This window comes from Zootoca vivipara, chromosome 3 (assembly GCF_963506605.1).
Source record: "Zootoca vivipara chromosome 3, rZooViv1.1, whole genome shotgun sequence".
Lineage (NCBI taxonomy): Eukaryota > Metazoa > Chordata > Lepidosauria > Squamata > Lacertidae > Zootoca > Zootoca vivipara.
The window spans coordinates 65,342,010-65,918,725 of NC_083278.1; the positions used below are offsets into that span (position 1 = coordinate 65,342,010).

The window sequence follows — 576,716 nt, forward strand, 5'->3', positions numbered from 1 at the left end:
GACTCCTTGGAAAAGACCCTGATGTTGGGAAAGATGGAGAGCACAAGGAGAAGGGGACAACAGAGGACGAGATGGTTGGACAGTGTTTTTGAAGCTACGAACATGAGTTTGACCAAACTGCGGGAGGCAGTGCAAGACAAGAGTGCCTGGCGTGCTCTGGTCCATGGGGTCACAAAGAGTCAGACACGACTAAACAACTAAACAACAACAACATCTGGTGCAGGCCGGTATTCAGTTCCCAACATTCCTTCACACTCTGGTATATTATTGAAACTAAACCCGGGGAGAGATGCTGTGCAAACTGGAAGAAGCATTGTCTTTAATGCTGGAGTCAGTGCCAGGGACAAAATTCATTCTTTAGCAATACTGTACAGTGAATATGGGTAGTAAGCAACAACATGCATTTGTAGGGTAAGTCAGCCAGATGCATTCTGCTGCAAATTAACAAAAAAAATATACATTTTCATATTGTGAAAGTATACATTTTCATATTGAGTAGAAGAGTTCAAGGGCGTACCCACCACGGGGCAAGTTAGGGCAGCTGCCCTACTCTAGAAGCAGGGCTGGTGGGCAGAGGCGGAGCACAGCCCGGCGGAGCGCGAGTTCGCCATTCCCGCCGCGCCGCACCCTCCCTCCAGCTCCCCGGCGCACCCTCAGGCAAGGCCAAGCACGGCGGGGAACCAGGGAACGCGGCGCGGTGGGCGGGAACGCCGAACTCGCGCTCCGCTGGGCTGGGCTCCGCCTCCGCCCACCAGCCCTGCTTCTAGGGAGGGGCACAGCCCGGCGGAGCGCGAGTTCGCCGGTCCTGCCCACTTTGTGGCCCCTCCCCTTCCGTGCCTTGGCCCCTCCCCTTGCCCCCTCCTAGTTTTGATCCTGGGTACGCCCATGGAAGAGTTTTCTTTCCCTTTTTCTTTTGTAATAATCTTTAGCTCTCTGCTCCATAAAACAGAAAAAAGAAGCCCCAGAAACTTAACAGAGTTTGCACAACGCTGCAGAATTTATTTTGGCACGAAAAACAATTTGAATGCAACTTTCCCCATATGTAAGGAAACAGCTTTTTTTATGGCCATTCATAAATACGGTGATGCTATGATTGCAGAAGATATTCACTCAACAGGTGACAAGGCTTTTTAACAGAAGACAGGCACCACCCTGCCATCAGCAAAGGTTACAATCTTAATGGAAGTTTAGACGAGCTACAACAAATGGGTGGTTTGTTTGTTTTATTTTTGAACCCTGGCAGCATTTCTACAACTTTTTTTTTTACTTCTCTTAACAAACTTTAAAATAACCACAAACTTCTTATTTACAATATGTACATACTCTTTAAAATCCTTAATGTCCAGATGGTGTGCTTGCGAAAACATTTATATTATGAAGGTCAGCCATTTTTAAAAAATGGAATTCCAACTCCCGTCCACCAGATAATTGCTCTCCTCAGAAGTTCACAAAGACTAGAATCATTGTGATGAATCCACTTGGGTAGTGGCATTCTATCTTGAAGAAAGGTAAGGTAGATCACTCACTTAAAGGAAGATAGAATGGTGAAGAGCCAGGGCTCAAGGTAGAGCATCTGTTTCGCATGCAGGAGGTCTGAGGTTCAATCCCAGGCATGCCCTGGAAGGGTTGGGGGAAATCCCTTCCTGCTGGCCAGTGTAGACCACACTGAGCTAGACGGACTGCCTTGGCTTAAGGCAGCTTCCTATGTTCCTAATACTGAGATAAGAAATAATGCTCTGGCTAACGGGTTGAGTTCTCCACTAGAAAAACAAAACCGGAAACTGTAGCAGCTTAGACTATTTGTAAATGAGGACAAACAGTGTGGGGAAAGTACCACACAGTCCACTTCTCTCAGATAGTGCTTTCGATGAAAGATGGTTGCAGCACCATCTCTGCTTCTGTGCTATTTTCTTCAGGCGTATTCAGAACATCCTGCTGCTGATAGATATCTTGAACCAACATGGTGTTTGAATCCTTCCAATCCCTGTACTTCCTTGCTGTTAGCTCAGGATCCTCCAACAACTGGTTAATTGTGGCCAAGTCATGTTCCTTGCACTGAAAGAAAGAAAGAAAGAAAGAAAGAAAGAAAGAAAGAAAGAAAGAGAAGTTCGTGAAACTGGACATGTGAGTCTCTCATATCTGTATTGTTGTCCAGTCCTAATGTTCTCCTCTCCAAGCTATTGACTCTGGAGACCAAAGAAGATATCATTTTCCTTCATTTATTTATTATTTAAAAAATACCCACATTGTAAACACAATCATGATTTCAGGGATTTTCTGAGGCTGCTAAAAAATTACACACAGTGAGTTAAATGCCTCAACAGCAGCTGAAGCACAACAACTCCATAAACACTTACCTTTAATGTACTATTCAGTGCTCGGATTTTGTGGAGTTTCTCATTAACAGCTGGGTTTTTGCACCTCTTGATGAAGGATTTTCTCAGCTCCTTCTTCGTAGAAGGTCGCCTGTCCCCAATGGGAGACAAACTCGCTTGCTCTAAGGACTTGTAAAGTTTCTCCATTTCATCTACGGAACATTTTGCATCTGTAGGGAAGACAGAAGTCAGGCTGTGTCTAGCAACAAGTCCTAGGGCTACTGAGTTGTACTAAGTGTGCTCCTTATTTGTCTACTAGCTCTCAAGTGACCATACAAAGGATATATATATATATATATATATATATATATATATATATATGCTTTGTTTTAATCTCTTCCAAGTTTTCCTAAAGTTTTTCCCCCACATTTAAAACAGCAAAGATTTAGCTCTCTGCAAATATTTGTATTTGAATACTTCCTAACGTGTGCGTTTAGTCATTTCGCAACGCTGCACAAAGATAAACACCGTGTCAATTGTACTCGGACAAAAGCTAAATATAGACAATACTGAAGAAAAGATCTGGTTGTGTCGCAAGACCGTGACAGGAAAGAGCAATACTGGAGTCAATTTGCTGCAGCAGCATTTCCTGTGCATATCACTGCCTCATTAAACATGTCTTAATTATGGCAACAACATTCGTTGTAAAAAGCAGTTGCATATAATTAACAGAAAGTCTCATCAGAATTTACAAATGTACACCTGCATAAAGTGTTTCTGTGACAGCTTTATGAAAACTCACATACAGTGACCAGAGAGCAAGAATTAGCTGTGAATGTGTGTGTTTCATTTAGTCTATACTCAGTAAAAAAGAAAAAAGCATTGATGGATGATATTGTTGTTGTTATATTTATTTATATTTATTTATGCCCCACCTTTTTCTCTGACAGGGACTCAAGATGACTTACAGATAAAATAAGAATAGCTAAAAACATAGAAAAACTAGCTTTAAATAATTAACCATTAACCGTGTGTGAGAGAGAGAGTATAACATACAGACAATCTCAACAAAATCTATAGATCCCTACTCCTAACAACTCTGATGATGTCAAACTAGGGTGTCCATTGTGGTGCTGGATATCAGAACAAAACCTACAGTACGTTCGTCAGGCGCTTGAGCCTTTATCGCCGTTGAGCATTTGCTTGAGAACATCAGTTAAAGTTTAGAGGAAGGAAGTGGTCACCCCTGGAACCAGCACAATGCCACTTAGCAGTTACCAAAGTGCACCAAAGATCTTGCTCTCTTGTGTAACCAGCCACCCTGCCCCCCCCTCAAGGCAAGGAACTCTGCCCCCCCCCAAGAATGAAGCAACAAGCTCTGTCTCATAGGATAGAAACATTTATAGGTCCTCATAGACCAGAGTTCTCAAGAAGATTTCCTTCTACTTCAGGCCCTCCCCCCAGTGCATCCCTTCCCCAAATTTATGGAAGTTGTAGGGGCATTCAAGGAGAGCTTGCAGGAAACACAGGGTTGTTGTGGCAAATGGGAGTTGTAGGCTGTACAGTGATACCTCGGTTTAAGAACAGTCTGGTTTAAGAACGATTTGGTTTACAAACTTCGCAAAACCGGAAATAGTGTCTTGGTTTCAGAACTTTACCTCGGTCTAAGAACGGAATCCGAACAGCTGAAGGGCACCGGCGGCAGGAGCCCTCATTAGGGAAAGCGTGCCTCGGTTTAAGAACGGTTTAGGTTTAAGAATGGACTTCCAGAATGGATTAAGTTCATAAACCGAGATACCACTGTATATGCATCAGACGTTTAAAGCTCATTCCCCACTCAACAAATTCTAGGAATTATGGTTACTCCTCCAAGAGCTTGAGCTTCCAAGACTCAAACTACAGTTACTAGGATTCCTTGTAGAAGGGAGTGCTGTAAAAGTATGGCTTTTGCATAGACTACGTCTAAACCATCAGGAGAGCACCAGTTGGAGGGGCTATTATACTATTATAAATAATGCCTCATTATGTTGCAGCAATGTTTCATTTTCTAAAACGTCCCCCTTTTTTGTTCCCTATTATAACCAGTCTTGCTGCATCAACAACTGCCAAAGGGAATAAAAATGGCCATGGTTGGACACTGCTCCCCCCCCTCCCCAAAAGGCTTGTAAATTGGAAGAGAAGCCTATGGACAGAGGGGCACGTACTCACAATGCTTGTTTATAGCCTCAGAGCCTCACACACAAACAAGAAGCCACAGAGATTTCTGTTTATTTTTCCTCCTCTGATTTAAAAAAAAAATTAAAGCCAGGAAGTAGTCTTGGCAGGCTGCAAGTCAGGATGAACAGAAACATAATGTTTGACCATTTCTTTTTTTGTTTGTGGGGCAGGGTGGGGGGCGGGATCAGTTTCCCTGTGCTGCTGCTTCCATAGAGGAAAAGATAATGGGATCCCACAATTTTCACACACATACCTCCTTGTGTAAAAGAAGGAGATTGTGAAGTGAGATTTAAGTTGAACAATGGTCGTTCAATTTGATCTATTTATACAGGTAAAAAATTCATTCATTTCAAGCCCGCCACTGGTTTCAACAAATCATGCTGCTTCCTTCTCCCATACTATCACTAAATGAAAGAAGAGGAGGCAGGTCCAACTGTTGGATCAATCACTGCAACTTAAGAGTAGATATGGCACCAAATGCTGGTGACTGAACCTGGGGCTGAATGCAGGTAAGGCAAACAGGCTACAAGTGAGCTCTGCCTCTTTATGGGTCAGGCAGGAAGAGCAATATTGTAGGGCCAACAGATCATCATCTGCTTGACTCACCTTTAGGCAGAGTTTTCGATGCTGCTATTCTAGGCACAGGTAGGCTAGCCTTAGCACTGCATAATGTAGATGTAGCCTCATTCAAAGAGACCCGAAAGCTGCAGTCGGGTTTGACAGTCCCGCTTTCCAGTGTTTTGTTACAGCCTGTTACCAAGTGATCAGTATCCTGAGAGTCACCAGAGGCAGCTGCAGATTGATTGTCCATTTCTTCCCCAGTGGAAGAGTTGTTCACAATGTCGAGCCATGACTGTCTCTCTGGATACAATACTTTGGACAATGAGGAAGACGAGGAGGATTCTTCAGACTTTATTGTGCTTTCCGGCGAGGACAAAGAACATGATACTTCACTTGATGCATGTGATGTTAAGGGAGGCTCTTCCTGGTCCTGTTTCTGAGAATAAATAAGAAGGTGGCAGTGGAATAAAGTCAAGTCAAAAGCTGGTCCTGACCTGGGTGGCAATATAAGGGGACAAGGATCAGTGGATTTGAAATCATACTGTTCACCTGGGACACTGCCTGTGAACTTGGGGCTGCCATATAGTATACGAGTGAGTGGTATGGCTCCTTGGCATAATTTTGTCTCAGTTTCACTCAGCCAAAGATTGTTTCCTCCAAACAGTGCTAGTTTTAAACAGAAGGCATCAGGTAGACATAGAGATAACCTCATAAATGTGTGAAGGAATGTCTCTTTCCCTACAGACTTTCTCAGGGGTTTAGATCAGCAGAGGGGACCTTGTTGGTAGTTCTACTGCTCTCAGAAGGTCAGGAGTAGTGGCCTGAGAGAGGGCAGTCTTATGGCAGCTCCTAAGCCACAGGATCCCCTCCCCACAGAGCTGCAACAAGCACCTTCGTTCTATAGTTTTTTGCCACTGTATGCTAAAAACTCACCCCTTTATCCTGGCTTTTGACTCCTGAGATACAATATTTGCCCAGTCCTTCTCCTTTACCTCAGAGAACAATCAAGGAAGATCAAGCAGGAAATGCCACCTGAATAATCCCTGTCACCATAGGGGCATTTCCTTGATATTACTTTCATTGTGAGAATTTTCTGTGAACTGCTTTGAGAAACACTTGGACTTATAAAGCAGGATATAACCAACACACACACACACACACACACACACACTATTATTTTGATCCTCCTATAGCTAATTAAACAATTTACAGCCTTTTAACCTGGGGGGGGGTGTTGTTGTTGCCTGTTACAATGTTACATGGTATTGTAAACCACCTTGTGATCCTTGGATGAAGGGTGATTTAGGAATTAACTAACTAACTAACTAACTAACTAAATGTTTTAACTGATTTTAATATTGTATTTTTATGTTGTTTTAGGCCAGGCATCCCCAAACTTCGGCCCTCCAGATGTTTTGGACTACATTTCCCATCTTCCCCAACCACTGGTCCTGTTAGCTAGGGATCATGGAGTTGTAGGCCAAAACATCTGGAGGGCCGCAGTTTGGGGATGCCTGTTTTAGGCCACACCTGGGACCATATAGTGAAGGTTGAGTAAGAAATCAAATGAGTAGACCTCATATAAATTCTGCCAGAAAGAAAGAAAGAAGTTGGGATGAGCTTGAGGCAATGATAAATGCCTCCGCTGCTGCCAAGTTAATACCGTAAATATTATCCAGACAGATTCCTGGAACTACCTCCCCATGACAGCTACAGTTGAAGTCTCCCTGCTCTGGCTTCGCCATATTGGCCCAGCAGTCTGCTTTCCTGGCCTGAATATTCCGGACTTTATAAATCTTTAGAACAATTAAGATGGTCCAGCGTTTTGATACAAGTAGGACGAAGGAGGAGGAGGAGGAGGAGAGTTTGGATTTGATATCCCACTTTATCACTACCCCAAGGAGTCTCAAAGCGGCTAACATTCTCCTTTCCCTTCCTCTCCCACAACAAACACTCTGTGAGGTGAGTGAGGCTGAGAGACTTCAGAGAAGTGTGACTAGCCGACAGTCACCCAGCAGCTGCATGTGGAGGAGCAGGGAATCAAACCCAGTTCACCAAATTAAGACCCAACTGCTCTTCATTACACCACACTGGTAAATGTGCCTCACTACGAGGAGAGTTCATTTATTCCAGGCTGAATACAAAGCAGTAGGATGCATGAAACACACCAAGGAGAGACTTGCTCATTCCTAGGCAATGCTATTAATACCTGGGATGCTTAAGAATGTATATCTATGGTTTTAACTTGGGGGGGGGGGAATGCCACGTGAAATGTTGCTGTGACGAAGTGGAACAGATCTTGACACACTATAAGCCAATAAGAGAAACTTATTGGTTTGACTCAGAAGAGTCAGCAATGAAATGTTGATCATCTACTTTGGCCATAAATCTCCCTCCTATTTCTATAGGTAGAAATAAAGTATTTTGTTGAAGCAGATCACAAAATGGAATGCAAGGCAGGAGGAGTCTGCAACCAAGCATAGCAACTCAATTTTTAAGAGCATTAGATACCATTGGATGTTAATACTCTCATGGAGCTTCAGATAACTGTTGAAGATGGTGCATGTTACTTGTGTAGCTGCAAGAATAAACCACCTTTTCCCCATTCATAAGCATTTCTTTTTTAAACCCTCTGAACTTTTGACTGAGCAATTTTCTATATCACAAACTGATTTTATTCAACAGTAAAATAAAAAGTGGAAATTATTTTCCCCTTGATTTTCTTACTTAAAATGATCTACACTTAACTTTTCAACTGCTTCATGACTCCCATCTACCAATAAACACCCAAGAAAAAATATTATAAAATACAGGTGTTAGTGTTAGTAAATGGAAAAAGGATTCATCAGAAGATTAATGAGCCCTGAGGGGTCTATTTCAGACTAAAGAGCTATGTTGCACCTTGACAGCCCACCTGGAAATCTTTGTAGTCTGTTGTCTCGAAATGACTGTTCCATTCATGTAGATATGGGGGAGTTTGCAAATAAACATTTTCTTGCCTGTTTAAGGAAACTTGTAAAAACCCCACCCCCACCTCAAAATACTAATTTGCATTTGTTTCCATCTGGTTGCTGGCTAAACAGAGAGAAGCACATCTACTCTTGGAATTAATTACCCAGTACGGTAAATGATCACATAATCATTGAGTAATACAGACTATCCCTGCTTTAGATACTTACATTCTCCCTGTACAGGGATTCCCACATTTGAAAAGCACACATGGTGAAAGCAAAATGCAAAATTATAAATCTGGATGATGTGTTCTAAAAATGGAGGCAACAGCAAAGTTTGGGTCCTACTCATTCCAGGGCCGGCACAAGACATCTTGGCACCTGAAGCGAACCACAAAATGGTGCGCCCTGCAAGGACTGTGATGCCTTGATTACTGGGAAGTTATGAGTTGGGTTTTATTGTTTTGTTTTCAATTGTGTGAACCGCTTTGGTGTTTTCTCTGTAGAGGAAAAGTGATATAGAAACATTTTAAATAAATAAATGTTGTGAGGACAATGTACTCCCTCCAGGAACAGAAGCAAACTGCCATTGGATACCAGTTGCCGGGAATCACAAGAAGGAACGGTGCTGTTATTCTCATGTCCTACTTGTTGATTTCCCGTAGACACCTGGAAGTCCACTGCGAAAACAGGATGGTTTGATCCAGAGGGCTCATCTTATGTTCTTATGATTAGCGACTAGAGGCCTCAGGCCCAAACTGCCCCCCCCCCAGGTGTATCAACTGAGCTGTAGCCCAGGGTACCAACACAGAGAAAGAATGATGACGGCATCAAGGGAACTTGCTACCCTCTGGCCTACAACTCACTACCTCTTTCTTTCAGTTGCTTTCTCAAAAAGGAGAATGATTAAAAGTCTCAATGATATTTATGCGGGGGGGGGCAATCAAAAAGGAGCAAAAAGCTAGTCAGGTCTTTCATCCTAGTCCTTCCTACAAGTTCTCTCTCATATGATTGGGGGGGGGGATCTGACGGGAAGAAATGATCTCGCAGACATGTTGGAAGCAAGCTGACTGAATGCTGTTAGTGGCCTTGAAGTCAGAATGAAATTAACAAGCACTTCACTTTGTCAAAAGATGTGGAAGAGATTAATGCCTGTTACATAGCACTGCAGGAGAGGGAAAGCCACTTCCGCATCTCACGGAGGTGGGGTTGTGGGCGTGGCCTGAGCGAACGCTCGCGATGGGGGCTGAGCGCTCAGCCCCCTTGCAAGACGGCAGTTCCCGCTTCCGTAAGAGGGGGGGGCAGATCACGTCATCGTCTGCCCAGAATTTGGAGATTTAATCCCGTTAAAGGGGTTCCGGGGGCAGTAGCTTTGTCCTGAGCCTGCGGAGGTCAGGGCCTTATAGCACCCCCCAACGGTGGCCACAGGAGGTGTCTCAGTAGATATACATCATTGGGCTCCTTTCTGGTGGTTAATTTCTCCCAGACTGTAACACATGGGTTACAGTCGGATATAGCCTGTTAGGTTCCAATGCCTAAGCCAATACCGCTCATCATCCGAAACCAATAAAGTTGTGGCCTTTTCGCCCACTTAAAATTCATTTCACTGTGTCTTGTGTCTTATTTTCTTGCATAGCTGCCAAGTTTTCCCTTTTCTCGCGAGGAAGCCTATTCAGCATAAGGGAAAATCCCTTAAAAAAAGGGATAACTTGGCAGCTATGTTTTCTTGGGGAGCAAGGGACATCACCACACAAATAATTTCTGTCTTGGAATGGGACAGTGGTTGAGGTTCAATAATATGAGGCTACTTTATTCACTGCTGTTATGCAAAAAAAAAAACCGTTAAGTTTTAATATTACATTTTAATATGGCTTTATATTGCTGTTTATAAACCACACTGTAAAGCCATATGAAACTGAGAACAAACAGCAGCCTGTTTTGGCTTATACTGGCATACCTGAGTTGCAAGCAACTCACTAGATTATGGAGTCACCTCTGTGAACAGGAGATTTTCTCTATGTAGAAAGGTAACTCTGGATACAACCCTGTACTGTATCTTTAATTTGATATTACTGTTAAATTATCCACTGCCAGCTTATTCTTGAATTTAATGAGGATGGAGGCGCCAGTGATTTCCTTATCTTCCTTAAACACAAGGGGGTTGAACTAGGAGAGGATGTTGGCAGCAGAATGACCCAATATCCAAACACTATAAAACCAGATTTAGCACCAGCAAAGTCTGGCATAACCGACAATTGCACAAGCCAAGCATCTGCCTTCCCGAGCTCTACCTGGACGTTATTTAAGGACAGAAATCCATGATTTAGAAGAAACTGCTATCAACTGGGCTCAGTGATTTTTTTTGGGGGGGGGGATAGGTTACAGAAGAAGATTGGTTCAAAATTGTTGCAGTATTGTGAGAATAAATAATGTGCTAGTGTTGAAAGCGCTAGGGCCATCCCAGGATGCATTTGATTCAACAAAAGCAAAGTGGGTTTTTGTACACCTGCCTCAAATTTATTTATTTTTAAAAACAAACTTCTGGCAGAATTGCAGCAATCCTAAGCCATGTGTTAGATGCTGTGAGAGGCTTGTTCCTTTCTCTAAACCAAAAGGAAATAAGGCTGCCTGGGAAGGCTTTAGTACAGTAACTATTTGGCTGTGACAACTGTTATTTGCTGTCAGCATATAACAGTGTATTTAGCCAAGAGACGTCCGCACTGTGGCGTGATGGTGAGAATGTCAGACTAAAACTCGTCCACACTTCCACTTGCCCCCTGCCTTGAAAGAATGGGTCTGAGGAGTTTTCTGCCTTTATTGTGCTTTCTATAGACCGTTTGCCCCACTGCTTTCCCCGGGAAAACCCACTCTTTAGCCTCCCTGCAGGGAAGAAGGGGTGAGTAAAGCTCTACATCAGGAGGGAAGAAAGACTGACATTGGGATCCGCAGCCCCTGCGGATCTTTCCGCCTGAGGTGGTCACCTCACCTTGCCTCCTGGGTGGGCCGGCCCTGCAAGAGAACCACATGTAGGATACTAGTGGGTGACAGTCAGTGGAATTCTCCAAAACAGGGCATTCTGAGAGCAGGGAGGGGCTGAGCTGGGTCTGGATTCGTTGGCTCCCAAGCTGACCCCAATGCCATCAGGTGACAGCATCAGGCCCAGTGTGGGCCTGACTTCCATTATGGCCACCATGCACAGTGGATGCAGTAGTAGTGACCCTTCTAGTGGCCAGGGTTAGAATGGAAGTCTAAGCTCCCTGTGTGACCCTCAGTTATTTTACAGGGCTGTTGTGAGGGGGGAATGGGGGTGGGGGCAGAACCCGTATAGCACCTTGAGCTCTTTGGAGGAAACATGGGACGGCAATTTAATTAATAAATGGCAAAGGAATGTTTTGCATTTATTGTCTCATATGACGGATCTCATAACAGGCTCCCTGCAAGAATACTGAGTAGAGAAGAAATGTACGGCACTTTACTGCAGATTACTTATCAGAGTGGCATCTTGCAAACTGGATAGGGTGACACTTGTACAACAAGCCATTTAGCAAACAGAAGCTAGCTAATGACTATAATACATACCAAATGAGGCAGCGGCAGCTGATCGGAATACGGAGGGGGTGGCGTCTCCACGTTTATTTCTAGATCTTCATGCTCGCTCTCGCTATAGCACTCTGAAGCAAGAACACAACAGTTGAAGTGCATTAGACATGCCAATTATAGCACTGGAAACAAAAGCAAACTTCTTTCAGGTAACCTGAACTGAAAGCAAAACATACCGGCTCTGACTCAGTCAGGGTCATCTGTATGCAAAACAATGGGTATTTTCTGACATTTCTAATTAGTGGGATCTCTCTTTCTCTTTTCATCTTTCCATAGTGTTGCATGAAAAGAAGAAAGAGGAGGAGAAAGACAAAGGCTTTTAAAAAAGCTCCAGGTTTACAAAGTTTCTCACAGTCAGAGATAAGGGACAAGCAGAGGGTAAGCTACTCTTTATAAAGGCAGTAAAAAGCTGCAGTACCCCCCCAAAAATCTTCTAACCACTGATGAAACAGGCCCCTTTCATAATTCTATGAAAAATGAATTGATGCTCACACATTCTGAATGGACAGTCATGGCAAAAAGTGATATCATAGTGCTTTAAGATATAAGATAAGATATAAGATATCTTTATCGTCATTGTCCCCTTGCGGGAACAACGAAATTACTCGGTTGCTACATCCACTCAGATAAAGCGTTCCGCATAATCCAAAATTACAAAACCTAATTAAAAACAGTAAATGTAATACAAAATAACAAGTAAAATAAGATGACTTCAAAGTCCAGACTTTCCATTTAAGGCCAAAATCGCTCTAGAGAAGAAACTGTTCCTCAGACGGCTCGTTCTTGCCTGCATTGTTCTATATCTCCGTCCCGATGGCAGGAGCTCAAAGAAATGGTGACCAGGGTGCGTTGGATTTAAATGTATGGTAGGAATGTCGCTATATATAAATACAGAAACTTCTGCTTCAGATCAGACTTAAGAGGGAAGTGAAACTCTTAGTTGCTACTGAAGCAAGGTTGGGACATTCCTTGTCTTGTTTCATGTACTGAAATAGGATGTCAGGCCCTTCTAGGGAGACCCAGCTTCGGTGCCATGGAACTCTAGGAAATTTTGCCTCTGCCAGGGAGAGCTGGGAGTATTCCATCTGAAAACCTGGAGAGCCTCTGTCAGTCACTGTAGACAATACTAAGCTTAATCACCCAATGGCATGACTCAGGATAAGGCCTCTGTTCCTAAGATGTTCCCCTCTCTTTTCTGCATCTATGTGCCTAGACAGAATAAGGGATTTAGACTAGAACATCCTTGGCCTATTGTCCTCCTTCCCAGTACAAAATGCATCTTTTGAATATCGTTGCAAAGCTCATAACTGCTAATCTAATCAAATCATTTATTTATGGTTTTTAAAAAGTTGGCATCTTGCTCTAGTTGAACATTCATATCTGAGTATTTTGAATATATTGAATGCTATATGTGTTATCCCTGGAAAACCCCTCAGGTAGAAAGGTGTAGAAGAATCCCATTCAAAATGTTCCATTTGAGCATACCTTCTTCACTCTTTTTATTGGCTTGTTTGTCAAGGACAGCTGTACCTAATTTCTTCAGCCATCTGAAAAAAATAAAAGCAAGCACAGGCATTTGTATGGAATAGAAATAGCCAAGCTGAGAGAAAACAGGTTTGGTAGTTACCAAGTCACTTCTCATCTTAAACTGAGGGTGAAATCCAGTGTGTGCCTTTGCAATCATGAAAGGGTTCTGGGAGACGAGAGGAAGCAATTTTTGCCCACTCCTCCTTCCCCCAAAGTCCCTGAAAATTGGCTCCGGAGAACTGGGTAGCTTTCCAGAACAGGGAAGGAGGCAATGATTGCCTTGCTTCCTCTTCCATTAGCAGCTCAAAAACTCTTCAGCCAGTATAACGGACACCAACTAGATTCCACCCTGAGGATTTTGATAACAGTACAATAAACCATGGGTGGCTAACCTGTAGTTCTCCAAATGATGTTGGACTACAACTGTCATCACCCCTGGCCACTGGCCATGCTGTCTTGGGCTGATGTGAATTAAGAGTTCAATAACATCTGGAAGGCACTACACTGGCTACCTCTGCAATAAACTAAACCAAAGCAAACCCATGAATCAAGTACAGCACCTATTACAATTCTTGAGTGAGAATGATTGAAGGTATCTCCTCCTGTTACCTGCTGAGTTCCACAACACAAGCCATCAAGCACCAGCAATTATGGCACATCACATTCAGCCTGCTCTCTGTCTTTCATGGGCATGCTGCATGCTGGCCCACCTTGCTGAAAGCTTATGTTCACTGTAAGGTGAACAGTCACAGAAATCCTTCCATCAGCTGTATACTTTATGGTTGGGCAATCTGCTATGAACACTCAAGAGACAGAGGCTACCATCTCCAGTAACAACCAAGGAAACAACAAAGAGATGGTTCTTTTTTGTCATAAGAAAAAAGGAAGCAAGACTTTTGATTTTACTTACATGTTCATTTCCTCCGCATTTTCTGCTGCAAAATAAAATGTCTTGATCTGTGGATGGATGATCTTCATAGCGCTTCCAAAACAAAAACAAAAACATATATTCATATATATGGGAAACATTAGATTTAAAATGTGAGTACATGGGTCAGTTTACCAAATACTTTATGATCCCAAAATATTTTAGCCTGAAATCCTAACTCCACATACCTAGGAGTAGGTCTCACTGAGCAGGCATAACGTACTTAGAACTGTGCAGAATCTCAAACTACAGAGCGAGTTTTCAAATAGAAACAATTGAATGGATACATTCATCTCTCTTTGACAGCCCTCACAAGATGAATGCTTATATATTTACCACAGAAACACATGTTCTTTCTCAAGTGCAGGCACCCCCAAACTGCGGCCCTACAGATGTTTTGGCCTACAACTCCCATGATCCCTAGCTAACAGGACCAGTGGTCGGGGAAGATGGGAATTGTAGTCCAACACATCTGGAGGGCTGAAGTTTGGGGATGCCTGCTCAAGTGCTTTAAAAAGGATTGTGTCATGGGGGGGGGGTGGAACTTAGCAGTATTGTTTCTTTTTCAAACAAGACAGGGCATAATTAAAAGAGCATGAGCCGTGATTAGATTTATTGATTGGATTTCTTATCCACCCTTCACCGTAAGGTTCCAGGATGGAGTACAACAATAGAATACATAGTTGTTATTTTATTTTTAAAAAGGTAAAATAGGTAAAATTATAAAAACAAGTGAAACCATTCAGATGATAACAGACCAATACAGATTCATATATACTTTAGTGGCCAAAGGCCAGGGTAAAAAGGTGCATCTTCAGCATATGACAAAAGCTTTACAATGAAGATGCTAGACAAGGCTCTGTGAGGAGGGAGTTCCACACTTTAGGGGTTGCCATGGAGAAAGCCTTGTCCTGAGCCAGCACTCGCTGCACTTTTGAGGATGATGCAACTACGTACTGAGACAGTCATCTCTGCTGAGCTTAATGCATTATTAGGTCGGTGGGGATGGAGACAATCTTTCAGATATGTAGAATGAATGGCCTTGGCTCTGCAGTAGAGGATGCAATAAGCCTTAAAGTACGAGAGTATCTACATTTCTACATTAAAACAATGAGTTTATATTTAACTAAGGAAAGTCGGCTGCCCTTCATGTAAGATTTCAGACCAATGAGATAGTAGGGAAGTCGTTTTTAAGAGCCTAGGGCTTGCCGATCAGAAGGTCGGCGGTTCGAATCCTCGCCACGGGGTGAGCTTGCTCAGTCCCTGCTCCTGCCAACCTAGCAGTTCAAAAGCACATCAAAGTGCAAGTAGATAAATAGGTACCGCTGCAGCGGGAAGGTAAATGGCATTTCCGTGTGCTGCTCTGGTTCGCCAGAAGCGGCTTTGTCATGCTGGCCACATGACCTGGAAGCTGTACGCCGGCTCCCTCGGCCAATAGAGAGAGATGAGCGCCGCAACCCCAGAGTCGGTCACGACTGGACCTAATGGTCAGGGGTCCCTTTACCTTTATCTCAGTACTAAGTACTACCCTCCCTTGGAAGGAAAATCAAGCAAGATCATAATTACATTTTCATAGGCAAATTTAACCTAATCAGCGGAAACTCTTGCTCAACAGGTATTTCCTCCTCCCTCCCTCCCATGTGCCTCCTAAAACTGTTTTCGGGGGATCAGGAGACAACCCCCCCCCGAACAATGCACAGGGGGGGGGGAGAAGGGACTGTTCCATCTAGCAAGTGGCAATGCTTCCACGGATGGAACAACTAGAAGAAGGTGACGTTGAATTCCACCCCAAGGATTTCCAGCAACATATTAAGCTCCCATAAATTCCACCTGCATTCATCTCAATGGAGTCTATCAGTTTGAAATATTGGCAATGCTGTAAGGACAACAATGATTGGAGGCCTGTTGAGTTTATGTCCTGATGGACAGTTCCATTTACATAAATATCCATGAGAAGCAGAACTAGCTGAGCCCTGGGTATGATCCAGCGGGGATCTTATTGTATTCACATTTCGGCTTGTAATATTTCACTTTATCAAGGCTCCAAGTAGAATGAAAGACTTACTACTTTTTCTTGCATTCCGTCGCTTGATTCACTGTGAATTCTGGAAGGCTGAGGAACCCTTCAGCTTTCTCTGCCTGTGACAAAACAAGCCCGCAATATTAAAGTATGCTATATAATTTATTGAAATCAGACATTGGAAATTAAGGGGATTTCAGAAAGCTTTTCAGATTACAGAAATAATTTCTAATAACTTGAGATCTAAATTGTAAAGCACAGCAGATAAGAAGAGCAATTTCTACCTTTCTTGGGCATATATGTGGAGAAGCAGGTAGGCATGGTGGAACAAAAATTCAGGGCTTTTGCTGCACTCCCATGCTCAGATGTTTACCAACCGAGTCATCCATTTGCATTGGACTACAGTAAATTTTATCTCATTACCAACCACACTCTGGATTCTGAACAGCTGCAAAAAACCCAATGTACTCATCTCGTGTAGGGTGGTTTCTTCACACTCTCTCCTCCATCCAAACAAGCAAGAGGCATTATGAGATTTCAAGAGAACCTTCCAGCCAGGCATGCTCAGAAATATAAATTTCAAAATGGGAAACTTCATTTAATTAGGTCTCTCCAGGCTGCATCCAATGTGATATTGCCTTAGTGGAAAGGGCTTTTGATCATGCAACTCCAGGCATCCAACATTTCACTGATTTCCCCCCCTTTCCCATGAAAAGATGCTCCTGAGGTCTGGTGGGACTTCCAGAACATGATGGGATGTGGCATGGAGGACGGCGGTAGGTGGGAAAATGTGGTGCTCTGAGTTGTGCTGGAAGAAGCACCTCCTACCGAGGCAAATCGGTTGTTTCAGGAGTGGGGAACCTTTTACAGCCTAATGGGGACATTTCATCATGTGCATCTTTCAGGGGCAGGAACTAGCTGAAAGCAAAGGGGAAGGTGGGGCAACAGGTTAGTGGTTTTAGGCAAACAAACCAGGTAAGCAAGAAGTAGGATCTCAGTTCAAGGACACATTCCAGTCAGGCAAAGGCACTGTGCACAGACAAGGGCAGTGAGGCTTCTGAAGGGCCATATTCTGAAGAGAGTCCCAAAAGCCAAGGAGACAACTCTGTGGTGCTGCATCTGGCCCCCAGGTCTGTAGTTAGCACCCCTCCTTCATGTTTTATTTCATAATTTAAACAGATTTGGGATAAAATAAATAAATAAACCCGTCCTCCCTGGTTTTCCCCCTGCCTGTCCCACACCCATTGTTTTTGATCAACATGCCTATGGAGAAGTAGCCCCCATGTGTTTGGGTGATTGTTTGAGGGATCCAGATATAGGCAGAATTCATTTCAAACGCTAACATCCTTATATTCTCTCAAAGCTCACTGATGGACCACGAGGCACACTGCACCAGCCTGTTGTTGCTATGTTACAGTTCCTTGCATCAGGGCCGCTCAAGGTTTTTTTTGCTGAAACAGAATTCGCACTTCATAAATATATAACCCATCGCAAAGAAGTACGAGTATTCCAGGCAAGCAAGATGAACACCGTTTATTTGAGCAGAGTTTCTGCCCACACACAGATGCGTGAATGCCTTGCCTCTGAAAACAAAAATGTCTGCTTAGAATCTGAGCTGCGCCATCTGTAGGTGAAGGGGAAAGGGATTTTCCCCAGGACCCTCACAAAACGGTAACCTCCACTTCCCTAAAAACACAGAAAACAGCAGATGTTGAGTGACGCTAAGGAACCTCTGTCTGCAGAGGAAACTTTTGAACTTTTAAACCAAGGATGAAAACAGTCGTTTCGAGAGGGCTGAAGGCAAGTGGCCTGATGGAGTGAGAGTTTATTGAAAAGCAAAGCTCAAAAAGTGATAACCTTCCACTGCCCACCCCAGCTTCTGATACTTGGCTATACACCATAACTCAGCAGTGTGGAACCAGGTGCCTTCCAGATGTTGTTAGACTCTGTTATTTATTGAAGTTCTCTCCCTGGCCACCAGGGGTATTGTGTATATAGTTTTCACTCAGGTCCATGTCAGTTAATTTAGGCAGGAAACCCTGGGCTGCTGTTGTTACAATGTTGACAGCCAGCTGCCTATATAAAGCAGGCCAGCTGAGCTGTTCAGTTCAGTTCCAGCTCACTTATAAAGGACTACTTGGTGACATAGCTGTGGCGTCTGATATGTCCACCCACTACTTTATAGACTCCAGTTCCATCAGTCCCAGCCAGCATGGCCAATAGTCAGGGATGATGGGAGCTGCAGTTAAAAAAAAAATCTGTAAAGCCACATGTTCTGTATCCATGCTATTTATGAACACCGAGGTCATTACATTTGGCTAATATGAAAGGACTATCAATGTCCATGTTATACCCTTTCATTTCCTTAGTCCACTAGTGAAAGAGGTTTTGGAGATTTGCCAGCCATTAACTGCTCTGTAAAACTTGTTTGATCAGAAAGTGATGGTGGCTCACTTTCTGCACACCCACCATGCACAACAATGGCTCCCATCCCCTTTCAGCTCTCTGCAGGACCAAACTCTCTTGTACACAAGGGATATTAATGGGCTCAAAATGTTGTTTACATTCCAAGTCTTTGCTTTGTACTAGCTTTAGAGGGCTTGAGGTCAGCCAGCTGATGGAAGAAATTCACTCTTTTCCACAGTGTAATTATAAGGTGGGAGACAAGGGGATTCTCTGTGCGTGGCTTATTCCTTAAGTGTCACATGTCTCGGTTTACAGGGTTTTCTTTTTCTCAGATACACACTTTTTTACTTGTCATTTTATAAGCAGCATATCTTGTGGACAGGTGATATGTGGGGAGGTGTTCGTTCCTTGTTGTTAATGCAGCAGCAGGCCCTCGGTAATGGTACCCACTCATTGGAAAGCCTTCCCTTGGGAAATCCAGGAGGCAGAGACAGTAACCTCTAAAAACTTATATGCTTTCCTGGACAAAACAGAGATCGAAAAATAACAGTCAATTCTGTATTTTGTACACTGCACAGTTTTGTTCTGTTTTTAGCCTTTTTAAAGGAAATGCTATTGTTTGTATGGCTTTTACGTAAATCACTTATAGATTTTTATTATGTTAAACTTATTTCATTTTTTATATTATACATTTTTATAAATAAGTAAATAGCATGTCTCCATTTGCTGACCTGAGGAAATCTGGAGCCCACAGATGTGGCTGCCAGGATCCTCTTCACTGGAAAACCTAAGCATCTCACTTGGAAGAAAGTTCCACTGTGTACAAAGGGACTTACTCCTAGATAGGTCTGTGTGGGATTGAAGCCTTAGACCCCAACCTACTTCTTGCTGAACCTCTGTGGGAGGTCAAGGGCAATCTGCTCTCCAGTTCCAAACATTTGAAGATGGGAGAGGAGACTGGAGCTTTGGGAGTGCACATCTGAGGCATTCATTGTGCCTTGCACTGCAATCTATTGTCAATACAGTAAGTCCTAACCTTTTCCTCCAGAAGGGGAGGGAACGACAGGCTCGTTTGGAGGGTGGGCTGCCATTGTATGAGTATCTCAGCTGCCCACTGCCAAAAACTCTTTTGCAAACAGGTCACAATGGTTGTGACCTGGTGGTCCGTCCTGCTGATCTAGGGCCCTTTGGGTTGCAATACTACACCCATGAAGCTAGAAGTAAACTCAGTAGGACTTAGTGAGTAAGCATGCACAGGATGGTACCACATGCCAGTCAGTAGTGTTCTGCCAGATGGTACAGCACAGATGCAATAGGAACAGAGCAGCAAGGCTGAAATTGTAACCATGTCCACTCCAAAGCAAATCCACAAGAAATCAACAGGGCTTACTCACAGGTAAGTGGAGTTTATCCACTCTGCCAATCAATAGGTGGAACCTTGTTGTTCATTTGAAGTCATTCTGCATTGCCCTTGTGTGCTCCAACTGGGTTGCCCTTGTTGCTTTGTCACCCACAACTCTCTCTTCCACTCCCCACACTGCACCCCCAGAACACCAGAGAGAAGCTTGGACTCTAACCTTTGACAGAGACCATTTTGGCACAATCTTGACAACTGCCTAAATTCTCCACCTGTTCCAGAAGTCCAGAATAGCTAGCAACATTAGCTAGAAATTGCAAGGGCAGTTACACAATGGCTCCTACAAACCTGCACTAGAGTCCTTCTTGCTCAAACATTCCACCTGTTGAATCAGAAACATCGAGAAAGCTTGGCCTATGGGGGAATTAACTGGCATCTAGGTAAAAAGCAAAGTGCCCTCTTATCTTCCTATGGGCTGCAAACTTCTCTCAAGCAACCTGTTTATCCACAAACACTCTGTCCAGCTAACATGCTTCAAAACAGGAGGGCTTTGTTCCAAACAATGAAGTGAAAATTAAAATAACTCATTCCCTTCCTGTGATTGTCTAAACACACTAAACTGATATATTCTTGAATTGCACATGATAAAATGGCTTAGGAACACTGAATCTTCCCTTAATTTACCTGGAGAAACTAAGAGGTTAGCATGCTTACCACTTGATTGCTGTACCAGTATAATGACGAACACTTCAGGACACACCAGAACTTTTTCCATTTGTTGCCAATAAAGCCCCCTTTCTCTTTTTTCTTGTATAGCCATCCCTGGCAATCAGCTAGCCCCAAGTCCTTGCATGATATCCTTCGACGGCTCATTGTACAAATTCCTGTGCGAAAAAACAAAGTGCCACCTTTAAATAGGCATGCAGGGGATGCCAGCATTTTCTTTTGAAATACAATCCAGAATTCTTTCTGTATGGACAGTTAGCAAAGACAAATTAGTCAAAATGAAGCTTTAGGAATCCATAATGACAGAGAACATGGTGCCAGTGAAACACAATGTACATTTAAATCCATTACTGGCTGTTTTCCATGTGTGTGTGTGTGTGATCATAAATATATACAACTGTTAAAATATCCTTCCAAACTGATACGTTAGAAAATTATATTTTCATGACAGTCAGTACAGGCTAGCAATGAATTAAGCAGAACAGTTTCTCTCTCACACACACACACACCCAGAGCTTTGACATACCAAAACAGCTTAGTCCAAATGAAGAGTGTGTCATTATCCTCCCCTCTGAATCAATGTAAAAACTAAGCAGAATAACAGCGTGCTCAACACCAAACAAACAATACAACAACAAAAACCGTCCTTCTCGCGTGAGCAAAATTTTAACACTAAACAAAAGCAGGAACAAAAGGAAGACCTCATTACCTTGATTTTTCTTCCTTGTCTTCTGACGCAAAGGAACCTGCAAGAAATGCAGGAAGGAAAGAAAAGAGGAAATTTCAGATGGTGTTGCAACATTTGTCAAAAAGGGAGGGGGACTCTGAAGGAGGAGGAGGAAGAAGAAGAGGAGGAGGAGGAGGTGGTGGTAGCAGACAGTCCCAGCACAGAATGGAATCTTTCAAACAAACACACAGAGAGAGAGCTAATGGGGAAGCAAGTAGCTGAAGCATAAAATACTGTAATTACAATTGATTAATTGCGAAGCTCCATGAGAGCAAGTACAGCACTTTTGTGCCTCTGCAACTAAAGCTTCCTGTTTCACACCCGCAGACAGCTATGCTGTGTAGGGGTAGCTCAAACCAGAAACAAAAACCTTCAGCTGAAGCTTCAGTGCCCTGTATCAGCTGCTAGACAAGCTCTCCAGCACTCAAAGGGAGAAGGAACACTGAACATCAGTACAACAATCACTATCCTCACGCCACACACTGCGGTCACCACAATAGAACAAGTTTTCAAAGAGCCAGAGGATCAAAGGAGGGTACGCTAGTTCAGTTCACAACTTAGGCAATTTAATCCTGCTAAATTCAAGGAGATTTAAGGCTCGAGTCACATATACACACACATACCAGCCAGTGACTTAGTGCCTGATGACTCACAGCTGAACGTTAAGAATTGTCTCTCATGGAAACAGCGGCTGTGAAAGGAGAACTTGACCAGCGATGGCTGTTTCACACAGGAAACCTGGCATCTGATGTGTGACACATGTTCACCTGTATTCCTGCCTTCATATTTCAGAAGGCCATGTCTGCAAAGCTTTGGGTCCCCTATATGGCTCTCGTGAAAAGAAGGGGCAAAATAAAAACATCCAAGGCAAAAATGAGGAAGGTATTGGTCAGGCAAAACAGGGGCTGAAGCCTGTTAATTTCTCCTGCCCCTCAGAACCAATAGCTCTCTGCTGCTCTGCAGGTTCCACTGAAGTGATGCCTCACATCACAGTAAACATGTTCACCCTAATGTCCAGTTCACACAAGCAACTTTGGCACGTGTTGTCTTGTGACTAGCTCAGCACCTATCCAAGCTGCACCCAGCCACATCCTGAGGATTGTTCAGGGGTAGGATACAGAGGTTCCAGTAAGGTCTGGCCTAGCTACTTATTTTAAAAGGTCGGACCAGCCGACCTGGTTATTATCATCTCAGGGTCTTGGTACTCAACCTCTTACTTACGTTAGGTTAACAGAAAATAATAGAAATGGGACCTTCTGCATGTAAAGCAGTTGCCCTGTCACTGAACTACTGTCCTTCCCAAGTGAATCAACCAATGAACTGACAACCAAGTTTAAAATCCAACAACAGGAAACACAACCAAAAACAAGAAAATTTAGACCCATAGAAGAGCCCTATAAGTTATCTGAACTTGTACCAAACACCCAACACCAAACAGCCAGAATGAAAGGGATTGAATAAACTTTCCCAGAAGGGAATTCAAGAATGTTGGTGCCACTATGGAAAAGGCCCTGCCCAAAGCAGACCCCTCCTCACAAACCTGTATTTCAGATATTGATAGGAGCAGAATCAAGATGGAAAAATATGGGTAGTTAGAACTAGCTCTATAATCAACTTAAATCTGAATAATCCTTCAGGCTTGACCGAGTCATGGACCTAGCCATACAATCTTATTCATCACTATTGAGTTCAATGAATAAGTGAGTTTAGGATTGCAGGTTTGTGTGACAGAGGGAAATGTGATGTCACAAAATCTATGCTGAAATGGCAATGCTACATCATTATCATGCTGGTAGTGAGTAAACATCCTACAGTTTCGTCATAGGTTTAACTCATCCACAGGGCTTAATTTTGCAACATCATGGCAGGAAATGATTTTTTTTTCCAATTTCAAAACAAACTAGTGGTCGCCCTGTACAAATGCACTAGTGGCTAGCACTGGGATAAGATAGCATAGCACTTTTTTTTCTATTTCCAATGTTCTGGCTGTGCATGCAGTCCAAATAACTTCAACCATGCACAAGGCTTGGAAGGAATCCCAGGGTTTGCAGAAGTATCAAAAAAAACCTTAGAAAAATACTCAGGGTTAAAACCTCCCACAAACAGCTTAGTGAAGACTGAGCACACTCAGTGGTAAAGGAATGATTAGTGCTTGTTGTGTGATGAAAAGGAAAACAGGCAGGAATCCTGAATAGTGTAACTCCACATTGCAACATTGTGCTGCATGTTCCATTCGTTTCATTAAATAAGCTTTGGGAAAAGAGGGGAGACACACACACATTCAATTCCATAATAGAATTGAGAAAGTACAAACCAGGAATTAAACTCCAAACATGGATTGTCCCTACTGGAACATTTGATTTAAACATTTTTTAAGTTACAGCATGACATTTGTTCATACATAATGGAACAAATATCCAATCCCCTTAAAAGTATGACCAAAATTGTGTTGTGCCTGTAAATTTCAGATTTCCAATCCTTACCTATGTGAAGAAGTCTCAATAAATTCTTCACCAACAAAATTAGACCCAAGAAAATGTTGCGGAGAAATCAGCAAGCTACTTCTTGTTAGAAGATTACAAATAAAGAACTGGTCTATACATAGTAGATAGAAGTGATATATCACATGTTTTGATTTTTACACAGGTTCCTTGTACACAGAAAAGTAGCATCTTGGGGAGAAAGGTTCCAGCCCAGGATTCTTCCTGAGATGCTGGATTTCTGAGATGCAGGCAGGGCTTTTACAAGAGGAAATACGAGGCATCACATATGAAACATTCCTTCTTCTGGATATATGTTGTGTATACCTGACACAACATCTTGTTGTGGTGGCAGATTTCATATTGTTAGGATGTTCATGTGCCTTACTTTACCGAGGACAGTCTTCTATTTGAAGAATCCTTGGAGAATCCTCTGTTTGAATGTCCAAGTAGAGTTTGAGATAGAGAACCGTACAAAGGGAGAGCAAAACCTTAAAGTTGCCCGTTAATAGCGGGCTGCTCATGAGAACAAGTCATTTGGTCAGTCTTACACATGATGATGAGATGCATTCTATTTCTAGTCCAATTACTTATAAATCTGCACCTATACATAAAACTTTGGGTGTGCAGCTTTTATGCAAATCTGTGTTGCCCTTTCCCCTCTTTCTGATGAGGCATATATTTTTTGACCGTGTTCCAGTTGAATCAATGGGCCATAAGGCCTTATACCCCTTGACGTATTCTGCAAGTAATTGTTTCCCCAAAATGGATAATATCACTTGTTTTCCACTAACAGTGACAATGTATACTTACAGGAGCTTTTGCATCAGCGGCCATACACAAAACCGAAATTGATGGGGAAGCTGGAAAAGAAAATGAGACATAATAATTACATTTTAAATAACATTAACTGTAGAAAAAAAAATATTTCTCACCAAACAATCCTACAACACTGACTATGTAATAGGGATAAATCACTACTACATCAGTACCACTCAGCTCAGGAGAGGAGGGGGAAACACACAGCACAATAAATTGCATGCAAATGGCAGACATGTCTTCAGCACACTGGGAAGCACCGCCAAGGCCCCACATTGGTGGACTGTGTTGGCAATGATGCCAACAGGCTGCCCCCAAGCAGAGGGAGCTAATGAACTCGCAACAATGAAGATACACATCAGTATACATCCCTGCATCACAACACCCTTACAACAGTGTCCGCAGTCCGGCGGCCCAGTGACACAGCCAGCAATGACCCCACTACTATAGGTATCTCTGTAGCCAGGGGTTTGAAGTCCCCTAAACTCCTCAAAACCACTATTTTGGTGATGAGAATGGAGAGGCCATTTGGGGGTGAGGTTTTCTGAAATCAAGCTAATCTGCACTGGTTTTTTCTAATTCCTGTCTCATTCGTTAGGCTCAGTGAGAAGCGAGATCCCTGTGCACTTCTGCTAAAAATACAAAGAATTCTCACATATTACATGCATCGTTGTAGACATTAAATCACACTATTATTATACAGATAGTATTACCGTATATATCTATTCTGTGCATAAACAAGTTTCCTAAAGTAACCAGCATATAAACAGAGCCATACAAGAATACATATAACTCTATATAAATATGGAGGCAAGTAGACAGCTCGGAACAGTAATTTAAAGAGAAAACCAAGAAGCTAAAAACTGGGAGTGGCAGGTGAGAACACAACAACCGCCGTTTCACTCCAGGGTTCTTTCACCCGTTCATGCCATTAAAAAACGCTCTCCTTAGCTTCACAGCTTTAAAATGCTCACAAACTGTTCTGAGTTGACACACAGTTAGACAGCTTACGTCCAAAAATGTTCAGAAGCGGGGGATTAAAATTAAGCTCTCCAATCCATATTTAGGTAATTATAGAAACGATTTGATTTTTTTTCTGAATTTCTGATCCTCCACTATATTCTCTGAACATATCTTGGGTGGGAACTCTGAAAATAAATTCTTCCTTTAAGATGATTTGGGAAAAACTCCTGGCACACTTTATGGTAGTGACTAATCAGGCAAAAGTCTTGAGAAACATGCATGAGACATAAAATGTAGCAATTTTCTAGAGCAGCTATCTATCTTGCCTACGTGTGTGTGTGTGTGTGTGTTATAGCTGATCAGCATTGAAGTTCCAATTAATGGATTCGCTTGTCTGAAATTATGAAAAATCCTTTTCTTCCTATGGGGTGTCCTGCTGATAGCTTTATATAGCATACTAGTGAAAGCTGCAATCCTAGATCACTTCATCAGAAGCAAACAGCACTATTCAATTTGTTGGGCCTGTCTTTTAAATAAATGTAAATAGCGTCAGGCCAAAAGGATGTGAGCTGTCAAGTCAGGAAATCCACAACTGAAATCTCACCTTAGCCATGAATTCACTATGCAGTTTTAGGAAAGACACATACCCTCAGCCTCAGCCCCTTATGTGCGAAATACCGTACTTTTTCCGTGTAAGACTAGGGTGTTGTTGTTTTTTACTAAAAATAATTTTTAAAAGGGGGTAGTCCTATACATGGGGGCAATCTCCCCCATTTTCTTAATTTTGAGTCCCCCCAAATATTTGGGGGCATGTTATACATGGAAAAATATGGTAATCTTTCTTTCAGTTATGTATTTTTTTCTTTTCCTCCAAGGAACTCAAGACAGTGAACATTATTCGTTCCCTTTTAAAAATCCAAGCAACTAACCTGTGCAGTAAGTTAGGCTATGTGTGAGAGAGTAACTAGGCCAGGGTCACTTCATGGCTGAGTGGGGATTTGAAACCAGGTCTCATATGCTAACATTCTTATCCACCTTACAGAATTCTTGAAAGGAATACTAAAAAAATGAATGCCAAACAGTTTGAACTCCCTAAGGCAAGTAAAGGGCAGAACATAGATAGAATTTACACATTAAAATAGAAATTCCATTTGTTGCACCGTAATGAGCTCTATGCAGGGCTGTCTTTAAAGATGGTATGGAAATTGCAACTAGTGTAAAATCCTGCAGCAAGAATGCTGCCAGGGGCAGAAGACCACTAGCATTTCATCCCTATTTTTAAACAGCTGCACTGATTGTCAACTGTTCTCTGGGCCCAGTTCAAGGGACTTGTTTTCATGTTTAAAGCCCTAAACTGCTTGGGACCCAGTACCTGTGAGAACACCTTCTTATATATACCTGACTTTGTTCTAAGATCAGCAGGTGAGGCCTTCTGGTGGTCCCTCCTTTCTATGAAGAATGTGGGAATGCAGGGAAGAGCCTTTTCAGTGGTGGCACTTCATATGTGAAGCTCCCTCCCTACTGAGGTGTGTTGGGCCCTCTCTCTTTACAGTCTTAGGTAGCTAATTGAGATGTATTTTCCAGCAGGGATTTGAAGTAGGGGAGATCTGATCACTACTACTGTAGTGTGGGTGGGTGGGGGGGAGAGAGAGTAAATATCATCCATTGATGCACTATAGTTTTGGGTTGATCCTATTATTCATAAAACATTTGTTTTTGTTCTTATTTGTCATTGGAATTTGTGTTCTGACATGGAGGCTGCTCCTCTAAGTTTCCTTTTTTCCTTAAAGGTGAAAAGATCTCACAAAGACACAGTGATATCCAACTATGCCATACCCAGAGCAGACCCATTTAATCTATTGACTGAAGTTAGGGAAGTTTGTTGCTTTCAATGGGTGGACTGTTGAATATCACCCAGCATGTTTAGCATTGATCTCCTGCTGATCTTTAATAAATGATGTGAGGACTTAAGAACAGCCTTGTTTCAATATTTAAATCTCCCAGTAGGGAGATCAATTGGGTATTCAATTAACTTTTTATTATGGGTCAGGTCCCCCTACAACTCTGAAAAAGTGGCCTGTTTTGCCTTTAGAGCAGCAATTTTAAGGACAATAAAGTGTGGGGATGATAAGTTACATTCTTCAAGGGAGCAAACTCTTATCTGACAGTATGACTGGTTTTAATAATTACTTTAACTGTGTAATATATTTTGTTTTGTGTAGTTTATATTTTGTAATGGCTTTGGGAAGGAGGAGGAGGAGGAGGCTTTAATTTTTTTAAGAAACTGTTGTAATAATTGAATTTATCCCTTCCATTGACCTGTTAAAGCTTGCCACCTCCCAGGATAGTGTTGTCTCTCTTAAGAAAGTGGCCCTTCTAGCTATAACTAAAGCATTCTCCACCATCAATATGGCTATATTAGCATAGAACTTATTTCTGGCCAGTTTGAACACTTTGAGCAAGGCTGGATTTCAGAAGCTCGAAGTTAACATATAGGGAATGATAAATGAGTTAGAGGCAGACTTAGTCATGATTACAGGAGACCAGGATTACAGGAAACCCTCTGGGACTTCAAGTTAGCCGTGAATAAGAAGTTCTATTGGCTTCAATGGGTCTTCTCTGTGACTTAAGACTGGCTCCAACCCATGTACTTTGGATACATCCATCACCTTTTCATGCATGCCAACTAGAAGTCTGGAAATACTTGCATTGAAGGGTGGAATTAAAATACCAGTATGTTGAGTACATTTTTAAAATAATTTGTTCTTGAGGGGTTTCTTTCTATACACAAACACCTCAACAACATAAAAGGACTGTGGCACACCAGACAGATGTCCCTATAACTCTGTTAGAATTTGTGAACTGAGATGTGCTATTCTTAATATGCATTTTGCTTTTAATAAGCTAAAGAACAACAAACACCCTAAAACAATAGACCAAAATGCTCACATTGTTGCCTTCAGCTATTGGAAACTAAAAATAAGGCAGATGTTTCTAAAAGTAGCTGCAAGGGAGGAAATGAAAACGAGGAGGGATCCTATAAAAGAAAGAAAAAACCAATGCTGTTCAGAAATTATATTCCAAACGTAAACAAGCAGATAGGAAACACCTTTTTTCATCATGCAAATTATAAAGGAACATCAAACATTTAGCAGAAAACAATGAAACAGTATAACAAAAATAATAATAGCATAACTAAATGGGCTACAACATATGAAGAAAAAAATGAGAGTCTGGGGAACTGTGGTGAACAACAACAACAAAAACCCTTACTATTGGTGAAATAGTTGGTTATCAAATTTTAAAGAATGCCGCTGGATATACCGGTAGGTTCTTGAGAAGGGTAAGTCAATGCTATGCTAAGAAAACTGTGTTTAAATATAGCCACGCACATTATGTAAAGGGTGTATGGGGTGTTGGGGGGCAGAACCTCATGTTTGTAGAGGACAAATTGTGTTCTTTCTGGAGTGGTTTATCCACCTTTGGTCCCCACCCTGCACTTGGCTCTCACCTGTTGTTCCTAGAAGCTGTCAGCATGTGAGAGCGGCCATACCCCAGGAAATGACTTTGACTGGCAGGCTAAACCAGGTGAGGATAGCCAATGGGGCTCAAACCCTTCATCAGTTAGCGGCTTCCCCTGCATGCAATGACAGGCTCCGGCAGATTAAGCGGACGAGACCAAGAATGGGTCCAATGGTCAATAAGACAGTTTCTGTAAGTGCTGTAGAGGGAAGTGAGGGGCAGATGGGGTACGTCAACCTGGCAAAGTAGCTAATCTAGGAGAAGGAAAACACAGGTCTTAAACCTCCACTGCCTTGCAGGATATCTTCAGGAGAAGAAAAGACTAGGGAGTAAACCCTTCAAAAATCCAGCGTGGTGTCCTTAAGACGGTTGGATGGCTCCTTGTATGACTCATTTCGGCAACTCCTGCTGGTGCCAAATGCTCTGCTTTCCTTTGAACCACTTCAGCGAGGCTGAGAGGGAGGTCTTGTCATCTGTGCAACTCAGTGTCAGTTTGTGTTTCTTACGGTAGTACAGAAAGTATTGATCTGATGTGTAGTAGAGATCTTTCCTATTCTAATTAATTCAAGAAGGTCCTGGAAGCTTCTCTGTGTGAAAGAAAGCTGAGTACAGCTGGTTTGAACTGGTTCTGTTATCTCTTTCTGTCAGTCATGCTGACTATAATAGCAGGGCCAGAAGGACCCTGGGTTTCACACATTCTCTCTCTATCTCTTTTCCCTCTGGTGTGGTGTTCTGTACATAGATCGTGTTAAGGTTTAGACTTATTATAAGCTATTGTAAGTTTAAGTTAAGTTTGCTGCAACTGAATTTCTTGTGGACCGTGCCAATCCTGAATGTATTGGATTTGTGGGCATTATGCTCATTTGCCTTCAGTAGCAGTAAAGCTCTGCTTGATGAAATACAATTGCCTCTGGTCTATTTTGGGAGGATCCTGCAATGTGTTTTAAGTTTTTGCTCTGCTAACTATGCATTGGAATCTACTCTGGATCATTTTGAGTAGAATTTCAATGACACCCAGGACCTCTATACACACTGCCCAGCCTTGAGCTCCAGGGAGGTCACGTCAGTGCTACTAAAGCACTCCATTCTCTTTTGAGTCGGATGTCAACAAGAAGAAGATTGTATAAATTGTTTATGTAACTGCTAATTTTTCCTAACTTTACAGCTGTTATTGATGGGGCAGTGATATGAGTTGCCTCTCTACACAGATTTAATGTAAGTCACACCAACATCCAAATATCTGACACCGGAAATGCTCCTCACTTTCTCTCACCCCCTACCACTTGCTCCCATGGAAAATTGACAAGCTACTGGCAAACTTTCAGCTCTACAGGGTTTTTCAGATAACATTTGGATGAAGAATTAATGTGCAGCACGGGGGTGGGGGGTGGGGGTGGGATCATGGTAAGAGGGGTAAGCAGGTTTTCCAATCAAGCAAAGAGAATCTGGCATTCACAGATTCTCTGACCCTCCAAATGAATGTGTGCATGTCAGTGCAGGAAGAACCTGGAAATATACAGCTTGAAATAAATAAATGACAGTATGAATTGCAATTAAATTGTCACATCCTTATCTGAATTGCATGGACAGCTGCAGAGACCCTTATGGTGGGAATGACTTGTCAGCAAGGTTTGAACATTAATGAATGGTGTGTGTGTGTGTGTGTGTGTGTGTGTGTGTGTGTGTGTGTGCATAGTCAAAAAAAGCAGCTCTCCCACCCACAAATACATATATTTAGGATTTAATTGAAAATGCCAGGCTGCGAAATCCAAGTGCAACCTTTAAACATACATGCAGAAGGAGAGAGAGAGAGACTTTCCTAGAGACCCTGAAAAACCTAAGTATGCCTAGTCTTTGCCTGTAAATTATTTTCAACATGTGTCCTGATCCTACAATTCACCCACATCAAGTAATTTTTTATCTACATTTCTTTGTTTCCTTGCAGTCCTGTGTGCTCTATTTCTGTAATTATCAATATTTCACACACCGAGAGGCGCATTTATCAAGATACAATTCTCACGTTGCTTTCTACCGTGTTTCTCATATTATAAGACACGTCTTATATATATTTTTTCCTCAAAAAAACCCACTATGGCTCATTTTCAAGGGATGTCTTATTTTTTTCCTCCTCCTCCTGCCGCGGCCGGCATTGCTGCTGCGCCTATCACTATGTCTTATTTTCGGGGTATGGCTTATATTCCTTGAATGCTTAAAAATCCTGCTATGGCTTATTTTATGGGTATGTCTTAAAATATGAGAAACAGGGTAATATGGCAAAAATCACTGAGAAATTAGTTTGGTGCATGTTGTGGTGGATGTTTCAGTTGAGCACGCCCTCATGTGGCAAGAGCCAGCATTTTCCCACTTCAGAATGAACTACTGCTGTCAGAGGGGTGAGAGAGCCCTGGGGCATGTCAGAAAAAGATTCTCTCATTGATTGCAGTACACTACATTACACAATGCAGTAAATACACGAAACAGTATGCTATGGCACAAACCATCCCAGCTCCCACCATACGAGGGAACATCAAGTTGGAATAAATCTCTTTGTGGGACAAGAAGCTCCAGTTAGAACTGGATATGGAGTAACTGATTGGTTCAAAATTGGGAAAGGAGTACGACAAGGCTGTATATTATCTCCCTGCTTATTTAACTTATATGCAGAATCATCATGCGAAAGGCTGGACTGGATGAATCCCAAACCGGAATTAAAATTGCAGGAAGAAATATCAACAACCTCAGATATGCAGATGACACAACCTTCTGGGCAGAAAGTGAGGAGGAATGAGCTCAACATAAAAAAAAAAAACTAAGATCATGGCCACTGGTCCCATCACCTCCTGGCAAATAGAAGGGGAAGAAATGGAGGCAGTGAGAATTTTTTCTTTCTTGGGTTCCATGATAGCAGTCACGAAATTAAAAGACGCCTGCTTCTTGGGAGAAAAGCAATGACAAACCTAGACAGCATCTTAAAAAGCAGAGACATCACTTTGCCTACAAAGGTCCGTATAGTTAAAGCTATGGTTTTCCCACTAGTGATGTATGGAAGTGAGAGCTGGGCCATAAAGAAGGCTGACGGCCGAAGAATTGATGCTTTTGAATTATGGTGCTGGTGCTCTTGAGAGTCCCATGGACTGTGAAAAGATCAAACCTATCCATTCTTAAGGAAATCAGCCCTGAGTGCTGACTGGAAGGACAGATCCTGAAGCTGAGGCTCCAATACTTAGGCCACCTCATGAGAAGAGAAGACTCCCTGGAAAAGACCCTGATGTTGGGAAAGATGGAGGGCACAAGGAGAAGGGGACGACAGAGGATGAGATGGTTGGACAGTGTTTTTGAAGCTACGAACATGAGTTTGACCAAACTGCGGGAGGCAGTGGAAGACAGGAGTGCCTGGCGTGCTCTGGTCCATGGGGTCATGAAGAGTCGGACACCACTAAACGACTAAACAACAACAACAACAACTAAACGACTAAACAACATTTTGGTATAATATTGTCTTGTGTATTGTTAAAAAAAATGAATAGGAAGTCATTAATAAATTCTTCAACTACATAACAGAATTTGCTATTGGGAGTGAAACTGACAAAGGGATTCATCAAATTTAGCCTGGAGACCAGTTGGCCCTGTGTATTTCCTAATATTTGCACACACCAAAACACTAGTGTTATGGTGGCAACAGGACATTAGCATGCAAGAGGGGACAAATGTAATTTAACATTGACATCCCAGGTACTATCCAATTGGTTCTAGAAATCTTTTGCATCCACATTCTAGATGGCACTTCAAAACACAAGGTAAGCTTGGGTGAAAATGGCATGCTGTGATCTGAGTGTTAGGGAAATACAGTGTTCTTGGGACAGAAAGGCCTCCTTGAATAGATGGCTCTCACGAACAAAATTAGACGTTCTAGTTGCACCACAAAGTGATTATCTGGCAAGATCCCCCTGGAATAAGAAGAGAGAGAGCTATGCACAGGAACTACTTCCAAGTCACCAAGGAACAAAACAGAAGTGATAACATTGTGCAGGAAGTAGCCAAAGAAATCTTACTACTTTAAGAAACGTCCACAAGAAGCTTCCTGTTCATTGCTCAAGCTCAGTATCACAATGAAAGGCCGTTACATGCCGCCCTGGCATTTGCTTAAACCATCACAAGTGAATCCATTTCACCACCCCACATGACCATCTATTGCAAGCAGACAAATACTTAGCCTACATTATTCACTCACGGCAAACGTCTGCTCTGAAAATCATCCTGGAATTTGTTTAGCATGCACCAGCCATCAGAGGCAGCATTTAACTGGAGCCATGGGGGCCCAGGCACCCACAAATTTTTAATATTCAATGTGGCAGTGCATGTATGCCGCAAGGTGTGCTTGTGCGAGGCATCTGCACAACACATAGCACAGGCATGCCACTGTGATGTTGCGCAGTCCCGGGCCCCCTCTGACAGCGTGCCTGGCAGCCTGGGGATATCTCACTACTTTGAAGCAGTTGCTTCCAGGGGAGGGGATGAAAGGGCACAAAAGTGTTATAGAACAGAGATCAAACTTAACATGACGATTGTCCTGTGTTGGTGATCCTGGTCTGCAGTTTTGTGCTCCCTTTTTCTCCAGACTCCTCTTTGCCTTATAGCCAGTAGAAAATATTAGCAGCATACAGCTGACTTACTGAATGAGGAGCCTTCTGTGCACTAACGCCCATTTACTCTGGGGTGATTGGTCTATGCACAGTGCCAGTGCCCAGTTTATGAATGCCCTTTCTAAAACCTCTGTAGAGGTGACAAGTAGGTGTTCCTCCTGCTGCTGCTGAATTGTTCTTTTTATCCGGCCGATTACTGATTAATAGTTCAAGATGGTTAGCTAATGTTTCCTCAGTGGGAGTTAATGGTTGGGATTTGGTCACCTGGACTCTCCTAAGCATTTGGAATGAGTCAATATAAGTGCCCCGGAGGCAGGAGAAAGTGACAGGTCTCCAGATAATGATAGAATGGCATCAGAAAAAGCGGTATGCACCTCTTTTTTTGTTTTGTTTTGTTTAAGTAAGAGACTACAGAATTGAACGTTTCACTCAGAGTTAGATGGAAGGAACTGATGATGCAGCCTGGTGTTTTCCGAAGATCTGCTATAAGAAGACTTGTTTGCTTTTTAGGTAGTCTCTAAAACACTAAACCATGTTTTGCTTTGGCAAAGCTTAGTTTGTCAGAATGTCAGAAGCCGGACCAGCAGACTAACTATGGGGGGTTTTTTTCTGGCAAAAAACACGAAGTGAAACCATGATCTGTTGTTGGCTTATGAACTGTGGCTTCCTTTAACTATGGTTTGGCATTACGTCTAAGCTCATTAGCCTTGCTTAACTATGGTTTGTTTGGAGACCTTGCCCCATATACCTGCCAAGGCACAAGGAAAGAGGAGATAAAAACCAAAACAAGTTTTGGTGGGGGTTGTTTGTTTGTCTGTAAGTCAAGCCATGGCTTGTTGAATCAATTGTGGTTAAATAAACCATGGCTTAGTGTTATGGGCAAACACAGCCCTTGTCTGTATATTTGCAAATAAAACAAATATTACAAAAGTACTGTAGATTCCCTGTCTTTCATCCAAAGAAAATAAAAGTCAGTGCCCCTGGGATTTCTCATTCCTCAACTGCAACAGTGGCAAAGTTAAGTGGTCAGCCATTTGGAAACATAATAAACGCACTTCTGCAAACATAGGATCTAGTTATCATTCAGCACCACTTTTAAAAGGAGACACTCAGATACACTTGGGCATTGAATGAACACACACACAAAGTTTTGTAACATGTGTTAACTTGTTCACCAATGCTAGGGTTCCTGTTTTATCAACACAGCTGGGTTTTATCCCACAAACAGTCATTGTTATATGCGTAATTATCATAATCTGTTCTTTTCTGCATTTTCTTTCCTTCTAACTGCGTTGTTCACAATCCCCTGCCCCAAACCATGTATAAATGAGCCTGCAAGTCAGGATAAAACTGGATGAATCTGATGAAGTGGACTGCAGCCTACAAAAGCTTGTGCCAAATTTGCTACCCTTTAAGGTGTCATAAGGCCTTTAATTGCTTTTATTTTATTTTATTGCTGCAAGAAGCTAACACAGCTATTTCTCTGGTGGGAAAATGGATTAAGCTCTTCAAGGAGAGGCTGTGTACACACTGACAACTTAAAACACAGCTGGGTCATTCTTTTTCTCAAAAGCTAACTTGGGGAGAAATGCAGTATCAAAATGCAGCATTTGCTAAGAAGTGACCTATTAGATATCAGGAATTAGGGACCCAGGTGGCGCTGTGGTTAAACCACTGAGCCTAGGGCTTGCTGATCAGAAGGTCGGCGGTTCAAATCCCTGTGACGGGGTGAGCTCCCGTTGCTTGGTCCCAGCTCCTGCCAACCTAGCAGTTCGAAAGCACATCAAAATGCAAGTAGATAAATAGGAACCGCTACAGCGGGAAGGTAAACGGCATTTCCATGTGCTGCTCTGGTTTGCCAGAAGCGGCTTTGTCATGCTGGCCACATGACCTGGAAGCTGTACGCTGGCTCCCTCCGCCAATAATGCGAGATGAGCGCGCAACCCCGGAGTCGGTCACGACTGGACCTAATGGTAAGGGGTCCCTTTACCTTTATATCAGGATTATGCCTAACATGTGTACACTGTTTCCCGGTTTATAGAAAACTGAACACAACAGGAACAATTTAACCAAACACCAGCACTTTCTACCTTGATTTCAATAAATGTGCTGTGATCCAGAGTTATTCTTATTAGTTATTATATTTATATCCCACCTTTCCTCCTAGGAGCTCAAGGTCGGGCACATAGTTCTCCCCGCCCCCATTTCATCTTCACAACATTCCTGTGAGGAAGGTTAGGCGGAGAGTGAGTGACTGGCCCAAGGTCACCCAGTGAGCTTCACGGCTAAGCGCGGATTTGAACCCTGCTGTCCGAGATCCTAGTCAAACATTCTAACCACTCCACACTTGCCTAGGAACAAGTCCCACTGAAAATAATGGGACTTAACTCTGAGCATATATGATTGTACTGTAAATCTCACCTCTTTTATTGTAAATAAGAGATTTAAACTGCTTAATTTTGTCTGGGCTTTGCAATCCTACAATCAGTCGCATGCATTGTCTAACCAAAGGAAAAGAGGAAGTAGTACCGATCTTTGAAAAACAAAAGCAACATTATTGTGAATGCATCGCAACTCCCAGCCTACTATATCACACACGAGGTAAATACCAGAATAGCATTTCATGGAAAGTTTAGAGGAGCAAGTTGCACATACCCAGGAGCCAGGAATTCAAGAGACCCCCTCCAACGCTGCCACTTTCTCTACCTTCTCAGAGGAGACAGGAAGCTCTTCTTACTCAAATTGGTTGCAATGGAAGATTACCCAAGAGGAAACTGGTGGAAAAGTCATGAGCAGGCAAACCAAAGAGAACAAGCTGGCTGGCATAACAATTTCCAGTTGAGACCAAACTGGAAGAGAGGGAGGCATAATAATTTTGCTCAGTCGAGATTAAGCAGAAGCAGACAGGTTCCCTAATTCTTAACCTACATAGCCAAGAAACATATTGAGCGTATGAATTGTGTTGTCATGTTCACTGTACAGGCTAACATAACTGTGGACACACAGGAAATGCATTTAATGATGCAACCCAGAGCTATCTCTTTTAACTCCTCCTTTATCCCCTATGTCAGTGTACTTCAACCTGACCATTGGCAGAACTGACTGGGGGTGATGGGAGTTGTAGTCCAGCAACATCTGGGGGCTCAAGGTTGAAGAACGCTGCTAGTCTGCACCACTAAAATCAGTTGGCAAGAACTTCTCTCTGTGGACATTTTAAGCTAAAACAAGTCTTGTCCAACATCTTACATTGTATCTCTTGCACTCTTCTCCTTCTCCACACTGTCCAGCTATTGCATGTACTTACAAGCTTCCTGTCACCTGTCAATATCATCCACACAGGACACCCAACTATCAGGATAGGTGTCGCAACCGGAAAGCAAACTAAGCTGGTGTGTGGTTCGCACGGCACTTTGCAGGGCACCCTGCCACCCTGTAAGCAAACTCTTAAAAAAAAAATTAAAGAAGCAGGAAATTGAGGGAATGGCACAAAACGCAGAGCCCCTAAGCCACACTCCTGATTTAAACAGAGCCAGCCTCTCACACACAAGTCAGTGGAGAGCTGACTGGTTGCTTTTCTTAAGTCACTGACTCCTCTGCAAAACATTTAGAACAGAAACCACTAAAACAGCCAAGGTCAGCCTCCTCGATTTCCCACTGCTTTTCCATAGAGACAAGTTTTATGTTTCTTTTTTTTAAAAAAACAAAACACCAGCAACACTTAACTCCTCTGCTTTATTCTACTCTTTCGGCACCCGCTAAAAACATTCTTGTTCAGACAAGCCTGCCCAGGTGCTTTGAAAGTTGAGGTAATTTTAATCTGTTTTAGTATTTTGAGTTCTGTATGTTTGTGATTACCCCCCTTGGTTTTCTTGTTTTTGTAATGTTATCTTTTTGTAAGTCAGTGGGGGGTTTTATACGATCCCAGACGGTGTATAAATTTTACGAAAATAAATAAATAAAAGTGTTTGAGTGCAGCAATCTAAGTGGTTACCATGAGGAAAAGTCGCATCATTTGATACTTTTTGATTTATATATAAAAGGGGGGGTAAGAGGCGACATGATAGAAGTTCATAAAATTATGCATGAAGTGGAGAGAGAGACGTTTTTGTCCCTCTCTCATAACACTGGTGCCAAAATGCCCCAGAGGGCAGCACACATAGGTAGCCCTCAGTCAGTCAGGTCTGTGAGCCCAATTATCCTGAAAGTGCAATAAGAAAAGGACGTTGATGTTGAGATTTCATTCCTCCATTGCTGGATGTGTGATTGTTTTCATCACATGTCTGTGTTGACATTCCATACTATTGGAGTCATGAGAACAAAAGATCAATTACACTGTTCCATTATGCTGTACTATTCCTTTTAGTCTGTTCTCTCTCGGAGAAGAAGAAAGAGAGAGGAGCCATGTTTCCTTTGTTCTGTAACACTTGTATATAATAAAGTAGCTTAGATTCCACACCTCCAATGCCTAGCTTCTGCTTGGACTCTGCTACAGTATTGTGTGCATATATCTTCGGATATGTTTCACAGAAGCACATGGGGGGAAAAGAGTGATGAATCGTCCCAAGGGTCGCTTGTGGGGGAGAACGCAGCTGCCTGGCGTTCTCTAGTTGGTGCAAGAAGCCCAGCGCGGTTTAAAGTACCAAGAGTTGGGAGGGGGCACCAGAGTACAAGCAGGGTATTTGTTCAGCTGTTTCCTAAGGTCAAATGGCACAACTCTATCTTATCCATGAGAAGGGAGAAAGAGCTTCACTTCTATGCACCAATGCTTCATCACTGGAAATTGCTTACAGCCCTAAGCAAGTCTACCCAATTCAACTCTAGTGTGATACCCACGCAAAGTGAACTTGGCAGATGACTCACCAAGGCCCATCGCTCTCAGTAGATCCTCTGTGTGTAATGATTCAGACAGAGCTAGCAGCTCACCCACTTCCCCTGGCCTGGGTCCCCTGTCAAACCCCTCAACACCAGTCACCCCCACCTACAGCTGTGCTGCAAATAGAAGCCATCCACCCACCAGCCTAAAAAGTTGTTTCCTCTATGCAAGGCAGGATTATCACTCCTCCTCAACCCTCAGGCAGTTTATCTTCAGATTCATTTTTCCCCCAGCATGAGATAAAGTCTAAAACAGATGTGACATGGGCTCCTGAATTTTTTTTTTTACTTAATTTAAAGCATCCACAGATATGGGAGGGTTTTGTTCTAAATTCATTGGAGGAAGAGCACTGGTGTGTTGTTTAACCCAACCTCCTGTGCCATTTTCTTGATCTAAATTACATCCCAAGCTACTATTAGCCCTTATGGGGGGGCAGGAGTACCTACATCATAGAGGCAGGCAGCCATCAAGGTTATGGGAAATGAGCTAGTGAGTTTGGCAAGAACACAGGTGGCACTGTGGTCTAAACCACTGAGCCTCTTGGGCTTGCCAATCAGAAGGTTGGCGGTTCGAATACCCACAACGGGGTGAGCTCCTGTTGCTCTGTCCCAGCTCCTGCCAACCTAGCAGCTTGAAAGCACGCCAGTGCAAGTAGATAAATAGGTACCACTGTGGCAGGAAGGTTAATTGTGTTTCCGTGAGCTCTGGTTTCCATCACAGTGTTCCATTGCACCAGAAGCGGTTGAGTCATGCTGGCCACATGACCCGGAAAGCTGTCTGTGGACAAACACAGGCTCCCTCGGCCTGAAAGCAAGATGAGCGTCACAAACCCATTTGACACATTTGACTGGATGTAACCATCCAGGGGTCCTTTTGTACCTTACTAGAACCACTGAAGGGATGCGGGTGGCGCTGTGGTCTAAACCACTGAGCGTCTTGGGCTTGCTGATTAGAAGGTCAGCGGTTTGAATCCCCACGACGGGTGAGCTCCCATTGCTCGGTCCTGGCTCCTGCCAACCTAGCAGTTTGAAAGCACACCAAAAAGTGCAAGGAGATAAATAGGTACCACTCCAGTGGGAAGGTAAACAGCGTTTCTGTGCGCTTCTCTGGTTTTGGTGTTCTGTTGCGCCAGAAGTGGCTTAGTCATGCTGGCCACATGACCTGGAAAAACTGTCTGCGGACGAAAGCCAGCTCCCTCGGCCTATAAAGCAAGATGAGCACCGGAACCCCAGAGTCGTCTGTGACTGGACTTAACTGTCAGACTGAGGTCCTTTACCTTTACCTTTAGAACCACCAAACAAGGTCAAGTGAAAAAAATGTTAAGACAGACATTTAGAATTAAGGGCCAGAGATCCTATCAACCCATTAATTTGTTTTCAGTATAAGTAAAGAGTTTACCGCCATATCAAAAAAAGTTTCCTACTTTTCTCCCAAGACACCTCTTTAAGAGTAGCCAATTTAAAAAGAACTTACAGATCAACCCAATAGATTTTTATCTACCTTTATCTACCTCCCACCCGCCACTGTATAATGCAGGCATAAACTTTTTCTCCACAGCTATTTTATTGTGAGTTTTTCTTATCCAATTAATTCTAACTGTATACACGTGATGTGTTCGTTTTCCAAAAAACTTTGCCAGCAAGCAACATGCTTCAAAGAATCTTCTTGATAATTCTTAACCACACCTTAATCAGTGTTTGCACACCTTCTCTGAAATTCTTTGAGCACTCTAAAGCAATAGGTCCCAAACTCCCCCCACCCCTTGAAAATTGCTGAGGCTCTTGGCAGACCACTTAAATTATTTTTCTACCTGTTGAAACAATTGTTCTAGGCTGTGCTAGGGGTTATATGATTTTTAATCATATTTTTACAGACACACCACACACCACCTAAATTAAGCGCATGGACCACAATTTGGGAACCCATGCTCAAAAGCAAAGAATGCAAGTTTTGCCTAATTAGAAGTATTCATTCCAATTCAAGGACTTGCAATATTGCAGCTATCTCTGTAGCTATATATAAAATTATGTAAGTCAGAAATAAAAAAACAACAACTCTGTCCTTTATTTTGTAATTTTTAGTCTGGAAGATCTTGCAAAACTCATTGGATGATTAAGCAAGCAATTTTTTTAAGTCATTAATTAGATTTTATCATAGACAGATAGGCGGATTAGTTTTCAGTAACTGCCCTGGTGCATCTGTTTAGGAGCTACTCTTAGTGCTATTTTCTCTTGCTAGTTTCCACATGGTGGCAGTATCTATTTCTTTACTTTTGCTATTACATTAGATTTCATGGTTGGTTAGGATAATTAACAATAGATGTACCACTGGAGTTGAAATGGAACATACCAAAAAGCAGCCACATACCTGCAGTGTAATGCCAAACATTTGAACCACTCGTTTCCTGAAATGTTTGTTTAACATCATAGCATTAGTATATGTAGTTGAAATTTTTTTACACAGAGAAAACAGTGAACACAGTCCTACCGATTTGAAGGGGAAATATTTAGACCTCAATTTAGACCGGCCAATATTTACGACTAAAAAGAAACTCGTCATTACACCAAGACTTTGACTTCTCTGCTAGGAAGATGACTGCTTCCCTTGTCCAACGTGGATACTCACAGAAAAGACTGAGTGAAGCGTTAAGAAGAACGAAAAAGATAAACAGGCAAGATTTATTCAAATCACGTCCAGACAAGATGAATAATAGTCGCATCACTTCCACTTTACAGTACACATCCCGCACACCGGAGATTAAAGCCATCATCTACAAACACTGGCATTTACTGTCCAACATTCCTGGATGTCAAAAACCACCTCTTTTTGGACTTAAAAAAACACAATCGTTTAAAGATCTTTTGGTGAAATCAGATATACTCCCAAAAACTACAACGAGAGAAGATTTTCCCCTAGGTCACTTCAAATGTGGTAGATGCAATGTATGCAAATATTCCTTACAGGTAAAGGAGTTCTTTGACCAACACTCCAAGTTTAAGTTCACCATCAAACATTTTAGCAACTGTAACACAAAAAACTGCATATATGCATGGATCTGCCCTTGCCAAAAAATGTACATTGGAAAATGCTCTAGACCCATCAAACTTAGAATAAGTGAACACCGCTCCAGAATCCGTAATCACATTTTGGAGGCGCCACTAGTTGAACACTATACTCAACACAAACATACAGAAGATGACTTCTCATTTTTTGTAATCTGGACATTGCCGCAAACCCGCTTTCAACGTATGAACATTGACAGACTCCTTCTCCAACAGGAGTCCAAATTTATTCATCTTTTCAACACTTTACATCCAGGGGGCTTGAACAATAGTCTAGACTTCACATCATTCCTATAATCGAATTTGTACTTTGAAACAACATTGAACCTAGTTATGTCCATATGCCTTTAAATTATCTCAACACTTTTAGTACGCCTAAATGCAATACTGTCTCTTTAATTTTCCTGCAACCTCGTTTCCTCTATCATTTAAGTGCTGCAAACAATTTGAGTTAGCAAAGCAAACATACTTGGTACACTTAGACCTGAGAAACCTTGTCCTGATGTTGATGCTCACTGGAAGTTATCCTGAATAAAACTTTGTGAAGAATTTTTGAAATTATCCTTTCTGGCCCGAGTTCTTGTAATTTTTTGTTTACTTCTGAACTTACCAAGTTTCCACATGGTGGCAGTATCTATTTCTTTACTTTTGCTATTACATTAGATTTCATGGTTGGTTAGGATAATTAACAATAGATGTACCACTGGAGTTGAAACGGAACATACCAAAAAGCAGCCACATACCTGCAGTGTAATGCCAAACATTTGAACCACTCGTTTCCTGAAATGTTTGTTTAACATCATAGCATTAGTAGATGTAGTTGAAATTTTTTTACACAGAGAAAACAGTGAACACAGTCCTACCGATTTGAAGGGGAAATATTTAGACCTCAATTTAGACAATTGAGCACAATGGGGCTTACTGCTGAGTAAGTCTATCTGCTCAGAATTAAACCTCATTAGGTTCAATGGAACTTATTCCCAGGCAAGGGTGTAAAGTATTGCAATTTACGGCATTTGTGTTTCTACCCCTATATCTCAAGGGAAGGGTTTGCAGGAGTCCTACAATTTTGTTGTCAAAGACTTCTCTATGATAGTGTTTTATAGTTATTATTAATGGTTTGAAGGAAAATGTAGGTGGTTTATAGACCTTAAAAGCCCCTTCCCTTCCCCCCCCCAAGCAAGCCACAAATTCTTCATTCCTTTTGACTGAATGTGGAGGTGGACTTAAATGAAAGTATTTTCCATTTTCATAAAGAAATACAAGTCATAGTACTTGTATTATAAAGACCCAACATCAAAGCTCCGATTACACACAATACATGTATGCTATAGTACAAACTTTATTTATTTTTAATCCATGAGGTGTTTAACCATTAAATGCCATCTAGGCTGCAAAGTCCTTAACCACAAATGCGCATGTCTTTTTTTATATATACTGTATACCTAATAACATTATGGCTGGAGGAGAGTATGGTTTGCAATTAGGGTGTGGTTTGTTTTTGTTTTTAATTATATGGGAGCCCCAGGATCCGTTCACCTGTGCCCACAAAGAGTGAGGTTGTGAGAGCCTGTTATTCTCAGGCAAAGCTAAAGGCATGAAGTTTTTCTTTTTCTTTTAAGCCTTATCACACCACCGCCACCAGTAACACACCACCTTCCCCTCTTTGCTGTGCTCCTTGCTTTGGGGCAGCAGCCTGATACACAGAAAGCAAGCAAGTAAAGTCATATATTCAGAGTAACTCCTGCTCTGTAATCCCAGGTGTATGCATATCCCTGCAAGTGTCCTGGAAAAACTGGGGCATCCCATTTTTTATCATGAGAGAACGGTGACCATTATGGCTGCTGTGATCTCGTGCAATTTCATGGCACGATTCCCCCCAAAAAAGTGTTTTTGGGGGCTCGTGATCTCATGTCGTGCCTCAAAACTCTCATTTTGGGATGCCATCCCCTCAAAAAGCGCTTGGGGGGGGGTTGAGGTGCAAAAATGCATGAGATCACAGCAACCATTCTCTTGCAATAATAAAAAAGATTGAATCCTGAATTCTGGCTTTAAAGTGGAGGGTACATGTATGGAGATACATACATATGGCAATACATGTGTGAAGGAAATGTGTTTTGAAGGTGCTCAAAGAATCTCTGAAGGCTCTTGTCCTTACTTTATTCCTGGGAAGCTGCTTCTGACCCGTAATAGCTCAGTTGGTAGAGCATGAGACGCTTAATCTCAGGGTCATGAGTTCAAGCCCTAGCTGGGACATATAAATTCCTGCATTGCAGGAGCTTAATAATAATAATAATAATAATTTATTTATACCGCACCCATCTGGCTGGGTTTCCCCAGCCACTCTGGGCGGCTTCCAACAGAAAAATGAAATAAAAAAATCTATTAAACATTAAAAGCCTCCCTAAACAGGGCTGTCTTCAGATGTCTTCTAAAAGTCAGATAGTTGTTTATTTCCTTGACATCTGATGGGAGGGCGTTCCACAGGGCGGGTGCCACCACTGAGAAGGCCCTCTGCCTGGTTCCCTGTAACTTCGCTTCTCGCAGATACTAGGTTGGACTAGATGATTCTCATGCTCCCTTCCAACTTTGCAGTTCTATGATTCTGTGATTCTAGGGGTGACTTGGCAAGCCCAGTGTCAAAACAATTTCCTGCTTAGACCAAGGTAACTGCTATCTACATCAGGTACGGGGAACATTTGACCCTCCAGATCACTTAACTACAGCTCCCATCATCCCTGCCCATTGGCCGTTTCTGCTAGGGCTGGTAGAAATTGTAGTTTAGCAACATCTGAAGGGCCAGTGGTTCCCACTCCCAAACAACAAGAATAAACTCAGTGTTGTTTTGCTTTACAGTGAGTCTACTTAGCTGAGGTAATCATGTTATCAGTGTAATGTCCATGAGGCAAACATCAAAGTACTACAAGATTTTTCAAGATCCCACTAGTTTTAACTGGCTCTTAAATGCTACACAGTTTAATGTAGGTTTTTACATATAATAGCCCTGCCCTACAAATTGCTAAGAAAATAGGTTACTAAATCTCTGGAGAATAATCGCACATATACTGCTAATAACACTTAGCAAGTTACATGTTAATAGTAAAACATATGCTGTGTCTAAAAATAATTTTAAAAATCAGCATCTGTACCAGGAACATGTCATTCCCAAAGGACTGCGGAAGGAATTATTCCATAAGAATGTTAGGGGTTGCTAACATAAAACCAGAAGTTAGAACCTTTTTTAGCCATGAGGGCATAACAGCTAACAGATATGGCACAATTCTAAGCACATTTAATCAGAAGTCAGTGCCACTCTGTTCAATGGGATTTACTCTCAGATAAGTGTACATAGGATTTCAGCCTAAGAGCATTTATTCCTTAAAATCATCATAGTTCCACACAGGTAACTATTTCAATGCCAAGTTCATTATTGCCAACTCTGATGACAGATCAATAAAGTTATTTTTATGAAACAAAATAAAAAAAATTCCTTCCAGTGGCACCTTAGAGACCAACTTAGTTTGTCATTGGTATGAGCTCTCGTGTACATGCACATTTCTTTAGATACTTTTTATCTGAAGATATTTTTTCAGTTATTTTTATGCTTATTTACAGAGCCAGCAAGGAAAACATACCACTGATTCTGTTTCTTTGGCCCTAGTGGCAGGGGCGTCGCAATGGGGGGGGGGCGATGGGGGTGGTCTGCCCCGGGTTCTACTCGGTGCGCTGAGTGGACTTTTTACCAGTAGGCTGGAGGTTCGGCTTGGGAGTCATGGGGTGGGGGCGCCAAGTGGCACCCCCCTGTGCCGCCGCGGCAAGCGGGCTTTAGGAGTTTGGAGTTGGAGGAGTGCAGCTTTTGAGTTGCTGGGGGCAGCGATACCCCAGCATGATGGGGTATCGCCCCCCCCCCCCGCGATTCCAAAGCTGCAACTCCAAACTATTACGATTTTAAGGAATTAATGCTCTTAGGCTGAAATCCTATGTACAGTGGTACCTCGGTTTATGAACACAATTGGTTCCGGAAGTCTGTTCATAAACTGAAGCGTTCATAAACTGAAGCAAACTTTCCCATTCAAAGTAATGGAAAGTGGATTAATCTGTTCCAGGCAGTCCGCGGAGTACTTAAACTGAAGCGTTCATAAACTGAAGCGAACTTTCCCATTGAAAGTAATGGAAAGTGGATTAATCCGTTCCAGACGGGTCCGCGAAGTACTCAACCTGAAGCGTACTTAACCCGAAGCATGGGTGTAATTGGTTCCGGAAGTCTGTTCATAAACTGAAACGTTCATAAACTGAAGCGAACTTTCCCATTGAAAGTAATGGAAAGTGAATTAATCCGTTCCAGATGGGTCCGCGGTGTCCATAAACCGAAAATTCGTAAACCGAGGTGTTCATAAACCGAGGTTCCACTGTACACTTATTTGAGAGTACAGTGGTGCCTCGCTTAACGAATGCCTTGCTTAACGAAATCTCCGCTTAACGAAAGGTTTTTTCTAGCGGAGGTTGCCTCGCTAGACGAATGCGTTTTACAAAAAAAAAGTCTAGTGAATCGCGGTTTCCCATAGGAATGCATTGAAATTCAATTAATGCGTTCCTATGGGCAAAAAAAATTCAAAAAAATTCAATGCATTTCTATGGGATTCGCTAGACGAATTTTTCGCTATAAGAAAAGACCCGTGGAACGAATTAATTTCGTCTAGCAAGGCACCACTGTACATCCCATTGAACAGAGTGGCACTGACTTCTGATTAAACTCCAAGTAAAAAGCCTGCTTGGTGTGGTGGGCGCGCTGCACTGAGCAGGCTTTCTACCTGCTTGGCGCTGGAGGTGCGTGGCTTTGGAGGCGCAGGGGCGGCGATACCCCGCCACGTAGCGATGCCGCCCCCGCCCCCGGTGCATGGCAATTTGCCGCCCCGGGTGTCGTGGCACCTCGCTATGCTGCTGCTTAGTGGCATTTGTTTGCCACTCAGTTCTCTGCAACATGCATGCAGATGACACTCAGTTTTAAGTGTTGTTTAAGTCACAGGCTGTTGAAGTTCTGGGTCAATGTTTGGAGGTGGTAATGGATAAGATGTGAGCTGAATTTGCTGATCCAGCAATACAGTTCAACTTGGATGTTGGATGGGGTAGCACCTCCCTTTAAAATTCAGGTTTTTAGTCCTGGGGTGCTTCTAGACCCAATAATACCCAGGTGATAGCCAAAGACAGATCTGCCTTTGCCCATCTTTGCCTTACTTACAAATATACATGCAGAGAGTGGCTGGGGAAACCCAGCCAGATGGGTGTGGTTATAAATAATAAATAATAAAATTATTATTATTATTCTATTGGCAGGCAGAGGTTCCATACAGAGCAAGTTGGGCAGTCTGTCAAAAGCTGCCCTCCAACCCAAGTTTCCATTTAACTCCAACTAGAAGCTCTCCGCTTTCTCTCCTCTTGGTCTGCAAGGCATTCAACCACCAAAAGCTGCCTCCTTGCAAAAATGAGTTGCAAAACTTATCAAATGCCAAAAAACCAACACGTTGAATCTGAGGCTTCCTTTGAGATGGAGGCTCCAGGCCAAATGGCCCTCCTGATAGGCCCTGGTCATTAAGGAACATTGGCATGCTTTTCTCAAAATACCAGACTCCCAATCACAATCCTTTTCGTTAAAGCCATAGAGACTGGCTCATTTGCTGTGAGCCAGAAAGGGCAAGCTCATAACAAATACCTTCAATTTTACCTAAAGCAAAGATTTAGAACTGGAAAAACAACCAACAATTTCCTGATGTCTGGTCTATACACACTGGGCTTTTCCACTTCTAGATGTTTGTAGGGAATGCTATTTTTAGATGCTCCACCACACAAAAAGACACCCAACAAGTGAAAATAGCCTAGCACATAAGAGAGGAAGTTTTAAACTCAAATAGCTCCCTGCTGGTTTCAATGTGAGACAGTTTTCTTATGAAAAGAAGCCATTACAAATATGACACACACACATCCAACCTGCAATGAAAAGTAGCATAGCACATTTTGTTATCTACTGCATGTCCATCTAATTGTTGCATAACTCGGTGCTAAAAACCAAATGGCATTAATCACCATAGTAAAGATGAATGCTTTGATTCACACCAGGCGATAAGCCACAAGTCCCTTCCAACTCTAAAATTATTTGATTCTATGAATTATTGAGTCAAAATAAGCATGGAGATTATTGCTGCTGCAGACATCCATATTAAGACAATAAAGAGATTGTGTTTGTCCATATTCTCAAGGATAGCTAGGACTGCTCACATGGAAAATGAGTATTTTTTTTGCGAACTAGTCCTAAGCTTATACAGAATTTAGACTAAAGCTGGGAAGATTGTTTATTCCCAGGCTGTTCTTCCATGTTTTAATAAGCTTAAATCCTCTGATCTGAGCCAAGGAAATTGTTTTTACATCATTTTTCTCTCTGATCTGCCCTCCCCACTTGTGTTCTTTTTCTTTCAGACTTTCCAGTTGGTTTTATTTATGTAGAAATACAAGCATGGTAAATTTCAGAGCTGTAATTTGTGGCTTCCTGTCTCCAGGATCATTCTGAAGCAGTTCTCATGCGGCCAGTTCTTCCAGCTAAATATTTACACATACATACACTGCACATAACTTTTACTTATGGGCAAGCTCTCGACATAGTTTCACATAATTTTTCAGGCTCTACATGTGGTTCTTATCATGACAACATATTGAAAATATGTGCCTACAAAACACATTTTAAATATATTTAAACAAGCCATTATGTGCTTATCTTTAAGGCATTTACTATATATAGAAAAAAGGGAAGATTGGATTTCCTGTTCTCATTGCCTGCCCTTATATATATTAATCACATCCAGGCCCTTGTTTTGGCGTCAAGGCTAATCCCTGCTATGCTTGAAATCCCTAGCCCAATATTGCAATAGGAGCATATGGTGCAAGGCTGGACCTATGCAATATAACACAATGAGGCCCCAAACAGTCCTTCATATACATTAGAACTACCACAGGACATATTTTCCTCTTAGGGTGTTATCTACATTTTGAAAAAAATCAATGCAGTAATCAATGTAAGATGTTTCTCCCAAGCAGCTGTGTCTTTAACATCAGCAGAGCAAATGACAAAACCATTTCTACATTCTTTGTTGGATTTACATCACCCTTGTGACATCAAAAAATGGCAGGTCTGGACTGAAGCTACATTCTCTTGAATAATCTTTCTGAAGCAACTGAAACTATATTCAAGAGGCTCTTCTCTAGGTTCACTCTGCTGGAGTGTTGATGCTGTGACCCTTCTATCTTATGCTCAGCATGTATACGGTGGCATAGTGTGGGTTGCCAGAGCCCGGGGCCACACGGAGGGAGGGATGGGAGGGAAAAGGACAGAACATGTATGCACATTCAACTGCTTAACAGCATCAGAGTCACCCAGGAGATTGTAGCTGCAGAGATAAGAAAAGAAGAGTCACTCTGTTGTCTGGAGAGCTCACTTCCTGGTTCGCATGGAGAAGCCGTTTTCAATGGAGCCCAGCAATGGAAGTGTGCAGCTATATTGAGGCAGCATAAGGTTTTGAAAGGGACGTGGGTGGCGCTGTGGGTTAAACCACAGAGCCTAGGGCTTGCCGATCAGAAGGTCAGTGGTTCAAATCCCCGCGACGGGGTGAGCTCCCATTGCTCGGTCCCAGCTCCTGCCAACCTAGCAGTTTGAAAGCATGTCAAAGTGCAAGTAGATAAATACCGGTAGGTACCACTACAGTGGGAAGGTAAACAGCGTTTCCGTGTGCTGCTCTAGTTCGCCAGAAGCGGCTTTGTCATGCTGGCCACATGACCTGGAAGCTGTGCGCCGGCTCCCTCAGATAATAACACGAGATGAGTGCCACAACCCCAGAGTCGGTCACGACTGGACCTAATGGTCAGGGGTGCCTTTACCTTTAAGGTTTTGAAAGTTGCACCCCTAAGAACTTTTGGCCAGGGGGAACTTCCCCTGTGCCCCCCCCACTATGCCACTGCATGTATATACAGTGGTACCTCGGGTTACAAACACCTCGCATTACAAACACTTCAGGTTACAGACTCTGCTAACCCGGAAGTAGTACCTCGGGTTAAGAACTTTGCTTCAGGATGAGAACAGAAATTGTGTGCAAACAGTGCAGCAGCAGTGGGAGGCCCCATTAGCTAAAGTGGTACATCAGGTTAAGAACAGTTTCAGGTTAAGAACGGACCTCCGGAACGAATTAAGTTCATAACCAGAGATACCACTGTATAGGTAAATAAAATATTATAATCACAGAAATGCCATCAGTTCCTATTGATATTAATTCCAAGATAACCCAACCCAACCAGCCTCTCATCACCTCTCTGTTGGAGTAATAGAGGGGGAAGCGTTCTTCAGGGCATAAAGAATGATGTTGCATTGGGGAATTGGCTGACCTCCCTTGTTCTGGCAAGTGAATGAGGAGATAATGAAACATTTCAAGTCTGTTTGTGACAGATTAGCATAGAGGAAATCAGAGAATGTGGAGAGTAATCAAACAGAGGCTCATTATGGCTTTGATTTTCTCTTATTTGGTTCCTGCTTCATGCTAATAGATGAAATGTTAACACATTTGTAATTAAAAGAAAGTGAGTTCATTTCAGTTGGCTGAAAATCGTTTGTTCAAGTGCAGAGTTATGCTGTCTAAAGTAAGCACTGCTGAGTTCAGTGGAGCTTAGTCCCAGGAAACTGCATAGAATTGCAGTTTTTCTTATCCTAATAACCTGTGTGCATGAATGTGTGTGAATATCTATAAATATATTGTTCATAGCTGCCAAGTTATCCCCTTTTTTAAGGGATTTTCCATTATGCTGAATAGGCTTCCTCACGAGAAAAGGGAAGACTTGGCAGCTATGATATTGTTATACACACCCAAAAAAGACCCACAGGATCAAAGGGAAGTTGCTTCTAAGTAGGTGTGCAAAGGGATACAGCTGTGGAGAGCAATCCAGTGCACATTTACTCAGAAGTAAATTACACAGAAGTTCAATTGGATTTACTCCCATGTAAATAGGTGTAGGAACTTGCAGATTTTCTCACACAGTCCTTTGAATTACATCTTTAGTTTGCATTCTGAAACTCTCTTTTAAGCCTTCTCTTCTGGATGAAGGGGAGAAAACCTAACGCTAAAAGCCATGTGTTGGAAAACAAATAACCCAGAAAATAAGTCCTATTTTATTCAAGCTACTTGTTTTAAGCGTTTCCCCCTGCATGAACTTTACCAAAACACACAGACAAATACTGCTTTGTGCTTCCCTGAATGCAGTCTACAGTGACTAGCCCAAATAAATATCAACACTATGTCTATTTGAGAAACAGAGAAAGAGCCTGTTGAATATACAGACAGTAGCTGATTCTGGTCATAGTAGAGATCTGCAGTCCTCATTGCGCCAAAGGCCTATTAATCTCGCTCCACTATCTTATCAAGGCAGGCCAGATCTCTGGTTACTGGTCTGCTCCATAACTGTGCACAGACTGCAATTTTGCATACACGGAAGTCAATGGACTTTTAAGAGACCTAACATTAGGCAAGATTGCACCCTTTATTTTCAAGCATGAAAATGTTACATTTGTCCAAGGTTCATTAATTTTGCAGCTAGGTAACACTGTAACTGAATAGTTTACGCAGGGGAAAGTACCATTTCTTCAACCACAACAAAGCCCAGGTCTTACCTGCACTTTGTGCGCCTTTCTCTGTGGCTGACTTTTTAAGCTTCAGAAAATTATCGAGGCAAAATGTTCGCTTCTCTTTAAGGTGCAGTCCTGAGACATCTTGACATTTTTCGGTAGCTGGGGAAATCTCTATAATCCCACAGCACTTAGAAAAATTCTTTTACACACTCTTCAAATTTGGGAAAGTTCCTCTCTTGCTTCTCTAATTTCCAGTTTTGTTATTGTTGTAAAGCCTCCATTGTTACGCACATGTGCTATGTATATGCTAGGAACTACCTGGAAGGAAGTGGTTCCAACATTTAGAGAGTTTGCACTCTCACATTGGCCAGTTTGTAGAGGATATTCTAGGACCCTAAATGAGTCTAGGGCAGTGATGGCGAACCTATGGCACGTGTGTCAGACGTGACACTCAGAGCCCTCACTGCTGGCACACACCCCATCGGCCCATTCGCGCTGTTGTTGTTGTCTCCCCCCCATTTGTTCTCCCGCTCCTCCTCACACTACAGCTTGCCTCCACTGTTAAAACCCGGATCCTTTTTTGTTGTTGTTGTTGCTGGTAGCCAGAGATTGTTTTTTTAACCCGTTCTGTGCTGGTATTTTTGGCGTTTTGGCAGACTATGTCGGTGCTGCGTGTTAATTCCAGCGAAGGTATTATTCATCATTTATTTCTGTTCTCTCCCCCCCCCCAAAAAAGCGCAGCAGCTTTGGGGCATTCCCCCCAAAAAACAAAGCAACTTTTGCACCACCCCCAAAAAACCTCCAAAACTTTGGTCAGCAGCTCCCCCCAAATAGCTCAACAACTCTGGGCACTTTGTGATAAATAAGGGTTTTTTGGTTTGGTTAAATAATTAGTTTTTGGTTTATTAAATACAGTTATATATTACAATTATACATTTTTGTTATTTAAACTATAAATATCGTGAAATTATGGTTTTTTCCTCGAAGTGACACACCACCCGAGTTATGCTCAGTTTTTTGGCGAATTTTGACACACCAAGTTCAAAAGGTTGCCCATCACTGGCCTAGGGTATAGGACCCTAGACAACATACAGCAGCAATATAATAATAATATAATAGTAATTTATTATTTATACCCCGCCCATCTGGCTGGGTTTCCCCAGCCACTCTGGCCAACTTCCAACAGAATATTAAAATGCAATAGTCTATTAAATATTAAAAGCTTCCCTACATCTGGTAGGAGGGCGTTCGCTTGGACTACTGCAATGCGCTCTACGTGGGGCTACCTTTGAAGGTGACTCGGAAACTACAACTAATCCAGAATGTGGCGGCTAGACTGGTGACTGGGAGCGGCCGCCGAGACCACATAACACCGGTCTTGAAAGATCTACATTGGCTCCCAGTACGTTTCCGAGCACAGTTCAAAGTGTTGGTGCTGACCTTTAAACCCTAAATGGCCTCGGTCCAGTATACCTGAAGGAGCGTCTCCACCTCCATCTGTCGCAGTCACCTTGACCTGTGCAGCACCCCCGGACGTCTTACGGTCTATTGATGCCTGCACAAATGACCTTTGGTACACCACTGCCACCAACCAGTATGCTCACTGGTACCTAGTTACTATTATAGACAAGGATATTATTTTAAATAAATAAGTTGCTTTATTAAAGATACATATGCGTGTGGTTACAGAAATAACGTTGTCAATATTCTTATAACAGATGTTCCTATACCGGCCTATTTCGCCTAAATAAATTACCGGCCTATTACCCCTAAAGTCACCTAAATAATTCTCCCAAACCTCTATCCTGTCTAATCATAAACTACCAATTCCCAAACCAGCTCTAACTCCCAACTCTCAACTGTCAACTCCCAACAACAACTGTCTCTCCCCCTTACTGCCCCCAGGGGTGGGTTTATATACTCACTCTAAGCCCACGCCCTCGGGTTCTAACTGCCATACATTGTTAACCCTTTCTAACTCAGGCTTGACTCTATGATGATCGTTACACCATCGTTCTGCCCGGACACTGAGGTCCAGCACCGAGGGCCTTCTGGCGGTTCCCTCATTGTGAGAAGCCAAGTTGCAGGGAACTAGGCAGAGGGCCTTCTCGGTAGTGGCGCCTGCCCTGTGGAACGCCCTCCCATCTGATGTCAAAGAGATAAACAACTACCAGACTTTTAGAAGACATCTGAAGGCAGCCCTGTTTAGGGAGGCTTTTAATGTTTAATAGATTACTGTATTTTATTTTTCTGTTGGAAGCCGCCTGGAGTGGCTGGGGAAACCCAGCCAGATGGGCGGGGTATAAATAATATATTATTGTTGTTGTTGTTGTTGTTGTTGTTGTTGTTGTTGTTGTTGTTGTTATTTTCCACAGGGCAGGTGCCACTACTGAGAAGGTCCTCTGCCTGGTTCCCTGTAACTTGGCTTCTCATAGTGAGGGAACCGCCAGAAGGTCCTCAGCACTGGACCTCAGTGTCCAGGCAGAACGATGGGAGTGGATGCTACCTTTATTATAAATGTAAAAAGAGCAGCAGTTCTTCCTAAAACTATTTAATTATTATTATTTGTAAAATTTATTTATAAAATTTATATACTTATACCCACAGGTCTCAGGGTGGTGCACAGGATAAAATCACAACATAAAAACCCGGAATATGCAATCAAAACAAAAACAACCCAATAACCTCCCCCCCCTTGCTAGGGAAAACCAAGGGCAGAAAAACCTAGACTGATGTGGGGAGGGGGAGAGAAGTGCAGTTTAACAGAGAGTTGTCTGTGGTTATCAGTCCACCTAGAAAAAAACACAGCAAAACATGGAAGGATTCAAGAATAGTGTGCACAAAAGAGAAATATATTTCACAGATGCCAGAAAAAGGACGGGTTCTTTATTTCTGCAATATGTCCAATTCATTTCGGTCACAAATGCCTTTGTCAAGGGCTTATCTAAAAAGATAATAATGTGATATTTATTATACAGTTATCAACCCACACATAAACATTATTTAAAAACTTGGGATATATTAACATCCTAAGTGTAATAAAATTACTGTACAAATAAGTATTGAATGGAAAACCTGGAAACAGCCGTAACACATTAAAACATATGACCGTACTTGTTTCTTAATAAACCAGTCTCAAAGCTTGCTGTTGTCAAAAACATTTAGGGCAAAATCTCATGGAAGGGCACCACCAGTGCACATTTAAACACTTCCTGTAGGAAAGGGAGAAGGCATCCCAACTAGCTATTACCTTCAGCAAATCTATCTGAACAAATATATTTCTATATACTGTAGTAGACTTTGATGCTGTATGATGTAATTGATCTTTCACCCTTTCGTATATCATTTAGAGCAGTGGTTCAGATGGTACTGCCCCCTACGTGGAATTACCTTGGGGTGTTGCTAAGAGGAAGGGGGGGTGGGAGCACTAAGATGCAAGGGAGGTGCCAGAGGTGGATTTATGGGAGCTTGACTGGTTTGGTCATACTGGACATGGAGCCATTCTACAACTATGCTGTAGAATGGAAGGTGAGAGGTGGAGGGGCACCAAATTTTGGCGTCGCAAAGAGCACCACAGAAATTTGAGACCCCAAGGTCCTCCACTGGGGATTCTGGAGGTGGGCTCCTCTGAGCGTGTTGCTCACTTATTAATCAATGAAATAAATTTGCAGTTACAAGGAAATGAGGTCAATATTATTAAGGCCGAAACTGTCTCTCCTATATTTATTTCAAAGTTAACTCTATTCAAGCCTAATATCAGCAGCAGATATACCAATTTCTGAGCCTGTCTGAGCTAGAAAAGAAAGGCGGGATACAAGACAGTGTTCTGCAAGCCTTTTTTGTGACCATTTGGATAAGCTGCAGAAAAATACGTCCGCTCTATTTGAGGACCTTCTTTTGATGGAAATTCCATATTGGGTAATAAATCCATTTTCAGTGGAGGAAGAACTAATCAAGCTACAAAATGAAATTGAGCTGAAGTCAAAGAGTTTAAGAAACTTGGTTACATCATCTTAGAGTACAACTAAGTTTGTCATTGGTATGAGTTTTCGTGTGCACGCACACTTCTTCAGATATGACCGTATCTGAAGAAGTGTGCATGCACACGAAAGCTCATACCAATGACAAACTTAGTTGGTCTCTAAGGTGCTACTGAAAGGAATTTTTTAATTTTTTGTTTCGACTACGTCAGACCAATACGGCTATCTACCTGTAATTGGTTACAACATTTCTGCTGGCTGTCCTTGTTGCATTTCCAACATCCTATTTGGTGGTTTTAGTGTGGTCAGCCAACTTCTTTCCAAACAAAGAAATTGACTTCAGATTACTAAACGTGGTGATTTGACTCCTGGTACGTGACTTTAAACCAGATACTAGGAAACTGGTATCACTTCATCAAGTCTCTCCATTGCATTAAGAATTAACAGTGAAGTAGCTACTAAATGTGGTATCTTAGACTCTTGCTAAATGACTCTTCTTATTTGGTGATCACTCATAGCCAAGTAAGATTGTCTTCCATGAACACGGTCTTAACAGTGAGGCCGTAAGTGACTGTGGAGGCCAATTCTGGATCTTCTGCTCCGCAGATCCTCCTGCCTGAGGCAGCCATCTCACCTTGCCTCATGGGTGGGCTAGCCTTGAATAGTATGTTCAGGCATGGTATTGCAGAACACATGGCCTGGAACTGCTTTGTTAATAATAGTGACTGAATTGTTTTGCAACCCTACTCCTTCTATATCTGTATGCATAATTAGCATATGCTCCAGCTGTCCCTTTTCTCTCTCCAACCCCAAATATTTTCTGGTCTTTCTCTTTGGTAAATAAAATTGTTCATATTATCCCTTTTGGGAAGGAAGGAGGGCTGCCTTTTAATACTGCTGTTCATAATATTCTTATTCCCCATAGTATATACAAGTTAAGACTGTGCACCTGATCACACTAGTAGAAAATAGGCACTATATCATTGTAATCCCTTCCCAGTTTGTTTTTCAAAGGTTTATCCCTAGAGAAACTTTGTAGGGAGGAGGAAATCATAGGCAACTAAAGGGGAATAAAGAAGAAGGTTGTTTTTTAGAAACATGATTAAATTATTGGGTGGTGATGGTTGTGATCTTAACGCTTGTGAATATTTGACCCCAGCTTCCCCCCACTCCACAATAATCATACAGATAGCAAATGTTTCTGGATATGTTTGAGTTGCAGTTGTTCTGCAATGATACAATCAGTTACATACAATATGCACAGCAGTGGCAGATTGTTAGTAGCAACAGGCTGCAGACCAGCTTGTTGCTTCATACACTGGTGGATCAGTAGAATAAAAAAAAAAAACAGCCCCTTCGTGTATAGGTGACTGTGCCCACCCTTTGATTGAGATTCTATTGGTTTTTAGGTTGAAAACCTCTCAGGGAAGATTTACAATAGGATGATAGACTATGAACTTGAATAGGATGATAGACATCTATTCAAGGCAGCCCTGTTTAGGGAGGCTTTTAATGTTTAATAGATTGTTTTATTTCATTTTTCTGTTGGAAGCCGCCAGAGTGGGTGGGGAAACCCAGTCAGATGAGCGGGGTATAAATAATAAATTATTATTATTATTATTATTATTATTATTATGAACTTAGCAGTCAACCATTTGCAAAAGACAGGGAAACCTGTGACTTTCTTTTTACATCTATTTATATCATAGGTTAGAATTCACTGTGATGGCTTTAACTGAGCTATTGGTTTTGATCAGAGCTGCCTCCAGGTGTGAGAGGGCCCAAGCCTAAATGGGGGAACCCACCAAGTGGGCCCTGCCCCTGTTGGGATTACTAAGCATGGCAGCAGTACAGATAGGGGAACTGCTAGAAGCCCTTGGTGAACACAGTAACAGTGAGGTGCCATTTTAATCCCTTCCCTCAATGTCCCACCACAGCATTGCCCTGGAGCAACTCTCTACTTGGGGAAAATGGAGGACGACTAAAATGATTGCTCACTGCACGTGGCTGGTCCAGTAGGCATTTGACTATGGATGTTGATGCCAACCCAGATTGTAATCTTGTTCAAATCTGAGGGGAAATGTTGCCTTAAAATGAAAGGAGTCAGCCTTCCTGAGAAGGTTATCGGGCACTGCAGTTTCTCCTCTCCTCTTTCTTTGCTTCCTCTGCCAAATTTCTACGGCTCATGTGCAGAGACTGCACTGCAGATGGTAGGGCTGCCAGCTTTTTCGGAACAACAAGTCCAACTCATTGACGCATGGCCTATTTGAAAATTATGCCAAACACCTGTGGTTTTGAAATCATGGAGTATCAGAATCCATGCTACCTCATAAGATTCAAATCTTCATGCCTTCATGGTTTGTTGCTACATATCCTCTTTTAAGGAAGGTCTCGTGGTTGGTTTTCCAGCACTAAGGTGTTCCTGGCTGCTTCTGTGCATTTTTAGTGGGATTGTTGTAAGCCAGAGGTTTTCAACCTTTTTGAGTCCACGGCTCCCCTTGACCAACTACATTCTTTCTGCGGCAAACCTGTGGAGCCCAGGAGCCTAGTTATGTCACCCCTTGGCTGCAGAGATGGCAGCCTCTCACCCTTTTCCAACCCAATCCCTTGTGGATTGATCCCTCAGCCTCATCTCCTCTTCCCTCTCCTTGGGAGTCCTCTGGGCAGCCGCTGCTGCCACCCCTGATCTCTGAGTTGCCCCCCTGCCCCAAAGAGAGGTGCCTCCTCACACTGCCCCACAGGGGCCTGGGAATAGTCTGTCCATTCCCAACAGCAATGGCTGGTGGACTGGCTGGCTGGGTTCCCTCCTGCTTGCTTGCTTGCTTGCTTGCTCCGAGGCTGCCTCATCTCCTGGCAACCAGCACCCCCAGAGGCACCATTCATCTGCAGAGCTTACAGCCAGGGCTGCTGCAACAAACAGCCACACAAGCTTTTGGGAATCAGAGACGTGAAAGGGCATCAGAGAAGGGAGGGAAGAGGGACAGAGGCTAGTCTTGTCTGCAGTATCCCTGACCATCATTCAAGACACACTGCTTGAAAAACCCCATATTCAGCTATGGGGAATTATCCACACATTTAAAAGTGGAAGTTACATGAAAGCCAGAAGGCCTTACAGAAGTGTGTGTGTGTATTATGGGATACACTGTTGGAATTCTCGGGCTCCCAACCTTTAATCTACTTTCCTGCAAGTGGCTTAACATGTCCAGCCAAAAACGTTTTCTTATCAGTCCCCCAAACTCCAGCAGTTCAGCACAGTGCTGATGAGCAGAGGAATAGCCTTTGCTAACTCATTATAATCTCTTGCCAAGTTAAACAAATACCGGCATGTGTAACACAGAGGGCAACCTTGACGGGACCTCTCACGTGGATGACCCATGGACTTGTTGCTCATTTCTAGGCGGCGTTGGGAAGCATCAGCACATCTCCAGCACAGACTGTAATAATCACATTGTGCGCATTTCCCATGAACGTGGCTTCTCCCCAAAATATTCTTCTAACCGCTTTAGAAAATTTGTTATTTTCATAGGACTGAATGTATAAGGGCATTTTACAACGCAGCTGTTGTTGGAATACTTTCCTTTGGGAAATTAGTGGCTTTCATTTTTTGTTGCTGATAATAACCGTGGGTAACCATACAAAGCTGTAAATACGTACTTAACTCTGATTTCTGTCATACTATACAGAAAACACAAAACCTGTGGAAACAGAGATGTCAAATGTCTAGTTCTACCACTATAATATGTGAGCCACGTATATGAAACAAGCCCTGCTCTGTGTTTGCCTCATGCCATTACTATTTTCCTTAATTGTGTATTATTATTTCGTTTCTGCTCTGTCCTTCCTCCCATGAGAGCCCAGGATCATGAACAGCAAAACAATACAGGGTTGTAGCCAGTGCTTTTTTCCAGGGGGTACTCAAGGGTACGCAGTACTGACACCTCATTTTTGTTGTTAAAAAGCGTGGCACTTACTGTAACAACTTCACAGTGAGTCCTGGCACCTATTTTTCTAGAAAAAAAGCACTTGTTGAGGCTGAAAAGCAGTGCAATCCTTACCATGTCTACTCAGGTAAGCCCTACTGATTTTTGTGGGGAATGACTCCTAGGCAAACAAGAGTGCAGCAAAAGTCATAAACACAGAAGAGCCACTGAAATCTGAAGAGCCATTGAAATCAATAAACTAAAGTTAGATCCAATAAAAGCATCTAAGAAACACATTTCTAAAATGTGAAATGCAAAATAATACCAGCTGCTGAATTTTAATCCAAAGACCAAGCTGAATAGATATGTCTTCAATTGGTGTCCAAGCATGTGCATGTAGCTGCTGGCTATGCAGAAAGGAAACAATCGCTATGACTTTCATTTCCCCAGCTGTTCCAGGAGTGTGTAATAGTTACAGAGGACTAGTTTCCCATGCAGCTAGGGTTGCTAGGAGCACATTTTCAAGCAAGCAACGTGCTTCAAATACTGAGTTGAGTCCACCCTAGAAAAGGAGTGGCTGGGACTGGGACAAAGGAAGAGAGCAGAAATTGGGAAAGTCAGGTGTGATGATCCTTTCCCCCTCCAGATATTGCTGAACTACAAGTCCCATCAACCCCAACAAGCATGGTCAATGGCTAGGGATGACAGTCGTAGTTCAGCAACAACTGGAGCGCCAAACGTCCCCCCCCCCCCGAGTTAAGCAAATCATGAGAAATCTATTCAAGAGACTCATATAGGCATAGCAAAGATACCTTTTATCTGGAGTAGGAAGATGTCTAGGGGGCCCTTTTCTGCTTTAAGAACCTAGTGGGATCAAGATAATGTCTCCAAAATAGGTTCAGTGGACAGGTGTTAGAAGTAGATGGGGGGGGGGGGTAAATGGATATCTGTGAAAATCATCCATGCCCCAGGGTAAGCCATTAATTGAGACTGGCAAACTACTTCCAAGGCTTTTGTGCTGGCAAACCAATATTCAGCGTTGTGCAAATTAAGTTTTCCATCCATTTTTCTTCTTGTTATGAAACTTAGCTTTAAAATTAGATGTGCATGAATATGATTGCATTATGTAAGTGAAGTTATGCCTCTGTCCCAAAAGTAAAGATTGCAACTTGTGAAGCCCTAACCACAGAGGAAATTGTTAAAAACTGCTCAGAGTGATAGAAATATTACTGCGCAAAAATATTGCCATTTCTGTTTGATGCCCCTGTTACTGATGAGGCTGTTTCACTGAAGAAGCAACCAGAAGAGGCTGAGTCATTGCAAAAAGGCAAGTCTCTCCACTAAATTCACTGAAGTGACATTGTACGAATGCAGCTCCCATCTCCTTCTATGTGGGCACCCTGTCAGAGCTGACTAACGTTTCTTTTTCCTCCAACTCTCCAACCTCAAGACAAAGTCAAGTGCTGAATTCTCCCTGCAGTCGGCAGCTTTCTATTTTTAAAACCGATGTCGCAGCAACGTAGGTGGTTGTAGAGTTGCATTCGATTAAATATTGAGACGCGGCTTCAGCTGCCTGTGTCACAGCCATCACGCCACTGAAATAAAAAACTAGCTGGTAGAGGCAAACAGGATGGGTATCTCTAGAGAACTGGCTGGTGATTTCTACAGAAGTCTTCACCAGTCACTGCTCTTAAGATGAATCATGAAGCCAAACACCCTAGCACTGAGCTGCAAGGGGATGGCTACAATGGCAAAGGAGAAAATATGCACATTACGCTTGACCACATGGATCTTCTGCCATTGGTGCTCATCTGACCAAGTTTGTTGTTATGTTTTGCCTGTGCTGCTTGCTAATTTGCCATCAGAAAGTGCATAACATGGAGAGACTTGGCACTAATGTAAGTCTGGATGCTATGGAAATGCAATGCCAGTCGTAATCTGACAGAAGACTGACCTGTGGCACCTCTTACTGGTCTGTAGTCCTTCTAGTGTGAAACACTTACAGGATTTCTGCTCAAGAGGCTTCCTTTCCTGTAACTACAGTGGATGCTGTAGAGATCAAGAGACAGAACAAAAGGTAACCCCAAGGTCATAATTTTATCTCACATGGCAGCGGCTTCTAAATGATATACCCTAAGTGGACCTTTTTCATATCATATTTGTCTTTTGAGGAACCCATAACCCAGTTGAGATAACACCCCTAAGGATTCTGGAGTGTGCTCTGGGATGCCATACCATGCTTCGCCACCATCCCACATGAACTGATATTGCACACTGGAATCCTCCAGAGCTTGTGATCCACAGGGCAAGATTTGTGGGCAAACTGTTTTCCAGGGAAACTTGCTCAACATTAGCTGTTCTCAGTAAGCTTCAAAAGAATCCCATGGTTTCCTGGAACCCACTTTGAAATCCACCGTTTCCCAGTCATGTTTAAACTTATCTCTGTATATCAACAGCTCATGCATCAGATATCACATCCAGAAACCTCTGAACTGCGGTTAATGGAAAAGTACGGTTCTTCAGGGAAAGCCTGAAGATGGCCTCTGGCAGGACAGTAAGAGCCAAGCCACCGTTCTTAGAAGCCTGACTATTCTCTGGACTTAAGTCATTGCTCCCTCTCCCAGGTATTTTATACCCTTCAAGTTTCTCCACCCTTCTGGCTGCAGGTCTGCGGCTGTGCTCCTTCTCTCCCTACAGGTAGATGAAATAGAGGGCCCTGCCCTGCTCCTTCTAGCATAGGTGGAGCCTCCAGGAAGTGTCCAGGTACGGTCTTCTCAGGAGCCACTGCCTGGTTGGTGCTCGGTAGTGAGAACTGGGACCTATTTAAAGCACAAAGACCACTACTGCTGTTTTTTCAGGGAGGTTTTGTCTCATTTAAACACCTTCATTTCACAAGTTGGCTTTCAGGGAAGGAAAAACACACACGTATTGGAAGAAAGTATTTGGTTTCCCTCTCGTCGACTAAAGCTTTCCATTTCTGCCATCTGTTTCCTGACTTGGAAGAACTTTGGCTTCTTTTTTCCTACCTGAACCTGAACAGAATGCTGCTTTTAAATCATGGTTATGAAAGAGGAAACAGAATACTAATTCGTTTCCTAGATTCTGAAGAATACACTTGCATAAATTGTTGTTGGTGGCTAGGGTTAACACGAAAACTCATCCTTGCAAAACAAACTTCTTTTCTAGATCCATTAACATTTCATGCATCTTTTACTTTACAAGGTGCAAGGATTAACATAAAGTTCCTGGTTCCTTTTAGGCGAGAGAGAGCCCACTAATCAGAACAGCCTTATCTATAAGGCACATTCTGCAACATGAAGTCTGCAGTTATATGCACACTTAAATAAGAATCTCAGAGAACTCAATGAAATATACTTTCAATGTACAGTATATATATAATTGAGCTGAGCCCAACATAATATCAAATACATCTTCTTGCCAGGTTAGCTTTACGCCTTTGAGCAGAATGGACTCAGTGAAAGCAGGCTAGAGAAAAATGCTCTTTTACTTATTCCTTTTCAGATGATTCTTGATCCACAAGAGACATCCAGCAAAATATGCAGTACTACATGTGATATGCCAGAAAGAAGAGGTTTTTTAAAGGGTGGTGAAAGAACTTTCTCTCTTTAAGCAGAGGGGAAATGGAGCCCAAGGCACTCATTTGAGATCATTTACTCCTCAAAAGGTTTGGCATAAAAACAAACCTCCCTAGGAGCATAAATTGTGCAATGAAGCTAATTATCTCTTAATATCTTTATTTTGGAAAGAGCCTTTCCACTAGAACTAGCTCACCCAGTTTCCAATTTAAGCTTTGGGGGGTTTGTGGGGGGAGGGGGATATTTTGCTTTGGGAACTGTAAGAGTTGCTGGCAATTTGAGCTTTGTGGGGCATTTCAGTGCAAGTTTCCAGATTCAGTTTCTGTTAAACCAAATCCTCTTTTCTGTAGCTTTTCACGTGGTGCATCGAATGCCAAGTTTCCTTGTATTTATGTGTTAACCACTGTGGATGTACGACTGTGTTACAAATGTTCTACTATAACCAGGCTATGTGCATTCCGTCCTAAGAGCCAAAGAATTTAAAAACTTGTATAAATTATTTGTGGTTTTTTAACAGTAAAGGGTAACCAATGTTTGGGGACAAATTTTTAATTTTGAGTGTCATACGCACGATGTTGCTTCTTTCCAGGTCCTCAGGATCACACTTCCCACCACATCCCCAACAGACAAAGAGAAAATGGGCCAAAAGTGGGCCAGGGGCACAGAGGCATTGGGCAGGACCCTGGGAATTCCATAGTTATTTGTATTCTTTAATCAAACCAATGGAATGGGCAATAACACTGAAACTGCCCCTCCGGCCACTGGAAATGGAATTGAAAAGCAGGACTTATTCTGGTTTCTGAGATTTCAGCAGCCATGAACAACACTAGTCCAACCCCCTGCAATGCAGAAATCTTCTGCCCAACGTGGAGCTCGAACCCACGAGCCCAAAATTAAGAGTAGTAAAGCTGTGTGCTCCCTTCCGTGCAGTGCAAGAGCCGCTTCTAATGTAGTTGGTGGATATGTGCAAATTAAAGCCATCATGTGTACAGTGTTTATCTGTCAATGACTGGATCCCTACCAGCCACTCAACATCCCACTGGGAAAACAGTGCTGGTCAGATGAGAAATTATTATTTTATCATTGTTTTTCACACGAACAGTGTCCCAAAGCAACTTAAAGATTGATAAAATGGAAACAAACCTGAAAGGCAAAAAAAAAAAACCTCACAAAAATACATTCATCCATATGATTAGTTCCCAATCATTAATGTGGTTGCTGTATTCATGCACAGTCCCATAGAGAGCTGACATCCTGCAGAAACAGTTCCCACAAGATGTGGGAGATAGTGAACAACACACACACACACACACACACACACACACACACACACACACACACATGCACACACATCTACAGGGCCATAGGGCCATGATTAAGGCTAGCATATATGTGTGTGTGCGCACACACACACACACACAGGCAAGACTAAGCTGTGCTAGAACATACACCCAATTTGTAAACATGAGAAAATGCACTACAGTTTAGTGCTGTAATAAACTTCTTTATCTGGTCACTTTTCAGGTACCGGTAGATACATTCCCTCAAATGTTAACTTGGTACCATACAACGTCTGCCCTTTGCTGGTTAGGATAAATTATTCGACTGTGGAATTGAGGCAATTTTTCCTCTTATTCTGTGTTTTCCTAAGTAGAGGAAGCAACAGTGAAATTTGTCAGAGGAGATAAGGTGTATTCATTCCAATTACAGATGTCAAAGCATCCTGCGTTGTTTTTTGCCAGGGCTATGCTTGGGGGGGGGGGGATTATCTTCATGCCTCCTGCCTTCCTTAGCTGTTTTTCAAGGTCTCCTTAAAGGCCCTTGGAAACAGATCACAGAGAAGCAAAAGCACACCAGAAATCTAAATAAACCAATTAGAAGTTTGGCTCATCAATGACCCCAAAGGTGTGGCTTCTGTTTTGAGCATGTACTTTCTCTATTGCCCTGTCAAGGGAAAGAAGTTGTCAAGGGCAGTGTCAAGGAGTCCTGCCCAATGCTTTTGAGAGCTCTTCTTCTAAAAACATTGCAAAGCCTGTCATGGTACTTTAGATGGATTGCATATTAGGAGTGGCAAATACTACACATATCTGCAGTGAAAATATATCATGTATTATTCTAACCTTGCAATCTAAGGGAGACTGAGCCTGAAAAATACGAGTTTACCTAATGTAAATCAGTGTATTGCTGGTAAGATTTGAACCTGGGACTTCTTGGTTCACAACTCAGTGCCATAGTCACCTTCTCTCATGTGAAACAGTTTCAAACAATTCATGTAGTGTTTCCATCTTGGCTAACAAAAGAATTAAAGACAGACATGAACATATTCATTCTTTCCTGAGAACAGAGGTTACTTCCTGAACTGGACGAGAAATTTCAGGCTCAATTAACTAGGTGCTTCAAAAGCAAGTTTGTTAAGAGAGAGAGAGAGACCATTTTCTTAGTTACATCTTCCTTTATCATTATCTGAGAGAGAGATTTAGCTTATATTTGAACTTCATACAATGCACCTCACTTTCTACATCATACTTGCCTGGATCTTCAAAGAAAAGGTGAACTGCAATTTCAAGTACATTTGGATTTGTTTGTGTGTTTTACTCCCTCTTTTTAATTGGAACCACAAAGTTTTGAATACTATGAGAAAACATCATCAAGATGCAGAATGGCTGCACTAGCTTAGGTGAAGTTTGCTAGGCTGCTACCAATAGCCAGTTCTGCTTGAAAGGTAATTCAAGTTATATCATTGTTTTAGCTTGTTTGTGAAAAACAGGATCGAATTTAGTTATAACCATACACATTCTTTTAATAGTAAAAATTTGTGCAAATCCATTCAACCTAGTATAGTTGTGACAGTTTCCTAGACAGTTAATTTAACATCTGTCTCCCCATGCTTATTATAAACTGCTCAAGAAAGCTTGCCGAGATCACATTTATCATGTTAGACAGCAGTGTAAAATGTGATGAATTCCTTTCATCAGTGTAGATGGTGCTGTTTACAGACCATTCAAATAACTAATTTAATGGGGAAAGAAACTTTTTTTGCCTTGGCTAATTAGTACCCAGTGATGTCAGAGAGAAATGTAAAAGTTGCATAAAAGGTTAAGGTGTTGTTTTTTTAAGAAAAAGAAAAGAAAGCATAATTTAAATATTTAAATTATTTTCAACAAGATGTTCTTTGTGGATCTCTAACAAAAAAACCCTCTTTCCTACATTTGCTTTGAAAACAACAAATTATTTGCATCCAAACACTTCTTGCAAGTTCTCCCTTCCACAAACCACCCCAACTCTCACCCAATGCTACTGCTGTAATTTAATGATGGCAAACAGCTTCTTCCCCAATACTTTGAAAGAGCAAACTGCCTTACAAAAATGTAACTCATCACAGGTCAGCCTTTAAAGCCCAAATAATATGTAAAAACCAGTTCAACCTTGAACCACAGTTGATGCTCCGTAAGCTTGCAGGGATTGCTTTCAGAAGAATACTTTGGTTAACAGCTATTCAGTCTTAATCATAAAAAAGCAATAAGATATATTCATCTTTGCCATTGTCACTTGAGATGCATTTCCTTGGCATGTTGTAGCAATCCATGTCCTAATTGGATGAGTATTGCAGCAATTCAGGGAAGAATAGTTTAACTGTACTAAGATTTTAATAACTGGAGGATCAACCAAAACAGCCTCACGTTTGTAACTAATCAGAACAAAGGAAGAAACTGCATTTTATTCCTGACAACAGTTGAGTCGTCTCCAGTCACTTGCACTGCCACCACGTTGCTTAAAACAGATGGGGGGGGGGAACCTCCCCTTTTCTTCCTTCTTGGTCAGTATTGCAGCGCAGGAATCCATTTTTTGCTGAGTGCTACATAGTCTGCAGATCCAGTAGGTTGCACAGCATCAGAGTCTCGTAGCAAATGAAGTGCCACCAGGCCTCATTACAATGCAGAGATTGCGTCTGCGTGGGTCATGCGGATTTCAGGTCAGCAGTGACCTCTGAATCACTCGAGCCTGATCGGTTTTTCTCCAGAGGACTGAATTCCCCTCCACCCTTGGACAGGTGGAAAAATGCTACATCTTGCGATCTCTCTCCTCCTGCTCCCCCTTAAACAGACCCCCTCCTCTCTCCAACTCCAGTGACTCTCGTGACAGAAACATTGGGGAAAGGGCAAGCTTATCCAGGGGGGAGAAAATAAAATAAAATGCAAAAACTCTGTGGGTACTGCAAAACCATTTGAAGGTGGAGGGGAAGAAAAGGCACTTAATATCAAATACCCTAGAAAGTCATAACACAGCCAGTTAACTCAGTGAGTCAATAACTTGAGTCTCGTAATCCAGCTGACCAGCAGGGAGCGCTCTGTGGAGGAGGATTTCGTGGAGGTCACCGGGGGCTTCTTGGCTCCATCCTCCTGGAACGGGATCGTCGCACTGTTGTGAAGATCCACATTAACAAAACACCTGCTCCCCCTGATGTAGTCTGCACCCCTCACTAGCTGCCTTTCCGCCACAGGCCTGGAAAACGGATGCTGAAGTGGGGAACTTTCTTCAATGATGGGCGGGATTCTCTCATTGCTGAAGTACCGGCAGAGGGCATTTTCACCTGCAACGAACAAAGAAAACACACACTTATCAAACCTTGCAGAGCCAGCATAAGGAGATGCAGAAGAGGGAGTTTCAACACCTCCAGCCAGCCTGAAGTTTGGGTGAACTGCCCCACACAGATCCCCCCCCCCATCACCATTACTAAAACTTGTGTTCTGCTCTTCACCTCTATTTTACTTACTGCTGTACAAGTTGAGGATTTGCGTTTTGCTTTAGGGCTAAATTGTAAAGGTACGTGCAAGTACTTGCATTAAAAATCCTGACGGAAATAAGAGCTTTGGGAAGGGGAAATTTGGAGCAGAGAAGTGGGCAGAGTTGGGTGTTTAATCCTTCACCCATGACTTCTCCCCTGGAACTCCCCCAGCAGCTGTTTAGGCAAGAATTGTAGGGAGAAAAGTTACACTCTTTTAGCCTTTTTAGAGAAACGGTAAGAGGGAATGTGATGGAGGTGTAGAAAATTGTACATGGCGTGGAGAAGGTGAATAGAGAGCAGTCCCGTCCTGTCCCCCCCCCCCCTCTCATATGACTAGAACTCAGGGACGTCACATGAATCTGAATGTTGGAAGATTCAGAACAGACGAAAGAAAGTGCTCCTTCACACAGCAAGTAGTATCAAAGGCTAACTCAGATGGCTTTCAAAGAAGATTAGAGAAATTCAGGGAGGGTAAGGCTATCAATGGTTCCTAGCCATAATAGCTATGTTCCGCCTTTAAATATCAGTTGCTGGGGATCACAAGCGGAGAGTGTGTAGCTGCACTTGGGTCCTGCTTGCTGACTTCCCACAAGCATCTGTTTGGCTACTGTGAGATGCTGGACTAGACGGGCCCTTGGCTCAATACAGTATAGCTCATAGGTAGGTGGGTGTTTCCTCATACAACTTTCCAAAGTCCCGTTCTCCTCACTTCTTCACTCAAAATCACCACTATCCCTAAAATTTGGAGCCATTTTGCTTTCCGTACACCATATTGTATGTAACATGGATTGTCTCTCACCTGCTTCAAAGCCCTAGAACACTGCTAAAATTATTTTTTGGTGTAAACTGACTTTAGTGCTAGTCCTTTAGGGTACAGCGTTAGCATGAGGAATAACTCAATCTATTCATCTTTCTCCTTCTATGAAATAAATCCCTGCATGTTGTCCTCCTCAACAATGTAGTGGTTTTCTCCCTACGCTAGTATAACTTACCTTATGGTGACTGGCACTTACAGAAAGGGAAGCAGATTTGGCTCTCAGTATAAAGTAAATGAGGAAGGACCTTTGTGCAGTAGAGAACAGAAACACGGTTTCACACTGGCTATAACACTTACCTTTGTCTCAGATGTTGCAATACAACGGAAACAAAAGCAGTAATGACTTTTGAAAGTCCCTCACCTGTCTGTGAAGGTGTGCCTTGAGCAACATATATGAGTGGCTAATCACTACATCCATGATTTGTAGCGATCCGGAAGTCGTTCAGAGGCTCTGTGTGTCACCCATTCTTACAATGTGTGTGTGCATTTTTGTCAAGTCAGATATTAGCTCATGTCTTTTAAGGACAGATAAGGAGGATTGTGGCGCAGAAGCATCTAGGCTGAATTGCACTGCAAGGCAAGCTTATGCGGAAGGCAATCATCTCTTTCTGTTCATTCCATGGGCAAACCAGGTCTCAGCTCGCATTTTCTTAGAGAGAGATCACCTGGCCAATTTTACAATGTGGAGGAATGGAGCAGAAGAAAACAGGAGAGAGAAAACTCTGCTGCTGTGCTTTAACGTCAGATAATGGATCCTTGGCCCAGGAATATTTGACAGTGCCAGCCTAAGGTTTAGAGGAGTTTTCCATAATATACTTAAGGAGCAACCAACCTACTTCAGAGCCTAACAAAGAGGTGTCACCCTACTGTCAAGGGATACAGTGGCATTAAAAGCCTCTGAAGACTTATACTAGACCATCCTAATATAAAATTGACCCAACTGAGATTTGTTAAAAACAACAACATCTAACCTGTGGACTCAGGTGGGCCACCTCTTTACAGGAATAAAAAGGACCAAAGTTTTGCATTTCAACAGCTAGAATCCCCACTTCCGATTTTACTCATGGCAAACGCACAAGAGGATGTTCAGAATTTAGTGAGGTTTAACGGCACAGTTGACCCTTCACTACAGGCCAGGGTATCGAATGTATGGACAAGTGCATTTAAGAAAGCAGCTGTCCTAGAGCACAATTTCCTTACCTTTTCTCCCCATTGCTCGGGGCCTAGAGAAAGGTTCTACACCTCCCAGCCAGTTTCCATCTGCAGGCATAGACAATGGACGAGGCTTTCCTAAAGGCAACACATAAGGGGTTTAAAGAAAACAGTGCTGAGTTAACTTCATATTAGCTGATCTGAATGACAAACACAGTGTGAAGAGTTTACACAATCTATTCAAAATAGGAAGAAGCTAACTGAGATGCAATACTAGCAAGCAACAGGGTGTCTAATAAGCTCGGACTTGTAGCAGCTGCTCTGCCCTGTAGGGATGTGGGACCAGTTAAGATGGCCTGCCTCCCAAAACTAATGGAAGGTTCCTGAATGCTCTGGGGGAGTTTCCAACAGACAGAACCAGCAATTCTGCTAGGGCTCTCAGCTCTATGTGGAATAGTGATATGAGAAGGGCCATCAACACAATTGCTTCTGGGGTTCCTCTTTGGAATGCAACTTGGTTTACTAAGGAACTGCAGGTGATGAAACAAACCCAGAGATGGCTAAAGCGCAAGTGGTGTAAAATTTGTTCTGAAGCTGACTTGTGACACTTGCTAGGGCACATAAACACACCTATCGAGTAGGAATGGAGGCAGCTAAGAAGCTTTTTCCATGTGGTCCAGAGACTTGTCAACCCAAACATGGGGGTTGGATCTCTGGAGCCAACTATGAATGATTTGCCCAACACTTTGAGGATGAAGTCACTCAACTCCATGGCAATTTGGATGCCACAGCTGAGGTAGGGATCCTTTTTCAATTGATGTGGCCTGGTGATGGGACAGGAAACGTGTGGCTGTCTTGATCTCTGCCCATCCTGGCTGGTGCCTGTCATCCTAAAAGAAGTGGCAGTGCATCCACTCCTTAACAAGCAGGGATACAGGTGATGGTCTTTCCTTGCTCTCTGCTCCCAGTGGCAGATTTGGGGAACTAATTTTCAAGCCTTTGTTTTACATTGTAAGCTTTGTCACATATTACACTCCAACACCCTATACCAGGCATAAGCAAACTCGGCCCTCCAGATGTTTTGGGACGGCAACTCCCATCTTCCCTAGCTAACAGGACCTGTGGTCAGGGATGATGGGAGTTGCAGTCCCAAAACATCTGGAGGGCCGGGTTTACCTTTGCCTGCCGTATACACTCTTGATGCACACAGCTTTTCTCCTCAGCTGAACCATGTAACAATTTACTCACCATAGGATTGTGTTTTTTCCCTCATCTTTGCAGGAAAAATATTTGCTTCCATGGAATAGCCAGGCAATGGGTCGGAATCGGTAAGTGTAAACCTTCGCCTCCTGCATTCCTGATCCAGGAAGGAATTGGGAGATTCTGCACCTTTGGAACCAGGTAGGGGTTGTTTAGGTTTGCTGCCTCCTGCATATACAAAACTTCCCTTCTCATCCCTGCAAAGATATAGGAACTTGATTAGCAATGAAAATATAAGGCATTGTGATTCTGCACTTGTGGACGGTCCTTACTACTGTTTGGAAGTAGTGGGACTTTATAGCTGTTCAAGATTTGGCCAAAAAAACGCAGAAAAAGTAAAAGGAGTGAAGACATAATCAAGGGTGCATGAGTTGGGTCCTACAATTTTGCACAAGCGCAGAAAAAGCATAAATGGTGTAAGCCAATGATTCCGCTAAGAATGTTGGTTCTTCCCTGAGAGCAAACTCCTAGACAGGATGCTTGAAGGTACGTTGGCAATGCATGGTGCCATCATAGATGCCAGAGAGGTGGTTGAACAAGGTTTTTATGATCTGGAGTGAGTCCTAAGCACTCTGCAATTCATATTGCTCCTTCCACAGGATTAACAGCACCTGAATACATCATGCAAAATAGAATTTCCAGATAATGGATTACTCCCACTCTGTGTGGGGCTGACCTTAAGGCTGGTCCAGAAGCTGCAGCTGGTGAAGAATGCTGTAGCTAGCATGCAGTGAGGAGCGACCTGCTGGTAGTGTGCAATGCTCCTGTTATGCGATCTATACTGACAGTCAGCCCTGGTGCATAAAGGCCTAAGCAACCTAGAACCTGTTTGCCTGACAGACTGCCTTCTGCCATCCTGCTTGAATCCTTATGTCATCCAGTGTGGCCCTAAGACACCCTAGAAATTTCATGTGTACCCGGGGTAGTTTTTAGGGCGACAGCATTCACGCTTCAACATACACTCCCCACAGTAGTTAGGTTGGCACAAACCATTTGTTCTTTCAGGTCCTTTTCTTAAGACTTTTTATTCAATTAGGCATTTTCATAGTAGCATTGCTGAATATTCTTGTTCATTTTACATATGGATTGAATGTCTTTTTATGGGTGCAAATTTTGCATTTTGTTTCTCTCTCTCTCTCTCTCTCTCTCTCTCTCCTTTTTCTTATAACCCGCCATTATATTTTAGAATGGTGAGCATTTTAGTGGAACCTCGGGTTGTGGACGTAACCCGTGACGGAGGCACGTCCGCAACCCACAGCATTCGTATCCCACAGCACTGCATCTGCGCGTGATGCAATTTGACGCTTCTGCACATGCACAAGTGACGAAACCAGGAAGTACTTCCCACGGTACGCAACCTGAAAATGCGTAACCCAAAGTGTCTGTAACCCGAGGTACCACTGTGTAAATATTCTACAACAATAAATCTAAAATAAAGGCACTGTGAGGTTAAGCATTAGGTAGGTATTGGCATACCGAGGGGCATATGGAATAGATGGTGGTGGAGGTATGTAAAGGTCCAGAATGGCTGGTTTCTCTTTCTTCAGGGAAGCATCCATGGTGCTTTCAGGTGACTGGGTAGTAGTTGCAGGTGGGCTGGTCTGTAGTGAGAAAAACAACAGGTAGTTGCTTAAGTAAATTAGACATACACTGTGCAACTGGCCCGTTCCATCTACAATGTGACAAAATTCCTCATTTCATCTCTCACCTGAGCCACTGGAAACAGACACATTGCTTCTTGTTTTATGTTTACCGGTTGTGCTTCATTTTCCTTAGCTGCCTAGAGTTGTTGCAAATAAGGCTACATGTAACAATTTACGGTAAGCGTAATTTGTTTTACGTAAATTTACGGTATACGGCTGTGTAACTCCAGGCACCCTTGGAAGAAACCAATAACCTATGTCCAAATGAAAAATCTGCAGTTTGTTGTTTTATTTATTGCATTTCCAAATTAATAATAGTGATCTGCTATACCCTGGAACCATAGAAATGACTTGCTGAAGAAAATGAGCCCCTTGAGGCTTTTGTGAGATATTAAATATATGTTAATAACTTCTCTTAATTTTCCTTCCACGTTTTCTTAATAACCTTCCACATACTTTCCAAGGCAATGCACAAAATCTAATAAAACAGTTACAGAACAGCACAAAACACAACAGGATATGAGTTGAAAAACAATGCAAAGTGGACACCTATGGCAGAGACCTGTTCATCAGCTCGGAAAGCTAAGAAACAGCTACACAAGCACCTGTTTAGCACGTTCTTGCAGAGCAACAGCTTAAATAGTACACAGACAGAAGTGGTGGAAACTGTACCTGCACCTAATAAGCAATTCATTTATTAGCTTCCTGAAAGTGTCAAACTACTCCCTTAACATTACTTGCTCAGCCTCAAAATCATCATCTTCTTAAAGCTATTAATCCTCATTTCTTTTCCACGCCCTTTCTCTCTCACACACAGATGCCACAATATCCCAATTCTGCTGATGTTGGCAACTGGCAAATGCAAACACCACCATGAAAACAAAAGGGGGGAAATCACACAACTCAGCTAGGCTACAAAAGAACACTGGATAAAAAACTGCTCTTTTGGAAAACATAATCCCCCATCATTAGTTTTCCAGCCCATCGAGAATTTACTGTTTACTTCTAGAATTCATCAGTCCAAAAGATTATAAGCAACTCAGCCCCAAATGGCCTCACTATAAGTTATCTGTCCTGATAAACAGGATCCTTCAGGGATTAAAGAAAAACCATCATTCTCCCCCTCTCTTCAAACCCCGGCTGCCTTGTTCTTTTGGTATATTAGAAAGCTAAGGTAATTTAATGGGAAATGAGATTTCACAGATCCTGGCTGCAAAACTAGTTAAATTAGTCAATGCAAAATTATGAAAATACATTACCATTGAAATTTGAGCTTCAGTGCTTTCACAAGGGCATTACAACAGAACTCTAATGCAAGAATTGGCTTACTATCATTTTCCAAGCTCAAATAGATACATGGTATGACCTAATAAAGGCCAAAGTTGGTTGGGGCCAAGAGACTACAGTGGCAACTCTAGTTAAGAACTTAATTCGTTCCGGAGGTTCGTTCTTAACCTGAAGCACCACTTTAGCTAATGGGCCCTCCTGCTGCTGCTGTGCCGCTAGAGCATGATTTCTATTCTCATCCTGAAGCAAAGTTCTTAACCCGAGGTACTATTTCTGGGTTAGCGGAGTCTGTAACCTGAAGCATTTGTAACCTGAGGTACCACTTCATACCGATTTCACATCCCACTAAAATCTCTAAGATCTGAACATTCTAAAGCCTGAGCATCTTCGAGAATTAGCACAAAAATTGATTTAAATCATGCAGAAAATGCATGGCACAATACAGTCCTTCTTGTAGAAAACCACTTCAGACTGAAAGGGGAGGGAAGAAATCACTGGGAAGCATGTCAGAGGCAAGGCAAGACTAAAACCTTGTTTCCCAACACGCTTATTTACCCTCTTTTAAAAAGAAGATAATTAAAATATGTAGCCCCATATTTGCAGTCTGAACAGAAGGACTGTTTTTCACGTTCAATCAATTCAGACGTTTGGGGTGCCTTTGTTATGGCTAGGAACAGGGCAATACCAGTTCCTAAGTTTTAAGTGACTAAAAAAATGATTTTTTTTTTAACATTCTGCTCCCCACCCTGAGTCTTCAAGATAGGAAAGAATATTCATCCAATAAATGAGCAAACAAAATAGGATTAGTGTAAAGGAGCGGGGGGGGGGGGAGATCTCTGTATAACTGTATGTTACCTGAACAAGTGGAGGTTTCCACCTTAGGTTTTTGAGTGGCGCAGGAGTAAAATTAAAAGATCCTGTATGGCGTTTCTTCACTAATAGAGTAACGCCAGAAGGATTCTCACGAAGCTTCCTGACAAGGTTCTTCAGCTGCCATCCCACCTTCAAAACAAATCAGACAAACAAACACTTAAAGAGTGTTTACTGCCCTACATCAGAGGCATATAGATCAAATTATCTTCTATAATACTGGTGTGGAATTCACATTTCACTGCAGAATTATGAGCTCTAGGTTTGGCCACCATCCAGAAGCTTTTAAAGACTTCTCTGTTAATGTAGGCTTCTGGAGGCTGGGGTAAAGGTGCTATAAAAATGCAGAGTTTCAGTGAACGCTGTCTTCCAGCCTGTAGGCTTTGAGATGAGAGAGCTACGTATAAATACGTAGGGTGTTTTTTGTTCTTTTGCCTATTGGGTATAAAAATGGGGTGGGGTTTGGCTAGGCACTAACACCATCGGCCCTGGAGCAACATTAGATATTGTTAACTGACCTATTGGTAAGCGTTTTTGCTCACTTATAGCTCTTCACATATTACAAATTAATCAATTGTTCACCGTTAGTGACGTGACACTATGGTGGATTTTTAAAAATAAATTATTACAATTTAAACAGTTTATTTACTGTGAGCTGTTTTGAGCATAAATGCATCTATGGAATATGAGGCACATATAAACAAGCTGCCAATAACTATGATAGTGAGTTGGCTCATTTAAGCAGGGAAGAGTTCTTCCGGCCCCCAAATCAAAGCCCTAGCACTTAATTTTGGGATGGGGAGGGTAGACAGCTCATGGTCCCCAAATCAGTAGCAATGACTGCTGAGCAGTGGAAACCTTCAACTGGCAGCAAAGGCGCAGTCTGCCATCTTCCCTACCTTGCCCATCCTAGCCCCCCTCAAAGGCACAACTTTGTGCATGTGCCTAGAAAGGGTACTCACATGAAATGACTGTCATCAGCTCACCCAACCCAGGATGCCCCTGACTAAACTAAGAAACAGTTCTAGATGCTGGTATTGCTTGAGTGCTCAATCCAGAATTTCCCAGAAGAGTCGGAATAGCAGACTCTTCTGACTCTACCTGCCTCCATGAAGGACATTGCAAGCTTTGTGTGGTATACAACAAGAAGGACGGAGGAGTCTTCCTTACTACTGTTTCTTGACCTGACTTCCACCCACTATAAGGGGTTCAGGCCCACATTTAGTAAACTTTTCATTTGGGACGCGGGTGGCGCTGTGGGTTAAACCACAGAGCCTAGGGCTTGCTGATCAGAAGGTCGGCGGTTCGAATCCCCGCAATGGAGTGAGCTCCCGTTGCTTGGTCCCAGCTCCTGCCAACCTAGCAGTTCCAAAGCATGTCAAAGTGCAAGTAGATAAATAGGCAGGAAGGTAAACGGCGTTTCCATGTGCTGCTCTAGTTCATCAGAAGCGGCTTAGTCATGCTGGCCACATGACGTGGAAGCTGTACGCCAGCTCCCTCGGCCAATAATGCGAGATGAGCACCGTAACCCCAGAGTCGGTCATGACTGGACCTAATGGTCAGGGGTCCCTTTACCTTTACCTATAAAACATCTAATCATTCTTAAATAGCCTCAGTACTTGATGTTTTCAAACTGAATTGCATTTCTCAGGAATGAGTTGTTGTTATTGTTGTTGTTTAAAAAAAACAAGTTTAAGGGAATAAACTGATGGGAAGCTCATTCTTTCCTTAATCAAAATGTTTTATGACAAACCTTTTATAAAAAGTTCGAGCTGAATTTATAGCATGAACTTGCTATTATAGCGATAACTGCCTTAATGGGAAAAGCACCATTCCAGCATTAAAAAAAAACCCTGAAGAATTTAATTGAAAAGGTCAGTCACTGGTAAATGAAGATAAAATCTGTATTGTGGGCTTGCTCGCAGTCTGAAAATTGCTTGGCTAAAAATAAAGGGAAACAAGAAATGCCCTTTACTCACCACAGTCTGGCGATTCACCTGGATCACTTCATCGCCTGCATGAATTTTCTGAGACCTATCAGCCGGTGACTGCAGAGGACAAAAAGAGGAGCACTGAAATTTTCATTGCTTTGCCACTTAAAAACTACTAAACTGTTGCTTAGTTGAGTTTTTTTTTATTATTATTAAAAACCACAGTATGACCTTAACAGAAAAGCCAAGCAGATAGACATGCCTGTGAGATTTTTATGCAAGTTACAGCTGCCATCTCCATCACTAGCCATCACAACTATTAATTAAATAACTAGCAAAAGGCTGGTCAATATGGCAGGTGAAGTGTGAGAGCAGGAAGGGCTTGTCGGAGAACATGGAAACCAGGTGGTGGCAGGTTCACACGACTAAGTGTGTGGCACTGAGGACCGGATCACTCAGCATTTTCAGATGGAGGGCAGGTTTTGCTATCAGCTCAACAATGCGTCATAATGGCGCTCTTTGCCATTCGCTCCTATAGGGACAACTAACCATTTCCTTATATTGAAGATCATCACTGGGAGCAGCCAGTGGTGACCACGCCACTAACTGAAAATAGCGCCTCCTTCTATCTACATAGCCTCATCTTTATATTTGCATAGCCACGCCTTAGGTTCTATTTCAAGGGCTCCTCTATATACAGTCATACCTCAGGATACGTCTGCTGCAGGTTGCATCTTTTCAGGTTACAGACACACCGAACCTGGAAGTCCTAGAATGGGTTTGGCACGTCTGTGACCTGCACGCATGTGCAGAAGCACTAAATCGTACTTTGTGCATGTGCAGAAGCGCCGCATTGCATCACGCGCGTATGCAGATGTGGTGCTTCATGTTGTGGCCTTTTCATGTTGCGAATGGGCCGCCGGAACGGATCCCGTTCGCAACATGAGGTACCACTGTAGTGCAAGTGAATGTTTGGGACTGGCATATATCCTTTCTATACGAAACAAAAGCAGCAGGAAGTTCCCCAAACTGTTGAAAACTACCCCGTGATCTTAATCAATAAACCCTTAATCAGATTTTAGATGTTGAGCAAACAAAACAAAAGTTTGCCTAAGGTCTCACAAGGGATCACAAGGCCTCAAACTCTGCTGTGATTTTCTGCTGCCAAAAGCAAAAGCTCCTTTTGGCTAACCTGGCTTGTCCTGACGTGAGAGGTCAAGCAGAGATTCAGCAGGAACAGTTTTTGTACCATCAAAAGGATGAGCAATGCAAAGCTTAATCCTTGTCAAACAGGTGTTAAAGGCACAGGAGTCGTGGGAAAGAAACTTCTTCAGTTATACTATCTGTGACTGTTTGTACAACTAGGCCTGCACTGTCCATTCCAGTGGTGACTAGGGACCATTGGGACTGGCAGGGCAGAGTTCTATAAGCCTGCTGAGTTCTATAAGCAGGAAGCAGCAACACTGAGACCAAAGAGGAGGAAGCTTGCAGGCAGTGCCGCCCCACAGAGTAGTTGTAAGTAAGAAGGCAGGCAGACTGGGGTTGGTGAAGCAGCATCTCATTCACCATAACAGACCAGCCTCCATTGGTCCACTCTTAGTGGCAGGAGCTGTACAGGATTGCAAGTAAGGTCTTCCCCATCCTTTTAACTAGCGATATCAGGGACTGGATAGGGATGCGGGTGGCGCTGTGGGTTAAACCACAGAGCCTAGGGCTTGCCGATCAGAAGGTCGGCAGTTCAAATCCCCACGACGGGGTGAGCTCCTGTTGCTCGGTCCCAGCTCCTGCCAACCTAGCAGTTTGAAAGCACGTCAAAGTTCAAGTAGATAAATAGGTACCACTACAGCGGGAAAGTAAACGGCGTTTCCGTGTGCTGCTCTGGTTCGCCAGAAGCGGCTTTGTCATGCTGGCCACATGACCTGGAAGCTGTACGCCGGCTCCCTCGGCCAATAACACGAGATGAGCGCCGCAACCCCAGAGTCGGTCACGACTGGACCTAATGGTCAGGGGTACCTTTACCAGGGATTGGGCCTGGGACTGTCTGTGTTTCCACTGAACAACAGCCCCTCCATGAAGTCTCTTTGCATCAGGAACTGGGAAATCTACACTGACTGCCAGAAAGGGGTGGTGGTGGTGGTGGAGATAAAGACAAAACCAAAAAAACACACCCAAACATGGAATAAACCTCTAGGATTGCTACAAGCTTCCAACCCACCAAGCAAGACATAGAACACTTAGTAGAAAGCCTTTTCCTTCACACAAACACACAGAAAGCCAGCTTCAGACAGTCTGAGATCTGTAATTTCTATGTACTGCTTAAGAACTTCCATCATTAAGCAGAATGTTTAATAAAATAAAATATCCTGTTTTGGGTTGTTGTTGTTTTTAAAGGAGTTACTGGCTGATGCAATCACATCACTTGTGTGTCTAAGGAAAATTCTAAGGAATATGAGTCACATGTTCACAGTCAGCAGTTGATGGTGCTACAATCAAGTGACAACTTGCATGGATTTTACCAGGGTCAGAGAACCTCAGGCCTCCCAGATGTTGCTGGACTCCTAATCCCATCAAACCACACCCAAAGGTCAGGGATGATGGGAAGGTGTAGTCCAGCAATCACAAATTCCCCATCCCTGGATTAAATTGTTTTCACAGATTCAACAGAGTCTTGGTATTACCGTACATCACTTCCTCTAATTGCAGACTCGGGGGGGGGGGGGGCAAGTGCCAAAAGCTATTTGGTCAAAATGGGGCTACTGTGAAGCAAGGAAGAGATATAAGCATGTTCAGGAGAACCCTGAGGTTTGCAAGGGACAGAGGAGTAGCCCAAGGGTGACCGAGCAGCCATGGAATACTGAGCTTTACTTGGAAAAGAAAATGGACTATCCTCAAGGGAGGCATGGCTGGCTGGCTCCCTAAGCAGAAGCATTCCCAATTGCAACATGTCGTTGTGGGTCCCATTTGTCATCTCAGATTTTAAGGGAGGCAGCTTACATATTTCTGTTGTGAGTCTTTGGATCATAAATTCAAGCAATGGAAATGAGCCCCGGTCTGGGTTGCAAAAGAGTCACAAACCGAAATTATTTTGACAGAATGAGAGAGAGAAGAACTGTTGCAAAAAAGGGGTGTTTTCATTACTTGTTGAGGCACAGCTAGGTAGCTACATGACACAGTCATGCTGAAAACCTATAAATCGGAGGAAGAGATTTAAGGCACAGCATGGACCAGGTAGGGACAGGGAGATGATCGCTTCTCCTACGTGAGCTTTCCCACCTGAAACTGCTTAATCCTAGCACTTTTCTCCCAGCGGGGGTCAGCTCCAAAACACAGGGCCACCCCAGGGGGAGGGGAGACAGAGAACAGTGGATGAGGTCATTTCAGAATGGGAAGTATGGAGGAAGGGAACAGCTTCCATATCACACTTTAGAGCTACGTTCACACACAACTTTCTATATAACAGTAACCCAGTTATATCACATGGTCTACCACTGCTGTATACTTAGGCCCTGACAAAGCGAAAATGAGCGAGCCCTTCCCAACCTCACTCTCTCCAGTTGTTTGCTGGACTCCAACTCCCATCAGCCCCCATCACCATCACCTATGGTTGGGAATGATGGGAGCTGCAGTCCAACATCTGGAGAGAACAAGGTTGGGGAAGGCTGAACTAAACCAACTGGAAGTTATAGCAGAACCCCCCACCCCGAAACTTTAAAAACCATTAACAACAATGGATTCTAAGACACACAGTTTTAGTTATTTATGCTGCTATACCACTGAACACCATGTTTCTTTTGCTTTAAAACCTGTCTCGAGCACACATGAAGCATTTTAGTTTGCATGTTCTTTATTGCTTACTCATCTGATAAAAAGCTTGCAAATTTAACTAGATTTTTCTTTATCGTAGGGAACATGCTGCAGGGTCAATTATGTGTACTGAAACATAGAGGTGTTAAAAAAAACTTATCACAAATATCCTAACTAAGCCTGTTGTCTGCCTTGTTAACTATCAGCAAGCAGCAGTTTGGCACCTAAATATTTACTCTGTTCTGTCCAGGACACAGCATTCTCCTGCAGCTGTTGCTTTAAATGTCTCCAATGCCATTATGACCACTTCACATCCAGTGATACTCCTGACATCCCACTCATAGAGAAAGGAAAAGGTACTAAGCTGATGTGTGACTCATACAACTGAAACAAATGTCTCATTTCCTCTGTTCCCTTATCAAGGGAAATGGAGGACAGGACAATCCCCTTGGGCTACCTGAGATGAGAACTGAAAGCCTCATTAGGAAAGACTCCCTCACCTTTCACCATCTAATCTGACGCATTCCGGAGGCAAAAACTATAGCAGCAGCACCTTCATAAAAGAAAGCTATTGGGAAAGTGAGGCAAGATGCCTGGGAAGACGGGGAACCTCCAGTGGGCAACTCCCTTTTTCCTTGGAACGGAAACACCTATTTGGCAAAGAATCCAACAGACGATCTTTCTGAGTACGCAATCATAGACGTCCAAAAATGTGCACTGCACATACCAAGGAATATCTGTCAGGATTACGAAAAGCTGTTTGCAAAAGCTCTCAAAGAAACAAACAATACAGCCCTCTAGGCTTGCATCATGAGTGTTTGCAAGATGACTGGAAAGCTCTGTTTGGGTCAGATCATTCCCACCAAAAGCAGGAAATCACAAACCATTAAAAACAACTGGGAAATCCTGTCACCTGACTGGAATCGGACACGTCTCGCTCCTCTTGAACAACTCAAGAGCTTTAATATCTACCATCTCATGCTCTCCTTTATCTACACTATTGGATGGACAGTGAATGAGAAGCAGCAGCAACTGCAATGTCTAGTCTCCATGTCTGAAAGGAATCATTCTACTAATTGTAAATCACTTACTCCTCTATGGAGATATGCAGTCCCCAAAGAAAAGAAGCTAGGATTTTTCAAGTATGCTCTCTAAGAGACATAAAGGAGACCCAAAGGTTTATGACTGCTAACCTGCTGTGTTTCCTTTAGGGAAGGAGGGAATCAGTAACAGTTTGCATGCTTATAAAATCCTGAGATATATGTGCCAAGCAATCCAGGAACTTTTATTCAAACTGTAACTCGAAGTCATCAGATATTCTGACAGATTTAAACACTTGCATGTGTAGAAGTTTTTTAAGCTTTACAATCAGCATCAAAATCTGTATTTTCATTCTGAACTCTGCCAAGCACTGTCTTTCAGTTCAGCAGAAATATGATCCTCATTGTGGCTGCAATTATTTTCCACACCCCAACCAACACATTCAACCAGTCTTTCCCTTTTGACCCTTCATAGGCTTTGCAATTAAAAAGATCTGTTTCTGTTATCTTGAAAAATGTGTTTGTCCCAGGAAGCAAATGGAATCTTACATTCTATTACTAATCTAAACATCCTGCTGCTGCTTTTATAAAGGACAGAGCACATTATGGAAAAACATATTTGCTCAGCCAGCATTTACTAGACCAAACACTATAAGCGCTTTACTCAACAATAGTTCTGGTAATTCCAGTTATTTCAAACCCCAGCGGCATTTTGAAACACTCTTCTCTATTTGCATACTGCAAACTGAGCTAAGGGGTTGATATTAGACAGGCAGACACCATCAGACAAGCACACACTTAATTACCACAGTCAATGATAAGTTAATGTTAATGTTACAAAACCCAAATAAATAAATAAAAATATGGCTTCAGAATCTGCTTTTAATCAAGTTGGCATCTTGGATCTCATCTTCATCTAAGATAGCTTTAATTAATTCTGTTTGGAGGAAAACATTAAAAAATACTCACGTTTTCTGTTGTTCCAGTAACAACATGCAATCCATCGTAAGTAGATTTTATATACATTCCCTAAAATGGATAGTTAAAAAGATAAATTTAGCGCAACAGTAATTGTAGCGCATCCACAATTATATTGAGGCTCAACAGAGACAACTATTTATGAAGTGCAACTTTTCCCATAATCCCACTCTGGCACCAGTCCCAATGAAACACTCTTTAACTGTGTGAACCCAGTCACTAACCTTTTTGGACTCACGGAAACATTGAAGAAATTGTCAGTTGCACCCAATACATTCCGCAACCAAGCGGACACCACAAACTATTTTACTGATATCAGCAGAATGCTGCTTTCAGGTCTAATTTCAGCAGGGGGGACAGGCCGGGAGGGGGGTGCTGTGGACACCAAAAAATCCTCTGGGGGCACCATACCGGCAACCCCTGATATAAAAGGAGTGAGAGAGTGTCTCACTGCAGAGAAGGGAAATGTTCATCAATTTATATCCTCTTTTCTAATGGGAACTGCTTATTTTGAGTCTCATACAACTCAACATAATAGCAAAATTGACAAGCAGGATCTGATCTAGACAATTTTACTCCTAGGATGACCTGGATAAATAAAAAGTCTTGGATTGCAAGGCTGAGCCAAGGATTCCTTTTGGATTTCCCCTTCAGTCCTTTAAAATAATTGCATGTGAAGGTATAGAATCATAGAATTCTGGAGTTGGCAAGGACCATGATGACTGATAAGAATGCATCCTTTTGTGTACTGTAGTTAAAATAAAACATTTCCCCACCATCATGCACACACACAGAGCTCCAAGTCATTGGGGAGGTGTACTATCCAATAGGTGTCGATGAGAGCAAAACCAAAATATACACATTTGTTGCCGGGAGCTATTTGCAGCTTTCCCCCATAAGCTACACAAAGTGCTACAAAAATTGGCAAAAACAGTTTGGCTGAGGGACAAACTGATGGACAAAATGAAAACACAATACAGTATGGTAATTTCCCAAGGTATACAGCAATGTCTCCTGAAAACCTGTTGTCTGCATACAATGTAAGCAACCCTTCTTGATAAACACACAATACATGCAAAATCCAGCTCTTTTTTGGTGCAAAACATTTTCTGAGGAGGGTTTACACCACTCGAACAGCTCTGCATATCTTGAACTTATTGCCACTGAAAGGGGAAGGTCTTTATTGTCTAATTTTTACATTATTAAACTAAATAACTTGTTCCTTCTGTCAACATCTTGACATTTGCATTCTTAGTCATGTTACAGCTCAACAGCAACAGTAATGGCTTCCGTACAAAGGTATCAATGCTAGTATGGAGCTCTCTGTTGTAAGATCTTCTCCACCCCTCTAGGTACATAGGGATACTGAACAGTAGAAAAGATTGTAGAAAATATTGGAAGTTCCTGTGCACGTGGAACTCTGGATTGTGTACTTTAAACTCACACCAGTTTCATCACATTAGCCTTCAAGGATTAAGCCACTATAAATGCACTTGAAAAAATGATAGCGGGAAGCAATTCAGGATTTGAGGAAGGAAAATATTCTTACCAGGCCTTCCCCAGGTTTGATGTTAGTTAAATGAACCTCCTCGAGACACGCACCCTGGCTCATCAACGGATCAGTTGTAGATCGGATTGTCTTATCGCAAATTCCATTTAGAACCTTGGACTAAAACAAAGGAAGCGCCACAGGATTACTTTTGCAATTGTTTTTGTATTACAACAAACACAGCTCCTCCGTCCTCCCCACAAGTAAAGGGGTCACTGCATCCAGATTTATAGGCTGCAGCAGCTGCCAGCACTACCTTTCATCAACTCCATCTGGTAAGAAAGCTGCTGGTCCTTTGTGACATATTCAAATCCTGCAGCCATAATTCAGGCCTTTGTAACTTGAAGCAAGGCCACTAATGAGCTCCACAAAGGGCTGCTCTTGTTTACAGTGGGGAAGCTTTGGATACTGAAGAGCACAATGGCCTGCTCCCTAAAGGAAGAGGCTCAGAGCATCATATGTACAGACGCCTTGTTCCGAGTCCAATTGTATATGACCCTTAAAGCCCTAAATAGCTCAGATTCTTGGAGACTCCCTCCTCTCTTGAATCCTAAGACTTTCATCATCACTGATCAAGAACATCGTTTCAGTTTTATCACTTATGCACCAAATCAGAAAAAGGGGATGCAAATGTGTGTTTTCTTTGTGGTTCCCCTCAACAATAACATCCTTTTCCCCTGGAATCTCACAAAAATCCAAATTAATTAAGAACCCACCCACCCACCCAAAAAAATAAGCATTTAAAGACTTTTCTATTTGGGTACAGTTAATTAGATCCATTCAGGCGGAATATTAATATTTTATTTTTAAATAATTTTTTTTTATTTTTTCACTGTTAGGTAAGCTGCCTTTAATTCAAAAGAATGATGTATGTTTTGGGTTTTTTGTGGGGCGGGGAAAATTAAAATTTATTGTAAAACAGCAATAAAAATTTAAGGATACACCAAACAGCTAATACATACAGAATCGTGCCTTCACATTCTGAGGACAATGTAGGCCAGGGGTGTCAAACTCAAATTCATCGGGGGCCGCATCAGCAGTTTGGTCACCCTCAAAGGGCCAGTTGCGTCTGTAGGACTATGTGTCCACTCTTTATTATCATAAATTATTGTCACTGCATTCAATTATTACTGTTTTTTGTAATAATGTAAGCTCATTCCCGCCCCCACGCGGATCACATTCCTGCGTCGTGGCGCGTGTGTGGGAGGGGATGTAAACGAGGGAAATTTGAACAAAAGGTGGGGATCGACGGCTTCCGGGGGGGGGGCGCAACTAAACCTTCGGCAGGAAGGAGAAAGCCACTGCTGGGATTAAAAACCTGCAGATGGAAAGAGGGCTTCCCTCTCCCGCCCTGCGCACACCCAAACCCCGCTAGGCTGGATGCCACACGCTGCAACCCACCCCATGCTTTGGAGAGGGGCAGGAACATGCGGTGCAACGCCAACTCCCTGCTTTGCTTTTGCATCCTCCTTCCTCAGCGCCAGAGTCCCTTCCGCTCGCGCTGAGGGAGGGCAGCGGATTTCCCGAGGAGGAAGGCGGCGGCAGCCCCAGCAGACGTGCATCTTCGCCTCAGAGCTGCTCTTCCGCCCACCCGCGCTGTTGTCGTCTTCGCCGCCGCCTCTCCCTACAGGGACTGCAGGCAGAGGAGGCTTGAAACCCCCCCCCCAAAAATCCCCCTCCCACCTACTCAAACCTCGAGGCGACTCCATCTGGAGCCCTACATCACGAGGGGCTGAGAGGAGGAGGCGGCAGAGCGGGAAGAGCAGGAACCCGTGCCGTCGTCGTCGCCTCCCTCCCGGCCGCCCCCCGGGGAGCAGCTCCGCCGGAACTGAGAAGCCAAAGGGCGGCTCGGGGGTGGGGGGCAGAGCAAAAGCCAGGCACCCTCCCGAGTGTCTATGAGGAGAAACGGGGGAAGAGGGAAGGGAAACCCGGCTCCATCAAGAGAGCGGCTGTTGCGCTTCGCCTACTTCCCCCTCAGGCTCACTCCGCGTCCCTTTCGCCCGCTCGCTCGCCCACCTCCCGGATGCAGCCGAGGAGAGGAAGGGAAGCGGCGGGCGGCGGCTCCCCATTGCCGCCTCACTCGCTCTCAGAGACAACAGCAAAGCCCGCCAAAAAAAAAATCCAGCACTGCTCTGTCCCGGCACCAACTTTGCCGGTGGCACCTGTAGGGCTTTCCTACCTCCTCGGCGGGCTTCCTCCTCCTCCTCCTGCATCTCACTTCCCCGTCTGGCCGCTGTTCCACCGCCTCCCTCAGCCTCATTCAAAATTGAAATTCCCTGGCCAAGGCCGTCAGCGCGGCTCCAGCGCCCCGGCCTCCGCCTGCAGCCCCACCCCCGGTTTTGACCCTCGGCCAATCGCAGGCTCCAGAACTACTGTCAGCGGCTATTGTCGTTGTCGGCTACGCGGGCCACATGACGAGGTCTGGCGGGCCGGATTAGGCCCCCGGGCCTTGTGTTTGACACCCGTGATGTAGGCAAAGTGAGAAGCAGCTGTTGTAAAGTTTAGCAGTGCAGCAAACACTTTGCATACACAAGACCCCTAAGCAAGAGCTAGGGCATTTCATTTTTAATTGGACGGCAGCCAACAAGGTTGTGAAAAAGAGAGCCCCAAGACCTTAGAAAAGGCATTGACAGACAAAAATAATAATGGGTTAGCAATCTGACTCAGTATACATAATATTTAACAAAATGACTAACACACATGCCATTTTGAGAGTTAAATAAATAAATGCCTCAATACTGCAGCAAAAAAGTGTAGTAACCACTGCAATGCATACATGGAAGGGAATATGGAAAATTGGGGACGGTGGACGGTAAAAAACTCTTTACTTGTTCTATGTTCGATTGAATTGTGTGTGTGTTTATTTTTAGCTATTGTGAATTCCTAAGCATCTATCAGCAGGCGGAAGGCCTTATCAAAGAACACAGCCCGATTCATGCCAAAAGCAGGAAGAGATGATTAACCATTGCAAAAATATAACGGGCATGTCAAAGCATCCCTCTTCCAGTTACAAGACTGCTGCAAAAATATTTGGGAAAACTCCCTTTCAGACCAAGTGCAATTAGAAACCATAAGCAGTGCAGGTCTTCTGTAAGAACAAGGTATATTTGCTACCACACTGACAGCTTTACTGCTCCTGGGCTTTTGATTGTTTTGGGTGTCGTGACGTTTTCATGTGTCAGAATGCTAACGTATGCCTAAGCAATAATGTTTGAAGAATTAGCCGGCAACTCCTTAGGGCAAGCAAAACAAAATAAGCCCACGGTTTGTTGCTTTAGTAATTCAGCAGTAAATTATAAAAAAAGTGGTGTGTTTCATTTATATACCTAGAAGCGTAGCAGCAGCAATTGGCTTCATTCCACTTGCTCCATGTGTCCACATTGCAAGTGACTTCAGATCTCTTGCACTGCCTGATTCCCACTCTTCTCTATCATCCAATAAGGAACTTTTGCTTCTTCCCACGAGACACGGGGCAGAAGTTCCATCTCGGATGAGAGAGAAGAACGCAATGCAAGCAGCACAAGGTATGTGAGCTCCATTAATACACAAAGCTTCTTTTCAAATCAGTATTGTCTCTAAGAGCAGTTTTGAACAGGAAGGCATTCAAAGAAAGAGTTTAAACAGAAACTTTTGCACTTACTACACTGAGAACTTTATCTTCCATTTCAGACACAGGACAGTCCTTTTTTAAAAAAAAGAGAGAAAGCAAATATTCTATTAGTGGAAGACCCTTATGCAGCAGTAAACCAACACTTTTGACACTGCTGACTTGTACAGTAAGTAAAAGATGTGTGAAATACAGGTGACATTTAGATGCCTTTGGCAACGGTCCAGAAAGGCTTGCTCTCCATGCAAAACCACAGTTACTCACATGCAGCAACTATTCCCTTCATGCAAGCAGATTCTGCATGCACCTTCTACAAGAAAAACCCAGTGGAAACCAAGGACTCCATTTTACATTCACAAGAAAATTCACATGTGATTTTGGCAATATATCTGCACCTTCCACGATCTGATTCCGCTAACAAGAAATATAAGTAATATCACATCTAGCACACATGGTCCTTTCTATCTCAACCTTTACTCACAAGAGGTAAAATGATTTGTTAAAGAAACAGAGGGTCAAACAGCGGTCATTTAGCTCAATATTGTCAACACTGGCTGGCAGCAGCTCTTCACAGTTTCAGAGAGGTGGTAGATGTTTTGCCCGGCCCTACCTGGAGACAGCAGGGATTGAACCTGGGACCTCTGGCATACAAAGTGTGCTCTGCCACTGAGCTACAAGCCTTCCCTTTCAACATGCACTTTACAACATGCATTGTGCCTTTCATGAGCAGAAGGCATTTCTGCTCACACAAGGGGGGCAGGGAGCTCTGATTTATGCCAGCTCCCCCCCCCCAAAAAAAGCAGACTCCGATGTCAGATCCCACTCTGCTCTGAAAGGTCTTCAAGTTTCGGGGGGGGGGGGGCAATGTTTGGAAGCTGTGGCCAGGAAAGCTCTGTGGCACCAGTGAAACTCCATTTTCACTTCTTGATTCAGAATGTGTGCACACATTTAAAGCCTTTGGTCGTGTGTGTGCTTTTAACACAAAAATAAAAGAACCCTCTCCAAATATGCCACTGAAAGAATTCAAGTCAAAGTATTATTTACTCAGCAAAAACTACAAGGAGACTTTGAACTAAAAGAAGCTCGTTTAGAAGATTATAGTGTTTTCTCTACTTTTGAAAAAGTGCATGAGCAGAAATTTCAAGATGGAGAGCCCAGCTTAAATCTAGGGGAGACTTTAAATATTTAGCATTCAATCCAGGATGGGAAAGGGCATGGCCATGTTGCTAAATTCTGGGCAGCAATACTACCTTTCAGGGAAGACTGCCTCTCAAAGCGGTTTACAATCAAAGAAATATATAACACTAAAATATTTAAAACTTAACATTATCTAATTGTATTTTAAAATTATAAAACCGAAGGAAGACAAAATAGGCCATTTAAAATGCATCTCAACATCTGCCATGTCCTAAATCAACCCCCACAGTAAAGAAACGAGCATTTAAAGTATATTTAAAATAGAACCAGAGATGTGCCTCATCCACTATAGTTTTATAACTGAAGGGGCTACTGCAGAAAACACACATAGCTATGCATAATGAGAACTGGTTTATCACAAGACAGCCTTTATACCACATTGGTCGAAAAAAAAGGAAATTCAAATAAAGAAAGCATTACAAATTATCTAGGGAAGATTAATGCTTATACATGGCCCAGATTTTCATAAAATGTGACCCACATACTCATGCAATAAAATGCTGCCGAGTAACTGGGTGACTTATAGGTGTGGAGTTTTACAACAAGCTAAATTAATAGCCTTACCAAGTAAATAATTCCTAAAAACAACACTGGGGGGGTTTTTGGCTCCCCCCCCCAGTGTCGACTGTGGGAGGCCAGAGCAACAAAACTTGGCAACGGTCTCCATACACCTGCTTCCTCCAATGATTTCTAAAAATCCCCAGGACTCCAAATTTGTTTCTGTTACCAAGCTACGTGTAAAATTGTATTGCGGTTACTTCCACACACCCAAAGTTTTGCCCTCCTTTTTGTAAAATGTGGATGGAACAAGGTCAGATGCAGAATGGTTGGTGGGTTATATACACATTGTATCAACTGACCTTCTGAACAGTGGTGGTAAGATCCAAGCAGAGCTGAATGATTTTGTTCTTTGTGACAGAAAAGTCAGCTATCCCTGTAAACGGCGTCCTGTGGTAAGAAAAGAATGGACCTTTAAGAAAAAAGAGAGGCCACACAACAGTAGTCATTACCACAAGGTTAGCATATTTAATAACAGGTCTGCTATAAACTCCTGTGCTTGTTGTTTTAAAAGAAAACCCTATTAGTTAGGTCTGCTTACAATGACCACACTTATACCCTAATCCAGATATTGAAAACTCTGCTTGCAACGAGTTCTCATCTCACCCGGTTCCTCTGATCATGGGAAAGTCAAGGCTTGTCCCACTTTTATGTTGTGCTTTGCCAAAGGTGGCGGCATATGGACAGAAAGGGGAAAGCAAACCAGGATAGGCCACAACATATATTAGCCCTGAAAATAAGTAACTGGTCCACAGTATTCAAAAGAAAGATTTGTGATGAAGTTATTACATATTTATAAACTACATATGTCTCTAAGCAGTTCACCAAACAACAAATACAATATGCACATATTATAAACAATGAAACGGGGGGGTTGGGGTGGGGGGGATGGGACGCTACAATATAAAGTGGATGAAGAAAGAATGCAGCGAGCTTCCAGTCAACAGCTCCAAGCCCTGGTAAAAAACAAAATCCATTCCAGCTTCTCAACAAGATCCTGTCATTTCCACAATCTCTCTCATGATGTCTCTTCCTGTCACACTATCAGAGTTCTTTGGAGGGCTGGCAGGATGTGAGAGACTTTTGTGTTTATCTCAGGCCTCAAACTGTGGAAATATCCGCAACTGTAGCCATAGATCAGCCTTCACCAACCTGCTGCACTCCAGCTGTTTTTGGACTACAACTCGTATCAGCCCCAAGCAGTACAGTTGTGCTCGATGAGGCTGATGGGAATTGCAGTCCAAAACAGACTGCAGGCACAAACTTGATGACAGCTACCTTAACTTTTCAACAGTATTATCCAGAAGATGAAAGGCACGCTTTCTGCCTCCCAGCCCTTCACTTCTCTGGGGCTACTCCAAATTCCCTTTTATCGCATAGTGGAGAAACAGAAAATTCAGGCTGCAATCCTAAACCACTTACCTGCGAGGAAACCCCACTTAATTCAATGTGATTCTTTTCTGAACAACTATGTATAGGATTTCACTGTAAGTTATAGACTGATTATATTTCATTGTTGTTTTAAGGAACTTGGGTCAAGAATGGCCTAATGCAAAGTGGCAAACTTCCATGTAATCTTTCCTTGCAGTAGCATAAGGGAAGACCACTTTAAGGCACAATATTATTTACTGTACTTTTTAAAAAAAATAATTTAGCAGGATTTATATACCATTTAGATGTCGAAAACTCTACACAGTTTATATGAAGATACATTAAAATTGCTAATAAAACCAGGTGTTAAAAACAAGTTAGCCTAAAAATAAAATAAAAACCAGCAGTTTCTAAAATATGCATTATAAAATAAAATTAGATATTAAAATAAGTGTTGTATTTACATATCTGGATAGACTTGCTGAAACAAAGCATTTTTTAACAGGCACCAAAAATAGTACAGCGAAGGCACATGCCTAATATCAATAGACAGGGAGTTCCAAAGTGGAGGTGCTGTTATGCTGAAGTACACTTGGGAAAGTGCTACCTCCACACTTAAGATACTGCAAGATAAAGGTTATTTGTAAACAAAGAATCCCAAGAAGGCAAGCAAGGAGAAATGTCTGTCCCAGCTTCCCTTTAAAGTCTGAGGGGGGGGTGCTTTTGGGGGGGCTTGGAGGACGGAATGTTGTTGTTGTTGTTTAGTCGTTTAGTCGTGTCCGACTCTTCGTGACCCCATGGACCATAGCACGCCAGGCACTCCTGTCTTGCACTGCCTCCCGCAGTTTGGTCAAACTCATGTTCGTAGCTTCGAGAACACTGTCCAACCATCTTGTCCTCTGTCGTCCCCTTCTCCTAGTGCCCTCCATCTTTCCCAACATCAGGGTCTTTTCCAAGGATTCTTCTCTTCTCATGAGGTGGCCAAAGTATTGGAGCCTCAGCTTCACGATCTGTCCTTCCAGGGAGCACTCAGGGCTGATTTCCTTAAGAATGGATAGGTTTGATCTTCTTGCAGTCCATGGGACTCTCAAGAGTCTCCTCCAGCACCATAATTCAAAAGCATCAATTCTTCGGCATCAGGACGGAATACAGATTCTTAAAAGATATGGATTACCTTCTTAATGTTTGTGTTTAAAAGCATACAAGATATCCTACCTGTCCAGCCATGTCAGCAAAGCCTTAGCAGCACCAATAAGCTCCACCACTGAAGTAAGGAATTCATTAGGAGGCTTGCGTGAGGTATTTCCATCATAATTTGAACTTCTCCTCCGGCTGCCAATGTAGTTTTGCAGATTGTTGGAAGAAGCTCGTAGCTTAAGAAGCAAGTTCTTCATGTTGTCCGTTTCAAGACCATAATTCTGTGGAAGAGATTTTGATTTAATTTATTCATTATTTATTATTTAAGTGGCCATCATGTCTTTTCAAAGTATTTTTGAAAGCATGAAGAAAGCTGCCCTGCAAAGGATGCCAGGTGTCAGGTGTACTCGTCCAGTATCCATCTCTCGGGCACATATGTATATATTCTTCAAAACATTAATAAACAAACAAACAGCAACCTTAAACACAGTTTGCCAAATTTGGTCCTAGTTTGCATTCCTGAATTTGCAAACCCTAGTTACTCGAGTTCAGATGAAATTGTAAAGTATGGTTTGCTGAGACTAAGTGGTAAATTAACAAAAGTGTAGGGGGCAAAGGGAGGAAGCAGCATACAAGCTAGGGGCTTCTGTATGTAAGGACACTACGCCACCCCCACACCCCATTTCAAAAAACTGCTTTAACCATAATTTGAGGCTGGTTTCGGTTTTCCTATGATGCAGTTCAAGAGCTATGAAAACTTCAAAGCTGGATGCAGCCAAGACCACAGGCAGACATGTACACAGGCAAATGATAAACTTACAATTCTAAAATTCATCTGTACACAGCCAGCAATTGAGGATAAGTTTTTTCTACATAAGGCAGCTCTCAGGCACTAAGAGATTTAATAAATAAAGCAAGCATTTAAACACAGCAGTAATGTAAACCAACTACCTTTCAAAATTACTTATAAACAAGTATGACAAGTTGTTCCAATGTGAGTCCTCCATCAGTTTTTTTTCCATTCCCTTTTATAGGACACCAAGAGATTTGTTTTTGTTATTATGCTGCTTTACCTCCCACACGCTTTAAATCCGGTTACTGGCCAAGTTCTTCCAGCTATATATACAAGCCAACACAGGCACTTTTTTCTATTAACCCTCAAATGCTACTAATGGGCAAGGAATCCCCTCTAAACATCATCCCCTCTAGGAAAGGGTAAAAGCGCTCAGCAGTGAGCCACTGTTTGGGTCAAGCAAGTTGCAACAATCATATGGCACAAAACAAAGAGTTTTCTGAGCTGCTGAATTCTCAGGGTCTATATTTCAAATAATTAGGCGTCATTATAAAATGAGGGTGTAACTGCATGATTAACTCCTGAAAGCAATTATGCAATGAGGAACAACCCATTATTCCAATTTATGTCTGCATTTGATCGTCATGCTAAACTGTAGCCCAGCATGATGTGACTGGGCCACAGCAAGCCTTGGGCATTTGTTTTTACCCTTCTCCACATGTGACTGGGAGGAGGAATTTCTGTTTCCGCTTACCGTACTTAACCACAGCTTGCCATCCAAACATGGAACTGTGGTTATGCTTAACTATGGTTAGTTTAAGCAAGCTCACTTTGAAGTTGGCATGAAGATTACATGTTTTAAACCTGGGTATCAGGCAGGGTATGGGACCCAGGTGGCACTGTGGTTAAACCACTGGGCCTAGGGCTTGCTGATCAGAAGGTTGGCGGTTCGAATCCCTGTGACGGGGTGAGCTCCCGTTGCTTGGTCCCAGCTCCTGCCAACCTAGCAGTTCGAAAGCACGTCAAAATGCAAGTAGATAAATAGGAACCGCTACAGCGGGAAGGTAAACGGCGTTTCTGTGTGCTGCTCTGGTTTGCCAGAAGCAGCTTTGTCATGCTGGCCACATGACCTGGAAGCTATACGCCGGCTCCCTCGGCCAATAATGCGAGATGAGCGCGCAACCCCAGAGTCGGTCACGACTGGACCTAATGGTCAGGGGTCCCTTTACCTTTATCAGGCAGGGTAGATAAAAATCAATTATTATTTAAAAAAATATTTAAAAATCAGATTTTTAAAAATTTAAATTGGATTTTTTAAAATTTAAAACAGATTTTTAAAATACTGTACAATGCTTTTGGAGGAAAAATGTTTCTAAAGATAGTTTTCTATTTAAGTTACTGGTACTTTATAGTCCAAAGGCTATTCATCAGGAAATAATAATAATAATGATGATAATATATTATTTGTACCCCACCCATCTGGCTGGGTTTCCACCGCCACTCTGGGCAGCTTCCAATAAAGATTAAAAATACATTAAAATGTCACACATTAAAAACTTCCCTGAACAGGGCTGCCTTCAGATGTCTTCTAAATGTCAGGTATATTTATCTCTTTGACATCTGATGGGAGGGCGTTCCACTACCGAGAAGGCCCTCTGCCTGGTTCCCTCACTTCTCGCCATGAGGGAACCACCAGAAGGCCCTCGGTACTGGACCTCAGTGTCTGGGCAGAATGGTGGGGGTGGAGACACTCCTTCAGGTATACAGTACCGAGGCCGTTTAGGGCTTTAAAGGTCAACACCAACCCTTTGAACTGTGCTCGGAAACTTACTGGGAGCCAATATCGGTCTTTCAAGACCGGTGTTATGTGGTCTCGGTGGCTGCTCCCAGTCACCAGTCTAGCTGCTGCATTCTGGATTAGTTGTAGTTTCCAGGTCACCTTCAAAGGTAGCCCCACATACAGCGCATTGCAGTAATCCAAACGGGAGATAAATAAGGATTTGTTTTAAGTTTTTCATGTGTGCTAAAACTCAGTCTAAGTTGTTGTTTTTAAAAATCGTTTAACCACATGGATACATATGCTATAATGTTATTGTTTTGTTAAATAAATTGTTTACATTGTTATTAAGGGAATGATTTTTTCTCCTTCCAATGAAGTCCAGCAGAAAAGTTGTCCAAATATAAACAATAATTTTATAATTACCTGTCTTTGTATTTCTAACAGTATAACCAAATCAGTCATTCTTGATATAACTGTAAAAACTACTGCATATTCCTGCGTATAAGACTACTTTTTAACCCAGGAAAATCTTCTCAAAAGTCGGGGGTTGTCTTATACACCGGGTCGTATTTCTTATACGGCGAGTATATCCCAAACTGGAAAAGTTGGGGGTTGTCTTATATGCCCAGTCGCCTTATACGCCGGAATATGGTACACTGAAAATTTATTATTTCAAAAACCTTCATCTGGTTGTAAATATTAAGATTATACCAGCAAGAATGAGTCTTCCTGTAAAAAATGATTTAAATCAAGTCTTAATGACTAGTGATTTAAATCAAATCCACCCTGGTAGCAGGCCGGGGGCAGGACTGGAGCTGGTCAGCAGCATAGATTTTTATCTCCCGCAACCTCAACATGCCATTTTTGGCAAGCGGGAAGAGCCACTCTCCTGTCAATTACCTGATGTTACAATCAAACCATGTGACAATCAGCTGACTGTTGGGTCTTGCGGAGTGCTCTGCAAAGGGCTTTGCAGGCAACTGGAAAACTGCTTTCACTTTAACCTTCTTTGCCTGCCCCACATGTGTATGGCAGGTGGGTGTGGCTTGACCAAAATGTCCTCACAAGCAAAACATGAAGGCCCACACCTGTTTTAAGCTATAGTTAGCATTAATGACAATTTATTAGAACCTGATGATCCAACAAAATTTTTAAAAAATGAGGCAAAAGATTCTAAACACCTACTCTCTGCCACACTAGAGGAGTGGAAGCCAGAAGCCTATGAAAGCCAGAAGTCATATGAAAATATGTTCCAAGAAGGTGGTGGGGAGATCATGATAGACATCAGAGCAGGCCAATGAAAGCTGCCCACAAGTGGCTTCTACCGAAACTCAGGGGCGGGGGGAACAGGTTTGCCCTGAGCTCAGTTATGAGAAGCAGATGGCACACGTGTCTAAAAATAAATGAGAGATCTTATGTAGCATGTTCCCTGCTGAAAATGGGTGGAATCCAATGTGTGTTTCTGAGCTGATGGAAGGTATCCATCAGTGGAACAGTGAGTGAGGCAGTATTCAGTCTCCCTACGGCCCCCATCTCAACATGTGCTCCAGAGGCTTAGAAAAAAAAAACCCTTAACAGATTTTGCAGGGCATGAGGGGCTGCCTTCAGGGGAATTTAGTATAACTTACTAAATTTGTTAGTCGCTTTTTCTTGCCAGTGCAACTCCAAACAACTTATAAAACAAAGCAAAACCACCAAACAAACAACAAAACCAAGGGGGGAGGTTTCTCGGTAGTGGAACACCCTCCCTTCAGATGTCAAGGAGATAAAGAGCTATATAAGTTTTAGAAGACATCCAAAGGCAGCCCTCTCCTGGGAAGTTTTTAATGTTTGATAGTTTACTATGTTTTATATATGTTGTAAGCTGCCCAGAGTGGCTGGGGAAACCCAGCCAGATGGGTGGGGGATAAATAAAATGTTGTTGTTGTTGTTGTTGAACTTCCCACCCACTCAAAAAGGCCACCAATACATACTTAAAGGGGAAGAGAAGGAATTGTCAAAAATGGTCCCTTTCACCATTCAGCTGACAGATGCCTTCCATCAGCAGAGCAACACTCATGCATTCTATCCAGTATGTAGTGTGTGAGGGAGGAGCTGTGCATGTCCCAGCAGATAGAATAAGATGGAAGTTGTCATGAGCATGACCGCTCAAGAATTGTGCATCTAAAATGTTTGCTGAATTTCAGTTCAGTTGTGAGCGATGGTGACCATAGAGCACACATGCAAGCTACTGTATTTGGCCACTTCCTTACTAAAAGTTAAAGAAATCCAAGTAACTCAGATGGAACAAGCTAGACAGAAATGCTTGTAACACCACCCCAGTCAGGGAGTTATTCCCTTTCATGCAACAGTTTAGAGAGTGGCACTCAATCTTAGAAAACTATTTCTATAAATAGGCTATAATAATTTATTTTCACAGCTCTCCCTAGCAGAGAACAGTGTCCTCAGTTCACAAATAAGGAAACCTGAGATGGTGCAAAATGGAAAGTTAAATGGGAAGTGAGTCGTGGATAAACCACCCATGTGGGTTAAGGATAGAATACCAGGCACTTTCTCCACTTTCTCCACCTACTCTATACAAGTTTAGCAGTCGAATTTCCAAGGAACTATGGCAAATAAGGTTAAAAACAAATGTTTTTAAAGTATTTTTTATGCGAAATGTGTGGCCCGTATTACTTTCTTTAGTAAAATATTTACATAGGCAATTATACAAAACATATCAGAAGCCCCCTTTCAGCTCAACACACCCTTTCATCGTACACAGAGAAACAGCACACATCCCTGGGAACACACTAAGGTCAAACATTCCTGCCTTGTTAATCATTAATCTGAGTAGTTGCGGATCAAGTTGCCTTTGACAAGGTTTCCTAAAGGCTTATTATAGTTTACACAGACAGAATGCCTAGCACAGTAACCCATGCATCCCACAACACCAGTCAAAACAAGAGTCAGAAAAGCTAATATTGCCCCCCTATATTTCAGGCGTGGCACTGGAATGGTAAATTTAAAATAAAATAAAAACTACTTCACACAATCCAATTATTTACTATCTGCACAGCAGTGTAGAACAGAAGCCGCGCCTAGGCATTTTTATTGCATTCATCTTTACAGAGGTTTGTTGCTCACTAATATACCGCATTACTATTAGTCCCTGGAACTATAGAGTGAAACTGATTTGGCCTAGGGCTACCCAGCAAGTTCATGGGTAAATAGGGATTAACCAAGTTCAACTCTAATCCTCCTCTTCTCCTTGCCAACAGCAATTAAATTTCCTGGAATGACACTTTAAAATTGGATTGGGGTGGAGGGCCAACCCTGACATCCAGCTCCCCCCTCACACACACACAAAGTGGCCTTCCTGCCAATCCTGACGCTACTCATCCTTGGGCAATGGGCAAATCTGTCAACTTCAGTTCTCTACGTGTTTCACTTTTCCAATCTTAAATTCACTTCACCACATTTCTGCAGCAATTTGCTATTCTTCTTAACCCTCAAGAAAGCTTTTCAGCCCTTTTTGTACGACTTTCTTCTGATAAACGCATTTCTGTATGCAGTTTTGACTAATAAACACATTTTTGCAAGCACGTTCCAATATAATGATTTCTTACATGTTGCTTTTTCTAATATATGCACTGTTGTTATGCACATTTCCTCTTAAAATAAGGTTAGTGAAAACAAGCCAACTTCACACCATAGCTTGCGGGTCACAGCTTGTCAAGTACAATGGTTGGAAGACAATGCCGTACCACTTTCTAGCAATTCCAAAAATACAACATATTCTCCCCTTCACCCTGCTTCCAACATAGGGCGGGATGTCATTTTCGCTGAGCCACAAGAACTTTCTTAAGCAAGGTCAAAACTTGCATTTATGAAGGAAATTAGGAGGAAATTGAAGAAGATAGAATACAGCTTTGAGTTTTGGCAGACATCCAGCTCTGTTCGTTTTATCCCCTTTTAAAAAAAAAAAGTAGAATGGTAGAATGCCCTCAGGTGGCTGCCTTATCCATTATTCCAAGCAAGAGGTTGTCCAGTGATCTCACAATTTTACCAGATGATACAGTCGCCTAATTAAAATACAGTGGTATCTCAGGTTACAAACACCTTGGGTTACAGACTCCGATAACCTGGAAGTAGTACCTCGAGTTAAGAACTTTACCTCAGGATGAGAACAGAAATTGTGCGGCAGTGGCGCGGCGGCAGCGGGAGGCCCCATTAGCTAAAGTGGTACCTCAGGTTAAGAACTGTTTCAGGTTAAGAACGGACCTCCAGAACGAATTAAGTTCGTAACCAGAGGAACCACTGTATCCTTTCTTAGCACCCTCTTTAAAAGCTTATGATACTTGTAACTGTATAATTAAAGAGGCGGGTGGGGTATTTAGGTCAGTTGCTTCAAACATAACACAGCTGATTTGTTACAAGTCACCTAATCTCTCCCTCCCTCCCCCCCCCAGTTTACCAAGCACAAATTATTTCTGTTTTGTGCCCTTCCCACCTCCCTTTCTGAAACATGAGCTCATTTTATACAAGGAGGCAAAAAGCTCTGCCCATTTTAAGAAATAAATGCACTCAAATACAAGAAGTGTTACATAATGAACGGAATGTAGCCGAGTAAGGGCAAAAAGAGTGACAGAGAATTCTTTCCCACCATTCTTACGGATGAAACTCTATATACTTCTGGCACCAGTTCACAGCATTTGAACAAACACATAGCCCCAGTGTATCCCTGTCATAAACTGTATCCAACACAATATCGCTAATGCAAGAGAAATTAAAGAGGTGGGGGGAGGGCAGAGAAGGCTAACTAGAGAGCCATGTACTAAAGAGCTATAGTACAGTGGTACCTCTGGTTAAGAACTTAATTCATTCCGGAGGTCCGTTCTTAACCTGAAATTGTTCTTAACCTGAAGAACCACTTTAGCTAATGGGCCCTCCTGCTGCTGCGCCGCCGTTGCCGCACGATTTCTGTTCTCATCCTGAAGCAAAGTTCTTAAGCTGAGGTACTATTTCTGGGTTAGCGGAGTTTGTAACCTGAAGCGTTTGTAACCCGAAGTACCACTGTATACCGTATGTACTGTACCTATGGTCTCCAAAGGCAGGGAGCAGCCATAGGCCTAACTGCATCCTGATCAAGCCCATGGGAACCCTCTATATCTCTATATCTATGCCATTGTTGCCATTGTCAGACAGTGTCTGGCCACCCACAGCCTAAGTCATCTTAAAACAGAGAGTTGAACATTGCCATATTGGCCCCATCACTTTTCTGCTGAGCATCAGCAATCACAGCCATTGCTCTACAGTCGTACCTTGGTTCTCCAACAGAATGCATTCCAGGAGTCTGTTTGATTCCCAAGCCGTTCAAAAACCAAGGCGCGGCTTCCGATTGGTTGCAGGAGCATCCTGCAGCCAATCGGAAGCCGCACCAGACATTCAGCTTCTGAAAATCGTTTGAAAACCGGGACACACACTTCCGGTTTTCAATCATTCAGGAGCTGAAACGTACGAGTTCCAAGGCATTCGGCAACCAAGGTATGACTGTACTTGCATTTTTTTATTTTTAAAAAAAGAAATACAGCAGATACATCATGACTATAATGATGGGTTTATAAGTGTAAGGCAAGCTTGGAGTGCAGAGATGGGGCTAAAAGGACGCAGGAGATACCCCTACAAGCCCTGCATTGTCCCTTGTTATTTCTTGTAGCCAACAGAAACAGAATGAAATGAGACCAACAACCTTTTTGTCATTCATCCAGGTCAAAGAATGACTTTTTCTTAGCCCACTTTTTCTTAGCCCAGATATTGGATTTCTGTTCTGATTTTTATTTTTTTTTGAAGGGAGGACGAATGGATACACCCCATCTGCTAAGGAACTGCTACAGAACTATGGACTACAGATTTGACCATTTCCATCCAGTCAGTATATGAACCATTGATAACCAATATTTCTGGTAGGTCTCATTTGCTTTTGTTTATTAAAATATTTCTGAAAAGCATTCTGTGCCAATAACCGCTTACGTGGATGAGCTAAGGACAGGGGCTGTGAGCATAGGTGGGCAGCGTATGTGAGTGAGAATATGGAGTGGCCGCACTTAGCCCTGGCATGCAGCTCTTGAAGGTTGGGCCAAGGGTGCTTGTGGTTCTCACCATGAAAGGTAAGTCATCCCTGCTTTAAGGCCCTAGAAAGTTTAGGGCTATAAACAAGTAGTCATCGCCAGCAATTTCCTTGAGTGTAGAAGCATATAGGGAAGCAGCACAGGTGATCTTAAACTGGGATTACATGCTCTCTGCAATTCATCACTACCCCACCTATATAAGGATGAGTGACAGCATTCTGCACGAGCTGCAGCTTCCAACAGTATTCATAGGCTCCTCCTCATAAAGTCCACATAAAAAGCTCAGCTGTAGACAAAAACAGAAGGCTGCCTAAGCATGGGCACCAGTGCTAAATACTGTCTGAGAAACTACGCTACAGCAGCTCACCAGCCTAAGGACCAGCAGCCCCAGCCATTGGAGAATCGGGCAGGAACACAGGATCCAGGAGCACCTCTGAGATGCCAAACCTTGTCCATAGAGAAGGGTGTGGCTGACTTCATTTAAGACAGGCAAACCTGTTTGGCTCATTTTCTCCACTTCTTGGTCTTGGCTCAATTTTCATCACTTTTTGGTTCAGCCTCAATTAATCAACATGTTAACCTTCATCCAGTCTCAATTCAGGCATTCATTCCAGGAACCCACTGCAAAGGCTCCCCTAGTCTGAAATATTCACATCAACGGTGCCAGTTCAGGCTGGTGTCACCACTTAAACAGCTGCCCCATGCATAACTGCAAACTGTATTTTTTTGTATCAGCTTCACTTGACTTCTTTTAAAAGAGACGTGAGGCCTGGATATTGGTCTGCCTTTTTACTCAACTTCACCTGGTTCACTCTTGATACAATCTGCTGTAGAGCTCAGGAGCTGCAGTTATCTCCCTTTTGACAAATAATTCCATTAGCCAGGGTGAGAAAAACGCAAGAGGATTTCAACACCGTATGTTTACTGACCAGTGCACAGAGGAGATCCACGGCCTCTAAAACGAGCTCCTGGTGTCCAATCCGGGTGATACCCAACTCTTCAAGATCCTGGTGAGAAATCTGTAGTAGCTGAGCACCGTTTATCTTCTCACGTTCAATTTTTTGGACATACTGCTGCAAGCAATCATCCAACCCTAAATAAGAAAGAGAGGTGTTGTAATTATATTGATTTTATTTATTTTTATTTTTAAAAACCCACCAAATATCCAACGTGTCTATTCTCTAGCCTAGTTATGGTAATTGAAATGCTGAGAAAAAATACACTCCCAGATCGCATGCCCTCTTTATCCATCATGATAAATGCTCTTTTGCCCTGGCCACAAGCCCAGTAGGGCTTAGGAAATAGCATTTCCTCTATTCCCCAACCCCAACAGCACTGCTCTGACTAGGAGCAATCCCTTGCACATTTACATGAGAGTAATCACATTCGATGTAATAGGATTTGCTTCTGAGTAAATCTGCAAAGGGTAGCGCTGTAGGTGCAATCCAGTGCATCGCATTGCGCCAGAAGGTAAAAAAAAGTGGTTTAGTCATGCATTACGCCTAACTCTAACCCCTAGCCTCCACCTATAATCCTGCAATCCTCTCTTCATCTTCCAACTTAATCACTCTTGCAATCTACCTCCAACCTCTCAGCTCCCTTCTCAGTAGGCCATTCTCCAGCATCACAACAGGACTTTGCAGACAAAAGGTACTGTGACCCTCCTGCTTGTCCTGTGCTGCAGTGCTATGATGCCATGGAGAATCTGCATAACCAAATGCTGAATCTGCATGGAGAATCTGCATAACCAAATGCTGAAGGAGACTGCAAAAAAATGAACACCTGATTTTACAAAGCTCACAAGCAATACATGTTAACCACTTCACCACTGCCAGAACAGTGTACGCTTTCAAAATGCTACCTTGTTAGTGCCAATATGTAGATCAGCAGATATCATCTACTTTTTTAAAAAGAAAGCCTATGTTGTTGTATACTCCCTACTGCAGATTTCTGAACGGATAAACTTTGTAGAGACTTGCACCCCTTCCATTTCCTCAATATCTCCAAGCAGGGTTGGGAAAGGCCAGTATCTGAAACTCTGGAAAGCTGCAGCCAGTATATACTATATAGTGCCCTGGATGAACCAGCAATCTGATCTGGCACTTCTTCTGGGCAAGTACCTTTTTTTGGCAATGAATCTCCTATCTAAAACAATCCTTCACTAGTTTACTACTTAATCCTGGCAATAGGCATCAGATCATAATAACATAGGAAGAAGCCTTATACTACCGTGTTTCTCCTAAAATAAGACGGTCCTCAAAAATAAGCCATGCCAGGCTTTTAATTAGTAGAATAAATATAAGACATCCCCCGAAAATAAGCCGGGGGTGGGAGCCGCTTCGGGGAGCGCAGCGCAGCGCGAAGAGCCTGGTGAGAGGCAGCTGCGGCTGCAGGTGAAGCCCGGGATCTGCGTGGGCGACTGGGGGCGAACGCACTGAGCTGAGAAGCAGGCTGATCGGGCGCCTCTTCGCCACCGCCGCAGCGCTCAGTGCGTTCGCCCCCAGTCGCCCACGCAGATCCCGGGCTTCACCTGCAGCCGCAGCTGCCTCTCACCGGGCTCTTCGTGCTGCCGCTTCGGGGAGCACAGTGCAGCGCGAAGAGCACTCTTCTGGTGCTCTTGTGCGTGCGTGGGAGAAGTCCCCTTTTCCTTACCCAGGTGCAGCAGCAGGAGGTTACCCCCGCGAGGTGGGCAGTCTGTGCTCTGCACACACACACACACCGTTTCGCCTCGCTCCGTCTCTCCCCCCTCCGCAAAGACACCAAAAAAAAAAGACATCCCCTGAAAATAAGCCGTGGTGTGTTTTTTGGGAGGAAAAATAAATATAAGACGTGTCTTATTTTAGGAGAAACACGGTAGCAATGTCCAACCGGTCGACCGCGATCAACAGGTATTGTTGGTTGTATTCCCTGAGTTGGGGACAGAGTGGGGGAAGGATGGAGGGTTGCTGAGTATTGGGTGAGCGAACTCTTCCTAAAAAAAGCTTACCAACTCTGGTCTGTCCCCCTGGGAGTAGATCACAGTCTCTAGAGCAGGCATCCCCAAACTTCGGCCCTCCAGATGTTTTGGACTACAATTCCCATCTTCCCCGACCACTGGTCCTGTTAGCTAGGGATCATGGGAGTTGTAGGCCAAAACATCTGGAGGGCCGCAGTTTGGGGGTGCCTGCTCTAGAGAGTTGGACGTGCCTGCCTTATTACCCCAGCTTTGATTAGTCTGTCTGAGATCCTGAGAGCAGAAGTCAGTCAGATGGTTTTAGCAACCGCTGCTACCTGATCATTTTGGACCTTTGGAATGTAAAGCATGTGCTCTACTACTGAGCTGCATTTGCCCACCCACCCCATTCATGCCAATTTCCAGTCTCCGACATGAATGAGGCGATTCTGAACAACAAATTCAGAGCCCTATTTAGAAGAAATCACAAACTTGGATCCAAGCCGCAGCTATTGGCTCCAAGTAGAACTTAAGTATCTACTCATACAGTTGTAAGAGATATCACTGTATCAGGAACACACCGAAATGCTAAGGGAAACAACGCAAAGCGTTATTAATCCGCTAGTCGAATGTGAAAAAGCTTCTTTGTTTGGGTAAATTCCTCTGCAGGACAGCAATAAGATAATCAGAACTGGGGCACCTAACAAAGAAACTCACATCAGATCAGTTTTGCAGAAACAAATTCTTAGGCAAGTTGTGCAATATCCTGAAGGCATTACTGCCAAGCAGATGGCAGACTTTCAGTACTAGGGGGTATCTCTTCCTTTACAACTTCACCAAGCAGATGCTTTACACTGAGGGTGGGGGTGGAAAAATGGGTGGGAGTGTGGAGACGTCATATCTCATGCCAAGTTTCATCCACTTGCAACCCCAATTCAAACACTACATGTTGTAAAAAGTCACTTGCGGCTCCCCCGTTTCTGTCAAAGACACCACAGAATGCTAACGTTCCTGATGAACAAGTAACATAACCATTTCTTGGCAGTGTTAGGGAAAATTACAAGCCTCCATCCAAAAAAGCCGACTTTCCTAGCCACCCACAAGATTACATCCTTGCGCTGTAGATTAATTAAACTCCGAATACTACTGCTTCCAGGCTTATACTTAAGTCACTAAACTGGATTAGAACCATCACTGTTCATATAAAAGCTACATCAAAAGAGTGGGGAGAGAAAAATGTCAGTTTTAAACCATTCATAATTACTGCTTTACATACACAGTCAAATTAAGTTAGGGGAACTCAATTATTCCCCAATCCAGTTATGCGCTCTGAGGCACATTCCCTCCGGTTAAATGAATTGGGGCCAATGGGCAAGAAATCGACCTGCGCACCTGAAAATGCATCAAGTGATCTTGGCTTCCAAGGCTTTGGTTTAGCTACTCCTGCTTGCAGTTTTCCCCCTCACTTCCACCGTATTGTGCGAACTCTAACATATCTCCAAACTGCTGAAAGGCATCCTGGTGCAACATACACATCCATCTCTGATATCCAACTTGGACTGCCATGATGAGGCAATCTGGTTTGAAATGAGCACAAGAAACTTTGAAGGTTTGTGTCCCATTCTCGGATGAGGCATGACTATATGTGAACAGTCTTCTCCAATCTAGTACCCTCCAGATGTTTTTGACTGCAACTCCCTTCAACCCCCAGCCAGCATGGGCACCAGGTTGGGGAAGACTCCATGAGAAGAACAAAGCAGGAAGAAAATGAGATAATGATATCACTTTAGACTAGGGTTTCCGTGTGTTATCTTCGGTTGGAGCCGCTGCATTGCTTCCATTCTTCTGGACAAAGCATGTCTTGTAAATTCTGACCCTTAAGTTATACTTTTAAAATGTATGAGTACATGTAAATAAAATCTGGAAAGAACAATGGAAAGCTGCATTGCCTCGGTCCGGTATACCTGAAGGAGCGTCTCCACCCCCATCGTTCTGCCCGGACACTGAGGTCCAGCTCCGAGGGCCTTCTGGCGGTTCCCTCACTACGAGAAGCCAAGTTACAGGGAACCAGGCAGAGGGCCTTCTCGGTAGTGGCACCCACCCTGTGGAATGCCCTCCCACTAGAGGTCAAAGAGAACAACAATTACCAGACCTTTAGAAGGCATCTCAAGGCAGCCCTGTTTAGGGAAGCTTTTAATGTTTGATGGATTTCTGTATTTTAATGTTTGATGGATCTCTGTATTTTAGAATTTCTGTTTTGTTGGAGGCCGCCCAGGGTGGCTGGGGGAACCCGGCCAGATGGGCGGGGTATAAATAATAAATTATTATTATTATTATTATTACAGATTTGAACAGCAAGGGCTACAATGCAAAGGCCTGCCAAAGGGTTTGCCTGTCACAACAGAACCTTCACAGAAAAGGAGCTTTCCAGATAGTATAACAAATTGGCTTGGAAACACCCCTGAGTTGTGAGCTGCTTAAATGCTGGTTTTGGGTGGTGGTGGTGCAGGAACAACCCACAGTTGCACTACTGTGTGCATTGTGGCTGTCCACCAGAAGTTATCCAAGGCAATTATGTCAATTGAGAGCCAGTCATGAAATTTTTCGTCTTGTGAAAAGGCTGAGCACTAGCAATAAAATTACACTATCCTGAATACAGTCCTGATAAGTCTGCAATGCTGCTTGACAAATTTCCGAAGCAAAATTGCTTATGCAAGATTCAGGCTAATCCATACTGAGCTATCCTAAGGTTATTTACAATGATATGGATCCCAAAATAATACTTCTTTCCTGTTCTCTTTTTTTGCAGAAATCGTTAAACCATTGTTACCAGCTGTCTTTCCTAATGTTTTTACACAAGTGGAAGATGGGTTGTAGCACAGTGCGGGAGAAAAGCGAAACAGATTGTAAGCAAAGTTTTATTGTTTGTTTTAAAAATAAAAATGAAAGCTAACACAAAATGTTAAAACAATAAAGCGCAGCTACACAATTAGAAACCGATGGAACAAAAAAAAAACCAAATTAAAAACGGAAAATGATACCAACAGAAACAGTTTTGCAATAAATTCACAAAAACCTAGTAAATCAAAAGCTGATTTCTCAAAAAGTTTAATCTTGGCATCTGAAGCAGTCCGTGTTCAAGTTTGTGGGGTTTCACTGGGGTGAACATTCCAGAAAGATCTCACCACCACTGAGGAGGCCCTTCTCCTTGATGGATGAAGCAGTACCTCAGCTATTTAACAAGTAGGCCTCACAAGAGCAGGCAGGAGAAAGTCCTACGTGCTACATCTTTCTTCCTTAGTATCACAGAACTCATTTCAGCTCCACTTTGTCATCAGTTCAGTGATAACGTTATGAAGAAGAGCAGCAGAAAGAAAAATACAACTGTAAAATGCCACGAAATGGAGCTGAAGAATGTTGAACTGTGTCATCAACTGCACCCAAATACAACAATTTAAAGTACAGTATATGTCCACTGGAAGGACAGATCCTGAAGCTGAGGCTCCAATACTTTGGCCACCTCATGAGAAGAGAAGACTCCCTGGAAAAGACCCTGATGTTGGGAAAGATGGAGGGCACTAGGAGAAGGGGACGTCAGAGGACAAGATGGTTGGACAGTGTTCTCGAAGCTACGAACATGAGTTTGACCAAACTGCGGGAGGTAGTGCAAGACAGGAGTGCCTGGCGTGCTCTGGTCCATGGGGTCACGAAGAGTCAGACACGACTAAACGACTAAACAACAACAATATGCCCACCAGGATTGCCTACCAAGTTCAGCTACATTCTATTGGTACAGATGTGGTAGATCCAATTTTCAACGTACAGTCAACCACAGCAAAGAGAGTTCCTACTTATAATCAGCTGGATAGCTCAGCTGGTTAGAGTGTGGTGCTGAAGGTGCCATGGTTGCAAGTTTGATCCCCATATGGGGCAGCTGCCTATTCCTGCACTGCAGGCAGTTGCACCTGATGATCCCCAGGGTCCCTTCCAACTCTACAATGCTATGATTCTACGCGCAGGATCTGTGAAAGTACAGTGGCGGCAGCTGCTTCTTTTCCCTATAGGACGTGGCAGCGATAAATACTGTAGCCAGCATGGTCCCTGCAAGGCTAGTGGATCTGAAGCACATATCCCTGTGTGCTTTGCCCTCCCAGAAAGGACTGTGCCCATCCAACCACTCTTGTTGCAGAAGAGCTAATAGAGAAATTACTGTGTTGCTGGTCCCATTTCAAGCTTAATACCAGCCCAGCAACCATCGGAGTGGGACCAAGAATTAGTTGGGGAGGAGCGTCCAGGCACCAGGAACAGGCTCCCGACATGCTAACTATAAACACCTCCAAGCTTCAGTTCATATGATGAGCTTTCAGGAGTTCAAAATCAGCAGCATGTGTTTCAGGCCCATTTCGCCAGCCCACCGCATTTGTCTGAAATGTAATCTTTCCACACATTAGCCAGCGCTATTAACCAGACTTGAACAAACAAACTGGAAACAAAAGTGTGTTCACGGATTTGCTCCAGACACCTGGCATTTCAAGTTTCAACAAAAACCAGATACAAAGGCTGGCTTCGTTCAGCAATTGGACGCGGCATCAAATGGAACTAAAGAAACACCTGCCCTATGGAGGCAAGTCTAGGCAGACCTCATGCCACCACAAAACCACCTTGGTGGGTTTTGTTGAGGGGTAATCTCTATTTAAGGCTGATGTGCAGCCTTGATCCGCCCCTGCAGCTGATGGCTGCAATTGTTAGAACCCAAACTGGAAGCCTGCATTTTTCACACTTCCTTTAAATCTGAAGATGCTATATACATGATGGGGGAAATGCCTGAAAGCCCATAATGTATAAACCAGCATATGCAACATCCTCTTCTGTTGGAACCCAGGTATAGTGAAGTAGACTCTAGTCCATGAAAGCTTATGCCATAAGCTAGTCTTTTAAGGTACCCCTTATATAATACTCTTTATTGTTTGGTATTTGTTGCTACCGTAAATAATGTCTATCTAGTCAAACCTTCCTGGGAGGTTGTTAAGCAGAAGTTGGATGGCCATCTGCAATGTATGATCTAGTTGAGATTCCTGCATTGCAAGGGGTTGGACTAGATGGCGCTCAGGATCCCTCCCGACTCTACAGTTCTATGATTCTATGTAAGCTCTATTGAGTTCCATGAGATTTACTCCCACAGGTAAGCATGCATTGAGAGTGCAGCCCAACATGGCTGCAAGCAATGGAAATAATATGATACTTTGCAAATTCCTTCAGAATCTGCTGTAGAATACTACATTTGGGGGGGGGGGGGTTCAAGCAGTTCAAAATACACAAGCAGTTACAAAGCACGTTTTAGAACACAGTTGTGACAACAGATCAAACTAAAAAATGTACATGTAAAAACCAAAAAGATGCCATCATCGCTTTTTTAAAACACAGGATTTATTTCTTGGCAGCCTACTAATAATTTAACTTTCACTCCTACCACCCAAGAAAACCATGTTAACACATTTCCAGGAAGAGTTCTATTTATACACTTGAGCAAGTGCAAATACTTGTTTTCTGTGGTCAACAAATGCCCTAAGTTTAAAGTTGGTCAAGCCCAAGTTTATTTTACATTTTTAGAAGCAACACTGTTTATATTTCTCATGCATGAGGGCCTGTGCACCAGGAAAACTTGCCTGTTTCACATTGCACAGACACACCCCAAATTCTGAGACCTTAATGTGCAGCCTGCAACTAATACCCTTTGTTCCTCTGATGTTTATGGATTTGTGTAGTTATGGGACTTGTTTGTGAGTCACAAGGGCTCCTTGGGTTGAACTCTCTAATAATTAAGACTTTTGAGGTTTATTCCCACAGTGAAAACAGGAAGCCATGTTGCAATGGTGGCTTTTGGAAAATATGAGGCAACACCAAGGATGGGCAGGAATACCTCCTACTGCCATGTGGCATTGTTTGGAGGATTGCAACAAGGAGCATTGCTCACATCAGCATCATTTTGTCCTTCCCTATTTATATGCGCTCCCAGATTAGAAATGCACACATATGCATAGCCCCATGGTGACTCCTAAACCACCCATAAGCATGTCAGAGCACAGTGTGTAGCAAGAGCACATTTGCATGCTGCCGACAAGCTTTAAGATAGCCAGCAACAGTCATGAAAGAGGCGCAACCTGGCATGCAATCGAGCTGCCATCAACTAGCCTGCGAACATCCTGCCTGGGAAAAAAGATATTATCACGTGCAATTACACAGAACAGCTTAGCTTTTTGGTGAGAAAATTACAACTAAACAAAGCCAACTTAAACCCTAATTAGGGATGCATCCCAAGACAAAACCCACAATACACTGGTGAGGAAAGGCTACTTTTCTGCCACCCGCTGCATCCTCAAGTAGCCATTCTGGGGAGCTTTTCCAGATAGTGAATGGTTCGGTATGATCATCCAACAAGGGAGGGAGTCTTGAGTCCTTGGAAGCCTGCTGTGACAAACTTGCAAGGCACTTGGAGGGCAACCAGGACTCTGCTACTGATGCTGGGCAGATGGCGATAACTTAGGCACTTTCATATCTGGCTATTTGGGATCAGTTGTCAGATGATGTGGACAAAATGCTTGCAAGGGTCCAGCCTTCTGCCTACAACCTGAGCCCCTGCCCATACTGGTTTGTAAAAGCTAACCAGAGGAGACGGACAGGGTGAGTCCAGGGAGAAGTGAATGCATCGTCGAGAGAGGGGATAGCACTGCCCAAGCTACACCCCCTCCTTAGGGCACAGTTCCAAGGTGTGCTTGGACGAAAGGTCTGCCCTGGCTACCTGTTCACTGCCAAGCCCAATGCTGTCCAGAAAGCCTAGTGCTCTGTAAGCAATTAACCTCATTAGCAGGGTTATCTGAAGATTTGTAAGACGAAATTGCTACCTATCCAGGTTGAGTAATACAATGTTTTAGGTAATGATATAACAAGGATAGGAAGCGAAGCAAGATGCAAAGTTTAATTTTGTAAACCATAAGACAGGAGGGAGGGAAGCCCTTAGGGCTCAGTTGAGCCAAAAGAGATAAAATAAGAGAATAGTATGTTACGTAATGTAATTATATGTAAAACCAATAAAAATTATTTTAAAAAACAAAAACAGAAAGCCTAGTGCTGTGCTCTCCTGCATTCCACAACCACCCTTCCCAATCACTTTCCATCAATTAGCTCAGAAAAGTAGTGAACGGGAGAAAAAAACAGGATAAATTCTAGTGTGGGGTGGGGGGGGTGCAGGGTTTTTGTTGCACTTGCAAAGGGTTCCCTTCTTCTATTTTACAAACCATCTTTCCAGCGGGTTGCCTTCCCTGCAATTCTGAAATATCTTTGATGTCCTTAGCTAGCCTTTCCAGTAAGGACAGGAAGGTGGAGAGGCTGCTTACTGCACTATGGGTAACTGTTTGCTAATGTTGTTTCAAAAGTGTTGTCTTTTTACTTTTAAGGAAACCATGGTCGGAAGATTCTTTCAAAGTTTTTTTTTAAAAAAAGGGTTAAAGGAAGGAGCTCCGCAGCTTCCTGTGTTTAAATTAAAAGCTCAGGGGCAGACATGACATTATCTTGGGGGGGGGGGGCATTGCTCAGTCGCAGAGCATCTGCCTCGCAAGCAAAATATCCAAAGTTCAATCCCTGGCATCTCCAGGTAGAGCTGAGAGAGACCATCACCTAAAACACTGGAGTGTCGCTGCCAGTCAGTGTAGACAATATAGAGCTAGATGGAGTAATTTTCTGACTTGGTAGTAAGCAACTTCCTGTGCTTGTTCCTACGTTCTCCCATGGGGAATTTTCAAAGCAGGAAACATAGGAAGCAGGGAAGGCTGCGGAGTGCTGGATAAGTTTAGAGAAACATATACACACCACAATGATCAGGGAAGTGCAAGCCCACAACCTAACGCCTAAGGACATTCTCAAGCACCCCAAGAACGAGACAGAAAAATGGAAGCTCCTTTCGCAGGTGAATAAAAGTTCTGAGAAACTGGAAGGTAGGTTTCAGCACAGCACGAATAAAGCCCTAAATGGCTTGGGCTGAAGGTACATCTCTCCCTGAGCTGTCCTGATGGCTGGAAGTGCCTTTCTGGCCCATCTCCTTACCTAGATGACGGAAACTTGGAAAATGAATTCCTTAGTGGTGGCACCCCCAACTGTGGGAAACTCTGCCCTAGGGGTTATGATGATAATAGAATCATAGAGTTGGAAGAGACCCCAACGGTCATCAAGTCCAACCCCCTGCAGTGCAGGAACCTCAGCTAAAGCATTTGACATCTCACCTGCCCTGAACCACAAGGTGCCAAGGTGGGTCACAACAATGTAAAAATACAAAATAAATAGTTTTAAACTCATTTCAATAATCGGAGGAATAGGGTGGGTCCTAAAGCCATCTCAGATGTCTGCTGCCAGCACCATCGAGCTTTCAGCACCAGGCATTCTGAAGTTCAGTTACTTTCAAGATGAGTTGTTGCCGCAGCTGGAGGAATATGTAGACTGATTTTTAATTCAATTCTGATGGTGACCTGGATGAGTTGGATTGATTTTTTTTTTTTGTAATCTGTTGTCTGTGACCTGCCTTTCTAGCTGTTTTACAGTAAAGAATGAGAGATGAATCCCTCCAAAGAGTGAACACTGCACTGGTACAGAAGTTCAAAAATGGTAGAAGACAAAAGACTCCACCCACCAAAAGCATAACCACGACCAAACACCCTAAACTCAGGCCTATTTCATGGCTGGGGGGACGTTTCTTCCTTTTCCACACATCATTTCTTGCCTAGAAGAGAGGGTTTGGATCTAGGTCAGGCTTCACTGAGACACACGGAAGATCCCAACAGTCCAGACCAACATCCCCCAACCTGGTGCCTGATGGATGTTTAGAGTACAACTCTCATCAGCCCTGACCATTAGCCATGCTGAGGGGGCTTGATGGATGTGCTGAAGGACACCAGGCTGGGGGAGACTGATCCAGACCAGGGGTTTTCAAACTTTCTTAGGCCACTGTCTCCTTGGTTCCATAAATTCATCCCCAGTGCAATAATAATAATAATAATAATAATAATTTATTATTTATACCCCGCCCATCTGGCCGGGTTCCCCCAGCCACTCTGGGCGGCTTCCAAAAAAAACAGAAATTCTAAAATACAGAAATCCATCAAACATTAAAAGCTTCCCTAAACAGGGCTGCCTTGAGATGCCTTCTAAAGGTCTGGTAATTGTTCTCTTTGACCTCTAGTGGGAGGGCATTCCACAGGGTGGGTGCCACTACCGAGAAGGCCCTCTGCCTGGTTCCCTGTAACTTGGCTTCTCGTAATGAGGGAACCGCCAGAAGGCCCTCGGAGCTGGACCTCAGTGTCCGGGCAGAACGATGGGGGTGGAGACGCTCCTTCAGGTATACCGGACCGAGGCCGTTTAGGGCTTTAAAGGTCAACACCAACACTTTGAATTGTGCTCGGAAACGTACTGGGAGCCAATGTAGGTCTTTTAGGACCGGTGTTATGTGATCTCGGCGGCCGCTCCCAGTCACCAGTCTAGCTGCCGCATTCTGGATTAGTTGTAGTTTCCGGGTCACCTTCAAAGGTAGCCCCACGTAGAGCGCATTGCAGTAGTCCAAGCGAGAGATAACTAGAGCATGCACCACTCTGGAGAGACAGTCAGTGGGCAGGTAGGGACTCAGCCTGCGTACCAGATGGAGCTGATAAACAGCTGCCCTGGACACGGAGTTGACCTGTGCCTCCATGGACAGCTGTGAGTCTAAAATGACTCCCAGGCTGCGCACCTGGTCTTTCAGGGGCACAGTTACCCCATTCAGGACCAGGGAGTCCTCCACACCCGCCCGCCTCCTGTCCCCCACAAACAGTACTTCTGTCTTGTCAGGATTCAATCTCAATCTGTTAGCCGCCATCCATCCTCCAACCGCCTCCAAGCACTCACACAGGACCTTCACCGCCTTCACTGGTTCTGATTTAAAAGAGAGGTAGAGCTGGGTATCATCAGCATACTGATGGACACCCAGCCCAAACCCCCTGATGATCTCTCCCAGCGGCTGCATATAGATGTTAAAAAGCATGGGGGAGAGGACAGAACCCTGAGGCACCCCACAAGTGAGCGCCCAGGGGTCTGAACACTCATCCCCCACCACCACTTTCTGAACACGGCCCAGGAGGAAGGAGCGGAACCACTGCATGACAGTGCCCCCAGCTCCCAAGCCCTCTAGACGGTCCAGAAGGATGTTATGGTCGATGGTGTCAAAAGCCGCTGAGAGATCCAGCAGAACAAGGAAACAGCTCTTACCTTTGTCCCTAGCCCGCCGGAGATCATCGACCAGTGCGACCAAGGCAGTTTCAGTCCCATGATGAGGCCTGAATCCTGACTGGAAGGGATCCAAATGGTCCGCTTCTTCCAGGCGTGCCTGGAGTTGTTCCGCAACCACTCGCTCAATCACCTTGCCCAAGAATGGAAGATTTGAGACTGGGCGATAGTTGGCCATATTGGCCGGATCTAAAGATGGTTTTTTAAGAAGCGGTTTAATAACCGCCTCTTTCAGCGGGTCTGGGAAGGCTCCCTCATGGAGAGAAGCATTTACCAACCCGCGAAGCCCATCGCCCAGCCCTTCCTGGCTAGCTTTTATAAGCCAGGATGGGCAAGGATCAAGGAGACAGGTGGTTGGTTTCATTCGTCTAAGCAGCCTGTCCACATCCTCGGAGGTAACAGATTGAAATTGATCCCACAAAACTTGACTAGACAGGACTCTAGCACTCCCCCGCCCCGGCCCTGCTCCCACGGTGGAGTCTACCTCTTCCCGAATCTGAGCGACTTTATCTGCAAAAAACTTTGCAAAATCATTGCAGGAGATCATGTGGCCCGTACTGGGCCCGGATGGAGCAGGTGGTTCCGCTAAATTGCGAACCACCTGGAAGAGTCTCCTGCTGCTGTTTTCTGCAGATGCGATGGAGACGGTGAAGAAGGTCCTCTTCGCCGTCGCCATTGCCACTTGGTAGGCTCGAAGTTGAGCTCTAGCCCGTGTCCGGTCTGATTCAAAATGAGTTTTCCGCCACCGGCGCTCTAGCCGTCTCAACGACTGTTTCATTGCCCTCAGCGCCGGGGAAAACCACGGGGCTGTCCGGGCTCCATGCAATCTGAGAGGGCGCTTCGGAGCCAGACAGTCAATAGCGCTGGTTAACTCCGCATTCCAGCGGGCCACCAGGGAATCAGCTGAAAGGCCATCGACATGGGATAAAACATCCCCTACCACTCTTTGGAAGCCAATTGGATCCATTAAGTAGCGGGGGCGGACCATCCGAATCGGTCCCACCTCCCTGCAGAGGGAAAGGGTTGCGGAGAAGTCCAGTTGCACCAGAAAGTGATCTGACCATGGCACTTCTTTTGTTTCGCTTTTACTTAATGTCAGATCACCAACATCCATAGAGGTAAACACCAAGTCCAAGGCATGTCCGCGGCTATGAGTTGGGCCAGACTTATTCAGGGACAGCCCCATGGTGGCCATGCTTTCCACGAAGTCCCGAGCGGCTCCTTGTAAGGTCGTGTCGGCATGGATGTTAAAATCCCCTAAGACAACCAAGCTAGGTGTCTCCAGGAGCACATCCGACACGACCTGAAGCAGCTCGGGCAGGGAATCCTTGGTGCAGCGGGGAGGTCGGTACACCAAAAGGAATCCTGTACTGCCTCTATTGCCCAACTTCCAGAACATGCACTCAGAGAACTGGGTCTTCCCAATAGGACGCCTGGTGCAAACTAATGACTTCCTAAAAATCACTGCAACCCCCCCTCCCCGCCCAGATGGCCTGGGTTGCTGTGCATAAGAGAAACCTGGTGGGCAAGCAGCGCCAAGAACGGGCCCATCGGCTTCCTCCAACCAGGTCTCTGTCACACATGCCAGGTCAAATCCTCCATCCACAATCAGGTCGTGAATGGCGGTGGTCTTATTCATCATCGACCTGGCATTGCACAGCAGCACCTTCAGGTCATGTGGGTATCCCTTGCTGATTCCAATATCCGTCCGGTCAGGACCAGACCTGGAGGCAGGGATAGTCCTCAGACAACGACTAAGTCTGCCTCCTCGGTAATGACATGGTCTGGTCTTAGCGTAACTCCTCCTCCTACCCGTGACCACTGAGATCGGTTGTTCCAGTGCACACCCCCCTGTGGAATCTGCCCCAGCCATTTTGCTTGCTGGGACCCCCTCCCGGGCAGCCCTGACCCCTCCCCTTAAAAACAAAATAAAACCTCTAAAAAACAGCAAAGAACTCAACAAAAGAAGAACACAAAAAAGACAATAAAACAATAAAACCAAAAACAATAAAAATTACAAATACACTAAAATTTAACAGATTCCCACCCCCAACTAAAAATCCCTCCCACCTACCACCCCAAACACAATAAAACAATAAAACCAAAAACAATAAAAATTACAAATACCCTAAAATTTAACAGATTCCCACACCCAACTAAAAATCCCTCCCACCTACCACCCCAAAGAAGATAAAAACATTAATTTATTGGAAACATTTATTGAAAATCCAATGGAAACTATTTCATTTAATTAACTCAACAAAATTGATGAACTAGATTCAGTGACACCAGCATTTTGAAGCCTGAGTCACTGACACCCTCAGCGCTCCTGTGCTGCTCGCTTACCTCTTACACCCCTGCAGGTAATCCTACTGCCCCCCCCCGGGGGGCAATACCACCCACTTTGGGAACCACTGTTCTAGACATTACTTAAACAGACAGCTGACTTTTAAAAAAGGAGCCAAAACACCATCTAATCTGCCCAACCTACCATAAATATGTAGCACTGCTTAAACTGCACTTTCATTCATTACAACCAGCCAGCCTGCCGGTTTGCTCTTGCATTTGAGAATATGCCCTCTTAGTTTCTCACTGTAGCTTTACTGCAGCGGCACAAGCTCAATTATCGCATGTATAAATCATGAGGTTCTCAGGAAAGTTCAGGACCTGGGAAGTGAATACTTCTGTGAATGAGCGCTGGATAAAAGGCCCTGGCATGTTAGGCATGTGACTTGTCTACGGGGAGTTAAAATTCTTCTCCAATTATACTGAGGATTTGTGCAAATACAATTCCTAACTGGCTAAAACCTTTGGAGAAATAAAGCCAGCCCACTACAATGCTCCCACTGTGGCTGCTTAGATGCCAAGTTGATAAGCAGCTTACCGTGTTTCCCCTTTTTTAAGCCGTAGTCATAAAGTAAGCCATGGCAGGATTTTTAAGATTTTTAAAATATAAGACATACCCCGAAAATAAGACATAGGTCTACCTGCAGGGTCGGCGCCCAGCAGCGAAGGTGGGAACGGGGCCGAGGACGCCTCTGGCCAAAAGTTTAGGGGGTTGTCGAGAAGTTCCATTTGGCGGGGGGGGGGGGAGTTGGAGGGAGGGAGGCACTGCTGACTGGGCTTGTTGCTTCTGTTTTCTTTTCACGTTGTTTGTTCCTGTAAAATGGCAACCCCTGGGCGAAAGCAATTGATCCTCGCCTATGTTGCTTTCCGGGGTGGTGGGAGGGGGGAAAGAAAGAGGGAAAAGATGTCGGCGGGGAGAGAAAACGCGTGAGTCCTCTCCCTTTCTTTCCTGCTTAGCCAGCTTGTGGGCAGGCCGAAGCAATCGAGCCAACGTCTCTAATAACAGAAGCTGTTCTGTCATTAGAGACGTCGGCTCGATTGCTTCGGCCTGCCCACAAGCTGGCTAAGCAGGAAAGAAAGGGAGAGGACTCACGCGTTTTCTCTCCCCGCCGACATCTTTTCCCTCTTTCTTTCCCACCACCCTGGGAAGCTTCCAGGCTGCTTACTTGATCCGGTGGCCTGCCGGGTCAGCACTGATCAGCGCTGCACGGAGCACCGGATCGAGGATCCGGTCTGCAGAGTCAGCGCTCAGCAGCGCCGTGCTGGATTGAGGAGGCGATGCTCCGTGCGGCGTTGCTGGGCGCTAACTCTGCAGACCGGGTCCTCGATCCGGTGCTCGGCGCAGCAACAGCCAAGCGCAGCGCGCCGAGCCGGCCAGCACCCTCACCCTCGCCACTGCTGCGGGCACAGGCACGGGCATGTCCCCCACCGGCGCCAGCCTCAGCAGCAACGCCAGCAGCAATGCCTGCATGGTGCAGCTCAGCCCCACGGCAGCCCCAGCGCTCCCGCTCCAGCCACCTGCATGAGCCATGCTCTACGGCCTCGGCCCCCCGCTCAGCACCGCCAGCAGGTCCACCGCAGCGTCGGGGGAGGAGGGACTTTTCTGCCTATGCCATCCGTTCTCGGCTTGGTTTGCTTAGCGTCGCCTTTGTCATATGCCACCATTGTCGATTATGTCCTCCGGTTTCACAGAATTGTGGAATTGGAAGGGACCACGAAGGCCCTGCAATGGAGGACTATTGTGCCTCCAACTCCCCCCTGCCAAATGGAACATTCCCGACACGCCCCCCTTAAACTTTTGGTCAGAGGCGTCCTCCTTGCTGTGCGCCCTGAGCTAGCGGGACCCAGCAGCAGCAATGCTGGCCGCGGTAAGGAGGGGTACTTACAGTAATAATATTTTTTTAAAAAAGACACCCCCCGAAAATAAGCCATAGGCGTATTTTCTTGAGTAAAATTAATATAAGACGGTGTCTTAAAATGTGGGAAACACGGTAGCAATACAAGATTTGCATCACTTTGGAAACAACTGATTTAAAAAAGAAAAAAGGGGGGGAAAGAGAGGCAAAAGAGCACTACTGCATAAGGATCTTCTGCAAACTTGGGAGGGGGAAGAGAGACAAGATGCTATACCCATCATGCATTTCAGCTTTACATAGCAAGAGGTGGGGAGGAACTGGGCTGTCATGTTGCAGCCTTTGCACTTATCCTGCCACAGGTACAGCTGGCAGATTAATTTTAAAGGTAAATTTACAAAGCAAACAGTCAGAAAGTAAAAGCAATATAGCATGCTGAAGAATTGAAGCAGGGCTGACTTCCCACCACATTTCTGTGTGATACATCATCCTTGAATACTTCCAGCTGCTGTTTCTCCAACCCCCAACCCAACACTTATCACTCCAGCTGCACAAGGGCAATCCGTTTTTATTTAAGTCGTTAGCTGTGCTGAGGTTAAGGGAGCATCTTTTTCTACTCTGATTTTATTATTTAAAACATAGGCTGCTGATCTCAAAAGGGTCAAGGTGGTTAACCTGCTTGCTCTCCTTCGCAAAGGATTATGCTGAGCCTGTCTTCCAGGGAAGTCAATCATTCTTCGACTTCCCCTACAAAGCTTTTTATTTTATTTTAAGATGCTTCAAAGTTTGTCAAGTGTTCCTTAAGGCCTATTACACAGCTCTTTCCATTCAGAGATCTGAATTCAGTTTCCAAACAGCTAAGCCTGAGTATCTAGAGATCGCCAGCTTCTCTAGAAAAAGAAGCCGAATTTGCCAAGATGGTGCATCTGGCAACCTCTGCGAGAGTGACTGGCATATATAAAATGGGATGGACTACGGTAAATGAATTTGTGCTAGCAGGAGTCCCCAACCCATCCTCCCACCTTTTTTGCTGGTTTTGATTAAGCCCAAAGAAATACAGCACCTCCCCACTGGGGATAGAGCATCTGTCTTATTATCCTAAGCCTGCCCCCCTCCAGCTACTCCTTCGTTCTGTATGGTATAGCAGAAATCCATGTACTGCAGGGCCTGGAGAAGTTATATGGCTCTGTAATCTGCAGTTAATTCAAAAGGTATTCACAGGGGTGGAGGATATATGAAAAGACCTTTATTTGTCAACATGCTCCCTCAGTCACTCCAATCCTACATTTGCAGTGATGCCTTTGATGAACAGCCCCAGCCCTGCCCTCCCTGGCTTCTACTAAGATCCAACTCTCCCCAAGTCAACTCTCTGGCTGATCTAAGGGAGGCTGTTAGTCCACAAGGAAAGATTTGCATCATTGCTGTGTTCTGCATGGAACCTAGCACACTGCTGGCACCCAGGTCATCCAACACCATATGCTTAAATCATTATCATACCATTTTAACCATCATAGATAATCCTGGGAGCTGTGAAGGGTGTTTGTATGGAGAATTTTCACGCTGTGAGGTCGGCAGCCTTAGCAAGCCACAGTTCCCAGGAATCTGTGGGGCAGGGAGCCATGCCTTTTAAAGTGGAACACAGGTGCTTTCATCATACAGCATTGATGTGACCTCATGCTCAGTAACAACAGCATGTAAGTGTGCTAAACAGCATGTCTTCAGATGTACACCTGTCAAGTTTCACACTACATAGCATTTCAACTTCCTTTTACTGTTCAAAAAGCTACTACCATTCGTTGTTGTGATGGGGTCCTTGAGCGTGTCAGCAAAAAGAGTTGATGGCTCCAGATGGGATGTAAAAATACAAAATGTAATTTCTCACAAGGATTACACAGTGATCAACAGGCTGTTACTGACAGCTTTCCTAACATTCTAATGTTTTTCTTCCTTGTGGAGTAGAGGAAAAGTGAACTTTAGGTTTATGAGCTAATGCAGGTCACATGTTATGGAGCAGGCTTAGAATGTCTAGCCGTGTGATTTGAAGGGAGCATTTCACACATTTCGTTTTAAATATCTCTGATAAGGATAACCTAATATCAAAAATTGGGCTTTTCCCTAAGACATTGCTGGCTCTTGCCAGTTGACTGCCACTGTGTGACAAACGTTTTGATTCCATTCCACATTCCTCAGGCATGTCTCAACTAGTTCCTCTGAACTCTCCTTTTCTGGCAAAGACCTTAACACAGGATTTCAATGGCTTTCCATTTGCAGATAAAATACACACAAATACATGGCAGCTGACTTTAAACAAGGGCATTGTGCTGAAATACCAATGGATTCCATGCCCTTTCAATATTCACAGCCAACTGATGTAAAGATCTATTAAACTGTTAGTGTTACTGAGTCTGGTGGAGGTAGCCAATAGTTTGATTTATACTAGAATTACGGCATCGGAGAACACCTACTTGTTTTACACAGAGTACATAAAGTTTCAAGGCTGGTTTCAGTGGCTTAAAACAAATCTGTTTTTCCCATGATCAATGCACTTGTAGCCAGGGTCGACGGTTTCCATAGTTAATCAGAAGTTCCCCTTGGGCAGTGGGAGTGTGGAGAGGGGAGATTCCAATTAAGCACAAAACCCATCTAGCCATCGCTAGCAACAGGACAATATTTGGCAGATTGCCTCTGACGCAGATCATTGAATCATAGAATCATTGAATCATAGAGTTGGAAGAGACCACAAGGGCCATCCAGTCCAACCCCCTGCCAAGCAGGAAACACCATCAAAGCATTCTTGACATATGCCTGTCAAGCCTCTGCTTAAAGACCTCCAAAGAAGGAGACTCCACCACACTCCTTGGTAGCAAATTCCACTGCCGAACAGCTCTTACTGTCAGGAAGTTCTTCCTAATGTTTAGGTGGAATCTTCTTTCTTGAAGTTTGAATCCATTGCTCCGTGTCCGCTTCTCTGGAGCAGCAGAAAACAACCTTTCTCCCTCCTCTATATGACATCCTTTTATATATTTGAACATGGCTATCATATCATCCCTTAGCCTTCTCTTCTCCAGGCTAAACATACCCAGCTCCCTAAGTCGTTCCTTATAAGGCATCGTTTCCAGGCCTTTGACCATTTTGGTTGCCCTCTTCTGGACACGTTCCAGCTTGTCAGTATCCTTCTTGAACTGTGGTGCCCAGAACTGGACACAGTACTCCAGGTGAGGTCTGACCACAGCAGAATGCAGTGGTACTATTACTTCCCTAGATCTAGATGCTATACTCCTATTGATGCAGCCCAGAATTGCATTGGCTTTTTTAGCTGCTGCATCACACTGCTGACTCATGTCAAGTTTGTGGTCTACCAAGACTCCTAGATCCTTTTCACCCTTAGAAGTGTACCTACGCCAATGGGATTCAGTTGTCCGTATCTGTCCCACTGTGCTGCCACTAGGATCAGATGCTTGCAAACTTCACAGGAACAACCCTACTCAGGAAAGAAGCACAGTGCAACCACAGTCACCTTCCATCTATTTCCAGTCTATGCTGATGGCTACAAAGGATCCCCATTTGTGCATCTTGCTTAGTAGCAATTTATTTTTATTTTTATTATTACTTTGAATATGTATCAATAGAAATCCAGCGCAAACACAGATAAAGGCTTTGTCAGAACACAACCACAAGAAGAGCCTGTTGAATCAGGCCAATGGGCTGTTCTCACAGTGGCCAACCAGATGCTTGTGGGAAATACACAAGCAGGAGCCAAGAACAAGAGCACTCTCCCCTTCTGTGGTTTCTAGCAGCAGGCATTTCAGAAGCGTTACTGCCTCTGACCATGGAGGCAGAGCATAGCCACTGATAGCCTTGTCCTCCATGAATTTGTCTAATCCTCTTCCGAAGCCATCCAAGTTGGTGATCATCACCGCATTTTGAAGGAGCGAGTTCCATAGCTTAACCATGCACTGCATGAAGAACTGCTTCCTTTTATCTGTCCTTAATCTTCCAGCACCACAGCTTCAAAACACACCATATTAACAGTGGGCACTTTGATCCTATGGATACAAGACACAGGAAAGTGGTGCATGCTAGCACAAGGACAAAGACCAAGCCACAGAGTGGTGAATGCTGCCACTGCTTAGCATTCTCTCTCAGCCATGTAAGGAGTGGTTCTCCTGTAGCTAAGAAGCATTTAGGATGGCCACCCCCAGCTTCCCCTGCAGCATGCTCAAATTGCTCTGCGCAAGACCACATCTGTGAAAAGGTGGCTGTTCTCCACGACAGATAGTTGATCCACACTGCAGTACCTGCACAACAGGCTGGCCACACACCAGCACCCAACCTACATCAACTTCTGATCATACACTACAGTTAAAAAGACTTTTGCCTGAAAGAAAAATTACCTGCCTACACAGCAGTGCACAAAGTTATGACATAAAAGTTACAGTCTATAATTACTTAACCACGCCATAGGTTACTCAACTGAAGTACCCTATGAGAGGATAAAGGGGGTAGAAACTGAGTACCATAGTGGGTGGCCAATATGGACCTATGGATACTGGTGGTCCACAATTCCCATAAGCCCCAGCCAGCATGGCCAAAGGCCAGGGGTGATGGGAGCTATAGTCCAGCAACATGTGCAATCTAGGATAGCCACTTCAGGAGTATATTATGTGTAAGGAATACAGTGGTACCTCTGTTTACGAACTTAATTCATTCCGGAGGTCCATTCTTAAACTGAAAACGTTCTTAACCTGAGGTACCACTTTAGCTAATGGGGCCTCCCGCTGCCGCGCAATTTCTGTTCTCATCCTGAGGTAAAGTTCTTAACCCGAGGTTCTACTTCTGAGTTAGCGGAGTGTTTGTAACCCAAGCTGTTTGTAACAGAATAGGTTTCAAGAGAAAACCTTGGTCCTTTGCACAGCTGACCCAATGCTTATGAATCTATAAAATGCCCTTCTGCTTTTGAGGATCAAGTGAGTTTATTCTGGAATAAACTGTTTTGTGGACTGCAGCCAGCAAGTATTGCTTAACTTCAGCAGTTGAAAGAGAAAGGTTGACAGTTCAATAGTTCAAAGGCAGGAACACCAGTAGAAAACAAAAGCAGTCGGCAGCAAATCAAGCAACAGAAAAAGAGCCCAGAAGAACTGGGAAGAGAATAACTACTCCCAACTATAGCAAGGCTCTGACACAGTGACATTTATTTGGCGGCAGCTGTAAAAGCAGTAATTACATATGGAGCTGAACTGTCTGCACATTACATACATAGTCCTTTTACATGTAAGTGATCTATCCTGTCTCAACAGCATTAGTACCTAAAGCCAATCCACTAGCTTCCTAGAAGTTGATTTTTTAAAAAAAGTTGACTGAATGGCTATGGCCTTCTCTCTCACGTCTCCAACTATCCTGTGGAAACTGGGGCTTGCAGATCAAACCCACAGCAAGATCCATGAGCTCCAGAAGTCATCAGAAGGTTCCAGTGCTCAGATGGAAGAGATAGAGTGAAGAGAACGATCTGAAGTCTACTGGTGCAGCTATACAGGGCTGGCCCAAGCTAACTGGATTGGATTCACCCATGAGCCATATGTACACCAGTTTGAGCTGCTTGGAGGAAGAATGGGGTACGTGGATTTAATTCGGTGCCTGCCTGATCCAGTGCACTGAAGCAGCCCAATGCAACCCAGGAAAATTGGGGGTCAACTTGACCCAGATCCAAAGCCTGATCCAAATCCAGGGCCGTGCAATCTTTAATAAGGGCTAAACGTGTACTTGGGGGAGGAGGAGGGCAGGAATTTCCTCTTTGTCCTGCAACTGCATGTTTAATCAGGGTTTTAAACTGTAATTAAATGTGTGGTTGAGTGGCAAGGGGGAGAAGGAGACAGTGAAGCTCTTGAAACTTTGGCAGCTCTGCCCTGCTGACCCTTCACCTCACAGATAGCAGAGCAAGGCCACCACATCACCTCCCAGAGGTCTGCAAAAACAGGCAATCCTCACTAAACCCCAGGCTGAGTACCTGTCTTTTCTGCTGGCCCACCAAGAAGCAGGTGGGGGTAGAGCCCACTATGGAAAGAAGCTTCTTACTACAGCTTTTTGATATTGTGGATGAGCTTTGGTTTGTGCAGGTTCAAGGAAGCAAAAAGTGGTCGCTACCCAGATATATGTGTGAGAGAGAGACACACAAAGTCTTTCCTACGACTCCCTCACCAGCCTTCTTCAGGAATCCATTTCCTACTCTGCCCCCCACTCTTCCTCACAAAACACAGGGACACTGGTTTTCCTTCTGTGGCTCAGAAACCATTTTAAACCACCCCTCTCTCCACCCTCCCACCCCTTTGCTTTTTACTCTCCTTGCCATCTGGCTGCTCAACTCCCCTTCAGAGCCCTAGACTGCTCCAGGCTGACCAGAGGCCATTTGGGGCTGCCTCAACCCACTCTGGCCAAATCCCAGGCCAACCTGAATTAGCCCAATTTGGTTTGGGATTCTGAGGGCACATGTTGCAGTGATCAGGGCCATTCTCTCTCACACAGGCTGGGGGGAGGACAACAGTGGTGGGAAAGATGGCACTGCATTCAGATGTGGCCTTAATTACTTCCGTTTTCCTGGTTATAATGCCAGCGTTTCTATCCCAATTTCTAAATTCCTCTAACACTGTTGTACCTTGTGGTGCAGTGGAACTGGGGCACTTTTTTATCAATATACCACCAGGTCATGCTAAATTCTGAATGTTGGGAAAGATCTGTATGCCAGGATAACCCATCAAATTTTGTCAATGCAAACCTTGCAATTTTCAGAGTTAATCCCTCAGTCTCTCTTGGGTATTTCATTGAACCATTATTAAGCTAGAAGCAAACTGGGGAACCCCTATGAGGTGACTATCCAGCTTGTTCTGTTTATTTCAAGGGGGGGGTCTTTGCTCTCAAATTCTAAAATATTCACAGTTTCACATGGGTGTATCCTCTCTCAGAACAGACCATTCTAGGGGATCATTCGAAAACCACTCTGCTTATTTCCGTTCATTTGTATTATTGAACCATTTTGCTCCTGCCTTAACCTCTCTTGCTCATGCAATTCAGCTCATTTGGATTGAAATATAACTCAGGGTGAAAAAAGAACCACCACAGAGCAGAACAGGCTATGTACACTTTCACATTGGAATGTTATGGGGATTAAATAAGAATGCTTCTGCATCTCAGAATAGCGATGTGAAAAGCAAAACCCAAACTAACACTAAAATACCAACAGTTCTACCTCTTCTACAACTGAAAAGAATTCATCTCCTTCATCCTAATAGTGGGGAAGCATCTATATAAAACGAAGCTAAGAAAAACTGGGAGGTGCGACTTCAGCTCAATACTGTTCCATTTCAATTATTTAAAAATATTAAATCTGACAACATGGGTGGTTGCCTCTATTTGGAACTGCGAAGGATAGCTTGAAAGAGAGTCCCTCCAAAAGCATTTCCTGGCCTATTATGCAAAAGCCCTTTCAATATATTTTTAACCTCCACAAAACAAAGGAAATTCTTCTGCAGCAGAATTAAACAGGCCTCACTTTCAGTATTAAAACAAAGCACTGGGGAAGTAGGAATGTAAAGGCACCCACGCAATTGGACTTGCATTGTTTAGCACCTAGCAACACTACTTACCGTAAGTAGGCTTAAAGTAAGCATTAAGAAGAGCAGAAGCTACAACAACAACAACAACAACCAAGTCTAGTGCCTCATGTGGCATTTAATTCTCTTTCTGTGACCCATATATGTTTTGCAGTTTGACAAAGCAAACAGCCACAGCGCAATTATTGGAAGGGAGGGAATTGATACCAATTAGCCATATGCACCACATGAGAGGCTTTTCACAGTTAAGAAAACATTAACCGTATTTTTTTTTAAAAGCAGCATATTTTTTTAAGGAAACAAGGTTTTGTTTTGTTTTTTTAAAGTAAATTTTTAACAGTAAACTTCTGTCTAAGTAGAATGGTTTGCATTATCAATAACAAAACACTACTGAACAGAAATCCAGCGCTGCTCCCTCTAGGTAATTCAAAGCATCCCTCCAAAATGACATTTGGGAATCAGGTGGCTGAACCTCGCCTGCTCACCCATTTATGTGCGGAAAAGAGGAAGGACCGGGTCTCTAAAAATTAATCTTCTTTCCCTTGGACCCCTCACCCTCTGAACCAGACAGAGCCACCTGCCAAATCCGCGTTAACCAGCCTTCCAGAGTGCACAGCCTTCTGGCAATTTCCCATGTTGTGCCACCTCCAAATGTGCAGCTGCCAACAAGTGCAGAACTAGCTCTCCTTAATCCAGCCATCCAGGGCCCTTTACAGAGCCAGCAGGCTGCTGTGGTTTAAGCATCAGACAAGAACTGGGCAGACTCCAGCTTTAAATCCCCCACTCAACCCTGAGATGCACTGGGTCACTTTAAACCAAGGGTTGGCAAGCTTACCGGTCAATGGGCCAGTACACGCTCCGTCCGTCGGAGGATGGGCTGGAGCGTATGTGCACACATGCTCTTCCAGGTCGGAGGAGCGCCCATGCGCGTGCACCCACGCTATTTCCGGCGCTCCTCCGACCCGGATGTGCACCAGAAATAGTGTGTGCACACGCGCACAAGCGCTTCTCCGTCCCACACGCATGTGCACATGCTATTTCCGGCGCACATCCACACTGCACCGTGCTAGAAATAGTGGGTGGCGGGGGTCGCCATGGGCTGGTTAGACGAGCCTCACAGGCTACTATTGGCCCATGGGCCTTAGGTTGCTGACCCCTGCTTTAGACCAGTCATTTCTTCTTCTAAGCTACTTCTAAGCGTTTCCGTGCGCTGCTCTGGTTCGCCAGAAGCGGCTTTGTCATGCTGGCCACATGACCTGGAAGCTGTACGCCGGCTCCCTCGGCAAATAACACGAGATGAGCACCACAACCGCAGAGTCGGTCACGACTGGACCTAATGGTCAGGGGTCCCTTTACCTTTACCTGTAAGCTACTTCACAGGGTTGCTGTGAGGAGAAAAAGAACCAGGGGCGGAGTGCAGAGAAGGTCCAGATATACCGTCCAGAGCAAAAGAGGACCGTTCATGAAATAAAGGAACAGAACAGAGAAGAAAGATGATGACAGATTACCCTGCATCCAAAACAGGTCTTAAGTTACCTCCCTGAGAAGTTCAAAATGCATTGCAAGGTAAACCTCACTGAAATTGTAGCTAGTGCTATTCTCACATCACACACATTGCGTGGGGGTGGGGGACTGGACAACCCCCATGGTCCTTTCCAACTCTACAATTCTATGATAAAAGGCCTTCTCGTGATAAAAAGTCAGGAAACAAAACAGAGATCCACCTTACGTGCACTGACAGATGACAAAGCTCAACTAAAAACACTAGACTTAGAATAACAGAATTATGGAACTGCAGAATTGGAGGGGATTCTGGCCGAGGGTCATCTAGTCCAACCCCCTGCAATGCAGGAATCGCCTTCAAAGCTTCATACCTTGAGAAGTGTGCACTTCAAAAGCCCCCTATTGATAGCATGGGGTAGAAGGATGTACTCTGGCACCTCCCCATGCTGTGCAGAGAACATCGGAAGCCCCAGGTCACACTGGAGAGGAGACCCATTCTATGTCCCAATGCCAGAATTGCATATCTTAGGAACTTAGGACAAGATCGCAGCTCAGCATCAGTAGGTACTGCATGGGGCCCACACCAGAGCACTGCTGACCCCCAGAATCCCCTGGCTCTACTTATTCTATTCTTGCTTCCAGTTGCTGCCTGCTCACCTGTCCTCTTAAGCAAGCCAGAAACAACAAGTGGAGGGAGCAGGATTATGGGAACATCAGGATGAGGAAGAGCTATAACAGGTGAATCTACCTGTTTTCCAGCCTTCTCTTTGTGTGCTGATCATGGAAATCATAGCCCAGCAACATCTGGAAAGTTGTTGGGCGCTCCCCTGGTACAGGAGCTCTAAAGCCAATAAAAATTGTATAGCCAAGATAGGACTTGTATTGTATAGCTGGACCTCATGGATGCTTGAAGACGACACTGAGAAAAGCCATGCACCCATATCAGTCCCTAACCCCTTATTCCAACCTCTCTTCAGAAAAGAATGAGTTCAAGACCAAAGGAAGCCCCTTTCTTTCTTTCTGCTCCTACAGGGGCCCATTTCAGTCTGGATGGGCATATCATACAGAGCAAGAAGACAATAATGACCATTTCAGCAATCATTTAGCACAGATAAGACATAATATTTTAAAATGCTTCAACTATGCAAGCAGTGGATTCAGCTAAAGGATTTTAAAGAACATGCACACATCTTTTTAATGAACATTTGGGGACAGAGGAGGTTTATGGTACAGTAGATAAGGCCATATAATTGCACCAAAGTTTTTTCAAGCGGTTGTCAGTCTTAAGTGTGCATTTAGTTCAGGCACAAAATTTCCTTCAGTCAGCAAAACGGTCTCCTTAATTTCCATGGTCATAAGATGACTGCCAGCTAATTGTGCCTTGCTTTTTAAATGTGAAAAAAGCACACAGATTAACATCTTCACCCAGAAATACATATGGTCCATATTACAGAGTAATTATATTACAGAGTGCTCATTATCAGCATGTACCTTGACAGTAGATACTGAACATGCAAAAATGCAACTTACACAGTAAGACTTAACTTTAGTATTACCCATAGGTATTTTTCTGGAGCAGACCCTCAGTAAAACAAGCCAATATAAACTAATGCAAAAAAAATTTCCAAGAGGAGGTATGCTTGTTTGGAAAGTAAACAGTGTCTTTTTCATGTTCATGATTCAACTAGAGGCTATGTTTGTTGGAATACTTTTTAAAAGAACATGTTTCAAAGGGTAGCATATTTTGGCACATCTTGAGGGAAAGGGGGGGGGAAGCAGATGAACTTTGGCAAGATATGTCATTTAGTTTTTCCACAAAACAGTAAGATAGATATAGTCACTCCCTACCATCTCCCCTATTTCAACATTCTTAAAACATTTTGATTGTCATACAGTTTTAATTAAACATGTGCATACCACTGCATACCTAGAAACGCCCCCGCAAATGTTTTTTAAAATAATAATAATAATCCTCAAAAGTGTGAAATGAGCCTGAGAACATTCAGAAAATGCCTCCGTGTCATGCTCTCACTCCTATCAGATTGTGCACAAATGCACAAGTGGCTTAATGGGGGGAATATGCCAATTTATCCCACCCTCCTCTGCCTTAGTGCAATACTAGTAGCACAATATGTGGGTCCTCCTTAACTTATTAAATAGGGCCTGCATTGTCTTTTGGAATCATTGATCACAGACATTTAGGATTCCTGGGTACAGCTGTGGGCTTTTGCTTTCATTCATCAGGACCTGGAATGAGACCAAACGGAACAGGCTGCCTTAGAAGGTGGTGGATGTCAAAGGCTTTTTAAGCAGAGGCTAGTTGGCTATTTATCAAGGATGCTGCAGTAGTAGTGCATCTCCTACATTGGCAACAGACTGGACTAGATGGTCTTTGAGGTTGCTTTCAACTCTATGTTTCAATGAAATGCCACCCTCTGATGTCTGACTTGGGTTACAGTACTACAAATAAGTTTGATAACTACCAGCTCCGATTTTAGTTTCATTGCAGGAATTTCTACCTTCTTCAGAAGAGCATACCATTAAAAGAATAGCATACCACAACGATCAATAGAAGTTACAGTATATCATCCCATCCCCCCACAAGCCAAAGTAGGGACTTTTCAGCTCTCAAATAATATTTCAAGTTATTGTTTGACTACGAGCAATAATGCCTAGAATGATAGATTTTGTCAAGCTCTTTTAAAAAATACATATTCTTCCTCCTTGCCCTCCCTCTCCAGAGGAGCAGAAATAACATGATTAAAATGTAGAAATTTGGTTGGAAATAACAGCCTAGTAGAGCACTGCCAAAAAAGGCAATTTTTCTTGGCTATGGATTAAAAATGAAACTTAACACCAAAGTGATTATTGAGCTACTTACAAGCTTTTAAATGACATCTGTGCTGTCCAAAAGCAATGAAACAGATTAGCACGTGGCCATGAAGAGTTTCCTTCTTTACAGCCCACTGCCTTATTACAAACTCATCAGGCAGGAGGTAGCATTAGGGAACCTTCTGATGTTCAGCTGAGAGGTCAAATTTCACACTGAGAGCACAGGAAAAAAATGAATTCTCTAGGAAACAAATCCCTCCTGCTCAAAGCACCACACATCCAACAGAAAGTTAAAACCACTAACTGTGGCAAGGCCAGGCCTTGATTAATTAGGCGAAGCTCAGCTAAAATAAACAGTGAAGCACTAAATCTAAAAGAACAGGCTCGTACATTTGTGAGATTTGAACTGGGAACTGCCATGGTTCCATTTTCAGGCACTACACAACACAGTAGCTCTCAAAGACAGTATTCCATGGGTCCTTTCTACTAATGAACTCTCCAGGACGGCATCTCTCTTAACTAGTTTGGGCTGCCCTTCTTAAATAAATCACCACTTCAATCAGGACCAAACGCAGCTGCTCTTGTATAATAGCTCACACAATCTTAATGGATCAGTAACATTTGCATAATACATGCCTACAGTTAACTTGCATATTCAGCCTTCTGAGTTGCAAAACAATGGCTTCTGACTTTGCAAAAATTTAGAAAGCATGTACAACTATGCTTCAGTTTTCACAGCAACAGTACTCTCTAAGACAGAGGTGGCCAACACAGTGTCCTCCAGATGTGGCTGGACCACAACTCCCATCAACCCTGACCACTTGTCATGCTATCTTGGGCTGGTGTTAATTGTAGTCCATAACATCTGGAGGGCAACACATTGGTTACCCCTTCCCCATGAGTTGCATGGATGATTTCCAACCTGGACACCATTTTCATTGGGTCCATGAAATTACAGTAACCTGAATGCTGCCACTTTGAAATGTCAAGCTGGATTCAATCCAATCAGTATCAGGATACTGAACATGCAAAGGTAGCTGCTTCCCTGAATAAAGCATTATCTCAGAAAGGAGAAAATACCAATCTAAATGTGAGACTGTAGTAATCAGATCTTCATTGACTGCCATACTTATAGAGCATATTTCTAAGATATGCTAAGAGATCTTTTTAAAAGAAGTTTTCAGCAGCAAATTAGCCATTCACAGAGGAAGAACCAAACCAAATCAATCTGTTATTCATAGCTTGAAAGTCAATGTAAATTGAAATAGATTATTTAGGAGCTCCCACTCATCCTTCTTTACTAGATGATGCATAAGCAGGAAACATGTATAACTAGCAAAAAAAGACAAAACGAAGGGATAAAGTTCAGTTTCACACACAAGGTAAAAAGGTCTCTGGATCAAAAACATCTTTCTGTGAATGAGGCTTTAGCTGTACTGATATCCAGGCACTTGAGTCAAGACAGGAAAATAAAACCATGAGAAACTAGTGGAAAGAATAACAGAGAATGGCCCCTTCTCACTAAGAGATCTCTAAACAGATTAACACACACACACACATCCCTACATTTCTCTTATACAAGTTTTCATATTCTAACAACTCTTCTTCAAATTAAGGGTAGTGTGATAATAATCATATCATTTGGCTAGTGAAATAAACTTATTGATCAAATAATACCCTGCACACCCTTCTAGACCAGATTAGCCAGCGATGATTCTGGGAACCCATAACTGCAGTCTCCTATTACATATAAATATATATATTGGGCAGGGGGGTGGGGGTCAGGGGGAAATCCACCATTTAAAACTGCCAAAATGGGAAATCCAGTGAGTTGGGATGGGAGAACCTAATTTGCTCCCGAGTATATTTAAGAGCAGGTATAAACGGGAAGGTGAAACCACTTTGAATGACCAGTGCCATAGCATCACACCAAGTAATTTATAGGAAGTAACTGAGCACTCTGAAACAAAACACCAGAAGCCAAGTTGGCAGAGAAAAACTTTTGCTGTGTGCACATTTGTTGTACATCCAGGGTACTCCCACCATTAGTTTGGGAAGCAATGTGCACATAGTAGTCACAAACCTAATCTATCCTGTATCAATCTTGTTCTTTCTTATCTAACACTGCATTTTGACGAGTTTTTCCTCAAGCCAGCTTGGATCCAAATTGAGAAAAAGAATGACCTAGTTGCATTTTAAGCTGGTAACGTGAGCAGCCTATCATGAAAGCAGGAGAGACCTTTAAAAAGCCACCCTGCCAACTTGTAGCACCCTATAACCTAAGCAGACAGTCTCAGACTTCACATTACTGAAAAGGTTTCGTCTGCTAGGAATGTTTGGGCATTCAGAGGGTGCCAACTACCGTATATAATGGACTCTTAGGCTGCACTCCTAGTCCCTCGTGAGAAAATAAGTGGAGCTAGATTGCTCTAGCACAGCCCTATCCGTGTTTGTTCACCGGTACATCCAAGGAAGTGTGTGTGCAGCGAGTCTTGCTATATTCAGCGATAGCAATCCATTATACTGCCTTGTATAAAGTCAGCCACTAACGAGCCCATCTGTTCAGAAGGTAACCAGTGGAGTGCCGGGCTTTTGGAGGCTTCATTTATTTACACCAATTATTTTGCGTAGAAGACCTTAGCGTCTTTAACTCGGCTTCTGTTCAAGCAGAGATTCACACGACATCCACAAATCGGTCACAAGGGCGTCTTCCTCTTTAAAGACCAGAAATTATCACTGTTCCTCTTTCCTGAGGTAACCTGGCTCTTCAAGCAACCTCGCCGGGAATACTTAAAGAAGCTTGCTCTTTCTTTGTGTGAACGCAACACACCCCGTGTAAGTCCGGCAGGAGGGGGGGAAGCGCCGAATGCGAAGACCTCTCAGCCCAGGCTGCAAAAACATGCCCAGGGCCGCGGCAGAGGCTTGTTTGTTGACACGCGAGTGGCTGCGTTGGGCTCCTGAAATGCGTGCGTGCGTGTGTGTGTGTTTGTGTTGCTAACAGCCGGGGAACTACAGCCCGCCAAGCACTTTTCGGATTAAGTGCGGCAGCTAATTGCAGGTATGATCCCTCCTGAGGCAGCTTGAAATAAAGGGGGCAGGAGAGTAGTTTGAAGGCGGGAGAACGAGGTGAAGGGGGGCAGGGATTGAGGACCCCCCAAGTTAAGAGGGAAAGTTTGAGAGGAGGAGGAAGAGAAGCGAAGAAGAGCAAACACTGCGCAGGGGGGTGAAAGAGAGCAGCGTGCCTCTCCCGCAGATCCAGGCTGGAGGAGCAGCCGAAGCCCTGTTCCTTACCCTTCGTCCACTCCACTACTTGCTTAGGGCTCCACTTGGTCACAGGCTCCATCCTCCTCCTCGATCCAGCGCTCTGAACCCCCCTTGGCGAGGAGAATCCTGGCTTCCCTCTCTCTCCGCCCCCTCCCCCCCCTGCCCAGCCGGAGATCCCCAAATCCAGCAAGGCAAAGCAAGCGCCGCTCCCGCCTGCTCCGCTCTCGCTGCTGCCCCTGAGCGCGCGGGCTTCCCCCTTTCCAGGCTCCCATCGGGAGCAGGCAGCCCCAGCTCCGCCCCCTTTGGCCTGGGCCAGCCTCTCGCGCGCGCGCCGCCGGCTCCACCTCCACGTGCTCGGAGCAGCGCCCAAATGGAGAAGCTGCCCGGACGGCGCTCGGCTGGCGCGCTGGTTGCAAGGCGCTTCTGGGCCGCCGTCGCTGCTGTGCCCCCTGCAGGAGACGGAGAAGCGCGCTGCAAACTCCGCTTGGGTTATCCAAGTGCTGCTGGTGTCCTTTCTTTCTCCTCCCCCGTTTCTTCGCCCTCCCCTCCGCCGCCCTCTTTTCAGTCCTGAACGCAGTGTGGGAGCTGGAGCGAAACTCCAGAAAGAAGCAGCCCAACCCAGACCGGCCCGTCTCCCTCGCCCACGCAGGCTTAATGCTGCTCTCAGGCGGGGCTGTTTTCCGATAGAGCTGGAAGAAGTAGCCAAGTGCGCACATCACAGCTGCCGACTTCAAAAGGAAGATTTGGGGGGGGGGGGGCTGGGTGTTGCTGAACTGCAACTCCCAGCATCTCTGACCTCTGGTCATGCTGGCTGGGGCTGATGGTAGTTGGAGTCTGATATCAATGTAGATGGCCGCAAGTCCTTCCCACCCCCCAGGAGGAGAAGCTCCCTCTACTTTTCCCATTCATAATAAAGGTGTTTTTCCACACAGAGGGTTGGCATAGATGCCCGATAAATTAAAAAAAAGAAGGTATGTCGATAGTGTCAAACAGGCATTCTCCCACTCAGTCACACACACACACACACACACACACACACATATTTAACAGTGCCAGATTTATGTAAAAGCTAAACAAGCTAAACACTCTCTTGGGGGTCCCCAAAATTTTAAGGGAAAAAAATCCTGGATGTACATTTCCAAAATATAAGAAAAAAACAAAATAAAACCTACATACAGCAATAGTGTTTTGTGTTGTGTATGGACCTATTAGGTCCATAAATTACCATACAGTATAGCACATTCAACACAAAAAACAGAGACAGTTTGTTGTTGACAAAGGACAGCTGGACATATAAAAGACCCCATTACCTTCAGTAGCTTAGGGCCTCATTAAACCTAAACCCGGCCCTGTGCACACACTATTATGATCGGACCACAATTAAAATGGGCTGTCACTGGAGAAAAGATTAGTGTATTAGTCTCTTGCTTGACAGTGTTGGAGGGGAGAGGCATGGGAACCTGCAAAGCAGAAACTTGTTTTGCAGACCTTGCTTTTAGGGGTCAGCAAACACAGCTTAGGACTTTAAAATATTAGGGCCTAGTTCTCGCCGAAGGAGAGAAGGTGGGCTGTACCACGTCAAACTATAGGCGGAACTGGCCTGATCAGGAGTGCCCCCACGCCTACCTATAAAAGAGTGACATGATATGAAGAACGCTATGCTAGAACCTGCCTCAGGCCCATATAGTTTTCTATGCAGGAAATGGAGAACCATGCAGTCGGGCAAAACTCCCTGTGGTATGAAGTCCTGCAGCCCAGGCACAAATGTACTGCCTCTGTGATAACTTTTTGTTTTATTTTTAAATTATATATTGCTTTTATATGTTAGATACAAATTTAAGGCAATTAAATATCTGATGCCAAGACAAAAATTAAACTGAGAAAAGCAGCAAAGCCACAAGATAACATAGCTGCAGAAGGAAAATAAAGTTTCCAAAAGCAGCAATCAGTAGCAAAGTTGCTTGATTTCAAGCATTTTTAGCTGGTTTTGTTTAAGTCCTATAATTAGTCAAGGAGCACAGGGTACAATTCCAGCAGTTTGATTTTTTAAAAAAACACCCAGATATTAAACGCTGTTAATAAGGTCTATCAGCAAGTTTAAGATATTTTTTTAAAAAAAACTAGGGATGACAATTTTGCATATCCAAAGAGCATTTTCACAGCATCATACAATACAGGAGACATGTTTTCTTCTCATAAAATTTCTCATTTTTTACTAATCCTTGCTTCTGTGCTTTAAGTTTGATTCATACTTTTGTTTAGGCCTAACTAACAGTAGCTAAGTATTTACTGTACAGTAGTTGATCAATATATTGTATAATATATATACAGTGTAATGTATCTCCTGCTGACCTCTTTTGTTTTGTTTTCTCATTCCAGTGAAAAAAAAGCAATACTCTGAACATAATCAGTTATCCTCAAGCTATCCCCTCTGATGCAGGGAGGAATCCAATTGGTTCTGCTAGTAGGAAGAGAGGCATTTGCTGATTCCACCTTTCAGCAGCAGCACACATCAGTTTTGGGGGGTGTTGGGAGCTGGAGAAAGTGGGAATTGGTTTTTTTTTATAAAAAAAAAACACCTTCCACCGTAAGTGGATGCCTCTTGAAGCCCTTGTGCTAGAGCACCAATTGAATAAAACTGGTATTTTTCCTTTCAGTTCATTGGCTAATAGCTTGCGTTTAAGAGAGCTACGTTGTATATTTTATTGACTTCTCTGGGGAATTTCCCTTGTTCTCTTAAGGGCAGCAAATTCCAATGAGATAACGCACGTCACCCACTGTCTTCATGTTCTGGTAATTTCTTTTTGTTCATAACATCCACTGAGATATGATGTAATCAAGAGACCAGGTAACATGCTTCATTGTATTAAATTTCTTTGTTCAGGCAGGTGCTACTTTGTTTGCCTGGGTCCCTGTGTCGTTCCCCACACACACACACACACACCTTCCTGGTTTGTGTATGGCATTATCATCTATTTATAAGCTGTGACATCTGTTTTATTTGATCTGTTTGCTAGTTTGAAATGTTAATTTTGATAAAACTGCCGGCAACACCCATTTGCACTCAGGAGGCTTATTTCAGTATAGACCCACGCATGCTGCATCTATCCACCCGCTTCCCATAAATTACCTTTGCTAACAAGGGATAATTCTCAGGTCATCCTGTGTCTGTTGCTACAAGCATGGTGGGCTCTTTTTTTGGAAGGGGGCAATCATTGAACAACAACGAATTATTATTATTTTTATTAAATTTATATACCACCCTTAATCTGAAGATTTCAAAGCAGTGCACAAGATAAAAGCACAAAAGTTTAAAGGTCAAGTGTTTTGTCCCAGAAACAATACGATATTATTCAAATCAATGAAATTCGCTTTTGCTAATTTGGGAAGATCACTTTAAAACTTCATAGGAAATCAGTCAGTGTGAAGTACCCTTCACACAGAGTACTGAAGCATTAATAAATGCATCGTAATGCGAGTAGCTTGCAAGATCATTGCTTTCCATAAGGTTAAAAGAACATAATTCTAGAGTGGAAGTTGCAGTGATACTGCCTTGAAGAAAATGTGGAAGCTGGCGCTACAGAGAATTCAGTGGCCCATCTCTTGGCAGGACTAGTAGGTTACAACAGACATACAAGCCCTTTATTGAAGCACCTGTACTGTGTTCATGTCATTGTTGTTGTTTAATCGTTTAGTTGTGTCCGACTCTTCGTGACCCCATGGACCATAGCATGCCAGGCACTCCTGTCTTCCACTGCCTCCCACAGTTTGGTCAGACTCATGTTGGTGGCTTTGAGAACACTGTCCAACCATCTCATCCTCTGTCGTCCCCTTCTCCTTGTGCCCTCCATCTTTCTCAGCATCAGGGTCTTTTCCAGGGAGTCTTCTCTTCTCATGAGGTGGCCAAAGTATTGGAGCCTCAGCTTCAGCATCTGTCCTTCCAGTGAGCACTCAGGGCTGATTTCATTCAGAATGGATAGGTTTGATCTTCTTGCAGTCCATAGGACTCTCAAGAGTCTCCTCCAGCATCATAATTCAAAAGCATCAATTCTTCGGCGATCAGCATTCTTTATGGTCCAGCTCTCATGTCATTATCTAATGTTAAAGCTCTAAATAACCTAGGACCTATAGAAGAACATAAAGAGAGCCTGCTGAATCAGGGCAATGGCCCATCTAGTCCAGCATCTTGTTCTCACAGAGGCCAACCAGATGCCCATGGAAAGCCCACAACATTCATCCCAACTGCGATTCCCAGCAACTGGTATTCAAAGCCAGGTTTAAACCTTTAAAGCCTTATACAGCCTAAGAGCCTCGTAGCTACGGGACCGCCTCTCCTGGTATGCCCAACGGAGGACCTTACGGTCTACAAATAACAACACCCTGAAGATCCTGGGGCCCAGGAAGATTAGACTGGCCTCGACCAGAGCCAGGGCCTTTTCAGCCCTGGCCCCCGTCTGGTGGAATGCTCTCTCACAAGGGACCAGGACCCTGCAAGATTTGACATCCTTCCGCAGGGCCTGCAGCCTTTGGTCAGGGTTCAGTCTGACTCATTTTCTCTTTTTATAAGAACAAGCATGAAGGAGGTTTCCCAGTCCGCTCACAGATCCTTATAATATCAGTGGAAACAGTTGCTCCTGGCGAGTATTAACCGCTTTCCATTTTAACCTGAGGACTGTCATTTGTTCAGTTTTAATTTTAATTTATTTGAATTAATTTTGGGGTGCTTTTTAATTGATTGATTGTTTTTATGCATATTGTATTATTTATATGATGTTAGCAGCTCTGAGCCCGGCTCTGGCAGGGGAGGGCGGGGTACAAATAAAAAAAAATATTTTTTATTTATTCTGCCTCCAATATATAATCTTAGGGAGTACTTTATACAGAGGAATTTTGTCTCATCTCTACCTGTTTCTGGGGCATTGAGTAGCATTTTAAATTTTGAGAAGCTCCTGGTGTTTCACTATTTCAGTCTCTTTTCTGAAAGTAAATGTACAGTGCAACCCTAGGCATATTTACTCAGAAACAAGTACCACTTTGGTCAAAGGGATTTATTCCCGTGCAATAGGACTTTAGCCTCAGAGACTGTTAAAGGCCCCTGCCCCAATTTGGATTATATCAACACACATTTGTTAGACACATTTCTCTTAAAAGTACTTACCAGCAAAAGTAGGTAAGATATATGAGTGAAAAATTCTCTGTGTCCTGCTTTATTCAACAAAATTGTATCTATCAATTGCTTACTCTAGTTTTAAAACAAAAAACCTGGCACAAGTTTCAAATACCTCAGGGCTCTCTTCTTGTTGACATATTTTACTGCCTACATGTAAACTCACATGACCAGGCCGTTGGCAAACATGACAGAACATTTCCCAGCTCCAGCTTGGGTCTACAATATTCTGGGATTTGTTTCTTAAGGTCTTCCTTTCCTCATTCACAAAACACTTCTGAAAAAGGAAGTGCATGTACTTCAGGGCTGTATTTTGCAAACTGGGCTTTAAGTTAGCTACAGGTGAAAAAAGTCTTCAAATCATAGGGGCAGTTGAATGATACTTGTGGGTGTGCATTAGGTGACTCCCTTAGTTTTCATCCAGTTTGAAATGCTTGAATTATTTGTTTTTTAAAAAAAGGATGCTAGTAATTTCAAAGCAAATGGTTACATTAATAAACTTAGAGGCTGCTTTTGAAAATTCACAATCAATCAGTTTGGGTTTCCAGATTAAAACCTCGGTCCTGAGCATGGGACCAAGGTTTATTTATTTGCTGTTACGTTTATTTCCTGCCTTTCCTTCGAGGAGCTCAAGATACCAAACCATAGCAAAGCCAGCCAATTGTGCTTTATTCTGTAAAGGAAGCACAGTTGGAAAGTGAATAAAATAATGTAGACATGAGAGAAGTATTTAAACAAACATACCCCAGTACCGTCCTCCATCCAGCTTCTATTGCTTTTTCTGCTGTTCTGCCCCCCCCCTCCTGAGTCCTAGCTGGGGGTGTCAATATTTCATCCTCTGATCGTTCAGCAACAGTGATTAAATATCCTTAGCAATCATGCTGCCTGCTGAAGGCCAAAGCTGCCTTTGCATTTTCTACTCTAACGTAAGTCAACCGTGTGATGCAGCAGCAAAAAAAGCTAATGCTATTCTAGGCTGCATCAACAGAAGTATATACTGTACTGTAGTGTCCAATAGTAACAGCAGCACTCTATTCTGCCTTGGTCAGGCTACAACTGGAATACTGTGTCCAGTTCTGGATGCCACAATTTAAGAAGGACATTGACAAGCTGGAACGTGTGCAGAGGAGGGCAACCAAGATAATCACAGGTCTGGAAACCAAGCCTTGTGAGGAAACGTTGAGGGAATTTGGTATGTTTAGCCTGGTAAAGAGCTAAACATCCTGAGATGAAATATGACAGCAATCTTCAAATATCTTAAGGGCTGTCACATGGAGGATGGAGCAAGTTTGTTTTCTTCTGCTCTGGAGGGTAGTACCCGAACCAATGGATTCAAGTTACAAGAAAGGAGATTCTGACTAAACACTAGGAAGAACTTTTTGATGGTAAGAAGAGCTGTTAGATAGTGCAACAGACTTCCTAGGGACTCTCCTTCCTTGGAAGTTTTTAAGCAGAGGTTGGAAGGCCACCTGTCACGAATGCTTTAGTGGAGATTCCTGCACTGCAGGAGGCTGGATTAGACGACCCTGAGGTCCCTTCCAACTTTACAATTCTATGATTCTCTGTGTAATTGGTTCATTCAATAACTCCTGTTGCAGAGTCATCTGTTCTCAGAGATTCTTTTCTGTCTGGCTGTGTCATTGCTTTGAGTTTGACCCCTTCCATTTGGAAAGCATGTCCAGTACAGCAGTGACTCATGCGAAGACAGGCTTTTTTTTTCTTCTGAGGGTGAGTAATTCTTAGTCTTTTACACTTTGACAAAAAAAAGTAGAAGGGAACACAGGTAGATGCTTTATCCTGAACCACACCATTAGTCCATTGAACTGCATTATCTACATCACAGGCAGGGAACCTCAGGCCCAGGAAATGAAAGCAGTCCTCCAAGTACCTCCATTTCTCACTTGGGACTCTTCCCAGCCACACAACTCACTGGGCCTGCCCCACACACTCCTCCAGGGTTCTTGCCTGGTGGGAATATGTCCTTGAGCTGCAACCAGAGTTCCTGTTTGCTTGGATCGTGTGTGTGTGTGTGTGTGTGTGTGTGTGTGTGTAAACCTCCAATTTTTGCAGAGCTGAAATATGGCCTACTCTACAAAAGCTGAAATCACACCTGTTGCTCCACCAACTTTTTGCCTCTGGCCCTGACCACCCCTAGCATGCAACTCCCAGAAAGTTGTGTGTGTGTCCCTCAGACTGAGAAAGGTTCCCCACCGTGGTCTCCATGGATGGGCAGCAGCTCCCCATGGTTTCATGCAGCGCTTTTTCACAATCCTACCTAGAGATACCAGGAATTTAACCTGGGATATTTTCCATGCAAATCGTGAGCTCTACTGCTGAGCTATTGCCCTTCCCCACAAAGGGTGGTATACTCCAGCTTTAAAAGCTTAGGAAACACCATGCTGCATGATTATACAACTACTATAATATCACTGCAAATCTCAACTCAGGCTAGTTGAGTTCTTTTTCCTTATTCTTCCAGCGATGTTTAATTTTAGGCCTATGTTATGCCATTGCATTCTTCTCTTGTGTCTGTTCTCTCACCAGGTATATTTCAGGCAAATACCACTATTTAACTCTCTCTCTCTCCCTTTTTGTATGTTCTAATAGCTTACAATTACAAGGTTAACATAGCATTTAGCTTACAATTACAAGGTTAACATGGCATTTAGATGAAGCCACACATGCTGGCAGATTTGCATAAAATAATTCTTATATAAGTAATAATCCTTTGCAAAAAATAAGCAACACCTCTATTACACATTTTCTGTTTTTAATATTGTGATTTTATGCTGTGACCCTCCCTGAGATCTACAGGTATAGCATGGTATAAAATTGTAAAATAATAATAATTATTATTAATAATAATAATAGATATGACGCGGCGTGTTTTTGTGTGATTCGCAAGCTTTTTGGAGGACCTTGGCAATTCTTTAGAAAATTCCCTCCCTGCCAGCCACACCAAAAGCCTCTAAGTAGTAAGTAGACAGACCACATTTGCAAAAGAGAAACTTTGTGTTCCTGCTAGAATTGTGCAGGCCTCGTGCAGCCAGGTTCTACCAGATAAACTCAATTAGCTATTCAATTAGCTTAGAAGGACATTCGACACAAATAGAATTTAACCCTCATTAGATCATGTTCTGCACTAATAATTATTGTGTGTTACTGTAATTTGGTGGCAAACTGATTTGCGAGACATTTTCTGCCTGATAAATTAAATAATTAAATAAATGTGTGATTAAATAAATCACAACCACTTGTAATAACTAGGTCACAGGTTTAGGACCACTGTGTGCTATAGTTCCAATAGTAGCAGAAGCCACTGGATAGCAGATAGTTGTCTATCTGGCCTGGTACAAATGCACACAGAGTAGAAATAGTATCAGTAGCTAAAGGAACAACAGTGATGTCTGTCATCTCTAAGCTATCCTGTTTTTGTTATGTGCATGATTGGCAAATGTCTTTGCAGTCAGCCTAGTCTCAAATTGAAGTTAAAGATCCTTAAGGTAAAGGTAAAGGGACCCCTGACCATTAGGTCCAGTCGTGTCTGACTCTGGGGTTGCGGCGCTCATCTCGCGTTATTGGCCAAGGGAGCCGGCGTACAGCTTCCAGGTCATGTGGCCAGCATGACAAAGCCGCTTCTGGCGAACCAGAGCAGCGCACGGAAATGCCACTTACCTTCCCGCTGTAGTGGTACCTATTTATCTACTTGCACTTTGACGTGCTTTCGAACTGCTAGGTTGGCAGGAGCTGGGACCGAGCAACGGGAGCTCACCCTGTCGCAGGAATTCAAACCGCCGACCTTCTGATCAGCAAGCCCTCTGTGGTTTAACCCACAGCGCCACCTATGAACCTTATAAACCTTCAAAACAATTATTTGTAGACGCCAAAGGACATTACTGCAAGTAACTGTATATTCCATAAATTTACAAGGGGAAACATTCATACTGCCGACTAATGTGTCTTAAGGACTGGCACCACATTAGCTGCAAAATTTGATCATGTTTGGGAATGGTCAAATATTTTATATTCATACTTCACTTTTTGCCTTTCATAACTTCACAAATTCCAGAGTGTAATATGTACATGATCCATTATTTTTAAGCTAGTCAATCGCAAACACATTTGACTACTAATAGATGGTACTGGAAGCTTAGAATTCACGCCAACCCCTACTGAAACAATTAACAATGGATTTACAAACTGTAAGCTGCAGACTGAGTTCAAATAAAGAATTATTTCACAAATTGGGACTGCAAAAGCTGCAGTCACAATGAACAGTCATTGTTCATTATAGTCAGTCTAATCAATTTGGCCACTGACCAGCCTTTCATTGTCAGCAAATATCTCCAGGCACTTCTGGATGAGATGGATTGGCTTGATTCATTTCATTCAGGCTTCAGGACTGAAACTGCTTTGGTCAACCTACACTGGAAGGGGCAAGGATGGGGGGGAGGGAACATAACCCTGTCGATTTTCCTGGCTCTTTCAGGGGCCTTCAGCACCATCAACTAGGATACCTTTCTAGAATGAAAGTATGATAATATTTCTAGGTGGGGTTGGGGGCATCACATATTTACTCCTATAAAATGTGATGATGACCACCAACTCACACAAGGCTTTAAAAGAGGATTAGACAAACCCATGAAGGATACAAGCCATGATGGTTATATGTTCAACCTCCACCATCTTTTGTACTGCTGTACTCAGGTCCTGTTTGCAGGCTTCCCATAGGCATCTGGTTGGCCACTGTGAGGAGAAGATGCTGCAATGGATGGACCTTTGCTCTGATACAGCGTGGCTCTTCTGATGTTCCGTGCCAGGGTGGTTTCCGCAGATGTTTTCCCCTGGAAGAAGACTGCTGCAGCCTGAACACAAACTTTGATCTCTTGCCCTCCTGTTGTCACTGCATTTCTAACCCCAAGGGACACAATCCTTGAAAGGAAATACTAAATATTAAAACAACTGGGCCTGTCAATGGTCTGGAAGAGAGAATAAAAGTGTATTGTCTGGTCTGCAGTATCATAATACATGCTAGTGGCGGATTACATCGCAAAAAGCCAAAGACTTCAAACGGTATTGTCTCCTTATGGCCTCCAGCATAAACAAAACACAGTTGATGTTGTTGCTCTAATTCCTGCTATTGGCTCCCCCCATTATGAAGCCATATTTGTGTTTCTAGCACAGTGGAGTCTGTTAACTGAAGGGGAGGTCAGCAAAGCAGTTTCTGCATGAGCAAATTGCACAGCTCGTGGCACGCACTTGGTTCTTGCAGAAGTTTCCGATTTTTGCCAAGACTGGTGAACTCCTTTACATTGCTCAAGCTTTCAAATTAAACTATCAAATATGAAACAGTTGTTCAGAATTGGAAAGGAAATATAATCATCCTCTATTGGAGGCATTGGGGAAGGCAAGTTTACATGTATATAGTTTCTGGTTTTAAGAGGAGAAAGTTGCCAGACTTCTGCTAAGAAAATTATTTGTCCTACAGGGAATCGCTACATCTATTTTGTGAAGATCAGGCAGATTTTTGAAAAGGATTACATCAGATAATTGCTTTACCCTTTTAATATGTTTTACCAGTTCTCATTAAAAAATGTCCTTTTTGTGGCTTTAGTTAACCTGAAGACATTAGTTGACAACCGATGTCCTTCACAAAAATCCAGACAGCCGTGTAAAGGTGCCAGTTCATGCAACTGACGGAAATGGTCATTCAATCCTGCTGTGTATTCCCCCATCCAGATTTACCATACTGAGTGTCTGGTTTGCCAAGAGTAAAATGAAATAAAATAAATTCTTATTCAAAAGATCAAGAAAGGCAGAAGAGTTGTGCGCCTGATAGATAATGAACATTATTTTCATTTACAATAAACATCACACCAGCAGCAATTCATAAGTACAAGAATATGACAGTAGAGTACAACAATTAATTATTAGAGGAGTCTATTATCAAACCTCACGTTGATACTTTGCGCTCCTGCCTTTTTCAAAATAGTGGGATGTTTCAGCCACAACCTCAAGTTTCTTTGTGAGCAAACAATAGTTCTGTGGGGACCCATTGCAGCCTCTCTCCCCATTCCTCAATCAGAACAAGGGTCTAGGCTTTCGACCAAGAAATTACAGTCAGAGTATTTGCTGCTCTACTAGAAGGATGTTACCCCTTTAATAGTGAACCCAAGGATAGGATGTGAAATGAGTGAACCACAGGAGGATCACAAATTCATATTCTTCAGCTGGCTTCCATCATGGTATGTTTCCACTTGCACAATGACATTTCTTAGTCAAGAGTTACATAGGCTTTGTCAGACAGTTGCTTAGTCATAGCTGATTTACGTTTCACTCTACACAGCCTACACATACCCAGGAGAGCCAGTCTGCTTTGGTAGTAAAAAAACCCCAGTTTTTAAAAAAGGTTTCCAAAAATGTGAATGGAGAGGAAATGTGCTCATCAATGTGGAGTCTATTGATGGAAATGACAGCTGTTCCATTTCTGGAGATTGACTAGTGAAACGTTCTGTGCAAGTCAGTCTTTAATTGATCCTTTAAGGAACAGCTATATAGCATAGCATATGTGCAAGTGGCTTGTGACCAACAGAACATCTCCTACCCTTCATGGAATAGCATATAGCATTGTGTGTGTGTAAACCATATATACACACACTGACTAGGGTTTGTCTCCAACATTAGTTAAAGCAGATCTACTTAAATTAATGAGCAGGTCTGACTTAGGCCCATTAATTTCAACGAGTCTACTCTGAGAAAAACTTAGTTGGCTACTATCCTATATAGATTTACTGACATGTCGCAACCAGCTAAGACACGTGGAACACTTTTAGAGCTTGAAAGTGCTGTAAAAATGTTGCCTTATTAGTGTTGACTGTAGTTAGATTCAGCCTTTGCTCTGGCTAATTCTTTTCCTGGCCACAATGTTGGTATCCTTTGTACTTAAAGAGAAATGCCTTGTGAATGGAAATAATGATCATATCCTTCATGACTGCTATATCTCTAAATGTTGTTATCCTCTTAAAAGTAGAGGAAGCTCAAGGACCTATTGTGAATGCTGTTTGATTTCTAAAGAAGAGAAAACCCCAAAGGAGGAAAATATATACACAACTGCCTCTTTCTTTCAAGGCCAGTGGACTGGAAAATCCTTTTATAAAATCTTTTCAGGAAATTCTAAATTTCTTGTGCTCAGTGTGTGTTTTGTGTTCATTTGTTTTACCTTCATAGTATGTGCTTGGTGAAGAACGCTATATATCTTGAGGGCAGCATTATTTGTTTGTTGCAGAGGGAGATTAAAGATGGATTACAACCCTGTTGAGGCATAAGATGGTCTGACATGTCATCATCAAATATTTCCATTTCTGTAACAATCATTGCTTGCTAAGAATGATCAGATCACTGAATGATGCTTTGCTTTGGAATTGCCATCGGGCTTGCCTCTTAAATACAACCTTGGCTGTGTACACACAAAACATTTAAAGCACACACTCACAGTCCCCCAAGAGAATGCAGGTAACTATAGTTTAAGGGTGCTGGGAATTGTATCTCTATGAAGGGTAAACTACAGTTCCCAGGATCCAAAGGTGAGCGAGTGCTTTAACTGTATAGTGTGCACCAAGCCTTGGTTTAAAAACAACAACATTTTTTCACTAACTTTCCTAGGAGGATCAAGTCAAGTCACATCTTTGACGCTTGGGTCACCCAATATTCAGTTTTTGTCACTCCTGTAGTCGTAGTGTTAAATGTGTGAATACATTTAGCAGGTTACACTAAATACATTTAGCACCACAGGGAGATCAGGACCATGTGGTGGGGGTGAGGGTGAGCTAATTATGCTTTCCATTTCACAAAATTGCTATGGGCTTTCACAATGAAAGGATTAGCCAATCCTAATCACATCTCCATGCCCATCTGCCCCCATGGCTGTTATTTAAATGACAAAAAACAAAAACAAAGCCTAGACAAACACAGTGGTACCTCAGGTTACAGACGCTTCAGGTTACAGATTCCGCTAACCAGGAAGTGGTTGCTCCAGGTTAAGAACTTTGCCCCAGGATAAGAATAGAAATCGTGCGCCTGAGGCACAGCGGCAGGAGGCCCCATTAGCAAAAGCACACCTCAGGTTAAGAACCATTTCAGGTTAAGAACGTACCTCTGGAACGAATTAAGTTCTTAACCCGAGGTACCACTGTACAACCCTACACAGTACTTACTTACCTGGGAGCGAGCCCCATTGAACTTAGTGGGACTTACTCTTAAGTGGCCAGGCCCTGTTAATATCAAATATAGTTTGGACATTAATACCAATGTAATTCAAAGTGCTGTATGACAAGGGTTAGCTCAACTGATCAAAAAGTATGTGGCCTGTGGCATTAAACCAAAGTAAGGTGGTTAGCCAGGAGCTCCAAATATACAACCGCTTACATGTGTGTTTCTTGCCAGCTGGGTGTCAGTGGGTGTGATGCTCTGCTTAAGCATTAAACAAATAAGAGCTTCACCAGCAGTTTAGCTGAAGGCAGTTTTACCAGATGGTGTTTAATTATGCTGTTTTCAGTTGCAGACTCCTCCCGCATTTGTCTGCTGCATTAATGGGAACCAGGGCAAATTATTTAACCGTTGAGTAAAAGGGAATGTCTGCTTTAAAGAGTTACTATTTTATGTCTTTAAAACCAATAAAGGTAAAGGTAAAGGACCCCTGACCATTAGGTCCAGTCGTGGACGACTCTGCGGTTGCGGTGCTCATCTCACTTTACTGGCCAAGGGAGCCGGTGTATAGCTTCCAGGTCATGTGGCCAGCATGACTAAGCCGCTTCTGGCGAACCAGAGCAGCGCACAGAAATGCCATTTACCTTCCCGCCGGAGCGGTACCTATTTATCTACTTGCATTTTGAAGTGCTTTCAAACTGCTAGGTTGGCAAGAGCTGGGACCAAACAACGGGAGCTCACCCTGTTGCGGGGATTCGAACCGCCAACCTTCTGATTAGCAAGCCCTAGGCGCTGTGGTTTAGACCACAGCGCCACCTGCGTCCCATTTTTTTAAAAAACAATACAACTTCTTAATTTAAAAACTTTAAAAGTGCAAAAAGGGAAGAAGCATTTTAATATACGTATCAGATATACACTGCTAAATTGTAAATAAGTGCTGCAATTCTATATCAAGGGAACTGGGGTGCCTGTTAGGGATCAGGGTGAAGCACTCTTATCTAGGAGCTGTCTATTCAGTTTGTCTACCAGTCATGAATGCAATTAACTTCATGGCTTCAAGCCACAAACACTTGCCATATAGCAAGAGTGGGCAGAATGCAGAACTGGATCTATGGCTAAATCTCATGGGTGATTTGAAGCACATCAATAAGCATTTCTGTCTTGCAGTTATTTAACAATAGCAGCAACAAAAAAAAGGTTGCTGCTGCCTTCTTATTCACCCACCACTCTAAATTGTACTGTTGAAATAAATACCGTGTTTCTCCTAAAATAAGACACGTCTTATATTTATTTTTCTGCCCAAAAAACACAACATGGCTTATTTTCAGGGGATGTCTTTTTTTTTAAAGCTACTACCCTGGGAGGCTCGGCTCGCCGCTGCCGCAGCCGACGTCCTCCCAGGCGGAACGCTCCGCAGCGCTTTGCCCCACAGCGAGCCCTTCAAGGCGCCGCCACCGCCACCACCGCCGTTGGCCACCAGGTGCTGCTGCGGATGCGACGTCGGCTCCTCCTTCCGCTGGCCGCCGCTCATTGTCCTTTTCGGCCGCGGCCGCCTCCCTCCCTCCCCGCCGGGCCGCTGCTGGGTCGGGGCTCGAGCGGGAGCCGGCAAAGACAGCAGCGCGCGCCTGTCTTTGCCGGCTCCCACTCGAGCCCCGACCCAGCAGCGGCCCGGCGGGGAGGGAGGGAGGCGGCGGCGGTGCGCCTGTCATTGCCGGCTCCCGCTCGAGCCCCGACCCAGCAGCGGCCCGGCGGGGAGGGAGGGAGGCGGCCGCGGCCGATAAGGACAATGAGCGGCGGCCAGCGGAAGGAGGAGCCGACGTCGCATCCGCAGCAGCACCTGGTGGCCAGCAGCGGCGCCTTGAAGGGCTCGCTGTGGGGCAAAGCGCTGCGGAGCGACTCAGCGAGACCCAGCGGGACCCAGGAGAGACAATACCCCAACACGTCTTATTTTGGGGGGGGGTGTCTTTTTTTTTCTTTCTTTCAAAAATCGTGCCATGGCTTATTTTAGAGGCACGTCTTATTTTAGGAGAAACACGGTAATGTTTGAGGTGATGATGAGTGGATTGTTGTGTGGAAAGACTGTTCCTGGGTTGAGAATTATTCACTTTTAAGTCTCTGGCACCATACTCCAATAGGTGGATACAGTGGTGCCTCGCAAGACAAATTTAATTCATTCCGCAAGTCAATTCGTTTTGCAAAAAATTCATCTTGCGAATCGCGGTTTCCCATAGGAATGCATTGAAATTTCTTTTTTTGCCCATAGGAACGCATTAATTAAATTTCAATGCATTCCTATGGGAAACCGCGATTCGCAAGATGAATTTTTCACAAAACGAATTCGTCTTGCGAGTCACCATCAGATCGCAAGATGGATTTGTCTTGTGAAAAATTCATCTTGCAGGGCATTCGTCTTGCGAGGTACCACTGTATCAGAATTCTACCAAAAAAGAGGAAGATCCTACAAACCTAATATCTACCCAGACTTGCCTTATAGCATAGCTTCCGAGATCTGGCGTTATTGGTTTTTTAACATTGACAACCAAGTGTGTTGCTGACCTTGTGTGCTCAAGGCTAGGCTCACTGTGCTACAAGGGGGTAAATCTGTGCTATACTTGACCTAGACCTTTACAGTCCCCCCAGTGCCTTAGGTTTTCTTGCCAGAAACATATGCACATCAGGTTTGAATATTCATAGGCCAGGATCATGAATGTAGCAACACTCTCCTCACATGTGGTTCTCAGCAACTCATATTTAGGGGCATCCTGACTTCCGTACTGCCCAGTTATTACTGCCCACTTTTGTGTGTGGGCGGCGGCGGGGGTGGTGGTGGTGGTCTATTTCCCTTCAGTAAAGTGTCACACACACACACACAACTGGAGGAAGTTCTACTTCAGTGAGAGCAGATTTTGCAAACCCAAGTGCTTCTAGAAAACCCAAGGAACTGTGAGTAAACATCCTAACAATTTCAAGTTTATCTGAACTAATCCAAACATATGCACTATATGGGGGACACCCACCAGTGGTTGTCATCAGCTGCCCATGGTGTGCCTTCTTTTGTTACTCAACCAGCTCTAACCTCTTTGTAGCAGGGGCATCCCGAGGAAGGGGCGGGGGTCCGCCCTGGGTGCCATTCCAAAGGGAGGGGGTGACAAAATGCTGGCCACATGACCCAGAAAGCTGTCGACAAACGCTGGCTCCCTTGGCCTGAAAGCAGAGATGAGTGCTGCAACCCCAGAGTCACCTTTGACTGGACTTAAACCGCCCAGAGGTCCTTTACCTTTTTACCTTCTATTAGAATCCGGGCTACTGCTGGTATGGTATAAAGAGATGTAGAGGCAACTGAAAGCACCGGGAGGCAGGAGGCGAGGGCTGAACTCTTTCAACCTCTGCTTTCCTTCTGAAACTGCTTCCTCTCTCCTTCCCCCAGTTGGCCTCAAAGACCAAAACTAATCCCTGACATTAGAAAAACAGCTGGTAAGAGGGAGACAGTTTTCAAGGCAAAGCACAGGCATGGGACTGTTCAGTATCTCCTCCCAGCTGCTGCTTCTGCCTTTTCAATAACCGAAGTTCTATTTTATATGAGTTTCAGCACAACCTTGAAGCAGATGCCTTGCGAGTGCTCAGGAATTCAATGCAACCTGATTTCTAAGGCATGGGGTGTTGCCACCATCACTCTGAATGCCTTAAAACTTGACTGTTCGGGGAGGTGGGGATGGAAAACTGGCTGGGAGGGTGCACTCCACACTACTGTATTTGCAGGCACACTTACAGGAGAATTCTGTCCTATCATCATGGTTCTCCTTGCAAGACTTGAGCCTACTGTCCTGATATGAGGGCCTCTAACTGTGCAGGTGTTTTGGGTCTATGTAGTTCCCCACCACCACCTGCCCAATTTCTTTTCTGCTGTATAAAACTTGTGCTTGGTGTTTAATTATATTCTACCACGTCCCTGGATGCAAGCAGAATAAATCTGAATGCTATTCGGTGTTCTATGTCAATTAACATTGATCATGGCATGTAATTGATTCAGATGCCTTCCTCATCTATTTAAATAGTTAAGTATAATGGATCAAAGGGACACGTGTGGCGCTGTGGGTTAAACCACAGAGCCTAGGGCTAGCCGATGGGAAGGTCGGCGGTTCAAATTCCCGCGACAGGGTGAGCTCCTGTTGCTCAGTCCCTGCTCCTGCCAACCTAGCAGTTCGAAAGCACGTCAAATAAATAGATAAGTAGATAAATAGGTACCGCTCCAGCAGGAAGGTAAATGGCATTTCCGTGTGCTGCTCTGCTTTTCCAGAAGCAGCTTAGTCATGCTGGCCACATGACCTGGAAGTTGTACGCCAGCTCCCTCAGCCAGTAAAGCGAGATGAGTGCCACAACCCCAGAGTCGTCTGCAACTGGACCCAACGGTCAGGGGTCCCTTTACCTTTACCTATAATGGATCAAACAGGGACTAAACAATGCTTCTGAAAACCTCTGGCAATTTTTCAGAATACAGTAATAGAATCAGGCAAACAATTGTCTGTTAATGGAGAACATCAGAGAGATAGGAACTGCCATGAAGTTAGTTTCATTTGAAGCTGCTAAGTGAGGGTTTTTAAGAACATTGCCAAAAATGCAAGCTTTTTAACATGAGTTTGATACAGCTTTGCTACAGTTCTGATGTAAGGATCAGGCTGCATCCACTACATACACTCAAATCACTGGAGACTGAGTACTTGTTTTTTCTATGTAATCCACACACATTCAAGATCTGAATTTTTTTTTAAAAGCCCTTGAAAAACACTGAGAAACTAGTTTCATTCTGAAAAGAAAAGCTAATTGCAGGTCGATTCTACACTACCATGCGACGTGTCCATTTGAAAACAGATGTACAGTAGATGGCCCTGGTGGTGGTGTCCTAGCCACGCCTGCTCTAAGACCTTGTAGGTGAGCATTTACCAAGATTGCGACCAACACTTCCTTCCTCATTTTCCTGGGTTATGTGTCCCAAGGAAAAGTCTTGGCTAACCTAACCAAGGGTAGCATTTTCAAATGCCTAAAAAGTAGAGGAATCTGAAAGGAACAGGCAGGCGGGATCCAGAATCAATTCTAATTGGGGGAAAAGCATGTTGAAGACACTTGCATGATTCCCGAATGAGAAAAAAAACTACTTTTCGTGCTAAAAAGCAGAGGCGGAGCAACCTGCTCCGGTACCCAGAGTGATGCTCGCCCGAGGGGGCGTGGCATGCATCCAATTTTGTTTAAAAATTGTTAGAAATATGTGCTGTTTAATCTAATATACATGTTTGTATGCAATTTTGACAAACGTACACATTTTTTGCACACTTTCCCCTTTATGCAGATCAGTTTAGAGAACTGCAACCCAAAATTCAGAAAAGTGTGAATTTTGAAGGCTAGCTGCATTCAGAAAGAGCAAATTCCTTTCCTAGCCCTCCTTACACAGCTGTTCTCAGCAATGAATAGCGGACTGCTTGGCATCCTGATACAAATCCCCATTATTTTCTAAATGTATTTGCAGCTCTGCTATTGTAAGAGGTTGCCCTTTCCTATAATAATTTTTCAGATAATATGGTGTTCATTCCATACCTTCAAATTTTATAATCTGTTTTTATTTTTAAATAAAGAATGCTGATGTATCAGAATTACAGGTGACCTCAAGGGGTTAAAACATTTGCTCATTTTTTTCCTAAATAACAGGGTTAGTAAGCCAACTCAATGATGGAAGCTTATTTTTCATTAATCCCAATACCCACTTAGGAACACCATCAATTTCTATATCCTCTGGTGTTGACCCTTGGGTTCTCTTATGTTCATCTCTGGGTAACAGCAATTCCAACACATGGCTAAGTTGGCTTGCTTCATAATAGCTACTTACATTTAGAATGCCCCAACTGCCAAATGATGGGTGGAGATATAATAAAGATTTTTTTAATACATTGGTCCAATTGAATTATAAGCCTAAATTTTTCTGCTCTTTGTTCAGATGAGCTATTGGTGTCCAAACGGCAACATCTGGAACAAAAAGTAATCAAGGTACAACCGTCATTTTAGATGCAGCCAGCCTGTCCATAATAGAGAATGGGTTTACCATGAGCAGGCTAGAACTGGATGCAACCCAATATATAAAAACAATATATAAAAAATAAAAAAATGCTTTGATGGTGTTTCCTGCTTGGCAGGGGGTTGGACTGGATGACCCTTGTGGTCTCTTCCAACTCTATGATTCTATGATTCTAGGTCAGTTAAAAATAATTCATTTGAATGGTTAAGTTTCTTGTTTGACACATGATATGATGTTACCTAAAAGTATTAGTGCAGTATTCATTCATTAAGTACATCACATGCAGCTCCAACATAATTTCACTCAATCATGCGACATACATAAGCACAAACACATCAAAGAGAGGGAGGCTTGAGAGGAGGTTAAAATCTATTGGGTTGTCACATGAAATTAGGTGGGGGAACAGCTCTGTGCATAGCAGTTTTTTGGGGGAAAAGATACTAAGCTGACATGGTGATTTAGTGGATTAAAGCATTAGACCATTCCACCACAGTGCCATAGGTCAGGTCAGTCCCATTTTTACTGTCAAGTTAAATCATATCGATGAGAGTTTTGTTTTTGGGGTAGGAGAAAAACACTCTCTGCAAAAAAGAAAAGAAAAGAAAAGAAATTCCCCACAAAAATCAATGACTGACTTCCTGATCAGGTTTGGAACCAGGAATGCTAGGCTATAGGGTGAGACTGAATGTATTACATAAAATCTTACAGGGTTCATTTTTCACAGGTTTAATATGATATAAAAATTCAGAAGCATTGCTGGCTAGGGTAATAACACAGTCATTTATCCAATGTTTATCAGAATACCATGGTCTGGGTTTTAAAAGCAGCTGGAAATAATATAAGCATGGATTTGCAACATTAGGTGTGTGTGCCTACTTCATCAAAGGATACAGAGGGCAGCTTATATTTCAGAACTTCATTTATCCTGGCACACCAGTATCTCAGATGAAACGAGAGAATTCCCAATGGAAACTGTTGGTGCGGTGTGGGAACCAGTAAAGATCAATGAGGGGTTCTGATGACACTTTTAATCTACCCAGCTGCTAACTAGAATAGTCCTTTTGGGGATCATACGCCTTATAGATAATTACAATAATACTAGTTACAGGTAGGTAGCCGTGTTGGTCTGAGTCGAAGCAAAATAAAAAAATTATTCAGTAGCACCTTAAAGACCAACTAAGTTTATATTTTGGTATGAGCTTTTGTGTGCATGCACACTTCTCATCTGAAGAAGTGTGCATGCACACGAAAGCTCATACCAAAATATAAACTTAGTTGGTCTTTAAGGTGCTACTGAAGGAATTTTTTTATTTTACAATAATACTGTGCCTCAAAATCCATGTACTATAGATATGTGTCCATAAGAGAAAATGAACCCTCCTAGGTAATTTAATATTTACCCTTAGAGAAATGTCACTGTTCTATTTAAATGGATTCAGACTGGGAGTATAGAACATATTCCATTAATACAGGAATCTGATTTATACCAGGTTAGTCTGTTGGCTCTTCTAGCACAGTATGATCTGGTCTGATTAGCAGTTGTTCACCAGAGAGTTAAGAATGTTTTCTGCATCATCTGCTAACTCATCCTTTCATCTGGAGACAGAGTCTCTCAGAGGTCTAGAGAGGTCCAAGCCACTTCCAGCTTTTAAGGCACCTACCCGCAATAAAAAAATAAAACAGTGGGTCAACATAAAAAAATAAAATGAAGCATAAAATTCAACAACCAAAAGCTGCTTCTTTGCTTGATTTATACTCAATGCAAGAAATAAAAATGATCTGTCTGAGAGCACTGTCTGAGAACAAACGTACTTAAGAATAGCCTGCTGGATCAGGCCAATGGCCCAGCTAGTCCAGCATCCTGTTCTCACAGTGGCCAATCAGATGCATGTGGGAAACTCACAAGCAGGATTTGAGCCCAAGAGCCCTCTCCCTTCCTGTGGTTTCCAGCAACTGGCATTCAGAAGCATTGCTGCCTCCAGCTGCGATGGCAGAGCCTCACCCTCCTCCATGTGTCTAATCCAGAGCTTTCCAAACTTTCCATGTTGGCAACACACTTTTTAGACATGCAGTATTTTGCGACACAGTAATTCAGTTTTAGTAGCAAACTTGAGGTTATACTAACCCCTTTGCAGCCCCAGGAGGAGCGTTCGTGTGGCACACCTACACACTGCAGCTGACACATTGACGCATGTGTCCGCAAACTAAGGCCTGGGGGCCAGATCCGGCCCAATAGCCTTCTAAATCCGGCCCTTAAACGGTCCAGGAATTGGCATGGATCTGATTGTTCGGGCTGTGCCAGCCCGCGTTCTTTCCCTCTCCCTCACACATCAGCGGCAGCAGCGCCTCCTCCCTCCCTCCCTCCCTCCCTCCCTCCCTCCCTCCCCATGGCTTCTCCCCGCCCTGTGGAGGAAGGGGGCTGGGCTTTGATTGGTGCCAGCAAATACAATATGTGCTGTGTGCATAGGGATTTGTTCTTTTTCTTCTTCAAAATATAGTCCGCCCCCCCCCAAGGTCTGAGGGACAGTGGACCGGCCCCCTGCTGAAAAAGTTTGAGGACCCCTGCACTAACGTGTCACAACACACACTTTGGAAGGCTCTGGTCTAATCCTTTTTGCAGCACCTTAGAGACCAAGTTTTTCATTGGTATGAGCTTTCATGTAGTGTGCATGCACACGAAAGCTCATACCAATGACAAACTTAGTTGGTCTCTAAGGTGCTGCTGGAAGGAATTTTTTTATTTTGTTTCATTTAAAAGATCACTGTAAAAATTTAAAGACACTGGCAGGAATGTGAAATTCTACTATATTCTACTTATGATTTGTAAAATGTAAAAGATGCAGTTGATTATGGGATAAAGAAAGAAACCATGGAGGGGTGGAGGGAAGTTCAAAGGTTCAAAAGAACCTAATAAGTAGAGATAAAAAATGAATACTGTGAAGATGTTAAAAATGTGGAAAAATCAATAAAAAAACTATTATTATTTTTTAAAAAACCAGGCCTAATGTTCTGTAACACAGTCTTCTGGTTGCTCCATCTAGCTCAGCACTGTCTACAATGACAGACAATAGGCATTCCCAGCCCCACCTGGCTGTTGAACCCAGGAGCTTCTACATGCAAACCAGATGCTCTGCAGTTCAGAGATCCAGTGCTGCTCCACTAGTGACATTTCATATGTTGCTGCTTGCTTGAATGGGCCAGGGCTGTCATAGTCAAGACAACATGAACATGTGATAGTATGGATAGGTGGCAGGTGTGGCAGCAGGAGGGATTAACATTTTTTGTATGCTGGGGGCTTTGTATTTATGTGGGACCACCCCCCAGAAATCCTTTGCATTCCTTGCAACAGCTGGATTTCTCAACAGTGACTCAACAGAGTTGTACTATTGTACTGGGAAGAAAGAATTTCTTTTCAGGACCCTCTGGTGTGGATGCATCCCTAATGAGGATTTTTGCTGGGGTTTGCTGGACAGCTGTTGCAGCGATAATGAATAGTCTCCTCTTCTTTGTGGGAAAGGATGCAATGACGTCTCCGTGGTCTGAGCTGGCATTGGGGTGGAAGGAAGAAGCTGGCAAAAGTCCACCCACCACAAGTGGATCAAAATAGGTCCATTGATGTACAAATGGATCAAAGAAGTTAACAAATAGATCAAAGAAGTTAAAGAAAACATGACATGATTTATAAATGGCAATAATATACAAAACAGGGCTGGGGCGGGGCTGGGGAGGAGAACAAGCAAACAAATCACTACCTGCCTGAATTTGAGAGAGAAAGAAATTAGGCAAAATGATGCACGTTACCTGGCCTCTTGATGTTATGAACAGAAAGTAATTATCAGGGAGTGATTAGGTTGGAAAGGAATGAACCATCTGTAGTCTTCCTGGCGTTACAGTAGGCAACTGGAAATGCCACTGAAATAGGAGGAAACAGAAGACCATAAGATCTATGGAAAGAATATTCAATGTCTGTTCATTATATTGTTGTTTAAAATAAAATAAATAAATACAATTTCTTCCTCGCTCTTCACCATAAGGTCCCAGGGCAGGTTCAACAACGTTAAAGGTAAAGGTATACCCTTGACTGTTAGGTCCAGTCGTGGACGACTCTGGGGTTGCACACTCATCTCGCTCTATAGGCCGAGGGAGCAGGCATTTGTCCTCAGACAGCTTCCGGGTCATGTGGCCAGCATGACTAAGCCGCTTCTGGCAAACCAGAGCAGTGCACAGAAACGCCGTTTACCTTCCTGCCAGAGCGGTACCTATTTATCTACTTGCACTTGATGTGCTTTCAAAATTAAGATAGTTTCACACAGGTGTCTTTCCCAGCCCTACCTGAAGCCACTGGAGATTGAAGATGCTTTAGCACTGAGTTATGGCCTCCCACAAGGATAACACAAAGATGGAGAAGGAACCATACAAATAACGTAAAGAGATCACCAAACCCAATGATATCATCACAGAACATTCTGGACAATGGGGGCGTTGTCAATTTGCATCTTATTATAAAATTAGATAATTGTTTAATTAATAGCACATGCCAGTTGATGACATAAAGAGATCCAAGAGCATTAGCATATCGTTGTCTCTGTTACCAAAGCAAGTCTTTAAACACTCAGGTTCACATGAGAACATTTGTGTTAATGGAAACTGGATGCATCCAAAGGACAAACGCTGTGCAAAATCATGCTCCATGTGCAAGGTTTGTAAGCAGTGTTTTAGAAAGGTCTTCACCCAGTAATTCAAAATAAAGGAGATAATGTGTGCCAGATGCCTTCAACGGAAACCTAATTCTGTGGAGAGGTAAAAATTTGCGGCACCGATACTCAATATTTTAAACAAATGCATGCTATGCCGATTAAGGTTGAGCTGTATATGTTTGTGCACTGCGCTAGAATAAAGTAAAACAAGCCAAGGCTGTCACTAACCACTGGAAACTGACCAATTCAATCCCACATCTGTCAGCCTAAGCCCCACATTCACACAAGTTCTCTTCCTGTAGGCTACCCGCCAAAATTCCAATTAATACCTTCTTTTTAACTTGGGTTGAATATATGTATGGTTTGGGATTGGCTGGATGTTAGGAAAATATAATTAGATGACCTAGGCTCCCCACTGAGAATCTTGAAAACTAGTAATACAACCATCTTAGGACTCCAGTATCACAACCTGGGCAAGGCCCTTTGGAATTTAAAGTTTAGGTCTCCCACTCAGGCATGAGACAGGTTCCACCCATTCCTTTCATAGTCCTGTCAGCAGCTAACTGATCAACAGATCTCCAGGCTAACACATCAGGTAAAGGAGGAGAGCAAATGACAGGCCCATGGAGGAAGGAGAATAGAATTGTATTATTCTTTATTAAATTTGTATACCACCCTTCATCTGTAGATCTCAGGGTGGTTCACATTGTAGAGTTGGGAAAGTGTTAGTAGCCAAAGCTATCTGTGACTCCCAACACTACAATGTGAACCATCCTGAGATCTACAGATGAAGGGCAGTATACCAATCTCACTTGCTTTAGAATATCCATTTGATGTCACTCAGTACTATCATTTTTAGGGGTGATATTACTGGTTAATGTTTTAGTGGCACTTATTACTACTGGGCCAAGGAAGAGCTGGACCTCAGTGGTAGAGTAGTTGAGTTGCATACAAAAGGTCCTAGGATTCCCTTGGTTGCAAAGGTTGCTGGGATAGGGAACCTATGGCCCTCCAAGTGTTACTTAACTACAACTGCCATCATCCCTGGCCATTGCCCATGTTGGCTGAGGCTGATGAGAGGCTGTAGACCAGGCATCCCCAAACTGCGGCCCTCCAGATGTTTTGGCCTACAACTCCCATGATCCCTAGCTAACAGGACCAGTGGTCAGGGACGATGGGAATTGTAGTCCAAAACATCTGGAGAGCCGAAGTTTGGGGGTGCCTGCTGTAGACAATACAAAGCAAACAGATGGATCCATGACCTGACTTAATATGAAATTAAGCACAAGCACACTTGTAGTGCCATATTTAGAGATCAGGCTACTCAGTCCTCATTCAAGTCACAGGCATTATAAATTAATTTTGTTGTCAAAAAATTTTTTGTTGTACCTGGCAGGGAAAAGGAGATTACAAGATCACGGAATTCCACAAAACATCAACAACAATGTGGCTCACATCATTGCTAGTTATTGCATTACTCATGCCCTATTTCATGTGATTCTGGGTGTGTAAGGAGAACATACCTGGGCAGCATTCCACGTGTCCAACATTTCATTTAAACTGTGTAGGTGGCCACATCTACATGTGGAAGCAGACCAGGAAGGTTATTTATTTAGATATTTAAAAGATTGGTGCCTCACCTTTTCATTTACCAGGATCCACAGGGCAGCTAAGCAATGAAACAAGACATGCCAATAAAGCATTAGCATAAAGATGTTGGAAGAAGCAAGAGGGGATATACATTGTCTTTTTTTTTTTGCATTTTGTATTTTTGTATCTCTTTTTTAATTTTTTCTTTGTCTTTTCTTTTTCTTTTTTTCCTCTATGTAAAATTCAATAAAAATTATTTTTAAAAAATAAAAATAAAGCATTAGCATAAATAATAACCCTCACAGCAGAATTGGCAAAAAAATAACAGGATTAAATGGGGGAACTTAATGATCTGTTATCCCCAAGTCCTCTCAAATGACAATCTTAATTTTCTACCTTTAAACCACACAGTGAAAGATGCAGGTAAACCTCTTTCTGGATTAGAAGTAAATAAGATCTCTTTGGACTAACACAGAAATTACCCAAGTTCTTCTGATGGCTTCTTCACGAGGTTAAAAAAGCACAGCTGGACAGCTATGGTGCTGTTCCTACCACCACCACCACCAAGTGCCCTGAACCTCAGTGTGCCTGGCAGCAAGCCCCACTGGAGTACACGATTCCACAGCAGATGGTAGCATACAATCTGGCAAGCGAACAGGTCCAAAGTTCCAGTCAGGCCAGGTTCCAGCTTCTGCAGCCAATCCAAGGATCAGGTCACCTGGAGGTCAGCCCCACACCAGCAGTCCTGAAGAGCGTGCTGGAACATCCAAGCCACAGTGCAACCAACTTGGAAGCTGAGCAGACACAGCAACTCACCTCTGCTTCCCTTTTATACTTTGCATGCTGACTGCAGCATCTGGGCTTGATGAGGCATGAGACCCTCACCTGTTCCAAGCCTACTTCAGCTGAGGAATCACACACCTCCTCCCAGAGCTAACAAGCAAGCTAATGAGCTGGACTGGGGGCCCTTGAGTGCCTCGGTCTCCTAGAGCGTCCCTTCCACTTCTCCCTCCGCCTCAGAGCCTGCTGTGTTCATGGGTACAGGGGCAACTCTAGTTCTGGTGATGGGTCCTGTTGCTCTGACCTCCATCCCCTTGCCATCCTCTGTCACCCTGTGACTACATCCTACACCAAGCTCTCCTTCCCTATCCCCAGTTTGCCTCGATGTGTCCCAGACCCTGCTACATCCCTCGCCAGGTTCCTCTTCCTTCTCCCCGTCATCCTGCCAGTTCATGACGCCTCCCAATTCATGGCAATGATACTGATTTGAATGATGCATTTATCCAGATGTCTCTCCAAGCCTGATCATCTATTTACAACCAAGTACTCAGTGGCTTACAACAACCTTACAGCTAGCCCAGTATCAACTACACCAGGCAGCTTTCATCAACTTGCTTCTCTCTGGATGTTACTGGACTCCCGTCATCCCTGACCCTTGGCCATATTGGTTGAGGTTGACGGGAGACCAAACATGTGGAAGGCACCAGATTAAGGAAGGCTTGTCTCTATTGATTGGTAGCAATTCTCCAGAATATCAAGAGGGTATTTAAGTGGGGAAGGGAGAAATGAATCTATGATTTTCTGAACATATTCTACCACTGACCCATGGGCCTTCCCCTGATTGAGCAATAATTCCCTAGTGGCCCTATCAGGGGAAGAACTCTAGACAGCTACCATTCTATTTTTATTTTGTAGCCACTGTTGTAACACACCAGTTTGACCTGAAGCTGTATTTGGTGCAGTTAATGAAAAACAAATCCTTATCCACCAACCAAACTCTAAATTCAGTCAAGTAGGTTTTCGGTTGATGTTTTTAATTGTTACAAGGAATGTATGTCAAAGGGGAATCATTCCAAAAAAGAAGAAAAAGAAGAAGGAATTAAAAAAGCATTGGATGCAAGAATAAATTAATAAATAAAAGTCAAGTTTGAAATAGTTCCTGTTATAACTAAATACAGATGTTTAGTAATCTTGAGGCCTTGGCGGCAATAAGAGGAGATACATTTGAACTCCTTAAAAAAAAATGTGGATGATAGTCAGCTAGGTTTTACTCAGAGTAGCCCATCAGAATTAATGTACCCAGGTTAGTCCATTGATTACAATGGTTCTACTCTGAGTAAAACTTAATTGAATACTACCCTGTGCATATGAGATGAAATTTTGATATAGCACAAGCCAGGACGTATTAATTTGATTCTCTTATTATTATTATGAATATGCCTTTGTGCCAGTTTTCTTTTATTCAACTAGATTTGACAATAACAAAATGAAGAGATTGCAGAAACCTTGGCTGCTATCCAGTGCACACTTACCTGGCTTCCTTTGTACTTAGAATGTGTATATATTACCTAGGCATGTGTGCTCACATGTTAATTCATTTGTAGAAATAATACCTTTAGCCTCCCTGGCAAGGTGAAAAGTTTTCATGCAAGTTGAACATGTATTCTTTTAGCCTTTTCCAAGCAGTGCCACGAGAGGCCATTTTGCATGCTTTTCTAAGCACTTAATAGTCCTAGTATGAACATTTCCACCTCTTACCATTCCCCAAAGGCGAAATTAATAGGAAGAAGTGGAATGCTGACAGCATAATTCTATGCAGTGGGTAAGTGTTGTTTTTCTTGCAGGTAAAGGAAAAGTCGGGTTGAAGGCATTGCAATAATAAGGATAAGGATAAGAATATTAATCTGATTTCAGATTTGCCAACCGAATGAACAACCAGTAAAACAACCAGTACACCCCAGCAAAGAAAGGTGTTGATACCACACACCTGCAGCCACCACCACACACCCCTGCCACCAATTGTGTGTATTGTCTTGGGTAAGACACCTCTAGCATCTGAAAATAGCAAGAATAGTGGCCTACCAGACTCCAGTCCTTGCGCTGAGGACCAAAACAGTAATGGCACCATTGCTTGCTTTTATTCCCTTCTAAGCGTTTTTAGGATCGGGCTGTAAGGGTTGTGTCAATGGGTCTCTCTACAGAGAGCCCCCACCGATCCTCCTCACCCAGGGTCACCACAAGCAGCGAGTCAGGAGAAAGGAATGAGGAAGTTAGCGGAGTGGAGAGAGTGCTATCTCATGTACCAGAGCACAGAGGGCTTTCGGACACAGGAGCCCTTCCCTCCGATGCCCGAATTGAGGCGCGCGCCCACCCGTAGGGCCAGGGGATGCCGCTTTGGGGTGCCCAGGCTTTTATGCTGGGTGAAAACCCGCAAGAAGCCATTGCAGGGTTCTGACACGGACTGAGCAGTCATATTTGCTGATGTTCTTGCACTGTAAATAGTATGCACAATAAAACTCTGAAAGACAAGATGCAGTAGAGCGTCTTTACTCATGAGTAGCTGCAACCATCTCTGACAGGTTATAACAAACCACTTTACACATTGAAAGTCATATTGAAATGGAATCAACTAGCAGACACTGAATGCAAGTTGTAATTGCTCATAGTCTGTGCAAATGAAGTTCAGCCTAACAGGGGGAAATAAAGTTTCCTTTCTGTCTGAGTCCGGTGCCTCAAGACAACTGTCATCCTCGTGATCAGCAATATCAGAGCAATGAGGATGCAATTATTTAAAAATATTCACTGAGTCCCTATGCTTATTCAGGATCTTTTCCAAGTTTTTTTTGTTTTTTGTTTTATTTGTAATGTTTGGGTGGTCTCTTAAAAAAAAAATCTTATTGTGGATGTGTGGAAGACCCTTAAGCAATGGGAACATTTGCTCCAACAGCTGTCGCACCCACCCTCAGCCAGAAAACTGTTTGCTTTTGATGACTAGGGCACTCGCTACCATCCACAAAATGCACAGCCATTGTTTTCAAAAGGCCTCTATTTACCTTGTTCGCATGGACTTGGCAAGGGAGTGTGTTGTACATTAGAAAACATCTGCCTTCTGTTTTACTGCCAAAAGCTCTTTACTATGAGGCATAATGATTCTGGGAGGAGATAGCTTGCTTCAAAGCAATTTTCCATGGGAGGGGGCCAGCTGTGGTTGGTTGGTTGGTTAGAATAAAAGAGCGTAGAGTAGGCACAAGAATTAGGAGCACTGTAAAACGTATACCCTGAGAGACCAGGAAATAAGAACTTAAATTACAGTATCCACTTCCCCAGTTATAGCCCATTGACACATTGCTTAACAGCTGAGAGGTGTCAGCTCCTGTTCTAAAGAGGATCCCCTTTAACATCTACTGTACACACTAAATATTAACCATAGAATCATAAAATTGTACAGTTGGAAAGGGCTCTGTGGGTCATCGAGTCTAGGAATCACAGCTAAATCATCCATGACAGATATCCATCAAAGCTCTGCTTATAAGCCTCCAAGGAAGGAAAGTTCCCCGTCCCCCCAGGGAGACTGTTCCATAGCTCTTAACATCAGAAAGTTCTTTCTGATGTTTAGTTGGAACCTCTTTTCTTGTAACTGCAATCCTTTGGTTTGGGTCCCCTAGCCTCTGGAGCAGGAGAAAACAAGTCCTTTAGATATTTTAAGATAGCTATCATATCTCCTCTGTCTCCACTTTAGCAGGCGAAACATACCAAACTCCCTCAACTGTTCCTCATAAGGCTTGGTTTCCAGACCCTTGATCATCTTGGTTGCCCTCCTCTGCACATGTTCCAGTGGGACTATTACTTCCCTTGATCTATACTTCTGTTGATGCAGCCTAGAATAGCATTAGCTTTCTTTGCTGCTGCATCACACTGTTGATTCAAGTTAAGCTTGTGGTCTACCAGTACCCCTAGATATACTATTTGCAAGCCAGGTGCCCCCCCCCCACACCCATCTTATATTTGTGCAGCTGGTTCTTCCTGGCTAAGTGTAAAACCTTGCATTAGTCCCTATTTGTCCCTATTGACATTCATTTTGTTAGTTTTGGCCCGTTTCTCCAATTTGTTAAGGTCACCTGGAATGCCAAGTCTGCCTCTTGATCCTCGCCATCTCTCCAACCCACCCTCTGCAAAGCAGGACTCACATTTCCTGTGGAAGTGATTGCACACTGTGCTTTGTATACTGTCGGTCCAGCTACCGGGGTGTATGAAAAAAACACGATGCTTGACATACAGCAGTGTGCCCAGCACAGTAGCATCATGCTTTGCTGTGAGCTAGTATATGTATGGGGAAGACCTTGTACGTGGATCCCCCACTTGTTCACACATATGACTCTGCATGTGCAAGAATGTTATGTTTTGCAAATTGAAATACAGTGTTTGTTGCTCTGGAAGTATGCTGGGAGACAGAAACTAAAGGGAAGAATGTGTGTGTGTGTGTGTGTGTGTGTGTGTGTGTGTGTGTGTACACATTTTAAAGCCCACCGCTTGCTTCTATAGAGAGCCTGAACTCTCTTTCATATGTTTAATAGCCATAGGGTATATAAATTTAAACAACAACTGTTGTACAGAAGGAAAAGGAAGAAAGAGAATAGATATATCCAGTAAGATGGGTTTCTCGGTGATATAATTGCATCAGGATGTGGATTAATATCAGTTTTGCCGAGACAGCAGAGGAAATTTCATTACTGTAAGAATAGCCTAATAAGATGTACCATGACTAAATAGTCCAGAACTAAATACACAATAGTAAACTGTCTTGCCAAGAAGTGAGAGTAATGTTTTCCACCCACTTTTATTTCTTTTTATGCATTACTTAAGCAAAAACCTTTGACAAAATGATTAATTTAAACTTTCTAATTAGTCCACCTTTATTCATGATTTCCTGCCCTGGCTCAGGGGTGCACATATGTACCTAACATAAAAATAATTTCATCTAACCATGGCTAGATTCGCCCCACCCCCACCCCCACCCCAACCTCCGGTATCACATCCACAATGAATACGAAGTGTCTCTGCTAATAGGCTGCCACTGTAATGCAGGCCAAAAGCAAATTGCTTCATGATTATTGTTCAACATCTAGTGATTCATTAAAAGCCCTCATCAAAGCCATTTAAAATTTCCCATTCAGTTTGAGGGGCCTGTGCAGGAGCTTGCATGAGTGTCATCACTCATGGAGGGCAAACTATGGTGTAGCTCGCTAGTCTTCAACTGGTGAATTGGGACCCACTAGTACAGTGCTTCTCAAATTTGGGTTCATGGCTGTTGTTGGACTACGACTCCCATCATCCCTAGCTAACAGGACCAGTGGTCAAGGATGATAGGAGTTGTAGTCCAACAGCAGCAGGGGACCCAAGTTTGAGAAACATCACACTAGTGGGTTGTGGCATGATCCAAGGTGGTTTGCAACAGGAGCACTACTACCATGCAAACATATGGCAAAAGATTAAGAAATGGGTCCCCAAATGCATGTTTGGGTTAAAAGTGGGTCTGGGTCTAAAAAGGTTGAAAATATGTGGTGTATTTTCAGTAGTGTATTTGACCTCAAGGCCAAAGTCCAGAGCCTCATAACTAGAGTTGCCAGACCTGAAGCCTCCAGATTTGCCTGCCACCTGCCAGGTGGTAGGGGAAGAGCTTGAGTCTCCAGGTAGGAGAGACCACCTACCTGACCCAGGTATCCTGAGAAGATGAAAAGGAATTACCCCTCACTTCAGCTGGACCTGGGAACACCCCCTTTTAGCTAAGGATTCTGTCTTAATTTCCAACCACTGGCATATTTGCTTGTTTCCTAAACTTTGTGTTTCTTATTTGAATGACATGCTCTGAGCGGCTGTGGTCAATGCTTAATGCGTCATGTTTAATGACATCAGTGGGGCCCATCCTCTGTGACATTGCTAGGTCCCACACCCATGGCATCTCCCATGGTTTGAGCCCTGAAATATCAGGGTCCAGGATGCTCCTGACCAATCTAATAACAGCTTCAATCTCCACCAATCTAATAACAACTTGATTCAGGAAATGAATCAAGCTGGCGATCAACAAGCACTACTTTAATTTCAGATATACGGGGCATTAATTGTATCTGCTGTTAATTGACCTGTACAGTACAACATCTGTGTAGGTGGAAGAAATGGCAAAATTAGAGCAAACATTTGCCTCAGTCCTGCTGCTTCCTCTTCTACTCCCACTTAGTAATATCAACCAATGAACTTCTCCCATCACACAGGAATAACTGGGTTAGCAGGGCCTGGGCAGCAAGCAGAAGTAGTAATTTAAAATTATCACCTTCTTCTTCTTTTTTCTTCTACAGATAGTTTCAGTTAAACGGATTGCCAAGCTGTTTTCTTCTATTTATTTCAAGGCCAAACATTTTGCATTTAACATTGTTGGAATCTGATTTTAAAAATGTTGCAAAATCCTATCTCCCATGCATCCTTTCTTCTGGTGGAGGATGAGGAAGCTCAGTGAAAAATGGGGTAACCAGTCCTGTGCAACAAACCAGAGCAGCCTATGAATCTACTCCCAGCATCTTAAATAAGCACCCTCACATCATCTCAGAGCATTACTGGAATGGAGGTGATATGCTTACAGCAGAGGCTTGAACTACTGATTATATTGATTAATTAATTTAGAAGCACTTCTAAGTTGCTTACTATTTAAAAATCCATAAGCAGCATGCAAAATTCTACCTGGGATCTATACCCTCCTTGAGCCTGGCTGGAAGTGTCCCTGAACTTTGATAATAATGCTTCTTGCTAGTCTGGATAGGGGACAGGTATGTAGAAAACTTCTGCTCCAACCACTTTGCCTCTAGCCTTGCCTACCACTGGCATGTGGCCCCCAGAATATTCCCATGAGCCAATGTGGCCCTCTGGCTGAAAAAGGTTCCCTGTCCCTGATCTGACGAATGGCAAAGTCTACCTTTCCACTGTGTCTTTTAACCTGCTGTGGATTCTTTCTAATACTAATTTCGCCGATTGTTTCTTTGACCACGTGTTTGGCCCAATTTGGCCAGATGCCACTATGCTAATAGCCCTATCACAAAGTCAACCCTCCCTTGCCACATTAGTGAAGCAAATGAAAATCTTGCACACTCTCAGAATGTTGCAGGAACATCATCCAGGCGCACTATTGTACATATTCAAAAATGAAATAGTTCCAGTAGCTGAGATAAGATCAGATTCATTGCATGAATCAGTAGTTTAGCTGTGGGAATTTAGATCAGATGGGGAATGGGATTTGGAAAGAGAGAGGATGAAGAAAGAAAGAAACAGTCTGGACAATGCATTATGACACCAATTTACTGTGACACAAACTTCCCACAGATTGGAACTGAGCTTGTCAGACATTGTATTGCCAAATGCAGCAAAGAAAATCCAGATGATATTTATGTCAGCAGAAGAAAGGCTGTAGCTCAGTGCTGGAGCATCTGCCTTGCGTGAAAAAGGTCTCGTGTTCAATCCCTGGAATCTCCAAGGTCTTGCTTGGAGAGACACTGGCTGCAATCCTGGGAAGCTGGCACCAGTACGGTGGTCCCTCAACTTACGAATTACTCGACATCCGATGTTTTCGACTTATGAACGGGACAAATGGCCACATGCTTATGAATTTTTCTACATCCGAACGGAAACCGTTGGTGGTTTTAAATGCGGTTTCCTTGACTTACGAATTTTTCTGAATATTTTTTTCCTATGGGAAACTGCTTTTCGACCTACGAACTTTTCGACCTATGAATGTGCATTCGGAACGGATTAAGTTTGTAAGTCGAGGGACCACTGCAATTGCAGACACTGAGCTAGTTAGGGATGGCCAAACTCGGCCCTCCAGATGTTTTGGGACTACAATTCCCATCATCCCTGACCACTGGTCCTGTTAGCTAGGGATGATGGGAGTTGTAGGCCAACAACATCTGGAGGGCCAAGTTTGGCCATGCCTGAAGATGAACCAATGGCAGCTTACATTTTTCTATGAAAAAGAGAGCCAACATGGTGTCTTCTAGATGTTGTTGGACTACAACTCCCCAGCCAGCATGGCCCAATGGTCAAGGATTATGGGAGTTGTACCACAACAGTATTTTAATACTTCAATTAGTACCAACCTAAATGTCACAAAGCTGTGGGCAAATGTTCGTGTTTTTTCAGAACTCGTTATCAGGCCGGATATTCAGCAAAAAATAGATGCAGGCAGGTGAGAATAGCGTGTGATTCAGTTCCCCCCAAATCTGCAGTTTGCAATAGTGTTAAAACGGAATCCAAGAGAAGTTACGCAGATATTTTTGTATTAGTCTCCCTGGATGCAGGGCAGGTTGCATATTGTGTGTGTGTGTGTGTGTGTGCGCGCGCGCACGCACATGCACATTTACAGATCCTATCTTTCTCCTGCTTGTGAAAAAATAAAATCTAATTTTTACTCATTTTCTGGTTGTAAGCAGGAAATACATCTTATCTTTTCAAAATATAATCTTTCATTTAACTGGGGCATGTGCATTACATAATATACTTAAGCAGGTTATAAATGGGACATCTTTGGTATCTTCTATTAGTGTTCTTCTAATTCCTCTTTTCTATTATATTCTAATAGGATTAAGACATGTGGCCTTCAGGGACAGAAACCCATCCCTTTCATCCACCCTTGCACATGAAAGGTATAAATCAGAATAAATATGTTTGGTTTTATATAAAAGAGAAATCCCGTTCTATTATTACATTATCCATGCCCTCTCACTGGAACCAAAAAAAGGGCGCGCACACGAGCTTCTTCTCAACTTGTTGAAATGATAAAACTTTATTGACATTCAGTTCCCACTGCCTACATGGTACATGGCAGATGCTGCCTGATTTGGAAGACGGGCTCAACTCAGTGGTAGAGCACATGGTATGCCTCCAAGACATCCCAAGCTCAGTCCTTGGCATCTCCAGGTACAGCTGTCAAACCCTCAATGGGAAAGGAGGGGAAGGGGAGTGGACTAGGAGAATGTTTGGCGGAGGACTTAAGCCAAGACTGGGGTGACCCCACTTCAAATATTTGCTCAGCCATTCAGTTAACTGGGAACAAACCAACCATCTTTAGTCAGCCTAGCTTACCGCACACAATTGTGATGAGGGTAAAAGGGGTTCACATGTCGAGAAAAGGCAGAGTATGATTGTTTATTACCTTCCAGTTGTGTTTATAGCTTTATGCTGCAGTTCTTTGAGAATAAGCCCTGCTCCCACATAATCCAGAAGGAATTCCTTCTGCGTAACCATACATAGGACTGGAATTCTTAACTAAACATCTTACTTATCTGAATTCCCAAAGCATCCCCATGATCTGCGAACATAATTCTTTTTAGCACGACAGCTTTAATTCAGGCTTGTAATCACCCAGCTGTTTGGGATGCACCTTTTTCTTTTTTCCTGATCATTCCATAAAAGAAGTAGGGTTGCATTTGGGAAAAAATTAATCCAAAGTAATTGCCTTTCTCCATTACTGTACAGTGTGTGTTGAATTGTGAGAAGCAACTGTAACATGCTGTATTTCCCCACCCCCACCCCAAATCTTTGCCCACATAGTGAAGTTTAAAAGAACAACCTTCAAAGGAAAGTGATATGAGATATATAATCGACAGTTCCCCTTCCCATTTTATATTTTATCAGTGTGTGGACACATTCTTTCAGGACTGGCCCAAGACATTTTGCCACCTGAGGCAAACCACCAAATGGTGTCCCCTACGGCTAGGGAAGAAGTGGTGAAAGAAGATCTACATTAGGAGCAAGAGAGGAATAAAGATTTACATTGGGATCCGCTGCCCCATGGATCCTGTGGTCGGCTCACCCGGCCTCATGGGTGGGCCAGCCCTGCATTTGTTTTTGGTAGTATAAAAATCCAGGTTCACAGATATATTGGCTAATTACCTGTGGCAATTTTTTCAGAAGAGATTCCGACATCTGTGAGTAACTGACCACACCTGATGCTCCACCCCTCATGCTCTTTCTTCTCACAAGGGCTGCCCAGTACCCACCTACTTACCACAGGGCTCTGCCCAATTAGTCAAGTGCTTCATAGCATTTTGGAAATACTTGAATGGGGAAGCTCCTCCCTTAATTTATTCAGCCCCAGTTCAATTTACATACCTGCCACTTTGGGAATGTTTCCATTCATCACTCTTACTATTCATGTACATGTCGCCACATTAGATCAAATACATTTTCCTTGCCCATCCCAGCACTTTCCATTATGCATGAATCTGAAGTCAGCATATCTCATCACAAGATCATTGAAAGGCTTGGGGACATCCTGGGTACTTCATCTGCCCAGCCTACTTCCGAAATGCTTCCTGATACCATCTTAGCTGTAGCAATCAATGCACAGATTTGCTAGATAAGGCTTGTAGTGACACATCCAATTCTGCTCTATAGCTTGCTGTGCCCTTGCCAGTTATGTCCTTACTTCACATACAGATGAAAACTTGTGGGAACTGAAAGCTGAAGCTGAGTGTGGGATTCCAAACCTGGTCAGGGCCAAATTACATGGGGTTTGATGAATCAGGGGAGGAGGGGTTAGCCTATGTTCCCTTTTGGGGTCCCAATCTGGATAAAGGGCATCCTGCACCTACTCTTTGCTTGGGCAAAAGCTCCCATTAGAGCAGAGATCCATATTCACCTAAGAATGCAACCCAGTCATCTGTGGAATATATATTTTTATTTCTGATTAAACTGTTGTGTTTTTAAAAATTATATGGTTGGTTTTATTTTTTAGAACATATGTTTGTGTGTTTTATTCTGCTTTTTTATTGTGCACACCACTTCAGTGGCTTCATGTTGTGAAGCGGTCTATAAAATTATCATCATCATCGTCATCATCATCATCATCATTATATTGTCCTTACTGACATAACAACACAACATATTGCAACTCCTTTTAACCTCTGTTTGGTACATTCTTATTGTTCAATGGTATGTGTTTTTCTTTCATTTTCACTTATCGGAAGAGCCTTGTCTAGCAGTGGGATGAAATTTTTATTAATAAATAAAAATGCTCCCATAATTGAACTGGTAAAAAGCAGGTAGGTATATGAGTGAGCCGCATTGGACAAGTTCCAAAATAATATCAGTAAGTTCTTCTTTTTAAAAAATACATCCAGAAATGTATTTATCATAAATCTTTCCAGCTTTCCCAGTGACTATCTTCAAAGAATTTCATAAAACAGTGGCTCGATTTTATAACTGTAATTTTTAAAAAAACCAAATCAGAAATGTTTTTTTAAAACATTTTTTTAAAAGTTAAATTCTGACCAGCACATTTTTAAACGTAGCACTTCAGATTCTGATGGTGAGAACTGAGCATAAATTTTGACAATTGCATTTCAAAATCAAACTTTAACATCAGTATGACTAATCTAATATTTTTTCATTAGTTCAAAGGGACATTCCCTGATTCAAGGAACGGTGAGAAGCTAACACAGCACTTATGAAGTACTGTTGCAACTCAGTTGTCAGAATCTATTAAATATTTCAGATATTATCATATATTATAAAGATTATCAAAAAGAAAAAAGAACAAATGAAATGAAATGAAATGGAAGCAGGACTCGTCTGCTTGGTCACTGGTGATGTCATAGACAAGAAGAAAAAGGTCTTCATTAGATTCATGCAATCCAAGCTCTAATATAACCTATGCTCACAAAGGAAGTGCTAAAATAGGTATGTATTTGCATTTTACCAGGAACAAAATATGACAGTTCCCTGATTTAGCAACTGTGCTCCCCTTCACAAAGGATTACTGGGCCTCACCCTTCTGAGTTAACAGCTGCACAGTGTTTACATTAAAACACGATTGCTTGAAAAGGCCCCCATTCTTCATCCAGGAGGGGAAAGTATTTAAAGCCTTCAAAGCATCCTGGAAAATAGACAGATTTCCTCCAAATAAATGAGATTTTCACATCTTGTTTGCTCTATGTCAGAGCAGATCGGAGATACAAATGTGTCTGTTGCTGAGATCATTGGTCATACTTTATGAGAAGAGTAAGCAGAGGTATTTCCTGTCTGAGAGAAGAAATGAGACTTATAAAATACAGTTATTGCCTGTTGTGTAAATAATAATTGAGAGATTATGACATGAAGATATAAAATACTTCAGCCCTTTTCCCATGGAGCATCAGGAACTGGCACAATTAAGGCAGATGTTCCGAGTTTGAATGATCATCATATTTGGAGCCAAGAGGTACCGAGTATGTACAGACATAGCCTCTGAATAACCAATGGGGCATTTGCTAACAATATTTCTTGGTGTTCATTATTACAAAGTATTTGGCTACTTGTTTCTTTGGGGGCAGAATGAACACCACCCGTAACAAATGCTGTCCACTGAATCTTCATAATGAAGATTTTATTTATGTTATTAATTTATCTAACAAAATTTATATATTGCTTGATAGCAATAAGACCTCCGAATGGTTTACAAAAAGAAATCAATGAAAGAAATTTAAAAGCAGGTATTTTAAAACTATCAACAACTAATTAAAATCAGCAATACAGTGGATTAAAGCACATGTAAATTCTGCATACCTGGATAGGCTTGCTGAAACAAAAATGTTTTAAGGACGTACCGGAAAGACTATAAGTGTAGGTGATGCCACACTAAGAGATTAGTGTGAATTCTCTGAAATGCTCCAGAAAAGAGCCATGCAAAATTCACACAACTGGTCACAATAGGCAAAGCTCCTCTCATTTCTCATCTTCAAAACATAACTTTCCCCATCACATAATGGAGGTTAAGTCATTTACTTATTCTAGTACTTTTTAGCACCTCTATGCATGAGCTCCAGGGCCCTCCGACAGAAAACTTACTGGATCCAGAAGGCAACTGTTCTTATCCCAAACTGTCAACATAGGCCACTATTGGTTGAAATAATAGTGATAATAGTAACACCACACATATTACCTTACTAGGGCTGTTGTGGTGATCACTGAAGTAATATTTGTGAAGAAGCTGTTGTCCTTAAGCCCATTTTCAAGGAAATAATTATCTGCATGGCAACCTTACATCAAAAGTTGGAGAAGGCTCTCCATAATTCTTCATTCAATGTGATGCCCTTAGATCTTTGTTGGACTACAATTCCCATCAGCCCCAGCCAGCATGTCCAATGGTCGGGAAGATGGAAGATGTAGACCAACATCACCTGGAGGGTACCATATTGGCTACCCAGTCCTGTTTCCAGTTTTGTAGAATAGTTCAGAGAAGACCAGATTATGCTGGGAAAATAGACGCCTACAAGAAGATGCTGAAGTGTTCAATTATTGCTATCACAAGGATTGTGGTACTGTGGATCAGGGAGGCAGTGAGTTAACTATTTCTTGTTTCTCCTTGTCTTTGAGCAGTGACTTAGATAGTATTTTAGAATATCACTGGCTATTAGGCAGTGCAGTTTCTGAAATCAAGATCTGAGTCACCCTGTTTTAGCCATTAGCCATTTAGTCGCTAGTTCTGCCACTCAGCCTGCTGTGTCATCAAGACAAGGACTGGTGGGATGCTCTATACTAAAGGATCAGGCATTTCCTCTTCCGCATGTCCTCTACTTTTACAGGTTTGGAGGTTTCAAAAAACTGACCTCTCCTTTCTTCAGAGTGAATGTTTACTTTGAATCACAAACTTTGACCCGCCGAACCCCTTACTGTGTAGCTCAGAGCTTTCCAAACTTTTCATGTTGGTGACACACTTTTTAGACACGCGTCATTTTGCGACACAGTGATTCAGTTTTACTAGGAAACCAGAGGTTAAATTAACCCCTTTCCAGCCCCGGGAGAAGAGCGAGGAGTATTCACATGACACACGTACACACCGCAGCCGATACACTAACGTGTCACGACACATAGTTTGGAAAGCCCTTGTGTAGCTTTTGGATGTATTCAGAGCAGGGATTAGTAGTACGTTTGTCAGCTTTCGGACTTCATTTCTTCATGTGGAGGAGAAAACCATGCAGGCTATGGAATGTTTTCTTTGAACGATTGCAATGCTATGTACTGTAATTAATTTTCTTTCAATTATCTTTATAGAAAGCACTGCATTTTTACATGCTTATCTATGCTTGTTTAAAATGTTGTACTGATTTTATCTATGTGTTACTGATAATTATCTTACGTATTCCAGTTGGGGTTTTTTTAAACAGTTTGCTGTGTTAACAATACTTTTATTTAGGGAGTCTTGTGATTGAGTGGTTGACAAATATTTCTAAATAAAATAATAAATGCTTCTTTCTACTTCGTGTATATTCTATGGGCCCAGACCAAATCCTTTGGAATCTGAGGGCTTTTAAGTTTTGGCCCATTTTTTATTTTACCATCTTTTTGAAGGTGCTCTGCATCCGAAAGGTATGGTTCTCTTACAGCCCCTTACAATGAGGTAGCAAGGTACAGCATCCACCTGTTGCTCATAGGTTGGATGTGCTTGTGAAGTGAACTCTGCTCCTGCCATTCAGAGACAGAAAGAACCGCATGTTGTGTGTGTTGGCCACAGAGCCCTATTTGCTCAAAAGGACTGCATGTGTGGGGCCAAAGTGGGCTCTGGAGTCTTTAGTCCATATGCACAGCGTTTCCACAGCTTTGCCTCAGGAGACTTGCTTTTGCCAAGGACAATTCCTGCTTGGATGGCCAACCTGCCCTTGGTAGTGATGCACTCAGACCAGGAGTTCAGGGCGCCATTTAGCAGCATAAGCAGGAGGAAACTACCTCCCCACCACCACCAAATACAGGAAAGTTGCCTTACCACTGAAATAAGTGAATCAATATATATTACCATCTACGGAGGCAGCCCCATATGTCCATTAAGTCCAGGGAGGGCATAAAACCATTAAATCCAATGGCTAAAATTACCTAATGGACCCTGGTAAGGAAAAATTCTGTAGTGGTTTAGAGGATTGAGCTCACTTTAGCTTTGACATCATGGAATTGCCCCTATCCCTCTCAGCCTCATTGGCCACCAACCCACCCCAAGCAAGGGTGAAATGCTTGCCCGAGGCTCATATATCCAAAGAACATTTCCAACACCAACCACTTCCTTCAGCACAGCCACATTATTTGTTTGGGCAGATTAGAACTTCGCCCTCCAGATTCTGTAAACAGACAATAGTCAAGTTTCAAACAAATCAGCTCATTAAAGGAAGGTTGCAAATGAGGCAGACATTGCCTGCAAACATATGTAACCTGGGCACAAACAGACAAAATGAAAAGCTAACAAGACTACAATTAGTTGCTAGGTGTAGGCAAGCATATGTGAAGTGGATGCATGTAAGACACGGATAGGTCACAGACCCCACAGCAGAGAAATAAGGTCTGCGGTTGTTTATAACTTGGGTGATGCCAAATGGCTCTTATTTTTTGCAACAGGGTTGAAGGTGGAAATGTTAAATTACGTGTCTTTTAATAAAAAATATGCAAGCATATGATTAACATCGGCTCCCTTATCAGAGGACTGCAAACCAGTGAATCCAATTTTTAACAAGGAGGACAGCTGGGAAATTACAGAGCCTAACTTCTGTCCAAGGAAATTTAGTAGAAGCATGATTAAAGCTAGAATTGTCAAACATTTAGAAGAACAAGGCTTGCTGAGGATGAATTGGAATGGCTTCAGCCAAGAGAGGGGTTGCTAAACTTTTATGATATTTGGGAGCCTCAAGACCCACAGAAATGGGTGCACTGCAGCTTTAAAAAAATTGTTGACAAAAGTCCTATTTGAGCATTCCTCCTGTGAGGATAAACAATTAAACATGCATGGAAGATGTGCTGGCAGGACCACCCACTCTGATGTGTCACCTTCCCCATTTTTACAGCCGTTCATAAGTTGAACAGCAGACTTCTGAAATGGGGAGCCTCCTGCACTTGTGGTGGCAACGCCTGGGGGAAGGGGGCATTGCCTCTAATAAGCTTTTGCATGTCTGGGGGAGGGATACCAGCCATGTCAAAGGCCAAAGAGAGCAAGCTCTGGGACTCAAACCCAACATGTTAATAGAACAGAGCATTCAAGCACTTAGCTTTCAGAATGACTTGAAATATTTGGCCTTGATTCAGGTATGTTGGAACTCCAAGGTTTTGTTATCCAAAACTTTGAATCACTTTCATATTTATCTGATTCTTAGTCTTGGCTGGCCATCAGTCAGGTTCCCCACATGTGATTTAAGACCCTGAGTATGCAGGATTTAGCACTTTGAATGGGGGAAAGCTATAAAGACAGGGAAGGTGACATGTCAGAGGGTGCCTGGTTTGCCAGTGCTTCCCTGCTCTTCTTTACATGATTGTCATACTTACAGTCCATCATCAAAGCATTCTGAATAAACTTAATGGCTCTGTGAAAAGAGGACAGATCCTGCTTTGGATTCATGACTGTTTAAAGGGCAGAAAGCAAGCAGTGGAAATGAACCGCACACCCAAGTATCTGTATTGGGATTTGGGACCAATATCCTTTAACATTCATGAATGAACTAGTGTAAGACTGAGCAAGTAAGGGAGCTAAGTTTACAGATGCCAGTTAATTGTTCTAGATGCAGAAAACTCAGGTTTCTGAAAACTCCTTGTTTAACAAACAACTCCAAAAGCCTCTCTCCAAATTGGGTGAATGGGGCAACAAACTGTCAAATGAGATTTGGTGAGTGTGCAAAGGGATGCATGTATTTGGGGCAAAAGAATCCCAGCTTCATATATGCACTGATGGGGGATGAATTGGTGGTGGCTACCTACCTACCTCTATAGCTCCATTAAACTCGGTGGGTCTCATTTTTGAGTACACATAGATAGGGTTGTGCTGTAAGAGTTTTCTGGTCAAAGCAACAATACAACCTCTGCTCTTCCTAAAGTTCACCTTGCATTTTCTAAGCCTCTGTGATCCACCTCTTGCATTCTTTTCACTGGCCAAAATTTTTCTTCCCTGACTGATGGGCAGCCAAGACTAATCAGATAAATATGAAAGTGATTCAAATATGATTAAAGTATGAATGTGATTCAATGCTTTGGATAATCAAACCTTGGCATTCCTACATACCTGAACCTAGGTCAAATAATTCAAGTCATGATGAAAACTCTGTGGCCTTTGTAGTGTGGATCTGAGCCTTTGGAGGTCTTTTGCCCCTGACATGACTGGTTCTACCTCCTGCCTTGAGATATGCAAAAGATTATTGGAGGAATTCCCCTACTTTTCTGCTAGTGGGCTTAAACTCCTGATTCCAAACCCAGGGAGCCTCTGGAGGCCATTGCTGCCAGTGGTCTGGCTTGCACATTACTTAAATGAAAGTTTAAAGCATGGGCATACCCAGCGCGGGGCGGGGGGGCAGCTGCCCCCCTAGAAGCAGGGCCGGCGCAGCTGTGGGCAAGAGTGGCGCTGCCGGCGGGGCTGGTGGGCAGAGGCGGAGGCAGAGCACAATCCGGCGGAGCGCGAGTTCAGCGTTCCCGCCCACCGTGCCGCATCCTCCCTCCAGCTCCCCGTCATGCCCTCCAGCAAGGCCAAGTGCGGCGGGGAACCAGAGAGCGCGGCGGGAAGCTGGAGGGCGCGGCGGGCAGGAACGCCGAACTCGCGCTCCGCTGGGCTGTGCTCCTCTGCCTCTACCCACCAGCAGCGCCACTCTCGCCCACGGCTGCGCGCTCCGCCGGGGTCCTGGCGTTGCCCTGCACGGGTAATAGATTTGCCGGGTACCATCTGTTTAACCAAAAATTGCAACAAATTGTTCAGAAGACTGCCAGCTATCTTGTTTCTCTAAGACTGTAAATATGTTGCTGCTCCCCCCCCCCCCCGTCTGTAAAATACTGATATACTTCAGAGAAATAGAGAGAAAAGGTCTTGACTAGGTATTTGAAATATGGCTAGCTGGAAATTAATAGAACCCCTCTCCCCTTCCCCCTACTGGATGTGTAAATATTTATATCCTTATAATCATGGGCGTACCCTCCCGTGCCTTGGCCCCGCCCCTTGCCCCCCTAGTTTTGATCCTGGGTACGCCCCTGGTTTAAAGTAAACTATGGTTTAAAGTAAATGACCGATATGCTGCTGCAAGCGGCTCAAAGGCCACCACAGTACTACTCCCAGCTTCCTTTATTCAATACACCAGGAAGGAAGCATACCAAAGGCTGACTTTTCATTTGTTCCTTCTTCATATTCCTCTGGTGGGGGAGAAGCAAAGCAAGGTTTTTGAAGCAGTATGGTCTAGCACCCTGCTGCTTCACATTACCGTAGTTTAATTTAAAACTATGGTTTAATGGGATGCACGCAGCACTGTGTGTATGGGTACGTGGCCGCTGTTGCTGTGTGTCCTAGTCCCTTCATTTGGCTGATTATCTTTCCTTCAGACAGAGTTGTGTGAACTGTGTGCCCAGGACGCTATGTGGTTGCTGTGTTGATCTGCTTCCTTTCCTCGCCTTTGTGTGCTGCGCTCATAAAACAGTGGTTGTGAGAAGCATATGGGGATTTCATCCCCAACTACAGAAATACCCGGGGAGTAGTGGTACTGGGGTCACTGATGGCTGTGCCACTAGAGCTGGCAGATGAGAGCCATTGTGTCTATGAATGTATCATGCTTGCAATGACATTGGAATTACTTCTGTTTAGAACAAAACGGTTTGGAAGCTGCAGCTGGTGCAGAATGCAGCAGCCAGATTGCTGAGGGGGGTACCTGGCCAACAATGTGTGACATCTGCACTGGCAGCCCATCTACTACTAAGCCAAGTTCAAGTTCAAGGTCCTTCTGCTACAAAATCCTGAACAACTTAGGCCCAGGGTACGTCAGGGGTGGCCTGGCCCCTTATCCCAGTGCAACTACAGAGATCATCTGCAGGAGCATCGCTGGTCATTCCTTGAACTGGTGAGGCTCATCTGACAACAAGAAATGGATCCTTTAGTGTCATCGGCCCAGTATTGTGGAATACTCTGCCAACAGCAATTCCGCAGGCGCTTTCTGAAAACTTTTCTATTCTGTCAGGCCTATGCCAGCAATTAAGAATTAGTCTACATTCTTTAAAAGGTCAACCCTGATAGTTACGGTAAAGCCATGTTGGGAAGCAAGAGTGTTAAACATGTGTTTCCAATGTGTTTGTATCAGGAGAGGTTAAAAGAAAAAAGGTTTAAAAGCCTAAGGCATTCCCCACCCCACCCCACCCCACCCCAAAAGTGTTTCTAGCATACAGTCTGTCACAAACTATACCAAGCCCCTTTGTGGGAGAGGGAGAGAGATTATGAAAGGTGGTTAGCAGAACAAGAAAGCACGTAGATTCAAGGTAATTAACCCTTACTGTTGGTGTGTCAGTGTTGCCAGCAGAACAGAAAAATGTTTAAAGAAGCAATATAGATTGACACGAGAGAACTTTCATTGCTTTTAGCCAAAGGCTATAGCAACAGAAACATGCAACAAAACAGATGGGAGTAGCAACCGAAGATAAAAACATTTGACACCAGCAATTCCACATTTGACGCCTCATTTTAAAAGCTGCTATGGCATGTAATTTTCATATTCTTAAATCTTCTGTTCCTACTCAATGATTAAAACAAAGTGATGAATCAGTATGGGGAAATACCAATCCCTCTGACCATCACCCGACCTTTTGGGATCATCTTAGCTCCCACAAAGGCACACCACCAACTGGCTATTATGGGCTACCAATGCTCTTTCATCAAGGCTGAACTGCTGGCCAGAGCACCCACAATGAAAGCCCTACTTGCAGGAATCTGATTTGGAACCCATAAGAAAAGGAAGCAATGGAGGCTGGGCCATTAGGGTGAATGGGGCACTGCCCTACTAAGCTCATCCTGTCCTCGGCCAGACCCCACCTGCTTGACTTCTTACTTGCATCCAGTACAGGGGGAGCACTGCCTATTGGTTTCTTCTTTCTTAGCCTCAGTGTTGCTCTTGTGGAAGGAGGATGCGGGCAAAACCAGAGCGGCTCTGCCTGTCATTGCCTCTACTGTTGGTCTTCCTGGTTTCCATTCTACCAGTCCCAAGGGGCAGTGGAAATAGAGAAAAGGTATGACAAGAATGAGATACCAACTGGTATAGGTGTGTGGCATTATTTATTTATTGACAACGATTGTCATTCTGGATGGCGCCCCTTGGTGCAATGAGTCCTCAGCATGGGAATCGTCAGTGACCTCCGAGCTTGCAATCATCCACCTGAGTGAGCCAGTTGCTTTAGGTCAGGCATCCCCAAACTTGGCTCTCCAGATGTTTTGGGACTACAATTCTCATCATCCCTAACCACTGGTCCTGTTAGCTGGGGATGATGGGAGTTGTAGTCCCACAACATCTGGAGGGCCAAGTTTGGGGGTGCCTGCTTTAGGTGGGCAGCTGGAGGGGCAGCAGATCCGGACCACAGAGGAGCATGCTGCTTGCCACTTCCTGTGACTTCCACTTCCTTGGAGAGTTTCAAGGTGTTGTAGGATTGCAAGCAGGCAACTTGATTTGTTATGAATACTGTGCCTCTATATGCATCCCTCTGTGAGATAACTGGGACTTGTAAGTACAGTGAGGATTTGTGTCCTATTAGAGCAATAAGAAAGCGGTTAAGGCTGCAATCCTCGGCACACTTACTTAAGCATCACTGTAGACAGCGTACATGCAGAGAGCAGCCATTGTGCTACATGTGCTTTGCAAGCTGGCCTCAATTTTGTTAACTATCTATTTCTTCTGCTTAGTGTTCCGTGAGAACTGATGGGGAAATGTGTCCCAATGTGCAGAAGATCTGGGAAGAGGTTAAATCAATTTGCTGCTTTCCTTTGAACTGATTAAACCTTAAAAAAATATTCTTTGATATTTAATAAAGCAGCTTGAACTGAGATAGAGAGGAAGCTGAGATCCCACAGAAGATCTTTGGGGAAAGGACAGTTGGATGCTTTTCATCTCTCAAATAGCTTTATTGATCCCTAGCCAGGAAATCGTTCATCTTCTTTTCCCTTTTCAATGAATTTTAACTGTATCACTGAAAAATATGCATGTTACAGCTTTGTAAGATTTCTCATTATAAAACTTGGTGAGCCTTCATCATCGTCACTGAAAACATTCATGACACCCTTTTAAACAAGAAAAAAAATGCAGACAATGCATAAGGAATTAAGCCATGGCCCCGGCCATCACCCAGTTAAATTCAGTCTGTATTAGGATCTAGATCAGCGGTAGTTAACTTGTAAACCCCCCGCCCGGATGTTTCTGGACTCCAACTCCCATCAGCCCCTGCCAGCATGGCCAATCATTAGGGATGGTAGTTTTAGCAACATCCAGAGAGCCATGGGTGCCCTCACTTCAGATCAAGAAGTTAGCTGAAATAGGAGTCAGAGGGAGCACCAGAGCTGCCCATGGCCCATGGATCCAGGCCAGCAAACCAGGTAAGTCTAAGGTAACTCATCAAAGGGCACCAAATAATAAGACAGAGCCTGTAGCCATAGAGTTAATGTGGAGACAGGCAGAGGCAGGCAAAATGAAGTCAAGATCAGACATCTGGTCTGAGCCAGATGAAAGAGCACAGCAGAAGATAAGGTATCCATGCTTCTTCCTGTCCATTCTTCTCAGGACCATTTGTCCACTCAACCTCTCCTTCCTGGCAAGTAGTATGACAAACACTCGCCACTTCAGGTGGATAAAAGCACAAACTGTGGTCCAGCCCAAATTATTTTGCTGTGTGAGACAAAAGATGAGGTGGCACCTCACCCCATTCCATGTACAAAAGCCACCCATACTGGCATTTCAACAAAAACAATAGGATAACATTTCCCACTGAACCTGAGAGCAACTCCCTGAACCTTAGAGAGTTCAATGCAAGTTGCACAGCACACACAGATTGGTCTGGTCTCCACCCCTCAGCACCTGCTGCCTGAGGCAGCCACCTCACTCTGCCTAATGGTAGGGCTGGCTTTGGCACCAAGAGCAGGATGAAATCTCAGCTGCTTTGTCTCCCATTTGATCAGTGTGTTTATCGGCCGATTCTGAAATCAGTGGGCTATGGCATGCTTAATTCAGTGAAAGGGCAAACACTGTGCTCTGGAGACCCATATGCCTTCCTGCAAAATTGGTAGTATTGGGTGGAATTAAACATTGCTCTCCTTCCACCACGGACTGTTCTGAGCTCCTTTGGGAGGAAGGGCAGGATATAAATTTAATTAATTAATAATCCCTGACTTTTGCAAGGCTGGAATGTTACATAATGTTCAAAAGTAAGAATCTGGCCCTGCACACCGCTGGTAAACAGCCTCCAGAAGTTGCCAACAAATTGAATGCGGCCGTCAGACTCCAAAAGGTCATCTGCTCCTGCTATAGTGCATAGGGCAGGACATTGGCAAAGAGAGCAATGGAAGAGATGGGCAAAAGAAACTGCAGGTCCAACATGTCTTCTGGTTTTGTGGCTTTTAACGAGAAAAGCATCACTAGGGGACCGCACAGAGGAAGGGTTGGGTGCTGTAAAATGCATTAGAAAGGGTGATGTACTTCAAAAATATGACTCCAATTGCATGCATGCAAATTGGGATTTGACAAGCATAGGTTAACAAGTTGGGAAAGTTTTTAAAAATGCAATGGCCTTACTTTCCTCCTTAAATATCATTGTTTACTGAAACTAAATAAGGAAAGGAGACAGAGACTTGGGGATGTTTCCCTTTCTTTGCAAGGATGCCTTTGCTCCTATGTGCATGCGTACATGTTGTACTTGGGCTCTCTCACGTACAGGGGAGAATGTTTCTGGGACCCTTTCATAAAAAATTGGCAGCCGAACAGCACTGATACAACCATGGCTTCCTGAATCCACTGCCAGCTTCCCTGTGCAGTGAATCATCCTTTGAGGGAGGTGGGAAAGGACATGGGATTCCCTCTGCTAGCATTCTAAGAACAGTTTGAATGCTTTTGTAGACTAGATTATAACCCAAATGTGATTTTATCTTTTTAATTGACCAGCCTTAAAATGAGCGCTCACTTCCCAGGAAAGTGAAAAGAAAAGAATCAATCTGTCCATAGCCTGATTTTCTATTGTAGCATAACAAAGCAATGCTTGAAAAACTGCTTTCAAAGCTAAGTCGACTGCCACTCAGCACATTCTTTTCAGGTGTTCTTGCAGGGGATTACGCCTATATGTGCACACAGTCTTTTGCTGTTGCAACTGGGGCTGCTGTAAGGTTATGTAGAAACAGCAGTCTCGCCCTTGGAAGGGGTGTGAGTTGCCTGTAGATTTTTGGACTCCCTATATCAAGCTGCAATGTGGGCAAAGAAGGCATAACATTAGGGTTTTTCCCCAATGCAAATTGTAGCTGTGGGGTGGGGAGCAGCAGCAAGGGTACTATATGGGGACAGAGAATGAGAGTTTCATCCCCATTCCACAGTGGTACTGATGAGAAGTCCTCACCACACCCAAAGCTATTTGCATCTGAAGGTAAGCCTTCATGGGCACTAAGGGGATGCTTTGCTCCAGGGGCAAATAGCTGCTTAAGGGAGGTGAGTCTCATTGGGATCATGGTGGGTGGGAAAGGGTTAAACTTTTCCTCCTGACGCCCACCACTCCCCCGCTGTTGCTGCACATGCTGTTTGCACTTAAAGCAGCAACAATTACTTTTACCTATGCAATTAACATCATGTCTAGTTTGGTCCTTAGGGACACTAAGATCTGCAGATGTGCTCCACCATACAATGGATTCTTCCTTTTGTACAGTACAGTGCAGTATACAGTATACTTTTCTTTTCCTTTCCCCATACAAATCATTGGAGTTGTATTTACTACACTGACATGACCAGAGAAAGAGGAAGGGTCTGCAGTCTTGGAAAACAATTACATGACAGTTGCCCTATTGTTGCCTTAAATCCCACCAGCCAGAGTCAACTGGGGCACCATCTAATCCGCCTGCTTTTGGAACAAAACAAAATCCTCTAGTTCTAATCCATCACCCCATCAGCTGACATCCTGCATCTTTTTCCAACTGTTTGCAACTGCACTCCCAGAAGCCCTGTTCTCAGAATCCATTTAATTAAGGCTGGAGATTTCTGCAGGTAGATAGTATTTCAGCTCAAGCCCTGGAAAGGTCTGCAGAGGCCCAGACTACAGTCTCCATATTGGAAATTCTATCTAATTCTGTGCATTCTGTGGCAATTTCAGACTGTTCAATTTAAACAGAACTAGGTTCACTTTGAGAAGAAGTGTATATTGAGCAATTCCCCTGATTTGTTCATACAAAATTTGCACAGAGGTTATACAATGTTGACACCAAGTGGTTGTTACTCTGCAAGCTCCACTCCATCACTTTTCTTACTGTACGAATTTTTAAAGGCATTTTTTTAAAAAGCAGATTTCTTGCACAAAAGTACTAGTTAACCACTGCTGTTTATTGCAATGTGCCCACTTGTTTGCAGGCTTATGAAGATGCACCCTTTTTGCACTAAGCACATCTACCCAAATGTGTGAAAGATCTGTGCACAGACTGGAAACACCCATAGATATCCTAAGAGGACAAGTGTGTGTCGGAAAAACACTCTGCATGCCTTTAGCAGAAGTGCCTGTTGTGTCCTGTGATCAGTCCTGTTGACAGCAGTTGATGGACCACTGTGGATCACTCTGCGTTTTAGCACATATGGAATGCATCTGCTTCACAGCCTCTAAATGGCTGGTGTTGAGGTATCGTAGATTCTGTCAACATCCACAGGAGTTTCTCCTGAAGGTGGACTTAATCTGAATCAACAGATTTGAACGGTTTGTAAGCCTGCTGACCCAGCTGGAAATCAATCAGACTGAAGAAGACCCTAGCAACCGCTTCTTGGAAATGCACTTGGCAAGAATGACATGAAGGCTATTGGCCTGCAGACGGCATTAGATCTTCTAGCCAAAAAGAAGAAAGACTCCATCACAGGCTTCAAGACCAGAACCCAGCTGGGGTGCCTAGATTGGAACGAGATTTCAGAGACTAGCAAAAGAAAATAAAGGGAAGATCCATGTCTTCTTCTGTGGCTCTTCAGCTCTTGCCAAAGTCATCAAAGCTCGTTGTGAGAAGTTCAACGTCCAGTTCTTCAAGGAGCACTCGTAAGTAACATCCCCAGGCCATCTTGGACTGGGAGGTAAAGCTGCAAGTTATGTATGAGCTATGTATGCATTTTGATTTGTGGAACAAAACACGTGTTGAATACTTCATCAAGACCCCCCCAGCAATTTTCAAGTGGTCCTTAGAAATGTTTTTCATAACTGCTATTCTAGCGATACTTTGTGAATCAACCCTTTCTCTGTGTTTGTATGGGCCACATTATGCAATCCTACCCACAGCCTTCCCTGGGTGGGCTCAAACCAACAACCTTCTGGTTAACAGCCAGATCCACTGACTCTTTGCACCACTGCATTTTTATGTGCTTTCCTCCAAACCAGCTTTGATGCACTTTCATTAAAAAAAAGAGAGTGTGTGTCATAGCTGCTTTTAAAGCCACTCAATAGAAAGTGCATGCTGAGTCCACACCTTGTGGGTTATTCTGCAGGAACTGGGTTGCCCTCAGCTAAAATCATTTTCTCTGGTTCCTGCCTCCTTTTAGGTTAATTGAGAAGATGTCACTCTCTGCACTTTATCCCTTTATGTGCCTCTCGCACGTGCTCTCTCCATTCTCCTTTTTGTGTTGATCCTTGTGGAGGAAATTGGCTGGATTTTGAAAGTCTGTCAGCTTACTCAAACAAGCGCCAGTTTTCTACAGTCACAAAGCCTTCTCCCTTTCCCAGTCTCACAACAGTTTCTTTGATTGTCTTATTTATTTTCCTATGAAAAGATTCCCACATCTGATCTCACGTAGGTGTCAAATGTAGATTGCACGTCATATAACCAGATGAAGTCGCCGCCTCGAGCTTTTGTACACTGTGCAAGATTCGGAAAACTCCTTTGCATTCTTTGCCACGATGAATGAAGTGTAATCTTCTCCTGCATTCAGTCCTTGTATTGGCTTTAAACACACACACATGACAATGTTCTGCAGGCCAGTGGTTGGAGGTGTTTTCAATATTCAAATAAAGGAGAAATATTCAAATAAAGGAGGTGATTCTTTCATCTATGGAACATAGGAAACTGCCTTATTCCCAGTCTGGCCAATAGTTCATATAGCTCAGTATTGTCCACAATAAGTGGCCGGAGACTCTTCAGGGTTTCTGGTAGGGGACATTCCCAGTCCCACCTGAAGATGCCAGTGATTGAAACTGGGACCTTCTGCATGCAAAGCAGATGTTCTACCACTGAGTTACAGCCCTTCCAGATGGCGTAGCAAGATCAAATTGCTGTTTTGTCCAAGAAGCCATGTGGATGAAAATGACTTGCAAACAAAGCACTTATCTCTTGAAACAGAGCAGTTTTGGGACTCTCCTGACCAGGCAACTTAGAAAGCTTGTATGCTTGATGCCTTTTGTATTTATTTTTTTAGATTCCCATCCATTTTACCTTTTAAATGCCACATAAATTCTGATTTGCATTTTTATTACAGTCCTAGTCTTGGATCGTTCACTGCCCACGCACGATTGCCCCAGCTCTGTGCTACTAGAATTGCTCCCCAGGCAATTGATGCATATTTATTTTATCAGTTTTTATCCTTCCTTTGTACTTTTTTAAAAGCATGCAAGGGAGCTATCAATCCAGATCAAGTAAACAATTAAAAACAATGAAAACCACATTTTTTAAATTAAAAAAGTTAAAGAGAATTAAACACAGACGGGTAGCAGATCAGGAACTAAAACAAGCTTTAAGCAGACAAGTTCTTGCTGAAATAAAAATGTCTTAAGGAGGTGATAGATGGACATTGAGAAGGGAGGAGGGAGGAGGGAGGAGGGAGCTCAGCAACCTGGCATAGCCATGGAGAAGGACATCTTACCAGTCCCCATCTTGGACACAGGCAGGGTGCACAAATGAGCTGATCTGACTGATCTGAGAGCATGGACAGGAACAATATTAGGGTGGCTTCGCTATTTTTATAAGAAGATTATAATCTGGCGTGGAGGGTCACAGCATAAGGTCCCAGGCCCATTTCCTGTTGTACAATTGGGAGAGACAGCTGTCTGAAAGCCCGGAGAGCTGCTACCAGACAGTGTACACAACAGTAAGATAGAGGGACGAAAGGTCTTGGGGTTTATCCACAATTGCCGGTACCTTTTGCCCCACTCTCTCCAGGCACAGGTTCGTACCTAAAAGCTCTGTGGTTGTTTTGTTTTTGTTTTTTTGCTCCAGAAAACACTCTTTAGCCCTCAAGCGGAGCAAATGTCAATTTGGTTTTTCCACAGATTGAAGTTTGCTCTGATTGAGCTGTAAAGAACAGGTTGTCGCCCAAAAGAGCAGAGGAAAAGTGTGCATAAATTTTATTCAATATAAAGCAGCTTCCTATGTTCTTAAGAATTCAGATAGACTGAATGATGCTATACTGAGATTTTTTTTAAAATTAAAAAAATGAGTTTTAGGCTCCGTGGAAGCCCAGAAAGGAACTAGGTACTAGACCAGAAAGTTAAGGAGCAATACAGTTGCCACCCTATTCTCCACAGTTCTAATGCAGATTTCCAAATCCATGAAGTTCTTATATTAGATTTACTGGCAGCAGTGGCTGGCGTGGGGAAGTGGAATGGACAGAAACAAGTTCCATATTTGCGTGTTCCACCATTCTCTCAGGGTAAACCATACCTGTACACCTGGGGCAAACTGTTTCACATGATTGAATTGCCTGTTACTGCCACCCACAGGACAGCAAAGAGCCTGGGTGCTTATGATTAGAACCAGGGCTTAAGAGAACATTTTGGATACGTAAAAATAGAAAAAACAACTTATTTAAGTTTAAATGAAGTAGCTGGCACACTTAGGACCTTGATTTTCTCTGAAGAAGAGTGTAAACACCATTAAGAATATATGTTCTTATTGGCTACTGGACATGATGGCTATGTTCTGTCTCCACTGCTGGAGGCAATATGCCTCTGAATACCAGTTGCTGGGAATGACAAGTGAGTAGAGGACCACTGAGCTCATGTCATGCTTGCAGGATTCCCAGAGACCATCTGGATGGCCATTGTGAGAACAGGATGCTGGACTAGATGGGCCACTGGTCTGATCCAAGAGAGCTTTTCTTATGTTTATGCTATTTTGCTCTTCAGCACAGTTTCTATCAGTAGGAAACACTTTGTATGTAAGCTGTACCTTTTGATCATTGAGCATGACTTAAGTGCAATACATATTGACTAAAAAGTAAGTGTGTATAGGATTGGGGCCTAAAGTTAATTATTCTTCCGTGCAGGCAGATCTTTGCATCAAGCTCCCCTGCAGTCCTACTTAAGAAGCACAACGATAGTGACAAGGAGGCCATATTGATCATGGTCTGGAGAGAAGAAACTGTTGACATCTTTGTAAGAAACAGCTCCAGCAATTCATTTGTAAAAGACTGAACTGCACAATTTTGAAAACCCTGTAATGGAACACTCGGTTCTAAACACATCTTATTCTCTTCCAGTTACTTAAAACAAGAAAACCTAACATGTATTTATTTCTTGAGGCAAAAATACCTTCACCATAGATGAAGCAGGAATTGAAACCTCCCCCCCCCCACACACATGCCATGTTCCCAATCCAACTCAGGCCTTCTACACCAGATTTAAAAATAAAATTAAAAAACCCAGACACCTATGTTATGATTCCAATCCCTTCCTGACTCCCAAATTGGTTTTTGGGAACACAGGATGGGAGAAAAATGTTAACCCACCCACCCACCCACTTTGTCAATGTGCCATGGCCCAGCTCATCATCCCTCTCTTTATGACTGCTACTTAAATTTTAAAAGACTAAGCATGTTAATTTCATTCATCCAATGAATATCATGCATAATCTGGTCCCAGGAGAAGCAGGTATGGAAAGGAACTTGCAAGTGTTCACCAGTGGTTTCTTTCAACCAGATAAGCATCGTCCTTAGATTCAAAACCTACTTTTGTAATTTGCAGCCCCAACAAAGTAAGGAGCAATAGAAAGCAAAACCTCTAATTTTGAAATGTTCTTTCTCCTCCACCTCCTTTGGATGATCAAACATTTGGATTTTTCTTATTGTCCTAACTAACAGTTGCATGCATGTGTTGGGTAATTTGTCATCTGTAGAGGTTGAAATGCAGGAGCTAATGTAACCACTGTGCATTCTTGACCTTTGATGGGCTGAGAAAAAAAATCCCCAAAGCAATTGTTCGGAAGACATACACAGCTCTTTATGCTTCTATTTTGAAAAGAGAAATTGGCAGATAACAGTGATTGCTTTGCTATGGTTCTAAAACTGCACCCATGGTGGAGTGACGGCATCATATGACATTGCATAAAGGCATACTGGGATTTTATAAACAAGAGCAAACAAGACAAAGCATATAATAGTAGATGGTGCTGAAGCATCCTTTGATGTGTGTCTTTTTAATGTGCATCTTTCAATCTGAATCAAAAGTTGGCAGCAATACCTTAGCATCTTGACATAGCCAAAGATATTCCCTTAGCCCCATGAATGGGTCACTGAAAACTAAGATTGCCAGGTTACAATCTAGTGCCTCTCTTACTCAAATGGCTCTCTTTGCAGTCACAGAAATAGGATCTGCACATGCCCAGGCCAATTCACTGAAGCTTCTAGAGGGGAGAAGCGACGGATAGAGAGGAGGCACCTTAGGGCCCCAAGGCTACTCTGCTGGAGGCGGTCGTGAAAACAGCCACTTCCGGATTCTGACTCGGACTGAGAAGTCATGGTTACTTTTGCTCTGACGTGTACATAGTTGTAAAATAAAGCCTTGTAGATATTACTCAAGGTGATCCGGTGTCGTTACTCATGGGAAGCATCCTCAGCACCTTTATAGCTATACATAGACCATCCAATCTCATTCAGATAAACTGCCTTGAGCGCTTCTTGTTGAAAAAACATGAGAATGTCTTTTGGCCCCTAAAGGCTAACAGATCTGATTACTGTATGGCATAAACAGTCATAGATTAGAGTCTACTTCATCAGATACATGAAGAGTGTGTGTGTGCGGGCAGGTGTGGAGGACTCCCTAGGCCTAAACGGGGTAACTGTGCCCCTGAAGGACCAGGTGCGCAGCCTGGGAGTCATTTTGGACTCACAGCTGTCCATGGAGGCGCAGGTCAATTCTGTGTCCAGGGCAGCTGTCTATCAGCTCCATCTGGTATGCAGGCTGAGACCCTACCTGCCTACGGACTGCCTCGCCAGAGTGGTGCGTGCTCTGGTTATCTCCCGCTTGGATTACTGCAATGCGCTCTACGTGGGGCTACCTTTGAAGGTGACCCGGAAACTACTACTAATCCAGAATGCGGCAGCTAGACTGGTGACTGGGAGCGGCCACCGAGACCACATAACACTGGTCTTGAAAGACCTACATTGGCTCCCAGTACGTTTCCAAGCACAATTCAAAGTGTTGGTGCTGACCTTTAAAGCCCTAAACGGCCTCGGTCCAGTATACCTGAAGGAGCGTCTCCACCCCCATCGTTCTGCCCGGACACTGAGGTCCAGCGACGAGGGTACTTTTGTCCGTTTACTGTATTTATTTTCCTGCATTTGAACTATAAAATGATGATTTTCTTGAGTCAAATTGAGAGTACCCCTAAACATTTTTTTAAAGAAAAAAAGGCACTGGGTTTATGAATACTGTCATTTCTGCTGTCAGATTTCTGTCCATTGATATTTTTTGCATAGGCACTGACCAGTTTGCCCTACATAGAATGCAGAAGAGCACTGCTGGCAGAGAAGCAAGTGAACAATCCTCTGATGTCTTGGCTGGCATCATTAGGCCCTATAGTGGTTCTGCTTAGGTAGATATGAAGGTAAAGCTGGTATCTGGCTGAAAGATCTTGTTCCTATGTTTTCATCCCTATGATATGGCCTATGGTTGGGGAAATGACTGCATAGTGTCATAGTTAATAATACACCTTATTTCAAAAGTGGGTGGAAGCTGTACACAGTTTAAAGCTAAAGGGACCGCTGACCATTAAGTCCAGTCGTGACTGACTCTGGGGTTGCGGCACTCATCTTGCTTTATTGGCCGAGGGAGCCGGTGTACAGCTTCCGGGTCATGTGGCCAGCATGACAATGCCACTTCTGGCGAACCAGAGCAGCACACAAAAACGCTATTTACCTTCCCGTCGTAGCGGTACCTATTTATCTACTTGCACTTTGAGGTGCTTCCAAACTGCTAGGTTAGCACCGCTGACCTTCTGATCGGTAAGCCCTAGGCTCTGTGATTTACCCCAGAGCGCCACTCGTGTCCCGACCAGTTTAGCAGGAGCAAAAGGTGCTATCAGGAGTACTCTATTTTTCAACAGTTGCTTCCAAAGGACATCTTGGGCAAATTAAGCAGCGTTATAATCACACCACCATGTTGAAATCACTGTTGTCACTGATTTAAAACTGAGTATCCCAAATAACATCAGAAAGTAAATAATCTTAACACTGGTATTCAATTAAGCCATTAAATATTTTCTCCTTTACTATAGCAGGTAATTTAGGACTGCTTGATTGATTTTTTCCCCAGTACTAGTGCTGCCACCTAGTGCATGAAAGTAGTGTATGAAATCAGTTGAAGGAACTAGGTACAGTATACAATACTTAAGCTTGGAGAAGAGAAGACTGAAGCAGGGGACAAGATAGCACTCTTCAAATAAGTAAAGGGATTGTCACACAGAAGAGGGCAAAGTCTTGTTCTCTGCAGGTCTAGACCTAATGTGCTTAGTTTATATGAGTGTTGAGCAGCAGAAGAAATTTACTGATGATATATAGAGCAGTTTGACAATGGGACCTATTACTGGCATATAGAGGGGTTGTGGGTATCTCATCGCTGAAGGTCTTTAAGCAGGGACTGGGGAACCATTTGCCATGGAAGCTCCAGCTCTGGATTTCCAGAATTCACCATGGGGTTGGATACAGAGCCAGATTCAGGGGTGGCTCCAGGTTTTTGTGGGCCCTTGGGTTGCCAAGTATCAATGGGCTTTGGCCATTTGTGCCTGTCATGAGCACTGCCCAACCTGGCTGCGCACTCCCACCAGGCCTAGACTAGATGATGTACAAGGCAACTTTCAACTTTCTATGTCGTACGGGGTGGAGCAGATTCCAAACCATATGCTTTGCTTCCTTGACTTAAGATTTCCCTCAGCGACCTGACACACCATCAATATAAAGCTTCTCCTGTTCTTATTACCGTGTTTCTCATATTATAAGACACGTCTTATATTTATTTTTTCCTCAAAAAAAAAACACTATGGCTTATTTTCAAGGGATGTCTTATTTTTTTCCTCCTCCTCCTCCTGCCGCGGCTGGCATTGCTGCTGTGCCTATCACTATGTCTTATTTTCGGGGTATGGCTTATATTCCTTGAATGCTTAAAAATCCTGCTATGGCTTATTTTATGGGTATGTCTTAAAATATGAGAAACAGGGTAGACCCCAAATATCCTTTTTATAACCCCTCCTTTTATGAGCTCTTTTTCTGTGCTCTGTCTTGCACATATGTCCCCCCCCCCCAAAAAAATTCTAATTTCTTGCTCCTTCATAACGCCAGCAGCCCCTATCCCTTAGCTTCCTTACCTCCCGGAATCAATTTCCCATCAGCTTTTAAGTAATAAACCTCTCTACAAGCTGCCTCACCCATTCCTGGGGCTGTGTGAGATTTCCCCCCCCCCAAAAAAAACTGCCCAGAACTTGCTTCCCTCACAGAAGTTATAATATTTGCAAACATTTTATTATTGAAAGCTTCCTTTCCTCATCATTCCATAACATCCCAGCACAAAAAAGTAACAACAAATTAAAAAGAACCATTTTTTAAAAAACAAACAAACCAACAATGAATACAATATTTTTTACCACCTAATGCTACACACTGCTTGTTTACCTCTCTAAGTGGAAAGAGTTGTCAATCTTGCAGGGCAGCCTCCAAATAATGTTCCTGTCACAATTTTCTGTGCAAAGCAGTTCTGTGCAGTATGTACCAACTGTGAACAGCAAGAATCTATAACAATAAAGTGCTGTAGTGCTATATAACAGCTGGGGGGCCGCAGCGTTGAAATTCCCTTTCCTAGGCAACTATAGACGGCAGTTTTACAGAAAAAGTTAAAGCTTCTCTCTCCTCAGTCCTCACTACTTGCCCTGACTCCAGGCTACCACCAACAGAAAGGCCGGTTGCTAATACATTCCCTATGAGGAGCTGGCTTTTAACATTACGGCACTCTTTTAAAGCTGCAAAGGAATGTAAAATATAGCAGTCATTCTCTTGGCCTTGTGTTTAAAGATAGGCACTTGCTGATCTTTCCCCACACCCTTAAATACTGACTGTATGGAATCACTGACATTAAAAGAAATGTCAACAAACCTTTGCCAGACTCTCCCATAAATGTGAAGGCAGGTCAAGCTGTCTGGTAATGGAAGGAGCAGCGGAGAGGAAATAAAAGGAGGCCTTCCTGTGCCTGCCAAACCATTCATTCCTGAGTTATCTTAACAGTGTTTCCTGCCAACAAGGCAAGGGCACATTCAGGGAGGGTTAAAAGGCCAGATTCTGTTCAATAGGGACTGAGCTGATTAGAGCTATGATGTCAGAAGCCCTTTTCAGATCACCGATAGAGCACAGTGAGACTGTGCAAGACTTATTGTCCATTTGGGATACATCAGCAGTTTAAAGCAGGGGTGGAGAACCTTCCTCAGTCCAAGAGCTACGTTTCTTTCTGGGCAGCTTCCAAGGGCCACACGCCAGTGGGGTGTCAGGCCAGATACAAAAGTGGTTAGAGCAAGGAATGTGAATATGTGACCCTGCCTGCCCGTAGACTGTTTCGCCAGGGTGGTGCATGCTCTGGTTATCTCCCGCCTGGACTATTGCAATGCACTCTATGTGGAGCTACCTTTGAAGGTGACCTGGAAACTACAACTAACCCAGAATGGCCGCCAAGACCATATAACACTGGTCCAAGGCATTGGCTCCTGGTACGTTTCTGAGCACAATTCAAAGTGTTGGTGTGCTTCAGTGTTTTACCCTGCTTTAAATCTGTTCAGGAAATTACAGAATAAACGCAACTGCTTACCAGATCAGCTACGTATTCCAGTGGCAGAGAGCCGCAACTACAGCCAGATTGTACTTGTCAGAAATAATTTCAGAAAATTCCCAGACCTTATAGCTCCCTGGCTATCTGCAGTTTTTCGCCTGGAACGAAAGCGTCTGTTTCATGTAAAAAGATTTGCTTGAAAAGATGGAACCTTGGTTGTACAACACATAGAGCTCCTAGCAGACCAGGGGTACAGTTTCAAGTTCCCTTATTTGGGAGTAAGTCCCACTGAACTCATTTGGTCTTACATCTGAGTGAACAATGTACGCACCATTTACTTTCAACATAACTGTGGGTATCACTTTTTGTATGTGTGTGAACATCCTATGTTCTTCCCACACTAGAAGGCATAGCTGCACAGATCCAGGAGATACAATTCACTTCAGTAAAGGTAAAGGGACCCCTGACCGTTAGGTCCAGTCGCTGACGACTCTCGGGTTGCGGCGCTCATCTCGCTTTACTGGCCGAGGGAGCCAGCGTTTCTCTGCAGTTTTTATGGGTCATGTGGCCAGCATGACTAAGCTGCTTCTGGCTTCAGTACCGACTTTCAAAATGTTTTTCCCCCCATCCAGTTGTTGTTTCTGTTGCTGTAGTTTTAAAATTAGCCTTCTGCTTCCACTGTCTCCAGACCACTTTGCACTCCATAAAGCCTGTTAGCCCAGCCTGAGCCTGCATTGCCTGGCTGGTCACAGGGCTACTGCTGTTGTTGCCAGTTCCTTCCTTTCCCTACTCTTTGTTGAAAAGCAGCAATGAAAGGAGCAGGGGCAGCACAAATGCAAGCAGAGTTTCATGAGGCCAGCTGCTATTCTCCCCCACACCCATTGCTCAAAATACAAAAACTAGGGTGGAGGCTTTCTCTTTCTTAGGCAGCCTGATCTTATTGCCTGTTTCCTGGCCTCACCTCGAGCTGGGAAAACAAAAGGCATAACAACTAAGATGTATGTATCTGCTGCCCAGCCAACCACCAGCCACCCAGCTATGTCCCAAGAGGCATCCCCCACAGGATCACAACACAAGTAGCAATTTTTCTCCACATAAGGGACAGGCAGAGCATAAACACTGTGTGAAACTGATTTGGCACACCAGCACTGACTGGAACATTCATGCCAGGTTCATTCTGGAGCCTCCCCTCCACCCACAAATTGTTCTTGAGTGATTGGTGCTGACCTTTGAAGCCCTAAACGGCCTCAGCCCAGTATACCTGAAGGAGCGTCTCCACCCCCATCGTTCAGCCTGGACACTGAGGTCCAACTCCAAGGGCCTTCTGGCGGTTCCCTCACTGCGAGAAGCAAAGCTACAGGGAACCAGGCAAAGATCCTTCTCGGTGGTGGCGCCCGCTCTGTGGAACACCCTCCCATCAGATGTCAAGGAAATAAACAACTATCTTACTTTTAGAAGACATCTGAAGGCAGCCCTGTTTAGGGAAGTTTTTTATGTTTGATGTTTTGCCGTGTTTTTATTTTTATTTTTTTAAATAAAGTATTGATTAAAATGATTAAAATGAAGATTTACAAAAAAGCAAAAAAGCAATCAAGGAAAAACGGAAAAGATAAGAAAAGAGTAAAGTAAACATGCATACACAGATACAATCACAAAACATACAGATTCAAACACCCATATTAATACAAACACATTTCTCTTTCTACTATTTACATTATTTCTACTTTCCTTTGACCTCCAATTATACTTGCCGCATTATATATTAACTGGGTACTTCCGCACAGTTATTTATCTTAGTTACCTTTTTCCTTATTTTATTCATAGTCTCTATCATCTTTGTCATTTCATATAATAATTAGTCAGGCTCAGTCTAGATTTGCCAATGGAGTTCTTATTACATTATTATTTTTTAAATATTCTTCAAATACTTCCCATTCCCTACAGACATTTTGTTTCATCAGCCCTCTCATTTTGCCTGTCATTTTTGCTAGCTGCATATATTCTACCATTAGCATTCTCCAATCCGCTATTGTGGGTACATTTTTGTTTTTCCAGTTCCTTGCAATTATAATTCTTCCCGCCACCGTTCCATACATAAGCAGTGTTCTTTTATCTTTCTCTATTTCCACTCTGCGTTGCGTTTTGCCGTGTTTTTAATATTCTGTTGGGAGCCGCCCAGAGTGGCTGGGAAAACCCAGCCGGATAGGCAGGGTATAAATAATACTAATAATACATTGTTGTTGTTGTTGTTGTTGTTGTTGTTAGGCCAGTCAGTTGTGCACAAAATTTTTCATCCGTTTTATGAATATAAAACCTTTCCAGCAACATAACATCACACAAATCCCACAAATAAGTGCAGAAGATGAGAATAAAACTCAGAAGTGGTGTGGCATGGGACTGGGTGCGGGAGGGACCATCAACAAGGCTGAGGCCACACAGTTACTATTCCATAAGATGACCCAAGTCAGATTTCAAGGAAAGCTACATGCTTGTATTATTTCACTTGGTAATTGATTCCATAAGCCTGCAGCTGCAATGCTACAAACTGTTTCTAATACATTCTAAGCATACCTTGGGGCATTCCATACCCTTAACAGTGTCCCCATCTGAGGAGAGCAGTTTCTGGGCAGAGATATATGGGGTGAGATTGTCCTTTAGGTAACACAGTCCCAAGTTATTTAGGACTTTAAAATGCCAAAACCAGAACTTTGAACACCATGATGCTGATAAATACAGTGGTACCTCTGGTTACAAACCTAATTTGTTCTGGAGGTCCATTCTTAAGCTGAAACCGTTCTTATCCCGAGGTGCGCTTTCGCTAATGGGGCCTCACGCTGCACGCGCGCCTCCGACACGCGATTTCCATTCACATCCTGGGGCAAAGTTCGCAACCAGGAGCAGCTACTTCCGGGTTAGCGGAGCTCGTAACCTGAAGCGTTCGTAACCAGAGGTACCACTGTAGAGCAAAAGTACCAGAGCCACTGGTGGCAGATGTGGTCTTCTCTCAAAAGGAACAGGAGAACATTTCCATCTTAAAAAGCTGACATTGATGGTTATCTATTGCAGAGATGGGGAAGGGGCGGTTCCCCAGAAGCTGCTGCCTCCCATCATTTCTGACCAGTAGTTATGCAGGATGGCCAGCTGATGGAATTTGACAGTTCAGCAGCATCTGAATGGGGACGGGTTCCCTATTCCGCAAACCTGTCTCTTATATGATTGTTTTTACATATGCTCCACACCCCGTATTCTTTTAAGGCTGATCTTTTTGCTGACATGGGGTCCTTTGGGAAGAAAGGCAGGTGAGAAATGTAATAAACAAATGTATAAAAGTTAGGCTCTGAATTTGGTTGTTAGTGAGTGCCACTCATTCCTTTAGACGCAGCCCTTCCGTTAACCTTGAGAAGGATTTAAATAAATATGAGTTAAAAACAGGTACAGGTTTTCTTCGTTACCCACAGGATTGCCCACTAGATGGTGCTGTTGTCCTCACAGTGAACCATTTAGGACTGTTTTCTGCATTGTCTTCATCACCACCTCTTACAGCGGTGTCTGGCAAGGATTCTAAAATTAACCACTTCATATTCCTGTATTGCTGCAAGCACCTTCAAAGTGTTTTGCATATCTTGTCAGTAACCCTTTCAGCAACCCAGTCAAGGCTTCTTCTCCTAACACCCATGGAGAAAGAGCTGCAAGCAGCTTGCCTGCTGCATCTACAATGGAATCCTATTTGTGCTTAAAGGTAAAGGGACCCCCTGACCGTCCAGTCACAGACAACTCTGGGGTTGCGGCACTCATCTTGCTCTATAGGCCGAGGGAGCCGGCGTTTGTCCGCAGACAGCTTCCAGGTCATGTGGCCAGCATGACTAAGCCGCTTCTGGCAAAAGCAGAGTAGCACACGGAAATGCCATTTACCTTCCCACCAGAGTGGTACCTATTTATCTACTTGCACTTTGATGTGCTTTCGAACTGCTAGGTGGGCAGAAGCAGGGACCGTGCAAAGGGAGCTCACTCCGTCACAGGGATTCGAACCGCCGACCTTCTGATCGGCAAGTAAATTCCACTGTGTCCAATAGGGATTTCTCCCTAGTATGCTAAAAATTGCAGCTTTAGTGAGCTCTTTGCTGAGCTCAGTAATCAAACTTGAAAGCCCCCGTACCACTGATACCACAACAGCTCTAAAACCACTTATTAAATGGGCAACACAATGGAAACATTCTGATTAGTTGGAATCACTCTCAGTTCTGGGCCACAATTATTGGAGCAAGCAAAACCCTACGAATTATTTTTAGCTACTAAAAGAAACATATTGCAATACAAGCACCATATACTTGCCTTATTCCACTACCCTTTTCCTATTAAAAGGCAGCAGTACAAGCTGTGCTACTGTGCTATGTATGGGGAAAGACCCAATGATGCAATTGTGGTGGCAGCTGGTGGACCAGGACACGAGTGGTGATTTTATGCCAGTCTTGAGCTGGCAGTAATATAAACTCCTTCCTTATGGAAAACCGTACACATCTGATCCTATGTGCTGTGGAGCTGAGGAAGCAGCTCATCAGGGCAACACCATCATTTGTGCTGTTTTGCATCTGGTAGCTTACCCACAACTCACCTGGCCAGTTAAAAGTCATAGTAGTTAGTAGTCTAAAAGCATGTACACAGTTGAAAGAACAGCTGAGAATTCTAATGCTCTTATCACACGGGCACTATTTTCTCACTTGCAGCTCACAGAGCCAGGAGGAAGCCTCTACACCAGTTGTTTCAATACTACAGAGTGAGCCCTATGATTCTGTGATACTTCCTAACACTCTGCAGCGAACATCCATGTTTGCTTAGATCCCAGGTCCTTGCTAATTTGAGACACACTGTAAATGTGTAGCAGACTGACATCATCTTTACAGTCAACCTTCATAGAAACAGAATTTGTAAATAAGAAAATGTTTGCCAGCTTCAAAAAATGTATCCGAATGAAGTTTCTATATAACTAGACCACTAAAGCTGGCAGTGAAAGCTCTTTGCTCTTCACCTCCCAAATTTCAAAACAATGCACTCTTTCCTGTCCCACATGTGGTACAATGTCATTCTTCCCTTTGAACTCAGAGCTCTGGAAACATTTCTGTCAATCTCCTGCTCTGGCCAATCAACATTCTGCAGCACTCAGTCACTCCTAAGCCAATAGTATCGCTATGGTAAAAAGCCCCCTCCCAAGTGCTTCTGGGGTACAAAACCATGTGAATTTTGGATATTAGGAATACTGCTACGGTATCAATTCAGCCTTACCAAGTCAAAATGTTACCAGCCACCACTGAAAACTGACACAAACTGTTCTGCTCCCATTTCTCTTTGTTCTTTTAAAAATAATTACCAGTGTACAATGAATACAAATGTACAGATTCAAAATACAGAATAAATATGTACACAAATGATAGTCATATCAAACATAGACTCTGTTGATATTTAAACTCTATCCAATCTACAGTATATGTAACCATGCATTCAATACAACCCAAATGTTTTAAAGTTGTTTGCCATTTACCACTTCTTAGATGGCAAACAGCACACGTTTCAGTTATTTTCCACATCTTTGCTTGCTATTCTTTTAATGTTGATTCACATCATTTCTTTGTACTCAAAATGCCCAGGCAGTATCAGTTCCAAAAGATTAGAGGTTGTATCCAACTAAGTTCAACTCAGAACAGACCCATTGAAATTAATGGACCTACATTAGTCATGTCTGTTGGTTTCAGTGGGCCTATTCTGAGTATGAATTGTAAATGGAACTATATAAAAAGCATCTTTCACCAGAATGCTTTAATTACAATTCCACCAAATGTGCCAAAAATCATGTAAACATTTCAGTTTGTGTTATTTAGCTGTGTTGGCCATTACAAAACTCAAAGAAAAATAATTACAGTCCAGAAATCCAAAATCAGTTAATAAAGGACTAAACAAAAAACAAAAAACTTCAACTTATGTAATGCTATTACATTTTATTCATGACTAATAGCTAAGCTATTAAAAATGTCATAGCTTTGTTATTCTGAGGTCATTATTAAAAGCATTAATCAATAAGGTATTAAGTACCAGGGGTACTGTATCTTCTGTTGTTGTTTAGTCATGTCTGACTCTTGATTGCTCATTAATATTAGAAATTGGATATCCAGCATATTTTCCCAGCTGCACTTGAAAGTTGCTATCCTCTTTATCATTTAATCTGCACACACATTAGCACAAACAGAGTTGCATAAAATTGTGCCTGGTGTGGAGAATGTGGATTGGGAAAGTTGGGGGTAGTTGCCCACATTGTCCCTTTCTCATAATACTAAAACTCATGGACATCCAAGGAAGCTGAATGTTGGAAGAGATTCAGGACAAACAAAAAGGAAACTATTCCTTCACAAAGCACACAGCTGAGCTATGAATTTCACTCTGACAAGAAGCAGTGATAGCTACGTACCAACTTGGGTAGCTTTTAAAAAGGGCTTAGACAAATTCATGAACGATAAGGCTATCAGTGGCTACAAGCCATGATGGGTTTGGGCTGTACCCTCCACTGTCAGAGGCAGTAAGCCTCTGAATGCCAGTGGCTGGGAATTATATGTGGGGAGACCATTGTGGCACTCAGGTTGTGCTTGTGGGTTTCCCATGTTAGCCACTAGTGCTGGCCATTGGTCTGAGCTAACAGTGTTGTTCTTATGCTCACAGCAGGTTGAAGCATAGCTGCCAAGTTATCCCTTATTTTAAGGGATTTTCCCTTATGCTGAATAGGCTTCCTCGCGAGAAAAGGGAAAACTTGGCAGCTATGGGTTGAAGGCAAGCAGCATACACACCCTTGACAAACCCAACATCAGGCACCTGGTACTTGGTGCCCTTAGGAGTCCAGCAGCAGTTCAGTTCTGTCCAACTCTGTCTCCCCAGATGCTGCTCCTTTGAACACATGTAGCTTGGGAGGAGGGAGGTGGTCGCCCTCCCAGCTCTGGTGGCTTTTTCCATTCAAAGCACCCAAGGAAGACCTCCAGCTATAACACAATCGCCGACTCTTTCAGAGAAAACATCAACCAATCATTTGTCAAATGAGCTTGACAAAAAGGATGGCTGCCTTTTGGTTGTTTTAAAAAATGCATTTTTGTTGCTTCCTGTGTTTTTGTTCTTACTGAATACTCTGTGTAGAAGAGTGTCTACAGTTTTCTGTTGTAACTATTCAAGATTGTATAATTCAGACAAACCTACAATTTAACTATGGCTGCAAATCCAATTTACGGTGCCAGTTACCCAGGAGTAAGTCTTGTTAAACGCAGGACTTAATTCTTGAGAATACATGTACCTGCACTGCAAAAATGGTCAGTTTCATAAACATTGTTAAGAGCAGGTTTAGAACAGCTACATTGTAACGGCATATCCGGTAAGGATATTGCTGAAAGAGCAATCCTATGTGTGCTTATGCAGAAGTGAATACCATTGCCTCCAGTGACCCTTACTCCCGAGTAAGCGCATTCAGGATTGCAGCCTCAGTCTGCAACGCTCTCCTCCCCCCCCCCCTTGGGTGCGGAATCCATCTTGAATTCAGCTCGATGGGACTTCTGAGAGGAGGGTGGGAAAGAGAGCAAAACGGCGCATGATCCAGTAACGCGGCTGGCGGTGGCAGCTCTCTTGTCCCCTCGCATCTCTTGCTACCAAAACAGGGATATTCTGCGCGCGCCTCTGCACCCAGAGCTGCGTTCTTTCTGCCGCCGCCGCCCACCAAGCTGCACTACCTCCTACTTCCCTGCGAGGGGAGCTCGTCCTTAACCCTAGCTGTCTGTAGTCCGCCAAGGGGGGGGAGGTGGCGGAACTCGGGACGCCGCTCTACGTCTCTCGCTTTCTCTGGTGTCCCGCCGTTCCTCTCGGCTGTCTGCCCGGCGTTTCGGTCGCCCGCTAGGGGCCGCTCTGGCCGGCATCTCGGCTGCTCTCGGAGAGAGAACTGCGCTGCTGCTGCTGCTGCTGCAAGCGAGCGAAGAGCCCTCCCGGCCGCCATATTGGTGCCCGCGCCGCAGCTATTGCGTGTTTGTCCCTGCAGCGCCAGCGGAGCCTGCCCTGGGGCGGCCCAGCGGAGCAAGGGAGGAGCCCCTTTCCCTTACCCGACTGCCCGCCCGCCACCCCTCCGCCGCCGCCATGGCGACAAGGCCTGAAGGCCTCTGAAGGAAACCGGCCGCCGCCGCCACAGCAGGGAGCAGAGCCGTCCCCCCTCCCGCTCAGCTCGTCGCCAGCCTCTTCCCTCCGCCACAACATGGAGGCCGTGAAAGCCTTCAACAGCGAGGTCTGTGCCCAGGGGCGGGCGGAGGGCGGCGGCAGGGGCCCCGCTTCTGGTCGGCGGGGGCAGGCCCAGGGGCGGGCGGGGAGTCGCCGTGTGGCCTCTCCCCTCCCGAGAGAGACGAGGAAAGGAGAGGCCTTCGGTGCGATGGAGGGAGGAGGAAGAAGAGGGAGAGGGCGGGGGGCGCTCTCTTCCTTAGTCTGGAGGTGGGGTGGTTCCTATAAACGATGAAATACAGGCGAGGGGAGGGAGGGAATTAGAGGTGAAAATAAGAAACCGGCTGCTTTCCCTTTCTGGTCCGTGTTCTCCTGCCCTCCCTGCTCCCTTTCACCTTCTCTCTCTCTGCCCCGTTGAAATGCTGCCTGCCCGTCCTTGTTTAAATACTGCCCGAGCACCTTCCGTGTGTCGCCGCCCCCTCCATCGTGACTGCCTATATTATGGCGGGGAGGGGGGAAGGTTAATAAGCCGCCGCCGCCGCCCTCCCCCTTCCCTCCATGATGCTCGTCTAGCTCTGCTGCAGTCAGAACTAAAACCCGCTGTACCAGCCTTTGCTTTTGTAGGTTATGTTTTGGGATATCGAGACAGCAACACTGCAGATGGTGGAAGAGGCCTGATAAAAGTCTGCATCTCCGTTAGCCTGTTAAAGCAACAAGCATCACATGCACAACATCCCCCCTCTGCTCAGGAGGGTACCGAATGGGTTTGACACGCCGTGTGCAGTATATTATTATGCCAAATAGAAGGGGCAGGTGGTCAGATGGTTACAGTAGAAGTCATTAGCCTGTAAAAAAAAAGCCACCTTGCTAATGAAACTGAAGGTCTTTTTTGTATGCACGTTGGTGTTTTATGTCGCTTAATTTTAAAAAATATTTGGTCTGGAAAGAAAGGAAACACTGGTTGCTGAGAACCTGCACAGTCACGTGTCCTTGAATAAAATCAGTTTTTCACAATAAAGCTGTATTATCTTAAAACTCCAGTTGTACAAATAGCATGCAGCTTTATTTAGAAAAGTGATGTACTACTGTTAAAAAGTACATGCTTTTCAAGGGAAATAAGTAGAAAGAAGAAACCAAACACATTGTTGCTTACCAACCAGGGGCTAAAGTTCAGAACTGCTATACCAGCATAAGAAGAGCTGCTGGATCAGGCCAATGGCCCATCTAGTCCAACATCTTGTTCTCACCGTGGCCAACCAAATGCCTGTGGGAAGCACACAAGCAGGACCTGAGTGCAAGAGCACTCTGACCCACTGGTATTCAGAGGCATACTGCCTCCAGCAGTGAAGGTGGAACACGGCCATTGTGGCTAGTAGCTGTCGGTAGTCCTATTTTATGAATTTGTCTAATCCTCTCTTAAAGCCATCCCAAGTTGGTAGCCATCACTGTCTCCTGTGGGAGTGAATTCTGTAGTTTTAACTATGCACAGTGTGAGGATGTACTTTATTCAATAGAGTACAGCTTTTAAAACCAGCACAGTATGTGTACAGTATTCCATTTCCAAAACAAACCTACATCTATGAATATGACAGTACTGCATGATACTGCAAGGTGTACTTTTCCCAACAAAACCCCAGCTTTTAAAACCAGTATGTATATTTAGTTTTCAAAACAAACCTACATCTATGAATATGATAGTATTGCATGATAGAATATATTGAAAGAGTGCATTCATGGTACCTTGTATGGCAAGGCTGCAATCCTGTGACGATAATTTGGGAGTAAACCCTATGGAACCCAGTGGAATTTACATCTGAGTCAACAAGCATAGGAATGGGCTAAAAAGCTGCAGTTGCAGTATAGATTTTGCAACGAAAACAGTGGGACTTACAGAAAAGTATGATTTGAATTAGACTACCATAAATAAAAATTTACATAGGACAGAAATTAAATACCATAGAAATATATTCTTTGAAGACATCGGTGTAAAATGTTTTATATGTTCTGGTGCTTATAATGTTAATAATAGTTGAAATAATTTAAAATAATAGTTAAAATGATTTCAAGTGTTCATATTTCTTCACATGTAGTATCAATGCAATCCTGTATATATCATCTCAGAAGCAAGCACCAATGAGTTCAATGAGATTTACTCCCAAGTAACTATGTATAGGATTGCAGTCACTTTTCCTTGGAACTATTGCATTTAGTGGACTTCTGAGCAGGCATGCATGTAGTTTTAGCTCAGGAGTCCTCAAATATGATTGCCAGAAATGATATTTCAGTGACCAGCAGGGAAAGCATAGAGCGTACCTTTTGCTACAGTAGTGGTCTTTTTAAGAGCATTCATAAATTCAGGAAGGCAGTGTGAGGGGTTTTTTTGTTTTTTGTTTTTTTTGCATACTGCTCACAATCTGGAAGTGACACTGGCATCAGGAAGTGAGGAGTCAGTCTGGAAACCTGTGCAGAGGCCTCTGAGGTGACTCTCATTTTAAAGGCACCTGACAGACAAATTACTTCAGTTGTTTTTGGATCCTCTGGAATTCCAGTTCTTGGAATTATTGTTAAAACAACACAAAATACCTTCCACCTTTCAAAAAGACAGAAAAGAAAAATGGAGAATGAAAGACTGGAGCAACCACCCTCAGTTTGATATTGCATTCTTTTTTATTTTGTGGATAAATTGTTACCTACTCTGTGTTTCTGATATCCCAGGTTCTTTTAGTGTGCTGTCAATAGTTACTGTTAGAGTAGTCTGTTAATTACATAATACAGGAAAAGAATATTTGAGATACGGTAGGTCTTAAGAGTTCAGCAATTTCACAGTGATTTGGAAACAACATTATTTGGAAGCAAATACTATAAACATCATTTTAAATTGTACATTTTTAGAAGCTGGAAAACCTTTTTCTTCATTGATGTATTCTCCAGCATTTTATCTGATATTATAATCTGATATTAATTTCTTATTGAACTTTAGCAGAGGAACAGTACCTTTAAGCATTCTAGGAAACTGTCTGGACATCAATGACCTGCCATTTGTGGATTTATATAAACTGCTGGATTTTTAGTCCATTATCACAACAGCTTGAGGGCATTTATTCATTTCAATTTGTATGTAGCATGTTGCTTGTGTAACTTTATGCTACATATATAGTATGTAACTTCAAATGGTCGATGAAGTCCAGTGGAAAACTTCATGTTTCACATTGTGAAACTGTCACATACAAACAACATCATTTAAGAAATGTATGTGTGGCACATGTGTATAAGTTTGACATCTGTCAACAAATACATGCAAGTGGCAGACTTACAAGATTTGTAAGGAGATTTGGGGACACTTTTTCTATCACTCTCATTGCATGACTCTTAGTCAGTTCACATGTACCCTACATTCTTTTCTGTTCACTTAATTTCAATGCCATCTGGAGCAGCATTGCAGGTTTACTATTTGTGGACTCTGCTTTGTCTCTCTGCATAATTTGAACAGTGAATTGGAAAAAGCAAGGCAGAACTCAGTTGGATATATGCACATCTGAGAAAGCACTATCATACTTAAGAGATTGGAGATGAGGTTGTGACCTTCAGGGGAACGGGAGCAGCAATAAACAGTTATGCTGCTTAGCCTTCCAGTAAGCATGCCTTTTCACAACTTGTTTCCTCAGTATTCAATTGTTAATATTTAACAGTGTGATCCAATACGTACCTATCCATAAGTCATACTGAATTCATTGAATTCTACTGAAGCCTAGGATTCTGCATATTCTGACCATTGGCAATGGTGCTCCCACCTTTCGGCAGTCCGGACACTTTTGAGCCATTAATGGACAATAAAACAGAGATGTAAGATAAGTGACCTTCTTTTTTGGTCAGTTGACCCAGGTGGTGCTGTGGGTTAAACCACAGAGTCTAGGGCTTGCTGATCAGAAGGTTGGCGGTTCGAATCCCTGCAACGGGGTGAGCTCCCGTTGCTCCGTCCCAGCTCCTGCCCACCTAGCACATCAAAGTGCAAGTAGATAAATAGGGACCGCTCCGGCGGGAAGGTAAACGGTGTTTCCCTGCGCTGCTCTGGTTCACCAGAAGCAGCTTTGTCATGCTGGCCACATGACCCGGAAGCTGTCTGCAGCCTATACAGCGAGATGAGCGCCGCAACCCCAGAGTCGGACACGACTGTACCTAATGGTCAGGGGCCCCTTTACCCTTTACTTTAAGGAAACAACAATAACTATAACTCCTTTTTAGCAACTGGTTATTCATTCTTTGCTATTTCTTGTGTGGAATTTTGTTATTAGGTCTGAGACATTTGTGGCAGAATTAGGTGGGAATGAGCTTTTTATTATAAGACCTGTCTAATTATGCCAAGTATGAGTTGGTCAAGTATGATTAGATTTTTGACTGTTACACAGGTCTTTATGCAGAATGGAATAATTAAAAGGCAGTAGTGGGCTAACTTACAGATGCTTGGCCCAACTGAGGCTGATCTACAACAGTTATGTACCAAATCAGAATGTTAACAAGTTGAAGTTAAACTATCACACAGTCATAGTAGTCTCAGAATATTTTGCTCCTTTTTGTTCTTCAGGACAGACACACACAAACACACAAAACTACAGTTTGATTGATTGCTGGCTTGGAGCTTTCTCCCATTCTGTGTGATACCACAGTAATTCGTTCAGTACTGAAAGTTAGCAGAACAGTGCATAGTTAATGTCACCTTCTGCCAGTGAGCCCTATTCATGCTGAATGAGAGTTGGAAGTCAGTAGGGATGTAGTTACCTTGGAAGCTGTTGTCTGCAAGTGATAATTGATTTTTTTAAAAAGAAATCATGACTTGGACAGGCATAGTCTCTGTTGTCTTTTTTTGGTTCCTACTGATGACCTTCCTCTTTCAACCGGCCTTTTATGTTGCAAGCTTTTCGCAGCCTGCATCTTTATTGGAATTGTTTTTAAGAAGAAGATAACAACAACAACAACAACAACAACAACAACAACAACAACAACAACATTTATACCCTGCCCATCTGGCTGGTTTACCACCCTGGGTTCCTTTGGGAGGAAGGATGGGATATAAATTTAATAAATCAATAAGATGAATTACTCTCTAGATAATTATAAGTTTGGGATGCTTCAAGGTGTAAACAAATAAGTTTGTTGCAATTGCTGCTTCTGTTCCAGGAGGTAAAAAATATATCCCCACTAACCACTATTGGTACATCTGCACATTCCTTTCTCCTATAACACTATTGTAGCTGCTGTCCCATGTGGAAAAAAGGCAAATTTACAAATGATTTGTCAATGTTGCTTCATTTTTTGTTTTTGCCTTTCCTCTTGAAATCTTAGACAGATTAGGTGCAGAATTTAAGTGAGGAAATCCTTCTCATTTTTCCTCTTTTCTCAGAAGGTCATAATACTACATATGATGAGACATGTCACAAAGCACAATCCTAAACTATGTGTTTAGAAATGCTGTGAAAAGAGTGTTCTACAATTGTTACAAGTTGTGATTTGAATTAGGACAAGAGCTCCAAAAAATTCTTATAGCACTTTCAAAACTTAGTGTGACACCTGGTAATAAATGCAGTAATGCAGTAGTTTGAGAGAATAACTGCAGGGGAATGCAGTAGTCTGTGTTATCAGGAATAAATGAGTGAGTGGGTCATGTCAATATCAGATAAAAAGTTTAGTACAAAAGTACCTATAGACATAGATTTTCCAAAAGTTACAGTTATAGGCTTCTAGGATATTCAAGGATCTGGAATGTTTTTTTTCCTCAGGCATTCCACTCATCCAGTTCTATATCAATTATCCTGCTATATTTTAGCTACACAGTTGATAGTATTTGGCCCCTTTTGGCACAGAAAACTGTGTATTTGTCAGTGCTCACATGGGACTTGGATGCACACAAATGGGGAGTTGCCTGTAGTGGAGTTTTAAAATTAAAGGTATCACACACAATAGCTACCTGGAACTCTAGTTGTGAAGAACAATCTGAGTAGCATGATAATTGATCTATGGATAGATGGGAGAACAACATTTTTTTTCATAACAAACAACTAACTACTACTACTGTCTCTACTACTAATAAAAGTGTTTCCAGATGCATGTTTGGTGGGGCTGTGAGAAAGTTTAAAAATACTGGGGATGTATCCATGAGGAATTAAAAAAGATGCTTAAAATTTCTATAGTTAAAAAGCCAGAGGCATACCTATTAGGTCTAATTGGAAGGGACATCCCACAAGATAAGAAAAGAATATTTTTTATATGCAGCAGCAGCAGCCAGGTGCTTACTTGTAAAGAATTGAAAAGGAAATTCTATTCCCACAAAGGAATACTGGATTTTCAAACTATCTGAATTTATAGAAATGGTGAAATTAACAGCAGCCATAAGATATCAGACAAACTAGAAACTAAGGCTAGAATGGCAATGTTTTGAAGAGTATATGAGTAAACACTGTTCTAAGGAAAACATGTTGGTATGTTTAAACTAAAGTTTGTAAAGTAGACATAGGAAAAACTAATATATTCAGAACATTAAAGATGAGATGTATAAGATGCAATGTAAATAAGAATTTAATGTTTAAGGGATGATGAGTATTGGAGGAGGGAACTCACATGAGGTATTAATATTATTATTCTTTCTTTTCTCTTTTTTTAATTTCGGGGATATTACATGTATTTTCATTGGTGGGAACAATTACTGTTTGTGTATGAAACAAACACACAAACAAATAAAGTGTTTCCAGATTTCTCACAAATCTGTTCTTTTTTTAATAATTTTATTAGTTTTCAATTACAATAATCCAATAATAGCCTCATTATATCAATGCCAAATTACAATGCAATTCCCAGTATCAATCATTCAAATACCAAATTGCATAATTTAGGTGGCTCCCTGCATTCTAGAATTGATGGGTTGATGATTTACTTTATTTCTGCATTCCAAAATCTTATTGCTTTCAATTATGTTCCAGTCATAATAGTAATCCCTTATACAACAGTTGCAATATTTATAACTTCTACTCATATTGACACATTTAATGATTTATAAGTCTACAAGTGAAGATCTCCTACTGTATCCTTGTTTTTCGTGTGTATACCATTTGTTCTGCCCATGTTGTTTCTTCCTGTCCTTGTAAAATATTATGTCTATCTTTACTGGTTGTTGCTGCTATCTGTCATGCCTTGTGCGGAGCTGATGTCCCGATGTTATTCCGAAAGTTTCTCCCTCACTCAGTCCCGTGCTTTTTTTGTTTTTACAACTTTTAACAATAGTTGCAAAAGTCTCCTGGCCCAAGAAAATCTGTTCTACCTGGGAATCTTAGTGCTTCCATGAGATTTAGGAATATTGCATCCAAAGGTGCCTGCAGAATGTGCTTCCACTTGGGCAATGGGACTCCCCTTTCCACTCCACCCTGTGGCCCCCAAATCTGCAGATGATTGGGGGACCCTCCAGAGCACATCCAGAGGGGTGCAGGGGGCTGCAGGTGGAAGTCTTAGTGTGTGAGTGGATGTCTGGTCATCAACGTTTAATGTAATGTGTTATTGTCCATTTTGCTTTTTTCAACACCTCAAATCGGTCATTGGATCAGCAAAAGTTATGAAATAATGTATTCTATTGTTGTGATCCACACTGAAATCATTTGCATACCTGCCAAGTCTCCCGCTGAAAAATGCGGGGTCAGCAGCAATGTGGCACTGGAAGTTGCTTCTATGCAACTTCCGGACATGCATAGAAGCGACTTCCAGTGCCACTCCACCCATGCCTGGGCACCGAAAATCGGGCAGAGCGGCACCGGAAGTTGCTTCTACGCATGTCCAGAAGTTGTGTAGAAGCAACTTCTGGTGCCGCTCTACCCAGTTTTCGGTGCCCAGGCATGGGTGGAGCGGCACCGGAAGTCGCTTCTACGCATTTCCGGACATGCGTAGAAGCAACTTCCGGTGCCGCGCTACCCATGTCTGGGCACCGGAAATCGGGCGGTGCCAGCACCCAAAATGGAGCCTCCCTGGCAGGTAGGAAATCTGGGGGATTTCCGGGATTTTTTTCAATAAGGCAGACCAGCGGGAAACGGATTAAAATCCGGGGGTTTCCCGTGAAAAACGGGAGACTTGGCAGCTATGATCATTTGTTGATGAAGGATGGGATATAAATTTTATCAATATAATTAATTGGAACAGCTTTTTGCATATTGTCTGTATATATTAAATATATATGATATTAAAAGTTAATTCAGGGTTTCTCCATAATGTAGAAAGAGATATTTATTTATCTAAGGGCATTCTTAGTTGTCAGTGGCTCCCATAAAATTCATTGGGACAATTAAATGGACTGCAGTCTCAGACACATAGAGGTGGGCAATTTGTGGAATTCTCAGTTATGCCTGCTTAATGTTCTTCTACAAAAGTGATAAGCTCCAGTGATTTATGAAAGAAAGGAAACAGGCTACACTTGGCAGCATTGATTGGTGTGGGCTGGGATCTGTACCTTCTGCAGACACCAGGGTCATTGGAGGAGGAGACAGGTTTAGTTTCTCTAATGCTTTTTCTGACCCTGCCTTTTTATTTGCTCCAATACTCCAATCTATTCACCCTTATGGCAAAAGTAGAACTCTCAGTAAGCTTCATAACTTTGCAGGGTGTTGAACCTAAGTTTCCCATGTCCAAAGCCAATACTTGTCTACTTTCCTACGCTGAGTTTCTCCTTAGGTTAGCTTCCTTTCCCAGGTTCCTTTGGAGAACCATCTGTCGGTATTGTGCTGTTAACATGGAAATTGTTTGCAGGCACTATTTACAGCAATCTTTTTTCTTTCTTTCAGCTCTACTCGCTGAATGACTACAAACCTCCTATTTCAAAGGCTAAAATGACACAGATTACTAAGGCAGCAATCAAGGCTATAAAGGTAGGAAACTGGTTTTACTCCTTACATATGTCTCTTAACTGGTAGTGGTCTTTGTTAGTGCACTGTAGTGTTTATAATTTCCTGATCTTTTTATGATTACTTGAGCTGTAAAAGTTCTGGGGCTTTTAAAGCCATGGGAGAAAATAGGGGTATTTGGAGGCAGGGACAGAATTTTTTGGAAAAATAGTGGTGGGGTGCAATACTTATTTCTTTATGTACTCTTTACATATCAAAAATCACTTTCCTACCTTAGGAACATAAAATACATTATGTACATTTATGGGTCAAAACCAGTCCAGGGCAGAAACTCAGTCTTATCAACACTTGCCCATCAAGAAGTCAGTGCAGAAATGATAAACAGCAGAAGTATTGCAGCCTTACTAACAACCAGCAATCAATTTACTCGGGGTAGCTTAAAGTGTTGAGCAAAAGGTATTGGCAGGTATCCTTTATTTATGGGGAAAACAAGTAGATACTTGGTGTTCAACCCAGATGAGTACAAGTGCAAAATCAGCAGGTAGAGAAGTCCACAGACCTCCTTAGAGCCATGATTTTCATCCTCCTCTCGTTCTCCACCTTAACCCCCCATTAGTATGTGGATGTGCATTAAAGTAGTCTTAGGGGACAATGCAAAGAATAGGATCACAAGTAAATTGCATATTGCACATAGAAAGGTCTGAATGGAGGATTAGAAACATTCCCACATTCCCTGCAGTGCCCACCTTGAGCTGCTTGCATGTTCTCAATGGGGAAAGGATTGGGTTGTATTCAACATGTGGTCATTGTTTGTGTGCTTGATTAGACTGAACCCAGAAAATGTATAAGGAAATCACTAAGCAAGAAGCGTAGTGATATATATATATATATATATATATGTTTAAACCAATGAAAAAAAATCTTTTCTTTTAGTTCTACAAGCATGTTGTACAAAGTGTTGAAAAATTCATACAAAAGGTAAGTTGCCAAACAAAATCATAATATTAGTAATATTTTAGTATCTTGATCAAATCAATTCATAGATTGTTAAAGACAAATAAAAATACATACTGGTACAGTGGTGCCTCGCTAGACGAATGCCCTGTAAGACGAATTTTTCGCTTAACGAAGAGATTTTTCGAGCGGAGGTTGCCTCGCTAGACTAATTCGTTTTGTGAAAAATTCGTCTAGCGAATCGCGGTTTCCTATAGGACTGCATTGAAATTCAATTAATGCGTTCCTAAGGGGAAAAAAATTCAATGCATTCCTATGGGATTCGCTAGACGAATTTTTCGTTATAAGAATTGACCCATGGAACGAATTAAATTCATCCAGCGAGGCACCACTGTATATGCATAAGAGCCATCGATGTCAATAATTACTTCAGAGTATGTGCATAGAAATCACAGTCTAAAAATCTTTATTTTCACAATAACTACTCTCATGCTACCTTTCCTTTTTCAAGTTAGCTGTTGGTTGCATGTTGAGAGCTAAATATGAATTACTTTAACTTTCATATGTACTGTTCATTTCACATCATTTTGATAGGAAAACATCCATATTTTAAAGAAAAATAGTGTAAAACTTTCTCAGTAGCTGAAGCTGTTGCATGGATGCATTGTTTTCTGTGTTGTGAGCAATGTTGTGCGATTCACTCAAAGTATAGTAATTTATACAGCAAGTAAGGAATAAAAAAGGACCCCACTGCTTTTTATTCTTAGGCTGCTATTGGAAGAATAAGTTGCTTAAGCTACTTTAATTTTAAAGATTTAGGAGGTGCTTCCAACTTCCAGGTCTCCTGGCTTGGCAGAGTTAGGATGGGATAGAGATGCTTTTCTACTAGCGGGCTGCTGCTGGTGGTGGTGGTATATGTCTGACCTGGAGGCCACAGTTACATGCACAGAAACCTCTGTGGGTATAGATCTACTTACCGTATTTATACCAGAGGTAGATTTCAAAATGAGATGTTCTGGTTTTGACCTATAAAGCTTTAAATGGCTTAGGACCGCAATGCCTCTAGGACCGCTTCTTGCCATATGAACTGACCTGGACCTTGCAATCATCATCTCAGGCCCTTTTTCAGTGCATCCTCCGTGAGAGGTCTGGAGAGTGGCAACCCGAAAACTGGCCTTTTCTGCTGTGGCTCTCTACTTGTGGGATGCTTTCCCTTGGAAGGCTTGCCTGATGCCTTCGTTATATATCTTTAGGTGCCAGGCATAAACATTCCTCTTCTTCCAGGCCTTTGGCTAATTAAGCAATCTATGGACTTTTAAACTGTTGGGGTGGGGATAGTTATTGGTTTAATTTGCTACTGGGTTGTTCATTTTTGTGGTTTTATATTGCAAATTACCCTGTGATCGTCAGATGAAGAGCAGTATAGAAATGAATGAGTGAATGAATGAGGTAACTCAAAGTCCCTTCATTCTGCGGATAGTTTGAAAGCTTGAACCCTTCATAGGAGAAGGGCCAGAGCTCTGTAGTAGAGCATCTGTTTTGCATGCAGAAGGTGCAAGGTTCAATCCCTAGCATCTCCAGGTAGGACTGGGAGAGGACCCTGCCTGAAACCTTGAAGAGCTGCTGCCAGTGACTGTAAACAATACTGGGCTAGATGAACCAATAGTCTCACTTATTATAAGGCAGCCTCCTATGTAAACCAATGGGAATACAACTTTTTAAAAAAGAGAGCTATAGATAAAGAAGAATCCCCACTACATCCTGTCTGTCATTATTTTTGCAGTTACCCAAGTACATTGAACTGTTGAAACAGTATTGCAATTAGGTCAGTTGTTGTAATTTGCTACTATTGTTTCTACTATTTGCAGATTCACATATAAAATGACCGTTTTCTTTCTATATTCCTTCATAGTGTAAACCAGAATACAAGGTGCCTGGCTTATATGTCATTGACTCTATTGTTCGACAGTCTCGACATCAGTTTGGGCAAGAAAAGGATGTGTTCGCTCCTAGGTTTAGCAATAACATAATTAACACTTTCCAGAATTTATACCGTTGCCCTGGGGATGACAAGGTATGGTGATCATCTCTATTCCTCCTCCCCCCAGACAGTCCAGTAATTAAAGTTCAGCATATGTAAATTTCATTTTAGTTCTGTGGGTGATAATGTATTTATTGACAATGTCTCTGGAAAAATAGACATACATTGCCAGTAAGAATTTGGGAGAAAGGTGTGGCAATCATTGATAAGCTTTTTAAAATAGTGACTGGAAATTTTGTACTACTATTTGTGGAACGTGGGAAAGAAGTATAGTGATTTTTATGTATTTTTAGTACAGGATTATCACTGTTCTCTACATCCTTACATTGTTATTATATCATGGATATTATTAATTCTTATATAATGCTTTTGCTTGTTCAAAGTGCTGCAGTTGCATTATCTCATAATAATAATAATAATAATAATTAATAATAATAATAATGGCATGTTACTCATGACTTATTTTTCAAGTAAGTCGTTCCTTGGAGGTTTTAAATAAGTTTGGCTGGTCATCTGTAGTAAATACTTTAGCTGAGATTCCTGCATTGCAGCAGGTTGGACTAGATGACCCTTGGGTCCCTCCCAACTCTTAAGATTCTCTGATTCTATGAAAGACAAACTATTAATGAAGGAATAACAGCATAGTGGCTGTTGCCTTCATCTGCCAGAAAAAAAGCCTTCTCAGTATAGCTTCTCAACAACCCTAAAAATACTAGCAAGGAAAAAGAATCCAATGGTGTTATCCACATAGGGTTGTATCCGGTGGAGTCCCTCTACTGACTGAGGGCTTTCATCAAGCATAGGCTTATGTCAGTGGCATAAAGCGTTCATCTCTTTAAATTAGCATGGAGCTTAAAGGCACAACTATTTATATTAAAAGACAGAATTTAGGATTTTTTGTTTCATTTCCCCCAATTTCATTCAAGTCAGCCTAGCTACAAGCATAATGTGAAGCACATCAGTCTCATGTTTCATCTTTTGTATATGATAGGGGTTGTATCTAATGGTGTCCCTCTGCTTACGCTTTGATCCAGTTGAGGCTGGATCAAAATGAGGAAGAGGTGATTTTTGCCACACACAAAAACCCCTTCCATCTCCCATTTGCTTTACAGGTGAAACTTGGCAAATTAGAATATCGTCGAAAAGTGCATTTATTTCAGTAATGCAACTTAAAAGGTGAAACCAATATATGTGATAGATGCATGACATGCAAAGCAAGATATGTCAAGCATTTATTTGTTGTAATTGTAATTATTTGACATTAGGCGGGTCAATTATAAATGGAATGTAATTAATGAAATGTAATAGTGATGTTCATTTTTGTATTATTGTAACTATTTGTTTTATTACTGTGGAATTTCCAAAAGAAAGCATTTGGAAAAATAATAATAAAAAAATAATAAGCTGCATTACTGAAATAAATGCACTTTTCGATAATATTCTAATTTTCAGAGTTTCACCTGTAGAGTTTGAGGACCCTTTGGAACAGCATGGGAGGGAACATGCAGGAGGGAGCTGCAGGTTAAGGGACAACTGATTTTTTGAAAAAATCCTCCTTTATATCTGATAATGTTGTGGGTTTCTTTTGAACAATTTTCTGAAACAGTTTGGAGGATCAGAAGCATGGCATAGACTTCTCTGCCACTGCCACTGGTTCCTTCATTTATTTCCAGGTTGCTGTAACTGTAATTTGCCTTGACATGTGAAGTAGATGAGTCGCAACTTCCAGTCTAAGGGTAACCAGCATGGTGCACCCAGATGTTGTCTGCCCTGCAGATGCCATCAGCTCCAGATAGCATTGCTAATGGACAGGCATGATGAGAGCTGTAGACCATAACACCATGATTTGAAGCAGGTTTGGCAAGCATGCGATAAAGCAACCTAGAAATGGTAGAGGGAATTGACATTCAAGAGGGAAACTGAGCACACAAGCCCTCAACACATTCAACCACTCCAAACCATATTCTGGAGAATCATCCAAATTCAGCCATCTATTCCACACTTAGTTTGGAACAGTAGGGTGTGCGTATGATGTAAATTCCAATATAAAATGTTGTGTTACCCTTGCTTCCTTTTAGAGTAAAATTGTGAGAGTGCTAAATTTGTGGCAGAAGAATAATGTGTTCAAAAGTGAAATTATCCAGCCTCTATTGGATATGGCAGCGGGAATTCCTCCTCCAGTCGTGACCCCTGTCTTGCCTGGGACAACTGCTACTATGAGTAACAATACACCAGGTAACAAAAATGTTACGAATGTTCTCCATTGTGAAAATCTGTTTCCCCGTTAATACTTCCTCATGGTTTTAATTTGGCAAAGGCTGATATATTACACCTGCCTGTTTTATGTCTGTAGGAATGATGAACTTCATATACAGTCCAGTCTTTTGATATTTTAATCCAAGTACTGTATCTTGTTCTTTGAGGTACTACTGTGATAAATTGTAGTTAGTTGATAAGGAAAAGAAGTTTATTTAGTAAGGACCCTTATACAATAGCTCTTCTTAAAAGGATTTGAATCAAATTATATCTAGTTAATGTAAGGGTGGAGAACCTCAGGTCCAGGGGCCAAATGTTCTGACCATACCTCCTCAGGCCATATTTTTTGTTCTTTGCTGAAATTTGATCTTGAACTCTGGGTGGTATTTAGAGAGGAGGGATGTGTGTAAACATATCCAAGGCTTTCATATAGGGATATGAAGTGATGGTGCTAACTAAGTTCTTTTTGCTTCAAATTTGGATGGTTGATAAAGATGAGATGCCCTTTCTGTCTGATGGCTTTCAACTGGTGTATTTTTGTGTGCATTGTTCAAGAAATAGTGTTACTTTGTGCTGCTCTTAGTCCTTGCCTGTAGGATTATCATATGGGTCAAGTACAAGTTGTCATCCTAGGTAGTTCCATTAATTTTTATTTTATTTTTAATTTAACAGTTTGTATACCACTTAATCACAGTCATCTCAGGAGACCCAATAAAATAAAACTGAAAATGTGCTAAAACTTGAAAATCAGAATAAGTTAATTGTTGGGGAGGCCTGACTTTCACATGGTTTGCTGAAGCTATGTTCAGAGAGAGAGAGAGAGAGAGAGAGAGAATTTTGGTTGGTTTGTATTTTTGCAATTTGCAGCTACAGTATTCTTTTACATATAGATGCACAGCCTAGGCTAAAAAAGAACAACCCCTGGCTCTTGTATGTCTTCTCCCTTCCCCATTCATTCTCTTTACATACTTTTTATTACATGCTTCCTGCCTTTCCCCTTGATTGCAGGAACGCCTGTGACACCTGCTACACCAGCCAATGTGGTCCAAAGTTTACCTGATCCTTGGGTGTCTCAGATAACTAACACAGATACTCTTACTGCTGTAGCACAGATCTTGCAGAGTCCACAAGGCCAACAGGTAAAGTGTGGTCAGCTTTAAAACAAAATCACAGAATTGGGTAATTAACTACCTTACTTATTGTATAGTTTAAATTGGCCATGAAAGGTCCAAGAGTATTTCCTCCCCCCCTATTTTAATTTATTCTCTATTTGTCAAATAATGGTATTGGATGTGATACTGAATGCCAGCATGATAGGTACCCTTGTATATAAATGTCAGCATGTTTCCAAAAGAGTCATGCATGAGATATCTCACCCTGATTTGATTTGTGTTTTATGATTTGTAAATATGGCTTGGACCTGGTCTAACTGGACCAGGATTTTAGGGAAATCTCTAGAAATTCCTTTGCATTGCAAAACAAGAACAGTTGTAACTTTTCTTACTCTTTTTTAACATAGGAATATGAAATATGGAGATTTGGTAGCCCCTATAGAGGAGTTTAACTCTGTAAAATGTTATGTGGCTATCTCCAGGGGTTTTCATGTTAGTCATTTTTAAGGTTTACATTTTTTATTTTAAAAAAAGCAAATAATTTTTCAATAAAAAACAGTGAGTGGTCAATTATGTCAGTTATGTCAATTTTTGTGCTCCTATGTTTGCCCTATATTGATAATAATGATAATGCTAAGTTAAGTAGACTATGCCCACAATGTTTGGCTGGCTGGCTGATAATAATGTGTAATTAATTAATAATGGTGGTGATAATTGTTACCTACGAGAAGAGACTAAAATAAAAAATAAGACAGGTAATGAAATTTTGTTTTTGTTTTAATGAGGGAACTGGCATTGATTGTGAAAGGATAGAAAATAAGCACAAACTGAATGAATGCCACCCTGTGCCCCCAAACACTTTTAAAGAAACAGAACCTACAAAAGAGTTATGCATTTAAAACTTTCACAGACACACACAGTGATTGAAGAGTGTTGGGTGGGGTAATAGTATTCTAGGCATACCCTGCAGCTCTCATGAAGCATAGTTCAGCTCCTCTGTTTCTCCTTTCACCACCACAGCATGTATGGTGTAATTCATAATTCTATGGTGTTGTAATTAATAATTGCAGTGTTTCAGAGACACGCTTTTTGAGAGTGTGTACAAATCTGTACAAATTGATTGAGACAATCTTATCCTGCCTGTGGTGATTTGTAACTGCTTCAGCCTGATCTGGACAGGATTACACATCAGCCTAAATCAGCTCTCGGGATTTGGCCAGACTGGGTGCAGAGCCCTGATATCCATCTTTTTTCTTTCAGCATTTCTCTGGAAGCAGTTAAGGTTTTCTGAAAATTGTTTGAACGAGTTGAATGTTATGTATAAAATATAAGCAAATACAATAAATAATAATGCATATATAAATGGGCTTTGTTTTATTTTGGTGCATCCCTTGTCTATCAAAGCACATTTTAAGAATAGCTGGACATGAATGAAACTTGATTTTCCAAGTCAAAATATATGCTTATTTTATCAATGTGTACATAACACTAGCAAAAATGTCATTTCTCTCCTCTTCCTCTCATTCCAGCTTCAACAACTAATACAGACACTGCAAATGCAACAACAGAAACCACAGCCATCATTACTTCAAGCACTGGATGCAGGTCTTGTCGTTCAGTTACAAGCCCTCACTGCACAACTTACAGCTGCTGCCGCTGCTGCCAATACACTTAACCCACTAGAACAGAGTGTCTCCTTTAACAAGGTAGAAGTTGATCTACCAAGTTTGAGAAAGGTTGCTAGAATTTGAAGAATACATTTCCAATGATTTTGTTTCCTTGTTTCCCTTTTGCTTTGTTTTCAAAATAGATTTTTAATATCTTCTAAATCTCTTGATGTTAATAGAATTTTTTTTAATTAAAATATGTCCGTTTCTTAAAAATATTTTAGAAGTGATATGCTGAATCTTTCATCTTCTTTCAGCGATACTGGCCCTGATCTAGAAATAGGTTGAACAAATCGAAGGGTCAAAATGTCACCTAGATTGAAAGAGAGATGAGCCTGAATCCAAGCCCCTTCCTGATATGGGGATGGTGGGGGTATCTGGATAAAGTTCCCTATACCTGCAACCAGATGATCCATATTCACACCTTGTCTGGTGCTTTAATATGCAATTATTGACCCAGTGTTGGGAATTGCATGCACAGACCTGGATGCTGGATCACTGAACTAGTTTTTCATCAAATCTACTTTTTTAAGGTAACAGACAGTTGAGTTTCTTTCTTTGCAATCCCAGGAACTTGCTTATGAATGCAGTAGGCTATTTTATGCTGACTGGTCTAAACCTTGACCTAGCCATATGAAACAGCTTACCCGTACATAATTCTATGCTGCTGGTACCAGCTTTAAATTGGTTGATGGTTGCTTATGTGTCAGTACACCAGCATAAACCTGGGACACAGATTCCTGATTCAGTAAGGTAACCTAAATTAAATATACCACTGGTTTTATACGTATGTATAAGTAACCCAATTTAAATGGGGGACTGGCTGCATTTGTTTGAGGTGTGCTTGTTCTTTCTAGCATCTCAAACATCACATTTAACCCAGGCATAAGATGTAACCATACAAAGAACTAAGTTGTATTCATTAGTCTCATGCTATTTAGGGGTTATCTGTATTACCATTTTCATATGCCAAGTAAGTAACATATATACAGACATATGAAAATGTACATTTTCAACAGGCCAAAAATAAACAGGTAAAGCTAGTGTTGCCTTCCTTTTAACATGCCATCTTGAATAGTTTGTGGATATAGTGCATTTCTAATGCATTGTTTGTTTTCTCCTAGAAGCTGATGGATAGGTTTAGCGATTTTGGTGAAGAAGCTGACATTAATGAAGAACCTAAAAAAGAAACTCCAACTTCCCAACTGTAAGACTTCACCTCATTTTATATACCAAGTGGAAATAGTGTGAAAAGTAGACTTCCTGGTTGGTTGGTTGGTTGGTTGGTTGCTTTGCTTGCTTGCTTGCAAAGCGGAGGGGCTGCATGTATAGACAGAATGCTCATTTCTATATGGGCCTATTAAGCTAATAAGTGATAATCTAAAAGCAGTATTTAATTAAAAGCACTTCTAAACCACTTTATATGAATGTACCTATTTTATATTGAAGTAAACCACAGAGGCTGTCCCTCTTGGATTGTTAGCAGGCTCTGAATAATAGAGCTGAGCTCTAAGTGGAAAGATACCATGAAGTTGAAAGAGTGCTGGTTTGTGTGAGGGCTTATCATTTCGTAAAGGTGAGAGAGCAAACAAAGCAGGAGACCAGGTGCCTGCAGATAATCTGCAAAGTATCTGTAAAGTATAGGTTCAACTGAGCTACCTCCTGGGAAGCTGTCAAGTCTCCACCTTTTGTTCACCAGTATATTGCCTTGTTGAAGCACTTATCACAATGTTATTTCAACGATATAGCGATTTATCGCACAGCCCTATTACCGAACTTGTTTTTGTATTATTATTATTACATTATTATTACTTAGTAAGAAGTTGATTGACTGTTCTGATTGTGTGTTTTAGGCCTCTTGTGTCTGAATCTGTGAACAACTCACTTTTTCACCAACTAGCTGAACAGTTACAGCAACAAAACCTAGAACATCTCCGCCAGCAGCTTATGGAGCAGCAACCTCCAAAGGTATAACATTTTGTTCTTTGGACAATAGGTGGTCATCTTTTTAGTATTATGTTTCTAGTTAGCAAAAGTGAGTTTTACTTTAATGTTCTTTATCATAAAATCATAAAAGCATTATAACTTGCTTTTAATGTTTTTCACATAGTGAAGGCAGCAGTACAAAGAGGCACACATGCAACTGTGTGTGTTTGTTTTGAAGTGATTTCCTCTGATCAGTTGCCACCAAGAAGCACTTCCCTGAGATCAGAAAGTGCTTGGGGACGGGGGTTTGGTGAAAGTGGCTTAAACGCAAACTGGAGTATGTAGCAATATCTCAATAACATTCTCTTTAAGCAGCTTTCAAGTCCAAGGTTCAGGCTAGTCAAGTGGGGTGTCAGAAGGTTATGAAGAAAGGCTTTCATAATTTAGGCCTTTTTTCTAGTGTCATAATAATACTGGTAGTTAACATCCCTTCATAACTGTGTGAATTTGGAGCATAGCCGCCCTACTTTGTATATATTTTACATAGTTTTGCAAAGGACTTGTACAAAGAGTATCTGAACTGAGAGACTAGGAAAGGATTTGAAAGAAAATGGATTGTTTTGATGAAAATATTCTGATAGCAGAAACACCAATAAAGTGGGAATTAGATAATAGTTATAAATATGTTTAGGGGGGATTCTGACTTAGATGTGTTCAGTCATAATGCCACAGATGGTAGCTTCGCCCAATTGGCTCCTCAGCTAAGCACATACACCAAAGGTCTGAACCTGCAGTTCCTCTCATACTGAGCAGGATTACGATCGCAACAACACATTATCAGTAGGGTAAAACTAACCTATCTCACGACGGTCTAGTTATAAATAGTCATTAAATGGGTTTGCATAGTGAAAAGGTGTTGGCAAACTTTGAGATGGATGAATTAAAAATCATATACAGCTGAACAGAGTAGTAATGTTGAGAATTAGTTTAATACAGTGGTACCTCTACTTATGAATTTAATGCGTTCCAAATGCACATTTGTAAGTAGAAAAAAATTGTAAGTTGAATCCCATAGGAATGCAATGGGAGAAAAAATTCGTAAGTAGAAAAAATCCTATTTAAAACCGCATCCAAGATGGCGGACAGAGCTCCATTCATAAGTAGAAACATTCGTAAGTAGAGTTATTCGTAAGTAGAAGTACCACTGTATTGGTTTTCTTCAATACTGGTTTCATTTTTCAAGAGAAAACATGAGTAGATCTTCCACTAGATGTCACCAAACATTGACATCTAACACACTTCTAACATATCTGTCTATGTAAACCACCCTGTAAAACCCTCCTCAGATGAAGGGCAGTATATAAATTTAATAAATAAACAATAAATGTAATTTTTGATACAACAGTTCCTTAAAATGCAGAACTTTGCATTCTAAGTTCATCTTACAATATTTTTCTCAGTTCATAATATTAATGTTTCGATTCCTCACTAGAATTGCAACAGCTCTTCTCTTGGTCTTTTCACATAATTGGGCAAAAACAAACAAACCAACAAATATTCTAATAATGATACAGTTTTATGCCAAATTGGGCTGCTACATATGTACACCATGCCTCCTGCAAAACCAGTACAGTTTCAGGTAAAACAGATGGAAATATTAACCTTGCATAATTTCTTTTTCCAGGCAAGTCCTGAGGAAACACAAGAAGGGAATTTTGGTTCTGAGCATTCAGCATCACCTTCACAAGACAGCAGCCACCAGCAGTTTTTAGAAGTAGAAACAAATATTGACAATTCAATGGATGTTCAACAACAGGTGAAATTCGCTGTTTCTATTTACATCTATGAAGTGTGATCTCTGTGGTTACAGTTTACAAGATCAGAAATGTAATTTTTTTAAAATAAAGGATGAATGCACTAGCCTTTGTTAGGGTCTTCCTGGGCAGCAATATGCTATAGATATGATACTGGGCCTAAGAAGTCTTCCCCATTAATTGAACAGATAGTTGCTATCCTTTCTGAAAGAAGTGATAATTTCATGAATATGTGTGCCACAAGAGAATATCACATATACCCTCAGATTCTGCATGTGAGGATTTCCCCACATCACTCTTTTCTGCGTTTAGAACCCGAATGAGGAATAAGGCCTTCATATGCAAGCCATTTTGTGCATATAGATTGCTTTTGCGAAATTATTGTGAGCCTGTTTCCCTGTACTTTGGTGTGAGCCCCTCTTTCTTCTCTATTCAGGACATGGACATAGATGAAGGTCAAGAAGTTGTAGAACAAGAGGTATTTGAGCAAGAGGAAAAGAAACCTGTAGTTCCTTCAAGATCAAGAACACGTTCAAGATCCCGCTCAAGGTAATTTTGCAATTTTCTTAATATAGTAGGGGTTTTTTTGTCCCAAATTTCAAAAACCAAAATGAGTTTTGTGCTTTTCTTACGAGTGTTCTCTTAGCAGCATTGAACTGATTATTTTACAGGTCTCCAAGAAAAAGAAGGTCCAGGTCACGATCTGGCTCTAGAAAGCGCAAACATAGAAAGCGTTCACGCTCTAGATCAAGGGAAAGGAAGAGGAAGTCCTCCAGGTCCTACTCAAGTGAAAGAAGGGCTAGAGAGAGGGAAAAAGAACGACAGAAAAAAGGGTTGCCTCCTATACGGTCGAAAACACTAAGTGGTAAGTCATCTGCTTCCAGTTTAACGTTTCTAAGAACAAAATAATATTTAATTTGTTATTAGTCATTCTTTCAAAAGAAGCAGAGGGTTGAGACTGATTTCTTGGGACATTTTTCCCCAATGTTTCCTAATTCACTTTCATACAATGTGTTTACAGTACATATTAGTTTTGGCATGAGATTTTACATGCTTTATTGTAGGGGTTAGTTAAGAGTAGAATTCTCTGCTTAAATTAAACAATTGTATTTATTGGTTTGATACATTACACGCCCTGTGCAAGGCCCCAACTTGCTTTAGCTTGTCTGTGGTAAAAGCCTGTGTAAAAGGTTCCAGCTTAAGTGAGCATATGCAACAAACTCTTACTTAATTTATGCAATGTTTGTCTTTACAGTCTGCAGTACTACACTTTGGGTTGGTCAGGTGGACAAGAAAGCCACGCAGCAAGATTTAACCAATTTATTTGAAGAATTTGGACAAATAGAATCTATAAATGTAAGTGAAATCATCACCATGTGCCTTTTTAAAAATAACATAATCTTGTTTGAACAGTTGTGTACTCGTTAGTAGAAAATAAGGGTTAGTACATAGAGGTAACTCGGGACGCAGGTAGCGCTGTGGTCTAACCCACAGAGCCTAGGGCTTGCCGATCAGAAGGTCGGCAGTTCTAATCCCTGCGACGGGGTGAGCGCCCTTTGTTCAGTCCCAGCTCCTGCCAACCTAGCAGTTCAAAAGCACGTCAAGTGCAAATAGATAAATAGATACCGCTCCAGTGGGAAGGTAAACGGCGTTTCCGTGCACTACTCTGGTTCGCCAGAAGCGGCTTAGTCATGCTGACCATATGACCCGGAAGCTGTATGTGGACAAACACCAGCTCCCTCGGCCTATAGAGCGAGATGAGTGCCGCAACCCCAGAGTCATCCACGACTGGACCTAATGGTCAGGGGTACCTTTACCTTTACATAGAGGTAAGGGATGTGAGTGGTGCTGTGGGTTAAACCATTGTGCCGCTTGGGCTTGCCGATCAAAAGGTCGGCGGTTTGAATCCCCGTGATGAGGTGAGCTCCCATTGTTTGGTGCCAGCTTCTCCTAACCTAGCAGTTTGAAAGCACACAGTGAAAGTAGATGAATAGGTACTGCTCTGGCGGGAAGGTAAATGCCATTTCTGTGCATTGCTCTGGTTTCGCCAGAAGTGGCTTAATCATGCTGGCCACTTGACCCACAAAAACTGTCTGCAGAAGTGGACAAACACCGGCTCCCTCGGCCTTTAAAGCGAGATGAGCATCACAACCCCAGAGTCATTCGCAACTGGACTTAATTGTCAGGGGTCCCTTTACCTTTTTACATAGAGGTAGCTGTACTTCCAGCTAGTTCTAGAGGAATTTAAATGGAATTCTGCTTACACAACAAGGCAGGTTTGCCTGCCTCTCCATTGCTTCTGCAGCTCATTGTGGTTCTTGAAACGTCACTCAAAGTCCTGGTTGACCCTCCAGAATGGCCTAGTGGGTGTTGAAGGACAGGAAACTGTCATAAAGTGTGTGTATGTGGTGGTGGTGGAGACTGGATCACAGCTGAAACAGTGTTGTGGAGTCACCTTGACACTTGGTGTCACTGCTGTGTACTGGGGCAGGGCAGTGGTAAGGTCAGTTTTGTGGCAACAACACCAGAGTTGAGAGGATAGCACTGCCCCACCATGATGATCATTCCTGATTCCTAGCCATTAGCTTACACTTTAATATTACTTGACTCTTGCTTATAGATGATCCCTCCCAGGGGCTGTGCGTATGTCTGTATGGTCCATAGACAAGATGCCTATCGTGCTCTTCAGAAACTAAGCTCTGGATCCTACAAGATTGGATCTAAAATGATTAAGGTACATCTTCATATTATTCATCTTCAAGATAAATTATAGTAATTGCTTGCTTTCATATACAATGAAGAATATAACATTTCATGGTTGGTAATACCTATAGTTACTAAGAAAAAATAGGAATTTCTCGATAACTTTGTAGAATAATTTTCTTGTCAAGACAGTGACTAGAATTAAAAGTGGAATATTTCAAAATGGGAAATCAACAAGAACACCAGTGAATATAACTTTATGGCTGGTGGTAACAGTATCTACATTAGAGCATCATTTGGGGGGATTGGTATAGGGGAAGAACTTCAAGCAAGTACAACACAATTTTTGTAGAGGACAAAAGGCTCAAAGAATTTGGTCTGTGCTAAATAACTTGATCATAAAGTTGTAGAAAGTATAACTCGGGAGAGGAAAGTAATTAAGGTGCATGATGGTGAAGGAATTCCCTTTAATTTGGATATCTTGAAGGCTTTTGCATAGTGAGTTCTTCCGTCTTATGAACAATGTATTAGGACTGTTGGTTAGTATGTTTGAAAGGAGATCAAAAGCCTGGTAGAAATGTTGGTTGTAATTTATTTCCAAAACTATTGAATTGTATTCTATTTTCAGATTGCATGGGCTTTAAACAAAGGTGTGAAAACTGAATACAAACAGTTTTGGGATGCAGATGTTGGAGTTTCATATATACCTTGGGAAAAAGTTAAATTGGATGATTTAGATGGCTTTGCAGAAGGAGGCATGATTGACCAGGAAACAGTAAATAGTGGTAAGAATGGTTTATAGAGTGCCTTGTAATTACAAATTTATTTTCATCTTTTGTTATAGAAAAATGTGTTTCCAATATACTTAATGTGCCCATTAGAATGATAATGACAGGTGTTTTGTTATCAGACTAATTAAGAGGTCAGCTAGCAGTTGGCAGTCAGACTGAATCATAAGTGTCCAGTTTCTAAAGTCACTAGAAAATTTCTATCCTGCACTAGGATGATTGCCAGACTAAGACTGCAGTCCTCTATACCCTTCTTTGGCAGTAACTCCCATTCAGCTCAGTAGGACTTACTGAGCAAGCTTCTTTAGGATTGATTGACAATACTAAACCAATTCACCAAGGAGTCAGTTCCATAGGGCACACTTGTATTTACTTCTGAGTAAACATGTAGGGTTGTGCTCTAAAACTTGTCCATATTAGATCTTCTAAGGATGGTATAACAAAAAAAACCTCTAGTCAATGGTTTTCAACAAACTGTTGATATAAGAGTTTCTAAAACTATCAGGCACAAATTGTTAACTGCCTTCACTGTAGATTCAAAGAGCAAGATTAGTACAGTAGTTCACATCTAGCTGTGCATAAAAGTTTGCATGAATTGGCTCTGACCAGGCAGTTTTTCTGAGCATATCTCCTTACTCTCCAGTCATTAAAAAGATTTAGGTTTCATGGAAAGTATTCTGAAAATGTTTTAGTATTTTCTATTTGTTATGGTGGACGATGAAGTGTTCGGATCGGGCTGTTCCTCTTGCATGAGACTCAGGCAGGAGCAAAGAATTGTGGGAGACAGACCACTGTTTTGTTGGCTGTTATTCAGCTGAGCCCTCTGTAACTCCTTCCTTTGTTATTCTTAGTTACTTTGTAATCTTGCTCTTCTTAAACTGTTTGTCTGATACTTTGTCCTGTCTTTGTTACTGTTTGCTGTCAGCCCTTTGATTTGTCCTCTCCTCTGTTAAGGTAACCCCCCCCCCCAAAAAAAAACCTGTCTCCCTGCTAAATGTCTTTCACTATTCTATGTTCAGTGTTTTACTTCTGTTTCAAATTAATTATTTACTTTTGGTCTTTATTTCCTGTTGCTGGCCATTGCTGTTGGACTGCCATTTTCCTCAATGATTTTTGCAGCGCTGGCTACCTGTTGCAGCAACCACGTACTGCTTCCTTAACAGTTTCTTATTCATTATATGACATTATTATTTCTTTTGCATTACATTATCAAGAGGTGGATGCTATATATGTCTGAATTTTATTATGGGGAGTTAATTTTCTTTACTCTTGTTCTTGTTCACGTGTTAGCCGGGGGGAGGTAGGCACTTGTATTTAATTTAGTTTTAGATTTTTGTGACCATGCTCCTGCTTGGCGAGTCTGAAAAACTGGGAAGCGGTCTACCTCACACAATTATTTGCTCCTGTCTGAGTCTCATACAAGAGGAACAGCCCAGTCTGAATACTACATCATCCACCTAATAAACCTACTATTCAGGTAAGACCAATCGTCCTTTTCTTTCTTTATTGAAACATAATTAAATCTTATATCGTTTCTTTTCTTAAGAATGGGAAACTGCAAGAAGCTCAGAGACCACGAAAGAGCCGGTGCAAACAACCCAGACTACAACAGTTGACAAGACCACAGCCGTAACAACCCAAACAGAAACTTTCACACAGTCTGTCACTATGTTACAGGTTAGAATTGGACTCAATTCTGTCTTTGCTTTTCTCAAGGTAGTTGGACATGGAATGGGTTATCTTCTGTGTCAGTAAGCAGGACTTGAAATGTTCTGGTTTCAAAAGTTTTTACTCTACCCTTCTCAATTATTTCTGCCATCTAGCACAGAAGCCTGACTTCTGCAGCCTGCAAAGCCAGGCAGTTTTTGCTTTCCCTTTTAGCAGAGGCTATTCTTAAGGTTTCTGCCCCCTTGCAGTTTGTAAGAGAAGTCCCCCTCATCCCCCACACCATTTGAAAAGAAGAAAGTGAAGAATTGATACTTCTCTTATGGAGTCTTGGCATGGGCATAGTCAGGCGTTATGTTGGGGGGCACAACTGAGCTATCTGTGACACGATTGGTCAGTTAAGCATTTTTATTTATTTTCTTGATTGGGGCAGCAGCTCCTCCCAACCGCATCCCCTTGGCTATGCCCATCGGTCTGAAAGCAAGTTGTCCAGGAAGATTGCTATCCAATAAGCTGAAGGGCTGCCAACTGCAGGAGGAAGGGGATATATGCTAAAACAGATAGACTACAGGTCCAGCCCTCAAGAGCAGGCATCCCCAAACTGCGGCCCTCCAGGTGTTTTGGCCTACAACTCCCATGATCCCTAGCTAAGAGGATCAGTGGTCAGGAATGATGGGAATTGTAGTCCAAAACATCTGGAGGGCCAAAGTTTGGGGATGCCTGCTTAAGAGAGCACTCAGCTAGTAAGGGACCACTGATATAGCCAGTCTGGCAAAGGACGAGGGCTCCCAATCTCCCCAGCAGCAGTGGGGAATGACCTGCTGCCAGGGGATGACAGTAGAGTAAGCCCCCCAAATAGAGACAGTGGACATTACACCACCCCCATCTTCCATTATAATTTAAAAGTCAGAATTAACTCACCTCCAACTCAACACACATTCCCCAAGGATGAACAGGATCAAAATCATTCTAGCTTTGATGGCACAGAATAAAACCCCTTGTCTTCATCACCAATGGGGAGATCAGAGTGCTCCAGAAACAGGAAAGTGTATAACAGTCTCCTCCAATGTTTCCTGAACTTGCTGTGTACCCAGGTAACATCGATCACATCATTGTGCTTCTTCTTGTTTCTGGAGCATTCCTATCTGTTCACTGATGGTGAGAAGAGTGGCTTTGTTTAGAGCTGCTGTGTGATCAGGGGCTAGAGGGCTGCCAGAATAGGCTTGGTGGACCAGATTAGGCTCATGGACCAGCATTTTGCCACCCCTGATTTACAGTAAATCTCTCTCCCTGCATGCTCACTTTCCCATGTGAGTTGAAGAAACACCCAATTATTAGTACTCCATAATTATGAGTATCTTTTATTATCTATGCAATGTAAAGTGACACTTACTACCACCTTTAACCATTTTTATGTCTAAAGGTTGTGCATCTGAAGGAAAGCACAACCTGTGGAGAGAGAGAGAGAGAGAGAGAGAGAGAGAGAGAGAGAGAGAGAGAGAGAGATGATGATGATGATGATGATGATTTTATTGATTGATTGAATTTATATACTTCCCTATTCCCAGAGGTCTCAGGGCAGTTCACAGAAAAGATCAACATAAAAACCACAATAAATATATAATCAAAATAAAAACAACAACCCAATAACACCCTAAAATATGCTGCAGGTTTAAGATGGTCTGAAGAGATATTTATTTAATAAATACATCCCTAAGACTGAAAGCAGGCCTAGCATCCAGGTGATGATTCTTTCAGTGCAGAAAGATGATGATTGTCCTTTTCTGTGTGGAGGTCCCACTCACAGTCATTAGCATGGGCACTTAATTTCAGCCTCTTAACAATCACCACAAAATGGACCAGAGGAAATCCTTCAGTAGAGGGTGCTCCATTTAATACTCTAAGCACATAGGTGGTAGGCAAGTGTGACAAGAATCTCCTCTGAACATCTAAGGATAAGTGGTTGCTTTTAGACATCCAGTTCCTATTTTCTCTCTGGATGAGTTTGAAAATTGGATTTCCTGTGAATGTTCATTGTGCACTAATGATGAAAAGGCAATATCCCCTGCCAGTCGTTTGTTACTAGATTCTGCTCTGCTCACTGCGGGGTCTCCTCAAACCTGGGAGTTTGTTTTTGTGAGTTTAATTGTTTATGCTTTATGCTTAATTATTTCATGGATCTCTTTTTCTCTTATTTAATCATTTGTTTCTTTCAATTAACCAAAATACCTTGGGGTTAGCTTTTTGTGTTAAGAACTTTCTGTATTCACTTATGCTCCAAAATGTTGGGGAAATTCAGCTAATCAGACATGATTTTTAGGCAATATTGATACAGTACAATAGTGCTGGTTGGCTGTTACCGTAAGTGACAGAGTAGGGGACCCAAAGTCCCAGATTACTCTGTTCAGTGGAGTATATCAGAGCAGTGTACAATAAATGTATTAAGAAGTGACACTGCAAGATAGAGCAGGCTTAACAGCCTTTACTTCCCATTTTTGAAGACCATAGTTACTATTGTCATTGTGTAGATTTTGATTCTAAGTATTACTTAAACATCCCAATACTAGGCATGTTTACCAGAGGAAGTACCACTACATTCAGTGGGACTTACTTCCCAATAAACCTGCATAGCCTTAAAATAATGGGATTATGTAAATAGTGAAGACATACTTTCCTTTCCTCCTAAACAGATTCCTGTAGCTCCATCTGTGCCAGCAGTTAGTTTAGTACCACCAACATTTCCTGTTACAATGTCTGTCCCTCCTCCTGGCTATAGTCCAATTCCTCCACCTCCCTTCATGAGAGCAAGCTTCAATCCTTCACATCCACCTCCTGGTAAGTTACCTTTATATAATTTATATACTGTATATAAAAATTTAGGCATTGCGTGCGCAGAGGTCACAGTATAGAATCAACTGGGCCGTGCCTTTGGGTAGAATAAATGTTATTTCACATAACACACGTTGGTAGGGGAGTCAGGGTTGGGACAGGGCAAAATTTTACAGAACACACGCATTGGGGGAATGATCGTGTGCAAAATGAACAGGTCACAGGGATAACCGGGGGCGGGGTTTGGACGGAGGAGAGGAGGGAAATCACAGGGGTAAGTGGGGGGGTTAGGGGGAGGAGAGGGGGGAAGTCACAGGGATAAGCTGGGGGGGAGAGAGGGGGCATAATAGGTCATGGATCAGGACAGAGTTGGGGGATTCACAGGGATGGGGGGGGGAATCACAGGGATACGTCATGGATCGGCACAGGGTAGGGGAAATCACACAAATAACCCACAGCAACACGTGACAGGTCCAGCTAGTTTAGACATAAATTTATGCATAAATTCACATAGATTGTTCTAATTAAAAGATCCATACTTGGATGTAAACCTCATTGTATCCTTTTGTATTTGCTTCTAAGTATACATACATAGAATGGGCTAGAGGGATGCGGCTGGCGCTGTGGGTTAAACCACTGAGCCTAGGCTTGCCGATCAGAAGGTTGGTGGTTTGAATTGCCGTGACAGGGTGAGCTCCTGTTGCTCAGTCCCAGCTCCTGCCAACCTAGCAGTCCGAAAGCATGTCAAAGTGCAAGTAGATAAATAGGTACCGCTACAGCGGGAAGGTAAACGGCATTTCTGTGTGCTGCTCTGGTTTGCCAGAAGCAGCTTTGTCATGCTGGCCACATGACCTGGAAGCTGTACATCGGCTCACTCGGCCAATAAAGCGAGATGAGCGCCGCAACCCCATAGTCGGTCACGACTGGACCTAATGGTAAGGGGTCCCTTTACCTTTACTTGGATGTAAACCTAATTGTATCCTTTGGGATTTGCTTCTAAGTATACATCCATAGGATGGGCTATTGGAGTTAACTGGCCTATGTTTATTTTAACTTACAATGCTTAAATGATATTCCTTTATTTCATTTTTAAATTTTATTTCAAAAAAATTATATACCACTTGATTGTAAAAATCTCAAAGCAATTTACAAGAAGATGAAACAATAAAATAAAATAAAACCTTTCAACTGCAATCTTAAACACAAAAGGTTAAGATGCAAAACAGAATATATTGGTTTATATAATACTGCTTGCTCATAATTTTAATTCAGTTGAGCACTTGCAGATTCCCCAATTTGCAAATACAGTTGTACTTTGGTTCTCAAACGGAATCCGTTCTGGAAGTCCGTTCAACTTCCAAAAATGTTCGAAAACCAAGAGGCGGCTTCCGATTGGCTACAGGAGCTTCCTGCACTCTATCAGAAGCCATGTTGGACGTTCAGCTTCCCAAAAAACTTCACAAACCAGAACAGTCGCTTCCGGGTTTGTGGTGTTCGGGAGCCAAAATGTTCAAGACAAAGATTTCGAAAACCAAGGTACGACTGTATGCAGTGAATACTGTCTTCTATACAAATAAGTTATGCAGAAAACTTTTGCTAGTTTTGTTTATTCAGATTTATTATTCTTTGTTTCTTCTAGGTTATTTGCCTCCCCCAGTTCCACCACCTGTTCCACCGCCGGTAGTTCCAACCCGTAAGTTAGTTTATAGCTTTCCTTCTTGTGTCTCCCGTTAGGCAGTGCTCTTTCACCAAACTCCAAAATTTAGAGGACAACTTAAAATACATTTGGTGTGTTTGTTGGAGGGAGCTACTGATGAGAATTTTTTTAAAAAAAACATTAACTGTGTTGTGTATTTATATTGGAACATAATATAATTGTTTTTAATTGTACAGAACAATGGAAATAGTTGTAGCTCAGGAGAAACTTGCCAGCCTCTATTATAGCTACTGTGACAGCAAACTGTTCTTAAAATGATTTGTTTGCTTGTAAGGTGAAGGCAAAGTTAACGTGTGTTCATTTTCTGCTGCTGTAAATGATAGCTTGATAATACTGCAAATAGTATATTTAGTGATTGCTATCTATAGTTTAGGATTACCAGATTTTTTTATTACATCATATGCACATACAACGTGAAAAGAATTCACTGTGATACTGCAACATAAGCTGCAATCTTTAACACTTATACTAGGGAGCAAATCCCATTGAATATACCAGAACGTCATTGTGGGTAGGCATGCATAGGATTGTAAGAAGTTGTATGTGTGTTCTGTTTTACAGCTCTTGTACAGTCTTCGCTACCAATTGCTCAAGAGTCAATGAAAGATTATAGCAACCTTGCTCTACCAGTTGGCACTGTTTCTAGTAGTCTTACTACCCCAACATTATCTGCTGGAAGTGTTTTTACTCCTCTGTCAAGTAACAAGTCAGATTTAGATGAAAAGGGATCCCATCTTGCAGATCTTCAGATTTCATCAAGTGAAAATAGAGCTGGTAAGTAGCCCAGTGAAACTTTACTCATAAAGTTTGTACAACTAGAGTGGTCATTTACCAACTACATGGGTATTCTAAAGGGGTAGCTATTGGAGTAACTACTGGAGCCAATGCCACATATTGTAAGGTACTGATGTACTTGATCAAATAATTAAATGTCCCCTGATTTTAAAACTCACACATAGCTTAGCTTTCTATGTGACATGTTGGTTTTGAATGTGCAACAGATGCAGATACAGCTGCTGAAAAACTGTGTTTCTCTGAGACCAAGAAACGTTTTGCATCTTTTCCCTGGCGGAGTAAAAGATGGATTCATAATGTCTAGAGCTCCATGCTATCTCATATGGAACATAGTTCCTGTTGTTTCCTACATTCTGGAGTGTTCTACAATAAGATCAGAGTACATGTTACTTTCATTAATTTTCAGTAGCATTCATGTGTATTTGTTGTTCCATGTTGGTATTTTACAAAGAATGGCACCAAAAAATTAAATCTCTTTCTGTATTCTTTTATATTTTATCTCAACCCACATGGCTAGGTAGACAGGGAAATATCTCCTCTTTTGATTTTGATTGTGTGACACCCTAGTTAAAATATTTGAGGAGTATTTTTATTATTATTATTTCAAATCCTGCTTAATTCAGTCTGTCCCCAAATTTGAGAGGCTGGATTTACTTTTTACAAATATGATTTCAAACAGATCAGAAAGCAACCGATAAATGTTGGTAAATGTTTCATCTCCAACTCGGAGATGAAACTGTTACAATTTCAAGCAACACAAGTAGCTGATTAAAAAAAAGAAATTAGCTATTTTATAGTATGTACTCTCTTTTTCTGCTGACTTAAATTTTTGTATTTGCCTTTCAGTTCCAGATGATGTTTCAAGCAGTTCTGGACTTATTGGGGGAGTGCAACCACCAAGTGTCTCAACCAGTTCGGGGCTTGTAGGGGGAATACAGCCACCTAGTGTCTCAAGTAGTTCTGGGCTTGTGCAGCCATCCAGTGTGTCAAGCAGCTCCGGACATTTGACAAGAGTTCAGCCACCTAATGCTTCAAACAACTCTGGGCTTTTGACGGGTGTCCAGCCTCCAAGTGTCTCAAGCAGCTCTGGTCTTCTGGCAGGACTCCAGCCCATGACTGTCTCAAGCAGTTCCAGCCTTCTAATGGGACTCCAGCCACCCATAGTGTCAAGTAACTCTGGAATTTTGTCAGGAGTCCAGCCACCTATAGTGTCAAGTAGTTCTGGGCTTTTGGCAGCACTCCAACCACCTATTGTATCAAGCAACTCTGGGATTCTGGGATTGCCACCACCGATTGTCTCAAGTAGTTCTGGACTATTAGGATTACCACCACCAAATATTTCAAGTGGCTCTGGACTTTTAGGGTTACAGCCACCCACTGGAATTCAAAATGTACCCCATTTAACTCTTGCTAGTCAAAGGTTGCCTGGAATGCCTCTAGTAGATATCTGCTCAGGACTAATGTCACAGCCACCTGGGCCACGATTTCCTCTCCTGCAGCCTGGAATACCACTACAGCATAGCATTCCTCCTCCAGCAATCCTTGACCCATCCCTTCCTCCACCTAGAGCTTTCCTTTCAGGAGATTTGTTTACTAAAACAGAGAGACCATTTGGAACTTCTGGTAGACAAGGTGTTGATAACATGTCTAATCCAGATAAAAGGTTGGCACTTGGAGATGACAGCATTCAGCAAGAAGGAGATAGAGACTATCGCTTTCCTCCAGTGGAAAATAGGGAGAACATTAATCGGACCTCTTCAGTGGATATGAGGGATTCAGTTGGAAGGCCACCACTAGATCCAAGAGAAAGTCTAGGAAGACCTCCAGTAGATGGAAGAGAACATCTTGCCAGGCCACACATAGATTTAAGAGAGAACTTTGGAAGACCAGGCATGGAGGGCCTTGGTAGGAGAGACCATTTTGCTTTCAATTCAGATAAGCACTGGGGACAAAGAGGAGATTATGATGAAAGAGAGCATCATGCATTTCCTACATTTGGTGGTCTTAAAGGCTTCCAGGAAGACCGAGAAAGGTATCGTCAAACTAACTACAGATTTGAAAATCGAAGTGGCCCAACTTGGAACCGGGGACTTGAACAGGACACTCACAGAGACTTTGATGATCGCCGAAGACCTTGGGAAAGGCAGAGGGACAGGGATGACAGAGATTTTAATTTTGGCAGAGAAGTTAATGGAAACAGATTTGGGAGAGAGAGAATACAGAACAACTGGATACCCCCTCCACATCCAAGAGCTTTTGAATTTTTTGAAGGTGGCACTTCTCAACAAAAAACTGACAGTGTGCCCCAAGTTAATGGTGAAAATGCAGAGACAGAGAGTCAACCACCTGCAGCCCAAGTACAGGGTGAACCAGAACTTTATGAAAAGCTGGCAACTTCAAGTGACACAAAAAAAGAGAAGAGTGACACAGAAGCTGAATTAGAAAGTGAACCAGTGGTAGAAAGCACAGAAACTGAGGGGACATAATCATCACTCAGTAGGTAAAAAGATACCTTTTGTAAAGTTGTCATCTCTCTCTGTAATAGATGAATTGCTGACTGGACCTTAGTAGTTCACTTTTGTCTGCCAGAATTAAGTTAATCTAATGTTCATGTTCATCTTTCACTTAAATAGCTGTACAACTGACCTGTATAGAAAATTGTTCTTAATTTGAACATGGTAGGTAAACTTTCCTTCTTCTTTCTTTCTTCATTTTTTTTGACAAAACGCAAACTTGCCCCACTTGCTTTTACTTCACAAGGATAAATAACAGCTTGTCAAACAAACAAAGACTTCCTATGGAAGAAATGGAAATTTTTAGATATTGCTATTAGGTTGGCCATGGAAATTGTTATACTTGAAAACAGGTGCTGGTGTATCTTGTCCAGGTTTTTAGGCTGCTGCAGAATTTTAAAGCATAGGCAGAGGTGTGATACTGTATGTTCCTACAGTTTGGCCAAAAGGAAAAAAGGAGCATAAATAATACAGAGAATGGTGTGCTCTTGATATTTCTGCATTATAGTCTCTTATTTCTCAAAAGTACGTGTCTGTGATTTGTTCCTCGTACTGCAGTGGGTTAAAAAATTGAAAAAATAACATACATTTTAATGTTTTTTTAGATGCCAATAAAGCATTATTTGTTTGATAAGCATTCTAGGTATTGTATTTTTTATATACAATCTATAAAATCCTGAATGACCTGTGCTTTAGCTAATTGTTGCAAAAGGTTTATAGTACTCTTGTAAGACCAGTGCAACAATTAAGTATGCTACAAAAGCATATGCCTTTCTACTTAAAAGTAAATAAATCATGGAATCGCATTAGTTTGTGTATAACATATGTATGTAAATATTTGTGTAAAACTGTATGTAGATACCACTGCTTCTGTGTGTGATTGTGTATGTGCACACACTCACAGAATAATGTAGACAGTTAAATAAAACTGAAATGGAATTAGGTTATAAAATGAAAAATTGTCTTTCACCTTCTTTAGATAGCAAGAAGATGATAAAAGCTGATGTGACAAGTTAAATCAAATTAAAATTTGATCTTCTAAATTCTGATTGCTTTGGAAGGTGGAGTCCAATATGCTCTGAAGGGAGGGTGTAAAGTAAGATTTTAGTTGTTGTTGTTTTTTAAAAAAGTGTGGTTATGTTTGAAGCAAATATTGAAGAAAATGTTTGAATTGTCCTTTTTTGTAATAGTTACAGTGTTCTGGATAGAAAGTGGTAGCATTAAAATACTTTGTGATTATCTTCTTGCAGTGAATATCTGGTCCATGGTTGTTGCCCAAAACATAATTGAACCTCTTTAAGAACAAAATGAAACAAAATGATATTAGCTTATAACAAATAGCTGGCCACTTCAGATCATCCTGGCAGCAATCCTATACATGCTTACCTAGGAGTGAAACTTTCTTCTGAGTAGCCATGCATAAGATTACTCTATTAATAAAATGCTACCATGCCAGTAATTAACACTAATATGTCCATTTGATTAGTTATGCATCTTATGTCTGTAAGATGAGGCTGGGGAAAAAAATCCCAGGTATCTGGTTGTTGAACTCCTGAAATATTAGGTACTACCATCTACTAGTTTATATTTTTAGCAGACTAGTTTCTAAAAATTTAATGCAGCCCCAAAAATGTGATTCTTTGTACTAAAAGATGAAAATATTTTAGGACCTGTTAGTTGCTAAAAAATATACAGGTTGGCATCATGCTGTCATGTGGTCCTCTCTTTTTAAAAAAAGCAAACTTTATTTTCTACATTTCTTATTCATCCTCTCACAATACAACCTGGTAAAAGAATATGGGTGGAATTCAGTATTACTCCACTGACATTTATCAGTAGAATGGAAGGCTATTTGAGGTAATTCCCCCTTCCTGCATAATCCTAAAGTATGTTCAAGAAGATTGGGAAACCCTCTAGAGTCTAGACCAAACTAGGGAGGCAGTGCAGGCTGATGGGGGGGGAAGAGCAACCACCACAAATTGTCTTCCATTTGGCTGACAGATGTCTTCTATTAGCAAAGCAATGCTATTTGGATCCCACCTTTTAATAATAACATGGAGAGTGTTGCAATAAACTAACATTGTATGTAGAAAATAATTTATATAGAGAGAGAGAAGCAATGCTTATCTGTCAGGTCTTACAAAGTTAAGAAATTTCCCTAAGAAGTTGAAATAATGCAGTACTTGAAAAGAGTTCATGAATAGCTAGAACACAGCCATTAAGAGAAGGTATCTTTTTGTTGCCATGATGTTTAGTAATTGCTGTTTGGGAAGGGCAGTCCTATTTACAGTTGCATTGCTGCTTAGGAAACTTGAGTTCTCTATCTTTCATTCCAGAACGGAAACCTGTACACTATTGTCTGTTGATATACATTAAAAATGCACCAGACTGTTGATGGTCTGGCTGTTAAAATGGATTCAGATTCATTGGACTTTCACATTTTAAGGTAATTTTCAAGTTGTAGTGAAGGAATTGGGTCATTTTTATTGACACACCAGTGTGATCCTGCATGTAATCCTGAAGGGTTTTTGTGTGCAAATCTGGAATAATGTAATAGGTTGAATGTCTTTGCATTTCCGTATTTTGGGAGAAAGATTGTTAAATATTCTTGCTGGAACTGGTGTTATCCAGATTCCATAGGTCTGGGTGTTTGTCAAGTGGTATATTCTGGATAGAAAGTTTGGCCTAAGTGATGAGCCGTGTTAGGCAATTCTGCAGGTCTTTAAGACTTTAACAGTTAAAATAATGAATGTAGCAACACTGGTATTATTAGTATTTAACTGATTAGAATCTATACATTAATACAATTGCATACAGAATGGTATATTTTTGAGTACTGTCGCTTATTATCAGAATAGGCTAAGTAAGAAAGACAAGACTCCTGCCTTTTATTATTCAACAATATGTATGTTTTCCACCAAAGGTTTTAGTTATGTTTAAATTAGTCTGAGCTGTAGCATTCTGTTAAGACAAAATTCAAAACTTGGGATCCAAGTCTGCTCTCTGACTCTTCTAGTTGAAATGATCTGTTTTGTTCTTTGTGATGCTAGCTAGAGTCAATAGCTTTAGTAAGTGGAATTATATAATAAAAAAATTCCTTCAGTAGCACCTTAAAGACCAACTGAGTTTTAATTTTGGTATGAGCTTTCATGTGCATGCACACGAAAGCTCATACCAAAATTAAAACTTTGTTGGTCTTTAAGGTGCTACTGAAGGAATTTTTTTATTTTGTTTCGACTCAGACCAACACGGCTACCTACCTGTAACTGGAATTATATAGTGACTAATCTGTCAATTAGATCATCAGCTTTAATGGCAAACTAAAGTTTTCCACTCAGATTGTTCAGTAACGTTGAGGAAGTGTTGCTGGACAGATCTTTCTTCCCTGTTATTTTGCTGTTATTTTGTACCCACACATAGCAGATACTTTGCATTTTAGGTTGAAATTGCTAAGGGCTTTCTTTTAGGAATATGACACAGTCAAGTGAAGCAACTGGCAGTATTCTTTCACTGATGGTATAATGGCTTTTAGCATGTTAATTTTGACTGTGATGTGGTGTTATATTGTAATAGGAAATATATTCCAGATTCCCAAATAGGTAGAGAAAATATTTTGCAAATTTAATTGATCAATAAAATTATTTTCCTAGAACTCAATACTTTGACAGCACTGCATGAGGTTTAATTAAATATGTTGTTTCATTCTGTTTAAAATAAGCTAACTCATATTGACCACGAATACACATGGAATATTACAACTGACAGTTCATGCAGTATTTTGCAGTTTCTTAGGAAAATGCATTGACAATCCCCGGAAAGTAAATTCTGTTGGTTAAAATTGATCTTCATTCAGTGACTACATTTGAACATACATAAATTTTCTAGACATAGGCACGGTTCTGATTCTGTTGCAGTTCATAAACCTGTAAGTCATCAGTACGGTAACACTTTGCATAGTTCCTATAATTAATGTAAAATCATATATCCTCATAATCAGAACTACTTTAAACAAAGCGTATACAGTATTTGGATTATTAATCTAAAACCTCTTGTTTCAAATCACAAGTGAGTAAGCCAGTAGACTTATTTTTAAAAATATGTAAGCTGTTTTAAGACATCTGTCAGATTCTTTAAGCATAAAATTTGATTTTCTTTGTTTCCTGGTTATTACTCTTATAGCATTCTTTGTTCAGAACTGACTCCATTGAGTTCAGTGGGGATTGCAGTCTTGACATTCAAAGAAATTTAACCTCGGAAAGAAGGGGCGGTTGCTTCTCAGTAAGGGGCAGTTTTGGAGCTATGTGCTTAGAGAAGCATAGAACATGGTGCCTCCGTTCTAAATGGTTTTGAGAAGTACTGGTATTAAATAAGCTTATTGCTTGTGGGGGTGTTTGCCATTTCTAGGCAATGTGGGGGCTGGGGAGGCTGCTGCTCCCCTCCTGAAGAAAAGCATGTAGGATTGAAAGGATGTTTGAGCCTTTTGTTAGTCTCCTAGCCCTCCTCTGAAACTTGGTCCCCTCTGAAACTTAATGCATTGTTAATAATTAAAAAAAAAACCCGCATGGATTAGCATATGCTAATGTATATGTATAGATAGAATTTCAGAAATAATTACTATAAATGTAATGAATGTGATTCAACTGATAGGTCCAGTCAGCAGAAGGACTTCAGCTTGCACAGTGGGTCTCTCCCCACTGTGCTCCATATGAACTTCTTGGCTCTTTATTATGTCCCTTTGCTTTGCTATCACCACAACCTTTTTCTTTCCAGCACTATAGATGGTTCGTTTTTCTATCTTTTCTTGTTTCCCCATTACCAAGGCTTGTTCCTCTTTCGATCCTGAAAGTGCACACAAGAAGTTTAAATATGATCCAGTTGCTCAGATTTTAATTTTGATGTGCAGGCAAATAATATGCTTTGGCAGATTTTAGATATCATAGAGCACTGAGGACCTGAAAAAGTATCCTGTGATCACTGGTGCAATGAGGATCCATTCTCCAAGATGTCTCTCTTTTTCCCGAAAATCCTGGGTTTCCTCTTTGCTAAAGTTTAGTAAAACTGCAGATAAAAGCTCTAGATCATCAGATTCTCACTCACCATGTCACCAACTTCTCATCAGTAATTATAGTTTTTCTTCAAGAGTTTGAGATTTTAAAAATCACTAGTAGAATTTAGAGTCAATCTTTCCTCTGCGGTTTTTGTTTTAAGAAAGGACAGGTGGACACCAGCTTTAGAAAACATGCAATATCCCTGTTGATAGCTGAAATGCTATTGTTCAGGGTTCCAGTCAGTGTGAATCAAGACACTTGTGCTTCAGACTTGGAGATGGGAAGGAAAGGAAAATAGTTACTAAGTTTTAGCCTGTATGCCTTCAGCATTCTGTATGTCCTAGAAACTCTCAGGACCATTTAAAAGAAACATGCAAACTAATATACTTCTGCATACCTGTTTCCCCAAGTACAGGGAAACCACTATTTTATTTTTGGGCGGCCTCATTTTGCTTCCCGACTGATAGGTGCTTAATTACCTAGTTCAGTATTGGAAGGAGTAAAACATTTGAATTACATTTAATGGCGGTAATTTTATTCATTTGAGGCGCCTGAAATATATACTATAGTCTTTGTGTTGCTCATCTGACTAAAAATATTGCAATTAAGTTGATGCCAAATACATGCCCATTTGCTTTTTGCATCTATATAGGTCAGTGTTGTGGTGTGGACTGCTTTCTTAGGAAGCTTCCTTATCCTGTGTCCATAGATCCATGTGGCTTTCTCCATATCTGGTACCTGATCTTTTATTTAATTGGTGGTGCCAGGAATTGAACCAGAGACCTGCAAAAGCATGTGCTCTGCCACTGAGTTATGTTCCCTTCCAGATGCACTTGAACCTGTGGGGCTAAGCTCCTTAGAGGGTATTCTGGCTCTTACACAACCTGAAAACAAACCTTTTCAAATGTAAGAATAAAGTGTACCTCAGCTATTTGGGAAATAGCATCTGCTATCTGCATCATACCCACAAGAAGTGCACAAAAGATCCACCACTGTGTGTAAATTTGGTTGTGTCAGATTGTTGGGAGACATACGACAAGCATGTAAGCTGTTAGGAATTCTAGTTGAAATAAATTTTAAAAATAAAAAGTTGTCCAGTAGCACCTTAGAGACCAACTAAGTTTGTTCTGGGTATAAGCTTTCATGTGCATGCACACTTCTTCAGATACCAGGAATTCTAGTTGATTCATCAATACAAGGGAACAGTGGATAACTACAGCAGTGATTCCCTAGTACGAGATGGACATGAAAGGTGACTAATGAAAGTTGTCAAATTGCTCTTTAAAGGTGTGTGTAGATGCTGAAGAAGTGAAGCAGTTAACGTGGGTGTACAGTTGGGAGTTTTTGAAAAAAGGTATCTGAGCTTGCTTTTGGTTCTTTATCTGGCTTCATTATACTTAGCATTCTGGTGGCCATGTGTAAAGGTAAAGGTACCCCTGACCGTTAGGTCCAGTCGTGGACAACTCTGAGATTGCGCGCTCATCTCGTTCTGTAGGCCGAGGGAGCCAGCATTTGTCCGCAGACAGTTTTTCCGGGTCATGTAGCCAGCATGACGAAGCCGCTTCTGGCGAACCAGAGCAGCGCATGAAAATGCCGTTTACCTTCCCGCCAGAGTGGTACCTATTTATCTACTTGCACTTTGACGTGCTTTCGAACTGCTAGGTTGGCAGGAGCTGGGACTGAGCAACGGGAGGTCACTCCGTCGCAGGGATTCGAACTGCCAACCTTCTGATCGGCAAGCTCTAGGCCACGGCGAACCTATGACACCTTTGAGCTTACTGGCAATACTCCCACCTTTAATACATAGACCCCCCTTTGTTACCAACACCCAACACCCCCCCTTTACTCATCTCTTCCAGAAAAAGAAAGTATTTAAAATACCTGTTTAAAACTGGAGGGGTGTGTGCTTCCCCTGCCTCCCCAGTAAAATAATATGCTAGTTCACAGCACCCCACACAAGTTAAATAATATCAAGACCAAAAAGAAACCGACTGACAAATTAGTTTTTGGTTTATTAAATACAGTTATATATTCCAATTATACATTTTTGTTATTTAAACTATAAATATCGCGAAATTATGGGTTTTTTTCTTGAAGCGACACACCACCCGAGTTATGCTCGGGGGTTTTTTTGGTGAATTTTGACACACCAAGCTCAAAAGGTTGCCCATCACTGCCCTAGGCTCTGTGGTTTAGACCACAGCACCAACCATGGCCATGTGTATTTATGCTATATTCTTCAGGGCTATTGTCCATTTTGATACACCCTTCCTGGTGCATGCAAACCATTTCCCATTACTCGCTGACCTACAAGTCATCATTGTGTCTGAACCAAAAGAAAGGGCAGCTTTTATGACACTTCAATCAGCATTGAAAGAATACACTCTTACTGTTTTTTAGGGAAAGACAAAAGGCAACAAATGTTCCTCTATTCAGGAAGGACTTCCTAAACGGGACTCCCATTTTCCCTCAGTGACATATTTTCTGATTGACCAGGATAACCCATGTAATATAACTAGTTCAGGATGTACTGCCGTATGTAGCTTAGTTTTGTTGCCCTCCATCAGCTGGCTTTGTAGCCAGGTAGCCGAAACTGGGATTAGAGCATATTGATATCATTGTGTTTATTACATCATCGCTGATTGGCTGGGATCACTCTGGAAGGGAGGCACCCATAAATGGTATTGAAGCAGCATCATATTGCCCGGGGGGGGGGGGATAGTGGCTGTGGATAGCAGGGATGGATGAGTAATCCATTTAGTCCAAATACTGAAGCACAGTGACCTAAATTGCCAGACTTGCTTATAGATTTTGGTTCTTGTGCTGCAGTTTTGAGTCAAAAAAAACATCCATTTTAGCGGGGAAATGCATTAGAAAGTATACAAAAAGAGGAAGACTGCATGCAAAATGCCTATATAATGTGACCAGTTTAAGAGTTTCATGGTTGGTTGGTTTTTTTAAAATGTACAAATCTGGGATGGGTGGACCTATGATTGAACACATGCAATATTGATATAGAGTGGGGGGAAACTGATGTGTCCATGTAAAGAACAGAATCAAAAAAGGTGAAAATGTAAAGGGTTTGTCTACCCACTAAGAGTGCTGCTTTCATTGTGAAAAGTGGAACCAAAATTTTCACCACAGTAGCCTATAAACGCAAGAGGTAGGTTAATGCCAGCCCACCTGTACAATGTTTGGCTAAAAATAGAAGTAAAAGAGCTTAGTTTTGTTGTACCTTAATTTTTTTAAGAAACTTGATAGGCAGCCAAGAAATGGTATATGCCTTTTCTTACATTTCCATTCCCCCTTCCGCCCACAGTGTGCATAGCCTAGCATTATAATCAAACCAAGTATGCATTAAACTGTCATCCCTTAAGGGGAAAAATCTCTTCTAATAGAGCCTGAAAGTGATCTCAAAAGCAATTCCTAAGTTTTCAATTGCTTCTTGAAATACAGCTGCTGTAGAGTTTGCCCCTAATTGCCTTTCACGTTTTCATGAAATATTTTCTGTGCAGTAAAATAGAATTCACCTCACAGTTGTAAATGAGAAGCAGGGGCCAGCAGGAAAGATCATTTTAAAGAATCAGGTATAAAGAGGAGACCCTTGGTTCAGTTGTGGGAAAATGGGATATTTATGGCAAGAGAGATTTTAGACTATATAAATGATTGTATCAATGATACAATTTCATGGAAGAGACGTTTACTAAAATTATGTGTGTGTTAGTTACAAAAGGAAATTGACCTTCATAGCTGCGTATCTGCAGCTTACCTAAAGATTTACTGGTGGTGTCTTATTCTTAATATATGGAATTACACTGTCTAATTAAGGGGAGGGGGTTTCAGTTGAGGTTACTGTGATATGGCAGAATTATCCCTCCTATTCAGGCAGTACCATGGAAAAGGCAGTACCGTGTAAAAAGCATAGAATGGCAACTAACAGAATAATATCTAAGAAATGGCACGTCATTGTCCAAGCTATTAAAGCAGTTCGAATAATAATCCAATGCCTGCATCTAAAACTCACTCCAGTCTATATAATCTGTTTTTCTGGCTGTTCTACACTGTCTTATAATTGTAGAGAAAAGTTATTATCTACTCCTCCTCTTTTTTTACAACAGAAAAAAGAAAGGAGATAGGGAGATAAAACCATAAGGACAGAAAAGAAAGGTAGCTGTAGTGTAGTGTGAAGAAGAAAAGTAAACTGCAAATAAAGCTGTACACCCTCTTCTAATCTTTTAATCATTCTGCATCATTTTTTATCATTAACAACCTGATCTAGTGGAAGGTGCACTTGGTATCCCTGCCATTCACCATTGGCTTCACACAGGTCACTGTGACACGTCCCATATCAGTATCTTCTTCCAAAATAGCCCAAGTGTTTCACCATATGTATGCAGTAATACTTGCTGATCCTTCGGCATCATTGTACACCTTTTTAAAATCTTCCTCTCCAATTCAGATACCAAAGTCATGTGTTGGCTGTCACTATATTCAGCAGCATTTCCAAGCAGCCTTTGAAGAGCAGGATTGTTCCATTGCTGTCATCCATTTTAGTTCCTCATGGCTGCTCTCATGTTTGCTGAAATTGTTGGTTCCTTTGATCTAGCAAGACCCAGGTTAACACTAACATTTTGAGGTGTGATTGTTGAATAAAGGACATTTTGAATATTCTGGTATAATGTAGCACCCAGTATCTCAGCTCTTGTCCTAGATAGATACCAAAGACAACCAGGAGCCAAAGGCTTGAAAGCAACATTCTGCACATGCACCAGAACTTTTCAGGCTACTCCTTCCCTATGAACCTCCCAAAATTCTGCTCTTGAAGTTTAGTGGATTCTTCTCAGCCACATTTGATGCTGTGTAAGGGGGTGAAAAAGAAAATGGACAGCAAACTAGTTTGCTGTCTGACCCAGGACACAAGAACTTTCTTTATGCCACATCAGACCATTGGTCCATGTAGCTTGTTACTCTCCACTGATTGACAGAAGTTTTTAAGGGTTTCAGACAAGAGCCTTTCTCAGTTGAACAAGGAGATGCTGGGGATTGAAATGTGAAGCTTTGGCATGCTCTACCACTGAGCCGTAGCTCTTCCCCACTTCAAGTTAATCAGACGTTGATTTAAAATTATCCTGGATCAATATAAGCAGCCAGTCTGTCGGGGTTCTTTAAAGTTACACCTCAAGTTACAGTGGATCATTGTATGCTTGCACTGAATTTTGAGCTCCATATAAGCTAAGGGGCATGGAGTTTCGTTTATGCTGTCTGCTAACTTCAGCTGTAAATTAATCACTTCATTGTGTTATCCAATTAGATACTGAGATAACTGAAAAGCTGGCAGTATCAACACACAGCTTCTCATGCAAGTACTTTATTGTTTTCAGGGCTTAACCCTTGACTCCTTTGTGCTCTCTTTTTGGAAGATTCTTTTTATTCTTTCATTTTATTTCATTCTGTTTGTGAAGTGCATCTTATGGAACACCTTGGAGCAAAAAGAATATCAATGATAAAAGAACACAGTACAATATATATCAAATCCAATACCTTGAAAAAAATCTCCCCTTAAAGACCTTTTGAAATAGGAAGGTCTTCACTAAAAAGACAAGAAAAGGCACCACTGGTCTGCTATCTAAGAGGAGGGAGTTCCAAATGGTAGGTGCCGCCACACTGAAAACCTGATTCCAACAACATGTGGAACAAACCTCCTGATGAGATGATTTCTGCAGGATGCCTCCTTCAGAGCACTGTGAACAGTTGGATGTAAGTGGTGAGCCAATCTTTTAGGAGGACAAATTTCATCACTACTTCTGTCAGCATTGAAAGGCACTAATAAGATTAAAATTGGATTAATGTGACTTGAACAAAATCAAAGCTGTAAGACACTCTAACAAACATTTCCAGGAATTCTGTAGGTTTAGTCTCTGATCAACGTGACTTGCAATGATCACATTATTATTAGCAAATTTCTGCTTTGGTTGTAAGATAGGAGATAATACGGTAACATCCATTTTGCCTTTTTAAAAAAGACTTTACATTTCTGCAGCATACTGGTGGTGTGGGGTTTTAATATCAGGTTTGTATAACAGTAAAGTTGATAATCTGATCACAGATTTAAACAGTAGTTTAAAACATTAGACCATTGCTAATTATTTCTTGATTTGTCAAATTGCATTGACACATGAGGGATTTTAAAATAAAATCACAATTACTGTCTCCTTGAAAGCAATTCAAAATTGCTTAGTGACAACACCGCTCAGAGATTGCTGAGTAAGCAATATATAAATTATTGAAGTAAATGGACAATAAATAATATGACAAGTAACCAGTTCCTTTAGAAAGCATTATTTGGTTTATTCTGGACCTCATGCTATGTCACAAATTTTGTCAGTTTGTTGAACCCTCAAACTTTCAAATTTTATACTGTATAAAGATTTTTTAGTGCCTAATGAATGCTTTGGTAACAGTACAACAGCTTTTCACCAGTGATCTAGTTCATGATAATATAATCCCCCCAAAACTCCAATCATGTCCTGTTAATACTTTCTATATCTTACCTCAAGAGTTGTGTGGTTGCTGCCACTACTGTGGTTGCTCCCAAACCGCCCTCCAGAATAATTACATCTTTCATTTTTTATTACTCTTCATATTTATACCCTGCCATTCCTCCATTAGGATCCCAGGCTGGTGCGTAGATCAGCAAAGAATACAAATAAAATTACAACCTTGAAAACCTGAAATAGCGTCAGTAAAATACAGAATTTGCAGTGCAGCTTTCAAAGAATAACAGGTCATCAGTCAAATCCACCCTTCCCCAAAGCCCCTGGATAAACAAGTGGATCTTTAGCTTTTGGTGGAATGATGTTGGTGTGGGGCACAAGCACATCTCTGTCGGGATAGTGTTCCACAGTCAGGATGCCACTACAGAGAAGGCCTATCCCCATGCCACCACCAGTTGGGCCAGTGGGAGACACTGTTAATTGTTTTTACACATCTGCTTAATGGGTCAGATACTGTTACCATTGCATGTAACTATACAATTCACTATTGCCACGTAAGTAGGAGGTGTTAATGCCACCAGGAGCAGCTTAGGAGTGGCTGTGGAAATAGAGGCTATTGTGCAGCTAAAACAGTGTATAAATGACTCCAGAATGGGGTCTGTTTGCACATAATGCTATAATCATGGTTTGGTACACAGGTGGAGAGCCTGTGGGCCTAATTAGGTCTGGCATGGGTCCCAATTTGGCTGGCGTGGCTATTTCCCCCAATCCATGTAACCTGCCCCACACCTGATGTCGTATGTGATGACAGCCAGAAATGCAGCTGCCAATGAACAATCAAGAGCCTTAAAGTGCTCCCTGTTATGTCTTAGCAAGGGAGGCCTGAAGTGATTGGCGGTGACAGCAAGCCAGCAGCGATCAGCAGTTCAATGGTGTTCACCACCAGGAGCTTCATAGCATAGCTAATGCCAGCAGATTTCTGTAAGCTCCAACCCCTCCTCAGTTTTGTATTGTGTATAGATGGGAAGCTGATTTCTACCAAATTTATTTATTTTCAAAGAATCTTGCATGAGCCAGGAATACTGGTTGACAACGTTGGTTTGTTAAACAAGCCAGCTTCATAAATTATGGTTTAAAATTGCCTGACTCAACAATTAACCATCATTCATTGTAAACCAAGATTCCTGCTTCCAGACACAATGGAACGGTCTTCTTTTGTGTGGCATTGCGCTTTCAGGACTGTACTCTGAGAAGAGCTAGCATTGAATGCCACCCACATGCTAGAATACATGTGTGTTGATAGTTGGGAGGGGGTATAATTCTGGAGGCTTTTGTTGAAATAAGAGACAGGTATGACTTGCTAAGTGTTTCTGCTGTTCTCATGCTCTTTGCACAATTTCCTATTTCCTTTGAAAGAGATTTTTTTAAACAATGTTATCATCACCATCCGCAGCAGCAGCAGCAGCAGCATTGTACCGGTAGTAGTGGGATTAGAAATGTAGCCTAAGAGTGTGTTGGTTGCTCAGTTCCCCATTTACTTCAGGGGAGATTTTTTGTTGTTGCCAATATCATCATCACCACCATCACTGTAGTAGCACCGGGGTCAGGACTGCAGCCTGGGTGTTCTGCTTCATGCTTTTGTTATCCATCATCTTGGACCATATCATCCTCATTCAACTCAGTGTTGCAGAATGAATGTTTTGTTAACATCATTATTATGCTCACAGCACAGTATAGGTGACTTATTGAAATTAATGGCCCTAACTAATTAATTTCAGTGGGTTTACTCTGAGAAAAATCTACTTGAATACCAGTGTGCGTGTGTGCATGCATGTGTGGATTTTTGTGAGTCTCGTAACTCATCACAGCACATAGTTTAGTTAGGTACTAAGCGTTTGTAAAAATGCAATTATTAAATGCTCACAGTATCTTTGTAAGGGATGGATATGAGGAGAAACTTCCTGACCCCATTGACCAAACCCCCATAACCTCCTAGCCATCCTACCAGGTCCAGGGGGCAGCAGTCGCCACAAAGTAAATGTGGCAGAAGTCCTCCCAGGCATATAGGAGAAGGGGAGGGAACCTGTAAGCTCAATCCTTTGTTCTATGAGACACATCTACACAGCACAAAGCATCCTGTTAAACTTATTATTTATCTATCATGTTTTAGGACAGCAAGGGGGCCAATGAGGAGTTCTCAGTAGCTGCCAGTAGATTCTAGAAACACTTTCCTGAAAAGATTAACCAAACCCAAATCCAAGCATTTCCTAAAAATCTTGCAGTACCTTCTTATTACTTCCATTGGTTTCTGGCAACCAAAGGGAGGATGGTAAAGAAGGTGGGAAATGGATTGAATGAAAGACTGCCTGGTGTAAGGCCACACATTAAGATTTCTTTATTTACCTCTTTAATTGATGTTGCTAGGCAGTTTGGTGCTTTCTAGTTATCTTACTAGCAAATTATTATGTGCACAGTGCAGAATAGCAGCAACTTTTATTTTTGATGTACAGGAGAGAGGTCCCATTTCTATGAGGGTGTGTGTGTGCACGCACTCCGTTTTGCTTTAGATGAGTGATGTTAGATAAAAGATGTAGGGCAGGGGTTGCTGACATGGTTGGACTGCAGCCCCAGTCAGTATGGTCAGTGGTTAGAGATGATGTTGCAGTCTCAGAACATTAGGAGGGCACCACATTGGCATGTTTCTCCAAGTCAGAAATAACATATTTTTACATATACGTATGTAATACGTATTTCACACATCCTCGCCTGTAAGCAAGCTTTCAGCAGCTATTATGACAATTTACATACATTCTACCCACCCAACACTTTTATATATCTCTAACCCCCACCCCCACCCAAGCCACAGTTGAGGACAGTATCCCCACTGTGTATTTAAGATTGTAAGCAATTTGGTAGCAAGACTAGTCTCTTCTGTTTATGTAACTCTGGACGGTGTTGCATATACGATTAGTGTAATGTTAATAATTCAAATACTTCATAAATGTAGGCAAGCATAGTAGTTGAAGTCTTGCAATGCTCATTCTTGTTCCCCTACTTTTATCCCAGTGGCAGTGGTCTGCCACACAGCTTGTCAGAAGTCTGGAATCTTTACGGATCACATTTGCTTGTTACCTGTGTGCATGCAGTCTTGCCAAAAGCCAGAAAAGCAAATTTTACATCAGGTTATATCTGTTTTTTTAAAAAATGCAGCCACACATAACTAAAACATGAGTAGAATTGGTAGCTTCTGTTACTGATCTTAGCAATTTTGCGTCTTTCCTTTTTGCCACAACTAGAGGAAGATGGTCCCTGCAACTTGATGCTCTTTCATCCTGTACTTAAGATGATATCACCCTTCGATATCAGCAATAAGGTGCTAAAGGTCTATTATTTTGCTGTACCATGTGCGGAGAGCAGTGTTTTCCTCTTCTTGAGGAATGCCAACTTCCATTTTGCATTAAGACCGGGATGGGAAACTTGTGCCCCTTCTGATATTTTTGGATTTCCAACTCCAATTAGCTGCAGCTGGCATGGCCAATGTAGTCCATTAACATCTGGATGGCCACTGGTTCCCCATCCCTGCCTTAATGGGACTAGCTGGTTAAAACCTCTAAATGGCTGACTTCTCATTCCACTTCCTCATTAAAAGGTTGCTGTGCTAGCATTCCCAGCAGTTTATTAATCTTTCGCTTCATGTTTTTGAATTCAAGCCTCTTAGTACCCATTCTTCAGCTTCAGCTGTTAGCCTTTCTTGGGCTAGGATCCTAATACTTAACCTTCTGTGGGATTAATAACATAGGCTTCTTTTGTCATGTTGCACGAAATGAGACTGGAGAGGCTAGACACAGTCATTCCTCAAGGTCTCATCTAGACCCCAATCTCTGGTACAAAGTGTTGCTCTCCTGATGCCTCCAACAATACACAGAAATTTCAGGTGGGCTTGCGAGTGGCAGGTGCATTTATTAACCACCATCATTTTTTGTAGAGACTTGTAACATTTAGTTTGTTTCATAAATGGTTTGTAAGCATTAATTGCAGTAGTTTAACATGGGGAAATCACATTTCTCACATATTTCATCTACTTTACAGACTAGTTTAAGGGGAAAAACTGCAAGTGTGGCTTGACTAGAGCATCTGACTAGCTTTTTAACTGGAAGGAATTATTACTCTCTTCACACACGGGCACCCAGCAAATGACAAACTGCGCTATGGATAGATTTGGAATCTTTCTTTTTGCTCCCCATCATCTTGCCAAGATTCTGAAGCCTGCCACCATCAGAGAAGAGGAAGAAAAGAAAAACAGCAAGCAAGAAACAAATACTGTTCAGAAGCAGGACACCAGGAATGTCACGAGGCTCTGATGTCTGGGTCATCCAATACAGATTTGTAATGGTGGGACGGCTGCTATACACTCTACAGGTGGGGCCAGTTCACAGTTGGCTGCCCTTCACAGCATTATCTAGACCCCGTTGATGCTTAGGGCTGGGTATGAACCAAGTGCATACATTATGCCAGTACAATTTAATTGATTCATTCATTCATTAACTATGTTTATACCACTTGGTCGTAGTAAAACCTCTTAAGCAGTTTACAAGAAATCTTACAATTGTCATTGAAAAGGACTCTTTTTATCCTCCATTACAGACAAATTGTGTTCTGGTATGACCCTGGAAGAGGCATACATAAGACTGAGGTGCCCTCCACATCTTGGACTGCAGCTCACATTAGCTACAGCCAGCAAGGTTGATGATCAGGAATGATGAGAGTTTCAGTCCAATCAATATCTGGAGGGAAGCCTCTTGGCTGCCACTGATGTAAAAGTTGCAACTATCTCTGAATCAACACATAGTTATGTTGTGTTGAAAATGACATTCAAAGGCAGCTACAGTGGTTCTTTCTTTTGATGCAACTAATAAATGATTGGCCTTTGGAATATTTTAAAAGTTTGTATTTCTCACATACGATGTTTTGCCTCCAGATTAACATCTGGATTGCCACATGTGGATGCTATATTTAAGCCTCAGAGCCCTACAGTGGACCCTAGCCTAGAAGCATCGGAAAAGGGTATTTATAACCAGATTCATAACAACTTAACCTGTAGTTCTTATGACTGCAGCTTTATTGATCCAGGTTGAGAGCTACTTCATATATGATGTGTGCCATGTGTGTGTATTCACTGCGGAGACCAAGAATCAACCATACATGCATTTCTCTCATATATGTTACACATATTTTGGAGGACAAATATTAATCAAAAATATGAAGTGGTACTACATGTTGAGCAGTAGGTGAATATGTAGCATTGGTCAATTTATTGCATGCTCAACATGCTACTACAGATGTAAGAAGAAGCTTTCTGTTTCAAACAAAGTTGCACAATAAGATCTGTGTGCATAATTGATTCTAGCTAGACTAACCTGTCACAAATGCAGTTGGGCCTAATATTTGCCATACAATGGACTTCAAGCTCCTAAAAACCCAGTCAAAACCACTGGATTTAGGATGGTCGGAGCTTCACAGCTGGGCTTCACTAGAAATCCCAGGTCTAACATTGGGACCACATAGCTGTGCTTTGTGGTTTCCTAAGGCCTTGTAGCAGTACTTTGCCTTAGATGACAAGCCCAGAAGCAGGTCTGGCCAAAATCAGTGTATTTCCTGGCCCCAGTCTTATCCACAAACTGTCAGGTTTTCACAGAGGTGAGCAAAGACATGTGGCATTTGTCCACATACAGACGCTGACTAGACTACAGCTGAATCTTCAGCACTGGTAGCAGGATAGCATCCCCCTTCACCACTGAGAAAGCAGGCCAGATTGAGCCCAGAAGAGGCTGTGTCACCACAGAGTAGGATGGCTGTCCCTCAACATCGAAGCGGTTGCCTGGGGTAGGAAATATGTGTGAGGTGGCAAAAAAAGGAGAAAGGAAACAAGAATGAGAAGAGCAGAGATTAAACAATGTAATCCAATGCATGGATGCTCAGAAGTATCAGTTTTACACATTTAATCTGAGAACAGATACCACTGAACTCTGGGTAACTCATTTCTGAGTAGGCATGCCCAGGATTCTGCTGCAAAAGGTGTATTTGAATGTAGCTTCAGTTCAAGAAACTGACTTTCGCTAAGTGCACTTAATATATGTATGATGAAAAGGATGTGCCTGCAGTTAGAAAATGTTTTTTTTTCAAAATTTAACTTATTTGAGGTTATCACATTTCAGTTATGTTGCAAATGCAGCCTTTTGCTACCCTGTACATTAAAAACTGCTTGAAACATACACTTTAGAACAAAGAGAGTCAATATTGTACTCTTGATGTTGCTGGACAAACAGAGTTGTTAATTTGTTATTTATTTTGTTGTTAAGTTGTTTACATAATTTTGTAATTTTTGCACATTGTTTTTCTCCATTTATTTTTATTACTTTGTTCCACAAATTAATATAGTCCCATCATGCCTGAATATTGGCTATCAAAGTCTAACATCTGGAGGGCACCTGGTTGGCTGCACCTGTTTTAGAAGAAGTCATTAGTCGGGTACCCCAACATGACTCAGCATTAAGTCAAAACATTTAAATGCTCCTTTAATATGAAAGAGGTCTCATAGAAGAGGCCTCTGATTACAATTACAGTACGACAGCTCCTGTTGTCACAAAATATTCTGATACAAGAAAGCTTAAAGTTGAGACGTTTTCAGGCTATACAAATCTTATCTACCTCGTCTCATCTTCAAAGTGTTGAGATAACACAACTCAGATTCATTTCAGAACATGTCCCCCTTTTGCTGCAGGTGTGATGAAGACTGGATGCTCAGGCATCCCTGGCTCATGAGAACATCCTTGGTGGTGTTAGCCAAGCGACTCTCTCAGTATCAGTCTTCCCACCTGCAATATTGAGATAATAATACTGGCCTATCTTAAAGAGCAGCTGTAAAGATTGTTGAAATCCCTTGAACTTTATTTATTTTTTTAAAGTGTTTATTTGTGTATTTGATTTCTCACCCACCCTTTACCACAGATGTGGAGAATCTTTGGCCCTCTAGATATCACTGAAATAAGCTCTCATCCCTGGCCATTGGCTGCGCCTGCTGGGACTGATGGGAGTAACATCTGGAGCACCACAAATTTCCTACACCTGTGGGACCATATAAGGTCCCAGGGCAGATTACAACTATAAACTATGTGATTATAAAGTGGGATGGGAACAACCATAAAACAAGGAAAGCGTAAAAACACCCGAAACAATTCATTATATAAAGATAGTTCCAGGACAGATGCAGACTGGGATAAAATAGTTGTTGAAAAAGAGAGGTCTTCAGCAGGAACCAAAAGGACAGCGGACATGGCACCTAACGTGCAATAGGAGGGTATCCCGAAGAATTGTTGACACCACACTAATGGCCAATTCCTGTAGTGCATCTCATGATAGCATGTTCAAGAGGTCCTCTTTTGCAGAGCACATTGATCAACTGGGTATATAAAAAGGGATACAATATTTCAGCATCTCTCCAACAGCCAATGAGCATTCCATGTCCACTTGAGTGTGCTCAGGCTTCACGATGGGGGAGGGTTCTCCCCTTATAAGTCAATTTTTCTAAACTTTTTGTACTTTTTACGAGCTTTGTTGCCCCCTGCCCCTAGTGATGTCTCCCACTTGTGATTGGTGCCTTTCTCTTACATAAGTAATGGCATTCAAAACCTGAAGGTTGGGAATAGTCCCTATAAGGGAGGGTCATCTTCTGACTTTAGTGTGATGTGTATTTTAGTGTAAAAGTGATCAAGACTGAAGACGGCCCAATGGGTTGCCTAGTCTTGTTACCAGCTGTGAAACCTTCCTCACTTTATTCTGTATAGATACTACACAATTGAGAGTTTAATGTGCCATCAGCAAGAGGATTTAGGTATCTGGTCTAACAACTTGCCTTTTTTCCACCTGTATGCTATAAAGCATCATTATATTTATTTTGGTTTAGAGTTGGAAATGTAGGTTTTGATTAGCCATTCAGGCAGGACCTTAGAGATCTAATCCCAATTCAATTTAGAACAATTCACAGTTGACCTAGAGGAGGTTCATAGCTCTGAGACAGAACGAAGTGGGCTTCTAAGAACTATGAGAGTTCTTTTGAATCTGTGTACATTTTTAAAAGGCATCATACATTGAATCAATATGCCATCTGCTTTCATTTTACATCAACACTGAAATTGTATTATTGAACTTTGTAAAACATATGTATGATAGATGGTGCGTAAAAATAAAGTTTGAATTGCGTACACCAATGTATTGTCTCAATAAAACTGGACTTCAATTGTTGGAACATATCATCTTTTCTTTTGTACGGTGTATGAACACCATTTCAACTTTTGCACTTTAGAAATCCCGTTCTTAACACAAAAGACAAGACAATGTCTGACAATTTTACCTAATCATACATATACTTACTTGGAAGCAAGTTTGCAGAACAAAGTGGGACTTGAGTAAATATGTATAAATGCACACATCCTATTGATGAAACATCCTATTGATGTTTCTGAGATGTGTTCCCAAATGCATGTGCTTAGGATATTTACCCTTATACATGCTTATTAATAAATAATCTCTGTGTTCAGTGACACTTAACAAAGAGGCTAAATATGCATAGGGTTACAGGCCCAATGCTAACGGTCTTGGCCCAAGCTTTATTTACCAGTACAGAAGTGCTTTGGTTGGGGCCAGCAAGCAGCTACACCAATACAATAATGTGTGTGTGTGTAATGTGATGTTATAGCAGAGTTCAGTGATATTGTACCAGCACTGCTGGCAGCTAAGATAGTATAAATGTTATGAATGGTGTGTTACTCAACCTGCATTACCACCCAAAATTCAGTAAAATATTATTACTACGGATCAGATTGGAATAGATATTAAGGTCCTATTCAAATATTAAGGATGGGGGTCACCAGCCTAGCCCCCTATGGGTACTGTGACACCTGTGAAGGCCTTCATTGGCATGCCTGATTAGGAACCAGAGACTTGGACCTTTCATTTTTTAAAAATAAAAAGTAAGGCTCTAGCCCTCTTAGAAAGTAAAGCAAAATATGCTGTTTTTCTTTTGAGGGGTTTTTGGGACATGAGCTATCCTGGCTGCCCCCAGTTTTTGTGGCCAACCAGCAGAGCTGTGGTTGATAAGTGAGTTGCCAGGAGATCGGGCAATAGGAGTCCCTGGGGTCCCACAGAGCTGCTGTTTCCCCCTCTCAATTAGTGTGATTTTCCTGTCTCTGTCTTATTGCCTAGCTCTTGGAATCTTCATAGTTTGCCCTTCCCTTTTCCCAGCAACCAGGATGCATCTTTTCTGTGGAGGGTTCATCTGTGATCAGGTACTCCCTGGAAGTTGTATTCTGCAAATACTACTACAAAATATGTGTGAGTAGATGTTAAAGAATATCCCTTGTCCCCAAAGGGCAAATGTGAAAGCATTGCAAAGAAGCCCAAGCATGTATCCTGCTCTGCAGGAACAAAAGACTAGGCATTTGTTGAGATTTCACTGTACAATGGTCTACACGTGTACTCAGAAGTAAGACTCCTTGTGTTTAATGGGGCTTACTCTCAGGTAAGTGGGTACAGGATAGCAGCCTAGGGTTTAGCATTGAGAGGAAACAGGGCTCTTATGCCTTTAATAGCTGTCTGGCAGGACTAAATCAAACAGGTTAAGCCTTTTATAGTATGGAAACACAGTTATGGGAAAAGTTTCACTAGGACTACTCGCTCTAGTTTTATGTAATGCCATGCTTTCCAAACCAATCTATTTGTGTTCTGCCAGTCCCCCATGGCAGCCAATTTGTGACTGGTGCCCCCATCATGCTGTCAAAATTCAAAATGTCCCCACTAGTCCTAAAAGGTTGCCAACCCTAGTTTAGTCTGATCTTCCCTAGAATAATAAGTAGTAGTAGCAGTAGCAGTAGTAGTAGTAGTAGTTCAACTTCTATCCTGTCCTTCCTCTTGAAGGAGCCCAGGGCTGCAAACACATCAATATAAAAACATTTTAAAAGCATTCTAAACCCAGTCTAAATCATCCTCCCGGCCAGTGATTTGCCAGGAACAGTATCTCTCAGGCAAAATAGAGAACGGTTTGCCTAAGAATGTGGGCGGAGCAAGATATTTTTGTATGTCATGAAATCAGAAGCTGTTTGCAAGAGAAGAGAAACATATGACATATATAACCTGTCATAATCTTCACTCACCCTGGTTATCTGAATCCATGATTGCTTCAGTAGTGTGAGGTTTGACTTCAACCGTCCATGATGATAGTTCAGTCTTCTGCATCAGCATTACCAGAAAGGTTCTAGGAGTATCTTATACCCCTAAAGGAAATGCCTGATAATAACTGGTGAGAAAAGCAAAGTCAGTGCAGGCTGCCCTGCTTGCCCGCACACTCGTTCATTTATTTATTTTTCATTTCTTCCCTACCTTCTTCCATCATGGAATCCAAGATAGTTTACATGTGGCTCCTAATCCTAGCACTGGCTAGTCCCAGACCTGCTTAGCTTCAGGAAGTTGCTTTCAAATCATACCCTTTAAAGCATACTCTGCGACTACATTCTTCCATATAAGAACTTGCTAGTGTAGAAAGTCCATAGTCTAATGGTAGCAGAGAAAACCCCATTCCATCAGAGGCAGGTGTAATTGGTCTGGTGTGAAGCAGGTGTGCCAGAGCTCTTTCCCTTGACTATAAATTATTTGAAATGTTTAGAATCAAGTTAATTGCATCTGCTACATAGTTTTTCTGTCATAATGTGTTGGTTGGCTGATTGCCTGTCCTTCATCCTGATTAGAGCGCAGGGCAGCTAACAACATTGCTGAAAGCCATAAAAATGTAACAAAACAGTAAGACAGCAGTTAGAATTACAACAAATTCATGCCATCTATAAAAATAGTAACATGAAACAATATATTCTCTCAGAAGTGCCACCAAATATCTGATGAAATAGAAGTATTTTAAGACGGCACCAAATCACCATCACCAGTGTGGGGAGTTCTATAGAGATGGGGCTGGCACAGAAAAGGCCCTGTTCCATGTCACCACCTGACATTCCTTAGGTCCTCCCTCCCTGAAGTCCCCCCCCCAGTTCACTCAACGTTATGTCTGAGTGTTCTCCGTACTACTCTCTACTATTAGTGCAGTATGTTGGTGTGGTTTAATCTGCAAATTAATTTAGAATGCAAATCGATTTAGAAGTAGTCCTATGGCCACTTACTTGAGCGCAAGCTCCATAGAACTCAGTGGGGCTTACTTCCGAGTATGCACATATGCAGAAAAGTACCGGTAATTCAAAGGTGGAATTAATGTCCAGAGGAAATTTCCAAAAGGTGGCACTTTGTCATGGATCTTAGGCAAGTCAATCGAAAATTTGCAATTTGGGGGGGGGGGGCTGTCCTGGTTTTTGCTTTTTGAAATATGGCAACGCATAGCTAAACTTTTGCCTATTTCTGAGTTCAAAGTTTTTTGTAGCCATTCTTGATTATTTTTAAAAAGAAGCAAACTTACTTCAAAGTAACTGATTCCATGCAGAGACTCATGAGATATTTAAGCATGTAGTAAAGTAATTTTACCCTTTAGTATTCCAGCCAATGTCAGAAACAAAAAGCTATGGGTGAATATTTTCATATGTAAAAAGTACGGTAGTGGCATTAGCTGGCAGGAGCAGGGGAGGGTTTGGTTCTTCTAATTAAAGATCATCTTGCTGCCTTTTCATCATAATGAAATTCAGAGCAGCTGACCCAAATAATTAACCAATTAGAGCTCTTTTTATTTTTTTTAAAAAGAGTGAACCCAAATCGAAATACAGATACAATTACAGCAGGAACTATAAAGTGTGCAACCAGAAATTAATCAATCTGGGATATATTGTCAGCTTTATGGTGGCCTGACTTCTTACCCTGTTTGACAATCAAGGATATCAAGGATATTAATAGATATTAATATTAATATCAAGGATATTAATAGACTACAGTGGTAGTCAATCAGCTTTATTCCTAGGAACTCCTGGAAGCTTAGTGTGATTCTAGTTTGAAAACAAATGCCTTAGAAAGAATAGAGATGAAATTTATAATGGAATGTTTTACTTTAACTCTGTTCTTTGTAAGTTGTATATTTGTTAAGAGTAGTGAAATGCTTTTCCTTTGGGAGAATACAAGTACAGTGGTACCTTGGAAGTTGAATGGATTAGTTGTCAAACGTTTTGGCTCCCGAATGGCACAAACACGGAAGTGGGTATTCCGGTTTGCGAACGTTTTTTGGAAGTCGACCATCTGCCGCGGCTTCTGCCGCTTTCAGTTGACTGCAGGAAGCTCCAGCAGGCAATCAGAAGCTGTGCTTTGGTTTTCGAACTGTTTCAGGTGTCGAACGGACTCCCGGAACGGATTAAATTCGAGAACCAAGGTACCACTGTAACACCAGATAAACAACCCTACAAGATCACCGGAGCTCTTTCCTTTTGACTTGGTTTTATTTTTCTCCCTGTAGAACTATTTCTCTTAATAACATCCCTCAGGATTAAATTTAACAAGCTCGCTATTCATTCTTTGAATAAGTACTTGGCTTTCATTAAAACTTACCTGTCAGCAATTAATCAGACATCTCCCAACACTTGAGGTTTCTGGGAGGGAGAGGCTTACGTCCTGCACTTACGCCTTCAGCTACAGTTAAGACCTGCTAAGTTCCCCCTTAGTCATTTCCTTTCTAATAAAAATAGTATTTCCTTATTTGAAAATCATTGCATTCCACCAATGACTCTCATTGGAGGTTTCTCTACCACTTCCAGGTCTGCTGTTAACTTTAAGATGGCACAGTTGTTATAATCCTAAAAATGTCATTTTCTTTATATTGTTGTCAGTATTTCTGATAGTACAGATTCAGTATTGGAGGCCCCGAGGCAGTTGAAATCTTCAGGGAGGTGGGGAGGGCCTTCACAAATGATCTTCTAATAAGTTTTTGATTTTACCAACCAATAATTTTCATAAACCAAATCAATATTATTTTGATCTGTTGTCACAGGGCCCCTAAAAGGAGTGGGGCCCATTGGCTGTTGCCTACTTTGCCTATTTGGTAATCCGACACTGTACAGATTGTAATTATGACAAATATGAGTAAGATTATTTCATTGACAATGACCACTATAGAGTTTCATGTAAAAGCTAGGAAAGTTTCGCCTCTCGAAGCAATTTCCAAATATCTTAAAACAACTAAAAATAGTTTTGAAAGCAGTATGGAAGAATGACTAAATATAGATTTTTAAAAACAAAACAAGATGGAAACCAAAGGGAGAGAGAGAGAGACCTTTTAATCCAGCTGGAAAAGTTGAAACAAAAGTGTCTTCAAATGTTTGCGGAGAGTACAGACAGTGGCCACTTGTTGCATCTCAGCAGAAATGCTGTTCACGTTTGCTTCAACTGGTATATCCTCAAATGTGTTATTAGGGTGGCCAAGTATCTTACATACAGAGGATGGTCCTCTATTTGCCGGGTTGTCTTGTCCAAGTCTGGTTATAAAAGTGGAGGACCTTAAAGGTGCCCATCAATGGTTAGAATCTGACACAGCAAACTGAGGAGGCTCACAGGTCACCCAATCACAGTCTTATCTTTTCGGGCAGGATGCATTTTGATTTAAATTATAGTAATATTTCCCAATTTATGTATATCCATAAATATAAATAAGCATACAATTTGCCATTAATAATATTTGGGAATGTATAAGTAGCAACCCTAATTGACATCCCCTGAGGATACAGACTTTACATATGCTACGTACCGTGAAAAAAGCTAGATGGTAAGCATTTTGTTACTTTTTGAATTCACACATCCATCTCTTTTCAGTGTTGGATGCAGACAGACAGTGGCTTGTCTGCAGAGGAAAACATACTTGCTACAATTTTATACTGGACTCTCCTAACACATTTTTCTTCTGATATGTTAAAACCATTATTGTTAATTCTACACTGGAAAGGAACCAGATTATATCACTTCCAATTCAATTCAATTCATATCACTTCTATTTTCAGCAGCAGAAAATACATGGAAACCAATTTTTTAAGTAGCTTAGGCAATGCACATTTTGTATTCTGTTTAGAATCCTCTCACCGCTGTTTTAATAGGAGGAAGGAGCCTGTCACAAAATTATAGTCATCACATCTAAACCCTCCAGTCAAGATATACCCCAAGGGTCTGCACTCCTACATTGAACCTTATTTTGCCATGATGCAGCAACCTTGATGAAGACTGCCTGGAAAACTAACAATTTCCATTGGATTAGGCAGGATATAAATATTAAGCAAATGCAGACTAATCTGAGTGTAAAACAGAACATAAGTGATCAAGGTGCAGTCTCTTTACCTGCAGGAAATAGTTCCAGAAAGTTACTAGTTCAGTTCTTCCTAGCCCTGAACATGCAAATCCTATTTACAAAGTTATCTCCACCCATCATGCCACTTTTAATTGCAGCCACCCCTGCAGCTCGAGGGGAATAGAGAAATATTTTATGTAGGCCACAGAATGAACCAATAGAAACCACAAAATGTTTTAAATTTTTACATCGGATAATTTTCTACCCTTTGCACTAAAGTCCCAGGGCAAGTTGCAATATTAAAACACAGTATTAAAAACAGTTTAAAACAACTTGAGGCGGGTCCCAAAAATACACTTCAAGTTTCCAAAGCTAGGGTAAATGAGTGCCTATTTGGTGAGTCCAGGGTCATACAGTAGCATTGGAGCAATTGCCACAGGCACCCCCAATTCTTCACAGTGATTATATGTTAACTCTTAACATATAACATACATACTTAAATATGAACCCACCATTAAAGCAATTCTCTGCTTATCATTGTCAGGCTCCCTCCCCCCAAAATAATCTTCATAATCTTCTGGAAGGTATGAAAGGCCACACCCTGCAGAGCCTCTGGAGGGAGTGAGATCTTTTTTTAAAAAAAGATTAACAACTGTCTCTCTAAAACATGCCCTCACTTTTTGATCTTACTACAAGATGAGCATCATCAAGAATCTGCCTGCACAGAGATCATTAAAACAAGGGAAGAGCTACTTATGTTGGTCCTCAAGGATATATATATATAGCATCTTTAATTATGCCCAGAAGGATACAATGGTGTATTGTACATAAGGATGTACACCTCTGAGTTCTGCAGCAGATGTATCCTTCCAACGGATGTATCCTTCCAAGAACTATCAAAGAACATTTTAGTAGTTAAGCTTTTAGTAGTTACCATATCATCAATTGTTCCTACAGGTTCGGTAGTATTTAGAAGAAGCATCAACCTTTTTCTTTTATTGGTGCGATACCATATTCCTGTCCTGTATTCTGCATAGGTACTATGTGTTGTTGTTGTTTAGTCGTTTAGTCGTGTCCGACTCTTCGTGACCCCATGGACCATAGCATGCCAGGTACTATATGCGGTCCTATTTAATAGAGCACTTCCTGTGGGTTGAATCCAATGCTAGTTCTAGTCAGAAGCAGACCCACTGAAATTAACGGAGCTGACTAACTTAGGTTCATGGATTTCCGTGGGAGACAAGTTGGGATTGCAGACCTGCTAATTTACTATTGACTTCCTGCAAGCCAAGGAACTCTGAGCTCCTCTCCTCTCAGCTTCCTGGGTGCTGAGGCACTGGCCTCTATTGTTATTTATTAATTAAATTTGTATACCGCCCTTCCTCTGTAGTTTCAGGGCAGTTCACAGCCCTTGAGCCAAAGGACTGTGCCAGGTCAATTGTCTCAGGTGGTTATGTTGCAAGAGTAGGGCTGTAGCAGCTTTATGGCCTTGGTAGAAAGGAGGAGGACATCATGCTAGTAGGTGCCCCACTGTAAAAAAAAAAAAAAAACAGTTGCATATGTACAGAAATATGCAGAAATAAAGAGGCTGACAAAAGCACTCTTGAGCTAGTTTTATGGAGTCAAGCAAGACCGTAAGCTGTCATTATGGAGCAATTTTTCAGAACAGGAAATTAACCCAAACATTTTAATGTGCTGTGCAGCATTACTTCTAAGTGCATGGGTTTTTAATAGATCTTAATTTTCTTTGGAGAGTTAGCAGATTCCTGTTTATTTAAACATATTCTTTAGATTATGTTTCAGATACTTTAAACTTTCCAAGGGGAATTATTTCCTTGCCGTCTATCCCTGCCCAGTCTCAAAGCAATTCTGTCAAGGGCTTCCTTGGCACGTTTTATTCTGCACTCTGAGGTTGATTGAACGGGAAATGCCTTCTGATTTACATTGGAATATCTTTTGACAACGTAAGGGCTAGGCTCTTGAATGCATGTCTATTTAGCTGTTACCCCGCCTGATTCCAAGGGCTCTGTTGACATTGCATTAGTTCAAAGGATGGATTCTGAAGCACTTACCGTGTAGCCTATCAGACCAGCAAAGCGGGTGGGTTATAGGGAACTCCTTGAGTGGAGTTATAACTTGTGGGATACCCTCTCCCTCTAAGCAACCACAAAAGAAAAAGGGGTTGTGGGGTGGTTCCAGTGATGTGGGAGCAACGGAACTGTGGCTATGCAGCAAGGGTAGGAGACCTTCATCATCTTGAGGACCTCATTCCCTGCTGGGCAAACTTCCAGGGCCCACATGCCTGTGGTGGGCAGGGCCAGAGGCAGAGGAGGGGGGCAGACCAACAAATGTAAATTTTACCATTGTACAATAAGCTCGGTTCTGCCCACACTCTGTCCTATATCCAGGGAAGCAAGGGTCATTAACAGAGTTCAAGGGCAGATTTTAGCCAATCAAAAGGACTCAGGATCTGAAGCAGGACCCATGATGGGCGGGGCCTGGGGAGAATGCCACAGGCAAGATATAGAGCTATGGGGAACCGCATTTGATTCCCATGAGTGAAGCTCTCCACGCAGGTATGCAATATATACCATATAGGATTTGCTCAGACTCCTACCTGTTCATTGCTGATGCTACCAGCCTGCCAGGTAGGTTTCTGGTGGGCCAAGGTGTATTAAAGCTTTGAATGTGTTGGACCAGTGTAACAGGACCCTCTCCCTGAATGTGGACATTTCTTGACTGGTTTAGAGCACAGTAACCTTAAGTCAAGGTCCCAGGATTTGTGTCACAGATAAACTCCACTATCACATGCCTTCCCAATACACACAGAGTGCTTTTGTTCAAAGATGATACTGTAATTTGTTTCATATTCATTCGTAGAAGAGACAAAATAATAAAAAAATCTACATGCAGATGCCATTTAATGAGTTACTGCAGTACCTAGATGAGGTGAGGCAGGAGGCTCATCAGCCTCATCAGTGATTTTGGGAACAATTGTGATAGGTGTGTTTTCAAGCTCTTTGGACGATTCATTTCTTAGTATGATGGTCTTCTTTATAATAATCTACTGTTCTTTGCTGAATTAAAGTATGAATAACAGAAAGTTTTGGAAACAATTTAAGCTCACCCCTTAGAAGTGCGGCTTCTAAAAAATGTGTAGCAATCCTGCAGTCAAAGTAAGCAAGAAGAGAGAACTGTTCAGTTTAGTCCGGAAAGCACAGAGAAAACGAATAGTATCAATACATAGACCAGCCTTGTAAATAAATCCACAAAATTTACTAGCCTGCCAGCCCTCACCAACCCCTACCCTGTTGAACTATGCTTTCAGGCCCAAGAGGGGCAGATTTCCCTGCTCTAGAAGACAGCTTGGTTTCTCTTGTGGTCACAGAGGGAGGACTGAGTGACCAAGCCCTCTTCTGCCAACCCACTCATTCACTTACATAGAATTCCATGCACTCGCTTACATGCAATTTCTGGTCACCTATAGCAACCAGAAGCGAGGCTTAAACACAAGACTGTACGCGACTTCAGACATTATTATTAGCTTGCTGAAAATATTAAATACTAACCTAGGGAATTTTCTGTATTTGCTTTTGAATGTTGAATCTGTTTTTCATTTGTTTAAAAAAAGCTCAAAACATGCGTCCAGTGACAATTAGTAATTATTCCTTTTGTCAACAGGCAATATGATGAAGGATGTTGTGGCAGCTTACCGGGTGCTGAGCTTGGCAGAGTTCAATGAGAAGAACTTCAGTGTTCTTTTTTGGGAATCACATCGGATCTTGGTTGCGAAGTATTAGAAGGAAGGAACCTGGCGTTCTATATTGAGGAAGCATTGTGTGTCAGAACACACTTTCCAGTAGAAACCAAGGATTACGAATGTACCTACCAGTATTACCTGTCCAAGGCAGGCTTAATTTTATAAATTGAAAGCAATAAACTCTATGAGTTTTTTTAAAACAACAACAACAACAACAAAGAAATCTTTTGTGTGTGTTTTTGAGGATGATCTGCTCAAAGGAACAGTTTTTTTTTTGGGGGGGGGGTTGCATCCAATACAGAGAGAGGCTCTTCTGCAGGACCAGAAGAAAAAACTGGACTGTAAATCATAAACTTAAACCCACTTGCATCTTCTCGTGCTAGTCATCGAAGGACAGGTTGCAAGAAAACAAAAATGCTACAGTGTCAAAGGCGTTCCATTTTCTTTCAGGACATGTCTCTACATGTGTTCTTAGGAGGCTCCATTTGATGTAATACCACATTTGCAATCATTGTGTAGACCTTGAATTGTGACTGGTGCCCTCAGTTCTGGGCGTTTGCACTGGCAAAGGTGTAATGCCAAAGTAGCATCATGTTTTGTGATCCACTTCCTAAGCCCTTAATTCCTGGCACAGGAAGTCTTGGGCTCAGGGTTTAAGGCCCAGAGAACATTTGGGTATTTTCAGGTTGGTGAGCTGAAAAGTCTTCTGAGTTTCAGAAGAACTGGAAATTAAAATTTGGCCAGTCTCGTCCTTCGGTTCTCTATTAATAACCAGAAGACTAAGTTCTAAAAAGAAAAGTAATGATAAAACTGGGAAAGGGTGGGAAGGAAGTAATTTTAAAATGCACTCGGCAGGCAAGAGTTTTCATATTCCTTATTAAGCACCCAAAGAAAAGCTCTACATTTCAGGCTCAAACATGTGGACTTGGTTTAATGATCAACTCAGGTGGGGTGGGGGGTGGGGTGGGGAGAAGCATGATCATAAGCCATATGTGAAATGGTAATTTTTGTCTATCTGCTTATTTGTGTTTCGTTCTCTCAGAATGAAAGGGCCAGTCACTTGGAATGTTGTAGTTCATGGTCTCTTGAAATCTGATTAGTCAGAATCGTTCAGCAAGATCATTCCCCTTATGCTGCACCTGCATGGTGACCGCAGCATTGGACCTGTATAACAATAAACGAAGAAGAAAAGTTTAGATGCACAGTTTATTATTTCACCATTGTCTGCATCTTGTAAAGCATGGCTTTTAAATCTTACTGTGTGCCTTGTGTTTAGTTTCCCATGCTGCGTCCAACACAGCTTTGGAACATAGATCACCTAGGGTGTGTTGCCACTCTCAATAGGTGAGCAGTCAAAGGGCAGACATCATCTGCACACCCCCAATCTACTACCACTCTCCACAGAAACAGGTCTGTGCTGTTTCTGTTATATTTTCAGTGCTGTGGTTGATACACTCATGGCTCCTTCTGTTTCTGTCTGAGTCTGTGTTCAACTTCTACTCTTACAGGGCCAGTACCATGTTAAGGCTAGGAAACAGACAGACAGTTGCAAGATGACATACGGTGCTGTATTTCTCTAGCAATGGAAAAATGGTCCACAATAACCTTTTCCCCATGAGCCACAGTAGGGCGATACTTTTATTAGGATCAGCGGAAATGTCACAAAATCCAGAATGTCTTTGTTCGCTGTTTTGTGACACTTTAGTTAATGCTGGTAATGGTGTTGCCCTACTTTAGAATTTTATTTTTCTGACACACCAACACAGAGCACCCTATGCCTTTTGTGAAAAAGAGCGTGCCCATCACTGCCAATCTTCCCCAAAGACCTACAGCTGCAGGGGAGTTTGGGGTGGGGGGAGGCTGCTCTAGGTGGTTGATAGTTCAATGTTGAAGCTGAACACCTGGACAGTACTGCATGTGAACTGTGTGCTGTAGATCGGGGTGGTCAGCCTGGTGCCCTCCAGGTGTTGTGGACTTCAACTCCCATCATCAATGCCGGCTGGGGCTGATGGGAGTTGTAGTCCAAAACATCCACCCTAGACCATGTCCTAGAATCATCTGCAATGCAGTGGGGTTCCTTAGCAGCTAAGTAGGTTCTTTGTTGGGCAGATGCTGGCCCACAGACCTCAATGTTACAAATGAAAAGTATTGTGGAAGTATGTTAGTAGGACTACAAAAATTCCTTTCTGACACACAGCCTAGATCATGATCCAACCAAGCACTTTTAAGTCAATTGACTAATTTCAGTCGGGGAGGCTTTAGTCGGTGAAACTTCAGAGCGCTTAACTTTGGATCACGCTCATTGCATTCCTCGTGTTACTAGCATTCATTTTTCTGGTACATGGAATAGTTACGCCCCTTATTTTTGTGGCTGTCCTGTATGTCAAGCTGTGCTATTGGAGGTGATTTTCAGGAACTGCAGAAGGGAGACTCCATCTGTTGAAGAAATCATTTTTAAAGAGAAAATCCCATGGCATTCTAAGGGCATAGGTTGGGCGTTTTTGTTCTCTGGATAAATCTGCTTTTCAAAAGCCTTCACTCCTTCCCCCCCAGCATCTGGCAAGCCTCTCTTTGTGAATGCCCATGAATATTTACAAGGTCTGGCCTCCACCCCTCCCTTCCTGAAGTTTCAACAACAAGCTTTCGAGCAGCATTGTCCTGTGGAAACTTCAGACATTCTGATGCAAGGCAGGGCTAGCTTTCTACACAATATCAGCTGACTTTGACGAGTTGAATCAACTCAATACTACACAATTAGAACAATATTATGTTCACATTCAAATGAGATGGGTGGCCTTTGAACAATTCTTTAATGGGCAGTCATGCCCCCCCCTCAAAAAAGAACATCTGTTTTGACATAATTTTAGACTTGGATCTAAATTAAGGCAGCCGGTTGATTCAGAATTGTTTGGATATGAGAGTTGTTGTGCCCAGTTAGCCTTCAAGGTTGCAGTGGGAACTCCAGAAATGATGATCCCACATTGAAACGCGTGGCATTGGCTTTATTTTTTAAAAGCCCACACTTAATCCAATGGCATAATTTGCTCATTATGGGAAGAAGCCGCTGAGTGCTCAATTGTGGTGCTGTTTTATTGCAAAGGTTGCTTGCCATAATGAACACGTTAGCCAGTAAGAAGCAAAGAGAGTGATATTCTTGCTTTCAGAAAGTAAAGGCTGCCAATTGCTGCCTTAAGTTTGTTGACATACAGACAAATGATACAATGCATATTTCAATATACATTTTCTTAGTAATCTCCTGGGCGTGGGAGGAATTATCCCAAACCAGGCAGACCTATACCTATTTTGAGCCCCTCCCCCAATTTTCCTCTGCTATTTCTCAAAATAACTGGACATGAGGCATTCTTAACTAATCTTCTTATTCAAGGCATTGGAACCCCCAAAGGCTTCTGGCACTAGATCCTCTCTATCATCAGAAGGAGAAGAAACCACTAGTATTGTTTGAAGTAGAGTTTAATGTTTCTCAGTGACTTTCAGAAGTTAGCCACGTGTTCATAAATATGCTTTGATGCCTTTTCCACCACAAAATATTTCCGTGGGTTCTGCCATCACAAGGATCCTGCTTTCATGCTGAATCTTCCTCACGAAATCAATCTGTGAAAAAGTGAATATAAACTTTATTGTACGGGAGATTTTTTTTGTTAGCTTGGGACTTCTTTGTTTTGAAATAAACATGATTATGCAGGATGTGGAGGAAATGGACAGGAAGAAACTGGACAGAGGCCACCTGTCATGGATGCTTTAGTTGCGATTCCTGCATTGCAGGGGGTTCGATTAGATGACCCTTGGGGTGCCTTCCAACTCTATGTTTCTATAATTCTACGGTTCTAAGTTTCTATCTTAATACTAGAACTCAGGGCCATCCAGTCAAGCTGAATGCTGGAAGTTTCAGGACAGTAAAATGAGCAGAAGGTTCTAGACACTTCTTCAGACGTCATAATAGAATAGACCCTGCAAAGGGACATTTGAGAAGTAAGAGTCCCATATTGATAAGGTAGCTTTGCCACATAGAGTCATGTATTCAGGGGAGGGGGGTACAGTATGAAGCACACTATTTTTAATTTATAAAGCAAATAAACAGAGACCACACAACATCAAAATGGCCTCATTTCATAACCCACAAGAACAATATGCAATGTGGTTATTATTTTTTAATAAAAAGAAAGAAAACTCAGTTTTAATTTAGGCTTGAGTTCCAAAAATTTTCAGTGAGCCCTGCAGTTGAACAGAAATGTTGCTGTACTGGATCAGTCCCTTAAGCCCAGTATTCTGTCTTGAATCGTGGGCAGCCCAGATGTCTCTTCTGAAAGCACAAAAACTGGGTATGAAGATGATGGGGTGGCTTTCTCCCTGTGATTTAAGCACCTATCACTCAGAAGAAGATTGCCTCTGGACAGGAAAGTTCAACCTGTCTGTTACAGATGTTAGCTGTCAATAGACCGGTCCTCCTACATGGAGTTTCTTCTACACAGCTGAAGTTTCTTCTACACAGCTATCTGCAACCTCTCATAGCATAGCTGCCAAGTTATTCCTTTTTTTAAGGGAAATTCCCTTATGCTGAATAGGCTTCCTCGTGAGAAAAGGGAAAACTTGGCAGCTATGCTCTCATAGAGTTGTATTTCTTATGCACGGTTGTGGTGCTTTCTACTAGCACTAGGGGGAGCTCTCCTCCACTCTTCTTCCTCACAAGTCCACTTTACACTCTACTACTGCTGTTGAATTTTCACCAACAGGCCCATATCTACAGAGTAGCAACTAGATCATAATTTTAATAGTCATGAGAAACAAAAGCACACTGCCCACATATCCAGCTCTTTTTATTTCTTTGTACAGTTGCTTCCAGTATGCTTTCCAGAGCTCAGAATATTTGTATAGCTGATTTTTTAAAAAACAAAACAAAACAAAACAAAACATTGCATGATTTAACTCCAACGTGAACAGAACATCAATACAAATACAAATATTATTTATTAAGCCAAAACCATTGCAAATGATAAAATACGTAAAACAATAAAAACAGAATAGAACATCAGTCTCAGCTGAGAAATCACAATTACAGTGGCTGAGTGAATAACAGCTGACTCTACCAAGTCCCAGTATCATTAATAAATCAGTGATTACGCAATTCTAATCTATAAAACAATATGAACAAGACAGAAGCAAAGGAGTAGGCTAAACACTATTACATTCATCACACCCCACCAAACACATGGCCTCAAGAATCACTCATTCTGCTCAACTCATTAAAACGCACATCCCAGCATACAAGAGGGCCCAGATGTAACAGAAATATCTACAAGCAGAGCCATACAATAACAGGCACCCAGTCTCCCAAGCCCCAGTCCCAGGGATGTGTGTCTGAGGGCTGACTAAATGTACCACCTGTTGGTAAGGAACTGAATAAAAGCCCACAAAAACCGGAAAGTGCTAGTCTAGCAATAAAGCTGGGATTTGCTTATGACACTTGATTTATATGCTTGGGAAGGGCAGATATGCAAGGAGAGAGAAGGCCAAAGTACAACCGCAAATGCGAACGGTGAAATAAAAGGTCATGCTTCGGTAGGCATAGATAAAGGAGAGGGAACCCTGAGTGACTATTTTGCTTCTGTCTACACTTTGAGGCGAGGAAAAGAGGTGAGGGCTGAACTAACACACCACCGTACTTCAACTTGGCAAAGTATAAGGGAGATGGAGAGGGCAGAGGAGAAACAAATTACAGATTTAATGGTGGGACGGGCCAGAAAGCAGGTCCCTGAGATTTTTGTGTGCAAGATGGCTTCATTTTGTCCCTAGAAGACGCAACTGGGAAGGAAAACCCCAAGCCCAAGAAGGCGAGAGTCTGGGACCAGTCATCTCCATTTGGCATTTGCAGCAATGTGGCTCCCTCCTGCTACCCTTTTCCCTAACTGATGCTTCCACACTTTGTCACTAGCACTGCCACAGCCCTATTTTTTGCTCCTTCCGCCATGTGAATATAGTACACATGTGAAGAGGCCAGGAATGGCAGCAGGCTATCCATGACAGACAAGAGGGCAACAACTGCAGGTGATAAGACAGCCTTCTCCCAATAGTGGGGCCCTGAACCTCTCCCTCCTACGTCTTCTCCTTTCCCCCTGGCACTGTTTTCCCACTGCCTCAGAACGGCCGAAATCCAATATTGCATCAGTGGATGTAATATTTTTCTCTTCCTTCCAGTCTGCGCAAGTGGAAGGCTCTTGCACATGTGGGGTACCACAATTAGAGGTCACTCAAAGGTCCAGCGCAATAGGGGGGTGGTCGGAAACCCAAAGCCCTCCAGGTGCGGTTGGACTGCAGCTCCCAGCTTCCCTGGTCATTGGCCATACTGGCTGGAGCTGATGGGAGGTGGAGTCCAAAAACACCTGGAAGGTTCCCCATCCCTGTTTGAGAAGATAGGATATAGAAACAAAGCCTGTTACAAACATCTGGGAACCCAACTAGGAGAAGAGCATCTGGGAAAATTAGGGAATGTGGGAGTGGCTGTTTCTGAGATTAAAAGTATCACCACCATCCAGATGATGCAACCATTATAGATATATTACATGGATATCTCTGCATAGGAAAAAGTGATATGGCTAACCGATCACTAAAGTCATACCTGACGTTATCACTCATTAATAGACCATTAAGGGTTGCAGGCCAGACAGGTGAATCCATCAGCAGGCCAACCATTGCGCTTTTTTACCTGCCACTTTTCAGGGTGTATGTATATATATATATATATATATATATATATATATATATATATACACACACACACACACACACACACACACACACACACACACACACACATATACATACATTTGTATTGGGGTTTTTTCATTCTGTTTCTATTTCATAGAATCATAGAGTTGGAAGAGACCACAAGGGCCACCCAGTCCAACCCCCTGCCAAGCAGGAAACACCATCAAAGCATTCTTGACATATGGCTGTCAAGCCTCTGCTTAAAGAGCTCCAAAGAAGGAGACTCCACCACACTTCTTGGCAGCAAATTCCACTGCCGAACAGCTCTTACTGTCAGGAAGTTCTTCCTAATGTTTAGGTGGAATCTTCTTTCTTGAAGTTTGAATCCATTGCTCTATGTTCGCTTCTCTGGAGCAGCAGAAAACAACCTTTCACCCTCCTCTATATGACATCCTTTTATATATTTGAACATGGCCATCATATCACCCCTTAACCTTCTCTTCTCCAGGCTAAACATACCCAGCTCCCTAAGCCGTTCCTCATAAGGCATTGTTTCCAGGCCTTTGACCATTTTGGTTGCCCTCCTCTGGACACGTATTTTCTTAGCTTTGTAAACTGCTGAGAAATCTTCAGGTATAGAGTGGGTTCAGAAATGTAGAGAAGAAAAGGCCACGGAAGGCCTGTCACTGTAAAAACAGCATCAGTGCTAACAGGCATTTTCTCATGCAGCAACTCTCACTCATTGCAGTGGCATTGAAGAGAACTTTTGTGTGTCATGGAAAGATGGGAGGAGCCGTGGCTCAGTTCATGCCTTGTGTGCTGAAGGTGCCAGGTTCAATTCCACAGAATCTCTAGACAAAACAATCTCTGGTGGCTGGATAAGAAAGGCCCCCTCCTGAGTCTGTGGGGAGACCCATCACCAGCTACTGTAAACAAGAATCCTGTGTTAGAGGGGAACCAATTTGTCATGGTCGGAAGCGGCTTCCTATTATTCTTTCTTCCAATTCTAATGTCCATGTATTTTTGAGATAATTAAATGGTACGCATCTGGAAAAATTCAGCATTTGTCTCTAGTTTTAGAAGGCTGCGGAGAAATGAGGTAGAACACAACCATTCTCTTTGACTCTTATCTTGTGTTTGGGGCGGAAAGTTATGGAAACTGCTATGCTGTCCATGAATCATTTGTGGAATATACATATATATTTCTATAATTTATCTGGTGTTGTGAGGTAACTTATCTCCAACTTGGATATGACTTTTTGGGGGCGAACAGCTTATGACTCCAAAGAAGAAGAGCTAGTTCTGAACACAAAGGGATTAGCATGTGTGGCAGAAAATGGCTACAGGCACACAGCATTGCAAAAGTGTCCCAGATACTTAGAATCATAGGGTTGGAAGGGATCCAACAGGTCATCTAGTCCACCTGCAGCAGATCAGCCTTCTAGGACATAGAGGAGAAGGTGCTGATGAGAACCAGCTGGTTTCAGCCTTCTTAAGCAGAGCTTCTAGCAGCAGACAGACACTGGAACAAACAGTTGTGGTTCCTGGCCCTACTTTGTTGTTTCCTGCTTGCCTTGACCTTTGACCTCATGATCATCAGATTCCTTGACCCCAGACCACACAGGTTGCTGGTTTGCCCGCCCCTAGAACTGGGCCAGACGTCAGATGCCTCCAGGCAAATACACCTCAGAGATTCTTCTGGCCTCCCACTCCACTGAGCTCTGCACATTGTTGCTCAACAATAAAACTATGACACCTGAGGTGTTCTCTACCAGATTCCTTTATGTGTGTGGATGAAGGGACCGGCCCTCACAATGTGCAGGAACACTGTGCCGACGTCGCAGAATACCTGAAACTCTGGGTTGGAACAAAACTTGGCAAAGCTCCCGGAATCTGCATATGACTCTGTCCCACATCACAAAGACTGTACCCTGCAACCATTTTCTGGAAAGGGCTCTAAAAACAACAATTTATTTCTAGATTTAACACCAGCTTAACCACTGCCAAAAACAGTGAACCAAGACATGGTTTGCTATATGTTTTTTGCAGAAGGTCACCAACTAGTTGGGTTTTCCATGGTTGGGTTGGGTTCTAACAGCTTCGTTGATCAGTTAACAAATCTGGTGACAACAGTAAGGAGATAATAACTTGAACGTTGAGAAAATGATCTTTAACAACACATTGGTCGCCATGTGACAAGTGAAGCCCGCAAGTGCAACTGCAGCAATGGACCCCTTTGCCTTGTCTATAATAGGAAACCATTGCCTCCAAGTCAGGTCAACTACAGCAATGCCAGCAGAAGTATATTTCTTTGAAAACATTTGTATGCTGCACTACCGTTACATTCTTTGAGCAACTTACAGTAGGTAAGTATGAGAACCATTTAAATCCAAACTAGAATGTAAAACCATAAAATCAAAGCACGAGACAACAAAGCTCAACCATGGTAAGCTTGTGTGCACACTTGCACCGAGCGGGGTTGAACCCCTCCATGCAGCAGCTGGTGAAGAGGGGTTCAATCCTGCTTTCTTCAGGGATGAGCTGCATGAGAAGCCAATGCAGACACATCTCTACCTATCCACCCCTGATGTTACTTATGAAGTCAGGTGTGGGGCACGTGGGCATGGTTTGGAGGAACTGCCTCCTGGTCATGCAATGGACACAGTGTTGGGTGCCTTAACAAACCACTGTTTCCAGGCTCCTTTGGGGAAAGACATGACTGTTTTAAGTGGTATGATAGCGTTTTAAATGTATAATGTAGATGAGGCCTTTGGAAAATATGGGGTGTTCTGGAATGTGCAATCAAAATCAACCAAAGATGGCTATGAGAAGATTGAGTCCTCATGCATTGTTTTAATTTCCCACTATATAAACATGGGCATGGTTTATTGAATACTAAACAGTAATTTGTGTGTAACTTAAAAAGAAAAAAGACCCTGGTCAGATACTCATGTTAAAGTAAAATACATACTTTCTCTCTCTCTCTCTTTTATATTTCTGTTGCCAGTTGCTTCCATTTTTCTAAGCCCATGCATTTCCTGCTTTTCTGCCTTTTGATGTGATGCTTATGATGTTAGGATCAAGCTACACATTCTCTCCCTGCCCTCTGCTTAATTTGGCTCACGTTCAGCCAGTTTTCCTTCTGACTCACATCAAGGGCATATTTATTTATTTATTTATTTATTTAAAAAAACCTAAGCCGCATGACTAATGTGTTTGCTTGTTGCTAATGGGCACATCCCAATTATGTGTGTGTGGGGGGGGGAACTCTTCCACATCTAGTGGTTTTATAACTTTCCGATTGCAACCCCAAGCAAATTAGTTTGGGAGTAAGTCCCATGGCAGTCAATGTGACACATAGGGTTAGGATTAAGCTACAAGTTCCTTGTATATTCCTTGATGCATCTCATTAAAAAAAAAAGAGCAGCATCAGCACCATGGGGGGAGGGGAGTTTAACCCTCTCCTCCTGTCATGACCCCAACAAAAATCCCTCTCCCCCCACAGCTGCTACTTGCCTTGGGAGGGAAACCTCTGTGGGTGCTGATGGAGGTTCTCCTCTCAATGAAAAATAGTATCTGGGAGCAGGAGTGGGATAGTTCAACTGTTCCTTCCCATTCCTGCAATACTGATGCTGCTCGGGACCTGATGATGGTGTGACATGTGCTATTTGCGGGTGGCACTGTGGTCAAAACCACTGAGATTCTTAGGCTTGCTGATCAGAAGGTCGGCGATTCAAATCCCTGCGCCGGGGTGAGCTCCTGATGCTCTGTCCCAGCTCCTGCCAAGCTAGCAGTTCGAAAACACACCAGGGCAAGTAGATAAATAGGTATCGCTGCAGTGGCGTTTCTGTGCGCTCTGGCACTCGTCACGGTCCTCTGTGCACCAGAAGCGGTTTAGTCATGCTGGCCACATGACCCAGAAAGCTGTCTGTGGACAAAACACTGGCTGCCTCAGCCTGAAAGCGAGATGAGCACCGCAACCCCATAGTTGCCTTTGACTGGACTTAAGTGTCCAGGGGTCCTTTTTACCATATATATTGTTGTTGTTGTTTAGTCGTTTAGTCGTGTCCGACTCTTCGTGACCCCATGAGTCCTTCACACAATTGATCTCGCATCTCATTTGGCTGTCTGCCTCAACTTGCCCTTGTGGTGGCAAAAACAACTGAAAAATATCAAAACAGAAAGTTATTTTTACTCATATGAATGACCCTACAGTGGTACCTCTGGTTAAGAACTTAATTCGTTCCGTTCTTAACCTGAAGCACCACTTTAGCTAATGGGCCCTCCTGCTGCTGCCGCGCCGCCAGAGCACAATTTCTGTTCTCATCCTGAAGCAAAGTTCTTAACTCGAGGTACTATTTCTGGGTTTGCGGAGTCTGTAACCTGAAGTGTTTGTAACCTGAAGCATTTGTAACCTGAGGTACCACTGTATTTGTTTCTGTCCTATTTCAAGAATTTTTCCCCCCCAGGAAAGTGATTTTTGTTTTAGCGTTTTCTGCAACACAACTGCAAAACAGCCATCTGCTGAATGGCTGCATATCTGTGAATGGCTGTTCCTTTTGCAGAAGTTCCTAGAATACGGAGAGTAATAGCAAGAGCTGTGTGTGTATTTTGCACTCAGGTGGTCACAGAAGGATTTCGTGTGGTTCACATTTTGCTAGATACAGCAGTACGCAAGGACCAAACCTTGTGCGTATTTATTTATTTATTTATTTTCTATACCCCTTTATATTTTAAATAAAAACCTCAAAGCAGTGTACAGCATATTAAATCAATTAAACAATAGCCGGGCAATGCTCATCTAGCCTCATGAGGAGCCTCTTCAGTAGGGTTGGTGAGTGTGGACCCAGCCCCCTAGGCTAGGTGGAAAGGACCTTGTATATGTATCACATATTTATGTGATATTTATGTATCACATAAATCAGTCCCAATACAGAAAGCCTGAAAGAAATAAAAGTACTGTATATATATGCCTTTTGCATAGTTTTCCCACCCTTTAAAGTAGATGCAGAAGGTACAGAAGAGGTTAATGGGAAACAGCCCTTTTTCATGTTCTGCTTTAAAATGCACTGTGAAAATGTGCTGGCAAACTTGCTGAGAAACGCACATGCTGCAGTGTGCTGACACATCAGTGTTGGCTCATGCAGAATACCTGGGTGTGTGACAGTGTTGTAAAAGCAATAAATCAAATTCCTAAGGTATCGCCTGTTTCTTTTGTCCCCACCCCAGCCTTAGCCATAGTGGCATTTAAATACCTTATTCAGGGGGGGGTTTGACCTGGGATTTTGAAACAAGGTTGCACATGACAACCTTGCAATAAAAAGCTTCCCAACCTTATTTATTTATAGGGCAGGCATCCCCAACCTGCAGCCCTCCAGATGTTTTGGCCTACAACTTCCATGATCCCTAGCTAACAGGACCAGGGATGATGGGAATTGTAGTCCAAAACATCTGGAGGGCGGAAGGTTGGGGATGCCTGGTTTAGGGTGTTTTTATACCACTTCATATACTGTACATAATTCCTAAACAGCTGAAACATGTGTTTTCTACTTATCTAGCTGGGTCTTTTAATAACAAATTATAGATTGATACAATGTACAAAAGACCGAAACTTTGAAAAATTGCTTGTAGAAAGTCACATTCAGATAATGGGCCTTGTGTGTGTGTGAGAGAGAGAGAGAGAGAGGGGGGGAGGGAGGGAGGGAGGGAGGGAGGGAGTGAAGGATGAAGCCCAGAGCAAATCCAGGTGGTGAAATACAACAGGGGGAAATCATTATGGAACCCAATCTTCATTATTTATGCTCCTGTTATGATGAAGTATTTAGGATCTTGCACATTGGGGGGAAGTATTTTCATTCATCTGTAAGGGCATGGCTTGATTTGTACAATTGCATACTCCAGTTGCTTCCTTTGTTCAATTTCTGCTCAGATTGCACAACTGTAAACGACTTGTCCCATGAAAGGAAGTAGGGTTGCCTCCAGTTATGCAGGTTGGCTTTGGGCAAATTGCCCCGAATTGCCCCTCATGTCCTCCTTGCCACTGTCACTGCTGCTACCCATTCTCTTGTCATCTCCCTTTGTGCCCAATCCACACAACAGAGAAGGGCTGGCCCAAAGGTCCCTCTGAAGGTTTCATGGCCAAAGGTGACCAGGATACATAAGTTACACTTTTATGGCAGGCACAGATTGTGGCCTCCTTCAGCAGTCTTTGTCAAAATCCAAAAAATTCAAATGGGCATAGAAGCAAAAAACACACACAACAAAAACCCCTTGCTTGTCTCACTAGAGATGCCATATCTTACTCGGGGCTTACGAGCATTTCTGTGAGGAAACAGAGAGAGTGGCCTGCACTATAGTTACCTTTCCAGAATTAGTTAATGGAGGAGAAAGAAGTCATGAATTTCAGGGGCTTTTGCCCCTGACAAGTTTCATCAGTGGAACAATTTAGAAGCAAACATCAGGCAAATAGCTCTGCCCCGTTCTGTCAGAAGAAATTAGTGTCGGAGGGTCTAATTCTCCACTCCATTACACCAGATTTTTATGCTGGTGTAATTTCATTTGCCTCAAGTGACTTCTGTCAGTGTAAACCTGGTGTGACTGAATGGAGAATTAGGTCCTGGTTCTTGTTATCAAATACATACCAAGCTTGAGAGTTGAGAGTTGCCTTTCCGTTCCCATCCTTCTGCTTTTAACAGCCGCCTGGCAGGTAGAACTGTAGCAGGTGAAACTTCATGGGGACAGCCATGAAGTGATGGGAAAAGCTTCACCCACACAGAGCCGGGGGGGGGGAGGGGTCAAGCTACACAGTGCACTTAATGCATAGTGTGAAGCTGTGTGTCTTATTTTTCTTATTACATGTGCAGAGTGGGTGACGGTTACCAGGATTGCAATGCAGAGGACTGGGAGATTTACCCAGTGGCAGACCTCAGGGTCTCAAATTTCAGTGGCGCCCAGTGCAACACCAAGCTCCATTCTAAATCATAGTTGTGGCAGCCCCTATGGGGCCCCCGAGGTTCTGTGCCCAGTGCAACTGAACCAGTTGCGCTTCCCTAAATCTGCCTGTGTTTATCTCTTCCATCCCCAGATGTGTGACCTCTCCAAAAATTGCTCCTTCTCCCCTGCAGTATGTAAAAAAAAAGTTCCCTTTGGTGCCAAAGCGAACTTTTAAACTATGTTTTAGTACTTTTTAATAGGTTTAGGTGGTTGTTATCATTGCATTTTAAAAAACTCAGTTGTGTAAATCACGTTAGGACTTCTTCTTTTTAAAAAAAGATAATTTTTATTAAATTCTCCAAATAAACAAACCCAAACAATTTGTTTGTTCGTTTTTTACACTTCATCTTATATTCGCCCATCTCAGTTCATTTTGCTCTGCCAAGCTGTGACTTCCCTCCCTCTCCCATCATTCGGTTTTGTTTGCCACTCTTATCTCGCAGTTCCTTTTTGCTCACGTAGTTAAAACCAATTCATAGGATTTATTTTAGTCCTGCAAGTGTCTTTAAACTTCTACAGTTTTTCTCCATATAATCAACAAATTTACTCCATTCCTTTTGGAACTTTGTCTCTCCCTGGTTTCGGATCCCACAGGTCAACTTTGCTGACTCTGCATAGTCAATCATTTTCGTCTGCCACTCCTCAATCGTCGGTGTCTCTTGTAATTTCCATTTTGGGGCCAATAAAGTCCTAGCCATGGTTGTAGCATACATAAATAGTCTCTGATCTCCTTTTGCTATTTCCTCTCCCATCAGTCCCAATAGAAAAGCTTCAGGTTTTTTTGGGAAAGGTATACCTAAACATCTTTTTCAATTCATTATATATCATTTCCCAAAATCTTTTTACTTTTTCGCATGTCCACCACATATGATAGAAATCACCATCTTTATCTTTACATTTCCAGCAAGATTTACTACTTATTCTATACATTTTGGCTAATTTTACCGGTGTTAAATAAATAAATATATTATTTATAATTATATAATTATAATTATATAATTATAATTATATAATTATAATTTATTATTTATAACCCGCCCTTCTGGCTGGATTTCCCCAGCCACTCTGGGCGGCTTCCAACAGAAGCCGCCCAGAGTGGCAGCTTCTGTACATCTATACATCATTTTCATTACATTTTCTTTCAAAGTGAATTTCAATGACTCATTCCATAATTTCAACCACGCATCATACTCAATATTATACCCAAAATACGTTAGGACTTTTTTTAATGTAGGAAGCAATATATATATTTAATAAACCTAATCAGAAGTGGCTCACCAGGTAAACCAGAGCCACTAGACCAGGCATGGCCAAACTTGGCCCTCCAGCTGTTTTGGGACTACAGTTCCCACCATCCCTGACCACTGGTCCTGTTAGCTAGGGATGATGGACGTTGTAGTCCCAAAACAGCTGGAGGGCCAAGTTTGGGGATGCTTGCACTAGACCAGGCATGTCAAACCTGCGGCCCTCCAGATGTTTTGGCCTACAACTCCCATGATCCCTAGCTAGCAGGACCAGTGGTTGGGGAAGATGGGAATTGTAGTCCAAAACATCTGGAGGGCCGCAGGTTTGACATGCATGCACTAGACAGAGGCAGAGCTAGCTGCTCCAGCACCCAGAGCAGCGCACATACAGTGCACCCAGGGGCGGGGCTAGCATCCTGGGGGGTGCCGCCCGTGGTGAGCGTCCCAGGGGATGGGGGGGGCAATTCACTCCCCCTCAGGAATGACACCCAGAGCGAACTGCACCCCCGCACCCCCTTCCTCCACCAGTGCCACTAGGCTGACTTCAACCCATGTGGGTCCCTGCTGCTTACTGGGAGGGAGAGGAGCAAGGTGGTCTGGAAAGGTTAGTGCAGTGCAAACCCACTTGGCAGAAGCCAATATGGTGCTCCTGCTGGTACTTTTGCACTATTAAGCACACTTTACCCCACCTCCACACAGTAAGCTACACTACAGCAACCCACCTGGCAGGAAGCTAGCCTCACCCAACCAAATCTCACCCAACTAAATATCATAGGCTCCAAACACATTCTAAATGTAAACACCCACCCACCCCAAAAAAAGAACCATGGGAACTGTAGTTTACTCCTTACAGAGCTGCAATTCCCATCACCTTTAACAACCTGCAGCTCCCAGGATTCTTGGTGTGTGTAGGGGGGGGGTAATATGCTTTAAATGTGCACACACACACACTAAGTGCATACAGCCACAGCCTCATGGGGCGAGGGGGAGGGGAGGGCTAGCAGCTGGGAAGGAATAAAACGCCCTTCCCCATTCACTGCAATCTCAATAACGATCAACCCCCTGACAGCTGTAATTAATTTAAGAAAAACAAGAGACATCTCTGCACACTATGCATTCAGCATAATGCTTAGTCTGACCCTCGGGCAGAAAAGGAAGGCAGCCTTTAGCAGAGTTAGATAGACACACTTAAGCCCACTGATTTCAGTGGCTTTGGCTTAAGCACACAGAACTGCTGGATTATGTCCTCTCGGTGCAAGCCTGTGTTTACTCAGAATTCAACGGGAATTGTTTCCTCGTGAGTGTGTTTGGGATGGCAGCTCAACAGTGAACTGCTTTGCACAACCCAGTAACGCAAAATGATTGAGAAGGAGCAAAGCAGCTTTGAGTTTCTCTCCAGAAAGCTGCAACTTCACATGTCTTGCTAAGTCATCATTAGGTTTACCATGTTGTGGGAACCAGCTTTTTTATATCTAAAAATTAGAAAAGTAGAACCGTCTAAGAGCCTTTGGGGGGGGGTGTGAGAGAGAAAGAAAGGTGGGGGAAGATGCCCTCTACTAGGTATACAAATTCTTTGTGACTTACATAAAAAGATGAGCCTGCTGGGTCAAGCCCAATGGCCCATCTAGCTCAGAATCCTCTTTTTACAGTGGCTGACCAGATGTCTGTGAGAAGCCTGCAAGCCGGACATGAGCACAACAGCACCCTGCCCACCTGCAATTCTCAGCAACTGGTCTTCAGAGGCATAATGGTGAAAGCACTGGTTTCCAGGAAGTCCAATATTATGCATATGCATGTTTACTCAAATGGAAATTCTGCTGCATTTGGTGAGGCTTAAACCAAACCAAGGCCACAATGGATTGTAGCCTTAAAATAATGCCAAGCACCTTGAGACCAATGCCTCACATACCCAATAAATAAATAAAATGGCAGCATCACTGTAGTAAGGGCATGTTAAAATCCACATCTTCATTCTGTGTTTTTGCATCTTACCTGCGTTCAGAGAAGTATATTTTTGGGAATGCAGTACTGGCATCTCTCTCTCTCTCTCTCTCTCTCTCTCTCTCTCTCTCTCTCTCTCTCTCTCTCTCTCTTACCATGCTGCTCCTTTAAGGGGAAAAAACGGAGAGAGAAAAGATGATAACGCTGCAATGGCGCTGCTAATCAACTATAAAGCTGCTGAAGATGCACCCGATTTTATGTTTGCTAAAGGGGCTGTTTTTCTTCTCCCATTTTGCACATTTTGCTTTCGACTGCACAAAACTTTAATAAAAATGGTTCCCCAGGAGGGGGCTTTCTTCAGCATTCTCAGCAAAGGCTGCGCATGCCACACACAAAAAAGGGGGGGGGGGTCCCGTCCAACAGTTCGCCCAGCTGTCTTAGCTAAGTAATTAGCCTAATAGCAATTTGGAAGGTTGCTGCCTATTAGGCATTGTGCTTCTTTGATTCCAAGCGAAGTGTGAATCCAATGACTGACATTTCAAAAATGTGTGGGAAAAACCATAATCACCCAGCATCTGCCTTCTGTGTGGGTTTTTTTAAAAAATAAATAAATTCAGGAAGCGTCCTTTTTTGTTTTTCAAATCATTCGCCTTTCAGCAAAGCAGGGCAGCGAGCAAAGGGGTGGGTGTGAAGCAGACACAATGCAAATGTGGCACAATGCAGCACAATGCGTGTGAAGTCCACACACCAGAGTGTCCCTTCAACTAGCATTTTGCCTTTGCCCCTTGTGTGGTTGACTTCAACTCCAAAATAAACTCTTATTCTGCTATTGTAGTGACTACTAGTTTTTGGCATTTAGACACCAGCTCTGTGGGACAGGTAGGATATAAGAGGTATTTAGGACAGCATTGGTTTTATCTAAAGGAAATGGTTTTAAATAAAGTAGGCATAACTTTAAAAATACTAGAGGAAGTAATTCCGTGTTTCAAGGGGTAAAGCAGAACAATAAGCTGGTACATTTATGTTATTGTGTTTTTCTCTGCCTCTGTGGAGATAAGACTAGAATAAAATGTGTTTTAGTTGTCATGTCAACCCTGTGAGGTAGGTCAGACTGAACTTGGCCTAAGTCTAGACAGTGAACAGTTGCCTCCAGATTGCTGGTATGTGGAGCGATGAGTTCAAGTGCATATGAGGAAATTTAGGTTTGTCCAATTGAAGTGAATTAAAACGTTCTATCGGCCTTGCACAAAAATACCCATTAAAAAATAAACTGATGTTTGTAGTTGTAAAAGTAATTGGGAAATGCTCCAGAAAGTGTGAAATGAATGGATAATGGGAGAATATACAAACACTGTGCAAACAAATCTGAATGAATGCTCAATAAATAGGTCATTGGGATGAGTCCTGTATGATTAATCCTTTTAACCTCCCATAACTTTTTCATCCTAGCCCATCAGTCATTCTGATCATCCTCTTCCTCCCTCCCTCCCTCGGTTGTGTAACAGCAGAACTATGTGGATTCTCAGGATTTTTGTATTCCAGCTGAAATATATTGCAAGCTGCTTCTTACTATGAACTGCCTATATATATATATATATATATATATATATATATATATATATATCTCACCCCTTTCCTCCATAGCTTCAATGTAAACAAGTGCAAATAGATGCATATTGGAGCAAAAAAGGTTTTATTTTACAGACACGCTCATGGGGTCTGAATTGGAGGTGATGGACCTGGAGCGAGGCCTCAGGGTCAGAGTAGATCCCTCGATGAAGGTGTTGACCTAGTGGGCAGTGGGCATGAAGAAGGCAAAATCCATGCTAGAGATCATTGGGAAAGGAATTGAAAACAGAACTGCCGATAATAATGCCGTTATAGAAATCTATAGTGAAACCACATTTGGAGTACTGTTTACAGTTCTGGTCTCCTCGCCTCAAAAAGGAACTTGTAGAGATGGGAAAGGTTAAGAAAAGGGCCACCAAAATAATTGAGGGGATGGAGAGAGAAAAGTTGCAGGATTTGAGGAAAAGCAACCAAGAAGTAACATGGTAGACGTTTACAAAATTATGCATTGCATGGAGAAAGAGGATAGAGAAAAGGTTTTTTCCCCCTCCTTTACATTCATTGGCTACCCAATGAATGTTAGAAGATTTAGGACAGCTAAAACAAAGTACTTTTTCTCACAGTGAGTAGTTAAACTATGGAATTCACTCCCCCAGGAGGAAGGGATGGCCACCAACTTGGATGGGTTTAAAAGAGGATTAGACAAATTATTGGGGGGGGGAAGAGAGGGCTATCAGTGTCTACTAGTCATGATGGCTATGCTCCACCTCCATAGTGCCATAGTGAGAAGTAGCCATGCTTCTGAATATCAGTTGCTGGAAAACACCGGAGGGGAGAGAGGGCTCATGTGCCATATTCTGCTCACTGGCTTTCTATAGGCATCTTAGTTAGCTACTGTGGGAACAGGTTGCTGGACTAGATGAGCCAGTGGCCTGATCCAGCCAGGCTCTCAAGGTGTATAGCACCTAAAGTGGCATACATGGTTCTTCCAATCTGCTCCATTTTGTCCTCACAGGGTTGGGGCAAGACAGAGTATCTGGCCCAAAGCAACCTTGTGAGCTTTGTGGCTGTGTGGCGATTTGAATGTGTATTTCCCCAATCCTAGTCAACACCCTAATCCAGGCATCCCCAAACTGCAGCCCTCCAGATGTTTTGGCCTACAACTCCCATGATCCCTAGCTAAAAGGACCAGTGGTCAGGGAAGATGGGAATTGTAGTCCAGAACATCTGGAGGGCCGAAGTTTGGGGATGCCTGCCCTAATCACTATACCACACTGGGGAAGCTTATATGTATTCTTGCAGCATGGTGGGAACATTCCACGTGATCCACTCAAGCTATGTGATTTTCTGTTGTATTACTACTGCACCATGAAACAGCAGCCCACCCTGTGTGGCATATATGAGCTGGACCTCAAATTGTATCTATAGAAAACAAAGCTCTTCCCAGTTTATGCATTCAAGCAGGATTAAGAGGGTAGACTCTTTTCTGCACTGTGTGGTTGAAGGTGACAGTTTGCAGGTTTGGATGCTACTCCTTCCAACCTAAAAACGAAAGGAGCATGCTCAGACTTCCCAGCATTATCTGCCACAGTGGGGAAAGGAGTAGCCTCTGATTTTATCAGCAGATGGTGTGCCTGTGTGAAGAGTGTGAAACTTGCAAGCATGCACACACACACACACACACAGAGAGAGAGAGAGAGAGAGAGAGAGAGAGAGAGAGAGAGAGTTAACTTCCCTGTAGTCTGTCTTCATTCTCCATTCAAAGGCTGTGTTTGGCTGGAGGAAGGGGCTGTGGGAAAGTGGAGCACCCTTCTTCCATGCGCTCATCTGCTGGTAAAAACTGCCCACCACATCCTTTTTCAGGACTGGAGTGAATCTATGTTTTGACACAATGATCTACCACCATCACATTTAGTTTGGTCTTCCTTTGCATGTTACTTTTCTGTGTTCATGATGCGTTTGTTTCTTCTTTCCCATGAGACAATATATTAAATCAGCTTATCATGGAACTTGACTGATGGTTACCGCCATAGTGAATCACAGGTACATTAACATCCACAAAGTTGGCCAAACCAAAGTGGTTAGTGTGAGCAGTTTGGAGAGCACCAATCACTCATTTGACTGATGCCATCAAAACAGCTCAATATGGGATTGACACCTTTCAATTTCAGTGTGAATGCCACCAATCAAAACAAAGAGTGCTGTCAGGGCATGGATATTAGGACCTGTAGATCAGGAGTAGCACAACCAACTCCAAGAATAAGCAGCTCCACAGAATACGACATTGGCTCTGGTCCAATTCGTTTTCACACCTAACTTGGCTAAGCTGTCCCTGGCGAATATAAAGACTGCTCTGTTGCTGTATTTTTAGACCATAAGACTTTAAGCAGGAAAAGTGCAAGTGTGACTATGAGTCATTCCACACACACACACACTTGCATTTTTATAGATACTTTTCATGATATGAATGAATGCTGTAGGCAGGACATCCAATGATTAATCATCCATTGAAAACCAAGCACCATGTGACAAATTCATATAAAGTTTTCTACATGGTTGCAAGATAATCTGAGAGCACCACTTTCACTCCCACCTCTTCAGGGAGAAATATGGAGCCCAGAAAACACTTGATGTGTGTAGTAAGGCATGAATATAAGCAACATGGTGATGCATAAATAGCACTGTGGTGTTTGCTTTTCAATTATTTTCAGATGTTGGGGGGGGGGTTTTTACGTTAAATGTAACTATGAAAAAAAGTTAATGGGAAATAATGTTCTGTTTGTGTCTCATAAAAGTGCTGGGCAACAGCCAAAATGCATGTACTAAATTGCAGCTAGGTTGTTCTTGTTCTCATTTCAAATTGAAGCTGGGGTTTTTTTTGGGGGGGGGGGAGAAGAAATGCATAAAAATGCAGCATTTCTCAAGAAACAACAGGATAGATATTGATTGTGGCTAATGTTGTATGCACCAGCAGTGGGAACACTCTGGTTACTAAGTAAATGGGAATGGGCACACAAACTACAGTTCCAGGGATTCTTTGGGAGAAGCCATGATATCAATGTACGGTAGTGCTTTAAATGGATGGTGCGGATGTGAGCAGTGTTCAGCCCAGCAGAAATGATCTGGGTTGTTAACAGAATATGCTAAATAGTATACTTCAGAGGCATGGTGGTCCCAATTGACATGGGAGGGTGATGGGGACAAGCAGAAAATAAACTAAGGATATCGGCCACAGTAGCTTCTTACTGTAATAGTCACTGCTGAAAATGTTGTACAGGAATGACAAGAGGCTGGTGTGTGGAATGAACAATCCTTCTGGTCTCAGAATGGGCTGTCCTTTACTGAGCTGTTCCTCACAATTTTGCACTCATTCATGGTACAGTTTGGTTCTTATGGTCATCTCACTTACCTCTGTATTTGGAACAAAGTGGTTGTTCTCCACATTCAGTTACGGGTGCACGTCAACTGTGCATTTAAAAATAGCAAACAAAAACCTGGTGCCGTGGCAAGTCAGCGTGTCATTCTCATGCTGGGACTTGCCCACAGCTATGCTGCAGTGTTTGAGTTTCATTTAAGTGCAGCAGAAAGAGCAAAAGGGAGCTGTCCCTATTCCAGCCCCCTTGCACGACCCTCCATGAAGAACATAGGGCAATTTCTCACTGGTTGCCAGGAATCAGCTTATGTTCTTAACATTTAGAACAGAGGTCCCCAGACTACAGCCTGAGGGCCGGATACGGCCCAATGGACCGATTTATCCAGCCCCCGGTGACCCCCACTACCACCACCCGCTCTTAGCGGCGTGGCAGCCTACTTCCAGGTCACCGGGGGACTGGAAATAGCTTGCGTGCATGTGCGTACGTCATTTCCAGTGCACTTCCAGGTCGGAGGAGGCCCGTGCGCATGCGCACAAGTCATTTCCCAAAGCGTGGTAAGTCTGGGGACCCCTGATTTAGAATGTAAGTACCTAAGAAAAGCCTGCTGGATCAGGCCAGTGGCCCACCTAGTCCAGCATCCTGTTCTCAAAGTGGTCAACCAGACATCTTTGGCAAACTTGCGAACGGGACTTGAGCAAAAGTTCAAACACTTTGGAATGATCTGGCTGTTGGCATTTGGCAGCCACCTTCACTGTACTCTTTTCAGGACCCGCTATAAACAATTTTTCATGGCCAGCCCATCTATGGGGCAAGGTGAGACAACTGCCTTAGGTGGCAGCATCCACAAGGGCAGCAGATAAAGGAAAGCACCACTTGCTGCTGCAATTGCCTTGGTGGCAGCGATGGCTGCGGTGTGCTCCTTCGGGGCTGGATCTTCTGCCTCCTTGACACCCCGCCCCATGCCGCCACTACAGCAGCCTCTTGTCAAATAGGAGGTGCTCCTTGTTCCCAATGTAGATCTTTATCCCTGTCCCCTTGTTCCTGATGTAGATATTCCCTGCCCCTGGCGGGAAGAGGCACCATTTTGTGCTTTTCCTCAGGTGCCAAACTGTATTGGCCACATCCTGCATTTTTGTTTAGACAAGCCTACCCAGATATGTAGACTAAGTGTCAATAGTATACAACAGTATTCAGAAGTCTCTCCTATTCAGTTTGATGGGCCTTGCGGCCGATGGATACAAGACTGCAGCCTTAAGCTCATTACTCTGGTAACCAGTGGTCTGCAGCACTCTTTCCTGGGTCACTGAAGTACGGTATTTTAATTTGATAGAAATATTTTAAATAAATAAATTGTGAGAAACCCTGGGGCTTGTGGTTGGAGCCCATACTATGGCTATGCCTCCTATCCTTTCCATAGAGTCATGCTCATGTGATCAATCAATTGTCACGGTCTGGTTGGCGGGAGGTAGCAGTCCCGACTCAGGACGTCAGGACCAGAGGCAAGATGGCAGAGTGGAAGCAGGAACGGGAGTCCAGGTGGTGCAGGGCTGAGGGTTCAGCAGCAGGCAGACACAGGGTCAAGGAACCGAAGGTCGGGAAGCAGGGTGTAACGAAGGCGAAGGTCTGAAGGTCGAAAGCAAGGAGTCACGAAGGTGAAGGTCCAAGGGTCCAGGAGCAAGGCGTCGGCAAGGTGAAGGTCCAAGGGTTGAGGAGCAAGGCGAAGATCCAAGGAGCAAGGCGAAGGATCAAGAAACAGGAGGCCAGATGCAACAAGGCAGGGATCGCGTTGCTGTGGCTAAGAGCTGAAGGGAAATGCTGAGCTTTTATCCCCCCCAGCTCTTGCCACCAGGTGCAGTGAGTTATCAAGTGGCGACACCTGAGTGGCCACTTCTTGCTTCTCCAGCACAAGCTGAGGCAGGCCCCGGTCCTGCAAAGCACTACAGGCCCCAGAGCCTGACTCCTGCCCATACTCCTGACATCAATCTCTTTATTACCATCAATGACCAGTATTGAGACGCTCATGTGATAAGGAGCCACAGTATGTGATCCATCCCATGTAGAAGTTCTCATGCTGTCCTAGCAATGCAGGAAGGAGTGATAGTGCATCTGCTCCCATAGGGCCAGAGTAACATAAAAGTTGGCCTCAACTTATCCGTTACCTACTTTGCAGGATTCTTGAAAGGTTTCTATTGAGACAGATGATACTGCAAAGTGCCTTGAACACTGTTAAGTGCTATATAAATGTGAAGTGTTCTTAATAAAGTCATTGTTTAATTAAATAGTCTCTGAGGGGCTCCTCTGGTGCTTATCATGTAAAACCACACTGCTTCTGGTTGCTGAAGTACATACACACAAAAAATCATCTATTATCAGGACTGTTACAATCTTCAGATAGAAATGACCTTGAGAGGTCACCCCCCCCTTTTGTCATGACAATGTATTTATTTATTTGCAAAATTTTATATTCCTTTTCTATCTCAAGAATGCCCAGCGGTGCTATGAATGTACACCAGAACTTTTCACCTCCAGATTTCATGAAGACTATTAATGCTTTAAACCCATTTGAAGAACTGTCATTGCTAAATTGGAGTTATTGTGCAAGATCTGAACATTCACATTTCCTCCCTTTGAATGCAGGACAATAAATCTCCCCTCCCTGTGTGCAGATGGTAAGGCTATGACCCAAAAGGAGAATGAGGCTTGCTCATCAAACTGCTCTGACAGTGTAAGTTTCCTTCATTTCAATGGACTGAGTGCCAGTGGAGTGCTTAAAGGATTGAGAAGTTTGCTTTTTATTTATTTTATTTTATTTTTTGAAATCCTGGAGGGGAAAGGGCTTGAAAGAAATTGAGCAATGATGAGCTATAATTTTCAGCATTTTTATTGGGTTTTTTTCTAGTAATACACCATAAATAAATTGGGAAATGTGAAACAAAGAGCCAGCTGTTTATGCATTATATCACTTGTAGGTCCGGAGAGGTTTAGTGATTGTAACAGAGGTCCTGTTGTTCCAGGATTCTGTTTGGGAGATGAGGAGGAGGACCAGGGCCGTCCCTCTGGTTCCATTGTAACTAAACCACTGTAAGTGATCTAAAGGATCAGATTGCATTGGGAAAAGGAACTGCATGCTGTCTCTTTTGTGATGCTTTCTCTGAGCTGCTGTTTTGAGCAGCCCCGGGCATGATTTGCCTAAACATGGGGGTCATTGAGGAACTGGAAGCTTGTGGATTTCATTATGAGGGGTCCCCATCTCTATAATAATTTGAGCACTGGAATTGACTTTAAAATGCCTGCTCTGGGAAGAACTACATGTTTCTTTTGGGAGCTGTGGGTGAGGGGAAAATTTGTATGGGAGGAAGAAGGCTTAATCCTTCCTGTGGTCACTGATTTTCTGCTGCAAGTGATCTACCATGGTTGTTCCCCGCCCAACCATGGGCAAAAAAGCCCCCTTTCCTGCTGCAAACTCCCACATGCAGTGTCATCATGAGGGAGACATACATGAGGATGGGAAGGGGCACCCTGGGTTTAAAAAGTTGCATTGCAGGCCAGTGATAGCTCAGGTTTGTTCTCAATTCGTGAAGTCATTAAACTGGATTAATCCCCATAATCTGAGCTAAATTTGGGGATGGTGTGTACACAGCTATTTCTTCTCATTTGGACTAGCTTTCCTGCTTAATCCCTTCAGACCTTCTTGGGGTTAATTCCCAGCTCAGAATTGCGCTAATGAAACAGCTATTGACAATGTTAAACTAACACAGAATATTAATACCATGTGGTTGCCTGGAAGGAATCACGTTTTGAAATTTCAGCTATGGTTTTGCAGCAGAACAAATGATTTGCAACACATATTGCCCAAGTTATAAACCATCTGGACACAAGTATCTGTTCTGTGAAGCTTCTTTATTATCATCAAGTCGGATTGGTTAGCATGCACCTCACTGCCTCCTGTGAAAAGGGACATTTGGTAGAGCCCATTGCTAGATATTCTGATCACATGGTTGGTGCAGGCTATTTTGCATGTTACTAAATTTGGCAGATATGCGACTGATCACACTGTATACATGGTGTGGGGGGGAATATCGGGCATTTATAGGATATATTGTGGGTACCCACAGTGTATGTGGGGTTGCTAGTGTTTTCTGGAAGAACTCTAGTGCTGTTGATATTTACATAATATTTCTACACCAGGTAAATATTCAGCTACTGAAATTCTACCTGCCAGACACAGGATCCAGATCGGGGTGGGAATGGTAACCCTAGGTGCCCCTGTTAATTTTATGCAATATGAACTGAACAATTCGTGAATATAGTCAAGGCTCTTTTTCTTTTTGTAACAGTACTCAATGGCATGGAGTACCAGCATCTTTTTTTCTTTTTTCTTTTGCTGCCCATGGCTGACATTTGGGGCTGACACCCATGGCACTTTTATCAATACAGTATATGAGTACTAGCACCTGATGTATCTTTACCCCCAAATGTACTGAATGTAGCTATAGTGACATTGCTGAAGGTTTAGTTCTGCAAATAACTACCATGAACACTTATGGTAAGGCTTGCTCCCTAACCCTGGCAGGTCACAAGTTATGCAGGGTAGAGATAAATATAAACACATTATATTGTTCTTGGTCACCCCATGGAGTGTGAGAAAGGTCTCAGTAGATGAATTTCCATTTTCAGGTACCGTATATTCCGGCATATAAGACAACTGGGTGTATAAGATGACCCCCAACTTTTCCAGTTAAAATATAGAGTTTGGGATATACTCGCCGTATAAGAAATACGACCCGGCATATAAGACGACCCCCAACTTTTCCTGGGTTAAAAAGTAGTCTTATACGCAGTAGTCCTTTTGCATTTGTAAATTTTCCTATAAGAGGAAGGTCTTGTTAGTTCCTGTTAAGCATTCAATGTCCAGAATCAACAGAATCTGATCTGTGTGTTTCGTCTCACCCCTCCTCCTCCATTCCATATGGTACTGTACCTGGAGCCTGCCTTGTTTTTAATCCTCAGACAGCTTATAGAAATGCTTATAAATTCTTTCAGTCTGAAACAGGAACTTTTCCCCAGGGCTCACCACAACAGAACGGTTGCTTTCCCTTTAGCAATTCCACTGGGCTACCCATAAACTTAAAAGATCAATAAGCAGGTCATTCTATTTGCAGTGTGTGCTGTTTATCTTGCTTCCCAGTTTGGTTGAGGATAGTGAGTGCTAGTTGTCGAATCTTATGCAGCTGGGGGTAAGTCTTCTCTGAAAGTCTTGGAAATCTTCTCTGAAATAACGGGGGCATCAGATCCCAGTAGCTTATTCTTCTGTGAGGGTTAGTGTCTTTCCAGATTATTAAACTTGCCCTTTACAGCTGCTGTCACATTTTGCACCATCTGACTGGGTATGTCATTGGATGGCAAACTAGCCTACTTTGGAACATTCCCCACACTATGCTCCTCTGGCTAGGCAAGGTATGCTTTCTAAAAGGGTGCCTCTTGTTGCTACCGGGTGTTTTTTTAATGGCTGGACTGTTTTTTTCTGGACTTTCCTTTTTCTGCTTTTGGAGAGACATGAAGAGTCAATTTGCCATTTTCAAAAGGGATGCTGCAACTGCTTCTACTGCTTTGTGGACCAGAAGTTACCATTTCCAGATCAATCCCAAGTTATCTTTTATCCCTCTTCTGGACTTTACTTAGATTGCCTTGCCTGCTCCTGCTTTGTGAAGGGTTAAGTCCTTTACATAACAACTTCTACAGTACTTCATCAGCATCAAATCCAGAGTTTGTTCACTTTCCTCATGGGAAAAAAGGGCCTCTCTTTTGGGGACGCAACTGTGGCACAAGGCACAATCAATCTTAATTGTGCAACCTGAACTTGCCAATGCACTGAAGAATAGCAACAGTCTGAAAGTGACTTAAAATTGTGGGAGGGGGGAGTGGAATGAACACACAATCCCTGCCACAATGTCTCTGCATGCATGGGTTCCTTATCAAACTTTTGCACGTTCAGCCGAAAAGTCTGAAGGGGTCTTCTACATGCTTAGAAGCCTCCACACAATTGTGAACCATGCAGACACACCCTCTCCTTCCCCCTCCGCAGGCTTTAAGCCCTCTCATGTTCATGCAGATGCCTGAACAGGGCTCTGGTGGTGATTAACTATATAATGACTCTATCCACACATCTGGTTTGCTTGTAATGTAAAAGATGGGAGGGGGGGTTCCTTTTCTGTTGTCTTGCTAGCATAAAAAAGTAATTTTCTAAGAATGTGAAAACACCAGTTTAGTGGTAAGCTCAAACACACACACAACGCAGTGAAAGAAGAGATGAAGAATTCTGCCCAGACGGACAGCCAGAAATAATTTTTTTAATATAAAAGCTCAACTGAAATTAGATCACTTAGTGGTTATGTTGAAGACCAAGATATTCCAATGGAGAGACAGGCTTACCCTCAACACAACACAGTGGCGGGAGTGGTATAGTGGAATAGCAAAACATACATTTGGGATTATGTCATAGAGGGAGGAAAGACACATTAATCTAATCCAGCAGTGGGGTTTCTGTTTTGCCCGAACTTCAGCACACAAAACAGAACAGCCATTTGGGTATTTCCAGACAATTCTCCTTTCTCTCCCAAAGAGTATCAGGCCCCCTTCATCCCTCCAACTGGCTACCTCCTTGGAACCTAGCCATTGTTCCTATCCATTTTCCTCACAATGATTTTAATATAGCCACCGTCATTGTGAACTATACCCACTGGGAGTTCTGACGAAGCTTGATTTAAGGGAGTCTCCCAGAGAAATTAAAGCATAGGAAACAGAGCTTCTTTCACTTAATTTCTGTTCTCATAATTAGCTTCCTTTGTACAGTTGCCCTCTATAGACTGTGTTTGTATATGTGTGTGCATTATGTTCTGCCTCGTGTCACAAGTTCTTCATTATTTTCTTGACCCTTCGACGTCCAATTTAGCTGGATTCCCCTTTTCTAATAGAGTAGTTGCATTTCACATGTGCCACTTTACCTTTCCAGGTACGTATGACTGCAAGTCAGTAAAACATGTGTTCCATGTTCTGTGAAAATTCCACCTGTCCTGTGTACACATATTGGGGAAGAAGCTGCATTTGGTCACAGATTTTCAGTTCATATGCATTCAGACAAAGAACAGAAAAAAGAAAGACATAGGCTGTAATTATGTATGATGGTATAGGGGCCTCCCCTCCCCTTCACACACGTATGTAAAATGTTTGGAACAGTCCTAGGGGCAGTTTTGCAGAGTTTGTGATGCAGCAAGTAGTGGTAAGCCAGCCCTGCTGGAATTGAGGGCCCTTGTGCTTATTTTCCTGACTCTTGGACATCTGCTCCTAAGTCCTGCCCTGAATGCACTACTGGCAGCAAGTCAAATGCATTCTACTAACCAAGTGTTGCAGACAGCCTCTCCTGTCTCACTAACATTCTACACAGATGTGCAGGGTAAATGTGTGGATGTGCCAAGCTACCTTATATTTATTTTTCCTCAAAAAAACACGCGGTGGCTTATTTTCAGGGGATCTTCTTTTTATTACATGTCCAGCCTAGCCTCTTCCTTGGCGCCCTCCAGAACTGCGCCTATCACTACGTCTTATTTTCGGGGTATGGCTTATATTTCGCAAATGCTTAGAAATCCTGCTATGGCTTATTTTATGGGTATGTCTTATTTTCGGAGAAACAGGGGTAGTATCTATTTTGCCTCATTTGTACTGTTTCCTCCCAGCGCCTTGTGAGACATTCACCCTATTAGCCTAAAAGCGCTGAGGAGCCAACCTGCTGTCACTAAGAGGCAGGAAAGTTTCCTAGGAAACAGGGGGGAACTAGCTGTCAATGCTTTTTTTTGTTTGTTTTACGGTGCAATGGTACAAATAACTCATTTTGCTCGTGGAACTTAAGCACTGTAGCCTAAATCATTCAGGGCGGACGTTTAACAAGGTGGACACAATCCAACAGCACAATTCTAAACCAGCGTTTCTCAACCACTGTTCCGCGGCACACTAGTGTGCCGCGAGACACTGGCTGGTGTGCCGCGACGTGCCGCGACGAGAAGGGCGATTTGCATTGTCACGTGCCTGGCGGCCGCCAATAAACAACACTGACCCGCCGGAAAGCAATATTTCTCCTCCTCTTTCCCAAAGCTCAGTGCAAACGAGCCTGGCGGCCGCCAATACACAGCGCTCACCCGCCGGAAAGCAATATTTGGCAAGTGTTTCTTACAGTCATAATTATAATATAGGGCGGCACATAGTTAAATTTTGTAACTTTTTTAATGGTGGTGTGCCTCGTGATTTTTTTCACGGAACAAGTGTGCCATGGCCCCAAAAAGGTTGAGAAACACTGTTCTAAACATTTACACTCAGAAGTAAGTACCACTGAGTACAAAGTGTATTGGGGTCTTTTGGTAGAACATGGTTAGAAATGTCAAGATCCAGAGATTACAGATGCAGACCCTCCAAGTGTCCAAGGGCATAACCAGGATTTTTGTGGGGGGGGGAACAGAACCTGAGATTTGTATTGATTTGTACTTATTTAGGGGGGCAGGCACCCCCTTTGGCTAATCATGGCCCTGGGTGAGGATGCCATCCACCTCCATTTGGGAGGCGGGGCTGTAGCTCATTCCTAAAACATCTGCTTTGCATGCAGAAGGTTCCAAGGTTCTCTCCCCAGCATATCCAGCCCCCTCTTTGAAATCCTGGAGAGCCACTGCCAGTCTGTGTGGACACTACTGAGCTAGACCGACCATTGAGCTGGGGCTATTAGGCAGCTTCCCAGGTCCCTTAGGCCAGTGTTTCCCAACCTTGTGCCTCCAGCTGTTTTCGGACTACAATTCCAATCATTCCTGACCACTGGTCTTGCTAGCTAGGGATGATGGGAGTTGTAGTCCCAAAACATCTGGAGGCACAAGGTTGGGAAACACTGCCTTAGGCCAGCCTTTCATTGTCTCAAGGCCCTTTCGATAGCAATGTGTGTTCAATAGGTGTCGGCGGGCCTATGAAAACAAACTACCTCAGACACACAACATTTCAGAGCGCAGCTCTTGAGGAAGGAACGAGAAGTCATGCGGACCCCGCCTGCCCGCCCGCCCCCCCCCTTCTAGGATGGAAAGCCAGGCCTGTCCTCTGCTCTGCCTTTGGGGCCCTGCTGCTCAGCCTGGCTCCACTGCCTCCCGTCCCAAGCAAAGTCCTCCTGCCTGGATTGCCCCGCCGCCACAGACAGGCAACTTCTGCCTTTATATTCGCTATCCCGCACAAGACGTCGAGGAGTGTTAGGTGGCAGCCGCCCGGCAGGGGCGGAGCTGGAGGAGTTGCTCGCGTGTTGCTGTTTGTCGGCTCTGTGTGACCACCGAGCAGAGTCCAGGAGGAGCCCGCGCCCAAGCAGCCGCCGCCGTCCTCCGCGCGCGCGCCTGCCACTTTCCGAGCGAACTCCAAGGCGCGAGCAACTCGGCTCCCTCGGCGTTTTCCTATTGGCCTTTTTGCCGCGGGGAGGCTGCCTGCTGCTGCTGCTGCTGCTGCTGCTGCTGCTGCTGCTGCTGCTGCTGGGTCTCTGACCAGCGCGAGGCGGGGCTGCGTTTGTTTGGGATTTGTACGAGCCCGCCGGGGGAGAGAAACTGTGCGTGGAAGAAGAGCTCGCGGGGCGGAGAAAGCCGCTTCCCCTCTTGTGGAAAGCGAGGGCGAGCTCTCGAGGGGAGGAAGCCCATTCCAGAGGGGCAGCTGAGCTCTTCTTGTCAGCACACAGAACAGCAGCTCTGCGGCCGCCCTCGGAGGCGGACGGCTCAGCTCAGCCCTGCGCGGGTCTCCTCGGAAGGAAGCGCTGCTTGCTTACCCCGAGGTAAGTAGGACTAGGAGGAGGGGGGCATCCTTTCTGAGGGCTTTTCGAGGGACGAGCGTGAGCGTCTTCCCTTGAATTAGTAAGGCTTGACCCACCAACACATATTCGGGGTAGACCCGCTGACATTAATGGGCTGCAGCCCATCTAAGACCATCGGCTCTAGTGTCTGAACTGATTAGGGTAGCAGCACTCGAATGCGCCTTCAGAACTTCTCTTGTTTAAGTTGGAGGTGAGCTCCGAAGCACGAAGCCGCCGCCCTCTCCCCATGTTGCTTTAACGGGGCTTTTTGGGGTTGTTGTTTTTTAATGGTTTTCCTTCTGGAAGGTGGCGGGGTGTGAAGACTCTACTGGGGACAGGATAGATGTATGTATCCCGCCTCTTACTTGCTCCGGCGTAGACCCGCTGAAGAAGTCAGCAGGTTTACTTTCCTGGGATTGATTCCCAGCCTTGGTGTATTTGCTTGATGCTTGGTAATCACTTCAGCTGCGGGAGTTTTGCTTGACTAGGCGGCGCCTGTTCTAATAAAATGAATTCTTCCTTCTGGAACTTGTAGGGGAATCCTATTCATGTTTAATCAGAAGTAACTTAAGCCCCACAATGTTCTATGAGATTTATTATCCAGCGCATGTGTTTAGGATTGCATAAGGCTGCGTGGTCGGCTATTTAAGGCATGAGCATGAATCTTTTTGGGAGTGGGTTTCTGATGCTTTCTGGTCTGCTCACAAGCTAGCCTGTGGTCTAGTTGGTAGAATCTGTGCTGTGGAAAGTTGTGAGAACACTGCCATATTTTAATGCATTTCCAAATTGTGTGCTAACCTCCTAGTTCAGGAGGACAATGTGACTCTGCCCTTGGCATGTCCTTGATATCATAACACCTGTTTTAGTTACCCACATTTTTAAAACATTCAACTCAGAATCATAGCTGCCAAGTTTTCCCTTTTCTCGCGAGGAAGCCTATTCAGCATAATGGAATTTCCCTTTAAAAAAGGGATAACTTGGCAGCTATGCTCAGAATCTGAGTGATCATTGATTTCCAGCATGAAACTAGAGAGCAGTTATTAGCCCACAGTAATTCAGAGTACAAAGATAGGAACTTGTGTTTGTGTCAGTAGAGAGCATTAGCCTGGCTACACACCCCTTAACAGCCAAGCTATCTTGTGCATTTATTTATTTATTTTCAGAAGTTTCTATACTGCCTGTATTAAGGGAGAACAACATGCATAGCTGCCAAGTTTTCCCTTTTCTCATGAGGAAGCCTATTCAGCATAAGGGAATTTCCCTTTAAAAAAGGGAGAACTTGGCAGCTATGAACATGGTAAAATACAATAACATCCCAACAATAAAACAATTACAAAAGGCACCACCATAGCTGGATTAGTTTAATTTTTTGTAGTTTAGTATTTTTGAAGTTATTTTGAACTACATTTGAATTCTTAAGTTCTTGTTTCAAAATGTTTCTGTGTGTATATGCTTTCCTTGGTGCCCATCACAGAAAGGCACGCCTACCAGAGTGTCTGGATAATTTCACTGCAGTTTGTTAATCAGAAAGCATCCAAGAGGATACTAAAAATAAGCATGTTAGTTGTTATGAAAATGTTTCTGAACTTTTGCTGCTGGAGGTCCTGGCTGGATGTGCTGTACAAATACAGTAACTCATAATAAATATTGCTTTCTTCTTGAAGTGTTTAATGGCTTCCCTGTGTAATACTGAACATGCAAAAAAAAGGGGAAAGCTGCTAAGCAAAGTTGTCTCCAAGTCTTTGGTTTGTTTGTGGAGCTGTTATTTAACAAAGGCTGGAGACGGTAGGTGCTTTTTTTCCTAGGGGGTGGGGAGATTGTTGCCCATGGTGTATACTCTCATCCTATTTTTGTCTTTGGTAAACTAGTTCAGTATGGTTCCCATATGTCTGTGTCTGTCTGTCTATCTATCTATCTATCTATCTATCTATCTATCTATCTATCTCACAGCAGCACCAGTGTGACAAAGAAAATGTGTATACCATCCAGACCACTGTCTCTCTCAAACTGCTTTCAACTCTTCTAAAAATTGTCTCTGACCTCTCCCTGATTTACAGATGCAGCATGCATTACAGCCCAGAGCACTGGGGTTAGAGGAGTAGATTAATTTGATACAAAGACAGACCAGAGCTTAAAACTAGGAATACAGGAGACTGAAAGAAGTTTGCTTTGTTACAGAAATGTAGCTTTGGGAAGTCCATATGTTTGGGACAGTATGTAAAAAAAGCATTTCTATCTTTCTTGAAAGAGAGTGGAACAAAGAATGATGATGAGAGGGAATCATGGATTCATGGTTTAGGACATGGGTTATTAAAGATGCCCCTTCACACTGCTGAATCTTTGGAAATTGGCCTTTATCTGAAGACGTGGAGCCTTGCACTAAATTCTGTGCAGCTGGAGCTCTTGCTGAGCTGAAGGTTCTACAAACCCCAAGCACTTGCTGCTGGTGACTCTTGTAATTATTAAGTCATCTGAGTGTTGTGATAAGACTATTATTCACAAATAAGATGTGGCTGCCATGTCCAATTTTTCCCACTCATGTATAGTGTCTCCCTTCCCCCAGCTGCTGTGGTGGGTGACCTACTTATTAAAACAAGAGGCACCTGCTTTTAATTCCTTTCTTGAATTTAGGATTCTTCATATTCTGTAAATCAATACTTTTTAAAATACCCCCCCACCCGTATATTATACTAGAATAGTCTTTTATTTATTTAAATAATTTCTATACTGCTTGACATTTCTGAAAGGAAAATCTCTAATCAGTTTGTAAACAGAATGTTACAAAATATCATTTTTTTGTTAAACAATAAGATCACACGCAGTAGTGTGCCAAAATTTGTACAGATTGCTATTTTTTTAAAAAAAATGCTACAGCAATGGGTAAATGTTTTAAAAGCCAAACAAGCTTGTAAGGAGAATTTTGGATTTAGCAATGGGAATTTTTTAAATTCAAACTTGTGGCCTTGGTTTATGTGTATATGACTTCCATTGGTTTTGAGATGGTATCTTGATGGTATGAGAGTATATAAGGAGTCTCTGCAGCGACAGTGAATGCTGTTTTTCTTGCTCCACCCAGAGCTCTGCTTGAAACTAAATAAACGTGTTCATCAGTGCTTACAGTGATGCTTTTTTGTTTTCTGCATAAAGATGCATATAATATACAGTAAGCTACTGGGAATTGTGATAATGGCATGGTTATCAAACAAGCACATCCTATAGGTGTTAAGTGTGTTTGATGCAAATCATCTCTTGCACTGAGACTATTTCATAGTCCACTTACTTTGGTTCTTGAAAACATTCATACTGTGTAACCATGGAAATGCATATTCTCTTTCTAAAGCTATTTGCAAGTGCCACACCAGCAAGAATAATTAGCTGCTAACCATTTACCAGTTGTAAATAGGTTTATTTTCTAGTGCATCAATTAAAAGTGTCTTTGTTCTGTTACCGTATAAAAAATAGAACATATTCACACTCACTAGTTATAAAGTAAAAGTGAACAGATTTAAGCATCTCCCCTGGGAAAAGTTAGCGATAAACATTGCAATACTACTTAAGCATTCAATAGTCCTGTCTTATGTGTTCTCATGGGACGTGGGTGGCGCTGTGGGTTAAACCACAGAGCCTAGGGCTTGCTGATCAGAAGGTCGGCAGTTCAAATCCCCGCGACGGGGTGAGCTCCCGTTACTCAGTCCCTACTCCTGCCAACCTAGCAGTTCGAAAGCACGTCAAAGTGCAAGTAGATAAATAGGTACTGCTACAGCGGGAAGGAAACAGTGTTTCTGTGTGATGCTCTGGTTCACCAGAAGCGGCTTTGTCATGCTGGCCACATGACCTGGAAGCTGTACGCTGGCTCCCTCGGCCAATAACGCGAGATGAGCGCCGCAACCCCAGAGTCAGTCACGACTGGACCTAACGGTCAGGGTTATGTGTTCTCATGCTACTCCCTGAGAAACTTGGATCATTTTTTTAAAAAAATTACACTAAACCTGAATAATCTAGACTCTAGATTCTAGAGCAGGCATCCCCAAACTGCGGCCCTTCAGATGTTTTGGCACACAACTCCCATGATGCCTAGCTAACAGGACCAGTGGTCGGGGAAGATGGGAATTGTAGTCCAAAACATCTGGAGGGCCAAAGTTTGGGGATGCCTGTTCTAGAGGCTCTGGACTCCTGGATAATGCTGCTTTCCATATTACCATTTTACATTATTATTTACATAGTACTATCTATGTATGTCACACTTTGTAGGATAGGAAGTGTTGGAAAGATGCGCCCCTGCCCAAGGGAGCTTAAAGTTTATATTGTGATGAAAGAGATGACTACAAGGGAATGGTAATGGGGGACAAATTCGTATGATTACATGTAAACATACTTGAAAGCTTTATTATAGTAGTTGAGGAGGGTAGAGGCAAGGGTTCTGTGGAAAACACTGGTTTTTTAGGTCAGCTTTGAAGAAAGAGAGGGCAGCCTGTGAGTGCCTTCCAGGCATGAGATAATGGAGAAGTCATTTAAGGGAGACAGAAATCATTCAGGAGGCTGAAAGTGGTAGAGTAAGGACAAGAATGTATGGACACAGAGGTGGGCAAGACCACTGAGGACTTTGAAAGTAAGTTTAAGGAGCTTCTAAAGATTACAGTACAGATTGGAAGCCAGTGTTAAGAATGGAGGGGGAGTGTCACATCATGTGTATAATGACAGTAGCCGCGTGAAAATTTAAGTTGTGGATTGTTACAGTTACCTACAGTACTGTATCTCTTGGGAAGGCAGTACGTGAAGTAGAGTGGAAATTTCCTAAGTGACTGGGCAATCCCCTGCACTTCCAATGCACAAAAGTGGTGGCCTCCATGTGAACAGAGTTATGTTTGAGTAGGTCCATACTCTTCTCTCCTCCACCCCCTACCTTGTTAGCCTACCTATTTATAGCCCCTTTACACCAGTTGATTCGCAGGACACTTCTGGACTAGCAGTGGTTTATCTGAGTAATGGCCCATAAAATCATGTGCAAACTCACTTTCTTTGTAATATTTTCACCACTCAGACTTGTGGATTGTGCTCTTATGCTAAATAATAAAGGCTGCACATCAAGAAGTTAGACCTGTTTCTTCTATTGTGAAAAATATAAGTTAGTCTCCATTCTTTGTAGCTATCAGAGCAATAACAACTTAGCTTGCCCAAAAGGAAATTCCTACTTTACAGAAAGAGGGAGAGTGGCCAAGAGAGGAAACACATCATTCTAATTAATTGAGTCACTTTGCATCATCAGGATACTACAGGCACAAGTGTTTTTCTCTTAGAATTCTGGAATTACAGGGTTTGCTTAAAAACAGAAAGGTGGTGATTAGCACTGGAGTGTGGACTGTCTGAACCCATATTACTCCATGTAGTATTTTAAATATATGAAGGGGAAATGTTTATTTGTTGCCACATGTTGTGAATTGCCACAATACCTGTAAACCTTTGACCTTGTCTCACTTGCGGCAGAGGATACCTATTTGCTTGAACCATGCAAAATATATTTATGTAACCCAGGCATCCCCAAACTTCAGCCCTCCAGATGTTTTGGACTACAATTCCAATCATCCCTGACCACTGGTCCTGTTAGCTAGGGATCATGGGAGTTGTAGGCCAAAACATCTGGAGGGCTGCAGTTTGGGGGTGCCTGATGTAACCTATTCTCTGCTTTCCATATGAAACTGAATATTCTCGTTCTTTGGGAAGGCTGACTTTTTTGTTTTTTCTGTCTCTGCCCTGCATCACTGAGATTTGGTGTTTCATTAATTATATTTGATAAGTTGCAATGCAGCTTCAAATTTCAGCTTAGCCACAGCAATATGGCTGAGTAGGTGTACTATACAAAACGACTCTGCATCTCACACTCCAAACATGTTTGCTCTGGGCGGTTTCCTTCAGCAAACTCCTTAAGTGGAATTGTCAGATGAACATCCTGAAATATCTATATTGGCATTCCAGGGAGCCCTGATTACTTGGTAGATGTCTGATGGTTGTGCATACAGATCTGTCATTTATACTTTGTATTTGCCAAAGGAAAGACTAGCACAACATTGGTGTATCTGTGGCAAACATGAATGCTGCATAAAGTGGGGAACCACTCCTTAGTCTTGTGCTTTATCTGCTGCTAGAGAATGAAGCATAATCTCCATTGTGATATATAAGATATATATTTAGACCTTGGCTGAAATAATACTTTTTTGAGTACTGGAGACAAAATCGGAAATTTATTCTAGAGTTTCTGCTTTTGATCAGCCTCTGGGCTCTCAAGAACTATTTCCAAAGGATGCACACACATGGATGGGCATATTGCTGTGTCGCCAGATTTCTGCACACTTGTATTTACATGCAAGCACTGGTGGTTTGCTGTTTGCCAGGCACTGTGTGATCCATGATAGTAGCTTCTAGAGCTGCAAAGAAGAAAACGGAGTAAATCACTTAGAGGTTTTAACAATTAAGCAGTAGACAGACCTTTAAAACAAACAAACTCACACAGAGACTTAGTGAATTTTTTAAGACTGAAGTAATTATTCATATAAAGTCTGGAATCAGTTATTCATTTTATGTCTGATTCAGACCTAAAAAAAATGATGCCATGATTATGGAAATGGCACAACACTGATACCTCTGTAGTGACAATTTGCTTACCAGGTAATACTGTATCCAGGAATGGTTGAGCAGGCATCTATGGAGGAGAGAAACACTGTCTGATTTCCATGCATGAATCTGTCCTTAATAAACAGTATATTTTATAAGTTCAAAGATTTGACAAAAGTTAGTTCAGAAAATATATATCAGTTTGGGACTCATAGTGGAAGAAACTAATCTGCGTTTTACGTGCATTTCTGATGTATTAAGAGTTAATTATGCATCTTCCTTCATGTGTGGCATGACTTTTCTCCACCCTTGGGGAACCTTGTATCTCCTAGGAGAAGTGCATTGCTTCCCCCTTTAAATGTAACATTAGAAGCATGAATAGTGATGCACTGAGTCAGTTACCTATCTGTTTTTTGTGTCATCAAAAGAGACTCCCATTTCCTTTGTAGAAGTATGGTGTGTGACTGCGTTGGTGTATGCTGATGTTAGTTGTAGTGAACGAAAAGACCCTGATCATGTCAGTGGTCAGATAAGAGTTTATGTGTTTGTGGGATGTGTGTTTATTCTATGTGGTGCAACCTTATCTGGAGTAAAGACAGAAACTAGCCCAATTTCTAGCAATGAGGTGATAACTTTGTAAATGGTATCGGGATGTGGGTATGATGTCTGTTTTTCCTAAGGGAGTTACTTTTTTTTGAAATCGTTTGTGCTTTGTAATAATATGTATGTGATGTTTCTACCCTATAGTATTTATCGAGTGTGTGTGTGTTTATAGAGGCCTCTGAATTTAGATATCACTGTGTAGAACATTGCGCTGTAGGTTAAACCACAGAGCCTAGGGCTTGCCGACCAGAAGGTCGGTGGTTTGAATCCCCGCGACAGGGTGAGCTCCCGTTGTTCGGTCCCTGCTCCTGCCAACCTAGCAGTTCGAAAGCACATCAAGTGCAAGTAGATAAATAGGTACCACTCCAGCAGGAAGGTAAACACCGTTTTTGTGTGCTGCTCTGGTTCGCCAGAGGTGGCTTAGTCCTGCTGGCCACATGACCTGGAAGCTGTACGCCGGCTCCCTCCGCCAATAATGCAAGATGAGTGCCGCAACCCCAGAGTCGGTCACGGCTGGACCTAATGGTCAGGGGTCCCTTTACCTTTAGGGTCATCAAGGGTAGTGTTTGCTTTCTGAATAGTTTGGGCCTCTTTCATTGTTTGCATCTATTGTTACTAACAGGGGTGCTAACCTGAGCAGAAGATCGGGGGTGCAATGACACACCCATGAAGCATGGTAGCACCAGGAGGAACCAGGGGGCGGAGCTGAATGTCGCAGCAGCACAGCTTCAATGGCTGGTGGCTCCTCTCAGTTGCTCAGTGTTCTCCTCTTCTTCCTCCTCCTGCTGCTGCCAGTCGCCTGGGGCTGCTTCCCTCTTCTTCCTTCCACTCTTGCTGCTGCAGCAGGAGGAAAGACCAGGCACTGAAGCTGTGCCACACTCAGTTCTGTGCTCGTCCTCCCCTGACCCTAATTGTCCTAATCATTGGGAGGGCCCGGTCCTCCAAATTTTTAGGGGGCATGCGTGCGAAGGAACCTGGGCCCCTTAGAGTTGGCGCCTATAGTTACCCACATGCCAATTTCATTGTCCATATAATTACCGTATTTTTCACTCCATAAGATGCACTTTTTTCCTCCTAAAAAGTAAGAGGAAATGTCTGTGTGTCTTATGCAGCGAATACGTGGTCCCTGGAGCCAAATTGCTCAGGGGCAAAAGGCAGATCGTGCTGCTTCTTTTTTTGTGAACTATTTTTGGAAGCCGAACATCTGATGGGGCTTCCACTGCTTCCAATTGCCTGCAGGAGCTTCCTGCAGCCAATCAGAAGCTGTGCTTTGGTTTCTGAACATTTTGGAAGTCGAACGGACTTCTGGAACAGATTCTGTTCAACTTCCAAGGTATGACTATAGTTGTTTATTTCCTTGACATCTGATGGGAGGGTGTTCCACAGGACGGGCCCCACTACCGAGAAGGCTCTCTGCCTGGTTTCCTGTAGCTTCACTTCTTGCAGTGAGGGAACCACCAGAAGGCCCTTGGAGCTGGACCTCAGTGTCCGAGCTGAACAATGGGGATGGAGACGCTCCTTCAGGTATACTGGGTCGAGACAGTTTAGGGCTTTAAACATCAGCACCAATACTTCAAATTGTGCTTGGAAAATTGTATGATGAATCAGTAGATGTGATCTTAAATACCTACACATGCTATTATTTAAGAATAAGTTCTAAATATGTTGCTGCTCAAGTATGTTCCATATATGAAACATACCTGCTTTCTATTCATGCCTTTATGATAATAATAAATCTTATAGGAATGCATGGAAGCAAAATTCTAATCTTGAACTGTACAGCTTTAGCACATAGTAAAAGTGCAGTCATGTATACAGGTGTAATTAGGCATTTTTGCTGCTCTTTGCTTTTTAAAGTTGTGTGAAATTTGTGTATTTAATTGAGACCCCTGGTTGTTTTTAAGGAAGCTGTTCTTTATCTCCATCCATGGAATGCATTGCTGTTCATGACAAGATGCTTTCTGACCTCTGGCTAAGCAATAAATGCAATGAAAAATACCATTTGGAACTGGACATTTTGTTGACATTTCCAGGGCATAAGAAATCCATTTTGATTTTCTAGTTATATTTTATATAGGTTTTTTTTATTAACTGGCATCATATTCCAAGAATAGAGGCATATTTAGTGGTTTTATTGTAAAGTACAGGAAACTTTTAAACCAAAGACAAAGCAGATTTCACTCGAAGAGGTGAATACAGTTATTGACCTTTAAATAACCACATCATTTTGTACTTGTATATGTGTATATGAATATTTGAGTTGGGTGCTCTAATATCCACAAATAAAGTTGCTATCCTCCTGCCACATTCTGTCCATATGGTTACATTTCTTTCAACTTTACTGCTTTAAGATTCTAATTACTCTGAGAAGACTGGCCGGAAAAGAAGAATTAATTTTATTAAACAATGTAGCATGGGCAGACGAATAATTTACTTTGGTTGTGATGGTTAGCATATAGGGCGGGTTTTGTTTATTTAAGAATTAAGAATTGGTTTTTACAAGAACCCGAGTGAGGGAAAAACATGGTGGGGTTGTGCATTAATGCTACAAAGATTTTACAAAGAAGGGTGACCAGTCTTACTAATAACACTAGAGTCCATTTGCATTTTGCAATTCCAGTGTTGCTCCTTTCTTCCACTCAGGCGATGTGAAAAGCTGCAGGTCTGTGGGTAGAGACCATACAGCAACTCCACCCCACACCCAAGTTTGGGCAATATCTTCCCCTCTCCCAGTTCTTTGGTCTTTTCGTTTGCCTGATTTCATGCCATGATTCATTTCTTCTGGATTACAACAGACTCCTCAATGCATTTCTGAAACGTTGCGAAGTGTATGACATGTGTGGCTAATTGCTGAACAATTGTGATCCCCTATGACATTTTGCTGATCAAACATTAGCCACACATACTTCAGACAAATGCATAGGGTATGGCAGTTTTGCTTCAGCTACTTTTAAAATCTTGGTATTTGTTTATACAGGAATTCCAGTTTTGCTAGCACACCCATCAAATGGTTCCAGTTTTATTTTCACAGAGAGTTACTGTTTCTTGTGACTCTGCCCATGTATCAAAATCTATAACTAAATGGGATTTTGGAAGTCAGATAATGAATAAAATGTAAGGTTCTCCTCAAGGAAAATGAAATTATGCTTAGTGTGCTGTTGGTTTAATAAACTAAGTATGTTTGAAAAAATAATATAAATCACAATCATAGCATAGTTTGGGGGGTACCAAGTGTTATAGATGGACAAAAGTACCAGAGGTTTGTTTCTCCATTATTAACACAGTTCAACATTCTTTGCCTAGAAAGCTCGTTGGAATTCACAGCCTGTAATTTGGCATAAAAATTGAAGTAAACCCCAGATGCTTTGGGGAGCGTATTGAATATTTCTCAAAAGTAATGAATGGTTCCATTTCCCCCTTTTATTTTTTTAAATAACCAAACCCATAAACCACACACATGTATTTTCACATTTATATCTTTCTCCTTCGCACATATTTTCATGGCCTGTTGTTCAACAGCAAGCAATCAGTAGGTCAGAAAGCATAAAAAATAGTTCACATACTAGGCATGCGAGTTATATGCCCACAGTGTATTTGACTATGCCTACATCTGTTCATAGTCAGTATATCATGTACAGCAATGCTTAAATAATTAGGAATATGCATTGCTTTCCATTTAGCATGGGCAAATGCTCTGAAGCACTGTGTTAACTGTGTAGCTTTGTTCCATTTATGCACTCTCATGCCCTAATTCAGCAGCACTGCACAACACAGGTGATTATTCTGATGCACAAATACAATACTTCTTTAAAGAGAGAGAGAGAGAGAACCCTTCCTAGTAGCAAACCATTTTCTCCAGTGTTAATCCAATATTAAGGAGAATAGTGTCTGTTTCCAGTTCTATGCTGCTAGGGCTAGGGTGCATGGGCTGTTAGGGAAGTTAGTAAATTTGGTGGGGACACATCATGCTGCTTTTGTGTTAGTTTGTCCACCTTTGATCCCCATCCTGCACTTAGCTCTTACCTGTGGCTCCTAGAAGCTGCCAGCCTGTGATGGCGGCCACACCCTGGGAATAACTTTGGCTTGCTCGCTAAACCAAGTGAGGGTAGCTGATGGGTCTCAAACCCTCAGTGTCTAAGGGACTTCCCCTGTATGCAAAAACAGGCTCCATTTGAGCAGACAAGACTAATAGTGACCTCAACAGGCAAGAAGGCAGTTTCTGCACATGTTGTAAAGGAGCAGATGGGGCTCGTCAACCTGGGAAGGTAGCCAATCTAGGAGAAGTAAAACTCTGATCCTAAACCTCTGCTGCATTCTGGGATATCTTCAGGAGAAGAAAAGGCTAAGGAGTAAACCCTACACAAATCCTGAGTCCCTAAGATGGTTGTATTGCTCTGCTGTCCTTTGGATCACATCAGTGAGGCTGATACACACTGCCCAGGCTTGTGCCTTGGGGAGGTCACTTTGGCGCTACTAATAAAGTGGTTTGACTTCACCCCTGGAGGCACATGCCATTGTCTCTCAAGCCAGACAGATGCCAGCCAACCAAAATCTATAGGTCAGCATAATAGTTGGCACATTTGTTTGAAGAAGAACATTTTTGGCACAGGTCATTTGGAATGTAGAAATTGAAGGGTACAGCCTGCTCAAAAGGAATAGAGGAGAAGTAGCATTATATGCAAAGGATGTGTACACTTGTGAAGAGATCCGTGACTTGGGAAATAAAAGGCTGATTGAGAGAATATGGGTAAAGATTGTAGGAGAGGGAATCAACCTTACTGTGAGTGTCTGCTATAGACCTCCAAGCCAGACTGAGGAGTGGATGGTGCTTTCTTAGAGCTGATTACCAGACATTCAAAAAGGACAGATATAGTAGTAGTCATGGTAGACTTCATCTACCCCATTATCTGTTGGAACTCAAACTGCCAAAAATGTAAAGTCCAACAAAATTGCCTTGCTGACAATTTCATTTCCCAGAAGGTGGGAGAAGCAATGGAGGGGTCATCTCACATGGACCTGGTTCTCACCCACAGGAAGGAACTGATTGATGAAGTGAAAGTACTCCACATAATCGAGCACAAGATGCTGCACACACATCTGATGGCAATGCCCATCAACTGGGGGGGGGTCCCCCTCAAATATTTTATTGGGTGGGGTCAAAGGGACCTCAGCCCCTAGGAGTTGGCTGAGTGGTTAAGAGCGGTAGACTCGTAATCTGGGGAACCGGGTTCGCATCTCCGCTCCTCCACATGCAGCTGCTGGGTGACCTTGGGCTAGTCACACTTCTCTGAAGTCTCTCAGCCCCACCCACCTCACAGGGTGTTTGTTGTGGTGGAGGAGGGGAAAGGAGATTGTTAGCCGCTTTGAGACTCCTTCGGGTAGTGATAAAGCGGGATACCAAATCCAAACTACTACTCTTCTTCTTCTTCTTCTTCTTCTTCTTCTTCTTCTTCTTCTTCTTCTTCTTCTTCTTCTTCTTCTTCTATGCAGGGAACCTTGGGAGGAAGAGCACATGTCCTCACGTGGAGAGTTCTGCTTTGCACAAGACAAATATTGCAGTCACTTCTGGTTCTAGCATACAGTATTTGGTTTTGCTGCTGTGATGTGCTACCCATATATGAGTTTTCCCTCAGATCCAGTTTTAGTTCAGGAGACACAGGTGATTAGCCTGCTAATACCTGTGATGCTGAGGGATTCTGATACGGAGACCACCTTTCCCTTCTCCACATGCTTCTCCTCTGTTGATTTATTTTTAATCCCTTGTGCAAGCTCATTAGTCAGAATATGAAGCACACTGCCATATCTCAGTAAGATAATGTTCAAGTGCATTTTGCATTTAAGTTCTAAACTTCAAGGGTTTAATACAGGGGTCCCTAGCCTTTTGGGACCCTGGCACACATTTGGAAATCGAAGAAACTGTTGTGGGTGCCACAGAATACCCATTTCACAGCAGAAGAAAAGGCAGTACTTGGAACCCCTCCCCCCCTCAAATAGGCAAAATACATATAAACCCCCCCCCCAAAAAAACTGCCAACAACACAGGTAACCCTCCATTCTGGCAACCAGAAAAGTGCCCATGGGTGACACACTGAGAACTCCAGTTTTAATGTGAGTTATTCTGCTGACAAAACATCAGAAGGCAAAATGTGGGGTGATTCTATCCTAATTAAAGCTTATCTCCCCACTTTTGTTCTTTAGATAAGTGGTTGTGGTCTGCTTCTAAATATTTTTATATAGATTTTAAAAATGTAAAGGCTCCAACTAGAGTGTAATGAAGCAGCTGGGACAGAGGCAACAGTATAGCCTGAACAGCTTTTATACATTTTTCACCTTATATGGAAAGGTGTCTGCAACTTGTCAGGCAGAAGTAATATTTGCAGCTGTTATCACATTCCTTGAAGTCAGAGAAATTGCTTATTCTTTACTGATAGAGTAAAGTTTGCTGCATTTGTATGCTGGTTCAGTACTGGTTTGGTACTAGCTATGTTACTCTGGACAATTTTTATTCCTAAGCAATATAATACCTTTGCATTTTTTTAGTACACTGTTACTGGATTCTTTCCTTTTCTTGAATTGAGAACTGCAGCTATAGTCTCCAGCTATATTCATGATTCTATCTCCAGGGGCTGTTGATGTTTCCAAATCCAGTCCAATCTGCCAAGCCACTTCGTCAGTAACAACCTACCAGTGAGCCAGCCAGCTTTCCCAACTCATCCCTACTCCATAGCTCCCTGATGAAACTGCAAACACATTGTAGCATTCAGTATTGTAGTCTAGTGTGATACCAAATCCTGCACAGCCTTTTATTTTTGTCTGTGGTGGCCCCTCACAAAACCCTTTAAAAATAATTGTAGCCATTATTATTTTTTAGGAAAAAAATCCATTTCAAAACAACATTTGCTGTGTCTACCAAATAACAAACCACAAGTTCTGTTTGAGCAGTTTCATATTTGCTGCATTATTTTTTAGTCTTCAATTAATATGCAGTTAATATAACTAATGCAACTAAACGACAATAAAACTAGAGAGAGGCAGTATCCTAGACTTTTCACATGTGATCCAGCCAAGGCATGTTAAATGTCAATGATTTTGCTTGGCAAGTTAAGCTTGTGTTTTATTTTCTTCTATCCAAATTAATAACCTTAGGAGAACTTTCTATCAGTGGAGTTGCACCCATTTGCCTCTTGAGGAGAAGGCTTGAATTGGGAAATAGTTGCAATACTGTACCCTGCATGTGTGGAAGAGAACAGAATGCTGACCAGGTCCCCGCTGGCCTTGCTATTCCATGTCTAATGTGAAGTGCTCTTACTGTAAAATTCATACAAGCTCTCCAAGCTGCTCAGATCTACTGTTAAGTTTCCACCCATGTGCTTGAGCATTGCTATTTTAGTAATACAAAGTCTATATATAGGAATAGTGGTAAAATTTAAATACTGTGCAAAACTTTGTCTTAAAGATAGAAACCTTTTGAAAAATCAAGTTATAAAAGTAAATGATATTGTATGGAAACCGAATGTAAAAGGATTTCATTTTGGTTTGTTACTAAGCAAATGACTAATGTTTCTGCTGGCTTGCAGACCCTATAATTGGAGAATCTAGCATATAAATGTTTTAAATACCAGTTTTCTTTCTTTTTGGTGCATAGAACTCTGAGACTATGATATCGAGGATACAAAAATCTGGGTGAGATGGATTCTCTACCATTCAAACTTCCACTGAAGGCATTTTCAATTCCCTCCAGCAGGATTTGTGTAAGAGAGAACTGAGTTATGCCCCCGGAGTTTTATATGTTGCCACGGCCATTGCAGAAGTGGGAAAGGAGGGGCAGTTGCTTGCATCATAAAAATGCTAACAACATTCTGCACTTCCTTTTAGAGATGCAAGTAAACATATGAAGCTGCCTTATTCAGTTCATCAAATCACAATGTGTCCATCCTAGAGGTCCACAACCTTCTCAGGCCAATGGGTGCATTTTGATTTTTGAGTGAGTGCGGCGTGTGCCTCCCTTTCTGGCCACTTCTGGATCAGCTCCCCACCCCCACCACAAAGAGATAGAAGGAGAGAAAGCACTTGTACACACATCACTTTGCCAAGGCACCTGGCAAAATTTGGATCTAGTAGAATTAATCTGGGCCTTAAAAATTACATAGAGCTGAAAGGGGACATGGGGCGGAGTGTTGCTCTTCCAGATCCCTCCTTCTGAATGCTTTTAAAGGGAAAGAAAGATAACCATGAGTGGGTAGAGCTCAGAGGCTTTGCCATTCGAGGATGTCATTCGAGGATGTCATTGTTTCCATGAGCACCACATTGACAACCACAGTTTTTGCCCAGTGGAATCAGCAGCAACTGTTGTAATGAGTTCTGATATTAGCTAGAGTGTGTAGGAACTGAAGCTGATGCTAAATTACTCAGCTTGAACTGTCCTGGTTAAGGTATAAGCAGGACTGAGTGTATCGTGAACATTTGTAAATTTGCCAAAAAAGTTGGAACCTAGCTCGGAAGACACAAGTACCCTGGGAATCTTGAGGGTGGTCCCCCCCCCCAATTGTTGCTGTTTCAGAAAGCTGATATCCTGTTCACTAAGGGAAGTTGATGTAGGCATCCTAGCAGCATCTTCCAAGACTCAGAAGAGAGATGGGGCTGAATTCCATGATCAGCCCCGCACAGAGCTTTCTCAGCACTTTCTCTTTACCCAGCTACTCTTTCTTGCTCCTTTGTTTGATTCTTGCCCTCTGATTCCTGTCTATACTTTTCTTCCTTAAACCCTTTATATAATTTTTGGAAACTCTGATTCTTGAAGATTTAACGAATTATGTGATGTGATGTGTGGCATTTGCACAGCTAACCCAGAATCAAGAGAGTGTCATCTGAATCTCTTTGTACAAAAAGTGGTTGTTACTAAGCTTTTAATGTTCCCCTGCCCAAATCAGACAATTTGTTTGCTTCCATCAAATTGTGATAAGCCAAAACTCAGATTTGTCCTGCTTATTTAAGCAAAGTGAAGCCAAGTAAAGATGAGCCTACTACTATCTGAAAAACCTATGTAAAAGTAGGTTTGACCTGATAACTAGTAAATCTAGTTGAATATTCTCTTTCAACTAGGTTTACCACTCCCATCAGCCCATCACCCATCCCCACCCACCCCCACCACCCTCTGTGTATACATATATATATATATATATATATATATATATATATATATATATATATGGGCCTGACACTTCCGTTTCCAGTGTATCTGAAGAAGTGTGCATGCACACGAAAGCTCATACCAAAATATAAACTTAGTTGGTCTTTAAGGTGCTACTGAAGGAATTTTTTTTATTTTGCTTCGACTCAGACCAACACGGCCACCTACCTGTAACTATTCTCTTTCAGTTATTGTTGCCTGGCCTTGAAAATGCATTTTCTGTAAAATTCAGTTATTTGAAAGTTAACAGCTAGGCACAAACTTTGTATCTGGAGAAAGAGCTGAAGGTATGATGAGTGAACAAAATCAGCTGACAAAGAAATCCTACTGGGCCAACACAAATGAAATTTAAGGTGGATTAAATGCCAAATTCAAAGTCCTGTTGGTGCTAATACTAGCAGGGTGGAATGAGAGGGAGTGTTGCCACTCCTTTTGGTTCTTCCTGGGGAAAAAAGGGATTCCCCTCTCATTGAGGCAACTGGAGGAAAATAAACTTCACCTGCTCTATGACTGCTGTAATTTTTCTTTTTTTCTGGGATGTGCTGATGTACTATTTTGTGGCACATAGTGACAGGAGTTTTCACAATATTAGATTAAGCTCATTTTAGTGGCAGGAATTAGGAAATATTTTGTGCCAGATTAGCTCACAGCTCAGGAAACATCAATCCAAATAAAGTTCCATTATGAAACTTGGAAGGAAAGGTTCAAGCAAATCCATTATTTTTGGATGGAACACTTTTCTATTACTTTAAAAAAAAGCTGACTATTTTTGGGCAGAATTTCTTATTCCTTTAAGGAGCCCAACAGAGTTCTGAAACTATTGAAATGGGTAATGAAGAGTACATCCAGATTAGGAACATCTGGTCATAGTAGTGTAAAGCAATTAATGGCAGGTTCGTTAACCAGCTATTAAAGACCTGGGTTTGGGTGGAGTAGAAGCATGTCTTGGCTTCTACCCTTTTATAGTAAAGTCCTCAACCTGAAAAGTATCTAAGCGCATCCTAGCCCAAAATGTGCCTCAGGCAGTGACTACCAGTAAACAGCAGCTGGGCATGCTTCAGGCAGGCTTCCTGTAGTACATTCTTCCATTATGCAGATGTCCTATCATTGCACGGCATTTGCATAAACCCATTTTCAAATAACAGAAGAATTTTAAAAAGATGGTATCTGAAGAAGTGTGCATGCACACGAAAGCTCATACCAAAATAAAAACTTAGTTGGTCTTTAAGGTGCTACTGAAGGAATTTTTTTATTTTAAAAAGTAAGTTCATGCTACGGTACTTTATTTCATTCTACTTTAAACTGGGCTATGTCCTCAAGCCCCCAAATGTTTAGGTACCTAACATCTGTCAAAAGAGGACAAAACCCCTAACACGATTGCTAGGTAAAGATTTATTGTTCAGTTATATCCCGCTTTTTATTCTTCCATGTATATCAAGGGAATATGATGGTGTTGTTCATTCATGACCTGGTCTGGCACTGATTAGACCTAGAACTTAGCTGAACTTCAACAAAGTGGTTGTGTTATAATAGTGGCTGCATAGCATGTGTTAAACTGTGGTGACTACTTGTGCTGCTGGTGGTTTCTTGTAGCCAGTCTGCATGCTAAATCATAGTTTAGTGTTGCAAGAATAATCCTAGGCATGCTTTGGACTCAAAAATTCCCCCTCCCACAAAAGGAAAAATTCAGAAACTTTAGCTTGTAGCTGACATGAATTGAAACTTTTCATGTTGCTCAGAAACTTCTAACTCTGGTAAATCTTATCCGTAGCTTGTTTGAAACCCAACTTCGAGCCATGGGTTATGTAACTGGCTTGTTTAAACATTAATCTGGCTTGTTAACGTTAATCAGTTTTGGTTTCAGTTCATACAACATGCAAAACTAGGTAACAGAAATTGGAAGGAAAAGCTTCTGAATGCCTCTTTGCAACTACATCTAGAGAAAGGGGAGAATAGAGGAGCCCAAACATTGTAGCAGCTTGTTCTTTCCACACTAAACAGTGGTTTTGCATTATGTCTGAACATGACCAAAATTTAGTAGTCATTCCAGTGTGACCTCCTTTCTGTGGCATTCCAAATGATTGCAGCAGATGGAATTGGGTAATGTTTTGCTTCTTGCATAGTTGGGGGCAGTAAATTACTGCATCCCTGTGCAGGTACATCAATCATGTAGCAAGCTTTTTAAAGCAACTACCTCTTGGTTCTTGCCTGGGTTGTCTCTTTTGACCTGGAGTCATCAAGTTCTGTTTCAAATATTGGGAACATATGCATCAGTGAGACTTCACCTTTGGGAATTAAGGCTCAGGTGTGGAATAATGGCATCACATTGCTATTGCATGCAATATATTGCATTTGCGGTGCCTGGAAACTTTGATAGGAAATTATTTTATGATCATTTTCCCACACAAAGATAGCTTTGTGTAACTAAGATACAACATGAAGCATCCCTTATGTGTAACAGGTGGGACAGTTGTGCTCCCTGAGCAATTTTGGTTTTCTAGGCTGCTATTTGTTGTGTCTCTTTCATTAACTAATCACTCTGTTACCATGGAGTTCCTGTTTGCACCAGGAATGGTCAGCATCTTGTCATGGAAAATCAGGCACTGCAATGAACTTATGCATGGTATGTGTATTTCATTGAACTCTATTGCTTTGGCAGCATAAACGTAGCTTTAAGCAGATGTAACTATTACTTATGCTTAATAAAAGTTACTTCATTGTGTGTTTCCCTTAGACATTCTAACCATAACTTATTATTGGTGTTGTTCCAGGTCTGTTAATTGGATTTCTGCTAATAAATTTTACACATTCTTCATTTATAGCTCTCCAGCAATTTTAATTGAAATCAGTTTCTTTTCTGGTTGCATTTGAAGACAAGAATTCCAATGTTGTAATGTCCTGTTTTGTACAATGTTGTAATGGTTGGAATCTTGGGGTATTTGATCAGCTTCCACTATGAAACAGGGTTGTTTTGCTTTTGAGGAAGTGTCCGACACAAATGCAAACAGTCTTGTTATAATAGCTGGGAACAAATAATCTCTTTCAAATCTTATTGCTCATGCTTCCTTTTGGGTGTGACTTCCAGTTTGGTGTTGATATATGCTAATTCTGTTTTGCCTTGTATTATTGAGACAGGAGTTCCACTTCTTAATGAAATTGTGTGTACTGTAATTTGTTTTTGAATCCTTCTGGAATAGATACCAGGACCAAAGCACGGAAATTAATTGTTCACATTGAAAATTATATTTGATTCTCCTTGTGTATTTCAAGAACCTTTCCCACAAATGCTTATTAATAGATAGAATCTTTGATGGGTTCAGCACCAAGTAAGAACTCTGACTGGAAAAATACTTGTAGAACCTCAAGCATTCAAGAAGGGATGAGCTAGGATTGAGAGTTCGTGGGTCTCTTTATAGACAGCATGGCTGTATTACTTGGCCCTAGTCCAAGACCTGAGGAGCTTTAGGATGCTTTTTAAGGAGCTGGCCCATGCTCCAACCTGTCCCCCTTCTGAAAAAGTTTCCTATGAGAAACAGAAAAGCAGTAATGTAGTGTTTATGATATTTCTGTGGAAATTTTATTTTTCAGTTGAGTATTGAATGGTATGAGTGCCCATGTGCCTACTTGCAGGAAGAAACAGTTAGCTCAGTTGCTTATGGCATGGAGCTGATAATGACAAGGTTGCAGGTTCGATCCCCAGAGGACCACCTGCATATTTATGCAGTGCAGGAGGTTGGACTAGAAGACCCTTGGAGTCATTTCCAACTCTACAAATCTAGGAGTCTACTGAGCTCTGCCCTGCCATAGCCAACCCCATTGGGGTGTGTTTGTATAGAGAGGGTGCGTGTGCTGCACGCTTGGAAGACAGTATGCTTTTGTTTCCACCCAGCATGGGTTCACAATTCACCCCTTGTACTGTCTTATTGAATAAGAAAGTCTTCACTTTGATGCAAGGCATTAACAATTCTGTGAGCAATATACCTTGTGATACCCATGATTTTGGGCTATCTCAGAGCTAGCTTAATCTTTGATCCTGAAAAATAATAGCAGCTTCTGGGAAGCTTTTATTTTGATGTCTGGATAGCCAAGTGATGTTCTACATCCAAATGATGTTGGAATATATGCTTTCTTCCCCTAGGCAACTTTTTAATGAGAGAAAGAGCACATTTGTTTAATCCATGATTTTTTTGTACCATAGTAGTCTTCTACATCCACAGAGTTCTCTTTGATGGCAGACAGGCAGTGGTCAGGTGCCTCTGCTGTTACCATGTGATGCCTTTCAACACCAATGATCTGTGATACCGTAATTATCTATTAAGTAACCCCCAAAAGCAAATTTTTAAACGTCCTCATAATAGTTTGTGCTGCACTCCCTCCAGGAGTTTGAAATAAACTTTTCATTTTAAAGTAGACCTACTCCTTCTTTCACTCTAGAACTGTTGTAAAAAGTAAAAATATCTAGTACAACAAGGTACTAAATTCCGGGAAGAAGCAGCTGAAAGGCAGGCTTGTTAATTTCAGTTTCATATGAAATGCACCCAGAAATATTGCATGCTTTTCCAACTGGAAAGTGACTTGGTTGGTAGGAATGAAAAACACCATTTAGCTGTTTAAAGATTTATCATTCAAGCTGCTTTATTTAGATAGTGAAGCAAAGTAGTGATGTCTTCAGTTTAGTTATTACAAACAAGGTGATGGAGAAGAAGAAAAGAGGGAGCTGGTTGCCTTCTAGGAAAGAGGAAACTTGAAAATATAGGCAATGCAAGTGATGTGCCGGGGGGTGTTGTACTGGCTTGGAGTTGTCTAGAGACGATGATAGTTTTGAGAACTGAGTATTCTTATGGGCACCCTGTCTGTAAAGTGTGATCAGGCCATGTATGTGGAGGCTTAAACTGAATTTGAGTTTTCTTTCTGTATATCCCACCACTGCATATGGGAGTATCCTGAAAAGGACTTCAGGCCTTTCCCCCTCTGTGTAAAGACTTGGTAAATGTTGCCATTCCTGGACTATCCAGCTCAAGCACATTGAAGGAAGTAAGCAGCATATTGTTGTATGGAGTGAAGTAGTCCAAGTTGCACTTTCGGACTGTCACTATTTTGGGGTAGGATACATTTACATACTGGCAAATCCATGTTGCACAATTATAGTTGATTGGAAGGTCTTGCACAACAAATCTTCTTCCGCAGAAGATCAAGACTTTTTCCCACTAGGAAAAGGATGGGGAAATGTTCTGGAAGGAGTGAGATAACATTTGCTTTAATGCAACCCCCCACCCAAACAAATGGGAATGAATGCTCATTAAATAGCCAACATTGTCTAATCTCCCTGCAAACCAATCAGGATGAATGCTCAATAAACAGATTGTCTGGAAGTGACCTCTGTCCTTGGTGGATAAGAAGGGGCATGAGTGAAATAAAGAACATTCTTCTGTATTATTGTCTTGCTTTGACCACTAGTGCCGAATTAAGAACATATAATTTAGGCCCTTACTTGCAGTCACATAGAATCATAGATGCTTTACTTGCTCTGTTTTTCGTTCCTGGGGATACAATTCCCTTTAGAAAATTGCATGCAAACAACTTGTTATCAAAGAATCAATGACTAATTTTACATCTTTAATAATGAGCCACTTTATATCATGAAAACACCACAAGAGTTTTTGTTGTAAAAGGGCAGAATCCAAAATTGCCCATCTTCATACCACCTAAACTGGGAAAACAAGATGTGTGTCAAGAATTCAGTGTCTCTAGAATTGATTGCCTCTAGGATAAAAGGCAAAAATGCTATCCTTGGGGGAATTAATGGTCATTAGAAGAACTGTCTAGCTAGCATGATTACCTTTTATTCTTCAGGGAAGGCTTAGGGAAGGCACACCCAAGTTGTCTGGTTTACTATTGTATGAGGAGTTGTTGTTGTTGTTTAGTCGTGTCCGACTCTTCATGACCCCATGGACCATAGCACGCCCATGGACCTAACCTATTGTATGAGTTAGGTCTTTGGAAATGTACCCAAACACTTGCAGGTATTGGAAAGTATTTCTAATTTTATTCTAAATCTATGTTCAAATATTTTTATCTTTCAGAAGATTTGGTGAAGCAACCGAGTCATATCAATGTGCTCAACGTACTAACATGTCTCAATGTTGCTGATTCAGGAAACAGTGGAAGAAAAGAGGAGAACCATAAAGGAAAATAACCAAGGTTAGTTTGTTTTGTTAAATTTACAAAGAAATTGTGGGAAATTGGCAGCGAACATTCATTTATGTCTTGAACCAAATTTTATGTAAAGCCCCAGTTATTGCCTGACTGGGAAGTTTGCAGGCATACTGTTTAACTGCTTTTGATAATTTGAAATGTTCACTTAAGAGTAGAAGCATTATTCATTGAATTCCACATTCCCATGAACAAATACAAATACAGCTGAAAGAAGATTCTTTCCCCTTAGCCTAGATGAAAAAAATGTTGGCTTTGGAAGCTTTTGTTTCTATCTTTGCTTAACCACAGGTTGTATCCCCCCCCCCCGAATTGGCAAACTGTTATTATTGTTAACTATCATTTCAAGATTGCTTGTTTAAAGCAGACCATAGTAAACAATAATAACATTTTGTTGGCTCAGATGACATGACAAGTTGTGGTGAAATAGAAGTGGAAACGAAAGGAGATGGGGGTGTGGGTAAGCTCAAGGATCACCTAGGCTCATTCATGTCTTGCTAAAGCAGGCATCCCCAAACTTCGGTCCTCCAGATGTTTTGGACTACAGTTCCCATCTTCCCCGACCACTGGTCCTGTTAGCTAGGGATCATGGGAGTTGTAGGCCAAAACATCTGGAGGGCCGCAGTTTGGGGACGCCTGTGCTAAAGTATGATTTCACGTAATGTCTGAATGTAGCCATTCTGTTTAGCTTTAATTATTTGCAAATCTAATAGGCCTAAAGATTAAGCAAGCTGTGAAATGGAGCCCTAATTACTAATTATTTTGTGTGATTATTTCATTATGATATAATATTAAGAAACATCATTTTCGGTTGGGCAAAGTAATATTTCCAAGTTTGGTCATTGCTCACTTTTTTATTTGGGTTCCAGGCATGTTGTGCCAGCAGGTGAACCTAAACATTAATCTAATTAGAAGGATTCCAAGATTGTGAATAAAGCGTGAAAGTACTATCTATTCACACTTTACAAAAAAGTAATAATTGACCAGTGAAGTACTGGAAGGCATTTGATTGTTTATTAAATTTCCCTTATGTGTCGTTATTGTTGTAGAGAACCTACATAACAAAGAATTAGGCAGAATTAATTGATGGTGCTACAGCCAGTTTAACCTTTACCTTTACCCTAATAATTGTGTCATTCCATTGGATTCTAAAGTAATAATGTTGATACTAATAGTTTGATTAGAGCACTGGCATACCCAAGTCCTGTCCAGAATAATTTCTTTCATGTTGTCTGCAAAATTGTTATAGCTTTCCATGTGAAGAACTACCTGATGATATTAATACTTTTGTTTATTAATATTTGTGTTGTTTGCTATTTGCTATATTTTTCTATTCCCCTTTGTGCTGTTTTGCTTTTGCCTTTTTTTAACTTTTGCCATTCCAAGGGTATGTGTTGGGTAGCAATTAACAAGTAGATAAACCCAAGGATATGAAGTATACAATAAAACCTAGTTGTTCTATTTATTTAAAACACTAAGCTTGTGAAGTCAGTCATTTGCCCAGTTCAGACAACATAGTCATGCCATCATTGGTGATTGTAACCTTAAAGGATCATGGGCTTGCATAACCTTCTTACATGCTGATTCCTTCATCCCTTTCCTACTTTCTTCAAAGCATAATATACCATGATCTCTGAATTGGGAAACCATGGTTTGAGCAAAGAAAAGAAGGAAGGAGAAGTTGGCAAGAATGATGAAGCAGGATCAGATTAACCCAACTGGTGTTCACAACTGCCAGAAAATGGTTTGGCTGTGATCTCTTGAGTCTGACCACAATTCAATAAGTGAAAATACAGTGATTATCACATTGATTTTCACACATTTAGTAACATTTACACAAGTGGTAATTTTAATAAGAATATGGTCTTTACCTTTTGCCTCTAATGAATTGTGTTTGCTTTATTTGTCAAAGTTTTACTTTCTCCACATGTCAGCTTTCCTTGCCAAATTTTGAATTTGCACAGTTGGCTGTCAGGATTTGATTGGCATTGGTTTACTTTAAATTTAAAACTCCATTAGAAGCAGGCGTGGAGGCAGAGAGAAGAAATATTTTGTATATTGTTATTTTTACTGGCCTTTGAATGGCAATGGCTAAGGTTTTCAGAAAAGCCCAAAGAAATGAAAAGTTTAGTAGAAATGCCTAGTGTAGCCCAGACTTAAAGAATATCCCATTCAGTATGCAGAGACGTTTTTTTAAATATTTCCATTTCATAATAGTATGATTTCCTCTAGACAAACACCTAGGTAGTGTGTAAATGAGCATACTATTAGTACTAAATAAACAACACAGGGGAAAAAGAAGCTGTATAAGCAGCAAGTCAAGGTAGGGGTATTACCCAACACAGATATGCATTCTTTTTGCCTGCCCTTTCTATTTAAAGGTGAGGATTTTTTGAAACAAAGATTGTGTGTAAGTGTATGTTGCTTAAAATAACTTTTTGGCCCATGCTGTATAGAAATGTTGTTTTCTATCTATTTGCATTGGTTTTAAGCCATAAACCAACTGTACTTCCTAATGGCATTTCTATGCAACTGTATTTTTTTATTTTAAACTTTACATGTGCTTGAATGCATGTGAATACCCCAAAATTGAGTTACAACAATCTGATATGAGAAGTTTTGACAATGAGCTGGACAATGCAATGGTTTACCTGTAACTTTAAGTCAAACCATGGTTTAGTGCAGGCATCCCCAAACTTCGGCCCTCCAGATGTTTTGGACTACAATTCCCATCTTCCCCAACCACTGGTCCTGTTAGCTAGGGATCATGGGAGTTGTAGGCCAAAACATCTGGAGGGCCGCAGTTTGGGGATGCCTGGTTTAGTGTGTTGTGGGTTATTGGAGAGGAAATTGCGATCGCTGTGCTCCTTTCCTGGTCCTCATTCTACGGTGAGCTAAGCCATGGTTTGCTTTGGTCATCTGAACCCAGGCTCATGGCTTGTCTTCTTCCAAACTATTCATGGGTTTACAGCTCAAGGTTTGCCTGGAGGAGACAAACCACAAGCTTGGGTTCAGACAGCCATGCTTAAGCAAATAATGGCTTAGCTGACAGCAGCAGGAGGACCAGGGAAAGAGTGAAATGGTGGCAATCTCTCCTCCAGGGACCTGTGCATTTGTGCTGTTCGACAGGTTGGTTTAGTGTTGTATGCAAACCAGCTCTATGTTGGAGCATGTAAGCCTTCCAAACTGAACCTTATTGTGGTTCCCTGTTCTGGGCCTGTAATCCATGCTTTTTCGATCATTCATATCTCTATATGTGAAGAAGTTCACTATAGCTACTGCCTGAATACATCCAGGCCAACCCATCTTCTTGCACCTCTTCTTCGGGAGGACAAATTTTTAGCTTTTAAGAGAATATGAACAATATTTTCAATTGTTCTTCACCAGTTTTGTAATATTGATAGAGACTGAAAAGCAAAACTTCAATTCTGTTTTTAACATCTCATGGCATTATATGTATAAGACGTAACATACAGGTTATGTTCATTGAATGAGTGGAAAGTCCATGTACATCTATAGTTTGTTGGCCCACAGGAGCTTGTTATACCTTGTTTAGCTTTTAGGAATCAGTTTTATATTTCTCACAATAACTGTTTGCTTTTGCTAGGCACGACCCTGAGCAAATAAATGTCTGAATTTAGACACTGAACTGCTCCCTTTTCTGCAGGCGCTTTGTTTCTTCAGACTCTACTAAGTTCTAAAGAATCTTTGAGATGTGTGTGTGTGACAGACAGACAGCCCATCTGGCTATTTAGCAATCACAAGATTTAAGTGTCCTGAGCTCTCATATGGATCAGAGATAATCATCTCTCTTGTAAAAGGCAGGATAAACTGGGGCTGAACTCCTAAGAGCTAGATCATAGTAAATGAAATGCTATATCACTGTAAACATCCAGTTAGTGTATGTGTGTAGGCGTGTGCGCCCACACCCACGCACATATATGCATGTATCTCTTGCTGGTGACCTAGAGAGTTGTGGCATATGACCTTTTCATTTTCTGGGTGTGTGATTGCCAGATATGGTAGTCCACAGCCAGTACACAAGCTAGCCAGCTTCAAACTGTAGCAGCACAAGCTGATTAAGTTAAGATGGGCTAATCATACAAAGTCTGAGTTGCTCCTGTGCCCTAATAACCATAATGAGAAAAACATGGTGGGTGGGAGGTTAGGCGAGAGGTTGAGTTGCAAATATTCTATTTAGAACCACTGCAGGACACATAATTTCCTATGGGAAAACTGGATTTTGCTGGGCTGGGGTTAGTGAGGAGATGTGTGGGGAAGAGCTTTTTCTTATTTAAGGGAACTAGGGGTCACAATAGGTGGAGTCCAATAATTTGGGTTTCTTCTCCATCTTCCTTCCTTGCAAAAATACAAAGTACACTTAAGAAATGTAGTAGAACTACTGCCTTGTTCCTACCATACCACCAGTTCCTCTAATCCAGTACTGGCTCCTCTGACTGGCATTGATTCTCCAAGGTCTCAGGCTCAGGGCTGTATGCAGCCCTGCTGCCTGGGCATCTGAATGTGAAACGTGCTTACCACTGAGTTGTGGCTTCTGTCTTATACTGTAAAACCAATTGCAGTCGTTAACAGTTGTCAACAGGTTTACCACACCTATCAGCCAATCACCCATTCCCACCACCCTTCTGAGTAATAGCCCTCCCCACCCTCTCACTATATATAAGGGTCTGGTGACTTCTGTTTCAGTGTGCACACGAAAGCTCATACCTATGGCAAACTTAGTTGGTCTCTAAGGTGCTACTGGAAGGAATTTTTTTTAATTTTGTTTTGACTGTGTCAGACCAACACGGCTACCTACCTATAACTTGAACTATAACTCTTATTGATATTTTGTAGAGTTCCTGCTCTGCTACACCTCTTGACTTGCTCCTTCTGCTCAAGGCAATAACTGTTAATGCACGACAAGTGACTGTTGTGCTCCTGCCCCCTTTTATTACACTGATTGTCAAGTGGTGTTTCCATAGGATGAACTTTCACCAAAGGACAAAGTGCCTTTCAAGTAGTCTGTGCCTTTTTATAAAAGAGGGTGTTGTCAAACACAGTTCGTACTGATGATGTTGCAACAGGAGGGCTTGACCAAGACTGTAATTGCCCTCTTTCCTTTTCCTCATGTTTGCAGTAAAGATTTATTCTGATGAATGCAGAGTAAACAATGGCATTGATTCGTAAATGAAGGCAGCTTGGTAAAAACAATGGGTGTAGATTTCTCTTAAACATAACCTTGAGGTAGATGTGGATATTTTATCAACTAGTGAATTGTTTTGTTAGTACTATGGTAGTCTAAGGCTGAGCCAGAATGAAAGAACAGCCCCCCCCCCAAAAAAACGCAGGTCATCCCCACATGAAAAGGACACCACCAACCCCAATTTTGGCTATCTCGTGGGAAGCAAAATATTTGCTTTAACCACATTGCTATGTGGGATGTAATTGTTCTGCTTTTGACAAGAGAGGATTTGCCCCATGGTCACTTCATTGTACTGGGATCCAAACAGTATGATACCAGCATCTGGTGATATAAATACTGGAAGTGTGGTGCAGCATACCAGCTCAAACACAACCACAGAGCTGAAGTAGTTCTATTCAAGATTAGGCAGAAGAAATGAAGCTTAAAACAAATGGAAGCTAAGTCAAGGAAGAAATGAGAATAGAAACGCCCTGTTGAGAGTTGTTGCACTAGTAAAGGCCAGCCAGAGACTTGGGGTGTGTGTGTGTTTCTATGCTAGTACAGCCTGACCCCTTCCAGATCATTAATTGGGCTACAAAGTGCAGTTAGTGCCTCCTACACCTGAAGAGATCCTTCGTAAGTTTCTTTGCAGCCAGGTGTACACTCTAATTCTGTATCACCCAGCACACCTTAGGTCCTGGGAGCTGGGACACACATGAAGGGAAAGGGTCTGTATCCGTGGTGTGGTGTACATTAAGGTTGCACTCCCAAGCACATTTACTAGCGAGTAAGCCCCACTGACTTGCTTCTGAGTTAGTATGCCCGGGGTTATGCAGTAATACAGTTCCAGGAATTTGGAAGGCTGTACATTAAAATGTTCACAGATGGAACGGAAATGACTGGGCATTCAAAAATGGTTAAAATAATAAATCAGGATGAGAGAACTTAAAACACCTGGCTTAAAATGAATATAGCTTCTAGGTAATCATTCCGACCTAAATAGATGGTTGAATTAAGGCCAGTCCAGAAGTTACATGGAAAGGCTTCTACGTGAACTTGTTCTGACTGAATTATGCCCAGTGCTTGACAACAGTTTTATGAACTGATTAATGATCTGTGTTCTGTAGGCGCGGGTTTCCGCTTTTCCTGGCCAGTAGTATTGTTAGCATTCTACAAGTGCTGCATTCCTAGAAAATTAGGAAAGGGTTCCAAAAGGAAACGATTGAGCAGCAAACTAAACAAAGTAAAAGCTAATATTCCTTTTTGAAAACTGAATCAGAAGTTATTTCTGTAAAACACCAGTCTCTTTGCTTTTTAGTGCATCCATGAGACTTCTTCATACCAAGCATGAATTGAATCACCTAACCACCACATAATTACTCATTTTGTGCAATTGTGACATGTGTCAGAAGCCACCCTGTGAACCAACTCCCATTATATAAATTAGGTAGTTATGATATGCATGAGCTGGTCGAGGGATTTCCTAATAATCTAGGTTTGTTAAGAGTGGCCCTCATATTTCTCAGTTCCTTCAAAACCTGCTAGGCTGACACATCTGCACAGAGGGGCACATACAAATGCTGCTGCTGCTGCAAGGCAACCTCTGCTTCCCTTCCGCATTTGTTGTCTAGAAGTGGGAATGAACATTCTATTATTGTATTGGTTTGGCTCAGCACACCAGGTCCCATTTCATTTTTTAGAAAGTGTATAGTTTGTTGTTTGTTCATACTATTCTAGTGGCAAGACATCCCCCCCCTCCCCAAAAAAGTTATCTTGCACATAATTGACTGAATACTGCACTGTATACTATGAAAATGAATGTCTCAAATTCAGTTATCAAAAAACCAAGATACTAGCCTTTGGGGAAAAAACCTAAGCTTAGAAGCTGGGAACTTCAAGGCCACAAATTAGAACAAGTCACAAATTATAAATATCTAGGAATGGCGGTACAGGCCTCAGGAACCAACAGACTTCATATACTGGTAAATTCTATCGGGAACTCTACAGAAAAAAACGCAAACTGCATACTCAACCAAGGGGGCTTTTTTGTCCCCGCGGCCCTCAAACTTACAAGGCCAAAATGCTGGCACAGCTCCTTTATGGAGCCTTTCTGGGTCCGCCTTCTTCTACCTTCTCCCCTCTGGAACGCGTTCAACCCAAATTTCTTAGAGCTCTCCTACAAGTCCCCAGATGCGTTTCAAATGCATAGGTTAGACTAGAATCGGGGATGATAAGAGTGGAGGCTTTAGTCTGCCTAACATCAATCTACAAATGGCTGACATTGAATCTGCTGCCTCGAGGAATAGCCCCATTGATCCTCTGCGACCAGTTCCAGTCAGGCTGGCTGACAGCAGTCCTGAACTCCCTCCAGAAACTGGGTTTCGCTCCCCAAGCCCTTCTAAGTCTGGGATTGGGTCAAGGAAAAGCCACGGTGAGACAAAGAATCATAGACACCGAGAGACAACAGGACTGCTCAAGATGCCCCAACTATAAAATCGGAGAAACTGAGATATACCGTATTTTTCACTCCATAGGACGCACCTAGTTTTTAGAGGAGGAAAACAAGAATTTTTTTTTTTGCTTTCTTGAATTGTCCTAGGCATAGCAGCCAACTCCTAGAGGCCTAGGTGCCTTCCCCCCCGTTACATATTTGAGGAAGCTGCTTTTGCAAAGGGGGGAAGCCCCATTTTTTTTAGGATCAGCTCAAAGTTGTGCAGCTTTTTTTGCAAATGGGAAAAGCCCCGTTTTGGGGGGGGGGTCAGCTCAGAGTTGTGCATCTTTTCTGCAAAGGGGGAAAGCTCCATTTTTAAAGGATCAGCTCAAAGTTGCTGAGTATCCTTGCAAAGGGAAAAATAATGTTTTTATGGGGTTCAACTCACAGTTCTGCAACTTCTCTAGGAAAGGGACCCATTTCTACAGTTTCCAGACAGATATTCTAATCAGCCAGTCACATGCCTGCAGACAACAATTGAGGCCTAGGCAAGGAGCTGGGAGGGGCCTGGAAGGGAGCTAGCTCTCTTATCTCCCTTCCCGATCTCTTGCAATCAGCTGTTGAGCGGGTTCCTTTCTCTTTCCCTCTTGTTAGCCTTTAGCTCTTTTTTTAAAAAAAAGCACGACCTGCCTTTAGCCCCTGGGCAAGTCGGCTCCAGGGACAACGCATTCGCTCCATAAGACGCACAGACACTTCCTCTCACTTTTTAGGAGGAAAAAAGTGTGTCTTATGGAACTAAAAATACGGTATTTAGCCACTCCGGCATCTTACTTCTTCTTTCTCCTATCCAAAAACACAAGGAGGGCTTTTACACTCGCCAGAAGCTTGGCTCTGCCCTTGCCAGTCCTGGAAGGATCCTACAAAAAAGTCCCATACGCTCAAAGACTCTGCGTCTGTTCATTGGGGGAAATAGGAAGCCCAGAGCACCTTTTTTTAGATGCCCCTTCTATGAAGAGGCACGTAGTGAGACCATTGATTCCATGCTGGTGAGGCTAGCTGACCTCCCGGAAAAGCAAAAATTCGACCTGCTCCTGTTAGGCAAGGATCAGAAGATGACCCGGATGGTTGCCCGATTCTGTGTTCAGATCTGCAGGCATAGACCTTCCCCTGATCCAAATTAGTTCGCTGGAAAACCCCTAAACTTGGTTCCGTGAGCGACCCAGGGTCAGTTGTCTGCGACAGCTTATCTTAGTTTTTAAGTATCTATATGCTTATTACATGTATAAACATTAATTTTACCGTTGTCCAATGTTTTATATGTATGTTTTGTCTTCTGGGATTGTTCCCCCAAATGTGTTTTTATAAGCTGGTCTCCGACCGTAATAAATTATTCATTCACTCAACTGAATACTGCCCTCTTCTTACTTTAGTAGCATCCATAGCAATGCAGGTAAGTGTATTTTAGAAATACAGTGTAAGATTGTTATAATGTTGCCTATATTTTTTTCCTCTGTTGTAGAACATTTATAGGGGGAAAGTAAATAATCTAGATTATCTGTCAGATTGATAATTAACCATTTGTTGCATAGAGAATGGCTTACATTTTCCTCTATGCGGTGTGTGTTCCACATAAAATTTCAGCAACTTTAAAAAAAACCAAAGCATTTATTTGTGCCTTCAGAAATCAAAGGAATAAGGCAGCACTGGATTCTGGCAACAGTTTGAATAAATCATATTACAGCTTTGTTCTATCACAAGTCTAGGATCTCCAATTATTATTTGCAGGAGAAGTGGCCATGCAAGGTTCTGTTACGGTAGATTGGCAAAAACTGCTTCTGAACCCTGATAAGATGCAGGCCATTGTGAGGAAGCTGGATGACTTTTCTGAGTGAGCTGTTTTGTTACATGTGTTTGCTGCTTATCTAGATCTTTTCATGTTGTTCTGGTATATGTGTTATCCATCAAAATGATTGATTAAAGAGAAAAAGGATTACCACACTGCAGGCTAATTTCTTAACAAGATAATTTTTAGTTTTAAACGTTATCTCTTCACCTTTTTAACCTCAAATAGCACCCTTGGCAGCAAATAGAAGCCAGTCAAGGGGAATTCTCAGTAGATTGCTTTTTCTTCAAAAGTGCCAGTTTAAAAACATTGTTTTAAAAGCATGAATAGCTTTTAAACAACTGCATATTACTTCCATGTTCATTTGTGAATCCACTTTATTCTGCTTTCAGTGTAGCTTCTCCTGCCTCAAATGTTGCAAGTTCCTCAGCACAGGAACCCTGTGTACAGTCATACCTCGGCTTGCGACCGCAATTCATTCCGGGGAGCCGGTCGCTCCCCAAGTTCATTGTAAACCGAGGGGCTCTTCTGCGCGTGCGCGAAGCGCCGATAGAGCACTTCTGCGCATGCGTGCACTGCGGAACCCGGATGTAACCACTTCCGGGTCCGCAACGGTCGCAAACCAATCGGTCGCAAACGGAGGCGGTTGCAAACCGTGGTATGACTAATAAATACTGATGGCCCTCAACTAACAATTGCAATGATTAGTAATATTGCAACACAGTTGCAATTTCTCTACAGTACAAACAATGTTTTAAACAAAAACTAGAGAAACATATAGTTGCTTCCATTCAGTTTTTGTTTCCTGCCCATTTTACTTGCATGATTAAAATGGGCTCACATGGCGATGTTTTCCTTGATTAGCATGATGGGCTGTAAAAGAGTAAAAGAACCCCTGTGTGCCACCCCCTTCCCAACAGACCATGAGTAGAAAGAGTCCCTTGAGACTTGGTGAGTAAATTCAGGCTATTAAGAACCTGCCATTTCAAACAAAGGCACCTCCAACAAGCAAAATGGCTGAGAGTTATTAGATGCCTTGGCAGATGTTGAACTTGTCTGTGTCATTAATTTTGCCTTGGGCAGCTTTTCTTGTAGCAGCAAATTCCAATACACATCACTCAGCTTGTGATGTCCAAATGCAAATAGACACACTTTTATTTTACATGTTATGTTTTTGAGATCATTTTATTTGAAATTGTAATGGCATATTTCCTCCCTGGATAAAGCTAAGCTAGCCAAATACATATCCCCTATGCATTTTTATGTAAACAAATGGCAATGGCAATCTGATAAGCCAAAAAACTAGATTAGGGCTTCTTATAAGATAACATAGGACCATTTGCTATGAGTAGTTATTGTGGAGTCAAGAAGCAAAAAACTGGAATGTCAGAGTTGTTCTTTCAATTTTCACGTTATATTGGACCCAAGTTAAAACCAGGGAAATGCCTGAAATTCTTTACAGCCTGATTCCTGATAAGAGAAACCCACTTTAAAAGTTCTGCAGCTAAATGGGCTGAGCTATTTGACCGATGAGAGGAAATTGTTCATTGTTGTTTTGATGTTCAAAATTCCAAGTGCCATTCACAAATGGTTGAACGTGCAGTGAAGGAGGTTACTAGAGCATCTAGGATAGTTATTGGAGAGAAAAAACGTGATGCTACCATCAAAGCAACAATGAACAATCGCTCTAAATTCCCAAAACAAGAGACAAATAAGGACTTTGCACCAAAATAGACGTTTAGTGTAATGCATAAAAGCATATTTTAGCATGATATAATATGGTGTACATGTACAATGTATATATTGCATAAGGCATAATTTTATTAATTACACAAAATGTAAGCATTTAGTACAATTTATACCAAGTAATTAAGTACAATGTGATGTTTTGATGCAACACAAAATGTGAGTGGCGTTTTATTGTTTATGTTTACTTGTTTAGTACACCGTTTGCTTAATTGTTCCATATAATTTTTTTCAAAACCATTGGTCTTTCATGTAAATTATAAACATGTTTTATCTTAAATAAATAAATATTGCAGAAAATAATAGTATGCAACTATTATTGCTCTACATAAAACCTAAAATTTTTGTTTATTAGTTCACAATTTAACATACTGAGAATTAAATGAGTCAAATTCCTATGTTTTTATCACTCGTAGTGAGGCAAAATTTCAATCTGTAGGAGCAGGGTCTAAATATTAACCGATTTGTCCCAAATTTGAAATTTGACTATGTTTATACCATAAGCCTGAGATAAGATCAAGGGAGGAAACGTTTTCGAATTATTTTTTTATCACCCACCCTATTATGCAGTCCTTAATTCACATGGCTATTCTATCATTTAATGGACTGGTGCTATATGAGAGAGGAAGGGGGGAGAGAGTGTGTCATAGAGGTCCCGCCACCTGATTGCCACCCTTAATCTTGGCCAGACACCAGGGTTTTGTTTTCTTTAAAATGAAGTTCTGCTGAAACATAATGACTATTACTGACTGCCTAAAAGTACAGTAGTCGGGTATTGCCTTGTACACAGCTCAACACACATACAAGAGAAGGAGCATGGAAAGAAGTGGTAACACATCAGTATATATCAAGATAGCCATATTGCCCAATCGGCTACTCTCAAGCATAAGAAATAAGATCCCAGATGATGTAAAAGCGTTCTAGGTCCCTCATCCCTCTGGAGACCCAAAGTTTATGTGTTATTATTATTATTTTGCAATAGCCAAAGTCCATAGGTTTTCATACAAATGCTGATTTTTTTAAATAAAAGTTTTGCATGGCAGGGCTAATGAAATCCTAGCTGCAGTTAGCACCCCTATCAAAAGTTCTGTTTTCTAAAATTGGTTGAAAAGATGTGTCATATTATTCCACCTTACCCCTTTTGTAGCATTCACTTACTTGTGGTGATAGAGATTGGTGAGATCAGCTTGGCAGTTGTGCGCTGGTTTTGACAGTTTCAGAAGGGCTATTGCAATCTGCGTTGTATGAATTATCTGTGTAGGATTAATTATTGTAACAATGCTGCAATAATTACAAGGCAACTTTTTCTGCCCTGTAAGGCTCAATCTAGTGATACAGTCTTGTTCTACAGTATTTTGCATTTCTTGGGTGGGCTGGTGGGGAATACAAAAAAAATCAGAAATCACTAAAAGTGTCCACATAGGAAGCTAAAATAGCTTCAATTCTTTATCAACAGCATATATTGGAGAAGCAATTATAACCTGTTACAGTGCATCACTGAGTTCAAGGAGTTTTTAAAAAGTTGTGAGGTCTAAAAAGCAACCATCAGTTTACTTTGCCAGGTAAATGTCTCATTTCTTAATGCATTGTATTATTTTGATAGGACTATGAAACTTTGAATTACTGTTGCATTCTGAAATAAAGAGCTTTCATTGTTGTTAAAGTTATTGAGGGTTAAAGTAATTGAGGCCTATTGATGGTTACGGCTGAATTTTTAACATTCTAAAATAAAAGCAAGAATCTGTCAAGTTTGACTATGCCTAATACTATGCTGCACAATAACTTTAAGGACTTTATATAAGAAATATAACATTCCATCTGTGGTTTGGGAAGTTGCTTGTTTATCTAGGCGAACTATGTTAAAAAGAAGAAAGTTAAAGTTATGCATTGTTAATTAATATATATAGATATATATTTTAAAGACACTGAAGTCCTACCTTTTAAGCAAGCAAACCTTTATTCAACAAGCCTTTTAGTAGCTTTCCTATGGCACTTTGGTGGTAATTCAGGAATGCAGGGTCAAACAACAGCCTAGTCATAGAGTATTCCCTGAAGGCTTAGAGGCATTATGGCAGGCTGTCCAGGCTAATCATTTCAAGCGGCCCATGGAAAACCACTTTCTGGTTAAGTCTGCATCATCCTGTTCCACCAATGGAAAAAATTGAACATGAGGAGGGTGTGTAGCTTGCAGACAAAAATATATCCAGCGTAGCACAGGATCTGTTTTTAGCCCATAACTGCTGAACATTTTGGAGACTTAGACAGAGTTTCCTGGCTTACCAGAAGCAGAAAAAAGAAAGGGAGAGTCTGTGTGTATGTATGCTAAACGGTTCGGTGACACGTTTGGAGAAACGGACTAGAGCAGAAGCACTGGGCAGCAGAGATTGGGGTAAGGAATCTAGTGGGACACACAGCTGCTCAATAAGAAAAAAAGTTGTGAAGGGGGAACTGGGCAGAGTGGTTCTGTTTGTGATTCTTGGCTTTAAAGTTTTGCTTTCCTTTCCAAACAGATTAAGAGGGACACATTTCCCTTTCAGCAGTCTTTTGAGCAACTTTGCTGAACGAACTAGTGGTTGCTGTTGTTTAAACCTTTGAGTTAGCTGCTATTCACATTGTCTTACAGTTTGAGTAGTAAAAGATTTATTTTCTTACGGAGAGAGATTTCTGCAGTAGAGCTTTTATCCTGCCTGCATACACTATGGCTAATCTGTAAATAACCTTTGGTTGCTCTCTTGGTTGTTTTCCCCTGAAATTTGCAGTGCATAAATGCATTGCTTAACTGTCTGAAAATTTACTTTATTGTTATTCTGTATTACTTATATATTAGATGAACACTTCAGGTCTGAACTTGCTCCAATATTGAATTAAGTAACTTTTTAAAAAACAAAAACAAAGTACGGATGCTTCCTTCTCCCCCTCCTCCCCCCACCCCCGGCTAGGATGGATCTTTAGGCTATTGCATAGCTTTTCAGATGGAATGTTACTCATATGCTGCACAGTATAACCATTCTAATGATACCTTTGCAGTTCCAAACGATAAGTATCTGGCAGCTGCTGTTGGAATCGACATGCTACAATAGATGGAGCCTTGGTGTGATCCAACAAGACATATTTTATGTGTTTATGAAAGAAAAATGCTACTCGAAAAGAGGAAGTGTCTTTATTAAGAGTGCTGATCATTATTTCCACTAGAAGGGAATTGCTAAGTTGATATGCCTTCCTTGGTGTAACTGGCATCCTATTCTAAGCCAGTTACTTTGAAATAATTGGCTTAGTGGCATTTGGCATTTTGTTCCAGCTTTATTTAAAACTCGTTTATTAGTTACAGGATAGCTCTGAATGTTCCCAGAGTAAGCTTTTTGTGTGAAATCAAGAAGGACTTCATGCAGCAATAAGAGCACCAGTGGTTTATCTCAGTTCAGTGGCTGCTCTGGGCCAGCACTGGCATTCAAGGCCACATCAGCAGTGATGCAGCAATGAGTGACACCACTGAAGTGTCAGGCAAAAGCATTGGCTTTGGCAGAGAAAGTAGTTGATGGGCTGGGAAAGGATGTGGCCAGAAATACTTAAGCACCCTAGGTAGGGAAAGGAGAGAGTCTGTGACTAGGAGCTGCAGTATGTCAAATGAGCCTGTGACCATTTAATTCAGCTAAAAGGAAGGTGAGGTGGTGATTTCTAGCAGAAAACCAGTACATGAAAAGAGCCTGAAGGAGTAGGTACTTTTGTTTCTAGTCCTAAATGTAGCCCTCTATGTTGGTAGAGTTTACTGTTGGGGCAAGTTGGTCTCTGTCCAACTACCCAAGGCAATTGGAGGATGTTCATTGGGCATGAGTGGGAACCATGATTCAGGACTTTGCCGCGGATGGTGGCTGTGTAGCTGTATGGTAAGACTAGAATGAAAATGCACAAAAACTCAGTGTGCACACAGGCATAATGGAAGCAGTGTCAGTGGATACCTTAATGCCATAGTTGGATGGGTTTTGCACTTTTAGAGGGAAGTGGATCTTTATAGTTGGGATTGCCTCACACTATTATCATTTCTACAGCACACTCTGCTGTATAGCATACTTAATCCATCTATTATGGAATAAACTAAGGTAGTAGGTACCTTTATCAGGATACCAGATGTATAGGGATTTGAGGCTCAGTTTCCCACATCCAAATCCAACAGTCTATCCACTGCATCACTCTATTGACCCCAGTGACATTATAAGGCATGATTGAGGTCTTCACTTTCTTTTTATTAGATCGGATCTTGTGCACTATTAATGTTCAGACCTATAGACTAATTTGTATTCATGCGATAACTTCCTTCTAATTCCAAAATGCAATGACTTACTTGTTTGCAATTAGTACTGTTGGTATGTGCTAATTTGACAAACCTACATTGGAACTGATGGCTGACCACAAAGTGTAATGCACCGGTGTGTCATTTCCATTATATCCTTTTCTACATCCCAAATTGAGATGGTGCAGTGGAGACAGTAGGCAACAGCTGCATGTCATTTGAGTAATCATGCTGAACCTTGAGTATACCCAGAGGAGCATTTCCAGGAAGACTGCATAGTAAAGTTGATTCCACATGATTTTAGTCTTATCTTAAAGTAGTGCAAGGAGTGGTGATTTGAATTTGTGTTACTTACTGTGACTACAGAATCAGAAGGTCATTGCTATTAAGGAATAATTAACCTGGAAGATAAGGATGTGATTTTGCATATGTACTAAAATAAAGTAGTCCACATTTAATCTTCAAAATAGAACACGTGTACAAGAAGTGTCTACAATTGCACTCTGCAATGTGCCTTTCTTTTCTTTCTTTTCTTTCTTTCTTTCTTTCTTTCTTTCTTTCTTTCTTTCTTTCTTTCTTTCTTTCTGGAACGTATGTAGATTCTTTGGTTTCAAATTTGGCGAGAGACCATTCTATAATGGTGTCAAAGTGGCATTACAGCTAGAATACATAAATTATGCTTCCAATTGGAGTAAGTGAACCCTTTAAGACTAAATAGGACTATAAAAATCATAATCATTTGTATTTGTGTGGCTGCTCATTCCTTGAGTTTCTTGGTATATAATTTAAAATAGTAAATCTGCCAAGAATATCATACCAGTAGTAGCATTAGTTTGGTGTGTGTGTGCGCGCGCATGTGTGCGTGTGTGTGTGCATGCATGCATAGGAGTATTGGTAAGATTGTAGAAATCAAAAGCTCTGTTTTTAGTTTGCAATAACATGTGACGATGATGCCTGGTTTTCAAAAATGCAGGAAGTTATGCCAGGAAGTCTTCTGTGAAAGAGCTGGAAACTAACGGTTATGCACACATCCCCACTCAGTTGCTTGATATAGTAAAAATTCACGTGTGGCCTTGGCAAAAGGTGCATGAATGTAATTATCATCTAAGTGGTTTTGTCCTCTTACATTTGCAGTTTTACTTTTAATACAAAGTGTTCAACTTGACAAGGAGATATACTAGGTACATATCCTTGTGTGGCTACCCAAAACATAATTTCCTATTGAATATCCTGCTAATGCAAACATCATGATCATACGTGTGCCTGAGTTATTGACATAGGATTGTGATGATAGAAAAGCTGTTGTGAACATAAGGAAGAGCCCATCTAGTCCAGCATCAGTTCTCACAATGGCCAACCAGATGCTTATGGGAAGCTTGCAAGCAGGACATGGGCACAATAGTACCCTTCCTGCTTGTGATCCCCACCAGTTGGCATTCAAGACTCACCCTATTTCTGTGGCTGAGATTTGTTTTAACTATTTTACTCCTGAATTTTAGATTGTTGTAACCCACCCAGGGACTGTGGACTAAATGTGGGTAATAATAAGAATACCACCTCTGATACTGGAGGTTTTGCACATCCATCATGGCCAGTAGCCATTGACAGCCATATCCTCCACCAATCTGTTTTAACTCCCTTTTAAAGCCACCCAAGTTGGTGGCCATCCGTTTATCTTGTGGTAGGGAATTTAAGTGCGGAAAGAACTTTTTTTGGCTGTCCTGAAACTTTCCACATTCAGCTTTATTGGTTAACTCGGGGTTCTAGTATTATGAAAGAGAGAAAAACCTCTCTCTATCTACTTTCCCCACAATTATTACTATTAGTATTATCATCACATATTTATTTATACCCTTCCTTTTTTCATGGTGGCTTACAAATAAAAAAAGGTGAATAACTTTATACATCCTTATCATGTCCTGCCTTACTTGCCTATTTCTAAACTAAAACACTTCAAATATTGCAGCCTTTCCTCACGGAGGAGTTGTTCTAGCCTCATGATCATTTTGGCTGCCGCACTCTACTGATTTGCAATAGCTAGGTTTATGCCATTTTATTTTACACCATAGCAGTGCAGTAAAATAACATTAAGTTTGCAGGAGGAATAGGTGGATGTGTTTGTCTCACCGCGGAAAAACCCATTGACTGAAATAAACTCTATGGCCATTGGCCTTTAAGAAGCCAGCAACCTTTTTTTTGAGTGGGGGGGGCACTATAGTTTTCTTATAAAATAGCCTCCCCTTACATTTCTGCTGTCATTCCCCCCCCCCCTATGAATTATAAAATTCAAGGTCTGGTTACACTTTTCCACTTTGTTATTTATTCTAAACATGATCCATTTGTATGATGTCAAAGTCCCCTAGACCTTGAATCCATTTGTTTGAATTATGTGATGTTACATGATAGTTGTGAAGACTTGTTGGCTAACAAAAAAAGAAACCAATTGTTTGTGAATATTCAGGTGCTTTGAATGATCATACCTGGGGCATCCCCCCAAATAAAGCTGAATCTGCTGTGTGGCAGAACCCTTGAAATGACCATCAACTGGATGGTTACTGGGTTGTGTCTGGGATAAAGAACTGGTGACAATAAACAGAATTCACTGACTTTACTAGGACCTAAGAACCACAAGAATGAGCCTCAGCAAGCCTTAGCTTATGGTGCCCACCCTCCAGCTGTGTTGCAGGGAGGTATTCAGGAGATTTCATTTCTATTTTAGATTATCCATAGCTTGGTGCATTGTTCAAACTCAAACAAAATAAATTCAGCCTTAACTATAGTGTGTTGAAACTACCGGTAGCCAACTTCAAGCCAAGATTATGAATCTAGATTATTTCAATTTAACCATAATTAAGATTAACCACAGTTTAGATTTTGGATGACACACTGAACCATGGTTAATCTAAAATGGAAATGAAAACTTCTGATCTCATATTTGTTAGTTTAGGTAGTACTAAGCTAAATGGACGAATGGTCCAACTCGTTATAAGATAGAGATAAAGGAATGCCTCTGTGGCAAATCTAGCCATGGTATAATCTTGCAGTGAGACAGCCTAGCATATGAATAAAGTGAACAAGTTATAACTGAACATGAGTTTATTACCAAGTGTAACCAGGACTGAAACACATACAGTGGTACCTCGGGTTACAGATGCTTCAGGTTACAGACTCCGCTAACCCAGAAATAGTACCTCGGGTTAAGAACTTTGCTTCAGGATGAGAACAGAAACCGCTCAGCGGCGGTGTGGCAGCAGTGGGAGGCCCCATTAGCTAAAGTGGTACCTCAGGTTAAGAAAAGTTTCAGATTAAGAACAGACCTCCAGAATGAATTAAGTTATTAACCCGTGGTACCAGTGTAGTTTTAAGTGCTGGCAATCTCTTGTGTTTGCTTTCTGCTGTTAGGAAGTTGCCTTACGTGATAAGAAATAGTGCTCCATGCAGTGCTTGTAGCCTTAACTGTTCATTGTCCTGAGTGTCAGCTCATTTTGCATACCTGCCTTTGATAGACGTATTTATTAACCATCTTCATTGTATTGGTGTACAATGGAGGTTGTATCAGTGGCTTAAGTCTGAAGAATTGATGCTTTTATACTGAGGTCTATAACAGCAGCTTGCTTTCCACTTGCTCTGTTAAAAAGGATTATTCTGTGAGTGCACAATCATGGTAGAGACCAGATGGTCTTTGACTGATTCTTCAGACAAATTGGGCTTCATGTCCTCTTATAAATAGAAATAGGCTTCTGAAAGTTGCCTTGTGTATGTAGTTTATGTTCTTGTAACTTAGGTTCTGAATATAAATGCTCTCATTGGTGACTCCTCTGTGTTTCATTGGTCAGTAGTCCCCTGGAGATTTCCATTTACACAGTAACAAGGGGCATGCGAAATTTATGTGGTGTTTTCCTTCCAATCATCACTGTTGTTTTGTCTGTATCTTACCATTGTGTTGTGCCTGTTACCCGAAATGTGCTTTATGTTGGTGACATTTATATATTGAAGCAATTACTACTTACAAAGGAGGGGGTGTCATAAATATGTTTTTAAGGTATTTTGTGTTGGTGTAATAAGATTGAGTCACAGCACTTTGTATCAGAGTTGTACAGCTAATTTTCTATTAGTGAAAATGTTCATGACTTTGTATACATTGATAATGCAGGATATAATCTGGAAAATCATTGCCATTTGTTTGCTAAGCTTCCAATGTGGCTTCTTTGTGTCAGTGCTATAGTAAGGCTTCATTAACCTGTAGATTAGTGATTTATCTGTTTGAACAACAAGTTTGTGTAAATTTTTTTTGTAAGTTTGACAAACATTACAATAAAATGTCTGCTTTGTTTTTTAGAAAGCGTAAATCTATTCACCTTTAGGGCACATATTCTTAAAATACTTAGGGCTCTACAAACATAGATTCTAGAATGTACATCAGATAGCTGAAAGTTATAAAAAGAAATAAGCCTCTTGTGTGCTTTAGAAATACAAACCTCCTTGCAACGTTCTACGATGCTGTTCTATTTGCTTTGAAATTCAGCTTTCTGTATGCTCTCTGAATAAGTTTCTATTAGACTCGGTTTCTCAAAAGCTGCTTTTGTCCCTTGGTGTGTGCAACGCCTAGTGCTTTCCTTTTGTTGTTGTTACTTTTCTGGTAGATCAACTTTAAAATACAAACAGAGTTTGCCAGCTGGTAGGATGAGTGAATTACCCAGTGGCCTTTTACCTCTGGGTCACAGCTGGAATTCAGACAGGATTGTGAATTGAGAACTACAAAAGCCCCACAGAGATTTATCAAACTATAATTTGAGATCCAGCTATTAAACATAAAACTTTGAATCATATTACAGCATCTCACTTGATGGTAATTTTAATTGTAATATTCTGCCTTGGGATACTTGGGCCTGGTTCAGATGTAATGCCAAGCATGGTTTGGCAGTATATGAATGTGTCCAAGTAAACTCAAAATTTTAGGCAGATGTAGTTTGCCCACAAACCCACTTTAGACCATGGTTTGTAATCCTTGGATGTGGGCAAGTTTGCACTAACCATAGTTTATCTGGCTCCACTGAAGCTGCAAATTGATTTGCTGAGACCCTGAAATTAAGGGAAGGAATATGAGCATAGAGGGAACACATGAGCACAAGCCATGGTTTTTGTGTTAGCATGGTTAAGTCATTTGAAATACCGTAATTACTGCTAAGTCAATGGTGTCTAAAAAAGCATTATATAAAACATTAAATACAATATGAAGATGTGTGTATTAACTTGACTGAGACATTACCCAACCACTTGTTTTACAGGGATTCATGTGGAATTATGTGGGAAGCTTGGTGACCAGCTATCAAGATAATGCCAAGGACACAGACTGGTTATTCCATCTACATTTGAGTGATTCTTCAGGTTTGTCTGATACAAATGTTTTCATTTTGAACCAGGAAGTGATGAGCGGAATGAAAAATGAAAGCAGCCCAGCAGATCTAAACCTTGGTTTGCTGAGAATCTATAAATTAAAGCCCTGACATGGGTGTAGCACAACCTTTAAGTTACATTTGAACTATCTGTACTTTCTGGAAACAGTTGAAGACATTTTTGTTCCAACAAGCTTTTCTAGCTGGAAAAGCTAGAAAAGCATGGTAAAGCTGGGTCTTTACCATGAATGTACACTTGTTAGGGTTTTTATCTTGTTTTAAATGTATTTGCTATTGTTATTGTGTTTTTAACTGTTTTATTTATATGCAAATTACCTTGGGATGGTATTTTAGAAGGTGGTTAATAAATTAATAATGATGATAATAATTTTAAGGTACCTTCCAGGATAATTCCTATGCAAACTAAATGTGCAAACAACAACAACACAACATCCCTTGTTTTGTCCCCAGAAAAAAAATCCAGATTAGTGGAATTTTCTTATAAGCAAATATTTTTAGAAGTTTAAAAGTAAGACTGAAAGTTTATTTTGTTAGAGTGTTTTAATAACCACAGCTGTTCATACTCTCTTGATTTAGTGAAAAATGGGGAATTCAGAAAGCCAGTACAGCCTTCAGGGAACAAAAAACCATACTAATTCTACACCCAGTGCCAAGCAAAAGCCTTGTTCTCTGAAAATTCGCAGCATCCATGCTAAAGATGAGAAGTCCTCTTCCACTCAGGGATGGAATCACAGCACCAGCGGCACAAACTACAAATCTCGAGCAATAACCAGAAGTTGCCTTTCTCATTTCAAGAGTTCTCAGCCTTATTCCTCTAGACTTGGTGACACAGTAGTGAAAGTTTCAAAGGGTAGCAGCCATGCCAAACATAGGACGCACAACTTGGGAAGCTACAGTCATGGGAGCAATAATGCAGTTTTGCCTGAGAAATCGCACTACATTGACTTTGAAGCTTCCAGCAACCATGTCGCTTCCAGGGAATGTAATGGGCATTTCTTAAATTGCTATGGGAAGAAAGAAAGCCCACCATCGGATGACAGAATGAGTCCAAAAGTCCTCATTAAGACACTGGGAAAGTTGGATGGGTGTTTGAGGGTTGAATTTCACAACAGCAGCAGCAACAACAGCACAGTCTCCAGAGAGGATTCCAGTGGACCAGTTCAACTCTTGCGGTACTCACCTACTTTAGAGTCTGAAAAGAACAATGTGCTTGAAGGGAAGGAAACTTCTGGCACAGACTATGTTGGAAGTCACCGTCTGTCAGCCACTGATTCAAGGCTTAGATCCAGTAAAGGGAGCTCTATTAGCTCGGAGTCTTCATGGTATGATGCTCCGTGGGGAAATAATGGAGACATGAATGAACTGGATGGCTCATACTTGTCCAGGAGTACCCTCGATGCAAGTATCCAAGTTGAATTTCCCCAGAATGACTGCAAAAAACCATTGAACCAAAGTTCGTCTCTCTCTTCCCTCCGTGATTTATATAGGGATTCAAATCTAAGAAGCTCCCAAACCTCTGATATTGGGCTCTCTGCAGATTATATCAATGCTCATCATGCTGGTTTAAGCAACCGTGTTTCATTTACCTCAGCCATAGACGTTCCTTCTAAGGTAGAGGACAGGAGACCTCCTCAGTACTCTTCCTATACTCTGCCCTGCAGAAAATCTACAACCCTTAAGGAAGAGGCAGCAAAGAAGGAAACACTGAAAAGCCGTATGCGCAGAATCAGTGATTGGACAGGAAGCCTGTCAAGAAAGAAGAGGAAACTACAGGTATGTGGAGTTTCAGCCAATTCCCCCCCCCCAAAAAAAGTACAAATCTTAGCCCCTTCCCATTAATGTATATGACAACTTGGTTTGTTGCCAAGTCTTTTTGTTCAGAAGTGTGTGTGGGTGTAAATGATAGCATTTTCTCTTCAAAATAACTAACTGCTCCAATTCAGTGGTCTGAAAATTACTGAATGGTTGGGAAAACAGACCACTGGACTCAGGCATTTTTAAAAATAAATAAAAATATGCAATGTTGCTTTGCAGTTAGACATTTTTAGGGTGTAAAATAACCTTAAGACTTGCAGGATATCTGCAAGATTGCTGATGCACACATGCACAAAATTCTAGCCAGCTTGAGTGTTCAGAAAAAAAAACAAGGATTTCATAAATGTTAAGTATTTATCCTACCCCAGTCGAGCCACTGCATTGTACCAGCTGCAGCTTCTGCACAGGGTGGTGCCCACCTCTCTCCTTTCCTGCACTGTTTCAGCAAACCGCTTGGCTGAGGTATCATGCAGGATGGTTTTATAGCAACAGAAAGGTCCAAGAGAGAGGAGGGTTGTGTGCAGGTATTGGAAGTTTATGTGCATGTTCTCTTGCATAAACTGAAACCCAACTAGCACATTTTACTGTACATCATTGTTGGCATTTTAGAAAGTCCACATTTTAAAACCCATTAGCGTTGGTGTACAACATGGGTATGATGGGTGTAATCTATGAAGAATAAAAAGGTCCAAGATTAGTGTATGTCAGGGCTGGATATTCTCCTTGGACCTCTGAATAAACATTCTGATCGCAATGGCTTTTTCATGGGAAGAATGACCTTTCTAATGACAGCTGCAGCTGTGGGTGTACTGCATTGGTGTGGCTGCATGTGGGAGGTGGGGACTCATCCGGTCCAAAGCGTGACACAGCTTTTTTGATGAGTGACCGTTTAAGGCAGGGGTTGTCAACCTGGTCCCTACCACCCACTAGTGGGTTTTCAGGATTCTAGGTGGGCGGTAGGGGGTTCTATGGCACAAGCTGAATCCTTCCATCAAGCACTGGTGGGCGGTAAGGAAATTTTACCATCAAGAAAGATGCATTAGTGGGCGGTAGGTATAAAAAGGTTGACTACTCCTGGTTTAAGGAGTGGGCAGTGTTGCATGCCATTCAGTGCTTGTGATGTGATCATAGCTGCCAAGTTTTCCCTTTTCTCGCGAGGAAGCCTATTCAGCGTAAGGGAAAATCCCTTAAAAAAAGGGATAACTTGGCAGCTATGGATGTGATGATCGGAAGCACCCTGTTAAGACTGATTCTATTTGTTCTGTCCTTAATTTCTTTTTAAAGTTCAAAGCAAATCCTTTAATAAAGGCTATGTAAGCATCAGTGGAGAAAACAATGTAAAACATTTGGGAGGCTCTTCTGATGGCATGGTGAACAGCTGCCTTGGATAGCTCTTTCAGTACTTAATATTATTAAGTAATTGTGTTCGCTTATGACTTACTCTACACATGCACATGTTCTATTTTAAGCATTTCAGTAATAGTGTCATGCAGGGATACTCCACCCAGCAGAACTGATTCTCAAACACTATTGAGAAAGATATTTATGTACAAAGATATTTATTTGGGAAGATTCTCCTAGAGCTCTGTGGGAGTTGATGGTAATTATTACCTTCTGCTATCAGGCCCTATAAACTACAATTCTGTAATGATCTCCAGACAGACTAGCATACATATAAGCAGAAGATCTTGAAAATGAGTGCTGCCAAATTAAAATAAAAATCATATGTCAAGTATTCGGCTCTAAACAGTTGACTGCTCTGCCCATCTTATAAAAATTCCTTCACATAGTCACAGCTTGTGCAAATGGGTAACATACAACTTTGCTCTGATGGATCATTAGACTTTCAGAAACAGCAAACTAACATAATGTTCCAAAAGTTTGTGCTTCAAAAAAATACTTGTCCTATATATTAAAGATGAAGGTAGAGTTAATGGTATATGCCAGCCTTGGAAATAATGGCACAGTTAGGCACCTTCCCAAACAGGAGTCCACAAATATAGTCACCACATTTGTCATGGTGACCATGAATTTAATTCTGGCAATCAGAATTGAGGTGTAGTCTCTAGCAAAGAGAAGCTGTGGTATTTTGCCCTTTTAAATTATAAACAAACAACTGCCAACATTTTCCCTATTCAGAGTGCAAATTTCATTGCCAAATCCATCTCTGTTGCTGTGTCAGTCCTACTCCGCCACCTCACCTCAGCCCTCTGATTGGCTGAATGGGAGCTGGCAGTGTCTTTTTTCAAAATTCCCTTTTATTTTTTTTTGTACATGCTTTTCTGATTCTCTCCGCTGCTTCTCTGCCTCAGAGTGCTTGTCTGTTTCTCGCTCATTTTTCTGGTCTTCTCCTCTTCATTTATATTCTCCACACACACACACCCTACACACTTTATGAAAAGAGAATTGCAAGAACAAAAGGTGGGCAAAAACTAGGGTGGACTTCTGTGGAGGATTGGGCATACTTGTCTTCTGTTGCCTTAGTACTGAAATTGATTCTTGATGGGGATACATGTATGTCCCTCAGCTCAAATGCTTGCAGAGCTTCCAGGCACTCAAGAAGTACCTCCACCTCGTCCTTCCCCTTCCTCTGTCCCGAGGCTCCCCAGAAACTTACATTGGGTCAGAGGGAAGGCAGAGGCAGCTTAGCTTTTTCCCGGCTGGAGGCTGGACCTCTCAGCATCAATAGCTGCATATGACGCTGCACATACAGTTCCACTTTAGGAGAAGGCCCAGTGTCAGAAGTTTGGCAGCTTGTGACTGTGGCTCACAGTCTGGCAAGGTATTTCATGGTTGAATGGTGCACACTGGCTGGTGCAGTGTTTAATTGTCAGAGAATGGCCCTTAAGAGTTAGGAAAACAGCATATATACCTGCTATCCTGTAGACCTCTGTACAGAAATGGGTCCAAATAATGAATGGAATGCAGTTCTTCTACCAAAACAAAGCAGATCTGGCCCTGTAAGCTGCCTGGGTGGGAGACTGCCTAAGAACCCTATATGAGGTGTTCTGGGGAACCGTTCAAAATTATTCCGTATAAAATAGTGAATGTTTTGAATTAGTCAGAACATTTTAGTACAATTCTAATAATACCAATACAGTCATACCTTGGTTTTCGAACAGCTTAGTTCTCGAACGTTTTGGCTCCCAAATGCCGCAAACCCAGAAGTGACTGTTCCTGTTTGTGAACTATTTTTGGAAGCCAAATGTCCGACAGGGCTTCCGGTTGGCTGCAGGAGCTTGCTGCAGCCAATCAGAAGTTGCACTTAGGTTTCTGAACGTTTTGGAAGTTGAACAGACTTCTGGAGCAGATTCCATTCAACTTCCAAGGTACAACTGTAATAAACATACCCTGCCTTTGTCAAAGCTAAAAGAAGTGGGTGGATTTGTAGTCCTCGGGGCTGCTTCTGATGCCTACTGGCATCAGACTCTGTGCCACAGACATCACAGCAGTTGCTGCTGTGCTATAGATTTCATATAAGACCTTAGAGTCAGCAAGTGCTAATGTTTAAGGGGTGGCCAGGGCTCTGCTGATTTACGAACTTTACCACTTTATCCACAGGAAACAAAGTGCAAAGATTCAGGTGAATACTTTGACAACGGAATTGAAAGTCTTTCTCCAGACACTCTTGCTCCCCCACATTTCTCTGGTTCTCTGTGGTCTGCTGGCTCTGGCCATTTCTTCCCACAGAGAAGTGAGTCTGCTAATGCAATCAGCAGTGATGTCCTGAGACAGAACATTTATGAGAACTTCATGCGGGAGCTTGACCTGAGCAAGACCAACAATGAAAACACAGACACCTCCACAGGAACAGAGGACTCGAGCAGCGAGTCACTTGGCTCCTTAGAACAACTAGATCTGCTGTATGAGAAAGAACAAGGAGTGGTCCGCAAAGCTGGGTGGCTCTTCTTCAAACCTCTTGTGACCCTACAGAAAGAGAAGAAACTTGAGTTGGTTACTCGGAGAAAATGGAAACAGTACTGGATAACACTGAAAGGTCAGTTATGGCTCATGGTTCTTAACCAGTGTAGACTGCATTATGTGGCATTATTTGGCAGTGCATTTTAAATTTATTTTTATTCTTTTTATTTCTAAAAAGCCTTTCAAGTTCTAGGACAGAAGTTATCAAAAGCATATTTATAATGAATGTTTTATGGTTCCCCCTTTGTAACCTTTTTGTTGAAAGATTTCAGAAGATTTATCCCATGTGCAAGTATTCACAGTTCTTGTAACTCAAATATGTTCTGTCTGTTCTAGTTAAATATGTGTTAATATTTCTTACTCTTTTGCTTATTCCCTGGTCTGCATTGGGTGTGTGCTGCTGCAGTTCACATCCTGAAACTTTTAGAGTAAACACCACCGACAGGGTTGGCCCCACCATCCTTATTTTATTATTCATTAAATTTATATATCGCTCTTCATCTGCAGATCTCAGGGTGGTTCACAGCATAAAAATACAATATGTGAATACACATGAACCGCAGCACATGTATAGGCATCCTCAGTGCAGCTGCCCAGGACAAAACATGGACATCTGGAAGTGGAGCCACAGTAATTGCATGATGCCTCCTTTATAGGATTCACATGTCAAGGGGTCTATCGTAGAATGGAAATTGAGAGGGCATTACTGTAGTGTGATTGGGAGAGATAATTAAGAACATATGTTATTATGGTACTAGTACTCTTAACTGTACATATCTGGTACTTTGATAGTCAGTGTGCTTTTTGCTGGAGTGTGAGGGTTCAGACGGCAGACATGTAGTGCTCTGAAGCACTAACCCTCAGCCGGTGCTCACATTTTCTCCTATGTTTTGTGTTAATAGAACCTGGAGTACATAGCATGCTGTCTGAGCATGAATAATCTATGTTTCCTGGATATTTCCCCAGTTTTCTTCGCTCCTCATAGTAATGTCTCTTTGTCCTTTAACTTTACTTCCATTCAGTTTTAGTTCCATGAAGCAATACTTTGAAAAACAATGTCTTCTTAAAGAGAAAGTGGGTCAGTGATAAATCATGTTATAGTTGAATTATTGTTATAGTTGAATCATTTCCTGCTTGGGCAAGATGGCAGGTATAAATGTCCTTGCTGTTTGACTTCTAAACTGTGAGTGTTGGAATTCAGGTCTGTTATGGCGTATTACCAAACAAATAAAATTTTCTTATAATTCAAGCCTACTTAAACTTCATCCCTTCTGACCTATAAGCCTTGTTGCCTAATGCAGATGTTTGGCAGGAGAGCTGATAATAGTTACTTAGCATTGAAGGAAAGTAGCTCTGCATGTGCTAAGAGCACCATGTTACCTCACCTGTTTCAAGGCTTGAATTCTGACAAATGATTTGTCTGTGCGTTTGTAAATATTTTTATTGATTTTCAAAAGTACAAGAAAACAAACAAGGCAGTTATATCAGTCAACGTCCAGTGAAGTTGGTGTATGCAGAACAAAATAAACACCAGTTATACTTTGTAGATGGATGTCAAAGACAATGGCTGAATAAATTATATGCATTGCAAAGCATGGATCAGGATTAATTAATTTGGAGAGGTGGTGATTTCCTGCATATTTTTTTTGCAGGGTTTGTCATTCAGCACATACTACTTCAAAGAAATATTGTGTGTGTGTGTGTGTGTGTGTGTGTGTGTGTGTGTGTGTGTGTATGTGTTGTTGCTGTTGTTGTGTTGTTGGTGTTGTTTTTGTGTGTGTGTAATTTATCTGTGTTATTATGGTAAAGGAAGGGATGGAGTCAGAAAGGAAACCCCATTTTAACAAGATTTGCCTGTTCTAGAACACATTAGGCACACTGTCATTGTCTAAAAAGTGGAAATGCTGGTTTATTTTAATAAAGCTGGAAGAAAAACAATTTTTTTGGTCGAGAAACTAGGAATCTGCCTTATTACTAAGTATAAAATCATAGAATTGTAGAATTCGCTTGATCTGGACACTATACTTCTGGTGATGCAGCCTAGAATAGCATGAGCTTTTATTTGCTGCTGCTCTCTTCTCTTTCCTCTCTTCTCTTTGGCATCACACTATTGACTCATGTTAATCTTGGGGTCTGCTTAAGACCCCAGATCCATTTCATATGTACTACTGATAATCCAGGTGTCTCCAATCTTACATTTGTACTGCTGGTTCTTCCTGCCTAACTGTAGAACCTGACATTTGTTCCTAATGAACACGAAATGCGGGTGGCATTGTGGTCTAAACCACCGAGCCTCATGTGCTTGCCAATCAGAAGGTTGGCAGTTCGAATCTGTGCGACGGGGTGAGCTTCCATCACTCTGTCTCAGCTTCTGCTAACCTAGCAGTTAAAAAGCATACCAGTGGAAGTAGATAAATAGGTACCGCTACAGTGAGAAGGTAAATGGCGTTTCCCTGCGCTCTGGTTTCTGTCACGGTGTTCCGTTGCATCAGAAGCGGTTTAGTCCTGCTGGCCACATGCTCCGGAGAGCTATCTGTGGACAAATGCCGTCTCCCTCCCTTCGCCTGAAAGCACCACATCCCATAGTTGCCTTTGACTGGACTTAACCATCCAGGGGTACTTTACCTTTACTTTTTTTTTAACCTATTGAAATTTGTTTTGTTTGTTTTGGCCCAGTTCTCCAATCTGTTAAGGTCAATTTGAATCCCGATTCTATCTCCTGTGGCATTAGCTGCTCCTCCCACTTTTGTGTTCTCTACAAGTTTGATGAGCATCCCTCAGTTCCTAAACCCAAGTCATTTATAGAGACACTGAACAACAATGGGCCCAGTACAGAACCCTGCAGCACCCCTAGCTAAATATTATTCACAGCGCCTGGCATTGACTTTCCAGGTTTTTAGGCAGGAGGTGCTTGGAGTTGAACCTGGGATCTTCTGCAAGCCAAGCATGTGCTTTTCCACTGAGCTGGGGCTTTCCCCAAATAAGTCAAAATATCTAATTTAATGTTCAATTGAAAGGTTAAACCTTTATCTCTGTTCATTTTCAAGTAATTTTGCCTAAGTACAGAGTGCTTATTGGATTTCTTTTTAATGATAAATCAGGCAGCCTATGTAAAATCAAAAAAGACTTTTGGATTTTTGTAGCAGTAGTATATATCTGACTTGCTTTCAGTAAATTCATAAGCCTCCCATCCCTGAGACTTCTCATACTACAATTGACATCTTGGTGTGCCTCAAGACAAAGCGTATATTCAAAACGTTTGTCCAGCGTCACAATTGACTTGAATGATGTTGCCGCCTGTTGCTGCTCTGGGCTTCATTATGACCTCTTCTGCTAAAACATCCTAGCTTTGTAGATGTTGTGGCAGAAATTTACTTGCTTTCAGATCATTTAACTTGTCAGGCACTTGGAATCTAATTGGCCAGATATCAGTGAGTGTTCCTAGCTGTATAAATGGCTAGAAGCTTCTGTTTGTGCTTTTAACTTACTAAACTAAAACCACTGATTTGTGGAGGTGGTATTATTTTCTGTGCCGTCTCTTGAACTATGTTTAGTTTTATCAATGACAGAAAAGATTACAGCCATCTGGTCACCTGCCAAAAGTGAATTGATGGGTGTCCTGAGACTTCAGCGGTGCTTAAATGGCCATCAAGATCATTCTTTTAATATGGAATGTTTTTCTTTACCATCTGCCCACCCTAATTAATTTATCCATGCAAGGAATATTACATTCCAACCATGTTCTGATCGTAGCACATATGTTGTAATCTGGTCCTGGAAGCAGAGGTGGGGGCAGCCTCAAGAAGGCTGTCTAGTCCCATCTGTGGGCAGAAACAGGGGCTGTCATTTTATTTCTTAACATAAAAGGGTGGTAGCTGATTAAGTCCTATAACAGACCCACTGAAGTCAATGGACTGATTTAAGTCCACCAGCTTCAATGGGTCTGCTTAAGTGTGGCTTAGTTGAATATCATCTATAATATTGCAGTTCCCACATAAAATGACAACATAAAATCATGGTGATAGCTAAGAAATGTGTTTCAAGCACGTGTGCGTTTTGGATAGCTTTTCAGCAATTGACATTATTTGGGATTGCTAGATTTTTAACAGAACGCATTGTGTGTAAGCAACAATACAGTGGTGTCATCTGCTTCGAATTGACAATTGCTGTTTGGTATCTTACAGCTCAACAATAAACACGTTTACCTGGCAGCAAAATCCAATGATGTCAATGAAACTTGGGGCTGGCAGTGGACCTTGCGGTCTCAAATTTCAGCTGCGCCTTGTGTGATTCCAAAATCTGGCACCCCCACTTCTCACACTCTATTTTAAATCATAGTTGTCACGTCCCTGAGGCTCCATGTGACCGAACCAGTTGCAAGTACTTAAATCCACCTCTGTTTTCCATAGCAAATCTAGTATCTCTGGATTTCATACATATGGGGGAATGGCCTTCCCCTGTATAAACTTTTCCTAACATTAAATTCAGATGCAAAAGGCTTGCTTTCTGTAGAGAACTGTTTAATAGGTATATAAAGCGGGACATTTTTTTAGTGGTGGCACCAAAATATAGAATTCCTCCTCCATATAAGTTTACCAGGCTCCTTCTTTGTATTTCTTACATGTCTCTGGAAGCTTGTTTCCTTCCAGCTTTTAATATTTCAGGATGTACCACTTTTAAGACTCTTCTGTTTAACTTTAGGGATGCTTGAAGTCTGACACTCCTCTCTGTTGGCCTCCCAGAGGTGTTGTAACACATACCTCTTTTGTTTGGCCTTTGGTAGTTTGCAGCAGTCTTGAGTGCTGGATTTTTAAAAAAATGTATGCCTCTGACAGAAAATGTGTGATAATAGCAATCACAATAGTTCACATCTTTAACCAGTTATTTGCATAAATCCGGGGACCTATTTGGGCCAGAGTTCTCAGATGTGTGTGTATAGAAGTTTGAAGATGAATACGTTGCCCATACTTGTTTGGTGCTTCCTGTAGAAAGTTGCTCCCAATTCCAACTGCACATATGAACATTTTAATATTATATTTTAAGAGGCTATGAGTTTAGAAAGATCCAAGACATAAACCAGAACTACTTTTCATTTTTACATTTTTCGTTTGAAAAGGATGCACCTTGCTGTTTTATGAGACTTATGGGAGAAATTCCATGGAGCAGAACAGCTCGCCTCGATATGCCCTGTTTGCAGAAGACAGTATAGTGCAGTCTTGTCCAGAACACCCCAAGAAGGAGAATGTTTTCTGTCTTAGCAACTCTTTCGGCGATGTCTACTTATTCCAGGTATTCTGTTTTTGTGTTTTATCATTAAATGAAGTCATATTGTATTCAAATCAGTGCTCTTGGAGTAGAATCCTAGATCATGTTGTTTTGTCTCTGTTCCTTCTGCGTGTTCCAGAAATCTTAGATAAACCTTCTTCCTTTAGGAATTCTACTCACCAGACCATAAAGTAGCAGACCAGGAAGCATGCAATCTTAACTATCTAAAGGTAGAGGGACTTCTACCGAATTAAAGAAATCGTAGTCTATTAAAAGGATGCTATTTAATCAAATTATTTAAGTTAATCTGCATAAATTTGAGCATGCATATGAACCATAGTTCTGAAAAACAGCTTTTATTATGTACAGAGGTGATGCGATGACATTTCTAGTAGAAGAGGCCTACCATCTATTTGCCTGAGGGAAGAAAGAACGCCTCTTCTTATATGACAGATGTCACACATAGCTTTTGTAAGAACCTGCATTTGTAAAATAAATAAATAAACTGCCCAACTAATTTGAGAACACCTTTTGGAATAATTCATTTATCAATTTAATTGGTTGATCATAGCCAGTCATTTATTGAATTCTTTTTTTTGAAATGAAATAACTTTTGTCTAATGTTTTCACTTAAACATTATGCAACACAGATATTACTGGAGACACAAGAGTATCTCTGAAGATTTTATCCCTGAGTGTGATTCAGTTAATGAGTCCTGTCAGTGCAAGCCCTGCACAATGACTTCTGCTTGTGCAACAGGTCATTCCTCCCCACATCTCCCCTGTACACCCCCTGTACACCCCCTGAAATTGGCTTGAGGTGTGTGAGGAGACTCTCCTGGAGCAGCATGTGGATTCCATCTGGCAATCCAAAATGCTTGTGCTGATGGAACAACCAGAAAGGCAGAGTGTTGAATCCCCCTTTTCCTATAGTGTGTATAACAGTATGTCCTTTTATACGACAACATAACCCACGCCGCATAACTGAATGCCAGCATGGAATAAATTCTCATACAGACATTATGTAGAGAGGTCAGAATCAACATAGGGATGCTCTTTTGGGTTGCATCACTGAGTAACATGTATTCTTATCCAAACCATCCACATAACTTTCAGAAGCTGCCCTAGCTCTGCTTGGATGTTAATCTAGGACAGGCATCCCCAAACTGCGGCCCTCCAGATGTTTTGGCCTACAACTCCCATGATCCCTAGCTAACAGGACCAGTGGTCGGGGAAGATGGGACTTGTGGTCCAAAACATCTGGAGGGCCGAAGTTTGGGGATGCCTGATCTAGGACAACAATAATGATAGCAAAATAATGAATAGAAGGAGAACTCTAAACCTAAACCTAAAAATCCATACCTGCTGCCTTGTGGGACATCTTCAGGAGAAGAAAAGACTAAGAAGTAAATCCTACACAAATCCATAGTGGAGTCCCTAAGATGGTTGGGTGGTGTCTTGTACGCCTCCTGGCAACTCCTGCAGGCAAGCTGGTGCCAAACATAATGCTCTGCTTTCTTTTGGACCACAGCAGTGAGACCCAGAGGGGGGAGTCTTGTCGTCTAGGCAGCCTAGAACCTCCATACACACTGCCTTGGATTGTGCTCCAGAGAGGTCACTTCAGTGCTCCTAAAGCATCAAATACAATGCAGGTGGCAACAGTTATGAGTTACCTCTCTCTGCTGCCACAATGGGTACTGTGATTCTTCAGTGGTTCGGTTTCACCCCCACAGGCACACCCAGTTGCTTCTCAAGACAGACGGATACCAACATATAGTTAGACCAACAATTCTTATGTTTTGGGATGCATAATGGACAGGCATACTTCTATGCAGCCAAGGGCTGCTTCAAATTTGTATGTTTTTCCTTAACAGAAAACGCTTTGTCTCTGTATAGGAAAAGCATATTGATTGAAGAGGCCCATGATGGATTGTAGAAAGCAATTGGAAAAAATTAGGAAGGGAGTGCATTAGCTGCCATTGGATAGTTATTAAAGTCGGTGTCTTGTCTCCCCTCCCTTTGTGCTTGATGACAGTTTGGTGTATCCTGGTTCATGCATACTTTCAAATGTAACTTTAGTTCAGTATATTTTTAAAATATTAAACTAATAATGGGTTAGGTAATTGCTATTCCTGTAGCCAAGCATCATGTGATGAATGTCATCTTTTATACAGAGTTCTTCCTCTTTTGATAAAGAGTAAGCATTGCTAGTAATTACAGTTGCCAGTTGTTCAAGGAAACATTAGCATAGCAGAAACCTTTTATTATTTGCAGACTTTGATAGGGAAAGTTGCATATAAGCAACATGGTGCAATGAAGTGGGGAGGGTAAGTGGATCCCACTTAGACTGGCCCCACACTGTTATTTTTGACTGAGGTTGGTTTTGGAACCCACCAGATGCTATTATAGCATTTTGTTTATGAAGTTAATTTTCTTGCTTTTTTCTTTTTTCAGGCTACAAGCCAGACTGACCTTGAAAACTGGGTTACAGCAATACACTCTGCTTCCGCATCTCTCTTTGCAAAGAAACTTGGGAAAGAAGATACAATCAGATTGCTGAAAAATCAGACCAAAAGCCTTATCCAAAAGATTGACATGGATAGTAAGATGAAAAAGATGGCTGAGCTGCAACTCTCAATTGTTAGTGACCCTAAGAACAGGAAAGCAATTGAGAACCAGGTACTAAACAAAGGATTAGCTTCTGCATATTGATTCTTGCAAGGAGTATCACTCTTCAGAGTACACAGTTTAAGCACTTTAAGGCTAGAAAAGAACCATCCCTATGGATATGCATTGCAAATGGGAGCATCACTAGTGTCTGTATGATGCAGTAGATCAGACTGAATTGTCGTTTACAGGCAACTGCTCTTGGAGTCAAACTCCCCCCCTGTGGAAATCTTGAAAGAAGCAAAACAAATTTTCATTGCGCTTCCTGCTATGTAAATTGAGGGCTTTATAAATAAATAAAACATTTATCTTTCAGCTCAAAAAGAAGCCCCACTGGCCAACAATAAAATATCAATACAATTAAAATGAACATCTCCCTAGCTGATCCCCTATCCAGAGTACATCCATCCCACTCCCTTTTCTCAATGGTCTTGACCAAAATTAGGTTATTGCATTGTAATTGTGGTTAATAACATTAAATACACTTCCCTCTGGGGTAGTAAATCTTGATTAAGAGAGAACCTGGTTAGCATTAACTGTGATTAACATTTGTGTCCAAGGAATGCTTAATTAGTGTTCAGTGTGAGGGGAATTCACCCTAAAGGGGAATGAGTGCACACTCTGCTCAGTTCCCTTGTGCTAAATTAACCACAACAGGGAAAGTAGGAGCTGCTACACACATTGTCTTCAGCACAGGAAAGCTATCAAAACCAGTATCTTCACAGGAAAGCTATCAAAACCAGTATCTTGAACCAAGGACATGTATGTCCTTGGTTCATACACGTGCATTCTGTGGAGGTTGATCAGCCTCACTACATTTCAAATAGACATGGCCCTATTTCATATTCCTGGCAGTGGTAGTGGCTGGTGGGGCACCATGCTGAGCTCCCCTCTTGAAAAGACAACAGACTATTGCAGCCTTACCCATGCTGCCCTGTCAGCTGCTACTACCTAGCAGCCATTGGTTGGAACATGGCCACTCCAAACCTGATTAGGCTGTTGCCATGGCTAATGCATCTAAGTACTGCCAGGTTTATCTAGTCCAGTGCTTCCCAAAGTTGGCAAGAACACCCCCTGGGGGGTGCTGGAATGATTCGGGGGGCGGGGCGGTAGTAGCTTCAGGGTCAATGGGGGCATTGAACAAAAATAAGGGGGTAGTGGAAGCATAAGTAAAGAAGAAAAGAAAAAAAATTGAAAAACCATTCGAACATGTTTCATCTGCTGTGTAATGACGCTCACTGCCAAGTTGGGCGTCGTTGCAGGAGGACAACAATGCCTCCCCTGGATTTGGTGGTCATGCGAGAGGTGAGAGGTTTTCCTGGGCTTGAGTGAACACTTCTTGGCTTCACCCACGCCTGGGAAATGGATCACACCTTGCCTGCCTCTTTGGCCAAAGGTAGACAGGCTGTGGCACCAGCCCTGCCCCTTCACTTAAAGAAGGTTGCTTTTCAGGGGAGCGCGGAGTAATTTTTTTCTGAAAAGGGGGCAGTAGGCCAAATAAGTTTGGGAACCTCTGATCAAGGCTAAATCCCCCAAAGTTGGCAAGCTTTTCCATTATCCTCAGTCATGGGTAATGTTTTTTACTAAATGGTCTGGTTTCTGGACAGATGCAGAAGAGGCGAGATTAATTAACAAAGGCTGCATTCAGACAGCTTTTTATTCTATCCTCTTGATGTTTTCTTCCCTTTCCTTCCTTCCACCAGGTTTCAGCTGAATTTTCGCATGACAAAAATTCAACTTATGTAAATCTTAGCACAAATGTACCTGTCATTTGTGAATTACTTGTTTCTGTAAAAAAATCCATTTGCAACCATATTAACTTGCTAAATCACAGAAGGTTTGAGCTGTAATTTTCCTGAAAATGTAAATGAATTGTTAAATATTTTAACATTCATAGTAATGGGTAGATATCATGTATTTGTTCATAGCAAATACAGAGACTGAGCAAACAAGACTTTAACAAATTGTAGTTGAGTGATCAGGGAGGCTGTTGCCTATGGAGGCCCATGCTATAATGCAGGCATGTCAAACCTGCGGCCCTCCAGATGTTTTGGACTACAATTCCCATCTTCCCAAACCACTGGTCCTGCTAGCTAGGGATCATGGGAGTTGTAGGCCAAAACATCTGGAGGGCCGCAGGTTTGACATGCCTGCTATAATGTCTCAAATACTACAGTGCTCTTTGTATTTTCATTTTTAAAGGAACCTGTAAGAACACAGCAGTTATCATCCTCAGCATATGAAATAGTGTGAAATAAATGTGCTTTAAATGGAATTAACCATGGCATTATGATTATAAGTGTGAAATGATTTTTAACCATGACAAGGTGATGGGATCTCCAATTTTTATATCTTAGATCAGGCATCCCCAAACTTCGGCCATCCATATGTTTTGGACTAGAATTCCCATCATCCCTGACCACTGGTCCTCTTAGTAGGGATCATGGGAGTTGTAGGCCAAAACATCTGGAGGGCTGCAGTTTGGGGATGCCTGTCTTAGGTGAAAGAGCTGCTTCAGGTACAGTTGCAGCTGAACTGAATTTAGCAGGGATCAGCAGCTGAATCTGCAGAAATCACTATGTTTTGCATTATATGTAGGGTAGATGACAAGTCTGTTTATTAAACACTTAGAAAACCACATTTTCTGTTTAATGCTGAAAACAGGCCCTTAACTGTATAGAGAAGAAGTGTATCTTAGGCTGAAATTTCATAGAAATTCTTAAAGACCTTACCCTACCTGGATCAAATGTTTCACACAGAGAGATCAGGGAGTACAACTATTTTCTCTCACTACAATAATAGTGGCATAAAAATGGCATGAGTGAAATCTCCAGATGCCCAGTGCCCACCAACATCTCCTATGGTATCCACAAAAGGTCTCATAACACAACTGCTTTTCCTGTTCAGTTCTTGTGTGCTCTGATTCTGCCTGTCACACAGTGAGCACACCCCCTTAAACATTATCACATTTAACTGGGTGCCATGATTGGACACCCACACTCCTGTCTGTTCTGAACAGAGGTGAGGTGCAAATCACTCCTGCCTGTGACCTAGTTTTGTGGTGTCCACTGTAGGTGCCTTTAAAAGGAGATAGAAATGCCTCTTTTGTAAAAGTTACTAGAGAAACACATGGTAGAATAGTTCCTTCCTGCCTGCCTGCCTTCCTTCTCGCCCCCTCCAAGTCTCCAAGCTGCTGACTTTTAGCAATGCAGTGCCTTCAAAAGAATACTTACTCTGGGTCTCAGGACACTTAGCCTTGCACAGGTAAAAGCTTGATTGGGCTGCAGAAGACTCCCCCCCCCAATCTCTTTATTAATTAGCTAATGTGGGAGACAGGCCAGGACTTGGAAGGCTTCTGGGGCAAGTCAATTAGAGATGGCAAAAGTGGAGACCTGAGCACTGTCACTTGCCCCTTCTCTGATGAACCAGTTGCATGAGCAAGCCTTCACTAGGTGCCAATCTTTACCTCTTTCATTAGGATATCATAACCATCATCTGCTTTTGGCACTCAGAATTGCCTTTCAAGTTGGAAGACTTATGGCCCCAAGAAGTCATCTGACCTCACTCTGAGAATTGTGCCAGAGCAAGGGTGTTTAAAGGGGATAAACCTCTCTGTATAAGTCTCAACAATAATAAAATTTTACCTCCATACTTACCCTGTGACTCAGTGACTCTCCCTGACAGCCGCTTGTCCATGGGAAGCACAGATCTATCTTGGATCATCCACTTGATCTCATCTTTCACAAGCCTTTTGGTTCTGGCTTCCCAGATTTGCATGAGTAAAATAAGTGCTGTATCAAATTGGCTTTAGAGAGAGCCTTGTAAAACAAAGATGAAACAACCTAAATACTTGGTGAGTCATCTATGCCATATGGATTGTCTCTGAGATGTAGTAATTGAAGTGTAAAAAAGTTTTTGTGTGTTGTGTTTGTAATGTGGTTGACAAAATCATCATATAAAATAGCAGGACATCTTAAAGGAGGAACAGTCTCTGTGGGGTCCTAAATTTTTGCATAGCTCCATCGTTAGAGATACCCAGTAAATGCATCACTCGTACCACTATGCTATTTATTCATCAATTAAGTCATTGCAATCACCTACATGATTAACGTTTTATTCATATTATCAACCTTTTATGTACAGAGTGATGAATGGCATGTTTAAGGTTTTATAAACTTGGAGAAGGGATTGGGTTATGAACAGCCTTCAATAGATTCTTTTGGGCCCTTTCTGCTTCCTATCAGCTAACATGTGTGCTTCCACAAGGCGGTTCTTTACCTTTCATCTTTAAAGTAGGAGTAGAAAAAGACAACTTTAAAATACTTCCTTCAAACTTTGTTTAATCTTTAAACCAAAGAGATAAGATGGGAATTAGATTGTTGTATCCTTGTAACAAAATGATTGTAACTAGAAGCATCTTCGACCTTGTGAGGTTGTGCATATATTTTGTGTTGTCTTTTGTGTGTATTACCGAATATGCTTCCAACAGGTAGGCCACTCTTAGTAATTAAAGATGGTGACTGTGATCCAGAAAAATTGTCCCCATATTGTGAGACAACATTTTGCAGCCCCAATACTGAAGTCACCCAGGGCACCCTATGTGGAGCAATCCAGATAGGGAACATAATGTAATCTGTAAGTAGTCTAGAGCATTATGGATTGCAATAATCCTTTTTTAAAATGTTTGGCTTCTGTGGGTAACCAACTATTTTCCCAAATAATGATGTCAGTGTGCAGTTAAGGCCACCAACTTTGTTTTATTTTGATCCATTTTTTGAGGGTTCATTTTTTGAGTGTGACAGAATGTCTTTTTGGACGTGACCAACTAATCAGCCCTCCCAATGCTCCAGATGAAAGTGATTTAGCTGAGGGTGAAGAGATTTGACCACCCTCCATAAGCCATTAATTTTTCTTCTACTATTTCATTTGTGTGTATATAAACAGATCCAGCAATGGGAACAGAATCTGGAGAAATTTAACATGGATCTCTTCAGGATGCGCTGTTATCTAGCCAGCTTGCAAGGCGGGGAGTTGCCAAATCCAAAGAGCCTTTTGGCAGCTGCCAGTCGTCCTTCGAAGATGGCATTGGGAAGGCTGGGCATCTTCTCTGTCTCATCCTTTCATGCACTGGTGAGTTGGACATGGCTTCATATAAGTGTTTCGTAGAGGAGTTTATTTGTGACAAGATGCAGAAATGCACCATCCCTTCCCCTTCCCTCCATAACATATGTTCCTCTTCAGGCTATACCCTTTTAAATGTGTGTCTGGGTGGGGGAAGGGGTTATTGGTTTGTGTGGTTTTTCCATTCTTGTTTGTGTTATGTATTTTGTGTTTTTATCTTGTATTTTTATGTTGTGAACTGCCCTGAGATCTACGGATGAAGGATGGTATACAGATTTAATAACTATATAAATATTTTGCTGATAAATGCCATTTCAATGTGAATCTGACTATGAAAGTCAGTTTTGGGACCCCTTTCTTGTCTGAAGAAAAAGTACTTTTAAAAGACCAACTCATGTTACTCATTTGTTTAGAGCAGGCATCCCCAAACTGTGGCCCTCCAGATGTTTTGGCCTACAACTCCCATGATCCCTAGCTAAGAGGACCAGTGGTCAGGGATGATGGGAATTGTAGTCCAAAACATCTGGAGGGCCGAAGTTTAGACCATTTCTATCTCACACGCCTCCCAAAGATCGCAGGGTGGGTGTTGGCAAAATTGAATAGAATGCTGTGTCTGTACACAACATAATGAAAACACAACTAAAGCAAAACTACACCAGTTACTGAATATTAGTGACCCCTCCCAAAAGCTTGAGTTTTGAGCTGGTGACTGAATACTATCAAATTGAGCACCAGCTGAATTTTGGAATGAGTGAGGGGTAGACAGGTTGTTTCAAAGCCAAGAGAAAAGTCTATGGAGAAGATGCCATGTTTTGCCACCAGATATGCAACTCCTAGTGGCAGAATGCTAGGAGGAATCTTTCTGGGTGTTCTTAACCTATGACAGGATTGTACAAGGAGATGCACTCTTTCAAGTATTTTGGTCCCAAGACATTCAAGACTTTGTATCTGTAAAATACTTAATTTGGAATTGAAATGTGTTGGCAGCCAGTGCAAATCTTCATAAGAGCAGGTGTAATATAAGCTCTGGACAGAAAGTCTGCTTAGGAGCCAGGTCACTGCAATTTCTGTGTCATCTTCAAGGGCAACACTAAATAGAGTGGATTACCGTAATTAAAACAGGAGGTTATCAGGTCATAGATTACTGGAGCTGTGTTATCCTGGTCCAATAATGGCTATTGCTGGTTAACTAGCCAGAGCTGGGGGGAAATTCTCCATGACACTGCAGACGCTTGAGTCTCTAGTGACAAAGTGGAATTGAGGATCATCCCAGGCTATATATTTTATTCATTTATTTATTTATTTATTTATTTATTGCATTTGTCTATTACCCTTCATCCGCAGATCTCAGGGCGGTTCACCATTTAAAAAATACATGATCAAAACACATAATAAAATCAAGAACAAAAAACAAAACAATAACCTCCCCACCCCCTTCAAAGAGACTGCAATCTCATCAAGAACAAGTTGTTCACCTAATTCCCAGAACTGCCAAACCATAACATCTCTATCTTATCAGGATTCACTTGCAATTTATTTACCTATTACTGTGGCTAGACAGTGATCAGCACCTGATTCACTTGATGTGGAAAAATGGAACTCCATGTCAGCAAAGTTGAGTTCCTTACTGTAAAAGTATTCTCATATTGGAAAAGACATGAACATTCTTGTGGCAATGGCATACATGACTGTTTTTCCCCTGGGAATCTATAATTGGCCACTGCTGTAGATACAGTGAAATAGATGAATGTGTGATCCATCACACAGTTTGTTTGTTTTTAACTACAGTACTTCTATTTGTTCCATAGAAGTGCCAGCCATGTAGGAAATTTGTAACATTTGAAATGATCCTGAAAGAAATTTCTACCAAAAAAAGCTAACAGTATACATATTGCCCTTTTTCTCTCTAAAACACTAAGCTCAAAACAACACGAATGATACTTTGTTGAAAAATGAGATATAATATCTACTTGCTAGTAAAATCTTATGATACACTAACCATATTACCGTATGTATATATTATGTATATTGTTGGTGTATGTTGAAAAAGTTTATGTTGTTTTTTTAAAAAACAACAACTATGTTCCCATTGTTACTGAAATATGTAACTGATTATTAAATATAAAAATGCATATAGTCTCTTAAAATATCCAATTAAACCAAAGTAAAATTAGTTCCAAAAATGGTTTTAAAATCATTTTTTTCAAAGCTCGGAAAGCTTTCTCGAGGATGCTGGTATTGCCACATTCCATTAAGATCTATAATTCAGCCTTACACTAAACACTCTGTTTACCCTGCATGTTATAATGCATCTCTTCCTTTTGGAATTTGGCCAGATCACAGCTTACCATTCTTTGTTGGCTGCTTTGCAAAAGCTTATGTGGGTTTGGCAGGAGGTATTTCACAGATAAACCGTAGCTGGTGTGTTTGCTTTTTAAATGTCTTTGGCTGCAATTCTAGACACATTTACACCTAGGAGTAAATTCCATTGAGCTCAATGACAAATATTTCTGAACAGATATGCATAGGATTGCACTGTTCATCTTTTGTGTCATATTTTATTATAATTAGGTTTTTGTTACCTTTTGTTTTGATGAACAAGTTATGAAAAGCTTATATGTATAACTATGCTTGTATCTTCCTCGTTTCCTCCCCTCCCCCCAATTAGATCTGCTCCAGGGATGAAGCAGCTCTTAGGAAGCGAACACTGTCTCTCTCACAGAGGGTACGGAGCAAGAAAGGTTTGTTTTCCTCCCTTAAGGGACTGGACACTCTTGCAAGAAAGGCAAAGGAAAAAAGGCCTTCTATAACACAGGTAGTTCCCAGTTGATGCATATATATATGTATGTATGTATTTAAATAAAAAAAAATCTATAAAATTGTTCTAAAATTGCATTGATCATCCACCAGTGGTGTAAGAAACAAATGGCTTAAATTAGGATGCCTAATTGGCTATTGCAAACTGCGGTATGCAGAAAGCCGGCAGCCACACACATGCCACACACCATGTTGCCTTGCAGTTGCATGTCAGCATCTCCCATATCAGGTAGTCTTCAGATGTCATTGTAAGATGCTAATCTAGACCTAGCTAGTTAAGAGTGATAAAAGTCACTTCCCAGCAACGGCAGGATATGCAGGATGGTAAAACAAGATGGTTGGACAGTGTTCTCGAAGCTACGAACATGAGTTTGACCAAACTGCGGGAGGCAGTGCAAGACAGGAGTGCCTGGCGTGCTATGGTCCATGGGGTCACGAAGAGTCGGACACGACTAAACGACTAAACAACAACAAAAACATGACACTGGATTTGCCATTGTAACAGTCAGGCCTTTCCTGACTGTTGAAGGTGAAGCTGAGTGATGTGTTCTCAAATGACCAGCAAGATAAGGAAACATGGATAAAGGCAGTTTTATCAGAATGAAACCAGTTTCCTCCTCTGCCCTAAAGAAGACATGCGGGTGAATTCTCAGTTGATAGGAGCTCCCTAATCACAACTGGTTCCTCTGAAGTACTTTTTTAAAATATAAAAAAACCCTTTAAATAAATAGTGTGAGCATTTAATAGACAAGAACAGGAAAGTGGAGGGTAAACGCGACCAAGATAGGCAATACAAATAAAGTAAAACTTTTTTATGATTGGGAAATCACCAGTGACACATAGGTTGCCTCTCCCTGGTTCCAGAAATGTAATGAAACATGGAAATAAAAACCCAGTCTGAAAACTTTACTGTAACTGTAAATCAATGGAACAACTTTTCATATCTATAGAACCTAGGTACCAAATCCATAACATATTTTCTCTTGTTCCTGGATTATTATTATTAATTCAGTCACTATAAAATTGATAACAGCCTCTCTCAAGTGAATGACTTTGCTAATATATTTTCTCTAAATTGAAGAGACTGGAAGTTACATTATCTATGTTTACATACAGTGGCTACCTATCCTTTTGATGTGGCTTAATGACACATTGTTTGGAAAGATTATAAAGTATGTCGTTTAACTATAAACGACATGGAGCACGTCTCATTATAAATCTCTTTGGGACTTCTGCTGTGGGAAATGATACATAAATTCAGTAAACCTAACACAGCGTAAAGCAAAGTAGTACACTGTACTTAAGAAACATAGGGCAAGTATGAAGCATCAACTGTGGGAACCAATGTTACTCTGCCTTCTTTTTGCAAATCCCACTGGGTTAAATGGTTTCTAATAGGAAACCTTCCATAATATCCTACTTTGCAAATGGGAAATGTGAGCCAAGTTTATATAGTTATTGTAAAATATTACGTTCTCACAATTGAATACTTTGATCAAACCATTTTGTAAATTTTCAACCTGCAGACTGGACCAGAATATTACAGCTACCACTAGAGCCCTCATCTGAAGATAGATATTCTGGAAACATGACATAGCTAGGGGCTTATAACTTTATGTCAACTTTTAGTTTATCCCAATTCCTTCATTTTAACAAGCAAACCTTATGACGTGAACATGTCATTTATCTATCTTGAATTTTCCAACATGCCTCTTCACTGGATCTCCATGAGTTCCAGTGTTATGAGAGAGGGGCAAAAATTTTCCTATTCACTTTCTCCATGCCATGTATAATTTTATGACCCTGAACAAATCCTTTGGGGATTTCTACTTTGCTGGACACAGTGGACTTAATTATCTCTTTGACATACAGAATGGCACCATGTTCTGTGTGTCCTTCCCTGTCCATCCTATAGAGTTTATATCTGAAGATAACCCACTGATGTCCCACTGATTTTCTCCATTCCACCAGGTTTCCATAATGCCTACTATAGGAAGTGCATGGCAGCCATGAGTGCTGTGAATCATTTAAAGCCATAAGCACAGTTCCTTATCTTAAAATACATTTAATAAGATACAGATTAATAATCAGAAGCATATCAGAAAAACAAAACAGCTCTGCTTTTATCTTCAAGTGGTTTCTCACATGCTCCTTATCGAAAACCCAGCTATTGAGACATAAGAAAAATGATAGCAGTGACACATCAGTAGAACAGATTTTATAGTAATAATGTTTTTAAGGAGAAAAGGGGAGGACTTCATAAATATTCTGAGTCCTAACTTACCCTTGAAATGTACTAAAGGGCTTGCAGTTTACCAGGCTGGCTTCAAATCCCAGTTAGTGTTAACCAGGTGGGAACTGGAGGGAGTGCCTTTCATGGAGAGGGAGAAGCCATGGGTAATGAGTACATGATCCAATGTTTCTTAAGGCTTGGAAATTTTACAAATCGCACACAAAAACAGCTGGTATGGAGCACTCATTGAGTTCTGTGTCTTACTCAGCAAAAACAGCCGCCATTGATTACTGTCATTCATATATTGGGTTCAGCCACTGCTACCTAGGTTCAGCTGCTGAAAGGAAAAGATCCTGACTATTTTGTAATGGTTTTATTTGTTTTAAAATTGTATGTTTTATTGTTGAAACCTGCCCTGGCTCCTTATGGTGTGTGGCAAGTGAGAAATCTAATAAACAAACAAACAAAAATAGGAGTACATGATTTGCACTGGTATTTAATTGTTGTATGTAAACTTTGAGTGTGTGACGTTGTTGGTATGTATTTTAAACATGGCTGGATTAAGATATAGGATTGCCCCAAGAACCTTTTTCAGAGCATTTTAGTTTGATAACTGTAACAAGTTTGCAGTGAATTCTCCAACTGTGCTTGAAACAACATGCGGGCACAAACACTTTGCCTGCCTAACCAATTGTTGTTGGAGAGGAAGGATTTGGCCAAGGAGTTCTCCATGTAGAATCCCCCCCACCAATAATCACTTGGACTCCTGATATGCTACCTCTGAAACAAATGCACTCACCATTGATCACTACCATGACAAAAGAAGCACTCTGCATTGTCTTCATTACTGAAGCAACTATTTGGGAGACATAAGTGGACTTGGGGACAATGTGCCAAGGGGCATACTTTCTCTTAGTCAAGCTATTTGCATCCCTCTCTTCCAAGTTGGCAGTGAAGGGAGAGCTAGGCTAAGAGTGGCATGTGGCTGCTGAGAAACTGGTTATCAGGATGATCCTGGGAAAGGCTTGAGAGAATTGGATGTGAAGTCAGTTTCCTGATTGGCAGCTCTTTGTGTTGGCTGCTTAGTTAACACAATTGCCCCAGGATTCCAGGGCTAGTGTGTACAAAATGCTCTCAGCTGTCAGGACAGTTCTCTGGCAGAATTATATAGTGCATGCATGGAAGGTCTGAATGTCAGTATAATCTCTTAGTGCAAGGGGCTTCCACCCTGCCCTTTTCTTGGAATGCCTGCACACACTAACACCCAATAGTAAAATAGTAAACTGCTTTTCAGTTGTTCAGCTTTACTGATCTAAGTTCACTAGCTTTTCGTTCCTTTTTTGTGCATGTGAAACCGTTTTGCAAGGAATGCTTTGTTTATATTAGGATACACATTCTTTTTAATTAGATTTTTGACTCAACTGGAGGGCATGGATTTACTGGAACACAGCTACCTCAGAATTCCAGTAATTCTACCGAGGTAAGGGTTCTAAATCTTTGCTGTTCACTATCTATCACATTTTCTTAATGTGTTTCTTAATTCATGATTTATCTATGTTTCTCTCTCTCTCCGCTCCCCCCAAAAGAACTACTTAATACATTTTGTAGTAAAAAAGGATTAGCTAGTCTTGAGCATGTGAAACTATTAGAAAGTCATAACTTATATATGTTTGGCCAGACCTTAATGTTTCACGGATGTATAAGTAGTGAATACCTATCGAATCCTAACCCTCAAAAAAGGAACAGAGGGCATGGCTACCTAAATATTCAATATTCATTTAAATTGGGTGGTTGTAATTTGATACAGATTAGTCTTTAAAAACTGAAGCAATCATAAATCCTGTGTATAGATATATATATACACACACAACATATATAAATCCTGTGTGCAGCTGTATGAACTGCAAACCAAAGGAAACTTTTTGACTGATTCTCTCCAATCCCACCCTCCTTTTGATCTATTAGTATGTCTTCTTTGTATTTTCCTCTGTCCTTTAGTGGACATGTGCTAGGAATACTCATTTTTCTACTACAATAAGAAATTGTCATGTAGATTTCCTCTGGGGTAAGCAGGCTTCAGGACCAAACCAGCTGTCATAATTGAAAAGCTTTTAATGAGCCAACACTTCAATAATACCATAAGCATAGCTGGCTGTGCGTCACTTCAATGGTCCTGTCAGCAGGACTCAGCAGGACTTCAGGCCTTTTATTTCAAACTTAGGCTAAACCTGTTTGCTTTCTTTTTTCTTGGGAATACACCCTCCATCTTAACATCCAGTACCCTGGTTAATTCATGTACTTGTTCGTTCTGGAATTTTAAAAGCTTAAATTATTATCTTAAAAAGCATTTTATCACCAGCACCTACAAAGTGTGCCAGTTGACACGTCACGCTTTCAAAAATTCCTTCCCTAAACAGTGAAAAGTCTTATAAGGTAGAAGACCTGTTCATCTGACCTTCCTGTGCCTTGGGATGCTAGGATGGGTTTGTTAGTATTATTTGGGTAGAGCATCTGTGTTGCATGCAGGAGGTCCCAAGTTCAATATTAGGCATCTCCAGGCAGGGCTGGGAGAGATTCCTGCACGAAACCCTGGAGAGTAGACAATACTGAAGAAGATGGACCAATGGTCTGTTTCAATATAAAGCAGCTTCCTTGTGTTCCTTATGTGGGCTGCATTTGAAGTGATATCTTTTTAATGCAACTCTTTATAATTGGACAAAAGCTTGTCTTCCGAATATCTCTTGATATTTCCTATTACTGTGTCTTTCTTTTTTCCATACATCCTGTACTTCTAAAATTTATTGGGATATTGCTCAGAAGTGTTCAATAGCTTTAAAGTCAGGTGGAAAAATCTATAATTTTATAATGAGCTTGGATTTTTAAACCAGAACTATCCCTTCTTTGGAACTTGGTTTATGAGCCACTGGTCTTATGTCTGCTAAATGAATAAGATTGGGCATTGATCTATGTAAACGTTTGAAGGACTTGAATAACTGTCTGCAGATTTGTAGGGGTTTCTACAGTTTCTTCATGCCTCATCCAACAACTTTTTTTTTTAAAAAAAGTGATTCATCGTAGCTCGCAAAACCACCAAAGTTGGAAACAAGCCTATTTTGTTAGGAAATTTTGAAGAAAAACAAAATCAAACCGTTACAAGAGACTTCCTGATGAGTTCAGTGAAGCACAGCCCCATTAAATGTTCCGTGCAGGTTTTCTGAGGTGTTTCATATAAAATTTGTGACAAAACAAAGACAGGAAAATCATGAAGTAACCAACTGCTCTTCAACCAACACCGTGGCAAAGCATAGTACACTCTACAACCCTGGCATAGATTTATGGAAAACTGAACGTGTTGTTGGGCCTCTGCATGGCTATGGATGAATAAAGTACTGTGGTTATTACTCACTCTGCAGACGTTACTGGGTGGGAAAATACAACCCCTTTAGATTCAAAGATGGAAAATTTGGATGGAGTAAAAAAAATGTAAACCACCATAGAGCGTTTCCATAAAACAATCAAAACTTTTACAAACGTTTTTGTTTACTTATCCCTGGTCACAGTAAACCTAAAACAGTTTGTAAAGACTCACGCCTATATGAATTTTCGGCATTGTTTTTGAACAAGTGGTCTGTCTGTTATCACATTGCTCTGGGACCTGGATGTGACAAAGGTAGTTGAGGTTTGAATATTGGAAAGCTAAAAGAAACTTAAGCCTAAAAGAAACCCCCAAAAACTGTTTTTAGTGTGAATCCCCTGCATTACATTTCTGTTTCCAGATATTATTGAAACGGAGTGCACTCTGCTGATGAAATTTACACAAATCTGAACATCTGAAAATGATTCTGTTGAATCATTTATACATTGTATATTTTTTGTGTATTGTTTTATCACTTAGAAAAGCACTCTTGGGTGCTCAAGATCGTGCGATACAGACATTTATATTGTGACTATTTATATTTGAAATGGCTTTCATGCACCTCATGTATGAAGTGATCTTATGTGTGGCCCCAGAGTGTCTGGGGCAACCCAGTCAGATGGGCGGGGTTATAAATAATAAAATTATAATTATTAGTTGAAATTAGAGTGACTTATTTCCTACGCCTCCTCCTTGTGTCATCTCCATTCTTTCCCCTCTCCCTCCGCAGTTATTTTTTTTCTTCCCGTTTTGCTGCTGCATGAGCAGAAGCAGTGCTGTTGGTTTTTCTCTTGCCCCTTGCACCTCATCCCTGCTTTGCTTTGAGAAAGGACCAAGAGGGTCGGTCCTTTAAGTGAGGCATTCTGGGTGAGTGGACCAGGAAAGCACTTCTGCTGCCACTGTGATTAGAAATTCTAAGTAAGTACATAAAGTCCAGTAAAGTAACTGGAAACTGGTTGTAAAAAGAAGAAGAAGATTTAAACACTCTTTCAGTGCAGCAGTGTTGCAGGAGCTGCCCTGGTCACTTCTCACAGAATCCCTCACTCTGAGAAAAGAACACCTTGGTCCTTTCTCATAGTGAGGCAGGGAGGTGATGTGAGTGGTGATTCAGAGCCTAGCATTACTGGGTGGGTGTCTGCCTGATGGTTTTGGTCACAGCAGGAGTACTGGCAGGCTCAGCTGGCCAGCCAATAATGAGGTAAATGAGTGCGGATCCTGGGAGGGGTGCCAGTTTACCTGGGACAATTGCCTCGTGATTGGGCCAGCCCTCCTTAAATAGAACTGTGTATCATGGCTCTGTGAGTTGTGATTCAGTGAACGTCTTAGGTTGTATTCATGAAATGTCCATCCTATTCTCCAAATTCTTGTTTGCTTTCCTATATTCCTCTTGTCAGCTGATTGTCTCTTGTGAGTGCAGCATGTAGGAGGCAGAGGTATTGGGAAATTAGAACAAAAGCCACATTGTTATTTCATTCTAGCAATCTTCTATCACTCAGATTATACAGTGGTACCTTGGTTCTCAAACTTAATCCATTCCAGAAGTCAGTTTCAAAACCAAGGCGTTTCAAAACAACCCCCAAAACAGCAATTTTACATGAATTTTACTATCTAACGAGTCCATTGATCCATAAAATGAAAGCAATAATCAATGTACTGTACTATAAAATAAGACAGTATTGTAGGTGATAAAAATTAACATTTTTTTCTTACCTGCACTGATGATAGTCATTGTTCGGATGGGGGGGAGCTTTTATCCATTTGCCTCATTGAAAACTTTTGAAAACCGGTACACTCACTTCTGTGTTTTTGGCATTTGGGAACCAAGGCGTTTGAGTACCAATCTACCACAGTACTATATAGTATACTCTAGTTGGGTTAGGCAAAACGGAGAGTGAGGTGTTCATACCCCAATGTGTGAATGTTAACACAATTATTAGTAGACAATGGACTCTTTGTTTGAAAAACATCAGTAACAAAAATATTTAAGTGATACTGCTTTATTAAATTGTTATATTTTTCTTCCAGCAGAAAGTAGATGAATTTCTAAATGTGTACTGCCCAGCTCCAGAAAGTTGTTCAAAAGAAAATACCTGGGACATCCAGTCACCTGTTCACTTTCCTGATGGCCAAGGAGTGATGCTAACTCTCAAGCCAGAACACAGAGTAGACGATGTTTTGACTTTGGCATGCAAGGTACATTATTCTTCATCTTAATTTGTCTGGCTAATCCCACTGCTTAGAACTTTAAAGCCCAGGTGTTGCATCCTTGCAAATATGTATATATGGTTTTAAAGGATTCTGTGTAAGATGATACTGCACACAATGCAGTTCAGTCTCCAGTAAAGCTAAGCACCAGATTTTAACCTACCGTACTATATTTTTCTGTCTCTAAAATTATGAATTGGCTTTGCCCCCAGTATAGCCGAAAGATATGTAACAGTGAAGCACAGTATGAAAAAGTTGAATGCTAGGATCTCAGAATGTACTATAAAAACAAATTGATTTAGAAAGCCAAACCATAATGTATTTTTTTCTCAAAAAACACTGAAACAGCATTTTAGATCATAAGAAAAATTGCATTATAACAGGAAGCAATAACATCAATGGATCTATTCTTAGTAAAATATGCGTAATACACTCATAAATCCTAATGACTTGAATGCAAACATACCCATGTGCACAGAATCACAGTCAGTGGCAAAAAAAGTACGGTAACTACATTAATATATATATTTTTGACACAAATAAAATCTAGTCATTGAATGCCTGAAAAACCCAAATTAAGCCCAATTAAATTTATTTGATTTTAATAATACTGGAGTGTGTTCAGCTTTTTGTTGTGTCACTTCTGGATAAGCAAAGCAAAGTGGTTTGGCCTAAGGGTTGCCCTCTGAATCACCCTTGATTCACCAGTAAAATTAGTCTGGGCCTCTTTGTTTAAGGTTAGCCTTAAAGTGGCTTCACTTTAGGTGCCATAAACAGGACATGTCAGTCTTGCAAGCACATCCTTAACTGGCCATATAGCAGAAGGGGAGGGGGTAGAATCAGGCTTTTCCTAGCATTACTATTAGATGTTAACATGCTTGGCTTTAATTATACCAAGTCACTACAAATATATATTTTTAAATTGCTCATGTTGCCCACTTTAGCTTATAGTTTTATCTTTTGTTTCCTATTCTATGAACTAATAAGTAAGGGAAAAGGCAATGTATCATAGGGAATGCCACTAGGTGGCGGGAGAGACCTGAAGCCAGGGGGAAAGGGGAAATTGAGAAAATACTGTTATTTGAACAAGGAAAACCTTGAAGAAGAACTAATACCGGTAAATATAGATACTGGGGATTATTATTTTTTTGTAGCTTCTTCTCTTTTTGTATATATCACTTCATTGATCTGAAGTTATTTTGATTTCTTTATCAATTAAAACTTTGTTTCTCTTTTATCTTTCTTTCTGTTCTGAATACTTTTAATGTTTTTCATAAGCAGTCTCTTAATGCTGACTCCTTTCTGCTACATCTTTCCTGGTTCTTTTTTCTTACATTTCCATACTTCTCTGGTGAGTGCTGGGAATCTTCATTCTTTAGTGCAAAGTGGTGTTTGGATGTTTGTGTATGTTTTGCAGTTGTGTCTGGCACAAGGGTGGTAGATAAAGACAAAAAGGGGGGGGGCATAGATTGCTTGACTCCCACTGTATTTAAGTAATCTGACTGTGCCTGTGTAGTAGGCACAGTTAAGGATCTTCCCCATTACCTGCTGGCATCATTTCTATACTTGGATAAGAATGACGATTTCTAGATTCCTATTTAGATCCAACAAAAGATGATTGCATATCAGGTTAATATGTTTCTAAATGGAACATACGAATAACAGAGCAAGGATAATCAGTAGAAAATATATTAGTGCATGAACTTTTAAAAGAGCCACATACCCAATTGCTTTACAGTACTTTTCTTAAAAATGACTGCTTTATAATATAATCTATCCTTTAACAAGTATGTATACGCAGTCACAAAAATAATATTTGAACTCATCATAGACCAGGTTCAAGGGGAATAATCATGATCCAGGGAAATGAGCCACAATCGCATAAAAGAGTCTTGCTAGATTAGGCTAATGTCCCAATAGCCCAGTATCCTGTTGCCACAGTGGCCAATCAGAGGCTTGTGAATAGCCTCTGACAGCCTTATGCCTGTTTGCTGCCTCCTTGTCCTTTCTGTTCTCCCTTCACCTCACAATTTGGTGACCGCTCAAACATCTGAATCAGGAAACAGTGGTTTAAAGGCTTCTTTGAAAAATAGAATATGTAAAGAACTGATCCTGAACTGCAGGGAGCGCTTAAACTACAGATGAAGATTAGGATACTTTGCCAAAGTCAGTCATACAATGGAAAGGGGAAGAAGAGAGGGTGTGAGCAAATGGGTCCATCTCAATATGATAAACTGTAGCAGTCAAATTCACAAGGTGAGCTTAATTGCATTAGAACATTTGCAATGCACCCTGTACATTTGGCAGTTCTCTTGAGCAAGTGTAAGGTGCTGAAGAAGACATACTCAAAATATATTTTGTGAAAGCAGCAATGCCACAAACATGTCTTTTAAAGAATGGATGATACCATGAAGCAGTTGGTTTTATATACAAGTTTGGATATGTTGCTATTTTTCTTACATTCCACTACATGTCTTCATATACTTTATGGATTATTATAGTGGTGGATGATTGATACAGTTTAGTGTATTAGGATACTGTTCATTTACTTGTTTGCCTAAACAAATAAACCAGGAAGAGTGCTTTATTTGTAGCATCAAAGATTCACTGAGATTTTGTAAATAAAAACTTGGTCATTTACAGCAGCAATAGATGCTGGATATCAACATCTCCTGAAATGTTTTATTTGGATAACAACCACTTACTGGTACTTTTTTATTTGAAAAAACTTCTGCTAGTTTCTCAAAGTTGAAACTAAATTGATACAAATTGTGCAGGATTGCAACCATTTCCAAGTACAGTGGTACCTTGGTTTACGAACTTAATCTGCTCCGGAAGTCCGTTCTTAAACCAAAGCGTTCTTAAACCAAGGTGTGTGCTTTCCCATAGCGGGGGAGGGGGGGACTCACTCAACAGGAAGCGAAACATGTTCTTATTCCAAGGCAAAGTTCACAAACCAAAACACCTACTTCCGGGTTTGCAGCGTTCTTAATCCAAGTTGTTCATATCTTAAACCAAGGTACTACTGTATTTGTTCATCCAGGTTTTATGGAATAGATCCTTTATTCTTTGTGCTGGCATTCATTTTTTTTATTTTATTAATGTGACATATTCAAGAAATACACAATTAAATAAGATGAATCAGAATGTGACACGCTATGTAAAAATCACTTTCTGCCCAAAATATTGCTGAATTACCTTGTTCAACTGAATAATATGTAGCTGGAAGATGCAATTCCATGAGCTGAGTTCCACTCACAGAAAGATCCCATGAGCTAAGTTGTGTTTGCAGAAAGGGCTTCCCCAGCACTCTTTAATAGAAGAGGTGGGGGAAGGCAGTATTCTCCAGTCCTTTCTGAAGCCTCCTGTACCTTCTGATCTGCTCTGCTGGGTTGAGGGGACTCTTCATGGGAAGTGGCATGGAGGGTTGCAGCCTCCATTGGATCAAATCTTTATTTGCATGGAAGGACTCCTTTTGAGCATGGAAGGGTATGATAGCCACCAACCCTCTCTTTTAATGGATGCACAGACTGTTTTGTTTGAGCTGTTAATTTGTTGATGCTTGAAATGAGATCAGTGCAACTTCAGCTTTATCCCAAGAGCTTAAGGAACAGCACCTCAAGGGTTGCACTTTGTAAGGGCAATCTCTTGAGGGAAGTCCTCCCTCTTCCGTTATTTAGCTTCCTGGAGGTAACACATGTTGTGGAAAAAATAGGTGGTGTTTCACGATCTCAGCGGAAATGGGCAGTAAAAAGTTCAATAAAATCTAGCTGATGCAGAACATCCTTCTCTTAACAGCCTTTGTGCGCATATGCATTTTATACATCAGATGTGTATGTTTCACTGAGCAGAACTAAGCCATCTGGAAGACCTGTAGAAACTTAACAGATGTCAGTTTAAACTGAGGAAGAGAACAAGGTTCAAAGTTTATTTACCCACCTTACCAGACAGTTAATTTTATGTGCAGGAATAAACATTACAAACCTTTTGATTTTTAAAAGCAACAAAACCGCTGCTGTGAAATCTGTACAACTTAAATTTATTTATGGTGGTTATTTAGGAAGTGGCTTATTGAAGATTGCTGTTGCATCATTTGATGACTGTATCTGTGTGCATCTGCTGTGACATCTAGACTTGTACAAATAATTTCTGAATTCTAGATATATTCTTTTCATCCATTAGATGAAGCAGCTGGAACCAAGACATTATGGTTTACAACTTAAAAGGCTTGCTGATGAAAATATTGAGCACTATGTTCCTGACCAGGCAAGTGACACAATGAAAGATGTGCACCCTTGTATTATTGATTGATAGATTAAATTAATATACCGTCCTTCTTCCAAAGATCACAGGCTGGTTCACAACATACAAATGATAAAGTTAGACAAATATTGCAAGATTGAGCAGAGTTGGACTCATCCAACACTTGCTCTTCATCAGTCACATTGTTGCAGAGGGTTGGACTAGATGACCCTTGTTGTCCCTTCCAGCTCTACAATTCTATGATTCTTTGAAATAGGTTACAAAGCACAGTATGGGCTGGAGGAGGAACATTTGTGTTTATTCAGATGGGGTAAAGGTAAAGGGACCCCTGACCATTAGGTCCAGTCGTGACCGACTCTGGGGTTGCGCGCTCATCACGCATTATTGGCCGAGGGAGCCGGCGTACAGCTTCCAGGTCATGTGGCCAGCATGACAAAGCCGCTTCTGGCAAACCAGAGCAGCACATGGAAACGCCGTTTACCTTCCCGCTGTAGCGGTTCCTATTTATCTACTTGCATTTTGATGTGCTTTCGAACTGCTAGGTTGGCAGGAGCTGGGACCAAGCAACGGGAGCTCACCCCGTCACAGGGATTCGAACCGCCGACCTTCTGATCAGCAAGCCCTAGGCTTAGTGGTTTAACCACAGCGCCACCTGGGTCCCTTCAGATGGGACTACTTAATAAATATGGGTAGAAGGTTGCAGTTTCCTCCTTGGTTCACTCTAAAACAGGCATCCCCAAACTTCGGCCCTCCAGATGTTTTGGACTACAATTCCCATCTTCCCCGACCACTGGTCTTGTTAGCTAGGGATCATGGGAGTTGTAGGCCAAAACATCTGGAGGGCCGCAGTTTGGGGATGCCTGCTCTAAGAGAAACAATTGAGGCATGCCAGCCCTAATGCATGGATACCAAGTGAATTGGTCGGATATAAATTTGAAATGCCTAGCTCTATCTTAGGGCCGAATTATACATGATGTTAAAGATATTAGAAATAATGGGGGAGGAGAGAGGAGAGGAAAAAATATAGGTACAGGGGAAACATCTTCATGCTGACTGTACCAACCCCTTTTTGATATGTCAACAGAAAGGACAGATAATCAAAATCAGCATGTCTAGTTTGAGCTAAATGATAAATAGTTGAATAGTTGGCACAACTTAACTTTCACAACTCTTTCCACCCCCCACCTCTAAGGTGGTGTACAATGAGCACAAACAAGTATGGCACATGAGGCACAAAACGTAAATGGGGTCCTGCATGGTTAAAATATAGTAAAGCAAATAACTGGCACCTCTCTAACTAGAAAATGTGACCCAGAGCAGCTGAAACAAAATTAGTCTAATGGTGATTAGGTTGGGAGTTCCTTCTGAGTACATCTTTGAGATGTATTTCTCTACAGTTAAAAAGTTAAGATTATATTTTCTCTCCTACAGATATATGATGAAATAGAAATCTTTCCTTTATGTATCTATCACGTGCATCTGACCAAGAATGAGGGTATAACTGATTTTGGTGAGTGCAGTTTCCAAAATATAAATTTAAGAGATGCCAGTGCATCATAAACTATACTACTAAGTACAGTAACCTTGTCTTACAAGCTAAACTGAAGAGATTCAATAACAGAGATTTATACCTGCCACTGCGTGTACATACATTCTTTGGAGAAAGGGTGTGTGGGGATGAGTCATGCCAGACGCCTGTAGCCTTGAGCTGCTTCAAGAGGCCCATCACAGCTGGTGTCCTAACCTTGAACAGAAATCAGACATGGGAGAACATATTCCCAAATTACACCAACGCCATTTACCCCCTTTTCCAAGTTAAGATTGACTTCTTTTTTGATCCTCCGGTGGTGTCGGGAAAATTGACAGATCTTCGTGATGAGTTGGTTCACACTTAAGGGCCTGCTGTGTGGATACAGCTGCCATGTGAAAGGATTTTAAGTTGCTTCCAACATAGTATTCATAATGTGTGCACTGTCTTAGTTGCTAGTCTTTTGTTTAGTTGACCTTGATTGCACTAGAAGGAAATTGTGGCTCCAGGGTGTCCATAGCCATCCTGTAGCTGCAGAACGTCTGCTTTAGGAGGACGACTGCAAAAATGAAAGAAAACGGGAGACTTTCGATTGCCAGTATATGTGTGGGGGCAGGGGAACTAAGATGAGCTGTGGTAGGAGTCATTTGGTAGGAAGTATGGGACTTCTGAAGACACCAGCCCTTCTTTCTACACAGTATTTTTTAAAAAAACATCTGCATTTTATTAATAATTCTATCCAATAAACACAATTTTGCTTTCATGTCACATGAATTATGCAAAATATTAATAAGATGTAACATCAGTGTGGTGTAGTTATTAGTGTGTTGGCCATAGGACCTGAGATGCCAGATATCCATTCCCCACTCAGCCTTGAAGCTCTCTGGGTGACCTTGGAGTCAGTCATAGTCTCTTAGCCTAACCCAGGCACCCCCAAACTTCGGCCCTCCAGATGTTTTGGACTACAATTACCATCATCCCTGACCACTGGTCCTCTTAGCTAGGGATCATGGGAGTTGTAGGCCAAAACATCTGGAGGGCCGCAGTTTGGGGATGCCTGGCCTAACCTAACTCACAGGATTGTTGAGAGGATAAAATGGAAAGGCGGGGAATGAACCATGCTTGCTGCCTTGAGCTCCTTGAATGAAAGGTAGGAAAAAGAAGAGGAGTTTGGATTTGATACCCCGCTTTATCACTACCTGAAGGAGTCTCAAAGCGGCTAACATTCTCCTTTCCCTTCCTCCCCCGCAACAAACCCTCTGTGAGGTGAGTGGGGCTGAGAGACTTCAGAGAAGTGTGACTAGCCCAAGGTCACCCAGCAGCTGCATGTGGAGGAGCGGAGACGCAAACCCGGTTCCCCAGATTACGACTCTACCTCTCTTAACCACTACACCACACTGGCTCTATCCTACGGTACATTTGTAGGATACAAATGTAATAATAAAGGAATGAATAAATAAACACATATTTATTCATTTAATACAATTTATATGCCACTTAACATTAAAAAAATCTCTAAGTGGTTTACAAGAAAAACTACAATAATAAAATCACAGCTAAAAATCTCATAGGACAGAATCAAAATACAGCAATTACACCTTTGTCGTAATATAAAAGAGGATTGTTTCCAATTATGAGAGTATTTCAACTCGCTATCTGATAATCTGATTTTTAGAATTGTTTTAAGACTAATTTAAAACAGCACCACTTTTTTTAACTCCAGGATTTGCAGTCACTGCACAAGTGGATGAACACCAGCATCTCACCCATATCTTCATAAGTGATGTTCTCCCTGATGGGGTGGCTTACAGAGAAGGTTTGTGCAGCCTTGTTACGTATCTGTGTCAGCTTTTCTGAGGAGGTATATATGGGAGTGACTGCCCTTTTATTGGTTAGACATGTTCATTTCATCAAAGTGTATATCATGGCCTCATAGGTAATAATATGAAGACCAGGGTACTGGTTTGAACTATTGAGGTGCTATATGGTTAGCTGAATATTTCTGACTGCTCCAGTATGCCTACTCAATCTTCTTTTACTTCCTCTTTCTCATGCTCCCAGGGTTACGTGTGGGCAATGAAATCTCGACTATAAATGGAGAATCGGTGTGTGATCTTGACCTCAGACAGATGGAGTTATTGTTCTCTGAGAAAAGCGTGAAGCTGACTTTGACTACAAATCTCGGCAGCAATAAAAGTGCATTATGCACTTCGTGGTCAGAGGGTGACATTTCCAGGGAAGCAAGAAACTTTCTACCTCCTCCTAACCAGTCACAACTCCTGGAGGAATTTCTGGACAACTTCAAGAAGAATACAGCAAATGGTGAGATACTGTTCATGGCGGATGCTTCTTCCCCGCCTTCCTTTTTCATTTTATCATAGCTGATTGCTTCTAGATAATATCAGGATGGCGTCTTCTTTTTAAAGTGCTCTATGTACCAAAAGGCCAAATGCGATTATTTTAATGTCATCTAAATGACATTAGCCTTTAAAAAAGAAGAAAAAGACAGAAAGAAACAAAGCATTGAAAAAGGAATGAGTGGTTTATATTATCAGCTGATCTGAGAGGACATGTTTTTCAGAGTCTAGTCTGCTGCTATTAGAACAGACTTGGGTGCTTCCCACGTCTGGGAGATAGGCAAGTTACATGTTCTAGATGGGATTGCACTCCCACTGAAGGAGCTAGTGCATAGCTTGGGGGTACCCCTAGATGCATCTTTCTTTCTGGAGGCCCAAGAGTCCTCTGTGGCAAGGACTGACATCAGTCTGGTTGGGGTTCTTAGCAGAAATTTTTCTGCCAGAGGAAGAAGCTGCCCTGGAAGCCTCAGGTGGAAAGCAGACTATACATTTCAAGAATAAGAGAGAAGCGCAGGGCTTCTTAAATATCTAAATGTAGCTGGAATATTTTTAACGTGTCTTTAAAACACATTTGGAGGGCTAGTCTGGAGGGCTAGAAAGCCACTTCTTAAAAGAAGGAGCAAAAGAAGCAGAAGCAGTAAAGGGGAGGTGGTGGTAGCTGCTTGTTCCGTACAGTTTTTAGGAGAAATGTTAACAAATTATTATTAATAATAATAATTTATTTAAATTATTATTGTAAATAATTTGTGTTCAACATAAGCGACCTTGCTTTGGTGAGATCAGCAGAATTTCTTTCTTGGACACTAAATCACTATGGAAGGGTTGTAGCCTAGGAAGGGATGTAGCTCAGTGACAGGGCATCTGTTTTGGATGCAGAAGGTCTTGGGTTCAATCCCTGGTATCTCCAGATAGGGTTGGGAGAGGCCGCTGCCCCAAACCCTGAAGGAGCTGTTGAAGGTCAGTGTGCTGAGCTATATGGGCCAATTGTCTGGCTCTGCATAAGGCAGCTTCCTGAGTTCCACTTCCCAGAAACTGTGGGAGCATGTTCAATATTCACGGGTGCAGATGAGCATTGCACAACATTTTCTTTTTATGAAAAGTCACCTCAGGGACTAGGAAATTGACCATAGAAATGGTAGCTAAGAGACTGCTTAATCATTTCATATCCTGCCATATTTTAATTTTTACCCCAAAATGTCTCCCCAAGTTGCTTTTCCATTCATTGAGGAAATGATCCGTATACATCCTTTTTTTCTCCATAGGTAAAAAGACATATTGATATGGTGATTTTTGAGTAGTAAAAATAGGCCACTGTTCCTTTGATCAAACTCACTGAACCCATGGCTGCTTTTTATGTTCTTCTGTAGAAAAAAAAGTGAGCTAAATTGTATTAGCTATGCAGTGTCTACACTGACCAGAGATGTGGTTTATTTTCTGCATCTGCAACTTGCCTACAGTAGAGGTTGCTATTAAACTTTGGCTGAAAATGTAACTGAAGTGTGTTGTTCTTGGGTAAGTGATTAATGTGGTTGATTCAATGTATCAAGGGCTTTTGATCTGATTTTTTCATACCTCTAAAAATTGAAAGGTCACTAAAGAGAATTTTCTAGGGGGGATTTAATTATAAAATAGCAGCTTTATTGGGTCATACTTAAAGTAAAAAATGATGGCAAGAACTGTGGCACAGTAAGGAGCATCTTCCTCATGGGTCATAGTCCAATTTTAAATACTATTAAATTGACTGTTGGCATATAAAAGCTCATGTCATAAAACAAAAAATTATGGTGCTAATTAATTAGTCTTCATTTTATTAGGGCTATCACTCAGATTGTAAGCTTGATATCATAAACCAGCATTACCTAGTGCATTCGCATAGTAAGTGTATGTGCCCATTTACCAGATTCATTATTCTTTAGGGACACATTTGCAACTTGTGTTAATCTCCATATATTATAATAGGAAATTGTTAGAAATGTATGTTGCTCCCAGACACCAAAGGATAAAAGGTATTTTGGCTTTGACTGTCTGATTCAGACAGCAACCAAGGCAGACATGTTTACAATGAGTTGGGGGGCAGGGATAATTATTCTAAATTAATCTCTGTGAGAGAGTCTGTCACATTTATCAGATTATAGTGTGTCGGCATTTGGTTTATGCATTTTCAAATGGCTTGTTATAGAAACCAGTACAGGCAGCCCAGCTTTGACTGAATGCATCTGTTTAATTAGTTTACCCTTTTCTGCCCATGTTCTCTCACATTTTATGCCCTGACTTCATTTGCTGTGGCCTACCATCTTAGTTGTGTCTGCATGAAGTTGTGGAAAATCTCCACTAGTCCTGATTTATATAGATCTGGGTCTCCCACTTCCAGCTCTGGTTTAAGTACAGCGGCCGTGGCGAACCTCTGGCCTCCAGATGTTGCTTGACTACAACTCCCATCATCCCTGCCTACCATGCTGGCTGGTGCAAATGGAGTCCAGCCACATCTGGAGGGCCACATGTTTCTCCAACTCTGACATACAGGATGGCTGCAATGATTCTCTTAGGTCAAAAGGCCCACCTAGTCCAACATTTTGTTTCCAATAATGGCCAGTCGGTTACTTCCTGGAAATTCAAAAGCATAGCATGGAAGCATCAGCCCTTTTCTGTGGAATCCTGATAATTCATTTGTTGTTGTTTTTAATTAGAGCAATATCTGGGATCCATTGAAATTAACGGACCCACCTTAGTCATTTCTATCAGTAGTAGTAGTAGTAGAGGATTTTAGCAAAGCACCAGGTATGGTAAGATCTGTATCATCTGTATGGTCATCTGTATCTAGTTAGGGTTTTCTTTTTTTGTTTCAGAATCTTGTGGTGATCTGTAATGAGAGAACTAAGACAACGGGGACTGGGTGGGGGTGGAGAGAGAGAAAAGGGGGTGACTCCTTCGATGAGCTGAAAGCTAGCATTTCTTCTAATGGTTGCAAACTATGTCTTAAGCTTAAGCATTTTAGATTCACAGTTATCCATGTCTTTGCTACCATCTGTCAGTTTGTGAATTTCATTTTCTTTATGAATCATTCTTTGCTTACATAAGAAGGCTATTAAAGTAAACACCACATGGCCACTTGACAATGAAAGGTATGGAGGTTGTTTGTTTTTATAAACTTTAATTTTCTACAGATTTGAGTGAAAATCTAACTTTTACTACAAACTTAAGCATTTATATATTTGGGGGGAGGCTGACCGGGATTGCAAATCAAATCTTATTCATCTCTTCCTAATTATGCACAAAGATGTACTGAGCATGCGCTACGATTCTCATCCCTGATGTCATGACACCCTTGGAGGAATCATGGAGGGGATGGTCAGATCCTGAGGAGGAATGGGAATAGCTTGGGCAACTGAAGGACCCTGGGGAGGGCTCTAGCAGGATGGGGGAGGTGGATCAGGATGCCAATAAGTTCCTGAGCTAGGAAGGATCTGGGGTGGGGGTAGGATGGAGATCTGGATTCAGAGGAGAAGACTGAGCAGGTTGTCAGAGGAGTGTCCCCCCCTCTGGCACCTCCTCCTGTCTGTGAGGAGCCTGCTATTCTGGGGAAGTGACTGAGAGTAAGTTTGATGCTCAGCTAGGTCTGACTCCACCTCAGTAAACACAGAATGCCAGCACCAGTGTGAATAATCGTCACAGAGGCAATCCACTTGAAGGAGTGCCCATTTACTTGTGGTAACTCTGGCCACTTGCCATGCAATTAGCTGTGCCCACCCTGCTCTTCAAAAGGAAGGTGCAGGGATCAACGTCTTAAATGTTAAGGCCTAGTTTCTGACAATGAGGTGACAAATCTGTGATAGGCACCTTTATATTTTTAGAATGTGTACCTGTAACCTTTAATTTTTTGACAGAAATTTACAAAAATTGCAGGCCATTGTAGTTTCCTAAGAAGATTAAGCCTTGCTAAAATTTTAACACTGTGTGTATTGTGAAAGGGGGGGGGTCTTTAAAACTTGGGGGTTGATAAGGAATTAATATTCCCCATCCCATTTTTTGAGAATTTGTATGAAGAGGCATATATCACAGAGGTGTCTGTAGGTAAGAAACCTGCAAAATACCAAGAGGATAGACTCAGGAATTGGAGAGCTACCGGTAGGATTCTGTTTTCATTTACCCATTGAGATTACTTGGGCAAACACTATCATTGAGATTTCTACCACATTAATCAGCTAAGTGATTAATCAGCTGATTGGTCACAAGTATTCATTTCAACTTGATTCTGAAGCATACAGTGTTTACTGTTAAATACTCCTAATAGCTTATTTTAATAAAAAGTGCTGAGCAAGTAATTAATGTAATAAGCTGATAATTAACAATGCATAGTGTTTTCAACAAGTGATTTGTGAAAGCTGGAAATGTGCTTATTCTGTTCTGTTGAAAACAGAATAGCATTATTTTTATCTTCTGGGCTGACTGACCATTAACCTTGGAATTGTTGTTTGCAAAGGGAGAATTGTTTGTAGTTCATTCAACAGCTGTTTTCATTCTTCAGGATGCAATATAGTATTTCATTTGCCGCTCCCTTCAACATTTTTCCAGTCATTACTAAATACCAGGACCACCAAGGTTTTGTACCTTGTTGAGGTTTGGCTCCATTCCTGAACTGCTTAAACAGAAGCCTTTCAGCAGCTTGCCTGATCAAAACATCTAGAAGAATATGAGAAATTTCTGATGTAAGAGCTTAATAAATCTGACCCCATTCATGAAAACACCAGTGCATGTGATTATATTTTTCTCCCTAAGCCTTTCCTCTTTCCTTTAAGATGTGAAGTATCTTGAGAGGGTATGTTGAGATTTTCCCAGTATTTTAATTTGGGAGCTGAAAGCGGGTACTGCAAGCATCCTTTGGTCAGCTGTTGCTTTATATCATTTTTATTATAGCTTTTATTACACAGTGTTGTTGTTTTAGTGGCTTTTTTTATAGTAAGACCTCTCCCTACAAGAGTAAGTTCATGTTCTGTACATTCTGGGAAGACTGATAAAGATAATCAGGTTCAAGAACATTCAAGCTGTATTTTCCTTGAGAACATATTTAAACCTCTTTTGTTGTCTACCAGCATTATGCTTTCCATTCTTAAGTTGGGAATAGAGCACAGTAGTTGCTGTAGAAGACGATAATCAGGTATCTAAGCAACTTGACCAGTCCAATGAAGTTGATGCTGAAGAATCATTGCTTCACTATATTAAATACTGTGTAGAACTGCTGTTTGTATTCTGTTTCAAACTGATTGTGGAAGAGCAGTGACTCAGCATAACTAAATCGCTTATTTTCCTATGGACCATTCACATTTCTTCTCCTTCTCATATTAACAGCTTTTCCCCACAAGGTATTCCATTCTTGTTGAACAAATAGATTGCCTGAGCTAAACACACACCCCATTAGACAGTCTGTGCTCTGAAACTCTCACAGGCATGACCTAGAAAACTGAACAAATTGCCTATGCAGCTTTCCTACTTTGTGAGAGGTTCGGTACATCTAATTTTCGCTGTGCCATCTGCTTTTATTTTTAGTTCTCCACCCCCTCCCCTCTATTACTGTCAGAAGACTAGAAGGTAAAGCACACCTCCTTTTTCTGGCTTGGAAGAGTCTTTCCCACCTACCCATGCTCTTGACATTTGATAACACTTGATTTTTCCCTCCTGATGAGCGATGAGCAATAAGTCACTTGTTCAGAATAGAGCTATGAATGGTAGGAAGCATTCCTAGCACGAAGATATTTAAGAGCAAGTTCTCTATTCCTCCTTACTCCGCACTGTAATTTCCCCTTTATTTGCAGAGAGAAGGATGCGATGGCAAGAGGAGTGCCGATTAGAATGTAATTAAGGCTTCATTAATCAAGTGGGCTAAGAGGCAACATGTGAAGGCTGCATCTGCTCTCTTTTCTTACATGGTAGAAAAGAGGGTTTGGTGGGGTTTTTTTAAGTACCCCCCCCCCCAGTTGTTTTCTCAGCCTTCAATATGTTAGCACCAAAAACCTCTGCAGCACATGCATGGTCTTTGCATCTAATAATTTTGATTATACCCCGTTGTCATATTTTATTCTGTGGCCTGTACCTCTGTGAAAGTGCAAATACCTGTATTCCCTTATGGTTGACAGATATTTGGTTCCTTCTGTGACTATCACATCTGTGCACACTCTGTTTGTCTTTAATTGAATAATCAACTGTAAGGGAATGATTTGGGAAATCGTGGTGTACTCTTTGAATTCTGGTGGCTACATGATCATTTCTTTTGAATGACGGTGAGTCATGGATCTGCCTGCCTGTATAACACAACGTTATGTAAGTCAGTGTTTCTCAACCTTTTTTGGGCCACGGCACACTTGTTCTATGAAAAAAAATCCCGCGGCACACCAACTCTGTGCCGCCCTATATTTAGTTTAGTTTGGAGGGGAGACGTAATCATTACACACACGGGTGCAAAAAGTGCATGGTGTAAAAGTTGGAGTTCAATGGCAAAAGACTGTTGAGGGGTTCCTTTGCGGGTCTGTTCTGCATTATGTCGTTGGCGGAGCCACTCGCCGCCTTCTCCCCGTGCGCGCAGCCCCGGCGGAGTTTCTGCAGCGGAAGGGAACAAATGACGGACCGACCTCCGATCGGTCCCTGTCTGTGTGGGCTGGGGCTTCTTGGTGAGGCTCCCTTTTGAGGCTCCCACATGCGGCTCCGGAGCCGCGGGTTGCCGACCCCTGGGCTAGCAAGAAGAGCACCTCACCTTCTGCAGGACTCCTTGCCGAAGAGGCCGCTCACTCCCGCGCCGACCGAAAATCTCCCAGGCGCCGCCAGCAAGAGGAGCAAGAGCGAGACAAACAGCCGCGGTGGTGACTGTTGAGAGCTGCGCTCGCCCCGCCCCCGTCGTGACCCGGCCGGCTTCCTTTCCGGCGGGTCAGAGCCCCTAATGGTGGCCGCCGGTCCCGTGACAGGGCAGCAAATTGCCCTTCTCGTCGCCAGCGTCTCCCGGCACACCAACCAGCGTCCCGCGGTTGAGAAACGCTGATGTAAGTCATGTAATTAAGGAGGCACTGGTCACACAAGACTGAATACAGTCAAGCACTCACTGAAGTTGTCTGCCATTGTCGGTGCTCCATTCTGAGTGCATCTGGGCAAAATACTTGGAGTGGTATTCAATTTGCCATTTGCTCTGATTGAGTGCTAAAAAGCAGTTTTCCATGGGGCAAAGCAATGGGACAAGAAGAAGTATGGATAAGCCCTAAGTTCTGCTCGGAGGAAACCCACTGATATTAGCTTGGTCATGTTCGTTTATCTCAGTGGGTATACTCTAAATAAAACTGAGTTGGATTCAACCTTGGTTTTGTTGCAGTAAATTCATACTACCGTATTGGCCTGAATACTGAATATAAGCCACACTCTACCCCCCCCCCCAGCAATTCCGACCATGAAAAGTTAAAGTGCGGCTTAAATTCGCAACCTTACAAAAATTGGCTTTTTCGATATCGCTGTAGGATTTTCTTCTATGTTTGCCATTTTGGAGTGTGAGTGCCTGCGGACTTTTAAGGGAGCGGCTTATATTCGGGTATTGTCTTTTTTCTCTCTCCGCCCCTCCTCCGAATTTTAAAGGTGCAGCTTATATTTGGGCAAATACAGTACTTGCCGCAATTTCAGAACTTCATAAGTTTTTTGAAAGAGAGGTTTGTGCCCAATGGTGGCTTGGTGGTAGCAGAAAGGTGAACCGCCCAATTTCAGCTGCTAGCCCTACCCCCTGTAGGCCGTCCCTGCTCCTGAAAAGCTACTATTGAGGGTTGGGGACCCTCTGGAACAATATGTGATGTGGAGTAGAGAGCTGTAGTCGGGAGGAAACAACAAAAATTGGGTACCCTGCCTTGCATGAATGTAAATGCTGTCTGCTGGCATACCACCACCACCACCACCGGGTGAAACCCACAGTTTTCCTTTGATTTTTGGCATAATTATAAGGCTACAGCTAATAACTGTACTAGTTAGGCCTTTGAACTATGAATTTGCTTTTAACCTGTTCAGTAGTATAGATGTTATCACTGATGTTTTTACTGTGGTCGCAGTTTTTATATGCTGTTCACCTTCATATTGTATTTTTTATGAAAGTGTGGTTTAGAAGAAGCTATAATAAAGAAAAAAATAATAGCATTTTTAAATTGAATTTAGAGGGCAGATTATCCTTTCCCTTTTAGATCTGTATGTGCAAATGTACCCCATTGAAATATGGATAGATTAACCTCTCTTGTTTTTCAATCTCTGGAGATCAGATAAGGATCCCACTGACACTGTCAGAACCATTCTTAATAAGTGGATCTCCTGGGAATGTTGGATATATAGTCACAGCTTTACCATCTCCTTGCTTTCCAATTTTCTTGAGGGTCTCCTTGCATTGAAGCCCCCTTGCTTGACTCCCTGAGTATTAGTGGGACAGTTTCTTTGGATTTGGCTTGCTCTAGCCCAGTAAGGCTGCTGGTGGTGGTAGCAGCAGCAGCCGCTGGCTTAGCTTTTGGCTTCTGGTGGCTTGGCCAGCCACTTCCCAGCCATGCTGTGATTGGGAAAGCAGCAACAATGGCAGATGGCTGGTGGGGCACTATGCCAGCCCACCCCCGCTGAAAGCTGAGTCAGCTGCCTGCCTAGTGCAACTGATTTTAACATGATGAATGGTGTGGACTCAGTTCCCCAAAACGCTGTACCTTGGAATATGGCTGGGGAAACTATTGGTTAGTGGGGGTGGCTGGGGAGAACGCATAATAACCAGAAACAAATAATGCATTATTTTAAACTTTGTGTTGTATGCTCCAGAGTGCAATTTTTGTTGGGTGAAATTAGTAACAGATTCCAGTTCAGGTTGTGGGGTAGACTTAACAAATGCACATGGGCTCTCAAAGAGAAAACATTGAACTGATTGTCAAACCCTAGTATTGGTCTCATGGCCTGAGGTGGAAATACTTGGCGGAAACAGTGAAAGAGTCATGAAGTGTCAAAAAAGAGTATTGAACTGGGCTCCTTGCTGATAAGAATATATGCTTGCTGATAAGAATATATGCCGTGGTGAATAAGTTGTGTACAGGACAGATGTATTTATCCCATGTTTGCAAAATTCATGTGTGTGTGTCTGTGCATGCTTGCAAAATTTGGGTGCTTTTATTGGGAGATTTGAACCTTCCTTTTCTTTTTGCCTGCACAATGCCTGGTGTTTGTCAAGGATAGCTCTATCATCCCTCCATTGCCAGTTTTCCAAATTGTTTCTCTAGAAAACTGCATTAAGAAGGAAGCCAAGGTGGTTCTCTCCCTTGCCCACTTTGCTCCATTAATGTATTTATGAACCACGTCATCTTGCAGAACGTTGTGTTCATCCAAGAGAATCACTTGATACATGGAGTCATTTTTATTGGTTGTTCCCTTCGGCCAGCACAAACTGTGCTACACTGTAGACAGATGATGCTACATTAGGAATTTGGGGAGGAACAGCTTAATTTCAGCAGATCAAATACGTGCATTACTTCAGAGAAGCTGTTTTAGCTGAACTGCCTTTTAAAAAAAGTGGGGGGGGGAGCAGCAGTAGAAGTAGCAAAGGAGTCGTCCTCCTCCCCCTCTCCCTGGTACAGAGAGCATTTATGAATGAAGCAAGAAATGCTTTTCTACTGCTGATAATTGAACACTCTGAATTTTTTGCTTTTCATTTGCATGCAGATTTCAGCAATGTGCCTGACGTTACTGCAAGTCTGAAAAGAAGCAGTACGGATGGCACTCTGGACCAGGTACCCCAGAAGGAGAAACTTGAATTACCTTTCCAGGTAAGAGCACTTCTTAAAAGCCTAGAGCACAGTAATCAGCAAGCAGTATTAGGAGACTTGCTGACAGCTCTTATACATTATATAATTTAGCATAAAATTATGTACTCAATAGCCTTACCTTAATCTGTAGTACATTTTGGAGTATGACTGCTATACCTGTAGGAAAGCACTTATTTTTGGGGGAGGCAAAATACATTTTCATGTGTCATGATAAAGATGAACGAAGTCTGTCAATGATGGTTATGCTTGGTAATAAATTGTCAGGTACCACAGCCTACAAGCTGTGTATTGTTGTTGGCAAAGTGCTGGACTTACCGCTGGGACGCCTGGTTTCAAACTTCCTGCCTTTATATATAACTATGATCAAATGTAACACAAACATTGTGAATGAGATAACAACTGTCTATCCACTAGATCAGGCATGGCCAAAGTTGCCCTCCATGTTTTCAGACTACAACTCCCATCATCCCTAGCTAACAGGACCAGTGGTCAGAGATGATGGGAATTGTAGTCCCAAAACATCTGGAGGGCCAAGTTTGGCCATACCTGCTCTAGATGTTGTCAGTATTGATACTCCTTCAAATGCTATTGAACTTTGGCTTATTGTTTTTAGGATTAAGAGGATCATAGTTATTTAGACCATGACTTGAATGGCTGTTCATTTTTGTATACCTCAATCATGTGCCCAGTCAAGTGAATTGGCATGGGTTTACCCCAGGTTTGGTTTGGCTTGGGACTGGTCAGCTAGATCAGCATTGCAGTGCACAGGAGGTTTGTGAGAAGGTAGGTAAGGCTAGGAAAGAAACTATTTTGGAAGTGTGGAGCATTTGAGGGGCCAAAAGGTGTGTTCTGACCAGTATGTACATACAGTGGTTTCTGTGGGCAACTCGTTTTTCTTCTAAAACACGTTTAAAAGTAGTTTCTCAATGCGAGCCGGGTGATGCCCTATCCAAACAATGAGGCTAGTAGTCTCAGGTTGGGCATCAGCAACATCTGGAGGGCTACAGGTTTCCAAGCCCTGCCCTAACCAGTGAGTGACTTTAGAATTAAGTGTCATTGAAATTACAGTCAGCCCCTCAGCCACATTTGGGCCATGCTAGCTTCTAGCGGAAGCTCATGGAGGAGAAGTGAAGAGCATCAGGTAGTACCTGTATCTCCTTCAAGGACTTCTGAAAGCTCAAGGCTGCACACACACACACACACACAAAAAAAAACACACACACATGTGTATCTTGTTCCCCAACCCGTCTGTGCTCCTTGCCTTCTTTCTTTGTCTCCTCAACTTCTTTAACCACTGGCCTCACCTGACAGCTGATTTATGGCATTTTGAAACTGCCTGGACTTCTACAGTCATGCCTGTACCTTACCCGCAATCTCCTCCTTGGTCCCTGATGACAGCTAGTGGTTTTCCAGTGCCTACAGAAGAGGCCGGCAGTGAGCACCAAGAGCTGTGGCAACCCCACATCACCCAATGCCATCTCAGAGAAGCAGGGGTTGATGCCTCCCACAGGCTGTTTGCCAAATGGCAGGTCAGTAGCCAGCAGTAAGGTCTGTCCTGGGCCCTCCATGAGGGCAGAAGCAATAAGCAGCTGCTCGATTGTGCCCAACCCTGCATGCCAGCCATGGTTGGCTCTACCCTTGGTCTTTCATCTTTTTCATCTCTTTCATTCAGCCCTGTTCTCTCTGATTTCAAACAGGGCTGCAGGCAATAACTGCATCCAAAAAAATCCCCCTTCACCTTCAAAATTGCATTACTACCTATCACTCTTCTTGTCCGTCACACAAATGATATCCTCTTCCAAGTAGAGTGCTACTTTCCACACTCATAAGAAATGGAACTACTTGTGCTTCAGCTTGAGGGAAGCTCAGTTTTCAGTCAGTTGTAGGTATGTATGCATGTATTTTATCTTTGTTGATTCTGGGCCATGAGGTACCCAAAGTGACTTAAAGCAAGAAACAATACTAACATCTTACCAGAAAGTAATAACACAAAACATTTTTTTAAAAGCTACCAAACAATAGAAAAAACCCTTCAAGCCAGCAATCAACATACTATATACCAGTGGTGTCCAAACTTTTTTTCAAAGAGGGCCAGATTTGATGAAGTGAAGGGCCGTGAGGACAGACCAAAGGGCCAACCAAAGTTGTTGGCCTTTCTTTAGGATTGTAGCTGTTGAGCTTTTTTAAGGGATGAAGTTGTTGAGGTTTTTTTAGGATCCCCCCCCCCCCGGAAATAAACTACCGTAGGGGGCGGCTTAATCCCACCGGTGGGCCAGATTAAGCCCCCGAAATGGACTTTGGACATGCCTGCCATATACTATTTAAGAAGGGCTTGGGGTTAAAAAAATAAAATACTTTCATCTGCAAGTGGAAAGCAGTTTGGGAGTTAAGCAGATCTCTCTGACATTAAATTCCTGAGAGTGGGTGTAGATCTCTTGTTGATCTTAATATGGGCAGAAGATGAAACGTATCTACAAAATTCCACTCCCTGATTTCAAAGGATAGGAAGTGCTGTATGAGAGAAGATGCTTCTTGAAAGAACACCCATTGCCCTTGACATGTAGGATGACCCTTGAGACACCAAAACGTCCAAGGGGAAAGCTACTCACACATATGCACTAGCAGTCAAGGAAGCTGCAGAAAGAGGTATAACTACTTAGCATAATAGTAGAACAAATACGGGAACGGACAACAACAAATCAAAGCAGAATCAGGTCTTACTTGGATGCTGCTTGATTACATGAATCAGTTGCTTGTTTTTCTTGGATGTGTTTAATGTTTTCTTGGATGTGAATTTTTAACAACTGTTAAACTGCAGAAAAACAAGGGGGAATAGCTAGCTATAGCTCTACTTCTGTTTCCTATGTACTTCATTACTTGACTGTACCCTAAAGTATTCTCTTAAGATAAAACCCAACAGAAGAATTTTTTCCAAGGCCCAGGCACAGGGGGCCGGCCACCTGTGCATATTTTTGGTACCCCAACCTAGTTTTACTTTTTCGTGAATTTTGGTAGGTCTTGGAGCCTACTATGACAACCAATTCGGCATTTGGAATCCACAGGGAAGAATTACCCTCTACTTATTTGCAACTGTTCTAGGCTGTGACAAACTTTTCAAGTGGATTTTCCTCTGTCTGTCACATCCAGCTTTTTAGTATAGCAAAACAAACCCTCATTTTAAGGCAGGTTCCAATGCCATGCTAAAAATCAAAATGTCTGGCTGGTGATGCTACATTCAGTTAGTTTGTGCCATACTGAAGTAGCCAGAAATCAATATGATCTAGCCAAGTTGCCACAGCAGCCACATGATGATTAGGTTGTGGAAACAGACCCCCAAAGCACTGGTTCTAAGTTGTGGCTCTATTACATGCAATTGAAACACCATTAACCAATTTTGTGAATGCCTATTTCTGTGATAGAATTTTTATTTTGTGACTTGCACTATAACTGGTTGTGAAGCCATAGTCCTTATTCACACTGTGAGATTGCAGCTTTTCAGCACAGTAAGGGTATTTTTGCATATAATCTTTGATTAAAATGTTCTGAGCTTTCTGGTATAAATATGGAGGGAAAGAGCTATTTTAATGATGACCAGCTGAATGTGTGCTTTCATAATACAAAATCACATTAGTATTACGAAGGGAGATTTAGTGTTTGAAAGGTGACCAAGGAAGAATACAAGGAATAAACAGAGAAATATATTAAACGAAATATATTGTTGTTGTTGTTTAGTCGTTTAGTCGTGTCCGACTCTTCGTGACCCCATGGACCATAGCACGCCAGGCACTCCTGTCTTCCACTGCCTCCCGCAGCTTGGTCAAACTCATGTTCGTAGCTTCGAGAACACTGTCCAACCATCTTGTCCTCTGCCGTCCCCTTCTCCTAGAAAATCAGTATTGTCTCAGAGTGCCTGGAGCTGGCCAGAAACCACCTTCTTAAGCACATTGCCCAGAAAGTGAATGTTTGCAACTGGCCTGCAGATGTCAACATCTTCTGGATCCAGGCAATGTTTATTTTAAAGGGCAGTCTAATGGTTGCCTCTTTTAAAGAGGCTGGGACTGCACTCTTTCTTGCATTGAGACACATGCAAGCTCCTGCCTATTTGATGTGATAAGTCCAGACGGCTCGTGTCCAGCACATTAGCCTTGCATCTTTCATGAAGTTGTACTGTATTATGTTCTGGTTTCAGACTAATTTCCACAAACGTTTCTGTGAGAATCCCCACTCTGTAGTTTCAGACCCCTGGTTTAGCCATCTAGTTCTACAGTGTTGTTCAATCCATTCTTCGCCCTTGGCCCTATCTCCTTGCTCAAAATAAATAAAGTAGAGATAGCTCCATTGTCTCAGTTCCCTTGCATTTGTTCTTCTTATTTTAAAAAAAAACAAAAACAAAACAAAAAGGAACTCCAATCAACACGTAATTTGATGACTAAAGGAAAATAACTGCTTATCAAAAGAATTTCTGCTTCCTTTGTCCTCTGCTCTGGAAGCCTGGCAATAACAGCAAATTTAGTGGAACGGCTACACATAGACACAATTTATTTATAATGCTTTTCAGTGCAAACTGTAAGTTGTCCTTTACATTCCTCTGCATATGTTACTTTAACAATTAATTGGAAAGGTACAGGGAAGTGTTTCTTTATAACTTTGTTTGTGTGTGCATGCACATGCATGCTGACATGTTTGGTACTAGTTTTCATAATGCACTAACACTATTGTTAGAGCATTTTGTCCTAGACAATGTTGCTTTTGTTTTAAGCAGTTAAGTAAGGATGTTCTAGATTTTAAGATGCAGTAGGGGAAAAAATGGTTTGAGCTTTAACACTACCAGACTTGAACCACCAACTGTAGCAGTGTCTGACAGCCCTACAATTTCTGCAAATGGCTTATAATCGAATGCCGTTTTTTTGGTTGGAGGGTGCCTATTACTGTCAGAGCAATTTGTATGACCCTGTCTGTCTCCAACAGATGTGTTGGGTGTGTGTGTGTGTTGGGGGTGTGTGCATTAGAAAGTAGTCTTGCTGAAAAGATCTTGTGAGCGGAGGCAGAAAGAGCAAAATGATGTCTCTTTTCTTTTCCTAGCCTTGCTTTAGACATCCTCTTCGTGAGTAGCCTTAAGACTTTCATAGCAATGTATTATTGAAAATGCTTGGTTTCCACCCCAGCTTCATATTTCTGCATGACTTCATTGAGTGCACTTATGTGAAAGTACAACAGAAGAAGCATCTTGGCTTTATGTAATATTGTTAAGTGTGGGACTTTGTAAAAACATGATGTGAGGAAGACGGTCGTGGCGCTAGGAGGTTTTCAGTGCAGGCTGGAAGAACAATGAGATTGAGGATTATTTTGTGAAACAGGGATTGCAAGAAGTGCTCAGTTCCTGGCAGACAACAGCTTTAGATATCATCCGAGTCTGGAAGGAGAAAAATATTATCTGACTCTCTTTCCTTAACATATGTAAGTAAAGAAATCAAAATTGTAATTAATCTAAACTCCACAAGTAAGTGTGTGTGTGTGTGTGTGTGTGTGTGTGCGTGCACATAATGAACAAGCGTATATCTGAGTTTGTGTTTTTCTTCATGCTTTATAATTTAAAGCTTAAGCAAAGTAATGCACATATTTTTTAAGCTTCTTTGAATGTAAATTTATTTCACAACTTTTGGGGGAAGGAAGACCTTGCTCTTACTGTACTCCACACATTTACATTGACTAGCAGACTGCTCTGCTTTTGCAACTGAGGTGGTGGATGAAGAAAAGGATTTCTGTCTGCAAACTTAAAAGCAAATTAAGACAAAAAGCAACTGACATGTCGCTTAATTTTCCAAAAAGGAAGTTGTTTCCCCCTGTGTGGAATGTGTAAATCTACATTCTCTTGATGATCCTTAAATGTTGTGTTTCTTTCCCTTTAACTTTCTCTTTGTGGGAGTTCCAACTGCTTTCTTTTTAAAAAATAAGACACTTCTGTTTTCCTTCAGAACCACAATGTAGCTGTGTATTGCAATGTTGTGGATATCATAGATAGAGAGATGGTAAGACTTCAAACTATGTTTCAAAACTGTTTTATGGTAATGACACATACACTCTACAACTGTTGCCTTGAAACTATAACAGAGGACATTAAATAACAGAGGACATTGAAATACCTGAGGATGCAGTATAATTGCTGAGTGAAGTCTTTGTGCTTTGTTGAATCATATCTGAGGGTCTGTGTGCTCTTTGCTTTTACATAAAGGCTGATATATACTGACAGTAATCAAGGTCAATAAATTATCTATACACTAAAATGCCATGTTCTACATGTTGCCTGACAAGATAGTAGTTTAGATGCTTCTTTTTCTTTGTTATGTATATTGGTTAGAAGTTAAGGATTGAACCAAACTAAGGCCCGGGAGCCAGATGCGGCCCAATTGCCTCTAAATCCGGCCCACAGACGGTCCAGGAATCAGCATGTTTTTACATGAGTAGAATGTGTCCTTTTATTTAAAATGCATCTCTGGGTTATTTGTGGGGCCTGCCTGGTGTTTTTACATGAGTAGAATGTGTCCTTTTATTTAAAATACATCTCTGGGTTATTTGTGGGACATAGGAATTCGTTCATTTCCCCCCCCCCCAAAAAATATAGTCCTGCCCCCCACAAGGTCTGAGGGACAGTGGACCAGCCCCCTGCTGGAAAAGTTTGCTGACCCCTGTTTTACCCTGTGTATACTCGTTGAAGTTAATGAGTCTAAGTTAGTCATGTGTATTTATTTCATTTGATACAGTCTAAGTGTTTTGCAGCCCAGTCCTATGCATGGTTATTTGGAAGTACGGTAAGTCCCCATGAGTTCATAGGATTGCAGACTGAAATGATTCTGATAGAACAGGGTTGGCTAACTTTTTTAGCACAAAGGTCCCATTCACCCTTGGCCAATCCTCAAAGGGATATGTGCTAGCATGTGGCCAAGAATTGTTGAGGCCAATGCATGCTTTCACCATTACACTCACCACACACACTGGTTGCATTGGACATACCACATGTGCACACATGACATACAAAAATACAAGACATGCGCACACACATCCCCGATAGCCCCCTGCTCACCTTATTCATGCAGATCAACTAGGTAGGGAGCATAAAGTCACCCCCTTGCCACTCATCAACTTAATACATCTCTGGGGGTGGATGACATTCTTTAAGTACTCATGTGAAATTGCTGGACTACTTTAAAAAATGTGCAAGTTACTAAAATCACATATCAGAGGATTAGAGGGATAGCTCTCTTAAGTGAATTTGTAGAAAGTGACATTAGAGCTGGAATTGGTAAAATAAAAATGGGGGGCAGGCGGGCAGGAGAGCTGGATGAATCAGAATGGCTTTTGCAAAGGGATTCCTGCAACACCAACCTTTTAGAATTATTTGATTATAGGTCTACACAACTCCCCAATGCATTAAAAGTATATATTAAGGAGTTGCATGATTGTGCCAGCTAGCACTATCCAACACTGCCAATCAGGCCTGCTCCCTGGAAGCCCACCTCCAGCCCACCTGTGATTGGCCAATTTCAGGTGAGCCTGGACTTTGAATTCCCAATGGCCAATGAGGAAAGGATGTGACATCTCCCGCCATCTGTTGGGCAAAATTCCCAGAGCCATGCCACTAAGGAGAGGGGGCTTTCCTGGTAGAAGCAATATGGAAAGTGGCAAAGTTCTGGTGGCCAGAAACCGATGATCAAAAATAAACTCTGTGTTTTCTGTTTATCTGCTAACCATTGCAAGAAACTCTATAATTTACTTGAGGCCTGAATAAAAGTGCTGCATAACTGAAACTTGTCTAATGGCATTTTTGAAGACTTGCTGGTCCAAAGGAAAACATAACCAGTTCTGTGTTTCTGTATGGTGTAGCTCAGGCATCCCCAAACTTCGGCCCTCCAGATGTTTTGGACTACAATTCCCATCATCCCTGACCACTGGTCCTCTTAGCTAGGGATCATGGGAGTTGTAGGCCAAAACATCTGGAGGGCCGCAGTTTGGGGATGCCTGGTGTAGCTCATAAGCCAAGTACTTGCTGTAATAGGAAGTTTTGCCCTTGAACTCATGTAATTGTTGACTTCTGAAAATTTATATGAGCAAGTATGGAACAGATAGCAATGAAAAGAATGTTTGATTATTACTCAAAACGGTTCAACTTTAATGAAAGCTCCTTATCAGCCACTGACAGGGGGATCCATTCCTGTGATCCTGAATCACCATTGTTATACTTTTACTATTCCATAATAAGTTCTTTTTACTATGCCATTTAATGTTTCAAACCAAAATTGGGGTGTCTTTATGTTAAATGGCTTATGAATAGCAAAGTCAAAGAATTCTGAAAAGATATGAGTGATACCGAGAATGAATTCTCAGTGGTTGCCATAGTTTCCGACTCAGATCCTTAGGAAGTGGTTATGGAACAAGGCTCTGTCACTCTGTGTAATTATAGTAAAGTGGAATGTTGTTAATGTGGGAATTCATCAAACATTTGAAATAAAATAAAATAAAATTTGCATTTAAACATCTTCACACCAAGCCACTAACTTTCTAATGTCAAATATTTTAGCCAAATACACCCACCCACTAGGTAGTATATGGATTCAAAATGTCAACTCTTTGGGAAAATTCAGTTTGGGGTTGCAAATAAATATTTTATGTATTACAATGTAGGATATTATAATTTTATAATACATTGGCAGAGTGTAGTGTGTCATCTAAACTTCAAACTGTGTGGTTAATCTTAATTATGGTTTGAGGTCAGCCTGTTTTAACAAAGCATGGTTAAAACTGGCCACAGTTTGTTGGAGTTCGGACATAATGAACTCCTTCCAAACTCCTCACAGCCATGGCAGTGAAGGAAATCTTCATGCCATGGTTGCCTCCTGGAAGAATATGTTAGGCTAGTGTGGAAATAGAAGGCAGGACCTTTTATCTAGTCCAGCAGAGTTTCTCTTACATTTACAAAGCAATTTGAAAGGCATCTTGTTTTCCAGTTTACGGTACTTGTATTTTTCAAGTTGCAAGATAAAGAGATTTATTGAAATATTTGATACAAAAATGGTTGCAATTTTTAATTAAGAGCTTGTGCCAGCTGCCATATGGTTAGCTTTTAATTCATGAAGCTGCTAAATCTGTTCCGCCTCCAACATGGAACTGAAGCATTTGCTGTATACTTTGAGCAGGAGTGAAGATTCTGTTGACTCTAGAACTATGCAGCCTTTTCCAGTCATGGCTTAACAAAGTGTGGGACTGTTTTCCAAGATTACTCTGTTGGAAGAGTTGCATATCACACATTGCAAATGCACCAAATGGAAAAAGTGGTTTTCACTTAGTGAAGGATTGCTGAAGATGAAGTTCATCCACATATTGTATTTAGACACCAACTAATTAAGAGAATGGCCTTTTCTTACAGGGGTGTCTTTGGGCTGGTTCTCATATGTACAGTATATACATCCCTTGATTACTTTGCATTTGATGACTTGCAGCATGCTTCAGCTAACCATTGAAAACCTGTCTGGACTCAATGGCACATTCACACATGCTATTCCTCACTCGATGTTGCAGTTATTAAGAGTTGGGTGTGATCTGCCAACCAGCATTTGCACTTCATTCTTTGTTCAGTTTCAAGAGCGAAAGTTGAACCAATTGCATTATTGAATAGCAACAGGAAAGGAATACTCATGTTATCAAATTACATGGGTTCTAATCTTTCTCCTTCCCTTTAAATTGGGTTTGGCTAATATGGTGTCCTCCAGATGTTGTTGGACTCCAGCTCTCATCAGCCCCAGCTAGTGTGCTCAGTGGTCAGAAATTATGGGAGAAGTCATCCAACAACATCTGGAGGGCACCACATTGACTACTCATGGTTTAAATTTTTATTCTTTCCCATTTGCACTCAGCACATGTTTCAGACCTGGACAATGGCCTTCATTCACACTAAAAAGAGAATGGAAAGTAATCTGTAATGACTTGGCCAGATTTATCTCACACATACCCTCAGATATACAATGCCATTGTGCAAAGCCATTCTGACAACTGCATCTTACTGATAAGGCTAGGGAGCAATGTGTCGTGGCTACCATGGCATCATACGTCATCACTTCTATTTTGGGTTCCAGTTATACAAGCAGCCAGTTATTATATGTCTTTTTTTAAAAATCACGATGAGTTGCATTTATTTTTCAGAAATGGCATTATTCTGTATCGCTTCAATTCATCATCAAGTATATTCTCTTTCTGGCAATCAGCCACAGCTACATTAGGTAGTTTCAGGCAAATTGTCATCTTTAAGCCTTAATTCCCATTCTTCAAAAAAGAAAAAAGAAAAGAATAATAGTGACCTATCTCACAGAATTTCAATGAGGAAGAAAAAGAGTAATTGTGAAACACATAACTAAGACATTAAGATAGGAGACAGGGCAAGACTACAGAGATTGGAATTGGCTCAGTCTTTAAGGGTTTCTATTCAGTTTTATGAGACAAATACAAGAGCTGCAGTCTGTAGGGGGTTGGGGTGGGGTGGGGTGGGGGACCTTTTGGCACTCGTGTTACTTCCCTGGTTCTTTCTATGTTGGATTTACACAGTTTTAAAGTCTTCAAATGAAAGCGGAGTCTAGTGGCAGTGAGCTAAATCAGTCACTACCCTGTTTGGGGAGTGTGGATGTCCCTGTTGTACACCTTTACTTTTTCTCTATCAGTGAGTGTCTGCCATTCCATTCCCATTGGGTCGAGTGAAGTGTTGGCCTTCACTAAGGTGGATGTATATGTATATGTATATGTATATGTATATGTATATGTATATGTATATGTATATGTATGTATGTAGAGTACTACAAGCCCCAGACTCTTTGCTAACTGGGTTCTCTCCCCACCCATCCTACCCTGCCTGTCATACCTGGCATTTTGCTAGTAAGTAAGTAAGTAAGTAAGTAAGTAAGTATGTATGTAAAATAATTGATGCATACAGTCTTAGCATACCCATCCTAACCATTAGTATATTTATACTGTAGCATGTCAGAAGTTAAGAACAGAATTGTGCAAAGATTGACATCATTAGACAATAGTCGGTACTCAGTACTGCTGATTCCCTGCCTGCCTGCCTGCCTGCCTGCTTGCTTATGAAAGCCACTTCATACATGCAAAAAATTACATTCAAGCTAAGCATACTAAGAAGTTCACCATGATCAAATGGCTTCTTTGTGAATGATGGCGTTTCATTGCACACATGCACCTAACCTATTGTGCATGCAGATATTACTTGGCTCATAAATGAAAATAGCCGCTGCATGTCTGAAGCTCTGTATGAGTATTGGAGACCCAACTTTGAGCCATAATTATTGTCTTAATATTCTTGCTGTAGAACCAGAATAAGGAACCTTTGGACATTGGTGAAAATGCAGATCATGATGCCAGTTCATCTGGGCCTAAGCACTTTCCATGTAGTTCAGTTGGACCACATCTCCCATCATCTCTGACCACAAGCCATGGTAGCTGGGGATTGTGGGAATTGGGTCCCACAATATCTGAAGGGACCCATTGTTGGAATCCCTGACCTTTCCAGCTGCTCTTCCCATCTCATCTTTGGCTGCAGAGCCAAGAGACACTGGGAAGCATACATGCAGGCATGCAGGTGTACTTGCTCAAAAGGCCACACGTGGAGTGTGGAAGCTAGATTGCCATAGAGAGATGGGCCAGCCCTGGTGTTTTGTGGTTGAGAACCCCAGCTAACCAGGCATCCTGGCTCTTGCCCCTCTTCTTGGCTTTGAATAAGAGAGGGAAAGGGTGTGTATAGGACAGATTTTCATGCTTTGTGAGTAGATGTAATGTGAGTATGCCCTGTTCTAGCCCCAACTCTTTTCTGAAATGTGATCTTGGTTGGTATCAACCAGCACAAAGGTTCTCCACCTTTCTTGTACATCAGTCAGTAACTTTGGAGTTCCTCCCATTAGGCATAGTCTTTATTGTCTTCACACCACCTATTGAACACCTTTTTTAAACAAGACTTTTTATTGGAGATCTATATATCTGTTTCTATCTGTACTGGACTAGAAATTTTATTTACTTACATATTTATTATTAAATTGCTTTATTGTCTTTATTGATAAATTATTTCAGAACTTTTTATGGGATTGATTCATTAATAGAACATATTACTTAAGGGGGAGAAAACTAGGATTTCTTGAACATTTAATCTAAAGCAGTACTTTTTCTACAGCACTACTGTATGCAGAAACATTTTCTGTAGGTTTCTTCTTAACTAGCTCCAAGAAATGCAGGCTTCAGCAATCACCATGCATCACATCACATAGTATATAACCTGCCCTTGGACTGCGACTTGATGAAGGGCAAGATAGAAATGGAAAGAATGAATGATGGATGAAAGAATAAATAAACAATGTATCCAGAAGCATGTTTTCAAATCTTCTCAAAATGTTCTGGAAACAATCCCATGTGTGTTTGTTTAATTAACCCCCCCCCTTTAGCATTAGGTCTCCAAGTGAGGTTGCAAAGTAAACATTAAAAATAATAGTATTCAAATATCACAAATGTACATTTAAAGCAGGGGCCATTAATTAAGATACAATGAAGTATAGGGAGTTAAATGTCTTTTCAAGCATTAATTTATTCATCAGCACAGCTTAGATTTTTGTATTGACACAATTACAACTGGGGAGATCAAATAAAGGACAAGAAAAATTATATAAACAAAAACCCCACTGAACTGTATACAACTTTTGGCATTCTAACTTTCCAGTGCTGTGTTGTTGTTTTGGAAGCCACGGCATTCAGTGTCTGAAATACCTGACAGAGCATCAGTGGCACTGAAAACTCACACTGACCTTCACAGCCATCCAGCTTCGCTATTCTCTCTCTCTCTCTCTCTCTCTCTCTATCCAGCAGATTTCTAATAGTACCTAATGTTTTGGGTTACGTGTTAAATTTCATAGGGTTTGTTAGCCAGAAACCTCTAAATGGGATTTGATCCACAAAACAGATACTGTATTTACCTTAACAATATTCATTTCCCCATCTATTTATATCTAAATTTTGGGTTTCTTTAAGCAGAGAAACCCTGTGGTGTTCAGCTGAATCTTGAAGGTATTCTTTTACCCCTTGCAGTAATTGCAATAGTTTTGTAAGAGATATTTTATAGACTTGAGTAGCGTGCTTTTTCCTCTATTTTGTTTAGCTCAACTAAATGCAGAACAGCAGAATATCAGGTTAGCATACGTCAGTGCACAAGGTAACTGCTGGGTGCTGTTTTTTTCCATATTGCCAAAGTGCACCTCAAAATAATGTGCCAGAGTGACTTAATAAAGGGCCTCGTCACCTTCCCTTTTTGAAGTATTTGTTTCTTAAGGGAGAAAAATTCATTGAGGCAAGTTATATAATGCCTGCCTCCAAGCACAGTAAAACCAAAGTTAAGGGCTTAGTTTTAGGAAGGACAGCAAAGCAGCAAACATCAGCAGCTTACGGATCCCTGCAGAGGATAATTTCAAGGGTAAGTGTTTCGTTCTTTAAATTGCTTGAGCAAACTTGAAACACAAAATTTGAAAGAAGCAGGAATTGTATATAAAACTTATGGACTGTCCTTCCATTTAATGCATGCACAGTTGTTAATCTAATAATATCCGTAAGTGAGCATGGCAGTAATTAACAGAATTGATCTTGAGTAAGGGTAAACTTAACTTGCTGTGTGTGTGTGTGTGTGTGTGTGTGTGTGTGTTTAAAGGGATTATGTTTGAGATTGGTGTCCAAAACAATACTACTCACAATACCATGTTGAATCAAACTTCATCAATTGTTCTGTTTCAGAATTCTTTGCAAAATTGTCTCCCTTCTACATCTTGCAGCTATAAACTATCTGAGAAGGCATTTAGAAGAACAAGGAAGGGCATCTCTAGGATAACTGTGCTTATGATACAATCTGCAACTAGCGAAATCCTCCTACTTTGGCAGTAGAGGAGTTTCTTTTTCAGATAACATTTATGTCAGAATGATTCTTTTTTTGGGAGAGGGGGGATTTTGGCTGCAGCGCTGCGCTGTCCCTTAAGTTTCCAACCTCAGTGATGACAGGATTTACAGCACTGATACACATAGCTGTCAAGTTCTCCCTTTTTTTAAGGGAAATTCCCTTATGCTGAATATGCTTCCTCGTGAGAAAAGGGAAAACTTGACAGCTATGCTGATACAGTGCAGGAGACTTGTATGCAGAAATGGGAAATGCAAGCCCACACGCAGAAACCTCTATGTAAATTGCGTAACATTCTTGATTTCTCATTCATAGTCATGTATAGATACAGATTGAAAGTAAAGCATTGTGATAGATGGGCTCCATTATCCAGATGTACATACAATTTGCACTTTCATTCCTGATAGGAGCACAGAAGTGAACCTTCCATACATGGATATCACATCTGAAAACTAAAATGAATTTACTTAAGTACAAAGGACAATGAGTTAAATACTGCAGACTTCGACAGTTGTTGCAATAGCCTGCAACTTACTTCTTAATTAACACTTTCTGGATTTTAAGAGTGGCAACAACAGAAGATGACAGAGAACTCTGAGTGCAGGGACAGCTTACGTCTAAGCCATGCTTTAAACATCTGTGATAAAATTGAATCCTGAAGTACCTTTTCCATTGTATACTATTGAAATTGCATAGAGAAACCACTTACATTCTTTCTAATTTATTATAAACACAACATTAATAGCCAACAAGCTTTAGAATTAGGCTTCAAACTAATACTGATTCAGAGGCTTCCATTGAGCCTGAGCCTCCTTGAATACATCACCTTAAACAGGTAGGTAGCCGTGTTGGTCTGAGTCGAAGCAATGCCTGCACACTTCTTCATATACCAAATGCATGCACACAAAAGCTCATACCAAAATAAAAACTTAGTTGGTCTTTAAGGTGCTACTGAAGGATTTTTTTTTATTTTGCTAAAATAATGGTAGGAGTGATGAGAAGCCTAAGTCTGAAGCTTGCTCACCGTGTCCATTTTATCTGTTGTTTAATCAGTAAGCAAAAACTAAATACATCATTTTCTAAATAACTTTTGGTGCATTGCATCCAATTTATTGAGGGGGAGGCGTAGGTGCAACTGCACAAATTCATTTTAGAGAAAACTTTAAAGTCTACAATTCTGGAAGATTAAACTACATGAAATACTGGGACAGTGAGGAAGAACACAAAATGAAATGTGACAAGTGTGTTGAATCTTGACACAGCTTGAAGTCACTCACATTCCTGGAAAATGCTTTGGGCAGATGAGTCTGGCACAGATATAGCACTAAACTAGAAAACAGCACTTCATTATCAACATCTATCTGTTCCGGTGTATCTGTGAGCATGATAACATTTTGTTCTTTATAACAACAATTTAACATCTTCAGATAACAAACTGAGGATTCATGCTGACATTGTTTGTGGGTGGTCATTTGTTATAAAAACGCCAGGGTCTGGAATACTGACCATTTCTAACCCCTTCCTACATTCTGTGAGTTTTTAAAAATACACAACAATGTTTCTTTCTTGTCACTTTTCCCTTGACCAATGCTACTCAGATAGTAAAATAATGTATTTCGAGAAATAGGAACATAATACTGTATTACTTAACAGTAGGCTGCATGACTAGCATGTCTGATCTGCAGCATTGTTGACAATGGATGTCATCTTTTTGAAGCACCTACAACCATTGTTCTGTGTGCAAGAGATAAAATAAAGGAAGCCCTTGAACACAGACCTCAAATCTGCAGGGTAGGAAATATGAGGAGAAAAAGGGGGAGAGGGGTTAAAATAAGAAAAGGCAGGGCAGCAGGCCCAGGGATGGCTGATAATCACAAGAAAGATTGAAAAAAATGTGTGGTTGAAAAAGGAAGTTATCATACGACAGCAATTCAGCTAGAAATGCCATAGTTACTGAAAATCATAGTCGAAACAAAATAAAAAAATTCCTTCCAGTAGCACCTTAGAGACAAGCTATGCACACGAAATCTCATACCAATAACAAATAGTAATAACAAACTTAGTTGGTCTCTAAGGTGCTACTGGAAGGAATTTTTTTATTTTGTTTCGACTATGGCAGACCGACACAGCTACCTACCTGTAACTGAAAATTATAGAATTGCTAAGTTGGAGTGGACACCAGTGTCCATCCCCCCCACCCCATCTAGTTCTCCAGCTTGAGGTCAAACAGCATATTACATGAAATGTGTCGTCCTATTTAACATAACTGGTGGTTGTTGTTGTTTATCCTTTCCTCTTGGAGCTCTAGAGTTATGTGGTTTTCTTACTGTTGTCATTCAAAGGCTGATCTAAAAAAGTGGCTTTGTGTGTGTATTTTTTCTGATTGAATAAATGGGTTGTAACAGGAAAATCAGAAGCCAAGCAGTTCTTAAAATACATGTCTGAATCACTAAATGAAAATAGGAAATCTTTGCTATTTTCCTCCACAAAAAATATAAGAGCATTGGAAATTATTGGTTTAGGACACGCTTATAGGTTCTTCTCTTGGAGAGCTCTAGGCCTAGCAATGTCTAGTCTTGGATTCTGCATTTCTCTTCCATTCACGTAATAAGAAAGATTCCCCCCCCCCAGTTTTTCCACAATCTAGAGCTCACTGCACCATAACTGACATAACTCCCAAAGCCCCCCCCCCCCAGCTCCAGGAACTGCTTTTTTGGAGGATGGGGAGCAAGAAAGAAAAAAGAGAGAGGAAAGTTAAGATTGAAGCCCTGATTTCTGCTTCTTATAAATGTAAATTTTATAAAAGTTCTTAAACCTTATGGTTGGAAAGCTGACAACTGAACGTGTTTTTAGCTTACTATTTAGTATGCTCACATTTGTGCATTTTACACTATCTCCCATGGATATTTTAGATCGAGCAAGAACCTGTATTACGTATTTGCATCCTAAATAATTCATTCACCAAATGGAGTGGGTGGGGGGAATCTGCCCCCACTAGCATAGCCAACGGGCACAGTTGATAGAAGGTATAGTCCAACAACATCTGCTGGGCCGTAGAATTAAGAGTTTATCCATTAAACATGTAGGCTGCAATCCTATACTCATGTTCCTGGGACCAAGTCCAGTTGAACTCAATAGGACTTGCTTCTGGGTAGATATGGATGGGATTGCACTGGTTAGAAACTGTTGGGTTGCACTGTTAGAAATTGAACTCCTTAACCATGTATTTTCCTGCTATACGTGCAATGGTACATATGTCAATGTCAAATGTGCAGTGGGAAGCAAAGTATGATAACTAGTTTGTCTCTGTGTTTTTCAACCGACAGAACGCCGAACAGATTTCAGCTTTGGGTCCCCATTTCCATGAATCTCAGGTAAACAGTATGGAAGGAATAAAGAACATTCCGCCTCTGAAGCCACTGGCACGGCAACTTACGGACGCAGACAGACTTAGGAAGGTCATCCAAGAGCTTATGGACACAGAAAAATCCTATGTAAAGGTAATACAAACATTTTACTGTGTTCATTTTTCTTCATAGTTCTTATTTGGCTGGAAAAATTTATTTCCCTCTGTGTTCTAGCAGATGTTTTCCATATATTAACCAGCAATGTTTGCCTTTTATATGGCATCCCATAATCTTTTATGGGTATTTGCCCATGAATAAAAGATTCAAAATTTGGAGGGCACAGGACAGGATTTCCCAAATGTTTTCCCATGCATGCTTTCATGCAACTGCAGTTCTTTCCACGTTGCATACCCTGTGTTGGATGCACACGCGAAAGCTTTCCCATGTAGACCTTTGACCCTTGCCCATACCATAAGGTTCCAAGTCTTAGCAGTTTAGAATCTTTTCCCTTCCTATAATCCACCAAAAGTGTGGCATCAGTGAGTCAGTTTAAAATGTGATGATTGGAAGAAGTTTTAAATCTTCAGCTTTCATTAGTTCATATATTCTATTGTCCTCAAGAATCTTTTAAAGCTTTACTTTAAAAAGAACACAAAACTTGTGCTTTTGAAGACATTCTCTTGACAGTGTTAAAATGCATGAGAATTAATATCCAGTATGCCAAGAACCATCGAGTCAGCTCTGTGTGAAACAGGTCTGGCCAGCTGTGAGAGAAAGTGTCATACAGCAGCTAAGAGCTTAGACTTTTACCGTATGTGTTCTCTTAGCCTCAGTCCTCCATCTGCAGTATGGGATAATAGTACGGACTTAACTAATAGGGCAGTTATATTTGAATATATAATATATTGAATAAATTATATATTTGAATGCTTGAACACTACATAAATTTGTTGTATTGTTGTTGTTTTTAGTGTTCATTATTACATCAGTGTGACTTTCAGCAGAAATGACTCTGTAGATCTTCAGATCAGGCATTTGTTTCATAACTATTCACTATGGCCAGTTTTAGAATGTAATGCTACGCTATGGATTGGTGTTACAGGAGCAAGTCTTGGACTCTCATGCTTCTGCCTTCCTCTCTGCTATCCTTTTGCACACATGAGATCGAAAACTTCTCATTTTTCTTTAAAACTAATCACAGCTGTCTGCGATGTCCTTACATGAGAACTGTGCTCTGTTCTAACTGTGGTTTATAGACTAGTTAGAATAAACCACAGCCCTTTGTTTGTCTGGTGGATGAATCCCCTGCTTTAGAGGGTTCATGTTTACAGATACTAACAGTCCTGTGTTGCTGGAGAAGGCAATAATTGAGGGTCATGTCGCCACCTTGTGGTTAAAGGCAGGCAAGAGACCTTTAAAAGAGGACTTGAGGGAAGTAGGCAGCTCCCAGAATCTAATTCACTTTCCTGCCTTTCATTCTTTGCTTAGGCTATTTCCATTTTTGACAGCTAATATTGTTATGGAAGTAGGTCCCTCCCAATCAACATGTTCAAGCTTGGTGAGGACACAAATGTGATTCTGGGAGCAGCCTGCTTCCCTTCAGTTCTCTTTCCTGCTTTTTACCACAAGGTGGTGCCATAATCCTCAGTGATGATGACCTTCTTCCAGTGACACATTCAGCTAGAAATAAACAGTTCTTCCTCCTTTAACAAGTTTTTTTATTAAAGATTGTATTGTGTTACCAAACAAACAAGGAAAAGTACATATAGCGTCTCTGTTTTTGATCCATAGGGTCTTTTTCACAGTTTATTTACATTCGGGATAAGGACATTATTGTCATAGAAATCATGCGGTTGTGGGGAGGGAGGGAGGGAGGGAGGGAGGGAGATGGGGAGTAAGGTTCTTTTGTTCAAACTGTTCTTTTTTCATGTCATCATGTTCCTAAGCTGCCTTTGCTATTCCTAGTAAAAGTGACACAGTTATGGAGTTCAAGCAATAGTGTTAGAATAATAAGGCTTTGGATTCCAGTTTAAAACTATTTTTCATTAGTTTTATACCCGGGTGAATGTTATCAAGGAATTATTTTCTTTTGAAGCTGTGCAATTTTGGTGCCTTTATAGGACCTGAGCTGCCTCTTCCAATTATACTTGGAGCCTCTTCAGAGCGAGACCTTCCTCACTCAAGATGAGGTGAGAGGATTTTGCTTTTGTTGTTTTAACTGCTTTCCAATCTTTTGCAATGTTGCAAGCATTTCCATCATATCATACATGAAAGAAAAGACAATCTGTGTTTTTCTATCCACTGCATCAATCATGTCTTAGTTATAAAACTTGAGTACACTTCTGACGAGAATGTTTCTAAGACATCTTTGTTTCAGAAACCACTTGTTTTTCCATGTTCAGTGCCAAAACTATTATGAGACAAATTCATTAATGCTGTGTCTCTTTGTTTACTGTGGCAACATATTGATTGATTGCCTTCTCTTGGATAGTATTACCGTAAAGTACAAACAATTCACATGCTCCATATTTGATTCTCCTCCCCACATGTAGATGGAGTCTTTGTTTGGCAGTCTGCCAGAGATGCTGGATTTTCAAAAGGTATTTTTAGAGACTCTTGAAGATGGCATTTCCTCCTGCTCTGATTTCAACACACTTGAAACACCTTCTCAGTTCCGGGTAAATACAAAACCTCAAACTCATAAAAGTACATGTACATTTTGTTAGTAACCATTTTTGCTTTGTTTTCTTTCCATCTCTTCAGCTGAATTGTATTTATTTACAGGGGGCACTGTTTTGACTTTGGCTCAGTTCATGTGTAATGCCAAGCCATGGTTTAGCACTGCATAGACAAGCATGAGTAATGTGTTAGGCCTCCTTCATGGATCACTGCTTTGTCATGGCGAAGGGGGTTGAATAACTCAGAAAAGCTATGAGCTATGCCGTCCAGGGCCACCCAAGATGGACAGGTCATAGTGGAGAGTTTTGACTAAATGTGATCCACCTGGAGCAGGAACTGGCAAGCCACTCCAGTATCCCTGCCAAGAAAACTCCATGGACAAAGACAACAGGCATGTAAAAGTTATGACGCTGGAAGATGAGCCCCTCAGGTCGGAAGGCGTCCAACATGCTACTGAGGAAGAGCGGAGGACAAGTACAAGTAGATTCAGAGCTGATGAAGCAGCTGGGCCAAAGCTGAAAGGTCGCTCAGTTGCGGATATGCCTGGAAACAAAAGGAAAGTCCAATTCTGTAAAGAAAAAAATTGCATAGGAACCTGCAATGTAAGAACCATGAACTTTGGCAAGCTGGATGTGGTCAAAAATGAGATGGCAAGAATAAATATTGACATCCTGGGCATCAGTGAACTAAAATGGACGGGAATGGGCGAATTCAGTTCGGATGACCATCAAATCTACTACTGTGGGCAAGAATCCTGTAAAAGAAATGGAGTGGTCCTCATAGTCAACAAAAGAGTGACGAAAGCTGTACTGGGATGGAATCTCAAAAATGATAGAATGATCTCGATACGAATCCAAGGCAGACCTTTTAACATCACAGTAATCCAGGTTTATGCACCAACTACCGGTGCTGGGGACACGGGTGGCGCTGTGGGTTAAACCAGAGCTTAGGGCTTGCTGATCAGAAGGTCGGCAGTTCGAATCCCCGTGACGGGGTGAGCTCCCGTTGTTTGGTCCCAGCTCCTGCCCACCTAGCAGTTCGAAAGCACATCAAAGTGCAAGTAGATAAATAGGGAAGGTAAACGGCGTTTCTGTGTGCTGCTCTGGTTTGCCAGAAGCGGCTTTGTCATGCTGGCCACATGACCTGGAAGCTGTATGCCAGCTCTCTTGGCCAATAACACAAGATGAGCGCCGCAACCCCAGAGTCGGTCACGACTGGACCTAATGGTGAGGGGTCCCTTACCTTTACCGGTGCTGAAGAAAGTGGAATTAACCAATTCTATGAAGACTTACAACACCTTCTAGAAATGAAGCCAAAGAAGGGTGTTCTTCTCATTATAGGGGATTGGAATGCTAAAGTAGGGAGTCAAGTTTCCAGAGAGAAGGTTGTGACCCCCCCAAAAAATATTACATTGGGGTGAATTTAAGGGCATATGTGCATATTGCAGACCCAAACTGTTTAAAATTAATTCTGTAGACATAGGTTCTCTTCTCAAAGATCCTGGGAACTGTAGTTTCATGAGGATGATTTCTTCTCTTCCTCAGAATTACTTTTGTATAAAGCATTGACTGCTAAACTCTTTTCAGACAGTCAAGCATGTAGTGAGTACTCTTTTGGCAGGAGGAATTCATGTAATTTTATGTTAAGGGAAAGGGGAAAGAGTTTTCTTAATCTTAAGAAGCATGTCTTTATTGTCATACATCCGGAAAAGTAAAATAAGTTGAAATGTTTTCCCAATTAAATCATTCACTTTCATGATTTCCATGTCAGAACTTACCTGCATGGCATCAAGGTACAACAAACCCATGCCTGATCTCCCCCTAGTCCCATCCTATAATTGTATTATCTTGATAACTATCTGGAGGAGGAAATGCTGTACTCAAAAACTGAGCAAATTATTGTCTTAAGAGTCACGGTCACCCTGTTCTCTCTTGAACACAAACATTTTGCTTCGTACACGTAAATAACATGAAGCATTGACGTTGTCTTTGTGCTTTTTATTGTTATGCATCTTTGTTGTCCTTTTGACGCAAAAAGAAATATGTGAAATTGTTAGAACTTGATGACACCTGCAGTGCCAAAGTAGCAGTCGATAATCTAGCCACTGTGTTTTGAACCAACTGCACTTTCTGAACAGACTTCAAAGACAGCCTCACTTGATGTGCATTGCAGCACCAGGAATGTTCCCAGAGCATGGATCCCTCTGGCCAGGCTGTGCATGTCCATGAGTAGTCACACCATTGTTGAACACAAACAGGGTTATGAAGCTCTTGTTTTCTGATTTGTTCTGTGGGATGAAAAATATGGCAAATCTGGGAATAAGTGTTAGTTTCTTTCGTACAGTTGCTTACTACATGCCATGAAAGGAATGCAGTTTTTAATAATATCCCCCCCCCATATATTTTGCAAAACAGGCATATAGAGAGGGGAAACTAATTGTTGTTGTTGTTTTTCATGTTAGGGGTTTTTCTCATATTCTCTCATGTTTTTACAAACAATCTTTCAATAGAAAGATTGGCTCTACCAATCTGGTATCAGGGTCAAATATATCCAAAGCAACTTCTATACCACTTAATTATAATAAGTTATGTACAAGTAATTCAATATAATAAAGACAAAATTCAATAAAAAACTATGAAATCATAATTTACTTAATATGCCTGCTGGATTTTTATATTCACACACACACTACGGTATAAAATACTTAACTAAATTTTGATTTCATAGTTTTTATTGAATTTTGTCTTTGTTAGATTTAGATATAGATATAGATTAGATATAGATATAGAGAGATATAGAGAGATATTCATATTCAGTAGGTGCTGGAAATTCAACAGGGAGGGCCCTGTCTGGCCACAACTGGGAATGCCATTATCGGTAAACTAGGCCCACAACACCATGGGCTATTAACACTTCTGCATTTGAGGGCATGACTCTGGAGGTGAATTTCTGGTTTGTTTTTGCAGTGTGGCAATCAGAGCACTGGCTTTCCTTAGTTAAACCCCTGTTAATGTTAAGATATTTGCAAAAGGTGTTGCTGAGGTCTGCGTTCATCATTTTCAGAGCACAATGTCTTTGAATTGTATGCCATTATTTTAACTGCTTTTAATACACTCCCTGAATGCTACTGGAAGGCAGGCCACGAATGTTTTGCATTAAGGAATGGATCTTCTAACTAAAGAATGTACTAGAGTGCCTGCAAAATAAACTTTTTTCTCTTCCTAACTTCTGATTGTGTTGCTTTCAGAAACTGCTGTTCTCCTTGGGAGGTTCTTTCCTGTATTATGCTGACCACTTCAAATTGTACAGTGGGTTCTGTGCAAACCACATAAAAGTCCAGAAAGTTCTTGAAAGAGGTAAGTCTTACTGATGCAATATATCAATGCGACAGATTCACAGCACCAAAGTAATTGTTTTTCATGGTGATGGCATAAAGAAAATGGCTTTTGTTTTAGTTTTTCAGGCTGCCCTCTGATGATATAGGGACTATTTTGCAGTGCTTTTAATAGGGTGTGTTTGCCTCAACATCCCATACATTTTGCATTTGTACTTTCTCTCTTTCTCTACCTGGTTATGGAAATAATATTCTAGTGTAACCTCTGTGCTAAATATCAGGAATAAGGGTTGTAGCCAACTAAGTAATTGAGCAAGTGGAATGATTCCCACTCCTGCACCAAACCTCCTTTCCTCCTTCTGTGCCCCCACTCTCTGAGGGATGCACAGGGGCCTAGAACAGGCATCCCCAATCTTCGGCCCTCCAGATGTTTTGGACTACAATTCCCATCTTCCCCGACCACTGGTCCTATTAGCTAGGAATTGTGGGAGTTGTAGGTCAAAACATCTGAAGGGCCACAGTTTGGGGATGCCTGGCCTAGAGGGAGGGCAAGTTAGTTGGATTCAACTGTGGGTTTGGAAGTTTATATCATTTTCTTTAATATACATATATATAGAGAGAGAGAATGAACTTGTTCACAAGTACAGAGTGTTGGGTGTTTTGGAGGTTTATATCATTATATATATATATATATATATATATATATATATATATATATATATATATAGTTTGAACATGTTCACAAGTACACAGTGAGGCTGTTTAAAATAGTGTTTTTCCTTGAGTAGATGTGGCAGCTTGCCACTTGGAAAGAAAATGCATTGCCACAACTTCTTGGGAGTAATTTTAGATGGAAGTAGAATCTGTGGCATATCCCCTGAAAGGAGGATGATATTCTTTGTGACTGCTGGGAATGTTTGTAAATCTTTAGTATAGTCGAACACTTCTAGTGCCATAGCTGCCAAGTTATCCCTTTTTTAAGGGATTTTCCCTTATGCTGAATAGGCTTCCTCGTGAGAAAAGGGAAAACTTGGCAGCTATGTCTAGTGCACATTCCAGAAGTAAAATCCTTATCAGATACCACTCATAGTGAAGAGTTAGTAAGTGATTGATGTTACATTCTGCAACATATTCCACCACACACACCCCAAAAGGCTGATGCAAACATACCCGTAGTGAGACAAGCCTTTTAAATAAGCAAAATATATTTAAAAATTATTATTTTATATTTCTATACTGGCCAACAGAAGTGTCTCGCCCAGTTTTCCAGCAATGGGTTTGCTGCCATTTACTGGGAGGGACAAAGGACTAGGTGATGGGATGTGCTGTGGGCAGACTGCAAGGAGCACCAGCTTGGCTTCCCTGTGCCAATCTCCCTGCCATTTAGCCTCATCCTGTAAGTTGCTGCTGCTGCTGCTGGGAAGCTAGCATTGTAGCTATGCCCTGCCAGCCACTTCCATCACCCAGTAGTAAATGCCCTGTGGTCAATTCAATAGTTGTGGAAAACTAAACTGCACAGCAGTAATTGTAGATTAAGGTGGAGTAACAAAGAATGTATAATACAGGAAAGGATTATCTCTCTGTTGCTTATTGCTGCATAGAATATTGATGGCCTTTGCCAAGTAGGAGGCAGAGGAGTGTGGCCTATTGTTTGCCAGGTCCTGGAATGAAATGCAGAAGATTGTTTCTCCATATTGTTGCTTTTGGGCTGCTAATACGCTCTGGGTTTTTGTTTTGTTTTTCCTTTAGCCAAAACAGATAAAGCCTTCAAGGCCTTTCTGGATGCTCGCAACCCAGCTAAACAGCATTCTTCCACACTGGAGTCCTTTCTCATCAAGCCAGTTCAGAGGGTGCTGAAATACCCGCTGCTCCTGAAGGAGCTGGTATCTCTCACAGACCCCGAAAGCGAGGAGCATTACCATCTCACAGGTACTTCCCAGGGAAATAAGCTTTGCTATCTGTGCTTCCGAATACCAGTTGCACAGGAGGGGAGAATGTTCTTGTGCTCGATTCCTGCTTGCTGGTTTCAGAGGCAACTGTTCAGCCATGGTGAGAACAAGATGCTGGACTTAGATGGACCAATGGCAGGACCTTTTTATGTTCTTAAAAATTGTCCCAACTGTTTGTATCATGTATTTACCACTGAGCTAAGCACACAATAGGGAACCTCATTGCACATCACAGAGTGTAAAGTGGTTCCCCACGTGATTAATAGAAATTTTTGGCAAGACACTGGGAATGGTTTTGCTCATTTGGTTATCATCAACACTGCACTTCCTAAGATGATGAATTCCTGGGTTTTAAGTGACTCAAGTGTACAGCTTTCAAGTGGCCCATTCAGTGTATATCAAATAATGATTTGCCTTTACAAATTGCAGAAGCACTGAAGGCAATGGAAAAGGTGGCCAGTCACATCAATGAAATGCAGAAGATTTATGAGGATTACGGTGCAGTGTTTGACCAACTAGTTGCTGATCAGAGTGGAACTGAGAAAGAGGTAAGAAGATGGGAGCAGGGTTTTTTGTGTGCAGATAATTCAAATTTTGGCCTCAGTCTTTGTCCAACAGTATCATCATCGCTGTGGTCTAAACCACAGAGCCTAGGGCTTGCCGATCAGAAGGTCGGCGGTTCAAATCCCTGCGACGGGGTGAGCTCCCGTTGCTCAGTCCCTGCTCCTGCCAACCTAACAGTTCGAAAGCACGTCAAAGTGCAAGTAGATAAATAGGTACCGCTCCAGCAGGAAGGTAAACGACATTTCTGTGCACTGTTCTGGTTCGCCAGAAGTGGCTTAGTCATGCTGGCCACATGACCCGGAAGCTGTCTGCGGACAAACACCAGCTCTCTCGCCAGTAAAGCGAGATAAGCGGCGCAACCCCAGAGTCGTCTGCGACTGGACTTAACGGTCAGGGGTCCCTTTACCTTTCCATAGTCAAGACGTCTTACAACAAGAGTTACCTGAATTACAAACATAACAAAAGTAGTCATAAACATAAAACACATAAAAAGTACAGAATTATAATTGAAAATTTTCCGCATAAATCATTATAAGCGCCAAAAATTAAGATACAAAAAAATAATATCAGTAACAGCAGCAAAATCCCCCTAAACAATACCACAGCCCACGAGTCTGTTCAGCAAGTGATGCCAATTGCTGTATGTTAGAATGAATAACCCTTCTAATCTACAATGGACATAGGTCACAGAACTTTCAATGGGAGAACTTCTAATGCACTCTACTGTTGCATGGCTGAATCCATTCTCTTCATTGGGTAAAACAAGAAAAGACCTGGAACTTACAGTGTTCGGTGAGTGATTTATTCAAACTATGTCAAAACATCATCTAAAATAGTCCATGCAGTGGTTATAGGTATGTGTTGCTTGATATCAGATCTGTTAGCTTTCTATGCTTGCTCCTAGATGGAACTTGGTTGAAATGTATTCCACTACTGAAAATTGGTGATGGTGGCATTATTGTGAATACTGTATAGTATATAATTTAGCTCTCAAAAATTTTGTGGAAGTATTTACACATTTTATCACAGTGAAGCCTATAACAGTGCTACAAAGTAGGCCAGTATCATCCCATTATTAGAGAAGGATAAGACAGGTGGGAGCAGCAACAAAATGTTGCAGTGCAGATTGCTCCTATTGAGGGCCAAAGTCAGTTTACCATGCTCTTTCTGGTGATAGGGTTTTCCATTCCCTCCCTCCTTGATATTTCTATTTTTCCTAACAATCTGCCAGCATTCTGTGGCCTCTAAGCCTGCTTTGTCATTATTCTGCCCCATGTGGTTTCTCTGCTCTTTGCCATTTAAGCTACACAAGCTGGAATTCTTCTATATAACTTTAGAAGATGCAGGAGCCGTCCTCTTTTGCATCCGACTGCCCTAGGTCTATCCTCCTCCCTACATTTGTATGTCTGTATACCCCGGCATATCCAAGCCTGCTGATGCCTCCTCTCTTGTGTATGGTATTGATTTTGCTGCATAATGGCCAATGAATGAGTTTTCTATTAGTATATGATCATGATGTTTCTTAATGGCATTCAGTTAATAGCCGAGGGACTTCCTGTTTTGAGTCAGGGACTTCCAATTTTATGGCTCAGCCTATTAACCACTATGCTGCTGTACCAGCTCCCAAGTAACGCAGACCGTAACTTAAATTTTTGATCCTTTTAGCAGAGTGGGAGACACACCAGATAAAACATTGTGGGGTAGCAGGCTGTAGATGGCTAAGGTCATGGACAAGGATGAGACTGAGCGATGCAGTCCTATCCACTGATTGCCTTGACCTTCCTCAGTCACTTAGGGTGGCATCCAATGATTTTTGCATACTTGCCACAACAGAAATCTGCTCATACACCCATACTTCCCGTTTCTCTTCTGTCCCCTCCAGCCCCCTGCATACCCCCAAAATCTGCTGTGGAGGTTCCCTCTGCCTTTTGAAACATATTTTTGGAGAGAAATTTGCAAGGGGGGTGGGGGTGGGCGGCTGAGGTGAGGAGAGGAAGAACTGCCATTAAACATTAGGTAGCTCTTACCTCAAGTATTTACCGTAACTCCTCCCAGCTTTTCTTTTTAAGAACATCATTAGAATTAGCAACTAGAGTTCAAAATATGAGCAGGCTGCTATACATGCTACAGTTTCCATTTTGGAGGTGCTGAAAAATGCTTCTGCATCATTAAGGCTTGCATGAAGATTGTAACAGTTGCAAGGTGCTGACATGCATCAATTGTGCAATTAAGATATAAGACCTACGGCAATCATCAAATTTCTGTTCATGCCTGTTTCTATAGTTGTGTGAATGATATATCTGCAATTCTGCATATTATAAACAGCTCTTACTAAGGGATTATATATTCTTACAGATTGCATTATTATTATTATTATTATTATTATTATTATTATTATTATTATTAATTAGGTGGTTTGACTCTTATTCCCTTTCACTTTAATTTGTGTATCCCATTGTCCCAGAACAAACTTTTGTATGTTTCTTATACATAAATGCTTCTTCTGGAACTGTAGTCTTGTTAATAGTAAATTTTAATGATTCCACCCATCTCAGATAAATTTGATCCAGATTATTGGTGGGAGGAGAGAAAAGTGGATAACTTAGATGGGATTGGGATGCAGCTGTGCTCAGACTCTGTAAAATAAATGAGCTGGCAAAAATGTGAATAAACGCTTTAATGTACAGTAGAACATATTTACAATAGTTGGGAACAGGTAAAGTGAAAGACTTCCAGCTATACCAATCAGGCAAAAATCTTGTTTCTCATTAAATGCAACCCAAAATTGTATAAACATAAGCCCCAGGAGTGAAATGCAAGCAATGGCAGATCTAGAGAGGACGACACAAATCCCTGTGCAAATATCTGTAGCAATTTGCTTTGCCAGTTAAGATGCACTATTATTAGTGTATGTCATAACTGAATTCAAAAATTAAAATGTAGTACTCATTTTGGAAGTCCAATCAATAAAAGTTGCCTTGTCACTCTCTCTTCCTAGCATTCAAAAGAGCTGTCATCTTAGTATATAAAGAGAACTGCAAACTGAAGAAGAAACTGGTAAGTTTTTTAGTCAAAAAATAAGACTACCTAAGATGCATTGTGTATTATTGTTTTGATTTACAATATAAAATGTCTCAAGGCATATGTGCAGAAAATACATGGAATGATTGATACGTTACTTCAGAGAATTTTTCTAGATGAAGTAGATTAGAAATAGGTGAAAAAAATCTATAATCACAAGGGACTGTGATCCAGTGGAAGCTTCCCATTTTAGAAAGGGGTGGGGGAGATTTTTGTTTGTTTTGCCTTCTTACTCGTCACATCCAAATGGGGTGGTGTCAAAAAGTCACTCGCTTACATGATCCCTGATCCAGCCCCCGTCCCCGAAGCATAATTCTGTCCTCTAGGAATGAAGCTTTAATTAACTCTTTAAAAAGCAATGACACTTAAACTGATTCAGTACTTTTTATTTACAGGCAACAAATGTCCGTACTATGCATAATCATAATGATTTGGACTTGTTTAAATTTCGTTGGCTGATTCCTTTATCTGCTCTTCAAGTCCGACTGGGCAATACAGCAGGTGACCTTATCTATAGATAATAATACATTTTTATTAAACACTTTTATTGTTGTTTTTTGATGTTTGTCACCAATGAATGTGTTCAGTACTTTTATTACTTCAAATCTTCAGAAGAAACTGTCCACATTGAGACAATGATATGTAAACTATGGTTCGTTTTCCAAACAAGACAATATATTAAGGCTTCACAGCCTGTTTGGAACTAACAATAGTTTCCTAATTCAGAAAAAATAGGAACCTGTAATTAACAGTGGTTTGTTCCCTGCTGATGTGACAGCAAAAGTAATGTGGATGCAGGAGGGTGGTTTATAACTTGGCCTTAGCTAGTGATTTTGTTGTCACTATGGTTGATCAAGCAGTGCATCCATTACAACCTTTTAGAATATAGATTGAAGGACACTCGTGAAAGAATTCAGTGTTTATTATAGTTGTCAATAATATAGTGCCCATTTACATCAGGCAGCGTGTTTAACATGATTTGCCAAGTATCTTGCTATTTACCAATAAAAAACTAATTTCTTCAGTAACTGTGAATTTGAGATTAATATTTTTTAATTCAGTAGAAGATAAATGACAAAAAGCTGCCCTGTGTTGGGTTATGAACTTTGTTTGCTGTTAAGCAAACAGTGTGGGTAGTCTCTAATGCAATGTTGGATAGTTAATGACTCCAACTACAAAGAAGGGAGAAACCTGATTTTTCTTCCCAATAATCCATCTCAATAGTGGATGTCGTGATAGGGCTGCACAGCTTACCTGCTGCATACTAGCATACAGAGAGGGAGTGACAGCATCTTTATTTGGTAAAACAGTGATGGGGGCGAAATAAATTGCTAGAATTTAAAACACAATAGTGTCTTGTGTCTTGAAGATCTTGAAGCTTTCACTGTGGTCTCATAAGTCTTTCTATGAAAATTGTTTGGCTAGACTTGTAGACATCATGAAATATTTACAATAACATGTCTTTCTTTCCACATGCAGGAACAGAAAACAATTGCATTTGGGAATTGATTCATACCAAGTCAGAATTGGAAGGAAGACCTGAAACAACCTTCCAGCTATGTAGCAGGTACAATCGTGGGTTCACTTCCCCCTCCAAATAGTCTTTCCTCCTTTCATTCCTACCCCACATAACAACCTCTATATATGTGCATAATTTGGGCCGTTAGATATCCTTTGGAATTAGTGGTACCTCGAGTTACAAATGCCTCAGGTTACAAACTCCACTAACCTGGAAGCGTTCCTCAAGTTGAGAACTTTGCCCCAAGATGAGAACGGAAATTGTGTGCTAGTGGCGCAGCAGCTGTAAGAAGCCCCATTAGCGAAAGCATGCCTCTAGTTAAGAACGGTTTCAGGTTAAGAACAGAACTCCAGAACAAATTAAGTTCATAACTAGAGGTACCACTGTAATCACAGCATACTGAATTTTACTTGTTTGATTAACAACAGTTGTATGTACACTTCCCAAGAAACCTCAAGTGAAATATATTTTGTTGTTGCTCATGCAGCAAGGCCAATCATCTCCCTATGGATGTGTTTTGCCAACTCCACTCTCAAAAGCTCTAGAACTGAACTGTGTAGGCATAGAACTTTATGCAGAGACCACGAGGAATCACACATTCATGCTGATTATCCAGCCACTTAACTGTTCCATCTGTGGCCAATTAAGGTTTCCAAATTGCTCATTCAAATTAACAAGACAAAGCCAAATCATATGTGTTCGTATTGTCTAAAACCTAACTACACGTTTCTTGAATTTTGCAGTGATTGTGAAAACAAGACCAATATAGTCAAAGTGATTCGTTCAATACTGAGGGAAAACTTAAGGCGTCAAATAAAGTGTGACTCACCTTTGGAGAAAACATGTAAAAGCCGTCTAGTTCTGCATAAAAATCGAATTCCTGTTTCAGCAAAATTGGGTAAGAATATATTTTTGTCAAAATTTAAACCCATACTAGTTTGTAGTAATACTATCCAAGCATGTTCCAACACATATCTGTAGTATTGCTGGAGAGGAAACAAAGATTACAGTAACTAAACTAAGTCAGTGCTATTCTGTTTGTACTGCACTTTGTTGAAAATTACTAGTTGTGCAACTGTATATTTAGTAAGAGTTATTGCATCATCTTGCAGCTGAAAAGGTAGGAAGGACTAAAAGCAAAGCATGTAATTGATGTTTTTAAATATCTGTCAGATTCTAGGTTGGTTTTTTTTTGGGGGGGGGTTGCTTTTGATGCTCTACAGGGACAGGTTCATTTGAGACATAAATTTAGTAGTAAAAATGTGTACAAGTGTAGCTGATAGGGAGAACATTAATTTTGCTTAAACTAAAAGTCAGTTGTGTTGGATTATAAGGGAGGAAGGAGCCAGAATCCACCTCAGAACAACCACCTTACTAGGTCAACTCAAATGTCAGAAATCATCATGCAAGCTTTGAAGTGTTCCAGAACATTTAATCAGACCAGATAGTATACAAAGCAAGGGGATGGGGAGGAAAAAATTATTTTGGTTTATTTATTTAATCATAATAATACACATCAATTTACAAAAAAACTGAGACTAGTGATTAACAAAGCAGGATATTCTTCCACACAAAAAGTCTGAGCCACCTCCAAAATAGAAGTATTTCCTCTACACTGATTGCTTGAAATTACTTTCTCATTAACTTACTTAGCTTGTGACTGAAGAGCTGAAACTACCATAGAGGCTTATCCTCAGAGCAGTTAAGGTTGAAGCGTAGCACAGAAATGAGCAGTTCCGTATCTTCAACATAATGCATAAGCAGTGGCTATAACTTGCTCACTTCAGCATCATCTCCAGCTTCATGCAAATATACTTGCTCAGTACTTGAACCTTACAAACTTGTCTTTGTAGGGTTTTTTTGGGGGGGGAATAGTGTTAGTCTAGTTCAGGGGTGGCCAACTTCCAAGAGATAATGATCTACTCACATAGTTAAAAATTGGCAGTGATCTACACCCTTTTTGGGGGTTCAGGTCAAAGTTGATGAGCTTTTTTTTTAGGAAGGCCCATTCTTGGGGCGGTTCAAGTTGAAATTGGTTGAACTTTTTATAGGGAGGGAGCGGAAAGCCATGTTTTTTAGGGGTCCAGGGCAAAAAATTTGAGCTTTTTTAGGGGAAGCCAAACTTGTTGAGCTTCTTGGGGGCCCCCAGTGATCTACCACAGATGTCCAGTGATCTACCAGTAGATCACGATCTACCTGTTGGACGTGCCTGGTCTAGTTTATTGACAGGCTTCCACAGTGACTAAGCAGGAAGCACTAAACCCTGTTCCTTCCTAGTGCTACTAGGAGGCATCTTAATGTTGTCATTTTTACACAGTCAGTCCACATGGAGTTTGGCTGATTTATCCAGGAGCCCACAGAGCCAATCTAAGTCCAGGGTTTTTGTTTGTTTGAAGAAAGTCACACTTCACAACTTAAAATATCTCTCCTGTGATATAATGAAAGTAGTTTAAAATGTCAGGTTGATTCAGTTTAGCATCATAGCATCTTAACCTTAATATACTTAATTGTAAAACTATATAACTCTTATTGTTATGCTTGCCAGAGTTGTTGAGTATAGGAATTTAGCATGTGTTTTTACCCTGGCAGCTTCCTCAAGATCATTAAAGTTAATGAAGAACTCTCCCAGTAATGAATGGAACACCGAAGCAGGCAAAGTAAATGAATTGGATTCTGATGAATGCAGCCTGAGTAGCAGTACTCCAAGTAGCAGTTGCCATACTACCGATAGCATCCTGGAATCTAAAAATTTGTCTCCCGTGAAACATCTCCAGAACTGTGCATCAGATTTTTCAAACAGTCCTGTCAAAGAATCTGACATTTTAAGTGACGATGAGGAAGACTACCAGCAGATTCTAAAAAAAGCCAGTCCCACAAAAGACATAGAAATCCAGTTCCAGCGGCTGAAGATTTCCGAGAATCCTAGTGATGATACAGAGGATAAGTATTCTTCTGAGAGTGAGTATGGAGAAGGGCGGAGGGTGGGTGATCACCCTAAACTAGTCAGGGCGCACTTTTGCCCTATTAAACGGAAAGTGAACAGCAGCACAAGACGCGACAAAGGAACATTACTGGCAATGCAAGAACGGCACCAGTCTCTTGACAGCCATCCAGATGCTGCAAGTTTTGACCTGAATTCTATTTTAGAAAGAGAATTTAGTGTACAAAGTTTAACTTCAGTGGTTAATGAGGACTGCTTTTATGAAACAGTAGACAGGCATGGAAAGTCTTAGCTGCCTGATTCCAGCATCACCACATACAGATTTACATACTTTAAAAAAGGTGATAATTGTAACTTGAGAAACTATTCGATTTAATGCACTACTGTGTTTTCCACAGAAGTAGTTGTAAAGGCTTAAGTTATTTTAATTTATTGTGGAACAGAAATTTAGATTGAGCTGTTTACGATTCAGGGCAGTGTAATCTCATTTAAATAAGATTAAGAGATGTTTTTAAATTTTTGAAAAAGGGAATGAACTCTTGTCAATACCTATGTTCTTTTGAGAAAGTTCAAGCAACTTTAATTTGGGGCATTTAAAGCAAAAATTATTTTTAAATTCATCTTAGAAAAAGTCCTGCACTGAGTTGCACTAAGTTGTTTATACTTGATTTTTATATATATGTAAATATAAAAAGCCTGTACTGTAATCTTATTTTATTTTATTGTATTTTTCATTTTTCTCTACAATCTTGTACAGTAAAATGCTAAATGCAATTGGTGTGCTTTGTTTTGTATCCTGTTCTCTCTTCAATGAATTTCACATACTGACTTAACATTCCAACTTAGAATGTATTTCATTCCACTCAACAGAAACACATCGCGGCTGGTCAATTTTCTAGAATGAGCTAGATCACATCATCGTTAGTCTTGCAAAATCTGCTCCTCTTCCTGTTTCGCTTCTCAGTCAATTCATCCCTATAGTTATATGTAAAAAGTTTTGGGTCTTCATCACACATTTTTCTATAGACATCACAAAGGCTTTTGAAGTGAAACATGGAAAGCTGAGTCGGCCGCAGAGTTGGATCAACATCTGCCAGCTTGAGTAGCTGTTCTGCTTTTTCTAAACGTTCAGCTTCTGGAAATAATACCCTGAAAGAAAATAGTAGAGATAATCCAAGTGAGTTTGTTAAACGGGGTCTCTTCCTTTATTCAGGTTTCTTAAACCATCAGAAACAGTGACCCACTTCAATAAAATTACCTTACTAATCCATGCTAAGAATAGTTGCCTGCACTAGATGCAGTTACCCCACCCCAATGGAACCATCTTATGCTGCTCAATATTTTCTCTATCTCCTATAATCTGCTCCCTCACTCAGTGGTTGGCTTGCCTTGTCCAATTTTTTGCCTTCTCTGCACATCACTTAGAAATTTTACTTTCTCTTCCCGAACACTGCCATTCTCAATGGAAAGCTTTAGTTCTGAAATGAAAAGCCACAGAGCTCAAGCTTGCATTGACATCCTAACCATAAACCAAAGTTGTCTTTATACATGGAAACACAATATGGTTGTTTTAAACTGATCATCAGCTCAGCTGCAATAACAGCACTAAAGTATCACAAGTTTAGTATTCAGCAAGCAGCAGATCAGTTCATTTTAAAAGTCAGGCCACACTGTTAAAATTTCTACCATAATGAAAATTCCCCCTCCCAGTTCCGTAAGGAGGGATGCTGTCACAAAGAAAGCCTCCCCCTTTATCCCAATCAAGTTTCAGATAATAAACAGGCATCTGCCAAACAGCACCAAGGCCTCATTTTCTGATTGTAGGGCATAGAGGTGCGGTGACAAGATGGAGTTGTGTCCTGGCATTTAAAGCAAGGTTGGGGAGCCAGTGGCAATCCATATATTCTTGCACTCCAATGCCCATCATCCCCAGCCAATCCAAATTGCAGTCCAGCAGCAGGTTCCATACGTTTGCATTAAAAGGAGTGGCTTGCATGCTCTGATTGCTGTAAACCTTTCCATCACAACTATGGCCACTACTTGTCAGCAGGCATTTACTATATGATACTCCTTTTTGCTTGGTATACCATGGTCTGGATTGTGAAGTACCGGTAGATGCTAGTTAGTAGAAAGGAACTAGGCCTGAATAATTTCTCTCTCTCTTTGTAGGCCTATAGAGTGGCATGGGCAGAGTGTGATTCTGTGTGTGTCACCTTATTCTCAGAGACATATCTGAAGACACTCATTTACTTTGTTTCATGTTCCCTTACCCAATAATAAAATTTATTATGTTTATTTATTTAAAAGGTAAACACACATATATGTTATCCTCAGAATAATTGAGATTTATATCCACTTGTGATCCACTGGTCATGAAAACCTCACTGATTCAGTGGGGAAGCCACAATCACCCACCCTACACCTGACATAACATGGGATGACAAGCAGGGTGTGTAAGGGTGGGACTTCAAAGGAATGATCAGGAGCTTAAGATGAACTCCACACTGGGTGCATACCTTGCTCCAGCAAAGGAACAACCAGCCTTCAATGGAAACTGGAGGTTTAAGGAGCAGCATGGAAGGGAGAAGACCTCCTTCAGTAAAGTGAGAAGTTAATACCAAAGGACTCTCAAACAGCCCAGCATTGTGCTTTGAATTTCCCACAATCGGGGCTGCAAAGCACAACATCATTTGACCTCACTAGGACATCAAGTGATTGACAGGTGGGTGGTCTCAGGTGGTCCCAGCTACATGTTACATTTGGCCCACCTATGACTGGGGAGAAAAGGATCTGGCCCAAGAAGGAGAAAATGGTTCTCAACTCCTCCTGTAGATAATACAAGATGCAAGAGCTCTTTCTGATGAATTTGGTCTACGCTGGCTATTTCTCTCACACATCATGCTGACTGCTGTCACCAACTAAAGATTCCATGTGTGAAATTACTTTGCATAGCCATTGTATTAAGAATACCATTCTGAAGATTTTTTAAAATGTATGTAGGGAAAAGATCTCTTACCGTACACTTTGATGGCAATATTTCCTTCTGAACTGAAACACAGTTCGGACAACTTTCTCCACCAGCTTAAATGGCTGTTCTATTTTTGGTTGCACCAATGGGGTAAAATGAACAACAGTCACATCCACCTGTGAAGAGAAATAAAAACAGTGGATCTAAGAAAGTATCTGAGCCTAATGAAAAGCTACAGTACAAATAATAAACATTTGAAAAAGTTGTTAGCCCAATTTAAGTGCCAAAAAAACAGACAAAATGGTTATCATTCTGAAAAAATCAAGCCAGGTGCACAACCTTGTTCCTGTAGAATGATGTAAGTTATGATGTCATGTAATTAGAAAGACACAATTAAGAGCTGCTGCTGAATGTACAGAATATCCTGTTGGCTATTTTGATTCTTTCTATAAGGCTCTACACTGCAGCTTGGATTCAAAGTCCTGTATGGGAAAACCTGGAATAATTGCATTTACCTTGAACAAATCTACCCCAAATTCACATCAACATAGAAACTAGTAATTGCCAAAGTCATCCTAACTACTACAATAGTTGTGCATAATGGGAGCTGCATTCCAGCAACTTCTGCTACCCCTGTCCTATTATCATATATGGTGACAGTTCGTGGATAGGCATTCTTAGGAAACCCCTTTCACAGGTAAAGCAAAATGTTTATGACCACTTTTGCCCCCCCAAACGACACTTTGTGAGGGAGCCTTGTAAGATCAGTCCTGAAAGACAATACAGTTTCTAACTGTGTGTGTACCATGTTGGAAGATTCTGTGGTACGGTACCAAAACAAAGTTTTTGACTCAGAACCAAAACAAACAATGACTTGTGTGAATAATTGTGTAATCAATAGCAGGAGGTGTCTTGCAATGCAGTACCACAAAAGATTCATTGGTTATGTTGCAGTATGTGAAACCCCATGAATAAGGACAATATAGGAAATAGCAGTTAAGAACTCTACTGGCTTTCAAAGGAGCTTGTGAAAAAATATTGCATGAGCAGAAGAACACTGGATTTGGAGGTTCTTGTTCCCACACAGCCCTCTTCCACTAGGTCAGAAACAGTCATTCCATGAGCAAAGGACTTTCCACTTGTGGAAGTGGAAGCCCATATAAATAAATATTTTGGATAGTATGATACATGTTCCAATTAGTTTCCAATGGAAACTAAGATATACAGATATTAAGTACATTAGAATGTTTTCTTTCTGTGGAAATACAAAGCAATTTCATTACTTCATTATAGGCTTGGACTCTTAGAATACTAGGAAAGCTGCTTTGTTACTACGGGAACAGTTATAGAAAATGCTGTTCCCTTCTGATTGGATGCTTTGAAATTACTAACATTATATCCTATTTCTTCGTTGTGCATACTAACAGGCTGAATTTCAAAATCTAACAAGGTACACACAAGCATATTTTAAAACTGCTGATAATCATACCACCTTTACCTTATTTTGCAAATGTTTTTTTAGAAAACATAAAATTACAGCTAAGACAAAATACAAGCTCATCTACCTACACCCCAGCCCCGGCACAATTCTGTCACTTCTGTTGTCCAAGCTTGTTTTGTTTTGCAAACACAAGCCTGGATTTTGTCCAGGGTGGAATCTACATACATATAAAAAGCATTCTGAAAATGCATTTTTTTAAAAAGCGTTTGTAAAAATACAGTGTATTTTCCATAAGGCTCATCATCACCATTTAGTGTCACATTGTATATTGCACTTAAAGCACACTTAAAACATTTTATTTGCAGGTGCAGCCTATAGCTAAGTCCCAGTACATTAAGAAAAAGGACTTCTGGATAAACAGATTGCCTTTTTGAATCCTTTTCTCAAACAACATGCAGCTATATACAGTGATAATGTAATAAACATTTTAAAACTATATTGTGTTAACTCCCTAGTTTTGCTCCTCCAACTTTACCATCCTTAGCTGCTGCCTCAGAGTGTCCTGCTCTTTTAAACTCCAGCCAGTCTACTTTAATGCCCCTTCTATCGGAATTGTTTGCCCAAATAGAAACATCTACATTTATTTATTGGTTTTTTATTTTTGGTAAATGCACAATGCAAACTCCAATCTCCAATGGCACCACCAATCTATATTATTCAGTGTACAGTCCATTCCTTCCCACCTTTCAAGCAAAACTGAAGCCTGCGTTTTCGTCAAGGATAAGGATATGCATACAGGTATGTTTCGTTACCCTTGCTTCTTCCATATGTCTCTTGCCATTTAAAAAGTTTTATATTACAGTATAGATTTTTCAGGGTGGATACCTGCTTCATTTTATCTGGAAAATTCTGTAAACACCATACAAGGTCAGTGCTAAAACTATACGGCCTAGGCCCAGTGTACCTGAAGGTGTGTCTCCACCCCCATTGTTCAACCCGGACACTGAGGTCCAGCGCCAGGGCCTTCTGGCAGTTCCCTCACTGCGAGAAGTGAGGTTACAGGGAACCAGGCAGAGGACCTCGGTAGTGATGCCTGCCCTGTGGAAAACCCTCCCACCAGCTGTCGAAGGAAAAAACAACTACCAGACTTTTAGGAGACATCTGAAGGCAGCCCTGTTTAGGGAAGCTTTTAATATCTGTAGGACAATTGTATTTTAATATTTTGTTGGAAGCCACCCAATGTGGCTGGGGAAACACAGCCAGATGTGTGGGGTATTATTAATTATTATTATTATTATTATTATTATTATTATTATTATTATTATTTTATTAATTTAAAATAGAACATGTACCTAATGTTTGCTCATGATTAGTTCCCATGGATTTCAATTTACTTGCTATTAAGCATGGCTAGAAATGCAGCTTAAAATAGTCTACATTTCACTATCTATATAAACCAGTATTGTTCATTTTAAAAATGCAATAAAAGCCATTTATACAAAAATTTGTCTGCTCTTGAAGCTTAAGTACTTATTGCAACTTCACAAAATGAGTAAGGTAAAACATTCCTTTATTTGCAAAAAGGATTGAGCGCCTGTGGCCCTCCCAATTTAATGGAGCCCAACTTCCATTAGCATAGCCAGTGGTCAGGGATGGTGGGAACTGTAGTCCAGCAGCATCTTGTGGGTCAGTTTCCCCAATTTAGAGGAATACTAGCCTAGCAACTTCATAAATGAGTTACAACCACATGTACTTTTGCTGTGCATTTCCACTGTCAGCCATGGGGTCCACTGAGTAAGCCATCCATTTCAATGCTTTAAACAAATTTAATCCCATTAAGTCAAATACATGTGCAGCCCACTGCTACTTATGCTACTTATACTCAGGTATAAGTCCCACCAAGTTCAATTAGACTTGCACCCCAATGAAGTGTTTTAATAGAATTGTAGTCCTCTCCAGACATGACATGAAAAGCTTCCAAGTGTTTTCAAAGCGCATGTGACGCGGAAACAAACCCCTATCCTTATACTGGGCCGGAGAAGGGAAAGGATTTATCCTGTTGCTGCAATGAGCTTCACTCCCAAGCAGCTTCATTCCCAAAGCTCAATCAGAGACCCTGTTGCAGCCCAGGGTCAACCATTACCAAGCCCAGACACAATCACCAGAGGCTGTAGAAATCAAATGTGAAACTGCATTACTGTGGTATGGATCAGCCTTAAAAACTCAACATTAAAACTGTTCTGAGAGGAAAACGTAGAATCCCAGTTACTTCCAAGACAAATGAAGCAAGGGATACATAGCTGCCAAGCTTTCCCTTTTCTCGCGAGGAAGCCTATTCAGCATAAAGGGATAACTTGGCAGCTATGAAGGGATAAAATTATGTAGCTGTCAACTATCACATGCTACAAACCACTGCCTTTTCCCTTTCCACACACTGCGAAGAGTCAGACGACGATAGGGAGAACTCATATTTATCTTGCTGCACAATCAGCAGGTTTCCCTTCCCATTTTCTTTGCTTTATATAGTCTCCCTCTTGCTGACTTGTCAGGATCTCCTCAACAGTGCTCTGTATTTAATCACAAAGCCTCATCAGCATTACTACTTTATTTTGCCTTCTGGTATTTAGGAAAGGTGACTAATTACAGAAAGACCTAGAGAAGGCTACAAGCTACTAGTAGCAGGTATGTAAAACCATATACCTTCGTCACTTTAAATATATTTCTGCACCATAATTAATAGCAGGAATTATAAACTTATTGTGGAGGATTTGGGGTAGTGGTGGCTGTTTGCAATGTAAATTCTGATTTGCAGGTGCAGTAAAGGTCACTCTGAAGTTTCATTTCCTTATAATTAAAGCAGCTTTTAAAATATAGGGTTGGGGGGAATAAAAGTTTGTGTTTTTTGAAATACATATTGCTCTACATTTCTCCTGATTTCTAAACTACTGTCAAACATTCATCATAGAATCTAGAAATCATTGTATTTTTAGAATTAAGGGTTTGCATGTGTTTCCTCCATGATCTCTTTGCATTTGCTCCTTTCAACAAACTATCCCCCCCCCTTCAGTGCAGATTCATTAAACAAAGTAGTTCTTTATTCTCCAGTAGATGGTACTAAGACAGGGAATGGGCAGGACTGCTGTGGTCATAGCATCAGAGAGCTATTTTTGTTTTTTTTTAAAAAGCAATGCATTTTTTTTAATGAAGAGAGATTTTTACACTCAAGAGGAGTTGTTTCTACGACTTATACTGCCAAGAAAGCACCCTGAATCTCCCATTTAGCAGTAAGTACTGAAATTCATTAGACTCTGTACATTACAGTTTATGGTGTTTAAAAATGTTCTAGCCAAACATTGCAGTTTAATGTGCGTGTAATTTAGTCAGCTTATAGCAGTTATTGGGGTAAACTACCATTCGTATTGTCATCATGCTTGTTTTAATTTTTAAAGCTGCTGAAATGCAAAATCTGAAGCAACGATAAACTGTAAAAGAATGAAGGGTAGACAGTGCCACGCAGGGATGGCTCCATTTCCCACCCTAGCAGCCTATGAAATGGATGTGGAGTAAACAGGGGCACCTGCTCTGTGGCAGATCCATGGGTTGGTTGGTTGGTAGCCTGCTGGTCCCACAGAAATATAGATCTAGTTAACAAGTCAATCTCTGTTGTGAAAGAAAGGCGGCATAGAAATAAATGAATAATACAATAATAATATAACAGGACAGCTCTCCTGACCAGTTTCTCTTACTGATACCAACTTCTGTTACTAATTTATCTTACTGAGAAATTAATAAAGCAAAATTTCCTGAAGTTGTCAGAACCAATCAACTTTTTCCGCCATGGCAGCAGTTCCATAAAATGATCACTAACTGGGTATCACACCATAGCTGCCAAGTTTTCCCTTTTCTCACGAGGAAGCCTATTCAGCATAAGGGAAAATCCCTTAAAAAAAGGGATAACTTGGCAGCTATGTATCACACTTTTCAAAGACTACCAGAAGGGCAGGAAAGAATGTGTATCTCTGCACTGGTAGCAAATGGGGCAGATAACTAAAATCAGTTTCTCTGCTGAAAGGGGGAGAGAGGGCATGGAAACAGAAAATTGTTCTGAGTAGCCCAGGTGATATTTGCTCCCCTTGGCCCGTGACACAATCAAAAGATGCCAAGAGAACTTCACATCTGCCTGAAATGCTTTTAATGTACCTTTTGAAAAAATAAGTTAAATTATAGATCACAGCGGACAGACGGTTACTCCCTTCTCTACACAAGTTGCAGTATAATATGTGTGGTGGGTGGTGAAAAGGGTACAGTGGTGCCTCGACTTACGAATTTAATCCGTTCCGAAGGCACCTTCATAAATCAAAAAATTCGTAAGTCGAAAAACGCCATTGGAAACGCAATTTCCCATAGGAATGCATTGAAAACAGAAAAATTTGTAAGTCGAAGCAACCCTATCTAAAAATTCGTAAGTCGAAAAATCCCTATCTAAAATCGCTGCAGTTATTCCCCGGATTTCGAGACATTTGTAAGCGCGCGACCATTACCCCCATTCGTAAGTCGAAAAATTCGGTTGTCGAGTCGTTCGTAAGTCGAGGTACCACTGTACTTTGGCTCATACAACAGAAGAGATGGCAATTAGGGTTCGTGGGGAACTGAGCAAGATTTGTTTAGAAAGCTTATTAAAGTGCTTCTTTAGCTTTAAAATAATTATCCAGAAAATAAAATACCTATTAAAGGACAGACAGCATCAATTATATAAAATATATGTATAAAACTAAGCAAATCTAGTTTCTTTCTCTGGTCCAAGAAGAAGTTAAAATCAGATGTCATAACAGATATACAAATGCCACCCCCCCCCAAAAAAAACCCCCACACAGGTGGGCAGACCCTTGTTCTAAGCATAAGTGCATGCAATGTAGTATTTACAGAAAAGGTCAAAAGTTCTTTTTTCTTAAACCACTCTATTCTTCAAAATATCTAGCTAAGCAGGTTAAAAAAAAGGCTGTTTCAGCATAACGTTTTCATGTTTTTAAGATGTTGGCAGCACATTTCCAAGTCTTGTTATATACATGAGAAATGCATAAGTGGAAGAATCCATTAATTACTGGATTCTGAATATGCTCAGGCTTGTATGTCAATTACATGCTGCTTTTCACAAGATATGTTAGCTCATCTACCATGAGTATAAGCCCAGCCTTTCAAATTCAAATACATGTATTTTTTAAAAAAATCTAAACACACCAAGTCCTACTGTTACTTCTATTATACAGGTTGGCTCCAAATAGGACACACATATGCACTGAATTAGACCACTGGCCCATGTGGGCCAGCATTGTCTGTTGCACTAGGTAGCAACCACCCCCCCCCCCGAATACACTTTGTGCACTTTTCCACTGAATCCAAATGGTTTAAGAGGTACTGAACCCATGTCCATTTCAATGTGGCAGGATGTTTGCAGACGGAGAGGACCTAAATGTAACACCTAGAGCAAAAATGTATTGGATTTCCCCAAGCCTTTCTGCTTAGACCTTCAAGTGGTTCACTGGTAAAGTCCTACCAAAATTAATGGACCTGCAATTTTATCCACCCTGTTACTAAATGATACCACCCAACTTAAGTCACTGGCACTTTTTTAAAGCTAAGAATGCCAGTAAGTGGTCTTATGAACAGCTAAATTAATTAGATGAGCTTGCATGCATTACTTTAGGATTAATAGTATAAAACTAATGACCTTTCTCTATAGTTAGAATGCTCAAATCTCCTCTCCTTCTAAATCTAATTCATTTGAATTGGAATTAAAAGTAATTATAACATTATTATTCTATAATTTTCATTATCATGGAAAATACGCTAGCTCTTTGTTCAACAAACTATATGAAACCTAGAGCTATATAAGAGTTTTCAATGTACTGTAGTTTTCAATCATTTAGGCTGCAAGGAAATGATCCAGCTAATGTTAAGAACATTTAAGTGTCACTGATTTCAACGGCAGCATTGATTTCAGAGTTAACATGCAGCTGACCCTGCCATTTAAAACCAACAATATCTAAATGTACTTACATTTAGCTGAATCATTATTTCAGTCTTTAGTAATAGCTTTATTTACTCTTAGTTATTGTGCTATGTCAGAGGTGGTTAGTATGAATCAAGGGATAGGGTAAATTTAAGTTTCTAGTCCTTAGGAAATTCAAGTACTATATGGCCAACACAGAAGTTTAAACTTTGCTCTTCAGAAAATAGCAAGGGAACAGATTTTCTGTAAAACAACAACTTGGGACCAGTTTACCTGAAAGAATGCCTTAATTCATATGTCTACTCAAACACTTTGATATGAAGAACTGGCACTGTTACAGGGGGTGACATAATACCAATTCTGCATTCATAAGAAAGCAATCTTTTAGTGCTGCAGCACCCACACTTTGGAACCCCCTGCCTATTGACATCAGACAGGGGCCTTCACTGTGCTCTTTTTGATGCCTGCTAGAATCATTTTTGTTTAGATAATCCTCCTGAGATGGGTAGAATTTTGATGTGTGTTTTAATCTGTTTTTAGTTTACCACTGATTTATTTTAAAAATAATTGTTTTAACTGCTTTTATTGATCATATTATTCTCTTTGTAAACTGCTGGGGTTTTTTTAAACAATGAAGCAGCGTACAAATTTTATGACATAAATAAAAGAGCACTTGTTGAACCATTAAAAACCATGGAAATGGGGAAAAGATTATACTGACCTAAATTTCCAAAAATTAAAATTTCCTATGGAAACTGGGAAGAAAGTATATACTTACAAGCCACTGGTTTAGTTAATTGTAGATTTGAATAGATACCTTGTTCTACTTTTGTGCCACAGAAGCGAGATGGCCACTGAGGGCAAGAATAGCTCAATTTTGTATTTCTGTGTTTTTTGGCATTTACATGATCCTAGTCTTGTGCCTTCAGTGTTTCAATTTGAGTTTTCTTGAGGTGGCAGAATATTGAAAGGTAGTTCCTTGTACTCAGTCGCTCACACACTGTTCATTTATAATCATTTCTGTTCCAAGTGCCCTGTGTACAGCTGCTCTGTGCTTTCGTAGCCTTCTCATCTGCTGCAGGGTCACGTTCAGTCATTCATTCAGATAGCAGTGATTTTAAATGCAAGTGTTCTAGTTTGCTCAATTCTCTTTCCTTTGCCCCTGCCATTTCCCCCCTTCCTCCCCCCCTTCTATCGCATGCGGACAGCTATAGCTGTGGCTGGGGAGCCATCAGGCATACAAAGGTTTACAACAGGAGAGGAACAGGCAGACAAAAGGTGACAGCACATCTCATCATGGCATCAGCAGCTCTACAGTTCTTTGCTTTCATTCTAGCCTTGTTTGGCGTTTTTGGTGCAATTACAGCCACCTTGTTGCCCAACTGGAAGGTGAACGCAGACGTAGGTTCAAACATCATCACAGCCATAACTCAGATGCAAGGACTCTGGATGGACTGCACATGGTACAGCACCGGGATGTTTAGCTGCACATTGAAATATTCAATCCTCTCCCTCCCTGTTTACATCCAGGCAGCACGGACCACCATGGTGTTGTCTTGCATCCTCTCCACTTTTGGAATCTGCATCGCCACTGTGGGGATGAAGTGCACTCGGCTGGGAGGAGACCAGGACACCAAAAGCCACACTACATTTGCAGCAGGAGTCTTCTTTATCCTTGCAGGTATATTCAGCTTGATACCAACAGCCTGGTACACGAGAGAAATCATTTCAAATTTTCTGGACCCAACAGTCCCAGAAAGCAGTAAGCATGAACCAGGAGGAGCAGTTTACATTGGATTCATTTCAGCAGGACTTCTGCTCACTGCAGGTGCCATCTTTGGCACTTCCTGTTTTACAAAGCAGCAAAGAGCATGGATTTATCCCAACAAAATGCAGCAACAGTTCCCAGCTGCCCAGCAAGAGAACAACACAGGCTACAACCTGAAGGATTATGTGTAAATACTGTACATTTGTCACTCAGGGCTCCTGCTCAGTTGGGGGTGTGTGTGTTTATTGTAGTTCTGGGTTTTTAAAAATATCAAAGAAAGTTTTTTGTTCTTGGTGCAAGTGTCATAATTGCATTCTGGTATGGTACTGGGGAAAATGTAAATCACTGCAACAACCATTAATTTATGTTGATATTGCTTTGCAACTGAATTGTATTAGAAAAAACAAACAAAAAGAACAGTAAAAATGTGTACAGGTTGTTGTTTTTTAGCATGTGAAAGGCGATATCTGTAATGTGGCTTACTTAATTTCAACACGACTCTAATTTTAATTAGGGTATCCGCCAAACCTACTCTGCCTTTATGTGAAACCCTATGTATTGTTTTTTAAATTGTAGCTTTCATTGTCAATACCCAACTACCATGGTAACTAAATTTCTTCATTTAAAAACAAACAAAGCCTCGTGTATTTGCATATCAGAGGCTGAAGACACTGCTTCAGTTGTTGCCAAACCTGCCCCCTCATCTCCTGACCACCTGCAGCAGATTCCATTTTTATGTTTTTTTAAAAAATGTCTACTTAGCAGACTGCAGTTAATTGAAGGATTAGACACAACTCAGGACTAAGAAATGGGTGTAGCAGCAGCAGCCTCTGTAGCTAAAAGAGACTTGAACCCTCCAATTTCATCCCCCACTTTAAAAATATTTTTTGTCTCCTCCTTGACTTCTGTATGTTATACCCAAGTCACTGCATGATTTAACTAACCAAAATGCATCTGTTTAGGGCTACAGTGTGATTTTAACCTGTACATAATTTGGTTTCTTTAAATCCTTTATTTTATGAAAACTATTTACTATTGGATCAGAGTTACTGGCAATCTGCCACACAAAGAGTTCTTGCAGGTGATAGCAACTCAGTTTGCAATTACTTTGTCAGCATGATTCACTTGGTTAATTTTCCTTGCTTCTCATAACCTTCTTTTTAACATGCTGAAATGATTATTAGTCGCTGTGGGGAACCCCTCATTTCTATTCAGGAGGCGAGGCAGGGTTTGAATCCTTTGATATATAAGGAAAGGAATAGAAAAGGGACGTTTGGTCCATAACTTGAGACACATGTGTAAATTTGCATACATACAGATATTCTAGTGCAAATATAAGGAGTTCACTAAAGAATATGGCTTGGCCTCTTGTAAAAGATGAGTAAGATTATTAGTTCCATATTAGTTTTAATTTTTCTACCCATCTTTCAAATAATAGCGCTGAGCTGGAGATGTGAACAGCTCTTCATAGAAAAGGTACAGGAAAAGGGCACCAAAATGACCAGGGAGCTGAAGTAACTCCCATACTAAGAAATGTTGCAACATTTGGGTCTTCTTAATTTACAAAAAAGGTGAGTAAGAGGGGGACATGCTAGAGGTGTATAAAATAATGTCTGGTGTGAAGAGAGATGTTTTCTTGCTCTTTCATACTACTAGCTACTAGCCAGGTTCATTGAATAAGGCTGAATGGTGGGAGATTCAAGACAGGAACTGTTCACACACTGCATAGTTAAACTGTGGAATTCACCATCACAAGATGTGGTGATGGCAACAAAGTTAGAGGGCTTTAAAAGGCGATTAGACAAATTCACAGAAGATAAGGCTATTAATGACTACTAGCAATAATGGTTATAGGCCACCTTCAGGATAAGAGGCAGCATGCCTCAGTGTGTCAGTTGTTTGCAAACAACAATAGGGGAAAGTCTATTGCCCTAGTGTCCTTTTCGTGAGCTTTACAGGGAAGTCTGGTTGGCTACGTGTGAGAAACAGAATGTGGGACTAGACAGGCCTTTGGTTTGATTCAGCAGGGCTCTTCTTAATCAAATGTGAAACATGTTTTAAAAATCAATAAACTTGTTTCATTACCCACTGTAGATTGATGGACAGGACAGACCAAGAATGTACCAAAGTTATTTGGTGATTGCAGTGGTTCATTCTGCTGCATTCTGCAATTTTAGGTCTGTAAATAATAAGGTGTCTACCCCGCCTCCCCCCCCCCAGCCAACAACTCTTTTAGAATGAATGAATAAATACTGTCTTATTTTTATTGCAAATACCTGTGATACCTAAACAAGTTACCCAAACAGCTCAGGTGTGTTTTGGGGCTTTTTACAGTCCAATGTATATATTTTTTCTTAAATAAATAAAAGATATGCTAAAACTTAAACCAGGAGAAATAAGATTCATAGAAATATTAATGTTGCTACTTGATCATCAAGATCATGGTATGAAAGGAAAACCAAATACAGAATCCTCCACATGTATGACACCCACAGAGTAAGACATATAATCCAGACCACATTGCTCCCCGAACAGGGAGATCTAGAAGCAAACATAGCCCCTAGAAGAGAATACAAGCTCTTCTGAGCTACAAGCTTGAATGTAATAGTTATTCCAAAGCAGTCTCAATTATTTCAGCAGGTTTAATTCTCAAACAAACAATGGTGGTTTATCAGTGTAAGCAGTATGGCCATCATTTTCTCCAATGCATATTCGTAGCTCTCTTTAGAATACATCAGAGATCCAGAAAGTATTTGGGGCTTGGGCTTGGGGGGGGGGGGGAATCCAGCAAAAATATAAAATATGATAGGCAACAGCCTGGCACTCTGAACTGCTTCTGTACACTTTGTGTATTAAGCATCCCATCTGTAGAATTATTTAAAAGTTTGCAAAACTGAAACATATTGTCTGAACTTAAGGACTGAAAGGCAAGTTTGGAAGGTTCCATTAGCACAAATAACACAATATTAGAGCACTACAGGGCGATTCCAGCTAAACGCTTAACAGGCTCAGCTTTTAAATAAAGAAGTGAAAATACTCTGACAGACTACAAAGACAGTGCTGAAAAATGACACCAAGCAATTGCTGCCAACAAAACCATGTCAGAGCAAACGAAATGCCACATACAGAGAGACAGAGAAGGGGAATAGTCATTAACAGTGAGCACCATCCCTAAAGGCATATATTCTTGCTACAACATTCACATAGAAAGACACATCCAGTACAAGGGTGGGAGGCAGGTGAATAGAGCACCATCAGGAACAGAGCAGATGGCACCACATACTAATGCAGATGAAATTAACATACACAACTCTCCATTGCTACCACCATGGTGATCTCAAAAGACAAAACAGATCTGCAAGACAAACAAGTACCCTGTTGCTGGCACAAATGAACATTACATGACACAACAACAACACATGGCTCAATAGGCCAAGAGAAAAAAGCAGACCGAGCTCAGTCTCTGTTCTTCTCTCCTACAGACAAAAAGGACCACCTCCACTATGCAAGAAACAGGAATTATTACACCTGAAATCCAGAATGTCTTACACAAAACATTCTACTATATCCCACCAAGTTCTGAGAATCCCCAAGACTACTGTTGAATGTTTATAGAGGGGTATTTCCAGATGCACATAGAATGGGGAAAAGGCAACACTGTACAGAAAGCCCCCAACTTACATGGGGGTTACATTCCAGGGATAGCGCCTAAAGCCAAAAAACAGCCAAACCTCATTGGGTGGGTTCAATGGCAGGTGGGCTTCCCAAAGCCTTTTTTCCTGGAACTACGTCCCCTTTCCAAAAAAATTTAACTGCCACACACTTAAATCTAAATGTGCACAAGCAGGCTTGCTGTTACTACATTTAGAAAGGGAATAATTTTCATGCAGTAAGCTTCTGACAGTACGTACTTGAATGACTTCTGATTGTTTCAACCTAACAATGTAGATCAGGGGTCACCAAACTAAGGCCCGGGGGCCAGATGCAGTCCATCGCCTTCTCAATCCGGCCCGCGGACGGTCCAGGAATCAGCATTACATGAGTAGAATGTGTCCTTTTATTTAAAACTAGCTGACCCGGCCACACGTTGCTGTGGTACTTTCCTGTGACCCCCCCACCCTGTCACGATCCATGATGTATCCTGCCCCTCCTCCCTCCACCCCGGCTCATCCCTGTGTTTCGGTAGGATACCCTTCCCTCTGTTGTCCCTGGGGAGTGTTGGCCCCTCCCCCCTGTATTTCCATACCTTGACCCCCACCCTTCGAAAAGGAACTGTCAGGTTCTGGGTTCTATTTCCCAGCATGCACTTTTGTCTGAACCCTCTGTTGTTCCTGGGGAGTGTTGGCCCCTACCCCCGGTATCTTCCTACATTGGCCCCCATCATTGGAGAAGGAGTTGTCAGTTTCTGGGTTCCATTTCCCAGTATTTACTTTTGTCTGAACCCTCTGTTGTTCCTGGGGAGTGTTGGCCCCTACCCCCGGTATCTTCCTACATTGGCCCCCATCATTGGAGAAGGAGTTGTCAGTTTCTGGGTTCCATTTCCCAGTATTTACTTTTGTCTGAGCCCTCTGTTGTCCCCTCCCCCCTGTATCTCCATGCATCGGCCCCTGCGCATGCATCGTGAACATTTCTATATATTTAGATTAAGGATGGGGGGTGATGATGTGCCCTGGGACCCAGAGAACTACTTAAAAGTGGCAAGAGGAAGGTAGGGGATTGTAAATGGGGGGGGGGTGGCCACTGCAAATATCTGAGGACTTAAACTGGGGAGAGAAAGTGCATGGGTTTTTTAAACAATCAGTTGTTTCTCCTAAAATAAGACATTTGTGCAATATAAGTCATACCCCGAAAATAAGACATAGTGATAGGCGCAGTTCTGGAGGGCCCCAAGGAAGAGGCAAGGCTGGACGCGTAATGAAAAATAAGACATCCCCTGAAAATAAGCTACGTCAGCCCATGACCTATTTGAGCTCCTCCTCCCCCCACCTCCCACCCAGGGCTCCATTTGGGATAGTATTTAATGGGCTGTAGACCTGAGGCCTAGTATGTAAAATGGAGCCAAGGCCTCCTGTTTTACAGGATCTCGTGGCAGAGGCGGGGTTTGTGGGTGTGTTGTGTTGTTGTGGCTATTTCCTGTGAATGGCACCATGTGTCCCGATCCATGATCTATTCAGTTTGTCCCCCCCCCCATGACCGGTGTGGTAGTGTTGCTAAATGGTAAAGTAAAAACCCCTTGGCATGCAGGGGCCTACATAAATCAAAGGCTGTGGTGTGGCCTGTGCCACCCCCCCCCCCAGGCAGGCCCCGACCTCCACTTGCCAATGTTGGTTTTTTGGTGGGTTTTGTGCCACAGAAATTTGGTTTGTGGGTGTGGCTTAGATTTCACAGGAAGGGAGGGGGTGGAGGAGGGTACTACGCCACTTGAGGGCGCTGTTTGACTTGGTGGAAAAGCAGGTCTGCACCTGGGCAGGTGTGCGATTTGAGGGATTTTTGCCCCCAACAACGCTCTAGGAGTGGCCTGGATCGTTGTGTCAAAATTTCAGAACGATCGGTCAAGCGGTTACGGAGAAAAGTGTCAAACGGAATTTCACGATTTTTACATTTTTATATATATAGATGCATCTATGGGTTATTTGTGGGGCCTGTCTGGTGTTTGTACATGAACAGAATGTGTCCTTTTATTTAAAAAGCATCTCTGGGTTATTTGTGGGGCGTAGGAATTCGTTCATTTCCCCTCCCCCCCAATATAGTCCGGCCCCCCACAAGGTCTGAGAGACAGTGGACCGCACCTACTGCTGAAAAAGTTTGCTGACCCCTGATGTAGATCAACCTTGGGCTACTTCATGACCACTATCACTAGGAAATCTGCCTTGCTTCTGTATCTCTTTAGTAGTATTTAGTAATAACTACAATCGGTCATCTCATTACTAAAAGCACGAATGATTGATTGAAAATCTCCATACCAACCTTGCAGAGTGAATTTATGAAACGTGTTTGACACATTTGTATCCTAGTCTCCTTCTAAGGAGTTGAGAACAGCATACATACAATTTATCAGATGAGGGCCAATAAACTGAGACTGAATCCCAATTAAAACATGAGGTTTTCTGGCTTGGTTGTTCCAAGATCCAAGAATTAAGTAGGTGCATTGATTAATATCCCAGATTAATCTCTCAATTAATACTCAATTGACTCTGCACTATTGGAAAAAATTCTGCTTATCATTTTAAGTCATCTCCAAATCAGCTTCAACCAAGTTTGATTGACTCCACTGCTGACAACTGGGCTTGTAGCAACTGAGTTGAAAATGACCACATCAATTTATATTCATAGCAGTGCTATAGGTTCATTCATCCTCTGCTAGTGCCAAGCTTAATCTTCAAGTCTGCATTCCTAGTCTGGTATTTGTCAGCTCCCTAAACCTTTACTTAGATCCCATGTTGACTGTAACTGGCTACTAATACATGGGCAAAAGCAGCTTTTCAGATTACATTCTTTCTCTGGGCATCAGTTGGTCAATCCTCAAAGTGCCAGTTAGCTGTAAATCTTTAAATTCGTGGTCCTGTCACTGATCAACACTAATGCCTATAGTTTCAGGAATTCCATGCAATTCATTTTGCTTTGGGGGATTTTCCTCACATGGCAGGAATCATTTTACAAAGGCAGGCTGCATTAAAATTGCAACACCATTAGAAAAGAGGTACCATTTGCAAGGCTACAGTTCAAAATGGTCAGTTTGAAGAATTACTCAAAAAGAAGTTGGTGATACAATTACTCAGTATCACAAACAAATCATGCTAGCAATCCAATTCTGATACATATTCTTCAGCAACAATATTACTGTAACGTGATGGCTGATCTATTGACCCATCTCTTGCTTTTGGCTATGAGCCTGGTACAATAAAACTCATAAGAAGCTATGATAAAAACCAGACACACTTGCGATTTGCCTGATGAATTCCTGTCCTTCTCAAGGGCAGGGGGCAGCCAACTCTAGGCAATATTTGCCTCAGGTGGATACAGTCAATGAGCAATTCCCTTTTCAGGATCTTTCTCAGATTCAGTCAGCACATTCAGCTTGCATTTATCTGCTGGTGGCTTTGCCATTTCAAGTTTGAAGCTTTAATTTCTAATTCTTAGTACTAAAGAAAGAAGAGACTCACCTCTGGCTTTGGAACAAAAGCTCGACCTGGAATTGTGAAACAGTTGTGAACAGTGCACAAGTACTGAGACATAATGGAAAGTCTGCTTCGCTGCCTGGCTCCTGTACTAGCTGTCAATCTCTGTGAAAGAAGCAAACACTTTTTGGTGAGTAAATTAATTCCAGCTAATTAAGCATTAACTTCTAGAAATTTAACAGATGATATTTAACTCGCTAAAAACAGAAGAGACTTTCAGAGCATTCTCTTAATCAGAAAAATGATCAAAACGCTTCTGAAGATGTCCATTAATGTCTAAGAAGGGCATGTGTTTTATGATAAATTATTTATGTAATTTATATACTGCCTTTCACACAAGCCACAGGGTGGTTTATGATAGGCATATTGATTTTTAAAACCTGTAATCCTTAAAAACACATACCGTGTTTCTCATATTATAAGACACGTCTATTTATTTTTTCCTCAAAAAAACACACTATGGCTTATTTTCAAGGGATGTCTTATTTTTTCCCTCCTCCTCCTGCCGCAGCCAGCATTGCTGCTGCGCCTATCACTATGTCTTATTTTCGGGGTATGGCTTATATTCCTTGAATGCTTAAAAATCCTGCTATGGCTTATTTTATGGGTATATCTTAAAATATGAGAAACAGGGTAACAAAGTAAAGGGCCCAAGCTGGGCTGGAATGGACAATCCCCGCCACAAGGAGCTTGCAGTCCATGCTAATCAATGCCAAGAGGAAACCCCTTTTTCAAGAGGGATCAGCACAGCTCAAGAACACAACTGGAACTAATCCCAATAGGGCTTCCACTTAGCATCAAAGTTAGGCATACTGGACCAATTTTGACCAACGGCCCAGATATCCCCATATCTATGATGCAAGCAGTGAACATAACTTCACTACTATGGGTCTCTTATATAAACAGAAAAGGTCCCTTTGTTCGCTAAGGAGTTTCTCATCTAGCAAAGGTATCAGATAATGAAAGATGAAATAAGTTTTCACCAATTCCCCCTTCACCCTAAAGCTCCCAGCACCATTATCCACAATGTACTGAAGGGTTTCCCAACCCACCAGATCAGATCTTTGGGAGACAAAAGAGGCAACTGGCAAAAATCACCTCTTCTGTTAGTGGAGGTATCTGTTGAGTCAAAAGCCCTTCTGCAAATGGATCTGCATAATTGCATTCAACCTGTTATTCCTGGGACTGGACACTTGGAGTTTATTACTGCAGTGTAATGTTATCGGCACTGGCGTATCTGAGCTCAGTTCAAGATACCGGTTTTTGAAATAATGCCTTCTGATCTGGGTATTTGGATGACCAGCTAGATACGCCTCATGTATTCCATTTAACACCTGAAGACTGTAGTTTGGTGTATGTCTATCAGAAACAAGCCCTTTCCAACAACTTTATGTAATGCTTTCTACAGGCAAGCTCTCCCCAGTAATTTCAGGAATCAGGCTTTTTCATAAGTCTTTAAGGACTGGCTGAAGTTGTCTTTAGGGACTTATTTCTATGGTTGCATTTATAAAAAAGAACAGTGTTGGGTCAGAAGCAGAGTAACAAGAATCAAAATCTTCTCTTAGCCATGAAGATCAGACATTGCATCCCTCATCTCTCTCAGGAAAACCTACTTCACAGGGATATTGTGAGAATAATGAAAGGGGGAATAATGTACAAAAGGCTGAGCTCTTTGAAGGAAGGACTGAATAAAGATGTACCTAAACTTGAAAGTGTGGGGAGAAAAGCTTTTAAAGACCAGAAAACTTACACCAAATCTACCTCATGCTATTACCATGATCATACCACATTTCCTGTAGCTTTGTTCCTAGCAGATAAGCACGAGAAACTCACTGTGCATGGTATTTTCCATCTCATTTAAGCTACATTTTGTGCAGAAGCACTATAATCTGCATGTCACACATTAAGGGAAAAATTGATCACATATACAGCTGGTTACAGCTATATAAAGCACAGACTCTCTATTTCCTCCTAGCTGCCAACATACTGTTCCCTTTCATTTCCAGCCTATTCCAGAATTACAAGCCTCATCCACTGGCTATATCACTAAGCTTAGAAAGCAGGTCACACTATCAAATATTTCAGCAAATCAAACACAGCATTTGTGCCAGAAACCACGTGGATTGAAAACTGATAAAAGGGATTTGTTTTGTCTCAAAAACTGCATCATCTTAAGAGGTTGGTGTTGATTATCCTTACATCATGGCAATAACATAAGGAACTGATACAGGGGCGTACCCAGGATCAAAACTGGGGGGGGGGGGCAAGCCATGGTCGTTCAGGGGCGGGGCCAAGGCACGGGAGGGGCCACAAAGTAGGAATATGGGCGGGGCTACAGGGCCAGCGGGCCCGACAACTCGGCGGCGGCGGCTGCAGCTGCAGCCAGTAAATGAACCCCCTAAACTCTCTCACACGAAATTCCCCTGCTCTGAAGCAGGGCCGTCTCTAGGCCCGGGTCCGGTGGTGCGGGGCGCCAGGCCACCAAGGGCGCTGCTGTGCCCGCTGAGAGGAGCGGCGGAGGCCGCCCCAGGCACACCTCTCAGCTGTTCATCAGCTTCAGGCTGCTTTCCGGAGGCGTGCGGGCCTGGGGCCGCCTCCGCCGCGCGCAGGGGCATCGCGGGCCCAGGGCCGACCCTACGGCCAGGCTGGGTTGCGCAGGGCTTCGGCCCTCCAGGTGACAGCCGCGCAGTGAGCTGCGCCCGCCGTGCCGGGAAATGGGGCGGGGTGGGGGCACCAGAGGGATCCGTCACACCACGGTGCCAGGGATGCTTAAGACGGCCCTGCTCTGAAAACACCGCTCCCATCCATTTACGGCTAGCCATCCCCCTGAAAAACCCCTTTGGGCCCCGCTTTCCCTCCTCCAGGTCCCCCTGAAGCCTTGCCAGTTCCCACCCTATATATCTGGGATGGGGAAGGAGCTCAGAGGTCTGCTAGTCCTGGGGTGCCATCCCCCCATGGCCTGGGAGGATACTGGGGACCCCCCCCGCCAAGCTGAGACCCTCAAAGAAGAAGAAGCTGCCACCGCCGCCTTCCCATCGCAAGGAAGCAAAAGATGGGAAAGGTGGGGTGGCGCAGCGCAGGCGAGCGAGCCCCCCCCAGATGCGACCCTATGGCGGCGGCGGCTCCCCTGCCCTCAACGCCCCTCTCTCGGCAGGGGCAGCAAGGGAGAGCGGCTGGGGGGCGCATTGCAAAGAAGGAAACAGCAGCCAATGCCCGCAGAGGGCAATGCCCGCAGGGGGAGCGGAGAGCTGTGCCGCCCCCCCAAGGCAGCTCCTTTCCTATTGCCGGGGGTGGGGGGCGGCGAGGAAGGGTCACTGCCGCTGGGCTACTCCTGCCGCCGGCAATCCGGCGCAAACGCCCCCACGCAGCAGCCACGACCACTGCCTTCGGGCGCCGCCCCCACTCCTCCTTTGCGGGCTTCTGCCCGCCGAGGCTGAACTGGCTCCTGTCCGTGCACTTCCTCTCCCGGCCCAGGAGTTTCAGTAGCAACTCCTAACTCAGGGGGGGTAGGGGGTGCGGAGGGGGGAAGGGGCGATACCCAGCCCGCGGCGCCGACGATCGCAGTGCAGCCTACCGGGAGGCAGAGCGCGGCAGCGGCTGCAACCAATGCAGGGAGCCGTGTCTCCTTCGCTTGCCAGCCCAGCAGAACTCTTAGGCAGTGGAGGTTGCTGCCCGGCAGGGCTTTCCATTGGGAGGCGCGAAGGCTTTAGTGGGCGGGAATTGGTGCAAATGTAGGCAGGGCGGGCACCAGCAGTGTGCACCAGCAGCGTTTCCTCCCCCTCTCTCCTCCCGTGTCAACAAGCGAGGCGCCTGCGCAGGGTGTTTGCTTCCCTAGTCGAGCCTGCAGTTTGGTCTTCTGGGGGGGCAGCTGCACCCCCCTGCCCCATGCTGGGTACACCCATGAACTGATATTAAACATTCATAAACTGCACTATGTAAGATGCAATACAGTATATAAAAGGCCAGCTTCAATACCAAGTATGACTGAAACAGTGGCTCCAAGGTGCTGGTAGCACCTGATAGCAATGGTGTCATACACACTTCCACACTTCCACCCCCAAGAGGTCAACCATATCTGCCACAGGTGACTTACAAAGCCAACACCTATTATGTATGGATTTACATACAAAATAGGCAGTGTTGGTCCCAAGTTACCACTCATCTCTTGCTCTCTCCCCAACAAAAAGAAACCCTGATCTCTTGCCATATACCAGCTTCACCCATTTTTTGCCCCTGCTTTGGAAGTTTATTGCAAGTGTTTTAATTATGCTGGGACAAATGTATTGTTAATGTAAGACCCCCAAAACACACACACACACACACAGAGAGAGAGAGAGAGAGAGAGAGAGAGAGAGAGTGCACTGTGCTCAAATAGCAGCCTGGGGGACTCATGGGTAGGAACGCTCTGTTGGACTATGCATAGTCTAAGTCGGCTACTTTGATAGATGTCTCTAGTTTTTGTCAGGACTTGCTTATGAAGCTGCTAGTAGTAGTAGTACAAAGCTATTAGTAGTAGTACAAAGCTATTTATTTATTTTGTTTATTTTTATTTAGGAGGAGGAGGAGGAGGAGGAGGAGGAGGAAGAAGAAGAAGAAGAAGAAGAAGAAGAAGAAGAAGAAGAAGAAGAAGAAGAAGAAGAAGAAGAAGAAGAAGAAGAAGAAGAAGAAGAAGAAGAAGAAGAAATGGATTCCCCTTGGAATAGTTGTGGATGAAAGTGATAATGGTTCCACTACTGTGTTTTCATCCTAAAAATGAATTCAGTAAACTGAAAAGCCAGAATTAAGGAACTTCAAAATAATACCTGTTGCACTTGGAAGAATTTAGTCTAACTTTTATATTAGCATAACATGCAATATAATTTTTGTTACAAAAAAGTTATTTCCTACAAATCTTGAAATGACTGAAAGAGCAACACACTAAGATTTACAGCATATTAAATGTTTCAAAAACACAGAAGCCAAATACAAATGAGACATTTCTTCATTTACATATTAGATCTGTTTCTGGTTTAATAATTTATAAGGAAGTAATAAGCAAACTTACCTCCCCAACTTCCTTCTGAAAGGTCAATGTCATCTGTGTTCTACCATATCTAAAAGGTCCATCTCTCTTTGATATATTTTCAAGCCACTTGATTATTAGAGGGGTTGAAACACTAAAAGGTAGATTTCCTATAATATGTATGTCTGGTGGATCTATAAGAAAGTGTGAAAGAAAACATTTTTACATATCTCTATGTGATTAATTGATATTTATGCAAGAATGAAACACATTTTTACTATGGGTGGGAACTGGCCACAAAATTTGACTCATCTCTGTACCTATGGGAAGCAACCTTCCTTTGCTCTGTGCATTTCCATTATCTGGGACCATTAATGAGATCTGTTAAAAATGAACCTGTTTCTCACCACCCCCAAATTACTAAAAATAGCAATATATTTTCCCTCTTTTTCATATACCTTTAAGTAGATGACATTTGCAGATATACAACCCCCTCCAAAATGGATTAAGCCTGCAAATTGGTAGGCAGATACATCCAGCAACCCTATTTTTACTATAGAGAATCCAAAATACTCATTACCACCTTAGTATTTTAGCATGCCTGATGAGACATTTAGTGTCATGTCTAGTTTAGCCCTATATGTTTGCTGAAAGATTCACACATCACACTGATGAAGCCTTATCAAGGTATATGTAACCAGCCAAAATAAATTCAAAAGAAAGCTAAAAAGTTAAAAAGAAGGGGCCTGTCACACCTTGCTTTGGTTAAGCCCAGAAAGAATTCTGAGGGTCCTATACATTTTGTTTGTATGTTGTTGTTTTTAAAAAGTCCACATTTTATTCAGGTGAATGTTAAAAAATGTGCAACAGACCTCCAAAATCCATTTTTTCCCTGTAATTTGTTTTAATTTGCTGAGGTTTCTGCCAAAAGTCAGGGTAGTATGAAGGTTCAATTTATTTTTCATAATGAGAATGCGCTGTCCCTTCCTTTGGTAGGTTCCCAATTTTAAAAGACACAAATATTCAATCAATTCCTAGTTTTTAAAATATCTGCATATGCCACTAAAACTGCAATCACCAACAACTAAAAATATTTGATAGCAGGTGGAAAGTGAATTATCTGAACCACAGTGGGAGAGGACCTGAAGACCAGGAATTTGAGACAAGCTTAGAAAGGCAGTCTGGGAATGATAGGTAGAGAAGCCCAAATTAACCACCCATCCCAGTGGGGGAAGAAGCCTTCTTATCATCAGTCTTCCATTTCCTCTCAGCAAGAATTAAACAGCTGGAAAGGAAGCACCAAACTTCTAAACAAGAGTGAAACCAAGTGTCAGAAACTGGTAAATACATTGAAATTGCATCTATACACTGTCAGAAGAACAAGTGTAGAAAAATGACTGCTTCACAAGGTATTCACCAACCGGAAACAATATCCACAATTGCTTTGAGGAAGCATAATGTTGAGACAAGTATACCAGTCTCCTAGCACTCACAGATAACCAAAAATATACAGACTACTTAGTGTTCCATTCATTCAATAAGCAGCTAGCAATTTTGATTACAGAAATATTTTTTTAAAATTATTCTGAATCGCTGTAGTTCTAGCATACTAACCATCTTCCCAGTTCTTCATAAGCTGTTCTGGAAAAGCTTTGCCTAATTTATTATACGTTAAAATGTCTCCATGAACAATACGAACTTTTCCTGGAGCTGCATCAGACAACATCTGTGATTTTTCAAAGAAAAAAAAAGTAAAAATAAGAGAAAGAAGGGGGAGGGATAAAGTATAGAAAGAAGAGATAGACACTACAAGGTCCTTTATCACAAATATATCTTAACCCTTATTCCACACACAGAAGAGTAAACCCTCCCAGCTCTCACCAGGAACCTTCCTACTCTTCCCCCAACCTCCCACCCTGGGAGATCCTCTCGACCCTGCCCCTCACATAGGGGTATTATTATTATTAATTTATTATTTATACCCCAGCCATCTGGCTGGGTTTCCCCAGCCACTCTTCCATCCATCACCTTCCTGTGTGTATCTTTAAATCAAAGCATGAACACGGGCTAGATAAAGACCTCAAAATTTGTGATTAAGGGTGAGACTCAGATCATATTTACTGGAAAGTGAATGCACTTAAAAAACTTTAACTACCTGCTGAATAAACAGGACACTGGCAAAACAACTGAAATGTTATTTTGCACAGACTTAATAGGATATCCAACTTTTAAAATAGGATATCCAACTTGTAAAACAACTTAACTTGGAAAATTACTATCAAAAGTCTTGCGAAATATTTGGATACCTGAAGCCCTGGAATAAAACGTTGATCTTTCTCAATTAACAGGACTTCTGCAACACCAGCATTCAAAATAGATCTTGTGATTCCTCCTGGCCCAGGGCCTACCTCACACACATGTGCATCTTTCAGACTGCCAGCTTTTCTCACTATCTTATCTGCAAGAAAGCACACACAAATTTGTTCATCCTCAATGCACAGAGCTCATTAAGAGAAGCAGTTCAATGAATTCCTTTCAGAATGGAAATCAATGATTGCATCATCAAGTTAATTAAATTGGATATAAATTGGACTAAGACATCTACCACACTACAAAACTGTAAACCTAACTTATTTTTAACTGTATTAAAAGTTCCTCTTTCATAAAGAGTAATATTGGCTAGGGCATACACTCCCTAGACTATACATGTTTACCTGGGTATACGTTCCACTGAACTGAAGCGAACATATTGAGGACTCGGCAAATAAAACATTTTAAGTGTGTTGTAAAGTGCAAATACAAATGTGATACTAGATGGTGATGGTGAGCTTTAGCAAATTCAATACATTTTTCCAGTGCTTTTTTCTGGGGGGATGCAGGGGTACGCATACCCCTAAACATTTTGTGAATCTTAACTTTGGACTCATTGAGGGGCAGTATTTCAATATGAGTAGGAAAATGAGAGTACCCCTAAACATTTTTTAGAAAAAAAAGCACTGCATTTTTCAAAACTTTTTTTAAAAAGCATTTTCACAGCATGTTTTATGTGTGTAGATTCCACCAGAGCAAACATATATATGCTTGAACTGTAAAAGTAATAAATTTTATTAGTTTGCAAACATTTTCTCATTAACTATGACTTTAGTTTGCAAGCTTTTTTTAAGAAAGAAAAACAATTACCAGCAAAACTGTCTGCAAATGGAGAGATATGGCCTTCTAGGTTCAAAAAGGCTTACCTCTGCTTTAAACTTTGTCAGATTGTACTATGCCGTTTTCTTCCTTCATGCTCTCTCGTTTACTGATTCGTCTGACAGATTTAGTTTCAAGAATCACCTTTCAGTTGTCACTTCATTCCTAACCCTACCTTGGCATGACAATGGCACCAGATTTGTTTTGATTAGCAGATCCTACTGACCAGAAAGAACTGGGCCACTTTACATCTACTTTTTTCATATGGTATAAAAAACCCACTGTGTTACTGTTAATGAAATTTAGGCTATTTACTGGATATTCACACAAAAAAGTTCCCACCTCTCCAACTTCTCTGTTCAAATCTCTAGAATTTGGCAAAAACTAATCTTTCTGGGCCCTCAGACAATAACACAAAATGGCTGCTGTAGGTGAGCCTGTCTATTCACAAAATGACTGCCAAGAAAGTAACAAAACTGCATTCGATCGCTCTCACACCAGATCTTCACAAATGTACCTATGTTCTCTCCCAGATATAGTGACTGGAAGTGCATTCATATGTAACATATGACATTTTAACCAGTCCAATAGTCAAACCTATGCCACATAGTTGTGCTACAGTGCAAAGCTATCAGGGAGAATGGTCTAGCAAATTGGTTAAACACAGAACATTTGGTTCACAGGAATTACACTGCCACACATGAACTCAAAGAGAACCATCACTCTCACTAGTGGTTTCAGCACATTGTGTATGTTTCAATTTGGGTGGCATGCTTGTAAGGGAGGGTTGGTGTGGGGCATAGTGTGGTGCTCAATGTGGTTACCGTTACCCCATTGCACAGTTACAGTGCAACGTGGGGCGTAATAGGTTGCCTTCATGGCTGTGGGTTGCATCATCTCCCATGACAATTTCTCAGGTTTATAAACACATCCATGAATCTCAAAGGTTGATGAGCCCTCATATATCCATTACACCACACTGTGGTATTTCATAACTAAAGGAAGTAACATTGCACACAACACTCACTAGGTTACTCCCTCTGCAAATATTGCATTCCTGGACAAATTTTAGCTTTACTCTTGTTTTCAGTCATGCATAACTCTATTTAGAGAGTACTTGTTTTCCGTACTTTAATGGCATAGGAAAACCTTCAAAAAACCAACAAAAGGGTCTGCTCCAGAACAAACCTGAATAAAGTGTATCAGTAGTTGTCATCAATTTGGAACGAAATATATATTTTTTCTTAACACAAAAACAAGGAGCCAAAATGTTGATTTTCAGCACTTTTTAAAATTTAACATTTGGCACTCTCACAGACCTCATCAAGTCTGTGTATCAGATGATGAATGCCAAGTTTCAATTGATTATCCCAGCTGATGCCATTTTTTTAACTTATGGAATTTTGAGACTTATAATAATTGAATCTTGGTTTTAGTTCTCATCTTAACTATAGAAGTTCTGCTCATATAAGTCGGTTAACTATCAATGTTGAACTATTAAATCTAAAGTTCAATAACCACAGCTGCTCTTTCGGCGCAACAAAAAAGCCATATCTTGATTGATAACCTGGCTCTGCATAACGTACCTTTATCCATTAATTTATTTCATCAGTATATGCTATAGAGGTAAATTGATAGCCCCTGACCTATGGTACCATACTGAAGTATTCTAAACTGTAGACATTACATAATTAAGGCCTGGAGTACAGGCAACTCCCCATTATGTGTGTCCAAGGCATGCTCAACCGTGACCACACATATCGCCACAAACCTGGAAGTGGCACAAAAGAGCACAAAAACGGCCCCAAAAGAGCGCAAAAACTGCAAAAATAGCAACCCAACGAGACTTAACAGGTGCACTCCCAGGAACCTTTGCACTGACCTTGGATAGAATTGTGGAGAGTTGGAGTTTAGAGCGAACAATTGTGGTGGAATTGCCTATATGGAATATTTTCAAGAATCATGTCATATTTGCGCTTAAATTAGGCACTCACTTACCTGGAAGTAAGTCCCATTAAACTCAATGGGTCCTTTTTCTAACAAAAGAAATCTATGGTTGAATAATTTACACATACTGTAGTGCATTCAATTTAAATAAACATACAAATATAATCTATTTAAACATAGCTTTTTAAAAATGTAGAAAACCACAAAGTAGTATATGGTTGAAAACTGAACGATGACAAGAGACTGCTTACCTGTAAGTCTCAGATCCAGAAGAAAGTTCTGGGACAGCTGCTTTTCAGCTCTGAGTTTAAACAGTTTAATAATTTCTCCAATTGTTGGAAGAGGTGGTAGGCGGAACATAGCTGCTTGTCTTGATGCAGCCATTGATTAAGTGTTACTCTTTGCCACTAGCAAAATATTAGGAGGAAAAGATTAAATTAGAACTTATTATATATACGGCTATCAAGTTTTAAAAGAGGCCTTGAAATCCTACACCCACCCACATGAATGCTTTTTCAATTGGACCAGCAGCATCCAACACATGCTTTTCATCAGCATCAAACGCACTAAAGGGCCCAAAACTTTATGTAATATGTTTCTGAAGACTTTCTGACTGAAAATATGGCCTAGAGTGGATACAAATATTTATGTGTGGTTTAGGAAGCAGCACACAAGGTCACACAAATTGCCCTTGCACTCCTGGTTCAAAAATATATTGGAGTGCTTCTAAACTCACTTCGAGAAAACATTGAAACCCCGTTTTTCGCAGCCCTCATATGGCAACTCTAGCTTGCCTTGCAGAACTTGCAAGGGCCGAATAGAAAAACGCTGGTTTTCCGTGAGTGCAACCTGCTCAAGTTTAGCAAGCAAGGCGCCACACACCGCTCCTCGGCTGCTTCTGTGAGCTGAGGGGCAGAAGCTCCGGACTGCCAACTGGCTAGAGAAAAGAACCGCTCTTAGAGCCCGTTGACAACAGCTTATTATAATATATACGTTTTTCACAGCATTTGATAGTGGATTCAGATGGGATGGTCGAGGGAAGGGCATACCCTGTCTCCCGTCACGGGCTGCTTTTTCTTCTTTTTGTGTGTGTGTGGGGGGGGGGCGGCTTGGCGGCCTCTAACCCAAAAGGCTCGCGGCCAGTTCACGGAGGGGAATTGGCGCGAGCGCATAGGAGGAGCAGAGCAGCCGGCAAGAAGCCGCGCGCTCAGGTCGCCGGTGCGCAGGCGCAACGCGGGGAGGGGCGGAGGAAAACGCGCGAGAAGCGAAGGCGGGCGCCTGCCACTTACAGTTAAGGGTTCGTTCCCCTCACAAGACGCCACATTAGGAAAGAGGCGGAATGAAGTAAAACGACGAGGAACACAAATACCGGGGAGGGGGGGAGTGCTCGCTCGTTGCTAATGAGATTGGGTACCGTTAATTGCTCCTTTCCCCCAACCTCCCTTAAATAAATAAAAATACCCTCATGACCCCGGATCCGGATGAGCTCCGTGCGGAAATCCGTACCATTTGCCCTCTTCCCACGGCTGGCATGGAAAAGACGCTCTACCCCTTCTTCTTGTCTTCTCTCCAGGGAGAGTTCCGCCCAACCGCCGACAGCAGCTGGAGTTCATTAGAGCCTAAATGGGGCGGGACGCACTTGGCTGCGTATCGCGCTCGAAAAAGGCGTTCACCGCTCAAAAGCTTTATTGCTTCCCTACCTTCTTCCGGCTCTCTGTTATTTCTCGAGTTTTTCGCATGCTGCCTTCTGCCTCCCAACCTTCTCAGCCGGCCCTCAAGAGCGAAGAGCGGGAAGATCTGAGATCCTTCTGTGGCATTTAAGCTCTTCCTCCATCTTAAATGGAAATTTACTCTGGGTCAGAATCATGCAATAGGGAATACTGTAACGTAAGAGACTTCGGAGTCATAACAACAGATTCCAGCGAGAAACGAGCGTCTTTGGACATCTGCAAAGTGCATTTTCCCCTCTGCTTAGTAACCATGAGAGATAGTATTTTGGCATTAGGAGATGAGGTTATGTGAGAAGGTGTAGCTATTATGTAGAATGCAATGCAGAATACTAATGAAAAGCTAATTTTTAGAGCAATCAAGAACCCTTGGAGAGGATCAAGTCAGTCACATTTCCCCAAGTCTAGCAAAGGTGTGATGAGATGTCATAGACTTCACACTGACAACAGAAAGCAGCAAGACATCTCAGTTGTTTTCTCAGTCAACTTAGTTCCCAAACACTGGCACATGGACCACCAGTGGCCCACAAGCGTTATTCAGGTGGTCCACTGTGTGTCTGGATTTGTGGTTGAAGACAGAAGATGTCACATCTTTTGCATTAAATAGATTGTTTTTTAATTGTGTTGTTATGAGTTGTGGGGGGTGGGTTGTGTGCCCGAGCCCCCTTCTAATAACTAGATCCAGCACAGATTCAATTCTTGGAAGATCCAGGCTAGCTTTCTGGTGAGGTAATGCCCCTCTAACTGTCATACAGCAAATTGGGGGGGGGGCTCCCACAACTCTCAGCTCTGGCTTTTGTCTTTCTAACGACCATCCTTAGAAAGACAAAGGCCAGAGGTAAGAGTTGAGGCTGGATGCCTTATCTCTACTAAGTACTGTATAGAAACTTATGTGTTACATAAGATTAGTTTTGCAATTAGAAAATGTAGATTTTTAAAATATATATAAAGTGGAAGTATAGCAAAAAAACACATTATTTTCAATCTTTAGATTTTGTTTCATTCTGAAAAATATTTCATTTTACGGTTTATTATTGCTTTTGAATTAGATATATATGGGGGCACCAAAATCAAGTGCTTAGGGCCTCTAAAATGTTTTAATCTGGCCCTGGCCCCTCCCTTTAATCTAATTTTTCCCTTTCTTTAGAAAATCTGATAAATAAATAAAAACTGTTGGTGACAACACATTTGCAGTATTAATGTCCTCTCTGTAAGACCCATAAAAAATTATATTGAGAAGTATTTCTACAGCTGTAGTTTTCAGTGAACATAAAACACTTCATTTGTTCCATATTCTTAACTTAATCTGACAATAATAAAATGTTTCAGGTTCTCAATACTATGTCTTCGTATTCAGTGGCAATGTCCAATCAATTCAACATTTGTGTCTTACACAGGTCCTGGGCACCACTTAGAATTTTAAGTGTTGGGCTGCCTCCTTTCTTGCTGGGTCCATGGCCAACTGTTCTAGGACACAAGTTATTGAACACAGGTTGAAATGTCACATGCTAGCATTCCAGCTGCCGGATATAGTGTAGCTAAAAATACACATACCTTCGAACAATTTCTAGGGATGATTGTCAGAGGTGTCCTGCTGGCAAAGGAAGTGATTTTGGGAGGCCGTTTGCAAAAATGTTCCGCAAAGCAGGGAAGAATGTTCTCTCCATGGTACTTTAAAACTAATGGTGGGTTTCAAGGATTTCCTTATGGTTTTGTCTGTTTCCATTTTCTTACTTGCTGTTCACTGTGAGTATATGGCAAGACACTGTTTTGTGGTAGTTGAATGTTTAATAAAAGTGCATAGAGATTGTCTGGAAGATCAGGCAGTGCATTAGATAAGGGCAGAAATCTAACTTACTCCACCCCTTTTCACCCATTCACTTTGTAGAAGTGTTCAGTACTAAATGGAGCAACATGCACTTGTTATTTGGATAAAGGTAAAGGTACCCCTGACCGTTAGGTCCAGTCGTGGACGACTCTGGGGTTGCGGCGCTCATTGTCCGCAGACAGCTTCCTGGTCATGTGGGCAGCATGACTAAGCCGCTTCTGACAAACCAGAGCAGTGCACGGAAATGCCGTTTACCTTCCCGCTGTAGCGGTACCTATGTATCTACTTGCACTTTGACATGCGTTCACTTAAGCGCTTCTTAAAAGCATTAGGCACAGTGAGATAGGACATTAATAAATCTCAGCCTCAGGTGTTTGTACACAATCTAGGAATGAAACAGATATTGACGTACCATAAATAAAGGAAAAGAGCCCAGATAAATCAGGAGATCAAATGTACTGTATATTCCTGCTACAGGTAGGTAGCCGTGTTGGTCTGAGTCGAAGCAAAATAAAAAAATTCCTTCAGTAGCACCTTAAAGACCAACTAAGTTTATACCAAAATATAAACTTAGTTGGTCTTTAAGGTGCTACTGAAGGAATTTTTTTTATTTTGTATATTCCTGCGTATAAGACTACTTTTTAACCCAGGAAAATCTTCTCAAAAGTCGGGGCTCGTCTTATACAGCAGGTCATATTTTTTATACAGCGAGTATATCCCAAACTCTATTTTTTAACTGGAAAAGTTGAAGGTTGTCTTATACCAGTGATGGCGAACCTATGACACGCGTGTCAGCACTGACACGCATAGCCATTTTTGGTGACACGCGGCCGCATGCAGAGACCTCACTTCCGGCCGGCGGCGGAATGCCACTGGCGACGCATCTCTGGGGGCCTTGTGGACTTCCGGCAAGGCAAGATGGCGGTCGGCACGGAGCCGCGGAGCTCCTGAAAATGACCAGCACTGCAGGAGCTGCCGGATGGGCTCCCGAGCCACCAAAACCGCCACCGCCCGGACACTGGGGGCCACCAGTGCAGCAACCGGGGAGCTGCCGGACCCCACCCCCACCCTGTGAAGCTGACGGACAGCCTCGAGGCACTCTGGAGGCTGGAGGAGGAAAAAGGAAGCCCCGGCTCTGCTGCCGCCCCCGCAGAAAAGAGGGAGAAAAGAAGGAAAAACAAGGCAAAGGAGAACAGGGGTCTGCTCACTCCGTTGCCGTCCTCGTCGCCCCCGCCTCAAGGGAGAGGAGGGGGCCCTTGGAGGAGGGAGAAGAACCCCGACCCCAACCTCGCTGCTGCTGCTGCCACCACCGCCACCTCGCCACCATTCCCGGAAGAGAGAAGAGACACCCAAGTAAGCTGAAACCCCCTCCCTGTTGCCCCACGCAAGCATAGCCGAGTGAGGGGAGAGGTGGGCTGAAGAGGGCCACAAGGAGGCACAGGCCCAACCCGAGCCCACCTCCCCAGCGACAGACCCGTTGGAAGAAGGCCTGAGCCCAGAGTCCCACTGGGAAAGACCTCTGGGTTTTGCCTTATTTCCCCCCCTTTTTAATATATATTTTTAAAATAATAAAAATAATAATTTTTTCTCCCCTTTTTCCTTTTCCTTTTTTTAATACATATTTGTTATTTAAACTATAAATATTGTGAAATTATGGTTTTTTTCTCGAAGTGACACACAACCCGAGTTATGCTCAGTTTTTTGGTGAATTTTGACACACCAAGCTCAAAAGGTTGCCCATCACTGTCTTATACGGTACCTGATCTTCTGAAAGTAGAGCTTGCAGTTGGCACTGAACATAAATACAACACAGAGCAAGCCCCATTATCAGCAGGGAACTTCCTTTGCAGCCTAATCAGACGGCCATCTAGTCTAATCCCCTGCAATGTTGTTTGAAAGCATCAAAGTGGCCCATCAAGGTTGGGGTAGAGGAGTTCCGAATCAGCCCTGCTGCTCATCCTATTCCCCACCTCTCCCAAGACAAGGAAAATGGAATTTTAGAGAGGAACTGTCGGGTAAAACTGTGAAAGTTATATTTTATTCTCCTTTAGCTTTTAACCTACTCATTTAAAAAAAATCAAGGCTTTTTAACCAGCTACAGTTAAAAGCTGATCATTGAAAATAGAACTAACTATCTAAAGTTAAAAGTTAGCCATTTCCTTTTGTTTGCAACCTGTTAATTCCTATGGCTTCTACAAAGAGACAAGTAGGAGGCAATCAGAGAAGCAGAATGTTGGAAAAGACAGAAATTCTAAGTCAGAAAAAGTCTTAAGACCTGATCTAGGAGTGGAGGAGGAAGCACAGGCTCTTTAAAGAAAGATCACGAGAAAAATATTTGGGAACAACTCATCTCTTCTCTCCAGCACTCAGTAAATCTGCTCAGAAGGTGCAGAAATAAAGGCACAGCAAATAAACAACATGCACAGTAATCTGACCACTAGATGACACTCTTGTTCCGCGCTATTTGAACTGTTAAATTTCTAGATTACCAACACCACCAGCACCAAAAACCTGAATGCACGGAGCAGGTTAATGAAATAATCTTGCTATGAAGAAAGAAAAGAGGAAAGTACACATAATAAAACGGGATGCCACCTTGACTAGGAGGGGTAGATTTGCACAAGGAACCTTAATTTATAATGGAAGGTGATTTTTCTTTTTTGAGATTGTTTCATTCACATGGAACCCCTACTTAGCAATGCACTGATTACGCTGCCAGCTGACCATGAAAAGTCTTTAAAATGGCAGTTTCCTGGAGAACAGCGAGGTGGCAGCACAGCTAAAGGTGAGCATATTGAGAAGCCTTGGCTCCATTATATACAGTGGTACCTCGGGTTAAGAACTTAATTCGTTCTGGAGGTCCGTTCTTAACCTGAAACTGTTCTTAACCTGAGGTACCACTTTAGCCTCCCGCTGCCAACGCGCCGCCACACGATTTCTGTTCTCATCCTGAAGCAAAGTTCTTAACCCGAAGTACTATTTCTGGGTTAGCAGTCTGTAACCTGAAGCGTCTGTAACCCGAGGTACCACTGTATAAAAAAGCTACTTTGCCATGGGAAAAAATGCCTTATTTACATAAAGTGCACTTAATTGCACACAATGAATGAGTAATTTCAGTGAATACTGAGCAACTTGAGCCCAGAGCTTTCCAAACTTTTCATGTTGGTGACACACTTCTTAGACATGCATCCTTTTGTGACACAGTAATTCAGTTTTACTAGCAAACCAGAGGTTAAACGAACCCCTTTCCAGCCCCGAGAGAAGTGCAAGCAGCATTCACATGACACATCTACACACTGCAGCATGACACACAGTTTGGAAAGCTTTGCTTTAGCCCCATATTTTTATGTTACATTCGTATTAAGACACTCATGCTGCAAGTCTCAACACATTTTCTTCATCATAGTGCCATTACTCGCAATGAGACTGCTCTAGAGTAAATAGATCTAAGGAGGTTGTGACCTCAATGCTGCTGTTTCATTGTTCAGATGGTGTCCCCAAGAGTTGAACCTAAATGTTAAGATAGAAAGGTACATGTGAAAGACTTTTATGTCTCTCTAACTGAAAATGTAAACCATTTTTTAAATACTTTGGTGAACTTAATGCTTCTCCCTTAACACTCATCCATACAGGAGAAACTGAGCATGTGATTAACCACTTGTAGAATGACTGAAGGGAATTTTAAGTAGCAGTCTAGTTGTGCTTGTCGTGGGGACTATGGTGTCACTTCTGTCATTATGATAGGTTGAGCTCAAGCCCATGAACCAAGTTTGTGACTACCTGATTTCTTAATTGATAATGCTTGCTTCAGTTGACAGAGCTTTCCCTGCTTAACACTGCAACTAAATACTTAATGCTTTTGGGTAGTCATTGGGATTAATGAACATGGTCAAGTATAACCGCAAAACTGAGACAAAGGGAAATATTTTACTCCTCTGTTCATTTTCCTTGATATCCCACTGAAAATATTCATGCTGCAACAATGATTTTTGTATTTCTTGATGTTAAAGAATAGGAAGACATGAGACTTGCTAATCAATCTTCGTTATATTCCAATGGTTCTCAGATATTGCCCATCATCTGTGGAAGATCTTGGAGAACCGGTGTAATCCTGTACCACGTACCTGGGAGTAGGCACCACTGAACGTAATAGTGGATTAGATCTGAGTTGATATATATAGGGCAGAACTCATATAATGCCCTATCACAACCCAACAGTGGCGTATTGTGGGTTGCCTGCGCCCGAGGCGGGGCAAGTGCTGCACCCCCCACCAGTGGACTGGGTAGCTGGGGTGGAGGCATGCACTTGAGGGGCGCACTAGCCCACGAGGCACATGACTGCTGGTGCGGCGCTGCGCCGCACCAGCAGTCATGTGCCTCGTGGGCTCGTGCGCCCCTGCTGGTGGTGGCCACATACCGTCTTGACTTGATGGCTCCAGCGCTTCCCAGCTCAGCCAGCCAAGGGGCAGGGCACGTGGGCATCACTTTGCCAGCCACAAGGAGAAAGAGGTGTGACCCCAGCTTCTAGAGCCCAACCCAGGCCCAGTTTGCCTCCCCATGGCTCTAGAAAGGGGCAGAAGCTCAGCCACGCAAGGAAGCCTCTGGGAATTTTGTGCCCATGGTCACCACCCCTCTGCCCCTCCAACACTACACTACGCCACTGCAACTCAAGCTTCAAGAACAAGGTCTATGTGCTGTTTATTTCAGTTCTGCAGTTTCTGCTAAAGCTTCACATATCCAAAAAGCAAATTCATTTCTGTTTGTTATTTTGTTTTGCCCTTCATTCCACCTCACTCCAGGCACAGCTGCAATATGCACTCCTAAAGTTGTAGTCAATGGGCAAAATAGCACTTCTCCCAGCAGGGTTCTATACGTCCTCATCCTATTATCCATTTCTGATTTCAACCGCATCCATAATAAAGTGATCTTCATTCAGTGTAAATACAGTTTCATTCTAGTCTAACAAGCCTTGCCAATCTTTTCCCCACCTCCTTTCCCCCCCCCTTCATTCTAAGTCACTCACCCTGATACCAGGAAAATTCACCTCTCACAGTGATAACACTTCTGCTACTCAGTGAACTACAGCAAGGACTCAAAATGCGTCTTCTGTAGCATACCACATTGATTTGCAAAGGCGAGAATAAATCAAAGCAGTGAAGAGATGCCACATTGAGCTAGAAGCAAAAACATTACATCTTGTTGCAGGAGGCTGCCCTAAGTATAGGTTGTGGGGAATGAGAGCAGGGTACTTCAGACACTATGCTTGTTGCTTCCTATATAGGCCCCATTAAAAGAACCGCTCCTGGATCTGTCGGAAATTACCGCTTCTTTCTTTAACAGAGTAGCAGCTGATCCTTGTTTCCGCACAGCACTCCTCTTCTCTTCACAAAAGCTTGATGTTTCTTTCTCTATGAAATTTATATTTTTAATGTGTCAAGTTTCTCTGAGGTTCAGTACAACACTGAGGCGAAGGGAAGCCTCCGGGCAAACCACCACGGAGATTCATTCATCACTTACTCTGTGGCTCCTGTCAATGCCCTACATTAATCATTTCATACAGAGGGGGAAGAAGAAGAAAAACCACATCTTTTAAAACTATTTGGAAATAAAGATATACAGCCTTAAACTCAATCATAGTACAACTGTGCCTTTTATAGCAAGCTTTCCATACAAATTTGGTCCCCAAACAGAAGATTATAAAATATAACTGTAGCGTTCAGTAATATGCAGGTTTTCTTGCTCTGTATACTCTCTATTGGTTTGTTTTTTTTAGTGTTTTACCACTCCCTTGTACGTGCACGTATGTATAATGTTGTCATTTGTCTTGTTCTTCTGGTGACACACATGGGATGTTTTGCACTTCAGGTTTTATTGCGTGGATCAGTAAACGCATTATCTGATCCCCTTGATCCGTATTTTACACCTCAGTACAACCGCAATGCCTTTCTTTTGTTTACTGTCGAACAAATCTACTGCTATTTATATGCCAATTCTTTGGAGTTTTTATGGATTCTCCCCTCGCCCACACTTTTTGGAAACTTCACCATGAAGTATGTGAGTGTCAGGTTTCAAATACATATTCTTAATGGTTTATCAATGGCCAGAGCAAAGAAAAACAGCACTTACAGGGAGGTGGAGAGGAGGGAAGAAGCAAAGCACCTGAGTTGGAAAAGTGTTATGATCTCAGCTGGAATCTAAAAAGAGATGGAGTGGAATCAGGTAGAGAGAAAAAGGGGGAGCAGAACAGTCTGAAAGCATAGAAGGTAACTAATCTGGATCTAGGGGCACTTCCAGACTATGTTACTATTTTCAATCACATACCAGGCACATTCAGGTTGTGTAATTAAAGTAGATTTTGAGCTCTTGTGTAAGGATGCCATACATCTGGGGGAACCCAGACGTGTCCTCTCTTTGAGCGCCAACATGCCCATCTGGGCAGATTTTTACAGTTTAAAGGAAATGTTCAGGTTGGCGTTGGGGGCTCAAGCATTTCAGGCTTGGGCTGCTGTGCATGCCGTGGCTGCTGCCAACCCGAACCATGGAAACAGGAGTCCACACCTGCGCCGCACACCTCTTTCTCCAGCTTGGGGTTGCACTGGCTTGGCCTGTCCTCTTTTTTGCTCTTCAAGATATGGCAACCCTGTCTTGTGTGACAAGCTTGCTCCCCTCCCCGTGTGTTATGTCTTTGTAGATTATGAGCCTGAGGGGAAGGACCTGAAACTGATTTCTGTAAGCAGTGCTGAGAGCCTTTTTGGCTAAAGGGCAGGATATAAATTCTGTAAAGAAATACATAACAAAAGGGGGGGTGCAGGGAAGCCTTGAACAACACATTTTCATTGTTAAAGATCAAAAAAGGTTCAGACAAACTAAGACCCAGTACTCCTTAATAATTCTGAACTTGCAAGCTTTGTGTTCCATGTTATAAAGATTTGTAACCGATTCAGTTTCATGAGATTGTGTATCTATGACCAAGAAGGCTATATACTCTAGAAAAGACCTTACAGGACAGATAGGTCTGGTTCTTTTGTTCCTATAAAAACTGCACAATAGTAACATGTTGTATCTTCACTACCACACAAACCCGATCTTATTTGGACCACCAAATGAGGTACAATTGTAGTTGTCATTTGTTGTTGTTGTTGTTGTTGTTGTTGTTGTTAATGTGCAGTGACTGGATGGTGGGACTGGAGAACTGAGGTTCTGCCCATCACTTTTTTATTCTAAGCATGATCTAAATGTATTAGCATTTATATATATTATTGTTGCTGTTGTTTATTAATTTATATAACGCTTATATGCAAAAATGGCTTCTAAGTGGTTTACAGCTATAAAATCAATTAGAAAATCTAAACATAATTAGAATGCACAATAACAATTCCACCAGAGCATTTAAAGATCCCTAATTAAAATATACAATAAAACAAGCCAGTTAAAGAAACACAACAACTGAAGCAGTTAAAAAAAACAAGTTCAGAGGAAAACTTGCCTAAACAAGTACTTCTGGGACCTCTCATATTGCAGCAGGGAGGGCATTTTACAACACTCATGCTGCCACTGAAATACCCCACCTCCAGGTTACCATAAGTTGATAGAAAACCAGCCAAGTCCCATTTGCTAATCCTAATGCTCACAGAGAGGGGAAGATTGTTTTTCAGATGACCTGTTTGCTTAGCACGCAGAATACGTGGGACTACTGAGCTGGTGAGAACTTCCCTCCACTACTGTGAGGTTGTTTTTAAAGCATCACCTTCACTCTAAGCAATCTCGGGTTACAATTTAAGGACAAAGTAAATTCCTCTACTAAACACAGAATGCCCAATGTTCTGTTTCAAGATGGCACAATTCCACCAAAATGAAGAAAGAAAAAGAAAAATACACCAAACAGAGCTGTCAGCTACCATTTCCAAAAGAGGTCTAGATTCTAGAAACTTTCTTTGTTGTAGTAAAACTGAACACCTCTTGGATCAGCAGATGAATACCAGCTGCACTTCTTTCGAAGGGTTTGAGACAGAGATTTAGGTCCGCAGAAGAAAACACCAATGTTATTGCTGCCAAGAAAAGCAAGATACCCAGATTAATTTCAGAAGGAAGGAAAAGGGGGGGGGGGAGAGAAAAAATAATAATAATATGTAATGCCAACTTTATTACAGAGCATAAGAAATATGCTTCCAGCTTCATGACCATTATTTGGGGGATGCTGTCAGAACACTGAATGGCAAGATGAAGTTTGCACTGCCCTGGAGCTCCCCGCCCCCGTTTCTGAAAGTCACCCTTTGAAAAGGGTCAGAGGGCTAAATATGGATCAAACATTTTATAGGATAAAAATCCTTTAAAGCATGAACTATATGGACTTGAAAGCAAAGACTTTATATTCTGTCATTTTTGTGTATCACAGCTAATTTCATGTGGCCTCCCAGGTCAATGGTTAGGCACCTCTGGATTAGGTAGGCCACCAGATAGATTCCATTTGTATATTTTATATTCCATACGTATCATTCCTAAGGCTTGAATCCTTGCTAGGAAGTAAACTTTACTTGTCTCAATAGTGCTTATAGCTGAGTAATCATACATAGGATTGCCATGCATTTTTTCTCATTTAAAAAGACATTCTTATTGGTCAACTGGCAGGTCAATAGTGGGCACTGCTAAACAGGGACTGGTGGGTCTGTCAATTTCATTTTCTAATTCTTCCCATCTTATATTCACTTCTCCACATTTCCACAACAGCTTGTAATTAAAGAAAACATTTCCATGAAAATTCACCAGCATTTTAGTGCGAATTTCTCCTAATACTGTATTGCTTGTATATATACACATGCTTGTATATAATTCTGCCTAATATACACATTTATAATGCACTTTTCACACGTTACTTTCATTAGTATACACATATTCATACACACTGTATACATTACTTGGAGAACTAGATTGAAAAATTTGAAGAAATGCAAATTTCAAATGATGGCTGCATTTTGGTATACACACCGTTTCAGATTACATAGATTCGCCTTTAAATGCAAACTGAATTGAATTTCTCCCCCACCCCTACTGCTGTTAAGAAATCACAAATGATTTTTGTTTATGTCCTTTTTCTGGGTGATGAAGATAAAATAAGCTGCGGTGAGTGCTTCAGAGGCTACTGGGAACAAATAAGCCTTTTCTAAGCTTTTCTTAGCAAAACTCTGGAGTTCAACTTAGACCTTTCAAGCTGAGATGAACTAATAACATAAAAGCATTGTCTTTACATCCACAGCCAATTATGTTGGGGAACAAACACATCCTTGACATCGTAAGAAAAAGGCCTCACTGTTTATCTCTTTAATAACCATTTTCAAGGGAAATTAGTGTTACTTTGTCCTTTGTGCTGAACAATAATTGGATTGTGTCTTTCAATTATAGCTGGACAAATGCCAAGATATTTTAATACTTCAAATATTAGATTCTCCTGTCCAAAAATTAGATTTTATTGGCATTGTCTATCCAAAATTTCTTCATCTAAAGTTTTATTACACATAAAGATGCTTTCAGCGTAAGAACTCAGCTCAAATTATTATTGATAGTGTGATTGATAAAGTGGTACAATTTTTCTTCCCTACCTAGCTCACTGGGGAAAATGCAGTATAATGACATTACTTGCTAATTTGCCTTACCTTGGATGATTTTCTGCTATACGTTTGAATTCTGTGTCCCAGTTTGGTCGTCCATAGAAGGTCTTTTGTTTCAAACCAGTAATTACATCCAACTTTTCATCATAATGTAAGGCAATATGAGTAGCCTATATTGTTGAGAACCAAAAGGTAATTATTTGAGAACCAGCAAGTTTAACATCACCTTCAAGTAAAAAAGTAAAGGCTATAATCCTAACACATGGAGGAACAGATTAAAAGAGGCACTCAAAAGTCTAGATCAGGGATGCCCTCCAAATGACCACTGACCATGTTGGCTGTTCTGGTGGGATTTATATTCCAAGCTCATATTCTCCTGGGATAGCTCAGTCCGTAGAGCATGATACTCTTAATCTCAGGGTCATGGGTTCGATCCCTGCGTTGGGCAAAAGATTCCTGAGTTGGGCAAAAGATTGCAGGGAGTTGGACTATAGATGACCCTTGTGGTCCCAACTCTACAATTCAGAAGACAGCTTCATTTGTTATGATTGTGGTATTGTTGCTCTAAATGTTCACATTCTGTGGGGATGTTTCTGTAATTGTGGACCTGCCCAATCTCATGAGTGGCATCTGGTGCTGGCATGCAGACTTTCCACATTAGCAAGCAGATTCACATGGGTAGCCAAGCTACATACATCATGCAGCATCCACTCAAGGTCAGCAAGAGATAATGGAATTCTGTACCTATGCCTCCCTTCCCTCTACTCTTTCCCCGTCTCCCAGCTGCATATTCATACCACTTAACCCAGGGGTCCCCAAACTTACCTGGCTTTGGGCCGGATGCCCGCCACGCCGATTGCGTGGTGGGCCGGAGGGTGGGGGAGCGCGCGGCTGTGCACGCCCATGCGCATGCGCAAATGCTATCTGTGGCACACTCCCGACCTGGAAAGCGCCAGAAATAGCTTGTGCGCATGTGCAGAAGCCTCCTCCGACCCGGAAGTACACTGGAAATAATGCTTGCGCGTGAACACAAGCTATTTCCATCACTTCTCTGGGTCGGAAGTCGGCAGCCACGCCGCACCGCGCCAGTAACAGCGGGCAGCGGGGGTCCCCGGAGGCCGCATAAAAGAGCCTCGGGGGCCGTATGTGGCCCCCGGGCCGTAGTTTGGGGACCCCTGCCTTAACCCTTGCTTCCAACCTTGCATTCCTTTCATTATTATCACAGTAGCATCAGTTTGTGTAGCAGCCTGCACAGTGGGCAGGAATACCTGCCCTGGTCATCAAACTCCTGAAAGATAAACCCAAATTATGTATAGATAGAAGATAACCCCAGTGCCTTCCTGTTTCTCCATCAGTTAACCAAAATAGTTCAGTTCAGTTCAGTTTTATTACAGCAAAAGCCAGCAATACAAAGTACCATAATTCCAAACAAAAAATCAGCAATAACATCACCCGAAGCAGAACAGTGACACAAAATGAATTTGCAATGTATTATTCAATAGAAGAGATTTACGTTTCTTAATAGCTAAAGTGCAGAATATGGCCACATCATATGATACTGGATAGTTAGTGATGAATGTACAAGTTGTGGAGAAGTTGTGAAGTGCCATAAAGAGGAATTCAGTCAGGGTGGCACTGTCAATAAGGGGTTGGGAGCAGGCAGAGTCACGGGGGAAAGGAAAGCTGGAAGGAGGGAGGGAGAATAAAGAGTAAGAGAAGAACTAAAGAGAAGAGGGTTTGGGGAGCAGTTGCAGATCTGGCTGCCAATCTGCCAGGGCTTGGGTGCTCCTGCATCTGCAGAGAACCTGGCATCAAGTGGTGTACCTGGGACTACCGTGGTAAATATAGTTGGAATGAATACTTTCAAAAGACAAATGTTACAACTATTCACTCTAAGGAAGCTACGCTTTATGTGATTAGGCATTCATTTGATTACTGTTCCTTAGGCTGCAGTCCTGGAAAAGTAAGATTCAGTAACTCAGTCCCATAAGATTTCATTTATACCTGACTTTCATCCCAGCCAGTAAGAAATATGTGATAGCTTAGAAAATGGGCTTTCCCTTTCTCAGCCATTTGTGCTTCCAGCAAGCACAGGAGATCAGCAAACCACTCAAAGGCAGATGGATCTCGGCAAATCCAATAGAAATAAACCTGTCAAGGGAAAGTAAAACAATTCAACAAAGTGCAAGCTTTCATCGGGCGTCCTATATGGCTCTTAAATTATTTATTTGGAGATAAGTAGCTAATCTTATAGCTGGCTACTGTGCTCAGGTGTAAATTTATACTTGATTTTCTATCCAGCATTGACGATGTAGAGTCAATTTTTAAACATACTCCAGCAGTCATTCATATACAGTTTAAACGGATTTTTGAAAATCACAGCCACTGCCTCTAAGGCACTGAGATGTAGACATTCTTAATGCTCAATCTAAACTGCTTCCAATAATATGACAGCACAAGGGACTTGGACCAGGGAGATTTGGTTCAAATATCTGACAAGCCAGGATGCTCTGGCAACTAATATAAGAATTTGGCAAGTTTTGGCAATCAATATAAGAATAGTAACCAACATTTCTATAGCACTTCTTAAGTGTTCAAAGCACCTCACATCCTTTACCCCAGTAATTCTTACAACAACCCACTGAGGTAGATCTTTATTTTTATCCATATTGCAGATGGCTGAGAAGAGTGGCTTGGCTAAGCAAGCCCACCTGATGAGTCACATGTGAAGTAACATTTAAACTAGGAGCTTCCTGGACTACATCTCACACACTTAGCCACTACATTGCACCTCTTTTTAGGCTTAATTTTCATAATGAGTTCATGTACAATTACTGTCAGTTTTCTGTCGGTAAAATGGGAGTTTCAGTGACACACCTCCCAGCATTTGTACAAGGGCAAGACACCTCCCCCTCAACGCATTACCTTTTTGTGGAATACTGTGGAATACATGTAGAACTGAAAAGGGCGGGTGGTGGAGGAAATGAATTAATAATTCACCTCAAAACCTATCACTAGCAGGGCACCAGCACTTTGGCATCATGAATGCCAACTGACACAGTTAAACAACAACAATAATCAATACATATGTTCCATTGGGTGAAATATAGTGCAGACTTAAAACTTTGAATATCTAGAATTATATTAATGTATTTATGCTGAGTTCAAGGCCCCATCTGCACTATACCTGTACATTTAAAGCAGCATCACACCACAGTCATGGCTTCTCCCAAAGAATCTTAATACTATGGGCCATTTAGCTAAGTTTTGAACAAAGGTAAGAATAAGCAGCTACGGGTAGGATTTGCCTAGGAAAAAGCCAGACAGCTTTGCCTCCCTTACACAAAATGCCACAAATCAATAGAATTGGGACATTAGCTGGAAGGCAAGTGGCTAGTATAACCACGATGGTTATTTACTGAAATGATCCCCCCAAACGAGCAGGTGATGCAAAGCATATTTGCAAATGAAATATGTAACCACAATACTGATTACCTTTTCCAGTCTTAGTCCTGTGCTTAGATTACAGCATTTATACCAAATCGATTTCAGAATGGAAGCAAAAGGAGTGACTCCTATTCCGGCTGCAATGAAGACACTAATTTGATACTGGAACGCATCTGTTGCTGCTGCTCCAAAGGGCCCATCTACAGCTAGTCTGTAACAAGAAACATTCAGCTAAAATTAGAAGTCTGCCACTGTTTTCTTTTTGTTGATTTAACTCTATGTGGATTTTATTTTTCTAATACAGTGGTACACTGGTTCTCAAATGCCTTGGTACTCAAACGTCTTGGTTCTCAAACGCCAAAAACCTGGCCATAAGTGTTCCGGTTTCCGAACGTTTTTTGGAAGCTCCAATGCAACTGTCAGCTATTGTTTCTGGGTCACCTGCACCCATCAGAAGCTGCGCCTTCATTTTCAAACATTTCAGAAGTCTAACTGTCTTCTGGAACAGATTAAGTTTTTTTGCTATTTATTTTGTATTTTGGTTTTTGAGGCTTTTTTGTTTAATTTGTTTTTGTGACAATGTGGAACCCAGTTCAGCTACTGATTGATTGATTGATTGATTGATTGTGTGACTGCGGAAATGGATAAAAGCCCCCTAACCAAACAATGACTTCAGTGCAGGTAAAAAAAGAGAGTTAATTTTAATTTAATTTTTATTATCTACAATGCTGTCTTATTTATTTTATAGTACAGTACATTGCTTTCCTTTTATGGATCAATGGTCTCGTTAGATAGTAAAATGCATGTTAAACTGCTGTTTTAGGGGTTGTTTTTAGAAGTCTGGAATGAATTAATCTGTTTTGCATTACTTTCTATGGGAAAATGCACCTTGGTTTTGGAACGGACTTCCGGAATGGATTAAGTTTGAGAACCAAGGTACCACTGTACCTGTTATTTTAATATACGGATTATTAACTGTCATGGGTAAATGGAAGAACGGTGGGATATAATTTTTAATAAATACATAAATAGAATATGTTAAAGGACAAAATAGAATCATTCCAAAATGATGACTTGGTTATATTTGTTACAAGAAGAAGGGCACAGTTTTCCATGGGTGCTGCTTTGCTATCAAAGAAACTATTTAGCACAAGAGAGCAGGAGGGCTATGTGCATAAGGGCTCTGGCCATTTTATTTAAGCATGCAATTGCAATTTTAAGGATTCCGGCAATCTGATTAGTGACTTAATTGCATGGCCAAATTTAGTGAGAGTATTTGCATATTTAATTATGATTTAAGAAAAAAAGCATCCTGCTTTAAAAGTCTTATTTTCCATAGTGTGCAAATCAAGGCACAGAGGAACTGATTTAATTTTGGAATGTTTTTAATCAGTTTGAAAACTTCTTGCTATGCAGTGAAGGAATGAAAAAATGTGAGGGTGGGGATAGAATTATATATATATATATATATTAGCATGTAATTCATAAACATATGAAAATGTCTGCATTAAAAGGAGTGTTCAGAGCAAAACGAGCATGCCACCAATTCAGGAAGGGAGATTCCTTCTTCTCTCACACTGCTTCTCAGTCCTCCTGGCTAGATAAGTCTTTTTCCTACGGAGCCACTTGCTCTTGAATGCACATGACTGGTGCCCGACTGCCCATTGTTCTTTCTTAAATGCCATGCTTAAAATCATCTAACATCTTTTCTACTTTGAGGATATTTTGAAGACCTAATCCCTGATTCATTGGATAAAAAGTGGTTTAGTGACACAAACTCAGAAGACTTAAAATTCAGGATTTGGATTTAATATATAGGGTTTATATTTTAATCCTCTCTGGGGCAATCTGGTTTTTTAAAAAAGGATAGTTAATCATACACAGGAAGCTGCTTTATACTGTCTTAGACTATTTGCTCAGCTAGCCCAGGATTGTCTAATCCAAGGCGGGAGAACAGCAGGCCTTGCCATTTTCCAGGCCCTCTTCCTAAACTTAACTCCTTCCCAATCCACACACACTCTAGTCCAGGCTTCCTCAACCTCGGCCCTCCAGATGCTTTTGGCCTACAACTCCCATGATCCCTAGCTAGCAGGACCAGTGGTCAGGGATGATGGGAATTATTAAGCAGTGGGTGGACATATCAGACGACACGGAGATTTCTCCAAGTAGTTCTTTATAAGTAACCTGGGACTGAACTGAACAGCTCAGCCAGCCTGCTTTATACTGTATAGGCAGCCAGCTGTCAACATTGTTACAACAACAGCCCAGGGTTTCCCGCCTAAATTAACTGACGTGGACCTGAGTGAAAACTGTATACACAATACCCCTGGTGGCCGGGGTGAGAACATAACAGGAATTGTAGTCTCAAAACATCTGGAGGGCCAAAGTTGAGGAAGCCTGCTCTAGTCTCAGGCTACAGCCCCAATGGCCCTGTTTTGAAATGCTTCCCCGAACTATAATTAGGCCTCTCGCTAGCCTGAAAGGATGATAGAGAGATTTGGGTGTGGGGAGGGGAATGTGACTGTATGTCAAAACCTCTGATGTTTACTGTACAAGGGTAAGAGTCATGCCTGTTGCTCCACCTACATTTGCTCTGACCACCCACTACAGGCATGTGGCCCCCAAGGAACAGGGATGGCGGGGGAGTTTGATTCATTATGCGTTTAAAGCCAAATCTATCAGCCTCACACGTTCCGAAACAAAATGCAAACCAAAACACAGCCAGCTGGCCTTTGGAATTCTCACTTAACCAATTTTTGCAGTTCTCCAACTCATCAATGCATATATATTAGGGGAAAATGCATAAAAATGAAGCTCTCTATGGAAATAACATACAAAAACGCATTATATTAGGTGGGGATTGTTTGCAAGAAAGGGTCCATTAGTCAAAACTGCATGGAAAAATGTGTTTATTAGGAGATATTCACGCTAAAATGCTAAGGGATTTTCTGCAGGTTGCTGCAGAAATGCAGAGAGCTGAATTTAAGATTGGAAAATGGAGAAATACTAGGGTTGCCAGACTCAATAGAGGACAGGACTTCAGTGCCTTTAATTGCTCTGCTCTCTTTTGAGTCTGGAAACCTTAAAAAGAAACCAGCAGGCCTTTTGTTTAATTTCCAAGCAGAGGGTCTGCTGGTTTCTCCCAAACTTCGGCCCTCCAGATGTTTAGGACTACAATTCCCATCTTCCCCGACCACTGGTCCTGTTAGCTGGGGATCATGGGAGTTGTAGGCCAAAACATCTGGAGGGCTGCAGTTTGGGGATGCCTGCTGGAGGCTGTCCATGAGGGAAGGAGGCCTGAAGAAGGATCCCCACCCCAGATCCAATATGACTGGCAGAAGCTCTTTAGGATCTCAGGTAGAGGTCATCTTTGCCTCCACCTTTTACCTGATACCATTAACAAGAGATGCCCAAGGCCTCCTTGCAAACATTGTTCTCTGAGTTCTACCCCTTTCCTACACTGAAACCTGGTCATTTCCTATCAGGGTCCTTAGGCACCTTTAACTGACTGCACCTCAGTTCAGAAGGTATCCCTGACTGGTGGGGGTTTTATGAATAGTAATATTGCGTCAGGTCGCATGACATGTGCCAACTTTTAGGAAGCTGCAAGCAGACGGGAAGAAGATAGATTTGTGAACAACTTCCTGAGAACAAAATGCCAGCATCCAGCACCCACTGCAAATATTGCCTTGTCCCAGATACCCTGTTAAGTTGCTGGTACTATTTTATAATGATTAGGAAGGATGAAGAAAGTTTATTGCAAAGCTGGGGGGCGGGGAATAGCAAGTATGCTAACAAGCAAATAAGAACTGGCTGTAGAGCCAGAGTAGATTCAAAAAGTTTTACTTCCAATCTGGGGGTAATTTATTTTTATCTCTTTTATCCTTTGGTCATTTATAGGCACTGCAGCAAAAACAAACATTTCTGATTTTCAGTTAAAACATCTATCCTCTCCCTTCCCATGCAGCATAGTGGTAAGTATACATAGTTACTCGGAAGTAAATGCTATGGAGTTCAATGGAGTTCAAAAGTCCCAGTATTTGAATTACAGGGGAAGGAGTCTTTGTCTTTGTGTTACTGTTTTTAGAAAATTATGGAGGGACATGATTTTGCTAAAATTGGGGGGTAGGATCTGTGGATTTCATTAAGCCCCCTGCTTCCCCCCCCAAAAAAAGACATGTCCCTTCCCTATAAGTGAAGCACTTTATGGACCTTACAGTTGCAGACTTAAACAGTTGCTTAGCTTTCCTACTGAAAACCATGGAATATCAAAGTGCTTAGTTTTGGCTGGATCACGGGCATATCAAATAATATTCAATATCTTTTCCAAGTAGCATGAATTAAGCAGTCCTCCTGAAGGAAAACATTAATGTATGGGTTTTTTTCCTCCTGCCAGTGAGACTTCGAGAATGCTGTGTTTTACTACATCTATAATTATAATTTATACTATGTTTCGATATGCAAAAAAACCCCAAACCCTTCACAAATTGTTAGTTAATCAAAACAAAATGACAAGTTTGCAACACTGTAGTTAGTTAACAAACCTTGGCAGCTTCCACGGCTCCTTAAAGGTTTTCTCCTTTGCTCCAAAGGCGCTGAAAAGGGCTTCTGTCCAATCCCCAACTGACCTTATGTGTACACTGAAAAAGTCATCTTCTGGGGCTGAAGTGAGAGTGAAAGGGTGCCACTCCATCTGTGAGATAGCGGGGCACTGGAGAAAGATATACTGACCAGCCTCCATCTTAAAGCCACGTTTTTTCATATGAAGCTCCAGAACTCCAGAGGAATGAGACACCACCTAAGCCACAGTCAAATGACAATCAGCACAATATCTCTAGGAACCCAAGAGGTTTTCTTATACCAAGTCCACTGGTCCATCTAATTCAGTATTGTGTACACTGACTGGGAGTGGCTCTTTCCAGGGTTTCAGGCAAGGAACTCATGGAACTCACACAGCCCAACCTAGAGATGCTGGGGATTGAGCCTGCATGCAAAGCAGAGGCTCTACCACCGAACGGCAACCCCAAAATAGCCCTGTGCATCAACAAGGAATGTAATAATAAATGTGACTCAGCTGATTTTAAATGGGCAAATATTAGCTACCATTTGCACCTGGATGCATGACTTTTTGCTGGCCACAGCGCCTCCATATTTTTCACATGGTGATGATGTTGCATACCTTGCCGTTCAATTTCAGACTTGCCGTTGCAGGAAAACTTTTTTTCTTAACAGTATTATGAAAGTAAGGCAATATTGAAATGCTCATGTATATGGTAATGGAAAATGAACCCACGAACAGAATGTGCAATACACCAACAAAATATTGAATACAGAACTTTCTACTGATGAAGCAATATAACCATACATTTTTATTTTAATACAGATAATAAAGCTGATACGACATACACACCTTCGTAATGACAACCTCTTGCTGAAACCTCCAGAGCCTAATAATTCTTTCACAGATGTACAATATCACAGGGCATAAGACCCACTTCCAAGCCTGTTGGGGATCATATAAAGAGAAGTTTTAATGCATATATAAGCTTTAAATTTCTAATGGAAACCACCGCAGGCATTATGGTATTTCAGTCCATCTCCACCTTGTCTTTAAAGAGGATGCTAAGGTGGGCAATATACCCAAAATTCCTAAGCAAAGAGGAGGAGCGCTTGCCAAACACTCCACCACCCCACTGACTGAGAAGAGAATGCAGGTTTCCATCTTTTCCACAGGGGTTGGAAACTTATGGCCCATGGAGCTGTTAAGGGCTTGAATTTAGCCCAGTAACAAAATAGAAGCCAGTGCAGCTCTCTGAGCAGGGTGTAATATGCAGACAGGGTGTCACTCCTGTCAGTAATTGTGCTGCATCTTTCTGAACTAACTAGGTTCCCAAGGAAAGTGCAAAGAAAGCCCTACTTAGAATGTGTTACACTAATGCAATAAGGGCGCGGGTGGCGTTGTGGTCTAAACCACTGAGCCTTTTGGGCTTGCCGATCAGAAGGTTGGCAGTTCGAATCCCCGTGACGGGGTGAGCTCCTATTGCTTTGTCCCAGCTCCTGCCAACCTAGCATGCCAGTGCAAGTAAATAAATAGGTACCACTGTGGCGGGAAGGTAAACAGCGTTTCCATGTGCTCTGGTTTCTGTCACGGTGTTCCATTGCACCCAGAAGCGGTTTAGTCATGCTGGCCACATGACCCGGAAAGCTGTCTGTGGACAAACGCCGGCTCCCTCGATCTGAAAGCGAGATGAGCGCTACAACCCCATAGTCATCTTTGACTGGACTTAACCATCCAGGGGTCCTTTACTTTTACCTTACAATAATGCAATATTAAAGTAAGTACTGTAATGCCTAGACTACTGTAGGGAAACTGTGAGAAATGGAATTCTCTACCTGTTCATTGTTCAGAGTCCTGAACTAGAAAAAACAATGGGAGGCATTTCCAAGCTTCTGGGAATCAAGAAGGGGGTGGGCTGTAGAGGGTGCATGGTGTCAGTGGTGGGCTCTGCCAGGGCATAGGGCTGCTTGCACCTGCCTAAGCATGATGGATGCTGATGCAAGCCATGCTCAGTTGTTCAGGACATAGATCCTGTTTGGCTCAGAGAGTATAAATGCATGCTCCGTGAAATTGTCACTTCTCTTTTTCTAACACAGGCTCTCTAGATTGGATTCTTGAACCTTTAAGAAGAGAGACCCAATTTCCACTCCCTGATTCTGCTGTACAATTAGCAAAGTTTTCTAGTATGATGCATTGGCCAGAAATTGACCCAAAAAGTTCAGTTATGCTGAAATGACCTATTTTTATTAAATTGATTGGGCTGTTTTATTGTCAATAATTACACTTAGCAGATCTATGACATCAAGTTGCTTAGACCTCAAGATATTATAGCTGATAATTGCACTTCATGGTCATATATACTGATCATCCTATTGATCAAATGTACTTAGCTGACCATATATATTAACTGGTCATTCTGTTCAGCTTGAGCTGCAACAGCTTTAGATAATTAGATATAATGGAAGATGCAGGATTTTTTTAGACATGCAAGCATTCATTCTCCTGTTTTAGTTTTAGTATCGGAAAAACAGCTTACAATGGCTTATTTTAGTCAGCAGAGGATATGCAAAATGAATGTGCTTTCATTTATTGACTTTGCAACTCAATTATACCAAAGTACTTAGATTTAAGTTTCTCTTTAATTAATACTTTATATATCTTAATAAAACCAGGAATAATAGTATGCAATAGGGAGAAACACGGGGCAGTTGCCCTAGTCTGTATCCAGTGCTGAACAAAACTAGATCATGTTGCTATTTGCGAATATTATTGTTTAATCTTTGTTCTTTTAATTCATCAGATTCACACATTACCATCACATTTTAGATTGTCTAAAAAACTCTCATTATTAAAGGAGCTGATTTATATTCCCACATCATCAATGCACTGGGTGCAAATGAATGGAAAGACACTAGTTCCAGTTCATAATAATTAAAATAATCATTCCAAAGCCCACAATTGGGCAATACGTATTGTTATCAGAACCAGCTAAAGTGATACAGGATAGTTGTCTATAAAATTATTGAAACCTTGACACTGTAGGTTTCTCACATTTTTCATTATCCTCCTCCCCAGTTTTCCAGAGTATGGTACCATCACAGAACCAGTTGCAATGATTTCTGTTTAAATTTAACACAACATTGAGACAAAAAAATACACTGGGTTGTATCCACAGGGGACATTTTCACTAGCCGAAAGAGGCACCTGATATTCAATTATTCTCCCCTGACCTACTCAAGCCTCCTATGCCTTATTCCACCCCATTTAGAAGGATCCCTCAAACATCAAGGACCATGGTTTGGGGGTGGGGGTGGAGGACACTTAGAAATCGATAGCAAACAGGCCAAATCCTATGCCAAAGGTTAAATGGACATAAATCTGACATCAGGAATCATTAGACAGAGAAACCAGTAGGAGAACACTTCAATTTCCCAGGACATTCTATACAAGATCTCAAAGTAGCTGTCTTATTACAAAAGAATTTCAGAAATAGACTGGAAAGAGAGAAGTTGCTGAATTGCAACTTATTACCAACTTAAATCCATGGAGAGACCTGGTCTGAATAGAGACATTGGATTCTTATCTCATTATACATGGAAAAGCTATTTTTAGCCATCTCACCCCTTGCTTTTTCCTGTAAGACCAATTGCAGTCGTTAACAGTTATCAACAGCTATCAGTCAGTCAATCTCCCATTCCCACCACCCTTCTGAGTAATACCCCTCCCCATCCCCTCACTATATATAAGGGTCTGGTGACTTCTGTTTCAGTGTCTCTGAAGAAGTGTGCATGCACACGAAAGCTCATACCAATGACAAACTTAGTTGGTCTCTAAGGTGCTACTGGAAGGAATTTTTCTATTTTATTTTTATTTTGTTTCGACGGCAGACCAACACGGCTACCTACCTGTAACCTAACTCAGCTACCCTCTGGAATGGATTAGCTTTATTTTTATTTTATATAATGAAATTTATACACCACTTGATTGCAAATAGAACCCCTAGGTGGTTTAGGACCCTCCTCCCCAATAATCACATTGTCAACAAAAGACAAAGTTAAAAATAGGTATTTTAAGCAATCCAAAATACAATTAAAACCAACAGTTAAAATAAAAACAGATTGAAACACATGTCAACTTCTACATGTCTGGATAGGTTTGCCTAAAGTGTTTTTTAGCAGGCACCAAAAAGTGTACAGCAAAGTTACCTGCTTGATGTCAAGAGACAGGGAGTTCCAAATTGTCGGTGAAGCCATACTAAATTGTTGATTTATTACAAGTGCAAAACAAATATTTTGTGATACCTGTAGGAGTCCCAGTTCTGCAGTTCAGAGTGGTCAAATGGGCATATATGAGATAAGATTATCTGAGTTCCACAAGCTTAATGCTTGCAGCAGGGAGTCTAAGGTGTCACCACAAGATCAAAGTCACTCCACTGCATCGACATTCTTCAGCATAATAGGATTGCTGCTCAGGCTATAACTCATCTCAACAGAAGTACTGGAGGTAAAATATTGCTCTGGTTTAAGAAACTGCAGTGGTGCAAGTCACCAACGAAAAGTAAATCATTGACCTAATTACTAGCTACAGAAAAGTGAAAATCAAGCGTCTTTCTTCTTTCTGTTTGTATTGCACAGACAGAAAAACCCTGCTGAGGAATTTTTAAACTATTTGATATCCTCCCTGAGAATTCAGCCAAGGCTTTCAAATATGCTCCTTTGATCCTTTAGCAAGCAGCTGTAGAAAGTGCTATCTTTAAAGTGTTCTTTTTGTTGGAAATGAATAGTCTTTGATGACTTGTTGAGTGACCAAAGCTTCTTTCCTTGTATTCAGGACACTTGCCTTGTGCCAAGGTGACAAATTCATTAGTCCTGACATTAAATGATATCAGACAGGCTGGTGATGGGACCTGAGGACACAGGCTTTAGTACTCTAAAGGTAGATCACCATCACTTGGAGCTGAACCTGGACAAATCTATGAAGTGTGTTTCTTTTATATACGTTCTAAACACCTAATAACAGTTTAAATAACAGATGAATTCTTTAAAGAGATGATTGACTTCATTCCTTGGCAAGCTTGCTGAATTCTCCATTTGTGACACTTTTGAGACCCACTTTAGACCTAATGTTGTTGGCCTTTTTACTGTCCTGGAAATAGGCATTTCCATTTCAGTGCTACTGTTTGTTTTTTAATTATTATTATTATTTCCTGCCCATCTGGCTGGATTTCCCCAGCCACTCTGGATGGCTTAAAGTGATACTGTTTAAGCGATACTGTTCATATAGGCTTTGTTTTACACCTTTGTGTGGTTCCATCAGTGTTGACCAGTTACTCATATGTGCTCAGAGAGATTTACAAAGTTGAATCTCAAAATCCTCCAGGAGATATTCTCCCAGAGTTTGCTTATGGATGGCTTAGTGGTGGCATTGTAAATCAGAAGGGTTGGGTTTTGTTTTTTTAAAAAACAATGACCTGGTGACAGTCAACCATACATCCTTACCCAGTGCTGCCATGGCACAGGCACAAGAAACAAAACTCCTTAAGGAGTAAGATATAAGGCTGTAACATTCATTGCTTATTTAACGTTCACAAAGACTTCTTTGTGAATGTCTACATTAGGAATGTGGTAAGGAAAGCTTCCTTCTTGGACATCCTAATATCTGTTGAGTTCCACTCAGAGGAAATATTCCAGGAGGCAGTGAATGACCTGTAAAACTAAGTGGTATGTGCCAACATTGTGTTTTCCCAACTTCAATGTGTTTTCCATCTGTTTCATAGACCAAATCATCTTAATCTGGTATGACTTTGAGATTCAAGATCCATCAGCATTCAAAACTATGCAATAGGGACTAGTCCACCAGCCTCAACCTGCCTATCTTCTTACTTACTATCAGTCCAGAGCACTGGCTGTCAGCTTCCTCCTCCTTAGACTCAGTGTTGCAGAACTCAGAGGAGGATGCTCACAAAAGTAGAATTAGTTGGCATTGCGAGTCATTTGTTCTGGCTCCACCTTCCCTTGGTCACCTTGAGTTCTACCCAATGGGCCTCAGCCACCACTGAAAGCACAATGAAGCATCAGCTATGAAACTATGGAGATCGATTGATCTATCTATCTATCTATCTATCTATCTATCTATCTATCTATCTATCCACCTACAACACAGAAAGCTGCTGTATGCTGAGTCAGAGCATTTGTCCCTCTAGTCTACAATAGGGTTACCAGACATCCCCGTTTCCCGGGGATAGTCCCCGGATTTACGAATAAGTCTCCAGACAAATTCCATCCCTGGAATGTCCCTGGATTTCATCTAATGTCCCTGGGAAACGCAGCAGCGGCAGTCTCAGCAGCCCGGAGCTGTTGGCTCTGGCTGGCTTCAGGAGCTGCCCGGAAGTCCCCATATGATGGTGGTGCAGGGGCTCCAAGATGCAGCTTCTGGGCTGCTACCATCTTCCCTGACCCCAGCAACTAAGCTGTGAAGGGAGGCTTCATGCTGCCTATTGGAGGGGGCAGGGATCTCTCAGTTAGGCAACGGGAAGCCTCCCTTCCCAGCTGAGGGATCCTCCTGCTTGCACGCAAGTAGGAATGGGATTGGGGCTGCTCCGATGGGAAGGGAAGCATTGCGCTGCCTGAGAGATCCCTGCCCCCTCCTGCTGGCACACAAGTAGGAGTTGGGATGGGGCTGCTCCAAAAGACAGTGTGAAGCCTCGCTTCCCAGCTGAGGGATCCCCACCCCCTCCTGCTTGCACACAAGTAGGAATGGGATTGGGGCTGCTCCGATGGGAAGGGAGACATTGCGCTGCCCGAGCCTCGCTGCTGCTGCTCTCAGCCCTCCTTCTCTGCCTTCCATGCCTGACCCACCGTGCACCGCTTCCCCACCACCACCACTGAAGAACCAACAACTCAGGGGCTGCCCAGGCTCATGGAGAAAGGTGATACAGTGGTACCTCGGTTTATGAACACAATTGGTTCCGGAAGTCTGTTCATAAACTGAAGCGTTCATAAACTGAAGCGAACTTTCCCATTGAAAGTAATGGAAAGTGAATTAATCCGTTCCAGACGGTCCGCGGAGTAAGCGTTCATAAACTGAAGCGAACTTTCCCATTGAAAGTAATGGAAAGTGGATTAATCCGTTCCAGACGGGTCCGCGGAGTACTTAAACTGAAGCGTTCATAAACTGAAGCATGGGTGTAATTGGTTCCGGAAGTCTGTTCATAAACTGAAGCGTTCATAAACTGAAGCAAACTTTCCCATTGAAAGTAATGGGAAATGAATTAATCCGTTCCAGATGGGTCCGCAGCGTTCATAAACCGAAAATTCATAAACCGAGGTGTTCATAAACCGAGGTTCCACTGTAGAAGCCTTGGAAGAAGGGGAAACATGACGGTTGAGGTCAAGGCAGTGGCTGTCCTTCTGCCACCGCCATCACTGCAGCATCAACGTCCCGAACATGTTTTGTTTTGTTTATTTGTTTATTTGTTTATTTGTTTGTTTGTTTGTTTGTTTGTTTAAGTGTCCCTGGATTAATTGAAACCTTAGTCTGCAAGTCTGGTAACCTTAGTCTACAATGACTAAGAAGCTCTCCAGAATTCCAAGCAGGGATCTCTCCCAGTCATACCTAGCGATGCTGGAGGTTACCCCTGGGACTTTAACCATGTAGAACAGGTGCCCTACCACTGTCACAGCCCTTCCCCAACCTTGAGTACATTCCTTTGGGTGTGCAGGGAAGGAGACGTGCCTCACGGATGTTATGCGCATTAGTTTCAGTGCATGGTATTGCAAGACAACTGCTGTCTTTATTCACAGTATTTATTTCTATGGAGACACTAAGTTTTTAGAGATACATTAATATGCGTGCAGGGTAGTAGCAAATAATAGTTTTATGTGGGAACCAATCTAGGTCAGTCATTACAATCCTCCTAAGTTATTGATGTATTTTTTCCCATTGTATTTTAACATGGTAATTTTATTCCTGCTTTCTTTCTGCACAATCCTAATCTTTTGTGAATAGTAGCCTAAAAATATCTTAATAAATGTTAGATTTTTGTCACTCAGGCATGTGACAAGCATGCACATGATGGTTACTTAATTACCCCCTGTGGATTTGCATTCTTTGGAGAGTTTGTTTTTGAACAAGATTTCAAACTCTTAGACAGCTTACTATTGTTTTCTCATTTTGTATTTTTTTTTAAAGCCTCGACATAAAATATTGTTCTTTGCACTGGGTGGTCAGGATGGCAACCTTATTCTAATCAGAGCATTATAGGCACAATATGACACATAATGAAATCATCTAACAGCTTGGAAGGCATTATTGGCAAAGACGGTCAAGCAAATTAATTGGGATTTTTAAACAGGTGCCACTGTGATTCATTTTATACAGGAGGCACTCTTGTTTTTCTACAGCCTTGTAAACAGAGCAACACTCTTGGGGCTCTTCCAGATGTGTTTTGTGTAGCCCTATAGCTGACTTATTCTGAAATATCTTAAATAGTTCCACAATATTTTCATTGTGTGGAAGGTGCTTTGTGCAGTTTCTCACTTTTATATGTGGCAAGGTGGTGGTGGTTTGAGCAATTTTCATGGCATTTCCCCACTTTTTTTCTGACAGGAGGCCTGTCAATGCAGTCTCTAAAATGATGGACAGCTCAGACTGACTCAGTAAACCAAGTAGTTCCTGCTGTCTGTTCTCCTAATCTCCCACAGGGTCAGAATTATATAATATCACATGTTATATGCAAAACAACAACAACAACAACAACCAACAGTGAAAGGGGTATCAATAATTTGGGTGCATGTTCATAACTCCAACATTTACTGCTTGGTGGAATGAGGGAGCATAAGACACGGAACATTTCTCAATCTGAACCAGGTTTTCCCAAACTTAGAGATCTTCAGCTGCTTTTGGACTACAGTTCCCATCATCCCTGACAACTGGTCCTGGTAGCTAGGGATGATGGGAGTTGTAGTCCCAAAACAACTAGAGACCCAAGTTCGGAAAACTCAGATTCTGAGCAATTCCCTCCTTTGAGTGGATTGGAAGAAGTGCAATCACCCTCTAAGAAACAGCAAAGTAACAATATCACTTAAAAAAAAGAATCTGACTGAACAGCAGGACATCCGAAAGGGCCTACCCTGTTTCTCATATTTTAAGGCATCCCCATAAAATAAGCCATAGCAGGATTTTTAAGCATTCAAGGAATATAAGCCATACCCCGAAAATAAGACATAGTGATAGGAGCAGCAGCAATGCTGGCCGCAGCAGGAGGAGGAGGAAAAAAATAAGACATCCCTTGAAAATAAGCCATAGTGTGTTTTTTTGAGGAAAAAATAAATATAAGACGTGTCTTATAATATGAGAAACACGGTAGAATGAGGCAAGAAGCAAGAGTCATTCTTACCACAGGGTCATTGCCAGAGAACTGTGGCAAAGGACATTGACCTGATGTTTCCCACTCCAAATAATGTTCTTTGCAGTAAGTGACATTGTGCAGCAACAAACTCTGAGGGGTCTGGCCACGGATGAGCTGACTAAACAGAAAAAGAAAAGCATTATAAAGCTAGAGCTGAATAAAAAAATGGTCTTTGACATTTCCTTTTCACTTGCATTGCCACGAAAAAGTCGCTCTGTGAATTAAAAATCTCACGAGCCTTTCTTTTAGCACACATGGAATAACACAGTGGTGGTCAGCAGTGTCCATCACAATGGGGCAGTGCCAACAGTGGGATCTTTGCTGCTTGCTTAGACAATGTTCTGGGGAAAAGCTGGGCAGCAATGAGGTCAGGGCTGTTCAGGCACACTAGTGCAGCCAATCCAGTGCTTCCCCCAGCAAACCAGGCAGCCTCAGCTTCACTCTTGCCCTGCTTCATTCTGGGAAGTGGCAGTGTAGTACTACCCCACTGTATCAGTCATTCCTGATGGCAGCAGGCTGGGGAAATTTGTGGGCAGGTTACAGCAGGAAGCAGGAGTGTTGGCCTCTGAGGCTGTTTCTATGCTGCCCTCCAAGTGATCCGCTAGCCACCTTGCATAAATTTATAATATGGGTGATGTAACTTTGGGCACAATCTGGTAGGAAAGCAACACACAAATGATGACTTCTGATGATGACATTAAGTCATATTGATGTATGCTGATACTCACCCCATCCCATGAATAACCAAACCAATGAAGAAAACAACAAACAGGTGATGAGTATACCAGAACACCTCATAGAAGGACCTTGTGATGATCTCTGTAGATGAAGTCATGATCAGAATTAATGACACAGTGATCAGGAGACCTGTCATTCCAGCAGTGGTTGCTAGTATTTCAGTTGTATTCTTTTTATTTTATTTTTTTGGGGGGGGAGAAATAACAAAGTGTTTTTATAGGACAAATGAATAAATGTAGCTTCAGCATAAAAATAAACACATGAAAGATTTGAGTTTTTTTAATCAGACATACTGGGTTGTTTCTAAGAGTAGACTCTTAGAGTAGTAGGGTCTACTCAGAGCAGACCCACTGAAATTAATGGGCCTAAGTTAGTTATGTCTGTTATTTTCAATGGGTAGAACTAGCATTGGATGCAACCTAATGGCACTGATTATTAAAACTTAGGTTTGTGCTGGAAAGTGGTATAAATAATATTAGCTGCAATTTGTTTGCTTCTGTGAAAGGATTACAGGAAATGATATGACCTAAGAGGTAGCTGTTTTGCTACACTGGAGGGAATGAAATAGAGCAAGATTCAATGAAACAGAAAGGTAAGAACAGGCACCCCCAATCTGTGGCCCTCCAGGTGTTTTGGCCTACAGCTCCCATGATCCCTACCTAACAATACCAGTGGTCGGGGAAGATGGGAATTGTAGTCCAAAACATCTGGAGGGCCGAAGTTTGGAGATGCCTGGGTAAGAATGAAACTCATGCAGATTAATCTAGCTGTAACTTTCCAAAAGGCGGGTGTTAGGCAATAATGAGTTATACACGTGGTGCCACATTCTTCTTTCAAAATAAAGTGTGCTTGTGCAGACTTTTGAAGACACTAAACATTTGAAGACTTTTTGCTTCTATTGTTTCTATTGTGTGTGTGTGTGTGTGTGTGTGTGTGTGAGAGAGAGAGAGAGAGAGAGAGAGAGAGAGAGAGAGAGAGAGAACACACATTTTCAAGGTAGGGGAAGCAGTCCAATGACAAACACCAGCCAATCTCTAAAATGCCAACTTACCATGTCATAGTTCCTGATTGGGTTCAAGTAGGATTCATTAGGGCTCTTGCCAATGCCCGACAGTTTACGGTTTAACTCTCCTGCTTGCTTGGACTGGCTAAGATGGTATCGCTCTATGTTGATCAAATGTGCAATGATGTGAATGGCTTTGAAAAGAAAGAGATATTTAGTGAGGACCATAATATGAAATATTGGAAGCAAATAGATCCTCATTTCATGGATGAGTCATTGGGTAAACAATGGATGGCTAAACATGTATTCCCAGAATAGAGCTGGGCAGCCTTGATGATGGTGATGACAAATATTTTTCCAACAATGGTCAGGTAATGAGTTATGTGCTTGAGAACATAGCTTGGTTTACCTTTTGTATTCAATTTTCTCTCTCTCTCTCTCTCTCTCTCTCTCTCTCTCTCTCTCTCTCTCTCTCTCTCGTGTGTGTGTGTGAGAGAGAGAGAGAGAGAAAGAAAGAGAGAGAAAGAGAGAGAAAGAGAGAGAGAGAGAGAAAGAGAGAAAGAGAAAGAATGTCAAAATATAAACCATGAAAGGTTGATACATTATTATCCCTGAATACATACTTATACTATAAAATAATATAATATAAAACTGCTTCAGTTCATATGTGATACATAACATTCAAACATGGGGTGGTTCAGCCTCTCTCATTTTTATCTTTCCACTTTTTCTGCAGTGCTCCTTATCATATAAAACCTGTGGTGAAGAGGAAGAGGAGGAAGAAGAAGAAGAATCACAAAATCAAAATCACAAAATCATTTGTGATTTTGTTTAGTATACCATTATTTTTATATTATTGTTTCTTTAGTGTGATTGTGAGTGCTTTTTAATTTGAAATCCAATAAACTTTATTTTAATCTTAAAAAGAAGAAGAAGAAGAAGAAGAAGAAGAAGAAGAAGAAGAAGAAGAAGAAGAAGAAGAAGAAGAAGAAGAAGAAGAAGAAGAGTAGTAGTTTGGGTTTGATATCCCGCTTTATCACTACCCTAAGGAGGCTCAAAGGGGGTAACATTCTCCTTTCCCTTCATCCCCACAACACTCTCTCTGTGAGGTGAATGGGGCTGAGAGACTTCAAAGAAGTCTGACTAGCCCAAGGTCACCCAGCAGCTGCATGTGGAGGAGCGGAGACCCGGTTCCCCAGATTACAAGTCTACCACTCTTAACCACTACAGCACACTGGCTCTCTCTGTGAATACATGCAGGAGGGCTGGTTTCATCCGCATAGGTTCAAAACACCAGAGTTGTTGTCCTATTCACTTCTGCGGGATTGCAGAGGAATGAGCCCACAGCATTGTCTTTCCCACTACTATGAATGAGGCTGCCCTTGTAGGCAACGTGCTGTTCAGTTTACATTGAAGCCTTTTTGTGTGGAAGATGCATAGGCCCCCACTTTTTTGCACTGTGGAGAAATGTGTGCTTACGCCCATTGTAGTGTATAGAGCATCTCTTACATTCAAAACATGCCCATCACACGTCAGCAGCTATGGAAGAGCAGGCTATAAATCCAAGTCTATGATCATACATAAGTAGTTCATATGTGCTATTATTACTTTGTTGCACGCTAGTCTATAATTTTCCATCTATCTCATTGCTGGATTGTTTTATGGAGAGGGGGTTAGTAAATGAGCTGCAATTACAGGTCATTATCCATCAGTTCAGCATGTAGAGAAAGAGCCAAACAAGAGAGATGTCTTGATACATTTGGCTAATCTGTGTTTGTTCTCAGCGAAGCATATACAGCTCTTATTGAACTGATGCAAATACTTATTCAAGAGAGTAAAAGCCACTTCTCTGTCTTTCTGCATGCCTGTCTGGGATAATAGTTCACTGAAGTTAGTCACCTTTTAATTAAGTACTTAAGCATACCCATTACAACCAGTTTCCCGACTTGTATTATATGGATTCTTTTCTATTCATCAAAATGTTAAAATAGTACAATTTAAAATAATACAAAAACATATTTTTTAAAATGTTTAAAACTATCTTAAACATTTAGAAGCATCTCTTACTCTCACATTTATTAATTTCAGTTACCGTGCTCAGAATTTAACAACCATCAGTCTTAACCTGCATAGATTGCCAATGCCTCCCATTATTTACACCTCTCCTATACTGTGATCCCCACCATCCTGCAAATTCTTCCTAGTCCATTAATAGCTTTCATGTCTTATCATAAATGCATGCATACATACATAGTTAGATAAAAATCCCTGTTCCATTCCTACCAAGGCAGAAGCCCTGAGCAGTATCTGTGGACAAGAAATGTGTGTAAAAACTAGGGGGAAATCCCAACTTCTCAACAACAATGTTTCCCATGCATCACATAAGCAGCTCTGTCTAAAGCAGGCATCCCCAAACTTCGGCCCTCCAAATGTTTTGGACTACAATTCCCATCTTCTCTGACCACTGGTCCTGTTAGCTAGGGATCATGGGAGTTGTAGTCCAAAACATCTGGAGGGCCGCAGTTTGGGGATGCCAGGTTTAAAGGGAGCCCCATCTACATGTGTAGCGTTTTCCTCCATAGGAATGAGAAACATGACTGGGTAGTTTCCCCATCTTTGTGGAAGAAGCCCAATGTGTGCCAAAGTAGCTCTTTTCAGACCCAGTCAAGCCCATATCAGCTGGGAGGAAAATCTCTGTCCTGAAGCTGCTATTTGTATTGGGAGTTAATGCACCTTTAGTTTGCTACCTTGAGGAAACTAAAACAAGATCAATTAATCCAATTCTATTCCTGGAATGACTTGTTAATTAAAAGGGAAAATTGTGCATTCTTCAGGAATCCATTCTTATGATGAAAGAAAACTGGTATGTTGCTGGGCTGATAGAGAAAGATATCTTCACACAGCACTGCAATGTGTTCTGCATTCCATGCTCTTTTGAGGTTTTGAGCAGAACAAAAATCCAGCTGACTGATCCTGGTGGGAAGTGTGCCATCTTGGAGCCCTTCCACAGTCCTTCTTGAAGGCAAGGGAGTATCAACAGCTGTTGGGCAGAACTCTTGAGCCGCTGGTCCTTTTATTTAGACTCATCCCTTTTGCATTGGATCTGCATTGTATGCAGAAGGAATGAATCTAAGTTGATGGTTGGGTACAGGTGACTTCACACTTACACGAGGGTTACAATCGCAGGTACCGCACATAACGTGAAATCATGTATAGTGGGGAACAGCATCTAAAAAGCCTGTAAACACCCTCTAAACCTCTGGAACCTCATGAAAAATTCTTTTAAAAACCAGCAGCACTTCCTAGTCTCCCCCCAACACTCTTTTCACACCATTTTTGCAGTTTTTGTGCTCTTTGGGGGCTGTTTTTGCCTGTTTCACGCCTTTTTTGCAGTTTAAATTGAATTATTTATTTCCCAACACCACACATATACACGGTTGTATGTGAGATGAATGTGTGCAAGCAGGGAGTTGCCTGTATATCAAAGAATGTAATATATGTCTTAAAAAATGGGGGGGGGTGTTTAGTGAATGTATGGGAGAATGTTTATTTATTCAATGGCTGATGATAAAGAATAGATCTGAGTGCCGAATTGGTGGTGGGAACTATGGAGGACATTTGGGAACATCTGCTGGAGGAAGGAAAGCCAAAAATGCACACCACGAACAGCTAAAAGCAAGTAAAAATTTGAAAATCTATGGCTATTTCCAATATGTGAGACCTAAGGTTAAAAGATCAGGAAGAAGGCTGCGTTCTGATTGTCTTAGGACTCCTGAAAGTTCAAAAGATCAGGGAGTGGGAACCTGTCTGTCTGAAAAACAGCATATGATGGCACAACATACGAAGGTCTGGGAAACTACCCTGATGACCCCAGATCAAATGAGCTCAAATGCTACTCACTCTTAACTTTCGTCATGCTTGACGAAAACTGGAAAGTATAAAGCAAGGACTTGTGCACCTAGGATGTTGGAGATCAAGAGGACAAGTCCAGAGGTCGGAGTGCATCAGCCAGACTCTGACCTCTTCAGCAGCTCTGCTCAGATTGGCCATTTGAGGAGGTCTGCTTGAGTAAATATGAATGGATAGGGATAATGTTTAGACCATGGGTAGGCAAACTAAGGCCTGGGGGCCAGATCTGGCCCAATCGCCTTCTAAATCCAGCCAGCGGACAGTTATTGACTAAATAATTGATTGCAGCATATAGGGGTGTGTTTGGTCTTTGGCACTCCTATCCGTAAGATCCTCCTGTTTAAAAGGGTAAGCCAGGGGTCAGCAACCTTTTCCAGCTGTGGGCCAGTCCACCGTCCCACAGGCCATGTGGTGGGCCAGACTATATTTTGAAAAGAAAAAAAAAATGAATGAATTCCTATGCCCCACAAATAACCCAGAGATGCATTTGAAATAAAAGCACACATTCTACTCATGTAAAAACACCAGGCAGGCCCCACAAATAACCCAGAGATGCATTCTAAATAAAAGGACACATTCTACTCATGTAAAAACACACTGATTCCCGGAGCATCCGTGGGCCAGATTGAGAAGTCGATTGGGCCTTAGGTTGCCAACTCCTGGGGTAAGCCCTGTGACCCAGCAATTAAATGGTTAAAGGCATACATTTTGCATAACAAAGGATCTGTGTTGCTCCTTCCATGTAGTAAAGAAAGCTGCAGAAAACTTTGTAGAAAACTGGAATGGTTTGGAGAATAGCAAATGCTCGAGCCTCCTGTGAAGACTGCACATTTTGTAGTAACTAATGAGAGGAGAATTTTCTTGAGAGAATGCTGTCTCCTGCCAGGGAAGATTCAGAATTTTAAGTCTTGTTTTATGCTTTTATCCATTTAGGTTTTACATAATTGTATTTGGATTTGCATGGATTCATTTTGTTTCATCTCATTTTTATTTCAATTTAATATTGCATTTTGATATTTGTTTAAAAAGGGCCATTTTCTTTCTTTCTTTTTAAAGGGGCAGGGTAGTGCTATGCCAGGAAAAATCAGCGTAGCATTCAACTAAGTTTTACTAAGCGCAGACCCATTGAAGAGAATGGACCTAACTGAGTCACGATCATTACTTTCAGTGGGTCTACTCTGAGTAAGCCTTAGTTGACATTTGAAGCTTGTCTATGCTGTAGGGTTTCGGTGGATCTAAGTTAAACTTCAGTCAATGTTACCTTGCGTTACTTTCATTCTGTTAAACCTTTGTTTTGTAATGAACTGATGACTAGATAGAAATAAAGGAAACTGAATCTCACCTGCTACTAAAATATGTAAGAATTGCAAATCAATATTAGGGGGTACCATAAATGATACCTTTCCCCCCCAAAAAAACTGCATTTATCCATTCCCTCAGCAAGCCAGCCCCGAAATAACAGAACTGGTCTCCATCACAGCAGAAGGTGTTGCTATCAGGGAAAAGGGAAAATGTACTCTTACTTGGGAGTAAGTTTCATTGAAAACAATAGATTCTGAGGAGACATATATTTGAGAACACTGAGAGTGTCTCTGGATACCAAGGGTAGAAAGTTGAGTTCTTCAGAGATTCCCACCCGCCAATATATTTTTTATTTTGTTTGCTCACACCTGAATTCCAAATATTCAGGCATTTGGTTGAAAATGTGTGACTAAAAGCAGGGCCAGGCCACACATATAAGCCCTCCCTGCCCTCAGTGTCCCCACATAGGCCAGTTCCACATTGGATCTCCCTGCATTAAGACTGCATGATTAGCACTCCAAATTCATATCAATCCAGACAAAACAAGGAAGCCAACATTGTAAGCATTAAGTTAAAAAAATTTTTACTTGCATTCACAGCTACTCCATATGCAATAGTCTTGTGAAATGTGACACTTTTGTCAAGTTGTCTCCTCAGGACTCCTCCACAACACTTGATGAAAAGGGGGGAAAGATACGCATCTTAAATCATTTTTATGAACTTGAAATTGCATACAAACATAATTATAAAGTATAGTTTATCTAGTCCAGAATTTACTGAACATAGCTGGAATACTGCAGCAGGAAGCAATGTTCACTTTAATGTTCACTTTAATGTCCGGGAAAATCTGGACATACAACAACCCATAAAACAAAGCTCAACAACTTTGTCCAAAAGGTGAGAGGCGATTCCAAGATTCACCTATGCTCACTCCTACAATAAAAAACTATGGTTTATCATTACAAGAATGATTGAAAACCCTTAGGGAAAAAGGAGGTGGTGTGGCTGTCATGGATAATGGTGAGCTACACTCCAGAAAAACTGTTACAGAGTTTCTGCACACCTTGGAGAAGATGAATGGCATGGTCCCCCTCATTTCCTTGCTCAAAATTAGGCTGGAGAATTTCGAGATGCAAAACTCAAGTTAACCAATAACTGAAGTAGGCTCCTTTAAGTAAACCATAGTTAAAGCTATTTGAAGCTTGTCCTATTTGAATGCTAAACAACTGGTGGTAAAAATAAAATAAAAAATAGTAGCAAAAGCTTCCAATGTCCTCCCTGCAGCTATATTAGCTGAAGAGAAAGGAAGAGAGAGTGAATGAGTCTAAGTCACCTAGGCTCAATCCAGGAATGATAAACTTTTGTTTTTGTTTTTATTATGTATTTTCTGTTTTCATCTTGTATTTTTATGCTGTGAAGTGCCCAAATAAAATGAATGAATGACCTTTAAAGCCCTAAACGGCCTCGGTCCAGTATATCTGAAGGAGCATCTCCACCCCCACTGAGGTCCAGCGCCAAGGGCCTTCTGGCGGTTCCCTCACTGTGAGAAGCCAAGTTACAGGGAACCAGGCAGAGGGCCTTCTGGGTAGTGGCACCCGCCCTGTGGAACGCCCTCCCACCAGATGTCAAAGAGAAAAACAACTACCAGTCTTTTAGGAGACATCTGAAGGCAGCCCTGTTTAGGGAAGTTTTTAATGTTTGGTGGACTATTGTATTTTAATATTCTGTTGGAAGCCGCCCTGAGTGGCTGGGGAAACCCAGCCAGATGGGCGAGATATAAATAATAAAATTATTATTATTATCATTATTATTATTGAAATATTATAGCTATATTTGCAACACTGTGATGAGTCTATGGAAAAATACACTCCTAAATCCACTAGCAGTCAAATGCTACAGTTTATCAGTTTCTTTTAAATGTGCATTTATAAGCACACAGGTTTGAAACTAGAACATTATCAGTGAACCTTTTCAATGTTCGTTTAAAAGGTAATACTTGTGCAATAGGGAAAAAAGTACTTACGAAACTTGTTCCCCTTAAGAATGAAACCAGGTTTCTACTAACTGGTAAGAGGATTAGCAGGCAGTTAAAGTTGAGGCAGGTGGCAGAAGCTCTTGCCCAGGCAAGCGTGGACTAGACACAAAATGACAAAAGGTGTTACACATATGAAATGATTAAAAATACAAGAAATGTTTTAGTCCCCCAAAGCTGACAAATTACCATTTGATTATGTTTCACAGCTTTACAGCCAGGGAGGGCAATTCTGCCATACAGCAGGGTGAAGCGACCTGCTGTGTGTGTGAAATGGATGAAGGCAAGATTTGGAATTTTAATGCTGCAACAAGACTTTTAACGTTTTGGTCCTTGTGCCTCCCAGACATCATTGGACTACAATTCCTATCAGCCCAGTCATAATGGCCAATGGCCAAGAGTGATGGAGGTTGTAGTCACAAAGTAGCTGAAAAGCATCGGATCGGGAAGGCTGTAGTAGTATAATGTCACAAATCATACCATGTTAGGTAGTCAGAAATATTATGTTGTCCCTGCAGTAAGTGGTTCTGCTTGGGTAAGGGGTGCATTACTTTAGACACATGATTCAAGAAACAATGGATAAGTTCTTTTTCTAATCCAGTTTATGACTGACAAAAATGAATGAGATATGGATGCAGTATACTCCTAAATTGCAAAACTAAAACAAATCCAGTGGGATTTTTTTTAAAAAAGCAACCAGTTAGGCTGGTTTTAAAATTATGGGGAATTTGGTTACAAAAAACAGGGGGGGAAACACAAAGCAGAATGGCATGCAGATCAGTGAGACTTTGGGGTATATAACAATGCAGAAGCACATCTAAGAGAAAGCCTGGTTAAAGGGGCATTTAACAAACTTTTACTTACACCCAACATAACCCGAGTATAAAGATAGGCATCCTCCTCTTCATACCAGTTGAATGTGTCAATAAACAGGTATAAGTTCATTCCCAACCACAATAACTACAGTAAATAGAAAACATATTGATGATCAATTACAATTACTATGTTCTTTTTCTCTTTTTCTTTTCTAATGCATTGTATAATTAAGAATTCTCACAATTGTGTTGCATTTGTCAAAAGAACCCAATTCTAAGCAGAATGAAACTTTTGAGCATCAGTTGTGTGAATGATAAAAATGAAACATTTAGGGGAAAGTGGAGAGTTCCTTTGAAATATCAGAAAATGAATCAGAATCAGCAGCTTGATTATGAAATAGATACTTACAAATAACAGAACTGACAAGCTTTCATTCAAAATCCAATACACCATCTTGATTGTCTCTGTTCTGTGCTAGCAACAATTCACTCCCTTGTAATACAAATTGAATTCTCTGTATCTTCCTCTTGCTGCATAATCAGCTCTCTGGAGCAGCAGCCTAGGAATATTCTAATTAAGGACTTCCTACCAGATGTCGATCTCCAAGGGGGACATAGTTTGTGATGTGAGAAACTAATCTAATAGGCAGTTTCTGTCCAAATTATTTTGGAATAAATGAAAGGTTTATTAGAATCAGTGAATCCCAGCCCCCACAAACCCAGTTTCAAACAACAGGTTTCAAATACACCCTAGATTTCCCGCACCCACCCACCCCTTACAAACACTGGAGATTAGGAAGCTGTGTTATAAATTGAAGCTGGTCTGTCTAGTTCAACATTGTCTACACTGACTGGCAGTGTCTTCTCCAGGGTTTTAGATAGGAAACTTTTCCCAGTCCTACCAGAAATGCAGGGGGATTCAACCTGGGACATTCTGCATGCCAAACAGGTGTTCTACTCTACCACCAAGATGTGGCTCTTTCCCAACAGTAATGCAATATTTACCGTATCCATGTGTGTATATTATATATGGAAAATATCCAATGGGTGCTGTGCAGAGCTTCCACCTGCAGTCTAGAATTTCTCATAGCTCCAGCCAGATTCCACATAAACTAATTTTACTTACCTTCAAAACCCTCCATGACATGGCCCCATTCCGCTATTTTTCTGCTCTAATAACCTGATGCATCCCAGCTCAACCATCCAAAGATCTTTTGCTCATTCCCCCTCACTGTCCCTTATGCCTGGAGCTTTCTCCAAGAATGTCTCTGTCCAACTGCTCTCATTTATTTCCTCTTCAGAACTCACCTTTCCCAGGAAGCCTTTGGAATATCCCCCTAGGTGCAACACCCTATTGTAACTAAGCCAAAGTATAATAGAATATATTCTTCACCTGTTTACCCTTTCCTCCACCCACTTCCTCTGTGCCTTTTAAGATGATATGGCTCTTGGAAGCAAGGACCCATCAGATCTGTTTTTTGAAAAGCACCATGCAGATGGATGGTAGCATATAAATAAATAAATTTATAATAAACAAATTTAATCCACAGTTTAAGAAGGATATTGACAAGTGTAGAGGAGGGTGACCAAGATGATGAGGGGTCTGGAAACCAAGCCTTATGAGGAATAGTTGAAGGAGCTGGGTTTGTTTAGCACGGAAAAGAAGGAACTGAGAGGATATATGATAGCAATCTTCAAATTTCTAAAGGGCTGTCATGTGGAGGATGGAGCATGTTTGTTTTCTCCTGCTCTGGAGGGTAGAACCCAAACCAAATGGATTCAAGTTACAAGAAAGAAGATTCTTGTACTAAATGCCAGGAGGAAAGAAGATTCCTGACTAAACATCAGGAAGAACTTTCTGACAGTTAGGAGCTGTTTGACAGTGGAACAGACTCCCTTCAATGGTGGTGGACCCTCCTTCCTTAGAGATTTTCAAGCAGAGGTTGGATGACCATCTGTCATGGATACTTTAGTTGAGATACCTGCATTGCAGGGGCAGGGGCCTCAGGGGTCCTTACAGAACTACAATAATATGATTCTGTGGTTCTAAATTATTGAGGTTATTATTACAGCATGGCAGACACTACACCTTTCTCACACTGGCTGAAGAAGAAAGAAAATGACAAAGCAGCAAAGAATGACCAGAGCATGACTAAGGTGAATGCCAATTTCGGCTCCCTCACCCTAAAAAAGAAGAAGAAAGTAAGTCTGCATCTGAATTAGTCATACTTCAAAGGGGGGGGGAGCTGTATGAGACATTCTGCTTTGAAGTACAGCTGATTCAGACACCAATTTTCTAAAATGAGTATTATTTTTTTAAGACATCTGACTGGGATTTTTCCAAGTACAGCAGATTCAGAAACTGATTTGGGTTCCTAAACTTGTCTGTGCTTGTAGCTGTACTTCAAAGAAGACTAGTTCTGCGTAGCATTCTGCTTTGAAGTGCATCAGATCCAGATGCTCGTTTTTTAAAGAAGCCAGTGCTAGTGCATGAACTGATAGTGCTTCTTTAAATTATTATCCAGCAGATAGTAGAGTACATTTTCTTACATGGAATGAATTAATATCCATTGTGAAAGATGAATGAAGTGATGGTATACTTTGTGACCTTGCCACTGATATCAGCAAGAGATACTTACCCCCTTTTTATCTGATATAAGCAACTGCCCAAAGGTAACACACCAAGTGTAAGCAGAGGATACTGTGTATGTACAGAGAATATACAGAGCGGTCCAATTTAAAATGCAAACAAGACCTTGTGAAAATCCATCCTAATGTCAGTTGGATTTCTCCTGCTGTGTGCATTTTTATATGCAGTTTGGCCCAATGGAATGCAATTATGAGCCTTATTTTCAGTAATACATGCATTTGTAGGCACACTTTGCCCCAGCACAGGAAGTTCTATACATATTGCTTGGCTCGAGAAGTGCACTGCAAAATCCAGAGGACTGCAAATTTCAAAGGATGGCTGCTTTGCGAAGTGTGCCAGAGACTGAAAATTAGGCAGGTTCACCTTTAAATGCAAAAGGAATCAAATTTCTCCCCCACCCCCACGTGTGGATCAGCTGACGTCCTACTCATTTTGATTAAACCAAATTAAAGTGTGCATAGTGCCTCAGACAGCGTTATTTGAAAAGAAGGGGGAAACCTGGTAATTCTTTCTGTTCTTCTCTCCTCCTCCAGAGCTATAAGCTTTAGGCTTGCCTGAGGCTTTTAGTGCTTTAGGAAAAATGCACTTGAAGGGTTTAAAAAAATATGTTGCAGTGCAACAGGTGGATACAAAATGTTTCTCATTCTGTTCAAAATGAGTTACTAGAAGATTGAAAGGAGCCATTAAAACGTGCAGGGAGCCTTAATATTCCCCAAGGAATGGCAGGGAGGGAAACAGAGTGAATTAATTGCACTTTACCATGAATAATTCATTTAAAAAAAACCAACCCAAATCTATCTTATTAGCATGACAAGTGGTACCAGGGGTTTCCAAAGTAAACAGGAGGGTGCTAATCTCTAGAGAAAGAGAGGTTGGGTTGAACAGGCAAAACCCTAAACAGGGTTTAGAGAGAGTTGGTGAGTGGACAGTCACTAAGACTTGGTACAAGCATCAGAATCCATGGAAGTGTGTGAGTGAGTGAGTGAGTGAGTGAGAGAGAGAGAGAGAGAGAGAGAGAGAGAGAAGCACATCTGACATCTGACTGCTAAGGGAATATGTGGAATATGGATCTTTATGCTTACCCCAGTCTATGCATCCTTCAACTGTTAAGTAGTCCTCCTTCCATTCTTTGCCTGGCTCCAATTCAGCTGTTGTTATTGCTGGAGGTGCCACCAACACCTTCTTTTTCTTCTGTGCCGGCATATCTGTAGTGTATGTTCCACATGTACAAAGCCTTTAGCTTTTTAGTTGGTCCTTATAAAGTGATTACCAACTTTGGGCTTTTCCTTCTTCTTACGAACCAGCATGGCTACCTTTCCTTTTTGCATCTCTTCTGGCTCTTAAGAGCTCATGATGATGCACTTCGGGTTTTTATCCTGTACAGTGGGAAGCAAGTGGCACTGTGGGTTAAACCACAGAGCCTAGCGCTTGCCAATCAGAAGGCTGGCGGTTTGAATCCCCGCGACCGGGTGAGCTCCCGCTGCTCGGTCCCAGCTCCTGCCAACCTAGCAGCTTGAAAGCACGTCAAAGTGCAAGTAGATAAATAGGTACCGCTCTGGCAGGAAGGTAAATGGCATTTCCGTGTGCTGCTCTGGTTCACCAGAAGCGGCTTTGTCATGCTGATCACATGACCCGGAAGCTGTACGCCGGCTCCCTTGGCTAGTAAGGTCAGGGGTCCCTTTACCTTTTACATTACAAGCATCTAGATGAGTGTCACTTTATATAACACACATGTTGGCTACATTAAGACTAACCTAGAGATGATAAAGGTTAACCAGATGTGTATGCCCTTGTAGGTATGAAGCCTTAACATTGAGGGCATGTTTTTGGTCAGACAATCACAGATGTGTTACAGGTGCAGCTTTTGAAAGTGTTTTAAATACTGGTATGCTTTTTTTAAAAGGTTGCCTCATTTTCCAGTTTCCTAGAGAAGTGACACTATAACATTTGTCTCTGAGGCTGAGTGGGTCAAGAAGCTTTGTGCTTTGTTTGATCATTCAGGCTGTCAAAGTTAAACAATATGCAAGATAGTGATTGGTTTGCAGACCCATTTTCAGATGATTTTGAGCAAGCAGATGCTAAGGTTCAGCTATGACTGATTTGCAATGTTGGGTGATTCAAAGTTCTGCAAAGATCCTACAGATCTTCTCTCAATAAAAGTAGCTGAGAGGTTGTCACATGTGGCCTATCCAGCAGTGCCTGCGTGCTCCTGGTCCTAGTAGCATCTAGTCCCGTTCCATCAGGTTTAAAGTAGAAGAGTACACTGGATTATCTGCCAGGTCATGCCAGATCCCCTTATCCTGAGAGCCCAGCACTGTGTGTGAGTGAGAGAAAGGAAGGAAGGAAGGAAGGATCAAGTCATGTTACGGGTCTAAGAATGTGGAAACAAATTGCATTTGTCTGTTAGGTATATTTGTGTTTTAGATGGAAGTCATGAAATGTGGCTGGCACTCAAAGTCCCAGGAGCTGATCCTACTATGATCATCCTACTGTGTGAACAAACTATTGCTTAGCACAGAGTATGGTACTCTCTTCCTCATTTTAATAAAGCAAGAAACTATAGCTTGTTTCAAACTGCAAACAGAAGCTTCTAATGTTGCCACCCCACATGAAAGAGGGGACAAGAGGAAGTGGGGTGCCATGGGTCAAAGGCTTGTCATAGTTTGTACCTGTAACAATGCAGCTACACTTAAAAACTGTATACATTGTTTATTCTGTCAGCTTATTAAATTACTAGGAAACACTCAGAAGCAGCATGTCAGCTGGTGAAAAAGAGGCTTGTAAATATACAAATAAGCATGTGAAGGTTAAGGATTTGATCTATTTGCATCAAGGCGTTCAAATCTATACAGTCTTGCTCTCTTTCCCACAATGCAGTATCTAGAGGAGAAGAGCTGCAGGATCTTCAGAGCATGGTCTCCCTGCTAGTCTTCCAATAGTACCTTTATTTTCTATGTTGACAAAGGTTTTCAGCAGAAGACAGGTGCACAGTTGAATCTACAGGCAAGGAACATTATATGGAGATGCACCATTGAAGGTAAAGGTAAAGGGACCCCTGACCATTAGGTCCAGTCGTGACCGACTCTGGGGTTGTGGCGCTCATCTTGCATTATTGGCCGAGGGAGCCAGTGTACAGCTTCCAGGTCATGTGGTCAGCATGACAAAGCTGCTTCTGGAGAACCAGAGCAGCACACCGAAACGCCATTTACCTTCCCACCGGAGCATTTATCTACTTGCACTTTGACGTGCTTTCGAACTGCTAGGTTGGCAGGAGCTGGACCGAGCAATGGGAGCTTACCCTGTTGCGGGGATTCGAACCGCCGACCTTCTGATCACCAAGCCCTAGGCTCTGTGGTTTAACCCACAGTGCCACCTGCGTCCCAATGCACCATTATGAGAGTGCATTTTTACCATTTAAAAGGGGGGAAGAATATTGATATTCATATACATACATTCAATTGATCTAAAATAGATTTACAAAAAGGAAGGTAGGAAGGTAGGAAGGTAAGAAGGAAGGAAGGAAGGAAGGAAGGAAGGAAGGAAGGAAGGAAGGAAGGAAGGAAGGAAGGAGGGAGGGAGGGAGGGAGGGAGCATACAGGACAAGAAATGTTAAGTATTTGACTTGCTAAGTGGTACCTGGTTTTTTTTAAAAAAAATCCTGAAAATTGCTTTCCATTTTTACAGGCATTTTAAAATATAATCCCTCTAAATATATATTATTGTGTACTATTCCATCAAGTTTGTATATTTAATTTTCAGATGAAAATTACAGGTTTCTAATACACTCATGGATAGACTCAGTGTGTTCTGCTGAATTATCAGCACTTTTCTCATAAGAACACAAAGTAATGCAGTTAGATCATAAAATTGCATGAGATAACACCAAATTGTAGCAGTATATATTTTTCTTCATCCACAAAGCAAACATCTTTGACTGTATAAAACAAAGCAAATTGTTCAGTTCCTGCATTAGGATAACCCTCAATCTCTGTTTATTTTACTAAAGTCCAGGGGATTATGCAGTATTAATATTTTAACCTCCCTAGACAAACACTTAATTTTACAAAATTAATTTTGCCTTGTTTGCTTAAGACATAGATTATTGGATTAAGATGATCTCACTGCTGGCTCCTATTCAAACAGTTTCAAGGATGATGACATGCTTTCAAGTGCATTGGATAGAATATTTTAAGCAGGATATTCAGTGTTCTTCCCTTGGTTGCTAGCCTAATTTTGCCTATCCTTCCTCTGGATATAACAGATGAGCGGCATGTGATGAGCTGAAATGGCAACTTTACCACTTTAAATAACAGGTCATGTGAGCCTGTTTAATGGTTTACAATGCTCAAAAATAGACTAGGTAGATTGTGCTGGGCTGAACAATTGCCAAGTTTTATGGGACTCAAATCGAAACCTACTATTGAGGGAGACCCAGCTGTTGTAGGCCAGTTGCACAACAGAACTTTGGGTTTCTCTTCTTCCCCTGATCAGCCCCTGCAATGCCCCAATCTGCTCTGGAGGGGCCTCCAGCCCTACTCATGGTTATATATTTTCTCTTCAGTGCATTTTCTTTGTGGTCATTTTAAAGGGTTCATAGCAATTTTATCCACAACACTCCTTTCTTTGTATCAAATTCCACAATATTCTAGGGCTAGAAGGAACTCCAGTTTAGTCATCAACTTGAACCCTTTGCTGTAAGTGGGGAAGTTTTCACTGAGAGGAGCTTTTGTTTCAAGCATGGTCCAGTTAATACAATCAGAGGTTTTTTAATGGATGGTTTCCAAAATATTTGTATATCTTTATCATCCTAGATTCTATATATGCAGGAACATTAGCATTTCTCACTATACGATATGCTGGCCAGTTCTCAAAGTAAAATAAAATAGCTGATATGAAGGTCCGAGCTAAAATATTTCAGCGACTATATGCGTCAAGGCAGTGACTGGTTTTCAAAATATGAATTAAATGTGATTGAATGCACCAAGTTTCACAGACAAAATGCTTTTTTACTTTCCCTGCATGTCCTTCCTAAAAAAGTTTTGGTCATTACAAAATAGTGGAATACTGCTCCTTTTCCTAGTTTGGGGAACCACTATATAAGCCTCTTCCAATTGGAGGGGAGCTCTGGAGACGGAAACATGCACAGATAGCCATGGTTAGATAACAGGTGATCAGATGCTTGGGAGGAGGAAAAATGGAAGAGGTCCCCTTTTGAACAGCTGGGTGGTACTATCACTGATTATCGGGGGGGGGGACTATAGCCCTATTCAGATGCGCTGTTTCTTTGCACAATGTGAGAGAGAATATTGGGGTTGGTTGGCAAGTCCCACGCCCTCCAGTGTTCCACTTTTCTCCATGATTAGGAAAGTGAATCTCTGAAGTGTACTAATAAAGGCTCCACACACAATTTATAGCCCTGATTTCGCGGTGTTCTAAATTGAAAAAAAGGTCCTCCACAAAACTCCCATGCAATGAGAAAGTGCACACAAGAGAGGGGAAGGGATGCAGTGGCTGACTGGATTGTGCCCCTGAGTTTTTATATGAGTGATCTAACAAAGTTAAACCCGCTGATGACCCAATGATGTTGAGGGACTTATTTATGCACACGCTTTAACCCCGACTCACAATAATTAATGGGCTTTAAAAGTGATCAGCAGGACTGTTTCCACAGCATTTCCCCCAAGTACTCAAAGTGACATTATTTGTGTGGTTTAGTCTCGTGTAGCTTATTTTTTGCTTTGTCAAAAAACAAATTGGCAAGGCCCTGAACCAGATTGGAACTGTGTATTTTTTTTGGGGGGGGGTTGCTAGGTTTGTTTGTTTGTTTGTTGTTTTGCCCTTACCATGATCTTTATTGGAATACCTTCATGCTTGCTGTTTGCAATGAGAACCAACTAGTCTGGTTTTTCTCATTGAAATTTATTCCCACCAACATTTCTTTATAAACATTAGCCCACAGCTCAGTTGCCACATGGTGGCAGTGCATGACTACACAGACAATGGAGAAGCGTCCACATTATCTGGCCAGACGTCACCCAAGGGGCCTCATGCCACTTCTGGCTAGGTTGCTCTTGTATAAGTAAAGGCAACAAAACTGAACATGGGAAAGTCCTTGATGGTATTCCTCCTTTGGAACTTGAGCATAAAAAATAAGAAATGAAAGAAACTATTTGCCCTCAAAGTTTTGAGAAAGGCAGTAATCTAAATGGAGTAATTCTCCAGTTCTTGAACCATCCTATATGTAAATGGGTACTATTTTGTACAACTATGTCAGTATTTGAAATATGTTGATCCTGTATGATGATGACAGGGCAGGCCTGGGTTTAAATTCATGCTCAGCCATAAAGCCCCTTGGCAACCTTGGGCCAGCAGTTGCTGCGAGAATAGGTTAGGAGGAGGGAAGCCTGTTGTGCCAAGCACACCCAGCCCCCCAATGAAGACACACGTTTGGAAGTTTAGCTATTTATTGGCAAAACACTCCATTACATCAACTCCTAAGGTGTAAGAATTGCATGCACCACTCCTGCTAAATAGCTAGCTAGCTAGCCATCTCCTTCTAAAGACCTGTGCTCCGACCTAGACAGTTGGCGCACCAATGCAACCATGCCTCCAACAGCATGTTTAAACCCCCTCTTCTGACATGGCCATTGGCACACACAAGCAGCTGATGACTTCTGCACAGCATCTCTGTCTCTCCTCATCCTGGAAGATCATGGGAGAAGAGATGGAGGAGAGTCTTCTGGCCCGACTCTCTCTGAGACTGTCTCTTCCACCTCTGCAGCTTCCTCCACCTCCTCTTCTCCTGCCTATACTTCTGTCTCTGATTGCCCAGCCTCTGCTTCCTGTCTCACAGGTGGCACAGAACCCCACAAATCACTGGTCCCTTCCCCTGGATCACCCTCCTGCCCCCTGCCTCCTCTGCCTGCCCTTCAGACTCCTACCTGTCCCTGACACCTGCACATCACCATTGGAGTGATGGTCTATTTCATTCCTGCTGGTTTTCCAGGTACATCACGCCAGCAATCGGTTAGCATGGGAAATTCAGCCACGGATGTGGCCAATGGCTGTTGTGGGCATGACTTGTCACAAAATGGCTGTTATAGGGGTGTGACATAATGGAGCACCTGGAATGTTGTGCAGCTGCTTGACAGAAATTGGGGTGTCCTGTAACAATATAATTGATTTGCTCTGTTTTCAGCATTGTGAAGTACAATTATTATTTTTTATTGCATTACTAAGAATTCATATAGTTTTTGATTTAAAGTTTGCAATTATAATTTGCAATTAGATGAAATGATTAGAATATCTTTCATTTCCTCCATATTTCCTTAAGGGACAAAATACAATTGCCTTCTGCTTCAAATGAATCAGGATAAAAGCCTCTCTGTATCTTTAATGTCCTTTCAGTTAAGGTCAGTGGGCAACATCTGCAGACAATATGTGAGGTACCATTCACTTTTGTGATGCTGGATATTTTGTGTAGCCCTCTTTGAGTGTTCATTTAGAACTCATGAAGGGGCAGGCAAGGATACATGGGGTGAGCTCCATCCATCCCCACAACGATACACTCCCTGGACAATGGGTGATCAGCATTATTGTGAAAGGGACTCCATTACGGGTAGGGTTTCGAACACTGAAACAGGAACCCTGAGTGATAGGTTAGAGACAGTCAATAGCCTTCTCAGAAATCTGCAGGCCTTATGGCAGGCCCATTGCAATCCATAGTTTCCACGCTATTGCTTTATTTTTGTCCCACGGTTGCCTCTGGCAGGTTTGCAGGTTTCAAGATACTAGGAAGACAACACTGGGATAAGAAGACTCCAATGCACAAAAGCTACTCCTAGACTCCTGCAGCTTTGTCGAACAGACCTGTCTCAGCTCCTTGACTTACTAAGATAGTCCCCTGCATTGCCACCAAAGCCACACTTGAGAATTGGGAAGAACCTCTGAGAAGCATTAAATGTTGCGCTCTCTCGTTCTCTCTCTGTGTGTAAGAGGGAAATCAGTTGAAATCAGAGACACCCCCTGGCACAAGTATAATTCTGCTCCACTTGAACCAGGCCACTATTGGATCCAAGACATTGTCTATTTCTAGCACAAATATCAGAAATTGTACTCTTAGGCTGCAATCCTAAATGCACTTACTGAATACAGTGGGACTTACTTCTGATTGACATGCATAGAATTGTGTTGCCAGTTTGTTACTACGTTTTAGAAAATTAATTTCCAGAAAGGCTGTTTGTCAGAACATTCAGAGTGGGACAGATTGCATATATCCTACCGCTGGCTAGAATCACATATATAGCCCATTGTCAAATAGAAATGAAACAGTCATGGGCTTCAGGTGTGTTAACGCTGCTGACATTTATGCTTGTTTTCATTCATTTTTGTGATCTTTGCTCATGACTACTTAGATGCAATACTGATTCTTTTTGTAACAAATAGATTAATTATACTAATCTTCCTTTTGCATAATGAGCTCCCATTAGAAATGAATGTCATTAAAAGCAATTTGCAGTTTCTTACATTTATGGGGGAGTCAGTGCTTCTAAGCAGTCATCAATTCCTCCCTCCCTCTGACAACCTACCTATGTCGTATCAGGATTTTAAAAGCCTTTTGAGTGCCATTTTTAGTATGTTTCTGAAACATCCAAAGTAACGTTGCACATTTAGGAGGGATAGGGAGAATACAACCTCATTAGCAGCTTGCTATGATGCAATGCTCTTTAACCTTGGGTTTTCAAATGTTGTTGTTGGACTACAACTTCCATCATTCCCAGCCACGCTAGCCAATGGTCAAGTATGATGGGAGTTGTAGTCCACCAGCTTTTTTGGGGCTCAAAGTGGAAGAACACTGTTGTGGAGCATTGCCTCAATCCAGAGTTAAAGATAAAGGTAAAGGGACCCCTGACCATTAGGACCAGTTATGACCGACTCAGGGGTTGCGGCGCTCATCTCACGTTATTAGCCGAGGGAGCCGGCATACAGCTTCCAGGTCATGTAGCCAGCATGACAAAGCCACTTCTGGCGAACCAGAGCAGCACACGGAAATGCCATTTACCTTCCCGCTAGAGTGGTACCTATTTATCTACCTGCACTTTGAGGTGCTTTCGAACTGCTAGACCGAGCTGGACCGAGCAACGGGAGCTTACCCCGTCGCGGGGATTCGAACCGCTGACCTTCTGATCGGCAAGCCCTAGGCACTGTGGTTTAACCCACAGCACCACCCTTGTCCCTCAATCCAAAGTTAGTTGCCTTGAAATAAATGGGTGAAATCAGTCACAGTTCCAGCTACCTACAGTATATTAAATATGTAACCCAGTGCCCAAGCAGAAGAGAAAATAGGGATTCTGTGCATTCTGTTACACAGTCTTCATGTCACTCGTGTAAGCCTATATTACCATGAGCTCATGCTGCCTCTAGAGGTCTCTACAGTCTGTATTCTGAGGTGTTTGAATAAGGCCTCTCTACTACTGCCCCAGTAGATGACAACATGCCTGCAATACTGGGATTCTGATGACTCAGAATGATTCCTCAACCTATGTGGAAGGTTTTGTTCATGTACAGCTTCACTGCACCATGAAATCTGCAGTTCTGATGTCCAGGACTTTACATGCAGCCTACCACAAGAACAATGCAGATTAGTATTACTGAGCAGGAACAGCAAGGGACCCTTTGATTCAGATCCCCCCCAATAATTGATTGCCATTGTGCTTGACACTCAACCTGAACTGTATGCTGCTGTAAGAACCCTACATGCTAATATGAGCCAATGAAGTGGGTTAATCACTGGCAAAGTCCCGAAGTGCCTAACCGCTATATGGGGATGGAGTCATTCAACCAGGGGACTTGTACATGATGCAAGTAAGAGAATCCCCTAAAAGTGTATGTGTGACACATACATTGTGTATATATGTGTAACAACAAAGGTGCCACAAACAACAATTTGAAACAGCATGAAAAATATAATCAATTTTTGGTTTGGAACTGTGGCCATAACTTTTATAAAAGAAAAATATCACACACAGTGCCAAGATATTAGTCTATGGTATGAAACTAAATAAATAATGAAAAAAATTAAAATTGTTATAGTTCCTTGCCAGCAATTTGATCACTACTTAATTTAATTTTTATTTTGTATTATTTAATCAAAACCAAAGCAAGCAACTCATTTGGGTTGTAAATCACACGACACCTGCCCTTTATTTCATGCACTCTTGATCACTTTTGTCGGGTGTGATTCAATAATTCAATCACTGGCCAGACAAAATTGCCACTTAATCAATAGGGAAGGTCAGAACTCTAAAAGTGATACAGAAAAACATCTAATAAAAATCTAAGACAATTAGGTCTACATAATGTTTTGCTATCTTTTAGACACTGTTATTGACTTCACAGCTGTTATTGGTTGTAACAAAGTGGCTTCAAACTTAGTTTCCCATTTGCATAGCTGTTAAGATGGCAGGATATTCCATCCTGTTTATCGATTGCTTCGGGTTATCTGATATCTGGCCTTTACATCCATGGATGCACAAGTGTCTCATATGAAGAAGTTTTGAATAGTAATCAACAAGTTCTGGACACATTTATGTATCTGGATTTTTCAGTGAAACTTTCCAACTTCCCATCACAGATTTTACATTTAGATGTGATCACTGTACCATGATCACTATGTGAGAGGCTGTAACGTTAAAATCTTCCAATTCCTATAGCTCTGTTTGGTACCATTTGTTGACTATATGCAAAGTATTGGATGCAGATAAACTTATTATAATGATTTTTAATTTGCTCAATAAATCTAAGGGTTTTTTGGATGCAGGCATGAATGTCCTAAATCTCTGTTGATTTGGAGTAATTTACTGTTGAATGTGATGATTTTATATAGAATTAAAGTAGATTTATATATCTTTAACAGAATTAAAATGAATGGGAAAAAGGACTCCTAAGCCCTGTGGCACCTTTTCAGGGAGGTCTTGGCGATGCCAGGGAGAGGAAGGTCATCTTTGCCTGCCTCCCTACATTGATAGGTTTGTCCTGAAAACAATATGGTGCAAAGAGTAGCATTCTTGGCATCAAAACCTAACTGTGCATTATATGTAAATCTAAAGCCTGTTAGCTGCTTCTTTTAGCTTTGTGACCTCATCTCCACACTTCTTTATGGAAAACCACTCACTCTCGAAGCAGCTTTTCATTGCAAACACCAGCCATCAGGCTTTAACACATGCAATTGAAGGGCTGTAACATATAGCCTGGTACTTAGTCACTGAATTCTGACCTAGAAAAGGCTATGTGCTGCTTTATAACCATAACTGAAAAAACTAAGATATTTTCTCTCTTAGATGTGAATGCACCAGTGCATTCAAATGGTTATCACCATTCTCCTTTGCCTAGATGAGAATTGATTTTGCTAAGTGGAATTGCATGAATACACCATGTAGTTCAGAGCTTGCAAATAAACACAGACTTCTATTTCACTGCATGCACAGCACCTCTGGCTGTGTACAAATAACACTACACCTAGATGTGTGTTGTTGCAGATGATCTCTATAGAAGGTAGGTCATGTTGGCTTCTTCTTTTCTTCTCCGCTCTTGGGAAAGGTGGGCAGGCTACTTGATAGATGTTGGGATACCAGGTTCAGCAAGTGGCATTCATGTCCTGTCACTGCAAGGATTTCTACTTGTGCAACGGGGTGTATTTCCCTCTCCTTCCCCCATGCATGTCCTGTGTCCTCCCCCAAACCTATTCCAGAAGGTTGAGGGAACCCCTAGGAAATGCACAGAAATGGGGTGTTCTATTGTGCAAGTAGAAATCCATGTGTGGATGGAACGTTCCTGTAGAGCTACTAGGGAGTCTCCTTCTTAACATTCCAAGGAAACATTAACTGGTCATTTTGGGTTGAAGCGAGCCATGTGATGAGCTAGATATGGGAACATTGCAGGTTTCTAGCATGAGAGTGGACCTGGAGATTCTAGATAGGAAAACCTGCCAGGTTAGGAGACTTTGGGAGTCAACTAACCCACCCAAATAAATAAGGCCTAGTTCTTGTCAAGAACAAACAATGCAGTAAATATGTTTCTAGGCTGCAAATTGGGGCTGGGGTGGGGTTCATATGATCGAATATCTCTTCATATAAACAATAAAATTCCCTGCATGCAGAAAGATGGCCAGTCACAGAATAAACTAAGGTAGAAACCCCCCCTCCTCCTCAACAGCTAGTTTTCTATGTACAGGGATTTCAGGGATTTATTTTTTAGTGGGCATTTCAGGGGGTTGGACCAGATGACCATTGGGGGTCCCTTCCAACTTTAAAATTATACTAATCATTGGATCATGTGGTTTTTTTCCAGAACACATTACAATATTTTCTTGTCAATACAATATTCAATCAAGAAGATACCAAACATCAGCTCTAAACAGTGTCGCTGTTCAGCATTATTGAGCTTACTTAAAGTGTGAGCAGTTTCAATTTAAACACACACTGCTATTTAATTATGCCTCTATAGAAGTTTTCTCTAACTCCAATTAATCAAAAAGACAGTATGAAAAAAAGTAATACGGGACTAAAAATGTGTTGCATGCACAGTAAATACATTTTTTCAATTGCTTCTGTTGCAGACTTTAAAACAGGGAGGTCCTGTAAACCAAATTCCCAGCCTCTCAAAAATAACAAGGCAGCGAACTTAGGATCACACAGCATTTGACATCCAGTGGTATTTGACATCCAGTGAATCACTATTTACATTTTATCCCAAAACATTTACCTGAGAAAAGGTCATGGTGTTAAATTTGGAGACATTTACAGCAATTGCCAAATGTTTACTATCTACATGAATGTCATGCTTCTTAGTCAAAAGAAGCCAACACACTAAATGTCAATTATTTCAACGTGTTTGATGGCAGCACAGATTGCCAAGCAACATAAAAGGAGGTTTGATAAATATTATATACACTGGTAACCATTAATCTAGCCTAGCAGAATTTTGAGTTTCACATATAAAGGATTTATAGCAAGAAACAGAATGTGATGCTTCGGTTATTGTGGCCTGGGGGAAAAGCATTATTGCTAACTTGTGGAACTTAGAACTTGTTTCTTCTAGTACACTTAGAAGAAAGCTTCAGTAACAATGAAATTATTATAGGAACTGGAACCACTACTGTACTGTAGAACTGTGCTGCCCCTGCTATCATTAGGATCATGGATGTAATTTCATTTGCAGACAATTTCTCTCTATATAAGTAAAAATATAAGGAGGTCATTTTGCAGCCCCCATTGAAGGATATGTAGAGCTGCCTCACAATCCTGGCTTTGCATGGAGAGGATGGTGGGTTCATAGTTGGGAAGAAGGCGAAAAGGGTGCTGTGCCAGGAGGAGGAAGGAGATGCAGGAGATTTCCATAGGGGTGGTTTGTGTACAAGGAAGTTGCACAGAAGGAGTGGGGAAGAGACCTGGGCCTGGGGGTAAAGATGAAAACAAAGTGAGAGTGAAAAACAGAAAACAGAAGTGGTTTTAGAAAAGAGGTTGGGTAGGGGAATAGCAAGCTTATGGGGCAGGAAGGGTAAGCTGTAGAGCAGGCATCCCCAAACTTCGGCCCTCCAGATGCTTTGGACTACAATTCCCATCATCCCTGACCACTGGTCCTCTTAGCTAGGGATCATGGGAGTTGTAGGCCAAAACACCTGGAGGGCCGCAGTTTGGGGATGCCTGCTGTAGAGGGTTAATGTGGAGGGGATGTCAGGGGTAGGTGAGTGGAGCAAGCAGGAGCACAGCCCCTAGCAAATACCATTTTAAAATTTGTTGTTTAATAGAAAGGCTAGGATGCAAATTGATTTACAATCCTTGCTGGAATCTGAGGAGCTACACAAACTTGTGGAATTACTACCCCATCCCCCTTCCATATCACAAATGCTTGTCTTCCTGTTTGTCAGAGGAAGCTGCTATTCTGTGAACCCTCCAGATTCACAGAGCTAGTTTCACAGGTCTTTCGATCCTGGCCCTTGTCTCATTCCCACAGTAACTCTGTGAAGCTCATTGATGTCTGTATTGTGTAGGTGGGGAATTTAAGATTGAAAAAATAGGTACTATCTGTATGTAAGGAACAACCGAGTAGAGATCGGAATGCAGACGGCCCAAACCAAACTTACCATTTGACCACAGTGCCCCAAAGTACTTAACAGCACAATCCTAACCATGCCAAAAGCAACTCCAATTGAATTTAATCCCATGTAAATGGGGTTAAGATTGCAGACTTCTTTAATGTGCACAACTTTGCTATAATTCAGCCAAAGTCAAGCATTTCAAAGTCCCATTTGTTTCAACAGAAGAAAAAGGGTGTATGGAATGAGGATGTGCTTAAGTAACTTTAACTGGATCATACTAGTTTGTTTGTTTTTTACTCCACTCTTGTAAGTATCTATGGGTGACTAGACTAGCTTCCTTTGAGCTGAAAGAGTTGCAGGAGGCTTCCCTATTATACTAGCTAATATTATGTTCACCCCAATTCTTTATGTGGCAAGACATTCCAGGGAGACAGCAATAGCCCCCTTCTGGTTCACTTTGGAAGGAATCCACTGGAAGTTTATTTGTGTTTTGTGGTACTTATGTTTATTTACATATATAAACACTGAACATAGGAGGACATAAATGAATATGTTTCATCACGCAGCCCAAGTATACAGTTCCCACATAAAACAGAGAGCACTCAAATGCTACTTGCTTACTAAACCCAAACTCATCTCTCTGTATCTTTCTTAGGGAGCTTTCAGGTGACCCATTTATTGCACAGTCATTCTCATTTGTTTGTGGAAGGTTTAGCTGACATTACATCAAAGCAAGTGTTATCCCACACTGTCAATATAATTTCCCCATTGCTTCTCTTATTGCAAAAGTCAAATCATTGGAGAAATCTGGTTTGTTGTGCAAGACCTCCAATCAACTATGGGTGTGCTATCTGAATTTGCTGGTATATGAATGAATCCCACATGGAAGTTTCTGTCTCACGTGTTCTTTTGACACACAACTAGCCCACTCCCAGTGGCTAGACTAGAAAGAGAATTCAGATGAGTTATCTCTTCTGACCGAAACCTAGCCTTCTTAGCTCCCATAGAGACACATCACCAGAACATGATGGGATGTCAAGTCTAGGTCTTGCCTCAGAGCAACCCACCTGGATATCCCCATTCAAAGAAATCTGGTTTAAAAAACCCATAACAATACTATATTGTTGGGCATATCTATACATAATACACTCTAGCATTCAAAGACATCTCTCCTCTGTGTTTAGTTTCTTCTTTTATCTTTATAGGGATATTTTTATAACTCCCTCTTACAAAGCTGCACAACATCATAAAGTTATGAGATTCAACCTGCCCACATTCAGTTGTCATTTCTTGGGTCACTACATTTACATGAATTTAGATTCTATGTATAGAGGGGCTGTTTTCCTTTGGAGGCTATTTCTGTTTACAGAATCCATAAATTCCAAGCTTGAATGACTGATAGGTCACACAGAGAAGGTTGCAATGCTGAAATAGTATAGCACAGCATACCTCTGTATGCTAAACCCCTTGCAAAAGTAATGTTAAGAATTCCATTCTGAATAAAAAGCAATCCGTCAATAATCCTTCCTCTGCTAACACACTTCAGAACTTCTGGTTACAATAACTAAAAGGGCTTACTAAGAAAGGAATGGCATTTCAATTAATTTGCAACTGATGCATAAAATAAGCTTGTCTGTGAAATCGCCACTCTGAAATTTCTCTTCTCATGCATTTTTCATTGTTATTATTTGGCTACCTCAACTCTTATGGGTCAAATTAAAATTCATTTATCCAGGTCTGATATAGAGACAGTAGATAACTTCATATTAGTGATTCCTATTGAAGTTTATACAACTGTTTGCAAATCCAGAAAGCTTTCTGATTGCCCAAGAGTATTATAAACTACAGCAGGAAGGTTCTCACATATAGTTTAATATACAACAGAAACAAAATGAAAAAGCCACACCACCCTTACAGTGGGGCAGAAGAAACTGGTGGCAGAAGAACCCCCTACAGGCTCAAATTTCAGGGCTAAGGTCTACCAACCTTTCCCTACTTCAGGTCCTACTCCCCACCCACCCACCCACCCAGAAATATACTCAGATGATCTGTGGTTTCAATAACTCACAGACACTGTAGAGGTTGACCAGTTTGCTTAATGCAATACAACTGTTGCTGTTTTTTTTTCTGTTGAAGGTGAATAGCTGGAAGTTGAACCACACTGGCTGCATTACTCTTCACTCTTTCTGGTAATTCTTGGAAATCATCAAATAAAAGAACCCTAGAACCAATTTTGTCTGAAAATTCACTGCACAGGGACCACTCTGTTTGCACAACATTTCACATACTATATTAATATATGATGATACATTCCCAAGTGCTCCCATGTTTCTACCTCGTGCCTTTCCTACCTCCTAGAATATTGTTGCTTGTTTTTTTTTAAAAAAACCCACTTTCTAACATTCCATTATTTTAAAATTTGAGCACGCTTCTTTATGTATGCCTACTAGTGCAAGTCCCACTAGCCATGAACTGAAACAGATAAGAGTTGCCACTGAAATGTTGCCAAAAGTAAAATTCAAAGGAAATGTAGGAGTTCTTCATCAGGTGAAACATCTCAAATAGTTTGAGAAACTCTTACATTTATTGGGAGAGTCTGCACTTCCATATATCAAATTACTGGGCATATGAATTAGACTGAGCTAACCAGCAGCATTGATTTCCTAAGATCTGTGCTCTGAGGAAAGATCCAGAGAGAGCACATTGTCACTATTTTCACTTTTCTCACTATTGATCACTATTTGTGATCAGCAGTGAACCTGCAGTACAGCTTCCAGCAGTTTTTGTTCTGGACCAGAAATCTCTCTTATTTTGAGAAAGACACATTGCTACTCCTATCAAAAGCATCTGAAGAAAAAAAAACACTCCAGAGACTGTACGCAAAGAGCCAAGGACAAAAGTTATATTTTCAGCTCTAGATGTGACCAAATTTTCAAAATTTAAAAGTGAGACACTTCTGAGCAAATGATTTGAACCTACTGGTAGGCCTATTATACAAGTTGCACTCCGATGTTTATCACTTGAGCACAACTGCTTCTATAAACACAAAACATTAACTCCTTCTAACCCAACCTGCCTCTTCATCTGAGTCCTCTTAAAGTGAACAGCTGCAGTGTTCAGAAACAATTTCAAAATATAGCTCGTTTTCTCGTTGCTTTTAACGCAGGTTCTGGTTTGGTTTGAAAGAATCTATTAGAGGAAAGGTTCTAAGACTTGCTAGTGATACCGTAGTTTCCCTAAAATCGCATGATTACAGAACACCTCTGTAATCTAAATATGACTTTTAGGAATCCAATTATTTGAAAATCAGAAAAATAAGACAGACAGTAAAAAGGGGGTGAAAGCCATAAAACTGATATTGCCATCTTGTGGCTTAAAGAGGCTGTAACATGCAAGTTAAAAGATGATGTCCCTGTCTCTGATGTTTTGTAAACATAACACATTTTCAATTAAATATGAGAGCCGAAGTAGCACAAGAAAGAAATACTATTCAGACACACACACCAGAATTAATTACAGGAGAAGAGGAACAATCCTATTTGCCTGAAAAGGCCAATCTCATGAGCAGCCATTAGAACTGATATGCACAGATTTTTATTCAATGAAATAGAGGTAGACAAGTTTCCACAACAGCAGCTCCTAAATTAGCAGAAGTTCCAAACACAGCCTGGAACATTTTTCCCTATGCCTATACTCAGTTTGAATGCGATCCATCCTGTACAAACAGAGTCCGAAATACAGTCACATGGAACAATGTACTGTGAGAGCAAACACTTGATGGATCTCAAGACATTTACTCTCTCTCAGCCTAACCCGCCTGGGTTGCTTTAAACATAAGATCAGACAGTACCGCGTATATGACTTCCTTCATTCACATTGGAGGATGTGCATAATACGTCTATAAAACTATGCCAGTCATGTGCAAGTAACAGTCCCATAAGCAGCCTCCAATGAGCAGATAAGAGTGTATACATCATATCATTTTAGCATGGCTTGTTGCTGCCAAAGGGTGTGCTTTAGTGGAGGCCTCACTGCAAAGTGCTCCTAGCTTTGCTACCACAGGGGTTTAGGGTGGGGAGTGAGCTAAAATGCTGAGCCACTGTTTCTGCCTATTCAGCCCTTTCTCCACTTAAGAAATAGCTACTGTTGAAAACTATTTATTGAAACAAGTAACTTTTTTGAAACAAGTAACTTATTTCCATCTGCATTCCAGTGCAGGTAGTACACGCAGCCCTATCTGCAGACTGGGGGGTTGTTGTGTCTAAACAGAACCTAAAACTGAGACTGATTATATTCAGGGGCAGAGGAAGGGGTGTGTGGTGGGGGCGGGCCTCCCCGTATGTCACCGCTGAAGGGGTGACCAAATGCCAGGCAACACTCACCGCAGGGCCTGCAGCGCGCCCGAGCCATGCATTTCTCCTGGAAGTGACACAGTGGCCTGGTTGCCCGCAGGATCTGGGCTGCCCCAAATGGTCCACCCACCGCCTCCTCCCACCCTCAACTGTAGGGCGGCTGAGAGGCAGGAGGCAGGCAGACTCCTCGGAGGCCCCACAAAGTGTCCTCCTCTGGCTGGCCCTGACCCTGGGCGCAGGGTACGCGCTCTGCCACAGGTGCCCAATTGGCTTGCTCTGCCCCTGATTATATTAGCTACAATTAAGGAACACAAGTTGGATTTGTAACAAAATGTTGCACAAGGGGAGCTCAAAGTTCCAGCCAGCCATGGCGTTTCCCAGGATACTCCATTCTGTTCCTCCACCCTGGTTTCCTGTCACCCTGCCCCCACCTCAAAAAACACAATCAATCGACATTCCATGGATGTTCGCCACTGAGCTGTTTGGGGCTTGCTCTCTCCCTTAGGAATATTCCCCTATGACAATACTTCCCTCTTTGGGCTACATAAGCATTAGCACGTGAATAATGAGTTTGCTATTTGTAATTTTAATTGTTTATTTACCAGAATTTGCATACCACTTATTTACAGAAACCTCTAAGTGGTTTACATAAAGTATACATTAAATTGTATAGTGTGTGTGTGCGCGCCCGCGCTAAATGGCATCTTTTTGGTCTGATTATGTGATGATCTATAAAATGGTATATCATCCAATTCTGAAGACAATGGTATTTTCCCTGTTAAGCTACTAAAGAAGAGAAATGGCTACATGTATCTATACACACTGGCTTACATATACAAGGTCTTAATCATATGCCATCTTCTAGCTAACCCTCTTCTATAAATGCTCACCAGTTCTCCACTTTGCTCAGTTTCATGCTACTAGCACAAAATGTTTCCTTAGATTTCCTACATTGCTAGCAAAATGCAAATGATGTAGCTGAACATATTTTAATAACATTAACATCTGTACATTGACATTCATTTTTATTCAGTTTTTTTTTTAAAAATACTTGTTTTTAGAAGGAAATGGTGTTGAGTGATTTAACTTTACTACACCACTTCTGATGATTCACTTAAAGAATGAGAAGTGATTCCATTGTTCCTGTTAGAAATATAATCCTGAATGAGCCCTTGGAGCAAAATCTGAAATCAAACAGTTACTTATCAACATGGAATAGATTAGCTATGATTAAAAACATAGGCTGATTGTGTACCCTTATCTAACTCATGCAAGTGAGATAAAAGTGCATGAAAATGACGTGTAAAATAAAGAATTTAATACTTGAAATGGCTGTGCCAAAGCCACAGAGAGCTTATCCAAAGCTTGTGCAAGGGAGACTGTTTTATTATTTGCTGTGTTGCTTGTTGGATATATTTGCATATTTCCATTTAATTTACAGGGAGAAAGGGTTTTTAAGAGAGTCGGACACGACTAAACGACTAAACAACAACAACAATAAATATGACAGACAACAATCTATCCTCAGCAATAGTCCTCTTCAGGGGTTACAGCTAAGGGGGAAAATATTTGGAGAAAGTAGTAATCAGGTGTGCGAGTCTATAGTTACAGAAAGGAATGATATACTTTAAAATCTTAAATTTCTATTTGCCCTAAAACAAATTCTACAATTATAAATTACCTATACTTTAAAAGCCAAATTCTAGAATCTCAGGGTCTAAATCAGTTCTCCAGATAATAGTCTATGGACAAAGAAGTGGTCAAGTTAGGATTAATAATGGGCAAGCAACTAGTGAATAGTGCTAGCCCTCAAAATCAAATGGGCCTTTGGAAATTATTGCTGAAAACTTGAATGCCTTCAAAAGATACTGAGCTTTTGAAGGAACTCAAAGTGGAACTAATGTGGGGGGGGATATAGCTTCCCCTTGGGCTGTGGTGAAGCTCCCTGGGCCTCTCCCCCTTCAGGCAAGTGATGTTGTGGGGGATCGTGGGTTTGACCTACAAGTGGATAGACCTCTCACTGGCTGTAGATGATGCTGCCAGTGGGAAGGATTGTGCAGTTTGTCGTTGCCAGGCTTTCTTGTGCGAAGGAGGAGACATTTCCTAAGCTCTTTCTGCCAACACTCCTCCAGCTGCTACCTGCCCCTTCCCCCTAGATTATTTTTCTTGAGGGTGGGGGATTTGGTAGCAGTTAGCAAATGGCTTAGGGGTGCAAGCAGAAACTGCCTACCCATGAGACTGCCTTAATTGTGCTTGCATGATCAAAGAACTTCCTGCTTTGAGTTTTTGCTACACTGCTAGTTAGAACCATGCAGTAGTATCAGCCCATACCTGGTATTGTTGTTGTTGTTGTTGTTGTTGTTGTTGTTATTTAGTCGTTTAGTCGTGTCCGACTCTTCGTGACCCCATGGACCATAGCACACCAGGCACTCCTGTCTTGCACTGCCTCCCGCAGTTTGGTCAAACTCATGTTCGTAGCTTCGAGAACACTGTCCAACCATCTCATCCTCTGTCGTCCCCTTCTCCTAGTGCCCTCAATCTTTCCCAAAATCAGGGTCTTTTCCAGGGAGTCTTCTCTTCTCATGAGGTGGCCAAAGTATTGGAGCCTCAGCTTCAGGATCTGTCCTTCCAGTGAGCACTCAGGGCTGATTTCCTTCAGAATGGATAGGTTTGATCTTCTTGCAGTCCATGGGACTCTCAAGAGTCTCCTCCAGCACCATAATTCAAAAGCATCAATTCTTCGGTGATCAGCCTGGTATTACGGTATGTATTATGAGAATGAACAGGACTCTGGGTTCCTGTTCTGTAGATTGCATGCTATGTAAGGGCATCTCAGATTGATGCCAATTGTGCATCAGCCGGGGAGCATGACTGACACATATGTGAACAAAACAGTGAAGGTACTGACTTACTGAATGCCGTAAGTGGGGTGCAGCTATTGCATTCTTGTGCTTGTTCGTAGCACTTTTGTACACAGTTATTTGCATATATCATATAAAATCCAAAAGTGAATTTCACACATAGAATCACTATTTTTGAAGCTATACTGTTATTATAAGGCCACTAGGACCAGAAAATGCCTTCTGGGGATGAGGTTGTGGGCTGGATCTTGTATGTTGGTGTTGGCCATCCTTGTTTTAAAGGAACTAAATAAAAAAATGCAATATTACATTTTACCATGCTGTTCATTGTACATAAAAGTTCTAAGCAGCACACTACAATTCACTGTAGCTACACAAAAACAAGTTTCTTAGATTTCTGTTTCTTGTCCTAAAGCATGTTGTTGTTAACAAAGGAGAAAGCAGATTAATTAGTAAGTGAACCAGTTAATATTAGAATTAAATCTGTCTAAGATTTGCCGGGGGCATTCTTGGCAATTCTGCAAAGTAAGTAAAGTAATAATGTTTGCTCTTTTCCCTTTCTTCCCATTGCATTACTGAAAGCAAGGGTTAGTTTAAAATAACATGGAAGGGGCAAAGTTAAATGAGGCAACATATGTATTTGGCAAGACCCAATTATAAAATCTACACAAGGGGTAAGAAAATTATCAAGTCCACCCCACATCCTGTCCTCAGTTAATATTTTCCTCATATCAGCTCCCCTCTCCCTGAAAACATATTGACACACATAACCACATAACCCAAAGCACAGTGTGCTACAGGGAGGTGAAGGAAACATGAATGGCACCTGCAGAGTTTACTGTTCAAGGTGCAAATGAGTCAAGATATATGCACTATATTGGAAAGAAAACTGAGCCTGACCTGAAGATCCATAATAGAGTCACTTTGCTGAAGCTAAGCAGCTTTAGGTTTGGTTTGCGTTTGTATAAGAGACCACCTGGAAATCTATCATGGAGCCATCTTGAGCCCTGTGGTGGATGAAAGGTGAGGCATAAATATACTAAATGAGGCACTTATATGGTCATTAGTACACTGGTATCTCAGTTTTTGAAAGTCTTCGTTGATGAACATTTTGGTTTCCGAACACCATAAACCCAGATGTAAATGCTTCAGTTTTTGAACATACCCCGGAAGTAAAACATTCCACGTGGCTTCCATATTGAGTTTTCCGTATTGAGTTTTTTATTTCCGAACGTTTCGGAACTCGGTCTTCCGAAATGGATTATGTTCAAAAACTAAGGTACCACTGTATAAGCTTTTTTTTTTTTTTGGTCTGGTCCCTTAGAATTCCATGGGACTAGATGTTACCAAGTCTACAACTCCCTCTCGCTATACTACACTAACAAATATGTGTGTGTGTGTGTAGCCACAAAATTGTGATGTTTTGGGGATCCGTTATCTAGAGTGACAGCGCATCACCACAAGGAGATTCTGCAGTTACTCTGGGGGCAATAGGGGACGGTGTGGTTGGGCAGAAATGCTTACCTGGCATCCTGGCAGGCGAGTCACTGCTGCTTACTGGGAGGGAGAGGGGATAGGCAGGGTCAGTATAGTTCAAACACACCAGCAGATACAATCTTGCACTCCTGATGGTGCATTGGCACCGTGCCACACTCCCTACCCCCTCATACTTCCACCTCCCAGCAAGCAGCAGTGGCTCACCTGCCAGGAGCTCAGGTAAATGTCTCTGTACCACTAGGTCATCCTACACTGCTTGTGGAAATTAGCAATAGCCTCTGGGTCCCCATGTGAGTAAAAATAGTTGGGACAGGAGGAAAGGGCTCATGTTTATCATGGGAGCGGGGATGGGAGGCTTAGTCCACTTTGCTCAGCTAACGGTATTATGTAATATTGATCTGTTATACTTGATTCCAGTACAGAAATTTGCTTTAGGTTCAGTTCTAGATATCCCTTTTACTTTTGTTTTTGACCTTTGTTATTATGTTTTATGTTCCATTAAAAAATAAGATATATATATTAAAAAGAAATCAATATGAATAATACTTAGGATTTATATACTTATATAGTCCTTTTAGAGATTTTCACAGTGCTTCAGTTTATTCCTAAGAATCCTAACAACAATCCTGGAAGGTCAGTGAGTATCATCACCATAGAGCCAATGTGTGTGTGTGTGTGTGTGACATAGAGAAAGAGAGAGTGATAGAGGCTTGTGTAGCTGGAAAGGTCATGACAAAGGTGACTCAAATGAGGAACTTCCTGATTTGTAGCTCAATTTCTTAGCCACTCTGCTTCAAGACCTGAAGAAAAACCTAATAACTGTAATCAGTACATTGCCAAGAACTCAGTCTTGTTGCTTTTGGCAATCGTTAATTAAATTTTATTTTTGCAAGAGAAGCATAAAGCTTTGCTTCTGACCTATTTCTTTTCTCTTTTTTTGAATTTGAGAACTTGATTTGCATATATGTCTAAAGGAATGAGCCAAGTATTTAGTGGAGGAGGGGTTAAGCTCGGAATCTTTCTTAAAAAATATTTTATTGGGGATAAGAAAAGTATACTATTACTGAGAAAGAAGCCCAGCCTTGAAAATAAGTGTTTCTTTGCCCTTGTGACCTGTTTTAGCAGTATATTTAATAGGTGAAAGGAAGAGCTGGTGACAGCAGCGTGGGAAGCTTCAAAGCACCACCAATTTGCTGGCAGGAGAGGCTACTTGAAAGAGAAGGCAAGGGTGAAAAGCAGTTGGTTTTCTCTCTCTCAGTCTTTTTCCAGTTCTATCCGCTCCATTTCTCTCCTGCTTATGGCAGTCCTGCAGATGTTTGTTGTCATCCATCTTGAGCGGGGTCAGCAACCTTTTTCAGCTGTGGGCTGGTCCACTGTCCCTCAGACCATGTGGTGGGCCAGACTATATTTGGGGGGAGGGGATGAACGAATTCCTATGCCCCACAAAAAAAACCAGAGATCCATTTTAAATAAAAGGACACATTCTACTCATGTAAAAACACGCTGATTCCCAGACCGTCCGCAGGCCAGAATGAGAGGGCAATTGGGCCTCATCCGGCCCCCAGGCCTTAGGTTGCCTACCCCTGATCTTGAGAGACAAAGGAGCGCACCTCCAGGGGAGTGGGAGTCAAACCGCTGCATTAGCAGCACTGAAGTGACCTCCCCAGGGTGCAAACACCCTGTTTTGCCTGTATGACAAAACAAAACAAAACAAAACACCCTTTCCGCCTCACTGATGTGGTTAAAAGGAAACCAGAGCAATACCTTTGACACCAGCTCATAGCTGCCAAGTATCCCGTATCCACCGGGAAAACCCCTTTTTTCTTACCGTTTCCCGGCGGTCTCCCGTTTGGCAGAAAATCCCGGCATTGTCCCTTTAATTTGCTTCTTCCCGGCGGCCATTTTTCTGGTGCCGCTTTGCCCTTCTATGGGCACCAGAAAATGGCGCCGCCGGTGTCGGAAGTCGCTTTTATGTGTTTCCGGTCATGCGCGGAAGCGACTTCCGGCACTGGCGCCGCCATTTTCTGGTGCCCATAGAAGGGCGAAGCGCCACCGGAAGTTGCGTCACACAACTTCCGGTCATGCGCGCGCTGCCGATCCCGGATCTTTACGATCCGAACTTGGCAGCTATGCACCAGCTTAGCTGCAGGAAATGCCGGAAGGAATTGTACGGAGCACCATCCAACCATCTTAGGGACTCCACTCCGGATTTGTGTAGGTTTCACTTCTTAGCCTTTTCTTCTCCTGAAGATATCTTGCAAAGCAGCGGGGGTTTAGGATTAGTTTTCCTTCTCCTAGATAGGCTACCTTCGAGCCCCATCTGCCCCTCAGCTCCCTCTACAGCAGTTGCAGAAACCACTTTCTTGACCATTGGACCCTCTATTGGTCTCATCTGCTCAATCTGCTAGAGCGTGTCTTCCCATGCAGAGGAAGTCCCTAGCTCATTGAGACCCATCAGCTACCCTCACTTGGTTTAGACAGCCAGTCAAAGCCACGTCCAAGGTGTGACAGCTGTCACATGCTTCTAGGATCCACAGGTGAGAGCTGAGGGCAAGGTGGGTACCAAAGGTGGACAAACTACCTTAGAAGGAGCATGATGTCACCCACCAGAGGTATCAACCCTCCCCTAATGCCCCAACCCTGCTATGTAATCCACTGTTAATATTGCAAGTCAAAGTTGGGTTGAGGCTGAGTTGGGATTCACAGGGAGGAAAGGCTTTGTTTGTTTTGGGGGTATGTATTCTTGTGTTTTTATATTGTAAACCAACCAACAATCCTGTGATCTTTGAATGAAGAGTGGTATCAAAATTTAATATAATACTAATAGTGTTCTCTCCATCCCAGTGTTGTCCATGTGATGTTTTCCCATTCTTGGAAAGTCTGAAATGGCCAAGATGGGGAAAAAATCCTGCATTTAAAGCAGGACAACACTGGGATGAGGAGGGTGTTATTTGGTAATCCCTACATTAATGTGGAAACAAGGAGGTGCAAATCTACATTTAGGTCCAGTGTGGACAAGTCTAAGTGTCTCTGCCTGGTGTTTGTCTTCTGTTTCAGTCTCTCTTACCCAGGAAACACACAAGTGTCTTTTTCAGGTCAGAGTCAAAGGACACAGCAGGGAGCATTGCAAAATTTAGTCCCCAGACTCAGCAGTTCCATTACGAAATAGTGGTACATTTGCATAATTGTTCTTGGCATCAGGCACAGAGCATTACATCAGTGGAAGGAAGTCTACAGCTGAGAAAAGAATGATACATGAATAGGAGGGTATCAAACTGTCTCTTTGCTTCCAGATGGCTGACCACAAGTTCACAGAAGGAATTTGTTTGCTCTAAACATATAATCATTCTCATTGCAGCTAAGAGTCTCAGTCTTTGCACTTAATCCTTATAACAGTTAACCCAACTCCAGTTATTTGCATTTTGCATTTCTTTCCTTGCTGTGTTTCTTTCCTCCCTCCCATAAAAGGTTGGTTTAGAAGCCAAAAAAATTGCAAGTATTCATAATTATATTAATCACAGAATTTGCTATAGCTGTATAAAAACTAAACAAATCACAAAATCATAGGCTGCATTGAATTTATTTCTCACATATTTAGTGTGCCCCTCCTCCAGAGCAACACATGGTCTGTCCCTGTTACTATCACAACAATCCAGTGTGGTAGGTTCCACTGAAAGAGGGTAATTGGCTCACACTCACCAGTGAGTTAGGATTTAAAGTTTAGATTTTAACTCTATAGCTTCCTAACTCAACCTTCGATTATGCCATATTTGGCTATCTAATGGATGACTTCCTCGCTCAAATGCTTCAAAATAAATGATTCAGCAGCCAATTGGATCCACATTTCCTCACACAGAGTTCAGCATAGCAAATCTGAAAGGCTCTTCTCAAGCACAAGAAGGCACAGGCAGCATCTTGCTGAAGGGATCCAGAAAGGAAGTACATCAGTTCAGCAAAACGAGCCAAGTCTAACTGACAGCACCAGCAAAGAACAACAGTTTCCCCACATGCTGAGTCCTGCTGTTTAATGGGCTTCGTGTATTGGCACTTTAACCAAGGGAGACGTCACAGACCCAATAAGTATCTGCCACAAGTTGCTAGTGCATCCAGATTTCCCCTTCTATGGCAGCAATGGGCATGTAGAACAGATGCTTTTCTCAGCTGATGCAATTGCAGAATAAATAGCTAACAAGCAAGCCGAGTGAATTTTTGTTTAACATGTCTGCACCCCTACAAACATAGGTTTTCATTTTATGTTCATTCCCACCGACCCCCAGAGTGGGTGCAAGCATGCCCAGGTGAGCTGGATATGAATTGCCATTACTATTCCCAGTGAAAACGTTCTCTAATCTAAATGCTCAGGCGGGAGGCCTTGGAGCAATCACTTTTATACCATTATGCTTGTACTGTATATCTTTTCCACTGTGTCCAATGATTAACTCACAACTGTTGCATGAGCAAGATCTCCCTCTGCCACCAGCCTGGGCAACATGACAACTTTTATAGACGCTGCTGTGTAACTGCACCTGTGTAACTACACAAAAGCATCACTTTATATGCAAAAGTCACAACCGCTATGCCTATCTACAGACCCCTAGCACCCAACCAGAGCACACCACAAGACCACTCTCTTCAGGCAAGCTCCGTGGTTGAGCCACCCTCATTCTAGCTCTTCAGACATGGACTCAGACCTTCAGAATTGACACCAGCTGTTCCTTAAACTATAATTCCCAGCTAATGAAGTAGGACAGAGGGAGAGGGAATTGGCATCAATGAATAATCTGCTACAGGACAGACAGAACACCACTTGTCGTTACCCTCAGCTCTTTGCGTAAACTACTTTAGTGTAACATAAAGGATCTTCGAGAGTCTGTCATGCACAATGCTACTTCTCTCTGTGTGTCTCTCTCAGGCCTTAGGTGATAGGCACTTCCTTGTTTACTGAAAACCCAGCTACTCAGCAGCAATGACAGGTCTCTTAAAAGGCACCAAACATTTCAAGGCACAGGGCTTGAATGCAGGGCTACTGAGAAGAGGTTCAGGGATCTCAAAAAATGGGGTACATGTAACTTAGCTCCAAGCCAGCAGGGAAGCCAGACTGCCACTTTTTTGTAATCAAAATGAAATCAAGTCAATTGGGCATTTATAAAGAAGGTAGAAAACAAAATGTGGAGCTACTATTCTAAGGCTGCAGATAGAAATAAGCTTCCAGAGCAGTACAAAAAAATGGAAGATTGTTGCTACTAACCTAATGCTGGATGGAGGAGCAGATTCTGCCATGCATTCTGTGGTATGTTGGTTTAAAGCACTTTCCACCCTGCTCACAGTATATCATTCACTCTCAAAGTGTGCTGCCTTTCTAGTATAAAACACAAATGGCTGCTTTGGCACGCTTTACTTAGAAGTAACTGCCTTGAAATAAACGAAGCTTCTTTCCTGAGAAAAAATGTGATATTGCAAAGCCACCTCCCCAATTCTTCATGCCCCCAAATAGCTTTTACTGGTCTGTTTGTCACTGGGCTGTATTTTCAAATTACCTGTTTGCTACAATTTTGCCTTATAAGTGCTATTGCTTTCTAGTTTTTTTTTCTGATCAATGAATGAAATGGTACTTGGGCAACTGTCAAGGACCCGGCACTATTTAAAATTAAAATTCATTTGTGTTAAATTTAAGAGATAATTTTAAGCAGTTTAGACAACTTGCATTTAGGATTTTGCTTTTTTGCTCACCTAACCATAATCCATCATCACTACAACTACTCTATTCCGAACTTAAAAATGGAAAGCGTAATGCTGGCGGTCAACGAATGAGGTTTAAATATTGTCTCAAGGCAAATCTAAACAAATGTAGTATAAACACTGACAACTGGGAAACACTGGCCTGCGAGCGCTCCAGTTGGAGAACAGCCTTTACCAAAGGTGTCATGGGCTTTGAAGAAACTCGATCTCAGGATGCAAGGGAGAAACGTGCTAAGAGGAAGGCACGCTTGGCAAATCCACACCATGTTCAACTCCCGCCTGGAAACCAATGTCCTCACTGTGGAAGGACATGTGGATCCAGAATCTGCCTCCACAGTCACTTACGGACCCATTTTTAAAACCGTGTTTATGGAAGACAATCTTACTTGGCTACGCATGGTCGCCAAAGAAGAACCACAATATTCCTGGTTACTGATTTCATAGCACCAGAGGAATTGTGAAGGCTGAACACATCTGCATGGATGTTTAGAGTGGGTTTTAAAGAGCATCTGAGGCACTTAATTCCTACTCTCTCCACACACACACACACCCAATAACCATACATATGTGACGTTGCTATTGCCATTGTTTCCCTTCTTTTTCCATAGCATGCATCAAAGAGTACAGGATCTGCTATTGAGCAACTGGTATCCCTGTATCAAAGTAAGAGGTATTTACTGAAGGACTCTTTCTTTGCTCTTTCTGTGCTTCCAGTTTAGCACTCCAGAATTAAACCATTAGCAGGGGAAGCTGTTATGCAAATGTGTACTTAGAGTAATCATTCTGTTGATGCTCTGTCGCTCAGGGAAACAGTTGCTTTCCTCCTTAAATTCCTATAGAAATTGGCTATGATCCAGAAAAAGGAAATTGTGCTCTGGTCCCATAGAAATTAATGGGAGTTGAGTTTACACAGCAGTTTAAATGAGACTTAAGCTCTGTCTTAATTGAGGCATCATCCTTTCACTCTTCTGATTTGAGCAGGATCCAGCCAAAGTCAAGCCTGTAAATTCCTGTTTATTACAATTGCAAAATTATTAATATACTTCCTGGTTGTCATTGAATCATACCCATGATGACACTTGTTATCCTGACTGTATTCCCAGATATATTTTTAAAACCACATTGAAGTGGTAAAATTGTAGTAAACCACCAGGTAATATTAAAGTACAATTTAGCCATATTGTTAGGGTGAAATTTGTTTGTGAAAAGATATTATGCTCTGCATGTGTGGTACAAAATGCAGAATTAACCAACAATTAGTTACAGTGAGTTTTAATTTCTCCTATTAAAAAAAGCTCCCTTTCACTGTGTCCAAATGATTAGCTCACAATTGTTGCATGAATGAGACATAAACCACAAGATTACCAGAGGCAGCTATGTAACAAGGGATTAAAGGAGGAAAAATCCATATATTTAAAGATGTGTTTCCAAAAACAGCCTGAAATATTGGTACTTTTGTGCTTTAATCTCTTGGAGCAGGATTTTAATTGTCTCCTCACAGTCTGAATAATATTCTAAGCCACTTGGCCACTGTTCATTCTAGTACTGTAGGATTATTTTCTACTTTCAGAACTCTTTGTTCTCTTTGTTGGGATCAGTATGGGGAAAATCGCTCTTGAGTTTAAGAAGTTGTGTGTGCGTAAAAACACGGATGGGAGAGTGAAAGCTTGGAGCTGACTTCTTCACTGTCTCAGGACACAGTACTGTTTGACATGATGGGAAGAAGACTGGAGAGAGACCTTCAGGCTGCCATCCTAGATCTACTTACCTAGAAGTAAGCCGCACAGAGCTCAGTGGGAATTCTTATTAGACCTGAGTGTATAGGATTGTGCCATCAGTCTCACTGAACATCAGTCTCCCGAACTTGCAAAAATAGGGAGTCTTTGGTCTGCAAGCTAGGAATGCAAACCAAAGCTTGCAGGTACAAATGTAACAGCAAACTATTGCTTACCAAAAATTCTAAAGTAAGTAATGGTTCTTCTGAGCACACGTGGGGGAGAAGAGGGCGCCCTCAAATCTGATGCTTCTTCCAAGAGTCAATGGTTTGGCGTTACATTTGAACTGAGCCACTCACTTGTATCAACATGGTTATTATTAGGGTGGCGTATCTAGTACAAGATGCCCTGATATCTAAAAATAAAAAATGGGATCCCCTTCTTTTATGAAAAAGGAAATATAAATTATGCCATGTCAAACAAAGAACACTTTATTTTCCTAGGCTTTTAAATCCTCCACATGACACCTCAACTTCTGAAAGTTTTGCTGCTATTCCAAACTCACTGCCACCACGTGTGGAATTGTATATCAAAGTAAGATGGTTATTGCCAAGGGCAGTCTTAGGGGATGCCAAGCCCTGGGCCTTTTGTGTATTTTTTTTTTAAAAAAACTTTACTTACACCTGCAAAGAATAGTGCCAATGAGACCCCAGAATCTACCATCTTATTTTGCCCACATACAAATTAAGCCCTAATGGCAGCAAGTTTGTTCCCCCCCCCCTGTGAAAGTCAGCCTAAATTTGAATCTTTACATATAAATTAGCATATGCATATTTTATGCAAATATGTGCTACGACCCTGTGCCCTGAGTCTTTAAAGTACCTAGCAACACCCCTGGTTGTTGCTGTGAAAGCTGTTAACCTTGAGAGTGGCAGCGTGTGCTTTGAATTTATCCAAGCCCCGCTGAATAAGCAACAATGTATTAATTCTCCTTTTTTAAAATAAGAGGAACAACTTTACAGATTCTGCACAAAGTCAACCAAACCAAGCACGTAATCAGTGCAAAATAGAGAAAAAGCTGCCCTCTAAATTATGGTAGCTAATTTTTTTATGTTAATTTCCCCTCTAAACTAGGTTAGCTACTTACAAAGATATCACAAAAAGGACAGATGTGCATACTTTAGAAATGATTCCTATCATTTAAAAATAAATTCAATACATCTCACTCTGTAACCAGCTGACCTGTGTGCCCATTTAGTCTGCTGTCCCAGTGGTTTTTCCTGGGTAACTTCAAGGCCCCTGCTATCCCTTTTTCTGATTTGTTTTGTTTTTAATTTTGACCTGGACTTGGACTGGGCGACTATTCAAATACTGTAGATAACTCCTTCAGGAGAGGGGGAAGGATTGCCTTCTGTCAATCCTTTAGGCAGAGAGCAGTCCTCTGTATATAACCATACTATAAGTCCCCCAAAGTGCATATGTGGTAGGGGAATCTTCCCCATCCCCCACCCCCAAAAAATCCCTCCATTTTTCTTCAGTTGCCAGCTCCCAGCTGACCTAAGTGAACCTTCTACTTAATTGTTCAGATCCTCAATGTCTACTCTCATCTCAGAAAAGAAAACCAAGCATATTCATGTTCTGTAATCTCCACAGCCTATCAAAACAGTAGGCTTGTTCACATGTTACATGGTACGAGCAATATCTACACATCTACAAGTGCTTATGTGAAAGAGTGTACGCTTGCTGATTTTGACTTGCGTTTTTCTTTCTCTATAATCAAGATATAATTACACACACACACACACACATATTCCTCATTTGGGGACCAGCTAGTCCCCTCACAAAGGCATAATTCCTGGAGTTCCCAGCAAAGAAGGATTGACTGAGATGGGAAGAGAGTTCTTCTAACAGCTTTTAGCACCCTTCACAAACTCCAGGATTATTTGAGGGAAGCCACGGCTGTTTGAAGTATCACCATACTGCTTTACATGTGTGTTGTTGATGGGGCCAATGTAATTGCACTGATATAGCTTTTGGTAGATCTCATCCCAAGCAGTGGGATGCTTGGGAAACCAGTCTTGGCACTGGGCCACACTATGTTCTACTGTTAATTAAATCATGTCATGGTCTTTTTTATTTTAATATTACATAAACCAACTCCTGACTTAGTAATACTTCAGAGCTAACCCGAACGTACTTCCAGCATTTATTTCCCCTTCCTTGCCTTGTTCAATTTGTACCCAAGCTTTCTGCCAAGTGGTGTTCAAGCTGGCTAACAGTGATAAAAGATAAAGTAAAAGATGAATGCCAGTTAGCGTACAAAGCACTGCATTTTATACAAGCACTGTATGATGTAAACGACTGCATTTAACCTGTGTGGCTTCTAACATCACCCTTTAGTATATGCACACTAATGAGCGGTGTTTTTGCAATAAATACACTTTGCATATGACATTTGAAGCTGTTGATTAAGGGAAAAGGCTAATTAAAACTTAATAGAAATGCTAGATTTCAATTTGAGCACTTTCTAGATTTTATAATTGCATTAGAGAGCTACAAGTACACACCATTCTTGAATGGGGTGGGGGTGGGGACTAGATATGGCTTCCTGGAACATTCACTGTAAAATAAATTATAAATCTTGTTTCCGGTACAAAATATATATTCATTTGAAAGGTTGCAGTTTGCTGAGTAGTTGTTGCATTTGTTAGTGTAAGTGCACTTGCCAACTTAAAGCTATAATTTGTCTAAAGGGATGGAGGGGGGAAGAGATGTGGTCAGGTGTGTCCTGCTGCAGTGAATGCTAATATGCCTTCAGCGAAAGCATATTACTCCTTTATTTTTGACTGTACATTGAATTATTTACACCTTCAAGGCAGTTGATTGAACTGCAGCATCAGTCAATTAGCAAATCAAAAATTTATATGATTCCAATTTAGCATGGAGTCCAATCTCTCTCCCTCCCCCTTTTTCTTTTTAGATTTTCACCCTGACAGTGACAAATTACTCCTCTGCTGGCTGAGATTGGAAATTAAAAGCATTTAGAGTTGCTCATGCATTTATGCTAATGAGAACTCTGATATGATTTGCATGCAAAAGAGGACAATTTGAAAGCTCATCAGTTTTTCATGCTCCTGCATTTTGATGTGGTAGGATTTTTCCCCTCCTGTTTTTTGGCATGGGTAAAAAAATAAGAAGGGTGGGGTGGAGGGAGGGCGTTACAATATAGCTTGCAAAAAAATAGTGTTTCAAGTTGGAAGGCTCCTTTAAAAAAAGTCTCCTGATTTTTGTAAAATCATTTGCCTTGCTATTTCAGAACTACATCCCACCTTCATTAGCATTTCAGATGTTTATCAAAGGAATGATCCAGTATCTGCCATCCATTGCCATGCAAGATTATAGCACAAGCCTCATTTCAAATTCAGTAAAGGAAAAAAAAGGAACTAAAATAAAAAAAGACCCTAGGACAGATCAGAAGAGGGATGTATGCCCCAACTGTTTTTCTTGTGGAAACTCCCTGAATTAATCTCATTTAGAGCAAAATCTGATTAATCACCAGAGCTGGTAGCTTCAGGTTTATTGCAGTAGTTAGCAGCACTGACATATTTTCAGGAACATTGTAGTAAAGCCTTTCTTGGTATGCAGCAGAAGAAGGTGGAATATAAAACTTTAATTGTATTAAAGTCGGTATTTTAGTATGCAGGTGCTTAATTTTCCTCATTAGTTTCGTCAAAGGAAAGAATGTGTCAGAACTGCCCTGATGGATTTGGCAGTTTTAAAATTCTATGAGCCTCATCCAAAGCAAGGAAGACTGCAAGGGTCTCAATTAAATCAGTGGAAATTAGGGCCTCTTCATATATTTTATGCTTTCAGATGTACATATAAGATGTTCTAAGTGTATGTAATGCCCTAGCCCTTTTGGAATGTTGGTGAGGTCCTTGTTGTGACTGACAGGAGAATTTTGGCAGAGTTACAGACTCAGAGTCAATTAAAGACTGTTTGAAAAGTCAATGGAGGCAGAAGCCCTACTCAGATATTCAAAAAAAAAAATGCCTGGCCAAAAAAGAAAAGAAAAAATAATGGGGGAGGTGCAGGGCTGTGCATGCAAACCCCACTTCCATTACCACCCCCCATGCCTACCAGCGCCACCCAACTTTCATGTGCTGAAATCAAGGGCCTGATGGTGTATTTATTATATGCACATTCAGCTGAATGGGGACCCTGAGCAATCATGGGGAGAATTCTAAGTGCGTTCAGTTGACCTCCAGACCTTCTTGCTCAACAAAGGAAGGTCAGATGTGGAGCTGGCAAGGATGGGAATCTCAGGGGACCTCTCTGATCTTGCAACCCCATTAGCCACCCAATTCCAGTTATCATTAGCAGCTAAGGGGCATAGTAGGCATTGAAATTTTGCGTGCCCCGCAGTGCTTCAAAGCACAGAGCTGCTGATTATAAAACAGAGAAGACAGCAAACCTCCTTAGAAATTGCCTTAGGTTGTTTTGTAGCATTGCAACTAAGGCTATTTACCTGATCAAAGAAATCTTAATCAACGTACTGTATAATTTAGAAATAAATTTGCCTATGAGTAAACATCATAGCTCAGTTGGCATGGTGCTGATAATGGCAAGGTTGCAGGTTTTATCTCCAGCGGCATATTCCTGCAATGCAGGGGGTTGGACTAGATGATCCACAGGAGCCCTTCCAACTCTATGATCCTGTGATTGAGATTTTAGAGGTTCCCCCCTTGTGTGAGAGACAAAGGGGAAAGGTAATACCTACCATCCACATTTTTTAACCTCTTTAAGCATATTTTTAAATAAAAAAGCTTTCTTAAATTTATCAAATTATCATATTTAATTCTGTTTAATTCATCAAACCCAACTAGCTAAACACTGCAGCCTTAACTTTGAGCATGTATATTTTGATTACCATGATTTTGAATCTGACATACTGTGCATTAGGCAGAGCAAGCTGACATACCTGGGAGAGGAGACCTGTTGTAAGCCTTCCATGGCGCCCATAGTCCTGCCAGCTTCTTCTAACCCGAGTAGAAGGTTGGGACACATAGATTTTCTGGTTTTTCCTTCTTGTCCTACTTCCCTCCCCACCCCCCCACCTTAGTACTAATGGTGGAAGGGAATATGCCAGCTCCAGGACTGGTGAAATCCCCTCTTCCTAGGAGTATGTTGAATAAGGGGGTTTTGAATCCTGCAGAAACAAGCCCACCCCCTACAACATACCCTTCTAGGCCTACAGCCTGTGGAGCTCTGTAGCTGGAAGAGCAATATCCATGGACATTTAGGCTGCAGCAAGGAGAAAGTTCCCACCACAGAGATCCTCAGCATCCAACAGCCCTTCATCTGTCCTCCCAAGGAGCTTAGACCTGTGCTTTTATATTATTTCTCCAGACTGTAAATGCTCACCAAACTATCTATCCATTCAACAATGTAAAGCATAGGTTTTCCCTGTCCACATTTAGAACGGCTTTGGAATAACCTATTTTTTACATGAAACAGAATGCATAGGGAAGGGGGATAGAGTCAAATTTTGCCCACCCCACATTGTCTTTGTGGGTTAGCCTCAACTCCTGTTTTATATGTGAGCAAGATAAATAAAACGTACTTAACAAACATGCACTTGCCCTGCACACCTGGTCCTAATTTATGTAATCTTACCTACACTTACATATGAGTAAACCTCACTGAACCCAACGGCACTTTATTCTGAGTAAATCTGCATCAGATTGTCATGTTAGTCATGCTACTTGTTAATTGCTTATGATGGAAAACATGGGCTTCATACTGGCTAGTCCTCACATTGCTATTATTTTTAATTAACTTTCCTGTTTATTATTGAAACTGAACTATAACCAAGGGAAATAGACGGTCTTAAATAGCCTGGCTCTTGGTATTGGCAAAGCTAATGGCAAAGGAGTAAGATTTCATTCATTCAAAGGAAGGTCAATCTATCATTAATGGATAGAAGAGATACTGCAGGCTATTTAATAAAGAGTATTTCTTATCTATTAAAGATCCTTGACCTTTCAAAAGTCAGAGGAAGCTGATTTCTTCCAAGCACCTGTTGACAATTTCCACTACAAATTCTCAAAGTGTTCCTTCACCCTCTTTCGCTTTTTATTCCCCTGCCACTCGCATCCCCTTCTTTCTGCAACCCAATTAGCAGATTAGCTAGCAGGCTTGGATGCCTGGAGAAGTGGAAATTAAATTGATTTTTATCGCACGCCAACCTCAATGTTGAGTTATCCAAGAGCAGTATCATACCCTCAGAGAGTTTCTCCTTCCTTAAGGAACCCAATGGGTGGATAAGAAAGATCAAAAGTGTAATCAAAGACTCCTTTAAAGTTGTGATGCCTCCTTATGTAAATAGATCACAATGGTTTATATAAGAGGCAATAATTACATAATTAGATAACAGCAACAGTGCTGGATAGGAACACATATTATATTCATGTTGTTGTTTTTAAAGAGATTTACAGTTATTTTCTCAGCATTGATTAATATTGCCATTCTATTTATTGCTATCTTCTATGAATTTCACATGTGATGAGCTGACAGTGGTAATGGTATCGCCCTCTGCTGACCGAATGCATCAATTAGTGTAATGAGGAGCAATTCCACCTCCTTCTGAAGCTCTCCTCATGATTGGAGCCCACCCCCCTCTCCAATTTCTTCCAAAATCTCCCCTAGAGGATCGAGGGACCTTTCAGAGCAGATATGGGAAAGAGAAGCAAGGAGTCCATTAGAGTTCTTTGAGATTGTCAAAAAAAATATAGAGATGATCCAGTTGAAATAGTGTACTTGGACTTCCAAATAGCATTCAACAAGGTACTTCACCAAATATGTTTAGCGGCCAAGGAATAAGAGTAGAGGTCCTCTTGTGGATCAGGAATTGGTTAAGTAGCAGGAAGCATGAATGAATGGACAGTTCTCAAAATGGAGGGATGTAGCATCTACCAAGGATTGGAATTGGGACCCCTGCTTTTTAACTCATTCTTAACTGATCTAGCATTAGGGGTGAAAATGAGGTGGCCAGGTTTGCTGATGATACAAAATCAACAAGAGATTTTCAAATAGCTCCAAAAGGACCTACCCAAACGGAGTAAATGGGTGGTAAAATGGCAAATGTGATTCAATGTAAGCAAGTGTAAAGCAATGCATGTCAGGGCAAAAATAAATAAATAAATAAATCCACATATCCACAATAACTTCACATATATGCTCATGTGACTTCAATGATAAAGCACTGCCTGCAGGTAATTTACCCGTATATTCCGGCGTATAAGACGACTGGGCGTATAAGACGACCCCCAACTTTTCCAGTTAAAATATAGAGTTTGGGATATACTCGCCGTATAAGAAATACAACCCGGCATATAAGACGACCCCCTGACTTTTGAGAAGATTTTCCTGGGTTAAAAAGTAGTCTTATACGCAGGAATATACAGTAAGCATAATGAAATCCTCTTACTGAAAGGTTCTCTCCTCATTCAATTTATTTTGTCATGGCCAAAAGGAGACTAAATATTTCCCATTTGGTTATCATGGAAATGTGTTATTCCATGGAAATGCAAAAGCCAGAGGTAGTATCTAATAGAGGGTACATCTATGACTGTCTGATGGTCTGGCCCCACAATTTATTTGACTTGGGGAAGTACAATCTTTACTTTGGCCACTAGATCTCCTCCACCTCCATTCTTGCTCAAGTATTTTCAAAAGTTCTATCTACCCAACATGGCTGCTTGACGACTAAATGTGAAGATTATTCACATTTCTGGCTGGGACGTGGCACCAATGAATAAAAGGGCACCATGTCACAATGAGAGTGATGTTGATGCTTCCCAAATGCTCCATTATGAAATTCCACGCTTTTTCATAATCAGTACAGTTTTTCATTCCCCACTCCGCCTGGCAAAATGAAAAACTGGGCAATATGAATTTTCCCAGGTTTGAAGAGCTTTTCCCCTCTTGCTAATTATCTGTCAACCAGCTTTTTTCCCTTATTAATTAATTAAAGCATATTGAACCAGGTCACCGTTCACATGTTGCAACAGCAGATGCAAAGGGAGATGTGAGTGACAAGATGAAAATTATTCGGCACTATCTTGGCACCAGGCTTCAGAAAGACATTACGAAAGCTTTTTGGCATTAAGTATTTGGGAGCTCTTCCACTGTTCTGATTACTAAGTATATGGTACAAATGCTTAGATTCAGGTCTGCCAACACTGTCATTCCAATCTATCAATCCCAGATTTCTTTTTATAAGTGCTACAAATGTAGTGCTCATCATTGTTATTCTGTTCCATTATAACATTTGCCAGTTCTGCATACCGTCAAAGGCATATGATAGTATTTGATAGATTGGTACTGAAATGATCCACTAAAATCTATATCTAATTCCCAAGAGTGCTTTTTATCAGTTCTGGCAAGCAGCTGGGTTTTAACTGTGATACTTCTAACATAGTCACATTGTGCATAGCAGTCAGAATTGGTACTGACTGCTAAAAAACCCTCCTAAATTCTGCTACAGAATGGGGAGTGTGCCCCATTTGGATTGAGTCTCTGATCTCAAGAGAACAGAAAATCAGCAAATCTTCATTTGTTTGTGAAAGTAGGACATGTCTTTGGATAGTGGGGTGGGGAGAAGAGGACAGTTCGCTCAGCACTGGAGCTTCCATTGTAAATTTATTTGTTAGGTTTTTAAGATTTTTTTCCTTCTATAGCAGCGTCATAAATACCTCTTCCCAGTTGAGTAATAGAGCAATTCAGGCTAGGGGGAATCCACAATTGAGTGCAGGCACCGGCGACCCAGCAACTCAGAAACCACGGCATCCAAACCCCCCTCATCGGCACTTTGCATTATTGGGAGCACCAAGCACAAACACATGCCTGCACTGTCCTTAGTCATACCACCCACCAGGCATGCATGCATGCATGCCTTGCCCCCCCCCCCGGATGAATCACTGATGCACACACACAACGAGCACATTCAAGGGTGTAAACAACTGCTCAGCAGCATGCAGCAGCAGCAGACAGGAGAAGCACCCCTCACAAACCTGGGCAGAGACCCCTTTCACTTATGGTGATATGTTCCTGTCTGGGAATGAAGTTTTTGGGAGAAGCGTTAACTATAGCCATGGGGATGCAGCATTTTCTGTGTCCTGTGTTTGTGCTTGGTGCTCCCAATAATGCAAAGTGCTCTTCCAATCCAGTAGCCCATAACACCTCCCACCACCACATGCTGTGGGGTTTGGGTTGCAAATTAAGCCACTGATTGAGAAAATATCCTGTAGACAACAACAACATGGCGAAATGGAATCTTGTGCTGTGCTGCATGAATGCTGGAGGTCAGTCTCAGGGGCTCCTTGTCCCATTGCTACAGTGATACAGCCCCTTTGCTAAACCCCTGCACCAAAGATGCCCATGACTTGTCTTACGTAAGATGTTGCTGCAGCCATTGGTTTGAAACCCTCTGCAATTGCCACACCAGGATACGTTTGCGCTGCATATAAAAGATGGCCTCAAAGAACTTGAGTTTTTGCATTCACAGTGGTAGCGGTCAAACGATAGGCTAGTAGAAAAGAGCAATAGCAGCACATGGCCCTGCAATGCCTAGAACAGTGTTTCTCAACATTTTTTGGGCCACGGCACACTTGTTCCGTGAAAAAAATCACGAGGCACACCACCATTAAAAAAGTTAAAAAAATTAACTCTGTGCCGCCCTATATTATAATTATGACTGTAAGAAACACTTGCCAAATATTGCTTTCCGGCGGGTCAGTGCTGGGTATTGGCGGCCACCAGGCTTGTTTGCACTGAGCTTTGGGAAAGAGGAGGAGAAATATTGCTTTCCGGCGAGTCAGCGCTGCCTATTGGCAGCCGCCAGGCACGTGACATTGCAAATCGCCCTTCTCGTCGCCGCACGTCACGGCACACCAGCCAGCGTCTCATGGCACACTAGTGTGCCGCGGAACAGCGATTGAGAAACGCTGGCCTGGAAGATCCTCCTTTTGAATGGGGATGCATGTGGAGGAGGTTGCAGTGGGTAGGAGCCATCAGCAATAATCAAGTGCCTTGCCTTGTGTGAGTGGAAATGTCATCATTTGATACAACCCTTAGTCTTGAAGGTGCTACATGACAGTCTGCTATTTATCAGACTAAACATGAAATGATGAATCAGGATGATGAAATTTAAAAAGCATCTAGGGTCTCAAATCTATTCTTTTTTAGCCCTGGGTTACTGTCACGCTTTTCTTGCAATAGAGTTGCCTCCCAAATTACATTTAGAGTGAAATTTGAGTTCCCCTTCAGGCAGAACATTTCCTGGGAAATCAAAAGTTTCAATAAAATTTCTCAAAGTGGCTCTAGGTTTTCTTCTGGATTTTGCTTAAAAGAAAACCTGAAGCCAAGTATACAGGTTCCTCCTTAAGCAAACTATCTTAGAGAATTGAGGGGTGCCACAAGTGTTTTCACAAGGGCAGCAAAATTTCTCAGGGGTGTTCTGTCTGTCTGAACATTGAAAATACAGGTGTGTGTTGCTCCTGCATCTCCTCCCCTCCCCAACTTGTCTGAGCTCCTTTGTAGGTGTTGGAGTGGGAGGAGAACATTGGGAATGTCTATGCAATTTAATGGCTGCATGAAAAGCAAAACACTTCACAAAATTGAGGGATTCGGATGATACTTTTGTGAGGCGAGGCAGGGCTGAGTAGGAGGACATCTGATGCCAGATTTTATAAAAAAATTTGAAATAAGAAAGGCTGCATCTGCCACTATTATTGGAGATCAAAGTTAAAAGTGCAGTGAGCTAATTGCTTTTCACAATTGTTAATATATTTCAGTGCAGTCCTGATTTCTGTATCCTGGCCTGCTCTAATTCAGAATGATTGTTCATTTTCCAGGATCTTTCAAGTGAATAGGAGGCATCCAATTGGCACTGGGTGTCCCCCACCCCCACTTTCCCTCAGCATATGCTACTTTCCCTTGCTTGCATGCTTCATCTTCTCTTCTGAAATGAACAAGAAAGGCAGTGCTGTTTCAACTCCACTGAGATATATTTGCTTTCCCTGTGCTTATATAAGTATGGGGGAAGAAAAAGACATAAAAGAGAGAAGGGGGAGATGCATAAAGAGACACAAATTTGAATGTCACTGATCAGCTGAAAGCAAAAGATAAAACACATAATAAGTATGGTAATTCCAGCAACTTGGGTCAGACTTGATGAAGAAAGCCATGCAAAATCAAAAATTCTTCCCTTCTGCTTTGAAAAATGTGTGCTTTCTCATTGTCTTAAGAGTTTTATGCAGCAGCCTGCTTTGGATTTTTGGAGTGTTTAGGGCAATTTCTTCTTGCCACTTATATATTGTCTAGTCTGTCAGTGGAAAGGTCCCTGAGTGCATGTACAGAGGATGAATCCCAAGTACTTTGAGGCAGGGAGAAACTCTGCCACAGCTTTAGGATATAATCCCCATCCTACTGAAGCTAAGAAAGCAAAATTGCCATTGATCTTAATTGCTCTGCCTTGCATAGTTAGGGAGAGATTCTAAACAACAGCAAAACAGGTGAGAAAGAAGCCTGTGCACAAAAAGAAGAGTTTCGAAAGTTTTAACTCTTTTGCCAGGTAATAGGCTACATACGCATTGCTCCGTCCTTGCCCATGTGATGGCTGTCTAGAATTGTGGCCCTACATTTTGTACACAAAAGTGCTGTTCCAACCATGTTCTAGTATCTCTCATCACTGAAGCAGATATGCAGCTTGGCCCTATGCATGTTTACTCAGAAATAAACCTCACTGATTTCAGTGGGATTTACTCCCAGTGCAAAGGAGCGCAGCATGTTTCCAAAAAGAGGACATTTTTGTTGAATAACTTGGCAGGTGAAAGAATAAAAAATAATAATTCCATAGGTGGCCGTTGAAAATGCTGCCAAGATCAATGTGGCTTGTTGTTGCAACTGTAATTCTTTTTTAAAAAATTATTGGTGGTATTTAAACGTGGCATTCATGCATCACAATCCTGTAAATGTTTATTCAGAAGTAAAGCATGTTTATTCTCACGCATGTATGCATAGGATTGCAGCCTGTTTACTCAGAGCTAAGTGCCACTCAGCTCCCTGTGGCCTGTTCTCAGTCAGTTGTACATATGATCACACCATTAGGCTATAATTCTAAACACACTTACTACTATGAACTGCAAATCTCACACTGGGATTTTGAAATTGTACTTAAATATAGAAAATTAGCTTTTCGCCTATGCCTAAGTATTAATTTCAATGTCATAATGTCTATTCAGTAGCCCTATTAAGATGTCTATTTTTCTTCCCAAAAAACAAAACAAAACTGGGCTACTTTCCCAGACATTTTTGGCAGCATTTTTAGATAGAGTTTTCACCAAGGTCCAGATTTTGAATATGATGTGTGAATTATTTGTTTTCCTGCACTGCTCGGGTATTTCACTTTCTTTCATGGAGGCAAAGAATAGCACAGTATGCACAGAATAGCAAAGCAAAAGGCAAAAATGAAACTTATACCAGGACACCAAGATAGCAACAAAGTGCTTACTGCACAGGACTGCGAAAAAAAACCACACAAATCAATCATGTGTGGCTTTTACCTGTATCTCAGATTATCCACCGAAGCAGGGCACGTTCTAGACCAAAAGTCACAACATCCAATACAAAAATGGTTCTTCCTGTTTGCAGGACCCATGTGTAACAAAGAAGTTTAAAAGGGTACCTGTTTTATGGAGCCTGAAATTGAAAGCGATGTTCAATATTGCATATTATGAGTGCAGCAATGAAACAATATATCTGACTCCTAAGAAAAAAAAAGGAAAAAGCCCTCTCTACAGATCTTCAGTAAGAATTTGAAAGCCCAGTAACCTCTCAGGAACAAGATCAACATAAAAGCTTCTCTGCCAGGCACTACATTTCTGCAGTGAGTGCATTAAGATTATCCACCACTTTGGAAAATGTACAGAAACAACCACAGAAAGTAATGTGAGCCATTTTGAAAGGTCTCTTAACTTTACTATTTTATAAGAAAATAAAATCATTTTTGGCCCTAAAGCATCCTTCTCGTGTCTTTAAAAGATGCACTCATATACACAGAGGGAAGGAGGAAGAATTTAAGCAAATGTATTCCGGAGAAAGGAAAGGCAGATGAAAGTATACCAGAGGTTTTTTTTAAAGAACAGTTTAACATCTTCACTGGCAGTTCGGAAGATACTGTAGTCTGTTAAGTGGCATAAGCACTATATGATTTCCCTCCCCATAGCAAATGAAAGTAGTCAATGAAGGGTTCGTCCATTTTGGATAACCCTGGTCTCCAGGATTTGCCCCTTCTCCAAGATCAAAAGCCTAGTATCTGTCCTCACACCTTGAAATGTAGTGCAAGACCAGGGACAATCTCCCAAACTCCAAGCTTGGACTGGGTACAGGAGCCTCAGAATTACACTTTCATTGTGCAACCATGTCTCTTGGAAATATAGCTTGGAACTGGAGTAGAGGGTTTGGGCTTACTTTGGATCTCTGCTTCTTGAGCACTTTGGAGGAAGAGCCAAAAAAAGTCTGTTTCCTACTCTACACCTCCCAGTACTCACATCCAGGAGCTGGAGAGTGGGGTAGAATTGCCTTGGCAATTGTGCTGAGCCTCACAGGTATTTTGGACCTCCTCTCCAGGTCCAAGCTGGCCATTTTGATGCTGAAACAGACAAGCTGAAACAGACGAAGTTCTTGGCATCCATCTGTCTCAAAAGACAACGGAGTGCACCTCTGGGTGAACACAGAACCAAAACAACCCCCTGTCGAGGCATGTCCAAACCTTGAATCTGGGGAAGGAATAGACATAATCTCTAGAGCTGTGATGTGCTGTGGAGATGCTCTGACTTCCCAGTCCATCTACTGGGCAGCCATGCCCTACCGAATGCACACCAGGCATCCCTATCTGGCCATCAGGGTTTTTCCCAGGCCACCCTTCCTCCCCAGTCACATCCCTTGTTGAACTTTCCTAGCATCCTCCTGGAATGTTTTTGCTTGGCTGGCATGTGTTAACTCTGTTGCTTGCCTGAATGGATGATGGAGAGGAATGCATGAATGCAAAGAAACCAGCCTGCTGTACAAAAGTAAAATTGTACATTCATTGTTCTGTCCAACTTTCTCTCTCTGGTTCTGCCCACAAGCTTGTGGCCCTTGGAAGGCTGCCCAGAATGTGATGCGGCCCTCAAACTGAAAAAGTTTTCCCACTCCTGGTGCAGTGGATAGATGACTGGACTTGGTATGGAGAGACCCTAAATCCCTCTCCCTCTCAACATATCCTAATATATGTGGGATAGCCAGACTCATATAACCAACATGCTTAGGTCTAATTAATGCACGAAGGGGTTAAATGGTTTACTTACAAACTCTCCAACACATGAAGCTGTTGTGATAACACCCCAGCCCATGAGCTTTTGAAGGAAATAGAGATGTGAGAAATAAAAGATAGAAAGGGAGATAGAAAAGAATCATGAAAGGGCTATCAATGGTTCCTAACCATGATGGCTGTGCTATATGCACACTGTGGCAGGCAACAGGTTTCCTGCATGTTCCATGGTTGGCCACCATGAAAATAGGATGATGAACAAATTGGGCCATTGGCCTGATCCTGCAGATTCTTTTTAGCAGTCTTATGGGGCACTATTTTTAGACTTTAATTTGATGTTTAGGCATGTTGATATTTAAGTAAGATAATGAAAGCAAGTATGTGTTGTCACAAAATCTACTCTGTCTATCACACTCTTATGCACTATGATGCCCGACATACAGGCTTGCATTTAAGCAAACCTTCAGTCTTTGGCTGCTTCCATACTGACATTGCTTCATGCGTGAGATTCAATTGCTACTGGCCAGGTTGTGTACCGTTCAACTGGGTTTGGGTTTTTTGCACAATAAACTCAAATTGGTTCTTTTGTGGATAAAGGAAGTAATGGGGAAATGCACTGAAAAGCATGGAATAGCATTTGTTTGCTGCATCATTCTATAACCTCCTCACAAACAAATCAGAATGACTGTGGGCGTAGTGTAAGTTCCCTGCAAACTATGTGCAAACCAACGAGAATGAATGCTCAGTAAACAGGTCATCTGGAATTGGCCTCTATCACTCATTACAAAACATTTAGCAGTGAAACATATAGAGCAGAAGTGGACAATGTGTGTCTTGTATCTTGTTATTTTCAAACTGAAGCTCAGTTTAAAGTCCTGTTTTATATGGAGGCAACTAAAATGGCTTCGACACCCTGGAGAGAACCTCTACCAAGTCTTTCCAGTTCCTGCTATAGGCATAAATAACCTTGAATAACTTCATTTAATTATAATAACACTGTTATGATAAATGTGCTCCATTACGGAAATAGAGTTAGTAAGTGAAAATTAGTCATGGCTGAGCAACAGCTTTTTCAGCAAAGCTAATAGAACAATGCCTGAACACAGATAACACTAAATAGGAGCAGATGACCCCTAATGGGACATTGCCAGAAATGGGTTTCAATTGGAATCCTGCGTGGTTACCCTGCTCATTCATCCTTTTCAGATTGATTGTACAGTTCCATTTGCAAAAGCCTGTGCAAGATGAGCACATTCCTTACAAACATCCAATCATATTATTATTATTATTATTATTATTATTATTATTATTAACCCACCCTTCACTCCCAGGGTAGGTTACAACAATAAAACACAATGTTAAAAATAGTTGTGCGTTCTACTCATGTGCAACTGGGTATACGTGTGGCGCCGGGAAATAAATAAATCGAATCACACCAAGAAATGGTGGGGGAGAGCTGGAAAGTCCTCATAACTCAAGAGGAGACCCTCCCCGGAAGGTTACAAACTGGTTACAAACTTCCAGTTTGGCATGGCACAATCTGAGTATCCACATATTGTGCAGCCTGACTACTGACTGTTACTATCACCCAGGCCACATGCTAGCAGAACACTGAGGAATAGCAAGAAGTTCAAAGCCATTCTTTCCACCAGCTATTCCCAGGAACTGGTATTTAGAGGCATGTTGCCTCCGACAGTGGAGGCAGAACAAACCATATCAGGTGACCATAGAGCCATTGTTATTTAAAAGATGTAGCCTTATAAAGAGGTGTTCGGCAAACACCAGGCTTTTTTTGGGGGGGGGGAGATACATTTATTCACAAAGCCGTTTTTAATAATGAATAGATTCCAGAAAATATAATTTGTGGATTGAAAAAAGGCAACATCCTCAACTAAATGATTGTATTATGAATTATTAACCAACCCCTAGTCATGACATTGAAGAAAAATTAGCTAGTATCTTAAAGGAAAAGCTACTGTGTAGTTTAGGCAAAAAGCCAGTTTGGTTTAGCCTGGCCCACTAGAATGTTGTATATCATAGATGTGATTACAGTATTTGTTGCTGGGGCAAAAGAGGAAAGGAGCAATACTTTGCAACAAGTCACTTAAGACTTAAGATCATTCTGTGAAGCAGTGACCCAGATGATGATCAGTTTTGAAATACATTGGGTCAAGTTCTTCTTCCTTTGTTTTTGGAATTTAAGTGTACAACATTGACAAGAAGGTGCTGGTGGGAGGATCACTGAGGTACAGTGGTACCTCGAAAGTCAAACAGTATCCATTCTGGAAGTCCGTTCGACTTCCAAAATGTTCGGAAACCAAAGCGTGGCTTCTGATTAGCTGCAGGAAGCTCCTGCAGCCAATTGGAAGCTGTGTTGGACATTTGGGTTCCAAAGAATGTTCGCAAACCGAAACACTCACTTCCGGGTTTGTAGCGCTTGGGAGCCAAAACGTTTGACTCTCGCAAGGCGTTCATCAACCAAGGTATGGCTGTATTTGGAATGAGGTGTCATCAATATGCTCATAACACCAACTCTAGTTTTCTTTTCCATCTGAGTCAGGTATTGCAGTGGATGTGCTGATCTAGTGCTATGGGCAGGAAAAGAGTCAATAAACTAAAGGTCAAGCCAGAAACGAAGGAGGTACTGTTGATAGGCAGTCTGTCTAAAAGGGAAAGTGGAGTTCAACCTGTCCTTCCCCCCCACCCCCAGCTGCCCACTATGAATCAGAGCACATAACTGAAGCTGGTACTGGAATCAGCTTTGTCATTGGAGACCCAAGTGGCACTTGGGTCTCAGGGGCTACATCATTATAGTAAAAGAAATACTGTATGGTGAATAAGGAAAATGCAGGCTATAGCCAAGAAAAAGGGATAACACTCTCTATGAGATGGCAATGTTTCCCACCCCCTACCCCCCAAACCATAATTTCCTGTGGGTGCATTGCAACATCAAGGGCATCTATGTGCACCAAACATAACCAAAGTTTTTAGAGGGGGAATAAGTAGCTGGGGGTGCCCTCCTCAACTTCTACTTTGGGCCAGGACAAATAGTACAGCCAAACTAAGAAGAGAGTGTCCTCTATGTGGTGCCATCCCACCTGGCCCAGAGTATCCTGTGGGCACATGTAACAGATAAATAGAACTATGCACAACAAAAATAGACAAAAAATATTTAGAAAAAAGAACCTGGGGATGCCCACTCCAAAATGGGGTTCAACAGTGGAACACAGATCATACGCTTTTGTGTTTGGAAATGGTTTTTAAATGAGATGGCACTGGTTTCCACCCAATACAGAGGTAAGGGCAAGACATGTTCAAGCACACACCAAGAGTAGCCAAAGTATAATTTGGGGAACTTTCTGGGTGGAAATGTGGGAAAGAAATCAAATCAAAGAAATTTCCAAACAAAGGTGAGAGACCATTTCCTCTAATCACCGCTGTCCTTGAGGAATGTTTGAATATGAACTCTTCAATGTTATCAGGCCGCATTAGTTTCTCGTGAATCTGACTAGGCCCTTTAAAATATCCACTCATCTTTGTATTGATTATAGTAAGCTACCAACGTACCGCAAGCAGGCCTCCCTTGGCTGATGCCACTTAGCCTGCTGCAAATTGATGTGGATAGCTCTATGCTTTGGAGACTGAACGTTTTCACCTTCACCATGAACTCAGCTTTGAGAGGCCTGGGGCTTAGCAGGCTGTTATAAATCCTTAACTAGTATATTTCCTCCCTGCATTGTAACATGTTCTAACAAAGTTGCTGGAATAAAATCTCAAATATCTTGTCACCTTCTCGGAAGGGCAGTGATTTCACGAACTGTCATATGCTCTTATCTCTTTCTTTTGCACAGTAAAGCTTCGAAGTAAAGACAGCATCAAGTTACAAAAGAAGCTATGATGCAAAAAAGTGTAGAGGAAGGTTGTGCGGTTAATTTCATTGTACACAGGTTGTACATTGATAATAAAGGTATTATTATTGTTATTGTTGTTATTTTTACTATCATCTATTATTCGGCTAATCCCATGCAATTTATGCATCCACTTCTTCAGATAAAACACCTTTGTACATTTAGCACGCTTAGCAACAGTGTTTTAACAGAGACAATTGTGCCCAAAGAAGCTTTTAGTTGTTCCCAACAGGAATGTCAGTTTTCTGTTGGCTGTTCCTGGCAAATCACTATTTTGAATTTTTTAAGGGAAATATATGGATGGGGTTCCTTTACATTTTTTTATCAACATTTGCAAAAGCTGGAAGGGATTGGCATTGCCTCTCACCCACTCTATTTTTGTCAGGGAAATGTAAATTATAAGAATAATTTATCTTCTTTATTTGTTTTCAGCACACCCATATATGGTCTATTGCAGGGGTTGGCAAACTACGGCCCCTGGGCCAGATCAGGCCCACCTGGGTCCTAAATCTGGCCTGTGCCGCGAAGCTGCAACCCTCCGCGAAGCCGAGACTCCCGGCCATAGCGACGGGAGGAAGAGGCCAAGTAGCAGCGTCTTGGCCAATCAAACACCACGCCTGGTTTACCTCAGTGGCATTTGACTGGCAGAGACACCCCTGAGGTAGACCAGGCATGGCATTTGATTGGCAGAGTTGCCGCTGCTTGGCCTCTTCCTCCTGCCGCTGCTGCCCTAGTGCTCCTGTGGGTCAGAGAGTGGAGCGAATGAGCTCGCTCTTCCTACCTGCTTCACGAGAAGAAGAAGCAGTGGTGGTAGTGGTGTGGCTGGGGCTGGGCTGGGGTGGGGAGAAAGACTACTTGCCCCCCTCGCAGTGTGCAAAGGAATTAGTGTTATATAATAGTCTGGCCCTCCACAAGGTCTGAGGGACAGTGGACTGGCCCGCTGAGGAAGAAGTTTGCTGACCCCAGGTCTATTGGGTATATATAACCTTGTATACAGTCCTTTTTTCCCCTTAAAAAATGCTTACGGGTACTCCCATGTACCTATTCATATTGAAATACTGCCCCTCAATGAGGCCAAACTTAGATTCACAAAATGTTTAGGAGTATGCGTACCCCTGTCCACCCCCCCCCCAGAAAAAAGCACTGCTTGTATAGTTTTATTCATAAGAATTCTCCAAAACGTGGCTAAGTAGAAGCTTTGACATTTGATGGTGGCAGAAGCTACATCCACCAGAAAGCTTTATAATGAGAGAATGTGAGAGAAAAGTTAACGCCTACTAGACACCTCATTTACTCCTATGTCTACTATGAGAGGATTCAGAAAGCAGTGAAACTTACTTTCCACATCATAACCGAGGTGATATGAATCCAGTCAATAAGAGGACAGTTAAAATTACCCATTATTATTATTATCATTATGTGCAGACCAAATTGTAAGGGCCGCCTCACAGTCTACACTGTCTACCTTTCTTCCTTTCATGTTATCCTTTTCCTCTTTCCCGCCTCAGTTTTCTATTCATCCTTTGTATATCACAATTTCCCGTCTACATATACTAACCTAACTTTTTATCTCAATCCTTTGTTCCATTTATCTTTCTGATGGATGACAAGATAGAATTTGACAAGGCTGACATAACCCACAGCAGGACTCATCTTAATATAAAAAGTGAAATATAGGAAACTTGAATATTTTAACTTCTCTATTTCTCATATATATATATACCGTGTGTGTGTGTGTGTGTGTGTGTGTGTGATGGTTAACTCTTTTAATTTGCCTTAATTTATATGATTCAAAATTTTAAATGATTTCCCAGCAATAGCTCAGGGTTGATTTAGCAACTTACTCTAGGACAGTGGTGTCCAAACTTTTTTCAAAGAGGGCCAGATTTGATGAAGTGAACATGCGTGAGGGCCAACCAAAGGAAGTTGTTGAGCTTTTTTTAGGATTGCTCCTATATTTACACTTAGATGTTGAGGAGACAGAAGAAAGCAGTGACTATGGTCAAACTTCAAAGAAACAAGCTCTCCATTATGATTGGCATCTCCTTTCCTGGGCTGCTTCAACTCCTAAGACTCTACAGCAGCCTTTGTCAACCTGTTGCCCCAGATGATGGAGACTACAACATGCAGCAGCAGCAGCAACAGATAGCATGAGAGCTGAGGCATGATTTGATGAAGTGAACATGCGCGAGGCCCGACCATTTTGCCTGACATTCTTAGAATCATTAAAATTAAATGCAAATTTTATGCAACGATTTTATGCAAAGTTGATTGCAAATGGCATACTTTTCATTTCGTCACATGGATGACAAATCTATAAAGGTGTTAAATCACTCTGCCTTTCATATCTGAAGGCCAGATGAAAAATAAATCCGAAAGCTGAAATATATGTCAGGAACATTGTAAAGTACATTACACAGTAATAAAGGTTGTCTGTCAACTTTAGTTCACAGCATATGAACAGGAACATAACAGCAGGTATACTTGTTGTGTCCAAATATATTTATACCTGATTTAGACCAACTGACATTATTCGTCTCAATTGAAAAAAACAAAACATGCCTGCACTAATGCGAAGGGTGAAACTACTTAGCCTATACATAAATCCGGCACTGGGTCAAGGCGGCGGCCGCCCCCTGCCACCACCATCACTGCAGCATCAACATCCCGAATGTGTACTGTACTGTAGTATTTATTTATTTAGCCACGCCCCCTGGCCGACCAGATTGGTCAACCCAAGAAGTGAGCAGCCGAGGACTCCCTAATGACGTGGGGGTTAGCCACGCCTCCCGCCAGAGGGGAGAGCTCGTGACGAGCCCGCAAAACGGAAATGGCTTTGGTGGGCAGGCACTCGGGGGCCGCAAGAGATTGCTTTTTCAAAATTGCCTGGGGGGCTGTTCGAAAGCAGCCCAGGGGCCACAAGTGGCCCCCGGGCCGGACTTTTAACTTCCACTTCCAAAATAGGGGGCAGCACAGTATAGTGACCTGTCACCTATGCCTCTATGGCATGAGTGTAGGTACCACGTGACGTTCTCCTCATCATAAGTGGCAGCCTGCACTGCCTTCTCCTAAATTCAGGTTTTCCTAATCAGCGGATGATTCAGTAAGAGAAGGAAATCCAATATAAAATTGCATGTTATCTGATTGTGGATGTACTGAAGCACATTGTTTTAGGGGCATTTCACTGGGTGTTGCTCCCTGGCTCTGACCCCCCAAAAATTAAAATTAAAATCCCACTCTGTGAAATGGCATCCCTGGCCCTGATATTTGTGCAGAAATCCATTGGCTATTTTAGGATGCAATGTGTTTGCAATCTAGGTTTAAGAGAATGATCCACTGTCCACTTAAACAGCATAGTTCGCTTGAAGTGTAGAAATAAGTCACGGCCTGGGTTCCTCCTCCTTTGGCTGTTCACTGGAGGTTTGTATTTTTATTTTTTAACTGCTGGAGTTTCAGATGTTAACTGAATTGGTGAAAAGTAAAAGTGACACTCTGTAATATATCTCAGTATAGCAGATACCTTTTTTCTACATTAAATATTCGTATCTCACTTGCTGAATCTGAAATTGCTTACTTTTTTATAGGAACCATGCCAGGGTATTACAGACAAAATTGCTAAATTGGTTCTGGAAGGGAACACAAGCTGCTTAAAATAAGATTACATTTATTTTTTAAACATCTTGTTTGTATGTATGTATGCATGACTTAAAGTGTTGGTATTCTGTAATTTAACTGTATGATTTTATGCCTGTTGAACTTTAGGATGCTCATGAAAATAGTTATCTTTCTTATTTCTATCCTTCCTTGCATTGTTCCTTCAGGATACCTGCTTTAAATCCCATTCTGTAATTTATTATGAAGGGTTTTTAAAAAAACAAAAACAAAAAACATCTATCTTTATACCTTGGCTTAAGCATATATTGTGTTATTTATTTTTCTATTTCTATTTCTTATTTCACACATTAAAACACCTATTAGGGTGGACGCAGATATCAATTTATCATTGGGAAATGAGCCTGTGGCCATCTAGATGTTGTTAGACTCCGACTCCCACCAATCTTAGCCAGCATGGCCAGTGGTCAAGGATGATGGGAAGTGTAGTCCAGCAACATTTAAAGGGTTGCGGGTTGCCCATCCCTGTTGCAACCAGTTGATAAACCAGTTCTGTTTGTAGCATCCTGCTTCATTTCACCACATACCAAGTGCAAATTTGTAGTAAAATAAGTGGGAAAGTGGTTATGCTTGTAAACATCCACTTCTTCTCAGCAAATACCTGCCCCAGTATTTCCTTGCATCAAAACATACAAAAATTTTCAGTGGTTCTATTTTCAGTAGTACCCATACCCACAGATGAGAAGCAAGGCTACGCTTCTGAATGCTAAGGATTGTGGTCCCTAGAGAAAGGGGACAGTTTTACAACAAGTCTCTTATCATAATGGCAGGCCCCAAGAAGCACCCGTTTAGCTGCATAGTCTAGGACAGGGATGGCCAACTCCCAAGAGACTGTGATCTACTCACAGAGTTAAAAACTGGCAATGATCTACCCCCTTTGGGGAGTTTCAGGTCAAAGTTGTTGACCTTTTTTAGGAAGGAAAGCCCTGTTTTTTAAGGGGTTCAGGTCTAAGTTGTTGAGCTTCTTTGGGGGGAGCCAGTGAACTACCAGTGATCTACCACAGGCGCCCATTGATCTACCGGTAGATCACAATCTGCCTGTTGGATGTGCCTTGTCTAGGCACCATCTTTCATGGAGTTTACTGGGATAGTTATGCAGAAGTAAACTCTTACCTGAGAGAGAGAGATCATTTAGCTCAAAAAACTACAATAACATGCCCTAATTCTATCCAAAAGGAACCAGAGTTGGCAATCCTTGGGCAAGGCAATCTTTGGACCATTATAATTTATTCATTTTCTTAAAGAAGGAAGAAGGGGAGAATACTGCTGCATTCAGGTACTGCTTGTGAGCTTGTCATAGGCATCTTGTTGCCAACTGTGAACATGGCATAAAATGTTCTGTTCCTATCCAGGATGGCTCTTTTTATGTTACTGAGTTAGGAAATTTAACATACATCTTCACATGGCACAGCACACTTAAATTGTACCTTTGTTTAAATACGTTGATAATCACCATAATGTCAACAGTTACCAGTCTAATACAAAATATATTATTTTGTTTACAAATAAAATTATTCCTAAGTGATTCTAAGGACTATAATGTAATCATGAATCTTTCCAAACTGGTTGGTTGTGGCAGAATCCATTACTGGGTCGTTGTCTGATCTAAGGTGGTTCACAATAGCTGTACTACTGCCATACAAATAAACATTAAAAATAAATAAATAAGAAATTGGTCCACAAACACATATTTGAGTTGAAGGCAAGTCCTGAGGCTGAAAATGTTGAAGACTACTGGGCTAGACCGATCAGATTTAGTAATACTTGTTAGTAGTTCTCCAACCATTTCATGTGTTCTGACTTTAGTGGAGTCATTTCCTCCACTAAAAGGTAGCAATAATCTCTCCTTCTCCCCAACAAAGCATGAGAAATTAGCAAACTTGCTACTTGGATTCAGGCTCCGCAAGCAGGGAATGTTAATTAGACTATGCATGTGAGTGTATATTTAAATACTGGTAAAATGCCCATCTTTGGAGGAGAATTTATTGAATATACAGTGCAGGATTTAGAAACTAGCATGCTGTATGGCAGAGGAAGCAAGTCAGAAACAGCTCACAGTCCAACGTATGCTTGCTACTCACATGGGACAGCAATTATTTTTCTCTAGCCATTACGATAACAAAAAGTCAGAAGAAAGCGTCTCGGGGGTGAGGGAGTTAAGTAAAGCAAGAACCAATTAAAGTTCATGGGAGAGTTAAACATAAATAATTAGTTTCCATGTCTAAAGCTCATGTCAAGTGTGAATTTCATGGGATTTTACAAACTTCAGTACACCAAGCATCATAATATCTCTGGAAGAGGGTGCCATCCTTATTTCATAGGTCCTGAGAAGCCAAAATAATTTGCTTAGTCTGAGAGAAAATTTGGGTAACAGCCATGACAACAGTAACAAAGTTTTATGGGTATCCATCACTCAGCTATGCTGTTCATCTTTTGGTTAACTAATTCCCAGGGACAACTTTCCTCATCTTTGAATGATATAACCAGCACCAAAAACCCATGTAAGTTACCAATACTGAAAAACCCTGTAACTGATGAATTCTACTGGGCACTTAAGCCATCATTGATTCAGGTAAAAACATGTAAATTATTGTCCTATGTTCCCAAAGGCACTTTTCTTTTCAATCAGTGGTATGAAATGTTTTTTGAAACAAACAAACAAACAAAAACAAACAAACATTATGGTCTTATGGTATAAGATCATCCCACACATTCCTAGATTACTCCTGTGTCTAGCAGGAGACAAACTGGCCAGACATGGAATGGATGAGTTATGTGGAATGACCCTTAGCTTCAAATCAGCAGAATTTAATACTGTTTCTAAAGAAGATACAAACAGATGCACTCCAACCTTTTATCCAATACTACATAATATAATCTGTTAATTTTCTTGCCCTGACTGAGAAGTCTCAAGACATTATTCTCCAGAAGCTCAAACACCACTGCCGTTTTATATGTTTCAAGGTGTAAAATGATTAGATGTTGTATAGTGTTTATTCTTTACCCTAATAGTGTACATTTCTTCTCCCCAGCAAGAAATGAATTATTTTATCAACTTGTCCTTTGCACTGGCATTTGGTGAACTTTACCTGCCTGCGCGTGTTGGGATTTGGTGTCAGCGCCGGTGTTTGAATATATATGAGCAGTTGGGCTAGGGATTATGAGTTATGTACACATTCTTGTACACATTTCAATATAGCTCTGTCAAATGCAGCAATTAGAAAAGGTATAAAGGAAATGCAGAGATCATGAAAATTGGTCTCCACAGGTTGATAATACCAAGCAAATATTTTATATGTGAAGTCTAAAAAAAAAAAGTACAAAGCCTAGAACTTCTCTGCTGAGTCTACCCTAAGAAACTTTTAAAAATTGCAGTGCATTTTAAAGTGTTATTTAATAAGCATATATTTACCCATCAAAACAAACTATGTACATATGCATATTTTCTTTTATTTAAAATTTTCACTTACAAAGCTATGTTGTGGCTAAACAATATGACTGCCATTAATACATCTCCTTTTTTGTTCTCTGCTCCTTAATACTTTAAAGTCCTGTGTAACTATTTATATTATAAATGTTTACATTGTAAATAGCTTGCCATTCTGATGCCTTATCTATTAAAATCTTACATGACGTCTCTAATGCGCAAGATACTCTAAGCATTACTTAGAAACACTCTGTACATATATTTATGAATAATGTGGTTGAACAGTATCATTTCAGAGTGCAGATGGGAAAAAAATGACATGGTTCTTTGGGAGTTACCTCCATGTAAAGGATTGCAGTCTAATGCTGTGTTTACATGAATGCTGAAGCCCATTCACATGTGCATCACATTAAGAAGAATCAAAAGTAGGCAGGGCGGCTGTGCATCTGGTACAATGTGTGCAAGGGAAAACCTATGTCTAATGGCATCAATATGCATAAGCTTTCCCTGTGTTCTGGAAGCCTACCACAATTGTGGTTCCAGAATGTGGAGAGGGCTTACATGGGTAGCCTTTCCCCTTGCAGGCATGCATGGACATCAAGGCTGGAGCCAAAAATGGCACACAAGCATGGCCCCACAGCCCCACTCTAAGCACAAAAGCTGAGCCATGTTAGGGACTCTTGTTAAGGTTATTCAGGAGGGTATACTTACTGTACTTTGTAATACTGACACATTTTATGGCAAGGGCAATCAAATGACTGCTGAAAAACACTTGCTTCTTGAGATGGGCAGACAAAGGGATCAGGGGAAAGGAAGTGGAAGGCCCCAGAGCTTTGGCTGGTGGCCCAGCTACGCCCCTATCTGGACAGGGATAGCTTAACTACTGTGATCTATGCTCTGGTAGCTTCAGGGTTAGATTACTGCAATGCGTTATACAGTCATACCTCGGTTTAAGTATGCCTCAGTTTGAGTATTTTCAGTTTAAGTACTCCACGGACCCATCTGGAACCGATTAATCCACTTTCCATTACTTTCAATGGGAAAGTTCGCTTCAGGTTAAGTACGGACTTCTGGAACCAATTACACCCATACCTCGGGTTAAGTACGCTTCAGGTTGAGTACTCCGCGGATCCGGCTGGAACAGATTAATCCACTTTCCATTACTTTCAATGGGAGAGTTCGCTTCAGGTAAAGTACGCTTCAGTTTAAGTACTCCATGGACCGTCTGGAATGGATTAATCCACTTTCCATTACTTTCAATGGGAAAGTTCGCTTCAGGTTAAGTACACTTCAGGTTAAGTACAGACTTCTGGAACCAATTGTGTTTGTAAACCGAGGTACCACTGTACATAGGGCTGCTTCTGAAGATGGTTTGGAAACTTCAGCTAGTGCAGAATTCAGCGGCCAGGCTGCTCACCAGAGCAAGACGGTTTGAGCATATTACACCAATCCTGGCCCGACTGCACTGGCTGCCAATCAGTTTCCGGGCCCAATTCAAAGTGCTGGTTTTGACCTATAAAGCCTTAAACGGGTCAGGACCACAATACCTTAAGGTATATTTCCATATGAACTTACCTGGACCCTGAGATCATCTTCTGAGTCCCTCCTTTGTGTGCCTCCTCCTCAAGAGGTCTGGAGGGTGGCAGCATGAGAACGGGCCTTCTCTGCAGTGGCATTCCGTCTGTGGAATGCTCTCCCCAGGGAAGTTCGCCTAGCACCTTCATTATCCTATACCCTTTTAAAATGTGGCTCTTTTCTGCGGTGTGTGTGTTATTGGGTTGTTGTTTTTATTCTGATTATATATGTTGTGATCTTCTCTGTGAACTGCCCTGAGACATTGGGGTATAGGGCAGTATATAAACTCAATAAATAAGAATAATAATAGACTCTCATTTGAGCAGTTGCATTTACCCTCCAAATTGCAACGCAGTAACACTAGCGCTTGGAAACGATCCACTTTTGCCTTAATCTTTGCCTTATGTGCCCTGCCTTTAAGTTGTTCCAAGTAGTTATGGAAAACAGATTTGTTTTGGCACACTGATATAGCAATGCAACTGGAACACCAACATGAAAATAAGTCACAATACTGTATTACTGTTATTGAACCATAGGCATTGATTCCTTTGCAGAACAAACACTGAAACAAAGTGATATAAAATTCAAATCGATCACACAAAAAGGATGAGAAATATGCTGGTCAAGCTAGCATCCGACTAACTTTGATAGTGTTGCCAACCCATTCTATATAAAGACACAGGTTAGAGAACAAACAGAGAGAGCTAAATTCATTCCTGGATGATTACAGAAAATCTATGGAGCTGCACTAGGAGTAATTTTCTCTCAGGATAATTTCTGCAACATTCTTTCTATAATTTAAAGAAATTTTCTATAAATGCACTCAGCACAATATCTGACAGTATAATTGGAAACAATTTAATTGTTTGAGTTTTCCAGAAATGCAAGCATCCTGTAAAATAAGTTTTATAATCATCTAGCACGCATACACATCCTCCCAGGCTTTGTTGTTATTTTTACTTTCCCCACCTCAAGCTCACTCTTATCGTTAATACTGAAGCGGCTGGTGATGGTGTTTTCTGCTGCTAGTACACTAAAGCATTCTGCGCATCTCTTTTAAAATTTATTTGTTTGGATGTGGTGTGCCTCTGAAAAGTTGGCTTCTTAGTTATAATGGGAGGTTCCATACATTGTTTAGGTAAAGGTAAAGGGACCCCTGACCATTAGGTCCAGTCGCGGACGACTCTGAGGCTGCGACGCTCATCTCACTTTACTAGCCGAGGGAGCTTCCAGGTCATGTGGCCAGCATGACTAAGCCGCTTCTGGTGAATCAGAGCAGCGCACAGAAATGCCATTTACCTTCCCGCTGGAGCAGTACCTATTTATCTACTTGCACTTTGTGCCACCCGCGTCCCATACATTGTTTACATTGTTTACATTGCCCTGATTTTCAGCACCACAAGGTTTGTTTCTTGGTGTGCATCAGGAAGGGCCATAGGTCAGTGGAAGAAACACAAGTTTCGTATGTAAATGGTCCCATGTTCAATTCCTGACATTTCAGTGCAGGACTGGAAGGAAAGGCCTCACCTGGTGAGTTTCAGCAGGTTGAAACTCACTACATCAGCATAGTGGAAAAAGCTTCACATGCCAAGCCCCTTAAAATGATCCTTTTTGGTTGCATAGAGAGCTGCCTTTTCATAATGCAAATCCATTTCATAAAGAAACTATGAACTTCCAGCTTGCTGTAACTCCTAAAGTAGAAAAAGAGCAAAACCCTTTTTAATGTAAATACATTGCTACTGTGTTTAAAAAAAGCACACACACACCTTTCTCCCAACCCCTTTCTCATAAAGTATTTATTAGGTGTTAGGTTTTATAAATTGTTTGGTCCTGCAGCTTTTATTTTAAAAAGAATGAGTTTTTTCTCTGAATGCATTACCAAGAATCTTGTGGAATACTTCACATAAAAGGAAACAGAAAATGTATAAATGTAAACAGGCTAATTGTATGCAGATATAAATTATGCATGTTGGCCTTATGAAAAAGCCTCCCTGATTTGCAGGGATCTTACTCAGCAGCTTTGCGCCTTGTCTGAGGGGATATTTAGTATGGCTGTGATATGCAGAATTTAAAGCAAAACTTTGAATTCTGAAGGATAAAATATAGCTCAGCTGTAATAAGGCCACGCTATAGAAGGAAAGGGGCTCTCTGCTACTTTATTCATGTTGACTGCTGCGCTTGTTAGCCATGGCATCTAGTAGCCCAGGGATACAGTGCCAAGCAAAGGCTTTGTCAAGACTTAACCTTTGCAAATGATTAAGGTTAGCTTGATGCTGCTTAATAGGAAAATATAAAACATTATCAAAGCCACAAGCCCTTTCATGGCTGAAACCTTGTTGGGATATTTCTAGACACTGCTAGCCTGGTTGGCAGAAACAAAACAAAAAACAAACAAAACAACAACCTTGCAGTGTCCACAGTTATTGTTCACTTTCATGTGAATTGTCTGCATATTTGGTAGTCAAGCTAGACATGGGAATGGCAGATCCATGACATGAATTCATTGCTATACAGTCGGACCTCAGAAGTTGAACGGAATCCGTTCCGAAGTCCGTTCGACTTAAAATGTTCGGAAATTAAAGTGCTGCTTCTGACTGGCTGCAGGAAGCTCCTGCAGCCAATTGGAAGTCATGAAAGCCCCATCGGATGTTCGGCTTCCAAAAATAGTTTGCAAACTGGAACACTTACTTCTGGGTTTGTGGCGTTCGGAAGCCAAAACATTGAAAAACTAAGCTGTTTGAAAACCAAGGTACAACTGTATTACGGTATTATTATTTTCCCTTCACCCTAAGGTTCTATGACGAGTTTCAGTAATTGAAACACCCACTATTAAAAACAGTTTAAAACAACTTAACAATTACAGAAATAAGGTGAGTCCTAAAAAATTGTATCAAAAGCCAGCTGTGTTACCAGCATTTGCCAAAAGCTGATGGTGGTGCCAGGTGCGCCTCTGTGAGAAGGGAGTTCCACAACTTACGGACTTCCACAGAGAATGTCACCTCCCAGGCCACAACCACCAAAGCTTCTAAGGGCAGTGGAACAACTAAGAGAACCTTCTCTTATGAATCTTAGCACCCAAGAGGGTTTGTAGGGAATGAGGTGGTCTTTCAGGTACCTGGGACCTGAGTTATTTAGGGTTTAAACACTAATGTGAGCACATTACATTGGGCCCTGAAACAAACTGTTGTTCCAGTTTTGTTCATATGTATGTATGTATGTATGCATGCATGCATTTATTTCACAAGACTGCTTGATGGTAATAAAACCCTCAAAGTGGTTTTCCTCTATATTGCTGTGGCCTATGGTTTTAAGCAATAAATGGATAGGTTGACTAAGAAGCAACTAGTTGCAGGACTTAGAAGCTACACGGATTTGAAGGAAGAAAGAGGAAGACCCATGTGCCTGGAAAAGCAAGGAATATGTGCTATGTGTGTTGGGGATACTTGAACATTGCACTCAAGTCCTGCTTGCGGGCTTCTCAGAAGCATCTGGTTCACTGCTGTGGGAACAGAAAGCTGGACTAGATGGGCCTTTGGTCTCATCCAACAGGTCCCTTTCCAATGATGAAACAACTTCATTTGGTAAATGTAAGGGGGAGGGCTTATAGGGAACAGCCACCCCTCATCAGGTCGAGTTCCTCGCAGAGCAGCAAGTACAGTAGCGGATCAGATTACAGGAATCAGGAAGTAGAGAGGGAGGAGAGAGGCTCTGACAAGGAGGTGTGGAGCATTACCGTATTACTCAAGAGTAGCCACAAGAACCTCTGACAGTATATTTTGAAATACCACCAGAAAGAGAAGACTTAAATGGTGAGGTGGAATGAATTTTCCTGATTAGAATTGTCTCCCACTGAAGTTGCTATTTGCCTTAAATGGTAAATCATATAAATACAATACCAGCATGTTTTGCCCTGCTACTTTGAGAACAAACTTTAACACACATTAGACATAAGCTCACCAGAAATCTTTCTTCAACTGCACCAGGGCCTAAGTCTCTGGAGCTTCTGAGCTTTGTGTAGAACATGGAGTGAAGGGTCATTCACTTTTACACAAATCACACTCCACATCCACCACTGCTGATCTATAGTTCTACCTAGCATCCTATTACACTTTGCAGAGCAGCTGGCCTGGGTGTACACAACCACTTGTTATCTTCTTCCCTTGCCCTGCAGGTACAAAGCCTCATAGCTAACCATTTTTGTGTGCCGTATATAACATTTAAAGAGACACATGAGTTGCTGATGGTCTTTACTTAGATAGCCTTTGAGAGGGATTATACAGATTCATGGCGGACAGGCTTATCAATGACTATTAGCCATGACAAGCTGACAGCTACATGCAGCCACCATATTCAGAGGCAATGTACTTCTCTGATAGCCAGCCGCTAGGGGCAAAGAACAAGGAACGCCTGTCTCCAGACTGTCAGCTTTCCAGTGGCATGCAATTGGCTACTGATAGAGACAGGAGGCTGGAGCAGAGTTGGAGTCTTGGTCTGGTTAAGTTTAGGCAGTTTGTCTCATAAGACTATTTAAATTCCCAAGATTTGGATGCTGCCTCTGCAAATTAGACCAGGTTCTGGTGTACTGCATACTGCTCTGCCCTGAGGGGAAAAGAACACGATACAGGAATATTCCTTTTCAGTTCCATTTGATACCATGTGAGCTGCAGAGGATAGTTGCCTCGGTCTTCTGAATTGTGCCAGAATATCTCTATTAACTCCCATCCCATAAAAACTTCCATGGCTGCTTCTTTCACTTGGAAAACAGGCTGGGTTGGCCCAGCTCTACCATTAGGCAGTGTGAGGCAGCTGCCTCAAACAGCAGGTGCTGGGGGGTGGACAGTGGTGACAAGGAGCTGGAGACTCAAGAGCTGTGTGTGCAACATGGTACAGCCTGTACTCCCTAAACTAGCCTGCTATCCCACTGAAGTGAGTCTCAACTGCCCATCTGGTTGGTTCCTGTTTGTGAAAGCTGCCATCTTACATTATGATCCAGACAGCAAAATGCCTTAGGTCAACCTTGAGAAATGGTCCATTCTGAGCTCCTTAGGAATATAGGATTAATTATGCTCCTTTGGTTTCAGTTACTGTTGTTCTGGTGGTGGTGTTAAACAATGTCATTTCCCAGCAGATACCAGAGCTAGCTCTAATTGCTTCTCCAGGAGGCAAAATCTCACTCGTTCATTCATGTTACAGGTAGGTAGCCGTGTTGGTCTGGGTCGTTCATTCATGGTCAACATCACTCAGTGCCTTCCAGCTTGACTTTTTCTGTGGTCCTGGGGAAGTGGCAGTGCTAAAAATAAATGCTAGCTCTCTGAATCAGAGCCCAGTTGAAGCCCAATGTGAAGCCAGAGCCAAAACTCCCAATGACTTTAACATGAGCCGAATGAGAGCAATGCTTAAGAATCCCACCCACTATTTTGTGCCTATGTAATAAACCGAAGACTATGCAACCAAGTAATGTGTGTGTATTTCATGTGCTTTGTAGGTTTTTCTCCCCCTCTGGCTCCCATTACAATGAATGTTTCCAATTTGGGTCATTTCTCTACTGCTGATGCCAGTTTTCCAATCCAGCATGATCCAAATTAAATAACCTTCTATTGTGCCAGTCCCGATAAGCGTCAGCTTACTATGAGCAGAATTTGGGGCTTTGCCTGACAAGATGATTATTGCAATATTTAAACAACCCTTAGGGTCCTAATTCACTAGCAATTTATGGTGCATCAAATTCATGACTGCCATCTTAGCAAAACCCATGTGTAGCCTGCCATGAAAATGTGCTACAAAGTGAAAAATGCATTTACTCTACTTGCTTCACTTCTTTGTTGTGTTCTAAAGAGCATAGTAATAGCCCACGAGGCTCAGAGACCCAGACAATCTTAGTTCTGAATTAAAAAAGTGAGAAACTATGAATAAAAAGATATTGGCAAAGGCAATCATGCTGTTGTTCTTGTTGCCTATTTGGGAGAAACTGAAACACTATCTGTGCTCCGTTTGCTCCTTTGGAACACAACACAGCTTACCATCTTTGATCACTTTTATGTTCATCCATCAATATCCTTATGAGGTGAGTAAAATGAAAGAGTAAGCTCTTTATTAAAGAGCTGGGTCACTCAGAGTCAGATCTTAAGAATTCGAAGGGGATGAAAGGTGAAACTAATGACCTAGGGTGGCAGTCAACTAAGTTTTACTCAGAGTACATCCACTGAAATGAATGAAAGGAAGTTACATTATTTTCTCTCCTGAAAGCAACCAGCAGTGCTTGTTACTCAGATTTGTGTATGAATGCCTATTTCTTCCCACCCATGGCAATGTGAAATATTTCAGTTATATTCACGAACATCCAGATCTTAAGAACCAACCCAGCACTTCCCAGAATTAAGAAGGCTCTCAGCACCAGAATAAAGGCTCAATTGGCACCCATCTCCAGCCCTTGTAGTGCTGCCGCTGTAGCTGTTGCACTATTGTACTGCTCCCCATCCCCATTTCAACCTTTCTGTACCCATAGCTCTATTTAGATTTTTTTAAAGGCAGGGATAGTGAACCCATGGCCTTCAGGAGTTGTTGGACTTCAACACCAATCAGTCCCCGCTAGCCTGACAAATGGCCAGGAAAGATGAGAGTTGAATGACATCTAGAGGAACATATCAGTTCTAAGGAGAAGGGTGAAAGCAATGCACGAACCAGGGTTCAGAATTGCAGCAGTGGGCCCTGTCCCTGACTTGCACATATTGATCTGCTCTGCGTGCACGGTGTATGGAAGACAGGGGCAGCATGGCCAGGAAATGTGATCCCAATTCCAAGTTCACAAATTGATTCTTTCCATATTCAGAATGCCAGACTGGGTGTTCATATAACAGCATTATGCAGCATTCCAAGCCCATTTGTTGGTCCAGCAGTATGGAGAGACTTCCAGGACTCTCTGCTCTTGCAAGGCATAGGATGTGGTGGTAGAAACTACTATCTGTCCTGTTGTTGCAGCTAAAGTAGACCTTAAAAATAAGGCTTCTCGGTATTTCCTGTATTAAACTATCAAACCTGAATAATTATTCAGTCCTGAAAAGTGAGCCTCATAAAAAATGGAAGGCTCTATAAGAAGCTTCTTTGCACATGTGTGTGGACATGTTCACATACACACAGCATCTTCACTATCATACTTTTTTTAAAAAAATATTTCTCTATGTGAAAAATGCCAGCCTCCCCACAGAACATTGTAATTCTGGTGGCCCTTGAAATGAGGTGTTATCAAAAATATCTACAGAATTATTACCAGTAGTGCAGTCAGATAGGATATTTACAAAGGATTTCAAAACCCATTTACAATATCTGCTGTGTTTGTGAATTGGCAAATACTAAGAGGAGCTTAGGCTGTACAATGGCAACGCTGAGCATAATCGGTGTAGATCAGATACACATTATCAAATCAAAAGCATTTTATTTATGCATTATGCAGGATCATGAATCATATTTGTGTAAGTTCTAATGCCGGAATGCAAAAGGAGTTGGAAATCCAAGTGCAGCCACACCAGCATGTAATCCCATTATGAATAATCACATCCAACAGAGGCATAATAGAGCAAGCCATTACATTTTGAGGTACCTTTGGATATTCAAGGGTAACAAAATAGCCAGGCCTATGTGGCAGATGAACACCAACTCATGTATACTCGTCTGAGAAAATCAGTTGGCAGAGCGGGGCAGATTACTGGCTAATGGCTCCATTATGTACAGAAGCTATAACCGTTAGCTATTTTACATATGGACAAAGGAGAATTTATTTGATGGCCCACAGCCCAGCAGACACCAGAGAGGGGACGGCTTCCCCTTAATACCAGAGACATTAAATATCACATGAGTGGGGAGGGTGGAGAGGTGGCATTAATTCTGTGTTATTTTCTACAGCAGAGAGTTTTAAAATATTCACTGAGGAAATGCAATCAAAGCACAGAGGAGAGGGGAAAGTTATCACAAGTTAAGAGGGTCGAGAGTGTAAGTTCTTTTCCCTATTGAAGAGTGGCAATGTGCTTCATTGGATAGTCATTTGATGATAAGATGTTATCTTCCAGAGCATTTATTTGCTCAGGGGGTGGGCGGGAAGGGGAACCATAGCTCTTAAACTACTTCTGATCACGGAACATTTATGTATTTTTCTCTCACACACGTTTATGCAATTACTTTCATTTGCTATACTTAAAGTAAAAACTAAGCAAACCTGAATGCAGCATTAAACAGGAAAACCTGTTTCAGTCCTCCAAGCAATCTCATCTTTATAGTCCGTGCATGTTTGCATTATGTCAGATTTGCTATAATAACCATTATCCTAAAAGATCACGGGATTCGTTGCAAATTACAGTGAAATAATATGCCATCGTTATTTCACCCACGACTGAAACACAGAATTTTATATTGCCTTAAATGTTCTCTTTTTATCCTTTAGACACAAAAATGGCAGAAAAAGTCTAAACAAAATGTCACACGGCCACATAATTAGATAAAGCCAACCATATCAACAACAGTAATGTATCTTTAAAATTAAAACCCAATTCTTGAGAGCCTAACTACAGTGATAAAGAACATGGTATGGTTGTGATCCTAAATATACTTCCACAAGTGTCCGCTGTACATAAATCGATGGAGTTTACTTCTGCATATTCAAGGTGCTTAAAGGTTGGATACACAGTTTTGATGACTGGAACCCTGAACTCCACAGTCTAAGGCTGCATACACAGAATACTTTTAAAGCAAAGTCTGGATTTTCTTTTTGCAGGAGAGCCAGTGCAGCGTGATGGTTTGAGTGTTGGAGTAGGTCTCTAGGACCTGGCAGAGCAAGGTTGGAAACCCCATGCAGCCACGAAACTCACTGGGTGACCTTGGGCCAGTCACCATTTCTTAGCCTGACCTACCTCAAAGGGTTGTTGTGAGTATGAAATGGGGAGGAGACATAGCTGCCAAGTTATCCCTTTTTTAAAGGGATTTTCCCTTATGCTGAATAGGCTTCCTCGCGAGAAAAGGGAAAACTTGGCAGCTATGGGAGGAGAAGAACCATTATACACCACCTTGAGCTCCTTGGAAGATAAAGCTGGCATATAAATGTAATAAACAATAAATTTGAAACACGTTTTCCCCCTCCAAGAATTCTGGGCACTGTAAATTGTTTGGGGTTGATGCGAATTGTAGCTCTGTGAGGGATAAACTCCAGTTCCCAGTTCATTCTTCATACTGCAGGTCAGAGGAGAGGCTGATACCCAATTAAAAATCCCCCACACCTCTTAGGTTGTAGCAAACGTCAATCTACTTACATTTCCCTCACTGGCCAAATGAAGCACCACAACCCCAGTTGGTCATGACTGGACCTAATGGTCAGGGGTCCCTTTACCTTTACCTTTAAGCCATACCAGTACAACTACTCAGCTTATTTACACCCACTGACCTCAGAACATTTGCTCTGTCATTTCTGGACATACAAAGCTAGTGAATCACTGCTTGCAATAAATAATAATAATAATAATAATAATAATAATAATAATAACAGCAGCAGCAGTAATCGTTCTACTTGTTGATATTCAAAGAAATAATAGCATGTTACTTCAAGGCATTATACAGTGGTACCTCAGTTTATGAACCTAATCCATTCTGGGAGTCCATTCTTAAACCAAAACCACGCTTTCCCTAATGAGGCCACCTGCCGCCAGTGCCCTTCCACCATTTGGATTCCGTTTTTAGACCGAGGTAATGTTCTCAAACTGGGACACATGTAAACCGAATAGTTCATAAACAGGGCTGTTCTTAAACCGAGGTATCACTGTACTGCTGTCCAGCTAACTGTCACACATAGTGAACAAATGCTGCAGGGTGGGTTTTTTTTAGTGATATGCAAACACCCCTGGGGTTTGTGTAAATGCAGAGCTTTTCTTAAGCTAGAACTTACAGGAACTCAGTTCTGGCACCTCTCAGGTGGGCACCATTGCCATTATAAGAGAACAAGTTCCGGCACCTCTTTTTCTAGAAAAATAGCACTATGTAAGTGGTTACTATTTGCACCTTTCTCGCTTCTTCAGATTGCATAATTAGAAACTCGAACAAATTTTCCTTTAATCAGCATCACTCTGTGCTACTCTTAACACAAAATGTTTCTCCTACTTTCCTATAATTTCTGTGTAAGGAAAATCCCATGCTCATTATCTGTGAATATTGTGTCACAAGTACATAGACAAAAGCCAATGCATGCAGTTTAATTTTTTTTGTAGGTCAACCTTAAGTAGGCCTTACATCTGGTATGAAGGAAACCCAGAGTCAGGGTGGGGCATCTGAGAGGAAATGGAAACATATGCAATGCTTACTTATCAAACCTAAATGTATTTTTCTGCTTCAACACCGTAAAATCCATCATTTATAACTTAACATATAAAATTGTGCTGGTTGGCATATCTATTAAATTTACACAATCATGGGTAGCATGGGTAGGCTTGCAGCCTCAAATACCTTTCTCTTGTGCAAGCAAAGTTGTGTTTATGCCCAATACTAAAAAGGGAGCTGCACACTCCTGCACACTGTACAGCCTAAGCACATGCATCTTCTTAGTTATTGCCACTTGAGAAATAGTACAAAAATAAAAGCTGAAACTAGAAAGGTGTAGTTTCCCTCCCATGACTCCCACGAGTAAGGAACAAGGATGTCTAGAATCATCAGGAACCACACAGAATTAATATTATGGGACGGGACTGGTTTGTATGAAGCCAGAAAGCAACCAATGCAACATTGTATGCTGGGAATGGCCCAGGGCTTACAAAGTCAAATAACTATACAGTATATATATTTCTATGGAAACATAATGTTGTAAAATACCTCAATGACTTTAAATGCTACACTCCATTTCTTTGAGCTCAATTTATCATAGAAAAGTGAGATACAAATGTAAAAATAAATCACTAGACGAAATCTTTTAAATAACTACTATTTTTGCTCCGAAAAATGAGGAGAAAGAAAACTATAATAAGCAATGCATTTTGCATCTTCTCCCAGAAAAATCTATACATAAAGGCTTCTCCCCTTACATTTTTCTTTGCATGTTTATAGCTACAGACTACCTCTTTTTTGTCTTTTTTTACAAATCCTCACATTTAACCACATTGGAAATAATGCAAACCTGGGGGGGGATCTTAAATACAATGTCACAATTAAGTCGTGGCTCTGCATTTTGTTTAGATTAAAACATGTCTTCATGCTATGCTTTTTCTATATGGGATGCTTGTGTGCTACTCCTCAGTACAAGGGAGCTATAAAGCTTTCACACGACTTTCTTAGCTTCTGTGAAACCTGTCCTTCTGATTTGTCTTCTCATTTATTAGCCCTGATCTTACAATGGAAATTACACATCTTTTTTGCACTTTGGGCACTAGCCAATTACATTTATATTTGAGTTCCATTAGAAGACTTTCATGCATGAGTGAGCCTGTCTACATTCTTCCCACTTGACCAAACTCTTCAGATTTTAAAGGTGTTTTTAACTCAACTTGTATGAGACAAAAAAAATAAAAATCCTATACTGCAGGGTGGGAGGCAGAGAATCCCCAAGCCCAATAACTTCATCATACTTATTAGAGGGAAGAGGAGAGAGAAACTAGATCTCCATCACAGACATTACTGCTTACAGTTAACCCTTTGCCATCAAATGTAAAGGTGGCTTAGGAAAGAAATCAAAATCCTTTCAATTACATAAACTCCTTGACTTCATATTCCCAGTGCAAATCTTCTGGGCTTTTTTCCTGCTCTCTTTAAACAAGTGGTGAAATAGCAGGCTTGTGGTTTCAGATATAAGGATAATTAAATAAGAAGGAGGGAACCAATAAAGTGAAAGGGCAGGTACTTTCGTTTAAACAATTTCAAACTAAATTTTACCCTTCTTTGAAATTAAAACAGTTCTACAACTCAGGGAACACCTGGTATGCTGAAAATGAAATTACATGCTCACATATATTCTTAGTGTGTAATACGCCATACCACCTTCCATTATCAGATTTTATAAACATGAGCTACAGAAAATTCCTCTCATTTTTATTATGGGAGTTTAAATCCATTTATTTGATGCAGTGGATTATCTGAACCTTAGCAGCAATGCTCTCTATTATGTTTTGTTCAAAATGATCTTTGGGGAAGAAAACCCAGAAGGCCAATATGAAAAACAGAACAAAAAAGTGAAGCCAAATAGAGGAGCAAAATGCTTTTTTACAGTGCATTCCTATCCACATCTACCCAGGAGTAAATCCCATTATTAGGACTTATTTCTAGGTAAGCATATATGAGACTGCACTGTTAAAAGTACAGAGAAATGTACAGAGAAATGTTTTTAAGTAGTTCCTAATCCCAATACTTCACCATGTGCTTTGGTATTGCCTTCATCAGAGAAACTAAAATATAAGGAACAATTTACACGTATAATTATTTAAACTAAACATAAACTATATCTGTATTAGTATCATCTTATAATCCATGACATAAAATATTATACAAACCCTACAGAATGTTTACAAGCCAATTAAAGCATGTCTAGTAGTATTAGTATTAGTAGTATTTAAATTCATATACCACCCTTGATCTGAAGATCACAGGGGTGGTTCACAGCATAAAAATACAAAACACATAATAAAAACAAAAACAAAAAGAGAACAAACCATTAGCCTCCTCTCCCACAAACACATTTTAAAGGCCATATAATCAGCCAAAGGCCTCCTTACAGATAAACATTTTCCCCTGACTCATAGAGACTTATGTGAAAAATATCACTCCCATACAATATGAAATAAGATTATTACTACATAAAATATATTTTTTTATCAACTAGAAAGCCAAAATTGAACCCCATTTCTCAATAAAACCAATAAAACTTTCCATCACTTGGCCAGAAGTAGGACCATGAGAGAGAGAGGGACTGTGGCTTCTGATGTGCCAGACCCACAGCCAGCAATGAATGTGTCCAGGGGAGCATTTGGGGGGTGAACATAGTCTGTACCCGGCTTTTCGCCGACCCAGGTGTTCACCCTTGGCTGACCTATGCTGGTGCCCTGGGTCAGCGCTGCCTGCAAGGGTGCAGGGAGCTAGTCGAACCAGAGCCTATGCAACCACTCACTTTCTGTAATCAATAAAGTTGTGGCCTAAATTCTGCCAAAAAGCCAAACTAAAATTTGAGTCAAGTGTGAATTTATTTAGGGGGGAGGTCTCTGGGTCTCAACACGCAAAAAGAAAAACGGGAGCACTTGGCTCAGTATATATACCTTAAGCTGGTCCTGGCAAAATACACACACCGCCTGTGAAAGGTTGCCTTAATGCTGCAATTAGCAAATCACAACAATGGCCCTATGCAGATGAAGCTCCTGAGCACCAGGAGGCCTGAAGGCCTACACCTGCATTGCATGCATACAGTCTGGCTTCGGTCTACAATGCCTGTATACATAACACCCCTAAAGAGCTGCTGTTTCCCCTTTCCCTTTTCTAGTTTTCTAGACATTGGAATTTCCATAGTTTTCCCTTCCTTTTCCCCTACCAACCCTGGTGCATCTTTCCTGTGGTGGCTTTTTCAGAGATCAGGTACTCCCTGTAAGTTGTTTTCTGCAACTACTACTACACAAGAAGTGTGGGTGGATGTTAAAAGAATCCACCCACCCCAAATGGAAAATGGAAATGAACACTGCAAAGAGGCTTTAATATGTTTCTTACCAGACAAGACAGTGTTGCTCTTGGTCAGAAGTCAGAATGGGGAGTAGAGATTCAGCTGGATGGGGCAACATCTTTAAACCTGAAGATGCAGATTTGCAGTTTGGTTGTACTTCTGGAATTAACTCTGAGCCTGGATGCCCAGATTTTTACAACAGCCAGAAGTGCTGTTGAAGCTAAAGCTGGTGCAACAGCTGCTCCCATTCCTGGAGAGGTCTGACCTGGCCAAAGTGACACAAGCCTTGTTTGGATTACACTAATGTGCTCGGAAACACTAACTGGCCCAAAATGAATGTAGCCAAACTGTTGACTGGGACTGGTTATACAACTCCCTGGCTACAACAGCTCGACTGGCTACCTGTCTGGCACAATTCAAAGTGCTGGTTGTGATTGATAAAGCCCTATACTGTACCACTTAGGTCCAAACTATCTGAAGGAACATTTTGTCCCATACTGACCTGCCCAGGTTTTGAGATCTTCAAGAGAGGCCTTTCTCTCAGTCCCACCACCCTCACAGGCATGTCTGGTGAGGACACAGAAGAGGACTTTCTCGGTGGCTTTTCCCAGACTTTGGAACTCTAGTTTCCTAGAGAAACTAGACTATCTCCCTCCTTGTTGTCCTTCTGCCAGCAGCTGAAGACTATTTTATTCTGACAGGTTTTTGAGAACAGACTGTTTTTAAGGAAAGTGATTTTAACAGTATTGTGCTGTTTGTACTATCTGTATTTTAATAGATTTTTATTGTTTTGATTCTACTATACTTTAATTAGGTAAAGGTAAAGGGACCCCTGATCATTAGGTCCAGTCGTGACCGACTCTGGGGTTGCGCGCTCATCTCGCATTATTGGCCGGCATACAGCTTCCAGGTCATGTGGCCAGCATGACAAAGCCGCTTCTGGCAAACCAGAGCAGCACATGGAAACGCCGTTTACCATACTTTAATTACTTTTTAACTATTTTCTTTTATATGTTTCTGCATTTTATCTGTGTTGGTTTAATCTGTGTAAGATGTCTTACATTGGAGAAAAGGCAGGTTATACTGTAAAATGATGATGGTGATGATGATGATGATGATGATGATGATGCAGGAGCTAAAGACCACTCATTAAGAATTAATTGTACCTAGAGTTATCTAAAAAGCTGTATAGAAAATAATATACTCCACCAAGTGGTGGAAGCAGAAAGTACAGAAAAAAACCATAGTGTCCAAACTCAGCATGTCACACTTATTTGCATGTTGAAGAGAGTTGTGCTCTATGTTTTATTGTAACCAGGGCCGTCTTAAGCATATTGGGCGCCCGGGCGCCGTGGTGCGAAGATCGCTCCGGCGCCCCCCCCCCGCCCCATTTCCCACCGCGGCAGTCTGGCGGGCGCAGCGCGCAGCACCACTACAGCAGGCGCAGCCAGGTGGTGCCCCCCTGGCGGCCTAGCACCCTGCGCCACCCAGCCTTACCTTAGAGCCGGCCCTGATTGTAGCTGACGGAATAAGTTAACGAACAGAAGAGTACCTCGGACACTTGTGCATCTTTGTCGGCTAGCTCCTTGTCACTCAGTGGATGCTAGTTTGCCCGGGATAATGGTGGCCTCTGGGGAGCAGTTGGGAGAGGGGTAGTTAATGTAAGCATCTATCCATGTGTCCAAGGGTTCTGTGAACCACCCTTTATTTCTATAAAAATCCAAAATGTTTTCTTTGGGATGCTGGGGGATAAAATTGATTTCCTATTTGAAAAGAATTCACAGCCACCTTTCCGATTTCCTAAAAATTATGAAGGGGATTAAATAAAGTTGTTTCAACAATTATTTTTGAATTAATTTTCCACATTAGAGACTCAACCAGCAAAATCAGCAAAATCATGGCATGTTTCTACTAAGGTTTAGTACTTTCTCGTTTCAAAGGAAAAACACACTCAAATGGCACACTTTCAAAACATTAAAAAGGAGAAAAGCTATTTTTCTGGAACAATTTATAAAACTTTTTGTGGTTTAAAACAAGCAAAAATTACTCCACAGGTGAAGCTTAAAAAACTGAAGGTACGTCAAAAACTAGCAGGCAAAACGCAGAAAAGCTATTTATACAAAATTAAAGTGCTTTGTAATATTAAGGTTAATGGAATGAGAGAAGAGAACAGGGTAGGGGAGATAATTTAGTGATGTTTTTAAAAACTATCGTGTCAAACCATAGCTAATCAGAATAACCTATTTTATCACTGAACGTGTAGTTTATAGTGTTGATCTGCACAATTAAAAAAAAAGTTTTGTGGGAAAAGGCCATTATCTCTTTTCCTAGGAAGTTATAGACTTTGCCAAGATCTTAAATGTTCACAATGTAGAAACGGGCATTACATAAAGTCTCTTTGTTCTTGATTGCTTAGAAGCATTTTCCAGAGTAATATTGGAAATTAAAGTTTAAGGACCAAGACCCCCATTGCTGTGCAACACTACGTTTAAGTATAATGAGGAGAACAACTGTTTGGTTTTCTGTAGGTAAATTGCTGCTACTTTATGGGGGACCTGTTCAGTCACAGAATATATGGAGCAATATCAATTGATCATGAACTAGCAAGTCAGTAATTCATTTTTTCATGGTGTATGGTATATCTTGCAGCAGAGTAGCAAAGCTAACACCACAGCCAGCAGTCTGCAACAGTGAAAATGAAACTAAAGGATGTTTGTGCAACCTCTAACAGGTACATTAGAAACTCACTGCGTATGGTGGACAGGATGATGTTACTGAATATGATGGACAGGATAATGGAAGATTATGGTTTAAATCAGGCACCCCCAAACTGCGGCCCTCCAGATGTTTTGGCCTACAACTCCCATGATCCCTAGCTAACAGGACCAGTGGTCAGGGAAGATGGGAATTGTAGTCCAAAACATCTGGAGGGCCAAAGTTTGGGGATGCCTGGTTTAAAGCACAATAATTAAATTTTGCTCCTAATTGATTTACCTACCTTCAGTCCATTTTCATTAGGGCCAAACCCTGCTATATAGACCATTGCCACTTTTTATTTCCGTTCTGAAGTGCATTCCAACCAACACACTCCCTGTACCAGAAGGAAGGTTTTGAATGTATAGCTTGATCCCATGCATTGCCACATTGTAAGAAAAATGGGTTAGTTAGACAGAACTAAACAATTGCAGCATCACTACTCATGGCACTGTGTGTGTGGAACATTGCAACCGAAGTTGTGCATGTGTTGGTATTTGTGTAGAGCCACTTCTCACATATGCTGAAGAACACAGAGATGGTGAGGAGTATAGATGGTGGGCTCAGCTGTAGCAGGGAACAGAGTTAGCTTCAACTGCTCTGATACATTATTTGAATGCATGTGTGTCTGTGGGGTGCCATCTGTGTTCTGAAACCTGCTGCTGTCATACTAATGCAAATATGAAATGGAACACATATTGGGCTTGGGGAATCTGTAGTGCAGGTGCTGTTGAATTTCAACTCCTGTCATTCCTAAACATTGCCTATGTTGGCATGGGATGATGGGATGTGGGACTCCAACAACATCTGAAGAGTCACAGCTTCCCCAGTCCTGACCTAACAGAATAACACTTTTAAAAAGTTTAAAAATGACAATGTGGCTTGAAGAGTATGACTATGAGATCCCCCCCCCCGGCCCCAGCAACATTTCTAGCTTTTGAGGAAAGGGGAAAGCAGATACGTGAACAAATGGCAGGACCTGAGAGATGGGAGAGTTGTGTGGAGGCCCAGTTTGCTTTGAAAGAAGGGGGGGATGGTTTATAGGATGATTCTAAAGTTTCTGAGGTTTATTATTATTATTATTGTCCATTGAATTTCTCTGCCAGCAGATTCTATCCCGATGGTCGTGATGACAGACACTGTCCCAGCGAAACCAAAGGCCATTATACATTTGTGGACAGAAAAGCAGAGAAACCCACACATCTTACTTTCATCTACGAGGGACATTTCCTTTGTTACCATCTTCCAAAGAAATATTTTTCTCTCTTAAATGTTTCATGAACCCCACTGTTCCAATAACTGGAGTATTGTGTTGTTGAAAATAAAAAAAGCATTTGTAAGAAGCTCTTCTGCAACTATCTATAAATAGACCCCTTTGCAATCCAAGAAATAACATGTTGTTTTGGGGGAAGGGAAGCACTGACATTGCTGTTCTATTGTCACCCAATGGTAATTGAAAATGTGTTTCTGTATTCCTCTGTAGGCAGAGTGCAAATTGACAGAGGGGGGATGGAAAACCTCAGTGATAAACAAGAAAGATTTTGTGACTTCTATCTTGCACTAGTGATCTTAGGTTCTTCTTTCTTATTATCCAGCTCATTATTCCCACCAATTCCACAGTGGTACACTGTTTCCGCCCCCGCCCCCCAATGTGTCTCCTTGATTCAATTAATAGTGAAGTGTCTCATGTGCTGAAGCAAGAATTATAGTCTAAAACAATCATATGGCACCCAGTTGCACTTGCCTTTATCATTTTGTGGATGTTTTGTACTGAATTAAAACTGAGGATGATGAATTAATATGTTGCATCCAGTGATACCTAAACTGAGATGGCTTATTGCAATCAACTCTGGCTTGTTTTTACTGACTGTTGGGCTGTAAAGAGATCATGTGGAAGATGGCAGCAGTTCCACATTTTTCCAGATGATCAAATGTCAGCTGCAGTTATCACATGCCCATATGAATGCATTCCCTCACTGCGAGAAGAAAAGCTACAGGGAACCAGGCAGAGGGCCTTCTCGGTAGTGGCACCCGCCCTGTGGAACGCCCTCCCATCAGATGTCAAAGAGAAAAACAGCTACCAGATTTTTAGAAGACATCTGAAGGCAGCCCTGTTTAGGGAGGCTTTTAATCTTTAATCGGTTATTTTATTCTTCCGTTGGAAGCCGCCCAGAGTGGCTGTGGAAACCCAGCCAGATGGGCGGGGTATAAATAAATTATTATTATTATTATTATTATTATTATTATTATTATTATTATTATTACAACAACAACCTTTCCTGATAGGCTTGGACCAGCTCCAAAAATGAAGCAACAGCCTCTTACACTGTGGTTTTTGCTCAGACTGAACCAGCCAGGTAATTCTGAGGCGGAAGATAGATGTGGGCACCCATCTATTAGGATCTAGACCGGGACCACCAGCTCATGTCAGATAGGCCACCGAAAAGCAATCAAATGGCAATGATTTTCAATCACTACTGACAGGAGGGTGGGTTCAAACCAGTGACCTAGAGGTGAAATGCTCCATCTCCTATTACTAATCCTCAAAATTATTCCTTTTCCCACAGCTGAGCCATGAACGACGTGGAAAAAAAAAGAAAAGGAATGTGAGAAGAATTGCAATGGGCATGCAGTGGCAGTAATTCATGAAAGGCTAGCAAAAATCCATGCCTAGTATGTGAATATTGTTACGTTGATAGCATTGTCTGGACATTCTTGCTGCTTTTCCTGACAAGGGTTCAAGAAATGAGAAACAAAAATTCACTCTGGTGGACCTGTTCAAAGTCCATACTTTGAACTATGAATTGTATAACATACCGCTTACTACTGAGTAAATGGGTATAGGCTTGCACTGTCAGTCCTATATGATTTAACGGGAATCATGCAAATTAAAACTGTCATTGAGATAAAGCAAAGTCAGCCAGATTTGCCCAGTGTTACCAGCCTATTCCTGATACATGTGGAATCTTGTGCAAGTCTGTCTTCATTTTCTTGATTAAACCAAGTCTCAAGGAAAAAGTGTTATTGGTTAGACTTCTCCTTCATTGTCCAGCTGATGGTCCCGTTGCCCCTCATACTACTGGTGCATGAAATCAATACAGCAGCTATGTGATTAAAGCATATGTTCTGCATTGTGCATTGACAGCTTTAATTTTCATGCCTGCAGACCTTGTTCACCATAGCCAAGGTGCTGATACATGAAGAGGAACTAATGCATGCTTATTTGCAGCCAATGTGCTGTATCTGACTTAATACACATCAACAAATTAGCCCGTGTGAATTCTGAAGGAAAGTGCTTTTGAAAGAAACCTGGGATTTGTATGAGCCACCTTGCGTCACAGTGTGCAGATTAATGTATTCGAGCCTCTCCTCCCGCCCCCACCCCCAATAGAAATCAGCCCATAAGAAGAGATGGTGCTGGAGTCAAAGGACTCTGTATACAGTATAGAGTGTCTCTGATTCATTGAGCTGAGAGCTTATTGACTGGCCAAGCCTAACATGTTTACAGAACCTGAGCAGCTTAGAACCTGTGCTACACTCAAACACACAATTCTTTTCTCGCCCTGAGAGAAATACTTCCCAGATTGACATCTGCTGTTCAATAGCTGCCTAATGAGTTGCTTAGAAACTGTTACCAAAAATTAATGAGTCAAATCACAGTTACACTTACCATACTGCAGATCACCTTACTGTATTGGATTGCCGTTAACTTCTGTCTATAGATTGTTTTGCCACAAATACTGGTTAAATGGGGTAACTATTCCAGCAGACTGCACTGTCTCTTTTTCTTAGGTGTTAATTGGGTGCCTCGGGGTTCCACCCTCTCCCCCATGCTTTTTAACATCTACATGCAGCTGCTGGGAGAGATCATCAGGGGGTTTGGGCTGGGTGTTCATCAGTATGCGGATGATACCCAGTTCTACCTCCCTTTTAAATCAGAACCAGTGAAGGAGGTGAGTGTCTGGAGGATGGATGGCGGCTAACAGATTGGGGTTGAATCCTGACAAGACATATGTTCTGTCTTTGGGGGACAGGGGGCGGGCTCACAGCTGTCCATGGAGGTGCAGGTCAATTCTGTGTCCAGGGCAGCTGTCTACCAGCTCCATCTGGTACACAGGCTGAGACCTTACCTGCCCACAGACTGTCTCACCAGAGTTGTGCATACTTTGATTATCTCCTGCTTGGACTACTGCAATGCGCTCTACGTGAGGCTACCTTTGAAGGTGACTCGGAAACTACAACTAATACAGAATGCGGCAGCTAGACCAGTGACTGGGAGTGGCCACCGAGACCATAAAACACCGGTCCTGAAAGACCTACATTGGCATCCTGTATGTTTCAGAGCACAATTCAAAGTGTTGGTGCTGACCTTTAAAGCCCTAAACAGCCTCGGCCCAGTGTACCTGAAGGAGCATCTCCACTCCCATCATTCATCCTGGACACAGAAGTCCAACTCCAAGGGCCTTCTGGCAGTTCCCTCCCTGCGAGAAGTGAGGTTACAGGGAAACAGGCAGCGGGCCTTATTGGTATGCCATGTGGAACGCCCTCCCATCAGATGTCAAGGAAATAAACAACTACCTGACTTTTAGAAGACATCTGAAGGCAACTCTGTATTGAGATTATTATTATTTTATGTCTAATGTTTTGCAATTTTTTTATGTTTTTATGTGCTGTAAGCCGCCCATAGTGGCTGGGGAAACCCAGCCAGAGGGGCAGGGTATAAATATTAAAATTGTTGTTGTATGAAAAACGCATTTTATGACAAAGTCAGTAGTAAATATAAACAGATGGTTTCATTTGACTCATAACCCCTGTTGCTGAAAAATATACACAGAGCCATTCTCTCATGTATGGCGCATAGCTGTGATGACACCAAACAGGCTTTTACGGGACTGGGGCTCCAATCCTATTGCATGGTACTTTTCTCAGGCACAAATGAAGATAGGATGCAGACAGGTGGTCTCAACAACAGGGGATGAAATATTTATCCATCTGATTGTGCTCCTAGCCTTGACTCTCGTTTTGAGACATAGCTTACCCCTTTTCAGCTGAAAAGGGTCCTTGCTGTGAAGGCATCTGGCCTTCAACCTCATTTTCAAAAGCATGGGCAATACTCAACTATCTCCTTCCATCAGAACAAGGATTTCTGCTTGCCCAGGACCTGAGGGGGGGGGCGACAGATTTGGGAGGGGGGGCAGTGCTGTTGCTCAAGCTGAAACCCTTGATCCCATGGAACAGAGTTCCTGTTAACACTCACATCCAGCCGCCCACAAGCACACTCTATATTCAATTAGGATTGGGACTGCAGTGGCAGAGGCTGGCTTGTCACTTGTAGCCATGTTCCCTCCACTGTTAAGAAGCGTCTTAACAAGGTGAAGTGTTGAGATTCCTGCCAAATATTTTTGGCAGTTTTATTTGGCAAAATAATATATTGTATATGGGACCCATCCCTAAATATTACCAGTCCCGAAATCAAACTCATTTTTTTAGACCAGACAATACATGCAATACGTGTACAATATGTGACTCACCATTTGTGCCAGACCACCAGCCAGCTGCTTAGCAGTCTCCTTGTTTTTGCAGTCTCCAGTGAGATGGCAGAGGGGGGTGAAGAGTGGGGAGCAGAGGGCTTATTAAGTCCCAATTAAACAACCGTACAAGGCTGGCAGGCTGCAAGCAGCTTGATGGCTCACGAGCTGTACAGACTTGCCTTGAACACTTCCTTTCCCACTACCCACTGGCAGAGTTTCAATCCTGAAAGCTTCATTTGTTGCAGTCCCTTCAACTGTGTGGGTCACCCTAAAGTCACTAGCTCTGCTGAGAAGGAATGACTTAACATAGGGATGAAAAGGTGAGAGCCAAAGAATGATGTGCTTGGGGAAATCTATCCCCAAATCTCCCAGTGACAAATTTCTGAGCCGTTTCTCTTGCTTCACTTATTTCCTTCTCCAAGGAATTGCCTGTTAACACAAACAAACAAGGCAACTCAATAATATACAGTTAGATAGACGGGGATCTATTGAGCCAATTCGAAGTTAGGTGGATAGCAAGTGCTGAAATATTATAGCTGTTACCTTTGTGCAGTGAGACATTAGCTCTCTGTTATTTACACTTCCATATAAAGGCCTGGCAAGCACTATTCTGGGGTGTCAACATTATGGCAGTAGAGTGTGCTTGTGGCTGGCTGGATGTGAGTGTTAACAGGAACGTGAATTGAAAGTATTTCTCTTGAACCAGAAATATTGTAATCATATAGGGCTCAACAATGTTTACTTTAATCACTTTTTAATCACGGACCAATTCCCCCTTTACATCTTAATTAGATGCCATGTATTTTATTTCAGGGTGCTTTTTTAAAGTGCTGTGATTATGTTATGCTAACTTAAATGCTATGCCCCAAATAGTTTATGTTGAATTGTGCACCATGAGTCTTATTTGCAGATTTAAACAACCTGTTGCCTTTATATAACCCCTACAAATGTGCATACAAAGAACAGTTCATTTAGAATGCCATAAAAGTGGCATTTCTGGAGCTTAGGGGACGATTGCTTCTTGAAATATGTCTGCAGATTCCTTGCCATACGGCAGGAAAATCTCTGATGTGTCCTGGTTTTCGGGTTTAAAGATGGTGTCGGGGGGAATGTCAGGAACACCTGAATGTTTGGTAACGTGAGGGGAAAAGCAGTAGAAACAGCTCTAAAAGATCAAAATCATTATTTTGGGGGGAGGTTTCCCCATAAAAGCTAAACAGTGTTGGTGGGTTTCTAAAAAAAAGTTCAACAATTGGAGATCTAAACATTTTAGCGGGGAAACTCCAGCCCATGGGCCAAATTTGCCCCCTGAGCCCATTTCCGCCATGGTGGTCCTGCCCAGCTGTAAAAGTTGGCCTGTGAGGAGAAATAAAGGTCTGGTCCACCAAACTTCCCCACCCCTGTTATATAAGCGACTAGATGAGGGATACCATTTTAAATTTCTGTAAGGGGAGCAAAAAGTAAGTGCCCAAATGTTCAAAGTTGTTTCTCATGGATATAATTAAGATTTAAATTGTGGTTGTTTCTGATTTTTTTTATAAAAAAAAGTGTATGTTTGAAGGGCATTTGTTGTGGTTTTATTTTTGTATCTGTCAATAGCTAGAACTATAGTTACTGTATTTGAAGAAGTGTGCATGTACACGAAAGCTCATACCAATGACAAACTTAGTTGGCCTCTAAGGTGCTACTGGAAGGATATTTTTTTTAAATTTTGTTTCGACTACGTCAGACCAACATGGCTACCTACCTGTAACTATAGTTACTATAGTTCTCAACAGGCTTCTCAACACATTACACACGTTTTTCTCTCTCCCTCTTTCTTTCTCTCTCTCTCATTAAAAAAAAGGAATATATGTTTGGGCATACATACCTAGTCTAAGCAGATTACCTCTCAGGCTGATTGCCCGAGTAGCATTAAAAACTCCCGACAATTCTGTTTGTATACTGCTTTACAGAATCAGGATTCAAGATGAGCCTAACTGATTGGTGAATTGGGCCCAAACAACAACAACAACAATTTATTATTTATACCCTGCCCATCTGGCTGGGTTTCCCCAGCCACTCTGGGCGGCTTCCAAACTAACAAAATGAATTTCAATAGGGACACATGTAGGGTTCTACACTTAGGCAGGGATAACCAGTTGCAAAAATATACAATGGGCAATACCTGGCTCACCAGTAATACATGTGAAAAGAATCTAGGGGTTTTCATGGAACACAAGCTTAACATGAGTCAACAGTGTGATGCAACACCAAAAAAAGATGGTGCTATTTTAAGCTGCATTAACAGTAGTATAGTGTCCAGATCAAGGGAAGTAATAGTACCACCGTATTCTGCCTTGCTCAGTCCACACCTGGAATACCGTGTCCAGTTCTAGGTGCCACAATATAAGAAGCATATGGACAAGCTGGAACATGCACAGAGGAGGGCAACCAAGATGATCAGCGGTCTGGAAATCAAGCCTTAAGAGGAACAGTTGAAGTAGCTGGGTATGTTTTGCCTGGAAAAGAGGAGACTGAGAGGGAATATGATAGCCATCATAAATATCTCAAGGATTGCTACATGGAAGATGAAGCAAGCTTGTTTTTTCCTGCACTTGAGGGTAGAACTCAAAACTGTGGATTCAAGTTACAAGAAAGGAGATTCTGACTACACAACTAGAAGAACATTCTGACAGAAGAATGGTCTTCCTCAGGAGGTTGTGGACTCTCCTTCCTTGGAGGTTTTTAAGCAGAGGTTGGATGGATGCTTTAGCTAAGATATCAAACAATTTACATTTCTCCAAACAAACAAACAAACAAACAAACAAATAAGGCTTCTCTGGAACTGGCCTCTTTGCAGGAGTGGGGAGGAGCTTTTCACTGTTTCCCCCTCCAGCCCTCAGCAAACAAATTTTCATAGAGCATAGGAGCTGCGGAGGAAAAGGTGAAAGTTGCACCCCACCCCACCCTTTTGCCAACAGGAAACTATAAGCAGAATGCCACTCATAAGAATTTAGGAAACAAGCCATTTCACATAAATCAGGGCGCATACACATTTATTCCTGCCCCGTGCCTAGAAAGTATAGGTCTCAGCAGTCCCACCCTCCCTGCCCCACTCCTTTTCCAGGGAAAACTGCTCTTTAGCTCTAAATCTGAGCAAGCGTCAATCCAGAGAAAACCCAAATAGCAGTGTGCTCCAATTAATCTCTAAAGAGGGAGGGAGCAGTGATCCACTGAGTGATCTTTTCAGTACTAAATATATATGTGAATAAGCCAGTTTTGTGGCTGAAATCTTTTGCACTATTTTGCAAAGGCCTCTGCCAGACCCTCCAAGTGTGCCTATTTTCCAGGGATGTCCCTGATTTAGAGAAGCCATCCCACTTTCTGATTTGATCCCAGAACGTTCCACTTTTCCTTAGGATATCCCTATTTTCAATGGAGAAATGTTGGAGGGTATGGAGTTATCCGACCCCCCCCCCCGAGGAATTTGAGATGCAATCCTATATATGGAAGCATTTTAATGTTTAATGCTTTATTATGTTTCTATACTTGTTGGAAGCTGCCCAGAGTAGCTGGGGCCACGCAGTAAGATGTGTATAAATAGTAAAATTATTATGGAAAAATGGGATGTTCCTATTTTCATCGGAGAAATGTTGGAGGGTATGCTGTGCTGTCCTTGTGCTGTGCTTCTCTCCTTATTGAGAGTCTGTAATTGCCTGAGTCAGCTTGACTATCATAGTAGTATTTAGGGGGCTTAATCTTCCCTTCATGTTTACTTTCGGCTTGCGTGCCCTAAGGGTGAATCATTTGGAATCTTGAAAGTGAGTTATTCATCTGCTCTTTATATTTGCAACT

The 576,716-nt window shown here is 41.8% G+C and overlaps 7 protein-coding genes across 19 annotated transcripts; 3 read left to right on the forward strand and 4 right to left on the reverse strand.

Annotated features, from left to right (window-relative positions):
- Nucleotides 1-975: 975 nt before the first annotated feature.
- Nucleotides 976-36,555, reverse strand: IPCEF1 (interaction protein for cytohesin exchange factors 1). Of its 2 annotated transcripts, XM_035108690.2 has the most exons (11): nucleotides 36,418-36,555; nucleotides 24,629-24,678; nucleotides 21,318-21,354; nucleotides 20,597-20,766; nucleotides 16,165-16,238; nucleotides 14,082-14,153; nucleotides 13,130-13,191; nucleotides 11,624-11,715; nucleotides 5,139-5,529; nucleotides 2,358-2,545; nucleotides 976-2,055 (listed from the first exon to the last, which is right to left on the reverse strand). In XM_035108690.2, the coding sequence occupies exons 2-11, from the start codon at nucleotides 24,650-24,652 to the stop codon at nucleotides 1,852-1,854; spliced, it is 1,314 nt and encodes a 437-aa protein (XP_034964581.1). In that variant the 5' UTR covers nucleotides 24,653-24,678; nucleotides 36,418-36,555; the 3' UTR covers nucleotides 976-1,851. The 2 variants fall into 2 exon arrangements, with proteins under 2 accessions (XP_034964581.1, XP_034964583.1); XM_035108692.2 differs by lacking the exon at nucleotides 21,318-21,354 and having other exon boundaries at nucleotides 36,418-36,509.
- A 29,924-nt stretch (nucleotides 36,556-66,479) lies between these two features.
- Nucleotides 66,480-133,413, reverse strand: CNKSR3 (CNKSR family member 3). Its single transcript, XM_060272769.1, has 13 exons — nucleotides 133,188-133,413; nucleotides 101,451-101,614; nucleotides 91,917-92,119; nucleotides 89,633-89,720; nucleotides 87,609-87,650; nucleotides 83,969-84,088; nucleotides 82,411-82,470; nucleotides 76,646-76,714; nucleotides 74,652-74,798; nucleotides 72,343-72,467; nucleotides 70,855-71,063; nucleotides 69,655-69,744; nucleotides 66,480-67,442 (listed from the first exon to the last, which is right to left on the reverse strand). The coding sequence occupies exons 1-13, from the start codon at nucleotides 133,237-133,239 to the stop codon at nucleotides 67,147-67,149; spliced, it is 1,665 nt and encodes a 554-aa protein (XP_060128752.1). The 5' UTR covers nucleotides 133,240-133,413; the 3' UTR covers nucleotides 66,480-67,146.
- Nucleotides 133,414-201,546: 68,133 nt separating this feature from the next.
- On the forward strand, nucleotides 201,547-271,854 carry SCAF8 (SR-related CTD associated factor 8). 3 transcript variants are annotated; one of them, XM_035108674.2, is made up of 21 exons: nucleotides 201,547-201,967; nucleotides 210,711-210,794; nucleotides 211,704-211,748; nucleotides 213,637-213,798; nucleotides 215,844-216,000; nucleotides 217,030-217,160; nucleotides 218,663-218,839; nucleotides 219,925-220,007; nucleotides 220,654-220,768; nucleotides 222,411-222,542; nucleotides 222,977-223,089; nucleotides 223,212-223,405; nucleotides 223,796-223,896; nucleotides 225,161-225,274; nucleotides 225,872-226,028; nucleotides 227,578-227,708; nucleotides 230,387-230,531; nucleotides 232,165-232,218; nucleotides 232,804-233,016; nucleotides 233,884-235,537; nucleotides 265,079-271,854. In XM_035108674.2, the coding sequence occupies exons 1-20, from the start codon at nucleotides 201,938-201,940 to the stop codon at nucleotides 235,521-235,523; spliced, it is 3,978 nt and encodes a 1,325-aa protein (XP_034964565.2). In that variant the 5' UTR covers nucleotides 201,547-201,937; the 3' UTR covers nucleotides 235,524-235,537; nucleotides 265,079-271,854. The 3 variants fall into 3 exon arrangements, with proteins under 3 accessions (XP_034964565.2, XP_034964563.2, XP_034964566.2); XM_035108672.2 differs by lacking the exon at nucleotides 265,079-271,854 and having other exon boundaries at nucleotides 233,884-252,584; XM_035108675.2 differs by lacking the exon at nucleotides 265,079-271,854 and having other exon boundaries at nucleotides 201,548-201,967; nucleotides 219,928-220,007; nucleotides 233,884-252,584.
- A 17,769-nt stretch (nucleotides 271,855-289,623) lies between these two features.
- Nucleotides 289,624-421,479, forward strand: TIAM2 (TIAM Rac1 associated GEF 2). Of its 5 annotated transcripts, none has more exons than XM_060272772.1 (28): nucleotides 289,624-289,726; nucleotides 319,343-319,460; nucleotides 340,254-340,353; nucleotides 340,959-342,155; nucleotides 345,759-346,194; nucleotides 351,235-351,407; nucleotides 353,838-354,062; nucleotides 358,995-359,180; nucleotides 361,840-361,986; nucleotides 365,630-365,701; nucleotides 369,662-369,829; nucleotides 374,024-374,107; nucleotides 375,536-375,614; nucleotides 377,356-377,448; nucleotides 377,694-377,954; nucleotides 387,689-387,792; nucleotides 405,100-405,273; nucleotides 407,241-407,309; nucleotides 407,673-407,798; nucleotides 411,047-411,155; nucleotides 412,883-413,062; nucleotides 413,512-413,630; nucleotides 414,330-414,438; nucleotides 416,645-416,703; nucleotides 417,123-417,228; nucleotides 418,207-418,294; nucleotides 418,990-419,144; nucleotides 420,836-421,479. In XM_060272772.1, exons 4-28 carry the CDS (start codon nucleotides 340,965-340,967, stop codon nucleotides 421,477-421,479), a joined length of 5,157 nt encoding a protein of 1,718 aa, XP_060128755.1. In that variant the 5' UTR covers nucleotides 289,624-289,726; nucleotides 319,343-319,460; nucleotides 340,254-340,353; nucleotides 340,959-340,964. The 5 variants fall into 5 exon arrangements, with proteins under 5 accessions (XP_060128755.1, XP_060128753.1, XP_060128756.1 ...); XM_060272770.1 differs by lacking the exon at nucleotides 289,624-289,726 and adding an exon at nucleotides 296,331-296,839; XM_060272773.1 differs by lacking the exon at nucleotides 289,624-289,726 and adding an exon at nucleotides 296,331-296,839 and having other exon boundaries at nucleotides 369,665-369,829.
- On the reverse strand, nucleotides 419,712-452,519 carry TFB1M (transcription factor B1, mitochondrial). 6 transcript variants are annotated; one of them, XM_035108681.1, is made up of 8 exons: nucleotides 452,391-452,519; nucleotides 450,942-451,097; nucleotides 447,861-448,012; nucleotides 447,169-447,280; nucleotides 445,597-445,748; nucleotides 440,538-440,657; nucleotides 424,204-424,331; nucleotides 419,712-422,336 (listed from the first exon to the last, which is right to left on the reverse strand). In XM_035108681.1, the coding sequence occupies exons 2-8, from the start codon at nucleotides 451,072-451,074 to the stop codon at nucleotides 422,093-422,095; spliced, it is 1,041 nt and encodes a 346-aa protein (XP_034964572.1). In that variant the 5' UTR covers nucleotides 451,075-451,097; nucleotides 452,391-452,519; the 3' UTR covers nucleotides 419,712-422,092. The 6 variants fall into 6 exon arrangements, with proteins under 6 accessions (XP_034964572.1, XP_034964573.1, XP_034964569.1 ...); XM_035108682.2 differs by lacking the exon at nucleotides 452,391-452,519 and adding an exon at nucleotides 452,152-452,204; XM_035108678.2 differs by lacking the exon at nucleotides 452,391-452,519 and adding an exon at nucleotides 451,980-452,145.
- CLDN20 (claudin 20) lies at nucleotides 428,165-435,737 on the forward strand. The gene is made up of 3 exons (XM_060272776.1): nucleotides 428,165-428,278; nucleotides 428,702-428,880; nucleotides 432,815-435,737. The coding sequence occupies exon 3, from the start codon at nucleotides 432,903-432,905 to the stop codon at nucleotides 433,563-433,565; it is 663 nt and encodes a 220-aa protein (XP_060128759.1). The 5' UTR covers nucleotides 428,165-428,278; nucleotides 428,702-428,880; nucleotides 432,815-432,902; the 3' UTR covers nucleotides 433,566-435,737.
- A 9,325-nt stretch (nucleotides 452,520-461,844) lies between the features above and the next one.
- NOX3 (NADPH oxidase 3) lies at nucleotides 461,845-491,590 on the reverse strand. Its single transcript, XM_035110657.2, has 13 exons — nucleotides 491,473-491,590; nucleotides 491,113-491,208; nucleotides 490,240-490,350; nucleotides 488,804-488,888; nucleotides 483,054-483,199; nucleotides 481,993-482,171; nucleotides 481,253-481,382; nucleotides 472,708-472,800; nucleotides 471,842-472,095; nucleotides 467,346-467,508; nucleotides 465,855-466,001; nucleotides 463,896-464,020; nucleotides 461,845-462,293 (listed from the first exon to the last, which is right to left on the reverse strand). The coding sequence occupies exons 1-13, from the start codon at nucleotides 491,515-491,517 to the stop codon at nucleotides 462,167-462,169; spliced, it is 1,701 nt and encodes a 566-aa protein (XP_034966548.1). The 5' UTR covers nucleotides 491,518-491,590; the 3' UTR covers nucleotides 461,845-462,166.
- Nucleotides 491,591-576,716: the final 85,126 nt, after the last annotated feature.

Coding starts and splice junctions, on each gene's coding strand:
- IPCEF1 (XM_035108690.2), bottom strand. CDS start 24,652: ATGGCCGCTGATGCAAAAGCTCCT. Junction 20,767..21,317: donor GACAAGGAAGAAAAATCAAG/GTAATGAGGTCT, acceptor TTTTTCGCACAG/GAATTTGTACAATGAGCCGT. Junction 5,530..11,623: donor AGCTGCCGCTGCCTCATTTG/GTATGTATTATA, acceptor ATTTATTCTCAG/AAACAGGACCAGGAAGAGCC.
- CNKSR3 (XM_060272769.1), bottom strand. CDS start 133,239: ATGGAGCCTGTGACCAAGTGGAGCCCTAAGCAAGTAGTGGAGTGGACG. Junction 72,468..74,651: donor GGAAACCTCCACTTGTTCAG/GTAACATACAGT, acceptor TTCTCACTACAG/ACCAGCCCACCTGCAACTAC. Junction 69,745..70,854: donor GGAAAAAACACAATCCTATG/GTGAGTAAATTG, acceptor TGTTGCCTTTAG/GAAAGCCTCGTCCATTGTCT.
- SCAF8 (XM_035108674.2), top strand. CDS start 201,938: ATGGAGGCCGTGAAAGCCTTCAACAGCGAG. Junction 222,543..222,976: donor CAATGGATGTTCAACAACAG/GTGAAATTCGCT, acceptor TTCTCTATTCAG/GACATGGACATAGATGAAGG. Junction 230,532..232,164: donor TCCTTCACATCCACCTCCTG/GTAAGTTACCTT, acceptor TGTTTCTTCTAG/GTTATTTGCCTCCCCCAGTT.
- TIAM2 (XM_060272772.1), top strand. CDS start 340,965: ATGGGGAATTCAGAAAGCCAGTACAGCCTTCAGGGAACAAAAAACCAT. Junction 361,987..365,629: donor AAAGGCCTTCTATAACACAG/GTAGTTCCCAGT, acceptor CTTTTTAATTAG/ATTTTTGACTCAACTGGAGG. Junction 411,156..412,882: donor CCAGAAAGTTCTTGAAAGAG/GTAAGTCTTACT, acceptor TTTTTCCTTTAG/CCAAAACAGATAAAGCCTTC.
- CLDN20 (XM_060272776.1), top strand. CDS start 432,903: ATGGCATCAGCAGCTCTACAGTTCTTTGCTTTCATTCTAGCCTTGTTT.
- TFB1M (XM_035108681.1), bottom strand. CDS start 451,074: ATGGCTGCATCAAGACAAGCAGCTATGTTCCGCCTACCACCTCTTCCA. Junction 424,332..440,537: donor CTTTTGTTCCAAAGCCAGAG/GTGAGTCTCTTC, acceptor TTCTCTTCACAG/GTGGATGTGACTGTTGTTCA. Junction 422,337..424,203: donor TATTGCCATCAAAGTGTACG/GTAAGAGATCTT, acceptor ATTTTCTTTCAG/GGTATTATTTCCAGAAGCTG.
- NOX3 (XM_035110657.2), bottom strand. CDS start 491,517: ATGGTGTATTGGATTTTGAATGAAAGCTTGTCAGTTCTGTTATTT. Junction 483,200..488,803: donor TGGAGTAGCTGTGAATGCAA/GTAAAAATTTTT, acceptor TTCTTTTCAAAG/CCATTCACATCATTGCACAT. Junction 472,801..481,252: donor TCTCTGGCAATGACCCTGTG/GTAAGAATGACT, acceptor GATCCCCAACAG/GCTTGGAAGTGGGTCTTATG.